Raw genomic sequence first — 576,716 nt, forward strand, 5'->3', positions numbered from 1 at the left:
ATATCTTAACAATCCTGAAAAGGAAAAAGAAGCTAGTCATTATTCTCCATACTGCGAGAGGAAATGGTATTGAGAAAGAGTTTAAGTTTATCAGGGTCTTCAAAGGATCTGGATCGACCATCATGCGTAATTTTGCAGAGGCACTGGTGTAGAATTCCGAATTGGATATTCAATTGTCTCATTTGAGGGCGGAGAGCAAGAATCTCTTTGCGGCGAGCATTAGTTGAATTTGAAACATCTTGCTAGATAAAAATGTTATGACCAGACCAGGTAAGGCGACGCTTAAGTCTCACTGCCCTCGAGACGTGCATCAGTTCAGTAAATTCCAGAAAGAGCATTATAATCCCATGTGGTTTATTTGACATCGAGTTTAAACGACCCAGACGATGTGCTCTTTGAATATTCATAGGAGATGGTGATGGTTGCAGCTCCAAAAGTTCAGGAAGAAACTTCTGTAGGAAAGCAACCAGATTAGATCCTTCAATATTCTCCAGTAATCCGTAAAAGCATAAGATGTTTCTACGAATACGATTTTCAAGGTCCTCAGCGTGGATTTTGAGCTTGTGGATTTCCAGCTCAAGTAATGGAATCTTTGAAGTAACATCCTGGATGTCGCTGACCCGTTGTTCAAGGTCAAGCACCTTTCCTTCCATGACAATCCTCGTTCTTCAATCTGTTTTCATTTTTCATTAGTAGTGGACATAAACGGTTGAAGACCACGAACTTCATCTAGTATAGAGTCCAAAAATGGATTCTGAGAAGAGAGGATAGGTGAAGGTGGGTCATTTTTATATCTTTTAGGTTTTGTGCCAGTGAAAGAAGATCTAACTGAATGGAGGTCGTTGGCCATAATTGAATATTGAGAAGAGTAAATGGTAAAATGAAAGCAATATTAAGTAATGCCGAAATTGCAAATGGAAGCACGGCTTGTGATGAACTGAGAGAAAGTGATTCATTAATTACCACAAAAAACAGCTCTTTTGGTCAACCAAACTGAAGTTATTCAGAAATACAAGTAAAAGTATTCTGAAACAGAAAACCGACCCACACTGTCACCTTAGAAAAAAGCCAAAAAGATGATGGAAAAGTGACCAAATGCTGAAACAGTTAATGGCCATAGCATGAATTAGGCAGAGGAAAAATGCATAGCAACAATGAAGCCCATACTGCCACATTGGTGAGGGAAGCAACCGTCTCAAAGGGCACAGAAAGCCAAAAGGATTCCATGCTAATAACAGTAATGCTGTGATGGCACAATTTTCACGAGGGAGAAAATCCAGCACTGAGACGCAAATGCGAGAAAACTGCAGCAGAGTTCACAGCAGGGCAGGAAAGACGGTAAAATCGGCAAAGATAAACATACGCGAGCGCCGCGGTAGAAAATGGCGGCCGCTCGCGTTATTCTGAGGAGAAGTCGCCGAGATGAATAACTCAGCCTAGGAATGAAGATGCATCCAGCAAAACAGTGCCGCAGACTCACCCCGACTTCATATAGCTGCAGACACCGCAGTAAGGGGGCCTTCTTGGGGCCCGATGACCTCATCCCTGTTCCCCTTGTTTTATAAAGGTGGGAGCACGCAGCCCCATCACCAGCCTTACCAGCTCCGGGAACCCCATCTCCCAGGGCCAAAACATTCATTTAGAGGGGCAGGCATACAACCCACTCTCTGAGCCACAATGGGCCCTGGGAACTCCATACCCTGGGCTTCCATTTTTTATTAGGGGGTGCATGAAGCCCCCTCCCCAAACCACATTGGGTCCCAGGGATCTCACCCCCCCGGGCCTTCTTTTTTTAAAATAGGGATGGGGTGCGCACTCATTTCACTGAGTCTATACTGGCCCCGGGGAACCCATTCCCAAAGGGCACCCACTAAGAAATACGTTGGAGCAGTGGGGGGTACACCAGAGGCACTGCGGCCTTGCTGGCTCCCTGCATCCTGGGTTCTGCGGGAGCCGGAATTGTTCCCACCCAGAAGGAGAAGCTGTGTCAGCTCCAGGCAGGACCAATCTGAACTTTCCCGTCGGTCGGAAGAGGCCCCATAATCAGCAAAGAGTTCCGCAACGCGACGGAGCTCACTCAGGACCCGCTATGTTCCGTCGGCGGTAAAGCCACGCCCCCCAGGTCCTTAGTCTCCTGTCATGAGTTTACTTTTAACAAATGCCCCCGATGTACTACCTAGGGATTTCTCCCCCTGTGGTCAAAATAATAAAACAAAAAAAAACACTGCCGGTGGTTAGCAGCATTTTTATAAAAAGGTAATGGTGGCCAGGGAATGCTGTGAAAATTAAGGGGGGAATGGGGCACTGAATGGCAGCCCCCTTCCCTGAGCCTCATTTGAGGCCCCCGGGACCCCATCACCAAGGGCCGAGCTTCATAAATAAGGGAGTGGGTGTACGCCCTCACTCTCTAGACTCAGGGGACCCATCCTCCGGGGCCTATTCCTTAAAAAAGGGGTGAGAGCAGACTTCTGTTTCCTTGCCCCCACTCTTGCAGGTGGGAAAGTTCAGATTGGTCCTGCCTGGAGCTGACACAGCTTCTCCTTCTGGGTGGGAACAATTCCGGCTCCCGCAGAACCCAGGATGCAGGGAGCCAGCAAGGCCGCAGTGCCTCTGGTGTACCCCCCACTGCTCCAACGTATTTCTTAGTGGGTGCCCTTTGGGAATGGGTTCCCCGGGGCCAGTATAGACTCAGTGAAATGAGTGCGCACCCCATCCCTATTTTAAAAAAAGAAGGCCCGGGGGGGTGAGATCCCTGGGACCCAATGTGGTTTGGGGAGGGGGCTTCATGCACCCCCTAATAAAAAATGGAAGCCCAGGGTATGGAGTTCCCAGGGCCCATTGTGGCTCAGAGAGTGGGTTGTATGCCTGCCCCTCTAAATGAATGTTTTGGCCCTGGGAGATGGGGTTCCCGGAGCTGGTAAGGCTGGTGATGGGGCTGCGTGCTCCCACCTTTATAAAACAAGGGGAACAGGGATGAGGTCATCGGGCCCCAAGAAGGTCGGTGAAGGGAGCTATACGCCCTTCTACCCATAATAAAATAATAACCCCTGCGGACAGGGTCCCCGTGCCAATAGAGGACTGGGGAGGGGTGCTGCATGTCCGTACCCTTAAAAAAAAGAAAGACCCTGGGGATGGGGTCCCCAGAGCCATAAAGGCTAAGAGAGGAGAGCCCTGCACCCTGTTCCCTTCATTGAAAAAATGGCCCAGGGGATGGGGTCCCTTGGGGCATAGTGACTCGGAGAGTGGGACTGCTTGCCCCTCTCCCATTCATTAAAAAAAGCCCCAAGGCATGGAGTCCCCAGGGCCTGCAAAGGGTAGGGGGCTGCACACCCCTCTCACCTTAATAAAAACAATACAGCCCCAGAGGATGTGGTCCCCTGGGCCTGCAACGGTTCAGGGAAGGGGCGTATATGCCTTACCTCATGGTAAGTGTACATACAGAGAAGTATAGATGTATAATTCTTAACTTTACATCCACTTACATTGACAATATGGTCGATATAAGAAACTCAACTTTTGGTTGAATACCATAGGCTGGTCCAATTGTAAAGCAAGAGGCAAGAAAAAGTCTGGATCAACCAGCACTCATTTTGACTGGGGTTGGCATAAGCCAAGAGCAACCTCTTCTGCTCTGCAGGACCACTGTATTCTGATGCATGTATACTGCTCCAGAGATGAACAGGTTGGGTATAGCCCACCAGTTATAAACAACCATTATCAACAAAACGCGTACTTGATTTTGACGGCTGCTTTAGTTGTCTTTTATATTGCCTCTAGTTAAGATCTCATCTACATTTTAATCCAGCTGCTTTATTGATTTATTAGTTAGAATGTTTTTCTGTGGCTTTGCAGTGAAATCGTTTTGCTTTGGTGCATATTTTCATGGTAAGAGGCTGTGATATGCTTATAGAAATGTATAGGTGTTTGTAGTGATCACAACTAGCTAAAAAGCAACGGAGTACTGATAATGCTACATATCTCAGACCAAAGGTATTTCTTCGGTGGTACATCAGTTGATGCAATAACTACTGGAATCACAGAGCTTGATGGATACACGTTATTGCAGTCACACCGCTCCTCGTGACTGTCTCATGGTGTTGTTGTCATGGGACACATCAAATGTGAAGCTTGGCATTTGGTGTGAGCTCAGGATAACTGCAGCAGGAGATGGTTGACAAACGTAGCAGACGAGGGAACCTCTGTGCACGCGACAGTTGGTGTTTTTTTCAGGACAAGTGTACCACGGCTTACTGCACCACATATAAAGAGTTACTGATTTAATTTACTTTGACTTACTGGTAGCAGTTGGGATCTTGCGCACCTTTCAGCTCACACACATGGTACCTCCACCTCGAGCATGTACAGCATCTTCTGAGCATGTGTGATGCTACATGCAGCATGCTGAATGTGACCCCATCTTAGATCATCACCATCTTACATGTCGATATCTACGGCTACGCTGCCTGCGCAGTTTGTGTTTGCGCGCTGCAATACATTAGCGGATACTGCTAAGGGAGATTGATGACTAGTGATCTGCACTCCTCAAACATATGCAGATCACACAACAGGGATTTGCATACCTTTGTTACGTATTGGAATCTCGTTCACAAAGCATAGGTTCTTTGTGCGGGAATTATTGTGAGGGTCCTTGGGAGAAGGTCTGTTTGGACTTTATTGGTCCCATCTGAGAATAGAAGATTTGCGATGGTGGTAGAGAGGACGTTCATTCAAGGTGAGTTATTGTAGAATTCTTACGGAACATCACAAATGAAATTGTAGTTAGAACTTTTTTATGAGAGAAGGTTGTCTAATTTTTTATGAGAGAAGGTTGTCCTGGTGTGTTGATAACTGATAATGGGACACAATTGACGTCTCGCACCATGCAAAGTTTTTTGAAGTGGAACAGTATAAAACATGTACACTCCTCTATTTACAATCCTCATGGAATCGGAATGGTGGAGCGCATAAATAGAGTACTACAGGGTATTATACAAGTGGCTGTGCAAGACAAACAAGATATTAAGAGGAGTGTGCTATGGCCGTTCGATACAGCTGTGAATGGTGTCACTGGAGAAACCCCAAAAGTATGAGAGGGAGAGAAGTGGAAATGAAGTTGACCCGTCAACGTTAAATGAAAGCAAAATGGATAAAAAATGTAAGAACAAATGTAAATGTGGAAAGGATAGATGTGGGAGACTTGGATAAAATCAAATTTGGAAAGGAGAATGGTGTGAATACGTTTTTTGACGCTGTGGAGGTGCATGGATGGCATGTGGTATTAGAAAGTGGACAAAAATGGAACAAAAGAAGGGTAGCATGGTACTATAAAAAAATAATTGGAGAACGATATGGTTAAATTGGGGCATAGATGCAAGATATTAAGTGCATGTCAATGGGAGAGAGGGTGATTGCTGGTGATCGAGGAGAAGCAGGAAGTGATATGTGTATGAGAAGACCTTTTAGCGGTCATAAGGGAAAAAGAGGTGAATCTGAACCTTGTGTTAGATCTTTGGGTAGGCATTACTGTTCACATTGTTTGTCTATCAAATTTGCTAATTATGTAATGAAATAGATTTTCTCCAATGTTGGTGAAAATGTATAGGAATGTAATGCTTGGACAATCCTGCTTGGTATAATCATTCACCTTTGTAATCTTTCATTGTTGGGATGTCACATATTTATTGTATTTGTTTTACTGCATTATTTTTGTGTTTCTAGGTCACTAGCGCTTTATGATTTCTTTATAAAGTAAGGAGATATGTTGTGACTTATACATATGTTATTGCTGTCACGCCACTCCTCATGACTGTATCATCGTGCTGTTGTCATGGGACATATCAAATGTGAAGCTCAGCATCATTCGGTGTGAGCTCAGGACGACCACAGCAGAATACGGTTGATGGACCTAGCGGGCGAGGGAACCTCTGTGCTATGTTGGAGTCTTGTGGTGGCCGCCACTGCCTAGCATAGCATATTCTAGACTCCTTCTATTACCACTACCTTTGGTATTTGCTGAAATCAGCGCGGTTTGCGTGCAACAATGGAGTCCTATCAGCATGTGGGATTTGAGATATTGTGCTCAAGGTTTGGCAAAATAAATCAGTAAATTGGTAGCCCCAGGTTTGTAGGTGCCAAATTGTGTCTTCTGCATGATCTGATCAGGAGGCCAGGGCACACCCTGGTATCGCCAAGTGACGGTGCAGCTGCACTCATGTGACTGAATATGACATGACTCTGTGGTCCTGCCCTGTTGAATTTGCAATCCTAGGCCCAGACTATCCTCAGCTGTGCCCTACCTACATATGTCCCAGGTCCATTGCAGCATCACTTGTGTGAGTGTCACCTGACCACCCCATCCTGTCGATTACATACTCTACTCTACGCTGCCCTTACTTTCTGGCTGACAGGGACTGTTGCGGGCCGTGAACAGTAGCCTGAGCTGCAGAGACTGTTGCCTTACCCACTGCAGCCAGCAACCCATGAAAGGCAACAACAGCCAACAAAATGAGCTCTAGCATGTTCCAAGGTAGTTTGGCATGTGGGGATGGTGACCGGCCCAGACCTCTGGTAAGGTGGTCAGTTACAATATCCCTGCCAATGCCTGAGCCAGGCAGCCCAGGACCAGTACCAGTAACAGGTGCCAAGCAGTACAGGGCACAGGGGCCTCCATCTCATCCTTCTTCGGCTGAAAGAAACAGCTCAAATATTGCAGTCTAGTCTAGCCAGGCAGAATAGTCACAGTCACGGTATGGGCTGCTGTGACATTGATCCACATTCGGTCCTTCACCTGTTTTGTTTGCATATTCCGCCCTAAGTGCGCTGGGGATGCCCAGACGTGGGTTCCAGGCACTCCACACCACTGGAGTCAAGCTAGCCGGGCTGATGAGAGGTGTTACCTCGAAACCGGTCCGGTCCTCGGATGCTTGATTCCGTTCTGGGAAGGACATGGCTTTTGTAGTTCGGACTGGACTGTTCCCATGGGGCACAGGGTCAGAGCTGATTTGCATATCGCCATTGTCTAACCCAGGGTGGTGTGGAGTGCAAAAAAACGATGGATTTGGGCCCAGATCTTCGGACTGGGGTGAGTGTGTGACATTGATCCACATTCGGTCCATCACCTGTTTTGTTTGCATATTCCGCCCTAAGTGCGCTGGGGATGCCCAGACGTGGGTCCCAGGCACTCCACACCACTGGAGTCAAGCTAGCCGGGCTGATGAGAGGTGTTACCTCGAAACCGGTCCGGTCCTCGGATGCTTGATTCCGTTCTGGGAAGGACATGGCTTTTGTAGTTCGGACTGGACTGTTCCCATGGGGCAAAGGGTCAGAGCTGATTTGCATATCGCCATTGTCTAACCCAGGGTGGTGTGGAGTGCAAAAAAAACGATGGATTTGGGCCCAGATCTTCGGACTGGGGTGAGTGTGTGACATTGATCCACATTCGGTCCATCACCTGTTTTGTTTGCATATTCCGCCCTAAGTGCGCTGGGGATGCCCAGACGTGGGTCCCAGGCACTCCACACCACTGGAGTCACGCTAGCCGGGCTGATGAGAGGTGTTACCTCGAAACCGGTCCGGTCCTCGGATGCTTGATTCCGTTCTGGGAAGGACATGGCTTTTGTAGTTCGGACTGGACTGTTCCCATGGGGCACAGGGTCAGAGCTGATTTGCATATCGCCATTGTCTAACCCAGGGTGGTGTGGAGTGCAAAAAAACGATGGATTTGGGCCCAGATCTTCGGACTGGGGTGAGTGTGTGACATTGATCCACATTCGGTCCATCACCTGTTTTGTTTGCATATTCCGCCCTAAGTGCGCTGGGGATGCCCAGACGTGGGTCCCAGGCACTCCACACCACTGGAGTCAAGCTAGCCGGGCTGATGAGAGGTGTTACCTCGAAACCGGTCCGGTCCTCGGATGCTTGATTCCGTTCTGGGAAGGACATGGCTTTTGTAGTTCGGACTGGACTGTTCCCATGGGGCACAGGGTCAGAGCTGATTTGCACATCGCCATTGTCTAACCCAGGGTGGTGTGGAGTGCAAAAAAACGATGGATTTGGGCCCAGATCTTCGGACTGGGGTGAGTGTGTGACATTGATCCACATTCGGTCCATCACCTGTTTTGTTTGCATATTCCGCCCTAAGTGCGCTGGGGATGCCCAGACGTGGGTCCCAGGCACTCCACACCACTGGAGTCAAGCTAGCCGGGCTGATGAGAGGTGTTACCTCGAAACCGGTCCGGTCCTCGGATGCTTGATTCCGTTCTGGGAAGGACATGGCTTTTGTAGTTCGGACTGGACTGTTCCCATGGGGCACAGGGTCAGAGCTGATTTGCATATCGCCATTGTCTAACCCAGGGTGGTGTGGAGTGCAAAAAAACGATGGATTTGGGCCCAGATCTTCGGACTGGGGTGAGTGTGTGACATTGATCCACATTCGGTCCATCACCTGTTTTGTTTGCATATTCCGCCCTAAGTGCGCTGGGGATGCCCAGACGTGGGTCCCAGGCACTCCACACCACTGGAGTCAAGCTAGCCGGGCTGATGAGAGGTGTTACCTCGAAACCGGTCCGGTCCTCGGATGCTTGATTCCGTTCTGGGAAGGACATGGCTTTTGTAGTTCGGACTGGACTGTTCCCATGGGGCAAAGGGTCAGAGCTGATTTGCATATCGCCATTGTCTAACCCAGGGTGGTGTGGAGTGCAAAAAAACGATGGATTTGGGCCCAGATCTTCGGACTGGGGTGAGTGTGTGACATTGATCCACATTCGGTCCATCACCTGTTTTGTTTGCATATTCCGCCCTAAGTGCGCTGGGGATGCCCAGACGTGGGTCCCAGGCACTCCACACCACTGGAGTCACGCTAGCCGGGCTGATGAGAGGTGTTACCTCGAAACCGGTCCGGTCCTCGGATGCTTGATTCCGTTCTGGGAAGGACATGGCTTTTGTAGTTCGGACTGGACTGTTCCCATGGGGCACAGGGTCAGAGCTGATTTGCATATCGCCATTGTCTAACCCAGGGTGGTGTGGAGTGCAAAAAAACGATGGATTTGGGCCCAGATCTTCGGACTGGGGTGAGTGTGTGACATTGATCCACATTCGGTCCATCACCTGTTTTGTTTGCATATTCCGCCCTAAGTGCGCTGGGGATGCCCAGACGTGGGTCCCAGGCACTCCACACCACTGGAGTCAAGCTAGCCGGGCTGATGAGAGGTGTTACCTCGAAACCGGCCCGGTCCTCGGATGCTTGATTCCGTTCTGGGAAGGACATGGCTTTTGTAGTTCGGACTGGACTGTTCCCATGGGGCACAGGGTCAGAGCTGATTTGCATATCGCCATTGTCTAACCCAGGGTGGTGTGGAGTGCAAAAAAACGATGGATTTGGGCCCAGATCTTCGGACTGGGGTGAGTGTGTGACATTGATCCACATTCGGTCCATCACCTGTTTTGTTTGCATATTCCGCCCTAAGTGCGCTGGGGATGCCCAGACGTGGGTCCCAGGCACTCCACACCACTGGAGTCAAGCTAGCCGGGCTGATGAGAGGTGTTACCTCGAAACCGGTCCGGTCCTCGGATGCTTGATTCCGTTCTGGGAAGGACATGGCTTTTGTAGTTCGGACTGGACTGTTCCCATGGGGCACAGGGTCAGAGCTGATTTGCATATCGCCATTGTCTAACCCAGGGTGGTGTGGAGTGCAAAAAAACGATGGATTTGGGCCCAGATCTTCGGACTGGGGTGAGTGTGTGACATTGATCCACATTCGGTCCATCACCTGTTTTGTTTGCATATTCCGCCCTAAGTGTGCTGGGGATGCCCAGACGTGGGTCCCAGGCACTCCACACCACTGGAGTCAAGCTAGCCGGGCTGATGAGAGGTGTTACCTCGAAACCGGTCCGGTCCTTGGATGCTTGATTCCGTTCTGGGAAGGACATGGTTTTTGTAGTTCGGACTGGACTGTTCCCATGGGGCACAGGGTCAGAGCTGATTTGCATATCGCCATTGTCTAACCCAGGGTGGTGTGGAGTGCAAAAAAACGATGGATTTGGGCCCAGATCTTCGGACTGGGGTGAGTGTGTGACATTGATCCACATTCGGTCCATCACCTGTTTTGTTTGCTTACCCACTGCAGCCAGCAACCCATGAAAGGCAACAACAGCCAACAAAATGAGCTCTAGCATGTTCCAAGGTAGTTTGGCATGTGGGGATGGTGACCGGCCCAGACCTCTGGTAAGGTGGTCAGTTACAATATCCCTGCCAATGCCTGAGCCAGGCAGCCCAGGACCAGTACCAGTAACAGGTGCCAAGCAGTACAGGGCACAGGGGCCTCCATCTCATCCTTCTTCGGCTGAAAGAAACAGCTCAAATATTGCAGTCTAGTCTAGCCAGGCAGAATAGTCACAGTCACGGTATGGGCTGCTATGAGCCTTTGTCTAAATTGGAAACACAGCTGTGGTTGCCAGCGTCATCAAGGGCCCGAGTCATAAAGGTAAACTAAGACCAAAAGTCTAAGATTAGACCTGAAGTCGAAGTTTAGGTCTAAAGTCTAACTTTACTAGTAGTAAAGTTAGACTTTTGATCTCAGTTAGACATTTGGTCTAAACTTAAACTATTGGTCTAAGTTTACCTTTGTGAATTGGTTCCCAAGACAGGTACACTGATGACAAATAATAGTGAAAATATGGGCTAAAATACATAGCTGATCCAAAGAAGCCAGGCCCAAACAATGAATTGATGATGAAAATGTAAATTCAGTTTACCAGCTCTTGTGTTTGCACCATATGGTTTGAACTAGAGGCACAGCGTTCATCACTCTAAGTTGAAAGGTAAAGCACATTCCACCTCCAAGGCAGTGGTAAATACATCGCCAGCAGTGGGCTGTACCAGTGGTGGAAGTAGCCTGCAGCCTCCTAACAAAAACGGGTACTTTGGGTCTGATGTACAAACGTGTTTTTTGTGTGTCTGAAATTCAGATGAATAACAAATCGCAAATTCCAAAATGGAAACTAATGAGTTTAGCTAGTTCTTTGGAATCCCTAAGGATTCACAGTAGTTATTTTCAGATTTCCAAGTTGTGATTTGTTGTTTGTTACAAATTGCAGATAGATCAGAGGCGGCTCCGCTATGGCAGAGGAGCGTTGCCCTACGGCTGAAATGCAGCAGTAAGAAGTAAAATAAAATGACAATAAAACATAATTTATTGTCATTTTACTTCCAGTCCGCTGAGATGAGGGCGCATCGGGGTAAGGCTCCAGCATCACACCGCAGGGGGGAGTGTGGTAGGCACTAAAAAGTGCGCATGTCGGTTTGATTGGCCGTCCAGGACCTCCCAAACCGACATACACACTTGGATATCTCTAGGCTGTTCCTTGAAGATATCCTAGTGCTCCGGGGCACAGGCTCCCCATACCCTGTTAGCGCACAAAACCAGCCAGTCTGCCCAATCCCAGCATTTCTCTGATGCTGGGAGAAGTGCTGGGATTGGGAGGGGTCTGGGAGCCTGTGCCCATGGGAATTGTAGTGGCAGGACGGGAGCAGAGGAGCAGCGCGGTGCAGGAGCAGAAGATTGCTGCAGCAAACAGGAAAGGTAAGTATATTTTTTTTATTATTATTTTTTTCCCGTTCCCCCACCTCGGATTGGCAGCAGCCACCCCTGAAATAGATAGTGGGCATTTGTAAATGGCAGAGCTGCAGCGACTGATGGCATCACACCCAGGAAATAGCCTTCCTGGAATGGAACATTCCATAAAAAAAGGTGTTATAGAAGTCACCAAGAAGAAATATGGCTTGTAATTCAAGAAAGAAAAATGCAGTTGATGTGACACAATATAATAGTAATGAAAACGATGGCGTGACCTCAGATCTTGTACAAAAGCTCAATCTGCAGTCAGTAGCGGCTGCAAGCTATTTGGAGTATTGGGGCGACAAACCACTGATGGAATATAATCTACACAATATACATAACAAAAAAAGAAGAAAAAAAAGCCACTTACCTGACAAAGCTCCACACTCCAGACCCGCTTTTCCTCTTTCCTGGAGCATGTGACCAGCCGACTTGCTTAACCAATTATGGCGCTGCGCTGCAAGTGAAGAAGCCGCTGCTGTCTGCAGTAAGCATATGTCTATTGGGGAACAGACTGATTGAAAGACTGCCATCCACCAAAGAGCAAATATTCATTTGGAGAGACAGGGAGGAATATAATTCCCTGGCGACTTAGGGTGTTGGAAAACTCAGTGTGGTTGGTTCAAAAACAGCAAAAGAGATGCGGATACTAGACAAAAATCTGGTGACACTGATGCAGTGCTACTCCAGAAAGGTTTTCTAAACCTTATCACCTTTTCCTTGAAGTTCCAAATCACACATTTTACTCATCAGTGGGCCCATAATACTGCCAGTCACTCATATACACTCTTTTCTCTCTACTTTATGGATCAGTGAAATTCAAAAAAGAGCTGCTGGATCATAGCGGAGTGTCTAAATTAAACTAAATATTTATAATATGTACACCTGCAGTTTAAATTGTTTACCATGGTTTTATCAAAGAGACAATTTATTCAGACACACCACCATTGATTGTCGATGGACCTGCTAGTAAAAATTAGGCTAAGGATGAACAAGAACAGCTTAATTCCTCATTTTTCTAATTTTTATTTAAAGAAAAATCTTATAGCATGACCCTCGTTTATTTACTCGTTTTTCGTTTAATGTAAATAGATTTAAGGGAAAGAAAGAAATTTAGCTTATACATTTATTCAGTTTTAAATTAAAATTGAGAAATAAACACGTTATTATTACGATTATAGGACATGAATATTAGCAAAAGACATAATAGTTCCCAAAGTTCACCTCCCTAGTCTCTCTAGCTATTAACCTCATCTAAAAACTCTGTATTCATTCAAGCAAAAGTTAAAGTTCAGAAATGTTCAAAGTTCTTACGCCTCAGGAAAATTCAGCATTGCGGCAGCATGTCAGGATACACAGGTGGAAATCGGAAAAGAGAGAGTACGGACATACTCTTTTATACCCTTTTTCTCTAGCTAATGTATCTAAATTCAGAAACATTTGGGGTCTTCAACAGTTCTGATTTATCAGTCCAAGGGGGGGATGAGCATAACCTCATCATCTTATTGTTTTATTTCCACATGATCATCTCAATGAAAATGTTCTTTGTTCACAACATATCCGCTTCATTCTAGTCCTTTAAATGCAACATTGGTCTGCGTTCTCACGCTTTCTCATCACGGACGTCCATTTTGTTGGCACTCAGCTGGACTTTCAGGGCACACTGTCCTTGAACCATTCTGCTCGGGCACATGCAGCTCATACTCGACTTGCAGCTTTTTCTATCATGCACATGCGTACTGCATCTCAATCTCGGAGTTATAGAAACGTCCATCTTGTTCTAGATCTCAAAGGCCAGAACGGGAACTATTATAGAGACAAACACAATTAAACCTTAATTGTTGAATTTTAACACTTCTGTTTACTTCCCCCCCCCTTTCTGAGGTATCCCTGATAGTTTGTTACCTAGCAATTAAAGCAATACATATGCGTGTTTTTCTCACCTGTCTTCATGTTTTTGCCACAAATAGACAAACAGAAAGCATATTCATGCCGCTTTTGGTTAGTTTAAAGCTTCTGCCTTAGTTTTGAACGAGACAACATCACTTAGTTAGTCGATTATAGTTTGTAACATAAGCAAATTAGTTTTCCCACATGTATTTGTGTGTGCATTCAATTCTACGTTGATTAATTTTCAAAACCACACGATTAATTCATGTTACTGTTATGAGCAAGTGACTTCACGAGGGGTATACAAAATGTTGTTTTTCCACCTCGCTCCATCAACACAAAGATACCATGCAGGCAGGTTTTAATGCCATTGGAGAAGGTCTAAGTACAACGACATCACAAATGGAGACATTAATGAAGACTATAACTGCTCCCTGGGGAGCTACACGTGAGGATACTATGATTCAACAACACAGGCAAAAGACATCTTGCAACCAGAAGGCATGGATTTGGTAGATCTGATGAAACGTTGGCAATAACTTCTGGAGTTTTGTGCTGTAGCACAGCAAATTTACAAACAGAGATTGGACAATTCAATTGGGATGTGTTAAAGGACCTGGTACAGGTTACCTCCAATAGTGGCTAAAGTTGAAAAAATATGCTTGGCGCAATGGCGCCAAACTCACCACATATGATGCAGCACTTCTCCCCGGTGTTCCATGAGCAGCAATGGAAGAATTTCCTTCCTGCTCAGTGGAATGCAAATCCAACCACTCCTGGAGCTGCTCTCATGAGGGGCCTATGCCAGCAATCCCCCAGCTGTGAATTGCTGGGTCTACAGTGCGCATGTCGGGCTGGCTGTAGGTAACCAGCTAGCCAGCCAAAAGCGGGATTTAGCCCCGCCCCCCTGCCTCACGCTCGCTCTGTACACAGCACGAGCTGGTGGCAAAATAAAATGGCATTATTTTTTATTTGTGTGTGTCTGCCTGCTGCACTCACAGCAGCATGAGATGCTCCTTCGCTCTCGTGGAGGAGCCGCCACTACCTCTGCTCTGGAAGATTTGTTAACTATTCACCTTGCAACCAGGGGGCAAGGGCATGATCCAGAGAGGGAGGCGGCCTCTAGCCTCAGCAGTGTTTCTGTGTATGAAACACCTACTGTATATCATGCTAGAAGACAAGTTTCAGAGGGGCAGGGAACTTTGTCTGCCACTTGTGCTGGAAGGGTAGGCAGAGGGGGGATAAAAACATTAGTCAAAAATAAACAAATTAAAAGTGATTATAAGATGTATATTTTATTTTTAGAATGTGTGTATTATGAATATCACTTTGCTAGAACCACTACTTTTCTGTTATTGCTAAAGTTCACCCCGTAATGAAACATAAACAGTATGTGTCAAAAAAATACAAATAAATAAAATGAATAGGTCCAAACAAAACCTAAAAATTAAAATATATTAAACTTACCCCAAAAATAGATCATTGGCGATTTCTGATCAGCTGTTCTTTTAGCAGGCCACAGGGACGTTCAAACAGAGACCTTGTTTGCCTGTTTGCAACACTTTCTGCCTTGGTGACTGTAGATGAAGGAGTGATGTCAAAACACATGGCCAACATGCATGAATGCTGTCACTTAAGCCATGTTATATAATTTTCATTTTGATGTCAGAACATATAATACGCGATATGGGTACATGTTTTTGGATTACCTAACCAGCACAAGTCTGCAAGTTCTCTACCTGCAAGCCAGTTGTAAAGTGCACCATGCCTGGACATATAAGAATCATAGGTTTTGCCGGATAGCATGCAACAAGGTCAGTAATGAGACACTCGGAGTCACATATCACCTGTATATTCCGTGGATAGTGTTCTTTCTGTTCCTATATGCAAATTCTGCATTTACAGTGGTGGCTGGCATCTACAGGGGGCGGGGGAGGGAGGATAGGGACAGATGCTGCAAAACAAAATATATATAAAAATAAACGGCCATGCTTGCACAAATTAAATTAGCATATATAAAAACACTTACCTCACTGCAGGACCTCCTCGCTCTGGACCTCATCAGACTTCAGAGCAGGCCCCAGCCACTCCCTTCACCAATTCTGGCCCTACTATCACCAGCATGAAAGCAGCGCCATGATTGGAGGCTCAGCGCCATGATTGGAGTCTCAGCGCTCCACAGTGCTCTGGAGGCCTGCACTTGCTCTAACCCCGCTGTCTTCAGACAGCTGGGTTAAAGGTATATAAGTGCACATGTCTGGATGGCCGTCGCAAAACAGCTGGCAGAAGGGACATGCACACTTTGAAAAGTGCACAATCAGCCACACTGCTGCTGTTCTCACTAAGCCCCGCCCCGTTCTGACTCTCGGTTCAGGATGGGAGGCTGAAAAATAAAATGAATTACCATTTAATTTTGCATCTGAGGGCTCGGGGCATTTAAGTGGGGTGACTCTCCTCAGCTCCAACAGAGGAGCCGCCCCTATAGATATTCTGATGTGTGGGTTCCATCAATGTAGCCGATTGCTTCTGGTAATAGTGCAATGTTATAAAATCCAACCTTAATGTCTTGCCACTCACCTGCTGTTTTATTGAAGGATTTGTTGGCATGCATCCTAAATAACATGGCTTTGAGAAACTCTGAAATACCCTTCGTGACACTCAACGTGTTTCAGCTCCTATGCTATAATAGCTGCACTGAACCAGCATGTGTTAGGAACACAAGACCTGCACATGAGTGTGGATAGCCTGGCTTCTATGAGTTACTTTCCTTAACAACAGTTCTAATTCATTGGAGTTAAAAATTAAGACTACGTGCTGTAAATCTCAACCTCTGTTTAGTCAAAGAGTGTAATTGTGACACTAAACATTTCCTGCTGTCTCCAGAATACTCATTCTTCTCCCTATTGCACCAGGACAGCCACATGTGAAAAAGAAAGCAGTATTTTGCCCCTCCCCACTTTTCTATAGTTTGCATCTGGATGCCACTTGCTTCCACCCGATGGTAATTTGAGATGCAAAATCCATTTTTTTTACTACTTCATAGTAAATATATCAGATGCAAATCGCAACCAGATTCGCAAATAGGAAGTCACATGTAGGTAAATCCGTTTTTGCGATTCGGAAAATGCGATTTTCGGCGAATCGCACTTTCAGAATCGCAAAATCGGATGTAGGTAAAAAAATCGCTATTTATTAGCGATTCTCAAAAAATTGCAGAATATTTTTGGGATTACTCAACTAGCGATTCCTTATTAGCGAATTCGCTAATAAGGAATTGCAAAAACAGGAAAGAGCAATTCAGGTGCAGAATGATGACATCACAACCAGGAAGTGTGAGTCTCCATGCTGCACCTGATTGCCTGCACCTGTCCCAGAGTCAGTTGCTGGCTGAGAGACAGAGAGGAGGGAGTGTGGAATTGGCTCTGACTTCAAACTGAGCAAAATGGAATCACAAGGTGCTGAAAAGCAAGGTGGTGAGAAGCAGGCAGATGAACAATGCAGAAAAAGGAAACAGAAATTTTCTGAGAGGGAGTTATAGGTATTAACAGAGGAGGTGGTGAGGCAACATGACCTCCTGTTTGGAAAAGCTTCACTTCGTGTGCCTGAAGACAGAAAAAGGAAAATATGGTCAGACATACAGGAAAAGGTAAATGCAATTGGCATTACCCATCGTACCACCGAGGACCTTAGGAAGCGGTGGTACGATATGAGACAAAGGTCCAAGGAGAGGGTGGCCACGAGATTGGCAGAAGTCAAAGCAACTGGAGGTGGGAGCTCCTCTACATCTGAACCGACGCCCCTGGAGGAGTTGGTGGAGACAACCCTCATGCCTGAGGCAGTGACGGGCGTATACTGACCTGGACAGCTCTGAAACCAGAGACACCACAGAAGGTAAGATGCATGCCAAAATCACCCAATGCATTCCCATCCTGCCCAGACCCCAAAATCCACATGCATGAATAGGAATCCGGTCCATGTTTTTAGGAATACCCAGTGAGGCATAATCGGAAATGTAGTCCTATGTAATATAAATAGGGGCAGATACACATACAAAGGGTACATAGGGAACAGTTCCAATAGCAATATGCAATGTACACAAAATAGACAAGCAGGCATGTAAATAGTATTGTCAAAAACGTTATTGAAAAACAGAATTACATTGACACACAACTCATGTGTGCTATTTTTTGGCAGATGGACCAACAACACAGGGCACTGTTGCAGCAGTGGGGGAGACAGCTTCAGCAGAGGACCAGGCAGGGCAGGAGAACCAGGGTGTCACACGTGGCACACCTTCTGCGCAAAGCAAACAGCGCAAAATAGTACCTGCATTGATACAAATGCCATCTGGGTCCACAGATGCAGAAGATGAAACACAGGCTGATGCATCACCAAGCACAGCTCACGGCAGATCCCAAACACCCACATCCAACACGACTGGCAGTGGAGCCAGACAGAGGGCACGGGCCAACACCTGCAGTGCCTCAACAGGTACTGATTCTGTTTTTGCTGGGCTGGAGGGCCAAATGTTACGTGTGCAGCGCCTGCAAAGCAAAGGCATATCGTCAAAACAGCGTCAGCTGGCGCAACACAACCGGCACATGTCAGAGGTGAGAGTTGGCATCACAGCAATAGCAACAGCAACAGAGGCAAATCTAAATGATACACAGATTGCTAGGCAGGCCCAGCGCAGGGACCAACGACGCTTAAACACACGGCTGGACCAATTTGCAAGGGCTGTGAGCCGCCAATCAACAGCCATATCCATGCTTGCTAGAAGAACTGTGAGCATGCAACATGAAATGGCACACTGCTGTCAGGACGTTGCCAAGAGTCTGGTGCAGGTAACCTGTGCACTTGATCAGCTGCGGGCTGCTGTTACTGGGGGAATTGTTACGCCAGGTAGCATAGACGCTGATGGACAATCCAGCAGAAGCACACCTACTCCACCAATACCAGCAGAAAGGCGTAGGAGTGGCCGTCAGGGCAGAGGTGTGGACAACAACACTGAAACTATTGAACAGGCTGATGGTGGTGCATCAGGGTGTTCACGCCGTAGGTGAAGGGGCAGAATGGACAATGGTATGTTGTGAAGTAACACATCCCATGAGGACTTACTTTATTGATATTTGAGCACTGTGAGGACATGAACACGTGCAAATTTCAGACTTACAGTCGCACTGTGTGACATTGCATATCCTGCATTTAAGTAAGTAAACTTTTTTTTTAACAACAACATTGGTCATTGTGGTTTTTTCTCTTACCTAGAAGTAGTTTTGTGTGATGTCATCACGTCTCATGCACCCAGCTCCTCCTGCACATCTGCTTTGGGGGGCTGGTTCCTCCTCATCGGATGTGTCGGAGTCAGTCAGATCCACTGGGGTGCCCTTCTTGATAGCAATATTGTGTAGCATAGCGCAGGCCACCACTATCTTGCAGCACGACTCCGGACTGTACTGTAGAGTGCCTCCACTCTTGTGGAGGCAGCGGAACCGGCTTTTGAGGATTCCAAAGGTTCTCTCGATGGTGGCTCTTGTGGCTCTGTGGGCAGTGTTGCATCTCCGCTCAGCAGCTGTGGTTGGATTTAGGTAGGGTGTGAGAATGTAGTCCCGCACAGCATGTGCACTGTCTCCTGCATGGAAGAAGAATGTTGATTTTTAGTGAGATGCTGCAAGTTGAAACATTTCATACTACTGTTTGTGTGTGCCATGAAATTACCTAGCAGGTATCCCTCTCCAAAATCGCCATTTGGAAGTCTGCGATGTAAAGCACAGTATCTAAAAATGAAGGAATCATGAGTCCTTCCTGGAAATTTTGATAAGATATTGGTGATGAGATTTTTGGCATTGCAGACTACCTGGATGTTAATTTAATGGTATGATTATCTGTTTCTAAAGACATACTCATTGTGTGATGGGGGACAGTGCGACATGTGTTCCATCTACACACCCAATCACGTGGGGAAATTGGGCAATTTGATAAAAATCCTGTTTGGTTTGGTCAAGTTCCTGCTGTGTGTCTGGAAATTTGATGTGGGTATGCATCCTCTGCATCATAGCATTGAGGAAAGTATAGAAGAAACACGAAAGTGCGCTCTGGGACACCCCTCCCACTGCAGCAATAACCCCCTGGAAACTCCCTGACGCTAGGAGGTGCAGTGAGCACAACACCTGTATGTGTGTGGGAATGTGTGGGGTGCTCAAGCATGGGTGTCAGCTCCTCTATCAGCTCAAGAATACTGTCTGGATGCAGCCTGTAGTGCACATGGATGTCCTCCTCAGTGCGTTGGAAGGGGGTGATGCGTGTCCTGTAAATCCTCTCCTGGCATCTCCTTCTCTCTTCAGCCTGTCGGATGAGCAGCCTCCTGGCTATAACATAAAGCCCAGCCATTGTGAGAAGCCACTGATGCATCATGGGCCACTTTAAATAGGTTGCACCTGGTTACCACCTGGTCAGAGTTGGTCGTTATTGATAAGTGCAAAATTGCGATTTTCGTAAATTCACTATTTGCGATTTTTTAATACATTGGAAATTGAGAATTCTCTTTTTGCGTGACGGTATTTGCGATTTTCGCAAATACTGATACGCAGCTTGCGAATTCGCATATTTGTTCGCAGAACCCATTACTCGCAAAATTGCTAATCGCATATTTTGCGATTAGCAATTTTGCATGGAACATTTCTTACCTACATAGCATCACACACTTTTGCGTTTGCAAACACCAGTAATTTTGCGAATTACGGCGTTTGCGAATCGCAAAAGCCTACCTACATATGCCCCTAAATCACTGAATCACTAAAGTGACTATTCACCATAATATTTTGTGACAACGTTTTTACTGGCAATAGTGTCCTTGTGTGGTCTCAAGTCAAATCGCTTTGAGACCTATGCGATTCACAAAATTAACTGCCACTTATTTTGTCTTATGATTTAAGCGTTGTCCTCAATCTAAGCTTGCACTTAGTGTGGCTGTAAAACACAGCACTAGCAGGTTTTTTCAAGTAGTAAGTGAAATATATGATTAGAAAAACATTCACATTTTAATTTTGAGAATTAGGATTTGGAAATGCCATGTTTTAGGCACTTTTGCGGCAGAATGCAAACAGCTCTGTGAAGCGTGCTGCTGCAATCCTGTATAACCACTAGAAGGAGCTCAAACCTTATGTTTGAGGCTTATACATTTTAAAACCTTCCGTTTTCAATTCAGAATTAGGTACTGACATCGGAAGGAATCCCATGGCTTGCATAACGTAATTTATCAAGATTTGCTTTCTAGGGGCCATATGTAGGTGGGCTAATACCAGTCGGTAACGGCCGAAAATCGGTAAATTTACCGTTACCGACTGGTATTTAGCCCTTTGCGATGTAGGAGGATGGATTTAAGGATTCGGTAATTTACCGATTCGTTATTTTAAGGAATCGGTAAAATACTGATTCCTTCATTTAAGGAATCGGTAAATTACCGAATCATTTTTAAAAAAAACTTTATTTTCAGTTTTTGCATAATAAAGGAGGTTGGACATTACGGAGCAATCTGTAGCAATAGCGACAACAAATTACGTGCAAAAAGGAGCGTCATATACAATGGACAAATATAATCGTACGAATAGAAAATACAATACATTTAAGTGTCAGGGGTATACAGCCAAAGTCGTGGATCAGAAGGGTTCAGCAATAAAAAGAGACAATAATCTCAGCAGTAATCATATGGCATCTATAGGACACTCTAAACAGCAGCAATAGGCAACAAAATTGAACAGTGGCCTGGCACCCAGTTAGGAGCTGATATATAACCAATACCCTCAGGTGCAATGCCGCTCAACACTGGTGTGTCGTGCTCAGACTGCTTCCTGTCTCTGTAGTCTCGATATGGTCCCCAAATAGCTTCAGGGCGGGAGGCACTGGGTATCAAGGTGGAATACTCTTCACAGTTAACATTACAATAAGCTAAACTACGGAGCCAAGCCTGCAGGGAAGGAGTTCTCTTGCTGCCCCATAATAGAGCAATTTCGCACTTGGCCAACAGAAAGTCCAGAGCCGCCAGCTTCCTGACCTTTGTGGGGAAGTTTGCTACATAGCCTAACAGCGCGATCTCCGGGGTGGGCAGTAGCTGCATGGACAGGATGTCTCCCAGCGTGGCGTGAACTAGTAACCAATACTGGTGTATTTTGGGGCAGGTCCAGGCAAGGTGGGCGAAGTCGGCAAATGGAGCCAATCATTTCGGGCAATGATGAGGCCTATTGGGATCAATTCTGTGGGAACGGGCAGGGGTGTGGTATATCCTACGAAGGAATTTAAAATGAAGCAACTTATGTCTACTGTTTAACGAGATCTCCTTGGTAGTCCTTCAACACCATTCCCATTGCAATGATGAGGCCTATTGGGATCAATTCTGTGGGAACGGGCAGGGGTGTGGTATATCCTACGAAGGAATTTAAAATGAAGCAACTTATGTCTACTGTTTAACAAGATCTCCTTGGTAGCCCTACAACACCATTCCCATTGGTCATCGGTGATAGGTCTACCCAAATCCTCCTCCCAAGCCGCACGCACCTTAACGCCAGATATAGGCCTGGACGTCACGCAGTGCTTGTAAAGTTTGGAGACTAAGTGCGCACCAGTGGAGCTCTGTATTAGTAGTGTCAGCGGTGGAGTAGGGTCAGGGGCGGGAGGGAAGGAAGGAAAAGTGGCACGTAGCATGGAATGCACTTGTTTCATTACAAAAGTATCCATGAAGGATCGATCTGCGAATCGGGCCTCCTCAGACACAGAGAAAGCATGGCCGTCAGGAAACAGATCGCCCACTGTACAGATGGGAAATTTTTCCCAAATTACCGAATCCTTAAATCCTAAATCAGTAAAATTCGGTATTTAGGAATCGGTGAATAGAAATTACCTACATCTGGCCCTAGATCTGTAGTTTCCACAAAAGCAAAGTCACTGGAAATGCAGTTTAGATCAGGCGTCTCCTGCCTTTTTTGTGGTGAGGTATTTTAGCCTAGAGCCGGCTTTAACACTGGTGGTGCCCTGTGCTACATATTGTGGGGGCTGCTCGATTAGGGTGTTGGAGCGCCGTCCCACTGCTTTCTCACCGTGTGAGAAGCAGAAAATAAAATGGTATTTAAATACAATTTTGTTTTCTGCTTCTCTTGCTTCGAGTGGAATGGTATGCCTGGTTGGGAGCGGGCGAGTCGGGGAGGAGTGGCTTGCACCATTCTGAGTGCCCTGACTGTTTGATCGGCCCTGGAGAAAGCAGTCATGCGCGCACTACATTTTCTCTATGTGGGCTGCACGCAGCCTACATAGAGAAAATGGCCTCCCTGCAGGGGCCCTGCTGGGCGCTGCCTGGGACTCCCCACCAATCACATTCCGGCCACTGCAGCATTGTGATTGGCTTACAGGAGGGGAGGGAGAACACCTGTTCCTGTTCAGGAGCAACAGAGGCGGCACAGGACCAGGCCCAGGAGCAGAGGCGGCGCGGACGCTGTCAGGTAAGTTTTCATTTTTATTTTAACGTCTCCTCGCATCCCCCCGTGTGAAACCCCACGTGACCCCCCCTTACCTGAGTATTGCGAGCCATGACTGTGTCTTTGTTCTGGTACTTCATTTATCGGTTTGCGGCTGACAACGCATGACGCATTCAGGGGTTATATTTTCAATCTGTAGCCAAACTGCCCATTATTGCTCTGATTTTCCTACTGTAAATAACTCGTATCTGGGGGACGTCATCAAAAGCCTCCTCAAAAATCGTATTAATCTTCAGGTTTGTAACATGTTTGGGATGTTTGAGGAATTTTGTGGTTGCACCGTGAAGCAATGCTTGTATGTCACGCATTAACTCTGAATAATCGACAATGTTCCGACTCTCCCAGGCTTCCAGTATATTAGAACAAGAAAAGAGCGAAATCCGGTGGATAAATGTAAGCTTCGGTGTATGAGAATTGAAAAAGAGAACAAAGTGAGGAAATGAAGGCGGAAAAATAAAACCCATCCCTCCGTGTGCTTCTGAAAAATATTGTAATGAAAAGAGAAAGAGGGTGGAACAGGTGTGATTTATAGTACTAGAGTTTCTGTGATGACATCCGATTTGGTGAGCCAAAAAAAAAAAAATGCAGTCATACATTATCCACTGACGTAGCACTCCTAAGGGAAAGTAGTGCTAAGAGAAAGAAGGCAGAAGGGTGTGTTCATTCGTTTAATTTCTGTGTTTCACTGCCTTCATATCTCTGTTTCGCTTTCTCTCTCCCTTTCTCGTCCTCTCTCACCCTTTATCTCTGTTTCTCTCACCGCCCCCTCTTGACTTACTTTCTTTCTCACTTCACTCCAAGTGAGGTTGAATCCCCTTTCAGTAAACTGTCATAGTTTTGAGTTTGGGTTGCAGATGGGTGAGTCGTTGAATGGACGGGGGAGGGTGATCCACCGGTCCCAGGAGCCGCTTTATAAATCTCCGCTGTATTACCTCTGCGTCTCCAGATAATGATACCTCAAAGCGTTGTGCTTCCGGTACCCACTCGGAACTGGGAGCAAGAGACACCTCCTGTGGGAAGAGATGCACAAGTAAACAGTTTATAGTGCAGCGCAAATCCTTCGGACAAAGAAGGACTCAGTTGTTGGCTTTCCTACTTTAAGCCACAGCCTGTGTAATTTATTTTTTTTGTAACTACATTTTACGAAGTGAATGCTTTCTTGCTGAACAAAAGCTTTCCATCTTTTATTCTTCACACTGGCGTAGGGCTCAAAGTCTCTTTTCCAGGAGGCATACTGCTCATATTTGTAAATATACTCCAAAAGTCTCAACTTTAAACACTATTTTTCCCCCCAATATGCAAACTTTTAAAAAAAAGCTAAGCTTCTAATGTTAACCTTTTCTTAGAAAGAATTTATTGAATGTAGCACCGCTGGTTTCAGAACTCGCTGTTGTAAAGCATTATTAGAGACTCCAAGTGACAGGTTCAACAGGACATCCATTCTTTCTGGTGAACAGTGCAGAAGCGCTTCCATTTGTTGTCGAGAGCGCATGTTATTCTTGGTGTTTCTCACAAGGATTAACAGGTGACGAGCTCTAGCGGAAAAGGGCAGTTATTAGGCTGTGTCCTGAGCTCACTGTGGTAGCTCACTTCACATCTTTGTGGTGAGCACCCTGGCTGTCAGTGTATGGGCACAGAGTGTATGTGAGGGCTCAGTTAGTGAACTTCACAAGCACACCCGCCATTGGTGCAGGTTCTTAGGTCATGTCATGACTTCACTGTGGCAGCTCACACCATGACAGTGTCTTTGTGGTGAGCCCCCTGGCTGATAGTGTGTACGCCTCTCTACCACTCTCTAGCTTCAAAAACATAGCAAATGAAATGTTTCTGACACTAGTCCCTGCTGGCACACAGCGTGTACATTGCTCAGAGGTGCGTGGTACTGGCAGGGTCTAGCTTCAGAAACATTTCTATCTACATGTTGTTATATGACATCCCTTTATTAATGTAATAACTGCACTTTCACAATTGCTTCATTAACCTTCATGCTTCTTAAATTTGCTTGAAAATGCACCATTTACCAACTCTTTTTTCAAAATTTCCTCAGGGTAAAACCCCCCTGAACCCTCCTTAAGATGTTTGGGCTCACTCGCTGTACTCGCTTGCCACGCTGCACTCCGATAGGAAGTTTACGCCCACCACTTTGAAATGTCACCAGCCACCACAGGACAATGTCTGTTGGTGCCCCCCCCCAATGACCACCTCTTCCACTGATTCCCTAATTAGCACCCTTAAACAGTGACCCTCAAGTCTCCAAAACCACTGTCTTTCAGATTCATTTAGTTTTATAGCACCTCTCATACCAGTGTAAGGTGTCAGAGCATTTTACATCACACACACATTGCACAGAGACAATCATATGTGTGTGAATCAGTGGATGGGAAATGCTACATCAGACAGGACTACAAAGTGTAGTGTAATAGTGACTTATCATCGGTACTGGTTGGCAATATAGTTTGAGTCCTTATTCTGGAAAAGCACACATTCAGAATTTGAAAGGTAGCCCCAATGTTAGGGGTTCTCTTTAAGAATAATAATTGTTTTCTACCCAAATAAACCCTTTTGGGAAGATTAGGATAATGAAGGACTGGGGTAAAAAACATAGCTCTAACATATACCTTGCAGTTTGCATGCAGCTCTTTGATGACAGTTAATACCTCAAAATTCTATATTACGATTTTGACTTATACAAGTAACAAAACATGCTCTCTGACAGAAGCAGTAACCCACTGACCTATTTACATTAGATGCACTTTGTGATATGCATGGTACACGTTCACACATTTTAACCCTCTGTGCTATCTCAAAATGAGTCAAAACTTCCACTAGACAAACCTCCGGTCTATTACCAGGAAGACGATTAATCACTGGAGTTATCTTTATATTTTAATGGATGCCTGAAAATTGCTGGAGGCCAGGAACACAGCAACAGGTTCTTTTAAAATGTTAATATACTTGCAAAAATGACACCCCCACCCCAAGTCAGTACCCGGTGCGGTGGCACCGATCACACTGCTCCAGAGCTGGCCCTGTTTTAGCCACTGATAATTAATTGAAGCCAAGATTAAAGAAACTTTATAAAAATGAAAAAAGCAGTGCTGACAACAATCCACTACAACTTTTCTCGGGAGTTACAATACGAATCAGCAATCAAAAGCAGAGGCTCCGATGACTCAAGTTAAGCAGGTTGACGCAACCAATGTGGAGTTATTAATAAAGCCGAACTCACCTTCTATCGAGACAGCGAGTTTAGAAAGGAATACAAATAGTAAACTTCACCTGAAAGAACTAGATAAGACTGAGATGGGAGTATGACACGGAAAGAAAAAACATGATAAGCCTGAAGCTGTAGAGCCGCTGGTTGTGCAGTGGTGGCTTCTCTGTTAAGGCGGAGGTGCGTCGCCTCACTGCTCTTAGAGCAGTGAAAAAGAGAAAAATAAAATGATAACATTATTATAAATTAATTTTTCAATACTGCAGAGCTGTGTTAGGGCGGGGCTTGTGGCTTAGGGAGTGGTTTGTGCACACTTAAGTGCGCCTGACTGCTTGGCCAGCCATTGTGGGCCGGCCAAATGATCATGCGCACTTTGCAAATCCCCCACCAGGCTGTAATACACAGCCTAGAGGGGAATGAGCACATGCATTGCAGCATTGTGATTGGCTCAGGGGAGCCTGAGTGCCCGGGTGCTTCCTGCAGCTTCTTACAGACTGGAGTCAGGAAGAGAAGAGAAGTCGAGACAGAGGAGAGGCAACATAGGAGTAACGTAGGCATAGACAACTATGCAAAACCACACATTCCAACAAATAGCCAACACTCTTCTACTAAGCAAAATATAGAAATCCAATATGACTGCATATCCAAGGGTTAGGCTGTACAGTCAGATATTGGCAGCAATTCATCAGCCCCGTACGGGAATTCCAACATCAGTGCTGTGAGGATAGACAGTTGCGCTCATACATTTGATGATAACAAACCAACCATCCAAAATGACTCTCACTTCAACAAAGCGGCCTCGTCCTTGCCGGCGCTGAGCATAATACAAGCTGGACCATTGAGAGAAATCCAAGAAGCGAGACACCACCTCCTCTCTATTCGAAGGCACAGAAGTATGCCCCGTCGCCCAACAGCAAAATGGCAAAGCAAAATTATATATACCTTGTAGTCAAGAAGGGGCCAGCAGCAATCATTCGAAGGAACTTGAAAGGAGGAACATTGTATTTTTTGTCTCATATTATCCAATCGAAGGCCAGCATGATATACTAACTAGGGGCGCTTTTCTTTGACTCTTTGTTGCAATACCGGAACTAGTCAAAATTAAATCTGACATTGAACATTGTCACATTCATTGAAAACTGAAACAAAGCTGGGCAAGTACAACCTGAAATAACCGAAATAAAATGTATTAATCCAGAAATTGCAAATCTGATAAACCCCAAAATAAAATCTTTCCAGATTGTGGAACAGACATCACTCAAGAAATGAAAAATAGATACCCCGAACCCTTAAGACGTCCCAAAGTTGAACAGAGCAGCCTTGACAACCGAAGTGAGATTGGAATATCATCAATTCTGAGGGGTGCATGAGGAGTAGATCATGGTATCAACAGGCTGGATAATATATTTATCAATGGAAAGAAGACGTGTGATTGATCCTTGGGCTGCAGAGTTCTACACCTCAAAAAATCATTCAGCCCACATTAGATGAATGGGGATCGCTGCCAGGAACATTAACCCCCTCAAATGAAAAGTGTTAAATAGGCAAGGAATCCTCAGACAATCTCTCAAAGCGGACAGTTTTATTATGGAATATAGCTGGCACAACCAACCTTAAAAAAATTGATTTAATAACTTTTTTAATGAATTTCATGGTAATCTGCTTACAAGAAACGTTGGTCAAAAGCGAGGTATCCATAACAGGTGAATCATGCATGGGAAGTACTGGACTTAGTCTCAAATTATATTGTAGGAACAGAAATATAATTTGCGAAAGTCAACAGCCCTGGAATTTTTTTTAATAATATATATGCTCCACCCAATTCACTGAGGAAAAAACTAACCCAAGATGTTCTATTAAAATATGTAATATTATAGATCCGCTCATTAAACCCGATCTAAATTATAGTAACCATTATAGTAACCTCAGGGGGACCTGAACGAGGTATTCACATAAGAACTAAAGCGCTTCTATAAGATCCCGGTACTTAACTCCACTTCAGTTGGCAGAAATAACAAAACGTTTTGGGCAACCTTGTTCGGGCAGAGAGTAATAAATCTAAACTGATGCTTTGCACCATACATTCCGGCTGGGGCAACACATATAATCAGTAATTCGGCAAAGCTGCCGGAGTACACAATGGTCTCCCAAACCTCTTGCCAGGTAGGTGCCCCCCCCTCCTGCTGCAACTGCACCAGCCTTTGTGCCTGACCCTTGTTCCTGCTGCCCATTCCTGGGCGTCATTTTTTTTCTTTCACTCCCCCCGTGCCCACAGCCCGCTTTCCAGCCGCCGCTGCTGCCCCTGCGGCCCTGCCCCCCGCCCATTGGCTAAACCCCTGCCTCCCGCCTCCCAGCTACTCCTCCCTCCCAGCTCCCCTTAAATGGAGGCAGCTCCGCGACTGCGCAGCGAACCCGATGCAGCTGGCACGCCTAAGGCAAGCCCGTCTGCGCCCGTCCACGCCTGGACCGCGCTCAGTGCCAGAACCCCTGGACCCACCGAACGCCACAACACCAGACTCCACTACGACGCCAGCACCCTCCACACACTCAAGGCCGGCCGAAACCACACCTGCTTCCAGGCCGCCCCGAAACGGACCCACAGACCCTTCTCCTGCCCTTCTCCTGCCGCACCTGCAGCTTCACCTGCGACAGAACCACCAAACCTCCAAGGACTGGACCCAACCACCTCCGCTGCATACTCCTCAACACCTGCTCCGCACGCAAACACGCCGTCGCGCTCTGGAATCTGCTCGACATCTCCGCCCCAGACGTGGCCTTCCTGACCGAGACCTGGTGGAACGACTCCTCGGCGCCCGACATCGCCATAGCCATCCCGGACGGCTACAAGATCACCCTCGCGCTAACGGAACCGGAGGAGGAATAGCCATCGTCCACAAATCCACCCTCAAGGTCACCACCCACGCAGATGACACACTCAACGCTGCCGAACACCTGCACTTCCGGATCCACACTGACCCCAACACCACCCTCAGAGGAACACTCATCTACAGACCCCCCAGACCCTGGGCTCAGTTCAGCGACTCCTTTGCCGACCTCGCCAGCACCCAAGCACTCGCCTCCACGGACTACATCCTCCTCGGGGACATGAACTTCCACCTCAAGAACAACAATGACGCCAACACCGCCACCCTGATCGACAACCTCGCCAACCTCGGCCTCAGACAACTCGTCACCACACCTGCCCACGCCGCCGGCCACACGCTGGACCCCGTCTTCTCCACAGGCACCCACATCGCCTTCATCCACACCACCGATCTCCACTGGACCGACCACCGCTGCATCCATTTCACCTTCAAGAAACCAACCACGCACCACCACACCCAACAGCTGCCTCGCCGCTGCTGGAGCAAAGTCACCAAAGACCGGCTGATCACCACCCTCACCCAGAACCCACCCACCGACCCCACCAACTAAGATGCTGCAGCCCACAACCTCAGACAGTGGATCGACGACTGCGCCAACACCTTCGCCCTGCTCAAGAAACCCTCCAACACCCACACCAGCAGGAGAGCCACCTGGTTCACCAACGAACTCCAGACCTCCAAGCGAGCATGCCGAAAACCGGAGAAAATATGGCTCCACGAACGCACACCGCACAACCACGCAGCCCACAAGGACGCCACCCGAAGACATCACCACCTCATCAGATCAGCCAAAAGATCCTCCTTCAAATACCGCCTGGATAACAATGCACACAACAGCAAAGAGCTCTTTAGCATCGTAAAGGAACTCTCCAACCCCAGCGCCAACACCAACGACATCCCGCCCTCTCAAGAACTGTGCGACTCATTAGCCACCTTCTTCCACCGCAAGATCGCTGACATCCACAACAGTTTTAACACCACGACTGCCCCGACTACGCCAGACTCCACCTCCCCTGTGAACAGCGCGATCCGCCTAACCTCCTGGTCCAACGTCAACGACGACGAGTCACGCAAGGTCATGAACTCCATCCACTCAGGATCTCCGTCAGACCCATGCCCACACCACGTATTCAACAAAGCAGACACAGCCATCGCACCCCAACTACGGAAGGTCATCAACATCTCCTTCGAAACAGCGACATTCTCGGATAGATGGAAACACGCCGAAATCAACGCCCTCCTCAAGAAGCCCAAGCCGGAACCCAAGGACCTCAAGAACTTCCCGCCCATCTCCCTGCTCCCATTCCCGGCAAAGGTCTTTGAGAATATCGTCAACAGACAGTTGGCCCGCCACCTGGAAGACAACAACATCTTTGACCCTTCCCAGTCCGTATTCAGATGAAACCACAGCACTGAGACAGCCCTCATCGCCGCCACAGACGACATCAGGCGCAAACTAGACAACGGCAAAACATCAGCCCTCATCCTCCTAGACCTGTCGGCCTCCTTCGACACGGTCTGCCATTGCACTCTAAAGACACGCCTCTTAGAAACCGGAATCCAAGAGAAGGCCCTTGACTGGACCACATCCTTCCTCTCCGGCAGAACCCAGAGCGTCCACCTTCCACCCATCCGATCCGAAGCCACCGCAATCATCTGCGGCATCCCCCAGGGCTCATCCCTCAGCCCGACACTGTCCAACATCTACATGGCCCCCCTCGCACAAGTGGCCCGCCATCACGACCTCAACATCATCTCTTAATCCTACGACACCTAGCTCATCCTCTCCCTCACCAAGGACCCACACACCGCCAAAAACAACCTCCACGAGGGAATGAAGGCCGTCGCCAACTGGATGAGGAGCAGCTGTCTGAAGCTGAACTCAGACAAGACGCATGTACTCATTATCAGACCCACCCTCTCAGCCTGGGATGAATCCTGGGGGCCAACCACACTGGGAGCAGCACCAACACCCACGACCATGCACGCAACCTAGGATTCATCTTCGACTCCTCCCTCTCCATGTCTAAACAGGTCAACGCCATCTCCTCCTCCCGCTACAACACCCTACGCATGCTCCGCAGGATCTACATGTGGATACCGACCGAAACAAGAAGAGGCAACCAATGCACACTATGGCAAAAACTGAAGGCATGAGGCATCCTAGGTAAAACTTTTACTACCATTAGATTGCTGTACACGGACACCTGGGTGAGAGTTAAATAAGAGGATGCTTCAACTATTTCCAAAAAGATTCCAACAAATGAGGCTGAAGCAGGACTGTGGGCTAGCCCCACTCCTTTTCAATCTATACGATGCAGATCTAATGCTGGCACTGACTAACCTGAATATTATCCCCTTAAATTAGGGACACAACCTTTGCCACTTCTTCAGTATACAAATGATACAGTGCTACTAGTGGCGGTTGGCATGACTCATGGGTGGGGGGGCGGGTGTAATTTGCCATGCAGGGTTATGCGCGGGGTGGGAATTTAATAAAAAATAATAATAAACTTACCTTCATAGGTCCCGTGTTGTCTCAGCTTCTGTCTGGGTCTTGTGGAACATGAAGCAAGCAGCCTCCTCCCCTTCCCTAAGCCAATCACAACACTGCAATGGCAACATTATGATTGTTGGGGACGGCGCCCAGACAGGAGAGTGCGCATGACTGGTTAGGTCGGCCTAGAGGGCCGACCAAACAGTCAGGGCCCACTGCACTGGGCTAGCCACTCCTTCCCTGCCCTCCTGCAGACCCGCCTACCCGCCCGCCCCAACTAAACCCTTCTACTTTCTCACAGTGTGGGAAGCAGAAACATAAAATGATAGTTTTACCATTTTATGTTTCTGCTTAGGGACACGGCCTTTGCCACTTCTTCAATATGCAGATGATACATCGCTACTAGTGGTGGCCGGCATGACTCACAGGTTGGGGGGTTACGCGGGGGATTTTAATTGAAAAAATAATATTAATAAACGTTCTGTCCCTCGTCCCGCGCCAACTCAGTCCCTAGCTACTGAATCAGACTGCATTTGTAATAAATATGACCTAAACACAAATTGTGAAGTTTGGAGTATCCAAATCTAAGTATACATGGAGGATAAATGGACAAAAGATATCCCTTACGGAAAGATACGTATACCTTGGTGTGCGGATAGATTCACAATTAATCTATCGAAGTCAGCTAAATTAAATTCGTATTCTAGCTATCAACCTTCAAAACCAGTCATGCAAAGTCAACTGCAGACTAATGAGTCCAACAGGGACAAGAGTGCTTGAAATAATCTAAGCAAAATTGGCTCCAGCATTATTATATGGATCTCCAATTTATTATTATTATTATTGTGGATTTATAAAGCGCATGGCAGCCCTAAGGGTTCCCATCGCTAAGAGACAGCTAGTTGGGCGGTATTGGGAGGTCCTAGAGATGTTGCTTAAACAACCATGTTTTGTTTTTTTTAAACAATTTTTTTTTTCAGTTTGCAAAACATACACGTTGACAATCAGTTCGACAATAATTCTGCAAAGTTCTAAATATGCAGTTGTACATAGTCGGAGTTGACACATATAGTACCACGTGGGGTGGCCCACCCTGTAGTCTACTGCGGTTAGTAGTTCAGATGTCACAGTCCCATTCCCCCTCTTCTCCATCATCTGAGCTGGCATCATCATCTTCTGGCAGCGGGTCGCACAGTTCCCCCCTATATACATTCCAATGAGTCCAAACCTTGTTCCACTTACGAAGGCAAGCCCTATTAACATATACCGCCCTTTCTGTAAACATCAATAAGTCCATGTTTCTACTCCATTTTGCTAGTGTGGGTAATTCTGTTGCACCTCATTTTTGTGCAATGTCTCTCTTTGCCACCATAAGGGCCAACGTTCCCCATATCAAGCCATATCTGGACAAGTCATTTGGATCCCAAATATTCAAGAAACTACCATGTTTTAATTGCTTTACGGAACTGTGGTTCTTTGTCCATCATTCGAAGCTCGCGTGGCAGGGAGTCCCAGAGTTTGGGGACTTGGTGGGAGAAAGATCTTCCTACCCACCTCTCACTTAAGACCCTGGTTGGTTTTAGGAATCCTTCTGAACCTGATCTCAAGTGTCTCTTAGGAGTGTAAAGGGATAAAAGACTCTTTGTTTTCCTTGGGCCTTTGTTGTGTAGGGCTCTGTGAGCCATGACTAGCACCTTAAATTTGACTCTGGCTTCCACTGAGAACCTGTGAAGACGATTTAAGTATGTTTTCACTGACTCTAGAGTGGGAACATTGCACAGTAGTCTTGCTGTCGCATTCTGGGCCATCTGTAGTTTGTGGGTCACATATTTCGGAGCCCCCAGGAATAGCGTATTTCCATAATCCAGCCGCGAGGTGACCAGAGAGTGGACTACTGTTTCCTGTGCTGGTAGGAATTTGTTCTAAGATCTTTCTGAGACTTCTTAGGAGTCCAAAGTAGGTCTCTGCAACTCTTTTGGCTTGGGTTGCCATAAACAAATCTTTGTCTTGCCAGACACCCTGATTTTGTATAGCTTCTTTAGGTACGGGGGGGCTACCTAGACAGTCCAGCCAGCTAATGAGATACCTGGGGATTTGTTTGTTCCCGAGGACCATTAGCTTAGTTTTGTCTCTGTTTAGCTTTAAGCAGCTTTTAGTCATCCACTCTTTAATTCTTTCCATACAAGGCGCTAGTCTTTCGGAGTCCCTACTGTTTTTTGGATATAGGGAGATCACCAGTGGGGGTCGTCCGCATAGGACGTCATAAAGATGTCAAATTCTTGGACAATCTCCGTCAGTGGCTCCATTTACACATTAAAAAGTGTTGGGCTCAGCGAGGAGCCCTGTGGAACCCCACAACTCATAGACATTGTCTTTGAGAAGGTTGTGTTCTCTAGGACTTGGAATGTTCATCCCTCCAGGAATGATGTTAGCCATTGGAGCGCAGTTCCCGGTATCCCGATGTCCAAGAGTCTCCTTCGTAGAATATGGTGGTCTACCATATCGAAGGCAGCACTCAAGTCCAAAAGGAGTAAGGCCGCTAAAGGATGGGGTCCTGGTTGGGATTAGTGAGCGCCTTAACTACCTCAAACAATTCCTTTGCAGAGTTATGAGCCAGACTGATTTTTTCTTCAAAGAACTTGGCCTGTGTACTTTTTTTATTGTTGTGGTAACCTCTTATGGCAGTTTTGTACTTAATTTTCATTTTAGGATTGTAGTTTTTCCTCCACTCCCTTTCGATTCTCATTCAGTCTTTCCTCAGCTCTAACAATTGGTGGTTGTACCATCTGGCCGCTCTGGGCCTGGGTTTTGATTTGGTGAGGACTTTGGGGGCAGCTTCATCCAGAGACTGGGTGATCCAATCTTCCCATCTGGAATAAGCTTCTTCTGCCTTTGCTGGTTTGTTATAATTAGATGGGGCTGTGCCTGTTAGGGTGTTCCCCCACGCCTCTACATTAAGCTTTCTCCATCGTCTTTTCAGAATTCCTATTTTGGCGAATTCCTTTCCCCACTCCCTTTCTATCTTTTCTAAGTTAAAAGGAATCATATGGTGGTTTGACCAGGGTACTGGTACAGGAGGGGCAGTCTTAATGTTGGAGTCATTGGAAATCACTACGTCTAGGATACGACCCTTCTCATGTGTAGCGGTCATTACCAGTTGGTCAAGTTGCAGGCCTTCTAAGTCTGATAGGAGTCTTTTGACACTGGGAAGATTTGTGTCATCCATATGTAAATTTATATCTCCTAGTATGGTGATGGATGGGGGTCCAAAATGCACAGTGAAACAGAGAAGATCTTTTTGGGCGTTTTAAGGACAGTTTTTGGACTGCCAAAAAGTACCCGGTATCTCGACTAATACTGGAGTTTGGCATGGTGAAAACTACCCATCCAAGCAGATACTCAATTCATCAAATATTTCTATTTATTGTGATGTGTACCACAAATAAGATTGAAAAGTGTGTTCTGGCTGGAGTAGCAACAACACTCTAAGATATACATAACTAATGGTATAAAAAATTAAATCAAGATACTGCATGATCTAGAACTAATGAAATATTGGGAAGAAGGGGTGAACTACAGTCTCTTTAAATCCCAAGTGATGATAGCGGGAAGGCAGCTCTCACATAAGAAAAATCTTGAGTTATTTGGAAAACTACTAAGAGTGAATCCTATGAATTTCCGCCATCTCAGCCGTATTCAATGCAAAATTTGAAACAAGATATACAAATGGAGTTTATTCAATATATGAATGGAGTTTATTCTATTAAGATTTCTATTACCTCTTCGCAAAACTTTAGAATATTAGAGAAAACTTGGAACCTGTGAATGCTGCAGCAGATGTGCTTACCGAATGGAGTCATTGCCACAAATACTCTGTTTATGTCTGCGCTACATGATTGTAAGGAAAAAGTAATTTAACAAACTTGGCGCAAGAACAGTGGTGCCAGCAATAAGGGTATGTCCGCAGGGGTCTGATATTTAACTAATAACCTGTCTCTTTAAAGTACTAGGATCAAGTGGTAACGGACCTAAAGAAATTAGGAATGATAAATCATGATCCTTTGTGGCCAAACTACTGAAAGGTGGGATCCATGATTTCACAACTAGTGTTCAGCTCATTGTTAACTATCTCCTGCACACCACACTACAGGGCAAACTTCATATACAAATACTGTTGTGGGCATCCACCTCCAGGACAAAGATATCAACAGCAGGATTATCGTTTAATTTTGCCCTAAGTGCACCTTCTCTTTTAATTATCAGTAATGTCATAGGAATTAAAGCGCTTCAGCCAGATTAAATCACATCACTAATCGTATGTTAGACACAGCACTATTGCCCTTCAACAATGTATTTTAAGAGCTGGAATGGCATATTTTATAGCATTGCTAATTGCATCAGCTACATCAGCACTATGGGTATCTAAAGGCTTGGCAAGATCTAGTTCACCACTGAGGGCCAACCAAATCTCAGGAGTACAGCCCAGGAGTTAGAAAGTCCCTTTGTTATTTGTATTGTGGAGAAGTGTGGCTCACTGGTTAGAGCGGCAGACCCAGATGCAGAGATCTGACCCGGGACCAGGGTTCAATTCCTGTCGCAACAGGGTCTTCGGCTCAATGTCTGTGGAACCGATAATTCTCGCCTCGGTGCCTACTCTAATCATGGGTCCCACTCTGCAACTCTGGGCAATAGCTTGCTTAATCTCCACACCGGCCCTAATCGCTAAGGATGCCTGGCTTCACCTTGGGGTGCCCAGGAGTGGCCGCCTCACAGGAACAGGCCAGGATGGGTTCCTCAGCGGTACAGCACGGGGACACACTGGCTAGTGTAACCAGGTGCTTTATAAGCTCAGTTACTTTACTTACTACTTTACTATTACTCATAGTCATTTACCCTTTCCTCTACTCTAGGGGATTGAGGATGCACTATTAAAATAGCATGAACTATTGTTTAGAAATAAATCGGACAGAAAACACACTGCATTATTGATTTATTCTAATACTTTCTTTAGCTGTTTCCAGTTGCTTTTATGGTTTGAAATATAATATATGAATTTTATTGAAATATGTTTCTTATGATCTTATTGTAACGGTTCTTATTAATCAAACAATAAATCATATTTAAGTGAAAAAAACTCAAGGCTGCAAGTTACTCTGAAGGTGTCTGCGAGCTACTGGTTGCTCGCGATCGACTGATTGGAAACACCTGTTTTATATTGATGTACAAGACTGGTCAGTAATAGATGAGCATGGAGGCCACATTGTTGCACAATGGCAAAACATTCAACCCCAGTCACAGATCTGGGTTTAATCCACTGGACTGTCCCATGAGGCACAGGGTTAAGGCTGATTTGCATATGGACATGTCTGAACTGGGGTGGCTTGGTGAGAAAAATAACGATGGATTAAACCCAGATCTGTGTACAATCCAAACTGAATTGGCCTTGATCTCACTGCTCACTGATTGTGGGGCTAAGTCGTGTTTTAACACCGCCACAGAAAGTTTTTGCTGCATCAGTTTTATGTAATTTCTTTAACTGAATCGGAAGCTACATTTGTGAATTGAAATTGGGCTTTCCTGATGATCCTTACCCGACGAACTTGCTCCTCAAGGCAGCTGAAGGGATTAATCCTATCCTGAATGAGTTTCTAAATACCTCTCCATGCACGACTGTACCCGCATGCTGAAAACAGGACATAAGGGTCCCTTGTCTGAGAAAACCTTAAGCATTCCAGGATGTTTTGCACAATTTCAAACCTATTTCCTTTCTTTTATCATTCTATAATATTTTGGTAAAATCGACTAATGTGCAGCTGTCCAACTATTTGGAACTGAATAAGCTGGGGCAGTCAACCTGCATTTCAGCCGAAGTTTAGTGCTGAGACTACTCTGCTTGAAGCCTCTGAATTTTTACATTTTCTTTGTACTAGGGACAGAAAGCAGCAGTGATTCTTTTAGATCTTTCTGTGGTGTTCAACACCATGTTACATGCGTTCCTTCTTCAAAGCCTTCATTCTCTTGGGGTTGGTGGCTTGGTCTTGGATTGGATCAAGAAAGATTGACCTCTTTCTTGAGAATAGAGGTCACTCTATCGGGATAGCCCCCTTTTTCTCTTGCTTGAAGCTCATTCTGGCGCAGTACCTCAGGGCTCCTCCTTGAGTCCAACTCTCGTTAAAGTCTATCTTGCTCCACTTGCTTCTCTAGTGGTGTCATGTGGATACACAATGGTGTTGTATGCGGATGACACCCTCCTCTTCATTGGGGAGGGTGTACCTTTGGTCTGTGGCTCTCTCAAGTCTTGCCTTTCTGCTGTCCTTGAGTGATTGTGTGCTAACCTTCTCATGTGCAATATTTCCAAGACAGAAGTCCTTCTACACGGGACAATCAAGATGAGTGGGGGTCTAATAGTTGGCCTGATAGGGCTCTGCCCCTGCCCTTTTCTTTGGCTGTGGCTAAGAATCTCGGGGTAAGATTTGACAATTGTCTTTCCTTTGAACCTCAGGTGTCCCCCATTGTTGGAGCTTGTTTTGAACTACTTTATTCATAAAAGGATTTTCTTTTGCTCTTACCTGTCTTCCAGGAAAATGGTAGTCCACATTCTCGTTACCTCCAAGCTTGACTGCGCTAATGTGTTGTATTTGGGTCTTCCTGATTAATTGACTCAGAGACTTCAGATTGTATAGAATGCGACTCCCCAATTGAGTTGCCATTTCCCCTTTCTTAAGATCATTTCACTTGCTGCCTATACAGAAAAGGATTTTGTACAAATCTCTTGTATTGACTCATAGGGCCTTCTTCTTGAGGGGCCCTCAATATTTCGATACCAGACTGCAACACTACTCTCCTACCAGGGCCCTGCATTCTGCTCAGGCCCATCTCGCTGTGGTTCCGAGGGTCCGGCTGGCCACAAGGGGTGGCTGCTCCTTTTCATGTCTTGCTTCAATGGCCTGGAATCAGCTCCCTTTTAACCTTCATTCATTGTCTTATGAGTCTCACTTTAAGATAAAATGTAAGACTTTGTTATTTGGTCAAGAATAATTAGTTCCATTTGTACTATTGATCTGCCAGCGCTGAGACACTCCCAAGAGCAGCTATGCGCTACATAATACTATCGCATTCATTTATGAATTCATTCATTCACATCGACAACTGTGAGGTGTCTGATACATAGCAATAAACAACATCTCGGAAGATAATGGCATGTATATTTTGTAATAATGGTGAGTTTTAAAAGATGTTTGATTAAATGGAATAATCAAGTACCTCCATGATAGATAAGGAGGAAAGAAGAGGAATGGGAGGAAGGCGGTGGGTGAGCTCAGAGGTTATTACCATGTGGTCGAGTTAAACCACGGAGATTAAGTGATGTATCGAGTGCTGAGGCTAAGTTGGTGGGGAGTGGAATTTATTCAGGAGGTTGATTTTGTATATAATTATCAACTGTTTTCCATATTTTCTGTGATTTCCTGGGAGTTTCTCCTTTGTGCTGTGTGTGGTTAGCAGATATCCATTCTATGAGAATGACTTTGGTCCTTAGCTAGAAGATTTTGTAGTGTAGTGCCTATTTTCCCAATAGGCTCTGCGCATTGGAATAACATAAACAGCAGTGTAGACGTAGGACTGAGGTCATGTAGGTCTCTACTGACTATGTTAAACTTAATTTAGGTTTGCGCCAGCTAGCTCAGAGGTCACTGGAAACTTTCTTGAATGAATAGGGAGGGATTAGCTTCCCTGGCTCAGACAAGAAGGGATTCAGTTTCCGACAACCGCATAAACAAGACAACTTTGCTCCCTCAGAATAAGAGTGTATCTCTAGAGTCGTGTGAAAACAATAGACAGCTATTTCACTCAGTCAGCAGTGCATACTTAGTTTCACCAGAACGCAGAGAAATAGAGAGACGGGCGTTTTCAATAAAAGGTGTTATTTATTGAGCAGTCTTCTTCCTCATGCAAGAGAAATGAATTGCCACAATTGCAATACTTAAAGTAAAGTAAACTGCGTACAGTAAAAGTAGTATTATGAAATAATACTGTAAAAGCATTGATATGGTTTCTTAGCCATATGATACTTTAAAATGGATAAAATATACACATAGATAAATACATTGACTAACGTACTCAACTGGTGCTTCTGACTAAGCCTACCCCGGTGTACCTGACCTAAGCCTAACACGTGTGAGGGGGTGAGTAAGTAGCAGTTTAAGTTAAGTTGGTTAAGATAGTTTTGCCAAGAATTTGCATCAAGAATTCTCTCAAGGGTTTAGTCAGCTCTGTACCTTGGTAATAGAATGTGGGAGGTCTGGTATCTCTTTCCTCAGGACTCGATATCCCAGCAACCCGCAAGGGAAGGCTGGAAACACCGGAGCTGGATTTTCTCGGCTGAAGAAAAAGACAGTGTCTCTCTCAGTGCCTCAAACGGGAGGGGCGGCTTCCGTGGGCTTCTCGCATCAGCTGGGTTCTCGGGCAAGTAGATGGCCGCTCTGCTCCAAACCACCGTGTGTTTGCTTAAGGCAACTGTTGGTATTTTATACCTGGAAGGTGCCGGGTTTGACGTAAGGTTGGACATAAGACGTCACTAAGAACTAACAGTTCTTTCTGGACTTCAGGAGTTCTTGTTCAAATCAAAACAAAAGCAGGGGGGATTTCCCGGGCTGCTGGAGGCTTGGTTTGTTTAAAGAACGCGTTGTGCTTTCTAGGAGTCGATGGGAGTAGCCGTGCTGTGCTTTGGACTGCATGGGCTATTACTGAATATGGATCTGATTCTTAATGCCTTTATCAGGCTATTATTGATTATAACCTCACAAGGACATAACTCGGGAATATCGAATTAGGGTCCTAGATACAAACACGACAATTTTTAACCACTGAAGTCAGCCAACACTTTTAATACTAATTACTTCAAATGTATTACTTTTTTTTATCACTTCTACTTTTTCACCAGAATGTCTCTTTTTTCCTTCAACCTTTTTACTCTTTTCCTTAATTTAAAATGCTTTACTTCTGGAGAGTAGCCACCTTCAATTTTAGGTCGAGCTAGACCGCGCAGCTGTCTCTTCGAAACCTGCTGTAATCGGTTTGTTAGCATCAAGCCCATTCTCTTTCTTGTAATTGCTTTTCATTTGTCTATGTCAGTGTCCTTCAAACATCCTTGCGTGCTAGTGGTCAATCCTGCCTCTTTGCCCCTCCTTTCTCTCGTCTGTTCCTCCCACAGAGCACTGTCTCATTCCGCTATGGTTCTTTAACAGTTCTCTGGGGGACTATTTTCTTCTTGGTTACCTGCTCTGTTACTGTTTGTCTGCGTTCTTCCTCCCACTTCCTTTTAATACCACAGTTGTTACTGCTGCCTCCCCCACCATGGCTCCCACTCAGTTGTTTGTTTTAATAATTGCAGACATACTTTATCAGTTCTGCGCTGGTTTCGCTTTCATTTATGTGTATTTTCTCTGCTCCCCTCATTCCCAATCAGTCAGCAGGCTCCATCCTGGCCTGCCTCACAGCAGAGCAGGGGAACCATGAGAGGGAGGGCTGTGCTGATAGTTTACAATGCCCTCACCTATGCTGAAGAGCTGGAGGCAGAGACTGGTGTCCCTGCCTTGTCCACGGCTGTAATTAACTCTAATCAGATCATCTTTCCTGAGCAGAATGCTTCGTTTTCACTCTCTCACAGACGGCCCTAGGAGACCCCTCTTTGATTGCTTGTGTTTTATGTTTGCTATAAGTGCTGGTGTAGCAGACTTGTTCGCTTCTCATTTTGTTTTGTGTTCATGCATGCAGGATTTACCTGCTGCTTTTTTGTGTTTCTTTTTAAAACATGAACCTCTGGTAATGGGCTTTCAACACTTTGTTTATTTTCCAATGTGTGCCGGTGTGGCAGACTTGTTCACTGCTCTTTTTAACCCAGGTGAGAATGTTTGCACAAGCCAACTCTTCCTGGGGCATAATCGCCTAGTGACCCAACACGCTTTTATATCCTTCTTGCGCTTTGTCTATGTACGCAATGTTTTGAAATAAACAATATAAACGCATCCGTTGTTTTTAGGCAAGTATTTCAAGGAAATAACAAAAACGTTTCCTTCTGTGTCTTTGTGTCCTTTATTAAACTGATCCACGATTTTGTTGAGTTAAAAAAAATGTTTTGGGGTGCCATCTTGGTGGTATTCTTCCCAGCCTCTGATTAAGGGCAATTGAATGTTTATGGTCAGTGACAGGACCCATTTGCAGGCCACGATAGCAATCTTTACCGCTGTGCTTCGCCATACACAACACAAGAAGAAATACTTCAGTCCTTTTTCACACCTCCTTTCTTCTCACAACCTTCTTGCTTGAACTACAAAAAATTGGCTGGCTTACTGGCAGCATGTCTGTCTTCACCGGCAACAAACAAAATACATTCAAAAAATGTACCTATACAGTCCCTTTCGTTAGTTCTGTAATTACAGATGTACCCTGCAAAGCTGAGTTATGCCTATATTTTCTTTTTGTTTGGCTGTCTTCCTCTTCCAAGTTAAATTAAAAAACAAAAAATAACGCTGCAGCACCGTTATATTTCACAGTAATTTTCACCATATTACTTACATCACCTCTAGCTCACTCTCTTCCTCTCATACCCCTCTCTTTTTCATTCACTAATGCCTTCTTTTCTCTCACAAATTCCTTTCATTTTCTTTCTTTCCTTTTCTTTTCTTCACTATCTCTTTCACCTTTACAGCCTTCCTTCATATCCATCTTAACATACTACCTTCTTTTACTCTCTTCCAACATCTCTTCCGACATTCCTCCCTTATCCTTCCTTCAAACACAACCTTCCTTCATTATAACTTCATATTGAATATTAACACACAACACACCACACAATTCATCAGCCCAAAATTCAAAACGACCCAGCATAATTACACTACACTGTAATTCCTCATTTTAAATCCTCTACACAATCCACTAGTTGCTTCCATAGTCTCATTGGTAATTCCTCATTCTAACTCCCCTAACCAGTGCTGCTAGCTGCTTCTCTGGTTCCATCAATAATTACTCATTCTAACTCCTCTACATACTGATGCACCTGCATCTTTGTTACCATTAGTAATTCCCCATTCTTAATCCTTTAAGAAAAACTGCAACTCTATTCACAGTGGTAATTCCTCATCCTTAGTCCTCTAGCCACTGCTACTAGCTACTTCTCTAGTGCCAATAGTAATTCATCATTCTTACTCCTCTGAACAATGCTGCAGCTGCTTTTCTAATCCCACTGGTATTCTTTAGGCGGTGCTGCTGTTATTCCTCATTCTAAGTCCTCTACACACTGCTACAGCTGCATCTTTATTCCGTCAATAATTCCTCATTCTAACTACTCTAAACAGTGTTACTAACTGCTTCTCTTGTCCCTTCGGTAATTCCTCATTCTAAATACTCTACACAATGATGCAGCGGCATCTCTAGTGTCAGTGGTAATTCCTAATTCTAAGTTCTCTATGCAATCCTGCAGCTATATCTCTATTCATACATCAATAATACTCCAAACAAAAACACATAGATAAAACATATTGTCATTTACAACCCCAATAGCTCTAACTTTAAAAAAAATGCGAGACCTACTGCATTGCAAATGCTTGTTTCTTTTTCTAACTGTTCCTCCTCTTGTTTTCTGTTTTCTCCTTTTACCTCTTCCCACCCCTTTACTTTGCAAAGCTGCAGGGAAACCCAGTCCTGAACCTATTCTGTTCCTTTCAGAGCGATGCTAAAGGGTAGGGCTAGGCCAGATTAAAAGGAACCAACAACAGAGCTTCCCTGAGTTCCACGTTTATGCTTTGTATCTCTTTATTCTTTTTATACCAAGAAGTATATTGTAAGCGACACTGTATGTATCACCCTCATAGAAATCCACAAATCTTGGTTTCAGTAATTAACAAACTAAAGCATAATTTACCACTCACTCCCTCGCTCCCTCCCAAAGCGCTCAGTTAGCTTCCATAAAATTGCACTAACAGCATTCTCAGTTCATCAATTCTCAGTTCATGAAATATTCTCAATCCCGGCTTTGAGGGCCAGTTCTGACAGTCGTAAGACACAGAGGTATTTGGGGCAGGTTAATTCACAGAAATCCTGTGAAAGGAGAGATAGGTAAGGGCCTCATAACTTTCCAAAGGATGCCCCTCGATTGGTAATAGAGAGAGTGATCTTTTCCATGCCGGGAATAAACCGGAGATGGTGGAGCCATCCCAAGGGTGTGGGTAAGTGTGCCGTCCCCCAGTGTGACAATATATTCTGGATCACTACGCCCAAGGCCGAACGCCCTCGTCTGGATTTCAGGGGGTAAGTGAGAGGGTTAGGTAGACCCAAGTATGTGTAAGAGAGAAATCTGGGAAGTTGCATGTCTAGGTGTTCGTCGATATCATCAAGCACTTGTGTCCAGTATCCCTGAATATGTGGGCAATCCCACCAGAGATGCACCAGAGTCCCCCCCACACCGCACACCATCCAACAGGTTGTGCTTTTGTTCGGCCGATCTTATGGGGTCAAGCACCAATATGTAGCCACTCTAGTAAGTGTTTCGGAAGAGCTGTGTTGCAGGCGGTATGACGGACCCTGTAATATATATCCCCCACTCCTTACTGGTCAGGTGTCTCCAAAGTTCTTATTCCCAATGGGTCTGATTAGGTTTCTGTATGTGTCTAGACAGTTGGATTAGGAAAGTGTAGAGATCAGAGATCAACCATTAGTCAGATGTCTTAGAAACCAGGCATTTTTCAGAAGGGGTAAGGTGTCTCTGCCTAGCCGTCTTAGTGTCGGGATGGAGAAGCCAATGACGAAGTTGCCAAATATGCAACCGCTCTGTCTCAGGAATGGCATAGTCTACATGCAACTGTGTGAAAGGAATCACCGCCTCCTCGTCCATCATGTGTCCCGCTGAGCGGCAGGGAGTCTGTCTCGACTTAGTGAATGCCCCGGGACTGTTACCTGGCAAAAATTCTGGGTTATCTAGCAGAGGCGCCAGAAGAGAGGGGAAGGAGGAAAGACCATATCTAGTGCCACACCAGTCTTAAGCCTCCATTGTCGCTTTCGTAATTGGAGAGAGGTAGAGGTTCTGGGGTCTATGCATTTTCATCAGGAAGGGTACCTTCCAAAGGGAGGTGCCTGCCACTGCGCTGTCTTGAAAAGCCAATGTCGTTCTGATTCGTCCGTGTTCCATTCAACTAGGTATCTTAGTTGGGGTGCCTGAAAGTACAGTTGGAGGTTTGGTATCCAGAGGCCCCCAGTGCCTGGGGGAAAATAGCTAACTTCTCTCCTTATTCGAGGTCGCTTCCCAGCCCAGACGAATTGGTGCAGTTCAGATTGTATTTTAGGAATCATCCTCTTCTGGTGTGTCACAGGGAGTGTTTGGAAGGAAGAGGTACAGGATTATGAGCAAAATGGTCAACTTAATAGCTGCGATTCTACCCAGCCAGGAGATTGTGTGTTGTCTGCAATGGGCTAATTCAGACTTGATGTGTCTGTGTAGGGACTGATAGTTAAGCAAAGAAGTTGCTAGTGCGGTGGGGGCCAGTCGGATCCCCAGGTAAGGGTCTACTGATTTTTCCCATTGGATAGGGTATTGCTCAGTGAGATGGGTTTCCAGCGCGGGAGGCATAGATAGGTTCAAGGCCTGAGATGTGGTAACATGGACTCGGGATCCAGAGGCAAGGCCGAATGTCTCCAGCTCGGTCATAAATGCCAGGAGTGCCAATGCCGGGCTATCCATGTCACCAGCAGTCCTCAGCATATAGGCTAATCTTGTGTTGTTCCCCCCGAAAGTGGTACCAATGATCTTAGAGTTCTCTCTGATCCTGGGAGCTAAAGGCTCCATATAAAGGGCGAACAGCAGGGGTGACAATGGACACCACTGCCGAGTTCTTCTACCAATGGCAAAGTGAGTGGCGCTGTGGGGGAGTGGTAACAATTTAGCAGACCAAATCTCCTGGCTATTCCAAAGTGGGCCAAAACTTTTACTAATAAAAAGGGCTAATGAACACTATCGAAAGGCCTTCTCAGCATCAATTGCTAGGAGCATATACTCCCTCGGGGAGTGCGAGGCCTCTTCTATGATATGTAATACGCGTTTGGTATTGTCACTGGTCTGGCGCTGAGGGATAAAGCCTGCATGGTCCGAGTCTATTATAGATGGCATACATGGACCCAGTTTGGATGCCAAGGTGTTGGTGAACAATTTGAGGTCCACATTCAGAAAGGAAATTGGTGCGGTACGAGCTTCAATGTTGCTTATCCTTGCCAGGCTTGGAGATAACCACTACCAGGGCAGTCAACATTGAGGGGGGAATAGCCCCTTGGGCTGAAAAGGAGGCTTTTTTGGCCTTATCACTACTTCCAATGCATGCATTCATATTTTCAATGTTATGCAGGGGAAAAATCAAGCATCACTGCAAGGGATGAATTGCTCTTATCTGCTTCCTTCAAAAACTGGTTTTTAACATCAAATTGTTACTGTAGTCTTTACTTGATAGCTCTACCTCTCTGTCTCTACTGAGGACACAGTCCATATGGTTCTAGCTGTGAATCAAACCCAGAGGGCATGGGGATAGGGCACCTAGAGGGCAGCATGAGCAGCGCCTGTACCATGTATCGCTGTCCTCTTCAGGTTCCTGTTCACCTCCTGTTATGTTGCATCTAGGAAACTCCTAAAGACGTGGCTCTTTAGTCAGGCATATGAGTACTGGTCTGTCGCATGCAATGCTTCAGTTACCTTAGCACCATGAAACCGATCGGTGAACGTGCGCTTTAGAAATATTTGTAATATGACATAACATGGCTGTCCTCTTACCCACAGGAGACATGCCTCCTACCTGCTCATGGTTAGGGGTGGGAGGTAAATTCTGCTACACTGGCACAGTTCGCTGAGTTTCGCCCACTCAGTTACGCTTGTAACGCAGAGTTCTGGCAAAACTCCGCCAACCACCGCATGGCAGAGTTTCTTCTTGCGTGCTGCTCACCAACGGAAAGTTGGCGAGCAACAATTAGCTTCTCTAGAGCGATTTTCAGGGGCTAGCATGGAACCCGGTGAGATTTTCTCAACTCGTGCGGTTGCGCCCGTTCGCGGTGAGAAAGCTGCCGCTCAAGTAGAAAATTGACTTGATCTGCAGCAAAGAAGCAGCGGCCTGTGGCGTGCCGCATGGTGCCCTTCAATGGCTGATTTTGCAGCGCGCAACAAGCTCCCTGAGCTAAAAATAAGCACGAAGTGCCGATTCGGCCTGCTCGCGGATTTCTGCCCACCCTCATGGTACATGAGAGCTGTAGTGCCAGCATCGCTCATACATGACGATTCAGAAGGAGCTCTGGCAAGTTTCTCGTGGTGGATGGAGTACCTTCTCCATCACCACGTCAAAGGAGTCATAACTGTGCACAAGATAATTCTGAACAAAAATGACCAAGACAGTGTGCAAAAAATGTGCCTGCAGATTTGACAAAAGATCTGTATTTATATTGTGGTATAAATGTGTTTATTTTTTCTCATTTCAGGTCTGTCTATTTAGCAAACGTTTTATTATTATTACATTGCTTATAACACTTCGGACGTTAACTATACACTACGTACATTGTTTTTATTTTATACTAGCTCTAGCTGGTCATATTTGGCGGCAACCTAAGGATGCACAATTTGTATTGCTTTATTCTGAAAGCTTCGTTGAAAAATTAAATAAAAAAGCTTAAAATATATAGATGAAAAGGAGTGCGTGTCTCGGACTATATTTAGTGCACCCGCCCTGCCTGATACCCTCGGAGTGGCTGCCAGCCACAGTCCTGCTATGAAGGCCAATTGAACGCTAGGTCTGAAAGTAACGTAATCTGATATCACATGCAAATGCTGTCCTCTTGTGGCTAAAGGTGGGACGTGCACTAGAGATCTCAGCATTTCATCAATTACTCACCGTATAAAACAGTCGTGTGGCATTTCTGGGGCTTGAACAAACACACGTGAGTGGGCTTTGGGACAGCTCGCTCTGCAGCCATTAGCATCCGTGACGTTAAGGGCGAGCACACATTTTGCGCAGGTTTACACTTTTTTTTTCTTTTGGTAACTGGCTTGGCAGAGGCGCAGTCCCTTGCTCGCGGGAGGAGTCTCTTCGGTGAAACGCAAGCTCCAAGTTCAATCATTTCAAATTCAATAATTTGTATAGCGCACTACTCACCCAGAGGGTCTCAAGGCGCTTGAGGGGATGAGCGGTGCATTATTTATCGAAAAGTCAGGTTTTTAGCTGTTTTCTGAAAGAGAGGTGGTTCTGTGTAGCACGGAGGTGAGAGGGGAGAGAATTTATTATTTATTTATTATTTATTTAGAAGTTTTCTATAGCGCTAACAAGACCCGAGGGTATCAGAGCGCTTTACAGTAGAGGGAATGAAAAAGAGAACAACATGACACAAACTCAATAAAAGCGATCAGCGAGCGACAATTTTGGAATGAGGAAACGTTCGGACAGCAGGACTTCTTGGTAACAGGATTCAATGTTACCGCATGGATTCCGGGGACGCTTGCTGATCCAAGTTACCCGCAACCAAGGGAGCGGATAATAATTCCAAGTCTTGGCCGCTAAGTAGGAGAAGGATCTTCCTCCCATGGTGGATCTATGGATGCGCGGAATTGCGGCGAGGGCTTGATTGGATGATCGTAGTTGGCGGGTGGGTATGTAGAAGGATAGTCGGTTGTTGAGGCATTCTGGACCTAGGTCGTAGAGGGCTTTGTGTGCGTGGGTGAGGAGACGGAATGTGATTCTCTTGTTTACGGGAAGCCAAGTATGGGTGCGGTTCCCAGGGCCGGGGGCCACCATGAGTCGTCCCAGGCAGAGGGGGATGATCCTAAAATGAGGACTTCCGTTTTGTCCGAATTTAGTTTTAAACAGCTGTTCTTCATCCACTCGGCTACTTCTTTCATTCCTTCGTGTAGGTTGGTTTTGGCGGTGTTAGGGTCTTTGGTGAGGGAGAGTATCAGCTGGGTGTCGTCTGCATAGGAGATTATGTTGAGGTTGTGTTGTCTCACGATGGATGCGAGGGGACTCATGTAAACGTTGAAAAGGGTGGGACTGAGCGATGATCCTTGAGGTGCGCCACATATGACTTCGGTGGCCTCTGATTTCAATGGGGGGAGGCGGACTCTGTGGGTTCTTCCTGCGAGGAACGAGATGATCCATTCCAGAGCTTTTCCTTGTATTCAGACGTTGCTGAGGCGTTGTATGAGGGTGCTATGACAGACTGTGTCGAAGGGTGCTGAAAGGTCAAGTAAGATAAGGGCAACTGTTTCTCCGTTGTCCAGTAGTGTTCGGATGTCTCCTGTAGCTGCGATGAGGGAGGTCTCGGTGCTGTGTTTGGCTTGGAAGCCGGATTGTGATGGGTCGAGTGATTTGTTGGATTCGAGGAAGGCGGCGAGCTGATTATTGACAGCTTTCTCAATGACTTTGGCCGGGAAAGGGAGGAGAGGGATGGGGCGGTAGTTCTTAAGTTCCGAGGGGTCAGCTGTGGGTTTCTTCAGTAGGGCGCTGAGTTCGGCGTGTTTCCAGCTTTCCGGGAAGGTTGCGGAGTTGAGGGAACAGTTGATGACATCGCGGAGATGGGGTGCGATGATGGAGTCTGCTTTGTTGAAGATGTGGTGGGGACAAGGGTCGGTTGGTGAGCCTGAGTGGATGGAGTTCATCAGGCGGATGGTGTCTTCTGTAGTGATTGGGTTCCAGGCGAGAAGGTTGTGAAGGTGCTGTTTTGGATCGGAAGTGGGTGGAGTGGTTTGTTGGTCGGTCTGGTTTATGAAGCTGTTATGTATGTCGGTGGAAGAAAGAGGATAAAGAGTCGCAGAGTTCTTGGGAGGGAGCGATGTCGTTGGAGCCGGCGGGGGGGTTGGTGAAATCTTTGACGATGTTGAATAGTTCCTTGCTGTTGTGGGCATTGTTGTCGAGTCGATCCTTGAGTGCGGATTTCTTGGTGGATCGGATCAATTGGTGGTGTTTGCGGGTGGCGTTTTTGAAGGTGGTCAGGTTGTCCGTGGTTGGTTTTTTTCTCCAGGTTTTCTCGAGGGTACGGCATAGTTTTTTGGATTTTTTAAGGTCATCGTTGAACCAGGGGGCCTTTTTGTTACTTTGTTTGTTCTGGTGGTTTTTCAAGGGTGCTAATTCATCAGCGCTGTGGGTGATCCATTGTGTGAGTATGGTGGCGGCTTGGTTTGGGTCTGATGATATGGTAGGAGGGTTCTGGTTAAGTGATGTGAAGAGTTGGTCGGTGGTGGTTTTGTTCCAGTTTCTTCGAGGAATAGGTTGTGGGGGGTTGTGGGTCGGGGTCTTTTTGTAGCTGAAGTGGACGCAGCTGTGGTCCGTCCAGTGGAGAGTTGTGGTGTGATCGAAGGAGATGTGTTTGCTGGAGGTGAAGATAGGGTCGAGCGTGTGTCCGGCTTGGTGAGTGGGGGTGTTAACAAGTTGTTTGAGTCCGAGATTGGCCAAGTTGTCCAGAAGGGTGGTTGTGTTGCTGTAGTTTTTCTTTTCCAGGTGGAAGTTGAGGTCTCCCAGTAGTATGTAGTTCTCGGATGAGAGGGCAAGCTCCTTGCTGCCTTGCTGTCTCTGAGCTGAATTTAAATTCTATTTTCTCAATGGAAAAGAAAACCATTGCTATTCGTGTTCCTGCCCCCCAAGCGAAATATCGCGTGCGTTACTGATATGCAATAATTGTGAAAAGGGTGTATCTAGTGCTGATTGCTAATCAACACGCTTTCAAACTCATCTTATTTGACAAACCTGATATATTTGCTTATTCAAAACAAGTGGCGAGTTCAGCTTTAGAGACACAGTTCACTTAACTATCGCCCTAAATGTACATGTGAGGAAGATTTCCGTTTTTTAATTGCTGGTGACAAGAAAATGCCAGAAGTAACTTGTAAAATGCAAAAAGTCAATTGATGCACAGAATGCAGAACAATGTCATACATTCACCCTAGTACAGAGATCTGGACCTAAATCCATCGTTTTTTTGCTCACCATGCCATTCCAGTTTGGACCCAACAATATGCAAATCAGTCTTGACCCTGCGCCCAATGGGAACAGTCCACCCCGAATTGTTAGGCCAGGTCCTCCCTGGACTGGAAACAGGCGTCCTAGGACCGGTTTCGGGCTTTCAGCCCTCATTAGCCAGGATAGCTTGACTCAAGTGGCATGGAGAGCACGGGACTGGGTCTAAACCGGGGTGGCCTGGTGAGCAAAAGAATGATGGATTTAACACAGATCTCTTGACTGGGGGTGAATGTATGATTTATTCAGTATTCCATCCATCATTTGTTTGCGTAGAAGTAACTTGTAAAGCACATTTCTTCCAATAAATACAATTACAATAAACTGTCATGTCAGCTAAATCTAAAATGTAACAGAAGAATCCAAGAACTGCTTTCCACCTGCCACGCATAATGCTAGGTAGACCCTGGTTTTCCATTTGCCAATGATCGTATTTTTTAATATATCTTTTGTTTGATATTTCCGCATTAACGATATAACAACGGTGACACAATTGTTATGCAAGGTAAGTTTCCATGTAGCATATTTCAGAAAAGTAATAAAACATTTCTCCTACAGGGCACTTAATGGTTGTGTCCCACCATATATCGCGTACAATTTATGTACATTAACCAAAGTTGGATTTCGATGAGTCCCAGGTGCAGGCAAGGCCACTCTAATTATACGAATGTGCAGACACAGCGATTTTTGCATACTTATAGATTTGCTGCATTTGCCACACAATCCATCATCTGCTGCATAATCTCCGGATTTAAAAAAAAAATTTGTGGGGGCGTGGCGTGGACGCCGGGAAGAATGGCGGCGTAACCCTGTTGCTCCTCCAAGCAGAAACAGCATATTAATGCTGGGAACTGCAATTCGAAAGTATTCCCCGACCTGAAAAGAGATTCAAGAATCGGAATATACACCCTAGCTGCGGAGCAAGTTTCAGCTGATTCCGACCTCGGAGGGGGAACAAAACGACCTTTTTCGTCTCGACCGCTGGTGAGTGTGGGAAGAGACGGAGCTCGGCGGCGGTTAGAGCAACGGCGCTCCCGGAGCGGCTGAGCACCACGAGCGCCGATCGCAACGGATCCCTTCACTGTACCAGCGATGGTTATAAGGTCCTGAGCCACAGCACAACAGCAGTATACAACCTTGGGCAGTGAGTAATAATGCTTATTGCTATGCGGCGTTTGAACTGTTGGAAGAAATAAACAGCGCGAAGAATTTTTCTTTAAAAATGGCGGCCTGACCATTCTCCCCTTCGTGTGTCCCGCATGCAACCAGCGTCCTTGCTCATGAGACCCAGGCTTGTTGACACAGGGCGGGTATGCACAGTCAGCAAAGACAGTCAAATGCTCCCTGAGTCTAGCGACCCTTAGACGAGTACTGTTACCGGCCACATCACGTCTCAGGCATTACGAGACCAGGCTGTAAGCTAATGCAACGGAGCATTAATTGCTGGCGTGGCACTTGTAACTCAAGCATCGCTCCTGGGTCATGCCGCGCTTTCAAAAACTACGAGAGCAAGCTAAGAGTCAACGTAATGGAGGCAGTATTTATTGAAGGTCAAATGTTTTACCTGAACACCGTTTAATGACCCGTAATGTGTTTCCAAGCATTGTATATGCAGGCAAGGCAGTGAAAATAGTGGAGACAATGCTGTGTGTTACTTGCGCTGGATCTGAACCAACTCCCGAGGGCTGCTCGTAGTTGCCTCTGCTAAACAAGACCCGCACGTGGAGTCGATTGACACGAGGTTCTCCAGATCCCACATTTGCCTGCTTACAAAATGGCGGCCACTGATGTAACACCCATGAAGTTGAACACGAGAACCGGCTAGTTGGTACATATTGTCACAGACCTGACCTAATGCGATAGAAGTCCCTTAGATACTGCGCAATATTAGATTTGGGTCTCCTGGCCTGACCTGTCTACCTGGAGCATAAAACGTGCACTGAAAAGTTTTGCATGAGCAAATACGACTCATAAGGGCGCTGTTCAACGCTGAAACATTAGGAAAAAACACTAGTGGAATCGTGTCCTGGTACCACACAAGAGCAACACAGGATTAAGCATCTCCCCATCACCTGTCTTCAAAATGGGAGATAAAGAAAACGGGAACACTTCTAAGCTGCTGAAAGCAGACCCGCCAGCTCCGGTTTCACCATTCAAAGGGAAGAAAGAATTTAGTGAAGCTATGGAGATCATTCTGAGCAGACTGGAGGAAGTTAAAGATCTGGCCAAATCCACTAAAGAAGAAGTAGTTGCGGTCAGACAGGATATCAGAGATATTAATTCTAGGCTGACAGAGACTGAGAGTAGAATAAGCAAGTTGGAAGACACTGAAAACAAAACATGCGGAGCTATTAAAAATCTCACCTTGAGTTCTGACCACCTCTCTAGGAAACTGGCGGATTTGGAGGATAGAAATAGGAGGGGGAACCTGAGAATTTTTGGTATTCCAGAAAATTCAGAAGAGTCCCAGGGCTCTTGCGTAGCCTTCCTCGAGCAATGGTTTACACAGGCCACGAACCTCACTTTCGCCCAACCACTGGAGTGCGACAGGGCGCACAGAGTTCCCGGAAGACTAAGAAAAGATCAGAAAGGCCCAAGAGCGATAATATGTAAACCACTGAGGTTCCAACATGTTGAACAAATTCTCACATTTGTCCGCAAACATAACCATCTTCTATGGAAAGGGCACAAAATATATATATCACAGGACTACAGTAAAGAGACTATGGACATCAGGAAAGCATTCCTTGCGCTGAGACCGCAACTGAAATCATTGGGTCACCAATATGGGTTCATTGGCCCTGCGAAATTTAAGGTGACAATACAAGGTGCAACCCATGTTTTCTCCGACCCACAAATACTCAGACGCCTAATATATAACCAGGAGGACGGCTGCATGGAAATTACCTCACCGGAGTTGGTGGGTGCGACTGCACCTGGCTACAAGTGATCACCTGCTAATGTAATCTTATAGTACATTCTAACATTGACTCTACACTGTCCTCATGTGATCTGGTCACCAGTTGACTGAGATCAGTTGCGTATATCCCACAGACAATTGACTGTGTTATGATCCTATAACTTTGGCCATTATCTGTTGATGCCTAAGCTACTGTGATCGCATTATGATTTTCCACTGCTAAACAGTATGCGCAGCACACTTTTCATTACGTAATGTTCCTAAATCTATAGGAATAACGCTAATCTTGTTGTGTTCAGGTATGGTTTGATTGCAAGTTATTACAGATACACCTGGCATATTAATGGTTTGTTTAAAATCGTCTGTTGAGTGATAGGGACGAAAACACCACAAGATTCAAATGATGGTTCATCGAGGAGGCTCCTTAAGGATCCCTATTTGTTTACATTCATGTTCAGAAATGTATTTGCAGTTCTTAAAATTTATTTCATCTGAGTAAGTTGCTTGGAGGCGGTCTCGTGGTCGTTCCCGAGTCGCCATGCTCTTTTTCGACAATTGGGGTGGGAGGGGAGGGTTGAGGGAGAGGGTTTGGGTTGGGGGCAGGGTCCAGGGACAGGGGATGGGATGGGAATGTTTTGTTTTGCTTTCTTTTACATTTTCTATATTTTCTACGATGCTTTCTACTGTGTTTCTGGATTCAACTATCGCTTCTGCCTACACTATTACCAGTGTTTACGCCTTACTGCAGTTGCTCTGCCCACAAAGAGTACACCTACCAATACAGTTCGGAATACCTCACGTAATTGGTGATGATGTGGTCTCATCAACAGAAATCATGATCATTGCCCTACTCCTACTCTGGGGCTCCTTAGTCACACACTATTTTCGACTGGTAGGTTCAATCTGTTCTTCTAGAAGATCTGTCTATGATACATGATGGCAGCCTCCATTGACGCACCTATAGGGACAACGAGAATAGGTAACCTTAAAATACTCTCATTAAATGTGAAGGGCTTGAATCAACCGATTAAACAACAGAAAATACTAGATTATCTACGCAGACAGAAGGGAGACATAGCTTTGCTGCAGGAAACGAAATTAGAGGCAAAACATTTCCATACACTACGGAATAAATTCTATACGGAATTTGTGGGATCTGAGTCCATAGCTAAGAAAAACGGTGTGGTAATACTGATAGCAAAAAAGGCCAACATAGACATAGTTTCGTCCTCAATGGACGCAAAAGGTAGATGGGTTACGGCGAAACTGATTAAAGACGACACAGAGTTTTACATCACAAACGTATATGCCCCTAACTCACACGAACCCTCCTTCTGGTCAGAACTAACAAAACAATTGGACACCATTCCGGACACGGCGATTCATATCCTTGCTGGCAATTTCAACCTCCTGTTAGATCCTACCCTGGACAGGGATTCTAAATGTAACTTCCGTCCCAACAAAGCCCATAAAGAATTTACCAGGCTCTGTACCAGATTTAACATGATAGATACATGGAGGCTACAAAACCCCGTTGGTAGAGATTATTCTTTTTACTCCCCACCGCATGATTCTTTCTCTCAAATCGATTATTTATTCTTCACCAAAAATGCTGTAGCTAGGATTGAGGACACAAGTATTGAACCAAGGGTTGTTTCGGACCACTCATGCATCTCACTTACTATAACAAATGTAAAACCAATACTCCTCAATGACGCCATCCTAAACGACGAGAAAAACAGAGACTCCATAGAAACCGCCATTAAAGAATATTTGGCAATCAATAAAAAGGGCGACACCACTGACTCCATTAGATGGGAGGCTCTAAAGAGTACCATAAGGCGCCTCATAGTAAAAATAACGTCTGCAGTAAATAAGAATCATAATGCTGCTCTACTAAAATTGGAAGAGGACATCTCAAAACTCCAAAATGAGTATCTGAAAGATAGATCTGCTGAAACGCTTACTAAGTAAACAAACCAGAAGTATGCCTATAATAAACTGATAAGTGAAAGAGCAGAAGTCTGGTTGGACAGAAGAAAACGGTTTAAAATCTGCGAATCAAACAAGGCAGGGAAGGGTTTAGCAGCATACCTTAAATTTAAAATACAAAAAAACATAATCAACTCCTTGATGGATGACAAAGGAGTACCCAATTCAGACCCCCTTAAAATTGCGGAATTGTTCAAAGAATTCTATGAGAAACTGTATGCCAAAAATAATAATGTGGAAAAGGAGAGGGTGGGAAGCTACCTCACTAAATGTGATCTACCAACACTTACTATGACGGAGCGTGAGACACTTAATAAGCCGATATCAGAGTTGGAGGTCTCAAGTGCGATCAAATCACTTAAATGTGGGAAGGCTCCCGGACCTGACGGGTTCACAGCAAAATTTTATAAATGTTTCTCCCAGTCACTCACGTCACCAATATTAAATATGTTTCATGAAATTGGCGAGACCGGAGAGGTAACAGGAACATTAGCTGAAGCGGTTATAGCCGTTATACCTAAAGAAGGGAAAGACCCTAAGCTTCCAAAGAATTATAGACCCATCTCGCTAATCAACCTAGACTGTAAGCTTCTGGCCTCAATATTGGCTCAACGAATACAGAAAGTCCTTCCAGCCCTAATCCACCCCTCACAAGCCGGCTTCCTAAAAAATAGGTTATCAAGTGACAACACTAGAATTCTAGCGCATGTCATTGAGAAGGCAAAATTTCTATCCACACCTACTACAGCGGTAACACTTGATGCAGAGAAAGCATTTGATAAAGTGGACTGGTCATACCTGGAGGCTGTCCTGTACAAATTTGAGTTAGGTCCTTTTTTCACCAAAATGGTAATGTCATTATATGCTTGTCCTACAGCGAGGGTAAGAGCGGGAGGGGCTTTTTCATCACCATTTAAATTACAACAAGGGACTAGACAGGGTTGCCCCTTGTCCTCTTCTTCATTCCTATTGGTGATTGAGCCCTTTTTATATCAAATCCGCAACAATGATAACATCCCAGGGATTCCTTTTAATGACTGCATTATAAAACTCACAGCTTATGCAGATGATGTCCTAGTACTCACTGAGCGAGCTGGAGAAGCAATACCTGCCCTGCTATCCACCATACAGGAATTCTCCGACGTGTCTGGCTACTCCTTGAATAAAGATAAGACTGAGGTCAAACTACTGAATAATATGGGTAGTAACGATATAATAGGCGATTCCGGGCTCACCTGGCAACCTAAGAGTTTCAAGTACTTGGGCTTGGACTTTGAAAAAGATCTAATCACGACTCTAAAAATTAACGAAGAACAACTCCTAAAGAAAATAAACAAACTCCTCGATGGATGGTCTCCAAAATACTTATCGTGGTGGGGGAGAGCGGAGACACTGAAAATGATGATCACTCCCTTAATTAATTACTTGGCGAGTATGCTCCCAATGACCTTTTCAGAAGACTTTTTACAAAAAATAAACAAATTATTCAGTACATTCTTATGGCAAGGGCAGAAACCCAGGGTGGCTATGAAAAAACTACAACTAGCTAAGATAAAAGGCGGCCTGGGCCTTCCCAATTTTAGGAACTACCAAACTGCCTTTTTGTGCAAACAAGGGGCATACTGGTTTAATGCAGGCTCAAGTTACATACCACTATGGATTGAAATAGAGAGTTCCATCATAGGCAATGCCCCTCTCCCAGCGATACTTACCATGGACCTGTCACACCTTACACACTCCAAGTATATTATGCTCCACACTAGGAGAGCACTTCTTAGATTAGACCAAACCCATAAAACTGGCCTACAGATAAAAAAGATGACTTCCTCATTCCTATGGCATAACCCAAATATCCGGATTAACGGAAAATCACCCTTCTGGAAACATTGGTCAACTAACGGCACCAACATGGTCTCAGACTTGCACGATGGCCAACTACCACTACCGTACTCTACGATCCAAGCTAAACATTGCCTTCAACCAATAGACTAAAATTGAAAACGGCCTTATCCACTCGCTCGTTTACACCCTCAGATCCTTGGTTGAAATCGATACTCCCACGCCTCCAATATACAGGTCACTTTGTTTCGAAAGTTTATTAAATGCTTTTACCAACGCTAGGCAAAGCCCAGAGACGGAACGAAGTTAAATGGGAAGAAGAACCTAATAACACGGGCATAGACCTTGATTGGGATAAGATTCATGCTTCGGCTCTTACACATAAGGTGTCCCCGATTCTCTCCCAAACCAAGTACATGTTGATCAACAGAGTTTTCTGGACCCCCCAAAAACTATTCAAACTGAACCTAAGAAACAGCCCCACATGCTGGAATTGTTCCCTAACTGAAGGTCATCTACCACACATGCTCTTCCACTGCCCCTTACTACAAAAATACTGGTCTAACGTCTTTGACTGCATTGAACACATATTTAAGATTAAACCAATGAGGGAGTTTATCTATGTACTACTGGGTGCCATTGACCCAACCCTTGCAAGAGATCATGACCGTCAACTACTTGACCTACTACTTACACTAGCGTGCAAAGTTGTCTTGTGCAAATGGAAAAGTGCCTCGGAGGTCTCACTTAAACTGTGGAAAGATTGGGTGTCATGCATCAGAGGGTCTGACAACACTGCTTTGCACTCTTCCCCATGGCTTGTATCCAACAAAAAATTGTGGAACGCACTTGACGCTTCTTCCTTCTCGTTTGACCCACTGTAAGAAGTTATCTATACCGTTTGTATGTCTGACAATCTCCCCCAATACTGGAAGTATGTGACAAGGGCACTATTGTAACTTTTTAAAAGTGAACCGAACTGGTAGTTATGGTTTTGGCAATTGATATAGTCATCTTGCAGTACCATATGTTACTCACTAAAAGTTTAAGTTCAGCGAAACACAATGTATGTTAATTGTTTTTCTTTTCTAGCCCACATAAGCTTGTTATAATGTCACTTATGATGATGTCTTAGCGGATATAGTCCTCACATTAGACTATGTTGCTCTGTTTTAAGACGACTTCTAGCGTGTACAACAATGTGCTTTCAATGCCAAACTCAAAAGACGTACTCCAATCATAGATATGACATCTGACCTTTACGCGCTATGTGGACTCGTATTTTGCATATGTATTTTGTATTATATTACATTATTTTACTTTACTTTATTACGAAATGATCCATGTATGTATGTATTATTGGTTGTACCTTATTTTCATTTCTCATTTTCTTGCTCAATAAAAATGATTTGAACACAAAAAAAATATTTTTTTTTGTTTCTAGCTCAAATTGTTCACAGGTTACTATAAATGCAGCAGCATATGTTACCGAGCAGTTGAAGGCCTTTTGCCTGGTCCCCTTTCTGTTGGTTATTGCTATACATGGGTATTAAACTGGTACTAATTAGGTAAACCCAATGCCCAGACAGTGTAAACAAGCATAAAAAGTACAAAATAATGAAGTAATAGTATTAAAAAATGTGCAGTATTACGCCACATAATTGACCTTTTCTTGCTGCATAAATGACTCAACCCTGCTGCATAATTTGGCCCTCTCTTGCTGCATAATTCCAATGGCGCTAGCTCTAGGGCAGTGCAACCAGTACAGCAGCATCTGGTGCTGTTTCTCAGGGTTGTTGTGTTTAGAAATAACACAGGTTTATAAAACACTTGCTTCAGAGTTCTTTGTGTGTCCAGCAGTATCCAGGCAATAATAAAAATGTCAAGCTAACTCTGGTGATTAATGTTCCTGCTGGAGAGAGATTGGAGGTTTGTTTAGTGGCAATATTGATTAATCATAAAGTAGTGCAGAGGGTGAATACGCCTGCTGCAAATGTGTACCATGCATCTCACCAAACTGTATTTTATGTGTATTGCTCAATGGGTTATTTGCTTTAATCAAAAAGATCCTTTTGTCACTTGCAGTTCATAAGCTACGACCCTAATACAGCACAGTGTGCTATGAACGGTGATCAAAGATCTGCATGCAAACTGCATGGTATAAGTTAGGATGTTATTCCCCCAACCTGCTGTCTAATGTTGCCTAAAAGGATTCAATTGGCTTAGTATGTTTTAAATCCTGAGTTTGTGCTTCTCCAGACTAAACACTCTTACAATATACTGTGTACTAGTATCAGTGACACGTGACTCCAACATCTTGTATTCAACAAACATTCGAGAACAAGCTCAATGCTTGGCTTTTATCAACCCAGTTGTCAGGGTCATCAGAAAAAGTCTTCTTTGCAGGGAACCCATTTGGTTTTTAGAAAAACCCTCACCCACCAACCTAGTTGGTGGCATGCTTCATCATAGGTTTCATACCTAGGGGGGCCAAGTCCCTCCTAGGTGTGCTTTGAGGCCTGATTACAGCAGAGCTGTTTTTTTGTGTTTTTTGGTGTGAGAATTGGATACCGTGAGAGTGAAAAATGTAAAACTACCTCCAGGGTACCAAATTCTTTATTATGTGGTCCCTGGAGAAGGGTCCCTGTGGTGGAGACCTGACATCCATGCATGTGCCCCATGACAGTGTTGAATCCTCTACTGACAGGTGCGACCATTAGTGTAGTGGCTGCATCATCTAGCATGGAGCATTAAATGGAGGATGTCTCACAAAATCCTCAAGCTTATTCAATAGGAGCTTTCAGATTGTAATTCTGATCCCTGAGACAATCCAAATTGCTCCTAATGTGCCATCGGACTGTCGCATTGTGCTGGCACGTTCAAATAATAAGGCAGGGTAAGTCAAGGAAGGTGCATAAAGACATTTCAATAGACTGTCAGAAAATACTTCACAAAGTGTGAGCAAATGATTTTTAGTACCCCCTACTTAATGAACCAACATTTTTCGTAACATAGATCCCGGTGGGAGGCGGTGCCTGTTGTCACAGTCTGTACATGGTAACCATGGTAAAGAAAAAGAGGAGGGAAAATGGTATCAGCACAGGTAGTACCTGTCATGCGGCTTCTCGAGCGAGCAGTAGTTTGCTTTAGTTACTCATTGCGTCAAGGTCAGCCACCCACTGAGTTACCTACTCATTTGTCTCTTCTGGGAAGCAGTGTCCTTGGTCCCAGGAGGTTTCGATAATGGCACATCTGTCCATGTCCTGGAGAAAATCTCTTAGGATGGTGGAAGAAAGCCAGTGTTTAGCTATGTTCTATTTAACTAACAGGAAGCCTAAACTAATCAGTATCCTAACACATGTCAGGAAACTTTCTTTCTCCATTGTTCTCAACAGCACCAACTTGGGGGTTAAAGTGACAGGAATCTGAAGCACTTTGACAGGGTGAGAGCTACTTTGGACCAATACTTCGGATTCATTGGACAGACCGTGTCACATGGACGAAGTCCCCTCTGCCCGTACCATATGTAAAACACTGTAGGGAAGGGATTGTCTGTGCCTTCTAGAGATGCATTCGTGTAAACTAGACTCTATGCACACAATTAATTTGGCCAGTTAGGTTGTCCCCTCCAAAACCATTTGTACCAGTGTAATTCTTGGCCAGGTTTGCCGTGTATATCTTGGCCGCCCTATACAAGAAAAGTAAAAGAAAATGAGCCCCACTCACTGGGAGACTATCCCCAGCATGTGAGGGACATTAGTTTTGTGTTTTTCTTCCTAAGACAGAGCCCATGTTCCTGTCTTTGATGAAGATGATGTTCTGCTTGACCTCCACCCTGCTCTGGTGCACTTTGCTGCATTTGTAAGCTCTGAAGTAGTCAGCAAACAAGTTGCACTACTGATTGTATGTACCCAACATCAATAACTCAAATCAAATTTCAGCGAAACTTATTTGGCTCCACAAGAACAACATCGAAGATTGCGTCCAAACCATGAACGTTAATTAGTAGATTAGTCAAAGTTAGAATCTTCAATAAATTGAAGATTCAGTTTCTCAAATAAGCATATATATCAATTTGGTTATTCAATCTCAAATTGCATATTATATATATTCAAATTCAAATCATTACCAAAGATGAGATACAGAACAGAGAATATATTGGTTCCATGAAGGAACTTCCCTAAGCTAAATAAAGCATTGAGAGTGGCAAGGGGAAATTCTAAGTGAAAGGTGTCAGCATCAGGTAAACCAAGTTAAGGTTCAGAGACAATAGGTATAGGCATTCAAGAGAGAAGCTCAAGAACTGAAGAAAGGGGAACCAGCAAAATTGGGGACATGTTTTCCCTCAGCTAAGTAAGGACAGGATCTGCTATGCTATCCAAAACCGGTACAAAAGGGGGTGGTGATGGACGGAAGACATACAATTATATAAAACAGAATTCTCCAGAAGCTTGGTTCGGGCACCTTCCTCCAGTTGGGCCAATCAGGATACACCATCTTCTGGGCGAAGGTAGACTCCTTAAGTTCCCACCACCAAACAAAGATACACACAGCTACACAATGCCTTGAAAGTACCTGCAGTCCGGTCTGTCTGGCATAGGAGGCTCTCACCGAGCCCCACACACAGCACTAATCACGGGAAAGCTCCGATTAACTTTCCTAATCTAACATTTTCCCAAACTAAAACAATGGACTATTCTTCAGAACGCTGCCTTCCTGCCTGCTGGACAGGACATTCTTCAGGAATTCACTTTTAAGAATGCTGTTGTATCTGCACCACTCCCAGAATGGGTTTATTCTCATGTCTTTCTGATGGAGAGAGGATGATACTCAGTCTTCAGACTGTGAATCTCTATGTATCCACAATCCACTGTAAATGATTATAACAAATCATTCCTCTTGGCTCCTGGGTGAGTTCAACCCCTGACCTTGAAGATGCATATCTGCATGTCCTTGTTCACTCTGCTTGTTTCCAGTATTTCCCACTTGCTGTGGTGAACCTCCACTCTCAGGTTAGTTCTGGCTCCATCAGTTAGGCTTCTCCATGTTGAGGGGCTCATTGTCCGCCTTTACCTGAATGACTGGATGAGTCACGCAGCTGGAGAAGGCGTCCAGAACAATCTAGCCTTTACATTCCTTCCTGATGCCTGTGCACCCCTTTCCCAGGTGACTGGATGATCCATATGGGTTCAGTGCCCCGCGTCCAGATTTCCACTGTTTGGGTGAACAAGGTGCTCCTTCATCATGGATTCCTTGTCACTTGTCGAAACCCCGCTGCAGCCCAACAGAGGATATCCAGTTGTGTTGTCCCTTACTGATCTTTCTGCTATATTCATAGCCAATGACTATGCTCGCCAACTCCAGTTTCGTCTACTAAGTCCAGGCTAATATGGTGAGTTCTTACATGCTCTTTGTCCAGCTGTGTCGGTTGCTGTCAACCACTTTTATATCAGAGGTAATGCTGAATCATTTTTGTATTTTATTCTACATATAAAATAAACATATGCAAATAATTTACATTAATATTAGACACAAAATTAATTTTACGAATTGTTTTCAAGTCTGATAATCTTTGCCCATGGTAAAACATTGGTAAAAGTAAAACAGTTCATTAAACTTGAAAAAACATAAGTAAAAATACTTTAAAGTTAAATATTCAAGTAAACTATTTTTATGGTTTTATTTTACATGTAAATTACAGCACTATTAACTTAATATTGAATTCATCAATTAATCCATTAATTTAAATGTTTTAAATTCAATCAACATTATTTTTTAACAATCTATAACAAACATTCCAGTCTATCCTGTAAGTATTATATTTTGTTATTATACATTACCAAATATTAAAGTAGATGTATTGAATTATTTAAAACTTAATTAATTACATTTTATCACAATGTTACTTTTTTTTAAGGTTACTAAAATATGTTTAAATAAAAGAAAATATTGTATGATTTGTTTAACATTAAAATATATTTATTTTTAATTATTTTATTTGAATTCAATAATATGGGGTTTTATTTTATACCCCTACCTCCATTATTTTGTTTGAAAGGGGGTTTCAGCACAGTGATTTTCCTTCTAACAGGCTACTTCAATCTTCATCACTCCACGGCTGCATCGGGGGAAGGTTTTCAGTCATATTCTGCAACAATTGGATCCCGCCAGCCTTCTCCTCAAGTCAAGTCAAGTCAAGTCAAGGAATTTATATAGCGCGCTACATATCCAGAGGGTCTCAAGGCGCTTGAAGAAGGGTGGGGAATTACTTGTCGAATATCCAGGTTTTAAGTTGCTTTCTGAATGCTAGGTGGTTCTGAGTGAGGCGAAGGTGAATGGGAAGTGAGTTCCAGGTTTTAGCCGCCAGGTAGGAGAAGGATCTTCCTCCCATGGTGGTTTTATTGATGCGAGGTACAGCAGCAAGGGCTTGATTGGAAGAGCTTAGCTGGCGGGGGGGGGGGTGTAGAAGGAAAGTCGTGTGTTGAGGCATTCGGGTCCAAGATCGTAAAGTGCTTTGTGTGCGTGGGTTAGGAGGCGAAAAGTTATCCTCTTATTGACGGGGAGCCAGTGGAGGTCTTTCAGGTGACCAGAAATGTGGTCTTTACGCGGGATGTCTAGTATGAGTCTGGCTGATGCGTTCTGGATGCGTTGGAGTTTTTTCTGAAGTTTTGCGGTGGTACCGGCGTATAGGGTGTTTCCGTAGTCCAGGCGGCTTGTAACCAGTGCGTGGGTGACCGTTTTTCTAGTTTCGGTGGGGATCCAGCGAAATGATTTTTTGAGCATGCGAAGAATGTTGAAGCAAGACGAAGAAACGGCGTTGACTTGTCTGGTCATCGAGAGTGAGGAGTCCAGGATGATGCCCAGGTTCCGTGCGTGGTCCGTCGGGATGGGGGCTTTTCCAAGGGCCTCTGGCCACCAAGAGTCGTCCCAGGCGGAGGTACCTAAGATAAGGACTTCTGTTTTGTCTGAATTCAGTTTCAGACGGCTGTGCTTCATCCACTCGGCTACTTCTTTCATTCCTTCATGTAGGTTGGTTTTGGCGGTGTTAGGGTCTTTGGTGAGTGAGAGGATCAGTTGAGTGTCATCAGCGTAGGAGATGATGTTGAGGTTGTGTTGGCGTGCGATGGCCGCGAGGGGGCTCATGTATACGTTGAAGAGGGTGGGGCTGAGTGAAGATCCTTGTGGCACGCCGCAAATGACTTCAGTGGCCTCTGACTTGAATGGTGGGAAGCGGACTCTCTGAGTTCTTCCGGTAAGGAACGAGGTGATCCATTCCAGTGCTTTTCCTTGGATTCCGATGTTTCTGAGGCGTTGTAACAGGGTGCTATGACAGACTGTGTCGAAGGCTGCGGAGAGGTCGAGGAGGATGAGGGCGACTGTGTCTCCATTGTCCAGAAGAGTTCGAATGTCGTCTGTTGCAGCGATGAGTGCGGTCTCAGTGCTGTGTTTGGCTCGGAAGCCGGACTGTGAGGAGTCGAGGGATTTGTTGGTTTCGAGGAAGGCGGCGAGCTGCTTGTTGACAGCTTTCTCGATGACTTTGGCCGGGAATGGAAGGAGCGAGATGGGGCGGTAGTTTTTGAGTTCGGTGGGGTCAGCTGTGGGTTTTTTCAGAAGGGCGCTGAGTTCGGCATGTTTCCAGCTTTCCGGGAAGGTGGCGGAGTTGAGGGAGCAGTTGATGACGTCTCGGAGGTGTGGTGCTATGATGGAGTCTGCTTTGTTGAAGATGTGGTGGGGACATGGGTCTGTGGGGGATCCTGAGTGGATTGAGTTCATCAGGCGGATGGTGTCCTCAGTGGAGATTGGGTTCCAGTCGTTAAGGATGTTCAAGGGGGGTGAAGGTACGGCAGGAGGTTGGGTGGGTTGGACTCCGGGTTGGTTGTCGAAGCTGTTGTGGATGTCTGCGATTTTGTCATGAAAGAATGAAGCTAGGGAGTCGCAAAGGGTTTGAGAGGGAGTGATGTCGTTGGAGTTGGCAGTGGGGTTGGTAAACTCTTTGACAATGTTGAATAATTCCTTGCTGTTGTGGGCATTGTTGTCTAGTCGGTCTTTGAATGCGGCTTTCTTGGCAGTCCGGATCAGTTGGTGGTGTATGCGGGTGGCGTTTTTGAAGGCGTCCCTGGTGCTGGTGTTTGGGTCTTTTTTCCAGGCCTTCTCAAGGGAGCGACAGAGTTTCTTGGATTTCTTAAGATCATCGTTGAACCAGGGGGCATTTTTGCTGCCTAGTTTGATTTGACGTTTTTTCAGAGGTGCTAGGTTGTCAGCGCTGTTGGTTAGCCATTGAGTGAAGTTAATGGCTGCTTGGTTGGGGTTTGAGGAGTGGGCAGGGGGGTTTTGAAGAAGTGATGAGGAGATCTGGTCGATGGTGATTTTGTTCCAGTTTCTTCGCAGAGTAGGTTGAGGATGGTTGTGGCTTGTGGTCTTTTTGTAGACAAAGTGAACGTAGCTGTGGTCCGTCCAATGGAGAACTGTGGTGTGACTGAAGGAGATATGTTTGCTGGAGGTGAAGATAGGGTCGAGTGTGTGACCTGCCTAGTGAGTGGGGGTATTAACAAGTTGTTTGAGTCCGAGGTTGGCGAGATTGTCCAGAAGGGTGGTGGCGTTGCTGTCGTTGCTCTTTTCCAGGTGGAAATTGAGGTCTCCCAATAGAATGTAGTCCTCGGAGGGGAGGGCGTGTGGGCTGATGAAGTCAGTGATGTCTTCGCTGAATTGTGCACGGGGTCCTGGTGGCCTGTAGAGGAGGGTGCCTCTGAGTGTGGTTTTGGGGTCGGTGTGGATCTGGAAGTGAAGGTGTTCGGCGCTAGCGAGGTTGACGTCTGTGCTGGTTGAGATGCGGATGGAATTCTTATGGACGATGGCGATGCCTCCTCCTGTTTGCTTGGTGCGGTCCTTACAGATGATCTTGTAGCCTTCCGGGATGGCAATGGTGATGTCTGGGGCTGAGGAGGCGTTCATCCATGTTTCTGTTAGGAAGGCGACGTCCGGAGAGATGGTGTCTAGTAGATTCCAAAGGTCGGTGGCGTGTCTGTGGACCGAGCGGGTGTTGAGCAGGATGCATTTTAGGTGGTTGGGGTCAGATCTCTGTTTGGTGTTAGTGGAAGAGGAGTTGGTCTTGGTGCCGTCATACTTGCAGGAGTTGCATGTGAAGGGTCCATGGGTGTGTCCAGGAGCGGCTTGGGGGAGGCGGCCGGGGTTTAGGGCTAAGAGGGTGGAGGCGTCGTATGTAATGCGGGTGGGGTGGGTGGAACGGGGGCCAGGGGGTCTGGCGCTGGGCACGGACGGGCGTAGACGGGCTTACCTTTGGCGCACCTTCGGCGCGCATGGGGCGCGACCACTGCGCATGACCGCTGCGCGCAAAAGCATCTGTCATATGTGGATGGAGGTGAGGGGAGGGGCAAGGGCGGGGCAGCTGGGAGGCGGGGTCGTGGTGGGGAACTGGGCTGGGCTGGGGGTTAAACAACAAACAACAAAATGGCTTCGAGCCAAGAGTCTACCCCAAACAGATGAGGGCACAACCCGAGCCAGGCTAGGGAAAGGGCAACGGCGCCAGCACAATCAAGGCAAAATCAACTCCACAGTCCAAAGGCACAAGGCGAAAACCACATAACACTCCGGCACACGTGGAAATGGCAGCAGTGCGAGCAGAGCGCCACCCCAGTTAACAGCCACGCACAAAGCAAAGCGTCAGTAGTGCTATCAGAGCGGGAGCCAAGTTGACTCTGCAGCAATGCGAGCAGCTGAGATGCGACCAGAGCGGGCACAAGAGCGCTACCTCAGTAAAACAATCACGTGTATAGCAAAGCGGCAGCAGTGCGAGCAGAGCGGACGCAAAACAAATATTTAGAGTGGGTCTTTTAACCTGAGCAATACTGCATCTCTTGTCTTAGCCTCTTCTTCTTACAACAGATTCTGTGTGTTTGATGTAGGAGTAATTTTAGGATCCCTTTTTCGTTTGGTCGATGGTCTGTCTTGGAGCTGGAAGGTATTATCAGTCATTCCCTGGTCCCTACAGACAGTTTGCTTCCCTCTGTCCACCAGTGTCTTGCTTCACCTACCTGAGTTGGAAATGCTCATAATCAAATGTGTGTACTGGACCCAGGTGTAGCCAGTGACGTGTTACCCTGTGGAGAAATGTGGGAGCATTCGCTGATGTTACTAAAGAGAAAGGCACAGGTGTGCAGAGTTCAGGCTGAATGGGGGTGACATAACTATGTATTATTGTATCACTGACATCACAAGACATACCTACAATGTCTCAAGGGTAGGGCAGGACACATGAAGTGGTAAGAGCAAACCAAACAGAGATGTAGTAATGATCATGACACACCACAGCACTCATAGTGAACTCCAAAACCTAATGTCCAAGGGTCGTTACCATTGTGAGGGTTGCTAAGAAGACCCTTTGAAGGTCAGAATGAATGGGCAGTAGCTATTCTTGATCACATTATTTTTCATCAACAAACCTCTCTGTCAGACTTTTCTCTTTCTAGCCTACTGGAGCAGTAACAATTTGCAGAGGGCAGTAGATTCTCTCAGCCAACTCAGCCCTATAATACTGACCCTGCTCTCATAAGGGTCCCTTTGTCTTTTTGATCAACCGTATTTAAAAAAAGCTAATTAACCATTTAATCTCCTTAAAATATTATCCAAATTTGTCCGCATTATTTGTTGAGTAATCTTCATTTTCTTAAAAGTCCGCTATTCCAAACGTATATTAGTAATGGTTTCGATATATTGCTCATGCATCCTGGATAGCACAGCCCAAGGATAAATTCCCCCGTTTTTGCATGGTTACCCCCATGTTTGCCTGATGCAACTTGACAATGTTCCCAGGGTCCCTGCCAATCAGGTTTCTGTTCCTGTGTTCTTTCCCAACACTGTACATTTGAACCCACAATTGGCACATCTCTGGCAACAGGTCAGCCCTAGTAAAACGTACCATGGATAACAAGGGCACTGTGACCAGGGAAGGTCTCAAAGAACTGCAGCACTTACTGTGTCACCCTTAGAGACCCTATACCTTAACATCCACACACTGCATGTTTTGGTGCAGAGAAGAGTGAAGAGTTGATCTGGCACTCACCCCTGTTTGCAATGCCTGCAACCCACTGACTGGGGCCTATGTAAGCCAGCACTCTCGTAGGGTGCACTAGCCCTCATGTAAGGGTACAGTGCATGAGCCCTGTACCCCTACAGTGTCTAAGTCCATTCTTAGACATTGTAAGTATAGTAAAGCCATAAAGAGTGTATGGTCTGGGAGATGGCTATTACGAACTTCACAGCACCATAAGTCTTTACTAAAACCTGGGAAGTTTAGTAGCAAACTTCTCAGCAAATTAAACCCACACTGATGCCAGTGTGGGATTTATTGCAAAATGCACTCAGAGATATCCCATGAAAAACGACCAGCCCTGGTGTGGTTCCTGAATGGCTGCCTGCCATTTGCCACCACCAGACAGGTTTCTGGACTCCTGGGTAGAGAGCCTCTGCTCTCTGGATCCACAAACAAAGCCCATTGTGGGCAGAGGTGTCATGCTTCCTACCCTAGGATGGGCTGGGTCCATGAAAGGGGAAGCATCAAAGGCCTGCCGCCTGTGTACGCTGCCCCTGCCTTTTGCTGTCCCCAGAAACTTGCTCCCACTGGTTCTGCCCCCCACTTTAGGTCGGAGAATCGACAAGAAAACCAAGCTAGGATGAGGGGTGGTCCCATCTTTGCCAACCCCACCCCTCAGGTGGGAGAGGTGAGGTACAGCACTCACCTCAGTCCCCTCCATCTTGAAGATGAGGGGACCCAGCAATTAGGGAAAGGCTCATGCCCCCATCCCACTGGAGGGTGGCATAATAAGGTGTATCGTAAATTGAGATAGGTGAGAGCAGGGGTACTGTCCTCGGGTTCAAGGTGTGCACACTCTTTATCATGGACCAATATCAGTCCTCTTGTTCCATTATCTTACTTCAATAAAGAATCCTTAGAAGCAATATCCTTTATACCATCTTTTTGTATAAAGGATATTGCTTCTAAGGATTCTTTATTGAAGTAAGATAATGGAACAAGAGGACTGATATTGGTCCATGATAAAGAGTGTGCACACCTTGAACCCGAGGACAGTACCCCTGCTCTCACCTATCTCAATTTACGTGACAGTGTTCCTAGACAAAACACTCACAAGGGAGTCGCACAAAATTAACCAATCAAAGGAAGAGTGTTGAAAATTAAAAACAATATAAAGAGTGCAACTGCTGGTCAATAAAAGAATAATAAGGTGTGTCCCCACCCCAAGGAAGGGACCCAAAGGTTATGACCTGCACACCTCTTTAACACCCCTAAATTTAGTATTTAGGGGCAACCCTGAACTTTGCCTCCTCAGATTCAAGAAAGAAAGAAGAAGTACCAAAGAGCTGTGCTGACTCAGGAAGAAGAGGACACCAACTGCTTTGGCCCCAGCCCTACTGGCCTGTCTAGTCTCTGACCTGACTACAGCGAAACCCTGGTGTGTCCAGCAGCCAGCAGCCCCCCAGAGCCCGGAGAACCTGACCTGCAACCATCTTTAAAATTATGTCTTCAGGGGCGGAGCCGGGCCAGCGGCCAAGATGGCCGCACCGAGTCCCTGCTCCGCCGACCTTCTCCCCTCACCGCCTGCTCCGCTTGTCTGCCCCGTGAGAGTGCGGAGCTTCCGTGCGTCGGAAGGGACGCCGAGGTGAGGCGTCCGACTCCGGCGAAATTCCTGGCTCCAGGGACGAAGATATGCTCCTCAGCGCAGGGCGGCCTGCCCGATGCCGGCGACCGGGACCTCGCGTTTCGCTGCACCCGACCGCCAAAGCAACAACAACGGACACACGGACCTGTGGGGCACCGGTCTCCCGTCTAGGAGCCTGAAACTACCCTCGACATCGCCGAAGCCCTCTACAGGTGCATTGCACTATCCTCCTGTGCTGCTTGCTTCTCCCCCCTCCTTACTCCCCCCCCCCAGCGATCTTTTGTTGGCTGCCGGACTCTGGGAACTGCTCCTTGTCTATCTGGAGTATGTTGCATGCCTGCATATTGAACTGCCATTTCATCTCCAGCTCATTGGCGCCGGCGAGGACACGATGCTAATGTGTCTTTTTTGGCTGGGGGGGCCCGCAAACAAAACTCAATGGTGGGGAGAAGGGTGCCCTGTGTTACTTTATTGCTGCTGCACAGGCGATTCGCCATCTTGACTGGGAGGGGACTGGAGACTCCTAAGCCTGCCTGTACTGCGCCGTGGCGCTGCTTGTTGGAACTGTGGCGACCTGATGGGTTCTACCTTGTGGCGGCAGCCGGGTGTACTAGATGCTGGGGAATGGCGACTGTATATCCTCAAGGGGCTGCGGACCTACTTTCTGGTGATGGAGGGACGTAGTCCTGATTACTGTTGAGCCGATGTTTCCTTGTGGCCGTCACCAGCTTCAATCGTCACTTTCTCTGTGGTAAATGTTACTGCTATCACGGCGGGGCTGCGGCTCGACATGGAGGTGGCTTACTGATGGCGACACTGCAGACTTGCACCCTTGGGAGACTTTCTGGTGTCTCACGGCGGATCGACTACAGGACAGCGGACCCCGTGGATTACGATCGGTGGTGGCTGATTGGTCATTTCATGTGACTTTGTAGAGGTTTTGGTTATTCCTGGACAGCCACGACTGCTCCATTTTGTGATTTCTAACCCGGTCCGGCATTTTGGGGCGGGTGGGACCTGTACCATTGATCCTGTTTGCCTGTGGGAGTCGAGTGCGCTCAGGGCGCCATTTCTGCTGCTGGGGGTGCACTATGCCCCCGTGGGACTTGGACTGCGTAGCGATCGATACATCCTGTTTAAGTGGGTGCTCCCAATATCGTGTATTTGCTCTCTGATTAATTTTAATGGTGGGTGAAAAAGGGGGGAGGTTGGGGTTCCCGCACTGGGAGTCTCCCTCATGTTTCCTTCCCTACCGTGGGCTGTTGGTTACTTACTTTCCTTTTCCTTTTATCTCTTTCTGTCTCTTATTCTCTTATCTATATTTCGGGTTCATAATGGGCGACAGGCACGCTGCTAGGGGGGTAGGCCGTAGCCACATGCAGGGGTGCAGGGTGGGGGGATGGGGGAGGGGTGTTGTTGTTTTCTTAATTTTTCTTTGTCTCTATGACCTTCTTATTCTTTTTGTTCCTGGCTACATCTATTTTCTCCTTTTCTTTTATTCGGGATCTTTGTGGTGGTAGTCCTTTGCACACTTGTCTTACTTCAATTAATAAGGGGGATTTAGATTGCTTTGCTACCGAGATCGGGAACTTGTTGGTGATCGGACCGCTTGTATTTTGACTATCCTGGTACTGAGTTGAATCTTTACGTCCCACTGACAGTAATCCTGGACAATGATCATCCTGCCTCTTGAGCTTCCCCTGATTTGCTTTGTTCTACATATACTGCCACAGCTCCTGCCCCTTCCACTTTATGTTAAAATTAAACCTTCTCTACTCCTGTTGTTTTCCGACAAAATTGCTCTCCTGGGTTGCAACCGAGCACTTGCGGAACGGAACCCTGCACTGCCATGGTCTAATTGCTTTGCTCTGTTTGAACCTGTTCCGATGGCTGATTATGATGTTCTGCTTTGTATCGATTGTAACTGATCTCACTTCTAATAAAGGTTTTCCAAAAATTAAAAAAAAAAAAAAAATTATGTCTTCAGTGAGCACCAGATTTTCTCAACAAAGACTCACCCACAAATCTGAATCCAGACAGCAACGCTAATTTGCATCACTCTGCAACTGACGCCCAAGGGCTGAGTTTGAGTGGCCCAACACCACGAGGATGTCTCCCCAGCGATCCTGACCTCGGATCTGGTGATCCCCGACCTTCCTCCAGCTTCAAGCCGACGCCTGCAGCCTCAACCTGAAGGGTCCTGGTAAGATGAACCCGACACCAAAAGACACCTATGCACCCGATGCCCCACAGCCTTGGGTGGCCCAACCGTCGGTGTCCAGGCATCCTCCAAGAACCCAACTTACTTCTCCAGCCAGTGGTTGCTGTTAGGAAGTCTCCCTGCCAGAGCCTGCAGCATCTTTGCCGAACTGGAGAGTTCAATTGGAATCCACAGGGCCCCTGATGCGTCCTTGACACTCTGCACCCGATTGACCCATGTACCGCTGGTGGTGCAGCTCCTGTGCTGATTGTTGGCCACTGCAGTGCTGAACCAATGCTGTGATGTTTTGTTCCTAAAAATGATCTGTCGAGTTGAACTTTTTGTATGGAAAGAAAATAACTGTGCTTTAATGTAAGAAATGTAAGTGACACCAACCAGTGTGTGATATCGAGGCCTATCACCTCTAGATCTAAAAGTGACTAAAAAGTAATCCAATAGTAATTGAAAGTAATCTCACTGTATTTCAACCTGTTTTAAAAGTAATACAAACCTGAAAAAGATTCCAATACAATCCACAATTGCAGTTCTGTGTACAGCTTTGCATTTGAACGTGTTCTTATTTACCTGTGCCAAGTCCTGTGTGGTTCTACAAAAAAAAATACAAGTATATCGTTTTATACTTACCTAATTGGTCTGGATTGAGTCTCTGAGTGTGTGCCATCAGTCTTGAGTGAGTGAATACATTAAATGCTTAACACACCCTGTGGATAAGTTTAACTGCTTGCCCACACTACCACAAAGAAGGCTGATGTTACTTGTATAATTGAACCTCTGCTATACCCCTGGGGACTCCCTGGACTCTGTGCACACTATACCTTACTTCGGTATAGTATATACAGAGCCAGCTTCCTATAATTACCCTTTCAGGCTGCATCTCCTTTTTGGTGCTAGAGTAATTAGGCTTTGGTGATGTGTGTAGGTCTAACTTTCTAACCAAAACGACTTGAGCCTTTTTCATGATCCTACAAATCTAAATGCCAGGAGATTACCCTTTTTGGTGTGTGCATTTTATGCCCGCTGCTATGAACCGCTTAATGCACAGTTTCCTTCTTCTAGTGATTCCACTCTGCAACAATAGGTATTGGGCACACTCATTCCTACTTATGGTTTCTTATACCCTCAAGCTTAGTCACTGCTAATGCCCATGCCTTATTTTGGGAGTACATTACTCTATTGCATTTTAGCGAACTTGAATTATTTACAAGTTCTGTCTTACAAGCCCGTTTCCTGGCCTTGCCTACCAGAGAGCTGTTAGCTGTCTGTTTGCTAAAGACCTCTTGTAACCTAACCGTAAGAATACAGTGTGTTCAGAGCCTGGCCATTACTTGCAGTGATTGGCTTTATTGTCAGTTTCATTTACTTGTTTATTATTTATTGGTTAGCTTTCCTTTTTTGTGTTTGCACCTCCCCTGAAGTATAGCCTCTTTACTATCCTTTCATTGGCTGTATCCTTTAACTGCTTACATTCAGGGAACACCTTTTTTCTTTTTTAATTAAAATCTCCATGCGAGTGCATTGGTTTACTTGCTCTCTCTTATGTGGTGCTTCTTCCCCATTCAAATAACGACCCCCACCCGTTGTTTCCCCTTCACCCACCTCCAACCCATCTCTAACCGGTTGCTCCCATACCCCTTGTAGTAGTGGTCGTTTTTGCTGTTCCGCATTGCTTAAAGTGCTTTTGTGCCCATCCGTTGCTCCCTCGCCCCTTATCCACTCCACGTTGCTCATTCATCCTTTTTTGTAGCATTATTTGGTGGGCCCAGTAGCTGCCAATTGTTGCCAGGTCATCTCACTCTACAAAATGCTTGACATTTTTTTATTGTCTGATCTTATATCATTAAATTAAAAAAAGAAAATGCTGCCCATGTTGTTCCTTAGACATTATCACACATGCAGCTCAGGGAGTACTGGTTGTGTCATTGTGTCTTTCCTTTTTATGTTTTCACTTAGATTTTTGCTGATGCTACACAGCATACAGAAAGTGCATTGGCAAAGCCAATAGGTCAACCAGGTGTGATCTGTTGGCTTTGCTACTGGTTGTTTTTAGTGACTGAATAGCATTCTATGTTATTTACAAATTCCATAACGGACTACTTACTCTCTCAGGTCTCCTTAAGGAAAACATTCCCCTACATGACTGTTAACATAAGGTGCAATATTTCGCACCATCTTCAACCCTCGGGGATCTACTACAAAAGAGAGCAGCTTTGTCATCAAGCTTCAGTGAAGTGAGACAGTGCGCCATTATTGGGGCCATCAAGTGTGGACAGTGACGGCTGCTGCCACTAAACCTTGGTGGGGCAGCACTGGTGGAGGGTGAGAACAGGGTGGGGATAATAAAAAAAAAGAACTTACCTGCCGTTCCAAGCTTCACTGCTCCAGCCGCTTTGGTGCACCTCTGTCTCCCTCACCACCCAATCTAGACGCTGCTCTCATGCATGAGAGTAACACCTGGATTGGTCCGAGCAGGCGGAAATGCCGCTCATTTAGGGACAAGGAGCCCGTGCCTTACCTGGCTGTGCAAGCCGGCTGGGTTGGAGAAATGTAAGTGTGCATGTTAGACAGCCAAACCGACATGCGCAACAGTTCACCTACCACTCCTCCTCCCTGGGCCTGGCTGCTGCTGACGCAGAGCATGGCGCGTCCCTCCCTAGATTCGGCGGATTTAGTTGAGTCGGAGTAAGTGAAAAATAAAATGATAATAAAGTTGTTTTATTATCATTTTATTTTTCATTTGCCGCCTTTCGGCAGTGGGATACGCGCCTCAACCATAACAGAGGAGCCACCCCTGAGTGTAGAGAAAAACACAGGCTCTTGAGCCCGTCATGCCTCTCTAACAGTCAGCAACAACCAGCACTCTAGTGTGTTGCTTTGACGAGGTCTACTGGATTTTTCAGATGTATAGTGGTCCCTTTCAATCCTGCAGAATATTTGCCTGTGTGTCACCTGCCCACCCAGATTTTCTGTACTATCTACATGAGGCCATGAGGCTCTGATGGTACACTTTCCAAAGATGCACCTTACCCATGTTGCGAGGGTGCCTTTCCTCAGTGCCAGAGTGAAGCAAAACCCACCTGAGAGTCTGGTACTGTGGTTCCCTGTATCCCTGACTCCTTCCATACACTCAGTTATCCAATCATTGCCAATCATTTTGTCGGTGACAGGGACTTGTTATGACAGTAGTGTCTACATGGTGCCTGGTAAGTTCCTTAATTCCTCAGATAATAGGTTTTACCTTTCACCTGACCCGATCATTGTCTTAAGAAGTGGCTCCTACACAGGTGCACACCGGCACGGATCGGGAGTGGTGGGGCGGACATGGGGGGAAGGGAGGGGAGAAGGGAGGATCGGGATGTAAATTGAAAATATGAAAAAACATACCTGCCCGCATCTCAGTCTCTCCTCTCCGAGGCCGGAACAGGAAGCAGCCAGACTCCCTCCCCTAAGCCAATCACAATGCTGCAATGCGGCATTGTGATTGGTTTGAGCGCTGTGGTTTGGCGCTCAGCCAGGTAATGGAGGCCTGGGGATGTTCTTCACTCAGGCTGTAATGCAGCCTGCGTGGGGAACATGTGAAGTGCGCATGACTGTTTTAGACGACCCCAGAGGGTCAGGCCAAACAGTCATTGCGCCCTTGGAGTGGGTAAACCACTCCTCCCCTGCTCTTAGAGCAGAGCAGACCCACCGGCTCTGCAAAGCTGCGCAGCAGAATCAAATGCAATGATAATAACCTCAAGTTATCATCATTGTATTTGTTCTTTCTTTCACTGCTTTGCAGCAGTGGGGCGACGCTCCTCCACCTTAGCGAAGAAGCTGCCACTGCTTCTACAGAAGAAGCATGATACCAGGAACCTGAGATCCCTCTCGTGCTAATCAGAAGAGACATCCCTGGTAGCCTTTAAGGCAAAAAATACCCTGGTAAATTCTCTAGAGCACGACATCCTCAAGAGAACTGTACATGACGAGTGCTGGTTCACCGTGCTCCCTGTCCTACCTCTAAGGTGTCATCACAATTGATCCAGAGTGATTGCCCTGGGGCCATTCTGAGTAGCCCAGTGTTTCTTGGCCTTGAGTTACAACTTCTGCACATACCCTCATTTTCAGTGAGAATAGGACACGAGTTATTTAATTTTTGCAGTTTTTTACATAGCGCAAGCTTGGCCCAGGAGCAGTACACAGCTTTACATGAGTATCAGATTAGTTTACACATTTTATTTTAGGCATGGGGTGATGAGTAAGAAATTAGCCCAGAATCACAAGGTGTTGAAACAGTGTCAGAATTTGAAACCCCAGTTCCAAAATCAGCAGCTTGACCGTTAGGCCAAATCTCCTCCCCTAGTATACTTGCTTATTGATGTGGAGTTACTACAAGTGTAAATATGGTGTAATCTAGAGAAGTAATGTTTTGTTGGTTACAGATTCTCTTTTATTGTACTTTAATTCCTTTCCCTTCCTTATGCTCCCTTTTTGGTATCCCCCTTCCTCCCCGTGCCCTGGTACTACCCTTAGAATGTTGATTATTGTCACAAGAGGCTTGTCAGTTGAGAACTAACTGTTGCTGATATAGTAAAGAAATAAACTTGATCTTCAAGCACCAGTCATTCCTGTCGTCAACTCTGGACTCCTGACTCTACACCTGCGCCAGTGAAGAAGTGTGTCACATCTGGGATTTGCCTCATCATTACAAAATATTCATGAAATTCATTTGAAAATACAAGATCTGGTAATTCTGGAACCGGAAACACTGGTACTGGGAGTGAAACTTCTCTGGCAGTGGGCATTTGTGGAGTCTGCCCCTGCCCAACTTTCTCCTGCAGAACAGGAGGAGTAGCTAAGAATCCTTTCCCCTGCCGCTCCCAACTTCAGTCCGTGGCAGAGCGGGTATGCCCCAGTCGACTCTCAATCCCACAAGAATCCCCCCCCACTGCAATTTACCACATGCTCCAAGGAGGTGGTATATTGGAGTGAAAAATGGCATGGTCATGGGCCCAGAATAGTGATATCTATGGAAAAGGACACTGTAGAGCCAGGTCTGCAGGTTATTCGCACACTTTTCATTGTGTGCCTGCAGCTAACCAGGGGCGGCTCCTCCACTTGGGCGGAGTAGCATCGCCTCACTGCTTTCTCACAGTGCAAGAAGCAGAAACATAAAAGGTTAATAACTTTTAGTTATTACCCTTTTATGTTTATTTGTGGGCGGGCGGGTGGGTGGGGCTGCTTTGGAAGCAGGGCAGGGGAAGAGTGGTGTGCCCACTCCTGAGCATGAAGAGACTGTTTGGTAGGCCCTCTGGGCCGGCCAAACCAGTCATGCGCACTCTGCCCTTCTCCATGCTGGTTGCAATGCAGCCTTTATGGAGGACATGGGCTCCCCATGAGCCCCTGACTGGGCGGTGTCCCGACCAATCACAATGCTGCTTCCAGGGCTGTGATTGGCTTAGGGGAGGGAACCTTAATATCGGAAATGACAATAACGAGATACAGAAATATCGTTTCAAAAATATGGATTACAAAAATATTGTTTTCCTATACGTATAACGGGAAGTACAAAAAAATCTGAAGAATATATTGTTTCACCCTAATATCGTTAAAAACATACAAATATCGTTTTTTAACATATACATATTTTAACACAGTAAATCTTCAATATTTCAATAGGTAACCTTAATATCATGGAAAATTTAAAAATGTAAATAACATTTAATTATATATTTAACCACTCCGTCACGAGCCACGGACGCGCTGTGCTAATGACAGAGTGGTCCCGTCACGGCGCCGCCGCCCCGCCTACGTGGCATCAATTCTGCACCTGCAGTTTAATTGAGCGGGCGGGGCCGTGACGGAACCACTCTGTCATTAGCACAGCGCGCCCGTGGCTTGTGACGGAGTGGTTCTGTCACGAGCATGGCGGCGCCTCATGGCCCCCTCTCCCTCCTAGCGCCGCGGCAGAATTACCGCCGCGGCCAAGGGGTAAATAAATACTTACATAAAAAAACACAAACCTATATAATGTGACACTTTTATTAAAAATATAAATTTTACATAATATCACATTTTGTGGTTACTTTTTAAAGTTACTATATATATATGTATATATATATATATATATATATATATATATATATATATATATATATATATATATATATATATATATCACTCTGTTGTTTTACCAATTTTCCTCCAACACACGGACCTTAGAGTAAATGTTAATTTCTTCTTTATTTTCGATGCCGCCATTACGCATTTCGGCTCCACTTGAGCCTTGATCATATCACATAGCGCTACGGTGCAATTTTATTTTTTTAAAGTGACAAGTGTTACGTGTAAAGTGCAAAGTTTACAATGGTAATTGACATAGAAGAAATTAGCCTCAAGCAGTATACATATACATATTGTCTTTTGCAATGCAACGATTATTATGCATGGAGATTCATATATTTTTTGTGTAAACATACACATCAATAAATAAAAACATAAATAAATTAAATGCATAAATAGTGTTGACTAAAACATGTTAAAAACCTTTGAATCGTTCTCAGTTTTTTAAAATGAAAAATCATTACATTGGTACCGATATTCTTACATCCTAATACACATATATGTCTGTAAAACACATCTCAATCATATGTATTGGTTTCCATTGCATAACGTGCCACTATGCCTCATTATTATTTTGCTTATTGTTGATGACTATGCGTCCAATTACCGAATAAAGTGCTAATTTGTGCAGAATAACGTGCTGACGTGTTCAGTGCTTAACTTTACTCTCGCAGTATGTACAATTATAGTTTACTTGTACCCGCTAAAAATATATATATATATATATTTAAAAAATTATAGCACATTTGTCCTTGTAATAGTTATTTTCTATCAATCTCATCTGCCAAAATCACGGTTTGAATACCAAGTGACCCCTTCTATTGCTAGTTTATTAATTTGTGACTCTTGTAGTGTGTTTATTTTATCTTCAGTACTTCATATTACTCCCTATCTTTTTTGAAGGTTTATGTAATTGATGTTTGAATGTTTAAAAGGCCACATATGAAATATTAAATATAAATATAAAACATCCAATATAAAATATAAATAAAATCTCATGTTACCAGCACGCAATCTTAAAGATAAAATCCTAAAGACAAGTGTAAAGATCCTCTGTCATGTTGAGCCCCCCTGGGTGTTTGGAGTCAATTTCTAGAATGTATCTTGTCTCTAGCCGATAAAATTTTGTTTCCCTGTTCCCTCCTCTTCTGCTGGGGGTACTGAATCAATTAAATAATATTGTAAATCCTGGCTCCTTGTCTTATGGTGCTCCTCGAAATATCTCGCCACCGGGTATGTGTTGTCCTGATTGGCTATGGCTCTTATGTGCTGAAGTACTCTTCTGAAGGAGATGGTTGGTTAGGGACAGACTTCACAACATATATATGTGAGAAACAATGTGGTTCCTGCTTGTGCGCACAGCAGCAGGTGCAGACGTGAGGCCGAACCAATGGCCTTGGATTATTAACAACAAATTCCGGACCTAAAAAATATGTTCGATCTCATGTACAACTTAGAAGGAAACAAACTAACGGTGAGTCAGGTGTTGGAGGAGCTGCCTTTAGATACTCAAAAACATGCCCCAAGTGGATTGAAAAACAAATGCAAATACTATCCATCACTTTCGCCTGGAAATAAATTTGACATTTTCTCAAAAGCAATCATGAAAGAACTAAAGCAATTAGAGAAAGTTCGAACTAAAAATAAATGTTTCCAAAATAGAAAAGGCGGCTCTGAAATTATTGATGGAAAACAGACATTTAATCATCAAACTGGTGGACAAAAGGGGAAATATAGTTGTGCAAAACAGAGCAGACTATTAAAGGAGGCATACAGACAACTCAGTGATGGAACTAAATATAAGAAGTTGGACCACAATCCGATCAATCAAATGATCTTTGATCTTAAGACAAAACTTAATGAATGGCATGCTATGAACCTGATAAATGCCGAAGAACTACGCTTTTTGTTTAAAAAGCAACCAACCATATCAAGCATATACTTCTTGCCTAAGATTCACAAGACTCTCTGTGATCCCTGTGGAAGACCCATTGTATCCTCCTGCGAATCCCTCTACGAAAATATCTCTACGTATGTGGACCACTATCTGGCACCCATAGTACATAATTTAAGCTCTTATATAAGAGATACAGGAGATTTCCTTCACGTTTTGGCACATACCACATGGAACTCAAACTATATATTGGCAACAATAGACTCTGTGTCGTTATACATAGCTATAGAACATAGGATCAGCCTTCATGCTTGCACACACTTTTTGAAGCAACAAAACATAACTGAGCTTCAATATTCTGCCATGCTATTAGCATTGATTGAAATGTGCATAAGTAACAACGTCTTTCTCTTCAACCAGGACTTATATCAACAACTATGTGGCACCGCCATGAGGATCTCATTTTCACCGAACTATGCCAATCTTACCATGGGATGGTGGGAAAAATAGATAGCATGGGGACCAGACAACCAAGAAGGACTGGGAAAGATCGTACTTTGGGTCTGATACATAGACGACCTATTTGTAATCTGGAACGGGAAGAGGAAAGAGTTCATGGATTACTCAATTAAAACAATACAGGCCTCTCTTCTACCTGCTCCATGAGTCAAACTTGACTAGACTTCCTGGATACTTCTATATACTTTGATCAAGGGGAAATACACTCAACTCTCTACAGGAAGAAAACCGCCACGAACAGTATCCTACATAGAACTAGTTTCCACCCAAAGCCCCTACTGAGAAGTATCCTGTGTGTGGAATTCATGAGAATGTGTTGCAACTGCTTGATATATACAGACACAATCAACAAAATATTGGAAAGTGCAGCAAGACTAAAAAGAAGAGGATACAAAATGAAGGATTTGAGAGAAAGTCTACATAAAATACAAAAGGTCACATGTAGAGAAACCTTGATCACACGAAGATACAAGGCATGAAGAATGCCTGAATCAGACAAACAAGAAACACCGAGATTGATCCGAACTTATAGCAAGGAAAACTCAACGATTGTAAGGACAATACAAAGGTTCTGGCATCTAGTAGCTCAAGACCCTGACATTGGCAGCACTCTGAGGATGATACCATTGGTGACATACAGAAAAACAAAATTGCTAAAAGATCAACTAGTCCAAAGTCAATTCCAAGACGAGCCCAAGAAGAACTGGCTAGAGGAACAGCAACTAGGGTTCAAAAAATGCAACAACTTCAAGGCATGTAAAATAGGAACAAACACGAAAGAGAAATTTTGGACACAGAAGGGAAAAAAATCAAGATCAACCAAAGGATCACATGCACAACACAATTTGTGGTATACATAATCCGGTGTGCATATGGCCTACAATACGGGGCAGCACTGTCTGCATGCTGAAAAAAGAGAAGCCTAGAACATATACGAGCAGTGAAGAACTAAAGATCCGAACTATGCAACTGCGAAGCACATAGCCCAATGCCAAAATAATGATTGGAGGAAGATGAAATTCTTTGGACTAGATACCATTCTACCAAGCGAAATAGGTGGCGATAGGAAGAAGAAGATAAGACAACTGGAATTACACTATATCATCAGGCTATGAACCAAGATCCTGAAATGCCTCAACAATGATGAGGAACTTAATGTACATTTAGGAAAAAATCCGAAGTATTAACCAACAGTAGAAATTGTCACTTATAGTGGAGGATACCCAATGAACAACATCACTGTCCTTAGGGTACTAGACCCAGAATTTGGTTCTATACCTTGTATCACACCCATGACACCAATATGTACGTATAAATGTACACATACATTTTTTAACAATTAAAAAAATATATACATATAAACAAATGATATAAGATTAAACAAATAAGCAAAAATATTAGATATATTTAAACAAGCCTAACAAAAGTATTGAAATCTGGGAATAATAGATATCCAAGTCCCACTCCAGTTTATGCAACAGTAAAGAAAGTGCAGCTATTAGAGGGGTTACATTTACTATTCCTCCTCCAAACAGGTCAACAGTAGGGAAAGTAATAAGGCCCCTATTATGATGTCGGTCAGAGTTGCCTCTGACCGACACCGTTTCTGTTTGAGAACCGACCGGTTCTGCACACGGTATTACGATGCTACCGCACATGGTGCAATAGCAAACTCCCATTTCTCTATGGGAGCTTGCGCAGAGGGTGGAAACCACCTGCAGCACAAGCTTCCATTGAGAAATGGGAGTTTGTGTAAGTCCCTGCACCGTGTGGCTGGCAGTACTTATGATGCCCCCCACAGGCAGTATTTATGATGCCCCCCCCCACTGCCACAACTGTAGTCCGTGGATGGATTGGGGCCCTGAAAGGGACCCTCAAAGTTGCTTTCCCACAGCCTTTCCATATCGGAAAGGCCGACATGGAAAGGTTGTTGGAAACCAAAATCATAATCTGGATGGCCGAAACGAAGTCCGGAAGGGATTGTGGATGGTTTCTGACTGGCCGACGGGCTCCTTGAGACCATTGGAAGTCAGATTGACCGGCTTGTTTACATTCTGACCGCCGACATTGAAATTTGGCGGTCGGACTGTAAACCTACCATGTCGGTTGGTAAGTCTCCGACGAGCGGTCACAAGCTAACTGACCGACATCGCAATGAGGCCCTAAATGTACTAAAAGTACGGAAAGTGTTGGACTTCGGAGGGGTAAGATTTACTATCCCCACTCCAGTCTGTGCAACAGTAGGGAAAGCGTTGGACTTCAGAGAGGTATGATTTACTATTACCACTCCAATCTGTGCTAAATAGTAGGGAAAGCGTTGCACTTCGGAGGGAATAAATGTACTATTCCCACTTTAGTCTGTGTAACAGTAGGGAAAGCGTTGGACTTTGGAGAAGTTACATTTACTATTTCCACCCCAGTCTATGCAACAGAGGGAAAGCTTTGGACTTCGGAAGGTAAGATTTTCGAATCCCACTCCAGTCTGTGCACCAGTAGGGAATTGTTGAACTTTGGAGGGATAAGATTTACTATTCCCACTCCAGTGTGTGCAACACTAGGGAAAACATTGGACTTCATACAGGTAAGATTTACTATTCCCACCCAAGTTTGTACAGCAGTAGGGAAAGCATTGGACTTTAAAATTACTATACCCATTCCAGTCTGTGCAATAGTTGGGAAAATACCTCCCTTCATATGCATTACATATTTGAATAACCCTGTTAATTTACAATTCTTAATATAAACCTTATTAATTAGCCCAAATAAGCTGGGGAGATTATGTGGATATATATATATATATATATATATATATATATATATATATATATATATATATATATATATATATATATATATATATATATATATATATATATATATATATATATATATATATGTATATATGTATATATATATATATATATATATATATATATATATATATACATATATATATATATATATATATATATATATATATATATATATATATATATATATATATATATATATATATATATATATATATATATACATATATATATATGTTCTCTCAAAATGCCCTGTAGCATTGGGAAGGCACACTCGGTATTTCAGCTTCCAGCTTAAAGATGCAACCTTCCTGCTTGCTATGTTCTCTCAAAATGCCCTGTAGCATTGGGAAGGCACACTCGGTATTTCAGCTTCCAGCTTAAAGATGCAACCTTCCTGCTTGCTCCGTTTTTGTATGTTGCTGCCAACGCGTTTCAAGGCTCACAGCCTCCTCATCATGGGCACAGAAATTACTCTCACTCACTGCGTTCCTGTTTGCACCGTGTTTTAATCACAAACCAGCCCCACCCTTTCATGACGTGTATTCCATACCTTCGTCACTGGCGCAAAAGTGCATTCTGGGGCAGGCAGTCATTTGTGACCTGATTGTTTTCTTGAAGGTGAGTCAGAGTTTTATTTCATAGTTTAAAGTTCATTATTAGCCTTCAGTAGGCACTGCGCTGACAGGATGATTTGTTTTGGCATATGGAAATACCGTGCCCTTTGTCTCCAATTAGTTCAGGACGTGGCCTCATTCCAGCTAGGGGAGCTTGATCCCTGGCTGACGATGGTGCTCTTCCCTGCGTAATATAGAACGGTTAAACAATTTCAATGATTTTTAAACAATATAATTATTATCGATTTTTAATTGACCTATTACTTAACTTTACTCACTATACCCTCACAAACCTAGCAGCCCGCACTTAAAATATAACTAAAATAAACATGTATAAAACAATTAACATAATTAATAATCTACTAGCGAATTAAGTATTACTAAATTAACTTCCCACCCTATACCGCTAAAAACCCAACAGCCTGCACCTAATATGCAACTTGCAAATATAGTTATTACACAATTTACATAATCATTAATTCATTCAATAATTAATGATACATTAATTTATTGGAATTAATTATTACTTAATTAACTTCCTACCCTTTACCCCTACAAACCCAGCACCTAATAAATAACTATAAGATATAATTTACATAGTTAAAAATATAGTAAATAATTAATAATAAATGAATAATCATTTGTTAATTATTAATTAACTTCCCTTCCTATACCCCTACAAACCCATCAGCCTGCACCTAATATATAACTTAAAATATATAACTATGACACAATTTATGTAATTCATATCAATTAAATAATTCATAATAAAATAATAACTTTCCAACCTATACCCCTACAAAGCTAGCAACCTGCTATGACACTATAAATTACTATTAGCAATTAAATTACTAATTATAAATCACTTAAAATTATAAACTATATTTTAAAATATTAATAAAAAGTACACAAACAATAACACATAAAATTAATATATGAAGTAAAATATATAAAGATAATCAAAAAAACTATATGTTTTACAACTATATTACTGAAAACGATAGGAACAAAAACAATGGGGGTCATCACGATTATGGACGGACTTTAGTCCGTCCGCCATCTTAGGGTATTTGAGACCGCCAGCCTACAAGGCAGCAGTCCTACAGTACAAATTACAATGCGACCGCCACAGAGGTGGTCGCATTGCCAATGTTTTGCTTTGTGGCCGGTGCTGCGGACTGCAGCACCCGCCACAATGCAAAAAAGGGACAATTTACATTTTCCTGCACTAGTTGGCAGGCACCATGGCACAGGGTTATGTAGGGGCACCATAGGTGCCCCCAGGACCTGTGTTTGGGGGCCAGGTAGTAAGGGGGGCCCAAAGTCCCTTTTCGCCCGCCTGTTCATGGCGGGTTATCCGCCATGAACAGGCAGGCGGATAGGGACATCGTAATTCCTACGGTGGTGCCTGCTAGGCATGCCACCATTTTAGGGATTGGAGGCCCTCCGCAACACCAGTGGGCTAATAGGGGCCACAGGATGCATGGTGGTTGGAGTTTCTGACCGCCACGGAACCGACTGCCATCCTAATGTGGTGGGCCGGGAATGGCCTTCTGATGTAAATGTAGTGTATTTTGTAAAGCGCACAGCTGCCCCAATGAGGCGTCCCGGCGCTGTATAATGCTGTGGAACCCTTCCTGGCTCTCCCTGAGAGATGCCCCTCCAAGGTGAAGCCAGGCATCCCAGTGTTATAGGGGCCGTTGTGGAGATTAAGCAAGCTATTGCCCAGAGTTGCAGCGTGGGACCCATGATTAGAGTAGGCACCGATGCGAGAATTATCGAGTCCGCAGACATTGAGCCCAAGACCCTGCCGCGTCAGGACTTCAACCCTGGTCCCGGGCCTGATCTCTGCTTCAGAGTGAGCCACACTTCTCCACATGACGGGGAGACCGCCACCGACAGCCTCTCTCTGGCGTTCTCTCTGCCATCCCAATGACCCCCAATATTCTTGACAAAGATATTACCTGAAAAAATGGATATTCTTAAGGACTATTTTTCTGCATCACAATATTTTTGTATCACAATATTTGTTTTCTGATATTTCTATAGCTTGATATTTAAATCTCAATATTTTGTCCAGACACCCTGAAAGGCACAGCAGACCTCTGTACACATACTTGCTTTCCAAAATGGAAATATTTTTTTTAAGCAGCCAATGTTCCCTAAAGGAACAAATACTACTTTCAAAGTAAAAATGTCCAATTAGGAAAGACAGTGGGGTTGAAACCTTCCCCTTTGCGAATCAGTTACCTTCTTTGAGGCAATCCATGATTGGTGACTGCAATTGATGCAAACCATTTCAAATCACAATTGGGGGGAGGGGCACTTTCACAAACACCCTACCCCTGTCTAACTACCATTCAAAATGGATCACAAAACCTGTTTTGAGAGTTCTAAAGGATTTTGTGACTTTTAAAATAGGTTCATACAAACCAAAAGGCCTTTTTAAGGGCATAAAATCAGTGATTTTGTGGATCACAGGGTTTCTGATAGAAATTTTACTTTGTAGATCTGGTCCCAGATAGACGAATGGATGGATGTGTGCAAAGGAGACAGGAGGAGGGATGAGGGTTGAGTGGAGGGATGGCTAGAGAGAAGGCTGGCGAGAGGATGGGTGCAGGGTTTTAGAGATGGATGGGTGGGGAGGAGAAGAGATTTTGTTTGGGTGGAGAAAGGATGAAAAGCGAGACGGTAAATGGATGGAAAGGAAAGATAGAGCAATAGATGGAATAGAAGAAGGAAATTAATATAGAGAGATGGGTAGGAAATTTGATAGTGAGAAGGAAGGAAGCATTATGGGTGAAAAACAAGAGAGTGAGGATGTAACAAGACAAAGAAGGATGAAGAGAAAAGTACATGGATAAAAAAGGAAGGATGCATGTATGGAAAAGACAGAGGGAAATATATTAACGGATAGGTGAGTAGTTGCATGGATCGAAAAAAGTACAGAGAGGAATGAAAAAGGAAGCAAATCAATATGTAAAAAAATCGCAAAGAAGGATGAAAAGAAGGAAGGACAAGAGACTGACAGAATGCTGGAGAGAAAGAAGGACAAGAGAATGACAGAAGGATGGAGAGAAGAGAGAAAGAAGGACAAGAGAATGACAGAAGGATGAAGAGAATAGAGAAGGAAGGACAAGAGACTGACAGAAGGGTGGAGAGGAGAAGGAAGGACAAGAGAATGACAGAAGGGTGAAGAGAATGAAGGAGAAGAGACTGACAGAAGGATGGAGAGAAGAGAGAAGGAAGGACAAGAGACTGACAGAAGGATGGAGAGGAGAGAGAAGGAAGGGAAAGAGACTGACAGAAGGATGGAGAGGAGAAGGAAGACAAGAGATGGACAGAAGGATGGAGAGGTGAAGGAAGAGACGGACAGAAGGGTGGAGAGAATGAAGGAGAAGAGACTGACAGAAGGATGGAGAGAAGAGAGAAGGAAGGACAAGAGACTGACAGAAGGATGGAGAGGAGAGAGAAGGAAGGGAAAGAGACTGACAGAAGGATGGAGAGGAGAAGGAAGACAAGAGATGGACAGAAGGATGGAGAGGTGAAGGAAGAGACGGACAGAAGGATGGAGAGCAGGAAGGACAAGAGACTGACAGAAGGATAGAGAGGAGAGAGAAGGAAGGGAAAGAGACTGACAGAAGGATGGAGAGAAAGAAGGACAAGAGAATGACAGAAGGATGGAGAGAAGAGAGAAAGAAGGACAAGAGAATGACAGAAGGATGAAGAGAATAGAGAAGGAAGGACAAGAGACTGACAGAAGGGTGGAGAGGAGAAGGAAGGACAAGAGAATGACAGAAGGGTGGAGAGAATGAAGGAGAAGAGACTGACAGAAGGATGGAGAGAAGAGAGAAGGAAGGACAAGAGACTGACAGAAGGATGGAGAGGAGAGAGAAGGAAGGGAAAGAGACTGACAGAAGGATGGAGAGGAGAAGGAAGACAAGAGATGGACAGAAGGATGGAGAGGTGAAGGAAGAGACGGACAGAAGGGTGGAGAGAATGAAGGAGAAGAGACTGACAGAAGGATGGAGAGAAGAGAGAAGGAAGGACAAGAGACTGACAGAAGGATGGAGAGGAGAGAGAAGGAAGGGAAAGAGACTGACAGAAGGATGGAGAGGAGAAGGAAGACAAGAGATGGACAGAAGGATGGAGAGGTGAAGGAAGAGACGGACAGAAGGATGGAGAGCAGGAAGGTCAATAGACTGACAGAAGTATGGACAGGAGAAGGAAGGACAAGAGACCGACAGAAAGATGGAGATGTGACGAACGGACAAGAGAGGGACAGATGGATAGAGAGCAGGAAGGACAAGAGACTGACAGAAGGATAGAGAGAAGAGAGAAGGAAGGGAAAGAGACTGACAGAAAGATGGGGAGCAGGAAGGACTGGAGACTGATAGAAGAATGGAGAGAAGAGAGAAGGAAGGACAAGAGAATGACAGAAGGATTGAGAGGAGAAGAAAGGACAATAGACTGACAGAAGGATGGAGAGCAGGAAGGACAAGAGACTGACATAAGGATAGAGAGAAGAGAGAAGGAAGGGAAAGATACTGACAGAAGGATGAAGAGAAGGAAGGACAAGAGTCTGACAGACGAATGGAGAGCAGGAAGGAAGAGAGACTGACAGAAGAATGGAGAGAAGAGAGAAGGAAGGAAAAGAGAATGACAAAAGGATGGAGAGCAGGAAGACCAAGAGACTGACAGAAGAATGGAGAGAAGAGAGAAGGAAAGACAAGAGACTGACAGATGAATGGAGAGGAGAAGGAAGGACAAGAGACTGACAGAAGGTTGGATGGAGAGCATGACGAACAAGAGACTGACAGAAGGATAGCGAGGAGAGAGAAGGAAGGAAAAGAGATTGACAGAAGGACAAGAGACTGACAGAAGAATGGAGAGCAGGAAAGAAGAGAGACTGACAGAAGAATAAAGAGAAGCGAGAAGGAAGGACAAGAGACTGACAGAAGAATGTAGAGGAGAAGGAAGGACAAGAGAATGACAGAAGGATGGAGAACAGGAAGAACAAGAGACTGACAGAAGGATGGAGAGCAGGAAGAACAAGAGACTGACAGAAGGATGGAGAGCAGGAAGAACAAGAGACTGACAGAAGGATAGAGAGGAGAGAGAAGGAAGGACAAGAGAATGACAGAAGGATGGAGAACAGGAAGAACAAGAGACTGACAGAAGGATGGAGAGCAGGAAGAACAAGAGACTGACAGAAGGATAGAGAGGAGAGAGAAGGAAGGACAAGAGAATGACAGAAGGATGGAGAACAGGAAGAACAAGAGACTGACAGAAGGATGGAGAGCAGGAAGAACAAGAGACTGACAGAAGGATGGAGAGCAGGAAGAACAAGAGACTGACAGAAGGATAGAGAAGAGAGAGAAGGAAGGACAAGAGAATGACAGAAGGATGGAGAACAGGAAGAACAAGAGACTGACAGAAGGATGGAGAGCAGGAAGAACAAGAGACTGACAGAAGGATAGAGAGGAGAGAGAAGGAAGGGAAAGAGACAGACAGAAGGATGTAGAGAAGGAAGGGAACGAAACTGACAGAATGATAGAGAGAAGGAAGGACAAGAGACTGACAGAAGGATGAAGAGAAGGAAGGGAAAGAGACTGACAGAAAGGTGAAGAGAAGGAATGACAAGAGACTGACAGAATGATGGATAGAAGGAAGGACAAGATACGGACAGAAGGACTAAGAGAAGAGAGAAGGAAGGAAAAGAGACTGACAGAAGGATGAAGAGAAGGAAGGAAGGGAAAGAGGCTGACAGAAGGATGACGAGAAGGAAGGAAAAGAGACTGACAGATGAACAGAGAGCAGGAAGATCAAGAGACTAACGGACGGATGGAGAGGAGAAGAAAGGACATTTAAGATTTTCAGAATTACCTCAGTTGAGAGATCTCCTGAATCACTGTCGCATTTGCAATGGGGTATTTTGTTTTTCTGGCGACTTCCTTGCTCTAAATGAGACAGACAATGCCATCAACAGAATTTTAAATTGTGCATGAATAAAACAAGGGTCTGTTCCTGCAGTGGCATAACAAAAGTTGAGGGGGCCCCCCTGCAAAATACATAGAGGGGGCCCCCCTACATATTGCTGCCAAGGTTCCAAGTTGCTTCTGTGTGACATTTTAATGGCTGGAGTGTGCGTATGCGTGACATTGCATTTCCTTGTGTGTGACACTTGAGTGACACTTTATTGCAAGTCAAAGGAGCTGAGCCTGTGTAATGATGTTAATTTCACAATGTCCTGAGCAACCCTGAAAGAGTGGAGTGAAGGTGAGTGTAGGTAGGCATGTGCTTGTTTCCTGCAAAAGGGACATAGCATGGTGAGTGTTGCATGCTTCCCAGGCTAACTTATACAAATATAAGAAAATACCCCAAATAGGAGGCTGGTTACACTGGGATTTTGCCAGGGTACAGATGTCTGTAGCAAGCCCTGGTGTCACCATGTGCTGAGTTCAGCCACACATAGCTGCAGTAAAGAAAACACAGCAAGGCTGAGAATTTACAAGCTAGGGGAGGCTACAACCAGGACATTAGGCTTTAAACTAGTGCTTCCTGTTTTGTATCCACCTACTAGCATCTCTCATTTACAAACAAACTGGTTCTGTTAATAATAAAGACTTATCTGGGCTCCCCATCACCTTCCTCCTCCAGCGAGTCTGTGTCCTCATGCTTAGTGTGTCTGCTGTTCAGACCTGGTGCTTTGGTGTTGGAGTCTGTGCTTTTGTTGCATGAACAAAGTAAATAAACTGTTGAATCTTGCCTCTACAAAGTTGATGGGGAAGGCAGAGCCAATGGGACAGAAAAAAAAGCAGAAGTAGTCCACGGGGGACTACAGATCCTACCTTGTGAGTCATTTCTACGCCTGACCCTTTTTCTATTGTTACTTGTCGCCTCAATGAACAATTTCAACAAAATGATGATCGAAATCTAGCAATAATTGGGTTACAGTGGTCCCATCACAGGCTTTTGTCCCAGTGCCACAGCACCTGCTGCACTTCCCCACCACCAAGCTCCCCCCATATCCCCAGTTCAGGAAGGACCTCAAGACCTGGCTCTTCCGATGAGCCCAGCACCCAACTTAGCAGCCACCACCTCAGCGCCTTGAGACCCTCATAGGTGAGTGGCTGGGCTTTCCCAACTCTGATTGATTATCGATATGCCTGGTACATCCTGCAGATCCCAGTGGTACTGGTCCGTGTCCTGGTTGTGTGCGATACAAGTTATATTTGGCAATGCCAAGAGAACCCTCACCCACTGATCTTGGAAACCTTAATTTCCTCCAGCCCAGATAACAATTACTGTCCCTTTCATGGGTGCTCATTTTGACTCACCCTCATATGCAATAAATAAATTGAAAGATTCAGCAAAACAACTAGGAGTTTCCCTCAAGACTAGATAGCCCAGAATTGTTTGTTGTGTGTTTGTTATATGGGTTATTACATTAATGTATTTTGTGGTGTCCCTCTCTGCCTAAGCCGCAGTTCTTTACAGATGTATCTTACACACGTCACAGTTACTGAGCAGTCCTGGTGTTATCGGCCTGATGAGGATGGGTGGTATAGACAGTCCTGATGACATCTGAGCCTGTGTCTTGTGCATTTGATCAACAATATCCACAGAAGGCACGCAAGGCCCTCCATCCCCACACTCCTCCCTACCCCACAAACACCCATTAAAGTTTACAGAAACATTTTGCAGACTCTTTTGGTTTTCCCAAAGTTCCAAGCGGCACATGCATCAAGCGATTTTGGATTCGCAAACGGTGCGAATCGCAAAATTCGGCCGTTTGCCATTCCAAAATCACTTTTTGGGATGCATTAAACATTTTTTTAGAAATCGCAATTTTTTGCGATTTCTAAAAATGCGATTGCATTTAAGGAATCGCATTTTTGCGATTCCTTAAATGCAATGCATGAATGTTTTAAAAAATGCGAATTCGCAAATAGGGGGAGCAAATTAACACGAGGGTGAACCTCGTGTTAATTTGCGAAATCTTTCAAAAATGCTCAAAAAAGCATTTTTGAAAGTGTCATGTTACACACACACATGTCCTTTGGACATATGTGTGTGAAACTTGCACTCAAAATAACATTTCAAGGGTGCGGGGGGGTCCTTCCCCCTCAGCACCTTTGAAATGCATTAACAAATTGCGATTCGCAAAATGAAAATCACAAAATGTTATTGCCTTCCCATTGATTCCTATGGGCCTTTTTGGCCCATAGGAATCAATGGGAAGGTTTTCCTTAATTGCGATTCGCAAAATGTGAATCGCAATTAAGGAAAATTAAGAAATCGCAAAAATATTTGCGAATTAATCATGCATTGCCGTTTGCGATTTCTATATTGCAATTCCTTAATTTTCCCAATTTAGGAATGGCTAACGGGTACAATGATGCATGTGCCCCCAAGTTCCCAAACTCGATTGGTTGTTCTGCTGGTGCTGTGTGACCTGCGTTCATCTGACAGCTTTTTCCAGATTTTTAAGGGTGATAGTCTTTTTTATGGGCAGATAAATTACCTTTAACTTTTCACTGAACACATTTTATGGGCCATCCCATGAATATTTTTCAGTTACGTTTTCAGGAACGTTTCACTTATTTAAAAAAAAAATGTGAATTATAAAAAGTTGTGCAATATTGTAGGGGATGGGGGTGAAAAGCTGTGAAATGTTTCTTTTGTAAATTTCACTTAATTCCTGAGAAAACTATAATTATTATGCTTAGTACCAATTGTATTTGCAGGTCAGTTTTCAAATAAAAATCAAATAGTTTGTCCAACAATTAAATCTAAACCAAAATTCATCCACATACAATTCCCCTTCATTTTCAGTTCCAAATACTATTTTCAAAGAAATGTTTCCAGTTTGTGGGTAAAAATGATGTAACTATATGCTAATGCAAACAAGAACCTTCTAGAAGAGCATGTTTGCCAATAATCTGCATCTATATAAGGCTTTGCTCATGTAATAAAAATGTGCTACCCCTGCTCTGATGTGCCTGATTAAAAACATCAGCGAATTCTGATATTCAATACTCTGCATGCAAGATAATTTCGTTTAGGCATTGGCTTACTTGAAATTTTGCAGTGTCTGTTCAGCTGCTGCTTTTCAGCATAGTCACTGTGTGCATGCCCGGGGGGGGGGGGGGGGACTATTGGGCTGCGCTTGCTAGTGCCTGCTGCAGTCTGGGTGTGCAGGTCAGGCTGCCAATGTGTACCCTCTGCTTAAGAGTTCATCCGACACTGGGCAAAGGGGTGAGCAGAGCTCTGGGTGCTGCTCTTGGGTGCAGCGCTTAACTTCTCACGCAAAACAAGCTGGCTCTCAACATGACCTTGAATCCGGTATACGTGGTCTCTCGGTGAACAACCCCTCACATCCTGTAAAGAGAGCGTGAGTCTATCACAGCAGTCCCAGGGTCCGGAATTAAGATGTAACAAATATAAATGTAGCAATCCGGGCCCGGGGCGATTTCCAAGGCAACTATAGTCACCTCGTCTCTGGGCCTGGCTTGTAACTGCCTGGGACACATTAAAATGAGTAAACAGGCAAGCACTGGCTGCGCACTTGTCGAATTGACTCCAAAGATCCTTGACAAATGCAGAGGGGCCTTATATGCGCAATTTTTTCTTTTTTTATTGTGGTGATTCTTGGCCATGCCTTCAAATAACCCATGATGCTTTGCTGGGCTGGGCCATGCTCCCTACCCAGTCAAAACCTCATAGGCCAGCCCGTGCACAGAGGGCCAGAGGGGGCCTCTTCGAGGTCGACAGCCCCCCCCCCCCCTCCCCCATCGCGGTGGCTGCGGAGTTATTATGCCCCTGTGTTCTTGATTTTATCAATACCAAAAATGGCCCCTACACACAGATTCATAGATGGACCAAACGGATGTTTTCCCTTCATAAATAGGGCGGTCTGCCACCACAAGGCACATTGGACTGACACAAAATGACTTCATTTAAATTACAAACATTTGAAAATGTCATTTTACTGGGGATAATAAGACAGAACAAGGTTCTGCGTTGTTTCCATCGCACCTGCAGTCTCCGCTGCCCCGCCCTCTGCTGCCCTCCCTGGTTCGGTTTCGTTTCTTCGGTCTGCTGGAAGAAGAAGATGAAGGGCGAGGACGACTGAAGGGAAACAACAGACAAACGGGAGCCAGTCGGAGGCACCAGCGTCCGGCAAACGGAGAGGAGCGAGAGAGTGACCGGTATCCGACCAGTAAACATCAGCTGTTGTCTAGAGTGACCGGCATGCACCTGGCAGACCTATTCCAGCTCCCGGAGCGACTCACAGGCACGCGGCAACCCAGGCTGTGCTCAGTGCACCAACTCTGGGAGTGACTGGCACGCACCCGGCAGCCCAGGCTGTACCCGGTGCACTAACTCTGGGAGTGACTGACACGCACCCGGCGTCACACAGTACACCACCTGTAGGAGTGACCTACTCGTCTGCGGTGCCTCGTGAGTTTAGACCAACTCTAGACAGTGACGGGCACGCTCCCTACGGCACTCAGTTCACCAACTCCAGGAGTGATTTGACAAACACTGATAATCAAAAAAAACGCACCAGTTCTACGAGTGACTGGTGGCACCGGAAAACCCAGGACATACTTTCCACACAAGCTAGCGGAGTGACCCACACTCTTACCCAGAGAGGCGCACTGGCTTGCCAGGCTGCATTCAGTTATTTACACTGATGGCCTCGGAAGCGACTTGTCACATGTACTGCTCCTGTTAACAGCCTTAAATAACGCAACTCAGAAGCGCTCACCAGCGCCCTGGGCGTACGAGGCGCTATACACGTGATTTCAGTCATTCATCCTCGCCATGTGGAAGAAGAGCACAGAGTCAGATTCGGCCAAGCAGCCCTCCATGTCCGACCTGCCCATCTCATCCTTCCTGACCCAGGTGTTGTGTGAGCACGGCGGGTGCCTGGCCGTGGCCGAGATCCGGAAGCACCTCAGCCTCTCACCGACGCACATCACAAGCATCCTCCGGGAGGAGGCCTCCAGCTTCCTGCTCCTGGAGCCGGCGGGGCTGGTGCTGGCGCTGTCCGCCGTCCGCACGTGCTCGAGGGAACGGTGCCCGGGCCAGGACTGCGCCCGTCTGCACCTCTGCCGCTTCTTCATCCTGGACCGGTGCACACGCAAGAGGTACGTGCGCGCGAGTTATAGCGACAAGGAACCGGGTGGGAGTCGAGGACCCAAGAAGCGGCGCAGAGATTCACTGCGGGGTTTGCCAAGTGTGACTGAATGTTACAAACAGATGGCAGGCTGAGAATGAGAGGCTTTTAATGCATAAGAAGTAGAGGCACGGAGTGAGAGACTCCAGGCAGTGTGCCCGGCATGGGCAGAGGCCAGATAGGGGACTGAGGTCAAGGGAAGAGTACATGGCGAGAACGATAAAGCAAAAGACACACAATTCGGGATGGACTGTTCCCATTGGGTGCAAGGTCAAGACTGATTTGCATATGGGTGGGTACAAACTGGAATGCCATGGTGAGCAAAAAACAGATGGCTTTAGGCCTAGATCTCTGTACTGGGGTGAATGTATGACATTGTTCTGCATTCTGTCCATCAATTGTCTTTTTGCATTTGTCACCCTGAGTGGGACGGGTATGACGTGGGTCCCGTGCTCTCCATGCCACTGGAGTCAAGCTATCCTGGGTGATGAGGGGTGAAACCCCAAAAGCTAGGATGCTTAATTCTAGTCCAGGGTGGACCTGGCCTGGCAGTTTTGGCTGGAATGTTCCCATTGGGCGCAGGGTCAAGACTGATTTGCATATGGCTGGGTCCAAACTGGAATGGCATGGTGAGCAAAAAAACAATGGCCCAAATATCTATACTGGGGTGAATGTATGTCATTGTTCTGCATTCTGTCTATGAATTGTTCTTTTTACACTCAGGACAGGTGCACACACCACACACAAGATGGCCGCTCTAAAAAAGCAGTGGGCTGCAGGGTGGAGGGGTGAGATGACCAAGGTTTAGGATTGTACTAGGGCAGTGGCGCAGCTACTGTGAAGTACTCAGGTGTGGATGCCTGTTTGTGCCAGAGAAGCTGTCTCAGCCCAGGCTGACACACACAGTGGGGGCGGGTTGAAGCCCTTTCAGCCTGGGTCAGTACTAATTTGCATTAGGTGGGTCTCTGTCTAGAGTGCCACGTTGGGTGAAAAACAATGGGTCGGAATGCTCCTGCAGTGATTGCCACTGATCTGACAATTTACAAGTATACAAGCATTCATCCCATCACCTTTTAGCTGTTTGCCTGGATACTTGAGGCTAGCAAATCTTTCCAAGCCTACTTCTGCCAATGTTTGAGAATTACAAAAAGTAGTACATTTGCACCCATCTAAGGGATACTTCTGTGGGTAGATTTGCTACTTTTTTTTATAAACTGGTCACAATATATATATTTAAGGTTCCAATCTAAAAGATGAACAAGTTAAAACCTCAGTAACATGAGAAAAACGAGAAACAACAACAGACGTAGTCTTGATTCCGGGCCCACACACCCAACTAGCAAATCAAGAATGAATGCATTTGAGGGGTGTTATGTTAAGTTAGTTACATTTAACCCCTTCACTGCGGCGGCTATTCCGCCGCAGTGCTAAGGGGACGGGGCGGAAATAAGGCGGGCGCATGCTGGTGACGGAACCGCTCCGTCACCAGCGTCGGTTGCGCTGTGCTTATGACGGAGCGGTTCCGTCATGGCCCCGCCCGCTCAATAGAACGCTCAGCGAGGTGCGGAATTCACGCCGCGCTGGAGCGTCGGGCGGGCCATGACGGAACCGCTCCGTCATCAGCACAGCGCCACCGCAGCTGATGACGGAGCGGTTCCGTCATCAGTAGGGGAGGGGTTAATATAACACACGAGTCACCTGTGGTTGTCGTGGCGCTGCTAACAGTAGCTGGCAAGCATTTACAAAAGAGATCTTATTGGAAAAGGGGGGCTTTCAACAGTTTCCTAAATTGTCAATAATTTGAAGAGGTACGAATATGCACTGAGAGTCTGTTCCAATAGGCAGCGGCAGGGTATGAAAAGATTCTCCCTCCACATCTAGTCAGGCGCAGGCGCGGGACAGACAACTAGGTTTGGCACTCTCTAAACACCCCAATTGAAGCTCCTCCCACCTGGGACTAGTAGTTCTCCCTGGGAATGTATGACTAGGTCACCTACAACACAACGGCCTGGAATCTCTGACAATTGATTACTTATTTTAAATGTATGTTCGCTGCACGCAATCTCCATCTGTGCCTCAAGGAGCCTTGATGGTGGAGTTGACAAATTGGTGCATGTAGGCAGGGCTCCAAGTTTCTAGCCTTCACCTTTTACAAATCATTTTATCAAGTGACTGACCACCCTGTGTAATAGGCCGTGTCGCAAACAGAGGAGGGCGCACAGGCAAATGAATATAGCGAGCCAAGGGTTGAGTTTGGCTCTCAGAATTTGACCAATGGTCAAGTCAAGCTGAGCCATGAAAACATTTGGCATGTATATCGTGCAGCAAACATAATATAAAAATATGATACAATCTCTTCAAAATAATGTATTTTTTTAATATGCAGAAGCATTCCACATTAGTACATCAGTTTATGTCACTGCATAGACAGAAATGTATTAACAGCGATCGTTTTTAGATACATTCCTGGCTTGCCCCCCAGTGAATGAATGTATGAATGAATTGTGTCTTATACCGCGCGACTTAGCCCAAAGGCATCAAGGCGCCTACAGATCGTACAGCTTGTGTGTAAAGGAGATCTAGATTACAGGTAAGCCTCAAGCCTCTAGCCTCCAGCCCAGATAACAATTACTGTCCATTTCATGGGTGCTCACTTTGACTCACCCTCATATGCAATAAATAAATTGAAAGATTCAGCAAAACAACTAGGAGTTTCCCTCAAGACTAGATAGCCCAGAATTGTTTGTTGTGTGTTTGTTATATGGGTTATTACATTAATGTATTTTGTGGTGTCCCTCTCTGCCTAAGCCGCAGTTCTTTACAGATGTATCTTACACACGTCACAGTTACTGAGCAGTCCTGGTGTTATCGGCCTGATGAGGATGGGTGGTATAGACAGTCCTGTTGACATCTGAGCCAGTGTCTTGTGCATTTGATCAACAATATCCACAGAAGGCACGCAAGGCCCTCCATCCCCACACTCCTCCCTACCCCACAAACACCCATTAAAGTTTACAGAAAAAATTTGCACTCTTTTTGTTTTCCCAAAGTTCCAAGGGGCACATGCATCAAGCGATTTTGGAGTCGCAAACGGTGCGAATCGCAAAATTCGGCCGTTTGCGATTCCAAAATCACTTTTTGGGATGCATTAAACATTTTTTTAGAAATCGCAAGTTTTTGCGATTTCTAAAAATGCGATTGGATTTTTAGGAATCACATTTTTGCGATTCCTTAAATGCAATGCATGAATGTTTTAAAAAATGCGAAGTCGCAAATAGGGGGAGCAAATTAACACGAGGTTGAACCTCGTGTTAATTTGCGAAATCTTTCAAAAATGCTCAAAAAAGCATTTTTGAAAGTGTCATTTTACACACACATATGTGTGTGAAACTTGCACTTAAAATGACATTTCAAGGGTGCAGGGAGGGGGGGTACTTTTGACCCCCCTCAGCACCCTTGAAATGCATTAACAAATTGCGATTCGCAAAATGAAAATCGCAAAATGTTAATGCCTTCCCATTGATTCCTATGGGCCTTTGGCCCATAGGAATCAATGGGAAGGTTTTCCTTAATTGCGGTTTGCAAAATGTGAATCGCAATTAAGGAAAATTAAGAAATCGCAAAAATATTTGCGAATTAATCATGCATTGCCGTTTGCGATTTCTAAATTGCGATTCCTTAATTTTCGCAATTTAGGAATCGCAAACGGGTGCAATGATGCATGTGCCCCCAAGTTCCCAAACTCGATTGGTTGTTCTGCTGGTGCTGTGTGACCTGCGTTCATCTGACAGCCTTTTCCAAATTTTTAAGGGTGATAGTCATTTTTATGGGCAGATAAATTACCTTTAACTTTTCACTGAACACATTTTATGGGCCATCCCATGAATATTTTTCAGTTACGTTTTCAGGAACGTTTCACTTATTTAAGAAAAATGTGAATCATAAAAAGTTGTGCAATATTGCAGGGGGCGGCTGTTTTGGATGGGGGTGAAAAGCTGTGAAATGTTTCTTTTGTAAATTTCACTTAATTCCTGAGAAAACTATAATTATTATGCTTAGTACCAATTGTATTTGCAGGTCGGTTTTCAAATAAAAATCAAATAGTTTGTCCAACAATTAAATCTAAACCAAAATTCATCCACATACAATTCCCCTTCATTTTCAGTTCCAAATACTATTTTCAAAGAAATGTTTCCAGTTTGTGGGTAAAAATGATGTAACTATATGCTAATGCAAACAAGAACCTTCTAGAAGAGCATGTTTGCCAATAATCTGCATCTATATAAGGCTTTGCTCATGTAATAAAAATGTGCTACCCCTGCTCTGATGTGCCTGATTAAAAACATCAGCGAATTCTGATATTCAATACACAGCATGCAAGATAATTTCGTTTAGGCATTGGCTTACTTGAAATTTTGCAGTGTCTGTTCAGCTGCTGCTTTTCAGCATAGTCACTGTGTGCATGCCCGGGGGGGGGGGGGGGGGGGCTATTGGGCTGAGCTTGCTAGTGCCTGCTGCAGTCTGGGTGTGCAGGTCAGGCTGCCAATGTGTACCCTCTGCTTAAGAGTTCATCCGACACTGGGCAAAGGGGTGAGCAGAGCTCTGGGTGCTGCTCTTGGGTGCAGCGCTTAACTTCTCACGCAAAACAAGCTGGCTCTCAACATGACCTTGAATCCGGTATACGTGGTCTCTCGGTGAACAACCCCTCACATCCTGTAAAGAGAGCGTGAGTCTATCACAGCAGTCCCAGGGTCCGGAATTAAGATGTAACAAATATAAATGTAGCAATCCGTGCCCGGGGCGATTTCCAAGGCAACTATAGTCACCTCGTCTCTGGGCCTGGCTTGTAACTGCCTGGGACACATTAAAATGAGTAAACAGGCAAGCACTGGCTGCGCACTTGTCGAATTGACTCCAAAGATCCTTGACAAATGCAGATGGGCCCTTATATGCGCAAAATATTGTTTTATTGTAGTGATTCGAGGCAATGCCTTCAAATAACCCATGATCCTTTGCAGGGCTGAGCCATGCTCCCGACCCAGTCAAAACCTCATAGGCCACCCCGTGCACAAAGGGCAAGAGGGGGCCCCTTCGAGGTCGCCCCCCCCCCCCCCCATCGCGGTGGCTGCGGAGTTATTATGCCCCTGTGTTCTTGATTTTATCAATAACAAAAATGGCCCCTACACACAGATTCATAGATGGACCAAACGGATGTCTTCCCTTCATCATTAGGGCGATCTGCCGCCACAAGGCACATGGGACTGACACAAAATAACTTCATTTAAATTACAAACGTTTGAAAATGTCATTTTACTGGGGATTATAGACAGAACAAGGTTCTGCGTTGTTTCCATCGCACCTGCAGTCTCCGCTGCCCCGCCCTCTGCTGCCCTCCCTGGTTCGGTTTCGTTTCTTCGGTCTGCTGTAAGAAGACGAGGAAGGGCCAAGTCGACTGAAGGGAAACAACAGACAAACGGGAGCCAGTCGGAGGCACGAGCGTCCGGCAAACAGAGAGGAGCGAGAGAGTGACCGGTATCCGACCAGTCTCCCGGGAACATCAGCTGTTGTCTAGAGTGACCGGCATGCACCTGGCAGACCTGTTCCAGCTCCAGGAGCGACTGACAGGCACGCGGCAACCCAGGCTGTGCTCAGTGCACCAACTCTGGGAGTGACTGGCACGCACCCGGCAGCCCAGGCTGTACCCGGTGCACTAACTCTGGGAGTGACTGACACGCACCCGGCGTCACACAGTACACCACCTGTAGGAGTGACCTACTCGTCTGCGGTGCCTCGTGAGTTTAGACCAACTCTAGACAGTGACACGCTCCCTACGGCACTCAGTTCACCAACTCCAGGAGTGATTTGACAAACCCTGATAATCAACAAAAAAACGCACCAGTTCTACGAGTGACTGGTGGCACCGGAAAACCCAGGAGATACTTTCCACACAAGCTAGCGGAGCCACCCACACTCTTACTCAGAGAGGCGCACTGGCTTGCCAGGCTGCATGCAGTTATTTACACTGATGGCCTCGGAAGCGACTTGACACATGTACTGCTCCTGTTAACAGCCTTAAATAACGCAACTCAGAAGCGCTCACCAGCGCCCTGGGCGTACGAGGCGCTATACACGTGATTTCAGTCATTCATCCTCGCCATGTGGAAGAAGAGCACAGAGTCAGATTCGGCCAAGCAGCCCTCCATGTCCGACCTGCCCATCTCATCCTTCCTGACCCAGGTGTTGTGTGAGCACGGCGGGTGCTTGGCCGTGCCCGAGATCCGGAAGCACCTCAGCCTCTCACCGACGCACATCGCAAGCATCCTCCGGGAGGAGGCCTCCCGCTTCCTGCTGCTGGAGCCGGCGGGGCTGGTGCTGGCGCTGTCCGCCATCCGCACGTGCTCGAGGGAACGGTGCCCGGGCCAGGACTGCGCCCGTCTGCACCTCTGCCGCTTCTTCATCCTGGACCGGTGCACGCGCAAGAGGTACGTGCGCGCGAGTTATAGCGACAAGGAACCGGGTGGGAGTCGAGGACCCTAGAAGCGGCGCAGAGATTCACTGCGGGGGTTGCCGAGTGTGACTGAATGTTACAAACAGATGGCAGGCTGTGAATGAGAGGCTTTTAATGCATAAGAAGTAGAGGCACGGAGTGAGAGACTCCAGGCAGTGTGCCCGGCATGGGCAGAGGCCAGATAGGGGACTGAGGTCAAGGGAAGAGGTCATGGCGAGAACGATAAAGCAAAAGACACACAATTCGGGATGGACTGTTCCCATTGGGTGCAAGGTCAAGACTGATTCGCATATGGGTGGGTACAAACTGGAATGGCATGGTGAGCAAAAAACAGATGGCTTTAGGCCTAGATCTCTGTACTGGGGTGAATGTATGACATTGTTCTGCATTCTGTCCATCAATTGTTCTTTTTGCATTTGTCACCCGAGTGGGACGGGTATGACGTGGGTTCCGTGCTCTCCATGCCACTGGAGTCAAGCTATCCTGGGTGATGAGGGCTGAAAGCCCTAAAACTAGGATGCTTGATTCTAGTCCAGGGAGGACCTGGCCTGGCAGTTTTGGCTGGAATGTTCCCATTGGGCGCAGGGTCAAGACTGATTTGCATATGGCTGGGTCCAAACTGGAATGGCATGGTGAGCAAAAAAACAATGGCCCACATATCTATACTGGGGTGAATGTATGTCATTGTTCTGCATTCTGTCTATCAATTGTTCTTTTTACACTCAGGACAGGTGCACACACCACACACAAGATGGCTGCGGTGTGATACTTACATATTCCTTCTAAAAAAGCAGTGGGCTGCAGGGTGGAGGGGTGAGATGACCAAGGTTTAGGATTGTACCAGGGCAGTGGCGCAGCTACTGTGAAGTACTCGGGTGTGGCTTTGTTTGTGCCAGAGAAGCTGTCTCAGCCCAGGCTGACACACACAGTGGGGGCGAGTTAAAGCCCTTTCAGCCTAGGGTCAGTACTAATTTGCATTAGGTGAGTCTCTGTCTAGAGTGCCACATTGGGCGAAAAACAATGGGTCGGAATGCTCCCGCAGTGATTGCCACTGGTCTGACAATTTACAAGCATACAAGCATTCATCCCATCACCTTTTAGCTGTTTGCCTGGATACTTGAGGCTAGCAAATCTTTCCAAGCCTACTTCTGCCAATGTTTGAGAATTACAAAAAGTAGTACATTTGCACCCATCTAAGGGATACATACTTCTGTGGGTAGATTTGCTACTTTTTTTATAAACTGGTCACAATATATATATTTAAGGTTCCAATCTAAAAGATGAACAAGTTAAAACCTCAGTGACATGAGAAAAACGAGAAACAACAACAGACGTAGTCTTGACTCCGGGCCCACACACCCAACTAGCAAATCAAGAATGCATTTGAGGGGTGTTATGTTATGTTAGTTACATTTAACCCCCTCACTGCGGCGGCTATTCCGCCGCAGTGCTAAGAGGGAGGGGCGGAAATGCGGCGGGCGCATGCTGGTGACGGAACCGCTCCGTCACCAGCGTCGGCTGCGCTGTGCTTATGACGGAGCGGTTCCGTCATGGCCCCGCCAGCTCAATAAAACACTCAGCGCAGGCGCGGATTTCACGCCGCGCAGGAGCGTCGGGCGGGCCATGACGGAACCGCTCCGTCATCAGCACAGCGCCACCGCAGCTGATGACGGAGCGTTTCCATCATCAGAAGGGGAGGGGTTAATATAACACTCGAGTCACCTGTGGTTGTCTTGGCGCTGCTAACAGTATCTGGCAAGCATTTACAAAAGAGATCTTATTGGAAAAGGGGGGCTTTCAACAGTTTCCTAAATTGTCAATAATTGGAGGAGGTACAAATATGCACTGAGAGTCTGTTCCAATAGGCAGGGGCCGGGTATGAAAAGATTCTCCCTCCACATCTAGTCAGGCGCATGCGCGGGACAGACAACTAGGCTTGTCACTCTCTAAACACCCCAATTGAAGCTCCTCCCACCTGGGACTAGTAGTTCTCCCTGGGAATGTATGACTAGGTCACCTACAACACAACAGCCAGGAATCTCTGACAAGTGATCACTTATTTTAAATGTATATTCGCTGCACGCAATCTCCATCTGTGCCTCAAGGAGCCTTGATGGTGGAGTTGACAAATTGGTGCATGTAGGCAGGGCTCCAAGTTTCTAGCCCTCACCTTTTACAAATCATTTTATCAAGTGACTGACCACCCTGTGTAATAGGTCCGTGTCGCAAACAGAGGAGGGCGCACAGGCAAATGAATATAGCGAGCCAAGGGCTGAGCTTGGCTCTCAGAATTTGACCAATGGTCAAGTCAAGCTGAGCCATGAAAACATTTGGCATGTATATCGTGCAGCAAACATAATATAAAAATATGATACAATCTCTTCAAAATAATGTATTTTTTTAATATGCGGAAGCATTCCACATTAGTACATCAGTTTATGTCACTGCATAGACAGAAATGTACTAAAAGTGATCGTTTTTAGATACATTCCTGGCTTGCCCCCCAGTCACGATGCCATTAATGAACGAAGGACCGGATGTACAAAGACTAGGAATAGCGATTTTCAATTAGCGATTCCATCCAAATCATTATTTGGAAATTGCTCTTCCCTATGTATTAAATTCCTTTCAGTTTCAATAGCGAATTCTAGTGGATCGCCATTAGACCTACCTCATGAATATAAAATGAGGTAGGCCGCAATTTGCGACCCATTAGGAATCCCTTGGGACCATTCCCCTTTGTGAATGGGTTACAACCAGTTTGAAACTGGTGTAAAGTATTTCAATTTTGCAACTTGAATTACGTAAAACAGAAATACAAACCATACCGATTTGGTATTTGGAAGAGATGCCCTAAACACGCCCTTTTCAAATACTGAATTCCTTAACCAAAATGCGATTCGGTAGCAAGTTACAGATTCGTATTTTGGGTTTTTTACATTGGAAAAAGCATTTACCTGGTTGCAAGCAACCCAGTCATGTAATTCCTAAACATGGCCTAAATTATTACAGATGGAGCAACATTATTACCTATTCAATCAAATATAAGAGGTGCTTAGTCAGAGGATATTCTGAACTTAAGTATTTAAAACTGTGCCCATATGCGATAATAAAGAAGGGAGGAACAGTGAAATAAAATATATGCCTAAGATCACACAGTTTGAACAAGCAGTTTATCTGGCTTCACATTTTGAACTTCAGCCATTCTGCCTGAGTCTGTCTGTCTCTCTTCAGTTTACATCAAAGGTCACTGTATTGTTTTTCATTCTTGGCTCATGACGAGCAAAACCGACAGAGATAGCAGGCCTGGCTCAGGGTGCCCAGATTTAACTACCAAGCCAAGAATGCATTTGGGTGATTTGGGGGCTGTCACACCCCAAACACCCCTCTGAAGTACGTCTCTGCATTGAAGAAGGTTGTTGGAGGCTCAGAGTATATGTATTAGAGAAAGGAAAATGTGGAAAGGAGCCAAATGCAGTAAGGCTAGGAGTGAGAATCCTGGGAAGCACAGATGTGGAGTTAAATGTCATAGAACGTGGGTGGGCTGTTAGAGAGGCAAGGCATGATATACCAGGTTAAGGGGGGACAGGGGCAGTTCGAGGACCTTTGTAGGCCCAGGCAGAACGAGGAAAGATGAGGCCAGCGTATTAAGCATTGCCACTGAGTAGTTATAGTTAAAACCACGTTTCTCAGGAAATTTATTTTTTGGTTTGCTAATAACTTTGGAGCTGTTCAACGAATCTTCATAAAACGTTCCAAAAAAGTCTTATCTACCCCAGCTCCTTCCCAGAAGGTTTCAGAGTGATCTGTCAAGTTGGGGCTGAGAAACAAATATGGCTCCCAAAATGCATTTTCACAATTTCTTTTTTTATAAGAAAATCAAACAGCATTATCACAAACACCGCTGAAGTGAATTACACCAAATTTGGCACACATCTAGATCTTGGTCAAGAAAGCATGCTTTTTCTAATTAAGTGTAATTCCATTTAGTAGTTTTGAGAAATTAAGGTATAAAATGTCTGTATATATCACTCCGCAAAGGATCTGCGGAGCTGACAGATCTAGAGATAAGATCGGATTGGCTGCCACCACACCAACGAAGATGTGATGACAGCCATTTTAGGACTCAGGGATTCAGTCGACTATCCTGAAAATAAGTAATAATAAACATATAGAGGGGCAGAGTAGGGATAGCATGTTCTCCTAGCCTGCTGGGGGGTCCCATAGGGACAACTCGGGCCAACAACAATGAATTTGTACAGTGAGGTCCTGTACAGAAATAATAATTGAAAAAAAGTTTTAAACACTGAAATTCACCAGTTATAGTTAACTCAAGTAATTATAACTCATGCCCTAAAGTAACCATGTCCCCGCCATGCACAGTTTTTTCACCAATAATTTAATTGCTAATGTTGCAGTGCACAGTTTTTTCACCAATAATTTAATTGCTAATGTTGCAGTGATATTATCAATGATGTCGTAGAAGATGTCATGAGTGATGTAATATGTTGGGTAATTAGCAGTGCATGGCAAGGGCGCAAGTTATAGTTACCTTAGGGCGCACGTTATAGTTCATTGATATAACTATTACTATAACTGGTGAATTTCTATGGTTTTTAGAGTTTTTTTTTATTTAGAGTAAAGTAATGGGGAAATCACCAAAAACAAAATATATGTAAATAGCCCTCCCAGGTCATTATGGAAGGAGCAGTCACTAATAAAGGAGCGATTGCGGCTGCTCATTTATTATTCATTTTCTGCTTTTAATTTTTCTTCTGGGTGTCCTGGTCCCACTAAAAACACCCACTATTTTTTTATAAGGGGCTGCAGGGGGAGCCCCATAGCCCCACAAGGCCCTGACAGTTCACTGTAAGCAGCCCTATGGGGCAGCGCAGGAGCTAACATTATTTTTTAATTTACGGGGTGCCTTGGTGCCCTCCCGTGGCACCCCACGCCATGATTCTTTTTGAAGGCTATGGGGGAGCCTTATGAGGCTGCGCAAAAGTTTGCATTTGTTTTTATTTTATAATTATAATTCTTGACAGCTGTTGGAGAGCCCCGGGGCCCCCATAGCCCCACCAGCATGTTTTTTTTGTTGTTTATGTGGGGTGCTCTAGTGCCCACCCGGGGCACCCCCAGCAAGTGCTTCATGGGGGCTGCAGGGGAGGCCCAGGCCCCCCACAGCCATTCCCCTGCCCTGCTTGCCCCCATCGCGGGGTGGTAGCAGTTCAATGCATTTCTTCTCCCACCGGGCAGGAGCAGCTTTGTGCTCCAGGGCAGGGACCCGAAACAACAATTGCAATGTGACTGCACATGGGAGCTTGTGCTGCAACATAAACTGGCAGTAGCACAAGCTCCCATAGAGAAATGGGAGATTCTGTTAATCCCTGCACCGTGTGGCAAGCACCTTAAGGTGCCTGCCACACGTGCTGGGATTAACAGCGGGCATTATAGGTGCCCCCACAGCCCCCAGCTGTAGGCTGTATAGAAAAGGGGGCCATGCTAGTTGGCCAAAAAGTCGCTTTCTGACAGGCTTTCCCTTTCGGAAAGCCCGGCATGGAAAGCCTGTTGAAAACCGACATCGTAATCCAGACGGCGGAAACACTGTCCTATTGCTGCACAAATTTGTGTGGTAGAGTCTGTTGTGATAAAGCCCAACTGGTCTGGTAGCATTACGTTTGGCAGTAAGGGACTCAAGCCTGTTAGCTAAAATCATTTCTAGAATGTTGATATGCAAGAGGGGACAGTACGAGTCACATCTCTCTGGCTGTTTGTCTGATTTCAAGAGTATTATTCTCAGGGCTTCCCGGAGTGCCGATGGAAGGGTCTGCTTAGCATAGGCCACCACACACATAGCTTGGAGGTGAGGTATGATCAGGTCTGAATATTCCGTATAGAATTCACTAGTTAGCCCGTCTGGACCTTGTGCTTTTCCATTAGGTAAGGAACGTATAGCTTCGCACACGTCCTCTGTCTCTATGGGTTGAAACAGGTATTCTCTTTGCCCCATCGAAATCCATGCAAGGGCAATATCATTGAGATATACAGCTATCTCTGTTGCCTCTGCCATCTTGCATGAGGCATAAAGAGACCCATAGAAGTCAGAAAACGCTCCAAATATCCCGACATGTCACAGTGGTCGTTTCACCAACACTCTGCGGTCCTCCATTTGGTTGTATCGAAGGTGGCGTGCACTGATGTCAGGAAGGTGCCATCTCGAGTGTCCGGGTTGCGCAACCTCCACATGTCTACCATACTAAACTCCTCCATACCCACCAGGAGCAACTTTGTCCATGGCCTGCCTTGGCCTGGTACTTGCAATGATGTGTCTCGTGCCGAATCGAGAATAATATTCAGATCCCCTCTACATATTTTTTTTGACTGGGTTAGGGAGCCCAGTCTGTTCCGTATATAAGTGTAAGTGGAAGGGTCATCTAGGTTGGGGCTGTTTGCTTTACCAATGTAATCAATCCTCTATGGGTCCCTGAGTAGCGTGCTACTCGCCGAAATAGCGCTTTGACGCCTTGTGAGGAGTAGTAAGCGCTAAATAAATGCAATTACAATACAATACAATAACGTGTCCTGTAGTACTAGATAGAAAATTGTTTTGGGTTACCTCGCTTGTGCAGTGTCACACTGAGCATGCAAATGTTGCATGCTTACGGTTATCTATAATTTTACATATCCCTTATCTACACACTTGGAGAAAACTCAAATATTGTTTTTTTCTGTTTACAGGTACATATGGGTCAAATATAAAAGAGGTTGACACAGGTAACCCTTTCTATGGCAAAATGATCTTATTTTTGCCATACTAGCATCCCGGGTTTCCGTCCTGAAGAACGCCATGCACTCACATGAACCATTTGGCAGAAATATGTTGAAGGTACAGTGGTGATGGGGTACCAATCCCTCTTGTCTCCACAGTTGGTTTTAATACTAAGTGTCATTTCTAGTAAATAAATAAAATAATAAAAGATGGGGGGAAGAAAGACATATACACTTACCTTCCCAGCTGCCGGCTCTCCTCCGTCCTCTTCGTCCATGACGCAGGAAGCACCCATACTTCCCTAGCCAATCACAACACTGCCCTCAACAGCATTGTGATTGGTCTGAGCGTCATTGTTCAATGCTCATATGGGGACTGGGACCCTGGGCATTTTTCCCAGTGAAAATTTTAAATATTTGATTACATGCCCATGTGGCTTGTTCTTTCCTGGTATGACCACCTGCAAAGTAAAGGTGTGCATCAATGAACACCAGAGCACGATACGTTGTAGAAGGAACAATACCAAACTTAGACGCCACTATCTTGACCTGAACCATAAAGATGTGGATATGACATGAGTGGTTCTAGATAAATTGAACAGTAACACTCTAGACCTTAAAAAAACTGCTCATATGGGAATAAAGATGGCTGTACCAGTTGAGAAGATGGGAGAAGGGGCTGGCGCTGCAGAGGTGCAAGTAGGGTAAGGCTGTGCTGACCGCAGAGCAGGGGAAGGAGTGGTGGGCACTCTGTAAAGTGCTCATGATGGTTTGACCAACCACACTACTAATACATGATCGATATATCTATACCACAGTTAAATCTAGTTTTTATATGGGTTTTCCTGAGTGAATATATGATCTGCCTCAAACTGATGTACATAGAGGCACAGGCCATACTTGGGGCGAAGGTACTCCCCATGGAAGTTCCCTGCACTTGATGGTATAACACCCCCTCAAACTCAAAGAAATTCTCTGTGAGTGCCAGGTCAGCACATTGAATGACAAAGTGTCTTGGGGTCATGAAAAGCCCCCTCTTTTTCTGCCAAGATTCTTTTTTTTTAATAAAGACCTTTATTATCTGTAAAGCCAATGTTGTCGCTTATGCACATACAAACACACATTGCACGGTATCTACACATCACTGAGCCAGGATAACCTGATGGTTTACACAGCCATTTCAGCCGGCATCCCGGAGGCCCGGCGGCGAGATGAAATTGCACTAGCACAGGAGTACGAATAGTGATACCATCTTGAAAGCAGTGTGGAGTGCGGCATGACAACCTGCAATCCTCTGACAATCGCTTGTGACCAAGGTCTTAGGAAGTGGAAACAGTAAAAAAAAACTACCAAAACCCCCACCCCAACTCCCCCAGCCCCCCATGAGTGTGCCTGTGGAGTTACCTATGTACCCTAGGTCGTGGAAAAGACTTGGTTTGCCTGATGTGTGCCCTACCCAATCCCCAACCCTGGCACGACAGTCCTCCCCGATGATTATCCAATCACACCCCTAAGGGTACCATGAGCTACCAGCCAACCCTGTCCCACCTCTCCGCCCCATCCCACCTCCCCCACAGGGGGAACCCCGTGATTGCCCAGCCCCTTACTCCGATACTTGATCCTGAAGTTCCACCACCTCGGAGGTTTCTGATCCGCCTTCCTCTCCCTTCTGCAAGTATTCCTGATCGAGGCCCCAAAAGTTTTTCGGTCTGCTCCTAGGGGGGAGCAAGTCACTATATAGTTCAGTTTGAGTACTGCAGTAAAGTAAATCCCCTGCCCATCTTTTCTTGGTGGGGAGAGGCCCTCTCATCCAACAACTCGCAACAACTCTCCTGGCTATCAGCAGCGCCATGTCGGCCAGACGACGCAGAGAAGGGGGGAGTAACTTAGAGTAACCTAGCAGTGCTAATTCTGGACTGCGAGGCAGTTCTTCTCCCAGCATCTGATCAAGCTCAGAGAAAACTTCCGCCCAAAAGGCCTGTATACCAGGGCAGTGCCATGCCATATGGAAAAAGTCGGCCACAGGCGTACGGCATCGTTCACACTCCGCCGTGGGCCGGAGGCCATATCGGTGCAGTCGTTCAGGGGTGTAATACACCCGCTGTAGGAACTTAAAATGCACCAATCTGTGCCTGCCTTTGAGGGAGATTTTACGTGTGCTGGAACAGCAGTATCGCCACATGTTGTCGTCAATGGGCGACTGTAAATCTTCCTGCCATGCCGTCCTGGCTTTAGAATGGAGCAGTTGTTGGTGTGCCACTCCCAGTTTGTTGACGTGTGAGACTAAATGAGCGGGCGTCTTATTTTTAATGACATAGGTCAGTTCAGGGACCTCCTCCGGCTCCTCCATGGCCGGACCCAATGCCTCCCGGAACGCCGAGCGCAGCCTGTGGTACTGAAATTTCTGGAGTAATGAGGGGCCCGCTGATGTGGGGGTGAGCTGATCCCAGGTTTTTAGGGTGCCCACGATAAACAGGTCCTCCATCTTCGTAATTCCGAGAGAACGAAGTGCCTCAATGACACCCTTCTCCCCTAGGGGGTCCAGCCAGAGTGCCCAGTCGATCGGCATCAGAGGGGAATACAATATAGTACAGCCGCGGGCGCGGGCCAGGGCATGCCAGGCATGGTTAGTCGCCTTAAGGGAATCCAGTCTACCGACAGAGCGATCCACCGGGAGGCAGATCGTGGCAGGCAGGGGGAGCGGGTCTGCAAACAGCTTCTCTAGGATCACATGCGGCGTACGTGCGTCGCCGTGCACCCATGCATGTAGGTGGGCTGCCTGCGCTATCCGGTAGTAGCGTTCCAGATCGGGAGCACCCAGACCCCCATCTCACAGGGGAGAAGCAGCGTCGCCCACTGTATCCTGGGCTGCCTGCCACCCCAGGCCAGTCGGATTAGGACTTGCGTGAGCCGCGTAAAAAAGGCTCTCGATAGGACCACCGGGATGTTTGTGAAAAGGAACAGAAACCGAGGCAGCACAATCATTTTCATGATAGCGATCCTGCCTAAGAGAGATAATGGGAGTTTACTCCATGTGTCTACGTCTTCGACTAGCTTATTGAAGGCCACACCTTAATTATCCCGGACCAGGACCTCCGGGTCAGTGTGCAGCCGGATACCTAAGTACCGGACCGAGTCCGTAGACCACTTCAGGGGGTACTCCATTTTGAAGGGGTGTGTCACTGGGGTGAGAGGGAAGGCGATAGATTTGTCCCAATTCACCCGGAGCCCTGAGAGCGAGTCAAAGCGGACCACCTCCCGGAGGACCGCGGACAAGTTCGACTCCGGGTTGCGAACGTACAACAAAGTGTCGTCAGCGTACGTAGATATACCGATTTTGTAGGTGGGAAAGCTTATCCCCTTCAGGCTGTGGTACTCCCTGATGGCGCAAGCCAGAGGTTCCGCCACCAGTGCATATAGGAGAGGTGAAAGGGGGCAGCCCTGCCTAGTGCCTCTGCTGATATGGATCGGTTCCGACACTCTGTCTCCTAACTTCAGTCTGGCCGACGGACGGTGGTACAATGCACCAATCATCTGCAGGAACGGTTCGCCCAGACCGAGTTTCCGGAGCACCCGAATCATAAATGGCCACTCCACGGAATCGAATGCTTTCTCCATGTCCAGGAAAATCGCTAGTGCCGTATTTTCCTGTCGGACATGTTGCATCGTCCCCAGTACAGTGTGTATATTGTACGTTAGGTTCCTGCAGGGGAAAAACCCGGACTGTTCAGGCGCAACTAACTCGGGGGTCAAGAGAGCCAGCCGATTGGCCAGCACCTTGGCGTATATCTTGGCGTCCACGTTTAATAAACTGAGAGGCCTGTATGAGCTGCAGAGGTCCGGAGGTTTCCCCCGGCTTCAAAATGGTGACCAGCAAGGCCTCTCGCATAGTGAGGGGCATCTCACCATCCTCGCAGATCGTATCGAAGAGGGAGATCAGGTGCGGGAGCAGGATATCTTTTTAGGCTTTGTAGAAACCCACCGTGAGCCTGTCAGAGCCCGGTGCACTGCCCGCTCTCATGCCGGAGAGGGCCTCCAGGATCTCGTCCTCCTGAATGGGGGACATCAAAAATTCCCTGTCCGAGCTCGGCAGGAAGGGCATGGCGATGTGGTCGAGGTAATCGTCCATTTCTTCCTCTGCACCCCGTGTCCTGGACTGATAAAGTTCGGCGTAGTAGCGCCTGAAAGCGAGGAGGATTTGCTCCTCATCAGTGACCACTTCACCCTCCGGGGAGCGCAGTTCGTCAATCACTAGAGGTCTCCGAGAGCCTCTAACCATTCGAGCCAGAAGGGCACCCGGTCTGTCCCCCTCCCCGTAGACCCGGGCGGTAGCGTATTTTCCCATGTAGAGAATCTCCCTGTCTGCCAGTGTCTGATACTCCGACAGCAAGGGTTTGAGTCCCGAGTGAGTGTCAGGCTCAGGGTCCTGCAACTGCCGGTCCTCTAGATCTGCCAGCTGAGCCTCCAGTGCTGCCAACTCTCGTCTAATGGTACGCAGTACACTGGAATGTTTAGACATAGCCATGCCTCGTATATAAACCTTGAATGACTCCCATATCGTGAAAAAGTTGTCGACTGTGCCCAAATTAGTAGCGAAGAACTTATCAATGTCGTCAGCTAATTCACCCCGAACTGCGTCTGCCAGCAGGGCAAAGGGGGGGAACCTCCAGGTGAAGGAGGGGATACCCTTCCTAGCGGTGGAAAGATGCAACAGAATAGTGGAGTGGTCCGAGAGGGTACGCGGGAGAACCTCACAGACACTAATACTGCCCAGTACAGGTGGTGTTGCCAACCAATAGTCTATTCTGGTATGGATATTGTGATATGCCGAATAGTGTGTGAAGCCACCTTTCGTGGGGTGTTTATCCCTCCATACATCAACCAGGTCTAGCTTGATCAATTCAGCTTTCATGTAGGCGGCAGAGGACACCGGCCTACGAGCAGGGCCGGAAGAGCGGTCCACGGCGGGGTCAAAGACAAAGTTAAAATCGCCTCCCCATAACATCCCGGGTTGTGCATGAGACCTACAGTGTGCGGAGAGGGCGGCATAGAAGTCAGGGTTATCGTAATTGGGGCCGTAAACATTGACGATCAGTAGGTCAATCCCTTTACCCACGCACCTAGCAAGGACAAACCGACCCTCTGTATCCACCACCTCCGGGATCAATCTTATTTGTGAGGATGGGTTGACCCAGGTTAGTACTCCCCGTGAATGTGTTGTGAAGCCTGCCGCCACTGTGTGTCCCACCAACCCACGAGACTTCAACATCCTACTATTGGCGGGCAAATGAGTTTCCTGCAGGAGGGCTAGGTCGACATGGTGTCGGCGTAGGTAGCTAAAGACCTTCCTCAGTTTGCGGTAATCGTTCAGGCCCCGCACATTCCAAGACATCATTTTCAGTGTGTGAGGGGCGTGTGTAGTGGCACTCAGTGCGGCATTAGACATAACAAGGACAGTTGAACCATCGTATCGTCAGGGATAGCGGTAGCGCCATTCCCAGAGTCGGGAGCAACCCCTAGCAGCACTGTATATCGAATAAATTGCAGTACATCACATTGCGTCACGTTTGCCAACGGGCACTTCAGACCAAGTACAACTCCACACAGCGTTTCACTCAATGCGACACAGAACTCCCCATAACCAATGGAACGAAAACCCCCCTCTGCAGCCCCCCCCCAGCTCCACCGCCCGCTCCCCTGCCCGCCCACAGCCGACCACCCCCAACCAGGTCAGACAGGCCCGATCCCACCCCCCATCAACCCGATATGAACAAAGTCTAGAACGTTCTGAAAACCGACTCCCAAGGTAGTCACACAGCCAAAAGCACCGGGGCAGAGTACGCCTGCTGGGAACAGTATCTCTTACTGTGCTATCGCACAAATCAAGTTCGTCTCGCAGGCCTGCCCCCGCTGGTAACCCAGTGTCTTTAGCCAATCACTCCAAAATGCCCCTCCATCCCACCGCCCCCCCAAAAGCATATCGCTGGCCAGCGCGGTCCCATGTATGGCAGTGCCCCCCTCCCCCCGATAGCATGCAGCAGCACAGGTACGGGTCATCAGCCAGCACCAGCCGAGAGTCCGCTGGTCTCGTACATTGTTCCAACCCAGTAGGACTGATAGTGCAGTGCAACCCAGACTTACCGCCCCCGGGGGGGTGGTTCAGCGACTCCGATTGAGGGACAGTTCCTTCCCCGTAGTGAAGAAAGCAATGTACACAACGGGGACCCACTTAGTCTTGCTCCTCCAGGTGGGATGCGGAGCCGGAGTCATCCTCGTTGTTCTTCTGGGCGTCCCTGCGTTCCCGGGTCCATTCCTTCAGGGACTACTGAAGGTCTCTGGGGTCTGTGAAGAAATGTGAATGCCCCCCTTTGTTGATACGGAGCTTGGCGGGGTACAGCATAGCGTAATCCAGGCCCAGAACACGCAACTGTTTCTTGTACGGTGCAAATTGTCTCCGTTCCTCCTGGACCTTAGCTGTGAAATCCGGGTAAAGGGAGATGTCCATGCCCTCGTGCTGCAGCTTGCCTTTGTCTCTCGCCAGGCGCAGGGCAGTGTCTCTATCTCGATAATTGAGAAGCTTTGCGATGATGGGGCGTGGGGGCGCGCCTGGCTTCGGTTGAGGGCCTAACGTGCGGTGCGCCCTTTCCACAATGAACATAGGGGAAAAGGTTTCCTCTCCGAGCAAAATCTTCAAAAGTTTCTCGACATAATGTTCCATTTTGCCGGTCTGGGTGGTCTCCGCCACCCCCGTGATGCGGATATTAGATCTGCGTGAGCGTGCCTCCAAATCCTCCGACTTGTCCTGAATTACTTGGAGGAGTCTGCCGAATTGTTTCCTGTCCTTGTCCCATTCGGTTTGCGCCTCATCCGCCTCCGTGAGTCACCGTTCCGCCATGTCCAGGCGCTCCGCATGTTTGTCGACCCGTTCCGCCATGCGGTCCATACGGTACGACAGTGCGTCTATTTTGGAACCAACAGACGCAATACTGTCCTGGATTCCCTTTTCCATGGCCGCAAGCATGTCTCGCAGCTCTGTGCCTTGTCGCTGTGGCCCCCTTCGGGGACGCTTCGGCCGCCGGCACATCCGACCCTTTCGGCCGACGCCGATCGAAGGAGAGTTTGGCCTGCGTGGCGTCGTTCTTTCCCATGGTCGTCTCGATCAGAGGACAGACGAGAGAGCTGTGAATGTCTCGCGCCCTCCAGAGGGCTGGGGCAGTGGTCGAAGCGCTCTGGGAGTCGAGCCGCTACCACCGGTTGCCGAGGCCGCCAGGCCTGGGTTGCCGACGTGATGCACCCAAGATGGCGCCCGTGAGGGAGTATCCCCAAGTTCTCACCGCACCAGCAAAGTCTCCACGCACCCTGGCCGATACTGCCACAAATGTCTCTGTCTTTAACTCACAGCTCAGAGGGGGAGAGGGCCGTATTTCCACCTGCACTCGCCGGACCTGCCGTGTGCTCGCTGGTACTCCGCCGTTGTGGAGCCACCATCAAGTAGCTCAAGATACAGCTCCTGCGCCGCCAAGGGACCGCTTCTCGTGAGTGAAAATGACCGAAAAGGAGGGTAGCAACCAGGGAGGGAAGGGCGCACCCGCGCCAGTCGAGAAAATGTCGGGTCTCGGCCCGGTGGTCCAATACTCCGGTCTCTGGGGTTCTCCGCGGCCGCACGTCGGGTGACGTCGCTCGGCCCGCCCTTCAGGATAGTCCGCGGCTTCAGGCCTAGTCCGCCGCCGCCAAGATGCCGAAGCTCTCTGTATTCTTTCCGCGCGGAGGTCACTGCCCACCAGGGCCATCGAGCCTCTCACCGGCGACCAGAGGTCTCAGTAGGTGTAGAAGGGCCAAATGTAGAGGTCTGGGCACTTCGAAGGATAAGTTATCAGGATATTTTCGGGGCTAAGGCAAGGAGCCGAAGGCTCACGCGTCTGCCATCGACGCTGGCTAGCTCCGCCCCCCGCCTTTCTGCCAAGATTCTTTCTACCACTTCAAGGGTTCGTCTCTGGGGGATGCTGGTATACAGTGCTTCTGTATCCATAGTTATTATCATGTCATCAGGAATAGTGTTCTCCATATCTTGAAGTATACATAGAACATCCTTAGTTCACATAAATATGAAGTCAATGTTTTCACAATCGGTCTCAATAACCAATTGCAAAATTGCGACAACGGTTCCAGGAGTGATCCTATCCCTTAGACTATTGGTCTGCCAGTGGCGGTATCTAGTTTTTATGCATTTTAGGAAGTGTATAAAACCTTGGGGTTCTGGGTTTTGTGGCAATTTGAAATTCAGCTTCAAGTTTTGTAATCCAATCCTGGAGTAATGCTACCTCCACCATAGACTTGATTTTATTAGTAAGTCTCAGGGTGGGGTCAGTTAGTAGAATTTCGTAGTTCTTCTACATACGATAGTAGGCGGAGGCATTTAGTGTTGTAAATAGCTCTGTTCATCACTATTACAGCTCCCTCTTGATCTGCGGGCTTTATTACCAGATCAGTGTTCTTGTTCAGAGTATCAAGGGCATGTTTTCTGTCTTTACTAAGATTCTGGAAAACCTTCTGGACAGGGCACTCAATTCCATCTACTTCTTTCAGGACTGCTTGTTCAAATGCCAGTACTTCACATGGTAAAGATTGTGTTGGAGGCATAAAGGTAGATTTTTTTCTTCAATCCTAGGTTTATATCTCCTTCTACAGAGCTATCTTAGTTTTGAAAGAAGCATTGTAACTTAATCCGTCTAAATCAATTGCGCTAGCTCTGTACGTAAGGTGAACAAATCACTTTTTGACGTTGAGACAAAATCCGATCCTTTGTGTAGTACCACCATTTTCATGTCTGTAAGGGTTGTGATACCCACAGTCACTATAGTGGTGGATCCCTGCTCGTAGATGGCACTGGTTTTATTTTTCTTCTGCAGTGAGTGGGGCTATGCTCCTCCGCCATTGCGGATGAGCTGCTGCTGCATACACCTCCATTTTTCCAGTATTTGAGGGTTCAGGGACCCTCATGCGTAAATTGTTTCATTTGGAAGCAGGCCTCCAAGTCTTCATTCTTTGCCTGAATTCATGAGAGCACTTTTTCCATGTTGAGGCATTTACTGTTCAAAGATTGTACAGTGTCTTCTGAGGTAAGAAGCCTTCGCTGACATTTGTTGGTCAATTTTAGCTGTGAGGTTGTCCATTCTTAAGTTGAGGCAATCAATTTTGCTGTCTGTTCACTGCAAGCTCTGCTCCACTGAAAGCAGGATGCTTTTGAGAGGCCCAGTCCCCTGGCTCTGATTCTCCATGTCCTATTCCACCTCTGTTTCAGTTGGACTTCGCATGCTTTTTCTGGATTCAAATGTGAGTTTAAGCCGAGATTTATTCATTTTTCCCATTGGAGCATCAGCCCTGATCGCTGTCTCGCTGTACTTGAAGTGTTCATACGGTCTCTTCTCTTATGGGGAGACAAGAAATGTCTTGCTGAGCACAGTCAGCCTGGGCCTGGGCAAGAGGGTTGGCTTCGTACGGTCCCGCCCTTTCCTGCTGACTGCACCTCATGCTTCATAAAATTATCACCTCCTCAGAGCTCCGCTACCATCTAGGGTGTTCATGCCAGCTCATTTTCTTTTCACATAGGGTCCACTCTTTTTGGGGACAAATGTGCAATTAATGCCCTTCTGTTTCATACCGGGGAGAACGCTGCCTCACAGTTAAGCCTGCCTGTCACCTGCCAAGCCCAGCCTGTCATGTACTGTTCCTGCGGGCTGTATCACTGAAGTATGGTCCAGGTACGAGGCAGGAGACCGCATGTTGAGTATGCAGCTCAGTACAACAATGCTGTTTGCTCCTACGGCCAGGCTGCAAGCCTAGGCGGCACTAGAGGTATGCATTGTGCTGATACAGGCACCTATATACCCTCTGTCACCCGGTTTATAAGCTGCACTGTGGGGAAAAATGGTGGGAGCCTCCTTTCACTCTAGCAACGTCTCCTTGTAGGGCGTGTATCTGGGGCCCCTAGCCTCCTCACCAGTCCAGGGAACCCATAGGCTGTGTTCACTTTCCGTCCAGCCTCCTAGTTCGGTCATAGTTGTGGTGCCCCATTCTTTTCAAAACTGCTATCACGTCCGAACTTGTTAGGCTCATCACCCGGGGCCTCGCACTTTGCTGCTCTATTCACCTACAATGCCCAGGTGGCTTGTGCCTTCTCCTGTGCTGCCTGTAGGCACATCAGTGTGCTGCTAGTTGACTTCTGGCCTCACAGTCCTCAGTCAGCTGGCCAACTCGAGTCCCTGTGCCCGTCGGTTCAGTGCCAATGTGTTTTTTGCTTGGCTCCCCCAGCATACCCTCTTTGGCGGTATGTTCCTCTGGCCAGGCATGCTAAATGGGGGGGTCGCCTAGGGTCACCGGCAAGTGTGTGTGTCTCTCTCGCCTGGGCCACACCAGGCTGCACCGCACATCCTACGCTCCTTTCTCTGTTTGGGGTGGCAACGAGGGCTTCAGCAGTTCCCTGGAGCCCAGCATCAGGCTCAGGAGCCCCCGGAGCTATCTGTTGTCTAGTTGGTTCCCCATCAGTGATGTACTTTTTTGCAGCTTAGAGCATTCTCACCTTCTGCCTGACTGGAGCCAATTTGTGTTCTCAGTGTCCGCCATTTTGTCTCTCGCGGCCTCTCATCTCGGCCCTCCATCTCAGAGGTGTACCTGCCTCAGAGTCGCTTGTTATAATTCACCAGCAAAACCATCCAATGCTCCTCAACAGCCTGTATCTCATCGATGATCTTTCCTGGGTAGCCAGATTGCAGGATTTTGAAGGGATAATTGGCTCACAGCCAGCAGATCTGCACTAGAGTGTGGCTATCTTGTTGCGGGCTCTCTAGCGCTCCCCACAGTGTGACATATGAAAAAAGTGGAATCTTCTTTTTTCCAAAACTACTGAATGAATTTGCACCAAAACACAAAAAGTACTCTTTCTTGCTATCTGCCAAATCTAGTGTAAAGCCATTCAGCGGTCTGGGCTGTAGCTGTGTGTAAAGTTCCAATGGAAGAATTAGTGGGGATAACGTATTTCGGAATCCCCCTTTTTCTTGGCCCCGCTTGACGAATCACCCCAAAACTTTCCATGTGCAAACTAGTCACAACATACTACTTTTATGATTCGTCAAATGGTGCTAAAGTTATTAACAACTCAAAAAAGGCATTTCCTAAGGAAACACAATCCTAACTATAACTACTGGTAAAATATAAATATATATGTGAACAAGGGCTCCTGAGCCCAAAACGCGTCATTGCTACTTTTCACCTGAGAAAAAGAAAATAAACTCACTTTACCTCATCCTGTGGTCTGTCTCCTGCGTCGCCGATCTACGCGATTGGAAGTGGCTTCGGAGTTCGTCCTGCTATATACATATATATATATATATATACATATATATCAAAACCAAGAGAGTCCCCAAAGGAAAGGCCACACGGGAAGGGTTTCAGCACACCATCACCGGCAGTTGCCAGCACCACAGCCAGCGCAGTGTTCATATTGCAGAATGCCAAACGTTTCAAGCCGTAGCCCTTGATCACCGGCCTGCAATTGACACAAAGAGGCATCCATTAAACAAGGAACTTTATTTGTTGATAACAGTCCCGCCCCTTTGGGCGTGAGCAGGCATGGCATCATGGTAAATGTAGTCCATCTGCTAAGGACCTAACGTTTCAAATATAACCCAGTGGCTTGGGTGCCTCATAATGTCAGAATGTTAGTCCAAGTGGGTGAGCGCTTGCGTGGTAACTGCAGTGTGGCACACCAATTGAATCCAGCGATGAGGCCCCTTCCGCTCCCGAAGTGTGCCCGTAGTCACGAGCACCAGGATCCGCCGTGATACAGCAGCGGGACCTTTCCGCGGCCAGACTAGCCGCTCAACATCAAAACCAAGAGAGTCCCCAAAGGAAAGGTCACACGGGAAGGGTTTCCGCACACCATCCCGGCAGTTGCCAGCACCACAGCCAGCGCAGCGTTCATATTGCAGAATGCCAAACGTTTCAAGCCGTAGCCCTTGATCACCGGCCTGCAATTGACACAAAGAGGCATCCATTAAACAAGGAACTTTATTTGTTAATAACAGTCCCGCCCCTATGGGCGTGAGCAGGCATGGCATCATGGTAAATGTAGTCCATCTGCTAAGGACCTAACGTTTCAAATATAACCCAGTGGCTTGGGTGCCTCATAGTGCAGAGAGGTTGGTGTGTGCAAGCTGCAAAATAGCACCGCCGAGTAAAGAGAACATTTTCCATACCCACTGGGGTTTTAAACTTTACTAAATTTGCACTCATGTAAGCAGCTCACTGGAGTTTAATTTACGGCACCACGACTACCATCGGGCTCTGCGAGAGCCAACGCCCACTGAGGCAGGTAGTAATGACATAAATGATGCCGATTGCAACATGCAGTGTTTGACACAGCCTCTGATGAAATGCTATGAGGGCATGAAACGCGTCAGGCTGAATTGTATTTTGGACTGTTATTCCTTCTCTGCGCTGCCAAACTTGCACATTAAATGAAGCAAAACCTCTCTGCGTGTGGCTCTTCTAAATGGGAGAACTCTTGTGTGCGGAATTTTGAGACGGCCTTTCCCGGTCGTGGAGGAGCCCTACCATGGAGGAATGGAAACCGAGCTCCTGTCAACCGACAGGCAGCATTAAGGTGCAGAGAGGTTGGTGTGTGCAAGCTGCAAAATAGCACCGCCGAGTAAAGAGAACATTTTCCATACCCACTGCCAAACTTGCACATTAAATGAAGCAAAACCTCTCTGCGTGTGGCTCTTCTAAATGGGAGAACACTTGTGTGCGGAATATATATGTATATATATATATATGTTATGTTATGTTATGTTAGTTTTGTCTTATATAGCGCACGGCTACTCGGCAAGAGTGTCCCGGCGCTTTTATTGACATCCTGAGCAGACATTCAACACAAAGATAAAGAAAACGAACTCAGCAGAATAGAAGAGGGAATCTAAAGGGCAAAAAGACAGGTTTTAAGGCCCTTCCTGAAGGCCAGCAAGTTCGAGGTACTGCGCAATGCCAGAGGCAGAGTGTTCCAAAGCTGTGGAGCCCGCAACCTAAAAGAACGGCCTCCGATGCGGGCCTTCTTCACACGAGGGACCGTGGCCAGGAACATCGATTCTGATCTCAGAGATCGTGCCGGCCGGTAAAAGCCAAGCCTCCTTTGAAGATATTTAGCCCCCGAGGCGTAAAGAGCCTTGTGTGCCAGAGTCAGGGCCTTAAAAAATTTCCGCTTCCGGATAGGCAGCCAATGGAGAGACTGCAAAAGGCCGGAGACTGGCTCGTCTGTGAAGGCCGAAAATGGCTCGTGCGGCCGTGTTCTAGACCACCTGCATCCGTTGTAAGAGATACTCCGGCAGGCCAAGGTATAGGACGGTGGAGTAGTCCAATCTTGAGCCAATTAAGGCCTGTACCGTAGTCCTCCTATGATCCTCAGATAGTAGAGGAAGAAACTTCCGAAGCATCCTGAGGAGGCCAAAACAGGTGCCAGTCAGGGCAAGGATCTGAGATCTTAAGGTCAGACCGTTGTCAATCTTAATCCCCAGGTTCTTAGCCACCTGTGACGATCGCACTGGAGGGGACATATCAGCGGGCCACCATTCCTTCCAATCTGGGTCGGATTGGCAGCCTAAGAAGAGTTCCTCAGATTTATCTGAGTTGCACCTGAGGCTGTTCAGCTGGAGCCATTTAAAGACAGCCCCAAGGCACTCACGGATACTCTCTCCATCAAAATCCTCTCCTTTCCCGCAGGTAAAGAGGAGCTGGGTATCGTCGGCATAGGATATGATCCGGGCCCCATAAGACTCAGCCAAAGCCGCCAGAGGGGTCATGAAGATGTTAGAGTCGGGCTCAGCACAGAGCCCTGCGGGACTCCGACTCCCAAAGGCGGCATCTCGGCAGAACTAGATGAGGCCCAGACCGTTTGTCGGCGGCCAGCCAGAAACAATCTAAACCAGCTAAGCACCGTCCCCCTCAGACCAATCTCATAAAGTCTGACGAGTAAACCCTTGTGGGGGACGGTGTCAAAGACCGCCGACAAATCAAGCATTACCAGTATGGCTCTGCCACCCGAATCCAGTGCCTCCTTGATGGCTTCAGACACCTCCAGAAGCGCCGTCTCGGTACTAAGGTTAGGGCGGAAGCCCGATTGAGTGGAATGAAGCAGATCGTAAGATTCTAAAAAGTTAGAAAGCACAATATGCACATGCTTCTCCGAGATTTTGGCCAGCGCAGGGAGGAGAGAAATAGGCATAATTGGCCAAAACCTCGGGATCTAGACCAGGCTTTTTAAGGAGGGGAATAACCATTGCCTGCTTCCAGGACTGTGGGACCACCCCATGGCTCAAAGAGAGATTCAGGAGGGGATTCGCCAACGGATTAACCACTGCCGCCATCCTCGCCAGAAATTTGGCCGGACACGGGTCAAGCGGCGAACCCGATTTAAGATTGGACATAAGGGGGAGGAGCCAAGCAGGCATTCGAAATGGCCGCATAGTCGCTCGGCTCCGCGAGCCCACTCGCCCCACACGTCTATCCTGTCGAATATCCTGACCCACGGAGGCATACTTTGATAAAGGGAAGACAACAAGCACCTAACGTTTGCTTCCGGAGCTCCTGCGTGCCGCCGATTCTGGGAATTCTCCCCGACTGCTCTGCGGCCCATGCGATGGTGGGACCGGGGCGTTGATTAGGTGGGGCCTACGGCCGCAGCTGCTGCACCAACGGCCGTTGATGGCGGCGGAGAGCCTGCCGGTGGGGGCCGATGATATGAAGGAACGCTGCCAGCGGTGAAGACCCGATCCGCTTGTCGCTTAACGAGAGGACTTCGGGTGGTACTACCGCCAAACGGGGTCAGGGATGAGGTGGTTTACAATCTATCTGCTTTATTATTGATAGACGGTGCAGTGGGTAACTTTGATCGATATTTCACTGTTTTTGTACTCGGGATGTGTTATTCTTCCTTATGGTATTGCTTCCTACTTGTGTTTCCGAAGTGTAGGGGTGAAGAGCGGCGAGATGAGGGCCCTCCGCCGTTTATTTTCTTTTCTTTCTCTTTTTCTCTATCTTTCTATATTTCGGGTCTATTAGGGCGACAGGCACGCGGCTGGGGGGTAGGTCATGACCTTCTGCGGGTGTGCAGGGTGGGGGGTTGCGGGATGTGTGTTAGATTAGTATTTCTTTTGTTTCCATGGCCCTTAGTCTTTTTCCTTTTTCTATAGTGTCGTCTTCACCCATGGTTCCTGTAACGTGTATTGTCTTAAGAGGTGGGGTTAGGATTTGCTATCCATTGGACTTGTGCCTACGTTTCTCTTGATTTGTGTGCCTTTCCCCACTACTTCGTCTGTATTTATGCTAATTGTTGATATCCTGATTGCGGGCTGTGTTGCAGGACCACATGTGATTGTACGGCACTTCTCAGTTCCTATAAATTTAAAAATGAACCTCTGTAATCCTGATTCCGGACCTTATCATCTGTTCACGAGTTGTCTCCTGGTCTACGTATCGCCCTGGCTTTTGAACTGTGCTGATTTTTCGCATTGACTGCTACATAGGTAGGTTGTAGGCCTGTACCTGTAATTGATTGCAAGATTAATAAAGGTTTTAAAAAAATATAAAAAAAGATTGGCCATAAATGTCAATGATGAAGGGACTAAAATAGGCGGAATGTCTGACAGGACTGACCCTCGAGGGACCGATGGAACTGGTCCGTCCTCAGAGCAAGGGGAGACTACAACCGGCCTCAATGGAAAGGAGTCCTGAATCAGCTTTATCTTAGAAGTAAAGAAGTTGGCGAGATCAGAAACCCACGCCTCAGTGGGGGCGGTCTGGGTCACATTCGACCCTGGGGCCGTAAATTCCCTAACGATCATGAAAATCTCCTTGCAGGAATTAGACGTAGCCTCAATCCTCCTAGCAAAATAACCTTTCTTCTCTAGTAGGATATCCCGATGATAGGCTTTAACCATAGTTCTATAAGCGAGCCTGGCGGCAGAGTCGTACTGAGCCCGCCAAGCCCTTTCAGCCACCTTTCACTGCCTGCGAGAGGCCAGCAGTGCTTCAGTGAACCAAGGGGCAGAGACCCGTTTAGATAGCGAACGAGGGGCCATCGTAGGGGCTAGATCATTCAGCCTGTCCACAAGCCACGCCTGCAGAGACTCCAGGTCCCTATCCAAATCCCCCGAGAGAGGGCAAGGATGATCGTGAGATGCCTGCGCCAGCATTTCTGGGGTCACCCGATGATACGCCCTTGACACTAATCCCTGCTGTCTGAGGGCAATACTCGAAAGCCTCTTTGTACCCAGTACATGAAAATTGACCAACCAATGGTCTGTCCAGAGAACCGGCAAAAGTGCCGTCACCTCTATGGGGGACGTGGAAAAGACCTGATCCAAAGTGTGGCTTTTATCATGCGTTGGTTCAGAGAGATAGGGGACCAGGCCCAGGGGGGCCGTAATATCGGACAATTTGATCGCATCTGGGTCCAGGGCCTCATCCATGTGGAAATTGAAGTCTCCCGCCAGGATACAATGATCAGCTCTCAGGACCAGCGCTGACATAACAGACTGAAGCTCATCAAAAAAAGAACCAGCCGGGCCAGGGCGCCTGTAAACTAACAGCCCTTTCACAGATTGATGTGGCGCCAATGATATGAAGAAAGCAAGGGATTCAGACCCTGTGATAGCCTCCGTTGGAATAATTGAGCAGGCGACAGATTTATTCACTACGAGTGCTACACCTCCACCCCTCCCTTCCAATCTATCTTGCCTATAAATATTGTATTCTGGGGGAAATGCTGTGGTGATATCGGGATTAGATGAGACTCCCAGCCAGGTCTCTGTCAGCATCAGACACAACAGCTTTTCCGTGGTCAGGAGATCAAAAAGCTCCTGAGCATGACTGCGCACTGATCTGGTGTTTAAAAGCAGGCAGAGATGCTTCACACTGTCCGACTCCCGATTAGATAACGTAGATGGGGTATTGCCTGGCGACCACATATATATGCACGAAAACTCCTCCACGCCACGTGTGTATATATATAGAGTCAAGTCAAGTCAAGTCACAAAATTTGTATAGCGCACTACATACCCAGAGGGTTTCAAGGCGCTTAGGAAGGGGAGGAGGAATATTTGTCAAATATCCACGTTTTAAGCTGCTTTCTGAACACTAGGTGGTTCTGGGTGAGGCGAAGGTAAGCGGGGAGTGAGTTCCATGTTTTAGCAGCCAGATATGAAAAGGATCTGCCTCCCATGGTGGACTTGTTGATGCGAGGTACAGTGGCGAAGGCTTGGCTGGAAGAACGTAGTTGGCGGGGGGGGTGTAGAAGGACAGTCGTGAGTTGAGGCAGTCTGGTCCGATGTCGTAGAGTGATTTGTGTGCGTGGGTAAGCAGTCGGAAAGTGATCCTCTTATTGACGGGTAGCCAGTGGAGGTCTTTAAGGTGACCAGAGATGTGTTCGTTGCGTGGGATGTCTAATATGAGCCTGGCTGAGGCGTTTTGGATTCGTTGGAGTTTCTTCTGGAGTTTAGCGGTGGTACCTGCGTAGAGGGTGTTTCCGTAGTCCAGTCGGCTCGTGACCAGAGCGTGGGTGACTGTTTTCCTTGTTTCGGAGGGGATCCAGCGAAATGTTTTTCTGAGCATGCGAAGAATGTTGAAGCAGGAAGAGGATACGGCGCTGACTTGTCTGTTCATTGAGAGTGAAGAATCCAGGATGACGCCCAGGTTCCGTGCGTGGTCTGTCGGGATGGGTGCTTTTCCGAGGGCTTCCGGCCACCAGGAGTCGTCCCAAGCAGAGGGGGATGTACCTAAGATGAGGACTTCTGTTTTGTCTGAGTTCAGTTTCAGACGGCTTTGTTTCATCCATTCTGCGACTTCTTTCATTCCTTCGTGTAGGTTAGTTTTGGCGGTGCTGGGGTCCTTGGTGAGAGAAAGGATCAGTTGAGTGTCATCCGCGTAAGAGATGATGTTGAGGTTGTGTTGGCGGGCGATGGCCGCGAGGGGGCTCATGTATACGTTGAAGAGGGTGGGACTGAGTGAGGATCCTTGAGGTACGCCGCAGATGACTTCAGAGGCCTCGGACTTGAGTGGAGGAAGGCGGACTCTCTGGGTTCTTCCGGTGAGGAACGAGGTGATCCATTCAAGTGCTTTTCCTTGGATTCCGATGTTATTGAGGCGTTGTAGAAGGGTGCTGTGGCAGACTGTGTCGAATGCTGCAGAGAGGTCGAGGAGGATGAGGGCGACTGTGTCTCCATTGTCCAGTAGAGTTCGAATGTCGTCTGTTGCTGCGATGAGGGCGGTCTCAGTGCTGTGTTTTGCTCGGAAGCCAGATTGTGAGGGGTCGAGGGATTTGTTGGCTTCGAGGAAGGCGGCGAGCTGGTTGTTGACGGCTTTCTCGATGACTTTGGCCGGGAATGGAAGAAGCGAGATGGGGCGGTAATTTTTGAGTTCGGTGGGGTCCGCTGTTGGTTTTTTCAGAAGGGCGGTGAGTTCAGCGTGTTTCCAGACTTCTGGGAAGGTAGCGGAGTTGAAGGAGCAGTTGATGACGTCTCGGAGGTGCGGTGCTATGACGGAGTCTGCTTTGTTGAAGATGTGGTGAGGGCATGGGTCTGTGGGGGATCCAGAGTGGATGGAATTCATCAGGCGGATGGTTTCCTCAGTGGAGATTGGGTTCCAGGCGTTAAGGGTGTTTACGGGGGGAAGATGGTCAGCAGATGGTAGGGTGGGTTGGTTTCCGGGTTGGTTGTCAAAGCTGTTGTGGATGTCTGCAATCTTGTTGTGGAAGAAAGAGGCTAGGGAGTCGCAGAGGGTTTGAGAGGGGGTGATGTCGTTGGAGTTGGCCGAGGGGTTGGAAAATTCCTTGACGATGTTGAAAAGTTCCTTGCTGTTGTGGGCGTTGTTGTCAAGTCGATCCTTGAATGCTGTTTTCTTGGCTTTTCGGATCAGTTGGTGGTGAGTGCGGGTGGCGCTTTTGAATGCGTCCTTGGTGCTGGTGGTTGGGTCTTTTTTCCAGGCCTTTTCAAGGGAGCGGCAGAGTTTCTTGGATTTCTTAAGATCATCGTTGAACCATGAGGCCTTCTTGTTGCCAGGTTTGCTTTGACGTTTTTTCAGTGGTGCTAAGGTGTCGGCGGTGATGGATAACCATAGGGTGAGGTTGGCGGCGGCTTCGTTGGCGTTAGAAGAGAGGGCTGGGGAGTTTCGAAGGAGCGATGCGGAGATTTGGTCCATGGTGATTTTGTTCCAGTTTCTTTGCAGGGTAGGTTGGGAGTGGTTGATGGGTTTCGGCTTGTTGTAGGTGAAGTGAACGCAGCTGTGGTCGGTCCATAGGAGATCCGTAGTGTGGCTGAAGGAGACATGATTGCTGGAGGTGAAGATGGGGTCGAGTGTGTGACCTGCGATGTGGGTGGGGGAAGTGACTAGTTGTTTAAGTCCGAGGTTGGCGAGGTTGTCCACGAGGGTGGCGGTGTTGTGGTCGTTTATCTTTTCAAGGTGAAAGTTGAGGTCTCCCAGAAGAATATAGTCTTTGGAGGGGAGCGCGTGTGGAGAGATGAAGTCCGTGATGTCTTCACTGAACTTTGCGCGGGGTCCTGGTGGTCTGTAGAGGAGAGTGCCTCTGAGTGTGGTTTTGGGGTCGATGTGGATCTGGAAGTGAAGGTGTTCGGAGTTGGCGAGGTTGGTGTCAGAGCTGGTTGAGATGCGGATAGATTTCTTATGGACGATAGCGATTCCTCCTCCTGTGTGGCTGGTACGGTCTTTGCGAGTGATCTTATAGTCTTCAGGGATGGCAATGGTGATGTCTGGTGCGGAGGAAGCATTCATCCATGTTTCCGTAAGGAAGGCGACGTCTGGAGAGAGGGTGTCTAGTAGGTTCCATAGGTCAATGGCGTGCCTGTGCACCGATCGGGTGTTGAGAAGGATGCATTGTAGGTGGTTGGGTTCGGGAGTCTGTGGTGTAGTCGTAGTGGAGATGTTGTCGGTGCCGCAGAATTTGCAGGAGTAGCAAGAGAAAGGTCCATGGGTGTGGCCAGGGGCGGCTTGGACGCAGTTGGGGGCGCGACCGGGGTTAAGGGCTAGGAGGGTGGCGGCATCGTAGGTAATGCGGGGGGGCTGGGCAGAGCGAGGGGCAGGGGGTCTGGCGCTAGGCGCGGTCCAGGCGCGGACGGGCGTAGACGGGCTTACCTTTGGCGCACTTTCAGCGTGGCCGTAGCGCGTGGACGCTGCGCGTTGGGACATCTGGCATTTGAAGGATAGTGGAGGGGGCGGAGCGTGGGAGGGGCTGCTGGGAGGCGGGGAGCGGGGAGGAGACACGAGTGATCAAACCCAAAATGGACGGGCGGAAACAGGGATAGCAATCAGAGCGTCAAAGTAAATAAAAACACTTAAAAGCAGCGTGATATGCAAGGAGATGCCTTGCGTTATGAAAACAATTGTAAAAAACGATACCAGGCGCTATGTTCCCTCGAGGCGCTCAGGGAGTGCAGGCTGCGACGGAGCGCGATCACCCAGGTAGGCAGAGGGTGTTAGGAGCAGCAGCTGGGGCAGGCAGTCGTCAGAGGCAGCAAGCGGAGCAGGAGGAGTGCAGCAATCAGCCTGGGGATCGTGGCTGGGAGCATAGGGGAGCGACCACAATGGAGCAGGTCCAGGTGGTCACAGAGGGGGTGTGGGCAGGGTCGGGTTGCTTTGCTTGTGGGTGGGAGGGGCTGCTGGGAGGCGGGGAGCGGGGAGGAGACACGAGTGATCAAACCCAAAATGGACGGGCGGAAACAGGGATAGCAATCAGAGCGTCAAAGTAAATAAAAACACTTAAAAGCAGCGCAATATGCAAGGAGATGCCTTGCGTTGCCAAGGGACTGCTGATATTGAAGTGGTCTCTGGAACGCTTGAAATTTTGTTTTTTTGTGGAACTGGCACTGATGACGGCCAATGTGGGCCAGAAACGCGTCTGCCATAGCGTTTCATAAACTTCAGGAAGCGACTGCATAATTGCCAAATAAATCCTTCATTTGAGCCCGGAGCATGTGTCTCGCTGATTTCTAAAGAGGTCAGCATTGGTTCTCCTTGTGTAGCCGGGTCTCTGCTGATACCGGCAAGGGGCACGCCCTCTCGTTCTGGAGCTCCGTGGATCAGCAAAAACTGTGGTGGAGTGTGAGAAGCACAACACGGCGCCCCCCCTAGCAGAGGTACTAACCAGCTGGTGTGTGTCTGCGCGAAGGGGAGAGAGGAGGCGGCATTGCGCTGCCTGATAAGGGCTCATTTGAAGGTAATGGCCGGAACATTATACCCAGGAACCCTGTGGTGGAATGCAGGAAGCGCCAAGCAATTGGGGGCACGAAAGTGAGTCTGTTGTCCCATACACTGGTATACGGGACCTCGTGGACTGCAGGTTCCATCAGGCAGTGCGCCTGGGAGGTGCAACGCTGTTACTACACTCACCTGGAGGAGGAGGAGCCAAGGGACTGCTGATATTGAAGTGGTCTCTGGAACGCTTGAAATTTTGTTTTCTTGTGGAACTGGCACTGATGACGGCCAATGTGGGCCAGAAACGCGTCTGCCATGGCGTTTCACAAACTTCAGGAAGCGACTGCATAATTGCCAAATAAATCCTTCATTTGAGCCCGGAGCATGTGTCTCGCTGATTTCTAAAGAGGTCAGCATTGGTTCTCCTTGTGTAGCCGGGTCTCTGCTGATACCGGCAAGGGGCACGCCCTCTCGTTCTGGAGCTCCGTGGATCAGCAAAAACTGTGGTGGAGTGTGAGAAGCACAACACGGCGCCCCCCCTAGCAGAGGTACTAACCAGCTGGTGTGTGTCTGCGAGAAGGGGAGAGAGGAGGCGGCATTGCGCTGCCTGATAAGGGCTCATTTGAAGGTAATGGCTGGAACATTATACCCAGGAACCCTGTGGTGGAATGCAGGAAGCGCCAAGCAATTGGGGGCACGAAAGTGAGTCTGTTGTCCCATACACTGGTATACGGGACCTCGTGGACTGCAGGTTCCATCAGGCAGTGCGCCTGGGAGGTGCAACGCTGTTACTACACTCACCTGGAGGAGGAGGAGCCAAGGGACTGCTGATATTGAAGTGGTCTCTGGAACGCTTGAAATTTTGTTTTCTTGTGGAACTGGCACTGATGACGGCCAATGTGGGCCAGAAACGCGTCTGCCATGGCGTTTCACAAACTTCAGGAAGCGACTGCATAATTGCCAAATAAATCCTTCATTTGAGCCCGGAGCATGTGTCTCGCTGATTTCTAAAGAGGTCAGCATTGGTTCTCCTTGTGTAGCCGGGTCTCTGCTGATACCGGCAAGGGGCACGCCCTCTCGTTCTGGAGCTCCGTGGATCAGCAAAAACTGTGGTGGAGTGTGAGAAGCACAACACGGCGCCCCCCCTAGCAGAGGTACTAACCAGCTGGTGTGTGTCTGCGCGAAGGGGAGAGAGGAGGCGGCATTGCGCTGCCTGATAAGGGCTCATTTGAAGGTAATGGCCGGAACATTATACCCAGGAACCCTGTGGTGGAATGCAGGAAGCGCCAAGCAATTGGGGGCACGAAAGTGAGTCTGTTGTCCCATACACTGGTATACGGGACCTCGTGGACTGCAGGTTCCATCAGGCAGTGCGCCTGGGAGGTGCAACGCTGTTACTACACTCACCTGGAGGAGGAGGAGCCAAGGGACTGCTGATATTGAAGTGGTCTCTGGAACGCTTGAAATTTTGTTTTCTTGTGGAACTGGCACTGATGACGGCCAATGTGGGCCAGAAACGCGTCTGCCATGGCGTTTCACAAACTTCAGGAAGCGACTGCATAATTGCCAAATAAATCCTTCATTTGAGCCCGGAGCATGTGTCTCACTGATTTCTAAAGAGGTCAGCATTGGTTCTCCTTGTGTAGCCGGGTCTCTGCTGATACCGGCAAGGGGCACGCCCTCTCGTTCTGGAGCTCCCTGGATCAGCAAAAACTGTGGTGGAGTGTGAGAAGCACAACACGGCGCCCCCCCTAGCAGAGGTACTAACCAGCTAGTGTGTGTCTGCGCGAAGGGGAGAGAGGAGGCGGCATTGCGCTGCCTGATAAGGGCTCATTTGAAGGTAATGGCCGGAACATTATACCCAGGAACCCTGTGGTGGAATGCAGGAAGCGCCAAGCAATTGGGGGCACGAAAGTGAGTCTGTTGTCCCATACACTGGTATACGGGACCTCGTGGACTGCAGGTTCCATCAGGCAGTGCGCCTGGGAGGTGCAACGCTGTTACTACACTCACCTGGAGGAGGAGGAGCCAAGGGACTGCTGATATTGAAGTGGTCTCTGGAACGCTTGAAATTTTGTTTTCTTGTGGAACTGGCACTGATGACGGCCAATGTGGGCCAGAAACGCGTCTGCCATGGCGTTTCACAAACTTCAGGAAGCGACTGCATAATTGCCAAATAAATCCTTCATTTGAGCCCGGAGCATGTGTCTCGCTGATTTCTAAAGAGGTCAGCATTGGTTCTCCATATATATATATATATATATATACACACACACATATGTATATCTATATATCTATGTGTATATATATATATATATATATATGTATATATATATTTTTTTTTCCCACTAACAACCCAAAGACTACAGGCACGTTATAGTTAGACTCAGATTTTACATGCACAAAACCGTAGAAATTCAGCTGTTATAGTTACAGTTTCAAGTAACTGCAGCTCTTGCCCTAAGGGCATTCTGCATGAGAAAGAGCTTGCAGAGTTGGGGTCCTTTTAAATGATGTTATTAGAGATAGCCTCATTCTGTCTAAATAAAAATATTTTTTTGTTTGCTGGTGATCCAAAAACATGGAACGGCTATGGGCAAATGCTTTGCCCCTAGTTACACAAACATGTTCATGGACTGGTGGAAGAAGCACTTGGCTTGAGCGGAACCAAATGAAAGATGGGTTTAGAAGGTTGCCCTATGGGAAAGATATATAGACGATCTGTTTATAGTATGGTGTCGTACTCAACAAGAAGCAGAGGGGTATAGGAGTAATCTAAATGCCAATGATCTCAACCTAAGGTTCACTAGTGAAAAAGTAAAACAGAGGTGTCATTTTTAGAGCTCACTGTTTTTGTCAATAACAATAAGTTATGTACTAAGCTATTTAGAAAACCCACAGTTGGGAACACCATCCCGCATGGACGCAGCCAGCATTCACAATGTCTTATAAACAGCATTCCCTATGGTAAACTTTGAAGAACAAAACAAAATTGCTCCCTCCTTCATATTATGACAAACTCGAGAAGGAAACTATAGAAAGATTTAGAGAGAGAGGGTACAAGCGGGCGATATTGAAGGATGAGAGTGAGAAATTAAGGCAAAAGGTCAAACAGGAACTTCTGGTGCAAGCAGGTCGAAAAGTGATAAAAGAAACAAAAAGCAGCGAGAAAGTGAGATTGGTACAAAATTTCTCCCCTGAGTCAAAAGAAATACGTGGAGCAATTGAGAGACTTTGGAGTATTCTCCAAACAGACCAGGTATGAGGAAGGAATCTGTCCAGTAAGCCAGATATAACATACAGAAAAAGATTCTCCCTGAAAGATATATTGGTCAACAGTAATTTTCAAGACAAGCCATCAAGAAATATAGAAGTAGCAGGCTTTTATCCTTGCACCAAATGCAAAGCCTGCAGATGTAGTATGAAGGTGAAGGAATTCAAGGTTCCAGGTAGAAAGGAGCAAAGACAAATTGCCAAGCTGTTGAATTGTAATTCAGATTTCGTAGTCTATTGTCTGATCTATCCCTGTGGAAAGAAACATATCGGAAGCACAGTTCACCGAGCCAAAAAGTGAGTTCTGGAGCATGTCAGAGCTTTAAACAACCAGGATAATTTATATCCGGTTGCAAGGCATTTTTTAGAAGTCCATCAGAGTAAAGGGGATAAACTGAAATATTTATAGATACATATATATTCACACAAAAAACAAATATTACAGGGACGTTATAGTTAGGTTTAGCTTTTAAATGTACAAAACCATATAAATTCAGCTGTTATAGTTAGAGTTTCAAGTAACTACAGCTCATGCCCTAAGGTAACTATATCTCGCGCCCTCGCAATGCACTGCTAAATACCTCAGATATTACATCACTTTTGACATCTGTGATATCATTGATAATATCACTGTAACATTTACAGTAAAATTTTTGAGGAGAAAACTGTGAATGGCGAGGGTGCTAGTTATAGTTACCTTGGAGCACGAGTTAGAGTTACTTCAAATAACTCTAACTATACCAGCTGAATTTCTATGGTTTTTGTGCATGCAAAATATGGACGTAACTATAACGTCCATGTAACCTTTGTTTTTTTGAATTTCTAAGGTTTTTAAAAATTCTATTTCCTAACTAAAGGAACCAACGGCATTGCAAGAACTGAGGCAGCTAAAAGCCACCCGTATTTCCTAACTGTAACATGCCTGTAACCTTTGTCAATTTCTAGGGTTTATTTAATTTTTATGTAAAATGCCCATAGCAATGTAGTGTGGTGGTGGTGGGGGGGGAGTTGAATGCAGGATCTGGCCTGGCATTGTGCTGCCCCAACTAAAGCTTGCTGCTCCTGATTTTTCCATTGAATGAATTGGTGGTGGTGGGGGGGGGGGGAGCTGGATGCAGGGTCTGGCCTGGCATTGTGCTGCCCGACTAAAGCTTGCTACTCCTTACTTTTCCATTGAATGAATTAGTGGTGGTGGTGGGGGAGTTGGATGCAGGGTCTGGCCTGGCATTTGTTGCTCCTGATTTTTCCATTGAATGAAGTAATGAAAATATATATATATATCTATATATTATATATATATATATATATCTATATATATATTACCTACTGGCGGTCGCCAGTAGGTATATATAGTTAGGATTTTTTTCCTATGGGATTTCTGAAAATTCTATGTCGAATAACTTTGGCGTTTGTGAACGGAACTGGCTGAAATTTTCAGGAAAATGGCACATTTTGTTTCTGAGCAGCCCCTGAAAATTTGGGGAGGTTTTGTCAAGGGGGGGCCGAGAAAAAAGGGGGGTCCCAAAACGCGTTTTTCCCATTCATTTTTCCATAGGGCGGTTGGAATCACTTTTAGCTTGAACGGCTGAATGGATTTATACGAAACTTGGCAAAATTGTAGATATGGTTTGCCCGACGTGCCTTTGCTATGTCTCAATATATGTGCTCCAGTGGATTTTGAGAAATTAACGTTTTAAAAACAGATATATCTGTAACAGCGCTCCGGTTAGCGCTCCGGTTCGCGTACCTGACGTGTAACAGAACTTTGCTAGGAGAAGCGGATTGGCTCCCCGGTGACTGTGAACATTCTAAACAGTCCGGAGCGTCCGCCATCTTGTGTCTCGGTAGGATCGAGACACAAAATGTGGCAAAAACAAAGGGGGAAATGAGCATAAGGGGGCGGAGTACATCCTCCCTGACCCCCTAGGTTTGATCAGGGGGCTTTAAAAGGGCCCCACGGGGGAAAAAAAATAATATTTTTATTTTCGTTTTTTTTGCGGGGGGAGCGCTCGGTACGCGCACCGGGAAGCGGTCCGGGAAGCGTAATATTGGGAAAATAGGATGAAAGAATGTTCAAATATTGTATGTTTATTGATTGTTCTTTTTGTTTTTTTAAATTTTTTTTTATTTAAGTACCAACATGTAGGTACCAATGCAGAGTCTAAAAATAAAAATACACCGTTTTCTTTGTAAATATCTTGCATGTTGTTTCAGAAGTTATTGTGGTATATGGAATTCATAGCGTAGTCTGTCAGGAAAGCAGAAACACCATGGAGGCAGGAGATGATAAAGAGATGTTAAATACACATTGGAGATAATATAGTGGAAGAAAGGAAGTAACTATGAGCAAACTTACTATGTAACACAAAAAAGTTGCACAGTATATTTAAAGTCTGATTTTACATTATAATCAATTTGCTACTAGTTTACAAAATACATATAAAAATGAATAATTTCTCAAACAATTTTTGAGTTATTAAATATAAATTTATTTTTCTGATTCGTTTTCAAAATTAAAAAGAACTTCTAATAATTCATTGACAGAAATTTTCTCATTTTTAATTAGGAAATCTACTGATTCTACACATTGCAGAAGTTCAAAGTCCCGTGATTCATCATAGAATTCAGAGTCAATTTCTGTATCTGTGTTGCTTTCTGCAACAATTTCGAAGTTATTTTTTTTCTCTCCTTCCATTTTTGTGCTGTGAAATGAATTAAAAAAAAATATATCAGTACAGATAGGGCATTGTTGGGTTTAAGTACAGACAGGCAGTTTGGTTTTTTAAACAGTGATTTTATCTTTGGGCAGTGTATGGGATCAGACTGGAAGTAGAAATATAAAAAAATGTATGTGATAAAGCCTAAGTTAATTGTTAATTATACAAGACAATCCTAACTCCATGCATAACTAAAACAGAGAAGTCTATCTTATTCTATAACTATTACAGAGGGATAGTATATAACTATCAGAAAATGTTTTCCTAATTAACTTAAAGTGCAGAACATACTTCAGTTTTTAAAATAACATCTTACCTTTCAAAAAGAAGTTTAAGTTCTCAGTTGAAATGCGCTTGATATGTACTTCAGGAAGTAGTAGTCAAAATGGCTGTGTTTCTCTCTCTTTCTTTATATATATTCAGGTACATAACCAATCAAATGTCATGAAATAATAGAAGATATTGAAAGTAGCATTTTGATTGGTTGCCAGGTTCAGGCTTCAAGTCTTTATTTCGATTTGATAAATCATAAAAGACACATTATAGTACATTTTTAAAAACAGTAAGTTAAAAAACTTTTTTACAAGGAAAAGAATACAAAACATTGGTAAACAAGGACTACATACAAATAAAGCAAACCAAATAAACCAAACGATGATAATCCTTAAAAGAGTTGATTGTAAGGAAGTTAAAAAAGAGTATTAAACATCTAAGGTGAGAAACCTGATTAAAAAGGTTAATAATTACATAGCGAACCGTGACAATCAATGGGACACCATTTCATACATAAAGTGCAAAAAGTGCAAACAGTACAATCGGATGTTTATGCAGTAAACTGAATATGTCACCTTATGAAGCAATATTGGGGGGCTCTAACAACTTTGACATGTGTTTTGACCTGATGATCCAAGCCCACCTCAGATATTTGGCTAGGCTCACCACAAAGACCTCAGAGGTGATAGTCTTAAGCGCCCAAATGGCATCTGCAGATTTTCTAAATGGTAGACGCTGAAACAGTGGTTTTAACCATTTGTTTCGCGGCGCCGAGTAGCTGGGGCAGGCAAAAAGAAAGTGGCCCTCTGATTCCTTCTGCTCCGGGCAGCCTTTACAGAGATCTGATACACCCGTGGACCATTTATTTACAAAAGTGTTCAAAGGCAAAGCACCTACCCTGAACTGGTGGTAGAGTTTCTTGTCCAGCGGTTTGTTAATAACATCCCAGTAGGGCTCACGGGACAGGTCTAGCTTGAAAGTAAGGAACCTGCCCGTGAGGCTGGTAAGGCTGGAAATCGAAACTCGATTTTGACGAAGAGACGCCCAATACAAAGCTTTAAACTCTTGTTTGGAGGGAAAGGCATTAGAGGAGGGAGCTGTCCAGAGTTGTTCTAATCCCATATCTACCAGGATGTTTTTTACAGCTTGGAGCCATAGGATTTTTCCAGAACCACCAATTGACCTGACTTCTGCTAGTTCTTTCGCGAATAGGGACAGGTCAGGGGAGGTCCATATTCGCCTGCACAGGGCCATCAATCTGAATCTGGCCATCTTATTAATCGGAAGGCACCCCAGATACAAGCAGAGGGGAATTGATGGAGACAACTGTGGTAGACCTACCAGGTTCCGTAGGAACTTGCATTGGGTTTTAAAGAGATTTAGGAGATCCATGTAGCCCCAAAGATCTGCGCCATATAAGATTGCAGTACTGATTTTGGCGTCATAGATCTTGAGAGCTGGGGTGACCCGCTTAGTGATGGATCTCTTTTGCTCTTTTATTAGACAGCCAGTTAACCGTGCTAGCTTGAGATGTTGTACGCCAATTTTATCTTTCCATCTCAAGCGGCTGTCAAGGGTAACCCCCAGGTAAGTCATGGTCTCGACTTGCTCAAGGTTGACTCCATTCAAGCTCACAGAGCTCCAAACAGGATGGTTTCTCGAGAAAACCATAAACTTTGTTTTGCCCACGTTCACCGCAAGATTGTTAATGGCACAGAACTCCTCAAAGCGGTCCAATGCCCGCTGCAGGCCGCTCCGTGTTCTGGAGAGGAGTAGGGTGTCATCGGCGAAGATGAGCAATGGGAATCTCGTCCCAGCCAGCATTGGGGCATCAGTGGGGGTATCCATAAAAAATTTCACCACTTGATCGATGAATAGGAGGAAGAGTGTTGGTGCCAGGACGCACCCTTGACGGACACCTCTAGTTACGGGAAATGTTTCCGTCACTTGTCCCTGGCCTCCCCACCTCACCCTCGCATAGTTATCCTCATGGAATTTGATTATGAGGTCAAGTAGTTCTAATGGACAACCCAAGTTTCTCATAACTCCCCACAGTTTGTCCCTTGGCACTAGGTCGAAGGTGGACTTCAGGTCAATGAATGCAGCAAAGATGGTACCGCCACCGAGCAAGACCACTTTCCAGTAGATCAGACAGAGTCTGAACACCTGGTCAATGGTACTTATACCTGATCTGAAGCCCGCCTGCATAGGAGATAATATGTCCTCAGATTCAATCCAGCCCTGAACCCGTCCCAAGACCATACGAGCGATGATTTTTTGTATGCAATCAATGAGACTGATTGGGCGGTAATTCCCTGAATTGGACCTGTCGCCTTTTTTAAATATTGGTATTATCTCGGCTCCCTTCCATGATTTTGGGATACTAGCTCCTTTAGCTAATGAGTTATCAATCATGGTTATGTAGGGGAGCCACAAGGCTGAGTTTGATTTAAACAGGTCCGCTGGGATGAGATCCATACCAGGAGCTTTCCCTCGCAAGGTCAAGGCCAGAGCCAGCTCGGCCTCTGATTCTGAAAAAATTAGTTTCTCCCCGTGGGTGTGTAACGGGAGTGCCTTTCCCAAGATTTGTAAGGGTTTGGGATTTTCAGCTCTGAATTGGAGGTACATGATTTGCCGGGGTACACGAGTCGGGATCCTTCCCCCACTTGACTAAATCCCAGAACTTTTTCGGATTGTTCGAAGTGGAGGCATCCAAAAGATCCGACCAGAACCTGTCCTCCCACTCCCGTTTAGATTCCCACTGGGTTTTTCTATAACGTAACCCAGCCGCTTTAACTGCGCCCATATCACGAGATTTGATAGTTTTAATAAGATCTGAATGGGCCTCCCTGCATTTTTTGTTATACCATTTCTGGTGGTGGGAGTTGGCTTTGGTGGGAGCACTCCGACAAGAGAGAGAGAGCAGGGACTTTAGATGGTCGAAACAGCTAATGTGGAGATTAATAACATTATTTGCCAATTCCGGACTTCCCCCCAACAGGTCAATTTTTAACATTTCATTGCACACATTTTTAGCCACTGTGTTAACATTGACCCATAAGGTTTCGTCCTCCACAACCCTGGACCATTTCAACCTCCTCCTATCATTAGTTAACAAAACATCCCCTGTTTGTGAAATGGTAGGCTCCACTAGTCTCTTTATATCTGGCAGTTTCAATAGGAGCGACAGGGGGTTATGGTCACTTTCTGGGCGCTGTATTACTACCATGTCCACTAGTAGGGACCAGTATTCCAATTTTAACAAAACATAATCAATGCGGCTCCGCCTTAGGCCATTGTCAAAGGTACAGTTGGCTCCTTTGTCCGATCTTGTGCGGCCATTGCAAGCCCGGAGTCCCCTGTTTAGGCAAAGAGCCATCCAGTTCACGGCTGCCTCGGTCGCTTTAACTGTTTTATCGACCATCAAATCAGGAATGTCCCAAACAGCGTCCTCGGCCGAACCCCAACTGTCCCCTACGTCATACAATGGCTCAATGGTGCAATTTAAGTCTCCTGCTAAGAGGGTAACATTCCCACTACCCATTTCAGCAAGCTTATGGTCTATGACATTCAACAACGGGGGACTACGGCCACCAGGCATACCTCTGGCATATATGTTGAAAATACACAGATCCCGTTGGCTGGCCTTACTCAGTTTAATTATGAGGAGATCCGGGTTCTGAACAGGTAGCTCTATTGGATAAAGTCCCAATGACTGCTTCACCCATATCAATAAGCCACCTGAGGCACGCCCTTTGCCCCCTCTAATCGCGGGTTTAAAGAAATTAACATAGTCCAGCTTGAAGACTGGTTCAGATGCCCAGGTTTCTTGGAGTAGGATAATGTCAAATTTGTCCACAAACTCCATCCAATCTTCAGAGAGCATACGGGCCTTAATCCCTGCGATATTCCAGGATAGTATTTTCAAGTTGTCTAGGACAGAAACCGCAGGGGAGGGTGGCAAAGTTGAGACTGCAGTAGGTACCTGGTTGCACCCTCTAACCCTCCTGTTCTCCATGAGCCTAAGATTATCCATAGAATCCCCACTCGTCATAGCCTCTGAATCATCTTTGGGTGCAGATAAAATAGTCTCCCTTGTGGCTAGACCTCCCCTAACTGCATCTAGATTATCGATTGGATGCGGGGTCTCCCTACTCCACCTTATCGGTTCATGACCAACTACTTCAGCAGGGGAAGACTCACAAGGTGTTATATGAAGTCAATCTATGGCCTCAATGTCGGAGAGGGGGCCAAAGTGGTTGAAGAGGAATGGGCGTTGGCGGTCAAGAGGAGTTATTTCCAAGGGGTATCTTGTAGCTGGGGGCTGACCAAAGTTGGGATATGGTTGAATGGGTCTTTGCCTATGAGGATAAAAATACGATAGGCCCAGTGTTTGGACGTCCCCCTGTCTAGCAAACCTAGCTTCTCTTCGAATGGTATCTACCACCCATGGGTCCTTAAACGAGATCAAGATGCAGTCTCCCTCCAGATCCTTAGTACCATGGCCCACCCAGTCCACTCTCCTTACAAATAAAATTTCAGTAGGTGAGGAGGGGGGTAGAGGTCGGTTTTTATTTAACCAGAAGATTACTTTATTACGGAGGTCCCCATACGACTCCTTACTGCCAGGTTTTAATGGAGCAACACCTGTTAAAACTATTGTGTGTCGTGTTGCTTCGACCGGTAGATCAGCGCGAGGGGTGGTAAACCTTCTGTGCCTCCCCACCCTTTGGTTGGTGTTACTGCGCTGGCCAGCTATATCTCCGTGTGGTGGGAGACGGGGGGGCAGGATTGGGTTTTACTTGTGGGGTGGCCTAGTACTTTGAAGCCTACTAGAATTGTGTTTATCAGTAACCTTCGTCTTAGATGCCTGTGTTAGGGTACTCGCGGATGACTTAGAGGATGTAGCTTTTGGCTCCCCCCCCCCTATGGTCATATTGGTGTCTAACCCTGGTGTTTTGTTATGGGCAGAATTGCCCATAGGGATATTACTTGTGCCTGAGATCTTCGGGGCTGTTAGTGTTTTGCTAACTCCTATATGACTAGTGCCGGTTAGTTTTTGTAACATGGCCTGGTTTGAGTTGACTACAGCCTCCATGCTGTCGAGGTCATTAACCTTGTCCGCTCCAAGACGGGTAGTAGTAGGGTTTTAAACATGGCCTCCATTTTTACTAACAGGATTTCATCACTGTTAAGGCACATAGGGCAGGGGTTCGAGGAGTCCAAGGTGGTGAGGGAGGGGCACAACACATTGGGAAATACAGAGGGAATTTGTGTGTCTAAGAGATGCTCAGGGCCCTGGCTCCCTTTGTCTGTAGTATCTTTTGTTTTTGGGATCTTACGTTCTCTCCCCCCCGAAAGTCTTGAGTCTTGTTTTCTCTTTCTAGAAGTAACGTCTGTGCTTGGGGGATCTGTGGTAGCAACAGTGTTAGAGACGTTAAGGGGTAAGTAACCAGATATCTGGCTAGGTTCAGGTCCCCCGCTAGTCTGTGAGTCATCCCCCTGGCTAGCTTGTGAGTCATCTATGCTGTACGCATCTTCCTCCAGTATACGAACATTTGGGCTCTCCCCCACGCTTTCTAGATGGACAATGGCATCCGTGGAAGAAGTTTGAACACAATTGAAAGCGGCATGTGCTACGGGGCTGGTGGTGTTAGCTAGTCCACCCAGCGAAGAGCGATTTCCGCTAATAAGGTCAAGCGAGAGTCTTTTTTCAACCATGGCAATTTCCTTCTCCAATATCCCCGTGGCCCGTGTGATGAAAGCGTCAAGTGGGCCTGATACGACTCCCTTGGTGGTTTGGATTTGGACTTTGCGTTCTTTACCTGACCTTAAGGGCATGGTGTGATGTAGGTGGAATACAAAACCACACAGTTACTTTTAGTCTGTCCCCGCAGTACCAAGAAGCAAGAGATTGTAAGGTAAGGTGGACCGCCTACCTTAAGTACTTCCAAACGGCCAGGGGGGGTGGGCCCGGGCCGGACTCTGCCGTACTCGAACGGCCTCAAACGGCCCGCTCTTTGCCCGGTCTTCGCCCCGGTCGCTCCCGCGCGCTCCCGCGCAGCGGATGCTCCGCCCTGTAAAGTAGGGCAGGGCAGGGGGCGTTACCGGCAGGGAGAGCGGCCATAGGTGTAGCACGCAGGAGCTCCTGGACAATGGAGACCCTGCTAGGCTGCTCGAAGCCCTGCCGGTGAACAAGGAAGTTTTAAGATATAGGGCTCCACTCCAGCGCCCCACAGGGTGTCCTCGGGCGCAGCGGGACCCGCGCAGTGGGTCCGGCAAGTCGTTGATGGATCCGGTGACAGGCAAAAAGTCGCGTGAGCCTCCAGCAGTGCTCATCAAATCCGATGAGGTTTCCCGCTTGGCAGAGGAAACGCTGCACTCTTAATCTGCAGTCAGGGGGCGTTGCCGGCAGGGAGAGCGGCCACAGGTGTAGCACGCAGGGACTCCTGGACAATGGAGTCCCTGCTAGGCTGCTCGCAGCCCTGCTGGTGAACAAGGAAGTTTTAAGATATAGGGCTCCCCTCCAGCGCCGCGGGTCCGGCAAGTCGTTGATGGATCCGGTGACAGGCAAAAAGTCGCGTGAGCCTCCAGCAGTGCTCAGAAAATCCGATGAGGTTTCAATTCTAACACTTCATAAGTGTTTTTGTTAGGTAATTTACCTCAGGATATTTAGTCAGGCTTACAGCATAATTTTCTCAATGGAATTCCATCAAATTTGGGTAAATGGTAGGGACTGCTATGTAGTAGGGCCTAATCTATATTTGATGAAGATGAAAGTGTCTGTAGTGGTTTTTCTGTAATTACTTTCCCATCTTTTTTTATCGAGCGCTTACCGGTGCGCTCCCCGGTACGCGGAACAATGTTCGGAATGGGTAGAAGGGGGCACGGTAGACACTTTGTGACCCTCTAGGTTTTCTGAGGGGGGATTAGGACGCTGATATATGCAAAAATAAAAAAATAAAATTTTTGAAAAATTCGCGGTGGGAGCGCCCGGTACGCGCACCGGTAAGCGAACCGGGGAGCGTACTTTGGTGAAAAAAAAAATTAGAAAAAGATAAACGTTTTGAATGATCAGAGGTAGGGTAGCTCTGAAAAGAGCTATTGGGTTCTGTGGCTATTTTAGGTACCTACAAGTAGGTTCCAATGCACACTTTTAAATAAAGGACGAATATTCTATTACCATCATCGGAGAAGTGCACACCATCTCTTCTGTAGATGTCTTGAATGTTGGAACGCAAGTTATTATTGTATATTGAACCCATTCCATAGACTCTCATGTAAGCAGAAACAGATTTATTCACATGTTTCCGTGCTTTCTCAAATTGTGGAAAAAATTGGTTGGACCACTTACATTTCTGTCTTTGACATATATTGGAATATACCAAGGCAGTTTGGGGAAAAAGTGTCATCAAATGAAGAAAGGTGTTCTTTAAAAGCATTTCAAGACCAACCCCAGTCATAGTGCCCAAATCATTTTCACCACAGTGCACTATTAAGAGGTCAGGGTTTGGCAGATGCATAACATTTTATTATTTAAAACATAAAAAATATATTTTTGAATTAAAATAAGAATACATTTTACAGCTTTTGATATTTGCTATTAAAAAACCATTGAAATTCACTGAAAAAACCATAGGTTATAGACCATATATAGTTAGGAATTAGCATTTACGAAACCTTAAAAATTCACTGAAAAAACATAGGTTATAGACCATATATAGTTAGGAATTAACATTTACAAAACCTTAAAAATTCACTGAAAAAACCATAGGTTATAGACCATATATAGTTAGGGATTAGCATTTACAAAACCTTATTTTATTCGCACAAAACCATTGAAATTCGCATATATAGTTAGCTCCACTAACTATATATCGCGCACCCTTAATCCACTGCTAATGATGTCAGATATTACATCATTCATGACATGGTCAGTGACATCACTGATGACATCTCAAATGACATCACTGATGACATCTCATTTGACATTACTGATCACATCACTGATGATATCATTCATGTGATAATACGTTGAACCTCTTCAGACTCTAATATAACCTTACATACACTCAGTGTAAACAGACACTCACAGACTGTCACTCATCCATGGAGTTACTCACACACCTAGTCAGTCATGCAAAGAATCAATCACACCTCCATTTCCTCAACTATACAGTTATACACACCTTACTTATTCAAACATATACTAACACATATTTACTCTTTTATACAATCCTTGATTGAAGTTCACAATGATCCATACAGCCACTCACACATTCATTGGCTCTTATGCACAGTTATTTATATATGTCAACTCTCACATGTATTGTGGTTTACATATGTACTTACTTTGACATGTAGCACTGAGATATCCATTCACTCACCAATACACTCATGCACACAGTCAACTGCCCATACAGCTGTTTCCACCTGCACTTTTGAACCCATACATCTAGTGAATCAACTGCTCACACATCTATGCACAGAGTCCTACACCTCCCAGCCACCCACACACATACTCAGTCTCCCATACAAATACTTGGGCAACCAATCAATAACCCATATAGTTACTCATATAGCTACTGATCAACACATGCAGCAGCTTACACAACAACAGACATACTGATGCACAAATTAAGACAGTTTAGTCACTAACCCATGCACTCAGTGAGACACATTTAATCACTCACTCATACAGTCAGTCATGTACCTACTAAATCCTTCATCCAGACACTTATACATCCACTCAGTCGTCAATATGTAAGACATATTTTAACTTTACAGAAACATACAGTCACTGGATGTTGTCATCAGTGATGTCATCAGTGATGTCACTGACCATGTCATGAATGATGTAATATGTGACATCATTAGCAGTGGATTGCGGGTGCGCGATATATAGTTAGTGGAACTAACTATATATGTGAATTTCAATGGTTTTGTGCGAGTAAAATAAGGTTTTGTAAATGCTAATCCCTAACTATATATGGTCTATAACCTATGGTTTTTTCAGTGAATTTTTAGGGTTTTGTAAATGTTAATTCCTAACTATATATGGTCTATAACCTATGGTTTTTTCAGTGAATTTTTAAGGTTTTGTAAATGCTAATTCCTAACTATATATGGTCTATAACCTAGGGTTTTTTCTGTGAATCTATCTATCTATCTATCTATCTATCTATCTATCTATCTATCTATCTATCTATCTATCTATCTATCTATCTATCTATCTATCTATCTATCTATCTATCTATCTATCTATCTATCTATTTACCACTCCGGTGCTTCGGTCCACCACTAGGAGAAACACGGACTCCAAATAACTTTCCTCACTGCTGGCAACAGTAAATTTTATTTTAACCAGATGCGCAATAAAACAGACAGGATGACGCTTTTCGGCTAACGGTGTAGCCATGCTCACAATGTCTGTATCAATCTGTTAGTTAGTGTTTAAGTGGCTTAATGGATGTGTGAGTGGGTACATGAGTTTCTGTATGGGTGAGTAATTGGTTTCCTGAGTACATCTATGCGAGTCTGCGTGTCTTTGTTGGTGAGTGAGGGGGTGTGTGATTGCATGTATGAATGAGTGAGTGGATGAGTTGGTGGCTTTATGGATTAGTGAGTGTGTGTACAAGGGGCTGTATGGCTGTGTCGGTGAGCCACTGCATGTGTCAGTGGTACATGGGTGAGTAACTGGGTATGTGCAGGGCAGTCTAGGTGAGTGATGGGTGATATGAGTGACTGTATGGGAGAGTGAGTACATGTGAGAGTGGCTGTATGGGTGAGTGTGTGATTGTTTCAGTGACTGTATAGGTGAGTGGGTATGTCTTAGTATCTATGAGTAAGTGAGTGTGTGTGTGTGTAACGGCATGGGTGAGTAAGTGGCTGTGTGATTGACTGTATGGGTGAGTGAGTAGGTATGTGAGTAACTCTCTGAGTGACTGACTCAAAGCGTATGTAGCTGTATGGGTATATAAGTGGATACATGTCAGTGGTTGTATTAGTGAGTGAGAGGGTGTATGAGTGGCTGTATGGGTGAGTGAGTGGATGTGAGTGTTCTATGAATCAGTGGGTGGCTATGTTAGTACTGGTATGGGTGTGTGAATGGGTTAGAGAATGGTAGTGTGGAAGCTGAAGTAGGTGTTTGAAAGCTTATATGGGAGTGTGATTGGGTGTGTCAGAGATTCTGTGGATGATGTCATCAGTGATGTCATCTGAGATGTCATCAGTGATGTCACTGACCATGTCATGAGTTATGTAATATGTGAGGTTATAAGCAGTGCATTGTGGGGGCGCGAGTTATAGTTAGCTCACTAACTATAACCGCTGAATTTGACTGGTTTTGAACAAGTGAAACCTGAGCCTAACTGTAACGCCCCGTAACCTTTTCATTTTTCAGTGAATATATAAGATTTTTAAATGCTAATTTTTAACTATAAAGTCCTTGTAACCTTTGTTTTTTCAGTGAATTTCTATGGTTTTTAAAGTAGTAGTCATGTTTCCAGAGTGGTGGACAAAAGGGGCAGGATCTCTGACAAGCTCCCAGGAATCCCACTGTGTAGGACTTACAATAGTTACCAGGAGGGCTTCTTGGCCCCCAAGGTCCCTCTGGAGTAAAGTGGACTTCATCCCACAACCAGTGGTGCTCCAGGAGTAGCATTTGTAGAGTGGAGGAGAAAGGGGGCGCGGCCTGTGAAGATCTCTTAGCAATTCCGCTATGTGTGACTTACTGAAGATAACAGTAGGGGTAGTTGGCCCCCAAGACCGTCTTCGGGACCAACTATCCCTCCTGTTACCTCCAGTAAGTCCCCTGAGGTCTGGTCTCTATACTAGTTGCCATGGTTCCACCCAGGGCACCCAGTCATTTTCATTGGGCTCTGCGGGGGAGCCTGAAGGCCCCTGCAGTCCCTGCGGCTTCCCACGTCCTGCGGGAGCCTGCATTGCTTTGGATAGAGGGAGCTGCTTACCATGCAGCTCCCTCTGTCCAAAAGTAATTATTCTCTGCTTTCAGTAAGCAAGAGCATTTTAGTGGAGCAGTGTTTGCTATGGCTTGGTGGGAGTGGTAATGCTCCCACAAAGCCATAGCATACACAAACATCCAGGGGTTGGGCACCTCTGGACATTGCCGGAACAGGCCCTGGGGATGGCAGTTCCCAGGGCCATTTACAGCTTCATGAGGGGTGCTGCATGGACCCCCTCTTTCACTATTTTGCGCTGGGGAGGTGGTGGTCCCCGGGGAGATGGTGGATCCCGGGGGCAAGGGTCTGCAACAGACCCCCTTAATTATTCTGTTTGTCTTGGGCATCCCTGTGGCAGCAAGGGAGCTGTGTGGCTCCTCCGTAAATATAATATTTCTACCTCTGGGAGGTGGCGGTCCCGGGGCTGCAATGGAGGCCATAAGGTCTCCCACCCATTTTTTTGAAAATAATGTATGTGTCCTGGGGGGGTGGCAGTTCCCAGGGAAGAGGGGAAGCTGCGTGGCTCCCCCACATATTAATATTGCCCAGGGGAGGTGGTGGTCCCCAGGGCTGCAGGGTGCTATGCAGGCCCCCTGCATTCCTATAGTTCATTGCCCTTGCTTGGACCCCCCCCCCACTTACTATTATATATGCCCCCGGGACTTGGCCCACCCGGTCACTTTTTTAAACAGAAGCACGATTTCACAAATGTGTTGCAACTTTGTAGTAAATAAAAAAAAAACTTTTTGTGCATGGCGAGGTCCAGACTATGTCTTTGAGGTCAGGGTATTCCTAACCTGACCCTTTCTTTTCTTTATGTTCAATTTTTTTGGGGGCCTGAGTGAAACTGAGTCCCAAGATGGCTGCCAGCGCTTCCTGGCTGAAGTGTCGGCCGCCAATCAGAGCTGTGCATTTTCCTGCACAAGCTTGTCTTTTTCGCGAAGGCTTCACGGCCAAAATCACTAACTTTTTCTTCTTAAATTTATCAAAAACTACTGAATCTGAGTACAACATCTACATTTCTGCCAAATTTGGTGTAACTCCGTTCAGCAGTTCGGGCTGAAGGTTCAACTATGTGTCCTATGGAAATTAAAATGGGAAAACACAGTTTTTTGTAGCCCTCTTTTTCTCGTCCTCCACTTAACGGATCACCCTGAAAGTTCCCATGCACAGCAAGACTTACTATGATACGTTTCTGGAAAATTCCGTGAAGAATCGTCAACTGGCCCAAATATATACTCGTGTCAAAAAACACTTTTCCTATGGAAACTAGGCCCTGACTATAACTACCTACTGGCAATCGCCAGTAGGTAATATGTGTATGTGTATAATATATATTACAGAGTGGCGATAGCCACTCTGTAGTTATAGTTAGGATTCGAATGAAGTTTGTCAGGATTACACATTATGGTGTGCAGATGATCCTTTTGGGTACTACAGGTAAGTAGGGTGTGAATTTTATTAATTATAAGGTATTTTAACTTAGTGATATCACATAGTTATGACAAATTATTATATGATTGGCTAATGACTGCCTTTACAAAAGTGAAAGGCAACCACGTTGTTTTTAGGTACACTTTGCCTGTGTTCTGTGTTTCTCCCTTAGCTGTAGGTAAGTATAACCTTTGATATTTTTCCATTACATATTACCATTTTATTAAAGTGGTAATATGTAGGGAAACATATTTATAAGTGTCTATATATTTAAAAAAAAGCATGGAGTACCACAGTACTGCCTCAGGAATACCGCAGTACAAAATATAAATAAAATAAATGTAAAAAATTAAAATTACCATTTAGTACCCTATATCAATTTTTAACATATTTAAATCTTCAGTACTATGTCTAACGGAGTTTCGCAGTAAGACCTACAAATGACAACGCTAATAAAATAAATATAAACAAATATGCCGTTTTCCCTAAACTGCTGTAAAAATATATAGAAAATGATAAATACCTTTCTCTACCTATTAACAATTTAATAAAGTGGTAATGGGTAGGCAACAAAAATGAACCTACTACTTACCTGGATCTAAGACCCTAACCCAGAAAGCAGTGAAACACAGAATGCAGATGATGAAATTTGCTGAAAACAACATGGCTGCGTTTTATGTTTGGTATACACAGCCATTAGCCAATCAATTTTTGCCTTATCATGTGCAAGTTCCATGGTATACCATTAACTCACTGTGGCATAATATATAACTAAGTATTAAAACAAATATAACCATAAAACTACTTACACTATTAACACATACCATCAAAAATTACCATTTACACCAAATAATATTTTTTTCTGCCACATTACATCTACATTCGTTAACCCACTTTCACGCAACGTCTGTTTCAATTACTGCACTCTGCTGTAAGACTCTCCACTCTTGGCCACTCCACTCCATGCTATTCCACTCTATTCCACTCAATTGTAGGCCAGTCCACTCTGCGCTATTCCGCTCTACACCACTGCACTTTATGCCACTCAACTGTACTCCACTTCACTATAAGCTACTCCACTATACAACAATCCACTCCACGCTATTACACTGTTCATTACTTCATTCTATGGCACAGCAATCTACACCCCTCTACTCTATATGAACGCTCTGTATGCAGGGCTTCAAAAACAGTTATTGCTAAAACTTCAGCGCCTCCAGAACGTTGCAGCCAAGCTGGTACTGGACATTCCCAGGTTGGAGCCGGTGGCTCTCAGAATGAGAAGTCTCCACTTGCTTCCCGTTGAGAAAAGAATTCAATTCAAGTCAGTTTGCCTGGCATATAAGGCCTTGCATGGGTCAGGCCCTCACTTTCTGAAAACTAACCTATCACAGTAGGATCCACCTAGGACTCTCAGGTCCAGCAGTGCTAAGCTTCTCAAGACTCCCAGATTTAAACAACTAAGATGAGGGGGGAGTAGCTTCATACTTCACACAGCTAAAACCTGGAACAAGCTACCAGTAGAAATAAAAAACAGCCCATCACTGTTATCTTTTCGAAAGAACCTAAAGACCTGGCTTTTCTCAGCATAGTCCTGGCTCTTGTGTTCGCACGACTCTTTCCCACCTCCGGCAGGCATAGTCATTTTTAGCGCCAAGACGCCCTTGGGAATTTGTGCGCTCTACAAATCTGATAATCAAATCAAATGTATGCCACCCAACTGTACGGTACTACACTGTATTCTATTCCACTGTACAACACTTCATTCTACGTCACTCTACTCTACATGATTCCACAATATGCCTCTCTACTGTATGTCACTACACTGTATGCCAATAACACTCACCATTATTCCACTGTACACTACTCCACTGTACACTACTCCACTGTATGCTACTCCACCCTATACCATTCCAATATATGCCACTACACTCTACGCTATTCAATTGTGCACCACTCTATGGTACCCCGCTCCACTCTACAACATTCCACTCTGCTGTATTAAACTCTGCAACACTCCACTCTAATTCACTACACTGAACGCCACTCCACTCTACAACACTCCAGGCTATGCTATTCCACTTTACCTCACTACACCGTACCTCACACCACTCTACACCACTATACTCAGTGCTACTCAATTGTACATCACTCCATTTTCCATTATTACACTCTATGCCTCTCCACACCACTCTCCCCACTCCAGTGTACAGTATTCCACTGTATGCCCCTCCAGCATACGCCACTCCACTCCACGTCATTCCAATATACACCACTACACTGTACCTCACTCCATTCTACGCCATTCCACTCTACAACACTCCACGTTACTGTACACTATTCCTCTGTATGCCACTCTACTCTAACGCACTCCAGTGTACACCTCTGCACTGTAAACAACTCCACTATACGCTTCTCCACAGTATGCTGCTCAACTGTACAACACTCCAGTTTACTTTACTCCACTGTACACTACTATGCTATATGCCAATACTCTTTTCAATATTCCACTGTACGCAACTCCAGAGTAAAACACATTAATCTGTGATATTCTACTGTACGCCACTCCACTGCACCTCACTCCAATCTATGCCACTCTACTCTATGCTATTCTACTGTATACCACTCCACTTGATGCTATTACACTCTATTCCACTCCACTCTTCCATACTCCAGTGTACGCTATTCCACATTATGCCACTCCATTGTAGGCCACTCTACTCTATGCCACTCCAGTCTATGCTATTCCACTGTACTTCACTCCCCCTCTACCCCAGTCAATTCTATTCCACTACAATGCATGCCACTCTAATCTACGCTATTCCGGTGTATGCCAACCCACTCTAACACACTCCTCTAGCCACCACTATTCGCCTATACCACTATACACTATTGCACTGTACGCAACTCCATCGTACGGCACTCCACACCATGCTATTCCACTCTATGCCACTCTACTGCACACCACTCTAATATGAGATATTCTAATGTACACCACTCCACTATATGCCACTGCACTCCATGCCACTCTAATTACTTCCACTCTATGTCACTCCACACCACTCCACTCTATGCAGTTCCAGCCTATGCCACTGCACTCTAAACTAGTCCCCTTTTCCATCCTCCACTTTATGCTTTTCCACTGTCCTCAACTCTACTCTCTCCACTGTACACTATGCCACTCCACTGTCCAACACTCAACCATACACTATTTCACCCTATGCCACTCCACTCTACAACACTCCACTACGCTACGCTATTGTAGAGTGTGCCACTACACTCTACATCACTTCACTGTTCACCACTTCACTCTTCGCCACTCCACTGTACACTATTCTACTTTACGCCACTCCACTCAACACTCCACTGTATGATATTTCACTCTACCCCACTCCACCATATGCCAGTCCACTGCACCATACAAACATTAGACGTTCTTCAGTTATAGTTATACATTGCAATTATAATTTATGCACCACCTCTAAATGTAAATAACTTTATTTATTCGTTCACTACAAAGAAAAAAGTACCCAAAAATGTACATTTCTAAACTTATACCTTTAATTTATAATGTATGCTACAGCTTTAAATTATTATAACTCGCCCCCTCCATCCACAAAGTATCTAACTTGGTAAATACACCATATATGACATCAATGATAACATCACTACAACATTTGAAATTACATCATTGCTGCGAAAACTACGCATAGTGGGGTGCGAGTTATAGTTACTTTAGGGCATAGGTTAATAGTTGTAACTGAGATTTTCACCTAACGTTAACATTACTTTAATCTTTGTTTTTTTCAGTGAAAAAAAATATATATATATACATTTATGTATATATATATATATATATATATATATATATATATATATATATATATATATATATATATATATATATATATATATATATATATATATATATATATATATATATATATATATATATATATATATATATATATATATATACACACATCCCTAAATTTTACCTACTGGTGATAGCTAGTTATAGTTAGGACCAACTCCAACTCGACAAAGAGTTTTTTGTTTTCCTTAATACTTTTGCGCTGTTTGACAAATCTTCACAAAATGTTCAAAACTAGTGTACTAGTTACTTCAACTATACATTGTAAAAACGTACGGTAATTAAATATTACTTAACGTAAAAAAATTCTATGGTTTTGTTCTGGTAAAATGTCAACCTAACTATAACGTCTCTGTAACCTTATGTTTTTTTCATTGAATACACGTATAAATATATCTATAAATATATGTATATTTATATATGTGTGTATATATATATATATATATATATATATATATATATATATATATATATATATATATATATATATATATATATATATATATATATATAAATATATATGTATATATATATATATTTTTTTTTTTTATATATATTGCCCAGTGAAAGGCCGAAGCCGAAACATGTAGGCATCCTGCGTTTGGTGCTGCGCCACATGAATTATCAATGCAAATAAAATGCTCGACTAAAGAAAGCGGACTCACCGGTGTTTCTTGGCTGTTCCGCCGAGTGAGTACCTCTCTGAAGTGCTCTAATGAGAGTGAAACACATGTCAGGGGTTACTTTTCTTCATTTCAGGCTGGCTTGGGTGGTATTTTACCAATCCAAAGCTGTAATACTGTGCCTGGTAAACTTGAAGCAAAACATGTTCTAAGCAGATTTTTCTGGAGGCAGAGTTTGAGGTTCTGTTACCACTTTGTCTGGCCCATTTGTGGATAGCCGGTACTCTACTCTGGCTGTGTGCCTTTTAGCAAAGGAAATGCTTGTGGTCATAAGTGCTGGCACTGTCTGGACTGAAGCTGCTTATAAGTGTAGGACCTGATTTCTGCGGCAGCGTGCTGACAGTGAAATATATTATTCCCAGTTGGCCACAAACTCTCACTTGTTTTCAGAGAGACAGCAGCCATCTTGGATTATCTGGTATAACTTTGAATCTGTTCATGGGGTCCTTTGACAGGCAATCAAGCTGCAATATTGATGCAGCTAGAACCTCACTACATGAATTCCACCTTTTCTTTACCGAGAACTTTTGCTTATTAAAGGATTGTTAGTATGGGCCATTGGATCACAGTGATGTAACATGAAGTTGTGTTGTTGATGAAGACATACTTTGAACTATTCTCTTGAATGGTTATCTGAATTGTTAATACTGAAGCTATATTTTACTATGGTATGACAGAGAATTATTACTAGGTGATGTTGTTGATTAAAAACAATCTTTGAACTGTTCTCTTGAATATTTATCTGAGCTAATAAGGCTAGGGTTGTATTCTACCTGTGAAGAAAAAAGGAGGATTGGTAATGTGGATCATTGCATACGTGTTTAAAAATGTCACATATATCACATTAGAGTTTTAGTAAATATATACCATTGCTTAAAGTAGGGAACAACAGGATATTAACAGGTATCTTTCAAGTTTTATAAAAAAGTCAGGTAGAAACTATGACTCATCTTCCATAGGAGAGTGTGTAGTGACAACACTTGCACTTAGTTGCACAGAATTCAGGTATATCAACTCACAATTGCAGTTGTGTTTAGTTCTCTGAACAACAAGACTCTTAAGATATCTCTTTGACTTACATGGATTTAAATCCCATAGATCTCATTGACCAGAAACGTGATGAAACAGAAGGGGCAGAGTCCTGTCTCTCTGTTTTTTTCTCTTGTCTTTTCCCCTTTTCCTACTTCTACTGTGGCCCTCATATTTCCATGTAAGTGGTCAAAGTCAAAGGTAGCTTTATTCGATTTTACAATAAAATCATAAAAGCACCTGAAAATGAATACATCCAATAAAAGACTTACTTTAAGCATTTAAAAAAGTATATGCAGATAAACATAATTCATAATGGGATTCCTCTTAAAAAACGAGTTTTAAGAACATCAATTCTACACACCATATTCCCAAAGGACACTGCAATGATGTAAAACACAGAGTCATTAACTTTCATGAAGGGTTACAATTATGTAAGTGGTCATTGGTGGAGGTGGTGAGACACAAACAAGCATTGCTTCAATTGGAGCCTGAACAAAAGGTTAAATTAACCTGAAAAGCTTCTGGCATTGGAAGCACTCCAGTCGATGCACTGCTTTAGTTGTAAATAGCGCACCATCAAACAAAGCAGTTGCAGTTCTTGCCTTGTGCAGCGCCATCTCATATACATGAAGATTAAAAGAAGATATTCAAGTACAAACACAGTTGTTCATGAATCCAAAACTTCATATTGTACACTTAAAACATCAAACAGTTATAGTTAGTTTAACAGTGATACTAAGGGGTCTCACACGACGTGCCTGTAAGTTTGACGATGGAATACTTCGATGGGAGAGTGTTGTGCGCTTCCTGGTGGTGTTGCAGGGGGATGGGTGAGGGCTGGTGTATGCCTCAGTGTGCAGTCACTAACCCAGGGGTCTCCTACCTTTTCTGTATTGAGAGCTACTTGTGATCAGTGAAAATCATTGTGAGCTACTGAAGGCCAAGCCACTCATGCAATGTCACCAGACACCTCCACACCCAGTTTAATTGATTATGCCTAATGTCAATAGAGCCAAAGATATGGTTTGAAAAAAATACTTTTCACTCTGACAAGGCTGCCATGTGTGTCAGTGAGAGCGTGGACTTTGGGAATGTATGAACATGTGTGCATGTGAATGGTTAATATGTGAATGGGTGAATGATTCCGTCATATCTACTTGAGGCACAGAACATACCTTCCACCATATGGGGCACTGTTACACGTATAAAACAAATCTACAACCATTTTTGTAATAGGAGAAATTTAAAGTGTAGAAAAATGTACTGCAAAAACTGTTATGACACTGTGTCTACCAGCCACTGGGAGCAATATGCCTGCTGTGTCAAAATGCCCTGTAGACAGGGTGCCGTATTTACAACCGAAAAATACAAATAGGAGGAATTTGAAGTGAAGAAACAGTCTTTATAAAAAATTAGGGTGTGTTGGACTTGTCCCTTTTTGAAGGGTCATCCCCAAACTTTTTGCCTTTCTCCTAGCCTTTTTACTGACATGGTGTTGGTGGTTTCAGGCCTCTGGGCACTTTAACACTGCTGTCCAGTGTAAAGTGTGTGCACTCTCTGTGTTAAATATGGTAAGATTGGTCTACACCTGTTTGGCCTATTTAATTTACCTGTCAGTCCCTTGTAAAGTGTTATCTCTTATACCCAGGGCTGGTAAATTAAATGCTACTAGTGGGCTTGCAGCGCTGATTGTGCCACCTACCGTAGTATTCTTTCAAACCTGTCTCAGGCCTCTGCCATTGCAGGGTCTGTGCAGGCAGTGTGACTGCCACTGTGACGTGGCACCTAAAGTGTGTGCCATGTCAGTGAACCCCCTTTTACTACATGTCAGTCACCCCTAAGGTAGGCCCTGGCTAGCCCTATGGGCAGGGTGCATTGTAGGTAAAAGATAGGACATGTACCTCAAGTGTGTGACATGTCCTGATAGTGACAAACAACCATTTTGGGTTCTCACTATTGTGGGGCTGCCCTCCTATAGGAATGCATTGGGCATTTCCTGACAAGTGCTTCAGTGGTAATCCCTTATATGCAAGGTGCAGCGTGGTCAAACTTAGTGCATCTACCAAGTTTGGCATGTTTGGAATAGTGATAATAAATGCTACGCATTTATAACTATTTTCGAAATGCCACTTTTAGAAGTTCGCATTTCTGTGTGCTATGTGTCTGCCTGCCTGATGTGAATTGCATGTCTGGCTTTTGAGTGACAGGGGCTGGGAGGTGTGGGTGGCTCCAGGAGGGGCAGGGTGAGTCAGCGCTAGGCTGAATGGGACATCTGCATATGGAGTGGTGGGAGGAGAAGTCCATGGTCCCTGAATAGGATGATGCCTGCCCTGGTGAATACTGGCTCCGCCCCCATGTGGTGTGTCTCATGACGAGCCCCCACCTAAAAATAGGGAAGAGGAACCTGGTAAACAGAGTGCTCCAATTCCCCCCTTAACCAGTTTCTGCTGGTTTCTCAAGCCCTGTGCTGGCGCAGACAAAGGGAAAAGGTGTATAAATACTGGGGCTGTGACCCCATGAAAAGGTGTGCTGTTCCTGTGCTACTGGGGTGTGCTGCTGCTGGGGGCCCTGTAGGAACCACCATGGGGGCTTGCATTCATGCTGGAGGGTCCTGTTTGCTGCCCTCCCTGGACCCAGCCATGCCCCTGAACTTTTGCAGGATTTTAGCGCCTTGTGAGTCCTTTATTTTCTCTCCCAGGATGGGGGGAGTGCTGGGGCCCTGCAGCGCTGAGCTGTAACGTCTGGTGAGGGAATCCCGATGAAGGGATTCCCCTGCAGTGCCCTGGGATGGGGCGGGATCCCAGGCGGAAGCTCACCATGCATTTCTACTGCATTTTCAGCCTTTCAGTAAGGCAGGATCCCACCCCACCTTTATGGTTCTTGAAGCGGGTGACCATGCATTATGACCCCGCTGTTTTGGTGCCTTTTTGGATGGCGGTTACCCACCCAGAATTGCGCCGCATGTCTAAGGGAGCCGCTGAAAGAAATCATCGCCTCGACCCGGGACAGGCGACCCGGAAGCCAGGCGCCTGCTGCCTGACGGTGGGCGGGGCCAATCCACGGACGCAGAGGCCGGCCGAAAGCCAAGGAGAGTGTCCCCAAGTGAGGAGGACCCTCGGCGCTGGGAGAGGAGCGGCACCAGAGAGCCCGGAGAGTGAAGGCTTCGTTGTTGTTGGTGCCTTGTTTGCCGAGTGGACCCGCAGGAGAGCAGCTGCCACGTTGGGACAGATCTTCTGTAGAAGTCCCAGAGTGGGGCTTGGGGGCATTTCTCTGCATAATCAGTTGGTTGGCGCCAGTCGAGGCGCAGTGCCTAGTACCTGAGCGGGCCGCTCGAACGATGGGGCCATTTTTCCTTGAGCTCCAGTGGGGGTCTACAGGGCACAGTGGTGCCCGTGCCTAATTGATGTTTCTCAGTTGCGCCGCCGTAGCGGGCAACGTTTTGCAGCATGTTGTGAGAGAGTCCCAGAGAGGGGTTCAGGAGGCACAGTGGTGCCAGGGCTGATTTCTTTTACCCAGCTACGTCTTGCCCATTTGTTTTATAGGTTCCCAGTGGGGACCCACCCAGAGGGCACAGTGAGTGCCCATGCCTACCATTCATCACAGCTGCACAGCAATTAATGGCAGCTGCAACATTTAGGGCTGCACAATTGCGTACTTTCGGATTCTGCTGCATCAGCAGCCAGTCCTGACATTTTGGGACAGAGGCCATTTTGAGCCTCAGCAAAAGGCCAGTTGGCCAGAGGGTCAGTTTTATGTTGGTAGGGCGCAAGGCCCAAATGTGATGGCATAATGTGCTTTATGCTGGTGAGACATTGTGCGTAATGTGTTTATGCAAAGGTTTGGGCCTAATGTGATGTATTGCCTAATGTCATGCTAGCATATTTTAGGATGGTGTCTAATACTAATCTGATATTTCTTAGGTCATTATGGTACCAGTAGTTACTGGATGTGTTTTGCATTTACTTACCTCATCCTATGGCTCTGACGGTGGCCCGATTGGCCTGGTCCTGTATATAATCCCCTGTGAATATTGCCAGTGCCAGTTGGCACAGTGTAAACGTGTGAATATGTTTCTAATGTGCTTATGACAATACAAAGGCTATTTTTTTATATAACCTTGTGTGGAGTTCCTTTTTTTTAGTAGTGTGCCTCGTGTGTTACTGCTGTGTGTGTTTGTTGCGCCAACGATTTACACATTGCCTCTGAGATAAGCCTGACTGCTCATGCCAAGCTATCAAGGGGGTGAGCAGGGGTTATCTACAGCTTGTAACTCCCTTGCCCTGACTAGAGTGGTTGTTTTTGCCTGGCTTTGGCGCAAGCCTTAGCCAACCAGAAACTCATTTCTAACAGGATGTAATTGGTCTAATTGAAAGTGGAGAAAAACATTGACTCAATGTTTCATCGAAATATGATTATGTTTTTCAGTTACAAATATGAGGTGTCTGCTGGCCACTGGGAGCAAGAAACCTGCTGTTTGTAAACTGAACACCTTGAAATAAGATAACATTAAAATGAAAGGTTAACATAATCATTACAATAACTCTTCATTTTAATTTTCTCCCATTTTAAAAGCATTCAAAAGAATCATTTTGTTCTTGTGCTCCAATATTAAATTGACAAGGACTTCTATTTAAAATGTAAATACCTCAGTGCTTCAGTTCTTCACCTATGTGCTCTGGGTCGCAATTCTTACTCCGGCACTGCTGATTATGAGACCCTGTTATCTGCAGCCTAAACATAATGTTATAAACTAAACACAGGCTTGCCTTAACTTTAAAAGGAAAATGTGATAGTGTGTTGATTGAAAATGAACTCAAGGCTGCGAACTACTCTGAAGCTGTCTGTGAGCTACTGGTAGCTCCTGATCAACTGTTTGGGAATACCTGCACTAATCCTTCCTCCCCACGGATCTACCTTATGCAGATTCACCCCTTGTAAAGTCTGGCCCATTGTTTTCACACAGAAATTGCAGATGTGTTAAAATCTTCAATGGAACATCAGGCAACTCACAGCCTAGCCGAGTGGTGTTCCCCTGACATACTGCCATACCAGAGTCAAGGTGGCGTTGTTTACCTTAAGAAACAGTGCTAGTTGGGAAAGGAATACATATTTAAAATAAATACATTCTTGTGTTGGAAGAAGGATATTTTATTCAGTAATAAAAAGTAGAAATAACATTTTGTGCCTATAAATACTGGAGCGCCATTCTCAGGGTTCACAGCTATTCATGATACGCGCCCAACCCACACAGGACTCTAATGCGCCTGGCATGCTTGTGGTGCTGGGCTGGGTGGCTTGGTATAGTGGTACTTTGTAACGGTTTCCTTCTTGTTTCCTTTTAGTAACACTTGCCCTTTTTCACATGACATCCACTCTGATGCCAACAAGGCTGTGCTGAAGGCCCACAAGATCAGCCACCTTAACAAAAAGGACCTGCAAGTTCTGCTACTGCTGAACGACCCCGCCTTCCTGCCTGAGGTAAGATGTGCCAGAGAAAGCTTTGCTGGTTACTCTATGCTGCACACTAGTCGGTACATTCATGGAACTGCATGCAACTTGATTCTAAGTTAATTTGGCTTAGGGAATTCACAATTGCTCATCCCATGCCAATGAATTGAATGTGCAGAATTATTTGAGTCACCCTTCAACCTTACAGGTCATGTTACTCTTGAATACATTTATTTAGGGATTTGTAATTAGAGGACGTTCTGCTATTAATGAGGTGGACTCAGCGAAACCTTACCATGTGTATTTTATTCACTGACCGGTGATTCTCAATTGGGAAGGGATGTACGTCAGTACAACACGATCAAAATGATCGCGGTACTTTACGACGCAGCCATTAGAACGCAAGCCGTTAGCACGACTTGCGTTGGAGGGCGCTGAATTGTGGATTAGTTCAATTTTCTTTTCCAAATCCAGCCCACGTAACAGTAGGGAAGGTGTTGGAATGGAAAATCAAACTTCCTTTACCAAGAGCGCCCTCCAGCGCAAGTCGTAGTAATGACTTGCGTTGTAATGCAGTGTTGTAAAGGACGCGCGGTGTAAACACCGCGTCGTAAAGGTTGTTTACCATTGGGAAGTGGTCATCTTGCGTGACTGTCATCTTGGTGAGGTTATGAACATGCCAATTCTGTCAGCAGCAGTGACCTGAGTTGCTGCAGACCAATGGCTGTGATATCATTAGAGAATGCGGAGGGAGTTGTAATTGTTTTGAATGTGTAGTTACTGCTGAAAACTGGGGAATTAATGAGTAATGGACTCAGGAATCAGGTCCCTGATAATGCCTTCCTCATATGAATGCCCATAGGTAGTTAATGTTAAAAAGGCTGCCAAGGTACTTCACACACTTCCCATGAGAAGGACCCCAGGGTTCCGGTATATGTGTTTCTCCCTTACCTTGACTGAGTCGTAATCGGGCGTGGGCGCTGTGGGCTACCGCACAGCTTCCCATGGCTGCTGCCTCCCGTCGCTTCAGCGGTTCTGCTGTAGGACGCGCTGGTGTCCTTAGCAGTTGCCATCTTGGTTTTGCCTCGCACACCACGACTCAGCTGACCCACACTAAGGTTTCTGCGACGATTCATCTGTGCATATTGGCATGTCGTGAATGCTGCATGCAGGGAGGTTTTCTTAGGATAACTGCATTGTACACATTAAGCTATTTGTTTTATGTTTTTTGATCTGAATACAAGTTCTGAGAGTCATCGAACATTTATATATTCATTGCTGGTCATTTTTACTGTCTTTCATTATTTATTTATTTCCAGTCCAGGGTGGCTGAACCTCGCCCTGGATTGCATCACATCCTGTTTTGCTCAATAAAAGGTGGGGTCTATTTTGAGACCAGTTGCATTGCAAATGTGCTGGTTTGATTGTTTGCTCACTGGATTTGGGAATTCTCCACCTTTCTCCAGTTCCTACTTCATGACTCCTTGCTTTGCACCCTGCTGCTTGGCCTGACAGGTGCAAGCCTTCTCGTGTCTCCAGTATTGTCATTTTTGATGGGTATTATTTTCTGAAACAACACTAGACTTCCAGTTGCATTCTGGTTTGATTCTGGAGATAGTAGCCCATTCCTACAGACCAATAAAATACTACATCCGGGGCCACAAAGACTTGCCCTTGGCACCTGGACTCATGAGCCAAACCGCTAGAGTTAATCATTATGCAAGCCTTGCAAAGTGGTATCAGTGTCAGCACCATTTTTCTGTGAACATCAAAATGACCCTTGCATCTTTCCCATTTCCTCCTTAATTGCCTCAAAGACACCTTTAGGATTCAAAGTCCACTTCAATTTCTCTCCCTTTCTTCAAGCTCCTTAAAAGATGATTAGTCCAGGCAGATATTACAAAGTAGTTGAAGCATAAGATTACGGCAAACTCATCCTGACAGTGTAACCTTGCAGTTGGTGACAAGGTGGTGACTGTGGTGGTGTACTTGGGATCTCCTTAAACTTTCGTAAGTAACCAGATATGGAAACGGTGTTTGGTGGAGGAAATATTGATATCTGGAAACGGTGTTTGGTGGAGGAAATATTGAGTTATGTCAGTCGGACATTAAACCAATGGTTCTAGAAAGGACAAAGGACAGGCTGGCATGTCCATCATGCTAAATATTTGTAACCCAAAATTGTCAAACTCTACAGAAATGTTGGCAATTGCCTATATGTCAATCCATATGCTCTGGATCAAATCCCTAATGTCCACACAAGTTCTACTATTTTACCTTCATCCTTGGGCACCAAAACCTCTGGCTCAAGCCCCTTGGAGGCCTCCATTTGTTCTGTCACCTCAACTTATTCCACCTATGCAACTCTTCTCTAAGGAGATCTGACATCAAATTCATAACTGCCAGTCTCATTCCTATTTTCAACACTATCTTCTGTTTAAATCCAGTTAGTTATCCCAATTTCTTTTCAAACTACCTTGGAAGATGTATAGACGGTACCTTCTGCCTCACCCTATCACAATATCAACATTCATTGTTGGACTTTAATATGATATCTACGTCCCTTTGATGCCTCTCACCTAGGAGGTTGTCTCCCCTTTTGGCTATATGTGCCTTAACAATGGTCTCTCTTTCTCTGAATCTATTCAACATGCAGGTCAAATGGATTCTTGACCACCAGCACTGATGTTCCTCTTACAAAACTGAATAATACAGTGCCACATCGGTCATGATACGTTCATCTTAACCACATGCACTAACAACTTCTTCTGTCTCTGGGACTATTAAAACAAACCTCATCCCTTCTTGCACATCCTGTGTTGCTCCTACCCACCCTCACACACTTTTCCATAGGGACCACACTTACTGTACTTCCTCCATATGTGATTCTTAGCAAAACAATTTATACTGTTCGAATGAGTGCCACTCCCAGATCCGCAGCATCTAATATTTGAAACGTGCACTTTTATCATGTTCCACCATTATTTGTTACTAATGTGATTTTTACAACCATGATCGTTCACTGCTGCTATTTTTTGCCACACTTCTGTTCTCAATCCTAATTTATTGCGCCCACCAGATGTGTGCTCCTCCCCGTCAACAATTGTATTGGCTTCTTTCAAATTTGTGTTCTTTCCTAAAAGTTTTCTTCGATCGTGGGATATTTAGTGCATCAAAGATTTCACCGACTATCCCAATTCACACGTTCTTTCTATATTGCTCAAACATGTTCTACAATAATATCATACCTGCTCTATCAGTCTTTCCTTGTTGTTTTGCATAAAGTGTATGTCTTCACAGTGCTTTAGAGTATTGTGTTAGCTATTTTGAGCAACCTGATCCAAATGCAACTGCTCATTTGCACAAATAGGTCCACACAGAACTCCAGTGCTGAGCTGGCCTAATCTAAATGGCTACTGATGAACATCTATGACTCAATGCATCATATTGCATCACCATATTCTCTTGGTACTCAGGAAGCCTCACTATTCTGTCTCACGTATGGTGCATAACTGCTGCAAAGACATGACTGAGCCAAGGTACCATTGAGCTCATGTGCAATTTGGAGCTGTTCCATACCATCTGCATTATCTTTACTGTAGGTATTGAAAATGTAAAGATACCTACCCAAGACCTTGCATGACACCACTGTAGTGCTTGGGTCTTCCAGCCCATTGTGCACTGTGTACACATTCCTGCCAGGCTGTATAACGTTCAAGGTTGGTGGTGCACATATACATGTCCTCTGCACAGGCTGATTGTGTTGGGTTGTAACTATCTGCTCCGTTTTGCTCTCTTCTCACTGGAAGTAGAAGTCCACAGCACTGATAGGAGGAAGTGGTTTATTGGGCATAAAGAGACTGGCCACCAAGGGCTTGGGAGCTGAACAGTTTCCTTCAATGTATTGCTGTACATTCTGTTTCTCTGCCTGTCCCCATTCCATGTGATATTTGCACAGTCTATGCCCACTTACAGCCTAGTCTTAACCACAATATTCGTTAAGTGCGGATCTTCACCTATAGCCTCCTTGTGTTTCTGTAGATCAGCAGACCCTCTCACAATAATCCAGCCTTCTCTGAAGCCTTCCTCTAATCCAATGCAACTATATCTCTTCAAGACTTCTATTCTAAGCTACTCAAGGTTCCACCATTGCTCCACTTCTATTTAAAGCCTCCTCCTGTACATCATAAAATTCTTAAGCCTCACCTCCTACAACTTCACATTTGACTCCCAAATCATTCTCAATCTGAAAAATTGCTTTCACCATGAATCCTGTTATCTTTGCTACTCCCTCCGAGCAGTGGACGAATGGGTGATGCTCAACCACTTGAAGCTCAACTCTACTGAAACTGAATTCTGCACATGGTCCCTGAATCAGCCTATTGACTTCTGGTCCTCCCGGAACTAGAACCTCTACTTACTGCTGCCTACTGTAGGAACCTGGGAGTGAATATGGATTCCTATCTCTGTGCGGCTTAGTTAGAATACCAAACCTCTTTCTTTATTATGAGACCCAGCATCACATTTTTAGACATCTTGATATCGCCAAAGGATCGAATCAACAGTCTCTATGGTTCTCACTTGTCAAGATTATGAAAACATACCACATCTAAGTGCACCGGTCTTTGTACTCTACTGAGTCAAGCACATCCAGAACAGGGCCAAGAAACAGCTTCTACACCACACCATTTGTTACAATATCATACCTGCAACTGTTTCACTGACTACGACTGGCAAGACATATCGCCAGGGCACTCTGCCCTCCTGTTTCAGGAAGATTGCTTCTTGCAACTCCTCACTTCCCATCCAAGGAAATACCCTTTATTTTAGTCTACACTAGCCCTGCTTCTGGTCATGCCCTGGATGAGAAAGCCTCCCTTGCAGGGACCTTGTTTGCAATGCAGCCAACCAAACTCTGGAATGCCATCAAAAATAAGAAACCAGCACAACCACCTTGTATCAGAAGACACCTCGCTCTGCCTGCCATTCAGACAAGATTAACCTCTCAATATTGTCGTGTAGTTCCTATATTACCCATACAGGACCTGCGCTTTCGGATAACATAAACTGTGGGTTTGGTGGCAGACTGGTTCCGAGCACCCCCACCGAGAATGTTAGCCTGTTTGTATTAGTCAGCTTACAGTGCCACTACTATCTCCTCCTATTGGGAAGAGAAAAGTTTCTGCCAACCTCAGAACATGACAACCCTTCTCCCTCAAGATCGTGGAAACAATGTACTACTTTTCGCTCAGTCACTCGTGCTCACTTATTCGATCTCAGAGAGTTACACAGAAGAAGCAGTCGGGCATGTTATAATAAGTATTTATTGCAAAATAGGCGTGCTGCAATAACCGTTAGACAGTAGCAGATATATATGACTAGCAGTACGATTAATATAAAAGGATAGTACAGCTCTACCATTTTGCAATAATCATAAATGCATATGTGAAGATAAAATGCATGATAAAAGAAAGCGCATACTCCTACGATGCCCGTCTAGATGTACCTAAGTGTACTTAGCATGTGAGTAGGTGGGAAGCCAAGAATCCCTCTAGGTTTTAGTTGAACTCCATTATCTGAAGTGTGAGAATGTAGGACCCTGTCCTGGTCACGAGTGGGACACCCGCAAGGGATGTTTAGACCACTGTCAGCTGGAGCGTCTGCATGCAGGAGCCTCAGCGACTCTGGTCATTGTGTCGGCCTGAAGTCTCGGTCCCCTCTGCTTAATTCTAGCAAGATGTGCTGTATTTATGCATCTATCTAGGGCTCTTTTGTCTCTTGTCTCATGTATTAGCCATTGTTGGATTTGAGGATGACGTATGGGATGAACCTTACCCGTAGATATGGAGGGGTAGGTGGTGTAGCCCCTGCCTGGTGTCCAAGAACCCTTATGAATATTCATTCATACTGTGTGAGTCTATTGATGATATTATAGGACTCTATTGTTCAGGAGAAACCCTCCTTTTGCACCCAGGACTGGAACTAGGTAAAGGTTCAATCCTAAAGACTCGTTACTGTGTAGTATGAGGTGGACAGTGTAGGTGATGGTGTATGATATTACCCAGGCCTATATTAAATGTAAATGTCCAGTATTTGTAAAGCACAAACAATTACCCGTGGGTGTCAAGGCGCTGCGGGTCGTCGGGAGGATTAAGCAAGCTATTGCCCAGAGTCACACGGTGCTGGGCTGTTCTGCCGCCGGTGCCAGGGATCGAACCGTGAGCCCCTAGGTTGTGGAGTCAGTCGCCCTGGCCACTGCGCCACACCTCTTCTCTTAGGGCGCCTATATGAAACATGACAATATAGGCATGTCCTATCAGACAACGAGGAACAATCTAACGGTGTAGCACACAGGGGGGTGTTATAGATTGGCTAGTATGGCTCTACCTTCCCCACAGCTTTCTGTATCAATAACCAGTGTAAATACAATACCAACTGACTATAGGAGCAACTGGATCATCCCTACAGCCTTTATGCACAACACTCAACATTTCTCACATAGGCCACACTATAACCAGACACCCACACCACCATATACACCAGGCAGGACAATACTATCGGAGGGAGGACACATGAGATAAAAACTACTATACAAATGTTATTTTACAATACAAAAACACATACTAATTTTAATTCGTGACTGTAGTTAAAACTTCTTTATTTGAGTTGGTCGTTATTTGGTGCCGTATTACTGCACCTGGTAAATTACAAGCATGACGTATACCAGTTCTAGAATTACAACCTTCCGAGTTCCATACCTTGGAACAGTGGATAGCGCTGTAATATCACATGTGCTGTCCCAATCCTGACTATAACATTTAAAATGTCCAGATCTTACCTTGCTTAAATTCCACCATGTTTTACTGGACAGCGTTTGTGTGAGAAAAAAGGGTGCTATTGCCACACTAGTTGTAATCCTGATTTGTGTGAAAATCCCGTTTTCACAAAATTAGGATAAACACAGACCTCAGATTCAGCCACTCGTTTTTGTAAATCCAATTGTTTAAATTAAGAGAAAAGACAAAAACGTCAGTGCAATGTTGATATGAAGGTTAAATGCATCTTTACGCATTAACGGAAAGGGCAGGCTTAACAATATGCAAAACAATATGCAAGACAAGCATCACCTCGTCAGCTTGGAGATAACACTGCAACACCGTAGCAACAAATCAAAAGTAGAAAACATCATGGTCATGGCACCAGTACCTTAATATGACACACTCCAAGAGCAGGAAATAAGACACAACATAGCTGCCAAGGTTTCAGATTGCTTATATGTGACATTTTCTTAATTTCAGTGTAATTATGAGTGACATTCGACGACTATGAGTGACACTCTACTGCCACAAGCAAAATCAAGCAATGAAGGCGAGGGAAACTTAAACATATAGATATCAGAAATACACCCATTTGAGCAACAAGAAACTCTATGAAGATCTTAAAACTGCTGCAAAGTTCCAGAAATGGAAGAGCACCTCAGTGCCTGCTGTGCCGGACCTTGAGATACCAGTGGGGCAAGCATTTTGCCGGAAAATAACGTCAGCAAGGTGCTGCCATAAAGATCCATATGAGGGCATTCTCTTTGCTGGTGCCATGGGTCCTGGTAAATGTTTATATTGATCAAGCGCTTCACTGATACAAAGAGGGCATGTGATTCGTTCACTCTGAGCCGAACGGGGTGTGTCTGGTTCATTGAGCAACTTAAAAATCCACAGTACAGTATATTCCAAAATATTTGTGGACAGTTAGCGACGAGTCGGCTGCCCTGCACTGCAGCAGCTGCAAAAATTAACTAACTTTATAACGAATGGCCTCTGTGCACACAACGGCATGCACACACAGCTGAGCATAGCTGAGCAGCACAATGACACCGTCTGACACTGTATGTGACAGTACGGTACTCACTAGAGGTGGCTGTACAGTCAAGTCTGTCAGTGCGGCGGCAGAGAATGGTGGGTGGAGAGAGCGGCAGTGATTGATTTGATTTGATTGATTAGCTTTATTCGATTTCAGTAAAAAAAAATCATAAAAGCAACAGCAGTACATAAATATACACCAATGCATTAATACATTAATACATTTCATTTCATAAAAAATTTGCGTCTGTTAAGAATAGATTAAATCAATAGGATAAATCAGCTAAGCAACAGGAAGAGTGAACAAATTAATTAAAAACAGGGGAGAGGTAGCCACTCAGTGCAAGTCCGCTTCTCGCCGTCCGGAAATTTACTCTATATTACTTGGCATTGCGACGGGGCATATAATGTTCTGGGGTAGAATTCACTTAGACTCCAAACAGATATAGGTCCATCACCTAATTGTGGCTGCCAAGATTGGAGGTATGGGACAACATATTTATTACTAAATTTTACAAGTATCAAATCGCCCAAGGCGTTTTTTGTGAGAGGTCCTAACCAGCCCACCCTTCTAACGCTTAATATATTCCCATCTATATTGGGGGGCAAGGGTCTATTTTTAGTGAGCCCGAACACTACCTTGTTCCTTAGGTCCTGCTTTCTCTCAAGTTTCCCCTTGGGGAGTTCAGGTATTCCTGAGAGGACACACACGATAGGGGCTGCCTCTGGTGGCAAATGTAGGTGGTTAGTTTTGTGTGGTATAGTATCTTGGCTAGCCGCTATTCTTTTTTGAGATGACATCTCTTTATTCTGCCCAGCCCTAGGGTAAGAACTCTGTGATGTTGTGGCGGCTTTCGAGATATTTGAGATTTTCATGTGTGGAGCAGCTGATTGGTTACGGGTGATCTTGCTTTGTATAGTGGAATTAGACGTTTCTATGGGGGCTGAATGCTGTAATTGTACGGATCCTCCCATTGTTTTTGTAACTATCGATTTAGCTTTTATTGCTTCCTCAACACCCGTGAGCCTGTCCCCTAAGCGGCAGTGCCAGGGGAACTACTAAGGCTTTACACCCCCTCCTGCGCAGCTAGATGATCATGACCGGACTGCTGGTGAGTAACTGGAGAATCAATACATTTGAAGGCTGCAGCTCCCGGAGCCGACTCCCAGGGCTCCGCTGAAGTCACTACTGTTGTGAGCCACCCGGCCACTGCAATACACTGTTATACACATGCAGTTCCCTGGGCTGGGCTCGGACCAGGGAGTATAAATAAACGGCGACTTCAGCGCACATGGCTGATGGCACGGACTGAGCAACGGAGTGCCTGTGCGTCCTTATAGCGCTCCAGTATAGTCAGGCCTCTGCGTTGTATGCCCCATTCTGCAGCCCCTTTGGCCCCTGAGTAAGCTTTGTCCTCACCCGTACTCACCCCCACGACAACTACAATGTGCAGACACACTGTCATGGAATGCTCCTCAGTTATAGGGTGACCAACCGTCCGTAAATTTCACGGACTGCCCGTAATTTGGGCCTCTTGTCCGTTGTCCGTGAAGGATTCTTTCACAGACGCCTTTTATCCGTAATTTCAGCCGCCCCGTGCAAGCAGTCTGAGAGTCCTGTGCATGTCACAGCAGGGGTCCAGCTCACGCTCCTACTGTGATCAGTAGCCTGCTGCTGGCTGCTATCAGGTCCATTATCATTCTGTATGTTGGCCTAATTATCACATACAGAGTGATAATGGGCCAGTGACAGCATTTGCTGGGCCTCCTCTTTCACTCACTGCTCTTCTCATGGATCGATCGTGTGTGCAGCAGCATTGCTCAGTGAGTGTTACCAGCTGCCACTGCAATGCCACTTTCATCTTTAAGGTTAAGGGGTTCCATTAAAGGCTTCAGTTAATCAGGGGCCAGTGAAGCTTTATATACTCCTGTTTATGCTGTGCCCCCTACTCGCTCAGCATTGTTAGGGTGTCGTGGAACTACTACTCAGTGGACAACTGGAAGAGCAGAGGTATGAATAACAAGCATTTGCAATGCAATAGGTCTCGCATTTACGCGAGTTTAAGCTATTGGCATTGTAAATGACACTACCTTATATTTATGTTTTAAAACGAAAACAAAAAGAAAAGGCATTGTTATTTACAATGTGAATAGTTCAAATAGGTGTAAATGTGAAACCTATTGCATTGCACATGCTTTTTGTCTGTGGTATGCCCTGTTTGGATCAGTTATAAAAGGCACTGGGATTCCTTTGTACTTGGGAGAAGGCAACTTTGTGAAGAGCTCTGTCTTGATAATGATGACTTGGGACACGTTATATTTTGATTATAATGACTTCTGGGAGATTTCCTCAGATGTAAGGTTGGCACTCTGCCAGAAGAGGAGACATCTTAAACCAGTGTGTGTGCTACTTGGAATACTTCCTTTACCAACAGCAGGGAGCAATATCCAACTCTTCTCATGAATCTACTGGAAAACATACTGGTAACCTGCAACATGTTTGCTTTTTGTGTGGGTAGGTTTACTTTAGCATTATCTCTGTGATTTTTGTCACTTTCCATTCCTTTCCCATTTTATTAAAATGAATGTATTCCTTTAATTCTTTTTATTTTTAACAGCATTGTTGTTTGGTTGCTTTGTTATAAACACGACACATCACAAGAGGGGGGTGGGTTACTGCTTATGCCACACTACCAATAAACACTGGCAAAGCCAATAGGTACGGCTTGTTTATGTTTATGTGTTGAATGTTTTTCAATAACATGGTTGTATAACTGCATGAACAGAAAAAACACATCCAAGCTCCCCATATGTACTAGACAATACCAAGATGCACATATACACTCAGAAACGCACAGAAAAATGTATTTAGATATGCATTCAGTTAAATAACACATATAAGTGCCCAAACAGTCATATTTATATGACAGCTGGATGAATGTGTGGATTGATGGCTGTGTAAAGAAGGGTGAGTAGGCAGTTCAAAGCTGTGGGTGCCTACAGTGTTGTGGGGAGATTGAAGCAGTTGTATTGTTGGACTGATACATGCAGACTTGGTGTGGGTGGACAGGTGAATGCATGGATGTTGGTGGTGGATATGACCTGGAGAGACGGCGAATGGTGGGCTCATGGCCGGGATAGGTGGATGCATGCCTATGTGTAGGCACAGGAGGCTGATGGGCCAGAAATAGCATCAGGTGGAAAGGGAGCATATGAGCATTGTAAAGGTGTCAAACGATAGCACAGGAGACTTCTAGCAAACAAACAATGTGCTGGAACCGAGGGAACACAGGCAGCACAAGGGGTTGACTGTCTAGGAACTAGGTGGAGATAAGGGAGAGCACAAAAACAGTAGGGCCTGGCAGGAGGGAAGATAGAGGCTGGGGCTCGAGAGGAGCCAGGGCAGAGAGAGATGGGCAGCCATGTCAGACAAGCTAACAGCTATGTGGTTATACTAAATAAGCGGTTCCCTACGTCAAATCTCCTTATTGATGTAATACCTACACTTTCACAATTGCTTAATTAACCTTTTTTTCTTTTCTCAAATTATCTTAGAAAGGCACCATTTGCCCATTATTTTTGAAAATGTTACTCAGATAAGAACCCCCCCTGCCCCAGCCTCCCTTCCACCCCTCCTTTCCCCCTCCTCCCCCCCCCCCCCACCCCATCACCACCACAGCTCCTAATGACGTTAGCCCAGGGCATGGCAAACTGTTTTTGTTTATGGGCTCCTGTCACCTCACCTGGGGCCAAGCTGTGGAAGGTGATGGTTTCATTTTGGCTAATGTTACCCCGGTGCATCCAATATGCAAACGCAGGTATTTAAGTTTCACTCCGGCACACAACAGATGCAGTGCAAGGTTCTCTCAATCTAATATAAACATATTTTGATTTGTTCTTGTGTTGGTTGTCTGTTTAACTTATGTAATATTGCGCGAACTCCTCTGATGTGTCGGTAAAATGTAGACTTTGTCCCAAAATTTTTGTCCTGAATTCTGACCTTCTTTCCTGAATTTTGACCCTTTGTCCTGAATTTTTAGACTCACTGTCCTGAATTTGCACCCATGCCAGTTGGTCACCCTACACAGTTAGTGTCAGAGCTGCCATGCCGCGACACAGGGCTGTGCAGGACTCGGAGCCAGCTGCCTGTGTAGCCACACAATGGCTCTGCCCCAGCCCTGCCTGCCCCGACATGACTCTCACAGTGAGATCATCAGACACTGCGCTGCTGCAGTGTGACTGCGGCACTGCGGTCACTGTAACTACCCGCTTTAGTTCACTCAGGCTCAGCCCGTGCAGGTAGTCAAGGGTCTAAAAATGCGTGATAATGCATTTTAATGTAGTGACGCGGCGGTCTAACGCTTGATGCGTGGTACCTGGCAGTAGTGACACAGCACTATCTTGCATGCAGTTCAGTGCTGCACTAAAGTAAATAATAAAAAGTTAGGGTTTAGTCAATTGTAGTCAGAAACATAGCCTAGTACAAAGCCTATCTTGGAGGATTCATATCATACAAAAACTATAAAGATATGGCACAACTCCAAAGTAATTCCATTCCGGGCTGAAACAGGTTGTCTGAACACTGGATTTTCCATCATGCAATCCCTGCTGTTTTATGACGGGGAGAAATAAGAGACCTCGCATTCCCTGGAAGATGAGAAGGACTGTCACTCTTTAAGGTATTGGAGCAGCATAATTTTGGCCCCTCCCCTAAACGTCACAGAAGTGCACAATCCAAGGTGGAAGGAGAAGCTGGAGCTGTCCAAACCCCTCCAGCAATGTGAAGCTGTGTTGCTGCTAGTCATCTACATGGGAGTCGATTTTCAGTGCATGGAAATGCAGGCTACAGATCTCCTGCCAGAAAAGAAACAAACTTTGACAAAGAAAATAGGTCTGGATTTAATGTGGCAAGGCCAGCAAACACAGGCATGTAACAGGCATGTAAAAAGCATGTTTTCATCCTATAGCACATTAAGGGTCTGGTTACGAGTTTGGCAGTCCGGGAACCACTGTACCTGAGCTAGGCGGACCGTCCGCCGTATAGCAAGATTGTCAGATTTCTTTTGCAAAGACCGCCAGCGAACCACCAACACCGCCAGCCTTCTGCAGAATGCTGCAACTGCAAACTAGGGTGAGGTGGTGAGAAAAAAAACCTATGGATTAAACACAGATCTTTCCGTCTGGGGTGAATATTTGCCTTGTTCAGCATTCCGTCCATCATTTGTTCTTTTGCTTTTGTCGCCTTAAGTGGGAAGGATTTGCCCAGATGTGAGTCCCTTGCTCACTGTGCCAGTAGATTCAAGGTAGCCTGGCGGATGAGGGCTGATACCGCAAAGCCAGTCCCAGGATGCTTGTTTCCCTTCTAGGGGGATCTGGCCTGGAACTTTGGGCTGGACTGATCCCATAAGGAGCAGGGTCAAGATTGATTTGCATATGACTGGGTCCAAACTGGGGTGGCATGGTGAGCAAAAAAAACAATGGATTAAACCCAGATCTTTAGGACTGGGGTTGAATGCATTGTTCAGCATTCCGTCCATCATTAGTTCTTTTTGCTTTTGTCTCCCTAAGTGGAAAGGGCATGCCCAGACATGGGTCCTGTGTTCACTGTGCTACTGGATTCAAGTAAGCCTGGCTGATGAGGGTTGATACCCCAAAACTGAACCCAGGATGCTTGTTTCTAATCCAGGGAGAACCTGGACAGGCAGTTCCGGCTGGACTGTTCCCATAAGTAGCAGGGTCAAGACTGATTTGCTTATGGCTGGGTCCAACCTGGGATGGCGTGGTAAGCAAAATCACAATGATTTAAACCCAGATCTTTGCGACTGTGGGTGAATGTTTGCATTGTTTAGCATTCCGTCCATCATTTGATCATTTTGCTGCGGTTGGGGAAAAGCAGCTGTCATAGGGCGGTAATAATTATTTCACAGTGGTCAACTCTGCGGTTTTCTGGAGACTGCGGAGTTCGGGCAGTCAGACCACCGATCTCATAATCAGGCCCTAAGTCCAGATGTATTGACTTTGTCAATGCTTGATCGCTGTATTTGTCGTGTTGTATTAGTACCGGTGGTGGCACTATTGATTTTAGTGAAGGTGTGTGGTATTGGTGGTGATGTGATATTGGTGTTGATAATGGTACAGTTGTGGTGGTATTAATGGCCTTGATGGTATTGTTAGTGCGGGTGGTGTGATATTGGTTTTAGTGGTATTGGTGTTATTCGTGGTTCTATAGGTTTGGGGTTGGTAGAATCTGAGGTGGCTGTATTGCGAGCGGTATGTTTTGGGTTATTGGTGATATTCGTGGTCGTATTGTTGAAGGGAAAAAGAGGAATGCATTTGCAAAGAGAGAACGTGCTTCCAGGAAATAACAGCCTGATTACAGCTATGGCAGTCCATGGGATCACCGGAGTGGAGGTCTGTGGACTGCCAGACTGGCAATCCACCTGCCGTATTATGATTTTGGCGGCTGGACCGCCAGCGGACTGCTACTACTGCCGTGGGATGTGCTATCTTGCAGTGTTGGCACAGCAGTCAGAGGAAGTAATATGCTGGCGGTGCTGCTGCACCACTAACAAGCATATTACGAGTTTCCTCACCGCCCCCTTTTCATGGCGGTGAGCCCACAATGAAAAGGGTGCAGGTGAGGAAACTGACACTCCTGTGCCAGGGGATGCAGGTAAGGGGGGCACAACATTCTGCATTTAATATCATGGAGGAACAGACTGTGGTGGTCTAATAGTGATGCATGCCTAAGGCACACCCATGTGTCTTAGGTACGCACTACCATAACACCGCCGCAGCATTGACCACCTGCCAGGATTAGCCTCCTAATCCGGCGGTCTGACTATGGGTTTAGTGGTCTTACTGTGGGACGCTGGCGTGTCGGCCCGCAGTAAGACCGCCAATTTTTTATTCCTGCCTTAAGTGTGAAGGTGCTTGTCCTTCACTCCTGTAAGTATAAGTACTCTTACTGGCCTCCAGAGTTTTGAACGAATATGGGATGGTACCATGAAGTCAGCCCTTTGATATTGAGGAGGCATTCAGGTTCCCTAGGTGCCTAGAAAATGGTAAACTAGATGATGCTTCTAGTTAAAACTGCTTTTTAAACCTTACAATGGTAATAGTTTCCATTGTATTACAGAGTTGTCAGGTTAATCTGAAGGAACATTACTGACACCTTCTGTAGTACTGTAAATCAAATTGCCTTTAATACATGAAAGGTAAGAAACCTGAATACAAAATATGGACACCTACAATGGTGGTATAAAACCCTGTCATGAATGTTATTAATACAGCCTTGTTTGGATATCACTAGCCACTTTAGGTAGAAAACTACAAATGTACTCTGCTGCAATAGGTTATTAAAATGAAATTGGGGCATTGGACAACATTTTGAATAAAAAATATTGTGATACAAAAATATAGTGTCGAGAATATCAGGATGTCAAAAATATCGTCAACAGGAATATTGAAGGCAAGAATATTGTTTCAAGTGTTGTTTAACGTATATAAAATTGTGTTATTTTGTATGTATTTTTTTAAAGTGTGTTTGATTTTTTTATATGTTTAATTTTTTGTGTGCTTAATAAGATTCTTTTTTATGGCATTTTGAAATTTTGGTAACAGGATGTTTAGTTTTTAGGGGGTGAGGGGGAGAGATTTTTAAAAAGTGAATACTTTAATTTAAATGTAATGGTTATTATTTTAATTGAATGCAAATTAATATTGTAAACTTTCTAAATACATTTTGTCACAATATTAATTTTTCTAAATAATATTTAATTCGTATTTTGAATGTATTGATTATTTATATTAAATAAAAACAATATTTTTTTGTAAATATTAGAATAAACCGAGTTGGATTCCTTTCCGACCAAGCCCATCGGGCAGTTCCGATGCAGTTAGGAAGGCTCTGACCGAGGGTCGGAGCCATTCCTAATTGCATTGGAATCGGGCCCGAAGTGTGTTTGAGAGACAGGACAACTTTACTTTCCTGAGAACTTGCATTGGTGTAAAATGTATTTGGAAAAAACCTAATCTATCAATGAGTATAACAAAATAAAATTGGTTTCTTCCACTTAGTTTGGGAGTGTTGGAACATGGAGATCCAGTAAAATATGGAGGTCATCTCCCTCGGCATGCCACCAATTAAGCACTATGTTTCCAGCTTTAGGCTTGTCACTTACAAATCATCAATATCATGCTGTTAGGTCTAATTAGTTTAACTGAAGCCAACAAACCCTTCAACATTAAATGCATTAAAGTGCTTGGTGTGTGGCTCCCCTGACTAGTTTTGATGGCTCCCGAGGGAGCCATGGCACACAGTTTGGGAACCACTGTTTTAGAATTTTATGATGTCACTATCTGAGGGTAAATCTGTGTTTTACTTGTTAAAGGCAGGTTTTTTCATTCTCTCCCACTAAAGGAGTGCAAGGAATACCCGAGTGAGAGGAAGGACACCTTCTGCACCAAGGGAGCAAGTTGCAAAGGACTCCATGTATGTGGATTCTTTGTCCGGGGCAAGTGTCGGAGTTCCAAGTGCAGTAGATCTCACAACCTGCTGGACCCCAGCAACATGCGTGCGCTGCAGATGCATGGGCTGAGCAGAGAGATTTCCCAAAACATACAGCTGATACGCAAGCACCAATGCAGCGAGGCTCAAAAAGAGACTGCGAAAAGCAACAAAAAAGGTAAAGAAGCAAGAAAAGTAGAGATCTACTGGTTACAAGGTGTTCTGGAAATTATCATATCTTTCTTTGTAATGCCTAACCCCCAAAATACGAATATACTCTGTAATATCAACTGATTATATCTTTCATCTGGGAACCCTTCGAGCAGTTAGCATAGAGCTGCATGGCTGAGTCATTAAAAGTCTATTCGAGTCTACTTCTCGTCATTAAACTTCTCATAATAGCCTACAGAGACCTCCCTTCAAAGGCCACGTAATGTCCTAATACTCTTCAATCCATTTCCGCAGCACTAGGTTCCTTCTCTCCTCTCATACCTGGCTCATCACTCTCCAGGTCCACCTCTTCTTAGTATTCATGTCTTCTCAGCCATCCTGCACGTTAACTTGGCGCCCACCAACACCTATATCCCAGGCCAGCCAATAACACTGTCCACAAGTTTAAGACTCTCCTATCTCAGAACATACATGTTTTGGGGGTATCTCTTTAACAAGAATAGTGAAACAGTGAATTGGTTGTTGGAGCATTTTGCCGCTACAGTAATCCCATACATACCCTAAGAGAGAGGTGTTTTTGCAGCTAGCTGGTGCTAAACGTAGTACATCATTTTAAGACAGATGGCATGTTATCAATGTACTTACTAAATGACTTGCAAAAATGAATTGCTCAAAGAATGAATCAAAACTATTCGATTGGGACTTTCCTATCTCTTGTGTAGAACTTGTGCAATTCCATGGTGCTTTACAGCTGTTTCAGCGCGCTATATGAAGGAGGCAATGCTATGTTTAAGAGTCATAGGTCCCAGCTGGACTGGGGGCTGTTCCAAAGATTTGGATTTTTTTAACGATCTTGGGAACTTTAATGACTTGGGTTCAAGCCTTGTTGCTAGAAGTTGAAAATGTCAGGCTTCCTAGCCACATCTCAGTAGCTGCAAGTTATGGCAAAACAGTAGTTTATGGAAGATGCAGAGTGTTTTTTTTATACTAGCGGTGTTTCCTTGATTGTGAGCCAGTGTAGGGCCCAAAAAGCAGGGTGATGTGTTGTATTCTTATGCATAGAATAATTTGCATTATGGGTTCTCTGTAAATCAATTGGATCGACACAACACAGCAGTTAGTGTGAATGTTATGTGTAGAGCACATCCTATGTGTGAATCCATTTCCAATACCTCAAGAGAAATATTAATTTTTTGGCCTAGCAGCAGCAGGAGGAGGACTATTAGTAGGATTCCAAATCCATTGACACAACCACCAATGTAATTCTTGTGCTGAATTACACTGATGGTCTAGGGCAGGGGTCTCCAAACCGGTCCTGGAGGGCCGGATCCATGCAAGATTTTTTGGATACCCCCATTGAGATACATGTAGTATTTTTAAAAATCTGGCATGGATCCGGCCCTCCAGGACCGGTTTGGAGACCCCTGGTCTAGGGATTAGCTCAACAAGTAAGCATCCCTCCATTCATGGTTTGAAACACATTAAAGAAGAAACTCTGGGCAACAACCAACATTCACAAGCAACAAGGACTGAAAAAACCCCAACACATTTCTACTCTCTATATTCAGTTCAGTCAGGTGTCATCTGCATATCTGTAGACATTGCAGTCAAAAGCCAGAATAAGCTTGGCTACAAGATGTTCCTGTGGGAACCGCACAATATTTAATAGCAAAGGGTGAATCAAATGAGGCCATAGTACTTTCATAAGGGAGATCTTTTGGAGAGAAAGAGAGCCATGACCAACCTATGCCACTGACAGCGATAACACTAAGGGGGTCATTATTATGGTGATCAGACATTGTATTGGGGTTGGGACCACCTGACAAGTGGTCGGCGGTCCCATCCTTCAGATTATGATGCAACTGCCGTGACGGCGGTCGCAAACATTCCTTTTTCGATTGTGGCTTCTGTTGTGGCCCAGAAAAGGGCCACAGCACAAGCAGCATTTAAAAAAGGGATTTTTTAAACATCCATGCACCGTGTGCCAGACACCATGTGGTGGCTGGTGCACGGTGAATCGATGTTTGGGAGGACACCACATGTCCCCCTCAGAGGCCCACGGGGGATGAGAGTCCTGCTAGGGCCCCCAAAGTGCCTCCATAGGATTTAATAATTCCAGAGCTATGCCTAAATGAATATGTACTCCATTCCAACAACAAAATAAGGATTGGTGCAATATTTTGGTAGATGTCTAATGAATTTAAAACATACAATATATCATTGTATTCTTTGTCTAGAACAATTGATTACTTGTCTAGAAGGATTGATTAAATTAAATGTCTAAACACCTTTTTTATATAGAGGTCATATTTACCTCCACTATATATGCTGTTGTTTCTGAATTACATTAATATGTGAATATGGTATAAAATAAAAATTTATGAAATCATATATTTTTGTTTCTAACAGTGTATGTACAGAATATTGTGTATGCTTCTCAGGTCCGAAATATTATTTTCAACGTTCTTAAATTGTTTGATCTCAGATGCCTCCATAGGCACCACCACCATTGTATGGATTAGGCTATGACCGCCACCCTGACAGGCTCCATGAGCCTGTCTGAGGCAGCGGTCCGTCCCCCTGCCCAAATTGCTTTGACCGCCGTTATTGTAATCCAGCGGTTGGACCGATGCGGTATACACCTGTTACAACGCAACTTTTACAACTACCTACTGTTACAACGCAACTTTTACAACTCATACCATTACAACGCATTGCGCTGGGGGGCGCTCTAGGATAGGGAATAAGTATAATTTACTATCCAACACCTTCCCTAGTGTCCACGGGGACTGGAGTTGGAATAGTAAATTATACTTACCACTATCCAGCACCTCAAAGCGCTATGCGTTGTAATGGTATGCGTTGTAATGGTCGCGTTGTAAAGGTAGGTAGTTGTAATGGTATGCGTTGTAACATGGTACATCCGACCGATGCACTAGATGTCGGGCGGTCTGCCACTGACAGCCTGCTGGTGGCGGTCCACCCAACATCGTAATCGGGCCATAAGTCTATCCAATGGGATGTGTTCAGATAAAGTGTCAAAGGCTGCAGAAAGACCTAGGAGAATAAGAGTTCATGAGTCTTCTCTGACCAGAATACTGTTGATGTCATTGATGACGGAGAACAACACTATTGTCAGTGCAAGGAGCAGGCCAGACACAGGATTGGTGATCAATGTGCAGGTAGTGCTCTTCATTATAAGGCAGAAAGTTGTTCTTTGATAAAGATCTCAGGCATGTAAGCCATCAAGAGGAGGAGAGAAATTGGACAATAGTTTGATATCATCAAAGGTCAGCAGCAGGTTTCATTCAAACACGGACAACAAGGACACTTTTTCATGAAACAGGAACAATTCCAGAGGAATTCCAAACCTTGATGAGAACCAATGCAAGGGCAGGGGTAATGACTTGTGCAATGTTATCTGGGCAGGGATCGAGTGCGGGCCAAAAGACATAGATTTGAGTTCAGTGAACATGTCAGATTGGTTTACCATAGTGAAGGAAGTAAGAAAGGCAGTGAAACGACTGGCAGAGGGTTGCTTTCTACATCACACCAATGCAATGGAGGAAGGGGACTTATAATTGTGTCCTGAAATATTTAAGCGATTTGAGAACAAGAACAAAGAGTTTGGGAAAGGGTGATCGAGGTAGAGCCAGTAGTAGAATGAGCTAAACTCTTAAAAATCCTTAAAATCTTTGTAAAGATTTGTTGCTGACACTTTGCAATCAAGATTGAATCTGACTTTAATTTTTTTCGAGCTTTTTGTATTTGTTAGTTCAGACGTATAGACTGCTTTATCAGCAGGGTTATAAAAGTGCGACCTTTAACACTCCATCTTCCTGCAGTTTTTTTTGTTTTGGAAAGTTCTGCTGACAACCAAGGAATAGGAGAGAGGCAGTAGGATTTACTGGCTTTAATGGATACAGTGACATCAAGAGCCTTTAATACCCAAAGATGGAAATTGATTAGCCAGTGGTGGCATCTTGGCGTGGCAGCTGCTTAGTATCCTTGAGAATTAATTCCAGATGTTGGAAGTAAAGCTTGTTCGAAGATTGATAGGAAGAGCCTGCCCGGTCCAGCTATGTTCAGCTTATTCACTGAAGAGGGCAAGTAAATCGAAAATTGAACAGCTTTGTGATCTGACCAGATGACTTTCACAATAGAGGTGATCTATACTGATGAGTTAACATCAGATCTCACTTGCCCGTCTGATTGGGTGTAGTTATTAACAAGCTGGGTAGAATTTAATATCAGGCAGGAATGAATTAAGTCAAATGCTACTGAGCCATTTCCTCATTGACATGAAGATTGAAACCTCCTAACAGAATAAAAGTGTCTGGGCCCGATTCACAGAATGAACTTAAGACTCAATCCTAAACTTACTACTATTTTGGTATTCACAGAATGCACTTACTACTTTTGGCATTCACAGAATGAATTTACTACTTTTGGTATTCACAGAAGTTAGGATTTTGTCTTAAGTCTGTCTTAAGTTTGTCTTAAGACAAACTTAAGACAAAATCCTAACTTCTGTGAATACCAAAAGTAGTAAGTTCATTCTGTGAATACCAAAATAGTAGTAAGTTTAGGATTGAGTCTTAAGTTCATTCTGTGAATCGGGCCCTCACTTTCTAGGGCAAAGGCAGAAATATTATCCAAAAACGAGTAGTACTTATACAGGACACAAAGGTCTATGGATGAGTAGCATAACTGAACAGTTGGGTTTCATCTAAATGTTAATAGAAAGTGATTAGTATTCCTGGATTTGATCCAGCATAAATGATGATATGGTGAGAGAAGGACCGAGAACACCTTCAACGCTTCTATCGGGGCAGGAAGGTCAACCTACCATCAGGTGCCTGCCTCGTGGTGCCGAGATTAACAAAAATATCCCTTTCTTTATGGGAGCTTGTGCTACAGCTTGTTTACGGCAGAAGCACAAGCACCCATAGAGAAATGGGAGTATGTGGGAACCGCCATAGAGATATCAGGAGCTGAGTCAGCTCTGAGCCAAGTGCCAGTGAAAGGCGCTAAGTCCAGCTTGAGGTCCAAGATACTTTTGCAGACCTCTAGGCTATGGTTCACAAGAGACTGCAAAAAAATCGGGATACGTCTAAGGTGCTGTGCAAGGATAAGGGCACTTGAAAGACCAGTAGGACAAGCCAAAGTAAAGGCAACGATGGGCAAGCAAGTTTGGGCCCTAATTTCTTGATAGGGCAGAAGCCAGAAGTTACTTTGGAATTAAGTTCTGTAATATGGGGATTTGTGTACTCCTCAATTCCAGAGAATTTAGGAATGGGAGGTGCACTAATGAAAATTAAGAAAACCAAACCAGGCGTATGAGTGGCTAAATATTCAGGGAGGCAAGTACTAAGGTGGGGTTGATCATAAACTAAGCAAGTATCTCTGCTTACCATGAAGGAAAAACTGGCTGCGTCTCTGGCCTTGTGCATGATTGTTGCATGGATGGTCACAGACTAGGTTGCCTTTGACGCATCTTCGATGTGCCAGCTTAACATCCATGCTCTGATGGTCATTATGTAGCTCCTCTGACAGAGAACTGTTGAGGCAGGCCTGAGAACCGAGGTGGTGGAGAGAGTGCAGTGGAGTATGAAAAAAGATTCAGCATGCCTGAGCACAGTCAAGCAATACAGAGCCAGTGTCCTGCAGCAACTTTAAAAGTAATACATTAAAATAATAGCAAGTAAAATAAAGTTTAAAATGAAATATAGAACATCAAAAGCGGCGTAACAAGTTAACAAAATAAATAGATTAAAATAATGGGGGATCAAACAACCCCAAATACACTAGGAGCACAAGAAATGTCCCAAACAAAACAAATTAGGAGTAGTGATTCCTACCCATCAGCACTGTATATTAGAAATGGTAAATTACAGGTACATAAATATAGAATACATTTTAGGGAACTGTTTACCATGGTCTAATATAGCCATTAAGCGGCTGGGAGCATTATAAACCATGAGGCCAAACATTGAATCATTCTAAAATGCCATCAGAACCCAGATATGACAATATACGACCACAGTACGTTACTTGTTATTTATTTTTACATGTTTATTTAATGAGTATGTAGCCTGAAAAACAGTTTTTTTCACAGTGCAGATAACAATGGGCACTGGTTGGAATGAGAATGGTTAGATTTACCTTTCATGAATAAATTGTTGCTAGAACAGTGGACAACGGTGACGGGCAGTGGTTTGATGTGATTCTGTGGCTGCAGTGTTTACCTTATCGAGCCTGATTATGATGTAGGTCCACAGGTCAGAGGCTTTCGGACTTACATCGTTGATTTCAAATCTGATATCCTTATTAGAATGAAGGCTGTCAGACTTGAAACTGGCCGGTTGGACTGACTAACGTCTGACAGCTCAAGGAGCCTGTCGGCCAGTAAAAGGCCGCTCATAGCCCCCTATGTACGGCGGTTTCGCCGTGGGGATTATGATGTCGGTTTCCAACAAGCTTTTCATGCTAGGCTTTCCTACATGAAAAAGCCGGTCAGAGAGGGACTTTGGGTGCCGTTAGCAGGACCTCCTTGCAACAGCGGCCTCTGGTGACGGGCACCATCAGGTGCCTGCCTCGTGGTGCAGGTATTAACAAAAATAGCCATTCCTTTATAGGAGCTTGTACTAAGGCTGGTTTACGGCAGCAGCACAAGTTCCCATAGAGAAATGGGAGTATGTGACCGTACCATGTGCGGTCGCATTCTAATAGCGGTGTTTGGACCGCCAATCAGGGGTCAGTCGGTCCCAAGATTGCAGCAATGTCGGTCAGACTTGAGTCCGCCTGACATCGCAATCAGGCCCATGATCATGAAGCTAGCATATTTACTACATAATTTGCATGACTTGCAGATTTAACAAAAAAAATTCTATCTCAAATGGATGAAAATTTCACTTGCATAGACGTGCCGTCCCTATAATTTTTTTGTTTTGTTGTTGCTGCATAATATAGATGACTAGATATCCTTGCCACATAATCCTAGTGACCCTGACAGTGGTTAGGAGGCAGTCATTATGATGCTGGAACCCAAACTTCTTAGTTTACAATGACATATTTCCAATATTTATCTGTTCTCTGTCAAGTCGCCACTATGTAGTTATAGTTAGGTCAGCTGTTCCGTTTTGAATGATAACGTTAAGTGTGTCAGTAACAGAATGTGCAAAACGATCATTTTGCTTAACAAAAATTGGGAGTGGGCGCGCTTTGTGAAAACAATTATTCAACACAAAGTTGACAGTGACACACAAGTAAGTAAAGGTGGTCCATAACTACATTCTTAAAAGATACATTTTTGTGGAACAGGTTTGACTGGCCAAGACCAAAACGTCAACGCATCATGACTGAACAGGTGCCATAGTTCAGTAAGGACAGTTATAAGTCCAGAATCTGACCCTCCATGACACCGAAAACACCCTTGTATTGGATCCAGTAGCAACAACAAGTGGTTTTTCCACAGGTGTGGCTATAAATAGTGCTATGATCACATTCTTACTATGCAACTCAACTGCTGTGAAAGGTCACCCTTTTACCTAAGATGAGACACATCATAGACCTCCTTCCTACTTTAATGCTCACCGCACATAAAAGGTCTTCTTAGAAGCTAAGATGATGCGCCTGAGAGATCACGTTCCACTCTGACTGCTCATTGTACGTAAAAGGGTGCTCTTTACTTTAAGATGAGCAGCATGGTAGGAATGTTATCATAGCACTACTTACTCCCACTCCTGAGGAGGAGCAGAAAAGTGATATTGTTGTCACTATGATCTGGAAGGTGTGTGGTATTTTCTCTTTATAGTCATTTTCTTCCACTCCCCCTTTGTTATTGGGTCAAGTGGATCATTAATCTTTTCTTTAAGATGATTAATGACTGTCCTCTCCAGTTAGTAGGAGGTGAAGCGATGATTTGCAGCATGGTGAGAATTACTCACTTCAAAGAGGTCCAAGGATGTTTTCTTTTAGGAAGAGGAGAGATAACTACCACTAATTTTATCGTGTTAGAAAGCAATACCTCTTTTCTTCAGGGGTTGAAATTACAACTTTCTATTAACGATTAGTAATATTTGCACATTTTCAAAATATTGCTAATAAAGTGTTATCAAACAATTACTGTGAGCATTCAACTGTAGTGTTAAGGTTGGTTGATTGTAAAACGCCTTAATAATTCGAAAGAGTTCCTTCTGATGGTTGGATTAAGACCATTTTTATTTAGACCGTAAAACTATAATGTCTCAGTAGCATATCTGTTCCTCACGAGTCTACAAAGCTACTGCTAGAACTTCATGATTGCTCTATTGACTCATTCCTAACATTTAATTAAACCAAGGGGGCCCTATTGCTATGCCTTTTACTTATTTTTAGAAATGTAAGAGTCAAGGTCTATAATAAATCAACATTAAATGTATTCAATAGTGTTTGCCACTGATCAGGTAAGGCCTCTCTTTGACTACTTCAAACAATGGAATCAGTTCAAGGGGGTTGATCTTTATATTTTTTAATAACTTTTTCATTCTTTTTTTCCAGATGTATGGCTGTTTGAAATAAAAGTTACATATTAGATGAATGAGTTCTCATTTATAGACTTCCCTTGGTCATCTGTAAAGATGAGTACACACCTGTGTATATAACATGTTTTTTTCTGATTCTAGATAATTTTAGCATGACACATTACTATTTCTCAACCGATTTATATTAATCATATCCTAAATTTGTAATTTCTTAACTGTTTCACAGGGTGTACTTTGTTTCCAGCATTCCTACTTCTTTCGCAGGGTTTGAGCTTAAGCTCAGCTACGGTTCTAAGCAATGAACCAAGAGCATGTAGGGAGTCATGGTTTTATTTTTTTTGCAAACAGATAGCTGTTGCTTGGTGTTGTGTTAGCTCAAGTAAAGCACATTAACTATTTCGGCACTCATTACGATGGCCCCTAATATTTGCGCTATGTGCAGTAATTCTGATTACTGCACAGATTGTAATTATGGGCCTCATTTACCAGCCCATTGCGCATGCCGTTACTACACTTTTTTAGATGCACCGGTGGCGCAGTGTGCCTGCCCACATTTACAAGGCCACATAAATATGGGCCCCTTTCATGCTTTACTCTGCGTGAAAGGGGCATTCCATAGGTGTTGCGGTGGGTGTTTTAACGCAATATCCAGAAACCTAACACATTGCCAGATTTGCAAAACATTGGAAACCTGGGAATGCGTTGGAATCCTGCACCTCCCCAGGCGAGACATAGGAGTGGCGCAACTGAGTGAAATACTTTTTTTTCTCCTCGTTTGTTGATCTCTCTTTAGAAGGAGTAAATCACCCTTAATGATTGTTTATTTGCAGGAAGGTGTCCCTAACCGCATGTAAACAATCATCCCTGCTACTCAGGCACCCTCCACCATGGCACAAAGTTGCCTGCGAAGATATGGCACTTTCCTGCTCTTTCATTTTGATGCACGCCAGCCCAGCAGGAAGACTGACTGGGCTGCCATGTGTCGAAATATAGTAAATGAGGATCTCAGTGTTTTATGGCCAATATCAGCTGGTCAAACCTGTTGGTATTTATCTGGGCAAAAATGCCCTCTGCTTACTGGAGCATACAGTTTTTGGTGCAGGAAGCATTAAGCACCAAAATCCACGTTATGCCCCAGAAACCTGTAACTGGGTGGTATTTATCTCACCAGACAAATTCCCGATCGGTATAGTCGGATTTTATCAGGTGCAATAAGTATCACAGTAATGACCGAGCCACTCATACAGAGGGTTTTTCTGTCTTTTTCAGGATTTCGGATAAAGCTACATCACACATTGAAATATACTGCCATTGTGAGAACTGGACTTGTGTAACATGGGAACAAACTCAGATTAGGCAATCTAGAACTATTCTGGTGTTGTAGAAACATCAGGTATTTTGTAGTTTTATTACAGTGAATGTCAGAAAAAGTACCTGGTAGGCTTGTGAGGCTGGACACCTATGGCTTTTGCCATGCTCTCTATCCAGCTTGCTCAAGGGAACCCTACAGAGGTAAAAGAAAGTTTTCTTATACGCACCTAAGTCTTAAACATTTTTGAAGAGGGGGTGGTGCATCGTGATGTACCAATACAAGCTGCAAAATAGTAGATAAATAAAGAATTCAATTCACAAAATGTCAAAGTAGCTGCAGTAATAAAATGTACGTAACTAGTTGCTTAGCAGTTAAATGTGAAGGAAAGAAGAGTTTGTACCACAAACATGCCTTTAACCGTGTTGTCAAATAGATAGCAGGATTGACCAAGAGTAGTGTTTAAGACTGTACCCCTGCTTCAGGGGCTGTGTAATGTGTATGCTACCCCTGCAGCAAATATTCTGATGGAGAATATACCTTTGTGGTTAGTTTTCACAGGTTGGGGGATTAGGTTTTGCAGTCTTTGGATGGGTTTTAACTACCAAAAAGCACACACAGATCTTGCTGTCCAGATGTTTTAGGCCTGAGGCTTACGTCAGGGCAACAAGGAGAAAGGCATGCCTGGCCTTTCAGCATTACTTATATGCAGTATTTGCATCATCTTTGGTTTCACTGCTCACTGGTCACCTGGAAGTCTTCAAGGAAGTAGAGCTTCCCACATTCAAGAACCTATACCCCAATGATCCACAGGGTAATTTGGGATTGATTGGTAACTAACTGGTTCTCTGCTAAACTGATGTCGGGGAGGGTGCCTTTTTGTGCAGTTACTTTTAGTGGGAAAACCGTATGAGGAATATGTTTTAGTTTCTGAATTTTTAGGTGTTTCTAAACTGTGGCAGCAACGTATAGCCGCACCACAACCCTTTGGGAGGGAGGGGTGGGGGTGGGGGGGGGGGGGATGTGAGCAGACCAAGACAAAAGTTGAGTGTGAAAAAAGGCCGCTTTATTTGAAACAGGTGCACATTAACAAATTAAAAAACCTCGGCTATGCCTTATGTTATGTTATGTTAATTTTGTGCTTCTATAGCGCACGGCCAATCCACGGAGCATCCCGGCGCTTTACAAAACTAGTCCTCACTAAATATAAAAATCCTCAAACCCAGATCAGCAAATCCCACCCCTAATACGTCATCAAAAACCCGCCCCCACCCGTACATTACATAATTACAAATTCAAACAATGCCAGCCCCTGCATAAACATTTCAACTTGCCCAATTTCCCAACCATAACACAAATACCCAAATTGCCCCCAACCAATCCAGGTCCCCCAACCTCTGGAACCTACCCAAGAAATCATCCTGCCCCAAAAACCCCTTGACAATGCCACAACTTAAACACCTGCCAACCGAAATCTTACTAAACCTGACAAACAACACCAAATTTTCCGCACAGCACCTGTTCAAAGCGACAAATGTAACAATACAAAAACACCCCATGTCCACCTGTCACAAAAAAGCTAATAAGAAAAATAAAATAAAAAAAGGGGGGGGGGGGAATTTTTAAAGAAGGAACCTCCCGGCCACCAGGTCACCAAGCCTAAAATGGTGGCCGGGAGGAGGAGCCCAAGGCTTTTATGCCTGGGCTACATTTGGGCGGAAAAAGGAGCCCAAAAGGAAAGAACAGCCCAATTGGGCTGCTCAACCCACCCAAAACCCTCCCAAACCGCCCGGGGGGGGGGGGGACCTCCCTGCGGTCGGCTGCCCCCCCCAAGCCCCCCTTGGGAGGGAGGGGTGGGGGGTGAGCAGACCAAGACAAAAGTTGAGTGTGAAAAAGGCCGCTTTATTTGAAACAGGTGCACATTAACAAATTAAAAAACCTCAGCTAAGCCTTACAAAACTAGTCCTCACTAAATATAAAAATCCTCAAACCCAGATCAGCAAATCCCACCCCTAATACGTCATCAAAAACCCGCCCCCACCCGTACATTACATAATTACAAATTCAAACAATGCCAGCCCCTGCATAAACATTTCAACTTGCCCAATTTCCCAACCATAACACAAATGCCCAAATTGCCCCCAACTAATCCAGGTCCCCCAACCTCTGGAACCTACCCAAGAAATCATCCTGCCCCAAAAACCCCTTGACAATGCCACAACTTAAACACCTGCCAACCGAAATCTTACTAATCCTGACAAACAACACCAAATTTTCCGCCACCCAGAAAGCGGGGGGGGGGAAGAATATTACACCCCCCTTTCTGCCCCCCAACAAAGAAAAGAAGGAAGAAAGGGCAAAAGCCTAAGACACAAAACTCTAAACCTTCAAAAAACGGGAAAGCGCTTCTCGCAACTCAAGGAGATATAGGTCCATGCCAATCCTGGAAAGATGTACACCGTCACCACGAAAAAACTCCACTGTGTCATACTTGATATCCCCATGAGTCACCCGACCAAAACCCAAACCTCTACAAAATCTAGAAACCTCAACATTGATCTTCTTACGGGCCCTATCAATTGCTTTAGGCTTGATTGCACCTCTCCAAGACCTCCGAGGAACCAATTCAGTCCAGAAAATATGGCATCCCGACCACTGCTGTTTCAACAAAGAAAGATCTTTTTTCATTGCACGTAACAAAACAATACCTTTTACATTGCACAAGTCATTCTCCCCTAAGTGAATAACTAAAACATCCGGGCATTGGCCCCCGACCAACCAAGAATTGAGAGCAGGAATTAAATCTTTCCACAGCATACCACCCCTACCTTTCCAAATTACAGTGAAAAAACGCTCATTAAAACCCAACATGGAACCAAAATATCTATCACGAGCTTGAACAGCTGCTCTCTTCACGAAGGAGTGTCCTACTATCCAAATGGTCATAACCGCCGAACGGGGGCCAGCCACAGAACCTGAAACAGAAAAGGCAGTATCAAATTACGAAAAAGAGGATGACGCTAGCGCATCTGAATCACTTCGCACATAGCGCTTATAACATTGCGAAGACCAACGCCCCAAATGCTTGATGTCCTGGGAGGACCATCCCCTGTTATTAGCTTCAGTGGCCGCTCCAATCCTGAAGGAATGGGTCCCATATTTTGAAGAATCTAAACCAATGTCTCGTAAGGCTTTACGGAGCACCATGCGCAATTGATAATCAGTGACTCTGGATCCATCAGCATGCTGAAAAACAGGTGCATCCATACGTCCCCCAGAAACAGAAAACCAACATCTGGCCCAATGCAAAGGACATGTAAGGAGAGGAGAAAATGCATCAAGCCATATACCTGTACCTTTTGCTCTCTGATCCGTTTTTGAACGAGGCAACCACAGGTGAACACCTCTCTCTGACAGATGAACATCCCCCCAAACCACCCGCCCCAGGAACCTAGAACCTAACAACTCCGAAACTCTAAATGCACCAAAAAACATCCACACCATAAGGGTGGAGAAAAGGCATGACTCTAAATTATCCCTACAAATCCTGGGCAGAACTTCCACCACTCCAGCTAAATTTTGCCAAGAAAGGGGGCGCCGGGGTAAGTGTTCCCCTCCCCTCTCCCGAGACCAACCTTCCAACATTCTTGTACCTACCTCACCAACCGAGGGAGAGTAACCCCATAAAAGCTTGCCCATAAAAGAAATGCCAGCTAATTTACCCGCAATGGTCACTTTGGAGAGCTGTCTGTCCATTAAATCCAGAATAAACTGCACAATATCTTCAACTCGTCTCCAGCCAGGATCACGCCTGCAAGCCCCTGAATTCAAAAATTCTCTCCAGGCTAACTCATATGCAGACCGTGTAGATCGAGACAAAGATCCTACCACCAGCAGTATGACCCTGTGTCGCCTACCTCCCACAGATGCTCCGGCATGGGTGTTGGAGTCCTGTCCGCTTCCGAGGCCAGCCCATGGAATCTCTCCCACTGTGAACGAGACAAAGCATCCGCAATGTCATTGTCCACACCAGGAATGTGCAAAGCCCTGAAACTGATATCATACCTGAGACAGCCCAGTACAAAAACACGGAGCAATTTCAAAATCTGCGGATCCCTAGCTGATTGCTTATTGATGACCTGTACTACAGCCAGATTGTCTATCCGAAAAATAACTTTCTTATGTGCCAAAGCCGGTCCCCACAATGTCAAGGCCACCACCACTGGGAAGAGTTCAAGAAAAGCAATGCTCCTACCACCATTCTTCCACCTACCAGGCCACAGTTCTGCACACCACTTCCCCTGCCAGTATAGACCAAAACCGTCACTGCCTGCCGCATCCGAGAAGATCTGAACATCCCAAACCCAATCGTCCTCCCTGAATAAAGGAACACCATTGAAGGCATGTAAAAAGGCCTCCCACATGCGCAGATCTTCCTTGACGCCAGCTGACAAGCGCACATGATGATGGGGCAGATGAAAACCAGACAAGGACCTGCCCAGGCGCCTGCAGAAAGTTCTCCCAGCTCTGACCACCCTACAAGCAAAGTTCAGATGGCCTAACAGCACTTGTATTTCCTTGACAGTAACCTTTGTCTTTGCCAACATTGATTGCAATAACTCCAGCATTTTGACCTTCTTATCTATTGGTAACCGAGCTTCCATTGCCTGAGAATCAATTTCAATACCCCAAAATGACATGGTCGAACAAGGATCCATTGTCTTTTCAGGTGCCAACGGTACTCCTAAAAGACCCATAAGTGTCTGAAAGGTATCTAAATCTGCCTGGCATTCAGAAGAGCCCTGTGATCCAACAAAAAAGAAATCATCTAAATAGTGTGTTACTAACTGACGACCAGACTTGTATGTAAAAAAACATTGAAGGAAAGTACTGAATGTTTCAAAAAGAGAGCACGATATGGAGCAACCCATTGGCAGTGCCTTGTCCATGTACCATTTACCATTAAAATGGATACCCGGAAGATTCCAATCTTCAGGGTGGACTGGAAGCAATCTAAATGCAGATTTTATATCGCATTTTGCCATTTCAGCCGAAACTCCAGCGGTCACCACCAATGACATGGCTACATCAACCGAAGAGTAAGACACAGAAGCGGCTTCCTCATCTATGAAGTCATTAACTGAAAATCCTTCTGGCCATGACAAGTGTTGAATTAATCTGTACTGACCTGCCTCCTTCTTTGGAACCACACCAATGGGGGAAATGATCAAATTCTCCATAGGCCAATCATCAAAAGGACCGGCCATCCTACCCTCCCTTACTTCCTTATCCAATTTGTCTTGTACTATAGCCTTGTGCTCATCAGCCGATTTTAAATTCTTGGACCAACGCCACAGCCGCGGCCCTGAGTAACCTAGACGAAAACCTTCCTGAAAGCCAGTCATCAAAAGTCGTTGTGCTCTAATATCGTCATAATCCTGGAGACCCTGCATCAATTGAAAAAGGTTAACCGGAGTATGAACCTTTGGGCCCAACCCCTGCATTGGTTTTACCTCCCCTCGTAACCTGGGACTGTTGTGGTGTGCTTGATGTGCCAGCGTTCTGTTGTGACCACTGCGGACCCCCCGCAGGTCGAGGTCCCCAGCATCTAGCCAAGGTGTGTCTTCTACCACATTGTGAGCACTCATGACGATATTTACAGAACTCCCTGGTGCACAAACCTTTGTTGAAATCCCAACAGGTACCAACCCCAGACTGAGTGGCTGACGCATGGCCCCCCCCTCCCCTGGTGGGCTTACCTTGAAAGGGCCGGTAGACTAAAGGTAGTCCACTGGCAGTAAAAATTGTCTCACCACCCGCAGATGCCCCCATGGTGTGTTGCCATAAGTCTGTGTCCAGTTCCCCCCACTTTGCCTCAGGGTCCCAAGCCACCCGAGCTCTAAACTCTTCATCGTATTGAGCCCAAGCGAAACCGCCACTAGTTAGCTGTGCCTTCCTAATAACGTCCATATATTTAAATATAGCAACACAGCGCTCCGGAAATTTCTCGCAATATATGCTAGCGTATATCAAAAACGCCGCTGTCCAATTTTCAATGGTAAGGGGAACTTTGGGGCGCTTAGCCAACTCGTACTCCTCCTCCTTGGAACCCTCCTTGGAGCGTACCTCCCTGTGCAATAATTTTAAAATCTCAACATACTCACCCTTTCAGATTCTCTCTTTTGTTGAGAGCATCAAATGAGCATCTAAAGGTTTCGTGACACCCATATAGGGCAATTTCTTAATCTTTAATTCCTTGCTATGTAAATAACCTATTACCAATTCAATGGCATCCGTATTCATGCCACTCTCAACCTTGATGTCTGCATCCCTTGTGCCTACCCCATGGTCTTTAACATAACATCCTTTGTATAACTTCCCTGTATCACCTGCAACGAGCGCCTCTCCCCCCGTCCCCACAGACACCATTTTTGGTCTGGCCCGTGGTTCAGAACTCTCACCTGGTTGCAAGAGCGGGGTTGCTGAGGCCTCGATCTCCATGCCATTTGCTCAACGTTGTCAACCATCCGAGGAACCCTTCCTGCGGGGCCGCGCTCTCGATCCGGTGCAGACACCACCACCTTCTTAGGTGCCTGAAAAACACTAGAAGAAGCATGAAAATGCCCCCCCCCTCTCTCAGTGTCTCGGAACTCCCCTTCCTCAGGGGTATCGTCGTCATAATCTAAAATCAAAGGTTCCTCCAACCTAGGAGAGCTGGAAACCGGCAATCTATCTTGAACCTTTACAGAACCAGCACCACCTACATGGGCCTTACCAACCCTTTTCCGACCACTAGACGGTGGAGCCGACTGTACCCGCCGGTACTCCCCAAACTGCTGAGCACTCAATTGTAGAAGTTGCGATGAAGAATCCGGCTGAGAATGTTGAGAATACTTTGGGGCCAGCGAGGTCGCGCCAGACCTCCATTTGCTGACCGCGCCGGGGTCCCTCGGCGGTACAGGTCGTGCCGCGCTAGACTCCGCCCTCCCTTCACCTCGGCGCCAAGGGGCCACACTTCGCCCTACCGAGTCAGCTCCTCTTGACCGACCTTGCACCTGCAAATAAAAAGGCTGGACTGATGTGCCGGGACCCCTATTAAGAGGAATCGCAATATTCTCACTCCTACCTACCAACTTCTCACCAGAGCACAAACCACTACCCTGTAATTCCAACTGTGAACCTGAAATGTCCTTCTGAAACGACACACTACGACGAGGGGGGAGGGTTCAACAAACTCCTCCCCACTGCTCCAATCTAACATAGCCTGTACCATAGTGGACGCCGGACCCGCAGACTGACCAACCCCAACCTCCACTCTTTAAGAATTCACCTCCTGTGTACTCCCGTGTAGACTACCAGCCTGTAAAACCGGAAAAACCAAATGACCATGTTGACCACCTCGAGGACCAAAACTAGCAGACTCCCTATGAGATACAGCCTCACGAATCCCTTCTGACCAAGAAGGAAAAACATCTAACCCTTCCCAAGATCTAGCATGCACACCCTGATTGGAATCACCACCCTCGGAAGGTGAAATAAAAAAGTCTCTACCAGTAGCACACTGTACTGCCTCACTGGAGAAGTGTGGCTCACTGGTTAGAGCAGGCAGACCCTGAAGCAGAGGTCAGACCCGGGACCAGGGTTCAATTCCCGACGCGGCAGGGTCTTGAGCTCAAATGTCCATGGACTCGATAATTCTCGCTTCGGTGCCTGACCTAATCATGGGTTCACACTCTGCAACTCTGGGCATTAAGCTTGCTTAATTTCCACAACGGCCCCCCGCGGCGGGATGCCTGGCTTTCACCTTGAGGAGGCCCTGTAGGGGCTATCTCACAGGGAAAAGCCAGGACGGGTTCCCAAGGCAAGCGCGGAGATACCCCTTCGGGGGTCGATTCAGGCGCTATATAAGAAACATAATAATAATAATAATAATAATAACTAGGAAACGCAGAATGAGAAGGAGGAGGTAAAAAACCAGCACCCTGAACATGAGCATCGAAAGAAATGCCCCCCAACCCCCCTACCTGAGCCCACTCCCCTTCCCCCACAGAACCACTGTGCACAGACACCACATCGCCACCATGTGAGCTAAGGGGGGAGAATAAAAGAGGGCTACCTGCAAAAAGAACCTCCCGAGCCTCCACTTGCCCCCCCCCCTTTCCGCTTACAAAAGAACTGGCCCTTTCAGAAAATACAGGGGGAGCCGGTGAAAGCAAACCAGCCCCCTCCCTCTCCTTCAAGATAGGTTCATTCGCTACCAAAACTGGACGATCCTGCACCAAATTGACAGCCCCCAAATGGGAATGAGCCTGCAACTGCGCCACTCACTCCGACATCAGCCCCTCCCCCACACGCGACTCGGCCGACACCTGCGCAGAAGCCGAAGCGGACCGCTTCTTACCGCCGCGCCCTCCACCACGCTTACCCCGCAGCGCGGGGGCCGAAACAGCACGCGCCGCAGGCAATGGCACATTACAAGCCGCCGAAGGTTCTGTCACAAGCTCCGATACAGCCCCAGACTCCCGTACCACCACCTCAGGCACATTCACACCACTCGAACCTTCCACCAAATCAAGCCGCCGAGTCTTCACCCCCGGGGCCTTTTTCCGAACTCGCGAGCGGCCCCTTTCACTCACCAATTCCGTGCGTGTACGTTTTGGAGTCACACACGCTGCGACAACCGCCGCCACTCCTGCAGAGGCCTGGCGCTGGGGACGTGACGGGCCCGCGACATCCCCGATGACTAAGTCCAAACGGCCAGCTTCGCTAAGAAGCCTTATTGCCTCAAGGACTCTATAGTCTTCACCCGACATTATTATGCCACACACAAAGCGACTAGGAAATTTTTTAAAGAAGGAACCTCCCGGCCACCAGGTCACCAAGCCTAAAATGGTGGCCGGGAGGAGGAGCCCAAGGCTTTTATGCCTGGGCTACATTTGGGCGGAAAAAGGAGCCCAAAAGGAAAGAACAGCCCAATTGGGCTGCTCAACCCACCCAAAACACTCCCAAACCGCCCGGGGGGGGACCTCCCTGCGGTCGACTGCCCCCCCCAAGCCCCCCGTTTTCAACCCGGCACTGTTAAACCTCGCCTGATGTGAACAAAAGGCAGGCGAGTGATAGTGCAGGATACTAAGACCTACCAAAAAGAGACAAGAGAGAGGAGAAAATAAAGAAGCTAATTGCCTACAGCGTGTAGAGACGAAAACCAAAACTAAAAGGAACCAAGACAGATGGCCAAGATGGCGACTGCAGCTACAAAGAACGCATAAGGAACGAAACCGAAACAAAAGGAAGCAAACAGCAGACTACTAAAATGGCGGCCGCAGCCATGATGACCGCTCTGCAAGTCTAAGAAGCTGGTACAGGGAGAGCAGCGATCCGGTGAGAAGTGAGGAGCGCGCCGGCAGTGGGGATCGCAGCATACTGATGGTGGCTGGGAGATAAGCGGAGGTGACCAAAACACGGGAGCGTCCCTAGAGCTCCAGCTCCTGATACTGCCTATCTGAGGAAGACGCAGATTTAATCCTCATTGTCAGAGCAGGCTGATGGTGTGGATATGGGCTTTCCCTGGCAAACCGGAAGAGAAATGTGACAGAAAAGAGCCGAAAGTTACCACCGCTCCAAGAACGCACAGTAAAGTCCAAAACAGGAATTGCTCTAAGGAGGGACTTTCACAAGGGTAAGTGAGCAGGAAGGTGAGCGCCAGCAGTAGAACCCAAGGCACATTGCTGGGCGTGACCTGACTGTTTGAGCGCTGAGGAAAATCTGTGTGCCTGGACAGGAGTCTCAACGGGAACAGTAAGGGTTAAACCACAGACATACCCTCCTGATAGCGAGCACACACCGAGTATAGCAAGCACTACAGTGGAGAGGCGATACACAGACGATACACAGAACCTCTTAACAAGCGCTCACCTGCAAAAAGAAACCGAAACAGACACCAAACAGTGAAGACAACTGCACAGTGCCTCCGGCTTATTGCAAACATTCCAAATAGCAGGGCAGCACTAGCAGCGACGAGCATAGCGAGTGGCAGGATCATCACTCGCTGAATCACACAGATACCCTGAGACTCACAGCAATAGAGGAGGGTATGTGTGACAGAGCTACTGGTTCTCAAACACTCCAGGTGAAGGGCCCCGCAGGAAGTAATAGAGGAGGGTCTAGAGCCATAAGAAGCCAATAGACAGCTAAAAGGAGAGAGAAAACGGTCGACCTAGATAGCGGCGAGAGAGAGAGAGAGAGAGAGAGAGAGAGCAACGTCGCCAGATATAGAGACACAGGACACAGGAAAATGGGGACATAAAAGAGGATATAAAAGAGGAAAACAGGACCACTCCAAGATCCAAGGAAGACAAACAAGACAACAATCAAATATGGCAGACAGAGAGTCAAGACTACAGCAACAACAACTAAAGAAGAGCAAAGGGGAGCCGGCGACATCTGACTCACTGATCAAACAAAAGCCAGACATCAACAGCCCCATAGAAATGATCCTAAAAAAAGATAGCCAAAGTACACGACCTGGCGAAAACCACAAAGCTTACCAAAGACACAATCCAATTAGAGATTGCAGCAGTCAGAGCAGACCTGAACTCAGTTAATATCAGACTCGCAGCAGTTGAACAAAGGATCAGTGATGTAGAGGACTCTACTCATAGGTCGAGCACAGAGGTGAAAATATCACAGAGTCACTCCAGAAGCAGACAGCGGAGATGGAATATGGAAAACACAGAGGGAACATACGCATACCAGGGATCCCAGAAGGTGCACAGGATGCAGCAGGGTCCTGCTCAGCCTTCCTCGAAGATCTGATCCCCAAGCTCACCAACCTAAAATGTGCTCGTCAATTTGAACTCGATAGGGCCCACAGAATTCCTGCTTTCAAATCGCCAATATCCCAAACAGCACGGCCTATCATATGTAAGCCCTTGAGATCGCAGCATATGGAGGACATTTTTAACTATGCCCGCAAAAACCACCAAATCAACTGGAAAGGTTACAAGATCATCCTTACACAGGATTACTCTAAACCCACTGTCGACACCATGAAGGGTTTTCTTGCCCTACGTCACAGGCTAAGGAGTAAAAAATATCCAATTCTCATTTGTGGCGCCCACAAAATTCTAGATAATAGATAAAGGCAAAAACAACTTTTCACCGATCCCAGAGACCTGGCGAACTTCCTGGGCGGTCCAGCAGCTCTAGACATGGTGTAGCAGGGTTTCCGTTCTCCCACAGAACTGTGCACAGAGATCTAGAACCTGGGTGAGTTAGGGTGACCCAAAACTCACCTTTGTTTCAGAAATCCCCTTACCAAGCTAGCTACAGTGTCTCATCGGTAGTAATAACTTCCCAATGACTTAGACAATCCAGAACATGAACTTAGGGTATCTCAGGTATCGTGGAACACATGAACACTCTTTCGTTATATAATCATTACAAACCGAAACTGGGAGGCAAAGAACACAAGTGCAAGTTTGAAATGTTTATTTTTCAATGCAAAGTTCTCAAACGCAGTATCTTGTATAATATCAACATACATATTATAAAAATCAGAGTTAACAGCATAGTCACTAGTCCATAGTAAGCGAATGGTGATAGCATATTATAATGCAAAATCTATAGAAATCTGTATCACCTATATTTCGCGCACCCTATTTAGAATATTATATTATATCTAAGAAGGTCTCATTAGGGTTCTAGCAGGGCGGGCCCATACCTCTAATTCTCAGTAGGAGGAGATCACATCAACAGCTACCAGCTCTCTGCATGCGAAGCATCAAGTGTGTTGATTCATTCCCTGTAACTCTATCTTAAACCCGAGTAGAGTCCAATGTTGGCAGTGACATTATTTGTGTTATGTCTAATGTGGTGCGAGGATCAGGCCTTCAGCAACCTTGTGTTAGGTTATTCTTAGAGGGTGCAGTTCACAGTGTGCAGACATTTGTACCAAGTGTACCAAGCACGACTGATATCAGGGCAATAACATATTATTCTCAAATAAATCACATCTTTCGTCTAGGTTGAAAGCTACAATAACAATTAGGTGTCGTGCGCAAACTGCAGCCTGAAGGAAAATATGGTGTTTAAACATTTAATAAACTCATGCTAACTTAACACAATATATAGAAACGCAGTAACCATATGACACCCCCCCAATGATCCAAGGACGGTCAAAAAAAAAAAACAATTAAGCCAATACTACAAGAAAGGCAAAACATGAAAGCAGACTTCAACAATATTGAGCCAAGCTAAATGTATGTAAATGTATATTAAAACCAATAATACAAAATATGTATGAATGCCTATAGAGGCCACACAAAAAATAAAAAAAACTTGAACTTGAGGCCATTTATATGATCATAGGCCCAGAACATATCAAAGTCCAATGTTCGTAATAAACAAGGCACCATTCAGAATTACTAAAAAGTCACGTGCCATAATAGTGAAAGTCTCCAAAGCCACTCATGGGTGGATAGAATATGCAAAATAGGCAGCCACAGCCTCCAACATAAAATCACTGTCATCATCCGAAAACAGTTCAGCCATCCAATTAAGTAATGGGAAAGAACATACGTGCTCCTCCAGCACTGAATCCTCTAGCAGCATCAGAGGACAACTCAGTGGGTTCTCGAGAACGCTATGTGCCAGAAAGTCATGCGCCGCTGCGAATATGTCCCACTGACCCATTAGTCCATGCATCGCTGCCACTGCCATAACCCTTTCGCCAGAACAAACCAACTCGTGAGCAACTACGGGGCTCATCAGCTGATCAAAATCGACGTCAGGAGAAGTCGGTAAGCAGAGACACAAATCAATGGCCCAGTCGAAATCACAGCTCAGGCAATGAAACACAGGCTGGACACATGTGAAAAAGGAAAATCGGAACGATAATCCAAAAGCCGCACTTAAAGTCGCAAGCGGCAAGGAGCCATAGTAATCAAGCATCCGGTTGCGAAACAGCATCAGTAGGTGCTGAGCGTTTTCTTGCGCAGGATGGGCATCCATGTTTAATAAAGCAAAATATCACCAGTACGCCTGCAGCCAAAGCCAGCAAAACAGGAAATCCGCCAAACAAGCTTGCGAATATAGAATGAAAGAATGCAGGGATAATACCAAATACTTTTTCAAACGTAGTCACGAGACCACTGCTAACTAATTTAAAAAAATGTGCCAGGCCTTTTGTGGAGGAGGCATTGAAGATCTGATGAACCAGCTCGCAGAAATGAAACGGCAAGTCAGTATTTAAAAGTGCCTGCACCTCTGTGCATGTGTTAGCTATGTGAAGGACATAAGTTTCGCGGGCAGAGCTCAGTGCCACCTGTTTTTGAAACAATAGTGCTCTTATTCGGCTCAACCCATTGAAGTCCGCTCTCAAGGTTGGAATTCTTGGCCAAATGGAAACATCTGAATTCCCATGCGTGGGTGGGTATAACACGTTTTTGCAACACACCACACGTTCTGATACAGTAACCACATATGCGATACCGACCATTAACCCACAACAAAGTTCGTTGTTCAAAAGTAAATAACTACCGTTAGACAACAAAGTGAATGTGGGAACTATTGCAGGAACCGGCATGCCCTTTAAAACACAGGCTAAATTTGGTCTGTCCTGATTACAAGAACCATGTAATTGTATGTGTCTGCATATCAGTGAACGGTCAGGCGACTGTGTGCATTCTTCACCATTCAGATTCACTTCATTTCCCTCTTTCAGACATCTGTATGTATATGGTAAAGACCATGTCTCATGCAGGAAAGCACTTCCTAGTGGTTCATATCGCCCTATAGCAATATATCTCATACAATTTGTAAATTTATACAGAGCAAATGGCAAAGTTATAATACCATGGATAAGCCATGTAGCAGCAGCCGCCTCAGCCACAGAGAAAGGCAAAGATTCTAACTTCTCAATGTGTAACATAGAAAATGTCGCATCTCGCATGGAAAGCATGCGCTGCTTGTCAGTCAAATTAAACGGGGCAAACAATGATGAAACGTTCATATAACTCCAAGGCACTCGACCAGACTTGAGAGTCTGTAGTGTCCAGGCAAACTGCATAACAGAACGCAATTGATTTTGACCATGATATAAAACGGACACTTCATCATGTACAATGTCAACAACAGAAGAAACAATATTGTTTAACGTGTAAATTCGGGAAGAAAGCGTGTTAATACTGTTATCGACCACTGCAAGTACCTTTTCCAAATTTGCTTGGTCAATTGCCCTCAGGCGCTTAGCAGCCTCAATTTGAGACACTTTCCAAATTTCATTGTAAACAGCATAAATCTACCATTTAGACCTACCCTTAACTGGGCCTTTTATAAAATCATTTAAATCCACATTTTCAGTCAACTGAGACAGATGTAGTTTAACTGCAGCTAACGTTGAATGTTGTAACCAATTCTGACACAGTTTCCCTACAGAGTAAGTGGTGACAGTATAATCAGTTTCAAAACGGGGATCTGGTCGCACTTGTGTGAACCCTTCAGCCAACCCTAGAAATCGACGTTGGCAAGAATCAGAACTCTTTTGCCATAATAGCCAACCTTTAGGATCCAAGCTGGACACATTAAAGGACGAATTGCATATAAGAGATTGTATCTCCTGAATAGTCAATTCGGAAAAATTACCCCAACCTGAATATTCTTCTAATTCGGGGATAGTTGGTGTATTTAATCTTTTAGAAGTAGCCAATCCAAAGCATGTTGTTTGGGAAATGGTCGAATTTAGAAACAACATGTGATTCGAGATGAGACATGCGCGGTGCAAAGCCTCAGTGCCTTGTACCTGCCAATCTTTGGTACCCCAAACCGATTTAAGGTCAATTATTCCCTTCCAGAACTCGTAGCCTTCTACAGCCAACTTGTCTAGAAAGGACTTCGAATACAGCAACTTTGTATCGGTAAGTCTAACTTTGGACATGGATTTTCCTGTCATTCTGAAGTAGAACGACTCTGGATTTGATTGATTGAAATCTGTAAAATAACTGTATTTTTTCAGAAATGTATTGGAGCTTCCTATGAAAGGAGCTGGGCAGTGCTCCCACTGCGTGTAATTCACAGCAACCCTCCTGGAGTTCGTCTTATGGAGAAAATGATTACCATAATGTTGGAAGCAAAACAAATCACCATAATTAATAGAATCTAAATATAAGTCTTCAGCATCAAAAGCCGCATAGTATTTTAAATCAGAAAATAATGCTTCTAAGGCCTGAATATCCCAATCATCAGAACGTACATTTTGTTTAATCACATCTCCCATGTTTACTCTAAGCACATTCGGAACATTAATCACCTCAGTAGGCCCATGTATCTGAAATCTAACCGCATCCCACACAATCCCATCAAGGACAGGCCAAGCTGTAATGTTGACTGTATTTAGGTTTCGTTTCAGTTTGTGCGCTGAATGTGAAGAGGAAAGAGGGGCCAATGTTCCATTAAGGTACCGAATTCCTGTTCTTTCTTTAACGTAGTGACCATCGATCAGGCGGAAAAAATAAAACACAAAACCAATTGACATAAAAAGGTAAAATGAAAATAAGATCAACCAAATGTATGTCCAAGGGGGAATTAAAAAATGTTTTTTAAACAACGTGGCATATTTTGCAATAGTTGAGGGTTTCTTTGAAAGTTCCGAAACAGAGTCAAAAGAGAATCTGGACTGGTCGGCCAAACGAGTCTGTAAATCAGGCATCGATAAATCAGCAGGATAGGTGTAGTTTAGCTCATCAATGTTAGTAACAGGAATAGTATTTAATAAAGGACTGGATATGGCAGGCATCTCGAGGGACACCTCCTGTTCTGCACCAGATGTAATAGCCAGCACAGAGTGCCTCACCATGGAAGGACAGGATACAGCCGGTGTCATGCTATGAAGAATCGGCCACCCTGTGTGTCTTGGCATTGTCAATAGAAATAAATCTGTTTTCCTTACGACCTGGAAATGGTGGTAAAATGACTGTTCTTGTGCCCTTCACTCCAAGAACTCGAACCGGTGTCCGATATGAGGGACCAAACTCTTTCTTGTTATCGATCTTCTCTCGAACCAGTTCTCCAACTTGGGGTAGCCAGCCAACTACCGGGATCTGCAGCGCATCATCCGATGTGGAGGGCAAATGTTCCTTTGCAAGACTTTCTCTGGTCTTTTGTAGATTCTGTAAAACATTGCAATGTTCATCTACGTCAAAGGCCGTGGCCTGGGACTCGCAGTCTAGCCCATCGAGGTCAGGGACATACATCTTGATACCAAAGAGCATTTCGTACGAGGTCCGCCCACCCAGAGACCTTCTAGGGAGATTATTAAGCGCACGCTGCACGCCCATGAGGTGGGCTAACCAGTTTCTGCCAGTGCCTATAACTCGAGCTGTCAAAGATTGCTTTAAGTCGTGGTTCATTCGTTCAACTACACTATTGCCCTCGGGCCTGTAGGGACTCGAAAACTTGACTTGGACCCCCATCGAAACCATAGCATCCTTATACGCCTTAGAGGCGAAAGCCGGACCCTGATCCGAATGGAAGGTACCACTTGCAAAAATTCCCACAAAGACTCGCAAATCCTTAATGACAGTACGTGAATCAGCGCTCCGATGTGGCCATACCCACACAAAGCGTGTGCATGAATCAACTGCTACTAAGATGTACTTGTATGCAGTATCAGAGGAAAATGGACCGCAGTGATCCAAATAAACGCATCCAAGCGGTTTATTCGAGATGTACAACTGTGTCTGAGGCGGACGCGCAGCAGTTGAAGGTTTAATCTGCTGGCAAATGTCACATTGAAGGACATAATCGCGCGTCTGTTTGTACAGTCCCCGCCACCAGAACCTTTGTTGCAGCTGATTTACAGTGGCTGAGATGCCAGCATGCGCAGACGCTACACCTTCATGAGCCGCTGTAATCAAAGTAGCCCTGCGATCCGAGTTGGGAACTAGACGTTCGCCAACATCAGGAATTTTTACATAAGGAACCTTATCGGGACTTAAGTGGTATGGGTATTTAGAAGGGAACTCCGCAGGATATTTACTTCCCTTCTCGGTTGCAGCAACAGCTGCCAAGATGTCATCATCTATTTTGCTTTTGGACCTCGTGACTGCTGCAACTAAGTATTTTGATACCGCTGACTTCGCTGCTTCGTCAGCAAGCGAGTTACCAACAGCGTGGACCCCCACGCGCTGATGGCCGAGAGTATGAATCACAAACACGAGTGGCAACTTTTCTTTAAGTTCCGCCACTCGGACCCAGATCATCTTATGTTTTATTGTGCTACCTTTGGAATCACGAAATTCATTCTGAATCCAAAAGAACAAGTTCTCATTGTAAGACTGGACACAGTAGTAAGAATCACTTACGATCAAAGTCGTCACACTAGGATCGGCGTACTCCAATGCAAGCATCAGAGCACGAAGCTCTGCTAATTGTGTGGTGCAGTCCCCGAGCGTCTGCGTGTGCACGACACTGGACTTGAACTCATCGTTCACCATGGCACCGACCACAATGGCGCAAGCGGAAACGTAGGCATGTTTAGAGCCATGCGGAACCTGCGCCGAACCATCAGTGTAAATAATACAATGGAAATCCTCCAACGGCCGCATAGCTAAAGGAGCAGGATGAACAAATTTATACTGTAAATACTCCTGCGACCGTAACGTGGCGTCAAAAATAAACGTGACATCCTGGGACGTCAAGGATGCAGCCCACTGAATCCACCGAGGGTGCAAAGCTTTGGAATTAGGTACACTGGCTTTCGTGACTGCCTCCAAGGCAGGACACGGGGTAACAACCAACATGCGTTTTCCTTGTGACAAGGCACGTTCTTTAAGAATTGCCATCTGCACAGCCGTTAAAACTTTCTCCACAGTGGAAAAACGCAGTTCAGCCGAAGTGTACAAGTGTGACTTGTAAGCAATAGGTACTGTATCTCCTTCATTAAAGGTCAGGTACGTGAAACCCACCGCCCCAGGGATAATTCTTATCACCAGGTTGGTCTGGTTATCACGAGTCTGTAAGTATTCAGAAGCGAGCAAATCAGCCTGCAAAGACTGCAGAATGGCTGAATGCTCAGGCAGCCAGCATGATTTGGAAAAAGATGGTTGTATCAAAGCATACAAAGGCTTGATACGCTGGGCATATTCCGGAATGTAAGTCCTTCCGAAATTCAAGAAACCCAGTAGAGATTGTAATTTTTTCAGCGTTGTCGGAGAGCGCAACTGTGCGCACTTCTCCAGGAAATGGGGTGCTAAACCCTTCCCCTCGTTGTTAAGCTCGTAGCCTAGAAACAACACTGTGTACTCTGCAATGTGCGACTTTGCAAAGTTAAACTTGTAACCTATGTCAGCAAAGTTACAAATTATGCTACTTACTCGACACAGATGCTCCCAAAGATCGTCGTCTGTGAGATAAATATCATCCACATACGAACAAGCAACTGGGTCGATGCCCTCCAAAAGAGAGACAATGCGGGCGGAGAATACTCCAGGACTGTTCTTATAGCCCATTGGAAGACGCCGAAACATTTTTTGCACACCGCCGCATGTAAAACTGGTCCATTGGGAACTTAGGCCTAGATGTAGGAAAAGCGATTTTTCCGATCCGAAAATACCGAATTTTACAGAATCGGTATTTTCAGATCGGAAAATGAGATTTAGGAAAAAAATCGGTATTTTTTACCGAATCGGTACGATTCGGTAATTACCGATTCTGTAATTACAGAATCAGTATTTGCCATTGATTCCTACGGGCCTTGAAGCCCATAGGAATCAATGGCAAATACCGATTCTGTAATTACAGAATCGGTAAAATTACCGATTTTGCAAGGGTGACAGGGTGTCACTTTGACACCCTGTTGCACCCCTGTTTCTGGCTTGTGTGCCATGTGACACACAGACATGCCCTTAGGGCATGTCTGTGTGCCACATGGCACAGGTGTACATGCACTGATGTGCATGTACACTGGAATTCGTTATTTACCATGGAATAGTATTCCATGGTAAATAACGATTCGGTAAGGGCCTGTGGCACTGATTACAGTGCCACCTACATCTAGATTTACAGAATCGGTAAATTTACCGATTCGGTATTTTACCGACTCTGTATATTTACCGAATCGGTAAATATACTGATTCTGTAAATAAAATGCCCCCTACATCTCAAAAGCCAAATACCGGTCGGAAACGGCCGAAATCGGCCGTTTCCGACCGGTATTAAGGCTCCTACATCTGGCCCTTAGACCGTCTAATCTAGGGGCATAAAAACCATTGGAAATGTCAAGCGTGGTTTTGAACCGTTTACGCTCAAGACTATTCACTAACGCAGAGCCATGAGTATTCTGTACTGCGCAGTTACGGCAATGCGAGTTCAAATGCCTATAATCTAAAACCAAACGATATGAGCCGTCCGGCTTGTTTACAGTAAAAAGGGGTTTATTCATCGGTGACACACACGTTTCAATCACACCTTGATATTCCAATTGTTCAAGGATAGCTGCGACTGAAGCTTTGGCTTCACGCCATATGGGATATTGAGGTTGAGGCTGCGGCTGAGACTGTAACGGAATCTCATGGCTTGGAGACAATTTATCCCAGCCACACTGATTGCGGTACACAGCCGGCGCAAGCGCCAGAGCCCACTCTTCTGCAAAATGCAGCGCTTCCACTCTCGATACAGTGTGCGCGAAACTGGGTAGGATTACCTCCTCCCCTCGCGGAGCTGCGAGAACAAAAGGTGGGGGCCAGTCAGCCTCCGAAAGCAAAATGTCATACGTGGACGAGAGATTTTCCCAAAATACCCCTTTTACAGTTCGCTGCATGTCACCTTCAATTAACAGGACAATTTCAAAAAGACGTTCAGGGGGAGCAACATGCGTATCAGCAGTTTCAATTACAACATAAGTGTCAGTCGCTGTCACCTTCAACAGTGGACGGAGGGCCTCTCTCACTATGGTAATCTCTGCTGCGCTGTCCAGCAAGGTCAGAGCCCACGTCAGATTCCGAAGCCGCGTTCTCACTATCTGGGGCATATCGATGCGCTGTCAGGGCGGCGACTTTCTTCGTGGCAAACTGTGGTCTCTTGGGCGTAGTGCCTTCCTGCTGATCTCCACTGTTTCGCGGGCGGGGCTGACCACGTCCTTGCTGGCCACCCCGTCCCCTGCCGCCCCCTCCACTACCGGTTGACGGAGCCGATGAGTCCTGAAAGGAATGAGGAGAGCGTTGGTCAGAAGCCTGAAACCTTTCAGGTGACTTAATCATCGCGCGATCGCGCAAATCATAAACCCGATCTGACTGCGCAGGCAACGGAGACGCAGGAGCAGAAACCTGCATTTGTTGTTGTTGTTGCTTACCCTGAGCCTGCTTTTTTGGCCAATTCTGTTTCTTGGACTTTTGTTGACCACTAGTTTCCGAAGACTGACCCTGGGGCTGCTTTTTCTCTTTATCAGTAAAAGCTTTAAGTCCCTTCGCATTGCGGCCAACCATTTTATAAGCCGCCACAATTATCCTTGCCAACTGCCGGGGTTTCTCGGCCTCGGGAATTAAAGCTAAAGCGTTAGCTACCTGAAAAATCACTGCATCCCCCTTGACATTCGCGAGGATCAGATCACAAACTACATCAAAGGTTCCACACAGGCGCATACCCAACTCAACAGCAGACTCCCGTCCGTGTTCATCTTGAACACGTTTAAGGACCGCACCCAGATTGGTCACGGACGGGGTGCCATAGCACCTCGAATAGACCGCTGCAAAAGCCTTACCCCAGGTCTCACAGTCAACAAGTTCAGGAGCCAAATCTTTCGGTAAACTAAGCGTAAGAATCCGGTGCTTATCACCGGGATTCGTATTAGGAAACACAGCTTCTAGCTGGCCGAATTTCTCAGCAAGCCAGAACGGAAAATCATCCTTGTCCTGCGGCTTTTTGCCCATCATGGAATTCACCATGACAGGATTGATTTTCAAACCAGCCTGTTCTGCACAAAGCTGTGCGCCCCTAGGGGCTACATCTTGAACATTACGGCTAGTGTAATGCACAAGCGCCCTAATCACTGTCACTGCGACTTCATGAAGTTGCCGCAGCTCAGCTATGCCACAAGTGGCTCGATTAGGGTGAGGAGTGAATCCAGCCAAAGCGGGCCAAGGAGTGCCCGGAATGGACAAAGGACCCAACCTTGGAGCGGTTAAAGCGTGTGGTAGGGCGCCACCAAACCAAACTCCATGCTGCCAAGCGTCAATAGGAACCTCCAGTGCTTTGTACGGAGCATACGCAGCCGGTACAGCCGTAGCAGTGTAGGAATGGAAAATGCCAGAATTAGCGTTCACCGGTGGAAATGTCGCCCACGAATAAAATAGTTCGTTCGGGTAAGCATGTTCCGCACTCACCACTAGAACAACAGCCAAGCCCTCAACAGGGACTTCATAAGCCCGCAAATGGTCACGCACCGCAATGCGACTATGCTGCGGGATGTCCACGGCTTGTGCCATGTCAGCACAGGAAAGTTAAAAAACAAAGATTCCTTTGTAGCACGACTGGGTAGTAATTCAAAGAAACCGTTTACAGATAGATTCAAGCTTGAAAAAGACCTATTTCAAAAATAGGTAGGTTTTTCCAACACCTCCGTTTTCCGGAAACGGGAATGAAGGCGTTAAGGTTTGAATGATATACTACTCGAGTGTCATGATATAAGGCCAACAACGTTGGGCGCCATGTAGCAGGGTTTCCGTTCTCCCACAGAACTGTGCACAGAGATCTAGAACCTGGGTGAGTTAGGGTGACCCAAAACTCACCTTTGTTTCAGAAATCCCCTTACCAAGCTAGCTACAGTGTCTCATCGGTAGTAATAACTTCCCAATGACTTAGACAATCCAGAACATGAACTTAGGGTACCTCAGGTATCGTGGAACACATGAACACTCTTTCGTTATATAATCATTACAAACCGAAACTGGGAGGCAAAGAACACACGTGCAAGTTTGAAATGTTTATTTTTCAATGCAAAGTTCTCAAACGCAGTATCTTGTATAATATCAACATACATATTATAAAAATCAGAGTTAACAGCATAGTCACTAGTCCATAGTAAGCGAATGGTGATAGCATATTATAATGCAAAATCTATAGAAATCTGTATCACCTATATTTCGCGCACCCTATTTAGAATATTATATTATATCTAAGAAGGTCTCATTAGGGTTCTAGCAGGGCGGGCCCATACCTCTAATTCTCAGTAGGAGGCGATCACATCAACAGCTACCAGCTCTCTGCATGCGAAGCATCAAGTGTGTTGATTCATTCCCTGTAACTCTATCTTAAACCCGAGTAGAGCCCAATGTTGGCAGCGACATTATTTGTGTTATGTCTAATGTGGTGCGAGGATCAGGCCTTCAGCAACCTTGTGTTAGGTTATTCTTAGAGGGTGCAGTTCACAGTGTGCAGACATTTGTACCAAGTGTACCAAGCACGACTGATATCAGGGCAATAACATATTATTCTCAAATAAATCACATCCTTCGTCTAGGTTGAAAGCTACAATAAAAATTAGGTGTCATGCGCAAACTGCAGCCTGAAGGAAAATATGGTGTTTAAACATTTAATAAACTCATGCTAACTTAACACAATATATAGAAACGCAGTAACCATATGACAATGGAAACCTCACAACCCGGCTCCGCCAAGAGAGGACCTTCACCGGAGCCGAACACGGGGTGACCAGTATCCATAAGAGACCGACTACAACAAAGAAACTGCGACCATATCTACCTCATAGATACCAAGACCTACCTCAAAACGACATTACCTCAAAACGACGCAACACCTACCTCGCTTCAGCTGACACTAACAAGCATCAACAATTTTGGTAACTGCCCTCAACTAGTTCGCAAAGATGAAGACCAGCCAACTTCAAAGAGCATTTGGAAGCACAGCAACGTATCCTTTTGAAAAATTAGACTGTACCATAATGCCATAGAGGTACATGTGCACCGTAAGGAATAATGCATGCAAGGGAGTATGGACTCCCCGACAACATTTCTAAGTGAGGTAGAACGGCGATCCTGCAGTCGCACCTCTGACACACAAGAAATTCCGGGGGGGGGGGGAGGAGGGGGCTGGAGGGGGGATGGGGTGGGGGGGGTGAAATCCACACTAGGATCTCTCAGTTTTCTGTCCTCTGTATTTTCCATTCTTTTATGTATTTCACACCTTTGTTTTTCACTACATACGGTATCTGACAAATCCTGCAAGTCAATGCATGTGGAGAGACAGCCAGCCAAACACAATTGGGGGGAACCATTTCTGGATAGAGAAATATATGTGGGGCTAGATATACCTGAGTGTTGGGCATACAGAATCGCCACACCACACTATAGCTGATGGCTCTTAACAACACACTCACCCTGATAACTGACCTCAACATAGTATTACTAAATGTCAAAGGTCTGAATCACCCTGTTAAACGCCAGAAGATATTAGACTACCTAGCTAAAACCAAAGGCGATATAGTACTCCTACTGGAGGATGCCAAACTAGTCAGAGGCAATTGGATTGCGCAGATGGCTTGCTCACCCGCCGATGAAAAGAAGCGATATAACCAAACGTTCAAACATAACAATAGACACACACTCCTATGACAATGAGGGCAGACTTCTAATAACACACGTGAGGAGGGGGGAGGAACGGTTCCATGTAGCAAACATATACGGCCCCAATGCAGATGACCCATCCTTTTGGGTGGAGGTGTCATGCACACTAGAAAACTTTCCCCAAAACGAACTGATGATCGTGGCGGGGGATTTTAACGTCCCACTAGATCACATAACAGACAGGCAATCCTCCTGCCAATACCACCCCACCAACTCGCACGCTTCACTCCAAAACATTTGCTCCAAGTTCAACCTCAAAGATGCATGGCGGCTACAACACCCAGATACTAGGGACTACACTTTCTACTCCAACCCACACAATTCCTACACCAGGATAGACTACATACTTATCTCGGGAACACACACACACCTAATTGAACACTCCAAAATAGCACCAAGACTAGTTTCGGACCACTCATGTATCAGCCTAAAACTAAGCAGGTACCACAACGAAGCCATCCCCAGGAGGTGGCGATTTAACAGTGAAGTTCTATCAGACCCGAAAACAAAAAAAAGATTGAGGATGCCATAACAGACTACCTAAATCACAATGATACCTCCGAGACTAGCGTCAGCACCCTATTGGATGCCCTAAAAGCAACTATCTGAGGCACAATTATTGCAATTAAGTAAAAACTAAACAAGAATACAAACCTGAGATTAACTCAACTTGAGCAGGAGAAAAAAAGGTTAGAATTAGACCATGCAAACGCCACAAAGGACAACAAGCTCCTAGCAAAACTAACACACAATAAATATGAATATAACAAAATCCAGAGCGATAGAGCAGAGTAGTGGTTCAACAAGTGCAAAGCCCTTGACCTATGCGAAGCCAACCGAGTGGGAAAGCTTCTTGCTCCTACCTAAAACACAAATGCAACCAGTTTGCGGTGTCATCCATCACAGGCTCAAACAATAAAACCCACACAAGACACAAGGATATCCTCAAGACATTCCAAGAGTTCTACTCAGAACTCTATAGGAATGACCAGAACCTCAACCAAGAGGACTGCACAAAATACCTTGACAGAATCGGGCTCCCGAAGCTTAGCACTGAAGACACAATCTGGCTAGGTCAGGAAAATAACTGCACGGAAATTGAAATGGCAGTCAAATCACTGAAAAAAATAAGGCCCCTAGGCCTGAGGGGTACACAGCCGATTTCTATAAGACCTTCCTAAACCAGCTTAAACCAACCATGAAAAAGGTCTATAACAAGGCTGCAACTAAAGGGTGAGTGACTCAATCCATGACAGAGGCTAATATAATAGTCATCCCAAAGGAAGGTAAAGACCAGCTATTACCAAAAAATTACAGACCAATATCCTTCATCAATGTGGACTGTAAAATCTACGCCAAGATCTTGGCGGTCAGACTAAATACGGTCCTCCCCAAATTAAAAAGTAACCGTATGTCTAGCGACAAAACCCGGCTTCTCTGCCATATATTGGAACAGGTGTCTGCTAAACCAGAACCGGCGGTAGCAATAGCATTAGATGCCGAGAAGGCCTTTGATAAAGTCTCCTGGGCCTTCCTAGATCATTGTATGCAGACCTTCAACCTGGGGGAGGCATATATACGGATGGCTATGGCCCTATATAGGGCCCCATCAGCCCATATCATAGTAAACGGCACACTCTCTGACCCCTTTACACTGCAACAAGGAACTAGACAGGGTTGCCCACTGTCACCAGTGCTTTTCTTACTGGCCCTTGAACCCCTCGTCCAAGACATGAAGCTAAACACTAGCATAAAAGGGGTCAATATCAATGGAGCCAAAGTAAAACTAGCTGCCTACGCAGATGATATACTGATCGTAACAGAACAACCGAAGTCCTCAATAGGGGCTCTGATGACCACGATAGCAGAGTACTCCAGACTATCAGGGTATAAACTAAACAAGGATAAATCTGAATGTAAACCGTGAAAGATTCACTGCACAAGAGACATTCTAGGGGACTCAGGGCTGACCTGGCAGATAGGCATATTAAATACCTAGGCATATATTTCGGTAGCGACCTAATAAACACTCTACACTACAATGAGAAGACGCTACTCGAAGAAATTAAGAAACTTTTGGACTCCTGGTGCCCAAAATTCATAACTTGGTGGGGAGGAATTGAAACTATCAAAATGATGATCACCCCTATGATCAAATACCTGATAAGCATGCTCCCACTCCTACTCACAGACGATTTCCATCGGAAAGTCGATATCATGCTCACTAAATTCCCCTGGCGCAGGAAGAAGGCAAGAATAAGCATTAGGAAACTGAGATTAGAAAAAACCCAAGGAGGGGTAAACCTAGCAGACTTTAGGGTGTTCCAATTGGCCTTTATTTATTTATTTATTTTATTTTAGTTTCTTATATAGCGCAGGAATTCGACCCCCGAAGGGGTATCTCCGCGCTTACGTTCTTGCCATAAGCTGAACTAAACAAGGATACACAGGCAGAAATACTGGAAAGACTACCAGGTCAGAAACAAATGAGTCTTTAGGCATTTCCTAAATACATTCAAACTAGAATTTAGTCTAAGGGTGAGGGGCAAGGAGTTCCAGAGAATAGGGCCTTTATAAGATAGAGCTCGGCCTCCCTGTCTCTCCTTTTTGATCCTAGGTACTTGGAGCAGAGCTTGACTCTTAGAGAGCAAAGAGCGACTTGGCTCATAGGGTCCGAATATTTCGGATAGGTATCTGAGACCAACTCCAATCAGGCATTTAAGAATAATGCAAAAATCTGAAATTTCCCCCTCTGGCGAATGGGTAGCCAGTGTAACTTGTTTAGCAAAGGGCGGGATGAGGATCTGGCTGGGACATTTAGAATCAGCCTGGCAGCTGTATTCGGAGCTACTTGTAGCCTGCCTAACTGTTCTTCATTGGCGGAAATGAGTAGCCCATTGCAATAATCAAGCCTGCTAATTACTAAGCATGGGCGAATTTTGCGAATCTCGCGTTCGCGAATTTTGCGGATTTGCGAACTCGCAATCCGCAAAATCCGCGAATTCCCGCGAATTTGTGGATTTTTTTTTTTTTGTGTTCGCGCGTGTTTCTGCCAGTTCGCGAGGGTTTTTACAATTTCGCAATTTGCGAACTTACCTGTCGGGTCGCAAGTTTTGCGAACTTGTTGTTTCTACGTGTCCAGCCTGTTTGGGACACTCTTCTTCATCACTGCCACTCTCTGTCACCACTGCCACTCTCTGACTACTCATGCCACCCTCTGGCCCACCCATGCCACCCTCTGTTTCATCACCACACCCTCTGGTTGTCCAGTGTACATTATTTTCGGCAAAGCAAAGCACACCTTCCCTGCCTCAAGTGACCTGAATTAATTTGGGGCTGATTAATGTGTCACAGAATATTTTTTTAGCTGGCACCTGCTTCCTTAGTGCTTCCTGATTAGTGATCTTTTGCACTTGCTAAGTGCTTTCATTGTTGCAAAATTAGTTACAACACCTGCCCTGCCCCAACTGACAATAATGAATTAGGGGCTGATTAATGGATTTTAACTTCCAGCCTGGCTCCTGCTTGTCTCCCTTAGCTGTAATTCAGGACCTTTGTGGCATATGTGTAACTATTCTGAGGTTCAGAGCAGGGTCACATAATAGTTGCAACTGGCAACTGAACTCTGGAGGGGCCCCTCAGGAAGCACTACAGGAAATGGCTACTAATGATGAGCCTGAACTTTTGAACCTGGTAAGTAGTTTCAGTTTTGCTAAGATCGTATTTCTGCAATTTAGCACTTACTCGCGGGGTGCGAAGTTGTACTGGCAAGCCGCGAACTCACGCGAACAGTGCGAGCAAACCATAAAATCCGCTGCTCGCGGATTTGCGGATTTTGTGGGAGATTCGCGGATCTCGCGGATTGCGAATTTACCGAAAATCCGCAAAATCCGCGAGCGAAACGGATTTTCCGCCCATGCTTACTAATTACCAATGTCTGTACTAAAGTTTTTCTGTGGCTATCTGCTAAATAGGGAAATACCCTCCTCAATAGTCCAATGACCCTCAGACAGGATCCTGTTACCTGGGTAGCATGATCTTTAAGTACCAAAGACCGATCGAGCTTGACCCCAAGATTTTTCACTGTCTCCTTTGGACATGGGGCAGGGCCTAAGTTAGGAGGCCACCACTCAGGTGACCAGAGGAGCGGGGCATCTCCGAAGAGCATGACCTCCGTCTTGCCCACATTGCACTGTAGGCAATTGGAGGTCATCCAGCTGGATATGGCTCTCATTCCTGCAGCAAAAGAGCTTTTAACTGCTGGTGTCATGGTCTGGAAAGGGAACAAAAGCTGGGTGTCGTCAGCGTAGGATAGTGGTGTGAACCCGTACTCTCTCACAATTTCGGCCAAGGGGGCCACACACACTTTAAACAATGTGGGGCTTAAGCATGAGCCCTGTGGAACCCCCTTGGTGAGCTCCCTAGAGATGGAAAAGTGGGAGACTAATCGAACACTTTGTGAGCGGCCAGTGATGAAACTCTCTAGCCATGATAAGGCCACTCCGTCGATCCCTACCCTCTTCAGACGACTGATAAGAATGTCATGTGACACCGTGTCGAAGGCAGCGGACAAATCTAACAGCACCAGAATCATGGAGCCTCCTCTATCCTGTGCCATCCGGATAGTATCGGTCACGGAGAGGAGAGCTGACTCTGTGCTGTGATTTGGTCTGAACCCAGATTGAGAAGGGTCCAGACAGTCCGCTGCCTCGATGAATTTAGACACGTGTGTATTGACATGCCTCTCAGTCATCTTACTCAGATGGGGCAGGAGGGAAATCGGACGGAGGTTGTTAAGGTCTGACCATGGTAGCGCCGTATTTTTACAAATAGGGTTCACAACTGCCCTTTTCCAGGCACTGGGAATCTGCCCTTCCTTAAGGGAAAGGTTGATCAGGGTTTGAAAGCTCGGGGCTAGTAAGCTACCCAGAGGGGCTATCATCTTTCCAGGCAGGAGGTCTGTGGGTGATCCTGATTTAATTTGGCTATATAAGGCAGTGACTTCGGACAGGCTAACCTCTGGAATCGAGGTAAACTGGCAGCTTTCATTCATTGGTAGTCGGGGACAGGAAGAATTAACATTGTTCTTGATATGGTGATTTTATCATAAATTAGTTCAATCTTATTCTCAAAGAATGTGGAAATATCATCGCATAGAGTTTGAGTAAAATCATCAGGGCTTTCACACACTGTGGGCTTAACAAATGATTGGAGAATTTTATAAAGTTCTCTTGCTGAATTCCCTGCTTCTGATATTTGTAATGCAAGACTATTTTTCCTAGCTTGTTTTATATGTTTGTAATAATTTGATTGGGCCTCCAGATATAGCTTTTTACTGGCAGGTGTATGTGTTTTTCTCCATGGCTTCTCCAGTCTTCTACATTGCTGCTTCTCTACCTTCAGATCTTTAGTATACCAAGCTTCCTGCTTAGAATTGGGATACTGTTTATGCAGTTTCAGTGGTGCAAGTAGGTCCACTGCCTCTAGGAGTGCTTTGTTAAACTTAGTCAGACCTAATTCGATATCATCATCTTCAGAGAGGAAAGGTTCATTCCAGGCTTTCTGAAGTTCTTCTACAGTAATTTTGTGCCATTGTCTTCTCCATACTGCAGGGAGTGGCTTTTGATGTGGTGGATGAAAACCTAGTAAGGTGAATCCTATCACATAATGATCCGACCAACTAACAGGAATTGGGGGACAACATGTTATTTTAGGACAATTAGTTAAACAGCAAAAGCAGTTTCTAGCAAAACAGGGAATATACTGGGTTGCCCCGGCAACCGACTATACACCAGTATGGCTTCAGGTAGAGAAATGCAAAACAAAGGAAGAGTGTCATATGCAACGGTGTCTGTGTTGAGGCAAAGACTGTGAGAAGGAATATAGAAAGATACCCTCTTGTAGACACAATGGAAACCTTCATGGGTTTTATGGGAAGCCCTCACTCACCGACCTGGTCGGTGACATGCTTCATCATCGAGCCCACCAGGAGAAGCCGAGTGCCTCCCTGGTTTGCTACAATGCCAGGTTACTGCGGAGCTGGATTTGGTGACAGTGATGTGAAAAGTGATGTTAAAAATGTCTAATACTGTACCATCAAAAATGATTTATTTACTGGTCAGTTTAGACATGGTTAAAAAAGGTATGTGTGGAAGAACTACCACTGATTATGATGGGAGTTTCCACTTAAACTGGGGTCAACATGTTTCTGCCCGTTATAAGTGTAAGAATTACGTGGGCATTCGTCAGGACCGTGTAGCGTGTACCTTGGCGGTAAGGGCGCGCTAACGCCCACCCTGACCAAAGGACGTGAAAGTTAAAAATTGTGCTATGTGTAAAAAAGTGCAAAACAAAACACAAACCACAAGTTGTGGGATTTACCTCCACTCAGAGGAACCTGTATAGTCTGGAAAAGAAAGAAAGACAAACATACATGTAGGACCAAACATATAATTAAGGTTTGGTCGTTTGTGGTTGTCTTGACAGTCTCTGCGTTAGAAACGCCATGGATTGGTCTAGAGATAGACCAAGTACTATAAATCTATTTTAGTGCCAGAAGCGCTGTATGGTTGCCCAGGGGGCATTACAGGCATGTGGGCATGCACTATGGCGAAAGAAATGCAGGCCGTAGGACAGAGTGACTATATTACAGCACTCGTGAATAGCGATCAATTGACCAATAATAATGGCCTGATGTGCTAACTCCTAAAGGTATTGGGTGACACGCAGGAGTTGGGTAAAAAGATCTCACTTGTGTAGTAAAAGATCCACGCCCCATGGGTCTCGGGAGGGGGTGGAAGCGAAAATGGCACACCCTGAAAGTAAATTAAAAGAAAGAAAAGGCTCGTAAAATATCGGCTGACAGTAGTAGGTAGAGAAAGCCATCCTGAACAATCTGCGCCCACTGGCCCTCCTAACAGCAAATATGTAAATGTAAATTGATACTTGTATAGCGCACTACTCACCCGCAAGGGTCTCAAGGCGCTTGTACGAATACCGCTGTGGAACCGCTGTGGAACAAATACATATCCCCACTCATCCAAACATATCTTTAAAAACACAAAAATCGCACTTCTAAAAGTAGACAAGAAGATGGAGGTTAGCATCAAAGGGTCTAAGACAGAATCACTATGGGCGAATAGCAACTTTAGGTACAAAGGGAAAAGCCTTACCTTCGATACCTGGATAGAGAAAGGTATCTGCTACCAGCACTAACTCCAAAATGGGGAATACTCCATCACCTTCTCTGACCTCAAATCAAGACACCACCTAAAAGACATCGAACTCTATAGGTTCCTGAAAATAAGAGCAGTCTTATCAAAGAAGAAATTAATTATCCCCCAACCCTCAATCTTCCGATATGTATCAAACATTAACAAACTAGGACACCAAGTCTCGCAGCTCTACAAGCTACTACGTCCCAAAACCAACAAACTTAATGAAAAAATAATAGCCTACTGGGATACTGGGACAAACAGCCTAACACCCCACTCAATTAACAGGAATGGGCAACTCTGTGGTCTTCGGCCTCGCGTAATAATATTCCCCAGTTCTAGCACAAACTAAATTTGGGCTGCTTCACAAGGCATTCTGGACCCTAGCTCGACTATACTCATTAGGCCTCATGGAGGACTCACTCTGCTAGAACTGTAACAAAGAGAAGGGGGACCTAGCACACCTTATCTTCAAATGCCCAACACTCAAGGTATTCTGGGGGAACATCTTTGATTTAATTAATAATCTGTTTGAGTGCAAACTAACAATGGAATTCCCCACCCTCACTTCGGCATTTATATGCACGAATTTGAGGACTGAGCAAGATAAAGAACTAATGGACCTTTTACTGACAACAGCTGTGAAAATGGCACTAACCAACTGGAAAGACACAAGCAAATCTAGCTACAAAGGATGGATCAACTGGGTCACACATCTCAGAGGAGCGGACAATATTGCGCTACAATACTCACCCAGGAAAGCTTCCTCGAGGGGGATGTGGGAAGCGCTGGACACTTAGCTAAACTCTTATGCTCCTCCATAAACAGTTGGTTTGCACAAACATCGTACTGGCCCTCGGCCCAAAAGTGTGGTTCCCCAACATAGCCGGGTGGGCTCGCATGCGGACTCAAGCATCCTGAGAGAGTTCCAGATGTAATGCAGTATGTACAGCTGATCCCAATGTTATGTTGAGCGACTGTACCTCTCTACATGCCTGTCCTATTCCTCTTTTGTTTCACTACTAATTTTTCTGTCTTTTCCTTCTTACCTCTCTTTCGCTCTCAAAATACAAGCAGGAGGGGCTAGCTATATATTCACCATTGTACAAACGACTAATACCATTTTTGGCTAACCGTGCAACAGTGGTTGTGATTGTATTCTTATATATAAATAAGAAAAAAAAGTGCTACACTAATACTAATTAGAACATTGAATTGTTGGGCGCTCCATTGAAAACAATGGAGTGCTCCGGGCTTATAATGGCTGGTATAAGCCTGGAGCTCCAACATTCCAATGTTTCTTTGTTCACAGCTCTGGCTGTGAACAAAGGCTTCAGGGAGCCTGAGGGGATTCCAATCCCCTCACGCTTCCAAAAGGCTTTGTTTTTTTGTTAGAACATTCTGCCCTCTGGTGACAGAATGTTCTAATAGCCTTATAGCCCTTCGTAGATGGGCTATACCGCTATTAAAGTCCCTCTCCCTTGTTAAAGGCCATCGCCTTCGAATCGGGGCCTTTAACGCTGGAGAGGGCTTTTAATAGCCGGTATAGCCCTCTACGGCGGGCTATAAGGCTATAATACAAGTGACAAATGCCTGGGCTGCAGTTTAGCAGAGTCATTCCTAGCAGGGGTTCCAAGGAAGTGGAAATCATGGGAGTACAGTAATAAGACTGCATAGGGCATACATGGAATGGCAGAGGAGGGGTTGTGGGACTGTAGAGTTAGCGGAACAGGTTGTTTTAAAAGCATGATGAATTTATTGTATTTATTTGTGTATGTATAGTTTTATATGGCCCATACAAGGGTAATCAGAGCACTTCAATCAATCAATCAGTATTTTATAAAGCGTGGCTACTCACCCATAAGGTGGATCTGTGCTTCAGTCAAAGAGCCAGGTCTTGAGATCCTTCCTGAATTACGGCAGTTATGTAGATTGCCTAATGTGCAGAGTTCCAGGTCTTCACAGTGAGGTAGGAGAAAGATCTTCCTCCAGCCCTGGTCTTGCAGTTCCGGTGGATGGTGGCCAGGGCCAGTTGGGCAAAGCGGAGTTGTCTGCTGGTAGTGTAGAAGGAGAGGTGGTGGTTGAGGTGTGCAGGTGCGGCATTGTGGAGGGCTTTGTAGGCGTGCGTGAGGAGCTTGAATGTAATTCTTTTGTTGAAAGGTGGCCAGTAAAGGTCTCTCAGGCGTCAGTGATGTGGACGTTGCTTGTGATGTTCAGGATGAGTCTGGCGGAGACGTTCTGGATGCTCTGCAGTTTCTTTAGGAGATTCTGGGTGGTGCTGGTGTAGTCTGCTGCCGATGAGAGCATGGGTGACGGTTTTCCTAGGCTCAGTGGGGATCCACTTGAAGATCTTACAAAGTAGGCAGAATGTGTGAAAGCAGGAGAATGAAGCAGTGTTGATCTGGCGCTTCATTGAGAGGGAGGAGTCCAGGTTGATGGTGAGTTTTTGTGCGTGGTCAGTGGGTTTTGTGCTGCGGGCCACCAGACACTTCACATATACACAATGAACACAGTAGCAAATAAGACAATAAGACGTTACAAGAAAGTGATCATCATTCACAAACATACGCAATACAGGGGCAGTTATATAGTGCATGTCTAGTGCAAAAATTGACAAAAAGAATGAAAATATTTCCCTAGGAGGGAGAAGCATGAGACACATCAGTAGTCAGATCTCTACTTCGAGAAAGGGATAGTGAGTAAAAGAAAGAAAGACCACATTTTGGGAATCAAGACACTGGGCAAATGTGAAGGTCAAGACGAAAGCATTGTAGTTTGCTCTAAAAAGAAGGCAAGGAGATCGTGGTCCGAATGGGGGTCATGATGGCATTCCATATTCTGGGGGATGAATAAAACATGTTCTACACATTCATCTACTCTATCGGAATTGGACAGCCATAGGCCTATGGTAGTTTTATTTCAATAATTCTATTTTCTTCTTTCTCTTTCATTATTTTTTACTCTTGCTCTCACTACAGGTTCACAGCCAGAAGCTTCTCCAGTGGTTTCACCTCAAGGTGACGAAAATGATCCAAACCAGATCTGCCTCCATCATATCTGGAAATTCTGTAGAAACCAATGTGAGTGCTCAGGGTCAACATTCTTCTTGCAGGGGGTGATGCTCAGAAGAGAAAGAGACGGTGTCGGCTGGTGACATTTGAAAGGTCTGTAAGACTGACCGTCATAAAGGGGCTCGGGGGGGATTCTCCCCCGAGCATGGTTGTCAATTCACCAAAATTACAGGAGTAGCGGAAGTGACATCACATAGCCACTGACTCCCAGATGATTTAGCAGGAAGTGACTTCACAAGACCTTTGACCCATCCCATGACATCACAGGAAATGACATCACGTGACATTTTACTTGTAGCAAACATAGGAAGAGAGGCATCTGACCTTTGGCTAATACATCACACAAAGAGTTGGGAAAATCTCATGCAGGTATAAATTAACTTCTCTACAAACAAACATACGTTATTAAAATCTAATCAAACAGGGCCCGATTCACAGAATGAATTTAAGACTCAATCCTAATCTTACTACTATTTTGGTATTCACTGAATGCACTTACTACTTTTGGCATTCACAGAGTGAACTTACTACTTTTGGTATTCACAGAAGTTAGGATTTTGTCTTAACTCTGTCTTAAGTCTGTCTTAAATTTGTCTTAAGACAAACTTAAGAAAAAATCCTTACTTCTGTGAATATCAAAAGTAGTAAGTGCATTCTGTGAATACCAAAATGGTAGTAAGTTTAGTATTGAGTCTTAAGTTCATTCTGTGAATCGGGCCCAAAGACATTAGCTGAATCAGAGAGAATCTTGAGATGCAGGGTTCAGAAAAATTTGCAAATAGTATACAAGAATGGAAAGTATGATAGCCGAGTTTATATCACCTAATATCACATAAGTCGTCTCAGTCCTTCACTTTCTTTCATTTTGCCCCCTTTTATTTATCTCGCCGTTGACCAATCTCAAAAAGCTATACATTCTGAGCTATACTCACCAAAGTTTACTCTACACCCTCTCTTATGCGTTCACATGCAGCTGATCTCTCCTCACCTGTCAGATGTTCAACATTTCCTGGATCTCCTGTTCCATTTTTTGAATAATTCCTGCCTCAGTATTACACTATCCCCTTTGTGCAGCCTTTATGCCACCATCCTAACCCACAATAGTGCTATCACCGTACCCCTTCATGTTGATGGTAATTCTGTATACCTGACTGAATAAATTAACAATGACTTACGGTACCAAACATTCAGTCCAATCTCCTATGAACAGAGTACTTCTCTTTTTGCAGTTTCCCAGACTGTCTGGCTGGGCCTCTCTCAGTGCTTCAAAATCGCCTGGCGCATAATATCTCTGCCCTCCACTTCACCGTTTTATAGAGGAAGAGAAGCAGTCTTTGCGTCTGCTGTCTTTAACAAGCATTTGCAATGCAATAGGACTCGCATTAGGAAAGTTTGAGCTATTGGTATTGTAAATAACACATTTTTAATTTATGTGTTGGTTTTGAAAATAATGAAATTAATAGCTTTGTCATTTACAATGCCAATAGTTATAATTTTCGCAAATGTGACGCCTATAGCATTTGTAATGCAATATGTGTTGTATTTACGTGACTTAAATGTATTGATATTACAAATAACAATGGCTTTTACTTTTTAAAATAATTATTAATTAATAAAAGTTATTGTAATTTTTAATGGCAATAGCTTAATTTTTTGTAAATAATTTTTGTGAAGATTATGTTCAGTGTATTTTATTGTGACGAAAATCCAAGAACAGAAGTGAAATATTAACATCTTTTTGTGACATTTGTAATAAAGCTTGAAACATTGAGAGAACATATTTGAACCACTTGTTGAATGGTTGCACAGATTGATGCTGTGGTGGAGCTGAGTGATGTTGTGGTGGCGACGAGTGATGCTGTGGCGTTCAGTGATGCTGTGGTAGCGCATAGTGATGTTGTGGTGCCCCTGAGTGATGCTGTTGTGGTGCTGAGTGATGTTGTGATAGATAGAGTGAGTGTGATAGATAGAGTGAGTGCAATAGATATAGGGAGTGAGAGCAATAGATAGATAGATAGTCAGGGCGATAGATAGATAGAGAGATAGAGTCAGGGCGAGAGATAGATAGAGAGATAGAGTCAGGGCGATAGATAGATAGAGAGATAGAGTGAGGGCGAGAGATAGATAGAGAGATAGAGTCAGGGCGATAGATAGATAGAGAGATAGAGTGAGGGCGATAGAGAGATAGTCAGGGCGATAGATAGATAGAGAGAGTCAGGGCGACAGATAGAGAGATAGACAGACAGACAGATAGACCGAGTGCGGGCGATAGACCGAGTGCGGGCGATAGACAGACAGATGGTTGTGTGTGTGGTGTGTGTTTATGGTTGTGGTTGTGTGTGTGGATGTGTATGTGGTGTGTGTTTATCGTTGTGGTTGTGTGTTTGTGGATGTGGTTGTGTGTGTGGTTGTGCGTTGTTGTGTTTGTGTGTGGGGTTGTGTGTGTTGTGTGTGTTGTGTTTGAGGTTGTATGTGGTTGTGTGTTGTGTTTGGGTTTGTGTGTGGGGTTGTGTGTTGTGTTTGGGGTTGTGTGTGTGGTTGCGTGTGGTTGTGTGTGTGGTTGTGTGTGTGGTTGTGTGTTGGGGGTTGTGTGTGGGGGGTTGTGTGTGTGGTTGTATGTGTGGTTGTGGTTGTGTGTGGTTGTGGTTGGGTGTGGGGGGTTGTGTGTGTGGAGGGTTGTTTGTGTGGAGGGTTTTGTGTGTGGGGTTGTGTGTGTGGGGTTGTGTGTGTGGTATGTGTGTGTGTGGGGGTGTGTCTGTGTGGGGGTGTGTCTGTGTGGGTGTGTGTGGGGGGGTGGGAATGTCTGTGTGGGGTTGTCTATGTGGGGTATGTATGTGTGGAATGTGTGTGTGTGCGGGGTTGTGTGTGTGGAGGTTTTTGTGGGGGGTTGTGTGTGTGGGGGGAGTGTCTGTGTGTGGGGTTGTGTGGGGGGGTTGTGTGTGTGTGTGGGGTTGTGTGGGGGGTTGTGTGTGTGGGGGGTTGTGTGTGTGGTATGTGTGTGGGGTTGTGTGTGTGGTATGTGTGTGTGTGATATGTGTGTGTGCGGGGTTGTGTGTGTGGTATGTGTGTGTGGGTGTGTGTGTGTGTGGGGTGTGTGTGTGGGTGTGGGGGGGTGGGATTGTGTGTGTGTGGGGTTGTGTGTGTGCGGGGTTGTGTGTGTGGAGGTTTGTGTGGGGGGGTTGTGTGTGTCTGTGGGGTGTGTCTGTGTGTGTGGTTGTGTCTGTGTGGGGTTGTGTTTGTGTGGAGTTTGTGTGTGGAGTTTGTGTGTGGGGATGTTTGTGTGGGGGTGTGTGTGTGTGTGGGAGGGGTTTTGTGTTTGGGGGGTTGTGTGTGGGGGGTTGTGTGTGTGGGGGATTGTGTGGGTGTGTGGGGGGGGATTTGTGTGTGGGGGGTGGTGTGTGTGTGTGGGTGATTGTGTTTGTGGGGGGTGTGTGTGTGGGGGGGGTTGTTTGTGTGGGGGGAGTGTGTGGGGGAGGTGTTTGTGTGTGGGGGGAGTGAGCTTGGCTAGCACAGGGCACAAGATGCAAACAGTCAGAACCTGTTCTAACACATTTCCTAGAGCGACAAGACTGGTGACGGTACAGTCGTCGTCACGCACGCGTGTAAAGAAGTAACCCCCATCCTGCCTCTGTGCGAGCCAAGTATTTTTATGGAATGACTCCCTCTTAATATGCCATCAGTTATTCAGTAAAAAACAAATGTTTATATGCATGTGTTTATGGTATTTGCATAGCGCGAACCTCGCCAAAAGGCAGCATAGCAATTAGCAGAATAGCTTGTGAAACTATTGCGGTATCAGCATAAGACTTTTGAAGGAATTACAAAGAAACGGGAGGGGTAGGGATCCCCGCGGCAGTCTGCTCTGGTGATTGGCTGGGCCTTGCCACAGTGCAATCCAACCCGGCGGTAAGCACCTGCAGAGAGCAATTTTGCGTGCAGCCCACCAGCGAGAAAGAAAAAAAAAGGTCTCCAGCATTGGCGCTATTGGAGGAGGAATTCTATCAGCATTACCGCGCGAGAGCAGCAAAGGCATCCATCGCACCTGTAAAGATAACTTTTTTTGAGAGAAAAATACTAAATAGTATTTTGGATTCCAGATTTATTCACACTCAACTTGTATGTTGCCATGAGCAGAAATATTTCTTTCGTGGTTCGGAACTGTGTTAGTTAGCCACACGAGCAGGAAAGATCCGGAAATGCGCGTAGGCTGACAGAAACAGATACTAGCACGAAGCAATGGGCACGGAGTGCATTATAGACGTACAGGCCCGATGTGGAAGTAAATAGGATGTCCTTCATTATGCTACCTGCAATAACAATATCGCCGGAGCCCTCGTGGGACCAGATCACAGGGCTCAAAGTGATCATTTAAAGGGAGCGTTTCCCAAAACCATGGAAAAGATAAACAGCGTGTTCGCTCAATTTTAGAGTAACCACTAGGTGGCGTGCCCCCCCCTTGGTAATGAAGAAAGCAACGAATTGCGGTCTGGATTTCGTGCAGTCTGTGAGGTGACTTTGTGGTGTAAGAGGCTATTGTATTAGTGCTCAAACTGTACCTCTGGGTTTTTTAAATACACCAAGTTCCTTCCGTCTAAGACTTCAGCAGTGCCCAGACTCCGGAATTCGAAGAGGCTGCTGGTGAAATCTTGCAGCAGACAGCAGAACGCCAACCGGAAGTTCGGCAGCGTGAAGCCGGTCGTGGGGCGGGACATCCGCCTTCTACGTGAAGCCCGCTTCCACGGAGTGCCAGAGAGCAGCATTGGTGACGCGGGCGGGGCTCCCATGCCTGAGGGAGAGCCCCGCGGTGGCTGCCGAAGTCAGGAGTGGCGGCGATGCGGTGAGTGGGGTTTAGTTGTAAGGGGGGTGCGGGGGGGTGTGTGCAGAGGGGGGTAGGGGGTTGCGGCGGGTGTATGCGTGCGTGTCTGTGTGTGTGTGTGTCTGTATGTGTGTGTGTGTGTGCGCATGGGTGTGGGGGCGGCAGCGTGTGTATGGGTGCGCGCGACTGTGTGTGTGTGTGTGCAGGGGGTGGGGGCTGGCTGTGTGTGTGTGTGCTGCGCCGTGTTTGCATGCAGTGCGTCTGCACAAGCGCATCTGAGAGGCGCGCTCCCGCAGTGAAAACTGGAAATGGAAAAGCGCGCGGCACACTCGTGTCTTCATTCCCAGATACGGGCAACAATAGGTCTCGAGCAGACGCTGCTCGACCTAACTAGGAGAATTCATATAGGACAAAACTAAACTAACTTCTGCAGGAAGGTCGATTTTAACTTTCTATTTTACCCTCCTTCCTGTACTGCACATTGACTAATTTTCTCCGTGTTACAACTCTCGTGACAATCTTTATCGTGACTCCCTTTGGTCCCTTGGCAAGAGCACGCATCCATTCACTGATAATGCATATTTGAAAGTCTCTGAGGAAATGCAAAGTGAATTTTGTATGACAACATAATCACAGACATATTTTATGACAGGCTGGGACCAGGGGTCATACGCGAAATGTCAGGGGTCGCAAATGCTTGCTGAGGGGGGTCGCAGTTGCGACCCCAGGCAACCCCCAATTGACTCCATCTCCCTGAGAAATTTGTCAAAAAAAGAGTGTGCAAATGGTGCATTTCTTTTAACAATTTTTATTAAAGAACTAAACAGTAGCAGTAAAGACAGGACATAGGCAGTTCATCTGTATATGCATACATTCAGGTACAAGTAAAGCGTGCATTATCATACTGGAGTATCGAGCAGTATGACGGTCAGTATAGAGGGTACACTGTTGTCAACAGGTCTGGGAGTCACCACTTCTGCACATTTTGTCGGTACGGGAAAATGTGTAGTCACATCCGTGTTCGCCCCCTCCCGTAGTGCATTTCTCTCCCGTCTAAGTTCCACCATGGGAGAGATACAGATATCCCCCTATATTTATTCCAACGCCCCCACTTTTGATCCCATTTTCGAGGGCAGCCTCTACCTTTATATACAATTTTCTCCACAACCATAGCATGGTCCATGTCGTTAGCCCAATCCTGCAACCTTGGTAAAGTATCCACCCCCTACTTCTCGGCAATATTTCTCTTCGCAATGCTCCATCCCATGGTGGCCCATGATTGTTCGGTTTGGGTGATGACTGTTACCTCCCAGATATTGAGGAGGCATAATCGGGGAGATGGATGTATGGGTTTATCACAAGATCTAATCATTTGTCTGGTCACGTCTACCCAGCATCGCTCTATATGGGGGCCTTCCCATATAATATGTATGAATGTGCCTAATTGATTACAAGGTCTCCTGCCCAACATAAATAGCAATTTAGCATCGAAATATACACGGTATAGAATCTTAAGCTGGGCCAGCCGGAGTCGCATCGGGATGGTTACCTCTCGTGGGAGGTTAGCGCTTCGATCCAGTCCTCATCAGTGATAGCACCCATGTCCGCCTCCCAATTAGCACGCAGTTTCAGCATTTGATCTGGCTGGTTGTTGATAAGCTTCTTGTATGTTAAGGAGACAGCCTTGCTGTCCATTGGGTCCAGGAACAACCTGTCTTCCAGAGGAGAAGAGTCTGGGAGGGAGGTGTCAGTAGGAAGGGCGGAGTCTATGGCATGGCTAATCTGAAGATACCGGAAGTGCTCTGATGGTGCAAGCTGGTATTTGAGCTGGGGTTCTGCAAAGGATGCCTTCTTGCCCTTAACCCACATATCCCCCACCGTGGAAATGCCAATTGTGCCCCACTTATCGAATCCTGCACAGGCACTGGGGCGTCCCAGGATGTCGAGCACCCACAGGGGGAGTAGCCTTTGTCAGGCGCCCGCGCCATCCCATCCGCCTCTGAACTCCATGCCACACTTCTACTGTACGGGCCGTAGGGCCGGTCAACCCCAGTTTCTTGGGGTTTGAAAATAGCGCTCTATTACAGCCGCCCTTCCCCATTAATCACAGGTCAGTTCGAGAGCTGGGGTCGAAATGGGATCCAAACACCCATTTGTTAATGGCAATTAACTGAGATGCCTGGTAGTACAGGCGCATGTTCTGCAACCCGATGCCTCCATCGTACCATCCCATAGTAAGCTTATGTATGGCTATCCGAGGTGGCCCATTATCCCATAATAAATTTCTAACTGCTGAGTCGATCTGCGTAAAATATGAATCAGGGACCGGGAAAGGGGTGTTTTGCAGGGCATAGAGAAAGCGTGGTGGGGTAAGCATCTTGAATAAAGACGCCCTGCCCAGAAGGGTGAGGGGCAGCCTTCCAGTGGGTGACATCAGATCTAAATCTGTGCAACATACCCAACAGATTCCGTTCATAGAACGTTGCCTCGTCAGTTGTTATAAAGATGCTGAGGTATCGAAAACCCTGGATCGCTACAGGCATGGTATAACTGCAAGGGCTCTGCGGCGGATCACCCCAAAGGGAATATGTAAGAAAGTGGCTCTATATAACTGGACCAAAGTAAGGTACAGTGTGTGTAGAGTCCCCAGTCTCCAGCGGTATGGCAGAGGTTAAAGTTAGATATAACCTTACTCTCTAGTGGTAGCTTGGCCGAGCAGTAAGGCAGTATCAGAGGACAGTGTAAAGCATTTGTTGTACACACTCAGCAAATGGTCTCATACACTCAAGAACTGAACTCTAGGCCAATTGTTTTATATCAAAAGATATAGTGGTTTTATTTTAGAACCAACAAGTATCAAAATATACTTTTCTCAATATGAGTGACTTTAGGTAATTACTTTGCAAGAAGGCAATAGACTTAGTAAGTACAATAGCTACAGTGGTTGCAATAGGCAACACAATTTCAAACACAATTTAACATTGAGCTCAATGGTTTTTGCTAGATAAATGCAATTGATTACTTTATGGATTACTTTTCAGACCCCAGGACTGGATCTTAGATTCAGTCCCGGGACATGTACTGTCAACAGTTAAGTAACAGCGTTTTGGTTACAGTAGTGATTTTTAAAGAATATAAATGTATTTTTTTTTTAATATAAATGTATTTTCAAAGTTGAAACTTTCCAGTGAAAACCAAGCAATGTTATCCTACGGGAGGAAATTCAAGTCACAGGTAAAGTAGGTTCTCGTTACTTTTGTAATCCAGTACTGGACTCCTAAGTTCAGCACTGGTATCTCTACCTAAGACACGTAAGTAATTACGTTTTAGTAGTTGGTACGATTTTTAAGGAATATTTGTAGTTTGCAAAAATCGACACTTAGAAGAAATTTCACAGAAAAACAGTCAATGGTTTCCTATGGAAGAAAATTCAGGTTACTGGTAAGTACAGTTATAATTACGTTTGCGGTTCAGTACTGGGCTAAAAGGTGCAGTACTGGCTTCTCTCCTGATCACAGGTGAGTAATTCGGAATTCGTTATTCGGCCGATTTTATGTATTAAATATTTTTATTGAGCATAGGCAAAAAATGCACCTCAGCGACATCTGTAAGGGCCGCCACCACTCTAGGGAGGCCAAGGTCAGCGACCCCGCGGATACCCCACATAGGGCCAGCGGGTACGTCATCTTATTAACACAGCAAGCCGCCTACAACCCAATGGGCCGGCCGCGTCTTAAGAGGTGCTACAACGGTGCAAGCTAGTCAGTGCTAGTGCATTGGAAGAAAACACGAGAAACAAAGAACTGTAAACAACCCCACCACCCACCCCACCCCAGCCCTCCCTTCTCCTTGTCCATGTCCGGAATCCAGCTATATGTCGTGAACCACCCTCAACAGTCAGTGGACGCTACGCGCGTGGGGCCTGTGCGCTTACGGGTGTGTGTTTTGGGGTCCGGGAGAGGTGTTTCCGCCAAGCGTAGCAGACGCAGGTAGCGTGGGCAGCTCACCTCCCGAAACTCCCCGGTAAGCAAGGCGAGGAATGGCCGCCAGAGTTCCGCAAAGTCCGCCCCCCTCCCTGATGCTGCCAGCGATAGTTTCTCCATTCCCAGGATCGCCCATAGTCGGTGGAGCCACCCCAGTTGTTGCGGAGCTTGGGTCGCCCTCCAGTGTGCCACAATGTTTTGGACCGCAGCCCCAAGCGCAAGCGCGATCAGGCGCCCGCGCCAGGATTTCAGAGGATACATGAGTGCGTTTGGGAGGCCTAGCAGAATGTACGCTGGGAAGCGCGGCAGTTGTGTGTCCAGATGTGCATCTATAAGATCCAGGATAGGGTCCCAATAGGGGCGCAGCGCCTTACAGCTCCACAGCAGGTGCTCCAGTGTCCCTAGTTCCCCACATCCCCTCCAGCATCTGTCACTGATTCGGGCATCCCAGTGGTGTAGTCTCTCAGGGGTGTGGTACCAGTATGTCGCGACCTTAGTCAATGTCTCGGTAAGGCCAGTGTGGTGCGCCGAGTGTCTGGCTCTATGGTACACCCCCTCCCATTCCTTCCTAGTGAGCTGCCTCCCCAGATCCCTCTCCCACCGGACCTGGCCCGCATTGTATGTGTGTGCCTGTGTGAGGAGCAGCTGCTGATAGAGGTCCGATATCAACTTCTTATCCGAGGTGCGTGTCAGCAGCCATCGTTCGTAGGGCGTGAGGTGCCGTTGGGCTCCGGGCTGGATCGAGGGATGGAGCACCCAGTGGCGCACCTGTAGGTATTGCAGGCGTTCCGATTCGGCCACGCCGTAATCCGCCTTGACCTGCTGGAACGGCAGGATGCCCTTGATATCGAACATGTGTCCTGCCGCGCGACAGGGTGTCGTCCGCCACGTCGTGAACGTGCCGGTGTCCAAGCCCGGCGTGAAGTCTGGATTCTCAAAGATGGGAGTCATGGGTGAGGGGAAGGTGGTCAGCCCCTTGGTCACGGCTACTCTATCCCACACTCGCAGGGCGGTGCTGGTGATTTCAGAGGCGTACAAGTTAGGGGGACGGTGTCGACGCGGAATGAAGGGCACGCCTTGGAGGGTACGGCCGGCCACTGCCTGGTCCAGGAAGAGCCAGTGCTTACCGGACTCCAGTTGGAACCATTCCACAAAGGTGCGCAGCTGTGCCGCCTGGAAGTACAAAGTAAGGTCTGGCACGCCGACCCCTCCGTTCGCGGGGGGTAGGGTGGCGAGAGTATGCTTGAACCTGGGTCGCCAGCCGTTCCAGATGAACCAGGACAATTCCGATTGAGTTTGTTGGAGCCAACCCGCCGGGGGGTTCAGGGGGAGCGTCTGGAACAGGTACAGAATCTGCGGCAGCAGCGTCATTTTGACTGCGGCAATTCTTCCTAGCCATGACAGCGTAAGCGGTTTCCAAAGCCGGAGCTGCTCCCGGAGCTTGCGGGTGAGGGCCTCGTAATTGGCCCGCGCAGTGCCTCGGACAGTAGGAGCCAGGCGAACGCCCAGGTACGGGACGGTTGCGTCCGACCATTGGATTCGGAATTCCGACTTAATCTCGGCCACCACATCCGGGCTCAATGAGATGTTCAAAGCCTCAGATTTGGCTTCGTTGATTTTGAAGCCCGAGGCCAGGGCGAAGGTGTGGAGCTCCACAAAGAGAGCACGGAGGGATCGCATCGGGTCAGTGAGGGACAGCAAGACGTCGTCGGCGTACAGGCTGATCTTATGCGTGTCGGCCCCAAATTTAATACCTGAAATGAGGGCATGTTGCCGCACCCTCTGGGCCATCGGCTCCATGTACAATGCGAATAGGAGCGGCGACAGCGGGCAGCCTTGGCGCGTGCCTCTGCCAATGTCGAACCTCGGGGAGGTATGACCGTTCACTCTGACCGCGGCGTTGGGCCGGCGGTAGCAGTTGAAGATGCGGTGGCGGAGTTTCTCTCCAAAGCCGAAGTGACGGAGGGCCTGGTCGAGGTATGGCCAGTGTACTCTGTCGAAGGCCTTCTCCGCATCAATGGTGAGCAGCATGCAGCCGGGTTTAGTGCGCGAACCGGCCTCAATGAGGTGCAGCACCCGCTTGGTGTTGTCGCTGGTCTGCCGTTGGGGGATAAAGCCCGCTTGGTCGGGGTCTATCAGTTGTTGCATATATGGGGCGATGCGGCTCGCTAGTATGCCAGTGTAGAGCTTCAGGTCTACGTTCAGTAGCGATATGGGTCTGTAGGAGCCGCAAACTGCCGGATCACGGCCTGGTTTGGGAATAACTGAGATAGACGCCTCCAGCAGATCCGGATGTATGGCGCCGGGCGTGTCAAACGTGTTAAACAGGTCGCGCAAGAGGGGGGCAGGCTGCTGGCAAAAGGTCTTGTAAAATGCCGCAGTATAGCCGTCGGGTCCCGGGGATTTCCCGACCTTGAGGCGTGCAATGGCCGAGATGACCTCTTCCAGGCCTATGGGCCGCTCCAAAAAGTCCGCTTGGGCTTGGGTAAGGGTGGGGAGCTCCGCGCCCCGCAAATAGGCTGGGCCGGCGTCAGGGTCGAGGTGATCCGCGTCGTAGAGCGCCGCATAGAAATTGCCAAAGGCCATCGCAATCGCTGCGTTCTCTGTGACCAGGTCGTCATTGGGCAACTGGAGAGAGCGCACTTGTTGCCTCTGGGTTTGCGCCCGAAGCCTACTCGCCAGCAGTCTCCCGCAGCGGTCGCCACCGGTATAGTAGACGTGTTTGAGGCGCATAGCGGCGTATTCCGCTACATCTTGGTCCAAGGCCGCTAACATTTTCCGCTCGGCGCACAGTTGACGCCATGCTCTGGCTGCCCCTGTGCGTTGGTGCATCTGTTCCAATTCCGCCACGCGTTGGGAGAGCTCGGCACGCTTCAGCTCCCTCTCCTTGTTGTTGGCCGTGGCGATGGAAATGATTTCCCCGCGCAGGACCGCTTTGAGGGCTGCCCACTGGGTAGCTTTGGTGGTGTCCTCATTGGCGTTGTGCTCCAGAAAACGGTTAATCGCTGTCGTGAGTCGGGCCTGGGTGTCAGGCAGCTGTAAGAGACCGTCCCGCAGCCTCCAGTGCCGTTGTGGAGCTGGCATGGCTCCCACCCGAAGCGTCGCCACCACCGGGGAGTGGTCCGAGAGCGCGGCTGGCAGTATCTCCACGCTCTCCACTTGTAGCGCCAGCTGCGAAGAGCCCAGAAAATAGTCTAGCCTCGCATACGTCTTATGCGCAGCCGAGTAATACGTATAGGCAGTAGTTTGGGGGTGCGCGTGCCGCCAAAGGTCGATGAGGCCCAGGTCTGCCAGGTGCGCGTGACCCGCCGCCGTGAGCGCCCCTACTTGACCGGATCTCTGACCCGAGCGATCCGCCGTGTTATGAAAGACTATGTTGAGGTCCCCCCCCAGCAGCAAGTGAGTGTGTGTGGTGGCTGTAATGGTCTCTAGGGCTGTATGCAGGAACTTTTCCTGACCCTCGTTCGGGCCATAAACAGAGCCCACAAGCAAGGTGTGGCCCGCGATTTGGAAGCTATAGAGTAGGAGCCGCCCTCTAACTTCGGCCTCTTTCTGGAGGACTTTCCCCTCAAAGGACTTAGCCACTAGGATCGCCACCCCTGCAGACTTCTTCGGGGAAGAGGAAAAGAACTGCCACGGGAACGCGCGGGATTTGAGTCTATGCTGGTCGCTGCGCACAAGGTGTGTTTCCTGGAGAAGGCAGATATCCGCCTTGGAGCGCTCGAGATAGGATAATATCGCCCTGCGTTTGTTCGGACTGTTGAGACCTCGCACATTAAGCGTAAGCACTATGAGGTGTCGTGGCATATCTGGGATCGTACGAGTAAAGCCAAGCCTGCCCGGCGGCCGTGACTGTGGGCCCGCGGGTCGCGAAAGACACTGCGCTAGGGGCCGCGTCAGAGCACCTCATGGCGACCGAACCCTCTGGACAAGGAGAACCCCCCCGCCCCTCCCCCCTCTCTCCCCAAGACCCCCCCAACCCCAACTGCCCCCCCAAGTCCCCGCTCAACCGGAGCAACTGGAGCAACCTCCCCACCTGGGTCCCCCCCTCCCCCGGCACAGACGCTTCCCATCCAACTCCCCGTGCCCGCCCCCCTACCCAACCCTTCTCCCCAACTGGCAAAGAAATGTGGTCCAACATTGTCCCAGGTCCAGGCTCATGGCCGCTGGACCCGTGGTAAGGTAAGTCCGTAGAATGGGGGCAGTGGTGGCGTCGCAAGCAGGTCGGCCCGCTCGAAGCACTCCGCCACAGACGAAGAGACGGAGTCACCATCAGGGAAGACCAAGGAGCGCTCTGCACGCGCCCCCGCCGCCGGACTAGATTAGCCCGAACCAACCATGGCTTGTGGAACCAGCGCGTCGCTCTCCCAGCGGTCAGCCATTGTTTGCCGGTGCCAGGCCCTGCGCCACCGTCTCCACCGCAGCCCTCTGCCCCTCTTCTATCTCAGTTGCCGCGGGGCGTCTCGGCCTGCGTCTACGTCGTTGCTGCTGCCAGCGGCCTGGGCCAGCCTCGTTAGTAGTCTTTTCTCCCGGCGAGCCATCGTCGACCACCGGCTCCTCCAGGCCCAGCACGCGGCAGGCGTCTCTGAGGGTGCGTGGCTGATGGAGGACATTGCCGAGCCGAAACACCAGGCGGAAGGGGTGCCCCCAGCTGTAGGAAATGTTGCGCTGTCTCAGTTCCGCCGTCACGGGCCGAAAGGTGCGCCGTTTCTCTAGGGTAAGTGCAGCCAGGTCCTGGTAAAGTGCCGGTGAATGGTCGCCAAAGGTGATCCTCTCCATGCGGCGTGCCTTGCTCAGGATCTCCTCTTTCGTCCTGAAGTCCTGCACGCACACCAGGATGTCCGGTGGGTGCGTTGCGTCGGCCCTCGGCGGGCCCGTCCGATGGGCCCTGTCAAGTCGCAGGGGGGCGTCCGCCTGTCGGCCCAAGACGTGGTTGAAGAGACCCTGTGTGAACTGAAAGAGGTCCTCCGTGTCCGGGGCCATTTTCACTCCTCGGATCCTGATATTATGCCGCCGGGAGCGGTTCTCCAGATCCTCGGCATGCGTCTGGAGATCCACCTGCTGGTCATGGATGCGGGCCAGCTCCTGCCTCAGGGCCTCTATTTCGGCGTCCCGTGTGTCGCTCTTCGTTTCCAGGTCTGCCACTCTCTCCCCTATGGCATCGGTGTCGCGGCGGACCTCTTTGATCTCGTCCTGGAGCTCCTTCTTTAGGGCGTGGATGTCCTCCCTCAGCCCAGTGAACAGGGACTCCAGAAAGGACCGCGTGACTGGAGCCTCGGGATCCGCTCCCCCAGGGGGTGACGAGGCCACCGTCTGTTTGTCCGCGTCTCCCCGGGGATTCGACCCCGCGGGGCCATTCCGCTTCCCCACGGTAGGGGGGGTGAAGAGGTCCTTGATGGTGCGGTCCTTCCTGGGCCTCCCGCCGGACATACCGTCCCAGAGTCCCCAGCCGCACCCGCCGGTATCTCCTTCCGCTGGCCGCAGATCGATCCTCAGGCCTTGTGGGCACCGCTCCGGCCCCGGGACAACCAGTGCAATGTGGGTGGCACCTCCGCGATCCCCCTAGCCTTCCGCCACTCCGGGTGAGCAGTGTTGTGTCGCCGCTCCACGAATCCGCAGCAGGGCTCAGGGGGGGCCGCGTGATGGGCGCAGGGGCGCCGGTTCCAGAGGACGAGGCGGGGAGCGCCGGCCGGGCCGGGCGGGAAGCCGCCCAAGATGGCGCTCGCGGCACACCGCGGTGCACTGTCCAGGGGGTGAAAGCTCAGAACGGTCGCAGGGGCCTCTTCGCAGCAAGGGGGGCCCGCTCGCCTCCGTGGGGGTCGTGGTCGGGGGGGCTCGGCTACTCGTGTGGGTGCCTCCAGCGTCTGCTCAAGTCGAGGGCCCTCGTGCTGTCCCACCACGTGCGTGGCCCCTGAGGATCCCTCCGTGCCCCCCGCGCCGACCGGCCACCACCTCTCCTGTCGAATGCCTAGGCGCGTGGGTGCAGCCAGAGATCGGGGCAATGCTGCAGGCGGGGACCTGCGACCGCGGGGGTCTCGCCGATAGGCCCTGCGCTGGCCGATCGTGATCTCGACCGTCCCGGACTATCGCCGTGTCGTGCTGCCAGTGGACGGGCCCGCGGGGGTGCCAGCCGGCCTCCGCTGTCTCTCGGTGGCCCCACGTGAAAGGGGGTCTGCTGGGCCGGGGGGGTGGGGGCCCCCCTCCACCACCGCTCCTCACCTCCTTGTTTTGGGGTCCCTCACTCGACCCAGGCCGGGTCCGCCGTCGGCCACCACCAGCTAGGCACACCCACAAGCTGCAGGTCCGTGTGGCGAGCCCGCAGAAGCCCCCGACAGGTGATTACGGGGGCCTCGCGCTGAGGAAAATTAAATTTTGGCCATGTTGTGTTCCCTAGCGCGTACCCCACCGACTCCATGTACCAGCTTAAAGTGCATGTAACTTCCCTCCTGTGCCAGTTATGAAGACGCAAATACATTTGCGTCCACCGTCAACTTGTCCTCTGTCAGACGCACCATGAATGGATTATATAGTCCGTTCCTAAATATGCTATGCCAACGTCTTTTTGTAGTACACTTTTCACTTTTTCCTGCTCTAGCCAGAGTAGGCCCTGAATTCCTGCCATCTGAACCTCTTTTGTGGCTCCTGGCTCTGCCCAGGCTACCTCTGTACTCATGAACTATGTCCTATATTCAGCGCGGCCCCTCGCGCTCAGCTCAAGCCTGCTTTCTGCCAAGACTGACTATAACCTTCGAGTTATCTGTTCCGCTCCCCGAGAATACATTCCTGCCTACTAGATCCTGTAAACATCCTCTCCAGCTGCAGAGCCAAAAGGCCGATCTGTCTTAATACAAGTAATTCATAGCCTCCGTTGCCATGCTTCCATGGAAGGCCCCGTGCCCCCACGCTTCACATGTAGACACTCAGGCGCTTATACACGCATCCACAGTTAGCATAGAATAGCTTCTACCCTAGAGACCTTTCCGCCCAGATAGTATAGTTCCTAAACATCAGATATCAGATATGATAGAAGTACAAGTTGATCTGACATGCCAGACTTCTGTCTCTTCCCGTCAGTGTAAATGTCAAGACCCCTGCACCCCGTCAGTCACACGTCATACAGCTGCGCGCGCATCCAAGCTTCCGATTTCTGCTGACATTGCAACATTCTGTTAGCACCACCCCTTGGTGCCACCCACTTGCGTCACCTGTCAGTGACGTTTCTAGCACACACTTCTAGTTCACGCCTAGTTTACGCCTCTTGATGATGTATTGGTACCACGTGTATACTGTTATCTTGTCTTCTCTCAGCTGTTACGCCTCTCACATTGAAACTTATGATGTAAATCAAGTATATAAGCTATGTAATGTCAATAAACGAGAGCGCGCTCATCTATCCCTTCTGACACCCCTGTGGTGGTCAGAACATGATATCCTGATTCCTTTATGAGGAATAAAACCCTTAGAAACTCTAACACCACGGACTCTGTTTTCTTTCCTTCTGATTGAGTTATTATTGATTAAGTACTTACCTGCATAGAAATTAAGAGAGTAAATTAATTATTTACGTCATTTTGGCGCCCGAATAGGAACCCCTCCCCCACCTCACGCGCCGGAAGGTGCGTTGCAATCCGTGTCCCCTGCCATCAGTTAGACGGACAACACGTGTACTGGCAGGATTTCCTGCATCCCCCTCTGACACACGGAGGTGACGAAGACTGCGATCAGTGCCCAGACGAGGCGGTGAGGAGTGCGGAGGATCCCGACCAGAGCCCAGCCGAAAGAAGCAAGGTCCGAGGTGTGAAGAGGCCCACCAGTTTTCCGAAGTTTTCCGAAGTTTTCCGAAGTTTTCCGAAGTTCCGAGTCGAGTCCAGTCGAGTTTTCCGAGGCCTTCTGTTTCCGTGCTTCCCGGTGAGTACCATTGCTGGGTCGTATCTAGACGGGTTTGGGTACGCAAGTCCGGTCTGCACTGTTTTTAGGCAGTGTATCTGTACTGTTTAGCAGTATATCTAGGATTCCGAATTTCTGCACTGTTACAGCAGTGTATCCGTACCGTTGAGCGGTACATTCAGTGTAGGGGGTAGGTAGCTATGTCTTCAATGTTTTCATGTAATTAATGTCGTGGTATGACTGTGACTGTTTAAACGTGTATTATTGTGTTTTTTTCCCATACAATATAGCTGTTAAAAAGTATTAAGGAATAAAGATCTAGCGTTCAGTAAATAAGTAAGCAGGATGCCGTTTCTCAGTAAGTTAAAACAGATCGGAACTAGGAAAGGGTTACTAGAGGAAGAAATTCCTATCCCCCCTAGGGACACTCCAGGCAATTTTATGTATCAAAAGCACGGCATAGATGCCATATTATATCTAGATTTATGGGCCGATTACACCAAACACCTAGACGAGAGACACAGATGGCCTGTTACCGGAACGTGGGATGCCGAGTGCATCATGAGGGTAGAAGAAGCATTATGGAAAAAGAAAGCTAGGCAATCTCAGAAGGACGCCATAGAATTTTGGCGTAAGGAATCACGTAAGCGTGCGGACAAAGCACTCCGTAGAGAAGACAGACTTAAAGAATCAGATAAAGAGCGAGAAAACGAATTAGTTACTGAAGGGATCCGAGTAAAAACAGAACAAATAGACCGTGCCCGAAATAATCTTGTAAACGGTATGTATCTCGTAGCAGATGGCCCATCCGAAACTGAATCAGAGATACCAACAAACTTACCGACACCGTTAGTTCCAACTAAAGTAATGCATAAAACTACTAAAGACATATTCCTGAATTCATATCTAGAGGATGTAGTACCAGCTTATACCAACATGCCTGTTCGTGCCCTGCCTACTGACAGGGATGGGGGGGGCACTGCGCCCCCAGATCCAGCTCCACCGGTACCGCAACAGACCTCTCCCGCTCCGCCAGCTCCGCCACCCCCCGTACTTAAGACAGACCTACCGAAACCAGTACTACCTGATCTTACTAAAAGACAGATACAAGTCCAGATACAGACTCCACGGAGAGATAATGGCCAAGCATCCGCCTCAGGAGGTGCGACAGCGGGTCTACAGACCCCGCCACCGACACACAGATTGCATTTAAAGGACACACAGAATCCTTTCCAGTCTCCCTATTCAGCCCGGCTTGACGCATTCAAAGATAGGATGTCATTCTGCAGATATGATCCAGTACCCGGAACAGACGATCTGATGGTATTAGCATCACTGCGCTTAAGATCTGCCACCGATAACTTGCTATGCTATGTAGGAATGCAGGAAGCTCTCGACAGACTATACAAATTCATACAGACGGGGAAAGACCCCGACAGTGTCAAAGCTGCCATGTATAAACAGAAAGTTGACGTTCAGAAACAGATATTACGATTCTTCATTAATTGTGTGATAAGAGAACGAGACAGGCCCGGGACAGATCAAAGTGAGTTAGACGCATTAAACAAGTGGGGCCAAAATATAGCAGACGCGAAACATGACAAGGGGACTAGCATAGCCACTATGTCCCAGAAAATTAGAAAGGCAGTATTAACTGCACATTAGGAAGAAACTGATAAAACTTCCTCCGGGGAGGAAGATGAAGATGAAACATCAGAAAAGTCTACAGATATCATAGCGTATGTAGGTAGGGGAAACTACCTTAGGAAAGGTGTCCGTCCGGAGAGCAAGAGAGTTCTTTTCTCCGCTTTAACCAATCCGAATTCTTCGGAACATCAGTTCCAGGAAACTGATAAAAGGCTTCGAGATCGAGTAGGGTATCATATACTCAATTCTATGGATGAACAGGAACTAGCCCGGTCGGCCGTGTTGTGGGCCGAAAACGCAGACATATATAATGATGACACGTTAGTGCAGACATTCTTGAACCTTTCCCCGGAAGAGCAGAAAATAGCAGGTGTATACATGATTCAGCACCTCCTTATCAAGTTCAGAAACCATCATTCTGATCCAGGTCCCTTACACGAAACATTAGAAGCACTACTCATGGATAGATGGAGAGGTTTTAGTACCAAATTAATACAAATAATTCTAGAACAACGACGTAAGTATAACACTTTCCTGAGCTCTGAATATGTTCCCGCCCCGCCTCCAGAAAGAAAAATGTACCACATGCAATGCGGTGGCGGCATTGAAAGCCAGAATCCCTTACGAGAAGTACATCCAGTTATGGGTGCCGATAATAACCTGAAACGTGTGTATGTTCACACACCACTGACTAAGCTAGAACTATTAGAAATGAAGAAATTAGTTCCGTGCCATGATAAAGACCCTGCAGGTTTTCACAGAGAGCTTAAAGACATGTTATTGATGGGAGATTACACGTATGATGATATTATGAAAATGTTAAAAGTACTGTTGCCCACGGGCATTTACGAGAAATTAAAGGAGAAGGATTGGGAAGTGGGAGAGTCAAAGATAGCATGGGCAGAGATAGAAGACGAAGAAAAGAAACGAGTCCCAGGGTTAGGCCTTGGGGATCTGACTAAAGCATTACCAGGTTTAATAGTACAGGTTCTGCCAAGATTATTGACAACTAGAAAGGAAGATTGGGACGCAATCTCGTCCTGCAAACAGAAACAAGATGAAGATACTAGTGACTTTTATTCGAGATTCGAGAAATGTTTCATTATCAATAGTGGCCTAAAAACAAGTAGTGAGTCATATCCACACCTTTTTGTAACGAAATTAGTAGAGAACGCCCTACCACTGGTTAAAAATAGAGTGTACAAGGTTGAAAGTACTTGGCAGGCAAATACGCCATCACAGATGTTACAAATGTTACAATATCACCAGAATAGAATTAGGGAAGAACAAGAGCAGGAACAGAAACGTATGAAAGACACGAAAATGAAAATGTTAGTAGCTCAGACAATTCCAGCCGAGGGTCATAGAAAAGGTGGGGCTCAGACAAATCATTCTGCCGCTCCCGTTAAAGGGACATGTAATTATTGTAAGCAGCCAGGTCACTACGTACATGAATGTCCAGTCCTGAAACATAACATCGAGACAGGTAAAACTAAAGAAAGACCGCGTCCGCCTAGACATGAACAGGGTCATCAACAGACCTCACAGAACGAACAGCCAATGCAGAATACACAGCCTATGCATGATCAGTCCCATACAGTACAGACCGTAGCAGTACCACAGCCACAGCATGCTCAGACACAGCCCGCTGCTGCAACTAGAGAAGTCTCACAACAAATGTACCAGTATGCCCAGTCGGCATATCCAGATTATCAGCGTTATACATGAAACAGCCTAGGGAGGGAAAGTGATTTGCCTCTTATTGAAATCCCTGTAGATCAAGAAGGTCCTTATGTACATAGTCACGTATTAGGAAAAGACAGAAAGTTTTTAATTGACACAGGGGCAAGTCGCACTACTATAAGTCATAATGAGGTTCCAGGGGCACCCCTCTCAGGCTCACAGAATGTTTCCCTTGGTTTTCAGGACAGCCTATAGTAAATGAGGTATCAGAACCAGTACCACTAACTGTGGGTCCATTATCTCGAGTTACAGATTTGTTACTTACGAAATCATGTCCCGAAAATCTGTTAGGAATTAAAACACTAAAGGCTTTAGGAGCTATAATTTGCTGTTCTCCGGAGGGAGTCAGACTCTTTCTACGAGATTTCAAGGGTCATTATGTTCTACGTGACTTTGATGTCAGATTGAAAAATGTACCAGATCACTTATGGGCAAAAGGCCCAGCTGATGTAGGTTGTATGCATATCACACCATACCGTGTTACACTCAAGACAGGTGTTGTTCTACCCAGAATCAGACAATACAAGTTACCACCCGATGCTGTAGTGGCTTTACTGAAAATAATTGAAGAGCTTATTGCCCAGGGAGTGGTCGTAGAGACCGACTCCAATATCTGTAATTCCCCCATCATTCCAATTCTTAAACGTACAGACCGCAATGCACCGCCAGTATACCGGCTGGTGATTGATCTTCGAGAACTGAACAAATGCATTGTACCACAGTATCCTGTGGTCCCCGATATCTCCACCCTGTTAACTGCTATTGATTCAGAAGCAACGTTCTTTACTGTAATCGATCTCAAGAACGCCTTCTTCAGTGTACCCATTGACCCGGAGAGCCAATATCTCTTCGGATTCAGTTTAAATGGACGAAGTTTCAAATTTTCCCGCGCACCTCAAGGATTTACAGAAAGCCCCAGCATCTATAGTCAAGCACTGAAAAGACAACTAGATTGTATTCAAATGCCAGTTAATACAGCTTTACTACAGTACGTCGATGATCTGCTGATCACCGCACGAAGTGAGCCCGAATGTGAACAAGCATCTCTGATAGTTTTGCATTTTCTGGCCGACAAGGGACACAAGGTGTCTCCTTCGAAGCTACAATTCTGTGTTCAGCAAGTTGTGTACTTGGGTCACTTGCTGTCCAAAGTGGGGAGACAGCTCACTCCCGATCGCATTCAGTTAATAGTAAACATGCCCCGACCCCAGTCACAAAAAGAAGTGCGGGCCTTCATAGGCCTCACCTCGTACTGCAGACAATGGATTCCTCAATATGCATTTCTAGCTAAACCACTCATCCAGTTAACGACACAGGAGGCAGCGACTTCGACTGTCCTTCCTTGGACCCAGGAACACACACAAGCCTTTGAGGAATTAAAGAAAGCTTTATGCCAAGCACCAGTTTTAGCGACACCATGTTACAGCAAACCGTTTACACTTTTTGTTACAGAACGTGATGGTACAGCATTGTCTGTCCTCACTCAAGATCAAGCAGGTTCACATAAGCCTTGCGCTTATTTTTCAAGTACATTGGATTCAGTAGCACAGGCACTCCCTGCATGCTTAAAGTCAGTAGCAGCAACAGCGTTAGCAATCAGACAAAGCGATTCAATTGTTTTAGGTCATCAATTAACAGTACAAGTTCCACATTCTGTAGAGGTTCTGTTAAACAGAACCCAGACTCAACACTTGACTATAGCACGATTGACAGGTTACGAATTGACATTATTCCAGCCACACATAGAAATCAGACGCTGCAGTATCTTGAACCCAGCAACATTGTTACCTACAGTTATGACAGATCCAGCTCCACATGATTGTATAGAGATTATTAATGCAGTAACAAAGCCCAGACGAGATTTAACAGATGTTCCACTGACAAATCCAGACCTGACACTTTATGTGGATGGTTCATGCATGAGAACAAGTACAGGAGAATTAGTGGCCGCATATGCCGTGACCACTGAAACTGAAGTTAAAGAAACACATCGTATTGATACACTGTCTGCTCAAGCAGCAGAGCTCATCGCTCTGACCCGAGCCTGTATTCTAGCGAAGAACAGAAATGTTAACATATACACAGATTCCCGTTATGCGTTTGGAGTCGTACACGACTTTGGTATGCTCTGGCAGGAACGTGGTTTCCTGACCTCTCATGGTACCAAGATACAGCACGGTCCTCTCATTCAAGCACTGTTAGAAGCAATACATCTGCCTTCAGCCATATCAGTCATGAAGTGTAAAGCCCATACTAAAGCCACAGATTCTGTCTCCCAGGGTAACGACCTGGCAGATCAGACAGCAAAACATACAGCACTGACTCACACTCAGACAGCTGACACGACCAAGACAACAGATCCGACAAACTGCATGACAGTCCGAGATCCCACCCTAGATGTTATTGACATTCAGACACACGCTACTGCAGACGAAATAAAGAAATGGATCGAACTAGGAGGGATCCAGACAGATCAGGGTTGGATGACGAAGGGAAAATCTACATGGTTTCTCCCTGACTCTATGGTTCAAGTCATGATAAATACAGCACATAGTCCTGCCCATTTAGGAGAGAAAGCAATGCTAGACAGTTTGCAAAATATCTGGAATAATAAACACTTACGAGCAGCCGCAAAACAGAAAGTGCGTACTTGCATGATCTGTTGTCAGTTCAATCCAGGTAAAAGCGTCCCTGTAGAGCAAGGTGGATTTCATCCTCCCGATCACCCTTTTGAAGTCCTCCAGATGGATTATATCCAGATGGACCGTTGTCGAGGATTTAAATATGTTCTCGTAGTTGTCTGTGCTCTGTCCCGCTGGACCGAAGCATATCCAGTCCCAGATTACACTGCTCCGACCACTGCCAAACAGTTGGTTCGTGAATTTTTCCCACGGTACGGCTTGCCTCGTGTCGTGTACTCAGATAACGGTCAGCCATTCTCGTCTGCCCTAATGAAAGAAGTTTCCTTGTTATTGGGATACCAGTGGAAGTTCCATTGTGTCCGACATCCAGAAGCAGCAGGCCTTGTAGAAAGGCATAATCAGACATTAAAGATTCGCCTTGCCAAAATATGTCAGGACAAAGGGGTCGACTGGATAGTCGCCCTGCCGGTGGCACTATTCTATATGAGAATGGTCGCCCATTCGAGATCAGGGCTATCTCCGTACGAAGTGGTCTTTGGAAGACCACCGAATATGTGGGGGACGCCCATTCCTAAAAAGATAACCGATGTTGATTCTAATATGTTGACAGATTACCTTGCCTCCTTGATGTCTGCACTCCAATCATGTCGTTCACAGGTTGCCGCTGCCTTCCCCGACAACACCGATGTGAAGGAGCATGATGTCCGCCCCGGTGACGTTGTTTTAGTCCGAAACTTCGACAGGAAAAGTCCGTTGGAGCCCCGCTGGAAGTCTCCGAAGACCGTTCTTCTAACAACAAAGACCGCAGTCAAATTGGAAGGAAGAAAGGGGTGGGTCCACCTAAGCCATATCAAAACATTCCCAGGACTGAAACCGGAACAAGACACACCCACCCCCACCAAAGACTCTGATAAAAAAGAACAAAGAACTCCTCAAGAACAATATCGTATGAAGTTACGATCTAGCAAGTCAGACAGTTTAATTGTTTAAGTCCTCCCCTAGGTGAATCGGTTAAATAGTTTCTGACATGTATCCCCTAGATCGAGTTAGAGAGAGAGAGGAAAAGAAAAGAACATATTGCAAATCACTTCGTAGTCACTGCATAGTGACACTAATAATTATGTTTTTTCTCAGTATATTAATAATCATTGCTAGTATCTTGTTACCTATATACTATCCTATCTTCAAGCGTGAACAATCTGCTTACAATGTCTCTGCTGAACACACTTTTAGTGAGCTACCTCCTCATGAGCTTTCCTACAGACTTGCGCTGCGCAACAATACATTCATTAGTATGTTACATCACTCTCATCAAACTAACAATGCTACAAATTGCTGGATATGTGGCCGACTCCCTCCCTACCAGAATTACAAGGGAGCACTGCCTCTCTTTCCGTATCCGTTCACTCACAATGGCTCCTGCGGGGCATGGTTTAAGATAATTAATTCTTTAGATCCAGACATTGCTGTTTTCGATGGGGGTTGGGTTTGGGGAAACTTGAACTTGGTCCTACTAGACGTCTGTTACCCGGATAAGGAGGGACTCCCCATTAGAATAGGAACTGATCTAGAAAATGAAGTATATGGATTAGGTAATTACACAATTAGCCTTATGATTCTTACCGTCGAATCCGAAGCTGCACCAGTTCTACCTATTATGTCAGTACTGCCAGTCACTGGTGAATTATGTATCAAGAAGAAAGGTTCAGTACCCTTAGGTCATAGTAAATGTACTACTGTGGTCGAATTCAGTGATGATGGAAAGTCATCCTTCAAAGCTATCAGTCATTCTTACTTTGTGTGTGGTCATACCGCATACATTCGTCTACCTCCAGATTGGGATGGTACCTGTTACATTGCATTCCTTTTGCCACCCGTTTTTCTAGCTCCTTCTGATTACCACAGAAATAGCAATCTAATAAAGAATAGACCCAGAAGAGATGCCCCCCTTGTCGACTACACAGAAACAGCATGGGAACAGTACACTGATTTTAATAAAGGGTTCTTTTTCTTCTTAGGTCCTGTCCAGAATAGTAAATTAATACGCAGATTAACTAGAACACTTGAAGCTGTAGTAAATGAAACTACCTCCGCCTTAGGAAACTTAACAGAGGAGCAGTCCGCTATGCGGGTTGTTGTCCTTCAGAATCGTCTTGTAATTGACGTCATCTTGGCAGATAGAGGTGGAGCCTGTAAGGTCATCGGGTCAAGCTGCTGTGTTTTCATTCCACAGAATGCACCATCTGTATATCAAGCTATCACCCGTCTTCATAAAATTGCAAATCAGATACATCAGAATCCAGGCACCTGGACTTGGTCCGGTTGGTTCTGGACAACGTTAACAGCTTGGGGATGGAAAATACTATCCTTCCTAGGCATTGGCCTAGTCCTAGTATTCAGTTGCTGTCTGTGCCTACAGTGTGGGCCAGCGATCTGTGGACTGTGTGCCACTTCTTGCATTGAACATTCCAGTTTTCACTCAAAACGTAACCGAAAGAAAGAAGAACAAATGATGTTACAAGAACAGACTGATCGATTCATGAGGATCGATATTTCATGAAGGGTCCGTAGGGAACAAGGAGGGAATGAGGAAAATTAAATTTTGGCCATGTTGTGTTCCCTAGCGCGTACCCCACCGACTCCATGTACCAGCTTAAAGTGCATGTAACTTCCCTCCTGTGCCAGTTATGAAGACGCAAATACATTTGCGTCCACCGTCAACTTGTCCTCTGTCAGACGCACCATGAATGGATTATATAGTCCGTTCCTAAATATGCTATGCCAACGTCTTTTTGTAGTACACTTTTCACTTTTTCCTGCTCTAGCCAGAGTAGGCCCTGAATTCCTGCCATCTGAACCTCTTTTGTGGCTCCTGGCTCTGCCCAGGCTACCTCTGTACTCATGAACTATGTCCTATATTCAGCGCGGCCCCTCGCGCTCAGCTCAAGCCTGCTTTCTGCCAAGACTGACTATAACCTTCGAGTTATCTGTTCCGCTCCCCGAGAATACATTCCTGCCTACTTGATCCTGTAAACATCCTCTCCAGCTGCAGAGCCAAAAGGCCGATCTGTCTTAATACAAGTAATTCATAGCCTCCGTTGCCATGCTTCCATGGAAGGCCCCGTGCCCCCACGCTTCACATGTAGACACTCAGGCGCTTATACACGCATCCACAGTTAGCATAGAATAGCTTCTACCCTAGAGACCTTTCCGCCCAGATAGTATAGTTCCTAAACATCAGATATCAGATATGATAGAAGTACAAGTTGATCTGACATGCCAGACTTCTGTCTCTTCCCGTCAGTGTAAATGTCAAGACCCCTGCACCCCGTCAGTCACACGTCATACAGCTGCGCGCGCATCCAAGCTTCCGATTTCTGCTGACATTGCAACATTCTGTTAGCACCACCCCTTGGTGCCACCCACTTGCGTCACCTGTCAGTGACGTTTCTAGCACACACTTCTAGTTCACGCCTAGTTTACGCCTCTTGATGATGTATTGGTACCACGTGTATACTGTTATCTTGTCTTCTCTCAGCTGTTACGCCTCTCACATTGAAACTTATGATGTAAATCAAGTATATAAGCTATGTAATGTCAATAAACGAGAGCGCGCTCATCTATCCCTTCTGACACCCCTGTGGTGGTCAGAACATGATATCCTGATTCCTTTATGAGGAATAAAACCCTTAGAAACTCTAACACCACGGACTCTGTTTTCTTTCCTTCTGATTGAGTTATTATTGATTAAGTACTTACCTGCATAGAAATTAAGAGAGTAAATTAATTATTTACGTCAGCGCTCAGCCGCGCGGGCCGGGCTCGCCGTTTCAGCAGCCGCCGGGCACAGGCGCCTTCGACTCGGCGTGCAGGCTCCGCCCCCCGCGGCCTCGCTGTCGTGCCGCACTCCCTCCAAGCCGTCAGTGCCACCAGGTCGCCGGGCCGGGCCCAGCCGGGGTTCCGCGCCGGGAACCGGCCGCACAGTCGTCCTGCACTCTCCCGCAGCAATGCTGGCCTCAGGCCCGCCGGGGAAGTGCTCGGTTCAGGGCGTTTCGCTAGGAAGCATGCTGTAGTTAACGGCCGGCGGCGGGAACTCCGACAAAGCACGTCTGCTCACGCCGCCATCTTGGCCACGCCCCCCATTCGGCCGATTTTAGATGAATATTTTAAAGTTTCAAAACTCCACACTTAGAAGAAATTTCAAGTGAAACCAGTCAATGTTAACCTATGGAAGGAAAATGAGTTATTGGCTTTTAGGTAAGTACTCAACTGGTGGAGTTAAGGTTCTGGGCATAGACTCAGGGGTCTCCCAGGGTCGGAAAGGTACAGTAGTTACAACCTCAGTGGCACAGGGGCATCCTCACTCAGGCACAGGCCAGGCTTGGCGGGTGCAGAGAGTGCTGGAAATCACGGTTCCTGACTGGCACCAGGTGTATTGCTGTTTGAGCAGAACCACTGGTCGTGGGAGTCCCAGTCTTTTGGAAGGTTCAAGGCAGGCAGGTCCTCCGGGGTTTTCGAGGTTGCTGTCCGCAGGAGACGCTGGAGTTTCGCAGTAGCAGGTTCAAGGATCAACAGGCCTGTAGGGTTCTGGGGCCAAGTCAGTGGGCGTCGTCCTTTCGTTAGCAGCTGCACAGCAGGTCTTTTTGTTTCTTGTTCTTCTTGTTGTTGCAATCGGGATCTGAGGAAGGAAGGTTCAGGGTGCCCCTAAATACTAAATTTAGGGGCGTTACAGGTAGGGCAAGGATAGGGACCAATGGGTCCCTGTCCTGGGGTGCTTACAACCCCTAGCCTCCCCTCTCCTGTGGGAGGGGGGCAGGAGCCTAGCTGTGATTGGGCAGGTCTCCCCATCCTCAAGATGGCTGGAGCCCGGAGTTGTGTTTCACCTCGCCTCTCCCACCTGATGGGTCGAGTTGGCATAGGCTGGCACACCCCCTTTCATCACTTAGGGTTTCCCGCCGTTCTTCCCGCCAGAGTGGGGGTCAGAACCAGTGGGGGCCAGTTGCTGAGTAGAGCAAGTGGTCTGGAGAAGCTCTCAAAGGCGGAATGCCTTTGAAGCTTCCCCTGCCCGTCCTGGGGGAGGAGGCTTGGCGCCTCGTCCCAGGATGTGCATTGTTGCAGGCCCAGGAGAGCGGGGGCTCTCCACCCAGGGGTCCAGCAACATGTCTGCTGTGTGGCATCCTAGGCAGCCTCTCAGACAAGACGTGGTTTGTAGGTTAGGTTTCAGGGGGCATCTCTAATATGCCCTCTGTAGTGCATTTTACATTAAATCCCACACTGGCATCAGTGTTGGTTTAATGTGCTAAGAAGTTTGATATCAAACTTGTCAGTCTTCAGTGTAGCCATTATGGTGCTGTGGAGTTCGTAATGACAACCTCCCAGCACCATATACTCTTAATGGCATCACTGCACTTACAGTGCCCTTGGTACTGTAGGGGCACAGAGCTCATGCACCTGTGCCCTCACCACTGGCATAGGGCACCCAACTAGAGGGCAGTGGGTTTGTGGGCATGGCACACAGGGATGTGTGCCATGTCGACTCTTTGTTTAGTTCTGTACCAGGACACTCAGCCTGCAAAGGCAGTGTGTGTGTGTCAGGGTACAGGGCCCCTAAGGGTGGCTCAATAAGTGCTTCTCTGGTCACAATGCCCTGGGTACCTAGTGTACCATTTACCAGGGGCTGACATGTGGCCAGAGATGCCAATTGGGTTCAGGCTTTAGTACAGTTTTTAGGGAAGGAACACAGGCCCTGGGTACCTGATTGGCAGGGACCCAGGGCACACCAAGGAAAACTGCATCAGGTATCAGGCAAAAAGTGGGGGGGTTACTGCAACAGAAACCCAATTCACTACAGAATACATCTGGGATTTGGACCAATTTATCTGGTAACCGGAGTGAGCCCCGAAAATATAAAAGATGTGGAGAACGCGGTGAAGAGAGCACGCCAGCGAAGTGAGATAAAGTAAAATGTTGTCCGCGTATAGCAATATATGGTCTTTGTGTTCGTCCGTCCACTTAAAACCTTGGATACCGGGGTCCCCCCTGATCCAGACCGCTAAAGGCTCGAGGGCCAGAGCAAAGAGGAGCGGTGACAGTGGGCAGCTCTGTCTTGTGCCCCGAAATAGGGGAAAGGAGCCCCAGTGATGGTTGTTCACTGAGACATGGGCTATGAGAAGGTTGTATTATAATCTGATCCACCCAATCAACTTGGGCCGAGGCCAATGCGAGCCAGAACAGCCAATAGATAGTCCCATGCCACAGTGTTGAATGCCATTCTTGCGTCAAGTGCTAGTAAGATTGCTTCCGCCTCATCGTCGCCACCCGACCCAGTGCGCCATGGACGCATCGTAAGATATGCGCCGTGTTGAGATCTGGCATAAACTCCGACTGGTCCGGGTGAATTAAGTCAGCGAGATACGGAAGTAGTCGGTTAGCCAATAGTTTGGCCAAGATTTTGGCCTCCACCGTTATCAGTGAGATAGGCCGGTAGGATGTGCACTCGTCCTCTGGTTTGCAGGGTTTGTGGATAACCACAATGGTGGCCTCGCGGATGTCGGCTGGGAGGAGACCAGTCTCATAGCATTCATTGTACATATTCAGTAAGTGAGGAGCGAGCTTCGTCGCCATGGGTTTCATGAATTCGATCGTATGTACATTGGGGCACATCTCCTTACCAGCTCGGATGTCTTGAATTACTTTCTGAATCTCCCCAACTGAAAGATAAACCTCTAAGGCCTCCCTATTTTGTTGGGAGACAGTTGATACCTCGATAGTGGCAAGGAGCTCTGCCGCGCATGGTGCCTGTGAGTCCCGTGGCATTTTGTAAGTTTGTTCATAGTAGTTGCCGAACGCCTCTGCAATAGCCTGAGGGTCAGTGATCAGGACGTCATCTGGCCCCTTGATTGCGCGCAAATGTTGCATTTTTAAGCAAATTTGAGAAAGCAAAAAGGTTAATAAGGCAGTTGTGAAAGTGTAGTTATGTCATCAATATAGAGATTTGATATGATAATGATGTTGGTTGGTGAACTCACTTTCCTTACAGAAACCTGGATTACAAGGCCCCGGCCAAGCATAAATTTGGCAGTTTTAGAAGGCTACAACATTTTGCAATGTGGCCACAAAGAGCAGCCTGTAGAGTGGAGAAGCATCCTTTACAACGCAACCGTTACAATGCATGCCGTTGCAACGAAAAAGGTGTGCAGCAGTGGGTAGAAGGTGTTGGATTTAACTCCAACACCTTCCCTACTGCAATCTCATTGCAATATCGATGCAGGGAGCAGGGAGCCGCGAGGCAATGTTTTGGCGTTCAGCGTCTTCCTTGTCTTCTTCGTTTTCCTCGCTCAGCGGCGGTTGGCGTGAAAACACGGACCGAGTTCCCTACTGTTGCACACACTGGAGTTGAAATAGAAAATTTTTCTATCCCAACTTCCAGCGCTTCTATGACAGAAAGTCGGGGTAAAGTTTGACGTTGCAACGGCGTGCCATGTAATGGCAAGCGTTGTAACGTTGCAAATCTGTAGAGTGCGATTCAACATACACTACGCACAGTGATGGTTGTGAATTCACTGCAGCAATAACTGGGAGTTGGGGTCAAAGGATTGTCAATCTGGTGCAGTTGCAGGTGTGGCTGCCCATTAATTGCACTGGCTGTCTGGGGCTCCACAGTGGTGACAAGAATGGGCACAAATCTCTAAAACGAGTTTCCCACACTTTCACATGCGTATACAGGACCAGAATCACCGGACCTAGCACACCCTGCCCTCCTCAAGAAAACCAGCAATGGAAGAGCCACACCCATTCATAGATACCCAATAATAGCGACTTCAAATAGACATGTGTCCCACCACCAGGAAACAAACAACGACTCCCCACTTGCCATCCCCTTTTCCACCTCAGGCTGCTGCCCAATGGCACAAGCACATGTTTCTCAGTATGCTGCTCCGAACATCAAGAATAGTGTGGGAAGTAGATCTCTTGTAAATCGTCTAAACATACACAAGCCAAGTTATCACTTTTAAAAGTTTTGAAATAGTTCAGTCCATAGGAAACTATGCATGCATCACTTTTATCACAAAGTACCCAGGATGCGTCAAAATCAAAGACAAAAACAGATGCAGGAAGGTGAGGGTCCAGAAAGGCAAAGCAATACGTCGGTTCCTTGCTCCCATGGGAGGTGATGTGTCATTTCCTTACTGCCAGAGGAGGTCATGTGACAGGTCCTTATTGCAGTGCAGTGGAGGCGATGCGTGGGTTCATTACTGTTAGAGGAGGTGGTGCATCGGTTACTACTGTGAGGGGATGTGCTGGGCTGGTTTCCAGACACACGGCCTTGGTTCCTTATTGCTGGTCAACGTAGATGAAGAACTTGGTGCACAGGTGAAATGCGTCGAAAATGTGGACGTGCTATGTCAAAACAGTGAAGGAAAAACAGGCATTGTGTCAATTTTTCAGAAACAAGCAGGTGATGCGTTGATTTCTTCAGCTGCACAGCAGGACCTGCATTGGCGTCGGAGCCGGTTTCTCGGACGTCAGAGACACAATGCCCAGGAATCTGGCTGCGTCAATCTTTCAGCCGCACGGCAAACACTGTGTCGATTCTTCAGACGCACCGCGTGATGGGTTAATTTTTCAGCCACATGGCGGTGCTTTGTTTGGGAAAACAGGCGCTAGAGGTGTATGCATGGATTTTCAGTCCTTTGCAGCAAAACCAGCTCCACAGGCCCAGATCTGGAAATGGCACCACTTAGCACGTCAGAATTCCCAGCAGAGGAGTTCAGGGGCTGCAGATGAAGTCTTTGATGGCCCTGGAACTTCTTAACAGAACGAAAGCTCACACAAGCCCTTGGAGAACTTTAAAAAGCAGGATACAGTAAGCAAAAACCAGTCCTTTACTGCCCAAGACAGTAGCAGCAAGCAGTAGGCCAGCACAACACAGCAACAAGCAGAGCGGCATTACCCCTCCTACATCTTCTCTAGTTCTTCTTCTAGGCTGAACCTACTCTTAGTCCAGAAGTGTTCTGAAGTTGTGTTGTTATAGCTCGAGTACTTATACTAGTTTCTACTTCAAATAAAAGTCTTTGTATTGCACAAGACCCAGCCTTTCCCTGGCCTGGCTCCACACACACTATAAGGGGGTGGTGACAGCTATGTGTGTGGACAGGCACAGCCCTATTTAGGTGTCAGTAACAACTCCTCCCACCACTCTGGCTCGGGAAGACTCATAAGCCTGGTGATGGGCCATCAGGATATGCAGAGCACACATCAGCTCGCTTTGTGTGACTGCCTAGAGTGAATGCACAAACAGCCCCTCTGTCACCCTTCAGACGTGGATTCCACAGGCAGGCAGAGGCACAGAATGGTACAGCAAGAAAATACCCACTTTCTAAAACTGGCACTTTCAAACACACTATCCAAAAACCAACTTCCTTAAAATATGTATTTTTAAATGGTGAGTTCAGGGACCCCAAACTCCAAATCTTGATCTCTTTCCAATAGTTACACTTGTGAGAGGTTACAAGGCAGCTCCAATGATAGTGGCAGGTCTGAGACATAGTTGCAGGGCTACTCATGTGGGTGGCACAATCAGTGCTGCAGGTCCATTAGTAGCATCTGAATTACGGGCCAAGGGAACACACAGTGCCCTTTACTATGGACTTACCAGTAAATCAAATATGCCAATCATTGATAACCAATCATAATCACAATTTACACAGGGAGCACTTGCCCTTTAGCACTGATCAGTGGTGGTAAAGTGCCCATGGTACTAAAACCAGAAAAAACTATACGCAGCACACAGTCAAAACGGATGGTCAGATGCAGAAAAGACAGAAGAAAAACTATCCAAAAATACTAGGTCTAGAATATAAAAATAACTAAGACTGCACAACTCTCTCTTGATGAATAATGATGATGACTTTGTTGCCATGCTATGATGTTGTTGGGCCTCCATACCAGTGGAGACTTTGTTGCTAGACCTATGGTTGTTAGCGAGATGCGTGGTTGTGCTGTGGCTCAAGAGTATTTACTAGTTTCAACAACATGAACTCAAAACAACAACAACATTTCCTCAATTATATCCGTTTCATTGTTAGCCTTTTGCAAATTTGACTGTCCACTTAGCCAGCAGACATTGTGGACATGAAGTGAAAGAGGAATTGTTATGTTGTCTTCTTATTTTATGACTTTGGAGTCAATGCTGACTGCATATCTAAATATTTCCTCTTCACCCACCATAGTGTTTGTTGCGCAAAAGACTGCACACTAGAACTCTTCTTTCTCCATGTTCCTAACTACTGACTTATTTTCTTCATTCAGATAAATGTGCCCAGGTGCACTACTATTTGCCGTATCGCTGGCAGATATTGGAGGGTACAGGAGAATGGAAAGATCTTCCAGGGCTGGAGGAGATTGAGAAAGCCTATTGTGACCCAAACAACACCAGGTACCAATCTGAATTATCCACTGAGCATATTGTGTGATGGAAGCAGATCTAATGGTCAGTGAGGTTGTATTCTTGGCAATATGTGTGGGTGCTGAGGAATGCTCAGTTCCTGGGTTGGATATTTTCAGAGGGGGTGTTTCATCTAGACACTTGGTTAAACTGCAGGGTTGATGGAGGTTAGAGGCCTGGATGGAGAGGTAGGGTGATTGGTTGTCTGATGCATAAGCTGGGGGAATAGGATGCTCCATCTAGGTACATGGTACACAGGCAGGGTGAATCGTTGGCAGATATGAGACCCTAGCTAGGGTGCTTCATCTAGATTCTTGACTGCACAGGCAGGGTGAATAGTTAACAAATGCCATGAGTTTGTGCCAATGAATGATGCTTGATCTGTTTTCAAGAGATTGTTCATATTTATTTTTCAAATAAAAAGACAAGAGTCCTTTCTCAGCTGTTGAATGAGTAGCAACATGAAAATATATTCTCTCGGGGAACATCGTTCAAAACGAAACTTTTACCCTGCACTACCATTACAACGCAGGAATTACAATGAAAGTCGTTACAACGACTTTCGCTGGAAGGGCGCTGTTGGATAGGGAATAGTTTAATTTTCTATCCAACACCTTCCCTACTATCCACGGGGACTGGAGTTGGAATAGAAAATTAAACTATTCCACTGTCCAGCGCCCCCCAATGCAAGCCGTTGTAACGACTTGCGTTGTAATACCTGCGTTGTAAAGGCATGCGTGGTAAAAGCATGCGTTGAAACGTCATACAACGTATTCTCTCAGTCACGGTAGCTCATCCTATTAGCTTTTTCTAGAACTGATTGATCCTTTCACATATGCAAACCATCTCTTAAGGAACATACATCACAAAGGGGCATCCCTTTCTTGCATTCTAGTTATTCCACACTCGCCTTTGAATTTTGAAACTGGAAGAACTATTGCTAAACACCTGGTTCCTATTGTCTGTCTCTGGGTGCATTTCTGTGGCTCTGAACAGATCAAGATCTGTTGTACCTCTATTACTGGCTTGAAATGTGTTACTGCTGGCTGCACTGTCCTACTGCCCATATTCTTAGGAGACATAAAGGCAACTGCAGGAACACAAAGTAAGCATGGCTCTGAGACCCTTGTTTATATAGTTTACATCCCTTGCCTCTTCCTCAGTCCATCAGCAGCAAATAGAAGGTTGCTGAGGGGAGCCAGAGTGGGGGGATGTCCGTTCAGTTGCCCCTTGCAGTTTGGTGATTCAATATCAAAAATCATTGTAAATCCAAGCCTTCCAAACAACAGAATTTTAACTAAATCGCAGCACCTCTTATGCTTGGATATGGATCACAAAGGTCACAGTGGGTTAAATAAACGTGGCCTTCAGGGGTATTTTAGTCAGATCTCAATGACCATGCCACTTGAAACAGCCATCCGTCCTTATTCTCATACCCTTGCGATTAGTGCTGTTGCCAGGTGCCCTGGTCTCCAGAAGGCATGTTCTAGCCCAGTGAACATGGCCTTAAATAGAGCATTAAAGGTAGAGGTCATGGCCTACGTAACGCTCAGAGGATTGCTTGGGTGGCTCTCTGAACAATGTAGAGCATCAGACTTCCGAGAGACAGTGAAGCACTTGGATGCATCCCATGGATAAAGATATTAAAGCTATATTGCTGCAGAGTTTTGGTTCCTTTGTAACTAAAAAAACTGTGGCATATCAAGGCTGTAGTTTTCTCTGCTTACTTAAGTGTTGGAAGATATGTCAGGGTCTACGCATCATCTAGAGGGCGCTTCATGTGACTTGATTCACTTGAGGGATCTAGAAAGCTTTTTGGTTTCCTATTTTGTTTGATGCCATTGGTGGGGTATTAAGTTCCTAGGATCTGTTGGTCATATGTTGGAAATTCCTCCACAGGTTAATATCTGTGTTTTGAGAAAGTAAATGGTTGCTCAACATCCATGCCTCATGGACATGCGGACAGTGGTCAAAGCTTGTTAATTCCAAGGGTGTGATGTATCAAAGGGTTTTGTCCATTCTGTGTCTATGGGAAAGGCGTTGATAGATAGGGGCCTATGTCCCCTTTCACCTTTCTGTGTGTCATCAGTGTAATTGTAGCTGGTTACATGGAAGAAACCGATCTGGATCCATCGGGGTGTAGGACAGAATTAGTGACTTAACATTAACCCGCACAACCCCCGCGTGGCGGGAGAGAGCTCCAGGAAGTCCTCTCCAGCATTGTGCACTGCTGGCAGGCACCAGGCCTGAGAGCTCCTATCGGGGTCCAGGGGAGTTCCATGTACTTTGCAGGAGGGGTCCCCCTTAAGTTTTGTTACACCACTGAGCAGTTGAGGTACTCCCAATTTAAGACACTTCCCCATGTACTCAGTTCCTCTAACCTCAAAAATAGTGTCTGTCAGTGGACAGTGTCAAAAGCAGCAAGTGAAGTCCAGATATTGAAAAAGGTTTCACAAGCCAGAAGCCTACAGGTGTTATGAAGAAGCCCAACCTCTACAACTGGACCTGCGAAAGAGGTGGTAATAAAGGTACCCAACATTCAATGCTCAGAAGATACACTCTTATCTTAGGGATGTCTGTGTTAACCTGGATGTCTGTGTTAACCTGCAGATAATCAGTTACCTCACCCCAGAGGTGGCTGTAACCTGACACAAAGATCTAGTTACCTCTCTGTATTTTGCAGTCTCTTGCCTGATGGGTGGTTTTATTCTATTCCTTCTGCAATAGTTTGGGACATCAGAACATCGATTTTCAGAGCATGACATCTTCACTGAAGCCAGTTCGGCGGCTCTCCACAGCATCTTCCGTGACGAAACGATCGGATTACAACCTGACCACTCAGTGGATCTGGTACTGGAAGAATGAACACGAGCAATGGATCGAATATGGCAAGCACGTGAGTTTACCTGCTGTAAATATGGGGATCTCTCTCTCGTCCCCAGTGGTGCTGAGGAGAGGTGCTGGCCAGTGGTGCTGCTTCACCAAAGGGATGTGGAATGTGAATAAATATGGTATAACTAAGCAAGTAGTGACAATTGTGGTAAAAAAGGGTGCTCGCCACCCTTTTACAGCACATCATATCCAAAACATGAATTCATTGTGGTATTTATATGCCTTTTATGAGTGCATGTTCCCTGAGTAAATGTCCTCTCAAACCCACAAAATGAGTATAAACAATCAGTGTAAGTAAACTTAAAGTCTTACTGAGCTAAAAACCAGATCTAAATTACTTGATGCTGGTACTGTTACATCTGAAAACTTTTCATTAGAAATTTGTTTATCTCGAATGAACCCGGGGTGCACAAGAGAGATTCACTCAGAGCGGCTCTTCATTTTTTTTTTTAACGTATTTTTTTGGTTTTGGACATACATCAATCATTTATATCATCGTTTCACATCTACAACACGGCCCATACTAGCATTATCTCTACTTTCCGTTTCATCCTACCCTCTCTTCATTATTAATGCTGTTCCATATGGTGAAGAAAGACAGTGCCCAGCCTTGCTGCTGTACCAATATGCAAGTTCAGCCCCTATTTCATCCCCCCTCCCTACTCAACACTCCCCTCCCTCTGCACCGGTGTGTGTAACTGCTCCCTGCGGCATCTATCTTACATTGCTTTACGGCCACATTGAATTTGAATTTGAATTTAAGGGTATTTGTTGAGCGCTCGTTTACCAGGCGGTTTCATGGCGCTGTTGAGGAGGAATCCTAAGTAGGATGGCAAAGCGGTTTAGATATTAAAAGCCTGTGAAAACAGAATAGTTTTCAGAGTGCTACGAAACTCCAGATAGGATGGTATCGATCTCATTGGGAGAGGTAAAGAGTTCCAAAATTGCAGAGCAAGGACAGAGAACTTAGAGCCTCCCATTCTGCTCTTCTTGAACCTGGGCACCACCGAGAGGGACAAAGAGGAGGAACACAGTTGTCTGCTGGGGATGTAGGGTTCGAGTTTGGACTTAATAAAAGAAGGAGCTGTTCCCGCGAGGGCCTGAAACGTGATACATCCCACCTTAAAAAGGGCCCTTTCTTTGATAGGAAGCCAATGAAGGGATCTTAGAAGGGGAGAAATGTGATGTGATTTAGGTAGGCCGTAGACCAAGCGGGCAGCTTGGTTCTGCACCAATTGGAGTCGCCGGAAGGCGTAGGCGGGGGCTCCATTGTACAGAACGTTGCCGTATTCTAAACGGGAAAGGACCATAGCCATAAGGATCAGTTTAAGAGCTGAAAAGGAAAAAAACTTGAAATTTTTCGAATAGTGCGCAAAATAAAGAAGCAAGAGGAGACCACCGTGCTAATCTGGGAGTGTAGGGTGAGATGTTGATTAAGCGTAATCCCCAGTGTCTTAACAGAGGGGGAAGGAGAGGGGGGAGGACCAAAAGAGGGGGGCCAAAAAATAGAAGACCAAGGGTTGAGTTTACCACCAGTGAGGAGAAGCTCGGTCTTATCAGGGTTGAGCTTAAGATGGTTAAAGCTCATCCAATCCCTGATAAAGACCATCACCGACTGGAAATTGTGTATAGAGTCAGGAGAATCGGAGAGGTTAAAAATGAGCTGGAGGTCATTGGCGTAATTAAACACCGTGACCTCCATCCTCTGCAGGGCAGAAATAAGTGGAAAGATATACAAATTAAAAAGAAGAGGGGAGAGAGAATATCCCTGGGGGACGCCACATTGTACCTTGCGAGCGGGGGGAGGAAAAGTCCGCCAAATGGATTGCCTGTGAGCGGTCGCTCAAAAATGAGCTGAGCCAGGCCAGGGCCGAACCTCCAATGCCTGCCGCCTCGACACGGGAGAGAAGGATGGTGTGGTCCACCGTGTCGAAGGCGGGCGACAAGTCAAGGAGAACCAGTGCTTGAGGGAGATTAGCACCTAGGCCCTCTCTAAGTGTATCCATGACGGAGACCACCACTTTTTCGGTGGAATGGAGAGGGCGGAACCCTGCTTGGCACGGTGCAAGGTAGCCACTATCCTCGATAAAGGAACTGAGGATTTTAGTGGTGTGGCGTTCAAGAACTTTGGCCAAGTAAGGGAGAAGGGAAATAGGCCGATAGTTTGCTAACGCTGTTGAGTCTGCACCTGGTTTCTTTAAGATAGGGATGATAGTGGCTGATTTGTGACAAGGAGGGACAATTCCTGACTTGAGGTTCTCATTGAGAAAAATAAGAGAGGGGAAAGGGCAGGTCAGGAAGATATCACGCAAGATGTAAGCCGGGCAAATGTCGGAAGGGGATCCAGACTTGACGCAGGGGAGCAAAGAGAGAAAAATGTCTTTAGACAAAGGAGTTATGTGATCCAGGTGATTGGTGTTGAGTGGTGGGTCAGGGTTTAAAAAGGCAGGAGAAGGAAGGGGAATTTTGGCCTTAATGTCTGCAATTTTATCATTAAAAAAATTATTCAGCGAGTCACACAGGGGCTGGGAAGGTACAGGCTTAGAAGTGGTCCTGTCCGAAGAGGCTAATTCAAAGACTGTGGCGAAGATTTCTCTAGGTTGGTTCTCTGCCCGGAGGATCTTGTTGGAGAAATAACTGGTTTTAGCGTCTAGGATGGCTTTCTTGTACTCAGCCTGGATGGAGGAGTACAGTGATTTAGAGGCAGTGCAATAAGTACGTCGCCAAGCGCGCTCTGCTCGGCGGGCAGCCAGTTTTTTCTCCTTGAGCTCCGGGCTGAACCATTTGTTAACGTCGTGGGCGCGTCTAACCCTAATGCGCCTTAGGGGGGCCACCTGATCACAGGCATTGGACAGCCATTTGTTTAAGGTCTCTGCTTGAAGCAGTGTGGAAAGTTCCTCTATAACTGGACTAGAGGCTAAAAGAGAGGAGCAGAGAGAGGAAATATCGACTTTGCCCCAGTTACGAGCCCAGGTGTTCTTGGGCAAGGGGGGTTTTGTGGTTAAACTTAAATCCAAGAAAAAGGAAATCAAATGATTGTCGGACCACAAACAGGGGGTGACAGGAGGAGCAGGGATAGGGATATTGAGAGACCAAACTTGGTCTAAAATATGACCCTGAACGTGGGTTGGAGTATGAATATGTGGTATGAAGTTCAGACTGTGAAGTGATTCCGTGAAGTCTCTGGAAGGGGCATCTTCAGCCGGATCAGATGGCCAGAAATTAAAGTCTCCCAATACCAGGACCGCCGAGTTATTCACAGCCAACGTAGCTAACAGGTCCAGAAGAGCCGGAAGGAAATGAGGCATATTTTGGGGAGGACGATACATCAAAACACAAGTGATTGGCGCCTGAAAGGAGTTAGAACGTGCAACCAAGTAGTCAACTGCTGGGATTAGTGGGTAGGATAATACTTGAAAGTGTAAACCGGAACGGATAATCAGAGCCACTCCCCCCCTGCTTTGCCAGGAGGCCGATCTGCCCATAAAGTGTAGTACGAAGTGCACAGGGATGCGAGTAAGTTGGGCAGGGAGTCCTGGCAGAACCCGGTTTCCGTGAGGAACAATAGGTCCGGTTTTTGAGTGTCCAAGAAAATGAACAAGTCGAGATGGTATTTTACCGCCGACCGTGTATTTAACAGGAAGGCAGAAATGGTTGTTGTATCAGTTGCTAGAGGGATGGAAGAACTGGGGCAGGTGGAAGGTCGGGATAGTGAAGGCAAATTAGGTGTGACATTCTTTTGTGTATCTATTGTACCTGGGGAACCCCATCCACCTCCGCTTCCTCAATTTCAGTACCCCCTCGCTCGATCTCCGATAGTGCCTGTACCAACGCCTCCCATGCTTTTGCCGAATCCAGCGCCTTTTCATTGTTCAGTCATCTCGCCTGCCTATACATGATCTCACTCTCGCTACTTGCCCCTTTTAAGAACTCGGTTCTCCATTTCCCCCCCTTAGGACCCTCTCTTGCCTTCCAACGCCTCATTATTTCCCTTTTTGCTAGGATTAGCCCCACGTCCACAAATTTGCTTGTTATTTTTGTTTTAGAAGTGTGTGGAAATCAGTGCAATATGCAAGTTGCAATATCAAAAGTCAGCTGTCGCTCTGTTATTGTGTTCAACGTAGCACCTACTTCTTCCCAATATTCCCTCAATTTAGTACGTGACCACAACATATGCTCCAATTCTACGCACATCGGGGGCACGCCCCTCCTTCTACACTAAAATATTTCCTTATTTTCCCAGGGGTCAGATACGCTCTGTGAAGTATATAACAAGCATTTGCAATGCAATAGGTCTCGCATTATGAAAGTTTGAGATATTGGTCTTGTAAATGACAATTTTTTTATTTATGTGTTGGTTTTGAAAATAGCTAAATTAATAGCTTTGTCATTTACAATGCCAATAGTTATAACTTTCGCAAATGTGACACCTATAGCATTTGTAATGCAACATGTTTTGTATTTACGTGACTTAGATGTATTGATATTACAAATAACAATGGCTTTTAATTTTTTTAAATAATTAATACTTAAATAAAAGTGATTCTAATTTATAATGGCAATAGCTTAAACTTTTGTAAATAACTTTTGTGAAGATTATGTTCAGTGTATTTTATTGTGATGAAAACCCAAGAACAGAAGTGAAATATTAACATCTTTTTGTGACATTTGTAATAAAGTTTGAAACATTGAGAGAACATATTTGAACCAGTTGTTGTTGAATGGTTGCATAGATTGATGCTGTGATGGCGCGTAGTGATGCTGGGGGGTTGCATAGATTGATGCTGTGATGGCGCGTAGTGATGCTGGGGTTGTGCTGAGTGATGCTGGGGTTGCGCTGAGTGATGCTGTGGTTGCGCTAAGTGATGCTAGGGTTGCGCTGAGTGATGCTGGGGTTGCGCTAAGTGATGCTAGGGTTGCGCTGAGTGATGCTGGGGTTGTGCTGAGTGATGCTGGGCTTGCGCTGAGTGATGCAGGGGTTGCGCTGAGTGATGCAGGGGTTGCGCTGAGTGATGCAGGGGTTGCGCTGAGTGATGCAGGGGTTGCATTGAGTGATGCAGGGGTTGCGCTGAGTGATGCAGGGGTTGCGCTGAGTGATGCAGGGGTTGCGCTGAGTGAAGTAGAGGTTGCGCTGAGTGATGCTGGGGTTGCGATGAGTGATGCTGGGGTTGCACTGAGTGATGCAACCGCTGAGTGATGCTGGGGTTGCGCTGAGTGATGCAGGGGTTGCGCTGAGTGACGCAGGGGTTGTGCTGAGTGATGCAGGGGTTGCGCTGAGTGATGCAGGGGTTGTGCTGAGTGATGCAGGGGTTGCGCTGAGTGATGCTGGGGTTGCGCTGAGTGATGCAGGGATTGCGCTGAGTGATGCAGGGGTTGCGCTGAGTGATGCAGGGGTTGCGCTGAGTGATGCAGGGGTTGCGCTGAGTGATGCAGGGGTTGCGCTGAGTGATGCAGGGGTTGCGCTGAGTGATGCTGGGGTTCCGCTGAGTGATGCAGGGGTTGCGCTGAGTGATGCTGGGGTTGCGCTGAGTGATGCAGGGGTTGGGCTGAGTGATGCAGGGGTTGCGCTAAGTGATGCAGGGGTTGCGCTGAGTGATGCAGGGGTTGCGCTGAGTGATGCAGGGGTTGCGCTAAGTGATGCAGGGGTTGCGCTGAGTGATGCTGGGGTTGGGCTGAGTGATGCAGGGGTTGTGCTGAGTGATGCTGGGGTTGCGCTGAGTGATGCTGGGGTTGCGCTGAGTGATGCAACTGCTGAGTGATGCAGGGGTTGCACCGAGTGATGCTGGGGTTGCGCTGAGTGATGCAGGGGTTGCGCTGAGTTATGCAGGGGTTGCGCTGAGTGATTCAGGGGTTGCGCTGAGTGATGCTGGGGTTGCGCTGAGTGATGCTGGGGTTGCGCTGAGTGATGCAACCGCTGAGTGATGCTGTGGTTGCGCTGAGTGATGTTGGGGTTGGGCTGAGTGATGCAGGGGTTGTGCTGAGTGATGCAGGGGTTGCGCTGAGTGACGCAGGGGTTGGGCTGAGTGACGCAGGGTTTGCGCTGAGTGATGCAGGGGTTGTGCTGAGTGATGCTGGGGTTGCGCTGAGTGATGCAGGGGTTGCGCTGAGTGATGCAGGGGTTGCGCTGAGTGATGCAGGGGTTGCGCTGAGTGATGCAGGGGTTGCGCTGAGTAATGCTGGGGTTGCACTGAGTGATGCAGGGGTTGCGCTGAATGATGCTGTGGTTGCGCTGAGTGATGCAGCGGTTGCGCTGAGTGATGCTGGGGTTGCGCTGAATGATGCTGGGGTTGCGCTGAGTGATGCAGCGGTTGCGCTGAGTGATGCTGGGGTTGCGCTGAGTGATGGTTGCGCTGAGTGATGCAGGGTTTGCGCTGAGTGATGCAGGGGTTGTGCTGAGTGATGCAGGGGTTGCGCTGAGTGATGCTGGGGTTGCGCTGAGTGATGCTGGTGTTGCAAGGAGAAAAAAACGAGTCTAACAGAGCGCAGAAGGGCACAAAAAGCGAGTCTAACAGAGGGCAGAAAAACAAGGGAAAAACGAGTCCAACAGAGGGCAGAAGGGCACAAAAAACTAGTCTAACAGAGGGCAGAAGGTCAGAAAAACAAGGTACAAACGAGTCTAACAGGGGGCAGAAGGGCACAAAAAACGAGTCTAATCCACTGGGCAAGAATGTAGATATTGCCTTATTGCATCCCTGTATTCCTGGCAGTTTAAGCATTTGTGTAGTGTCCGCAATCATGGCATTTCTGTGCAGATTGAACTGAGCAGCTCAGAACATAGTGGGTGTTTCATTTTCAGGGATTTTAACCCCTCCCCTGCTGATGACGGAACCGCTCCATCATCAGCTGCGGTGGCGCTGTGCTGATGACGGAGCAGTTCCGTCATGGCCCGCCCAATGCTCCTGCGCGGCGCGAATTCCGCGCCTGCACTGAGCGTTCGATTGAGCGGGCGGGGCCATGACGGAACCGCTCCGTCATAAGCACAGCACAACCGACGCTGGTGACGGAGCGGTTCCGTCACCAGCATGCGCCCGCCGCGTTTCCGCCCCGCCCCCTTAGCACTGCGGCGGAATAGCCGCCGCAGTGAAGGGGTTAATTATCACAAAGTGTATATTTAAATAATTATCACGAAGCGTATATTTTTTAAAAAGCCACTAGGTGGAGCTGCAAGCATAGAAAGACAAACAAAGTTAATTTTAAAACACCCGTGCACGCAGGGTCTGATGAAATAGGAAAGAAACCAAGTTGTGAACAAGAACATCGCTGAAAGAAGCTTTTAGGGGTGGGGGAGCGGATCCCTTTAAAGCACGGCCTCGCGTCCGTGAAAGAAGTGTGAAACAGCAGGGATGTTAATTAGGGGGAGGAGAAGTGAGGCCGAGCGCGCTGGGGAAGCAACAGATGGCTTTGATGTGGACGCGCTTTCCGCTCCACTAGTTCACAGGAACTGTTCAAAATCCACGATGGTTTCAGGCCTTGGATTGCCTACTATAATTCTCGACAACAAGCATTGCTAAAAGCAATGCTTTTAAGTCGAGACCTAAAAATGCACCAACTGAAACCTCGCATTTCTCGTGCTCTTCCAAGCTCTCCGCAGTATCTGTGCCCAGGCCGCTTCCGGTATGGGTTTTTCTATGCCCGCTTCCCACTTTTCTTTTAGGTTGTCCAAGGGTGCCAGTCTCTCGTTTAACATCCTAGCGTACAAGCAAGTGACCGCCTTAAAGGTCCCAGCTGCCATCATTGTATACTGACACGCCATTGTCGTTTTAGGTTCAGCAAGCCCTTCTCTCCAATGCGCTTGCAGCGCCCCTGTTAGTGCCGCATGTAGCAGGAACCCTCCTCTAGGCAGGCCATATCTCTCTTGTAACGCCTGATAGGATAGCATTTTCCTGTTCTCATAGAGGTCTCCTATTACTTGGATCCCTTCTTGCTCCCAGCCCTGCAGTGGTGTCCAATCACCCCCATGTGGTAACGCCGTGGCCATCCCCTGCGGGATTTCAGGCGCATAAGGATGTAGTACTCCTGCCCTACGCTGAGAGCAGTTCCAACATAGCCTCAGTGTCTTCTCCTCCAGGGATAGATCCCTAATAACCAATTTTTTGTTGCATTACCATAAAAGACAGGACATGGCAAAGGATCCCTCTACCTCTTAAATGCTCCGGACCCCTGAATTCCTTGGCCACTACTTGCGTTAGTACCTGTAGCTGAGCCGTCAGATAATACAATTCAAAATCCGGTACCGCTAATCCGCCCTCAACCTTAGGCCTAATCAGCGTTGCCTGTGCCACTCTTCTCCTACCCGACCCCCACAGGAATCCCACTATCAGTGATTTCAACAATTTAAAGACAGAGCCTGGAATCCATATCGGCAGTGTTCTAAAAAAGTATAACAGCCTCGGCAGCGCTATCATCTTTAACAGTGCTATGCGGCCTGACACCGACAGTGGGAGCGTAGCCCAAAGGCCATGCTACCCTTCAGTGCCCTCATGCCTCTCCCAACATTGCCCTCCAGCATATCAGTAGCACTGTGATATACATGTACCCCCAAATATGCCAGGCAAGGTGGTTCCCACCGAACCTCAATAGGTCCAATGAAGGGAGACTCTCCCGATCTCATCGGAAACAAACATGTTTTCGACCAATTCACCCTCAGTCCCGATATATCTCCAAATCCCGGAGCAAGCTCACCGCTCCTTCCAGCGCGTTCGAGGCATGTGGGCTGCTGAATTCATATCTGTGCATAGATCGCCGCCTAGTGTTGGGTCCGGATGATTGCACATTGTTGTCCTGGAAGAGTCTTCGAAGTATCACGAGATAGGTGGCTCCTCCCCTGGACTACAGTGCGCATGGGCATCGACTCCATCCCCAGATTGTTTTTTTCCGCCATTGGGTTCAGAGGTCTTTAGTTCCCTCTTGTCGGAATCAATTAAAAAACTTTCTTGGAGACCAAAAGGTCTTTAGTTTACGTCGGTATTGTTCTGCGTTCGGCTTAACAACTTCTATTTCGGCTCCGAGCCGAGTTCTGTACTTCCGCGTGCTTTCGGCGCGGAAGGCCTTGTCGACGCTCCGGACTCATCGACTATCCATCATGGATGGCAGTCCATTCAAGAGATGTCCGGTCTGCAACTCTAAGTACCCACACATCGATGTCCACCCGGTGTGCAACAAGTGCCTGTCGCCGGACCACGATGAGGCCAAGTGCTTGGCCTGTTCCAAATTCGTGTCCAAGAAGACACTCAAGCTCCGTCGAGCTGCGCGCCTGGAGGCCCAGCGAACTGCTCCGGCGCCTCCGGACATTTTTGATGTAGAAGAGGTCGAGGAGGAAAATATCATGGACGTCTCTGAATCGAACCCAGCGTCGGACGTCGAGAAAGACTATGACGAGGGGGCCGAGGTTTTCGAAAGCGAGGAAGTCGTCGAGGAGGTAGGAGACGACGACGAAGTACTCGGGCCGTAGAGGGTAGCTCGGACGAGGACCACCCCCAAACTGATACTGAGGCCGTTAATCTCTATAAGGCCCAGGTCGAGGGATCGCCTTCGGGCCTTACCCAAGACCTCGATACTAGATCCCCGGCCCCGCCTTCGGGCCCGGCCACGGACATTATTACAGAATCACTCCTGGTGAAAACGAAACCGAAAGTGAAAGTGGCAGTCTCGACGCCAGGCGCTGCACACGGGCACGTATCGAAACCGAAAGTGCACATCGCATTGGTCGGACCGAAGACTTCTGAGGCCTCGGCGCCAAAGAAACAAAAGCTGGCCGTCGAGCCTAAGGGTCAAGTCAAGGTTGCCGAGCCTTCGGCCTCCGCGCCAAAGACTAAAGTACGGGCGTCCGACGCTGGCGCATCGGCGCCGAAGACGGTCGACGCCGGAAAAACTCGGGTCGAACAAGCGAAGTCCGTCGACAACTCCAAGAAGTCTCTCGACGACCCAAAGAAGCGCTCCAAGGACCCAAAAGGCCCTCTACCACACGACAAGGCCAAGGGTGCTGCGCCACATGTGTCGGCTCCGAAGGTATCCTCGCATGCGTCGACTCCGAAGGTGTCCTCCAAGGACTCGACTCCAAAGCCCCCCTCGAAGGACTCTATGGAACCAACGCGTCCATCGGCCGCTTTCACAAAGAAGGTCACGGAGTCCCTGCAGCGCCTTAGAGATGGCACCGCAGCGGTCGAGCCGAAGGAGCCTCCGCCTTCCAAGCCTCAAGAGAAACCGGCTAAGGCTTCCACGCCTATCCTATTCACCTTGCCGCCAAAGACGGCGCCAAAGGCTTTCGCTCCTAGGCCTGGGGCCGGCGTGCCTGAGAAGATCTCTTCGACGCCGAAGCCGGTGTTGGTGGTCCACGGCCCACGGCCTCGACAACCCATTGAAGAGGAGCGTCAAGAACATTTCATTGACACCGAAACATGCCGGCTTTCCCTTCTAAAAAGGAAAATCACCACGGACCCTCCGTTGGAGTCTTACAAAATCCCCCTAAAGAGGAAAATGGACTCTACTGGTGCTCCTGCCTTGATGGAGCCCCTTTCACCTCCACACCATGAACAATCACCAACATGCTCTGAAGTGGAAGCTGGTGAAGACGATGAGGGAGATGAGTTCAGCTATCCGGTCTACACAGACCCTGAAGATACAACAGAGCCCTGGTCAGCTGGTGGTGAGCCAGGGGACCCTCATTCGGGACAAGACCCACAACTCTTTTCTGCTAAAACTTCCCCTACTGAGGACTCTGCCGCTTTCAATGCCCTCATTGAACGGGCTGCTGCCAATCATGGTGTCCAGCTGCATGCTGACCCTGTAGAAGTGGATTTCCTCTTTGACACCTTTGCTGTGTCTGAAAAGACTGTAAAGACACTGCCTATGCTTAAAGGCGTTTTGAAGCATGCTGTTGAGGTCTTCAAAGAACCTACCAGGGCTAGAGTCATCAACCCTAGGATTGACAAAAAATACAAAGCAGCTCCTACTGATCCAACTTACCTTAAGGGACAGTTGCCTCTGGACTCTTTGGTCGTCTCAAATGCCCGGAAGAGGGCAAATTCACAGACTACGGGTGATGCTCCTCCCCCAGACAAAGAATCCAAGATCTTTGAGGCTTCAGGGAAGAGGGTGGCAGCTCAGGCAGCCAACATATGGCGCATCTCCAACACACAGGCGCTTCTGGCACGCTATGACAGGGCTCACTACGATACCCTAGAGACCCTTTTACAACACCTGCCTGATCAATACAAAGAAGGGGCAGAAATGCTGGTCCAAGAAGGGAAGCTAATCTCCAACGCTTCCATTAAGTGCACTCTGGACGCGGCTGATAGCGCTGCGCGGGCCATTAACACCAGCGTTATGCTTCGGAGACATGCCTGGCTAAGAATCTCTGGTTTCAAGTCTGACATCCAGACTACCATCTTAAACCAAACGGTCAACCCAGATCACCTGTTTGGCCCGGAGGTTGACACTACACTAGAAAAAATGAAAAAGGACACTGACACTGCCAAATCCATGGGTGCCTTGCAGTCCCAGCAGTTTCGGGGTGGGTCCTTTCGTCGCTCCAATGCAAGAGGAACGACACAGGGTCAGCTTTCACAGTCCACGCAATTCTACAAAGGCAACACCCAGACCTCTTATACCAACAAGAGTCGCGGTGGATATCGCGGCAACAGCGCCAAGGGCAGAGGACGTGGCAACAACAGCTCCAGGTCCTCTACCACCAACAAACAGTGACACATTGTCACTGCCCCCCGACCACTTAACACCAGTCGGGGGGAGACTCCAGCAGTTCCTGCCCGTGTGGAGTTCCATCACCACGGACAGGTGGGTCTTAAAACTTATCCAATTCGGTTATTGTCTGGAGTTAACATCCACTCCACCCAACATTCCCCCAAGGCACCGTCCTATGTCGGACGAGCACTTGCACTTATTGCAGCAGGAAGTCGACGTCATGCTGCAAAAAGGGGCAATAGAGCTCGTGCCTATGCAGGAGAGAGGCACAGGAGTTTACTCCCTGTACTTCCTTATCCCAAAAAAGGACGGGTCCCTCAGGCCCATCCTGGATCTCAGGCCCCTCAACTTCTACATCCTATCGGAGCACTTCCATATGATCACTCTGCAGCAAGTGCTCCCGCTGCTCCAGCAGGGCGATTTTCTTGCAACTCTAGACTTAAAGGATGCGTACTTTCACATTCCACTACATCCTTCACACAGAAAATACCTCAGGTTCACCTTACAAAACCAGCACTACCAATTCCGGGTTTTGCCTTTCGGGGTCACCACGGCACCCAGGGTGTTCACAAAGTGCCTGGCGACGGTGGCGGCACATCTAAGGAGACAAAACATCCATGTCTACCCCTATCTGGACGACTGGCTCATCCAAGCGAAGTCAGTCCAGCAGTGTGCCGCCCATGTGTCCCACACCATCCACCTCCTGCACGATCTGGGATTCTCACTGAATTACCCGAAATCCCATCTCCAGCCCGCCCACATACGGCAGTATCTGGGTGCGACCATAGACACTCTGGCGGCCACAGCACAGCCAAATTCAGTGAGAGTCAGCAGCATTCAATCGCTGATCCAAAAATTCAGATCTCAACACTCGCTTCCAGCAAGAGTGTTCATGCAGTTGATAGGCATGATGGCCTCCTGCATATCCATTGTCCCGCACGCGAGACTACATATGCGCCCGCTTCAGGAGTGCTTAGCACGTCAGTGGACTCAGGCTCACGGGCAGTTAAAAGACCTAGTGTTGGTGAGCGGTCGGGCATACAACTCTCTGCATTGGTGGAACCCACGAAACCTTTGCAAGGGCCGACCGTTCCAGGAGCCAGTGCCACAGATCATCCTGACGACGGACGCTTTTCTCCAGGGATGGGGAGCGCATGTACTCCAGTACACTGTGCAGGGACTATGGACGCATCAACAAGCTAAGATGCACATCAATGTTCTGGAACTGATGGCAATCTTCATGGCACTAAAAGCCTTCAAAGTACATCTGTGCAACAAGGTCGTGTTGATCCGGACGGACAACATGACGGCGATGTACTACATTCAAAAGCAGGGAGGAACGCACTCTCCGCAGCTGTCTCATCTGGCTCAGAGCATGTGGAAGTGGGCCATTCAGAAGAACATCTTCCTCATGGGGAGCACCTCCCGGGCAAGGACAATCAGATGGCGCACCTGCTCAGCAGGCACAGCCACCAAATGCACGAGTGGGAGATACATCCATCAGTTCTCCAACCGTACTTCCAAAGGTGGGGTCATCCAGAGATTGACCTCTTCGCCACAAGGGAGAACGCAAAATGCCAAAGCTTCGCCGCCAGGTTCCCACACCCACAATCGCAGGGCAATGCGATATGGATGAACTGGTCAGGCAAATTTGCGTACGCTTTTCCCCCAGCACCTCTGATACCGCTGGTGGCACGCAAGCTCAGGCAGCACTCGATGACTCTCATCCTGGTTGCTCCAACGTGGGCTCGCCAACCATGGTACACCACGTTTCTAGAACTGTCCGTGGTACCGCATCAGAGGCTACATCTCACACCCAGCCTTCTGACGCAGAGCCATGGCGACATTCAGCACCCAGATCCGCAACAGCTCAACCTGGCGATCTGGCTCCTGAAGTCCTAGAATTTGGCTACCTTCACTTACCTTCCGACTGTATGGACATCATTCGTGAGGCAAGAAAGCCCACCACCAGAGCATGCTATGCGGCAAAATGGAAGCGATTTGTCATTTATTGTGCGTAGCACAACATTAACCCACTGGATGCTTCCATTCAGAACATCATCTGTTACCTTTTCCATCTATACAAGTGTAATCTGGCCTATGCTTCCATTCGCATTCATCTGTCTGCAATGGCCGCTTATCTCCAAAATAGGCAGCACCTCTCCCTCTTCAGGGTGCCTGCCATTAAGGCTTTTCTGGACGGGCTCAAACGAGTCATTCCACCGCGGACTCCACCAGCTCCTGAGTGGAACCTCAATGTGGTCCTTACCAGGCTGATGGGTCCTCCCTTTGAACCACTACATTCCTGCGAGATTCAGTTCTTGACGTGGAAAGTGGCTTTCCTCATAGCAATTACATCGCTAAGAAGGGTTAGTGAATTGCAAGCACTCACTATCCAAGAGCCATTTCTTCAAATTCATTCCAACAGGGTAGTGCTTCGCACTAACCCTAAGTTTCTACCCAAGGTTGTGTCTCAATTTCATATCAACCAAACGATCGAATTACCCGTTTTCTTTCAAAATCCTGAGTCAATGGCGGAGCGGATGCTCCATACCCTTGACGTCAAAAGGGCCCTAATGTATTACATCGACAGGACCAAAGATTTTAGGAAAACTAAACAACTCTTTGTCACCTTTGCACCACACCACAAAGGTAACCCTATTTCCAAGGCTGGTATTGCTAGGTGGATCGTTAAATGTATCCAGATCTGCTATCTGAAAGCAAGACGTATTCTCACCATTCCACCAAGAGCCCACTCCACCAGAAAGTTGGGGGCCTCTATGGCATTCCTTGGAAACATTCCTTTGGAAGACATATGTAGAGCAGCCACATGGTCTACCACACACACATTTACTAAGCATTACTGTGTTGATGTGCACTCCAAACAACAGGCAGCTGTAGGGCAGGCTGTTCTCAAGACACTTTTCCAAACTGCTGCAGCTGGCACGGGCGGCCGCCGCTAATGGAGGGACTGCTATGTATTCTATGCACAGATATGAATTCAGCAGCCCACACGCCTCGAACCGAATATGCTACTTACCAGTATGCATCTGTTCTTGGCATGTAGGGCTGCTGACATTCATATCGCCCGCCCTCCTCCTCCTCCCCCATCATTCACTAAGTTTCACTCCATCTTGGCCACAATAGCTAAAAACAATCTGGGGATGGAGTCGATGCCCATGCGCACTGTAGTCCAGGGGAGGAGCCACCTATCTCGTGATACTTCGAAGACTCTTCCAGGACAACAATGTGCAATCATCCGGACCCAACACTAGGCGGCGATCTATGCACAGATATGAATGTCAGCAGCCCTACATGCCAAGAACAGATGCATACTGGTAAGTAGCATATTCGTTCCCCCGTATCCTCCAAAAACATCAGCAGGTCGTCTGCATATAGCAAAATGTATTGCCTTACTCCCCTGTAGCACAGGCCTCGGTAAACCTCACCCAGCCTGGCCTTCGCCACCAGCGGTTCTATAGCTAAAGCAAACAACAGGGGGGAAAGCAAACATCCCTGTCTAGTTCCCCGTGCCACCAGGTATTGGGATGATATCAATGTCCCAACCCGTACTCTCGCTCCTGCCGATGTGTATAGTACTCTTGTCCAAATCACAAACTCAGACCCTGTCCCAAACCGTTCCAGCGTTTTATACAAGTAGAGCCACTCTAAGCTATTGAATGCTTTCTCGATATCTATAAAATCCTAATCAATTTCCGAACGCTAAGGGAGGTATTCCTGGTTGGTATGAAATCAGCTTGATCCTCATGGATCAACGTAGTCATATGCTGCAATAGGCGAGTCTCCAATATCTTACTCAAGATCTTATAATCCGTAGTTAACATTGATAATAGGCGATAGGAGGCCGCGTTCGTCCCCGCTCGTCCAGTCTTCAGTAGTGGGATCACAAGTGCTTCTCCCATGGAGCTAGGGAGCCGCTCCAGTTCCTTCGCCTCTTTATAAACCTCCAATAACCTCGGAGCCAGCAAGTCCACATATTTCGCATAAAATTCAATCAGTAGCCCATCAGTTCCCAGCGTTTTATTCCGGGCCATATGCTTGATAGAAATCCTGATCTCTTCTAACTGTATGTCTTGGCCTAGACAGTTCGCTTGTTCCTACTCGAGTACTGGTAGTGTCACCTTGTCCAGGAAGGAGTCAATCTCAAGATCTCCCGCCCTCAGTGAGCTATCATACAGCCTCTCATAATATTGCCTGAATCGGCGTAATATCTCAATCTGGGTGAAAGCCACCTCCCCGTCGTCATCCTCCAATGCCAGTATAGGCGAGCCACTTTTCATCGGGTTGGCCAGCCAGGCCAACAACGTACCTGCCTTATCTCCCTCCGCATGTGTTTTTCGTAAGATAAGCCTTATAGTCGAAACAACGCAATCTCTCCATCTCCCCTGCCACCTCTTCTTTCGCTGCTATCACTTTTTCTTGAGCCTCAGGGTGCCCTGGCCTTGCTAATTCTGCCCTCTTCAGCCTACCCCCCGCCCGATCCACATCCTGGAGCAGTACCTTCCTTACCCCTACATATTTACCTATACACAGCCACCGTATCACCATTTTAAAGGCATCCCATTCCAGCGCCCTGGTGGAGGCCGTGCCCTCGTTCTCAGTGAAGTAGTGGATTATCCCTTCTCTCACCTCTTTCTGGAAAACCGGGTCTTCCAGCGTCTCCGGCCGTAGCCGCCAGGTGGGAATAGCCGACACCTCCGGCATCCAATGCATGGTGAGGAGCAATGGATTATGATCTGACAGTGTTCTGGCGAGGTATTCTGTATGCACCAATGAAGATGCTACCGAGCGTGAGCACAACACCGTGTCCAGTCGAACATGCAGATCACCGCCGAGAAGTACGAGTAGTCTCGGTCAAGAAGTTGGTGGTGCGTACGCCATACATCAATTAGCGCCCATCTGTCTTGCCAGTTCCGCCTACTTTTGGTTACCCTATGTACCGGGGAGTCCATCAGAGGGGGGTTCGATCTATCCAAGTCCGCATCCGCTATAGTGTTAAAATCCCCCCCAGCATCATCAAGCCCGTGAAATAATGTGCTAACGTGCTGGACAAGCACTCCAAAAAGTTTGGCTGGTCAATATTTGGTGCATAAATGCTACACAGAGCGATATCCCTGCCTCAGAGTTTACCCTCTATCGCTACAAATCTACCTTCCGGGTCTATCGTCTGCCTCGTCACCTGGAAAGAAACTTCGCTCTAATCCATATTAATGCTCCCCGTGCAAACGCTAAATATGTAGTGTTGAATACCTGGCCTCTCCACCTCCTCTGTAACGCTTCGCCTTCCGCCTTAGTGAGGTGAGTCTCCTGCAGCAGCGCAATGTGGATCCCTCTCCTAACTAAGTATGCATGGACCTTATGGCGACGTGTCATGGTATGGAGCCCCCGTACATTCCAGGTTATACAGCGCAGGTCAGCTACTGCCCCCATCATTAGTGCATACTGCCACTTTCCCCGCATCTGTCTCAGACAGCACACAGGTGCATCCCTGAACCCAACTCCCTTCCCAACATCCCAACCATCCCCTCCTCCCTCCAAGAACAGGACCTAGAACCAAACAGCTAGTCCCTGTCCAAACCATTGCAACAAATACCACACAGCTAAGCCCACCAGCGATCTCTGAGGGCATGCCTTATGGGCAATGAGGGGAGCTCAGCGCCCACGGCCTGCTGCTTGTCCTCTGCTCACATCGCGCCCTGAAAACCCTAATCAATTGGACGCCTCACGCCTCCCCCCCATACACCACCTGAAAACTCAATGGGCATTAGCGAAAGCTGCACCTGCCTCCATTCCTCCATATGTTCAAAGACTCCCCACGGTTCCTGCAACAGTTCGTACTCCGTATTTACTGCTTCTGTTCATTCATCCAACATCCCATCCGCCGTCGCTGGGGTAATCTTCGGTACCCGTACACTGTCCACCTCCGAGACCTCTGTATCCGAGCGTTCTTTATCTTTGTCCGAGTCTGTGCCACCGGAGACTGCACTTTCCGCCCTCCCGATAGTGCTGTTATCGCCACCAACGCTCCTTGTCGTTCCACCTCAGTCTGCGACACCGATGGCCGCCTCAATCCCCTCCCCCTGCGTCGAGGTCGCAGTGATCTGCGCTGTGGCAACCCCTCAGAGGTGCTTCGAGGTCCCTGGTCTTGTCCATCTTTCCCAGCTCTGTAGGATTCCAACCATGCGCAAGCTTCATCTGGGGTTTCATGAAAACACGTCTTGCCGTCGACAATTATTCGTAGTTTGGCCAGAAATACCAAGGAATACTGAAGCCCCTCTTCCCTCAGCTCTCTTTTAATGGCAAGGAATGATGCTCGTCGCCGCTGAATTTCAAAAGTAGAGTCCGGGAAAAGGTTGACCCTACTGTTCCCCACATGATAGGGTCCATCAGCACGCGCTCTCTGAAGCAGCAGATCCCTATCTCGGAGGTGCAGCAGGCGGGCCACCACCGGTCTTGGGGGTCTCTCCAGTTGTGGGGGTCTGGCAGGCACTCAGTGGGCCCGCTCAAGGGTATAGAAGGAAGACAGTCCCTCCGGGGCCACTTCAGCTCTCAACCAGTTCTCAAGGTACTGCACCATGTCTACCCCCTCCACTTTTTCTGGCAGACCAACTATGCTTATGTTATTCCGCCTATTTCTGCTTTCAGCATCCTCCGCCCGCTTTTCTAATGCCGTAATGCGATCCAAGGCGTCCACCATCGTGGCCTTCAGTGCGGTCTGTGCCGGTTCCATCACTTGGATCGTTCCCTCAACAGCCTTTACCCTGTCCACTAGTTTAGAGTGGTCTGCCCGCATGAGCCCCAGTCCTGTGGCCACCTGTGCTATGTCTTGCTGGAGAGCAGTGCTAGAGTCCGCAATCGCTGTTAAAATGTTATCAAATTGCTGCTGCAAGGTAAGTTCCTGTGTCATTTCAGGCGCAGTCTGCTCCACCTGGTTAGTGGCCTCACTGTCCGATTGCTGCTGAGCTCCCTCCTTCCTCCCCTTCAATTTCCCCATGGAAGCGGTCGTTGGTGATTATCTAATCACTATCCACCTCGGCAGATTCGGGACCCAGGCCCCCTGGTGATTTCCACATACAGCTCCAGCACCGTCCACTCATTCCTGCACCACCTCCCTTCAGCGTGAAGGTGCCAACTAGTATGGATCTCAAGCGTGGGCGGCCGCTGTCAAGTGTTCAAATCCCCAGCGCCAAGAAGCTCTCCTTCCCCGGATAACGATACAGACAGTTGCGGCCCGGCCCAGGTTCCGCCAGCGGTCCCCCCGCTCTCAAGTGTTGACTGTGGCTCCCTGTGGTTCACCGCCCTTCAGGCGTCAGCTTCTTGGCCTCCAGTCGGCTGCTTTCTCAAGCAGTCGTCTCTCCTGACCCCCGCAGGCGCCCCCGCCCTCCCGCGCCCCGGCTCGCAGAACGCGGCAGCCCCGGGACCCCGCGCCCACCTACCCAGCTCGCGGGTCCAGGACCCCCGCACCCCACTCACCAGTGCACTGTCAGGCTCCCGCCGCTCGGCCTCCACAGTAGTCCCGGTCCCGTCAACGCAGTCTTCTGCACAATACCGCCTTCCAACGAGGGTCACACCAGCACTGGGTCAGGGTAATCAACACCCTGCACCTGTTTCCCTGATCGGGTCTAGCGCTTCCAGCCGCTGTCAGTCTCGCTCTCGTCTCTGCAGCCGCTCCGCTCAATCAGTCAGCTATCTCCACCTCTCTAGCCATTAGTTCCATCACCACCGCCCAGCCACCATCTTAAGACCACTCTGTGTTGTCCAGTAGTCGTCAGGAAGGCCGCGGGGGGTCCCCGCAGTTCCCACTACTCCGCTCTCCGCATGACGTAGGCGGGCTCGCCCCACTCCACAATGTCTTGAAGTTCGTCACCTGGGCCTCAGAGTGGCTCCGGCCTCGTCTTGCCATCCACCTCCAGGCAGCCCCGGCAGCAAAAGGGCCACCGCAGCACCAGCCAGTATTTTCTCCGCTCTTCTCTGCTCCCCTCCTCGGGAGCACGCAGGGCACTCAGCTGTCCGCAGCGTCGGTCCTGTTCTTCTCACTGCCTTCCTCGCTTGGCTGCGATCGTTGGGGGATCTGCTCTTTTGTCTAACAACGGAGCTCAGCCACCATCTTGCCTTCGCCGTTCTGCCCCTAGCGCCGGCCACGAAATCACCGGCAAAGTCCCGATTTCTGCGCCGCTCAGTTCCCCCGATAGCGCCCAGCCGAGCACGCCATGTTCCCCTCTCAATTGGTGGGGTCAGGGGGTGCAGAGCTTCAGTAATGCAGGATAATTCAGGGTTTCAATGGCGGAGCTCGGCTCCTATGCAGTCACCACCATCGGCTGCCAAGCCACGCCCCCTCAGAGCGGATCTTCATAATCGGACTTTCTCTGTCCTCTGTTGTACACTGGCACTCACTCAGAGCCGGGCTACTTGAAAAATACCTGTCTTGGCTAAGCACTGTGTTCTAACTCCCCTTCAATGTAAATTGGATCTCAGGCCACCTAGAAAATAAATCGATAAGCACCAATATGAGCACTTGGCGACCATCAGAGTGGATAGGCCCAAGAATATCCAAAGCCACATCCTTCCAGGGACCACGAGGAAGCTCTCTGTTGACCATAGGTTGCACCCTTACTAATTTAGTTTTTTCACAAGTAGCACAAACAAGGCAATCCCTTATGACCCTTTCAACATGAAGATCCATGCCTGGCCACCATTAAGAAGCACAATGCCTCTCTTTGGTCTAAGACATTCCAGAGTGGGATTTGTGAGCCAATTCAATCATAACCTTGCGTAGTTTCAGGAGAGGAACCAATCTAGTACCCCGGACAAACAACCCATCACAAACTACTAACTCATCCTTTAAACCCCAACATTTGGCAGCCTCATCAGAAGCTTGCCTCTTTATGTGCCACCCTCTGTGAACAAGTGACAATATTTCAGTGAGTACAGGATTTAAAGACATTTCACTACGCCATAAATGCTCATCAATGATTTCCTCCCCAACCACACAAACATGAACATCACTTTCAATAATGTTTTCACCACCGACTTCATCATCTGCTGCCTCCCCAACAAGTCTTGAAAGAGTGTCAGCTATGTGATTGTCAACACCAGGAATATACCTTATACCAAAGTCATACTCCTGTAAAGCTATTACCCATTTGTTAATCCCACTGGAAACAAGGTCTATTCCTTTTTTTTGTGAAAATGTCACAAAGCTGCTTTTGGGCAGTTTTACTAGAAACTTGGTACCCCACAATTTTTTTTTAAGCTTCTTAATAGCCCAGAACTCTGCCAAAGCTCCCCGTTCTATAACAGAATAATGTGTCTCTGTATCCTTGCGATCTCTGGATATGAACATGATGATTTTCAAACCGCCTTCACTTTCCTGTGTTAAAACAGCCCCTAAACCTTTAAGGCTGGCATCAGTGGTAATGATTGAAGTCTTTGAGGGAAAAAAACTATTGAGTTTGGGAGCATCACTAAGTTTTCTTTTGTTAAACCCATGTTCGCAAGCTTCACTCCAATTGAATTCAACACCTTTCCTTAACAGTGTCCTCATATTACAATAGTGTTGTGCAAAATTGCCTACAAATATATTATAATATTCGACCATGCTGAAAACCTTCAAGAGTTCCTCTCTAGATGTGGGGGCACACATGCGATCAATGGTGTCAACCAGATTGGCATTAGGCTTAATCCCATCACCGGAAATAGTGTGCCCTAAGTACTGTATTGTCGAAGTGCCAAACCAACATTTCTCAGATTTAATGGTGAGATTACTTTGTTTAAGCCTACCCAAGACAATGTTGAGAAGCTCCTCATGCTCCTTGTGATCTTTACCAAAAACCAAAATATCATCTTGGTAAACGCAAACGCCCCTAAAGTTCTTAAGAATTTTTCCATTGCACGTTGAAAAATAGATGCTGCAGAGACAAGCACAAAAGGCATCCTAACAAAGCGAAAAATGCCAAAAGGAGATATAAAGGCAGTATAGTCCCTTGAAGTTTCCGCCAACTCAATTTGATGGCAAGCGAAGGCCAAGTCAATGGTGCTGAAAGCCTTGGTCCCATCTAATAAAACTAATAACTCCGCAATGTTGGGAAGTGGATAGCGATCGGATATAACACACCTGTTCAATTGCCTCAAATCTACACACAAACGAAGAGAGCCATTGGCCTTGCGAGCTGCAACAACAAGAGGCAACCAATCTATTCATTCAACCTCCTCAATAATGCCATCCAATTCCTTCCACATTTCTTCCCTCACAGCAAACAGTACATTCCTTACTTTGCTGATAGAAGGTTGTGAATCAGGACGCAAGCGTATTTCAAGTTTAACATCCTTGAGACACCCCAGTTTATCTCTGAACACCCAAGGACATTTCTGTTTCATGCATGATTTAACACTACGATCCCTGATTTCAAGACTGGAATTGGCAATTTCTGTTAATTTAATGGGGCAAGCATTACCCAGGTCCAGCATTACCCCCAAGTCGCCTTGATGAAACCAGCTGATTATGTTGTCACCTTTTTTGATACATACATTTTGCCTGAGGTATACCGCTGCTTGTAATCAATTAGACGAACAAAATACCCCAATAAAGGAATAGGCTCACCACCATGCGCAAGCGGACGAATATCTGGTTTAAAAAGGGAAGTCTTGTGTGCATGCTAAATCTGGTAAAACACATTTGAAATAATGGTGAATTTGGCGCCGGAGTCAAAAATAACTCTATTGGTTTCACCCTCAACATGAATTGCATCAATTGGACCAGATTTATTCACACCCGCATCAACCTGATCAACAATTTGCCCACACACGAAGTCCTCTTCAGGAAACCCTGCCTTTAAACATTAAACTTTCGAAGTTGTAATCTTAGTTTTGCAAACATTAGATAAATGACCTTTCTTTTTGCATTTGATACAAGTAGCATGCAAATCTGAACATTTTTTGTCATTAGCCTAATGGCCAATCATGTCACACCTAAAACATTTGGGAACAAAAGGTTTACTTTTGTTTTTCAACACAACTTCTGGTTTGCCCATATGTTTTTCCTCAACCTTAACATCTTGTTCGCCTCCTTTAACAACTTGAACAGCTGCTTGTTTATCACTTTTTATAATGTCAACACATTTCAAAGAATGTTCAACTCTCTTGGCTACTTGGATAACTTCATCTAAAGAAGGTTCATCCCGAAGGCAAGATGGCTGCCGAGACGCCGTAGGGGGAAGCCTCACTCTACCTCTCTCCTGATGGTGTTTCGATGAAGTGGAAAAGAATGCTCATTTAGTATTTTTTTATATTGCTCAGAGTCCCAGGTGGTACTATATCGTATGTATCCCGCTGTGTACTGAAGTTCCACTCGAGGAGATGTTTGTAAACCTGATACACTGGCCCACGATTGTTAAAGATTTGACTCAGGACAAAAGTTTGAGAAAAGGAAGAAATTTTTTCGAGTCCTTTACAGCTCTAATCTCAAGGACATTTCAGGCGGGCCGTCTTTATTACTCTGCTGCGATGGCGCCCAAGATCCATCGCATTAACAACAAAAGTAGGGATTTACCCCCCTCCGATGAAGAATGTTCTGAAGAGGGTCCTGGATCTTCAGCCACTAACCTGAGAGCAAAGTCGAGGAGTAAAGCTCAGCTGAGGCGGGAGGCTGCGAAAGAGGCAAAGGAGGCTAAAGCACGCAAGCTGAAAGAAAGGGAGCTGACAAAAACAAACAAAACGGAAGGCGCCCGATCCGGTAGGGGTCCTGGCAAGGGAGCCACAGACCCGAAGCTGCTGGAAGCGCTGGGGAAAGAACCTGCCTTACGGCAGACCACAATAGTGGAATCATTCCTACCTGCGCCTGGAGTGGCGGTGGCAGTCTCGTCGGATATAACAGCTGGGCAGCAGGCGTCTTTCATTCCCACGCTGGCAGTTTTGTGTGGGAGCAAGCTGGGCCATGTGCAGTTGCAGAGCTCCGTGGCGGCTGGTGTTATTCAAGATGTCAACGAGGACGCGGTGCGCACTGAGATTGCTGGCTGCCTGGCGACGCCTCCTACAGGAAGTGAGGTTACAGAAGCAGAGGATGTGGCTGTCATTTCAGTGGTTGCAGCAGGGGGCGGGCCTACGGTTTTAAAGGGCCGGGAGCCTGAAGCCGAGTCAATAACAATGAAGGTAGGAAATAACCATGCAGCAGCGCTGCCTCCACTCCTATATCGTAATAGAGACTCTGGCCCTGGGGCAGAGGGTAGCCTTGAGAGTGAGGGTATGATCGTAGCCCTCTGTGGAAACAATGAAGGAACACAAGATGTGCAGGATATGAGGAGAGAGACACAAGTTCAAGCACATGAGGTATCGGATCAATTTAAATTAAGTAGTCATATGTCAGTGGATACAAGTATGACTATTAGCAACATGAAACATGTGCAAAGTATCCCAGATCCATCTTTGGCATCTCCTGGTGAAGACATCTTTTTTACTGGGAATGATGAAGCAGACAATGAAGGAGATGAGGAGGAGCTAGATGGAAGTGAGACAAGCACTGCAGAATCTTCTAGTGCAGAGTCAGAATTGGGTGATTCAGATTCCATAGTAGGCTCAGGTTCAGAAACGGACATATCCGGACTCGGGAACGTATCGACCATCTCGGATAGTGATACTGACTCAGTGGCACATGAGACAGTACAAAGGGTGGTAAGACCAAAACTTAAAAAAAGTTTAAGAGAGGAGCACAGAAAGTCAAAAGATAACGACTCTGCATACACGGGGAAAACGGGCAATCCAACCCGCAGGAATGAATCTAAAGCACCTCGCAGAAGACAAGTGAAACCAGTTGCAAAAAAATTAATCTGGGATAACATCGCAGAGCATGGAATAGCTCACACTGGAGTATCTGTGAACACGGAAATAAGGGCTCAGGAATCTACCTCTCATGGAGCAGAGGGGGACCCTGGAAGGGGTGCCGCCAATTTTGAACTTTTGTTTGCAACCCTAAAACAAATCCAAACTGAGGCACGCGCTGAGAGTCACAGATCAAGTAGAAGGGCCAGGCGTGCAAATAGAAAGATACAATCCTCTCTGCAGAAGGTCAACAAAATGTACGAAGATATGGTCGGGAGAGTATCCGAGCTTGAGGTCAGAACAAGCAAACTGGAAGACAACTTCGTTAAGATGAAAGACGCTGGCGATGATAAAGACAAGACAACTGCTGATATGCTCTGGAAGCTAGAGGACTTTGAAAACAGACAAAGGCGGAATAATATCAGATTAATTGGAATTGAAGAGGGGAAAGAGACGGGGGATGTTAGAGCATTTGTCATTGATTTGTTGAAAGGCGCATTCCCTGAGTTGATCTCATGGGATTGGGAACATGAGATTCAAAGAGCGCACCGATTTCCGTTGACACGAAAGGATTTGCAGGGCAAGCCCCGGGCAATATTGATCTATGTTGGTAACTTTCTTCTGCGCGAAGAATTAATCAATAAGGCAAAACCACAGGCTAAACGCTCTTATAAGGGAATTGAGTTTTTCGCCCGCCCCGATTTTTGCCACGCCACCGTGGAAAGAAGGTGGCGGATGAGACAGCTTATTACCCCATTCCATAATATAGGCTACGAGGCTTATCTTTTATTTCCGGCACGTTTGAAAGTCGGCTTGGAGGGTAGCTTTAGAGTTTTCCATTCTGAAATTATGGCGCAAGAATATCTTTCTTACTTGAGAGAGAATAGAGGACGTCCAAAGCCTACACGTGGATCTCTGGAGGTCCAAGATACACAAGTTGGACCTGTCCAAAATATACCTCGTAAAAAGTAAAAAGTAACATACTCTGCTAAGCAATAAGTATAAAAAGGAAAATGAGGCATTAGGAGCAGCCTGATTGCTAAACTCCTTTTTTCCTCGTTTCTATTTTTAATTGAAGGGTGGCTGCATAGTGGTGTAGTGGTGTATGGTAGTGTAGTCAACTACTAACTCCTTTAGACATATTACTCTCTGCAATATATTTTTATATTCAAGAATTTGTTTTTTTTCTGCTGCCCAAATTGGTGACATGCTTTTTTTCTTTTTTTTTTTTTTTTTTTTTTTTAAAGAAAGAAAGGGAAGAAAGAAGGAAAAGAAAAAAAGGAAAGGAAAAGGGGAAAAAAAAAAGTGTAAAATTCTGAAATTACTGCTAAAAATTATGAATCATGGTGGGGGGGGAAAAGGAAAAGGGAAAAATAATAATAAAATGATTGGGTTTGTGTCTATGCCAGTGAGCATTCTGAACAATGTATATAGTTAAAGGAAAATCAGGGAGGGGAGGGTGAGACAACCCAGTGGCAAACATCAGCCAGACATAGGTCTTATGGACCTATTTGCCTGTAGGGGGGGAGGGACCATGAGGGTGGGGCGTCTGGGGTGGGGGAGGGAGAATTCAGGGGCAGGGCACAAGGATATTGTAATTTGTAGAGGTAATGATGGGCATGTGATGGAAAAAGTGTCTCAGTGGCAGGATGTCAAGGAAGGGATTATCAATTCTAAGTTTCATGTATTGAGTGTTTTAGGCAAATTGAAGATAAATTATGTTAAGATAATGTCAAGTGATCAGGCAGTCAAAAGTTTTGTGAAAATTAGTAATGACACTTAGGTTTGTAACATGGAATGTGTGCGGTTTAAACGATGTCCAAAAGAGACATAAGATAGGAGTACGATTACGCCAGATGAATGTGGACTTTATTTTTCGGCAAGAAACGCATATAATGAGTACCCAAGAGCTTTTTCTGAACCAGATGGGATATCAACTCATAGTTAGTTCCAAACAAGGTGCTAAAAATAGAGGAGTCTCTATTCTGTCAAGGAGTAAAAACTTGAGAATAAGAAAAAAATTAGAGGACAAGTGGGGAAGGTGGGCCATGGTAGAGATCGAGATAGATGGGGTTTGGACGACGATGGTGTCCATTTATGGATCTACACAGGACGACCCGGAGGTGTTACAGTTTATAGATTCTGAGTTAGCTGCTTGGTCCCCACAGATTATTATAGGAGGAGATCTTAATATTAACGGGGATGATGGGTTAGGAACTGGTCAAAATGGAAGCTATAAAGGCCGTAAGAAAAGAGTTCATAAGGCACTTGTTGACCTCCTGCGTAGTAATAATTTGAATGATGTTTGGGGTATTACTAGACCACAACAGAAAGGATATACTTATTGTTCTGCACCACACCAAGTTTGTGTTAGGCTTGATTACTTTTTAATTTCTAGTAATCTAATGTCAAGGGTCAATATTGATAGATTGCCAAGAATTCTAAGTGATCACAATCCATTAATTCTGGAACTAAAGGTAGAAGGAGGAAAAAGATCTAATCGGGTATGGACTTTTGAAAGAAGACTTCTTTTAGAAGAGGATTATGTATTACATATGTCGAAATGGATCACTGACTTTTTTTACTATAATAAAGGAACGGCATCGGAGGGAGTTATATGGGATGCTTTTAAGGCAGGCGTCCGTGGAGAAACATGCAGTTACAGTTTTCACAAACGCAAAATGGAAGGGATACTACAAAGGGAGCTAGAGAGAGCCGTCTCAGAAGCAGAAGAGCAAGTCGATAATTGCCTTATTAGAGGTGACCCAGTAGAACAATATCTGATAGATTTACTAAAAGTCAAAAGTGAGGCGGAAGGGGATCTGGCAAAAAAAGCGGCAGTACACTATACAAGCCGTAGGGAAAGATGTTACGAATATAATGAAAAAGTTGGGCATGTACTGGCCATGCGTACTAGGCAGATAGCGGCAGCAGGCACGGTCAGGCAAATTAGAGACGAAAATGGTAATATACAAACTGGTCCCGAAGAAATTAGGGAAGTATTCAGGAAATTTTACCAGACCCTCTATGATCATCAATATCCTTGTAGTAGTGAAGAGATTAGTGACTATTTGGAGAATATACCAAATGAGAGGGTAACAGATGAAGATGCAGATAGATTAGAAACCCAGTTAGAAATGGAAGAGGTTAACCGCATCGCTGCTGCGGCGATTTTTGCGCTGCGCGGCTTTTTTCACTTTTCCGCGTTACATGATGAGCTCAGCTCGTCATCAGCACACGCCACCCGTGGCTGATGACGACCTGAGCTTGTCATCAGCATCGAAGGGGTTAAGGAAGCCATGGGCAAACTCCCCTCAGGTAAGGCTGCCGGCCCCGATCAGATACCTCTAGAATTTTATAAAACTTTCTGGGGGGTACTTGCTCAAGAGTTAACTAGAGTGTTTCAATCTGCACAGCTTGGGCAGTCTACACCAAAGTCATGGGGGGGTGCAGACATCGTTCTGATTCTTAAAAAGGGCAAGCCGGAGGAGGAGCCTGGGTCTTATCGCCCCATTACATTAATGAATAACGATACTAAAATATATTCTAAAATATTGGCAATGAGATTTGCAGAAGTAATTAACTCACTAGTCTATCACACCCAACATGGCTTCATTCCTGGTAGAGGAACAACCCATCATACTAGGAAAGTAATAACATTATTGGATGCCGCCGAAGTCACAGGGGATCCGATGGCAGTCATTCTATTGGACGCTGAAAAGGCGTTTGATCGGGTCTCCTGGGACTATTTGTGGTACACCTTGGCTAGAGTTGGCTTTAGGGGTGGGTTTATAAAAGCACTGCAAACCCTATATAAAGAACCGGTCGCGGCCTTAAGAGTCAACGGGGGGACTACTGGCCAATTTTCTATTAAAAGGGGTACACGGCAGGGGTGCCCATGCTCCCCATTACTTTTTGCCATGTATATGGATCCACTGATCCGCAAATTAGAGCTCTGTCCAGAGATAACTCCATTGCCGACATTACTGGGACCATGTAAGATCTTGGCTTATGCTGATGATGTGGCGGTGATAACACCAAACCCCACAGAGGCAACTGTGCATATAGAAGAAGAGGCCCGCAGATTCGGACGCGTATCCGGGTATGCCCTAAATGTCTCCAAGACTCAGATAATTAAAAACTCGATGACTCCGTGTGATGATAATCGTGTGGTACAGGCAGGGACTTACCTTGGAATTAAAATAACAGCTGATTTAAACAATTTGGTGGAAAATAACATCGCCCCAATAATAAGCAAAATAAAGAAGGATTTGGATCGGTACGAAAATCTACACTTATCGCTAGTGGGCCGGGTCAATAATATTAAAATGATGATATTGCCAAAATTTTTGTATATATTTAGGGCTATCCCACTCTTATTTGAAAACAAGTGGTTTAAAATATGTGAACAAATGATCAACCGCTTCGTATGGGCTAAGGGAAAGACACGCAGAGCACTGAGGTATATGTCTCTACCACGGGAACGTGGTGGCTGGTCCCTACCAGACCTAAAAGTGTATTATTGGGCCGCCGCATTCCAAAATATGTTGGGATTGGTAGGGGGGGCTGATATAGATGACTGGGATAAAGCAGGATCACTTGCAATTTATGGTTTGGTTTTAGGTAAAAATGCGGAAAATATATTTTTAAGATTTACGGAGGAAAGTTATTATAAACGAACACGGTTCAAGATTCTAATGGCTGCTCATAATGTTTGGAAAGGAATATCAAAAAAGATTGGACTTGGGAAATATAATTTTTACACTAGACTCAAAAATAACCCCTCACTTCCGAGTATGGTTTTTTCGGGAGCTGTATTCCAAGACTGGGAGTCGCGGGGGATAAGAAAGATTGGAGATATTCTGGGCCCCCAAGGTATTTTACAATTTGTTGAGCTACAGGATCGATATACCCTAGATACAAAACATTTTTTTAAATATCTTCAAATAAGGAGTTGTCTAATAAACAGGAAAGGAGGACCCATGGGGTTCGATAGAAATATATTGTTGGATATTATAGAAACAGGCTCGGATTGTACTATAAAGAGGTTCTACTGTGAGATGACAGTGTTAAAGAAAGATGATATGGAGAAATGGATAAATAGGTGGTCTGTAGATTTGGATATAAGTTGGGATCTTTTTTCAGAATCATTAGAGTTGGGAAGAAAACTGTTGTGTTCATCTTCATTACAGGCTCAACATTATAAGACTTTATTCCATCTCTACTACACTCCTGGAAAAATTGCTCAATGGGGGGGTACTACGGGAACCACCTGCTTTAGATGTGGGAGTCTGGGGGCGGACCTAACACATATTTTTTCACTCTGCCCACATCTGAATAATATAAAACGGGATATTGAGCAGTTTCTACAGAATGTATTATCAACAACAATAGAACTAAGTCCAGCTGTCATGCTATTAGGAGTCAATCCTGAGACTTATGTGGGTAATGAAAAGTTTCTATTCGTAGCATTGGCCATCCTCAGACTTTTAGTCGCCTCGGCATGGCTGGACCCTAACCCTCCAACCTATCATCAATGGTTGGGGAAGTTATTATCTATCCAAAAGCTAGAATCAGCTATCTATGCGAGGAGGGGGAGAAACGGTAAGAAACTAGGCTTAGCAATATGGGAGCCGCTCGTCCACTGGAAACAAGGTCCCGATTAGTGATCACCAGGGGGGGGTTTGAAATTGAGAATTTAGTATATAGAAGTCTGTGTATATTTGGAGTATATGATTTGTTCTGAGAAAACCATATATGAATTGATATTATTTTATGACCATAACGCTCTGTATAATCCCCATACTTATTTATGATTTTGTATTGTAATGAATGTTATTGTGCCCTGTTCTCATCTCGGGGGGAAAAAATTAAAAAAAAAAAAAATAAATAAATAAAGAAGGTTCATCCCTCAGCCAAAGTTCTTCATGTACCTTTTCTATGTTACATCCTAACATGAATTGTTCACAAATCCTTTCTTCTGAGCATTCAGCAAACGTACAACTCGAAGCAAGTTTCCTGAGTTGGGAGATGTAGCTTTCAACACTCCTTCGTTTTGCCACCTTCTCCCAAAATCATACCTTTCTAATATGGTACTAACCTTGGGCAAATAGTTTTTATCAAGCTTTTACATACAAATGTCAAATTCATTTAAATCCCTACCTTCTGACTCACTAAGTTCAGGAAGGTGATCAAACACGTCCTGACCTTCAGATCCCAAGCAATGAAGGAGAAGAGAAGATCTTCGCTCCGCACTCAATCTTACACCACACACACGCATACCGCTCAAAAACCTTCTTCCATTTCTTCCATTGTATGGGAGGATCCCCAGGAGACATAAGAAAGAAAGGGGGAGCAGTAACATTCTGCATACTTCACGTTAAAGCAACAGAGGAAGAAGACAGAAATGCAACTGTTCCGTGCACTAAGAGCAATACTAGAAAATTATTAAGCTAGTTAGATGTACAGCATAAAATGTGTTGGTTGATACACACCGTGACTGCATGTGTGTTGCAAGAAACACATAAAGGAGTAATGAGAACTTGTAACAACTAAGTAAAATAAAGCCTGAGCATAAAATAAACTAGACAAATCATAAGCAAGGAGAATGTCTCTGTCGCTGCATAACTCTCTAAAATGTCAAAGATAATGAAAAGTCTGCATCACTGAAGAGACATGCACTTCCGAACTTTCAAGGACAACGAAGATGTGTGCGTGTCACAGTAGTGGCACGCTGACTCACATGTATGTGCACAGGACTTTCTACTACGATGATAATGTGAGCGTGTCACAGTAGTAGCACACTGACTTGAAGTGACACGCTGACTCCCGTATAAGTGTGCGTGTCACAGAATTAGCACTCCAAACCCGGTAACTACAAGAAGAACAAATGTGCATATCACTGAAGTGGCACACAAATCTATATCTATATCTATCTATTCTATACATCTATACTACTAGTATAAAGAGAGAACAGAAACCTTTTGGCAAGGTAAACTCGGGAACCACAGCACCAATCCACACACCCAATACATTGTTGGAATCCTCAGAGTGTGTAGATGGACATAGGCGACATAAAATAAAAATAAAACGTAAATTAAAAAATAAAAATTTAAAAACAAAGTAGTCCCCTAAAACTAGCGCCGGCCGCGACGTAGCGCTGACCGCGACCTAGACGTGCGTGATGACGACAGGCGGGGAGGAGCAGTGACGAGTGGCGAGGAGTGGCGGTGAAGGAGCGGTGACGAGCGGCAAGGAGTGGCGGTGAAGTCCAGAGCCCGGAGAGGAGCGGCGGCTCAGGTAAGGCAAAGGCGAGGCGGGAGGCGGTCTGGGCAATGTCGGGGCGGGCGGGGGCCCGGGAGTGGTGGTGAAGTCCGGAGCGCGGCTCAGATAAGGCAGAGGCGGGAGGCAGGCGTAAGGCAAGCGTGAGGCGGGAGGCGGTCTAGGCAATGTCGGGGCGGGCGGGTGCCCGGGCGGGAGTGCACAAAAGCCGAAAATGCTGCCCCCAGCACCCTTCTGCCCCGGGCAAATGCCGGGGGCGGGCTGCTAGTGAGAAAATAAAGAAGTACCTGACTTGAAGTGACACGCTGACTCCTGTATAAGTGTGCGTGTCACAGACTTAGCACTCCCAAACACGGTAACTGCAAAAAGTACAAGTGTGCGTGTCACTGAAGTGGTACACAAGTGAGAATACAGAGAAGTACTTGAAAGAAATCTTCCACTTTTTTGTCACGCAACGTGAAAAGCGTGGCAACCAGACGCTCCAACAAAACAAAGAAGTACTTCAAATATGGCTCCCACGTCGTCGTTACGCAACGTAAAAAGCGTCCCAACCACGCTCCAGTGAAGAATGAGTTTGCGTTCTAGACACCCAGGGACTCCCTCAACACGCGATGAACAAGCGAGGAGGATTCTCGTGCTCGCGAGGGCTAATGCAGAAAGTTCTTCAAATGTAAACTTGTAAAAATGGTATGTTGAAGTGTGGCACGTAGGGTTAGAAACAACCCAACAAAACGCAGGAAAAGTGCAAAAATACACCAGCCCATTATTGACAAGGCACGGTAGTGTAGTCATTGAAAGGCATAGTTGCACACCCTTTAAGGACGAGCCTGCGTCGACCCTTCCTCCAACAAACCACCTGAAGCAGTAGAGTTGAGTCTTGTTGGGTTTCTCTGCCAGCTGCCGACTACGCCAGTGTAAGATCCTTGAATGGAGGTAAAGGATCAAGCATGGCAGGTATTCTTGAGGTTGAAACTTATTCTTAGGCAAGAAGGAACCCATCCAGGAGCTCAACCCCGACAGGATCACAGTTTCAGAAATTCTAAACAGTACTTTCCAGTGCTAAAGAAACCAACAGCTGAGTAGAATGTCTAGTAACCATGGTATTGGAACAAAGAATGAGAAGGAGACAGGATGCCACAACACTGTGTTCTTGTTAATACTCCCCTTCAATGTTATTTCTTTAAAAGCGATGCACACACATTCAATTCTGTCCTAATGAGATCCTAAATTCACAGCTTTAAGAATAATATCTAGTTTTGTTGATCAAAGGTTCCGTTTACCAGCTATTTAAAGCAGGTGGTATTCTGCTCAGTAAAACTGAGTACACGTTGTAATCTACTATTCCATATAGATTAACTTGTAATTGCAGGCATTCCATGAGGTTGATCTGTCTAGTGAAGACAATTCCAGCCACCCAGAATTTCCTCATTGAATTCATCTATACTTCTATATATCTGATACACAACATATTAAGCTTTGGATCTGCTGTGATGTTATACAATCTGATGCTACAAAGCATACTGATTTGTTGATCTGTACTTGTGTTAATTCCAAAGAAAATAGGAAGGTTTTATCTTGGGATGCATATGCAACTTTTGACCTTTCTAAATCTGTATTCCCATATTAAGAGTGAACATGTCTTATTTCAACTCCAAATGAGATTTATTGTTTTTAAAATATTACTAAACTTTATAAGAAGAAGCAAGGTTTTTTTTTTACATCTTTCAGGTTAGAGAAGTGTTTGACATTATTTTCTCTGTTCATCTTCTTATGCGCCCCACCAGAGAATTATTAGTTTCAAATTACAGAAAAATGTTAGACCCAACTAAACTCGTATGTTAAATTATACAAGAATAACAGTAATTTCTGATATTATTTTGATTGTATGATTTAATTATGTATGACACTTGACTATCCAAGTTAATATGTTTAAAAAGAAAGGCTGTAAAATGCAGAATTAATTTTCCTACCTAGCTTCTATGCTATGAGGGTTGCTACAATAGTTTCCCAACCCTAATTCCAACATCACTGCTCATTCCTAGTGCTTTATTTGTGCCAGTGCTTGCAGTTGGTGGCAGTGACATTCCTTTATGAGGATCAGGACTTATTTTTCACGGACATACTTTTATACACAGCAAGCGAGAGAAAGAAGAAAAACGTTGAAAAAGAGTGAGAAAATGGAGGAGCAGTAATAAAAGAAACCCTTAAAGGGAGAAATAAAGCGACAGGAAGTGTAGGGAGGAGGAGAAAGAATGGATGAGGGGAAACAAGACTAGGCATTCTTGTTTTTAAATGACACCGGCATTCAACAGCACTGTGCCCCTGTTTTTTTTACAAATTCAGCACTGCTCGTCGCTCTGTTCATCTGGGGGAAACTGATGGCCTTCCTCTGTGTTGCTGATTCTCATTCGGTGGACAGTCAGTAAGTGATATCAAATACATGAAAAGCTGAAGTTCCACAGACATAGGTGTCCCTTGCAATAAGTTACTGTGGTCTCATGAATGTATGTGTTTTCATATTCAGTGTTCCTGAGCAGGTGCCCCCCGCAACTAGAGGAGGGGCGCCCTTAGGCATGCCACAGGCTGGATCCCTAGCTTGCATAGGAAGTGGAGACGTGGGCGGGGCAACCAGTGACATCATCAAGAGGCGCAACAGAACCTCAGGAGATACTTAAGCCAGCACACCAAAGATATCTTCCTCTTTATCCCTTTTACCACACCTGGTGTGGATCAGAAGCAGCCGTCGCTACACTGCGTAGCATCTTTAAAGAGTCAACAGCGTATCAGCTCATTAATATCTTGTTAGCTACTGATAGGTACTTGATTTAATTACCTTATAGCTACATATTTGCAATCAGCCTCGATCAGCTATGGGCTAAAGCTCTCTTGCTTGCAGCCTTGCACACTCCTTTTGGGCAAGGGCTCGGATCCACGCTAGGAGTCAACCGTACCGTAGATAAGTAGAATCCTCAATATTTTACTCCGCTGGTACTATCCGAGAAAAAATTAAGAGTAATGGGTACGGCCACAGCCTCCTAGTCGTAGGTTAAGTGTTAAAATTCTGGTGTTTCCAGATTTATCCATGTGCATTTGAAGGATGATAACTTATTGCCAGAAGTTAGGGAATAATTTATCATACCACCATTACGAATTGGTTCTGTATGGTAGGCGGGAGGGGGGACTGACCTGCCCGTGGTCCTAGACTCTGCCGCCTTACCCCTTGATGCCGGGTTTCTAACTTTGGGGATTACGCCAGTGTGCAGGTACCCCGGTGGGCTGATGCGCTATGTGGTGCCCTGGTTTCAAGTTTGTGGTTCTCCCTGGGGTTGGAGGAGACGGCGATGTGGTGAAGTTGTCCCAATGATTTTTCTACTAATTTCTTTAGGAATGGCGCATGGACCCCTGAGTGGGGGGGCTGTTGCATGGTTGGGCCTGCTGGCACACTGCGCACAGCGGCTCTCACAACAATGTTGCATGTTCTTGGAATATTGTGGAAATGTGTAATATTTTACATTAGCATAAACAACAGCCAATTTGGCTGTGGCATCCATTTCCTTTTCTTCGTAATTCTTTCGTCCTCTGCTGTTCGCCTTTTCACCCTGATTGTGTCATCAACTTTAGTTGATCTCTTTCAACATGTCTCAGCAATGTACGTGCTGGGGGGTTTGTAGCTGCCGGGGAACCTGGTCTTAGAGGCTATCTATTGATTGTTTACTGCTGCCATAAGCCTATTTGCTGACCAAGTGGTCATACATCTGTCCTTGTTTGCCGGTAGCTATTTCTGTGTTTAAACATGTCTTTCCATTTCTGTCCATGTGCTTACATTGCAACAAAACTGTATATAAGGACGATGGTTTGTGAGTTCAGTGTACCTCCTCCTACAATACTTGAGAGTGTTATGTAGATGTGGGCCCGCTCATGAGTGATTAATAAACTTGCTGTTTAACTTCAACTCCAGTGCCGATCTCTCTTTTGTTAATCTTTGGACCCGTGGACGAGAGGGTGACCCTGCACCAGTGTGCTCACTTTTGGGTACATTTCCACAGTTGTTGCCCAGCACGTGGGACCCCATCGGAGACGCGGCCGTCCGAAGGAGTGGTCTCGACGGAGGATCTAAATATTACTGAGGATGCTCACTGCATGAGGAGACCCTTGTCTTTGCAGGCCTATGTGACTTTTCCGGGTTTCATGATTTGACCCTCCAGGTGGTGGCCAGTATCGACCGGGGCTTTCTTTGGCGTATTCTGCAGTGACCATTAGGTCGACTAGAGATCGGCAGGTTGGGAGTTGGAGACTTCTGTTTGGTAAGGTCGCTGAAGCGGCACTCTTGATTTGCCTGGTTTGTTTTTTTTGGTTTGATTTTGGTATTCATTCTTTGCAAAGATGGAAGGCAGGCAATGTGGAGATTTTTCTCCTTTTGGAATATTTGTTTGGAGTAGTAATATTTTACATATACTTGTGACAACATGCCTGTTCTTAGCACATCCGTAAGTGGTGTTGCTGCTCTTGTGGTACCAAGAATGCTTTAAAACAAAGTCAGCTCGCTTCTCCAGAAGGGACGCCAAATAGAAAGATGAATATTAAATATGGTATTTGTTCCATAATGTACGGTTCATTGTGGAACAAATACACAAAGAAAGAGTCCGATTTACAATGGCCAGTGAATGGGTCATTGGATTTTAAGAAATTTCAGTATGTAGAACAGTGTGTATTTAAAAGAAAGAGTAGACAGGATGTGTTTGATTGTATACGTATGTGGAATAAAGAAGTGTGAGAAAGAGCAAAGAGAGCAGAAGCTGTAGCAGAGAAAGAGCAGCGGAAGACGATATATCAGAAAGGGGTAGAATTAAAAGACAAAGAAATGAAGGAAAGAATAGGAAAAGAAGATAGATAATGTTGATTAGCGATAAATGGTCAGTATCCTATTAGGCGCTCTATCTATCCACTACTTAATACGCCTCAGGATGATTGCATCCTATTAGAGCGACCCCTATCCCATATAAATTTCCTGCTCCAAGTTCCCCTGAGTATGAGGCTTCTGATGAGGAGCTCTCTTCCTCAGAGGATAAAGCTAAATACATGCAATTTGGGTGACAGGCTCGCTCTATGTTGACTAAAGCAGAAAAATATACATTAAAAAGCACTGCTAAAGATAAAGCTTGTCGAACTACTAACGCGAAAATCCTCATAAATATGGTTCAACCTTGGAAAAATATAGACCAGTTATATTTCGTCGAAAAGTTCTGTTGGGAGGCAATATATGGTTGGCGGCATATTTCTGACAAAACAGAACCAGCTGATCTAAACATTGATTAAAAGCGGTTGGTAGATGGGACTTACCTTTTTTCAGATGTACCTGATACGATTAGGTGAATAGTTAAATTACGAAATGATTGATTACGTTTACGAAAGGAACAAGAATTAGCTAGAAAGAGTAAAGTCGTAGAAACAGCTCAATCCCAGGCAGAGAAAACAGAGTCCGATTTACAATGGCCAGTGAATGGGTCATTGGATTTTAAGAAATTTCAGTATGTAGAACAGTGTGTATTTAAAAGAAAGAGTAGACAGGATGTGTTTGATTGTATACGTATGTGGAATAAAGAAGTGTGAGAAAGAGCAAAGAGAGCAGAAGCTGTAGCAGAGAAAGAGCAGCGGAAGACGATATATCAGAAAGGGGTAGAATTAAAAGACAAAGAAATGAAGGAAAGAATAGGAAAAGAAGATAGATAATGTTGATTAGCGATAAATGGGCAGTATCCTATTAGGCGCTCTATCTATCCACTACTTAATACGCCTCAGGATGATTGCATCCTATTAGAGCGACCCCTATCCCATATAAATTTCCTGCTCCAAGTTCCCCTGAGTATGAGGCTTCTGATGAGGAGCTCTCTTCCTCAGAGGATAAAGCTAAATACATGCAATTTGGGTGACAGGCTCGCTTTACGTTGACTAAAGCAGAAAAATATACATTAAAAAGCACTGCTAAAGATAAAGCTTGTCGAACTACTAACGCGAAAACCCTGAACCCTAAAAATACCCCTTTACCCCAAACATATAACATTTAAAATATAATTATATACTTACCAATACTTACGTTGTAATGGTATGCGTTGTAAAGGTACCTGCGTTGTAAAAACATTCGTTGTAAATACATGCGTTGTAAAAGTTTTTGCGTTGTAAAAGTTGCGTTGTAATGGTATGTCGTTGTAAAAGTTGCGTTGTAAGTGATGTTTCCCGATCAGAAGGACTTTGAATAGTATCCGTTTTTGGATGGGGAGCCAGTGCAACGCATTCAGAGCAGCTGATGCGGATGATCTCCTAGGCCATCTCAAGACAAGCCGGGCCGCCGCATTTTGAATCATTTGCAGTTTGTGCAGGGTAGATTTAGCCGCTCCTGCGTACAAACTGTTGCAGTAATCGATTCTCGATGTTATGAGAGCGATTGCAACTGTACGGCGGGCGGCCAGTGGGAGGTAAACAAAATTTTTTACTATGACCTTGCCAGACATTGATATGTTCTTCGGGCTTATGCTGCCCCCTGACATGTGGAGAACAATATGTAAAATAAATGACGCTACAGCATTTGGTGATACCTTGGTGGAATTAGAAAGAATAGATACGGACAGGGAACGTGCTCAGAAACCTCAACAGGAGAGATTAGCCCTCCCTAAAGCTATTGTGACTAAATTAAAAACTAAATTTAATTAAAAACCCTCATACCTCCAAAGCAAAGTTAGCATCCTGTAAACAGAAAAAGGATGAGTCAATTTCTGATTTCTTTTCAAGGTTTGAGGAGACAATCCATGATTTTAGCGGCCAGTCATTGGGTAAGCATTTGTTTGTCGACAAATTTGTTGCTAATATGTTACCGGAAATAGCTAGTCGCTTAAAGGCTAGCAAGAGTTCTTCGACCATGTCTTCCCCAGTTTCCCTTTTGACCATGGCCCAATATTGTCAGCGACAGGAACAGGAAGCCAAAGGCCGGGAGGATAAGATGGTTAAAGACTCAAAGACAAAAGTTATGATGGCCCAAGTATATGGTCCACCATTTAGGGGAAGTGGAAGAGGCGGACGTGCAATGTATACACCTGGAGCGCTCCCTCTTCCTCGAGCAAATTTGTCTCCTGAGCAGTGTGCCTATTGTAAAGTACCTGGGCATTGGCGTTCTGAGAGCCCTCTTTTGGCAGGTCAGCAGTATCAGCTGGGAAGGGGAAGTATGAGAGGACGCCCAGGGAATTCAGGAAACAAAGGAGGTGCAGGAGCTCGTCCCAGGTTTGAGGCAGTTGAACAAGGACCAAATTACTCGAATACTTTTGCTAGACGAAATCAATACCAAATGTTTGAATATTCTGCTGATGCACTTGCAGATTCCGATTACGCATAGGGATGCCTAGGATGGGGTAAGGGACCGGTTGAGGTGCCAGTAGATCAAATGGGTCCTTATGTTGATGCAAATGGCTTGGGATCTACTGTTTGGTTTCTGGTTGATACAGGGGCTGCCCGTAGTGCTCTGTCTAAAAGATTGGTTCCTAGGGCTCCCTTGTCCGGCACAATGATAACATTGATAGGATTTGATGGAACACCTACACCTAGCCCATTATCACAACCACTTGACTTCAGACTTGACAAATTCACTGCAGCATGTCCATTTTTGCTTTCCCCTAACACGCTGGACAACATTGTGGGTATCAATATGCTTAAATATTTTCGTGTTACAATACGTTGTTCTCCAGAAAGTGTGTGTGTTATTTTGAATGACATTTATCCAATGGATGAAAGATCCTGTCCTATCAACTACCTTGTATCTTGTGGGCTAGATCAGATACTGATGTGGCTCAGTCCAAGTAAGGGAAGGTGTTTTATTGCCTCGACTGCCTCAATACGAAATATCCAGAGAAGGTGAAGAAGCATTAGAAATGTAAATGTAAATGTATAGGCATTTATATAGCGCACTACTTACCCGAGGGTCCCAAGGCGCTTGGATTAGCAAACCTTATCCAGGATTTGATCAAAGTGGGGGTAGTGGAAGAAGTCCCCTATAATACTTGCAATAGCCCTATCCTTCCTATTTTGAAAAAAGACACTGACACTAAAATGTATAGATTCTTTATTGATTTGCGGGAGGTTAATACAATTGTAGTGCCCCAATATCCAGTAGTTTCTGATATCACAACCCTTCTCACTATGGTCCCTCCCACTGCCAGTACATTTTCGGTGATCAACTTGAAAAACACATTTTTCTCAATACCCATTCACCCTGAAAGCTGTTATCTGTTTAGATTCACGTTGAAAAATTGATCCTTCTGGTTCTGCAGAGCTCCACAGGGCTATATAGAGAGTCCTAGCATTTACAGTCAGGCTTTAAAAAGACAGCTTGATTCCTTTCCAATACCAAAAGGGTTCGCCCTTATCCAATACGTCAACGACATCTTGTTAGCTGCAGATACCATTGAGCAGTGTGAAGAAGAAACACTGTTATTATTATCAATTCTTGCCTCTCATAATCACAAAGTCTCGCAAAAGAAATTGCAATATTGTAGACAGCAGGTTACCTATTTAGGTCACCACCAGTCTAAGGAGGGCCGTGCACTCACACCAGATCGCATTCAGACCATTTTAGATACTCCTGTGCCCCGTACTCAAAAGGATGTCCATGCACTGATTGGCCTCACTTCTTTTTGTGGGCAGTGGATACCCAGTTTGTTGGCCCTTTTGACTAAAGACACTCCAATGCCCCTCCCATGGACTGCTGAATGTCAGAGTACCTTCCAAAAGTTACGCCAAGCTCTTTGCTCTGCACAAGTATTAGGAACTCCAGACTACACTAACAGCCTGATTCATGTACATGCCGTTTTGCGTGTCCCTAATAGCGAATAATAGCGACTCGCAATTGAGGAAACGCAAAACGGCATTCATGTACTTTTCGGGGAAAAAATAGCGACTCGCACGCGGGCGCTAAAGCCGTTAGCGACCCACAAAAAAAGCAGATTAATCGCAATTTCCGGCCACCAGCGATCGGGATTGCGAGGCGCATTCTCGCGGGATCCGGAAATACGGCAAGACGCATTCCGAGCACCGTGATGACATCACTGTGAGAAGTTGGCCCGATATGCAACGTTCGCTATTCTAGCGACCGCTATGTATCGTACCAACGACCCTTATGGTGTTTGGTTGTAAGTCAACCTATAGACCAGCTATCCTAGTAGCGTGGATACGAGCAGTCTAAGGCTAAAGACTCGAGAGGGCGCGTTAAGCCAGCTGTTTACCACACCTGTACCCCTTGAACACCCAGTGAAAGGACACCACACAAGTGTTATGAAAATAAACAGTATATTTATTAAGAATCACAACAGCCCTGTACTCTTTATGAGGACAGGGTACTAAGCACAAACCAAATTTCTTTAGCAAATACTTCAAGTGCACAATTAAAACAAGTGTCCGAGGACACGGAAAGATTAAGGTCTCGGGCGGACCCGATAAGGCAAGTCGGAAGCGAGGGACTCGGGACCCTAGAGTAAGGAGGCTATGCAGGCACCGAAATGCCGAGTTACCTAGCCACGAGGGCTGCGGCTGCACAAGTCTTACAGGCGTTGGGGTCTTCGCTGACGAGCCAGGAGCCGGAAGAAAAGGAGTTGCTGGCCGGCGACCAGTGCTGAATAGTTCGTAGAGATCCAAGCCTGGATCGGAGATTGAAGAAACCTGAAAGCAGAGGGGACCAAGTTCGTACTACTAGCCAGTAGTCAGAGTGTACCAGGAAGGCACCGGTTGGCCGTCACCTCGACCAGGTGAGTGGGCGACGCTAGGCTCGGCAGTCTCACGGACCAGGAGGCGTTGTCGGCGACCACGGCGGAGGTGCGAGCTGTCCCACGAAGGATGATGCTGTCGGCGTCGCTGGGCCCAGGATGGGGCAACAAGCCTTGGCAGGTCTCAGGGCCACGTGGTGGGCCTAAGATGGCGTCTTGAGTGGACCAGGAGGGTCCGGGGTGCTTCTCGCAAAGATGGAAGCAAGGGCCAGTCTGGAGCAACCAGACCAGCAGTGATGATTCTCGGATGTCGTCACAGAAGGGCACGAGCCAGCGGCTAGTGACCAGACAACGTGCTGAGCAGCGAGCAGAAGGGCCCCACGCAGATCGTGGAGATGCTGGGAGACTGCACTTCGGTGCTGGAGCGGCTCAGGGTCGGGGCTTCTCGGACCCCAGAGCACTCACCAGAGAGTTACCTCGATGGTCGTGCTGGTTTTAAGAGCGTGCAGGTTCTGATGATGGCCGGTCCCTCGAGGTCTCGTCGCACCCACAGATCACAGCTGAGCTGATGACGTGGGTAGAGGTCAGAGGTGCCAGGGAAGCCGGTTCTCGTCGAGCTGGGCCGTCGGATTCCTTGAGGAAGGACTTACAGCAAACCGCAGAGTTCTTAGATGGTGCCCGCTGATGCAGGGTGACTACTCCTTAGCCACAAGGGAGAAATCTTGAGAAGAGTCTTGAAGTCCTTTCGTAGAAAGTATTCTTGATTCAAAGATGATCTAATTTGGAAGGGTCCCCGCTCTGGCCTTTATTCTAAAGAAAGGGGTGGGTACATGACTAGGTCCTGCCCTAAGGGTGGGACCAGGAAGGGGGGTAGTTACACCCCTCTCCCCTGCCGGACTTTCCCCAGGCCAGGGCTGTCGCCCCTGGAACTGGTTCTAACCGGCAGATGCGTAGTGAGCACCGGGGTGCCACTCCGCAGTCACCTTCTCGCAAAAGCCCTACCTACCCAGAATACACAAACCCTGTCTGGGACGGTGCGAACACCGCCCTCGACAGGAAACCCTTTGTCCAAGTGCTCCTCGCTGGAAGGACTCCCAGCAGCAGGAGGTCAGACTCGTGTCTGTGGTGGCAGCCTCCATTTTGTGGAGCTGAGGCTTTCGTTAACTTTAACCGGGGTTCACAGTTACGTACATGTCGTGTCCCTCTAGAAGGGCGGGATGCTAACCTCGTCGCCAGGGTTGGTGAGAGGGCAGCACCCCGATTCGTATGACACCTTACTCGACATGTCTTGATAACGCGACACCGAAGTTACCGATGTGGTACGCGTTATCATGGAACAGCCATTGGGTCTTTTCACCGCAAGCTGCAACCGGCTCGGCTCGGGCCAGAACACAGTTCACACGAGCCCATGCACTCTGCCTTCAGGATTGTCAAGGCCTGCCATAGGAGTGACTGATAGGAACTCGGGTGTCCATTGTATGGTTAGATATAGGCTACTATATCCAAAGCAAAGGGTGATTACACGACTTCGCCCCAGCTGTCATGCAGCCAGTTGTGTCAAATTTAGGAGGCCAGCCAGGGGTGGCATAATACAGGCTGCAGCCCCTGGCGGCCCTGGGTACACCTATGCCCTGAGTTACAGGGTCTGATAAGGTGGCCCAGTACCAATTGGTAAATGCACCTAGGGTACATATCGTAATTTAGAAAGAGAACAGCCAGGCTGTGGGTCTGATTGGCAGGCCCACAGCCAGAGAAAGTCGTAAACCAGTGAAACAAAAGCAAAAAATCTGGGTGATCATAGGATTGCAGACCCTACTCTCCTACATGACCCCCCCCCAAACGTCGGAACAACTAGCTAACCTTGACCAGGTGAGTCTTCTTGTTCTAAGTGGAAATATCTGGAGAGCCCATCGGCATTGCCATGATCAGTACCAGGTCTATGTTCCACTGTGAAGTCCATCCCCTGTAGGGAAATGGACCACCTAAGCAGTTTGGGGTTTTCACCCTTCATCTGATTTAGCCACAAGAGGGGCTTATGGTCGGTCTGAATCTTGAAGTGAGTGCCAAACAAGTATGGCCTCAGCTTCTTCAGGGCCCAAACCACAGCAAAGGCCTCCCTCTCAATAGCTGACCAATTCTTCTCTCTAGGGGTCAGCCTTCTGCTTATAAAAGCAATGGGCTGGTCTTGACCATCAAAATTCAGTTGAGAAAGAACAGCTCCCACACCCAACTCAGAAGCATCTGTTTGGACAATGAATGGTTTGGAGTAGTCCGGACTCTTGAGGATAGGCGCCGTGCACATGGCCTGCTTTAGGTCATCGAATGCTTTTTGACAGCTCGCTGTCCACTGAACCTTTTTTGGCATTTTCTTACTTGTCAGTTCATTTAATGGTGTCACGATGGAACCATAGTTCCTGACAAACTTCCTGTAGTAACCAGTCAGGCCCAAGAAAGCTCGAACCTGAGTCTGGGTGGTTGGAGGAGCCCAGTCCCTGATTGACTGTATCTTGCTCTCCAGTGGCTGAACCTGACCCCCACCTACAAGGTGGCCCAGGTATACAACCTGTGTCTGCCCTATCTGGCACTTGGTGGCCTTGATAGTGAGACCTGCTGCTTGCAGTGCCTCTAACGTCTTCCGCAGGTGGACCAGGTGATCCTCCCAGGTGGAGCTAAAGACAGCAATATCGTCAAGATACGCCGCACAGAAGTCATCCAGCCCAGTAAGGACGTGATTCACCAACCGTTGGAAGGTGGCAGGTGCATTTTTCAGACCAAAGGGCATCACCACGAACTGATAATGCCCACCAGGGGTTGAAAATGCGGTTTTAGGCTTGGCGTCCTCAGCTAACCTGATTTGCCAATACCCAGCTGTCAGGTCAAACGTACTTAAGTAGTTGGCCGAAGCCAATCTATCGATAAGCTCGTCTGCCCTTGGTATTGGGTGGGCGTCAGTCTTAGCGACTGCATTGAGACCCCTGTAGTCTACGCAAAACCTCATCTCTCTCTTACCACCCTGGGTGTGAGGTTTCGGCACTAGAACTACGGGACTAGCCCAAGGGCTATCCGAAGGTTCAATGACTCCCAGCTCCAACATTTTCTGCACTTCACTTTTGATGCAGTCTCTAACGTGATCAGGCTGCCTGTAGATTTTACTCTTTACGGGCAAGCTGTCGCCAGTGTCGACCTCATGGGTGCACCAATCGGTCTGACTGGGTGTCAGAGAAAACATATGTCGGAACGACTGAAGAACCTGTTTACAGTCGCTCTGTTGATGTTCGGAGAGGCTGCCACAAAAGACAACACCATCTACCGAGCCATCGTCAGGATTCTGAGTGAGCAGGTCGGGGAGAGGGTCACTCTCCTCTTCCTGTCCTTCATCTAGGGCCATGAGCAAACTCATGTCCTTCCTGTCGACATATGCTTTTATCCTGTTGACATGAAGCACCCTGTGGGGGCTCCGGGGAGTTCCCAGGTCGACCAGGTAGGTGACCTCTCCCTTTTTCTCCAGGATGGTGTGGGGCCCGGACCATTTGTCCTTGAGTGCTGCTGGGGCCACTGGCTCCAACACCCACACCTTCTGTCCGGGCTGGTAAACAGTCAAGACAGCCTTTTGGTCATGCCAAGCTTTTTGGAGGTCTTGGCTGGCCTTAAGGTTTTCCGATGCCTTTTCCATGTACTCAGCCATCCGCGAGCGGAGGCCAAGCACATAGTCCACTATGTTGGCTGCAGGCTTTTTGAGAGGTCTCTCCCATCCTTCCTTCACCAAACACAGGGGTCCCCTTACAGGATGCCCGTACAGAAGTTCAAAAGGGCTGTAGCCAACCCCCTTCTGTGGGACTTCTCTGTAGGCGAACAAGAGGCAGGGGATCAGGACATCCCATCTACGCCGAAGCTTTTCCGGTAGTCCGTGAATCATCCCTTTTAGGGTCCTGTTGAATCTCTCAACAAGCCCATTGCATTGTGGATGATAGGGTGTAGTGAACATGTAGTTGACACCACATTCCTTCCACATAGCAGTTAAGTAGCTCGACATAAAGTTTGCACCTCTGTCGGAGACGACCTCCTTAGGGAAGCCCACTCTGGAGAATACTCCAACTAGGGCTCTTGCCACAACAGGTGCTGTAGTGGTCCTAAGGGGAATAGCTTCAGGATACCTGGTGGCATGATCCACTACCACCAGTATAAACTTGTGCCCTGATGCTGTAGGTGGTTCCATGGGACCGACGATGTCGATCCCCACCCGTTCAAAGGGCACCCCCACCACAGGCATTGGTATAAGGGGGGCCTTTGTCGTGCCACCTGACTTACCACTGGCTTGGCAAGTGACACAGGAGCGGCAAAACTCCTTGGTATCTTCGTTCATGTGAGGCCAGTGAAAGTGCGAGACAAGCCTGTCCCACGTTTTCGTCTGACCTAAGTGACCTGCTAAGGGAATCTCGTGGGCCAAGGTAAGTAGGAAACCACGCTGAGACAAGGGTACGACCAGCCTCCTGGTCATGCCAGGCTTGGGGTCTCTCGACTCAGTGTACAGGAGTCCATCTTCCCAGTATACCTTGTGGGTACCTGTGGCGTTCCCAGCAGCCTCAGCAGCAGCCTGCTGCCTGAGGGGTTCAAGAGAAGGGCAGTCTAATTGTTCCTTCCCCAGGTCCTCCCTTGAGGGTCCCCCTGAACCCAAGAATTCAACTTGATCAAGTTCGAACTCCCTAGGCTCAGTTTCCCTCAATTCTCGTAGGTCAGCCTCCTCTGAGACTTGATCCACGACCTGGGGCAAGGGGGAAGGCGCAGCCTTAACCCTACTGCTCTTTTTCTTGGGAGGTGTCTGGTCCGTTGTTCCAGGATCCAGCACCTGTTCAGTGGGGCATTTCCTGACCTGTGACCTAGTCACAGCGAACACATGTGCTGGCAAACCTAACATTTCCATGTGAGTCCGGTGCTCCACTTCTGACCATTGTGACGACTCCAAATCATTGCCCAACAAACAATCCACTGGGAGGTCTGGACTAACTACAACCTTCTTTTGGCCAGTTACCCCTCCCCAGGAGAAAGCTACAATTGCCATACTGTGATTGGTAGTGACATTGCTTGCATTGGTCACCAGGAATTCTGTACCTGGCATGATCTGTCCAGGGTCCACAAAGTTAGGCGTCACCATGGTGACGCTGGCACAAGTGTCCCTATAGGCCTGAGCCATCTTTCCATTTATGAAAGGCGTCTGTCGATATTTGCCCAAAGTATTGGGGCTTACGTCAGGGGATACGTCTGCGTCCCCTGTACTGACAAGGACAGCCTGAGTGAGTGTGCCAACTAAGTTGTCACGCCCCTCAGAACCCAGGGTTAACCCTACTAAACCCTTGGGAGGCGCACTACCACTGCTGACTGTACTAGGGGGCACAGGTGCCTTAGGGGCTGCAGTGGCAGGAGTCTGCCCTCCTCCTTTCTTGGTGCACTCACTAAACCAGTGAGATTTACTTTTACAGTACTGGCACCACCTTTTGGATTGGCCTTCTTTCTTCTTTTGGGGAGCCTGACCCCCACCCTCTTTGGGTTGTTGGGGACCTGACGAAGACTTCTGGTCATTTTGTTCCCCTTTAGAATCTTTACCCTTCTGGTCTGCTTTCTTCTGACCACCTTGATTCTGGCCCTGGTTCTGCTTAACTCTTGTACGAACCCATCTGTCTGCCTTCTTTCCCAATTCTTGGGGAGAGGTCAGATCCGAGTCGACAAGGTGCTGATGCAACAACTGGTTCTGACAATTGTTTAAAATTTGTTCTCTCATCATCAAATTATACAATCCTTGATAATCAGTAACCTTACTGCCCAGCAACCAGCCCTCAAAAGCCTTAGTGGCACAATCGACGAAATCAGACCAATCTTGAGACTGCGTTTTCTGGGTATCCCTGAACAGCACCCTGTACTGCTCAGTGGTTAGGCCGAACCCTTCAACGAGTGTATTCTTCAAGACTTGGTAATTGTTAGCGTCCTCCACCCTTGTGGTGAGGAGCTTGTCTCTTCCTTTTCCTTCAAAGGAGAGCCACAAGATAGCTGCCCACTGACTCTGGGGAACACCCTGCACAGTGCAGGCCCTCTCCAAAGCAGTAATCCATTTGTGGATGTCGTCCCCTTGTTTAAAGGGGGGCACTATCTTCCCAAGGTGTTTCGTATCGAAACTCTTTTCCCTATTACTAGGTACATTGCTGCCACCAGTGGGGACTACCCCACTTAACTGTTGCTCTCTAGCAAAGGCAAGCCTTTCTTTGGCCAGGGCAAGTTCTTCCCTTTCGATCCTCAGATTGGCTGTCCTTTCCTTAGCTTCGTACACTCTCCTCTGAGGGGATGTCATCCCTCTTTGAGAAGAGTTGTGAGAGCCATTGGTTCGAAGGGATCCGCCAGAGTCTCTTGACAGAGATCGGGCTCGTCCATTCCCAATGTTAAGCTGACCTGATAGTGGCCCCAGGGGTTCCCCAGTACTGCTATCATGTTTGCTTAAGTTGGACCTGCTTAGTCTGACGACTTCTACCTGTCCCTTATCTGCCTCATCCCCAGAGAGATCCTCATCCTCATCCTCCTCGCCATCTTTGTTCTCAGTTGCGAGGTGTATGAGGTCAGGATCGTCCCGGGTTCCCTCGAGGGGAGGCATATCTCCTTCTGGATTAGAAGAGCTACGAAGTTTCTCAGCTCTCCTGGCATCATAAGTCTCCAAGAGACCAATCAGAAAGGACGTTGTGGGGTTAGACCCCTGCTGAATCTTCCGGGAGTGACACAATCGTCTTAACTCCTTGAAGCTCAGCACAGTATATCCTGAGGGGATGACCTGTGGAGGGTCAACTGACACAAGGGGAGACTCAGAGTTTCCTCCCTGGCCCGACATACTGTTTCTAGTGTGGTGTAAGTGATGCACCTACCTACACTATGTGTTTTCCTACTGTTCCCTTGCTAAGAGTTGTAGCCAAGGTGTGCTAAGCCTTGAGGAGCTACAACAGCTGGTTCAGTAGAACTCAGAGTATTCTAAGCTTTTAGTTATATGTACTAACAGTACTTGTGCGATCTTTCAGCAAGATATTCTTAGGATACGTGTGGTAAAACAACAGCAAGCTCAAATCCCACCGCTGCCACCAATGTGAGAAGTTGGCCCGATATGCAACGTTCGCTATTCTAGCGACCGCTATGTATCGTACCAACGACCCTTATGGTGTTTGGTTGTAAGTCAACCTATAGACCAGCTATCCTAGTAGCGTGGATACGAGCAGTCTAAGGCTAAAGACTCGAGAGGGCGCGTTAAGCCAGCTGTTTACCACACCTGTACCCCTTGAACACCCAGTGAAAGGACACCACACAAGTGTTATGAAAATAAACAGTATATTTATTAAGAATCACAACAGCCCTGTACTCTTTATGAGGACAGGGTACTAAGCACAAACCAAATTTCTTTAGCAAATACTTCAAGTGCACAATTAAAACAAGTGTCCGAGGACACGGAAAGATTAAGGTCTCGGGCGGACCCGATAAGGCAAGTCGGAAGCGAGGGACTCGGGACCCTAGAGTAAGGAGGCTATGCAGGCACCGAAATGCCGAGTTACCTAGCCACGAGGGCTGCGGCTGCACAAGTCTTACAGGCGTCGGGGTCTTCGCTGACGAGCCAGGAGCCGGAAGAAAAGGAGTTGCTGGCCGGCGACCAGTGCTGAATAGTTCGTAGAGATCCAAGCCTGGATCGGAGATTGAAGAAACCTGAAAGCAGAGGGGACCAAGTTCGTACTACTAGCCAGTAGTCAGAGTGTACCAGGAAGGCACCGGTTGGCCGTCACCTCGACCAGGTGAGTGGGCGACGCTAGGCTCGGCAGTCTCACGGACCAGGAGGCGTTGTCGGCGACCACGGCGGAGGTGCGAGCTGTCCCACGAAGGATGATGCTGTCGGCGTCGCTGGGCCCAGGATGGGGCAACAAGCCTTGGCAGGTCTCAGGGCCACGTGGTGGGCCTAAGATGGCGTCTTGAGTGGACCAGGAGGGTCCGGGGTGCTTCTCGCAAAGATGGAAGCAAGGGCCAGTCTGGAGCAACCAGACCAGCAGTGATGATTCTCGGATGTCGTCACAGAAGGGCACGAGCCAGCGGCTAGTGACCAGACAACGTGCTGAGCAGCGAGCAGAAGGGCCCCACGCAGATCGTGGAGATGCTGGGAGACTGCACTTCGGTGCTGGAGCGGCTCAGGGTCGGGGCTTCTCGGACCCCAGAGCACTCACCAGAGAGTTACCTCGATGGTCGTGCTGGTTTTAAGAGCGTGCAGGTTCTGATGATGGCCGGTCCCTCGAGGTCTCGTCGCACCCACAGATCACAGCTGAGCTGATGACGTGGGTAGAGGTCAGAGGTGCCAGGGAAGCCGGTTCTCGTCGAGCTGGGCCGTCGGATTCCTTGAGGAAGGACTTACAGCAAACCGCAGAGTTCTTAGATGGTGCCCGCTGATGCAGGGTGACTACTCCTTAGCCACAAGGGAGAAATCTTGAGAAGAGTCTTGAAGTCCTTTCGTAGAAAGTATTCTTGATTCAAAGATGATCTAATTTGGAAGGGTCCCCGCTCCGGCCTTTATTCTAAAGAAAGGGGTGGGTACATGACTAGGTCCTGCCCTAAGGGTGGGACCAGGAAGGGGGGTAGTTACACCCCTCTCCCCTGCCGGACTTTCCCCAGGCCAGGGCTGTCGCCCCTGGAACTGGTTCTAACCGGCAGATGCGTAGTGAGCACCGGGGTGCCACTCCGCAGTCACCTTCTCGCAAAAGCCCTACCTACCCAGAATACACAAACCCTGTCTGGGACGGTGCGAACACCGCCCTCGACAGGAAACCCTTTGTCCAAGTGCTCCTCGCTGGAAGGACTCCCAGCAGCAGGAGGTCAGACTCGTGTCTGTGGTGGCAGCCTCCATTTTGTGGAGCTGAGGCTTTCGTTAACTTTAACCGGGGTTCACAGTTACGTACATGTCGTGTCCCTCTAGAAGGGCGGGATGCTAACCTCGTCGCCAGGGTTGGTGAGAGGGCAGCACCCCGATTCGTATGACACCTTACTCGACATGTCTTGATAACGCGACACCGAAGTTACCGATGTGGTACGCGTTATCATGGAACAGCCATTGGGTCTTTTCACCGCAAGCTGCAACCGGCTCGGCTCGGGCCAGAACACAGTTCACACGAGCCCATGCACTCTGCCTTCAGGATTGTCAAGGCCTGCCATAGGAGTGACTGATAGGAACTCGGGTGTCCATTGTATGGTTAGATATAGGCTACTATATCCAAAGCAAAGGGTGATTACACGACTTCGCCCCAGCTGTCATGCAGCCAGTTGTGTCAAATTTAGGAGGCCAGCCAGGGGTGGCATAATACAGGCTGCAGCCCCTGGCGGCCCTGGGTACACCTATGCCCTGAGTTACAGGGTCTGATAAGGTGGCCCAGTACCAATTGGTAAATGCACCTAGGGTACATATCGTAATTTAGAAAGAGAACAGCCAGGCTGTGGGTCTGATTGGCAGGCCCACAGCCAGAGAAAGTCGTAAACCAGTGAAACAAAAGCAAAAAATCTGGGTGATCATAGGATTGCAGACCCTACTCTCCTACAATCACAACCAGGAAGCAGCCAAATCCCACCCCCAAACACCACAGTGACGCTACCATACGAGTGAAGACGACGGAAAGCTGATGCTAAACCTCCGTAAGCGACTCTCGACCCGGGCGAAATAGCGACCGCCATGTCCGACGAACCTGAACCTCAGCCTGGCCCCAGCAACAGCGCTGGCCGCAAGCGCAAATTAAAGTTCTCCGAGCAGGAGCTGGAGAACCTAATAGAGGGGGTGGTGGCCAAACACGACCAGCTCTTTGGTGCCAACTCCAAGAGGGTCCCAGAACAGGAGAAGCGGAGGATCTGGGTGGGGATTGCCTCCAGCGTCAACTCTGTGGGCGTTGCGGACAGGTCGTTGGGGGAGCTGAAAAAGCGCTGGTACGACCTCCGAGGGCGTGCAAAGGAGAAGGTGGCGGCGCGCCTTGGTGAGGCATCAGGCACTGGAGGTGGTGGACCGACTGTCCCACCCAACACCCCACTGGAGGACCAGGTAGAGGACACCTTGGAGAGGGAGGCGTGTGTTGGCGTGACCACTCTGGACTCCTCCCGCCCCACACAAGACACCCAAGGTAAGTGGCATGCGACTGTGACCCTGTCCCCTATGACCGTCCCTGACCAAATAGGCTCACTCATTGGCCCTTAATCATGCCTATGTTGTGCATCAGGAAATGCCCTGAGGCATTGTGGGAGACGTAGTATGTCCACAATGTAGTAGTACCACAATGCGGCCAGAAAGGTTCCTAAGTGCGCACATCCACAGCCATCCAGGGAATGTCACCCAGCATGCATGTAACATCTGCACGTCTGACAGTCACATGCACCTAATGAGTATCCACTTACCCTCACAGGTGCGGATGATAGCAGTGACAGTGAGAGGCTGGTGATCAACGAGGAGGCCCAGGAGGAGGAATCCCTACCCGCTACCCAGCCACCAGCCCCTGCCGCAGCGCCAACAGCAGCAGCCAGGCCCCCCACCTTACCTGCTGCAAAATCTGCAGGCCCACCGGCTGCCAAGGCCAGGCCCCCCACCTTAGCTGCTGCAAAATCTGCAGGCCCACCGGCTGCCAAGGCCAGGCCCCCCACCAATGTGCCTCCAGTGCCTGCCGCACCTGCTACACCAGCTGCTACAACACCTGCAGCTCGTCCTACACGATCTGGGCCAGCCACATCCGCCACACAGCGGCGCAACAGCAGGAGGGGCAATGGGCATCTCTATGCCTGCATGAGCGTGGAGCGGCGAATGCTCCGTCTACACCACCGCCAGTCGCAGCAGCAAGGAGCCATCCACCTCCAGCTGCAGAAGATCGGCCGCAATGTGGCGGGAGTCGGCCAGCGGGTGGACCGCATTACGGCGGCCATGGAGCGCATGACGGCAGCAATGGAGGCCAATACTGCAGCGCTGGGGAAGCAGCGCAGTGTTGCACGCAGGCGCCACCACCAGCTGGTGAGCCAGCTGTCGACCTATAGTCGATCCAATTATGTGGCAGCAAATGCCACCACCCAGCTGTCGCGGCGCTCTATGACCCAGCAGCACCAACTGGTTCAGTGCTGCGAGGAGATTACCCGGGTGCTGGAGCACTTGACCACCGCCGTGATCCCACTGCTTGCACCTGTCCTACCGGCCATCGTAGGGGGAGATGATGCGAGTGAGGCTGCCTCCAGCGTGAGCAGCAACTCTGCCACGCAGGCCCCCCCACCTAGGCGCAGCACCAGGGCTACGCCTGCTCCAGCTGCCCAGGATGAGGAAGAGCCTCACAGGCGCCTGGGAAATGTGCGCCGGAAGCACCAATGACATTGTGTCAGGGACACAGGCGCAGGCTGATGCTAAGCCTGCCATGAACCTTTCAATGCAGTATGCTGGAATACTGGATTTTGTAAATAGTTGGTACCACGAGCCTTTTATATTGTGACTGAAACAAATACATTTATTTTGCTGCACACATTCGCCTTGTGTAATCATTACATTCTGCATGCTATTGTGATATGTGGGGTGGGGGAAGGGGGTGGGCTAGAAACTGTTCACTGTGATGTGGTTGCGACGTCTGTGGCCTTCAGCTGGGTTCTCCCCTTGTGCATGGTGCGCATGTGCTGGTGGCCGGTCGTCCCCCTTAGATTCACTGCCTGAGATGTCAACTGGTATCCGGCGCTTGGTAGCGATGTTATGAAGCATTGCACAGACAGCCACAATGCGGCAGCACGCTGCAGGACTGTAATACATGGCCCCACCTGTCTTGTGCAGTATACGGAACCTGCTCTTGAGCAGGCCAAATGTCCTTTCAATACAGTTCCTTGTCCGGATGTGCGCAACATTGTATCGCCGTTGCTGAGGTGTGGCAGGGTTGAGGTAAGGGGTCAGGAGGTATTCCCATAGGGCGTAGCCACTGTCACCTGAATGAGAGGAGCAGATGTTGATTGCCTGTGCAGCGCAGTTACTTCATAGCAATGTGACATTGTCGACAAAGTGTACTTACCAAGTAGGTGTCCTTCCCCAAACTCTCCCCTGATCAGTCGTGTGTGGAGTCCGCTGTGCCTGAAGATAAAGGAGTCATGGGTACTCCCTGGGTACTGGGCCACAATGTCAGTGATGATGGTCTTGGCATTGCAGACCATCTGTATGTTGAGGGAGTGGTAGCACTTCCTGTTGCGGTACATATACTCCCTGCCAGCTGGTGGGCAGATGGCGACGTGGGTACAGTCTATGCAGCCGAGGACATGGGGAAAATGGGCAACATTATAAAATTGTAGTTTAGTGAGGTCCAATTCCTGTTGGCTCGTGGGGAATGTGATGTGCCGGTGGAGCTGGCTGAGCATGGCGTCAACAAAAGTGTGGAGGCAGCGTGACATGGTGGGCTGGGATATCCCCCCAGCAGCGGCTGCTATGCCCTGGAAACTGCCGCAGGCCAGGAGGTGCAGGCTGCACAATACCTGCACATGTGTGGGCACAGAATTGTTTCGCCTTGTTGGGTGCTGCATGATGGGGTCGAGTTCTTGTATCAGCCAGGTGATCATTTCCCCATTCAGCCTGTATTTTGCATAAATCTGTTCTCTGGTTTGGCCCAGCAAGGTGACCCGCTGCCGGTAAATCCTTGCCTGCCTCATGCGTCTCCTCCGTGCTGCTCGCTGTAGCCTTCGCCGCCTCACCACCATGTACATCCCAGGCATTGTGGAACGCCTAATGCTGCTGCTGAATGTCCTTATGTGTGATTGGTCAGGCCTGGACCTGTTGGTGATTGGCTAACAGTTTTTCAAATTTGGCTTCATCATGGCTTTTATGGTTACCACCTGCTTTGAGTTGTCCTTAAATTGCGCCGCGCAAACGTGCGATTTTGCGCTTTTTCGCTAATGTATTTCTTTCATGAATGCCGATTGCGACAATATTGCGTTACGCTAATCATTTCGCAGATTCCGTGGTTGGTCGCTATTTCCGTGTCGCTAATGCTCGACTTCCCGGAGTCTGCGACTATTACTGCGTAATCGCTATTCCAATCGCTATTATTTTTTAGCTATTTCGTACGTGAATGCCGATTCCGTGTTTTGCACCCGCAATTGCGTTGTCGCAGCCATTGCGGGCGCTATTTCGCTCCATGAATCGGGCGGTATGACTTTCACACTCTATGTGCACAAGAGGGAAGGTTGTGGTCTCTTGGTGTTAACACAGATATACAGTGATAAACAGCATCCTTGTGCATATTTCTCAGCTGTCCGTGACCCCGTAGCTCGTGCACTGTCTGGATGTTCCCGAGCGGTGGCAGCAATGGCTGTATCTATACATCAGAGTGAAGGAATAGTTCTGTCACACAAACTGCTTGTGTTAGTATCCCATTCAGTTGATGCTTTACTAAATGAAACGAAAACACAGCATTTGACTCGTGCTCGCTTGATAGGATATGAATTGACACTTTTGGCCCCTCATATCGCATTGAAAAGATGTTTGACACTAAATCCTGCTACACTACTACTATTTCCAGCTACTCAGCCTCAGTCGCAAGAGCCACATGATTGTACATTTCTCAATGAAGAGGAAACAAAGGGTCGTGTTGACCTACAAGATAATCCTCTCTCTATTTTTGATGGGGAGTTATGGGTTGATGGGTCATGTTTTAAATTACTAGATGACACTACATCTTCTGCCTATACTATTACGACACTTCAGACAGTAGTTGAGACAGCTCGCATCCCTCGGAAGTCGGCTCAAGTGGCCACATTGATTGCACTGACGAGAGCATGTGAACTTAGTACAGACTTACTTGTCAATGTTTTCACCGACAGCTAGTACACATTTGGGGTGGCACTCAATTTTGGCCGTTTATGGAAAGAAAGGGGTTTTCCTCACCTCACATGGGACACACATAGTGCATGTAGAATTAGTCGCAATTATTAAGTGTAGTGCACACAAGAAAGTAACTGATAAAATAGGAGCAGGTAATGCCTTTGCGGATCACACAACCAGTGAGACCGCAATGCAGCGAATCACCACATCTATGTATGTGGTTAGGTCCCAAGCTGAACGTTTCAGAAAAGGGGGTGGTGATGAACAGAGTGTCTGAATTAAGCAGACCACTCTTACCCAGTCCAAAGATCAGGGCTTGATCCATCACCGTTATTTAGCTCACTGCACCATCCCAGCTCAGAACCTGGCTATATGCAAATCAGTCTGTCCCTGGCCCAGTGCATCATGGGAACAGGGCAGACTAAACTACCAAGCCAATTCTTCACCAGAAAGGAGACAAGCTTCCGGGGACCGGTTTGTGGCATTTCAGCCGTCGTCGGCCCGGCTTGCTTGAATCCTGATGGTGCAGTGAGCAAGGGACTCATGTCTGAGTATACCCTGCTACACCTATAGTGGCCAAAAACGATTCAGAAAAGGGGGTGGTGATGAACAGAGTGTCTGAATTAAGCAGACCACTCTTACCCAGTTTAAAGATCAGGGCTTGATCCATCACTGTTATTTAGCTCACTGCACCATCGCAGCTCAGAACCTGGCTATATGCAAATCAGTCTGTCCCTGGCCCAGTGCATCATGGGAACAGGGCAGACTAAACTACCAAGCCAATTCTTCACCAGAAAGGAGACAAGCTTCCGGGGACTGGTTTCTGGCATTTCAGCCATCGTCGGCCGGGCTTGCTTGAATCCTGATGGTGCAGTGAGCAAGGGACTCATGTCTGAGTATACCCTGCCACACCTATAGTGGCCAAAAACGATTCAGAAAAGGGGGTGGTGATGAACAGAGTGTCTGAATTAAGCAGACCACTCTTACCCAGTCCAAAGATCAGGGCTTGATCCATCACCGTTATTTAGCTCACTGCACCATCCCAGCTCAGAACCTAGCTATATGCAAATCAGTCGGTCCCTGGCCCAGTGCATCATGGGAACAGGGCAGACTAAACTACCAAGCCAATTCTTCACCAGAAAGGAGACAAGCTTCCGGGGACCGGTTTCTGGCATTTCAGCCGTCGTCGGCCCGGCTTGCTTGAATCCTGATGGTGCAGTGAGCAAGGGACTCATGTCTGAGTATACCCTGCCACACCTATAGTGGCCAAAAACGATTCAGAAAAGGGGGTGGTGATGAACAGTCCAAAGATCAGGGCTTGATTCATCACCGTTATTTTGTCCACCATAAGTGTGGAAGGGTATACTCAGATGTGAGTCCCTTGCTCATTGCACCATCAGGATTCAAGCAAGCCGGGCCGACGACGGCTGAAATGCCAGAAACTGGTCCCCGGAAGCTTGTTTCCTTCTCAGTATAAGAATTGGCTTAGTAGTTTGGTTTGCCCTGTTCCCATCATGCACTGGGACAGGAACAGACTAATTTGCATGTAGCCAGGTTCTGAGCTGGGATGGTGCAGTGAGCTAAAAAACGGTGATGGATCAAGCCTTGATCTTTGGACTGGGTAAGAGTGGTCTGCTTAATTCAGACACTCTGTTCATCACCACCCCCTTTTCTGAATCATTTTTTCCACCATAAGCGTGGAAGGGTATACTCAGATGTGAGTCCCTTGCTCATTGCACCATCAGGATTCAAGCAAGCCGGGCCGACGACGGCTGAAAGGCCAGAAACCGGTCCCCGGAAGCTTGTTTCCTTCCCAGTATAAGAATTGGCTTGGTAGTTTGGTTTGCCCTGTTCCCATCATGCACTGGGACAGGAACAGACTAATTTGCATGTAGCCAGGTTCTGAGCTGGGATGGTGCAGTGAGCTAAAAAACGGTGATGGATCAAGCCCTGATCTTTGGACTGGGTAAGAGTGGTCTGCTTAATTCAGACACTCTGTTCATCACCACCCCCTTTTCTGAATCATTTTGTCCACCATAAGCGTGGAAGGGTATACTCAGATGTGACTCCCTTGCTCATTGCACCATCAGGATTCAAGCAAGCCGGGCCGACGACGGCTGAAATGCCAGAAACCGGTCCCCGGAAGCTTGTTTCCTTCCCAGTATAGGAATTGGCTTGGTAGTTTGGTTTGCCCTGTTCCCATCATGCACTGGGACAGGAACAGACTAATTTGCATGTAGCCAGGTTCTGAGCTGGGATGGTGCAGTGAGCTAAAAAACGGTGATGGATCAAGCCCTGATCTTTGGACTGGGTAAGAGTGGTCTGCTTAATTCAGACACTCTGTTCATCACCACCCCTTTTTCTGAATCATTTTGTTCACCATAAGCGTGGAAGGGTATACTCAGATGTGAGTCCCTTGCTCATTGCACCATCAGGATTCAAGCAAGCCGGGCCGACGACGGCTGAAATGCCAGAAACCGGTCCCCGGAAGCTTGTTTCCTTCCCAGTATAAGAATTGGCTTGGTAGTTTGGTTGGCCCTGTTCCCATCATGCACTGGGACAGGAACAGACTAATTTGCATGTAGCCAGGTTCTGAGCTGGGATGGTGCAGTGAGCTTAAAAAACGGTGATGGATCAAGCCCTGATCTTTAGACTGGGTAAGAGTGGTCTGCTTAATTCAGACACTCTGTTCATCACCACCCCCTTTTCTGAACCAAGCTGAACATTGGCATGATGCCAGGCAGGAAGTGCTGGACATGCAACAATCTGCTTCTGCTGACAAACTAGACCAATGGTCTAAGGAGGGAATACTGGATGATGAGGGCTGCTGGAGGAATAAAGATATGACCAAATGGAGGTTACCCACAGCATACCTACTCCCCTTGATTCACATGGCACATGGGCCAGCACATGTTGGTGCATCCTCAATGGCAAAACAACTCATGCAAGTTTGGGATCATCCTGATATTGCTGGCACTGCTAAAAAGGTAGTCCAGTCTTGTCTGATCTGTCTCCAATATAATCCTGGAAAGGGAACGCAAACTCCAACAGGAGGGTTTGCGACACCGGCTCCACCTTTTGAGGTCCTGCAAATGGACTACATTCAGTTTAAGCGCTGTAATAATGTGAAATATGTCCTAGCAGTGGTTTGTGCCTTCAGTAAATGTGTTGCGGCATATACTACGAAGGATAATACAGCTCTCACGACAGCAAAAGTTCTCTTAAAGGAGTTCTTTCCCCACTTTGGTGTTTGTCGGGTCCTATGGAGCGACAATGGACCTAATCTCATAGGGCAAGTTGTAGGATATGTTATGAAAGGGTTGGGGATTAAGCAGAAATTTCATGCTGCTTTTCACCCACAGTCAGCAGGCTTGGTGGAGCGTTACAACTCCACCCTGGAATTGAAATTGGCTAAAATACAGGCTTCCACGTCTTTGACTTGGCCTGATGCACTGCCCCTAGCCTTGCTTTCTATCGGATCAATACCACATACATGATCTGGCCTTACGCCACATGAGATTGTCTTTGGGAGGTCCCCAAGCCTCGCCCTATACATGATGTTCCCCACATGTTGATGAGTGACTATTTGTCCCAGTTAACTGACAGCTTGTCTTCTATTTATCAGCAGGTGCGGGAAGCTCTTCTAGATAGGTCGCAGGGTGATGGTTATGATCTGCGGTCTGGAGATTATGTCCTCACAAAATCGTTTCAACTGACAAGTTGTCTGGCACCTCTCTGGCGTGGCCCAGAGCAGGTCCTTGCTACGAGAACTGCTGTCCGAGTGACCAACAGGAAGAACTGGGTCCACGGCAGACACTGCTGAAAGATTCTGCATAACTTTGTGGGCCCTGCTGTGCTGACAGATCACTGCGACATTCTGGTCACCGAGAGAGGACGAGCTGCATAACCTGAAGGGCCTGAGGAAATCTTCCCGGACCACATGTTCCCCGGCGCATCTAGATACCTACTTCGATCCAGGAAGAGAGACACTTCATCGCAAAAAGAGACTGTTTGAGTCACTGTCCTGGGTGGTTAAAGACTGACTACAAAGGGGGGTAGCCTTTTAGTGACTACTCGTCTCAACGTTAGTGAAGAAACCAAAGCCTGCCCAGGACCTTAGGGCATCATCTCTTTTGTTGTTTGTCAACGAGATGAACATGCCTGAGGAGAAGAAATCAAATGCTGCAAAGATCTGTAGCGGCTGCACAATTTTTATTACTGGATTGACTTTGACTGCTGTCATCATTGCTGTGGTAATGTAGGTTGTGGAGGAAGTAACTCTGGCTCGAAACTTATTGCCTGCTACTACTCCTGTCCCCACGGAACATTATTACTTCACTCTTCCCTATCATGAAAAGAAGCATCGAATGTCATATCTCAATAACACTTTCATACAAATGTTTCATCATACTTCATAAGGCTACGAATACTACCAACTGCTGGGTATGTGGAATGATGCCAGCCCATCAGAAGAAGAGAGGAACTCCTCTCATTCCCCTGCCATTTTCATACAATGGCTCTTGTAGAGCCTGGTTTGGACTTTTGTGGGCCTCTGAAATCAATCATGTTACTACAGCTGATGCAGAGGGGCTTAATGCACAATTGAATAAGGTGTGTTACCCCGATGACGATGGCTTCCCTCAGGCCAAATGAACTATATAGGAAATGGAAGAGTATCCCAAAGGAAATTCCTCCACAAGCTACATTTTCCCCAATTCTCGAACGGCCAAGGGTAACGGGCCTCCTGTTATCGCTGTTACTAGAGCCCAAGCAAATCTTTGTGTGAGCAGTTTTTGGCAGTATCCCGGTGGGAAAAAGTGACTGTAGTACAGTATTGAATATCACTGGAACGAACAATAACTGTTTTCTATCCTCAGATAACACTTATTTCATTTCTGGATGTAAAGTTTACTATTATCTACCAATTGGATGGTCTGGAATATGCTATGTGTCCTTTCTGCTTCCCCGTGTTCTTAGCACCTGCTTCCTATCATAAAGACCAAACATTGTTTAATGACATTTCCTTGAACCGATTCAAAAGAACTATAAATAATGATGAAGTGGATCAAACTGACACTGTATTACAACAATATGTTGACTTTAATTTGGGACTCTTTTTCTTTGTTGGTGCAGCTTTGGAATCAATCGATTTTATTGAGCAGCATACCAACACTTAACCCAGCTCGGCTGCCTACATCCACCGGCCGGCAGAGCATGATCCAGCAATAATAAACACAGCCTTTGGGTCTACACCCCGGGGGGCGACCCGGCGAGGACATATGAAATGCCAGGAGGAACAGCCATCACTTTCAGCTTTTACTGCATATACGAAAAAGAACAGAAACAGCAAAACAAAATAGAAGCCCCTCCCCACCACCCCACCCTCCCCACCCCCCACCACCTCGCCCCCCTCCCGCCTCCCTCCTCCTCATCAGCCTCACAACTCCCCTTATGCACACTAAGTCCCGCCCGCCTCCCAGCACATTCCAGACCCTCCGCACCTATTTGACTGCACCCCGAGGGACCACCGTAATAAGCTGCAGAATCTGCAGGTATTTGGGACACGTAACCTCGCGCATGTCACAAGATAGAAGATGGATAAATGGTTCCCACAGCTCTGCATAAACCTCTCCCTTGCCTTCCACACACAAAGAGAGTCTCTCCATGGCCAACAAATGCCACAGCCGCCTAATCCAGTCCCTCGGGTCAGGGGAATCAGTGGAGCGTCATTGCATAAGGATTACTAAGCGCGCCGCTAGCAGGGCCAGAGATATTTGTTTACCCCTCATAGAGCGCAAAGGGAACGCTTTTGGATGCGGGAGCCCTAGCAGCTTCATGCTCAGGCACCCTGGGAAATGTGATGTGAAAGGCATCATCGATATCATCAAGGACCGCCTTCCAGTAACGCTCTAGTTTCGGGCAGTGCCATAGCAGGTGCGTCAAGGAACCCGGGGCACCACAGCCCCGCCAGCATAGACCTGAGCATTTTGGATCCCAAGCCTAATCCGCACTGGAGTATGGTACCAGTATGACACTGCCTTGTAGGCCGATTTAGCGCCTGCCATGTTAGACGTGGTATGCTGCGCACAATAAAACACCTTTCCCCACTCCTTATGCGACAGCGGGTGGCCCAGCTCCGTCTCCCAACAAACCTGCGCTTTAGTACCCGGCGCCTTAGGGCGCGCAATGATCAAGGCGTATATGTCAGATATAAGTTTGCGGTCATCTTTTTTGCATACCACCCAGCGTTCTAGAGCCGTCATAGGGCGAGACATATCAGCAATATTAGGGAGCTGAGTGACCCAATGTGCTACCTGCGAATAGGGAAAGGCATTGGCTTCGGCGAGGGAAAAGTGGTCCCGGCGGAGCGAGGAGAACAAAATCATGCCATCCAGGTCAAAGAGGTGGCCCACCCTCTTGCAGCCCGCCTCCCTCCGTCGCTGGAAGACCGGGGATGAGCAGCCGGGTGGAAAGTCTGGGTTATCGACAATGGGCATCATGGGTGAGGGGAAAGTGGTCCAACCCTTACGCTGTGCCAATTGATCCCATGTCTTCATGGTCGGCGATGTCACTGGGGACGAATATAGGCCCCAGGCTCTATGTTTTTGAGGGAGCCATAACTCACACCAAATATTGCGGTACGCCACCGCTTGATCCATAAATAGCCAGTGCTTGCTGTATTGTGGCCTGTTCCATTCGAGAATAAAGCGCAGACAAGCCGACTGGTAATACGCCTGCAGTGAGGGAAAGCCCAGTCCGCCGTTGGCCCGAGGGGCCGTAATCAACGAGGAGGCAAGCCGTGGACGTTTGCGATTCCATAGAAATTTGGTAAGCAGCCCCTGGAGCTTCTGTATGGTACCCGGCGGGGGGCTCAGAGGCAACATTTGGAAAAGGTATCAAATGCGCAGAATCATCGTCATTTTGACGGCAGCCAGCCGGCCAAACCAGGCGAGCTGTAAGCGGGACCAGTCAGACAGCGATTCGGTTGTTTGCTCAACTAAGATCTTGTAGTTAAGAGAGACCGTCAGTGCTATAGTGGGGGCAAGGCGGATCCCCAGTTACAGGATGTCAGAGTGAACCCACTGGAAGGCAAAGTCCTCTTGAAGGTCTTGCACGTCAGAAGCTGGGATCGACACGTTGAGGACCTGGGATTTGGAAAAGTTGACCTTAAAACCGGCAATGCCACCGAAGTCGTGCAATTCCATCGACAGATGCCGCAAGGAGGTGTGAGGGCACACAAGCGAGAGGATCACGTCATCAGCGTAGAGGCTTATTTTATGTTTGTTGGCGCCAAACTGAATCCCCTCAATGCCTCGGTTCGACCGAACTCTCTGCGCGAAGGGCTCCATATAGCGTGCGAAGAGCAACAGCGATAGGGGACAATCCTGCCTAGTCCCGCGGGTGATGGGGAAAGGGGCAGATCTACAACTGTTTACCCGGACTGCCGCCTTCGGTGCCGCGTAGAGGCAGCGCACCCATTTTACGAAGTTATCCCCCAGTCCGAAAGCTTTCAAGACCGCGAACAAGTACGTCCAGTCGACGCGGTCGAAAGCCTTCTCCGCATCTATTGATAAGAAAAGGGCCTGTTTGCGAGAGCGGTGTACAGAGTCCATGAGGTGCTGAAGCCTCTTCGCATTCTCCCCCCCTTCTCTCGTCAGTATGAACCGAACCTGATCCGGTTCGATGATGCCGTCCATGAGTGGGCTGAGACGGGCAGCCAGAATGCTAGCGAAAAGCTCTGCGTCAATATTGAGGAGGGAGATTGAGCGATACAATCCACACTCCGTGGGGTCCTTCCCTGCCTTGGGGATGACTGTAATCACGGCCTCCGACATAGAAGGGGTCACCTCTCCCGTTTCCAGGAAGGAATTAAAAAGGCAAGTTAAAAAGGGCGCTAGCTCCATACAAATTTTTTTATAAAAAACGGCAGAGAAGCCGTCCTGTCCCGGGGATTTGGCCAGTTTCAATCGCGAGATTGCGGAGATGACCTCCTCAACACGTATTTCAGTGTCGAGCGCTGCTGCCGAGTTCTGTGTGAGGGGCGTTACTCCACATGAAGTCAGGTATGTCTTCACACGTTCCGGCCCCGAAGGTTCCTGGCAATACAGGGTGTGATAAAACCGCCGGAAAAAGTCTGCGATAAGGGAATCGGCAGTCTGCTCTACCGCACCTACATCCCTAATGGCCTGAACGGCGGCCTGCTGCGTTCGGGACCTCAGCCTATGTGCCAACATCCGGCCCCCTTTGTCCCCACTGAGATAGAACTTATGACGCAAGCACAAGAGGGCGTATTCTACACGGTCCAGGTCAAGATGTTTAAGCATAAGCCGTTTTGTTTCCAACTCTCTCCAGATGCGTTTAGCCCCGGTACGCTTATGTATTGCCTCTAGGCCTCCAACCTCCCTCTCTAATTCCTCGCGCTTCTCCTTACGTATCCGGGAGAGCGACGCAGACACCACAATAAAGTCCCCCCGGGCCACCAATTTAAGGGCCTCCCACACAGACCCCAGCGAAATACCGTCCCTGTCGTTATCCACGAAATATTGAATAATCGTGTCTCTCATGCAGGTAACTACCGATTCCGAATTGAGGAGGGAATCCCGAAGACGCCACCCCGATGGCGGCGGTCGCTGCTCATTACAGGCAATCTGTACAGAGATAAGGGCATGGTCGGACAGAGAGCGCGGGGAGATCTCAGCGGCAGACAAATGGGGCATGAGGGATGTCGTGGCGAGGAAATGATCCAAGCGTGCATAAGTTTTATGAGCTGCAGAATAATACGTGAAATCGCGTTCCAGGCGATGCTGAGTACGCCACACGTCTTGCAGCCGCCCCTCTTGCAACCACTGCTTCCCCCCCTGGGAGATGGCCCCCGCTTGATGCAAACGCGCAGCTGACCTATCTAACACCGGATCCATTACTACATTCAGATCTCCCCCGACCAACACACACGCATCTGGGGAAGCTAACACCTCCGCAAGCGCCGTTTTCAAAAAGGGTTCCTGGTGGACATTTGAAGCATACAGGGAGCCCACCGTGAAATGTGTGTTCCCCCATTGGATCCTAACCGCCAGAAAGCGCCCTTTGATATCAATTACGTGGGACAGACCTTACAGTGAGCTTTGGCGCTGATCAGGATAGCCACCCACTGCTTTTTTGCTGAGCATGAGGACCACAACTGCACTGGAAAATGCCTGTCTCTCATCCTCCTAGTATCCTTGGAGAGGAGGTGAGTCTCCTGCAACAGACACACATCCCTATCCGCACCCTCCAACAGCGATAATATGGCTGCGCGCTTAACCGGGCTGTTGAGGCCCCGAACATTCAAGCTAACAATTTTCAAATCTTTACCCATACTCGCTGCAAGGGGATACAAGCATGCGATGTGGCTTCTGGGACTGTACCAGAGTAGAACCTCTCAGAGACACCCAACCACCCTGACCTGCCCCTAAACCCTCCCAGGACTGATGCGGAGCCCCCAAAACAACCCCCCCCCCCAAAACTCCCAACAACCAAAGTGTTGGTGCAGCTTTGAATAGTAGAATAATAAGACGCTTGAACCGAGTGGTAGAGGCTGTGACTAATCAAACAGCAATCGCTCTTGGAAATGTTACAGAAGAACTCCAAATTACGAGAATTGTGACCTTGCAAAATAGAATGGTTTTAGATGTAATATTAGCTGATTGTGGTGGAGCATGTCACATTATTGGGTGTATCTGTTGCGTATTTATCCCAAGCCATGCCCCTTCTGTTTATGATGCCATTTCCAAACTGCATAAAATAGCCACTGAGATACATCAAGATCCAGGAACATGGACTTGGACTGGATGGTTCTGGAACTTATTTTCTGTATGGGGTCTGAAAGTATTGTCGGCTTTATTCATAATTATTGGAATTATCTTCTATTGTTGTTTATGCATACAATGTGGCTCTGTTCCCTCTGTATTTCCACTTATATCAATCAATCAATCAAAGACATTTATAGAGGGCGCTACATACCCGTAGGGTCTCAAGGCGCTGGGGGGGGGGGGTGCCGCTACTGCTCGAACAGCCAGGTCTTCAGCTTCTTCCTGAAGGAGAGGTGGTCTTGGGTCAGGCGCAGGTCGGTCGGGAGGGAGTTCCAGGTCTTGGCGGCCAGGTAGGAGAAGGACCTTCCTCCTGTAGTCGCTCTTCGGATGCGGGGGACGTCGGCGAGGGCGTGGTTGGCTGATCGGAGGTGGCGTTTGGGAGCGTAGAAGTTGACTCGGCTGTTGAGGTAGCTCGGGCCTTGGTCGTGTAGGGCTTTGTGTGCGTGGGTGAGGAGGCGGAAGGTGATTCTTTTGTTGACGGGGAGCCAGTGAAGGTCTCTCAGATGTCCGGAGATGTGGCTGGTTCGTGGGATGTCGAGGATGAGTCTGGCTGAGGCGTTCTGGATCCGCTGGAGTCTCTTCTGGAGCTTGGCGGTGGTACCGGCGTAGAGGGCGTTGCCGTAGTCCAGTCGGCTGGTGACGAGGGCCTGGGTGACGGTCTTCCTGGTCTCGGTGGGGATCCACCAGAAGATCTTCCGTAGCATGCGAAGGATGTTGAAGCATGCCGATGAGACGTTGTTGACTTGCCTGGTCATGGAGAGGGAGGAGTCCAGGATGAAGCCCAGGTTGCGCGCATGGTCTGTCGGTTTGGGTGCGGTGCCCAGGGCGGGAGGCCACCAGGAGTCGTCCCAGGCGGAGGGTGAGGAGCCCAGGATGAGGACCTCCGTCTTGTCCGAGTTCAGTTTCAGGCGGCTGGTCGTCATCCACTCGGCTACCTCTTTCATCCCTTCGTGCAGGTTGGCTCTGGAGGCGGCGGGGTCGTTGGTCAGGGAGAGGATCAGCTGGGTGTCGTCGGCGTAGGAGATTATGTTGAGGTTGTGCTGGCGTGCGATGGCCGCGAGGGGGCTCATGTAGACGTTGAAGAGGGTGGGGCTCAGAGAGGATCCTTGAGGGACGCCGCAGATGACTTCGGTGGCCTCTGACTTGTACGGTGATAGACGGACTCTCTGTGTTCTTCTGTCGAGGAAGGAGATGATCCATTCCAGCGCCTTGTCCTGGATTCCGACGTTGCTGAGGCGCTGTACTAGGGTGCAGTGGCAGACAGTGTCGAATGCCGCGGAGAGGTCTAGGAGGATGAGGGCCGCTGTTTCTCCGTTGTCCATCAGGGCTCGGATGTCATCGGTGGCGGCGATGAGGGCGGTCTCGGTGCTGTGATTGGCTCGGAAGCCGGACTGTGAGGGGTCGAGGGATCCATTCGTCTCGAGGAAGGCGGCCATCTGCTTGTTGACGGTCTTCTGGATGACTTTGGCTGGAAACGGGAGGAGCGAGATGGGGCGGTAGTTCTTGAGTTCGGTGGGGTCCGCTGTGGGTTTCTTGAGAAGAGCGCTGAGTTCGGCGTGCTTCCAGCTCTCAGGGAAGGTGGCGGTGTCGAAGGATGTGTTGATGATGTCTCGCAGGTGGGGTGCGATGACAGCGTCAGCCTTGTTGAAGATGTGGTGAGGGCAGGGGTCAGTCGGTGATCCGGAGTGGATGGAGTTCATCGTGCGGATGGTGTCTTCGGTGCTGATCGGGGTCCAGGCGTGGAGGGTGGTGGCGGGGGGTGGCTGTTCGGTCTTGGTGTTCGTTGGTTGGTTGTTGAAGCTGTTGTGTATGTCCGCGATCTTGTTGTGGAAGTATGAAGCGAGGGAGTTGCAGAGGTCTTGCGATGGGGTGATGTCGTTGTTTCCTGCGCTGGGGTTGGATAGCTCTTTCACGATGTTGAAGAGTTCTTTGCAGTTGTGTGCGTTGTTACCAGCCGGTCCTTGAAAGCAGTTTTCTTGGCGGCGCCGATCAGCTGGTGGTGCTTCCGGGTGGCCAGCTTGAAGGTGGTCCTGTTGTCTGGTGTAGGTTCCCTTCTCCAGACTTTCTCGAGGGCTCGGCAGTTCTTCTTGGAGCTCTTGAGTTCGTCGGTGAACCACGGGGCTTTCTTGCTGCCGGATCTGCTGGGCGGGGTTCTCAGCGGGGCGAGTTCGTCCGCGCAGTTGTAGATCCACTTCGTGAGGTTGTCGGCGGCCTGGCTGGGGTTCGCTGAGTTGGCGGGAGGGTACTTGTGTACCATCTAAACCGAATGTCCAAATTGCAAATGCCCATTTAGCAATGGAACGAGACATTTGGGAAATGATGTTAATAGATATTCACGATGTATATCATCCCCTTTAGAAGGGACAAGGAAATGTCTTAGCTTATGCTAAAAGGGTCGTCTGTGGAAACGTGTAATATTTTACATTAGCATAAGCAACAGCCATTTTGGCTGTGTCATCCATTTCTTTTCCTTCGGAATTAATTCGCCCTCTGCTGTTCGTCTTTTCACCCTGCTTGTGTCATCAACTTTAGTTGACCTCTTTCGACATGGCTGCAATGGACGTGCTGGGGGGTTTGTAGCTGCCGGTGCACCTGGTCTTAGAGGCTATCTATTGATCGTTTACTGCTGCCATAAGCATTCCTGCTCCCCCTCCCTATTTGCTGACCAAGTGGTCATCCATCTGCCCTTGTTTGACAATAGCTATTTCTGTGTTTAAACATGTCTTTCCATTTCTGTCCATATGCTTACATTGCAACAAAACTGTATATATGGATGGTGGTTTTGTGAGTTCAGTGTACCTCCCCCTACAATACATGAGAGTGTTGTGTGGACGTGGTACCGCTCATGAGTGATTAATAAACTTGTTGTTTTACTTCAGCTCCAGTGCCGATCTCTGTTTTGTTAGTCTTTGGACCTGTGGACAAGAGGGTGACCCTGCACCAGTGTGCTCACTGTTGGGTACATTTCCACAATGTGAAATATGAAATGTGACTTGTGTGTTTATCTTCCATTTTGCTTTTGATATCTATGAAATCAATACTTTCTAGATGAATACCTGTCCTTCGATGGACTTCTCTTACAAGCAATTTCAAATTTTGATTTAAATAAAGAAAAGGCTACGCCATGAAAACCACAAAACTGGTTCTAATCTCTGTTCTTGAGCATTGCAGTGAGCGAATGTGGGGCGAGTTGCACGTGTGCACGTTCTAAGGTTAAGTTGGTGTATGCGCTCTGTTCAACAAAGAAAAGAATATATGAAAATACTACAATGCATCAATTCTTCATATGTCGTATTCGTCTGCAGGGTGGAAAGAAGACAGCAACACTTACTTCACAGGACCTGGAAACTTCTTACAGCACTGATAAAAAAGCTGTTGTGAACTTTGAAGCGGGTTCTCAAAAGTACGAAATCGATTTTCAAGGTACTGTGATATTTTTATATTTTTATCCTCCTATCAGTTGGGGACGCTATGCTTGTTGTTGCTTGTTGGTGGGGCATGTGGAGACTCCAAGGCCCAGACTGCTTTGTCCCAAGGAGGTAGAGGGGCCAGGGTACTGCCACATTCTTGCAATTGCTTCTTGCAGTATATAGCGCAGCCAAGGGACATTCCGAGGTGTAGGATACGCCAGAGTGAAGCCTGGGACAAGGGCGGGCCCGTTCTTCTCCTGTCATTGGCAGGGAGAGCTGGGGCGGGGGCAGCTCCCTTTGACAGTGAGATATTAGTGGCCATTCCTGACTTATGCGGCTTGGTGTTGTCCTTGAGGTACATGGATTTCCTTCCTTGACGGTGTTCATGACCGTGCCCGTTTCCTTCTTTCTTTTGTTATCTTCATTCAGACTGAGCCTTTCCTTGGTGGCAGGCAGTCACCTGTAACTTTCTCTTGTGGCAGTCCTCTCTTTGATCTGTAGCGTGCACCGTATCCAGGAGGAATGGTGTTGGTGTTCCCCTACTCAAGGAATACAGGCTGTTCCATGGATATTTTTTCTCAGACTCTAATCATTGAACAGCTATAGGCTCTCCCTTTTGGGAAGAAAGTTGTTCTTATGTTAGAAGAGCCACTCTTCAGTTTGCTGTAATAGCCTTTTTTTTGTGGAAAACCTTTATTTGACATTTCAACCAAGTACAAACACGGGCCTACAACCCCCAGGGCCGGCCGCTAAGCAGTTGCAACACAATAAAACAATCAAAATCCAGACTCAGCATCCCGGAGAGCAGATTCGCAACGGCCACAATACGTACTGGTTGTAAAACATATCAAGTTGGTAACAGGATAAAAAGGTTCCATTTTATAATATAAGATAGAAGGATCAGGTGCCATACAATATCTCAAGTTGCGAAAAAAAGGGGGGGGGGGGCGAAATAGCAATATGTCCACAGTTAAATCATCTTCGTGTAAGTCAGCGGCGTTAATACATACTATTCAGGATAAGCGAGCGTACAAATATAGTTCGCGCCAGCTGAATGTCCGCCCAGTAGCACTGAAACATCGCGAGAATTGAGGCACATATGAAACAGCAGAGATGGCCATAAAAATGAACCCATTACACTGACCCGGAAAAGAAGAAAAGAAAAGGGCAAAGAAAGATAAGAAGAAAAAAGGCCGTAGAAATAAAACGAAAAACAAAACACCCATCCCCCAACCCCCCACCTTGCACCCCTGCAGATGACTACGGCCTACTCCCCCTAGCAGCGTGCCTGTCGCCCAAGAACTGAAACCCGAAATATAGAAAAACCCAGAGAAAGACAGAAAGAAATTAAACCCCACCCAAGGAGGGGAAATGGAGGAGGGCTATCTTCTACGTGCTCCCGGTCTCTCCCCCCCGCCCTAACAAAGGGGTCCCCCCGAAACTGTCACATCTGAATAGTCCAAACTGAGAAAACATCCCGGGGGGAACCACCAACCCTGTCCCGGACTCCGTTAAGCTAATGAAGCAGTCCCGTTACCGATAAAACCACAATGAACAACCCAAACAACAGTCTCAGCCTTGGCCCCGTCGATCGAATTCGCCGAGTCCCTCAGACGATTAAAGCCCCATCATCAAAATGTCAAAAGATACACAGAAGTGGTCGGAACATAGTTCAGTAGATGGAAAGAGGACAGTAGATCCCAAAGTAAGCAGCTGGTACCAACAATGTCCCTCCCCGTCTCCGAAGCCAGGCATTATCACATCCGCCATCTTGAGAGAGCGACTGGGGAGGGGGTTCGACACAATCCAAAACAGTTCACAGTACCAATTAAAAGGTTCCAGGATAGGAACAGCAGTTGAATGTTCCGACAGCTGCAAAACCGGGGATTCCAAAAAATTTGTTAAGTCACCGATCACAGCCCATTCGAGTAGATCCACTTCTGTAGGGGCAGGCACAGCTTCCAGCACCGGGTCTAAGTGCGCCACTGGGGCGTCGATCAAAAGGCAAGCTGGCTGCCGGGTCTCGGGCATCGAGTCAGGATCCGGTCTCAGTCCTTTAAGTCCATCTGCCACCGACAACAGGTCGTAGGTCTGAGCTGCCACAGTCGCCTGAAGCGCCTCTAGGGCCGCCAGCACCTCCCGCTATGACGGACCACTTTGGGCCTGCTCCGCCCGGTTCCATATTTCCTCAGGCATAATGATCCCCACGGAGAGGCGCCTTCTCCGGGGTAAGATCAGCCGGAGCAGGACTGAGCCGTGAGGGACCAACCGTCAGCATGCATTAGTGCGCGACGAGACTCCAACCCAAGGTGTGCCGGCGATGCAAGTGCCGGGCCTCCGGGTCAGGGACCCCCGCAACACAGCACCGTGCGTCACTCGTCTCCTCACCTCCAACACAACACCAGGCTGCAGATGGTAGCAAAGAAATCCAAAAATTTCGAAAGTTCCAGAGACCGGACCCTGCCGCCCTCAACAGTCCGCTGTTGTTCAACTCAGCCAGCACTCGAGACCCCGGCTTCCAGACTGGGTTAGGCCACAAATCAGTCCTCGATGTTACTCCGCTCCACAATGTCAGAAAAACCCCAGGATCACACCATCGGAGTGCGGATTAGTTCACACACACGGATCCGGGGCAGGAAATCAGGATAAGTGACAGGATCTTGGAGCGTAAGACGGAGGTCAGCGGAGCATGGAGACTATGCGGCCATCCTGCTTGCTGTCATAGCTCCTCCTCCTGCTGTAATAGCCTTGTATTTTTGTACTGTTTTTTAAAGATGGGAGGAAAGGAAAGCGGCCGCTCCCAGGAACATCTTAAGGATTTTGGGGGCCCTGGGATAAACGGATTTTGGGGAGCCCCTGTTCAGAACAACTTTGAATTTAAGATCCAATTTCAGTTTTTTCATGACCTCTTTGGCCAGGTCACTGACAGAACACAGGCGCACTCGTCCACATTTTGAATGTGCTTTGCATCTAATATTTAGGGATAGTGACTTGTGCTTTCCATATTTAACACAGCAGCAGCTCACTAATGTTATTGCAAATAATCTCTGTGACACTCTCCCATTTCTCATATGTGAGGTCCTGTTTTGATCTGAAATAAACATTTTTATGGATGTTGCATTAAACAGTAACAAAGCATTTCTCTTCAAAATGTCCCTAATAAACGCTCACACATAAGCCATATTAAAAATAAATTACAGAAAAACGGTATTTAAAACAATTTGTTTAAGAATTACCCAAGGTCATTAGGGTAAGACTCTCTGCAGACCTTAGCTAGCTCTATAAGGGGACCCCTCAAACGTCTGGGGCCCTGGGCCAAAGCCCACTTTGCCATATCTTAAAACGTATCTGGCCGCTCCTACCCGATAGGTCCCGATAGTGTGCCCCAAGGTTCACTGCCATTGAGGAGTTTCTCTCTTGGGCAGTGTGTGTGGCTTCTGAAGAGAGAGAGCTAGCTGAGCGAAGATTATCCTTCACTAAGAAGGGCTCCTCCTCCACCGTGCTTAGTGTACGCAGTCCTGCGGAGGTCCCCATTACCACACCAATTGATCCTTGCGCTGTACACTCACGGGGGTCGTTCAGGATGTGCCCCTGGAGGTTTTTTTCCGCGACTATAGGGGGGTGGCACTGGTGCCTAGGGGATGAGTACTGATTTAAGTCCCACCACCTGCCCTAGGTGTAAGCGCAGAAGGCAAGCGGCAACTCCAAAACAGAAATCTGCCTTAGTCACTGTGGGGGTACAGACAGAGCCATCTCTCTGCTGTTTCCAACCTGCAGGCCAGCCTGTTCAGCCGTTGGATGTTCACCCCCGGTCCTTAGCAGCACTGGGAACACCAAATTAGATTTAATCTCCTCAAGGTTAGAATCAATCAAAGCTAGTGTCCAGCAGCTAGGGGATCTGTTGAAACCCTTAGTCGCTTTACAAACGGATCAGAGGCCTCCCCCAGGAGTGGGGCCCAGCGTAATCGCAGTGTGCTTCCATGAACCCAGGGGAGTTGGTTCCCTTACCCCTGCTGCCACCTAGTCTGCTCCCCAGTGCCCCACATGCAAACCCGAGTTCTACTACTCCCCTTGGGGTCCATGTCCCACTTAGCAATTAGTTAAATTATTATCTTGCCCTGGGAAACGTCCCCCCACACCACAACTCTAAACCACAAACCTTTGGGGAAGTAAAAAACAAGGTGGTGCACTAGTTTAAGTTTAGCTCTAACCTGGTTATGGCAATTTATGATTTAATTATCATGGTTAGGAGGGTAATCTGGTTGGGCCCATTGTCAAGAGATGTGCAGGGACTGTGTGATGCTTAATTTTAACAAACCTATCAAAGCTGCACACTTACTTACCACATTAGGCTCACACAAATCACCCGAATTGACTGACAGAAGGCAAGATGGCCGCAAGGGTGGGAGCTCTGAAATCGAGCTACAGGCACTGAACTACCCTCGATGCCTCCCTCCCAGCCCCTGGACCCTCACTGGATTGCCGAATTTGAGGTGTAGCCTGACTCGTGAACGGAAGGCAGGGAATTCCGCCGCATCACACCCAAAGGTGATCGACGCTTCCCTGCTCTCTCTCGACCCCAGGACACCTTCTTACCGGAGCTGCTGGAGCGCCAGTCCGTACTACCAACTTCAGCTGCCATGGGACGCCCTCAACACATCGCCTGCTGAGGAAGTCGGCTGCCAACTAGATCCAAGATTGAAAATCGGTGCGCGAGTCTCGGACGCAGCTCTCCGCCTCGGCGTGCCTGCTTCTAACATGGCGGACCTCCAGGACACTCCGGCCCGGGGCCACCAGCCGCAACAACTCGCAGGGCTCTTTGTCAGACGCGCAGGTGAGTCGTGCCGGCGTTAAGCCCTGGCGACCTGACGCCTGCCTCCTACTCGCAAGCGGTCCCCACGCCAAAGCGGAGCACCAAATCCTCTTCCCTGCCTGGCCTACAAATGGCGGCCGTGCAGGGTCGACCCGACCATCAATTCCCGGGCTGTATCCTCACCAGAGGGCTTTGTGAAATAGCGAATGTGAGCCGCGCCTCTCACTGAGCCCCGGTGACTGCTCACACCAAAGCACTCGCCCGAGCCTCCCACACATCCGGACTCTGAGCACCGCCTGATCCTAAAATGGCAGCCCTCCTAGGACAACTAGCCCAGTAGTTACTGGTCACTCTCTCTCTGGGGACTAGGCGCGGCAGAATCGCGTCCCCACTTGCCAGAGAGTCCTCCTCCTGCCACCGATCTTTCTCCCAGCTGCCCCGATCTAAACCGGAGTAAAAACACCGAACCCTGCACCCCGCCTGTCCCGGGCCACTGCTAACAACTCCGCTCCGCAGCGGCTAACTGCCTCGCGCACCTGGTTACAAAATAGCCCTCTTCAATAGACACTATCCTCACTAATCCTCAACTCTGCCCATTTAGAATGCCTCCCACCTCGTCTCCCGCCCTAAACCCTCTCTCCTCACCCTACATAAAACAGCACGGCCATAACTCCTTCTCGCACACCCTCCCACCCATCCTCTCTCCGAAATCTAAAAAAACCCTTAAACACAAACTAATCAGACAATTCCCGGAATCCCTCTTTGCCGACCTATACCACTCCTCCGCCTTAGGCCAAATAAAAATGGACCTCATATACCACACAACCAGGCCAGCCTATTGGATATCGGCCCTAAGAGACAGATGCCAAATCACCAAAACAACAAAGATGACCCATAGCTGCAAACTCTCCTTTTTACGCCCCCTCCCCCCTGCCACTCTGTGGGATTACCTCGGTGACCTCAGGAACTCAGAGCAGCAAGAAGAAATTACAAACAACATATCAATAATGAAAAATCCAACTTTTTCTGCACCGTGCTGGACAAGGCCTAAAACAGACCAAGAGAACTCTTTGACATCATTAAAAAACAAACGTCCAAGCCAACAACATCCCTCGTCCAGCCTTCAAAAGCCTTATGCGCCAACTTCGCCAACTTCTTCAACGAAAAAATCACCTTGATCGAACTCTAACGGCACAGTCCTGATCCAAGCCAACAATGCCAACCTGGAAGCTTTTGACCTCCTCTTCCCCTCTCTACTAACTATCAAAACCCCCACACTTCCCCCCTCCCTCTGCTCATCCGCCACTTGGAAAGTCAATCCCCCTTAAGGAACTCTCACCAGAGTCCGCCTTCTGTTACCCCACCCACCGTAGCACATCCTCTGACCATCGGAAATCCCCACCCTCCAATGATGCCCCCCTCCCCCCCCCTTTACCTCTTCGTCTTGAGCAACCACCGGCGCGGAACACCCAACATCCTGTGCTGGGCATCCACAACCCACTCCGCAAGCCTCCCCCCCCACCGTCATCCTCCCCCTAACAAGAAAAATAGCCCATCTCTTCCCGATCCCTTGCATCCCTCGTCACTCCTCATAACCTAAACCGTCACATCAACTAACAAAATAAGCCTTCCAAACTCCGCCAGCGCTCCCCTCCCGCCGAAGAAATCACCCCCAGCTAAAACCCACCCCCGTCAAGAAGAGACGGATTGCCGCCTCGCCCGCATTGAATGCCTACTCTCCTCCTTATTACAGGGCATGAGTCTCATCCTAACCAACCTCTCGTCACTCCCCCTCAACACCACCTCCAACCCCACCTTCCCCCCCACACCCCTCTTTGGCCTCCGAACCCCCTGCCCCCTAAGCTGTCAGTCCACCTCCCCATCCCCAGGCCCAGATACCAAGGAGGGCTATGGAAGCCATGTCCCCGGAAGAAGCTATCGAGATGGCCTTCTCCTACTTCCCCCCTCCAACCCACGACCTGCACTCCGCAATCCAGGTAATCACTGGGACCAGAACTGAGCTCTCTGTCCAGAAATCCCTCAAACCCCTTCCTCCCTCATCACCATCTCCACGGAACAAATGAAAGAGACCCACCGCACTAACTGCATGCTCATAAATTGCAGGTCTGCCACGAAACACGCCACAGAGCTTGCCGAATCCATTCTCAGCCAAGACATTGATATTGCCTTCATCACTGAGACCTGGCTCAATGACTCCTCCCCCCCGATCCTGGATATGCTCGTTCCCCGGGTTTCTCTATCATCAAGAAAGATAGAATAGACCAAAAAGGCGGAGGCGTGGCAATCATCCACAACAATAACCTATCGGTGTCCGAATCCGATAACATCATATACAACTCATTCAAATGCCTAACCACCAACATCAAAACCACCAACAATAACCTACTGCACTGCCACCTCCTATTCCATCCCCCAGGCAACTCCATCACCTTCACAGAACACCTATCAGACCTAATCGCACATTGCTCTCTCCGAGATACCAACAGCGTCATTCTAGGCGACCTTAACCTCCACTGGAATGATAAGAACAGTGCTCTTGTACAAACCCTAAATGACCTACTCCTTACCAACAACCTCACCCAGCACTGTTCTCAAGAAACCCACAACAAAGGAGCTATCCTGATGCCATCATCGCCAATCATGACGCAATCACCATAGATCACATCCTGCCGGTCGAATGGTCAGACCATCACCTTATCCTATTCCACCTCCCTCATCAGACCCTGCCTCTACCCTCCATCACAGCCCCCCTCTCATGGTCGAGAAACGTATTGCAGATCAACACAGATGAGTTAGAAGAGAAAATATCCTCCCTCCTGCCCATCTCCCCGGAAGGCCTCTCTACTGAAGAACTCACAGCCCACTACAACGTTACCATGTCCTCCATTCTTGACGAACTAGCCCCCTTGAAAATGAAAAAACCCAGGAACATTCCCTCCAGATCCTGGTTCAACAAGGACATTCATGAGGAAAGACGGCAACTCAGAGCTTCTGAATGTCTCTGGAGAAAGGATCCCTCCTCCAGCCGTTTCGAGGAACTCAGAGCAGCAAGAAGAAATTACAAACAACATATCAATAATGAAAAATCCAACTTTTTCTGCACCGCGCTGGACAAGGCCTAAAACAGACCAAGAGAACTCTTTGACATCATTAAAAAACAAACGTCCAAGCCGACAACATCCCTCGTCCAGCCCTCAAAAGCCTTATGCGCCAACTTCGCCAACTTCTTCAACGAAAAAATCACCTTGATCGAACTTTCTCTGGACATTAACCTCCATCCCCCTGACAAAGACTGCTCTCCAACAAGCGAAATCATCACGAAAAGGCGACCGGCAACAACTTGGTCCTCCTTCAACACCATCTCAGAATCGGAGATCCTCAAATGTATCTCCTCCTCCAAGCCATCGTCTCACAACCTCGACCCCATTCCCTCTCAAATGGTGAAAGAGCTGAAACTCTCCCTGGCTCTTCTTTGGTGCGAAATCATAAACAGTTCCCTAAAAACTGGCACCATTCCAGATTGCCTTAAAGTTGGCCAAGTCATTCCTCTTCTGAATAAGCATTTACAATGCAATAGGTCTCGCAATTATATTGTTTTGAGCTATTGGCATTGTAAATGTTATTGTTTTTTTTTTCCTTTCGTGAAGCATTAATTAAATGGTGTAATGCAAAATGGCAATAGCTCACTTTGTTGTAATTGCGAAATCTATTGCATTGCATTTGTACTAGTGTGAGTTTTGCATGGTTAATGGTACGGTTCTGGAGTGGCGTGCTACTCACCAGAAAAGCTATTCAACATCCAACAGGGGTAACAAGTGCTATATGAATGCAAATCTTTCTTCCCTTTTTATCCCTCCGCTATTCTTCTCACTCCAAGTAACTGACTAATATCCACCACTGAAATTACTTCACATTTCACCATATTAATTCACCACTAATCCTTTGTAGGCTTCCTGAATAGCGTGCGTCAACAAGCGCTATATAAATACAAACCTTTGTCCTCCTCTTTCCTTCTGCTACCATTTCAAATCCAAATAACTGATTAACCTATCCACCACTTAAAATGCACTTGCATGTTTCACTATACTAATTCAACACTAATCCTTCAAGGGGTCCGTAGTAGCATGCTACTCGCCGAAAAAGGGCTTTGACGCCTCATCAGGGGTAGAAAGCGCTATATAAATGCAATTACAATACAATACAATATACCTATGGCAAGACTGGGTGGGACAGGTTGTATTGTACTTCTGGTTATTGAGTGAACCTATAGAGCAGTGACACCGCCTTGATGGTGCAATCACTACTACTCATAGAAAGGGGAGGGGGTTGAATCTTAACTTACATGTACTGGAGACCCACCACAACTCCCACTACAGCATGACAACCTCCAACAGTCCGTTTCTCCGTGTGCTGGATCTACGTTTTACATTGGGTCACACCTCTCACATGTCTATTTTCAAGGGTGCCGTTGCCGTAACCTCAGACGATGTTACTGGACTCTTTTTCATTTGTTGTGAGCCACAATGATGTGTTAGTGTGTATGAAAGTTGTGTTTCATCGAAACAAAACCTGGTGCACTTGAACTGTGTGACATCAACATAAGATTACATTTAAATGTGACACGTCTTGTGAACCGTTTTCACACACAGAGATGGGGTGTGTTCATTTTTAACCACCTTTAGTGCCTAAAACGGTCTCTTACGCTGGAGATTTGGTTGCACACAAGTGGGGATTCTATTGTGCTATTTTTCACTACAAAAGTGCAAGCAGTGCGTTTTAATCTGTCTGGCAGCCTCCTAGATGGAGAACTATTAAATGCCTGAATGTCTTTGTGTACAGCCATAAAGACTCCCGGGTTACCTGAAGCAGAATTGTAGAGCCATAAAGTTTGTACCTTGTACAACCTTGCGTGTCAGGATCTATAGACTAGCTCGCTGTAATAGTTACAAGACACATGCAGAGCAAAACTCCTATGTCTATAACTAAATATAGTCATGTGCCATTGTCAGATCAAGTCAAGTCATGGAATTTGTATAGCGCACTACATACCCAGAGGGTTTCAAGGCGCTTAGGAAGGGGAGGAGGGTTACTTGTCAAATATCCATGTTTTAAGTTGCTTTCTGAATGCTAGGTGGTTCTGGGTAAGGCGAAGGTACGCGGGGAGTGAGTTCCATGTTTTGGCAGCCAGGTATGAAAAGGATCTGCCTCCCATGGTGGTTTTGTTGATGCGAGGTACAGTGGCGAGGGCTTGGCTGGAAGAACGTAGTTGGCGGGAGGGGGTGTAGAAGGACAGTCGTGAGTTGAGGCAAAATGGTCCGATGTCGTAGAGTGATTTGTGTGCGTGGGTAAGCAGACGGAAAGTGATCCTCTTATTGACGGGTAGCCAGTGGAGGTCTTTAAGGTGACCGGAGATGTGTTCGTTGCGTGGGATGTCTAATATGAGCCTGGCTGAGGCGTTTTGGATTCGTTGGAGCTTCTTCTGGAGTTTTACGGTAGTACCTGCGTAGAGGGTGTTTCCGTAGTCCAGTCGGCTCGTGACCAGAGCGTGGGTGACTGTTTTCCTCGTTTCGGAGGGGATCCAGCGAAATGTTTTCCTGAGCATGCGAAGAATGTTGAAGCAAGAAGAGGATACGGCGCTGACTTGTCTGTTCATTGAGAGTGAAGAATCCAGGATGACGCCTAGGTTTCGTGCGTGGTCTGTCGGGATGGGTGCTTTTCCGAGGGCTTCTGGCCACCAGGAGTCGTCCCAAGCAGAGGGGGATGTACCTAAGATGAGGACTTCTGTTTTGTCCGAGTTCAGTTTCAGACGGCTTTGTTTCATCCATTCGGCAACTTCTTTCATTCCTTCGTGTAGGTTAGTTTTGGCGGTGCTGGGGTCATTGGTGAGGGAGAGGATCAGTTGAGTGTCGTCCGCGTAAGAGATGATGTTGAGGTTGTGTTGGCGTGCGATGGCCGCGAGGGGGCTCATGTATACGTTGAAGAGGGTGGGACTGAGTGAGGATCCTTGTGGTACGCCGCAGATGACTTCAGAGGCCTCGGACTTGAATGGAGGAAGGCGGACTCTCTGGGTTCTTCCGGTGAGGAACGAGGTGATCCATTCAAGTGCTTTTCCTTGGATTCCGATGTTATTGAGGCGTTGTAAAAGGGTGCTGTGGCAGACTGTGTCGAATGCTGCAGAGAGGTCAAGGAGGATGAGGGCGACTGTGTCTCCATTGTCCAGTAGAGTTCGAATGTCGTCTGTTGCTGCGATGAGGGCGGTCTCAGTGCTGTGTTTTGCTCGGAAGCCAGATTGTGAGGGGTCGAGGGATTTGTTGGCTTCGAGGAAGGCGGCGAGCTGGTTGTTGACAGCCTTTTCGATGACTTTGGCCGGGAATGGAAGAAGCGAGATGGGGCGGTAATTTTTGAGTTCGGTGGGGTCTGCTGTTGGTTTTTTCAGGAGGGCGGTGAGTTCAGCGTGTTTCCAGTCTTCCGGGAAGGTGGCGGAGTTGAGGGAGCAGTTGATGACGTCTCGGAGGTGTGGTGCTATGACGGAGTCTGCTTTGTTGAATATGTGGTGAGGACATGGTTATCCAGTATTTGGGTGTCTTTCATAGATTCACATGCCTGAATCATTCCCCGTCGCCGAGACGGGAGCCTCCGGTACATAAAAAAGTAATGTCCTAAGGACATACATAGAGAACATAGGCCGAAGGGCCTCCCCTTTGGGGCCTTTCCACGTCCTTATGTAAAAAGGACCGACTTCTCATCGTTAGCCAATCAGCTCCGACCTCCCTCTAGAACCTTCCCGGGAGGAGCCTCAGTCCCTCAGATTTTCTACCGCACGTTGTGCTAGGGAGTCTCCAACCTGAGCTCCTCAGGTTTTTTGCTTCAAAGTCTCCAAACTTCTCTGGAAGTCCCTTTGTTCAAAGGAGTAAATATCTTCGACTGCCGTCTTCCATGTCGGAATCCAGTAAAAAGGCTTCATCCATGGCGGACTCGCAAAAGAAAGCCCTTCTCAGGGCCTGTTCCTCCTGCGGCAAGAAGCGGATCCACGCGGAGGATAAGCACGATCTGTGCTTGTATTGCCTGTACCCTGACCACGTCTCTGACAAGTGTAGGGTGTGTAGAGCCTTCCCAAAAAAGACTGTGAAGGAAAGAGAGGCTCGCCTTCTCGAATGGCTCGACAGGCTTAAGGACCGAGACACTCTGGAATCTTCAGAGAGTAGTGTCTCCGCGTCCTCCAAAGTCTCCAAGAAGAGACCCAGGGTGCAGTCCCCTGGAGAGACAGACACTCCTCCTAAGAAGGCGCACAGGAAACCTTCGGAGGCACGTTCCACTACCTCTTCCGTGTCTGTTCGAGATGACCAAAGGTTCAAGAGACCCGCTCCGTCTACTAAGCGGACCACCTCGGTCTCGACCACTGTGTCGACTACTACGGCCTCATCGCCCTCCGCGACGGCCACAACGACCACTACCGCGTCCTCAGGCGCGCCTGTCTCCTCTACCATTCCTTTGAAGTCTTCGTCTAAAACGAAAACAGGACCGTCGACGGTGTCCCCACTGTCTGCGTCATCGTCACCTAAACAGTCAAAGTCAAGTTCGAAAGGTCCGCCTTCACCGAAGAATTCTCAAGCAGAAGGCTCTAACACGAGAAAGTCGACGGTGGAATTGTCACCGAAAACGACTGTCCCCACGACAGTGTCGAAATCGTTGACGCCGTCAACCCAAACCAAGGCCTCGTCGGCGGCTGGCGCGCCATCCAACGGCACGTCGTCGGAAGGGACTCCGGCGCCATCTTGGAAGGAGTCCAGGTTGGTCGAGGTCTCCATCCACTCGATTCCGCCTTCCTCGGTTCCCTCTACAACGAAGGGGGTGCCTGCCGCTCAGGGCAAATCCGGGGCACAGATCACCCCGGAATCAACGTCTTCCAGCAGGGTGGAGGCATTCCCCCCGCAGGTAATTCTACAAAGTGAGGATTCCGAGGAGGAAAACCAGCCCGATCCGGCCACCTCTTTCTCGGACCTTCACGAGGACCATGAGGAAGTCACGTATCAGGAACATTCCGTACACACAAGTGTCCGCACGGACAACACCCCGATGATCTGTTTGCCCGTGTCTCTGGTCAACGACTTGCGCTGCCTTGTGCAGGACTATAAGCAACGGTTCCCGGATGCCGACAGCGGAGCCCAGGTACCGGTCACCCAGGAGCCACCGTCTGCCTCGCGTCCTTCCGCTCTCCAGGGCCGGCCTAGGAACCAACCCCAGCCTCGTGCTCGACCCCAACCTCAGGTAGAGGAACACTCTGAGGACGAGGAAGAGGAGGCGGACTTGGAGGAAGGTGAGGTACAAGACGTCGACTCTGACCAGCACGACGATGAGGCCGATGCTGCGTCATCCCAGCATTCGTCACCCCCGGCTTCCCCGCAACCGCGCCACACAGAAGCGACAGACGTTGGGGGTTTCCACAAGCTAGTGGACAGGGCGGCTAAGAGGTTTCACATGGCGGTGGAATCCACGGAAACGGAATGCTTCCTCCATGACTTCAAGGAGCACAGCCAGAAATCGGCCAAGTCTATTCCAGTTATAGACTTTCTGTGGGAGCAAGGCAAGAAGTTGATGCTAACACCTGCCTCGGTGCCTGCGGTGGTTCCGCGCCTGGACAAGAAATATAAGGCCCCGCTTACGGCGCCAGCCTGCCTTAACGGCCACCCAAAACCGGATTCGGTGGTGACTCAAGCGGCCCAAAAACAATCCCGCAACCCATCCTCGCCACTGTCCGCCCCGCCGGACAAGGAAGGCAGAAAACTGGACACCATAGGCAAACGGTTCTCTACCACGTCCGCCATGACCATCAAGGTGGCGAATTCCATCGCCCTGCTAGGGCGCTACAACCGCCAACTATGGGAAGACATTGCCCCCTACCTGCAAGAACTGCCAGACACGGTCCAGAACGAGGTTAAAGCTCTCCTGGCGGAAGGACAAAACTCCGCTGCGGAGATCATCGACTGCGCCATCGACGCAGCCATGACTGGATTCCGTCAGTTGGCCGGGGCCGCCGTGCTCCGCCGCCAAGGCTGGCTCAAGGCTACGTCTTTCCGACAGGAAGTCCAATCGAAGGTGCTGGACATGCCGTTCGATGGTCAGTTTCTTTTTGGGGAAAAGATCGACGAAGCACTACAGGCCATTAAGAAGGATACCGACACCGCAAGGGCGCTGGGCTCCCTACAGTCCCGGAACCAGTCGTTTCGGGGGGGCCGCTCCAGGGGTCAATACTCCTACAGAGGTTCCTACCAAAACAGGTCATCCTACTCCTACAGCAACAGGAATCAGTCCCAGCACAAGCAGCAGAACCGACAGTCGTCCTATGGGAGGTCCTCCTTCAGAGGCAAATCCGCCAAGAAGGGCACTGGCGGCCGCCAGTGACCATTTACTCCAGCCAGTCCCACCACCGTCTCAATCCTTTCAAATTGGAGGAAAACTAACCCACTTCCTCCCCAATTGGCGAAAAATCACTACGGATCGGTGGGTACTACAGATAATACAATTTGGACATTCCCTCGAATTCACCAACACCCCTCCCAATACACCTCCCCTGAAGCGTGCTCACAAACACCTGCACCTCCTTCTCAAGGAAGTCACCGCCATGTTAGTAAAAGGGGCCATCGAAAGGGTCCCGGCGTCCCAGAAGGGGACGGGATTTTACTCCCACTTCTTCCTGGTAAAACAAAAGGGAGACAAGTGGAGACCAATCTTGGACCTCCGGGCGCTCAACGCCTTCCTTCGGAGTCAATCCTTCCGGATGGTAACGATCCAAGAGATCCTGGGAGCGCTGGAAAGGGGAGATTCCATGACCTCCCTGGACTTACAGGACGCCTACTACCACATCCCCATCCTCAAAAGGCACAGGAGGTTCCTGCGGTTCGAGGTAGCAGGCAGACATTATCAGTTCAAGGTCCTGCCATTCGGCCTCAAGTCCGCACCACGTATCTTCACGAAGTGCTTGGCACCGGTGGCAGCCTTCCTGCGGCAAAGAGGTCACCAGGTATACCCCTACCTGGACGACTGGCTGGTAAAGGCACCCTCTCCAAGGGGCGCGGCCGCTTCCTCCAACGCCTGCACCGCACTTTTTCAGCAGCTGGGTCTGACGATCAACCTCAAAAAATCCTGCACTACTCCATCAACGAGGATTACTTTCCTAGGGGCTACCTTGGACACGGAGTGCGCAAAGGCCTTCCCCTCGGAGGAGAGAACGGACAAGATACTGTCTCTGGCCACGGCGGTGGCCGCGAAGTCTCGCATCAAAGTCAGGACATTCACCTCCCTGCTCGGAATGTTGTCCTCCTGCATTCTCCTCATACCACACTGCAGGCTCCGCATGCGTCCCTTGCAAGAAGCTCTAGCGAGGCAATGGAAACAGAGTTCCGGCTCCTTCGAGGACATTATCAAGATCACACCGGCCATTTCAAAGGCCCTTCTGTGGTGGAGAAGGCGGAAGCACCTGACGGCAGGCTTGCCGTTCCTCCTTCCGCCGGCCCCTCTGGTTATCACAACGGATGCCTCCCTGGAAGGCTGGGGCGCTGTTCTATTAGACCTTCGAGTCAGCGGCAAATGGGAGGCCCAAGAGAAACTACTGCATATCAACCTCTTGGAGCTGAGGGCAGTGTCTCTGGCTCTGCAAGCGTTCTTGCCACGAATCAGGACTTCCCCAGTGCTCGTCAAAACAGACAACACCACGACGATGCACTACCTGAACAAACAAGGGGGAACGCGATCTCTTTCTCTCTCACGAGAATCGCAGAAAATCTGGAACTGGCTGGTGTTGCACGGAATATCACTCAAGGCGGAATACGTTCCCGGAAAGGACAATACCATCGCGGACGCCCTCAGCAGGCAGAGCTCTCTCTCCCACGAATGGGAGCTGAACGACGACACTTTGGCCCACATCTTCTCGCAATGGGGAGCCCCGAAGATCGATCTCTTTGCGACAGCGGGGAACGCCAAATGCCCAAGCTACGCAAGCTGGCATCCCCAACAGGGGTCGTTGGGAAATGCTTTTTCCATCGGCTGGTTCAGCGTGTTTGCGTACGCTTTTCCTCCGTTCCCGATGATACCAAGGGTCCTCCGGAAAATGAAGACAGAGCCGTGCACCTTAATCCTGATTGCTCCGTTTTGGCCGAGACAACACTGGTTCTCGGATCTGCTTCGCCTCTCCATCAGGCCCCCGATTCACCTGCGACAACACCCGAACCTCTTAACGATGTCCGGAGGCCAGGTACTCCACCCGAACCTCCGCTCGCTCAACTTATCGGCCTGGCTCCTGAGCACAGAGAGTTCGGAGACCTAGAGATCCCGCAGGACTGCAGGGACGTTCTGGCCAAGGCGAGGGCGGGCAGTACGAATAAGACCTACTCGCTCAAGTGGAAAAGGTTCTGCTTGTGGTGTTCAGACCAGGGTTTACAACCGCTACGGATTACCCCAGTACAGCTCCTGCCGTACCTCCTCCACCTGGCACAATCGGGACTGGCTCACGCCTCCATTAAGGTTCATTTGGCAGCGATTTCTAGATTCACCAGGACCTCATCAGGGCCTTCACTGTGGTCCAGTCGGCTGATAAAACAATTTCTAAAGGGACTCTACAGATCCTTTCCGAGGCCTCGGAAAGTCCCTCCAACCTGGCAGTTGAACTTGGTGCTCAACCAACTCATGAAGCATCCGTTCGAGCCCATCCACCGGGCCTCTCTCAAACATCTATCCTGGAAAACGGCACTCTTGCTCGCCCTGACGTCAGCCAGGAGAGTCAGCGAACTTCAAGCACTGTCCATTCAGGAGCCGTATCTCCAATTCAGACACGACAGGGTGGTGCTCAGGCCCAACCCAAAATTCATACCGAAAGTGCCTTCAGACTTTCACCTGAACGAACCAATTGTCCTCAAGTCCTTCTTTGCGAACCCTTCCACAGCAGCAGAAAGGGCGCTGCATTCATTGGACCTCAAACGATGTCTCAAATTCTACTTGGACAGAACCAAAGATCTCAGAAAGTCTTCTCAACTGTTTGTAGCCTACCTCAACCCACGGGTGGGTTTGCCCCTTACAAAACAGAGCATCTCCCGCTGGATTTCGTCAGCGATTGCGTTTTGCCATGATCAGGCCGGACGGCCTTTAACGGACCGGGTGGCTGCCCACTCCACCAGAGCGATGTCCGCATTGGCGGCGCTCTTCGCTGGGGTGACAGTCTTAGACATTTGCCGAGCGGCGACCTGGAAGTCCCCGCACACCTTTTCCAGGCATTACTGCTTGGACATCGAACTGCAGAAGGATGCTGCAGTGGGACAAGCGGTGCTACGCCATCTATTCCAATAAGGTGAGCCTTACTTCGTCCCGCCATCCAGGTATGCACATTCTTCATGGTTTTCTACTGTATGCATGACTGTATATTGCCATGGTTTCTCTCATATTGTCTGTAATTCCTGCAGAACTGCTGGATGTAAGAATGTGCTTTACCACTATGCATGTATAACTGCTGGCTACTCTGATTCAGGCATGTGAATCTATGAAAGACACCCAAATACTGGATAAGAAATGCGTTACTTACCTGTAACAGCAGTTATCCAGTATTGGTGTCTTTCATAGATTCACATGCAACCCTCCCGCCTCCCCGGTAAGGACTCACGTACCTCTATGTCTATATTGCGACACCCTAGCTGGGTGCGTACGAAAATCTGAGGGACTGAGGCTCCTCCCGGGAAGGTTCTAGAGGGAGGTCGGAGCTGATTGGCTAACGATGAGAAGTCGGTCCTTTTTACATAAGGACGTGGAAAGGCCCCAAAGGGGAGGCCCTTCGGCCTATGTTCTCTATGTATGTCCTTAGGACATTACTTTTTTATGTACCGGAGGCTCCCGTCTCGGCGACGGGGAATGATTCAGGCATGTGAATCTATGAAAGACACCAATACTGGATAACTGCTGTTACAGGTAAGTAACGCATTTCGTCTGTGGGGGATCTTGAGTGGATGGAATTCATCAGCCGGATGGTGTCCTCAGTGGAGATTGGGTTCCAGTTGTTAAGGGTGTTCACGGGGGGAAGATGAACAGCAAATGGTAGGGTGGGTTGGTTTCTGGGTTGGTTGTCAAAGCTGTTGTGGATGTCTGCAATCTTGTTGTGGAAAAATGAGGCTAGGGAGTCGCAGAGGGCTTGAGATGGGGTGATGTCGTTGGAGTTGGCCGAGGGATTGGAAAATTCCTTGACGATGTTGAAAAGTTCCTTGCTGTTGTGGGCGTTGTTGTCAAGTCGATCTTTGAATGCTGTTTTCTTGGCTTTTCGGATCAGTTGGTGGTGAGTGCGGGTGGCGCTTTTGAAGGCGTCCTTGGTGCTGGTGGTTGGGTCTTTTTTCCAAGCCTTTTCAAGGGAACGGCAGAGTTTCTTGGACTTCTTGAGATCATCGTTGAACCATGAGGCCTTCTTGCTGCCAGGTTTGCTTTGACGTTTTTTCAGTGGTGCTAAGGTGTCGGCGGTGTTGGATAACCATAGGGTGAGGTTGGCGGCGGCTTCGTTGGTGTCAGAAGATAGGGCTGGGGGGTTTCGAAGGAGCGATGCGGAGATTTGGTCCGTGGTGATTTTGTTCCAGTTTCTTTGCAGGGTAGGTTGGAGGAGTATGTTGGGTTTTGGTTTGTTGTAGGTGAAGTGAACGCAGCTGTGGTCAGTCCAGAGGAGGTCCGTGGTGTGGCTGAAGGAGACATGGTTGCTGGAGGTGAAGATTGGGTCGAGTGTGTGACCTGCGATGTGGGTGGGGGAAGTGACCAGTTGTTTAAGTCCGAGGTTGGCGAGGTTGTCCAAGAGGGTGGCGGTGTTGCGGTCGTTGCTCTTTTCAAGGTGAAAGTTGAGGTCTCCCAGAAGGATGTAGTCTTTGGAGGGGAGCGCGTGTGGAGTGATGAAGTCCGTGATGTCTTCACTGAATTTAGCTCGGGGTCCTGGTGGTCTGTAGAGGAGGGTGCCTCTGAGTGTGGTCTTGGGGTCGATGTGTATTTGGAAGTGGAGGTGTTCGGAGTTGGCGAGGTTGGCGTCAGAGCTGGTTGAGATGCGGATTGATTTCTTATGGACGATAGCAATCCCTCCTCCTGTGTGGCTGGTACGGTCTTTGCGACATAAACGTAATGCCCTCTGGTGCAAGGTATGCCACTACAATGGTATGATTTTGTTTGTAATAATTATTTGATACGCTTTCTGTTCATCAGTTGGTAAGATAGCTCAGTGGGTTAACACGCTGACTGCAAAGATCTGTGAGTTCACGGGCAGGTCACCAATATGAATCCTTCAGGGCTGTCGCTGCATTTTGTCTGACTGCTAAGTTTGAAAAGGTGAGGATTTGAGACAGTCACAGCAGCTTTCTTTTACAAGGTTAAGAATGACCAAACGGCAGTATCAAGCGCTGTACAAGATGCCAAATACGGCCATAGTAACTCATTAAAAAACACAAACCTTCATGACATTTGACCTCAGAGGCATTTATGAGTTAAGGCCCCAGGCTTAAAGCATTAACAGTGAGCCAAGCTTCATACGATGAAAACAAGCATTTGCAATGTGGACATCGGGAGGAGGGCGAGAACTGATGTCAACACATGACGACAACTGAAAAGACGGGAGGGAAAGCGAAAGCCAGAGCAGCACTTACTTTGATGGCCCGAGCCGCTCCCAAAGCAGGTCAGTCTCCTCCATCACGGGGCTCGGCAGCTGGGCGCGCCGGGATGGTTCACAGCGAACTGAGGCTTGGGGTCCCTTGCCCGGCGATGAAGTTCAGTGCCACGTGGGCTTAGGCTCCCCGGACCGAGTGAGGAGGCAAGGAGCGAGTGCTGCGTCTGAGGGGCTCTGTATACGAAGGCACAGGAGCAGGCTGTGCTGAGGAGGCAGCAGGCACGCTGAGCGCTGGCACGGGTGACACGCCTTAGCAGAGAGGCGAACCTCGCTCGCAAAAGTGAAGGCGTGGGGGAGCTCGCAAAAGTGCCGAGATCGCAAGAGAAGAGAAGCTGCGGGTGCACATCGGCTGTCTGAAAGACGCCATGAGCGCGCACATGGGCTGTCCGAGCGCCATGTGCACACGCAATGCACCTGTCCTGTCCTGCACCATCGCGTATTATGTTTTTTGGGGGAAGTTTTATATACCGCAACCTCGACCTGAAGGTAACGGTGAGCAACAGTTATATTACACAAGGAAATATTTATTTTCTTGTAAGCACGGGGAGATTATGTGATGTGTTACATCCTTGCAGGCGCTGCCCGGGTGAGGAGCGAAGAAGCCCCTCCCGCCCGGCGTCGACGACACTTCCGTTGCCAGGCAACGGCCCCACCGGCACCAATCCCAGCGCGGCTCCTCGTCTGACGTCAGAGGAGCTGCGCTCGGGATTTGTGAGGCTACCGAAGTTCCCGGGCTGCGGCGGTGTTTACGGGGAGGCAACTTTTAATTTCCATACAATGCCGCTGTGGGAGGCGGCGGTGATTTCAGACAGCGCACCTTCTAGCACAGTGCCTTCCCATGCGTAAGGGGAGAGGAGCCCGATGAGTGGGGTTGAGGGTGGGGGTGTACGCGCGTGTGTCTGTTTGAGTGTGTCTGATGCGTGCATGCGTGTGTCTGTTTGAGGGGGGGTGCGTGTGTGTATCCAGCGTGTGTCTGTTTAAGGGGGGGTGCGTGTGTGTGCATGCAGTGTGTGTATGTGCGCATGCGTGAGTGTGGCTTTGTTTGAGAATGGGAAAATGAGGCACGGCGACGTGCGCGCTCACGAGGTAGAATCTCCGGCAGGAGACTCTCGCTCGTGACAGTCTGCTGTCTACATTCCCCTGAAAGTGATTACATTAGTTGTCTCGCTAGACGCAAAAGCTTCGCTTTTGCCTACGTCTAGTGAGACCTAAAAAACCAGGCTTAGACGCAACCAAACTGAATAATTTCAGACCTATCTCCAATCTCTCTTTCCTTGCCAAAATCCTAGAAAAATGCATCCTCCATCAACTGAACAAACATATTGACAACATAAATTTGCTTGACCACCACCAATCAGGCTTCAGAAAAGGCTACAGCACTGAACTGCAATCCTCAACATCATGGACAACTTCTTCAATTCCCTCGACGCAGGCCACTGCTGTCTCCTCATCCTCCTAGACTTGTCAGCTGCGTTTGACACTGTAGACCACAGTCTTCTCATAAAAGCTCTCAAAGAGCGGGTAGGTGCAGACGAAGTGGTCCTCCAGTGGTTCTCCTCCTTCTTCCAAAACCGCTCCCAAAGAGTAAAAATCAAATTCTTTGCCTCCGAACTCGTCCCCGTAAACAGAGGCGTCCCCCAAGGCTCCATTATCTCCCCACAACTGTTCAACATATATATGGAACCCCTCACCTCCATTCTGAAAAAATCAAACATCCCCTTTCTTCTGTATGCAGATGATACACAAATCTACTTGGAAACCTCCTCCTTTAACAACATTCTAAGATTCAACAATACCCTCAAAGAAGTCCAAGAATGGCTATCAACGAACCACCTCAAACTCAATCAGGGAAAAACCGAGATCCTCCTCATCTCCAACAAGGAAGAAAACCCACAAATCGATGAATGGTTGAAAGCTATTGATGCCCTCAACGGAAATCTCACCCTGGCAACCTCGGTCAAATCACTGGGAATCACCCTTGACCACAAACTATCTATGTCCAATCACATCAAGAACTCCGCCAAGAGCGCCTTCCTCAATCTGAAGCTCCTCAACAAAATCAAACCCCACATTCCTCCTAGCGACCTCAAACAAGCCACCCAATCTCTGGTGCTGTCCAGACTGGATATGGGAACGCAGTTCTCTCCGGTACAGCTCGCTCTCACCTATCCCCGCTCAAAACTACCCTCAATGCAGCAGCCAGAATGATCACCGGAATCAAGAAATTTTACCAGAATTCTCCCGCACTCAGAGATCTAAAATGGCTCCTAGTCAAAATGCGGGCCAGCTTCAGAACTGCCTGCCTCACTCATAAAGCCCTGCACACAGGGAAACTGGAATACTTAGCCTCCAAACTCAAGAAAGCCGGGCAAGCAAGAAACCTCATGAGTTCCAACTCCTTCCTACTCATTCCCTAAAAACACGCAAACAAAAGACTGCTGCCCGCTCTTTTGCAGGAAACGCGCCGAAAATCTGGAACGCCATCCCAGCCAACATTAGAACCACCCCCTCCTTTCAAAAATTCAAAAGCCTTCTAAAAACCCTCTACCTCAACCGTGCCTTCCCGAACGCTCTCACCTCCACCAGGCGATCACCTGACAGCGCGCCCCCAACGGGCAGCTTTCAGTCATCGCACAACCTCTACTTACCTCATACCCTTTCTCCGAACTCTCAGTCCTTGGGTCGGCACCGCAATGAGAACATTTCCAGCATTAGACTTGCCTTCCCTAGGATTTTGAGACTACCTTTTGACTTCTCTTCCTCAATGCCACTCCTCGGCCCCCTCGACCTCAACGGCACACCTCTGACACACAGAACTGTAAAGCTTCTTTTTGAACTTTTTCTACCTCAACGGCACACCTCTGACTCTCAGCAGAACTGTAAAGCTTCTTTTTGAACTTTTTCTACCACAACGGCGCACCTCTGACACTCAGCAGAACTGTAAAGCTGCCTTTTGAACTTTTTCTGTATTTTCACCATGCCTTTGTCCTGTATTTTGTCTCCCCTTCATCATGTTGTAAAGCGCTCTGATACCCTTGAGTCTGGCTAGCGCTATAGAAAACTCTCTAAATAAAATAAATAAATAAATAAAAGACATTCTGATGCTCCCACTGGTATAAACTGAAGGTTCGAGGCATGTGGGCTGCTGAATTCATATCTGTGCATAGATCGCCGCCTAGTGTTGGGTCCGGATGATTGCACATTGTTGTCCTGGAAGAGTCTTCGAAGTATCACGAGATAGGTGGCTCCTCCCCTGGACTACAGTGCGCATGGGCATCGCCTCCATCCCCAGATTGTTTTTTTCCGCCATTGGGTTCGGATGTGTTTCGGTTCCCTCTGTCGGAACCGATAGTTGTTCAACTTTCTACTCGAGACCAAAAGGTCTTTAGGCTGAGCGTCGGTATAGTTGCGTTCGGGTTCTTGTCTGATTCTCAGCTCCGAACTCTTGCTGCCCTTCCGCGTGCTTTCGGCGCGGACGGGCCTACACTACACTTCTGCTATGGAGCAAACACCGTTTAAGAAGTGCCCGGTGTGTAACTCCAAATATTCACACCTCGACGTGCACCCCGTGTGCAATACATGCTTGTCACCGGACCATAACGAAGACAGCTGCATGGCGTGTTCGAAATTCCGGTGCAAGAAGACTCTGAAGATTCGTCGGGCCAATAGGCTCCAGGCTAAGTTATCGGCTACTGCGGCGCCCCCACCAGACGACATATTCCAGGAATCTGTTGAAGGCGAAGACGACGTACAAGGTTCGGAATCTAGTCCCGCGTCCGAAGGGGAGACCTACGACGCGGGTGATGAGGACTTTGACGAAGTCGCCGACGAGGTAGGGGACGACGATCGGGCTTTTGCCACTGTAGGGGATAGCTCGGAGGAGGAGCATCCCCAACCAGACTCAGGGGTCAATCCCCTTCATACGGCCCAGGTCGAGGGATCGCCTTCGGGCCTTACCCAAGATCTACTTATGAGTCCTACGGACATTTATGAGACGCCACTCCCGTTGAAGAAAACGAAAGTGAAGCCGTCTGGTCACGCACCCTCGGATGCGAAACCGAAAGTGAAAGTTACGCTGGTGCAGAAGGTTCTGGAGGCGTCAACTTCCAAAAAATTCAAGATGGCCGACTTGAAGAGCCACGCCAAGATGGCCGACCCGAAACCCTCGGGGTCGGCGCCGAAGGCGAAGTCGACCGACGTGGCTGCGTTGGCGCCGAAAGGGGTCGTGGACCCGAAGACGGCTCCGAAGAAGCGTCAGGGCGAAGAAGGTGCCCGCCGTCGATCCGGCTCTCGACGCAGAGAGATCGCTCGAGCCGGTCGAACCCTCTTCGGCCTTAACGAAGAAGGTAGCGGAATCCCTGCAGCGGATACGGAAGGACAGTATGGTTCCCGCTCAGGACACTGTAGCGCCTAAGCTCACGCCGAAGCCTGCGAAGGAGCAAACGCCTATCCGTTTTACCCTGCCACCCAAGTCGGCGCCGAAGGCCTTCGCGCCGAAACAGGGCGGACCCTCAAAGGAGGTATTGACACTGAAAGCTGCATTGGTGGTATCGAAGCTTCGGCTCCAGCCGCTTGCTGAGGAGGAACGTCGTGAGGTAATCATCGACGCCAACACCGGGAAACTGTCTCTCCTCAAGAGGAAAATCACTACGGAGCCGGTGTTGGAGCATTTTCGGATCCCTCTCAAAAATAAAAGGGACTCTGCGGACTCTTCGGCTCTGGTAGAACCTATGTCTCCACAAGCCCTGGGACACTCGCCAACGCATTCCGCCGCAGGCGATGCGGACGAGGAAGACGCCGAGTACACCTATCCGGCGTACTCGGATCCGGAGGAGGAGCACGAACCTTGGTCGGCCGGAGGCGACCCAGAGGACCCGCAGTCGGGCCAGGATGCGCAACTTTTTGCGGCCAAAACGTCACCGACGGAGGACTTGGCGGCCTTCAACGCTCTGATCGAGAGAGCTGCGGCTAACCACGACGTCGAGCTGCACTCGGACCCCGTGGATGTCGACTTCTTATTTGACACTTTCTCAGTAGCTGAAAAGTCAGTCAAAACGCTGCCGATGCTTAAAGGAGTGCTTAAACACGCAACGGAGGTCTTCAAGGAGCCCACCCGGGCGCGTGTAGTCAACCCTCGCATTGACAGGAAATATAAGGCAGCGCCCTCGGATCCAACATATATCAAGGGACACTTGCCATTGGACTCGTTGGTTGTTTCCAACGCTCGGAAGAGGGCGAACTCGCAGACCACTGGTGACGCTCCTCCCCCAGACAAAGAGTCCAAGATCTTTGAGGCCTCAGGCAAACGGATTGCTGCACAGGCAGCTAATATTTGGAGAATATCTAACACACAAGCCCTACTTGCACGCTATGATAGGGCTCATTATGACACCTTGGAATCAATACTGCAACACTTGCCTGACCAGTACAAGGAGGCAGGAGAAATGTTGATTCAGGAAGGAAAGCTCATTACGAATGCATCCATAAAATGTGCACTGGATGTGGCAGAAACAGCCTCCAGGGCGATCAATACCAGTGTGTTGCTTAGACGGCATGCCTGGCTTAGAATTTCAGGGTTCAAACCCGACATCCAGACTACAATACTGAATCAAACAGTTAATCCTGACCACCTGTTTGGCCCTGAGGTGGATGCGACACTGGAAAAAATGAAAAAAGATACGGAAACTGCCAAGTCTATGGGGGCCCTACAAAGTCAGCAGTTTCGGAGTGGTTCCTTTCGCCGCTCCACTTCCAGAGGCACCTCAAGCGGTCAGGCATCGCAGTCCACACAGTATTACAAAAGTAACACCCAAACCTCGTACAACAACAAGGGTAGAGGTGGTTACAGAGGCAATAACGTCAAGGGCAGGGGACGTGGAAACAACAGCTCCAGGTCCACCACCGCCAACGTCTTGTCACTGCCCCCCGACCATACAACACTGGTCGGGGGGAGACTCCAGCAGTTCCTGCCAGCATGGAAATCCATCACCACAGACAGGTGGGTCAAGTCTCTTATCCAGTACGGGTACTGTCTGGAACTTACTTCCATTCCACCAAACATACCCCCAAGGGGCCGTCCTATGTCCGGCGAGCACTTGACCTTGTTGCAGCAAGAAGTTCTAGTCATGCTGCAAAAAGGGGCGATAGAGCTCGTTCCATTGCAAGAGCGGGGAATAGGGGTTTACTCCCTGTATTTTCTGATCCCCAAAAAGGACGGATCCCTCAGGCCCATCCTGGACCTCAGGCCCCTGAACTGGTACATTCTCTCGGAGCACTTCCATATGCTCACGTTACAGCAAGTGCTTCCCCTGCTTCAGCAGGGGGACTTCCTGGCTACGCTGGATCTGAAAGATGCATATTTTCATATCCCCCTGCATCCTTCCCACAGGAAGTATCTCAGATTCACGATTCTAGACCAGCATTACCAGTTCAAGGTTCTGCCGTTCGGGGTCACCACGGCGCCAAGGGTATTTACAAAGTGCCTAGCGACTGTGGCGGCGCATCTCCGTCGCCAGAACGTCCACGTCTACCCCTACCTGGATGACTGGCTCATTCAGGCAAAGACAGAACGACAGTGCGTCGACCATGTGTCACGCACCATTCATCTCCTGCACGATCTGGGATTCTCTCTGAACTACCCAAAGTCCCATCTCCAGCCCGCCCACGTGCGACAGTATCTGGGCGCGACAATCAACACTCTGGCAGCCACTGCGCAGCCAAATTCAGTGAGAATCGCCAGTATCCAGGCGCTGATCCAGCGGTTCAGACCTCAGCACTCGCTTCCAGCGAAGGTGTTCATGCAGTTGATAGGCATGATGGCCTCCTGCATCTCCATTGTCCCGCACGCGAGACTACATATGCGTCCGCTTCAGGAGTGCCTTGCACGTCAGTGGACTCAGGCTCATGGGCAACTGACAGACCTAGTGTTGGTGAGCGGTCGGGCATACAACTCTCTGCATTGGTGGAATCCACAAAACCTTTGCAAAGGCCGACCATTCCAAGAGCCTGTGCCACAGATTATCCTGACAACGGACGCCTCTCTCCAGGGATGGGGAGCGCATGTACTCCAGTACACGGTGCAGGGACTCTGGACACTACAGCAAAGGAAGATGCACATCAATGTGTTGGAACTGATGGCAATCTTCATGGCCTTGAAGGCGTTCAAAGTACATCTGTGCAACAAAGTCGTGTTGATCCGGACGGACAACATGACGGCCATGTACTACATTCAGAAGCAGGGAGGCACACACTCTCCGCAGCTGTCTCATCTGGTTCAGAGCATGTGGAAGTGGGCCATTCAGAGGAACATCTTCCTCATGGCAGAGCATCTCCCGGGCAAGGACAATCAGATGGCGGATCTGCTCAGCAGGCACAGCCATCAAATGCACGAGTGGGAGATACATCCATCAGTACTCCAACCGTACTTCCAAAAGTGGGGTCATCCAGAGATAGACCTGTTCGCCACAAAGGAGAACGCAAAATGCCAAAGCTTCGCCGCCAGGTTCCCACACCCGCAATCACAGGGCAATGCGATGTGGATGAACTGGTCAGGCAGATTTGCGTACGCTTTTCCCCCAGCACCTCTGATACCGCTGGTGGCACGCAAGCTCAGGCAGCACTCGATGACGCTCATCCTGGTTGCTCCAACGTGGGCTCGCCAACCATGGTACACCACGTTTCTGGAACTCTCCGTGGTACCGCATCAAAGGCTTCATCTCACTCCCAGCCTTCTGACGCAGAGCCATGGCGACATTCAGCACCCAGATCCGCAACAGCTCAACCTGGCGATCTGGCTCCTGAAGTCCTAGAGTTTGGCTACCTCAATCTTCCTCCCGATTGCATGGACATCATTCGGGAGGCAAGGAAGCCCACTACGAGAGCTTGTTATGCGGCTAAATGGAAGAGGTTTGTCATCTACTGTGTTAACCACGATATTGACCCGCTAGATGCTTCCATTCAAAACATCATTTGTTACCTGTTCCACCTGTATCAATGCAATCTGGCGTACTCTTCCATCCGCATTCACCTGTCTGCTATGGCAGCATACCTCCAGAATAGGCAACACCTGTCACTCTTTAAGGTCCCTGCTATCAAGGCCTTTCTGGAAGGACTCAAAAGAGTCATTCCACCAAGGACCCCACCAGCTCCAGAATGGAACCTCAATGTGGTTCTTACAAGGCTGATGGGTCCTCCCTTCGAGCCACTGCACTCTTGTGAGCTTCAGTTTCTGACTTGGAAGGTTGCGTTCTTAGTAGCAATTACATCGCTACGGAGGGTTAGCGAGCTGCAGGCGCTCACCATCCAAGAACCTTTCTTCCAGGTGCATGCTAACAGGGTTGTGCTTCGTACTAACCCTAAATTCTTACCCAAGGTTGTATCTCAATTCCATATAAACCAGACAATTGAGTTGCCGGTGTTTTTCCAAAACCCAGAGACGCTGGCGGAGCGGATGCTCCACACCCTTGATGTTAAGAGAGCCTTGATGTACTATGTAGACAGGACAAAAGATTTTCGCAAAACCAAGCAGCTTTTTGTTGCTTTTGCCACACACCACAAGGGAAACGCTATCTCCAAAGCTGGGATCGCTAGGTGGATAGTGAAATGCATTCAGATCTGTTACGCTAAAGCTAAGCGCACTCTCACTATCCCACCAAGGGCCCACTCCACCAGGAAGTTGGGGGCCTCTATGGCTTTCCTAGGTAACATTCCCTTAGAAGATATCTGTAGAGCAGCCACATGGTCTACCACACATACTTTCACTAAACACTACTGTGTAGACGTGCATTCCAAACAGCAGGCAGCTGTTGGTCAGGCTGTTCTCAAAACACTTTTTCAGACTGCTGCAGCTGGCACGGGCGGCCGCCGCTAATGGAGGGACTGCTATGTATTCTATGCACAGATATGAATTCAGCAGCCCACATGCCTCGAACTGCAAATGCTACTTACCAGTATGCATCTGTTCTTGGCATGTAGGGCTGCTGACATTCATATCGCCCACCCTCCTCCCCGGCGCCTGTAGCAGCTGCAGTATTCATTCATATGTATATATGTATATGCTCATAGCATAGTCATCACTCACATACTTCACTCCATCTCTGCCAATGGCTAAAAACAATCTGGGGATGGAGGCGATGCCCATGCGCACTGTAGTCCAGGGGAGGAGCCACCTATCTTGTGATACTTCGAAGACTCTTCCAGGACAACAATGTGCAATCATCCGGACCCAACACTAGGCGGCGATCTATGCACAGATATGAATGTCAGCAGCCCTACATGCCAAGAACAGATGCATACTGGTAAGTAGCATTTGCAATTGCGTGTCAGCCCTTCTGGATCCTGGTGCGGGGTGGATTGGCCAGTTATGGCCGTGCTACCTCGATTCTGCCGGTGCCCACACCCCTGACCTTGAGTAACAGATTTGCATCCCAGAGTAACTCTGAGTCCTGTGATTGACTGACTCGCAGCCTCGGACACATCCCCGCTATAGGGTGTGTCTATAATTCTCTGCTTCAGTATTCCATCTGATAATTGGAAGGAACTAGGGGTCGCATGTATCAAGATATCGTTTTGCGATTTCCAAATAGCGATTTTTTGCGAATCGCTATTTAGAAATCGCCAAACGGTATGTATGTACAAAATCGCTATTTTTTAGCGATTCCTTATCATTCTTTATTTGCGATTTCGCAATTTGCGAAATCGCAAATAAAGAATGATTTCCAATGCATTCCTATGGGCCAGGAGGCCCATAGGAATGATGGTGCAATAATTCTCAAATTGCAAATTCGCAATTTGCTAATCGCAATTTGAGAATTATTACAAGGGTGCAGGGGTGTCTCAAAGACACCCTGCTGCACCCCTCAAATCTACATGTGTGTGCATGTGGCACACATACATGCCCTATGGGCATGTATGTGTGTCACATACCACCCTCACGAATGCCAAATAGGGCATTATTATGAGAAATCGCAAATTACCACCAACTACAAGTTGGTGGTAAATTGCGATTCCTTAACACAAGTTCGCACATCAAAAATGTATCATACATATCATTTAAGGAATCGCAAAATTTGCGATTCCTTAAATGCTATGGCAAAATAAGGAATCGCAAATTATTGCGATTCCTTAAATTGCGATTGCATGATACATTGGAAATAATGCAAACAGGCCGTTTGCGAATTGCAAAGGCCGAAATTCTGCGAATTTCGGCCTTTGCGATTTGAAAACGGCTTCATACATATGGCCCTAAGGGCCAGATGTAGCAAAATCAGAAATACTCTTAATTACCGAATTTTACCGATTCGGTAATTAAGAGTAGGTATTTCTAATGTAGGTACCTCTATTCGGTAAATTTTACCGAATCGGTAAAAAATCGGTATTTGCTATTGAATCCTATGGGCCTTGAAGCCCATAGGATTCAATATCAAATACCGATTCGGTATTTACCGAATCGGTAAATACAGAATTTTGCAAGGGTGCAGGGGGTGCCACTTTGACACCCTCTGGCACTCCTGTTTTAGGCTTGTGTGCCATGTGGCACACATACAATCCCTAAGATGTGCATGTACACCTGAATCGGTATTTTACCATGCAATTGTATTGCATGGTAAAATACCGATTTTCAAAGCCCTGTGTCAATGTTAAAATTGGCACCTACATACCGAACATGCATTTTCGGTAATTTTACCGACCGGTATATTTACCGATTTGGTAAAATATACAGAATCGGTAATTTTACCGATTCTGTAATTTTACCGAATCGGTAAAATTACCGATTCGGTAAAATTACCGAAAAAGCATGTTTTTTATCCCCCTACATCTCCATGGCCGTTACCGGCCGGTAAATGGCCGAAATCTCCCACATACATCTGGCACCTAAGGCTGTTATCTCAGAATATTACAGGTTTGTCTGCAAAGTTTAATGATAAGTGGGTGCAGTTTGTTGAGACATATCACATGATTTGTCTGCAGGAAACCTGGGTTGTTAGCAATCTTTTCTTCCTTGAAGGTTATAAAACCAATTTTTCCCCTGCAGTGGCGTCAGTATCAGGGAGGGCTAAAGGGGGCCTAGTTATCTTTATGACATTAGAGCTTTGTGGTTACTTTAAAGACCTTAAGTGGGACTCACACTTGTTTCAGTTCCTTAAGATGCACATCTCTAGTTCCACACTTACTGTCCAGATTAACTTCTATAATGCAAAATCAGGATCAAGTTGGACATTCAACCTTCCCAGTCTAAGCTCTACTATTTAATCTATTTAACTCTCTGGAGGGGCACATTGTGGGTCGGGAGAAGCTTGTTTTAGCGAGAGATTTTAATTGCCATCTGTGTATCAGTGCTTTAGTCTCAGATAATGTCATATCGAGATGTATGATTGGAGATGGGCTCCACATGGCACATACAACAGAAGGCAGGTGCCTAAACACTTGTTCTACACTTATAATTTGTTTTTTGAACCTAGAGAAGTTGTTAAATTCGACTAAGCCTCATACGTTTCCCACATTCATGCGTCCATTAAAGATTTAATTTTTGTCTCAGCCCCTTTGTTTCTGTTTATCTCAAATTTTAATATTATTCACAACCCTTTTAGTGAAAAAAACCCTTTGTCACTAGTCATTGATGGAGTAAGGGATTGGATTAGGCCATTGGTAGAGAGACAAGGAGGGTCTACCCTTTCGGATCAGGGCACGGGCAGATGACTGAGGTGGTCGCATGTCGATCCTAAGGAATTTAACCTATCACTCTTCACAGAGTGTTGGCAGGAGATATATCCTTGTTTTGATATGAGTGCCCCGGGTGGGGTGATTCTGTATGCATTTGTATGCATTGCCTAGAAGGTGTCAGCACTGATCAGATAACCCTAAACCCTAAATGGTTTGATGGTGAGTGCTCTAAAATCTTTGTCTTCTGAAGGCTGTTTTTGAGAAAGGGAGAATGTTGCCCGGTGCTGGAAAGCACATACTAAGGCCCTTACCGACGTAAGCACATTTTACGTAAGTCTGCAGAGGAGGACTTAGCTCAAGCTAGTGAAACAAGAGAAGTACCTTCTTTTGGTAGGTGATAAATAAGCCTTGTTTAGCTGAGTTCTCAGGGCCCGCTTTATGTCATCATATTTCAGGGCACGAGTGGATGGATCATTTTAAGGGTGTGTCCAGCTTTGGACTCCCTGGCAAAGCGGATGCTCAGGTTGGTCCAGAGCTGGTGTGAGCCAGCATTGTCTTTAACCTTGAGGAAGTTTCCCAGGGCATTTAGCCTTATCTTATACCAATGCTCCTAGTCCCTAAGGTATAACTCCCGATAAATTGCAGGATACCATTGTGGTCTGGGGGCTAGTTCTAACTCTGGATTTAATTACATGCTGCAGTGAGAGAGGGAGCCCTATTGTCATGGTCCTCTGCCATTATACTCCTGATCTTTAAGAAGGGCGACAAGGACAATTCACAGTGCTACTGCCTATCTCACTCATTGATGCAGTGGTGAAAGTCCTCAGGAGGATACTTCTAGATAGGTTATAGTTGTGGGTAGATGAGAATGATATGTTTACAGAGGTACAATCTGGCTTCAGGCTGGGCAAAGGCACCATCAATCAATGTCTACACTAACTACCTGTTTTTCCTCCACAACAATTCAAATCTCAAGGCAGGACCAGGAACACAAAACACACTCTACTGCTCATACTAAGAGGAAATACTACCCCACGTTCCCCACCACAATGCATACACTTAAACAGGACCGGGGCTTCACCTAATCTGTACAACATTGGGGTGTGACACACTTACCTCCTTAACAATTCACTTAAGCAGGACAAGGGTTTCACCTACCCTCTATTGCAGTGGGGTGTAACCACGTCACCACTACCACATTGGGCTAAACGCACTGCACCCCACATCCTTATCCCATTAGGAAGGATTGAGACAAACGCTGGGGTGTAACACACGTACCCCCTACAACTTCAGGATTAACACACTTGCCCCTACATCCTCAACCCCTGAAGGAGGATGGTCAACTCTACAACTCTGGGCTTAACACACTTTCCCCTTTATCCTTTACCCCTTAGAAGGATGGTCAAAACATGGTCTCACTACAGGACCAAGGATACTCAAAACACAGTCACAAACACGGTCTCACTTCAGCACTCTCCCCCTTCTTCATACACAACAGGATCGGGAAGGAAACTCAACACAACACCAAACACATGTCATCACTACAGGACCAAAGATTCTCACTTCTCCCTACCTACCGCATCCAAACTGGACCAGGGGTAACACAAAAACATAATAAATACTGCTACACGCTTTATAAAATCTCTTAACATAACATATTATAACATAACATAACTGCTCACCCAAAACCCCTACAAACCAAGCAGCCGGCAACTAAAATATCAGTGAAATAAATAAGTATTCCATAATTTGCATAATTAAAAACAGTAAAAAAATTAAGAAGCAATTATTAATTGGTAATTAATTATTACATAATTTACTTCACATCTATACCCCTACAAACCCAACAGTCCAGAGATAATATAAAACAAAAATAAATGAATGTACATAATTTACATAATAAAGATCAATCATGTAATTAAATAAAATGTATTTAATAATTCATTATTATTAACTAACCCAACCTATCCCCTAATAAACCCAACAACCTGCAAGCTATATTGAAAATAACCTTCATATAAACAATAGTAACATATGAAATTATTATATCAACACATTAAAATAAGTTAAAACTGTGGGGCTGTTTTTGATGTTGGTCGGTCAGACTGCCGACAGCTATTGGGGCAGTAAGGAGACCACTCAGAAGCATGCAGCAGTCTGACCTCCGCATTACGAAATGATTGCCGGGCTGGCGGTCAGAAAGTGCTCCATATCACGGCAGCTGGTGCTGCAGCCAAGGAAAAGGGCTGCAGCACGAGTTGCCATGGTATGGAGCAACTCCGGCATGTCCATGGACTGTGTGCCATGCACCATGTTGTGCATGGCACATGGAGATGACTAGGGGCACTGCATGTGCCTTCCAGGGACACTTTACAGTGTCCCACGACTGTCGGGGGCCCCATAACCGTTTCCGACCACCTTTAATGGCGGTCTTCCTGCCATGAAAAGACTGCCGGAAAGGGATATCGTAAACCCAACGGCAGTACCTGCCTCGGCACCACCACCATTCAGGTATACGAATCTGACCGCTGCCCCGTCGGGACCTCAGATCCATTCAAAAGTTTGGATACCAACAAAAGGACGGGCGCACAACCCTAATATCAGGGTCCAATAGTCCAAGAAGTATATTGCAATGGTGCTTCTAGAGAAATGACTGTTGTAATTAACTTTGGACATCTGGGGAGACACGAAGAAAAACAAAGAAATAAACAACATAAACTGAATATTTTGGAACTTTGATTATTGGAATTGACCCTGTGAGATTGAAAAGTTAGATCTCACTCTTCAAGAAAAGAGAGACACTTGCCAGATACTTGTTTGTGTTACATATAGAGATTGCTGAAGTGTGCTCAGAAGTTACTGTACATATTGTCGCTCCTGCACGGGACCTCAGATCCTGTTGGAGACGGCGATCTTTCTTCCGACCATTAAGGTCCAACTGCCAAAATTGTAACCCAGCGGTTGGACCGAAGGGCTATTAGCGGTCGATCCGACAGCCTATCGGTGTGGAATACGATCACCATCATAATCAGGCCCTACATTTTTTTGGCACAATATATTTGAGAACACAATAATAAAAACACTGATATCATTAAAAACGATATTACTTACTAAAAAGACCGAAATTCTTGTCAACAACATTTGTGCATCTTGATATATGTGTATCACAATATTTATTTTCTGATATGTCTGCCTCCTGATATTTTTAATCTGATATTTTGTCCAAATGCAATTAGATAATTTGCTCCACTTCGTTTGGGTGGACAAGGCATGTATGAAGCACTACTTTTTGAAAGGGGGAGAAGTGAAGCAGTGCTTAATTTGTAAGTAACCAAGTGTCAGTGCTCAAGTATTGCTCAGGAGGCCACTGCAGGTTCCACTCGCAACTGCAACTTTTGCCACTGACACATGCCAGAGTAAGCTCCCCTTACTAAACATCACACTCCTATATATTTTACAGTTTGAGCAATTTCAGGCAACCCAAACATTAAGTATAGGCTGGTCACCCCAGTATTATTTTTAAATGTGCATTTAATTGTTATCTGATGTGCTCCATACAGAACTAGACATTCAGAGCCACGATGTGGTGTGCTGTCGTAAGTATGTGCTGAGCACCAGAAAACACCAGCACAAATTAAGCACTGAAGAGAGAAGAACTGTGAACTATAGACTTCCATACCTCTTGCTGTGGAAGGTGGAAACCCCTAATGCGCTCCTCTGTCTTCCCTATTGTTTCACACCAACTAGCCATGATCTGCTTTGTGTCCAAGGTATGAAAGGAGCTAAGACAAAGGTCCTTTTGGTTGGACTAAGAAACGAAGAAACACCCTCAGCCAAAATGGACTATGCGATATGTTATGCTATGGCCAACTGGCTTACCACATTGAACATCGGCAGGATGTCTAGAATAATGTTGCTTGTACACCCCTCAGCATATTTGATTCTCTGCCAGCATACTATCTACAAAGTCAAAGACTAAAGCTAGCATTAACATCTTTCTGGAAACCTGTAAGTCTCACTTCAAGCAGGGAGGAGTGTAAGGATCCCTGCTCTTGAGTAGTCTCTGTGGGGAAATCCATCCCTCTTGTTTCAGTGTGCAAACGCTCTAGAAATGTTCCTGCTTCACTGTAATTTCAGTCCTCTTTCCTGTTTTGAGGTGCCCAGATTTTATCCTTTATGCCCTGAGAAATGTATTTTAGTTATTCCTAGTGCTTTGATGCGAAGCAGATGACACTTAAAATAAATAAAAAAAACTAGAAGAAGGATATGCTCTTGATAGCTCAGCAGCTCATCCGTATCTTCATTTTGTTTTCAAGACATGATCCAGAGGAATTTGAAGTTTGGGACAAAGAGAGAGGTTCTTCGGAGACCAATGTTTGTTTCCCAGGAGGATGTGAAGAGGCTTAAGGCCAGGTATGTATCATTGTATTACAGCGATCACTCTAAAAAAGAGTGAGTTGTACATCAGTCTGTAACCCCAGCTCCACGGTTATGATCAAGTGAACTTATTCAAAAGAGGACAGAAAATGAGTACATGCTAGGTACACTGGAGAAGGTAGAGGTGCAACCTCTCCATTTTTAGTGCCACAGTTGACTGTTCAAAATGTAATTTGCACTCAATAACTTCAGGACTGCGATCCGCCTGGCATCTAAAGTGATAGTGTGCAGCAACATGACATCTCTTTTTTATAGATCGTATGCATTTCATATCACAAAACACTAAGAGACGGGGGACAGGGAGCGTTAAAGAAAGAGGTAGGTCCAGTACCATTGCTCCCAAGAACTAGCATGTGCTTACTGGTTGGTAACTGTTCCTAGACAGAATGCCGGCATTCATCCAGCGGCTGGGCAGGTATAGGGCCAGATCGAAGGGGCAATTCTGAACCCCCCTCGAGACGCGGGGAATCGCAGATGAGGCACTCCATTCTTTTGAAGGGGTCATAATAGGGACACAATTGAGATGTTCCCATGAGCGCTATAACGCACTCAGAGCCTTAATAGAGGTATCATAGGAATATAGGGTGTTCTTTTCCCTGCTCCTATTTTTTATTCACTAATTCACACTGCACGGTCCTGACGAAGCGCACCAGTATCCATTAGGGACCTTCTTTTCAGCTCGAAACATGTTGACCAGGTTTCACATTTACAAACAAACACGGGTACTGAGAGCAGTAGAGTACTACATTGACCTCTACCATATTTATTAATAGAGGTGCCTCATCTTCCCTGGACAATTCTTTTACATTACCTCTCGGACCTATGAATAAAAATTGACTTCAGGGTACTGGTGGGTGTTACATTCTCCTGTTTCAATGTTTAATACTGTTCCTTTAATTATGGTGGAATGTTGGTGACTCCACTGTGTGTACATAGGAATGTATAAGTCAGTTGGAGCTGGGCTTTTCTGCCAGTGACATCTTAGGGTCTAATCTCGCAATAAACTACAAAACCACTCCAGTTTCCTGTTCTTCTTACTTGTAAAAGTGGCGACGAGGGAGAAAACAACCCATCTGACCCTTTGATGTCTTCACTCTTATTTTAAAAAAAATTGCCTTCAAGAAAAAAAAAAGAGAAACAAAGAAAACCAAAGAACTTTTTTTTTCTTCAACAAACAAACAAACTAGGATCTTCAAAATGATTCCTGGAAAAGCAGCGTCTCTTGCAGTGAGTTGTGTCTAACTTTCTTATTATTACCTTGTTATTTCGTATTTTTCTGAAAGCGCTTGTAAATACTGAAAAACGACGTTTATTATGACTATTAATTCAACTTCCTCTGAAAGCGCTTCTATTTGGTGAAAAACGACGTTAATTATAACCTTGCCTCGTTTTTGAAGATTGTGTTATAACTCAAAAAAATGTGCAACAAGGTTTTCAAAGCAATTTTGCTTTGCATCTTTTGAAAGCATCTGTTTGGCAGATGCTTGCGCACGCAGAGAACTCCGCCAGCTGATTCTTTATCGGCGTTCAGCGTCATCATTTGGAAATCACACGCCAGGCGGAACACCACAGACAACGTCAGGCGGATACAGCGTAGCGGCCATTTTGTATCCTCGGTTGCGTGGCAACCCGTTTTCGCCGATTTTCCCCGTTAGATCCCCGTTAACTCAGCGATTATCAGCAAAATAAAGACAAACAACGATTGTCTTGAACTAAAATGAATTACTCGTCGAGTTCTTCAAATAAACGATGTTTATGACATTAAACGATCATTCAATACGTTAACCCTAACTATTGCTGCAACAGTGACACGACACACTCACCTGCCATTCTTCTTCGTTTTCCACCGCAATCTACTCTGGGAAATTAATAGTAATGCACTCTGGGACATTTCAATAAAAAAAAAAAAACATACTTTATTAAATCTTCACAACAAACAGTTTTCAGCATTTTTCTCCTCAGAAAAACCAGTTTTTCAGTATTTCCTCCTTGAAATCGACGCAGACAACGGTGACTACTTTTTATGTGTTAATTTATTTTTTTGTTTCTCTTCATTCTTTCAAAATATTCACTTTAATTGTTTTATTATCATTTTTATGTTATTGTGTATACCAGATTATAATTAGTCATTGCTCAACATGGAAACTAATAATATCTTAGCTCCACCCAAATTCTTACAAGATCCTGGTGTACCTCCTATGAATTGGGAGGATTGGCGTGAATCTTTTGAAACTTATTTGGAGGCAATTGGAGGAGAGGTATTCCTTGCCTCACGAAAATTAGCATTACTCAAGCACAGTCTTGGTGTTGAAGGTAGGAAAGTACTGAAAACATTACCAATTGTATCTTCTCTTAATTCAAAGGTATGTGTAGGCGGAGATGAAGATCTCAGTGAAGAAGAAGTTGTATTTGATTGCTCAAAACTTGAATCGGTTTTATCTGATGAATATCTAGATGCACTTAATGCGTTAGAAGAAAATTTTGGTAAGAAAACCAGCATTGTTGTAGAAAGACATAAATTCTTTTCAAGAGCACAAATGGTTGGTGAGACAGTAGAACAATATGTTACTGCTTTAAGGAGATTAGCAGTTACTTGCAAATTTAAAGAATTACATGAAGAAATTATAAGAGATCAGTTCATCAATAGAACTAACAATGTTAAAATTCAGGAGAAATTACTTGACTTGAAAGATCTATCTCTTCATAAAACTATTTCTGTTGCCAGGAGAGTTGAAAATAATTCACGTTATGTTAAAGAGTTAAATAATACACATAGTGCAGATCGTAAGTTAACTGAAAACAAAGATTCTGGTGAAGTATGAACTGTATCCAGTAAACCAAAAACTTTTGATAGTAGGTATAATGTTAAGCGTGATAATAGAATTAAACCTCGCAATTTTTCTGGTATCAACAAAAGCACTGTATCATATAACAAAGCGTCTTCTAGTAAGACTGTGATTCCTAACAATAAGCAATTTTGTTTCAGATGTGGAAATGCCAAACATACCACTGAAAATTCTTGGTGTCCTGCGTCCAATGTCACTTGCTTCAAGTGTAACAAATCTGGTCATTTTTCAAAAATGTGCAGATCAGGGAATCCTAATGCTTGGAAAAGTTCTGTAAATTTTATTGATGAATCTGTTTTCTAATAGCGATAGCGACATTGAAGTTATGACTATTTGGAATGATGATGAAGTTAATCAAATCTCTGAAGAAATTCAACCACCTAAATGTGAGGTCACTATCAATAACCACAAGTTATTTCTTTGGGCTGATTCTTGCTCATTATATACCATTATTGATAAGACCATGTGGGAAACTTGTGGTAAACCCATTTTAGTTCATTCACAAAGATCTCCTGTGGGTTATTTATGCATTAAATTACCTGTGATTGGGTGTTTCACATCTGAAATCATTTTTAAGGATAGGAGCACTCTTGGAACTGTCTATGTTGTGGAAAAAGGGAGAGCATTATTAGGGTGGAAGGAACTATGGAATTTAGGGATGACTCTCCATCCAAATCATCCAGACCAAGTTTTACTATCTCCTAATTGGCATAAAAAAACTTCTGAAGAAGTTTTAGTTACTCAGGATGACAATGCTGTGTTAGAATGGCATAAAAAATTCCCTGATTTGTTTAATCCTAAATTAGGATGTTAGGTTGGTGTGGTTAGAAGAGCTGACAAACTTGTGGTACCGTCTTCATTACGCAATAGGTTACTGGATCTTATGCATGAAGGGCATTCAGGCATGTCAGGCATGAAAAGAAGATGTAGGTGTGATTTCTGGTGGCCAGGTATGGACAAGGATATTGATAGGTGTGTAAGGAATTGTGCCGCTTGCACATGCAGTGATAAATCTCATGTTTCTCAAGAAACTACGATCTCTGCTGTTTCATTTCCTGACGGACCATGGCAGAAATTAGCTATGGATATTTGTGGTCCGTTCAGCGTTGGTAGTATTACTGGGAAGTTTGCCATTGTGTTAATGGATTATTATAGCAAATGGCCAGAGGTTGCAATTGTCAAGGAAGTTAAAGCTTCCAGTATTGTTAACTTTTGTGAGGAGGTTTTTCATAGGGAAGGTTTTCCTGAGAGCATCACGACTGATAATGGCCCACAGTTCATTGCCTCAGAGTTCCAAAGTTACTTGCATTTATGTGGTATAAAACACATTACTACGGCTGTTTATTGCCCAAGGGAGAACGGCATGGTAGAAAGGTTTAACCGTGTTTTAAAAGATTGCATACAATTAGCTGTATCAGGTGGCAATGATTGCAAGGTTGCTGTCAAAAATTTGGTTTGGAGTTATAGGAATACTCCACATTCTGCTACCATGGTATCTCCATTCCATCTTTTAAAGGGGCGTTCTGCTGGTAATAAGGTGACTCCTGCATGGATGCTTAAGATTTCTGCTGGTCGTAATTATAAAGATAATCTCAACAGTAGGATGAGCTCTTACCAGAAGAAGTATGTAGACAGGCATAATGACAAAATTATGAAACGTGTAAGTAGTTTTCATGTTGGTGATTTAGTGAGATCTTCTCGCTTTGGGTTATCCAAGGATGGTTCTTCCAGATGGTCTCGTCCAAAAAAGGTGTTAAAAGTATTGGGTAATTGCGTACTGCTTGATGATGGACAAAAATGGAATCTATGCAATGTTGTTAGGTGCAATGATTTGGAATGTGATCTTTGGTTGGAAAAGGGGTCTGGTTCTAATTCTGCTTCAAATTCTGTTCTTTCTCCCCTTGTTCAATCCACGTCATCTGAACTTCCTAAGGAAGATATTTCCAGGCCTAGAAGATTGTCAGGACGAATTATTGTGAAACCAGTCAAGCTTAAGGATTACATGATGTAACTCTGTATATATGTGAAATGATCTTATATTTCATTGCAGTGTATATAGTTTTTTTTATTTGTTTTTTTTTATTTAAGAAGGAAGATGTGTTACATTCTCCTGTTTCAATGTTTAATACTGTTCCTTTAATTATGGTGGAATGTTGGTGACTCCACTGTGTGTACATAGGAATGTATAAGTCAGTTGGAGCTGGGCTTTTCTGCCAGTGACATCTTAGGGTCTAATCTCGCAATAAACTACAAAACTACTCCAGTTTCCTGTTCTTCTTACTTGTAAAAGTGGGGTAATTTGAATACACTTGCACTAATCCCTTTTAGGCCCACCCACCCACATGCACAACTGCGGCGTCTTCTAAAAGATCTCTGATAAAGAGCCCTCACGTGGTGCCCGTGGAGGACAGCAGCGCCACCCCCACGAGGAGCAACGCCCGATGATGAAGCATGGCACTCGTAACTGTGTGTGAGGGCACTAATTTCTAAAGGAGAAATTCCCCCATCTTCCTCAGGTTAGAATCACATATAGAGACCATTTCTCTTCTATGCAACTACGTAGGTTATAGCCTTCTGCATTTCATATCACCTTTTTTTTTCTGGCGTTTTATATAGCGCAAACTAGTCCCGGAGGTATTAGAGCACTTTACATGAGCACCAGTTACGTTACAGATGGACACATTGATTTTTTTTCATCGGCACAGGGAGATTCTGGGCCATATGTAGGTAAATGGCATTTACCGAATCGTAAATACCGAATTTTACCGATTCGGTATTTACAATTCGGTAAATGCCATATAGGTAATTATTCTGTAAATATTACCGAATCGGTAATATGCGGTAATTACCGAATCGGTATTTACTGATTCGGTAATTGCCATTGATTCCTATGGGCCTTGAGGCCCATAGGAATCAATGGCAATTACCGAATCGGTAAATACCGATTCGGTAATTTTACCGGTTTGTCAAGGGGGACAGGGTGTCACTTTGACACCCTGTAGCACCCCTGATTTTGGCTTGTGTGCAATGTGACACACATACATGCCCTTAGGGCATGTATGTGTGCCACATGGCACAGGTGTACATGCACAGATGTACACAGATATTCGTTATTTACCATGCCATTGTATTTCATGGTAAATAACGAATTTCTAAGGGCCTGTGGCACTGTTTCCAGTGCCACCTACATCCCAAAATTCCGATTCTGTACATTTACCGAATCGGTACTTTACCGATTCGGTAAAATTACCGATTCGGTAAATATACAGAATCGGTAATTTTCAGGCCCCCTACATCTGGAATTACGAATACCAGTCGGTAACGGCCGAAATCGGCCGTTACCGACCGGTATTTTCCCACCTACATATGGCCCTAAGTGATTTGCCCAGAATCACAGAATGTTGAACGTCCCTGCCGACACTCAAACCTAGTTCCCTAGCTCCGAGGCCGACCACCTGAGCCGTTAGGGCCACATTTTCTCTCTACCTGACTGGCCCCATGTCATGAGCCTGACCTCCAGCCACTCTTTTTCAGTCAGCAGTACTAAGCATACTAGGACCTGAGGCTTACATCTCCTATTAAAGATATAAGCCAATAGGTCTCAACATACTGAATGTAAAGGTTGTCAACTGGGACAGGATAGAAGTAACCCCTCCTGACCTGGATTCATCAAAGAGTTCTGCTACATTATTGTCATGGCTTTTGTTTACCATACACCTATTTCGAAATGTTGTTACCCATCAACATTCCTCCCTGTGGAGCCTACAATGACTACATATAGCAAGCTGAGAGGAGCGTTGAGTAGGGCAATGGGGCCAAATGATGGAATGCACACCCACAGTTGTACTAACTTTAGACCTGATTTACAAAGCACTTTGCACCCGTGCATTTAAATTTGTTAATGAGGGTAAAAACACTTTTGCCTTTCACAAACCATGGTTGTATTCTTGTAAAGATATTATGAAATTAGCTCACTATGGTGTAATATTGTCTGCTAGTCAATGATTTCTTAGGATTGTGTACATCATGGTTTATGTTCAGACAGTCCCCGGTAAGTGTGGTGGAGCGGGCCTGCACCCGGTACTGCGGAGGTGGGGCGGGGGGCAGGTCTGCGCCATCACATGAACGGGGGCAGGGGCGCGAGACCAGTGGTGCCGGGTCATATCTACAGGCCCCAGTTGGGAGAGGTGCAGGGTGCTGGGAAATAGCGGACCAGGCCCGGAACACACCCCAGAAGAGAGGGAAGGGCACAACCGGGATTTGCGGACACCGCTGGGGGCGAACGGAGGTCCGGAGAGGGGCAACTGACAAAACTTGGATACACAGGGGCCCGCAGTGACCTAGCGCAGAGAAATCACTTTCCTGGGGCTACACTGTATGCACCGCGATAGAGGACACGAACTGACCAACGATCTACCTGGGAGCACATTGAGACGAAAGCGGCGGCACGAGCAGACCGGGCAAGAGGAATGGACCTGGCTTTGTGGGCTGCGTAGGGGGCTCCAAACTTCCCCAAGACTAGCGGAGGGGCTCCTATACTGTCGTCAAAGGATGACTGCTGAGGGTTCCTTAATTTGTCACGCTTGAGGTGGTGCGGGCTGCTGCAAGACAGGTAGATATGGAAACTGGCTCCAGCCGGAACCTCAATACCCAACTTCTGAGGCCACGGGCGGATTCATAAGGGATCTCTGCGCAGGGAGGTATACTTATACTGGACAGAGCGACAACCACTATAGCAAGAAGAAACCTAAGAACAGGAATGAGGAAACTGTCGGGCAAGATGCCACTCAGGGGGCAGGAGGTGACCCAGAGGAAGCGTTGTCGGACATAGGGATGCGCCAACACCTGACTATGATACTAGAAGCAATAGCGGCCACGAAGGACACCCTCCAACAGGACATTGCACAGGTGGCGACGGGGCTGGGGCTCCTGCGTGCAGACCACTCGAAGCTGGCAGATAGGGTGAAGGAGAACGAATTGGCCATCCAGGAACTGAAACCAGCACAAGCCACAATGGAAGCCAAGTTGGGAGATGCTCTTGATCGCTTAGCAGTGTTAGAAAAGAGGGCTGAAGACTCAGAAAGTAGGAACCGGTGCAATAACATACACGTGGTGGGCCTGCCCGAAAAAACGGAGGGGACTGACATGATTGCCTATCTAGAGACCTGGCTCCAATCAGAGGTTGCTCCGGAGGGCCTGTCTTCCTTCTTCACACTAGAAAGGGCACACAGGGTGCCGGCTCGACAGCCGCTGCCCGGCCGCCCTCCTCGCCCGGTGGTGGCCAAGCTACTTTACTATAAAGATAGGGATGTACTAATTCAAAAAGCACGTACAGCGGGACCCTTTAAAGTAGGCAACGCCACAGTCACAATATTCCCGGACTACACCCAGGAAATACAAAGACGCAGGGCCTCCTATTTGGCGATTAAAAAAGAACTACAAGAGGAGGGGATCCAATACTCCCTGATCTTCCCGGCGAAACTGAGAGTGATGCTGGACGGCACGACAGAGTTCTTCTAGTCGCCTGAGGATGCATGGATGTGGCTTGAAACATATAGAGCGGGCACGGATCGCCGGGCACAGGAACATGCCGCACCGCCTAAGCCCTATCAGATGCGTAAATCCCAACCTCTCCGGAAACTAAATAAAAATCTACAGAAACAACAGCTGGCAAAAATAGCGCTGGACAGACAAGGAGCTCTGGCAGCAACGGCGGAAATAACAGGTTCGCACAAAACGGAGTCAGTAGTGGGGACGGACTCAGATGAAGATAGAAGGAGATCGGAGGCGGAGTTCTAGGAAACAGACAGCAATAGGGGGCCTGCGGTTACGCGAAGTACGGCGGAGGGAATGTTGGACGAATAGTATATCCAGGGAGCCTTCGGGGGCTGAATGGTCGTCATGAACAGCTAACTAATGTTGTTGCGCCTGGGCACACATACTTACAGAATGGTATTCTCTGGGATCCATGGCGGGAGGGCTTGGGCGAGCGCTGCTCCCTGTTGGGCCGAGTTACCCTTCCATTGCCCTTAAGGACACCTGTGGTGACTACCGCAGAATAGTGTTGTGTGTATTGTTGTAAAGTTTGCATGGGGACTGGTAGCTTTTTATTGGGTCCTGTTCTGGGGGGGTGGGCTGAGGGGGTTGTGTGGGGTGTTTGTGCATGGGGGTTTGATGGTGGTGTGGGCGATCACGTTCTATCCTGGTTGAAAGGGAAAAGCAGCTGCAATGGGGACGTTACCTGATTTGAAATGCATCACATGGAATGTGAGAGGCTTGCACACAATGACTAGGCGCCACAAGGTTCATGCTTATTTAATGAGGAGAGGAATCCACATAGCTATGTTACAGGAGACACATCTTACTAGAGCGGAGGGCCAAGCGCTGCAGCGTAGGTGGAGGGGTCAGGTATTCAGCACAGCGTATTCTGCGTTCGCTAGGGGAGTGCTCGTATGGGTGAGGGCGGGTGTCCCTTTTCAGGCCACGAGACAAGTGTTGGACCCGGAGGGCAGGTATGCTGCGGTAGAGGGTAGACTATATGGCAGAGACATTGTGTTATGTAGCATATATGCCCCTAATATCGACCAGACTCGTTTCTTGGCCGGCCTATCAGGTGTACTGGCGTCCTACCTGGCTGGCCCTGCTGTGGTGGGAGGAGATTTTAATACCATCACAGATGTAGAAATGGACAGATCGCATCCTCCTCTAGCTGCCTCCCCGGTTCGGAAACTGGCTAAAACGAGATCTGACTGGCAGGATTGGTGGGGGCTGATTGACGTATGGCGGGCGCAGCATCCTCGAGATAGAGACTATTCTTTCTTTCCTTCCATACACGAGCTTCATGTCAGAATTGACGCAATCCTCTGTTCCCATTCCATTGCTCAAGTGGCAGCACATACTGAGTACCTTTCCAGAACTATCTCTGATCACAATCCGTTGCTGATGTCGATCAACTGGAAACTAATGCGGTCCGCAATCCCGACGTGGCGATTGCGCCCTGAAACTTTAGAGGACCAGGTCTTTCGAACTGAGGTGGGAGAGGGTATTGACCGCTATTTTCAGGAGAACCAGGGTACGGCGTCCACGAGGGCGGTTGAGTGGGACGCCTTTAAGGTAGTCATTAGAGGGCTCTGTATTAGTAAATATTCCAGAACTAGGAAGACAGTGTTAGAAGATGCGGCGAAAGCGGAGGAGGCACTGAGGGGTGCTGAGCAGTGGAGGCCGGAACAGCCTTCCAATGCCAGGCGTAGCTGCTTGAGGCGAAGGAACTGCTTGCAGCTGCAGTCGAACGGTTGCGCTGCTTTGACCACAAGGGTTACATGGCGAAAGTTCATGCAGGGGGGGATAAAGTTGGCACAATGTTGGCCAAATTAGCTGACCCGGTGCCGAGGAGTGGCCCGATCATGCGGATAGAATCGAACTCTGGCCTACTGGTTCACTTGCAAGCGCTGGTGCTGTCGCGGTTCCTTACCTATTACGAATCCCTATATTGCAGTAAACTGGAGGCGACAGAGGCAGACATAGAGAAATATCTGGAGGGAATCCCACTACCACGGCTGGATGCAGATCAGTCTAAATTATTAGGGCAAGATATCACTTTCGCTGAGATACGCGATGCAGTTAAACACATGGCCCGGAACAAGATGCCAGGGACTGATGGGCTACCCATTGAATTTTATGCCCAGTATATTGATGCGCTCGCTCCCCGCTTATTAGAGGTATATCAGGAGGCGGGGAAGGAAGGTCAACTGCCAAGTTCCATGCGTGAGGCATTGATTATTCCCCTACTGAAACCTGGACGGGCGGACATGGATGTGGCCTCTTATCAACCATTATCCATGTTAACGGTGGACTACAAAATTTTGAGCCGGATATTGGCGACCCGACTCCTGCAGCACATGACCTCGCTGGTACATACAGACCAAGCAGGTTTTATACTGTCTAGGTGCACGGCTCTGAATATACGTCGCTTCCTACGTGTTATTGCAGAGGGCCATGATGACATGTGCTTGCCAGCGGTCCTCTCTGTGGACATTAAGAAGGCGTTCGACAGCCTGGAATGGGCTTTCCTACACAAAGTCCTGGGCCGATTCGGACTGGGCGACCAGTTTGTGCAGTGGACGAGAGTGTTGTACTCCTCGGCCACAGCCAGGGTACGACTGGGAGAGGTGATTTCTGACCAGTATCCAGTCATGAGGGGAACGAGGCAGGGCTGCTCGTTGTCACCGCTGCTATTCGCATTGGCGATAGAACCTTTTGCGGTCCAGGCACGATCGGGGCTGATTTACCGGGAGCTGCTGCTCCGGGATGTGCCACACTATATATCATTGTACGCAGATCATTTGCTTCTCTTCCTGAGGATGCAGAGGAAGGTCTGCGTGGAGCGACCTCTTTGCTGTCACGATTTGAAGCGGTCTAAGGGACTCAAAGTGAACTGGAACAAGACATGCATTTTTCCGACCCGACGGGGTCTGAATCCGCCAGCGTCACTTGGTGAGATCACCTGGGAACCGACTTGCCTCACCTATCTGGGGGTTCGGATCTATCATGACAACATAGATCTGTTGGAGGGGAATGTGGGGCGCTGTATCAGGGCCCTGAAGGGCTGCATGGAGTTGTGGTCGACACTCCCCCTATCGGTGATGGGCAGAATAGCTTTGCTTAAGATGGTAGCACTCCCCAGGCTGCTTTACTATTTCCGTACTTTGCCGATCTGGATCCCACCGCGAGTATTTACAGAACTGCGATCACTGACTGTCGGCTTCCTATGGGGCAGCGGCAGAAGGAGAGTAGCGCTGACGACTCTGATGAGACCCAGGCTCGATGGCGGATTGGCTGTACCCGACTATGAGCTCTACTATTTAGCGGCACAGCTGCAGGTCCTAACGCAAAGTATAGCGCAAGAATTCCGGGGCCCTGAGTATGGGCGTGGACAGGGGATACAGCGCCACGTCCTGGCCTACATAGTCCTAAAACAGAAGCATTATCTGAGGGATCTGACTGGGGAGGAGCGGACCCTGAGGCTTTGCTGGAATAGAACCCAGCGTAAGGCGGGGGCTCCCCACCCGTATGCACTGGAGATTCCGCTGGGATGCTGACGGCGCTTCCGCACGGGGGGGACTGGACTCCGCTAGCGAATTGGGAACAACTAGGTTTCCAAATGGTGGGGGGCTTATACTTGAATGGGGAACTGCTGCCCTTTCCGGCATTACGAGACATGTATGGACTCCCGGAGGGTGACTTCCTGATTCACGCAGCAGTCACCACCGCGATTCAAAAGCACTGGAGAGATGGGCGATCAAAACCTGTAACCACGTTGGCTTGCTAATATGTCGTGATGGCAGCGGGGACCGTTAAGGCAGTCACGTGCCTCCAGTCTCGGATGCTGCATGAAGGTTTACGCCCATTGGCGGGCCTCAAAGCAAAATGGGAAGCGGGCATGGGTCGTCCGATCCCGGATACTACGTGGGAACACATTCTTAAGAGGGCATGGAAGGGAAGCAGGAATGCTCGGCTCCAGCAGATTCAGTTTTTCATTCTACATCGGGCCTACTTGACCCCGGGTAAGATCCGGAAATACTTCCGGGTCCGAGACGCGGCGTGCCCCAGATGTCTGGAGGAGGATGTCGAACTGGAACATATGCTGTGGATGTGCCAACGCGTGGGGGGTTACTGGGCAGAAATAGAGGACCTTTTGAGTGCAGTCACAGATAGACTCCTAGAGTACGATATGGCCACTTGTTTGTTGCACTGGTTCCCGCACACGGCTAAAACTAAAGTAACCAGCACATTTATTGATTTGGGTCTCTTGTTGGCCAAACGAGAAATAACTTGGCATTGGAAGGCAAAGGAGGGGCCTTCAAGCAAGCGCTGGCGCAAGGAATTCTGTAAGTGGGCGAATTGTGAGAGTGTTGTGAGGCTCAGACAAGCTACACGTGCGGGTAATGAGAAGGCTTTGGAGGTGGCAAGAGCGTGGGAGGCCCTGTTCAGGCTCTGAGGGATTCTCTGATGGAAGGGGAAGAGGACTAAGCGATGCACGGCCATGTGATTGACAAACAAGGAACAATGCTGTGCAAGCTCTTTGGACAATTGATACCAAAGGGGGTATGAGACTCTGAACGTGCCCACGGCACCGAGTATGTAGGGGGGGAGGGTGTTGAGGGGTGAGTTGGGAATTAATATGGGGGCATATTTGACAGAAATGGAGAATGCGGTACGTGTTTCTTTTGATTGTATGATGACCGTATAAAATTCAATAAAATATGTTTAAATAAAAGAAAATCATGGTTTATGTTCATCCGAGAACGTTTGAGTTTGTCGGTATACAAAGGTTTTGTCTTGTTAGTTGCTTGTGTCTAGAGATGGAGTAAATCAGTTTTCAGGGTGGGAATGGGAAGTGAATGCCCTCAAAATTTACGTGGATATAGGTAAAGGGATTTCACCATGAGGAAACTTATTTCACCTGCAAAGTAAACAAATATGTGCAATACAAATCCATTTTTGCATTGACAATATTACATTACACAGGCAAAAAGGCTACACATGAATCTAAATAGGGGTTCTCACACCAATTGGTATTCCAATTGGTGTGAAACATCAGATTCAGATTCCAATGTACATGTGAAACATCAGATGCAGATATCCTAATTTATTTGACAATTGGGCCCTTTGTGTTTACCCTTCTTTCTGTATTAATGTATAGTAAATACATTATCACCAGTGCTGCCCTGTATATTTATAGAAAACTGCGCCTTTGCTACATGTTGTTTGTCATGGTGGGTTACGTCTAGAGTTTCTGGTATTCAGTTAAAACTAATTATAGCTGCTTAACACCACCAAAATATTTGCTCTTTAGTACAAACCAGAAAACACCAGATATTGCTGTGCTTGTACTGCTTTGGCGCCCTCTGGTGTCAGACTGTGTATCTGCTGCCTCTACCTGTAAGCTTTTTTTCCGTGATGGATAGTCACACTATTGTATTGTATTGCAATTGCATTTATATAGCGCTTACTACCCCTGACGAGGCGTCGAAGCATTTTTTCTGCGAGTAGCACGCTACTCCGGGACCCATAGAGGATTAGTGTTGAATTAGTATTGTGAAACATGCATGTACATTTTAAGCGGTGATAGTTTAGTCAGTTATTTGGATTTGGAATGATAGCAGAAGAATAGAGGAGGAAAAAAGGTTTGTATTTATATAGCGCTTGTTACCCCGGAAGGAGTGTTGAAGCACGCTTTTCAGGACGCCCATAAAGGATTAGTGGTGAATTAATATGGTGAAATATGAAAGTAATTTCAGTGGTGAATATTAGCCAGTTATTTGTAGTGAGAAGGATAGCAGAGGGATAAAAGGGGACGAAAGGTTTGCATTCATATAGCACTTGTTACCCCTGATGGATGGTGAAGCGCTTTTCTGGCGAGTAACACGCCACTCCGGAACCCATCAGGATTAGTGTTGAATTGGTATGGTGAAGCATGAAAGTAATTTTAGTGGTGGATATGGTAGTCAGTTATTTGGATTGATAAGGGTTGGGGAGGGGTAGAAAAGAGGGAAGAGTTTAGAAAGGTTTGTTTTAGGGGATCGGTACAGTAAAAGAGGTGTCAGATGATGCAAGGGGGGTAGAGTAGGAGAGAGTCTAGAAAGGGTTATTTTGGGGATCATAGTAGTGGTATGGGGTTTGGGATAAATGAGAGAGTGGATGTAGAGGATATATTGATAAATGTATAGGATGAGAGATAGGGTAGTGCATTTGAAAGAGTAGTAGAAAGAAGTTTGAGATGAGTCAGATGGTTGGGCTAGAGGATATATTGAGCGAAGTATAGGCAGAGAATTTTGGGAAGTGCATTGGAAATGCTAAATTAGAAGAAAGTGATAAATATATAGATCCATAAGTGCATTGAAAGTATAAAGATGCATAAAGGAGGTATGTTTATTGGGCAGCATTTCTGGCCCTGGTCCTGGTCAGTCTTGAACAGGCTCAAACAGGCAGGTGCCCTTGTCCTCTCTTAGCTGAGATGCCCGGGCTGAGTCGCCCTAATGTGGTATTCGTGTATGTATCGTGTGTGTGGCGCGTGTGTGTGTGTGTGGCGCGTGTATGGCATGCGAGTGTAGAGCGTGCATGGAGTGTGAGTGTGGAGTGCGTGGTAGGTCGTTGGTAGAATGCAGGTGAGGCAGTTGCTGGAGGGAGAGGCGGAGGAGGTCCTGTGCTTATGTTGCTGTACTACCTGTTACTGTTAAATAAAGAAGAAGATCGAACAAGCAACCCTGTCTGCGTGTCTCTGCTTACAATACATGGCGACGAGTGGGATTTTACAGCGACAGCAACATTGAGCACGATTTTTTTTTGCATTTTCAACTTTTTCACTTATTTCATTTAACTGTTGCTCAACTACCTTCAAAACGGCAACGATTCAAGCCAAGCTAAGCGGCGATCTCCTCGACGAATTGGTATGCTTTTTAAAATTTGTTTTTACCTTCAAATACACTATTTTATATAGTGCATCTTTCAAGTTGCCTTCCGAACCAGCATCGGCACGCGCAAGCTGTGAGGAACTCCAGAACGTCATCACTACGTTGTGTGTCACCACGTGATTCCGTCACCACGCTCACGTTTATCTTTACGCACAGCGGCCATTTCTGTTGTTCTTGTAGCATAGCAACGCGTTAACAGAGCAACGCGTCAAGTACAGGATGTGTTAAGGGAATAACGCGGCTTAAGAAGAATTCAACTAACTTTAATTACCGAATGCCGATTTCAACGCCGGTTGCTGTTTTAACTGCAAATTATTATTTTTAACATTAATTAACCTCGGCGAATTGTTGAGCAACAGAACCTTAAGAGGTTAAGTATTACTTTAAATTTTTGAACTTTGGTGAACTATTTGCGCAAGCATTGGCAATTGTTTGAGCAACATAATTAGAAAGAAGTCAGGTATTAACATATCATTTTGAACTCTGGTGAACTTTTTGCGCAAGTATTTACAAAGAAATTTTTTTTTTCAACATTTTTTTGTATGGTGTAACTTGTACCTTATTGAAATGTCTTCAATTCATCCACCACCATTTTTTTTAGCAGAATCTGGTGAACCTCCTATTGCATGGGACTTATGGTTAGATATGTTTGAAGCCTATGTAGAAGTTTTAGCTGAAGAAGAGTCTTCACAAGAAAGGAAAGTGTCATTACTTAAACATAGATTAGGTGCTGTAGGATTAAGAGAGTTTAAAAATCTTCCTAAAATTGAGAATGCTGGTGACATGGGGGTTTACCAATGTGCTGTCAAACAAATGCAAGAAAGATTTGGGAGGAAAATTAATGTAGTGATGGAAAGGTTTAAGTTTTATTCAAGGGCTCAAAAAAGTGACGAATCTATTGACCAATATGTATCAGCTCTAAGAGGTTTGGCTGTCACATGTGAATTTGAAAGCATGACGTATGACCAAGTGTTGCGTGATCAGATTCTTATGAAGACTAAATCGAAGAAAATTCAAGAAAAACTATGGTCATCTGGAAGCACTTCTTTAAAAAATGCCATTGAAGTAGCTAGGGGTGTAGAAATTTCTGATCAATGCATTCGTGAGGTCAGGAATGAAAAGAATGATTCTGATTCTAATTCCATTAACGTTGTAAATAAGGGTGACATGTCCAAATTCAAGAGTGATAATAAGATAACAAATTATTCATCTTATCCCAGTAAGAAAGGAAATGAAAAAAGTTTCGAAAAAAGTAATGACCCGAAAAAATTTGCATGTTTTAGATGTGGGTCCTCTACTCATTTAGCCAATTATAAATGGTGTCCGGCTCTTGATAAAATTTGTACCAACTGTAAAAAGAAAGGACATTTTACCAGAGTATGTCGGAATTTCAAAGCTAAAGTTAATTATTTACAAGATAACGAGCAGGATGACATTAATTGTATCCAAGATGGGAATCAAGATGATGTTTTTCATGTTGTGGGTGACATATGCAGTATTCACGACGAAATAGCTAAAGGGGCATGTAGAGTTAAAAAGTTACCATCTTGTTCTGTTAATATCGATGGGCTAGAAGTAAAGGTCATGGTAGATTCTTGTGCCTGGTATACTATTATGGGTATGGATTCATTTAAATCCTTATGGCCCAGCAGGCCATTATTAGGTCCTGACATACATCCCGGAAGTTACACTGGACACAGAATACCGTTAGAAGGATTTATAATAGCCAAAATAAGTTTTGGATGTAACTCTTGTCAGGGAAAAATTTATGTGGCCAATAAGGGTGCAACAATCTTGGGATGGCCACACATTTATGATTTAGGCATGAAAATTGACCCTAGACGGGAATTCCCAGTTTATTCTATTCAGGATGAGTGTACTGAAAAAGATGCTTACTCAAATCTTCCAGAAAAATTTCCTGATGTATTCTCAAGTGGAATTGGTAAAATGGTGGGATTCAAGCACAGAATAATTCTAAGGGAAGGCGCATGTCCTATTCGGCAAAAACTTAGAAATGTTCCGATCAGTTACAGAGAAAAATTGGGCGAGATACTTAAAAAACTGTGTAGTGATGGTATTATTGAACCGGTTGAAAGTTCTGATTGGGTTTCGCCAGTGGTTATTTCGCTTAAATCCAATGGCGATTTGCGCCTGTGTGTAGACCTAAGATGTTTAAACGAGGCTATTTGGGTTGACACATTCCCTCTTCCAAACCTGCAAGAATTGACATCATCTGTGGGTGGTTCTTCTTGGTTTTCCAAGATAGACCTAACTAGTGCATACCATCAAATTGTGTTAGAGGATGATTCTAAACACTGCACTGCCTTTATCACCACAGAAGGGATGTTTAGGTATAAGCGCATGCCTTTTGGGCTCGCTAGTGCATCTGCAGTATTCCAAAGGGAAATGTGCAGGGTCCTACAGGGGATCGAAAATGCTAAAGTGTTTCAGGATGACATTTTAATATTTGGGAAGAACAAAGAGTGTCATGATAAAGGCTTGTTTGCAGTTTTGGAAGCATTAAGGAAGAGTGGACTGACTATTAAGAATGAGAAATGTGTATTTGGGAAATCTGAGGTGGAATACTTAGGTCATGTCATATCTAAGGATGGTATTCGACCCAAAATTAGCCACGTTGATGCTATTTTAGCTGTCCCAGAACCTACAAGCAAAGAACAATTAATGTCATTTCTGGGACTGACAGAATTTTATTCACGATTTATCGAGAACTATGCTTCAAAAGTTGAATCGCTAAGATCGTTACTAAAGAGAGGTGTTACATTCTCATGGGGTGATCAACAGAGAGTGTGTTTTGAGAAAGTGAAGAAGGAAATAGTTTCCACGCCTTGTTTGAAACCCTTTTTACCAATGGCAGAATGTGTTCTATCTGTGGATGCGTCTGGGTTTGGCATCGGTGCTGTGTTTTCTCAACGGTCCAAGTCTGAAAAATGGGTAGTAGCGTATGCTTCACGTACCCTAACCAAAGCAGAACGGAACTACTCCGTTATAGAAAAGGAATTATTAGCTGCTTCATGGGCAGCTGAAAGATTTCGAATGTATATATGGGGAAGGAAGTTCAAAATTTGTACTGACCACAAACCATTAGTGAACATTTTGAGGCCTGAGGGCGGGAAGAACTTAACGCCAAGATTAGCTCGTTTGGCTTCAAGGCTGCAAATGTTTAGTTTTGATATTGAATACATTCCTGGCAAGGACAATGTTGTTGCTGATGGTCTGTCTAGATTACCCAATGCAGGTGTGTCTGATGCCAAGACCAACACTGATTGTGAAGTGGCGTTTACCACTAAGGATGTATTTCTTATTGACGCTGAGAATGCTGTTAGCAATATTTCTGAAGCGTCTTGGGTGAGTGAGATGGAGAAGGATGTGGTCCTGAAAGAAATTAAACGTTTCATAGTTGAAGGATGGCCTAGAGAGTCATATTTACGCGGTGAATCTATTGCCTTTTCCAAGATTAAGGATGAGTTATGCATTGTTAACGATATCATCTTAAGGGGTGACAGAATTGTGCCTCCAGTTGGGTTAAGGAAGGACATTGCTGAGAGAAGCCATATGGGACATGGTGGCATGTCTAGTTCAAAGAGAAGAGTTAAGGAGTGGTTTTGGTGGCCAGGTGTGGACTCTATGGTGGACAAACTTGTTAGGGATTGCAAAATTTGTAATAACAGTGATAAAGTAGCTAAGCCGTTGAGTGTACCATTGACCATGGTGGAGCTACCTGAATACCCGTGGCAGAAAGTAGCTATCGACTTTATGGGACCATTTTCAGCCTTGTCTTCTACAGACTGTTATGCCATTGTATTAGTGGATTATTATTCGAAATGGCCCGAGGTAAGAATGGTGAATGGTATGACTACGGATGTTGTCATTGAGTTTTTAGAGGACGTATTTTCGAGAGAGGGTCTACCTGAAATGTTGGTCTCGGATAATGGGCCCCAATTTGTTTCACAAAAAATGGAAGAGTTTTTATTGGTAATGGGCATTAAGCATATTAAGTCATCCCTGTACCACCCAGAGGGAAATAGCCAAGTTGAGCGCTTCAACAGGGTGGTCAAGGAAGTGATTGAATTAGCATTAAGTGCTGGGTTACCCTGGAGGAAAGCCTTGCAAGAAAGGTTGACTGCCTATCGTGTAACTCCCCACTCAGCTACCGGGAAGACACCTTTCGAAATTTTAAGAGGCAGGAAGCCATTTACGGGATTGGTTCCCTGGTGGTTAAGAAAGAGAAATAATAAGATGCAATGTAACACCAAGAATGTTGATGAAGAAGTCAGATCTGAAGTTAAAAAGTATCAAGACCGCAATCAGCAGTATCATGGGAACAGATGTAACTGGCCTCTAGTTAAGATAGGTCAGATGGTTAGGGTGAAGAACCCTAGGAAGGTGTTGAAAGGTGAAAGTGTGTGGTCCAAACCTTTAAAAGTGATTAAGGTTTTTGGTAGTGCTGTTGAGTTGGAAGATGGCAAAAGGTGGAATTTTCGTCAATTGAGTTTGTGTAATGAGAGGAGGGGTGTGGTTGGTGTACATTCCGATGGTGGGTCTTGTAGTGGTTATTTGTTAGGCGATGATTTTGGTTTGGTTAAGGATTTGAGGCTGACCGGTAATACAGGTACGTGTGAGCCTAGGGATGTTGTTGACGCTTGTGATGTTGGTCCTTCTAGTGCTAGGAATGTCATAGTTGCTGAGGGCGTTGTACCATTTCGCTCTGATGTTGACATTAGTGGTGAATGTCTCCGCCGTGGCGATAGAGTAAGGAAGATGCCAGCTAGGTTTTTGGATTTCAAGTTAGGGTGATCTTAAAGGTGGTTCCTTAGCTTTTTGAGGAGGAGGGTGTGTGGTATTCGTGTATGTATCGTGTGTGTGGCGCGTGTGTGTGTGTGTGGCGCGTGTATGGCATGCGAGTGTAGAGCGTGCATGGAGTGTGAGTGTGGAGTGCGTGGTAGGTCGTTGGTAGAATGCAGGTGAGGCAGTTGCTGGAGGGAGAGGCGGAGGAGGTCCTGTGCTTATGTTGCTGTACTACCTGTTACTGTTAAATAAAGAAGAAGATCGAACAAGCAACCCTGTCTGCGTGTCTCTGCTTACAATACCTAACCCTGGCCTTTTATAGCCCTAGTAATCAGGTGACCCCGTCAGCCATTAGCAACCCTAGCCTTAACACTATCCAATCACAACACTAGCCCTAAAAATCTAGAACCAATAGGGGACCAGGACCTTACAGCCAATCTTAGCCCTAGTCCAAGCACCCAATCAGTTCAAAAACCCTGAACTCTATGTCTAATAGAGGCTCTAGCCCTACCAGTAGTCCCAACCCAAGTCCAAGCAATCAATGTCACAGGAAGCCCTAGTCTCTGCTTCCAATAGAAAGCCTAACCATACTCTTAGTCCCACAACTAGTCCAGCAACCAATCACACCAGAAGCCCTAATTGCTACTTCCAATTAAAGGTCTAACCCTAGCCCTAGTCCCCTCCAGTCCCAACAACCAATAACATAGGAAACCCTAGTCCCTACTTCCAATAGAAATCCTAACCCTAGCCCTAGTCCCAATCCTACATTGATTGAATCACAGACCCATAAACCAATCAGAACACTCAAATACCCAACCAATGAGGACACTAACCCTAATCCAATAGATACATCAGAAACAACCACCAATCAGTGTATACATGTACCAACCACTAGCAGACCATATAAGGTCCCAGCGACCTCAGAGAAGGTTTGCTGGCCAGGGAGTTGGAAGCTGCTTTTCCTGTTCAGAATCTCCTAGGAGACAGACAGGCTCAATCCACACATTGGACTTCTGCAGGTAAAGGCCTCACTAACTTGAATAAAACTTTACTACTTCCCCTGGCCAAAAAACGAAGTGCACAGTCCCTAGTAAACACAGTTTAAACAGCTCACAGAAGCACCCTCTGATGTAGAATATCCCTGTTGCTATGGGGGGGGGGGGGGGGGGCTGGTTTCATTGGCTTGTGAACTCAAAATGGTGGCTGGGGGTGCACTATTTTAACATACAGTTATTAGCACAGAGCAAAGGAGAAATTTGGAGGGAAAACTGAATAATCACCAAGAATGACAGGGAAAAACTATAGAGTTTGGACTGCAAATCCCACAATTCAACACGTTAAATGGAAGCAATCATGGGCAGGAAAAACCACAAGTTTAAAACACAAAACAGGTGATAAAATATGCAATCACAGGCAGGTTAAAACTACAATTTTAAACTGTAACAACAACAGGCAAAGACAGTAATCACAGAAAGGGAAAATCGTTTTTTTAAACTTTTGTTTTGGGTAAGAGACAGCACTAGTCTGCCTCCTTACCACTTCCTGGACTCTGCCTACTGCAATCTGTGGCACAGGTAGGCTGCAACTCACAAGATGGAACTTAGTTCACCCGGATCAGTCGGGGTTTATGCCGAGGAGGAACATTGCTCTAAATTTACGTAGACTGCACGGGGTCCTGGGCAGGGTGCCGACCATACATGAGGACGCAATTATAGTCTCCCTAGATGCCACTAGGGCATTTGATACCCTGGAATGGCCTTATCTTTTTGCCGTTCTGGCAAAATTGGGGTTTGGGATGACTTTTAGCCGCTGGGTGCGATTATTATATAGCGCACCAATGGCTCAAATAGTCGTGAACAGCAAAAAATCAGGGTCTTTCACACTTAGCCGAGGGACCCGCCAGGGGTGCCCCCTCTCTCCTTTACATTTTGCTCTGGCCCTCGAGCCACTTGTGGCATGGATCCGTAAGGATGTAATGATCCGTGGCATGCGGTGGTCAGCAGACTGGGAAGACCGCATCTCTTTGTATGTGGATGATATCCTTTTATAGCTCACGTCCCCCAAGAGATCCCCCATTGCCGTATTAGACATCCTGGACATTTATGGCAGATATTCTGGGTTTCGTGTCAACTGGCAAACATCTCTCCTTTATGTCCTCTGGGGGTCCCTCCCCCCTCTACCCCAGAATGGCCCTATACCGATAGTGTCAGAGAGCTTCTAATACCTAGGTATATTCATATCTCTTAATCCCGCAGTTAGATACTTCTGTAACCTGGTCCCCCAACTGCAAAGACTCAAAAGTGATAGTGCACACTGGAGGTCACTCCCGCTATCACTATTGGGCAAAGCGGTCCTCTTTAAAATGATGTCCCTGCCCCATTTCTCATATGCACTGCAGAACTCTGCTGACCCCGACATTGAAGGGCTCCAGCGAAACCTTTTCTGGGGCGGGAGACCACGTATCACTTTACAAAAACTTACACTCAGCTGGTACAACGGTGGAATCGGATTACTACATATTAAAAAATATTACTGCCACATCTTATAGCAATAAATCACGGTACATATGGTTGCCCTGACAACCCGGGCTTCCTCGTGGATCGTTGGCTTCTTCCGAACGGTAGATATTCCCGTGCACTATATTCCAAACCAAACAGATACCCGCTGACGGGCCCCACCAATCGCACACTCCAAATCTGGCATTCCGCAACAAAATCGCTTGGCTGGAACAATAAGTTGACTCTTGCCACACCTCTGTGGGACTCACACCAGCTAGGAGACTTTTGAAACTCCAAAGGATTCGATAAATGGGATCTAATCTGCATCCCCCACATCAGGAACCTTTGAGACGTAGGGGGCATGAAGCCCTTCAGCACTCTCCAAAGCCAATATACTCTGGCAGACTCTGAACTTTTTCGCTACCTGTAAGTCCGACACGCTTTGCCAACGGTGTTACCCCGTGACTCCACTCCACCAGATAGCTACCCACTAGAGTACAGACTACTAGATGGACACTTGCCTGAAAAGGCTATCTCCCTAATCTAGCGAAAACCCATCAACAATATGGGCGACCCCCTACTGGCACTAAGGGGAAAGTGGACTGGAGAGGGCATCAAATTGGACGATAAGAGTTGGCAGGTTGCGGTCTCCTCCCCCAAAACTGTCGCGATCTTGGCGCGACTCTGACTGGTGCAACTAAAAATCCTGCACAGAATCTATGTAACAGGTCCCCAAATGGTGCACATGTTGACGGACGGATCTTGTAGAAGAGGATGCACACAAATGGGCACATCCATGCACATCATATGGCACTGTGAGCCGATCCAGGAGTATTGGGGTAAAATACACACAGTCATAACTGAATCGTTAGAGGTAGAAATCAAGCCAGAAGCACCTAGATGCCTCCTTAACATCTGCACACCTACTGACCTTAGCACTCACAGCACCCAATGGGTCACACTTGGCTGCATGATCGCCAAGAGAAACATAGCGCCGCTCTGGGGAGCCTCACACACACCCACGATTGCAGATTGGGAAAAAGACATTGATTGGTGTATGCTAAGAGAAAATACAGTTTATATTGCCTGTGGCTGCCCCCGCAAAGGGTCTAAGATATGGATCCCCTGGAATGAATACCGTGGCAATGTATGCACTCCTCCCCGTAATATCGACAGTGATGACTCCCCCTCCCCGTGATTTCCAACGAACTTCATCATTGTATTTGTATGCTAATTTTTTTTTATTCCACTGTAAACCCTTTTATGGACTATTGTGAATCTGTACCACTATGTCGAGGCTGTTTAATAAAAGGATTAAAAAAAATAAAAATAAAAAAAAGGCACTGTTCAGATGACAATGGCCTACTTCCACCCCAAAAGGAAGGCAGAGCTGTTGGTCGACACCAGCCTGGTGGGGCTAGGGGCAGTCTTACTGCAAGGGGACACCAAAGGGACCTACGCCCCATTATCGTTTGCCAGTCGCGCATTCTCTCTGAATGAGACAAGATATGCGCAAATAGAGCGTGAGGCTCTAGCCAAAAGATGGGTCTGCCAGCACTTTCATCTGTACTTATGTGGCCACCCTTTCAGACTAATAACGGACCATAAACCTCTCCTACCGTTGCTCAGTGGGTCCTCCAGACAGGCACCCGAGGATTAGAAGGTGGGCAGTGCAACTGCAGGCGAACTCATTCCAGCTGTTGTATCGACCGGGAGCGGATAACCCAGCTGATTTTCTGTCGAGCAGCCCACGCAAAGGGAAGAAAAACAGGTCCATGATGACAGCACAAACACAGAGGCTTTTATTTATTTATTTAAGTATAAAGTTTTATATAGCGCGAACATGATCACGAGGGATATCAGAAGGCTTCTCAATTAAGGATAATCAAGGTTAGGCAAGTCAAACACATAACAAAGGAAGCAGTTACAAAGGGTGAAACACATCATCACAGTAAGTACAATGGATGAGGGATTAAGTCCAATATCTTCAAGCAAAAGATCGGAGCCCAATTAAGGTAAGAACTTGCACATAGGGAATCGTTTTACTTCAATTTATGCATGATCGAAGACAATGCCTGCCCTCTGACCGTCGCCAAGGACGACTTGTGCAACGCCACGGAAGCTGACAACACCCTGACAAGGGTCAAGGAAGCACTAGAAAAAGGTCGGTGGCATTGATTCCTGGATGGTCTAGCCGCACTCATGGTGGAAGTGCAGATTTCCTGGAAACAAATATGGAGGGTAAGGGACGAACTCAGCATCAGCGGGTCTGGGCTGGTTCTTAGAGGACAGAGAGTTGTAATCCCCAAAGGCCTACACTGACGGATGGTCACCCTAGCCCACCAGGGTCACAAAGGTACGGCCAAGACAAAGGCCTGGCTCCATGCAAAGTTGTTGTTCCAGGGCATGGACAATTTGGTGGATGGAGAAGTAAGGAAATGCCATCCCTGCACCAGCACTGGTGTGGACCCTGCGCCGGTGATCACCGAAGAACCATGCGACACGCCTTGGACCAAGGTCAGCGTCGATGTTGTAAGCTTCCCCGACGGCGGGGCACCATGGTCGTCATGGACTACTTCTCCACATTTACAGTGGTTGAGTTGGTACCTTCCACAGCATTCACGCACATTCAACCGGCCCTAGAAAAGATTTTGCCAGTTTTGGTTTGCCAGAGGAAGTAAAATCTGACAACGGACCGCCCTTCCAGGGTCAGGACTTCCACTGCCGGATCACACCCCAGTGGCTTCAAGCTAATGGTGAGGTAGAGCACTTCATGAGGACCCCGAACCCGGCACTAAAATTGGAGTGGACCAACAACAGGATCCAGGGACATGACTCCAACAATTCCTGCTCGCCTACCGGCAGATACCTCATTCAACCACGGGGTGCACCCCAGCTACGCTCCTCTTGAAACGCTCCCCAAGGTATTTCATCCCCGGAGACCCAAACTGGCCACCACCAAGACTGGACACAGACAGAGCCCAGCAGAAATGTAAAGTCACCAATGAAAAGGCCAACACCAGCAGAGAGCCCAAGACTCCATCCGTGAGTGTAGAATCCTGAGTGGTCCTTAAAGATCGTCACCCAGGTTGGAAGTTTCACACACCGGAGGTGTGGACTGTCACCAGGGTAGCTGGCACGATGGTCACGGCTCTGCGAGGCCAACATACGGTGGTGCGAAAGGTATCCTGGTTCTAGGAAGTCATCGGTGTCCCAGACCCCAACAGAATAGCACTGGAGGGAGAAGAGGACCCCATGGATGTATCCAAGGGACCGACTGCAAGTCTGAGGGCGACTCCGGCGCCGTCATCTGGCCAGGATGGGGTGAGCGCACCAAGGGAAGGTCCTCAGGGCTCACCTGGGAGTGAGGACACCAAGAAGTCCCAGGCGAAATGTCATCTTGCAGCCAACTGTACCGGCTGAGACCCAACCCCGCACCCAGCCAGAAGTTAAGGGACTATGCATGCTGAGCCCTGGGGGTTGGCGAACTTGGCCACGATCATCTTGTCAAAAGCATACAGAGTTAACACTTCTGTTCTAATGTTCCTATCTTCTTCATTTTCACATTTTCAGTTAATCTAAAGGAAAGGAGGGATGTAGAGGGCCATAACGTGCTCGGTCCGAGGGCATAAACGGGCTCGAGGTCGCACAAGACCTTCGGCCGAATAGCAATCACTCACGTTTGGGGGCTTGGCTCAGCTCATGTGGCCTCAGCTCACTTTCCAATGTACATTGCCTGGTAGTAACCAGCAGTTTCACAGCTGAACTCTGGACAGTGTCTCAACCCAGGGGTAGCAGCACTTCCACAATGTTATCCTCCTTCATTGACAATGTTACAGAGTTTTGCTTTCTCAAAGCTCTAATGTCAGATTGTGGTAACAAAGGTCGCCGTGTGTATCGATGCCCCCAGAATCAATATCCTACCACAGAACACTGCATCAAACACTCCTGTTCATAGGTTTACTTCATGATGGTCTGAAAAGCATGCCTATATGAGCTACATGTAAATGTGTGTGTCTTGTAAAGCGCACTGCTACCCGGAGGCGTCCTGGCGCTATAGACCGCTGGGGAACCCGTCCTGGCTTTCCCTGTGAGATGTTCCCTCCTGGGTATCTCCAAGGTGAAACAAGGCATCCCCGGCGTTTGTGGGGGGCCGTTGTGGAGATAAGGCAAGCTAATGCCCAGAGTTGCCGAGTGTGATCCCTGGTTAGAGTAGGCACCGAGGCGAGAATAATCAAGTCCACTGACCCTGGTTCAAGACCCTGCCGCGTCGGGGATTGAACCCTGGTCCCGGGCCGTCCTCTGCTTCCGGGTCTGCCGCCTCTAACCAGTGAGCCACACCACTCCTTGCACACAGGAATATATGACGTTACAATGCAAACAATTACAACATGTTTTTACAACGCAGTTTTTACATCGCAACTACCATTACAATGCATTTTTTAAAACTATCATTACAAAACATTCCATTACAATGCATACCATTACAACGCATACCATTACAACTCATAATACTTTTAGTGCAACAGTGGGGAGCCGCAGCGCCTGGGCATTTTGGGAGACACTTTGCGAGGGTGGTAACGGACCATCGTATCTAGCTGGAAACAGATCCCAGGACCAGAAAGGCAAGTGGGGAGAACACCGTGACCTGGGCTTGTTGTAGTCGCGCCAGGAACACCGAGGCGGACTCCAAGACCCAGGATCCCTCGCCCGACACCACCTGGCCCGGGAGCAAGCCACGCCCATCCCCAGCTGACTAAAATAACCTCGCCGCTCCCGCTTCGCGGGAGCCGCAGCGCCTGGGCATTTTGGGAGATACTTTGCGAGGGTGGTAACGGACCATCGTATCTAACTGGAAACAGATCCCAGGACCGGAGAGGCAAGTGGGGAGAACACCGTGATCCTGGGCTTGTTGTAGTCGCGCCAGGAACACCGAGGCGGACTCCAAGACCCAGGATCCCTCGCCCGACACCACCTGGCCCGGGAGCAAGCCGCGCCCATTCTCCCCGCCCTATTTAACATCACTAATCTCCCTGCGACGCGGGAAGCGCGCGCGGGAAAAACCCTGGGACAATGGCGGGGCCATCTGCGGCCATCAGAGGCCATCAGAGGCCGGGGCGGGGCCATTCCCCTTGGTTCGGTACGAGGCGATGTGGACTAAGCATTGAAGGTACTGTTTCCCCTTACCTATCCCCCTTTTACTAATAGGTCCTTCATAGTGGTACTATTGAACTGTTCTTATTGGAAGATGGCTGATGACATGACCTGCAAGGGGGGTACCAGGAATGTTGCCACGCACTGTGGCTTGATCAGAGGAACGATGGACCACTATCTAAAGAGGGGAACGCTCCCCATTGTCCGAGAACTAGAGCGAATAGAGCGATCCCCCGCCCTGGATAGTTCGCCCACTACGTGCTCTTCTTTACAGACTGCTGACGTTGCTCCAGAGATATCTTTACTGGAGGAACTAAACAACATGTGTACATCCACATATGCTCATGTGAAACCAGACAATGTGAAAATTAATTCCCCCATCCGCCCCATATCAAATATTAGCCCTCGTTCCTGCAATCAACCTCAACTAACTCTCAGTATACAGGATGTGCCCCCTTCAATATGACCAAAAGTGAACTCGCTTTCGGCATTGACCCCTCAGCTCACTATCGCTAAAAGGAAGAGAGATGGGGTCAAACACTCAGGGAGATGGGCCAAGCAACAGAAACTAAATCCTTATCCTGTATCTCCCAACACTCCCAACATTGTTATATCGAATCCAACTACCCATGCTTCTTTAATGGCCTCAATCGAGAACATGATCAAGACTATTATATCCCCCTTGATGGATAAAATGGTTAGTTTAGGGGACAGGCTTACGGACGTTGAGGAAGCTATCAAGGCCAATCCACTACCTGTAAAATCTATGGCAACATCCACTCACTTACAGCGTTTAGTAGCCACAGAAATGCCCGAAACCTCCACACAAAGCAAGACCATTTCTAACCAGCTAGCAACTCCACATGTGAAAAGCTTGGATCCCCCTGTCACAACTGTACGGAGCTCACACCCTATAGTAGGGCTAAACAAACAATTGACTTCAAATAAGGGAACAGTGGTCAATCACGATAATATGTTACCCAAATCCAAGCACTTACATTTGCCTCCAGAGGCCGTCCCTATTGTGTGTGTCCTTTCGGGAGTACCTGAACTTATAAGGGGGAAACATGAAAGCCATACGGACCTAAGAAACAAGGTCACGTTTTGGTTAACCAAAAATAGACCTCTACCACCCAACATTGATGGAACCATACTTAGTGTCAGAAGGGTGGGCTGGCTAGGTCCTCTACGCAAGGACTTGGTGGGCGATCTGGTACTTGTTAAATTCAGGTCTAAATATGTGGTTCCTTTTCTCCAATCTTGGCAGCCTCAAATAGGAGATGGTCCTATATCTATCTGGAGCTTATGTGATTTTTATCCTAGATCATTATATGTCTAGTTGAAATGTAACAAATCATAGCATGGTCGGTTTTTTAAAGAGTGTTTTTAGAAAAAGGATAAGTTAATGTGTGCATTATACTACTGTATCCACAGCCAGTTTTTCTTAAATGTAATGCTATATTTGTGTACATTATGCAGTGATTTTCTGATGATGTTGCTTTTATGATTTTTTAATTCTACAAAAATCGAATAAAGCTTTTACCTACCTACCAGTAGGGTAAGTGTTGGATAGTGTTGGGGTAAAAATTACTTTTCCAACTCCAGTGAGTGCCACATTAGGGTAAGTGTTGGATAGTGTAGGGGTAAATCTCCATTACTTACCTTATAATGCGTTGTAATGGCATGCATTGTAATGGCATGCGTTGTAGTGACATGCGTTGTAATGCATGTGTTGTAATGGCATGCAATGTAAATGCAGTTGTGTTGTAAAAGCGGTGTGATGTAATGACTAAGTTGTAATGGATATTTCCCCTCACACAGAATGTTCAGGGGCCTTATGATCATCTTCAGTGCCCACGTGGAACCCCTTAAGGGGGTTTATGCACTGGTTTTCCAGAGATTGTGTTGCTTATAGGACATGTATTAACTCAGAAATCTACAAATTAGTGTACGAGCTGCAAGCAATAGAGCTCAGAAACATGCAGAGACATTCACTATTCTATGTGTCCTATTATTTGTTGGAGATAGTGCATTATCAGAAAAACAGGTTCATAGACCTGTTCTGAGCCTGACCACTAAAGCAGGATACGATAATGATTCTTCCCTAAGACCATCGCGTTCAAATTTCATTCCTGCTTTGTCTCTGTCTAATTGAATGCGGAAAGTTAAATTGTTTATGCTGAAAAAGGCTTTGCAGTTCGAAATCACACTTGTACAAACTCCTTTGACTGCATTTGGTGGAAACATATTGAGCTGGGCTTGTACTCTGCCCCAAGAAGGATGCTGCACAGAAATAAAGGTCAAATGTGTTGTGCAATTCTCACACCTGTCCATCAGGAACATTGGGCCCGATTCACAGAGCTAACTTAAGACAAAATGCTAAACTTACTACTTTTGGTATTCACAGAAGTTAGGATTTTGTCTTAAGTTTGTCTTAAGACAGACTTAAGTTAGGATTTTGTCTTAAGTCTGTCTTAAGACAAACTTAAGACAAAATCCTAACTTCTGTGAATACCAAAAGTAGTAAGTTTAGGATTTTGTCTTAAGTTAGTTCTGTGAATCGGGCCCACAGTCCCACTCTGCTTTAAAATAAACCAGGGCCTACCTTATTTGAAAAAATCATTGCTATAATGTCCTTGTACTGGTTTCATAAAGTTTCATATATTGTGCTGGCTTTAAAATTTACACAAAATCCTGTAAATACATTTCCTTTATGGTGTGTACTGCACAGGCAAATCACTGAAGGCATCTTTCAGGTTATAATATTTCTTCACTACTTCAGCTGCTTTCTCAGACAGCGGTACAAAAGGGGGTGGTGATGGACGGAGCATCTGAATCAATCAAACACTCACACCCATTCAAAAGATCTGGGTTTAATCCATCACTGTTCACTCTGCCACCCCAGTTCAGACATGGCTATATGCAAATCAGTCTGACCCTGTGCCTCATAGGAACAGTCCAGCCCGAACTGCCAAGCCATGTCTTCCCTGGACCGGAAACAAGCTTCCGAGGACCGGTTTCTGGCATTCCAGCCGTGTTCAGCCCGGCTTGCTTGAATCCAGTGGCAAAGTGAGCAAGGGACTCATGTCTGAGCATACCCTGCCACACATATGGCGGCCAAAAGCGGTACAAAAGGGGGTGGTGATGGACGGAGCATCTGAATCAATCAAACACTCACACCCAGTCAAAAGATCTGGGTTTAATCCATCACCGTTCTTTAGCCCACTCTGCCACCCCAGTTCAGACATGGCTATATGCAAATCAGTCTGACCCTGTGCCTCATGGGAACAGTCCAGCCCGAACTGCCAAGCCATGTCTTCCCAGGACCGGAAACAAGCTTCCGAGGACAGGTTTCTGGCATTCCAGCCGTCTTCAGCCCGGCTTGCTTGAATCCAGTGGCAAAGTGAGCAAGGGACTCATGTCTGAGCATACCCTGCCACACATATGGCGGCCAAAAGCGGTACAAAAGGGGGTGGTGATGGATGGAGCATCTGAATCAATCAAACACTCACACCCAGTCAAAAGATCTGGGTTTAATCCATCACAGTTCTTTAGCCCACTCTGCCACCTCAGTTCAGACATGGCTATATGCAAATCAGTCTGATCCTGAGCCTCATGGGAACAGTCCAGCCCGAACTGCCACGCCATGTCTTCCCTGGACCGGAAACAAGCTTCCGAGGACCGGTTTCTGGCATTCCAGCCGTCTTCAGCCCGGCTTGCTTGAATCCAGTGGCAAAGTGAGCAAGGGACTCATGTCTGAGCATACCCTGCCACACATATGGCGGCCAAAAGCGGTACAAAAGGGGGTGGTGATGGACGGAGCATTTGAATCAATCAAACACTCACACCCAGTCAAAAGATCTGGGTTTAATCCATCACCGTTCTTTAGCCCACTCTGCCACCCCAGTTCAGACATGGCTATATGCAAATCAGTCTGACCCTGTGCCTCATGGGAACAGTCCAGCCCGAACTGCCAAGCCATGTCTTCCCAGGACCGGAAACAAGCTTCCGAGGACCGGTTTCTGGCATTCCAGCCGTCTTCAGCCCGGCTTGCTTGAATCCAGTGGCAAAGTGAGCAAGGGACTCATGTCTGAGCATACCCTGCCACGCATATGGCGGCCAAAAGCGGTACAAAAGGGGGTGGTGATGGACGGAGCATCTGAATCAATCAAACACTCACACCCAGTCAAAAGATCTGGGTTTAATTCATCACCGTTCTTTAGCCCACTCTGCCACCCCAGTTCAGACATGGCTATATGCAAATCAGTCTGACCCTGTGCCTCATGGGAACAGTCCAGCCCGAACTGCCAAGCCATGTCTTCCCTGGACCGGAAACAAGCTACAGAGGACCGGTTTCTGGCATTCCAGCAGTCTTCAGCCCGGCTTGCTTGAATCCAGTGGCAAAGTGAGCAAGGGACTCATGTCTGAGCATACCCTGCCACACATATGGCGGCCAAAAGCGGTACAAAAGGGGGTGGTGATGGACGGAGCATCTGAATCAATCAAACACTCACACCCAGTCAAAAGATCTGGGTTTAATCCATCACCGTTCTTTAGCCCAATCTGCCACCCCAGTTCAGACATGGCTATATGCAAACCAGTCTGACCCTGTGCCTCAGGGGAACAGTCCAGCCCGAACCGCCAGACAGCTGAACACTTTGCGGTGACCAATATTCCTAAAGCAAACAATATTAATATTAATTCCTTAGCCGTCTTCTCCCTTGTGACCAGGCAGAGCAAGAATAGGTCCACATCAGACAGTAAAAATACATATATTTGCCCAGTTCTTTCTTGGTATCCTGAGGCAAAGAACAGGGCAGTGTGAAACTTGCTTGCATCAATCCCAAAATATATGTCTAAGTAGAAAATGGTAATTCAGCCATTTGTTGCAGCTTGTCAAAAGATCAGAATACCAAGAATGTGTGTTAAATGTCCACCATTAACCTTTTATCTATTGCAATCAAATTTTAATGAAGTGCAAGCATATCTCCATCCATGAACACATTTGACATGAGGCAGACTGGACTCCTGAAAAGAGGGTTTCGAGTACTGCGAAACCAGACAGACAGGGAGGTGAAATAATGAAAAGTTCATTGAAAGTGCAAATTCAAGGACAGGGTACAAAAAAGCCAGATAGTAGTAAGAGAGAAGAGAGAAATAAATGGCAATACAAATGAAGAGGGAAGAAAGAAAATGAACGCATATTTCTTTGTATGCACTTGAAAAACAAAATACTTGTGATTTTCTGCAGTAGCCAATAAAGAGAGAACACTGATATCCCCTGATTTTTACACTTTTTGAAAACATTGAAAATATATCAGAATTCCCAATAAATAGCAAGCATTTGCAATGCAATAGGTCTCGCATTAGGAAAGTTTGAGCTATTGGTATTGTAAATGACACATTTTTTATTTATGTTTTGGTTTTTAAAATAGCAAAATTAATAGCTTTGTCATTTACAATGCCAATAGTTATAACTTTTGCAAATGTGACACCTATAGCATTTGTAATGTAATATGTGTTGTATTTACGTGACTTACATGTATTGATATTACAAATAACAAAGGCTTTACATTTTTTTCAATAATTAATACTTAAATAAAAGTTATTGTAATTTATAATGGCAATAGCATAAAGTTGTGTTAATAACTTTTGTGAAGATTATGTTCAGTGTATTCTATTGTGACGAAAATCCAAGAACAGAAGTGAAATATGAACATCTTCTTGTTACCATTGTAATAAAGCTTGAAACCTTGAGAGAACATATTTGAACCAGGTGTTGTTGAATAGTTGCACAAATTGTATAAGCAGTGCAACTCAAAAACGATGTCACAATACAAAGGGGAAAATATTCTCTTTATTAATGACATAATATACAAAGTGCCAGAAGGAATGAGGGAAGGCCGTTTTTAGACTGCAGTGGACCGGGGGATTTCTTACCTACCGTATACTTTATTTGCATGTTTTGACGGGCAGAAGCATTTATTATATTTATGAGGAGCGTTTCGTATATCAAAGTGAAACTGGATGTAAAAATGTCATGTGTGCATTAATAGGAAGTTTAAGGAACTAACCTGTGAAATTGTGTTAATACTAGACTCCTTTAACACGACAACCGCTCGGCTGCCGGGTACAGTTCTATCTCCTTAGACATTTCAGACCGATAAAAGCCACACCGACTCCTCGATCGCTTTAATGCTATACATTCCGACTTTAAACAGTACATGCGTTGACTTACCACAGCCGTAAGCCGGGCGCCGCCTGTCTACCAGTCTCCTGTTGTTTTTTCCTTCCCTGCTTCGGATTGCTGTCCCGTCCTTCTTTCAGCAGCCCCCTCCATCGGTTTACAGCCCCAGTCAGTCAGCACTGCCCGTATGTCGCACTTCACACCGTACCGAAGCGCTACCCTCCCCTGCGCGCGCTGCCTCCACCTCAGAGCCGCCCCGCGTGCGTCGCCGCTCGCCACTCAGCACCACACTGGCGTATGTTGTCAATAACCATTTATTTGTTGCTGCAATAGAAGCAGCCATTACATCTGACCTGTCACGTCTGCCAGAATGGAAATGTACATATATTGCTTGATATGTTTCCTTTCTGTGTGGAATGCCGAGCGCATGCATGTCTTGAAGCTGTTATCACAGGTGTGACAGGTCACCCGTCAAAAGTGACCCTCGGATACGATTATGGAGACATATCTATCGAACTTTCTTTTCTTTTCTGTTTCAGCTTGAATACCCTTTAAAAAAGCTGGTGGAGGCACTTAGTATTTTTTTCAGGTGGAAATGAGAATTGATTCCAGAAATAGTTATACCATTCCAAAAGTGGTGGTCTTGTTCATCCTAATGTAACCACTATGACAAAATTCTTGATTTCGTATTTTTTTTTTAATGAAAAAGAAATTAGGACAATATTTTATCCCCAATGAGAAGTAAGTGGCAACCGTACATTTCATTCCTTACCGTGGGAAAGTTCCCCCGTGTGTGCTAAACCTTATAGCAAAAATAGTCATGCTTCCCAAAAGTGGCTTGGTAAAATCTCAAGTGAATTAACAGTATGGGGCTACATCAGTAAGTTATTTTCAGCTGTACACATATGTATGTTAACTACAAAAAAATACCATCGTTTGATGGGACCCTTTCCCAGCCTGGAAGTGGTTGTAAACTACTTGGCCAAAGGCCGAAGAAATTGCCCTTCCAGAATGTGAACGGGAAGTGTTGGGTGTGCAGGGGAGTATGCGTTTGCACATTGGGATCCGCCCTCCCCCTCCCCCAGTGCGTCATTCTCTACTGTGGCGAATGACGCACAGTGCCAGTAGGTGCCTGGTAGAGATGTCACATGACGTTCTGAGCTGTAGCATGGCAGCCCTTACAGACATACTATTGCAAATATATGTAAATAGCAGGAAATAGTACATCTGCGGGCATAGTAAAGGCGTTCTTTCACAGATGATGACTTACTAGAGTCTTTGTGAATTGGCCACTCACATTTTGAAATAAAACTACTTTTGGATGAAAAGTGTCTGTTTACGGTCAGTAAATAAGACAAGCGCAGGGTAGTCACAAGACTATATTTTATTGGCTTGGCCCGCATTTTTATGTTAAAAGCAGTATATAAAAAAATTCAATAACTTAATGAGCATTCGAAATCACCGCCGCAGCCCTGCTCCGTGTAAACCGGAAGTCAGGCACTTTTGGCCGAGACGGGGGCGGGGCCTGCAATCCAGCAGGAAGTTCCGCCCGCCGCCGCCGAGGAAGCAGTGAAGCCGGCCGACTCCGACCAGCGCTGCAGAGGAGACACGGAACACGCCGAAAGAGCCCGGTGAGTGGGAGGGGGGGGAGGGGGGGGGCCAGGGCTAATGTGAAGGCCTGTGTGTATGCGTGTGTGCGTGCGTGTGTGTGTGTGCATGTGTGTGCGCATGCGTGACTGTGTGTGATTGAGAGAATGCGAGGCAGGGGATAGTGTGCCTGCGTGTGCATGCGCGCGCCTGTGTGTGTGTGCGTGCATGCAGAGGGGTGGGGGCTGCCTGTGTCTGTGTGTGAGCGAGGGCTTGCGCCTGTGTGTGTGCGTGCGTGCATGCAGAGGGGTGGGGGCTGCCTGTGTCTGTGTGAGAGCCAGGGCTTGCACCGCGCATGCGCAGGTATCAGACGCGCGCTCCCGCGAGGAAAAACGCTCGTAACAGATTGGTGTCCTCATTCCCAACTCATTCCCCATACGGGCGACAAAAGGTCTGAAGCAGACACTCTCAATGCTCACGCATTGAGAGTAAGGTCTGCTCGACCTAAAAACGGGAAACAGGAAGGCCTAGTTATGTCCTTTAAAATGATGACTGAATGCGCCAGAAATCACGAGGCCTTAACTTGGAGCTGGAGGGGCCGGCGGCGGTGTGGACGGCTGGGGCTGCAGACTGGACTGGGCCTGCCCTGAGCCAGGAGCCTCGAGCCCTGTCATGAGGCGGACGCGGACTGCAGGCGCTGCTGGAGGCAGAGGCCGTCCGCGAGGACATCGGAGGCCTGTTGATAGTACCGCAGGATCGGCGGCGATCAGGTAAGGAGGTGCCGATTGGCATGGGGGTGGACAAAACACCGTATCAGTTGGGCAAAGCTGCATATTTGCCCTTCCCCCCCCACCCCGGGGAATTTGGTGAATTGAGGGAAATCTGCCCCCTCCTCTGCCCCCTTGATGCTGACTGCTGTAGGGGGTGTGTGGGTCCTGAGGGCTATGACCTGCTGAGAGAGCTGCGGGGGCACAGCAGAACGGGGACTCTGGCGCACACTTGTCCCTCCAGTGGCTCCTTGAAAGGCAGTGGGCCTGCTCCTGTGAAACTGTTGCTGAATCATTGTGTGGCCGTACCGGGGGGCATACTATAACCTGAGTGATTGAACACTTGCGGGGGGCACACTTTGGAGACTACTTGCTGAGCAGCTGCTGGTGCCCTAGCTGCCATCTTTGCACAACTAGGGGGAAACATGACGGCAAGCAGCCCAAAATATAATTTGAGTCCAGATGCATGGGCCGGGCTAGCGAAATACCAAGCGCGGAAGAGGATGCCATCCGGTCTATTATGCTAGACGTTAAGACAAGCCTCCATTCAATATGGCCAAGATTGATAACCTCATGGCCCGATTAGATAAGGTGCATCATAAGGTTGAGAGGCACAATAGAATAACGGAGTTGGAATCCAAAGTGTCAGAATCTGTAGACGCATTTGCCAGCGACTGCCAAAGGAGGTTAAAAATGGAACTTATCTGCTCCAAGAATGAAGATTTGGAATCGCATTCCAGATGGAACAATATCCGAATCACTGACATACTGGAGTCAACCACGATTTAAAAAATGGAGGAATACCTTGAGTCTTTGCTGTGCAAACTGTTTGGCCCAGTACTGTCAGCGATGTTTATTGTGGAGAGAGCACACCCCTCGCTGGGGCAGCTGTAGGAGAGTAGGGTCTGCTTCCTATGGTTACCCCCACTTTTTGCTGTGTTTCACTGGTTTTTCGACTTTAGTATGGCTGTGGCCCTGCTAATCAGGACCACAGCCTAGTTGTTCTCTCTCTAAATTGATACCATGTACTTTAGGTACATACCAGATTGGCTACTGGGTCACCCTTATGAGTCCCTGTATATGGTACCTTAGGTACCCAGGGCATAGGGACCCCAGAGGCCTACCAGGGGGAAGCATGTATTGTGCCCCCCTGGTTAGCCTTCCAAAATGACACCACAGGTCTGCACTTGCTTACTTAGATATAGTATACCTATATCTACCCTTACATATAGACACATATTAACCTATAAGTTACTCCTATGGTAGGCCCTGACAATCCTGATGGCAGAGTGCTTAGTTTTGTGTGAGCGGGTGCCCTAGCATGAGCTGAGCCCCTCTGCAGCTTTCGGAAATATCTCCTTATAGCTGTTCTATGATATAGCCATACCATATGCTCTTAGGTGCATTATGAACCTCACGGTTAAATGCTAACTTTAGTTTGGCTTTATCAAAACATATTGTGTAAGGTGTCTGGAATACTACCTCCCCGCCATTTCTGGCGGAAGGGGTAGCATTCCACCCATCTAGAGGGAAAATACATGTACACACTGGTATACCCGGTTAAAGTTAAACAGAGCCCCAGCATCACAAAATGGATGCTGCTGCCATAAACTCGAGTCTGACCTCCTGCTGCTGGACGAAACTCTGGCAGGAGAGGCCTTTACAATAGGTTTACTGTCCAGGGAGGTGCTAGCACCTCCCCAGACAGGCTTTAGTGTATTGGGGCAGGGTGTGTTGCATTCAGTAAATGCTTTTCAGACACTGCCTGGGGCACACAAGGTGCTCCATGCATTTCCCAGTTCAAACCGGTTGCTGGGGCACTCAGCCCCAGCTCAGGCTCAAAACTGGACAAAGGGGAAGGGGTGTAACCACCCCCTCGCCAGGTCCACCCATAGGTGGGACTTTAGAGTTAGACCAACCCCTAAACTTAGGATAAGTATAGGAACCCAGTCCCTAGGACTTTAGATTACCCTGGACGAAACTCTGAAGAAGAAATCTTGGACCTTCGACATTTCATTTCGACTGAAAGACTGAAGAATCTCCCTTGGGGTCAAGGAGTGACCCCCCTGTTCAAACAGGCACGAAAGAAGCATCTTTACCAGTCTGCATTTTCAAGGCTCCCGCCAGATCCCAAAGAATCTGCGACACAGGACACAGACTTCCAGACATCTCTGAAGCTGACACAAGTTCCCAGCAGAGCTGAGACCTGTAGCTGACAAGAGAGAAGTGGGACTGGAACTCCTGGGCATCCTACATTTTTGAGACTGCACCTACATCCCGAAGATTTCCGAAGTTGTGCATTGGGGTATTTGAAGCCCCTGCCTGAGCACATTTTGCACCGAAGTACAGAGGCCAGCACTCCACGAGTGACCCGTGAGTCCCATTTCTCCACCGCAGCTCGTGGCTCCTTCGCTGTTCCTAGTCCATTGGCTAGTGGGCCCCCATGAAGGACAATCCTTTGTTTCTTGAGCTTTCCTGGTTGCTCCAGACGTGCTCTGACTCTCCTCCAAAGGGTGAGTCCTTCAGACCTTGCTGGTCTGCACCGAAGCCAATCTTGTCATCTTACGTGGGTTGCTGTTGCCAAGGCTTGTTGGGTCCAATCGGGATTCTGACGCTGCAGCACTCAACACCCTTTGTGAGACAGCTCAAATCCAGCTCCTGGTCGTCGTTGACGCCTCCTGGCCCTCGTGGCTGAAGAGTCAAGCTTCACCTACTTCACTTGAAAGCACATCGGTTGGCATCTTCCTTTCACCATCCTGGACACTGGCTAGTGACCCAGACTCTGTCCCCTCTGCTTTCAGGTTCTTCACATCTCCGATCCACCCATGGATCCACCCGGACACTTTTCCTCTGGTAGCCTGCAGCATTTCTTCGCAGCTCTCCATTGGAATCAACGACGAAACCCGACACCAAAAGACACCTATGCACCCTGCTTCCGTGGGTGAGGTAACACGAGTACTCCTGTGCTCCCGTGGGTCTTGACTCTCGAAGTGTCTAAGTCTAAAAGGGTTCCATTGTTGTTTACCTCTAAGTGTCCTTAATCTTTAAAATTGTAACTTGTTTGTTCTCCATAGAAAGTCAATGGTGATCCGCGGCTGTGTTTAGACACTGCACGCATCCCCCGTGGGTCTCCTGTGTCCCTACCTTGGGTGGTTCCTGGTTGCCCCAGCAGTTATACAGGCCCTAGGCCTGACTTCTATCCCTCACATGGTTCTTATACCACTATTTTAGTATATGGTTTGTGAGGCCCCTAGGGCATAACGTATACTGTGCAACTTATCGTATGCTAATTAAGTTTCTTGTATTTAACTTTTACCTCTGACCTCATAAAGAGTCCAGAGGGGTTGTGTTTAGAATAAATACATATATATTTGATATATACTTTGTGTGGTGTACTTTCGTTTGATCATTCAAGAGATTATAAACTGGCAAAACAATTTGCTTAACTTGCCTTTAAGTCTTAGCTTGAAGGCTGCTCTCCACAGCTACCACTAGGATAGCTTTCTATAAGGTTGACTTTAAACCTACCATCAATAAGGATCGTTTGGACTGGTGTAAGGTGCCCACTAGAATAGTGGACATCATATGCCAGGCCAACTTTACACAGCAGCGGCCTCTGCTGGGGGCCCCGGTGAGGCCAATAATTGCCCGATTATTGAACTATCGCGACAGAGATGTGATCCTGCACAGTGCCAGGGAAATGGGAGAGGTCAGGCATCAGGGCAACACTATGTCCTTTTACCCGGACTTCACTCAGTCGGTCCAGGCCGCAAGAAGAGAATTCCTGCCTGCCAAAGATCTCCTTCAACAGCTGTAGATCCCCTATGCTCTCCTTTACGCAGCTAAACTCTGCATCAAAAGCAGAGACAAGCCTCAATTCTTCACGTATTCCAAGTCTGCACTCACATATACGAAACAGATCAGCAAGGACAGAAAGAGATCTGCTGGCACGTCAGAGCGACAGGAGGGAGGAGGATGCAGCGATAATGACTGACACCAAAACCTATGTTGTAGCACAGCACTGTGATAAACTGTGAATAGAGAAGCAGCAGTCAAACTACGCTACCCTGGTGATGGGCTCCCTGGGGGAAGTGACAGCCATGGAACATTACCGCTCTTGTCCTGTTCACATAAGTTACAATACACTCGGCCACCCTGGCGTTTAGTCGTGGGTTTCCGCCTGATGCGACCATACCCTCATGCCCTCATGGAATAATTCCCCTGCCATTGGCACTGTTTTAAGTTGGGGTCTTCTAATGGGGGTGGGTCAATATCTCAACCTGTTTGGGGTGGGTGGGGAGTAGGATGGGGGGGAAGGGAGGGTTTTCAGTTTGGTACTTCCTGATATTCTCAGCTTAAAATAGCGTGAGGAAGGAGGGACACATGTTGGGGTACATTTCATAATTCTTTGTTGCTTTTAATTCAAATTGTTGCCTGGATTTGTGCATGCCAGATGCTACACTCACCATTTTCAGGCGGACAATACACGCTGAATTTCCTGCCTTACCGCACAGCACATTACAGACTGGTAGGATGGCTCCTTACCAGTTAGCATGATGACTATGACGTGCTTAACCTGGAACAAAAGGGGTCTAACTGATCATCGGATATCCAGACTAGTACACGCATACCTGGCCCGACATGGGGTGAATGTGTGTTTCCTGCAGGATTCACACCTGGTCACCACAGATACTGCCCGCCTACGGCCAGATGGAGTGGAACGCAATACTCCTCAGTTTATTCAAGCTATGCTGGGGGGGTGTGCATACTACTAAAAATGGCATTTCCGTGGCGCACAATTCATTCGGTCATTGACAACATGGGAAGATATGCTATATTGGTGGGCACACTATGTGCGAAAAAGCTGACTCTAGCTGCCGCCTATGGCCCAACATGGATTACCCAAACTGACTCCGCAACGTCTGCCTTCTAACCTGATCACTCTGATTTGGGCGGATCGCCCCAACCCAGGATAGCATTTGATATTCTCACATTAACTCAGTCATGGGGTGGGCTGTGAGCACTAGACCTTCAGCTATACGCATACTGCACCCAGGTGAGCTGCATACACTTTTGGATACACATAACACCGTCCCACATGTGGTGGTAGAGTGTGATTGTGCGGCCCGTGGCCCTTGAGAACTGCTGTGTTCCAAACCTACATGGCACCCAAGGGGGAAATTAACACGCGTGGTGGAGAAACCGATCTTTCCCCTGCTACAGGACAGAGGGTCGGCGCACCGCTCAGTTACTCTGGGGATACGTATGTTTGCTGCTCTATACCCTTAAAACTCCTTCATTCCTCCATTCGCCTATACAGGGAAGTGGCCAATCACTTTCTCTGACACATTATTAAACTATCAGTTTAGAGCGACCTGCAAAGACCTACACAGCACATTCCCGACCAGCACCACACTCGAATATACATATACATCCACGACACCGCAAAGGCTCATAACACGCCTTTATTCTATGACCAAAGCCGCTTCCCGGCTGGACACTTCGCAAGCATGTAGGACCTAGGAGGAGGACATAGGACAGGATATAGCTGAGGAAGACTGGCTATACTGTTTCAGACAGACTGAATGCCTATCCCCTAACTACTGCCTCCGACTGACCTATTTTAAATACTTGCACAGACTATACCATACGCCTGTGCATCTCCACAAAATTGGATTGGAGAGACGCAGCTTGTGTACACTGCTCTGCTCGACCGGCTGCATTCACACACCGGGCATGGACATGCCTGTACGTGTCGCAATACTGGCAGGATGTAGGTGCAATAATTATGGGCCCGATTCACAGAATGAACTTAAGACTCAATACTAAACTTACTACTATTTTGGTATTCACAGAATGCACTTACTACTTTTGGCATTCACAGAATGAACTTACTACTTTTGGTATTCACAGAAGTTAGGATTTTGTCTTAAGTCTGTCTTAAGACAAACTTAAGACAAAATCCTAAGTTCTGTGAATTCCAAAAGTAGTAAGTTCATTCTGTGAATGCCAAAAGTAGTAAGTGCATTCTGTGAATACCAAAATAGTAGTAAGTTTAGGATTGAGTCTTAAGTTCATTCTGTGAATCGGGCCCATGACTGAGGCCCCTTTTTCCTAACACCTAAGCAATGCCTGCTTGGCTTTGTCGAGGACATACCGGACGCACACCGTAGACTGATTGCGATGCTGATGGTGCTGGCTAAGCGCAGAGTGGCGATACATTGGGGTCCAAAGACCATGCCCACGGAGCAAGCAAGGCTGAAGGATGTAGCGCAATGCCAGGCACAATTATCTGCCTACTGGAGCTAATGCCCCCTAGATGTCGCCCAGTAGATATATGGGAACCCCTGGTGACTTATTTGAGACAGTATGATGGCCCAGCGACACCTGCACACATCACTGGCCCACTAGTCCCTGAGTCTGTCATTGGCAGTTCACAATTTCAGGAGTAGGTAGCTGAATTCAGCTCTTGATAACTACATGCCAGTCGCACTGGGGACACCTGGAGATAGCCTAGCTTATTATAATATATGTCATACAGATGTAAAGGTACGACTGTACTGGTAATACCTGCCATGCTGGGGTTTGTTGTTCTTGATATGTGTGACGAAAGTGTGCTGGGATGCTGGGATGTCTGTAATGTTACCATGACTTTCTTTACCAGTATGCACAAATTAAATTCAATAAAGGTTTTAAAATAAATTAAAAAAAATAATAATAATTATGACTGAAAGAATCCTTTTAGCTCCTTTCTCAGAAGGAATATATGTAGACATATAGGGAGACACAGTGTCAGTCATGCTTTAAAAAGTATTCTTAAGGAGAAGCTGCTCTCCTGCAGTCCCCCACGCTTCCTTCATGATGTTTGTGGTGCCTGAGCCACCCTGAGGCCACCATGAGGCGAGAAATACATATAGATTGAAGAGCCCAAAAGGGCATTATGGGGTGTTCCTCTGTTTGGACGGCTCTCCCACTGTGCTGGAGAGAGACACTGCCTTGTTTTTGTCACAGAGCCTTGCTCTGAGCAGCTTTTCCTCTGGTTGTTTCTCATTGTTTGATGGTGCCCTGTCTCATCCGACTCTCAAACTTAGGGGGTAGCTGTGGGAGCCAACCTCTTGCTGCCCCGCTGGCTTCCACGCAGCCCGCGCCTCAGCTTCACTGTCCGTACCCGCTCTTGGATCTCTTTTGAGGCGGTAGCCGCAGCTTCACCCAGGCACAGGGAGCTGGTCAGGCCCACCACTACTGGGACGGGAGTGACAGTACTCCCCTGTCCTCCTGTGATTCGAGGACTGGGGGTGGGGTCCAAGTCCCCTTATCCATAATCAATAAAAACGGCCAGTAGAGAGTCCGAGGAGGGGAGCTCACGCACTGAGTAAATCATTAAATAAATCTTGCACCGACCCTCAGGCCCTGGCCCACCCGGTAGTAGAAATAGAGGCGGAGCCCCATGTGCTTTGCTCCCTAAAAGGTAGGTAAACTTTAAAATGCCAGAGCTCCGGCCCCTTGGGTGATTTTGATGATATTGGGCTCATTTGACTCCTGGTGGCCGGCTTGTCACCAGGGGCAGTTGCAGCAGATCCTTTCACCTCCAAAGCGGTGCAATCCTCAGAGGAGATGGTTCTCCTGGCTCCCTGTGCCAGCCTTCCTCCTGTTACATCACCCCTACACCACCCCCTACCTCAGGGAATTCCACTAGCTCCCTGTTTAGGAAAGATGTCAATTCAAGCTCCTGACACATGCATACAAGGCCCTACGTAACTGCAGACCCGCCTTCTTGAACCACCGCCTGACCTCCCATCGGCCCACCAGACACCCCCATGTCCCTTTCTCTGACCCTAACACCTCACATACAACGTAGCAGATGTGGAGGTCCCTCCTTTTCCTATCTAGCTTCGATGACATAGAATGAGCTACCCTTTCTCCGAAGGACCTCCCATCTCTTCCAGGGTTCTGAAAGTCCCTGAAGACCTGGCTTTTCATCTAATCGACTGGACCCTGCTAGCACATGGATACCCTCATGAGTGATGTGTAGCACTCTATAAATCTACTATTTGACTGATTGATTGGCTTCTGGGCGCAGATATTCCCCAACTGGTCCTCAGGGTGCATATGGGGGGCCAGCTTCACTGGACCTTGGGGAGACCCACTGGTCTGGGGGGGCAACTGGGCAGAGTCCTTAGTCCTATAGGGACATCGGGAGTTTCTTCCATCCAGTTATTCATGGCGTCCTCAGGATCGAGCAGCAAAGCAAAAAAAAATCACCAGGCAAGAGAGAATCTTTCCCTTATGCAAGAGTTTTTAAAGGAGAGAGGAAGTTTCCAGAAGCCACGCGCATCTGATCAATCTTGGGGTGCCATCTCACCTCTCCACCTTGTCTCAATCCTTCTGCACAGCATGCTGGGACAGTTCAAAATGGGGACATCCAGGAGTCATTAGTCACATCTCCTCTTGGAGCCTCAGTCAGCTGACATCACTACCAGGGACTTTCTCAGTAAATGTTCAAAGCGGTTCTTCTTCCTGTATTGGCTCGAGGTCCGGGCTACCTCATTTGTTCAGTGGGCCTGGGCAGGCATCGCTGGAACAGTGTGACAGCTGAGTGAGTGATGCAGATCCTTCCACGCACCCCTCTCTTCCTCAGGAGATGAGTGAAGCACTGTTAATTGCTCCGCTTGTGTGGGGAGGCCTGTGTTTCAGAGACAGTGAATTAACTGGGCACAGCAGGGTGTCAAAAGATCTGGGCTCTGATCCCGAGTTGTGTACCAAATAACACTATACCTAATCCAGTCACTATGGAAGCCTGAGTTTGAGAATACAACAACTTTCATCCTCAAGGCATTTGTCATGTAAATGGCCTGATGTAAGCCTTCAGATCAAGGGACCTCAAATATGTTTATGAGGCAGTGGATGTAGGGAAGGCAACACACAAGGGAGAATAGTGGGAGCGGATTTTTAATCAACTCTTTTTGTGTTTTCTTTTCTAGTGCAAAACCCAAGGCAATACCAGCCCACTGGGCCAAAATGGCACATACCATCAAAGGATACCAGGTATAAGTTTGTGGTTTTGCTCAAAAGAGGAGGGATATGGCTTTTTATAGTAATGTGCAAGGAGTAAACAAGTTGTGAAGCCAGTGAATTGACAGCAAAGGATAATTTGTTTAGAATGTCTTATTCCTTCTAATAAAAGCATGGTACAATAGGTGTCTGTTATTTTGCTGCCTGTTTCTTTTCCTTCAGCCAAACACCCAATAATGTTGAGCATCTGTTTTGATAATTAGGGGGCCTGTATCTGGAAAGATTAAGCCATCTGAAACACAGAATGAGAGGCAGCATTTCCTGCACTAGTAATGAGAACTAATCACAGCTTCAATTTTAAAAAAGTGGATAGAGGCAAGATGGGCTATAACAAATAATGTTGATTAATGTATTGTGAATGAACTCAAAGTGCACTCACTTCTACTGTACTCTGATCACATGCATAATTTGGAAATATTTTAAGATTGCAGTAAAGGTGTATTAATAATCCTTATAAATATAAATAAAACCCACAGAAACCAAATATATGATAAAGGTAAAAATATGTGACTCTTAAGTTGAAAGTCAAGATAACCTTATGCTTTCTGAGCAAAACATCTGGAGCAATCAACCAAAGCATCAGCTAGAAGGTTGATTCTGCAAGACAAAATGAAGAGATTTAGAAAAAGGAGTCCTTTAATAGACAAGCTGGTGTCACACATTTGACACAGCTGACAAGATTCATAATGTCACTGACAACTACATAAATTATTATTGAAGAAAAATACTGGTGCTAAGGTTTTTACATAGCACAATGCCACAGACGCACATACATATTTCAGTGATATGCAATGGAAAGTGCAGAAATATCCCAGTAATATCAGGACATTTACCATGAAGGTAATCCAAAGTTAAAAACATGGGTGTATTGTTCGACTCCAAATTGTCTTTTGAGAATCAGATTAGCAGTGTGGCCTTGGAAACGTTTTGGACCCTCAAAATCCTGATAGAGAACCTGGACCTGATTCCGACAGCATTAAAGAAAACCATAGTACACACCCTGGTAACCTCGCAGTTAGATTATTATAATGCTTGATATCTTGGAGTATCCAAAGGGAGTTTAAAAGAACTCCAAGGAGTGCAAAACATGGCAGGACGCTTGGTATTAAATCTTCCCAAAGGAGCGTTTGTATCTGCTGCCCTTGACACCCTCCACTAGTTCTCTCTGGAGAAAAGAATTACTTTCAAAGCCATGTGTTTTGCCACACAATCCTTTCTCACAATAGCCCTAAATATGTGTGCCCAATGATGCAACCTTATCTTCCTTCATTTAAACTGAGATCCATGAAAGCCAATCTACTGTCGGTACCCTGTGTATTTAGAGCTTTTCTTACTCCTACTTGGTAGTCAAGGTCTGGAACTCCTTACAGGTCAATCTGAGAGTGGAATATTCCAAAATTATGCTCTGGGCAGACTTAAAACGTGGCTGTTTAGTTCACCTTAGTTTGTTTGGGTGAACATCTGCTCCCCACAGCATTTCTGCTGCAGTCTTAGGTAGGTCAGGCCCCAGCACTTTGGAGGCACTGCATGGTGTAACCAGGCACTTTAGAAATCGCTTTAATATTATTATTATTATTATTATTTTATCTTCTACAGGAGCAGGGATTACTGCAAAAGATCCTGATTACAAATTGTGGAATATCGTAAGTGAACTGGTGTTTCAGCACCAAGCGTTTCAGGGTGCTGGAAGAACAGATCCAAAATTCCACCAGTAAAATCGTATTTGGAAAAGGATGATTTGCAGCCCAGCCCCAGTGCCTCCCTCTCGACGACTCTCTGTCAAGACACGGGAGAGACTTTAACGCCCCCCCCCCCCCCACCCGTCAAGCAACAACCTCCCCTTTCATTGCGGACTTTTACTTTTTCTTCTCCCACCCATCCCAACCCTTCCCCCCCTGTCCTGCACAAGCCTCCTCACACACATTTGCCAGTTGCTCTGAGCAGGTGGTAACAGGAGCATTAAATCACATGGAAATGTGAATTCTGTGCAGAATTCATCCTGGTAAATCCAGGTCCCTGCAGTTATTTTCCATTCCTTATGGATCAGGAGGAATTATGTGTGGAGATTCCGGCCAGTACTGAATACTCTAGCCACCCAGAACTTCCACACATAATTCCTCCTGACTTCTAATCAAGGCCCTAAGTGTAAAACCATGTATTTCTTTATCTTTCAGTTGGTGGATGTTCATAGGACCTCTTCTGAATTCAAAGAAATTGAAAGAGAATTTGAAAAGACCATGCGTGGATATTCAATACTGAAATTAAAGAGGGTTCAGAATCCATCACTCTGGGAAGTTTATCAAATGTAAGTGTTTTACGGCTTGATTGGCATTGTTTCCAGTAGAAAATTATTTTGAAAGAGTCTTTATTAAAGTCACAGGGGTTGGTCAACACGGTGGAAGGAGGTGGTGGGAAGCAACGTGGGGAAGATGAAAGCAACATAGAGGGGATGAGGAGGAGAGGCAACGGGCAAGAGAGAAGGAGGGAGTGGGTGGGGAAAGCCTCAGGAAGGGTAGGGGAGAAGGAAAAGTAATGGCAATAGAGCAATGTGTTTTGGGCACTGGAGATGCACATGGGCGAGAGAGAGCAACACAGAGCGCAAAAGGTAGAAGAGTAGCACACCAGGGAGAAAGGTGGAAAACCACGCATTCTTGTGGGGTGCTTTAAGAGAAACAGAAAAATGAAGTCCCTAAAAGTGAGCAGTGGAAGGACAAAAGTACATTGGAAATGCTCTAGGGCCAGGACAGAGACACAACAGACAAGAAAAGCCACTGAATAGGAAGCAAGCAAATGCATGAGAGGGCAGTTATCCAGTGGTATGCACGTTTTTGTGGAGTGCTCATACACTATTCCAATAGTGTCATGGTATTCTAATCAAACATGCCCTCCCAAAGACATTTGCCATCATCATCTCCTAAGAAAACGGACTAAAAGAAGCCAACAGTGCCTTACAGCAGACGTTTCAGAAGAAACAGCTGAATAGCCATATCTACTATAGTCAGTTCGCATATTCTGAGAAAACCGTTTGACATTGCCTACTATTACTTTGCACTGCCTACTCCCCCAGATGGTGACGCAAATGGAAAATGTATTTTTAAATGCAGTTCATGTTTGTTATTGGGACTACTTTAAACAAAAATGCTTCCTGTTAGAGAACGCAAATGCAGGAGTGAAGAACTGCTGTCCCTCTCTGGCCACCAACCTTATATTTGTAGCCAGGCTCTTCAGGCTATGGGGCACAATATGCCAGTAATTACCACCAGAAGTCAGAAAGTTCACCAGAAGCCATGAATATTTGTCATATACAGTTGGTCAAAACCACATTTCAGGTGGCCATAGAGGTCATGAATGTTCCCTAGAAGGCGGTAAAGGCGAGCAAAGTCAGTGACAGCCACCACCACCTAGGGCTGCCTCAATATGCTGGGGTACTCACATAATTACAAGTGTGGCTAACAGAAGCTCAGGATGGCCACCTTATGCCAAGGGTGTTTCTATTCTGATAGAGATTCCTGCCTTCCTCAAGGGATTTCTTCCAAAATACAAAGTCATTCATAATATGATATAGATACCCTCCAGATTACAGGGCTGCCAACCAAAAGCCATGCATGTCTGTGTTATGATCAGATAGTCACTGATGTCATGAATGTCAACCAGAAGCAAGTGAGCTTCACAATATGCAAGTATGGGCACTACTTAACAAGCTGCCTTGCTATGCAGAAGTTAGCAGATGACTGTTCACTGGCTGTGAGAATTGTTTGCCATATAACTGGGGTGGGCCCACCAGACACCCAGCATGGATGCCGGTAGATAGGAGTGACCACCAAAAGCCGGAACTAGCAACCCAATGCTATTGGGAGGCACCAGATGATATGGACCTATGCAACAGGAGACTAAAGGATGTCAGGTTAACACTACAGACCAAGAAAAGCCACAGAATGATAGGAAGGGCTATTAAATGAATGGGGCAGGCACACTATGTCGGCAATACACACACACACACACACAAAGACATACATACACAAGCAGACACAAGCATGGGCCCACACTACAATGAGCTACACTGGCGGAAACACATATGCACACACGCCGATATATCAACTCACTAGACATATACCCACTTAGTTCAGTTCCACATAGTCACTTACCTTTCTCCAAATCTTCTAACTTTTCCTGTTTCCTTCCCTTCAGCACACCAGTTAAGCTTTGTCATTGAGCATGAAGGATGGGAGCCACCAGAGTCCCACTCACCAAAGACGCTGAGTCTCCAATAAGTTTCCCTGTGCTCACTCACAAATTGAAACAAAGCACAAAGCTTCAAACGCATGGCCCACTCTACAGTCACAGTTTATTTGTGCCACACTTGTCACTTTTTTGGACTAAGCTGTGTTGCTGGATTGAATGCTTGAATTAATCTTAGCCCCTGGCGACTGCTCTTGGATGCATTACAGACCAGTCTTGGGTTGATTGTTTTTCCTTCCAGGGAGGATCTGATCTGGCAATGTGGGATGAACTGTTCCTTTTGAAGTACGGTCAGGTCTGATTTGCATATGGCTGGGTCCAAATGGAGGTGGCATGATGTGGTGTGCAAAATAACGATGGACTGTGATATGGCACAAGCAATCACCAGTGACCAAGATCAATAAAACAATTCAGTTGATCAAATGTTTTGTACTTTTGTGCGATGCCCTAAGTGGGATGGTTATGCCCAGATGTGGGTCCTGGGATCACTGTCCCACTGGAACCAAGCTATGCCTGACTGAAGAGCCCTAACTAAGGTGAAACTGGTGCTAGGTTGCTTGTGTTAAAGTTCAGGGAGGACCTGGCCTGGCAGTTCAGGCTGGACTGTTCCCATAAGGATCAGGGTCAAGACTGATTTGCATAGGGCTGGGTCCAATTTAAGGGTGGCATAGTATTCAAAATAACAATGGCTGGGATGTGGCCCTGTGTAATCACCAGCGGCTGAGATTAATTCAAGCATTCCATCCATCACTTTTTTGTACACTTGAGAAATATTTCATTCCAGGCAGAATTTCAGATAGCGGCAATGGCCCTATGGCAAAATTAGTTGAGTATAGAAGAACAGTGAGGAAGTATCCTCTGCTCTAAAAAAAAGCCACAGCATTCATTGTATCATTGATAATACTCTGTGGGTTCAAGGCGTAGGGGTCACATGGACTGAAGGTAGCTGTAACAGATCTTGGGGGTTATCTTGCAGAAGTGACTCAGGTCTAAGAGGTAATTTTTCAGAGGTGTATGATAGCCGTGATCAAGGGCATGAAGGGCACCTGGTGGCAGTAGAGTACTGAAAGGTGAAAATCTTGCAGTCGTGGCTTAGCAACAGGGGTTTGCCACTTTATCACACTGAAGTGATTTAAAGGTTGGAAGAATATGTGATCATAAAGGCTCCAGCACGGTAGGATATCTGAATTCATTAGTAGCATGCAGCTCAGAGAGGTGTGCTTATCAGAGAGGTGAAGCAGACGCAGGAGATAAGTATACGGAGGAGCATTGCTGTGAGAAGGTTTGCTCGCAACAGTGAAAGGATTAGGAGATTGAATGGAAAGTGGGCACCACACATTATCAGTGCATAATGTTGTTCTCTTTATATATAAAGAAACATCAAATGTGTGTTTCTAGGCAAATGAAGAAAATGAAGACGGTGAACAAGGAAAAGGATGTGATGGAGAAGAAATTATTCCATGGCACCGACGCCTGCCATGTGGATACAATCTGTCGTGAAAACTTTGACTGGAGAATATACAAAAGCTATTCAACGATTTATGGAAAAGGTGCGCATTTTGTAGGAAGAGTGTGGTATACACCTCGAAAAGGAGGTCTTTGAAATGCCTATTGAACCTGTCTGTTTGATGTGCAGTAGCTGTAAGAACAGAAAATGTGTGACTATTCTACTTTGATGAACTATAAATATTGCACTTTAGACCAATATTCTCTACTCCTCTCAGGGAATCCTCCTCGGATCTATATGAAATAATGAAATTCACGGGGAGGTGGCCCATGAACTGACTGGACATCTGTAGGGTACAAACATCACAAATGTACATCTGATCACACAAGAAAAATATTCTTTGTCTTGCCATTGGGCAAAGCTTAAAAAAGTTGGAATACAAGGAAATTCCACAAATAGTTCAAAGAGCAACATGTTGTAAGGTGGAATTGATGAGAATAAGAAGACACAATTTTAACATCAATACATGCACCTGGTACATTCCAAAAATCTACTACAGATCATGTTGAATTCTGCAAGCTTCAGAAGTCCCACCTCTTTGCTTCTGTCTATTACATATACTTCTCTTTACCTCCTAGTAGCTACAACTAGATACTGTACCAGCAACACCCTCTTTCACCCTCCCATACCCCTCACCACATACCACTTTTCTTACCCTTTATGATATGCCAAGCCTATCATTTCCTTTTCAAGATTCACCTTCTTACAGATCTATCTCAATTTAACAAACCCCGGCTCCTCAAGTCACCCCTCATTCTGTTCCATATCTTACCCTTCAGTCACTCAACCGCACATCCCCCTCTCTCTCCAGGAGAGCCACCTCTAAGCCAAATCGTTCTGCCCACCCTCCCACCGCTTCTCCCCTGACACTCACCCTTTCAATGGCCTCCAGTTCACAACCCATTATTTTCCCAATGTAGTGCCACCACCTTTCTCTCCACTCAACACCTCACCTTTCCATTCTGACCAGTACACTTGTACTCCTTCAGGTGAGCTACAGATCCTCTCCTCTACACTCCCGTACCATCTTACTGAACCTGCAGATCTGTACAACTTATTGGCTTGGCAACCCAACCTAACTCGGTAAAATCTCTTACACAATTGGAGAAATAATTAATTCATCCTCCAGCCTCCCTGGCTTCCCTTTCCCTCCCTGTTATGAATGCAACACCTTTAAACACCCTTTACACCTAGCCCTCACAGCAGCAGCTTGTGGATGGCCCCTCTCACACTGTCAGACACAACCAAGACATCATCTTTTCAAGATGTAAACAGTCATTGAGATTGAGAAAACCCCCTGATGTGAGTATCTCTGCGACACCCAGTCTTCAAAGTCCCACGTTCACTTGAGCCTCAATCCCTAACACTTGGCAGACTCTTGCGCACAACTTGCTACCAACAAAACAAGTAAACATTACATTAGGCTACCGTTGTGCCTTTCTTGTGCATAACTAACAGCCTACTTTAGCAGTGTTTAACTTGGCCCTTTCTGCAGGGTCATCCCCAGACATTTTGCCTTTCTTCCTCATGTGTTGTTGCTGAATTCGATTTTGTTGGACTTAGGACTCTTTGCACTTTAACCGCTAACCAGTGCTTGGGCTTTCTCCTTAAAACATGGTAGAATTGTCATTCCCCCAATTGGCATATTTAATTTACTTGTAAGTCCCTAGTAAAGTGACACAACATTTCTCAGGATCTGTAAATTAAATGCTATTAGTGGGTCTCCAGCAATAATTGTGCCACCCGCTTAAGTAGCACTGTAAGCATATCTCCGACCTGCCATTGCAGCCTATGTGTGTGCAGTTTAAACTACCATTTCGACGTGGCAAAGTAACCCCTTTACAGGCCCAAACCTTCCTTTTAATACATATAACTCATTCCTAGGGTAGGCCTTGGGCAGCCAAGAAGGCAGGTTGCAATGCACTTAAAAAGTAGGACATGTAATTTTAAGTTTATCATGTCCTAGTAATGATAAACTCTTAAATTCATTCACAATTGCAAGGCCTACCTCTCCCATAGGATAACATTGGAGTTACCGTATAACATTTTATAAGTGTCATTTCCAAATGGGAAAAGGTAACCAATTCATCGTTGGTGTCTCTGGAGTCATGCTTTAAAATCCTATCTTATGGTGAAGTTGGATTTTAAATTACAATTCTGGAAATGCCACTTTTAGAAAGTTGTACAAAAGGGGGTGGTGATGGACGGATCATCTGAACCAATCAAACACTCACACCCAGTCAACAGATCTGGGTTTAATCCATCACCGTTCTTTAGCCCACTCTGCCACCCCAGTTCAGACATGGCTATATGCAAATCAGTCTGACCCTGTATGCAAATCAGGCCACATCCTGATATATCACGTAATGTGCTAATTGATACTCACCTGAGTACTTGACAAAGTTGAGATCCCTGGCCAAGCAAGCACCCGCAGTATGTTATGGTATTTCCCAAAGGGAGTAAAGACTCCTGTGGGCTCTATATCAGAGTTACTGCTTGTGAGAAATTGGGTTGTTGGTTGACTGAGGTGTGAGCCCTGGTTGAGCAGCAACCCCAATCCTTGTCAGGGTGAGGCTTACGCCAGCCCTAAATTAACCTGTGCTCAGCCCTCTGGTAGCTTGGCACAGAGCAGTCAGGCTTAACTTAGAGACAATGTGAAAAGTATTTGTACTACACTTCAAACAGTAATAAAGTGAAAACACCACACAAAAAGAAACACACACCAAGAAAAAAATGCATTCTTTAATGAATAACAAAACAACAAAAATGCAATTAATAGAACTGGAGATATTCAATTTAAAATATTTAGGTCAAAATAGTGCCAAAAAGCACAAAGCACCAACCATGGATATTTAATCATGCCAGCCAGGGACAAAGTCACAAGTTCAGACTGACCACGATGGAGTGCAAGATGGCTACAGGGATCCAGGTAGGCCAGCTGAACAAAGTACCTTAAATCCTGGTTGGCGGAGCGTTGTTGGGATCCACGTCGAAGATGTGTTGTAATGCAAGTTGTTTGAGACATGTCCAATCTACGCAGCAATGGGGATGCCTCGATTCAGCTCGGAGTTGCGCTGAGCACCAGAGGAGATGCTGGAACCACAAAGGCTAGCACAGCACCTTAAGCCCACTTCCAAGAGTCCAGGACTGGGGTGGCACCACTTTGCAGGGTAGACTCACAGATGGCATGTTCTGTCTCTGAGGCATCAGATGAGGAGGCCAATCAAATAGTCCTTGGAGTCACTCTGGGTTCGAGAGATGCAGGTCCAGTTCTCCTCACCCAGGCAAGAGGGCAGTAGGTCGCAGAGTAGCAGTTCCTTCAGAGAAGCAGTCTAGCAGAGTGGCAGTCCTTTCAGCAGCACATTAGCCCTTCTTCCTGGCACGGTAACCACAGGTTCAGATGTGTACTGAAGAGTTGGTGTCTGAGGTCCAGTAGGGTCAGACTGATTTGCATATGGCCATGTCTGAACTGGGGTGGCAGAGTGGGCTAAAGAACGGTGATGGATTAAACCCAGATCTGTTGACTGGGTGTGAGTGTTTGATTGGTTCAGATGCTCCGTCCATCACCACCCCCTTTTGTACCACTTTGTTCGCCATAAGTTGGCAGGGTATGCTCAGACGTGAGTCCCTTTCTCACTTTGCCACTGGATTCAAGCAAGCCAGGCTGAAGACGGCTGAAATGCCAGAAACCGGTCCTCGGAAGCTTGTTTCCGGTCCAGGGAAGGCATGGCTTGGCAGTTCGGGCTGGACTGTTCCCATGAGGCACAGGGTCAGACTGATTTGCATATGGCCATGTCTGAACTGGGGTGGCAGATTGGGCTAAAGAACGGTGATGGATTAAACCCAGATCTGTTGACTGGGTGTGAGGGTTTTATTGGTTTAGATGCTCCGTCCATCACCACCCCCTTTTGTACCACTTTGTTCGCCATAAGTTGGCAGGGTATGCTCAGACGTGAGTCCCTTGCTCACTTTGCCACTGGATTCAAGCAAGCCAGGCTGAAGACGGCTGAAATGCCAGAAACCGGTCCTTGGAAGCTTGTTTCCAGTCCAGGGAAGGTATGGCTTGGCAGTTCGGGCTGGACTGTTCCCATGAGGCACAGGGCCAGACTGATTTGCAGACATGATCCTAATAAAAACACAAGACATTGCCTAATAAATCCCCTGTAGAAAATATAGATGAATGTTTCACTAGAGTATAGTCAATGATATAAATTGATACAATCTCCTTCACTCAACTGTCTTCAGGATAATGTTGTGTAAATATGAAGTTACATGTATTTATGGTTTAATTGTGGCATTTAGTCACAAAACAAAGGAGCTGTTAACTTGTCTATCAAAATGAGGAAAAGCAGCTCAAAACAAGAATACGGGAGCAGAACATGCTGAATATGCTCTAATATGAAAAGGATTGGAATGTTTTAAAGATTTATTGGGAAAGATGAGAAGATGGGAGACAGAAAAATGTTTGTTCCTATGTAGTTCCAGACACTGGGCCGGCACACCATAAAGTTTAGCAAATTGTGGGGGCGAAGATGACGGACATGTTGCATTGGGGCTCCCGCTTGGGGCCCGGGAATCCTGTACCATCGATGTTCCATGTAACCACTTTGGGTCACAACCTGCCTAACAACAGGCCGCCACTGCTATGACGATCCCAGCTGGACTTGTGGATGCTGGTGTGTGCATCTGGGCATGGCATGATCTCCCACGTGGTGAGGGGCCTGGAGACGCGCAATCCCATAGTCGGCCCTTACCTGCTGCCTAATTGGATTCTTGATGGGCAGTGGTGGCTGGTTCCAGGGCCTGGGCTGCCCGGTAGAGTCCCTGGTGGACACCCGGGGGGATTTGCCCCACACCTTCTGCTCTGTCGCAGGGCCTCCTCTGGGGCTTGTTATTCTGTGATTCCACTCCCCCCACCTATGGCGCAAGAACTGGCCTGATAGGGGGTGAGTGGATCAAGCCCTGGTGTGATCAAGATGAGGAGCGGTTTAGGGGAGGCCACCTGTGATAAGACTGGAAATTCCAGAGGTGGCCCTCCAGTGTATCCTGGCAGCACCAAGACATGGGGCCCGCACTCCAGTCTTGGCCCGTGAGGTCAATCAGGCGTGAACCAGCCAGGAGTTTGGGGTTGTGGGACGCGGCTTCTCCCGTTCTGATAGAGATGGCACAGGGGATGGGTGGGATGATCGATGGTGTTGTGTGGCGGGCATGAACGTGACCTCTGAGGGCCTGCTGGAGCAGTGGAAGATGGCTGGAGGTGCTTATGAGGTGGGGTGGCTGACCTGGGCCTTGTTTAGGCAAGACGTGACAAAGTGAGGAGGACCTAGTTTGCAATATGAAGTGAGTCGGCACCCCCAGAGCGGGACTTGCACAGCCTTAATTTTTGCCAGTTGGATAGGGGGTAATTCAAAGGCATGGAGGGTTTGGGTGATTGGTCTGGAGGCTCCCCCTGAACACGCTGTTGTTTGCCCTGGGCCCACCCCCACATTTGCAAGTTCTTAGCCACACCAAGAACTTTCTCCTGTCTGGTCCTTTCTGGTCCTTGGGCGATGGATGGCTGAAGCAGCAGCACTGAAAGAGTGATTAGATAGACAAACAAGAAATCTGTTTGATGTGCTAGCCTTAGATGCAGGTACATTTTCCCCCTCATACCGTTAGCCACTCCTGAGAGATTAACAGGAGGTCCACAGAAAATTCAGGTGCTCCTAACTGAGGTTATGTTGCATTACTCTTGTAAACTAGCCTTGCTCCCAAATAACCATCCTAGAGTTGCATTTGTATTTCCTTTTAGCAGGGGACGCGGTCAATTGGGCAGTGCCATTGGTCAAGAACAAGGATCCTGTTTTGTCAGATTGGAATGCGTTTCATTTTGAGTTTGAAAGAGTGTTCCTGAAGCTCAAGTAGAGGCTATGGAAGTTGGAGCTATTACATCCCGTCTTTCTAAGGAAGAAAGAGAGGCCAGGCGAGTAAATGGACAATGTATGTATTGTGGGAAGAAAGGGCACTTCATACGAGAATGCCCTTCCTGACTAAAAAACACTTACACTTTTGTAAACACGAAAGTGGCGATTTCAGTTCTGGAATCTAAAACAGCCAGGAAGTACACCCTCTTCTTTAACAAACATGGAAAACAAAGAATGGAAAGTGCCCTCTTTGTCTGTAGAAGCAGCTAGGGAAACAGAACCACATATAGTGCTTCACGTAATGTTGCAAGATACTGAAGAACCCCATCGAGTTACTGTTGTGCTGGATTCAGGTGCCACTGGTAACTTTATCGATCAGGTATTGGCACGAAAGCTGAGACCTGTAGAAACAAAGCAAATTCATTCCCACAATGAATCATTTGAAAGTTACTGCCAATACATTCTACATACCTTATGTAATAAAAAAGGTAAGAACAACATTTGGAACAGGGGATTCATGGAAAGGAATGTTCCAGCCAGTAGCTTGTTTTACTCAATGATAAGATATTCCGCCAAAAAGGAAAGTTCCTGTAAATACTGAGTCATTATAAATGTATTTTCCAATGTCACAGAACCAGGTCTTCACACTCACAATTGAACGCTAATCCAATGGAGTGGTGCATGAGATGCCAAAATAATATTGATAAGAAAATATAGGAAACAAAGTACGAAATAGGTTTCACAACACTTCCTACCTGGAAGCTGTTTTATTCCTTTGCTGGAGATAGAAGTTTTGCGACCATCCCAGTCTGCCATTGAACACTTAGGGATACTACTGATACTATGCCTACAAACTTAGGCATACTATATGCAGATCAACATAAACTGTTGGACAGGCTAGGCTCAACGGAAACTGCGTTATCGGATATGGTCCTTCGACAGGCTCCCCATTCCACATCCATCTCTGAACTCAAAAAACAACTCAGTGTCCTGAATTAGAGGGCAGGGGATGCAGAGGGCAGAGCATGATGTAATAATGTATGGATCATGGGGGTGCTGATAGGCATGGAGGGCCTCAATCCAACTGTATTTATCAACCAATGGCTCCAGAAAACGATCGCCCCCCCAGGACCTTTCGCTTTTATTCACAGTGGAACGAGCACATAGGGGTACATCTTGGTGCCCTCCCAGGGAATGCCGATGTGTCGCGGTGTGGTATGAATGCTAAATTATAGGGATTGTAATCCTTCCAATCGGTCAAGCTGCCCGCCTGACCTATGCTAGAATGTTTTCTGCTTGATTGAAGGTTATGAACTATGAGTGCTCCTTATTTTTTGATACTCCGGTTGCTGCCTGGGACTGGTTGGAGCTCCAATATCCAACTGCATGCAGCCCGCCTCCGGCAGCATGTTCACAGCAGAGAGAGCAAGGTTTACCTCGGTCTAAGAAGCGAGTCCGTCAACTGGTCCTAATGATGATGACTTCACCACAGCTGGCCCTGGAGGGTAGACGGCAGTACTAGCGTCCATGACATAATTTGAACCTCACCAGCAGGAACCCTCTTCAAACTCCACAGTGGGTCTGACCTCTGACTAGGGCTCAAATACCAGTGTAGCACTATTCCCAACCGTGACACCTCGGACCGCAGACATTCTGATTTAATGTCGTTGGGGGTTGTACCACTATGAATCCCTTGATGCTATCCCATTAATGGATTACAGCATAGCCTTGTTGCAGTTGTCCCTTGCAAGAAATATCCTAGAAGAGTGCTCTGCCTTGCCTTTCCCCATTTCCCCCTCCCTTTTCTCCCGCTCTTGCTCTCATGTCTTACCTCCCCTGGCTGGATTTCTGACTCAGGTAGGCAGCATACTGCAATATCTTTACAAAGGCTTGTTCCATATTCCCTGTGTTACTCCCTGACAGCTACTGTTGTACGAGATTCCCGGTGCCCCAGTGTGGGACACTTGTCTTTGCTATTCCCCCTGATTGGGAACAAAAAAAATTCCTTCTAATTATGTCTAAATACTCTTCATGTCTTTGAATAGCGTGGCTCCGGTGATATGATTACTTACATGAGCTTTGTACCACTGTTGGTTATGGTTTATAGACACCACAAGCCGTATTGGAGGGGAGCACTGCCAATGTGCGGGGGGACTGGTTCATGTATGTTTGTCATGTTATGCCATGTTATTAATTGGACATAGAATGCTAGCCTAACTGCATAGGTGGCCCACCCAGATTATATATTATATTATTATATTTATTTTTATAGAGCGCAACAGCTACCCTAAGGTTTCCCGGCGCTAAGAAAGAGGCTGAAACAGGTAACAAGGGGAAAGGGACAGTTGAGCAGATGAAGTTTAGTTATTGGTTAAACAACCATGTCTTCAGGTTCTTACGGAATTGCAAATAGCATTCATTTGTGCGGAGTTGGATTGGAAGGGAGTTCCATAACAAGGGGGCCAGATAGGAAAAAGAGCGACCTCCTTGTCTAACTCGATTGATCCTGGGTACCTGGAACTTATGTTGAGTCGAGGAGCGTAGAGTTCTAGTAGGGACGTATTGTTTAACCAAGGAGCTCAAATATGCAGGGGCCTTACCGGCCTTAATTCTATGCATGAAACATAGAGCTTTAAATTTTGCTCGTTGTTTAATCCGGAGCCAATGGAGACTCCGGAGACCAGATGACGTAGAGGATCTTTTTGGTAACATGCATATCAGTCTCACAGCTTCATTTTGCACTGTTTGGAGTTTCTTGGTAACATCCTTGCATACTCCCAGGTATAAGATGTTGCCGTAGTCCAGCCTAGAAGTAATTAGAGCTTGGACTACAGTTTTTAGTGTATTCTGGGGGAGCATCCACCTGATTTTCCTTAGCCACTTGAGTATGGTAAAACACGTAGCTGCCACTCTGACCGTTTGCTGTTTCATAGATAGGTTTTCATCAAAAATGATGCCCAGGTTGCGAGCATTGGTAGAGGGGGTGGGTGTCGGCCCCATCTGAGAGGGCCAATGTTGTGGGCCCCACAAGGAGGTTTGTTTTCCAAATAAAAGTAATTCCGTCTTTCCTCCATTGAGTTTTAGCTTATTCTCAAACATCCAATTGGCAATGTTGGAGAGGCCCAAATGGAGGGAAGATGGGTTGGAATGTGCATTTGCCGAGAGTGAGTAAACAATCTGGGTGTCGTCAGCGTATGAGTAAATTGTCAACCCAGATTGTTCGGCTAAACGGGCAAGGGGACTGACGTATAAATTAAATAATAAAGGGCTGAGTATCGAGCCCTGGGGAACCCCATAAGGTTGATTATGGGGTTGAGAAGAGGATGTGGCCGAAAATACTTGAAAAGTTCTCTCAGAGAGAAAACTACTAAGCCAAGCCAGTGCTGGTCCTGTGATACCATAGGTTTGCAAGGTGTTAAGGAGGATGGTGTGGGAGACCGTGTCAAATGCGGCACTTAAGTCAAGTAATATAAGTGCCACGGTCTCCCCTTCATCCACTTGCCGACGTATGGTTTCAGAGACACCAAGTAAGGTGGATTCCGTTGAAAAACCTGTCCTAAAACCGGATTGGGATGTGTGAAGAAGGTGATTGGATTCTGTGAAGTGAGTGAGTTGGGAAACAATATGTTTCTCTAAGATTTTGGAGAAAAGGGGCAGCAGCGAGATTGGACGGAAATTAGAGGGGTCGTTTGGATCTGCGGTAGATTTCTTTGGAAGAGGTGAGACCATGGCATGTTTCCAAGCTTTAGGGACTTCAGCCTCTCTCAAAGAACTGTTCAGAAGCTCTAAAATGAGCGTGAGGGAAGGGGTGTCAAGTGAAGGAAGGATTTGGGGGGGGAAAGGGTCAAGGGGAGAGCCAGACTTAATAGTTTTTATAATTTCGTGTAATGAAAACAAGTTCAGGGGGACCCAGTTGGTTAGAAGCTGGGGGTGAGTGGCTGAGACGGGGTGATTAATAACTTTTCCTGATTTGGACAAGCTTTCCGGGGAGTTCGGGACTGATGGAGGACTATTTGGGTCTTTGAACTCCTCATAGATTTTGTCGATTTTATTTTGAAAGAATTCTGCCAGAGCATTGCACTGTGCAGAGTCTAGGGAGGGTGCTTTTGGTTGGCAGTATGAACCAGATAAATCCCGGATGATTTTAAAAAGTGCTTTGGGCCGATTTTGGGCATTTTCAATAGTTGTTTTAGCAAATTCGGCTCTAGCTAATGCACAATTTGCATGGTAGTTCAGCAGGGCTGCTTTATATAATAATTTTTGTGCGGGATCATAGTGTGCACGCCATCTGCGCTCAAGATTTTTACAGGTTGTTTTTTCCAGCCTAAGGGCATCAGTAAACCAGGGAGCAGGAGGATGGAGTGGAGTTTGGTTTATATTTTTCTGTGGAAGACATGTATTTATGGCAGAACTGAGCCAGTTTTGGATAGTTGTAGCATCTCCTATATTTGTTGTGTTGATTAAGGGCCTGGTGTCCCTAAGACAGGTATTGAGCTTCATAGCATCCAACTTTTTCCAGTTCCTTAACACTCTGGGACCAGATGAAGTTTTACGAAAGATGGTCAGCTGTGGTATTGCTATTGTAAATTCCACTAAATAGTGGTCAGACCAAGGAATAGGCTTCGGTGGTTTGCAAATGATGTTATCTTGATTGAAGAAGATTGGATCAAGGAGATTACCTGCCTTATGGGTTGGACCTTCATTATGAAGGGTGAGATTTAAGGCCGATAGATCTGCTAAAAAGTTGGTACTGGTGTGACTGGAGATGTCATTTAGATGGATGTTTAAGTCTCCAACTATCAAAAAGTTGGTTGCCTCTAGTAGATATGGTGCAATGAGCTCGGGAAACGAAACAGCCCACGTGCTGGCTGTGCCCGGGGCTCGATATATTAAAGCACCAGATAGAGTGAAATTCGAAGATAACTTAAGCTTAAAAGAACCAGCTTCACAATTGGGAATGTCAAGATCCATCCATTGACATACATAGGAGTTTTGAAAAATGATGGCGATATACTTACAAGAAACACACATAGTGACTTCTGAGGCCCAGAAACTCAGCAAACGATGAAAAGGTCAACTTTTTCACACACTACTCTGCTTACTCCAGGGGGATGCTGGTTAGTTCTGAGCTGGAGTCCCGTTTGTGGTGCATGAAAAAATTGACACGCTGGGTAGCTATGTTTTGCTCGGGTTCAAAGAAACCAGGGCTACCCTACTCACACGGAACCAGGGTATCTAATCTATAAGAAGGAACAGCAGTTCCTGCAGACCATCTGTATCATGTATAATAATAATTTTACTCAATGGTAATATTCATGGGAAAAGATAGGTCATAATTACACATAACAAGACGTTTTGAAATTACTGTTTATGTAAGAATTTAAATGCAGTGAAAACAGTTGGTGAAAAGAAGTAGAGGATGAAAATAGAAGCATGCCTTGACAGATGTTTAGGAGGTCAATGGAGAACCGCTGTAGTTGGCCTCCAAATGGTCATTCTACCTCAGGAGGCTGACAATGGTGGTCCTCCTTTGATCTCCTCGGCATCTGTCAGTGCACACTTCTATTGTAGGCAAGCCCATGCCCAGTTGAAGAAAAAGAGGTTATTCTTCCCTTCCAGATACTTACACCACATGTCCATGTGCCGTTAGAACTGTCAATCTCCCTTCACTAGGTGCCCGACTAGGCCTTATGTGAGTGCCCTCGCTCCTTAAGCACTGTGTAGAGCAACTCTTTTTGATTGGTGTGCACAACTTTTATGGTTGATCCTTCAGGTGTCCCTTATTGGTAGGTCCTGATAAGAGACCCACCTATTGATTGTTGAGTCAAAACGCGGTTGACACGCATTCACAATACGAACCATCTTCCAGCCTCCTTACTATTGCCTTAGAAGGGTTTCAGTAACTAATGCATATTTGCCTCATGGTAGTATATTTTTTAAACCTATTCTTATGCCACAAATTTGCCACTCTTAAAATACAGGTTCTATGTTCACTTGTGACACCAAGCACTTCATTTGACCAACTTTTTTCACTGATTCTCTTTTTGAACTATCTTTTCCCATGAATATTACCATTGAGTAAAGCTATTATTATATATGATACACTTTGTCTGCAGGAACCGCTGTTCCTTGTTAAATAATGTTTTGCTCAGAGGCACATTAGATTGTGAAGCCTTAGTGCTGGACTCTATATATGCACCAAACACTGAAGAAGATGTCTTCTTCACACAATTTTTTGACTGTGGTGGTGGAATCAGCTCCTTATCCGTGGGTACTGGGGGTTGACTTCAATGCAGTGTTGGACACAGCATTGGATCATTCACACCCACCCCCCTACCTGGTTCAACTGTGGAACTACAGGATAAGTTGCTGAGACAGTGGGTAGATAACTGGGAGCCTTTAGATCTTTGGCGTAGTCGCAAACAGAGTATGAAAGAATACTCTTTTTACTCACACCTACATGCCCTCCATTCCACTCCTCTGCACTCAAAGCCTGCAGCCTAGTGTTACAAACAGAACATATTTAGGGAAGACGATCTCCAACCAAAATCCCCTAGAATTAATACTTGCTTGAGGAAGAGTCCCAGCCCTGAAGCCCAACCTGGCACCTACAGCCACGGTTATAAGAAGACTTGGTGTTTAAAGAAACCCTGGCTGTAGCCATTTCTACATATGTTTGGGATAATGCTGGCACAGCCTCTTCACCGTTGGTGGAGAGGGAGATGCTTAAAGTAGTGATGCGAGGCACATCGAAAATACAGTATTGGGAGCTGGCCAGGTGATTCATAGGGAATTAACACAATTGGAGACCCATCTTGGCCCCCTAGAAATGGATGTGGCGGGGAACCATGACGCAGTCGCGGCCTTACAAGAAGCTAGGATCACACCCACGGAACTCCTGGAACATCTCTGAGTAATAGACTATAGAGTGTACACACAATAGATACACACAGTGATGGACAAGTCTGTCACAACTAATCCAACCTGATCTGTCTCCCACACCAATATTATCGATATGTGCACCTCTTCAGGATCAGGTTGTGATCCAGTTGGGGATCAATACGGCATTCTGCGAGTTCAACATGCCGTTATACGTGGCCCAGCCCACAAGACCCAGCAGCAATAGCAGAGTTCTTGAGTCAAGCGCAGTTACCCTGAGTGGCTCCGAATGATAGGGAAGCTCTTGTTGTTCCCATTACGTTGAGGGAGATACGAGGGGATATCAAGGAGCTGGCTCATAATAAAACACCAGGGGGCATATTATCAAGTCTTGTATCGCTGCTTTTTCACACATAGCTCTGAAAAAGCAGCAATTTTTTTATCATTTAATTAACGAGGACACGCTAACAAGCATTAGCTCCTCTTTCATTGCTACTTTGCATGGCAGCGATCGATATCGCTAATGACATGCAAAGTAGGCGTTCTTCAACTAATCCTCATTGAATCCCTCGCAAACAAAACATCGCCCTATTATCAATGCGGGGCCGGACCCACAAAGTGATAATAAAAGCTGCGCTAACCGCAATTGATTCATATGGACCAATGTGGTTTTTTCCCACAGTGCAACACCTCTCTAAATATTCAGCAGTTGTTTCGGGTGATGGATGCGACTCACATTATCCTTATGCCAGTTGCCTGTCCATAAATGTCCGCCAAGCCTTTGATACAATTGGTTGGGAATTTATATTAGCAGCACTGGCCTGCTTCACAATTCCCCCCGCATTCATCCACTGGGTGACTGGCCAACCGCCAGAACAAGGACCAGTCCTTATATCTTGAGTCCCAACAAGTATAACGTGATACAAGGCAGGATTGACCCCTTTCTCCTCTTCTTTTTATACTGGCAATTGAACTCGTAGCACAGTGGATCTGGCAGGAGGTTCAAGATCGGAGGATTCTACTCAATAATATAACGCATGCATTATCTTTATATGCTGATAAAATGATTCTCTACTTCAGAGATCTGCGAGAGGAACAGCAGGACCTGGCACAACTAGTAGCGAGGTTCGGAAAACTGTCCGGGCTCCAAATGAATGTAGATAAGTCCTGTGCATATTCTTTTGTGGGCACATATACGGGCGGTCCTTCAGGTTTGGGGAGGCGCATATACCCATGGCTCCATGCACATTTTGCCATTTGGGGATCCAGGTGTACCAAGAGCTACAAGATATCCTGAAAGGGAATCTTATTCAAACTATTGCGGCACTTCGCTCCCTGATGGGTTTCTGGGTCACACTACCTTTGTCAGTGGCCCTGGTGAAAATGCTTATGTTGCCAAGGATTTTATATTTTGTTGCGAGTTTGCTGATGGTAATTACGGCATGGGTGTTTCAACTGTTAAATACTATTCTGATCGAACTCACAAGGGGGACAGGCTATAGAGCGTTGGCTTGACAAAACTTTATTTACCAACCACCAAGGACGGTGTGGGAGCCCCCAATTTCAAGGCCTATTGCATAGCTGCCCAATTGCAGTGGCTTTCGTTCAAGCAGGCCGGCGAACATTTTCCAGAAATAGGGCATACCACTGCCCAGCGGAATAAGGGTCTGGTGCATAAGCTAATGGGTCCGAGTGTCCTAATGCCGCTCATATTCACTATTAGTGCTCAGCCCAGATGTATTGGAAGATAGCAGTGACATACTCCCCTGCACAAGCACCCTATGTGACAATGTCCCATCCCACAGTTTCCCCATGATTTTGGGCACATTAACAGCACAGAGGTTGAACCCGTGGGAACAGGTAGTGGTGACGACTGTGGGGGCAAGTGTACCCAGGTGGCGGCACATTTCACGGGACTGACATTACTGTTAGTGAATTGGTTGATTACACAGCACAGAAAAACCTCTTCAGACCTGAAGTTGGATTGATGGCGTGAGGAAGTGCTGCGCTGGGGTCAGGCTGAAAGCAAGGCCTTAAGCTGAGAAGAATATCGAGGTCTCCAGAAAAAAAACATTACGCTGGAACGTGATATGCTACTAGAAGGGTTCAGGGCAGAGGGTGATGATCAATAAAGGGCGAGAGACACCTGAACACTTGGCCCTTCTCCAAGTGGTTTTGGTGTTGGCATGGACCCCAGTCCGCTAATTCTTCTGATGTGCATACCTCCTCGTGCCTTGGTACTGTGAGCCCACCCCACCCTTCAAACTACCCCATAGATCAGCAACTTGACAGTCACAATTCACTATAGCTTCTGCGCAACACCCTCAGACCCCCAGTGCACAAACTTCCTTCTAACAGGCGTACACATCACAGGCCAAGTTATGGGTTATGAGCATGTGGGTGAGAATGTTTGTTTATGTTTTATATATGGCATACAATGTTGCCGTACTATAAGTTATGGATTCTATGTCTGCTTCACCATGAGATACCCTTATCCTCATTGGGTACATATGTAGACTGTCATACAATGTAATTTACTTCTTCTATAAAATTTGATAAAATGCAATAATGTTTGTGTTAACCCGTTAACCGCGGCGGTAATTCCGCCGCGGTGCGGGCGTTTCCGTGTGCGGGTGGGGCGCCGTCGGCCAATGGCCAACGGCAGCACTGGGCAGGTAGTGTTGCCGTCGGCCATTGGCCGACGGCAGCAATTAAGGGGTTAAAAAAAAAATGAAGGTTGACACATTATTTTGGACGTCTTCATCTTTCCTCTCCTATATGCCACCTCCCTGGACCTAGTTGATGGCCGACACAGCATGGAAACCTGGGGTGCATCAGTCCATGCCTGAACCGCGCTTAGCACCAGGAGCATGATCCTCCACCCTCCCGCCACTACCAGGCAGTGACCCTCTGTGTCCTCAACCCTGGACAATGCTCCAGACACTGCTGCTTCACTGCACCAAACAGCACCCATCAACCCGGACACATCAACTGCCTACCCAACTGGCGACCCGTAGAGCGGAACGCGCCTGGCGGCGCACCTACTGCCCCCTCCTTAAGGCTAGTTACTGCCTGTCCCTAAAAGAGTACAAACACGACATTCTAAAAGCTAAAACTGAGTACTTCTCTGGCAGAATCTTGGCAGCAGAAAACCAACCGAAGGAGATATTCAATACTATTCATGAATTGGCGGCCTCTGACAGGGTGGTCTCTAAAATCCCCCCGTCCCAGACACTTTGTAATTCCCTTAATTCTTTTTTCTTCGAGAAGATTTCCCTCATTAGGGCCAACATTCCTCCCCCACCCATGGTACCCTCTGCTGTTCCCTCACCCCCCCCTCCCCCCTCCTTTACTCAGTTCCCTCCCCTCACCCGAGACTCTCTGCTCCCTCTTCTAGCGCGGATCAAATCAGGCTCCCCTCGGGACATTGGTCCTGCTTTTGCTCTTAAAGAGCTTTTTTCTAACTGCTACTCCCCACCACTTACTTTCATCAATCACTCCCTTAACTCTGGCACTGTCCCCCTTGCCCATAAATCAGCAGTCATCATTCCCATTTTGAAAAAGCCTGGCTCCGATCCCTCTGCGCCCGCCAATTACCGCCCGATCTCTCTCCTCCCTTACCTCGCTAAGGTCTCAGAGGCTCATATCACCAGGTCCCTGAGCTCCTTTGTGGAATCCACAGGCTGCTTGGCCGCTCGCCAAGCGGGCTTTCGCCCGCTGCACTCTACCGAGAAGGTAGTTGTGTCGGTGATGGACCAGTTAAGAGAGGGCATTGACATTGGCCGGCCACAGGCTTTAGTCCTGTTAGACCTGTCCGCCGCGTTCGACACGGTGGACCATGACATCTTGTCGACCCGTGTCGAAGCGGCAGGCATTGGGGGCTCGGCCTATGCCTGGCTCCGCTCTTTTTTGACGGACAGGGAACAGGCTGTCCATCTTGCTAACTTCTCTGCTCCTCCTAGGAGGGTGACTTGCGGAGTTCCCCAAGGCTCTTCCCTGTCCCCCTTGCTTTTCAATTTGTACATTTCACCCCTCATTTTTTCTTTACAGCAGATGGAGGTCTCGGTGTTTAATTACGCCGACGACCTCCAACTTGTTTTCAACCTTTCCTCTTCTCCTTCCTCAGCTTCTAATTTCCAGAAGGTTATGCTTTTTATCCAAGGGTGGATGAACTGCAACCACCTCAAACTGAATCCGGACAAGACCGAACTGGTCCTGACGGGGGGTGGTTGCAGTCCCTGGTCCCCTTCCTTCTGGCCCCCTGCCCTTGGCCCTCCCCCTACTCCTGTTCCCAAGGTTAAAACCTTGGGTATTTTCATCAATCCCATGCTTACCCTTCACACGCAGATCAATGCAGTTGTATCTGCCTGTTTCCTTTCCCTGCGGATCATCCGAAAGGTTGCCCGCTTCTTCTCAACTGCTGCACTCAAGCTCATCCTCATGGCCATGGTGCTTTCGCGCCTTGACTATGGGAACGTCATCTACAATGGGGCGCCGGCTTATCTGCTCCGCCGGCTCCAACAAATTCAGAATCAGGCGGCTCGCCTGATCTACGGACTCCCCAGGTTCAACCATACGACCCCTCTGTTGCAGTCTCTCCATTGGCTCCCAGTGAGGGAGAGGGCCCTTTTTAAGCTTGGATGTATCACCTACCAGGCTAGAGCAGGGACCGCTCCCGTTTTCCTGTGTGAAGCCATCTCCCCTTACCTTCCTTCCCGAGAACTCCGTTCCACTCATTTGGCCCTTTTGTCAGTCCCTCGTTTTAGGAAACAGAAGTCCGGTGGGGCCAGATTCGCAGTGCTGGCTCCTTCCTTCTGGAACTCACTCCCTCTTTCTCTTAGGTCGTCATCTTCCTACCTGGAATTTCGCAGACATCTGAAAACCCTCCTGTTCTCCAGACCTGTAGCCGTATAACCCTTTCCTCTGCACCCACTGGTCTTCTGCCTTTAGCGCCATGAAACCGATTTCGGTATAAGAGCGCTCTATAAATATTTTAAAAAATTCAAATTCAAATTCAAAGCCCTCAAGAATTTCAACAATAGAATCACCTCCTGTGCCGAATCGCAGGCCTCCCTGAAACACAGCAATACAAAACAACAAGATCCAGAGCCCAGGCCAGATGGTACATGGAGGAACTCCGGCTGATGAAACCCCACTGCATTCAACTGGCACGCAAATGGAGAATGAGCCTGGACAATGTAGACAGTAGCACCTTCAAATACACCCTAAGAGGCTTGCACCAAATGATCTGGGGGACCAAATGCTTTGCTCTGACAGACTGCATCAGTGCCAGCACCAACAGTAGCAAATAAATCTTTGCCATGGTGAATATTTCACCTCATCATCGGCCGTCTCCACCTCGAGCATCCCCTCGGTAGACCTCTGCAATAGTCTCAATTCTTCAGCAACAAAATCTCCACACCATTCACAGCAACTCAGTTTCCAACAGAACCAAGCAGACCTCACCAAATGCCTCCTGATCTTATCCTGATCTTGGCACACATTGGACCAAATGTGGTCCCACAACCTCACACTGTCAGTACCCTTGATATCTCCCTGCATTTGGTCAGACCACCATTTGATCGATTTTACAGTCAGTCTCAATGGCAGGTTGAAGACCTTTACGGAGGTTGGAGGACAAAAAAGAAAGTGGAGAACGCTTGATAAACAAGATTTTATTCACACTTTAGCTGGCCCTTTACCCACCTTTAATCCCAACGTCGACGCCATGGAAACTAACATTGCAGATTGGTTAAGGTCAGCTAGTGACAGACACGCCCCCTTGATTAAAATCTTTTGTACTAGATACCATGATGCTCATAAATGGTTTACCACTGAATTAAAAATCCAAAAACTCAAGCTCCGACAACTAGAGATAATGGAGGAACTGTTATAACATGGGAGACAGACATCAGTTCCTACTGGCTCGTACGGAGAATAAAAAGGCTATATTGACTGCTAAAGTTGCTTACTTTTCAGCAAGAATACTCAATGCCGTAATAAACCAAGGAAATCTTCAAAATAGTCAAGGATATTGGCAGTGATGAGAGAATATTACCTAACTAGGCCCCCACTCAAGAGATGTGTAATTCCCTAAATAACTATTTCCTGGAAAAAATTGCTATCATTAGGTCCAGTATTCCCCTCACCACTAATATGGAATCCCAGGATGACATCTTCAGAAACTCAGCCACTATGAACCACTTCTCTGTTGTCTGCCCTAAAATCCTGTCCGACCTTTTGACACACGTTAAGTCGGGTTCCCCTAAAGTCTGCTGCCAACCCTTCACTCTTAAGGACATATTCTCAGTCCTACCACACAGTATCCTCCGCTTCTTGAACAAATCTCTTGTCAAGGGGGTGGTACCCAGTACCTTTAAAAATGCTACGATAGTCCCTCTCTTGAAAAAGCCCGGGCAGATCCTGTAACTACTGCCCCATTTCCCTTCTCCCATATTTGGCTAAGATCTTGGAGGCCCATGTGGCCAGATGCTTATCGAATTTTATCGAAAAAACTGAATACCTGGAGCCAAATCAAGCGGGCTTTTGGCCAGCCCACTCAACTGAGTCTGTATTCCTCGCAGTCCTGGATACTCTAAAAGGTAATTCGGATAGGGGGACTACCCAGGCCTTGGTGCTTTTAGATTTGTCGGCAGCGTTCAACATGGTCGACCATAACATTTTGTTGAACCGTGTCGAACAAGCAAGTATCCAAGGTCCGGCTTATAACTGGATCAAGTCGTTTCTCACAAGCAGAACGCAAGCAGTACGTCTTGGTACCCTTACTGCACCCAAAGTGACCACCTCTTGCGGGTCCCACAGGGCTCATCCCTGTCGCATTGCTATTTAATCTCCACTTGAGGCCCCTGCTCCACTCACAAAAAATTGTAAAGTAACCATCTTTAACTATGCAGATGACCTTCAGTTAATTTTCCCTCTAGACTCTCCTAACGCTGCTGCGGAATTTCAAACCACCATGCTCCACATTCAGCGTTGGATGGATAGCAGCCACTTGAAACTCAACCCAGGCAAGACAAAACTCGTGCTGCATGGGAAGAGCAAGGACTGTTGGGGACCGCATTTTTGGCCTAGTGAACTGGGCCCCCCCCCTGCGTCCCCTTCCGTAAAAAGTTTAGGGGTCGTAATCAACTCTGACCTCTCACTTAGAGGACAAGTGGGTGCTGTGATCTCCACCAGTTTATACCAACTACATAAAATCAGGAAGATCACTCATTTGCTGACCCATTCTGCCTTAATTCAAGTGGTGATAGCATTGGTCCTCTCACGCCTGGACTTCTCAAACTCTCTCTACATCAGTTATCCCCAGTATCTGCTCAAACGTTTGCAAATAGTTCAGAACCAGGCGGCAAGATTAATTTATAAGCAGCCAAAATGGCACTCTGCTAAGTCCTTGCTGATCAAGCTTTACTGTTTACCTGTAGAGCAACGTGCTGCATTCAAGACTGGCTGTCTAGCCTATAAAGCACTGCATTGCAACAGTCCAAGATTTATTAATATCATGATCAATAAGCACGTTCCCCGGCGCAATTTACGCTCATCTCATCTTCATCTTCTCTCTGTCCCGTCTTTTAAACTCAAACGCCGTGGAGGCTGCAGGTTTTCCTATCTGGCACCTTCTCTCTGGAACTCCCTTCCTTTAACAATGAGATGCTGCGATAACCTACTTGGTTGCAAAAAGGTGCTTAAAACATGGCTGTTTGGGCTAGCCTTTTAACTGGGGTCCTTACGCCACAACTTGAAGCATGATTAGCGCCATTAAACCTCTGGTGACTGTGCGCTCTACAAGTAACTGATAACATTAACATTAACTTGCAAAGAATCAATGCCAACCACTTGGCCCATCATCACCCCAGAAAAAACTGCCACCACCATGAGGTCCATTCACTCAGAGGCTCATGCCTCCACCACACCTACTCCAGAGGATTGGAGCCCATGCTCACACCCATTCTGAATGCCTCCATCTCTTCCCTGACCCGCCCAGTTCTTGGAAATAAGCGACTGTCCTCATTGCTCCAAGAGTTCTCTTTCAGATATTACAGACTTTTGTCAAACCTCAAGCTTGCGAAGCCCCTGATATGACTTCTCAACAACTGTGTGAAGACACTTCATGTTTCTTCACTAATAAGATCAACACAATTTATGAAAAAATTATCTTGACCAACCAAGCCTCATTGACCACTACAGAATCTCCCCTTGATCCTGTAGAATGCACACCTGCTACACATTCCCTGGATGTCTTTCCCCCGATATCCTTGAAAGGAACATCGGATCTTTTAAAACAAATTAAAAGCGGTAGTCCTGAGGATACTATACCTGCCAAACTAATGCCCACACTTAATGAACTTCTATGTCCAACGATCTGTGAACTGGTAAATATTTCACTCATCTCAGGTGCTGTCCCCAAAAATTGGAAAAGGGCGCTTGTCAGACCCATAAGGAAGAATACTGCCCTATTGTGGTCTGACCTGACGAATCTTAGGCCCATTTCCCTGTTACCTTTTGTGGGAAAAATTATAGAGAAACATGTTAACCACCACCTATCAGCACATGTGGAACTGGTAAAAGCCCTGGATGAATCCCAATCGGGTTTCCGCCCCAAGTACAGTACAGAATCCACTCTCTTGTCTGTTACTGATGATCTCCATGCCTACCAGGACAAGGGCCTTTCAGTCATCCTGGTGCTATTAGATCTATCAGCAGCGTTCGACACCGTGTCTCATACCATCCTGACGCAACGGTTGTCGAACGCTGGCATCCAGAACAAGGCTCTTGACTGGCTAAAGAGTTTTCTGACCGGCCGCACCCAGAGAGTCACCATGGGTGCATACCGCTCAGTGGAAACAGAGATATCTAAAGGGGTGCCACAGGGCTCATGCTTGAGCCCTACTCTCTTTAATATCTATGTGGCACCCCTGGCAGGAGTTTTGCGTAGATATGGCTTTATTCCCATATCTTACGCTGATGACACACAGCTCCTGTTCCCCTTCAAAACTCTCACCACTGAGGTCAGAAACTCCTTTTTGACAGGCATGAAAGAGGTGGCAAAATGGATGGCTACAAACTACCTCCAATGCAATGTCACCAAGACTGAGATCATGTTATTTGGAGACGCGAAAATACTCTGGACTCCCGAATGGTGGCCGTCGGAGCTTGGAGCAGTCCCTGAACCTAAACAGGTTGTGAAGAATCTGGGAGTCAGACTCGATCATGACCTGTCATTTAAACAGCACACCAATTACATATCAGGGATCTGCTTCCACACCATTGGACTTCTCCGTAAGGTCTTCCCGCTTTTACCCGACGCAGTAAGGAAAACGCTTGTTCAAGCGTTGATCCTCAGTCGGATTGACTACTGTAACGGTTTACTTTTATCAGCCAATGAGGGTGTGTTGGATAAGCTGCAGGTGATCCAGAACACGGCGGCTCGCCTAGTTCTGAATGCCCCTCCGAGAACTGCTTCTAAACCTCTCCTGAACCGCCTACACTGGCTTCCAATACGACAGAGGGTCAAATTTAAAATATGTTGTTTGATCCACAAATGTCTAAACTCAGAGGGACCTATCTATCTGGAACGGAAATTTATTCCTTATGCTCCAGTACGGTCTCTTAGATCTAGTAGTAATCTCCTTCTGGTGGTCCCCCACATAAAAAAAGTAAGACATGGAGGCAGAGCCTTGTCTGTTACTGGCCCTAAGTTGTGGAACAAGTTACCTTTGGCATTAAGGCAATGTAAAGAACATCTGACTTTCCGCAAACTTTTAAAAACAGCTCTTTTTAAAAATGAAGTCTAACTCATCCCCTCACTGTTAATATGCTGCTGATCCCTGGTCAAAAGCGCAGAGATACTCCTGTAGGAGTGATTCTAGCGCTATATAAACTTATAAATAAATTGCTGAAGATCCATTTGGCGGACTCTTGAACGCTTGCCTACTACAGACCGATACCTTCTACCATTCCCAGCCAAGGCTCTAGGGAAAATCATCAACAGACACAATACCAAATACCTCCACGACCACCACTCAATCTGGTTTATTCCCAACCACAGCATGGAAACTGTACTCATCATTATCACAGATGACATTCCCATGGCTCTGGAACGAGAAGACATGGCGGACCTCATCCTTCAGACCTCTTCACAGCATTTGACACAGTCTTCCACTCCATCTTCATCCAACACTTACATGACATCGGAATCCAAGAGCAAGCACTCCGATGGATCTGCTCCATTATGACTGGAAGGACCCAATCTGTCAGCCTGGCACCGACACATCGGACGCCCACAACCTTATCTGCGGAGATCCGCAATGATTCTCCATGAGCCCAGCCCAGTGCCATGCATACACAATCCCTCTAGCCAGAATCATCTTCCATCACAATATCAACGTCCCTCTTACGCCAATGACACACAACTCATTTTCTCCCTCACTAAGAAAATGCCCAGTGCTGTGATGAAGTTCAATGCCTGAATGACTGAAATTGCCCACTGGATGAAGATCAATTGCCTAAAGCTGAACACCAACAAGATCGAAATTGTGATCTTTGGGAAGAGCACATCACCAAGGTACTCAACCTGATGGCCAACGAGCTAGTACCAACACCCACCCCAACCACTAAAGAACCTCAAGATCATCATTGACAGCAAACTTGACATGACCGACCAAGTCAATGCTGTCACTGCCTCATGTTTCCATTCGCTAACCCAGAAAACTGTTGCACAATCCCTAGTCACAATCAAGTTTACAACTCTTTGTATGGATGTGAATGAGTTATAGTATGTTTCGCCTGGGGCACAAGTCATAACTAAGTTATAACTATAACTTTAGGATTTCTATGGTTAGTATATCTTAACACGGTTTTGCACAGAAAGAATAAGTAACGTTTTCCTAACTATAACTAAGCTTTAACCTTTAGTTTTTTTAATCGAATTTCAATGTTTTTAACATTTTAATAAAAATATGTTTCACATTTTTGGAGCAGGTCCTTGACCCAGTTCCTACTTTCTACCCGAGCACCAGGTCTTCGCTTGCTGTCCGCTGATCCCTGTCTGAGCACCTTTCGCCCTCTGCCTCGTTCTCCCACTTTTTGCTTCCTTTTCTGCTGCTCTTGCCTCTTGCTCACTGCCTCTGCCTCGTTTCTCATCTTCCCTTCCACTGTCCTTTGGTCTCGTTCTGCTGCTTTTTTTCTGCTTTTTACCCATTTCTTCTGTCTACCTGATTGTTTTTCACTGCTTTAACTCTACTTTATTTTTGCTTTTTGCCTCCTTCTACTGCTTTTTCCACTATTTTGCCCCATTTTTTGTCTACCTTCTGCTGCTGTTTGCCTGCTTCTCTCCCCTATTCTGTTGCCTTGCTGTGCTCTCGGTTCCTTCTCCCGCAAGCCCCACCCACCGCCACCCAGCACTCTCCCGGACCGACTTTTTTTTTTTATTAGGTTTGTTAACACAAAGTCATAAAAAGCATACAGGCATACACAAAGACACGGTCGGGGGGCCGCAAACAGTACTCCTCATACCCAATAAAAATACACAGCCTTAGTGCCAACAACCCAGCAGGGGGCAGGCGGCGTCTTCCACTCTTTACGCTGTACCCCTTACCAATAGGCAGAATCTCCCAAGTCAGCTCTATGTCCCTAAGTCGCATCTAAATCCCTCTCTGTCTCAGGGTGCACCTCTGCGATGCATTTCGGCCCCACCTTGACAGTCCTCCCCCGCAGGCTCAGACTCCTCCTCCCCTCTGTGTATCTGTGCAACAAATAGACCCCAGAAATTTTTGGGGCGGCTACGCCATGGCCGGACTGGGAACCACAACCGGCCCTTGCAAAGAGCTCGAAGCCCCCCCCCCTCCCCACTCGGGGGGGTTGGAGGTGCCGCCAAACTCTTTTCCGTGGCCGGTTTTCGACAGATTTTGGTTCAGCGACGATTTTGCAGCTATGCTGCAGAAACGGTCCTGTAACAAAAACGCCCCCCAGGGCCCAAAACCGGCCCCCCACCCGTGCAGCACACCTGGGGATTGCCTGGTGCCTGCTATAGCCAGTCCGGCATTGGGCTACGCGGCAGCAGCAGTTCATTATAGATTTCTGACTGCGTGCAGCCGGTACAGCACATCATGCAACAAACGCTTAATTGTAGGCGTCGGCCCCCTTATCCAGCACTGTGCCACCACCAGCTTCGCTATGAGCGTGCCCATGTCCACCAGTTGGCGCGATGCCCTAGGTAGCTTTTTGGAGTTTACCAGGAGTGCCACCGCGGGGTCCGGGTCCAGCGTCACCTCCACTATTCTACTCAGTTCCCTGAATATGTCTACCCAGTATGCGTGTATTCCCGGGCACAGCCACGCCAAGTGTAGGAAGTCTACTGTTGGAGCACGGCATCTCTCGCATGTCGCTTCCTCCTGTAGCCCGTACCTACATAGATGCTCCGGGGTGCAGTATACCCTATTAATGTACTTGAAATGTATGAGTCGGTACCTACCATGAAGCGAGATTCTTCTAGTGTTCGTGCAGCAGTATCGCCACATATCATCATCTATCGGAACTTGCAGATCTCTTTGCCATGCAAGCCTCGCTGCTGTGTATCTGTTCTCCCTATGGGACATTGCAATTTTATAGATATTGGTTACCATCTTACGCGGCGAGTCTTCCTTAATCACATAGGTGAGTTTTGGCATCTCCGGTGGCTCGTCTAGGTCCTCACCTAACTGTTCTGACAGGGCCCTGTGCACTCTGTGGAATTGGAATTGCTGTAATGTGGTACCCGCTCCGGCTGTCCCCTTTGCCTGTTCCCAGGTCCTTACCTTCCCATCTTGGAACATGTCCCCTGCCATCCGAATGTTCAGTTCGTGAAGTGCCTTTATCACTCCCTTGTCTCCACAGGGGGTCAACCAGAGGGCCCACTCCACCGGCATGGACGGGGAATATAGTAGTGCTCCCCCCTGTTGCTGCACAAGGCAATGCCATGCATGATTAGTGGTAGTTATGGAATCTAGTATCCCAGTTCTACGGTCAACCGGTTTGAATATCGTCACTGCTAAGGGGAGAGGGTCTGCAAATAATCTTTCCATTCTAACATGTGGGATATTCGAGTCTCCATGGATCCAGGTGTGCATATGTGCCCCCTGTGCGACTCATTAATACAGCTCAAAGTCTGGAGCCCCCAGACCTCCCATACTGTACGGTAGTGTGAGGACTTGCCATTTGACCCGTGCCTGTTTGCCCGCCCACGCAAGCTTAAGCATGGATTGTTTCAGTCTCTGAAAAAAGACTTGCGGAAGCACCATGGGGATATTTATGAACAAGAACAGCAGCCTAGGTAACACAACCATCTTCATGGTTGTGATCCGCCCCATCAATGATAGTGGGAATTGACACCAGACCTCTACCTCATCCTCCAATCTGCTACTGGCCACACCATAGTTCTCCCGGAGGACAATCTCCGAGTCCGTATGTAGTTGGATTCCCAAATATCTAACAGAATCCACAGACTACTGCAGGGGGAGCTCCATCTCAAATTCCTTTGTGGTTGGCGTGAGAGGGAAAGCTATGGCCAGTTAACTCTCAAGCCTGAGAGTGCTCCAAAGTGTACTACTTCTCTAAGTACCGCTGGCAAGTTATTCTCTGGGTCACGTACATATAGCAGCGTATCATCAACATAAGTGGACACTACAATTTTGTATGTAGGGTAGCCAATGCCCTCCTTCCCATGATATTCTCAGAGCGCACACGCTAGTGGCTCTGCCACTAGGGCATACAGCAAGGGCGACAGTGGGCAGCCCTGTCTAGTCCCTCTGGTTATGGCAAAGGGTTCCATAACTAAATTGCCCACTCTAACCCTTGCTCTGGGGCTGTTATACAAGGTGCCAATCATTTGCAAGAATACCAGCCCTAATCCCATCCTCGTCAGTACCTACCTCATGAATGGCCACTCCACGGAGTCAAGAGCCTTCTCCATGTCTAAGAGTACCGCTATTACCTTAGTGTCCTGCCTTACATGCTGCATTGTACCTAAAACCGTGCAGATGTAGGTTTCTACTCAGAATAAATCTCGCCTGTTCTGGGGCCACAAGCTGCGGAGCCAGGAGTGCTAGTTGATTAGCCAATATTTTTGCGTAGATCTTAGTGTCCACGTTCAAGAGCGAAAGGGGGCGGTACGAGCTACACTCCTCCAGAGGCTTACCCTGCTTGGGGATAGCCACCAAGATTGCCTCTCGCATCGTCTGTGGCATGCAGACCGTTGTGCACAGGTCGTCAAAGAGTGCTGCCAGATGTGGGAGCAGAAGTTCTACAAACGCCTTATAGAAACCCACCGTGAGGGCGTCAGCGCCCGGGGCGCTCCCAGATCTCATGCTTGCCAGGGCCTCCACTATCTCATCCTTCTCTATGGGAAGCATTAGAAATTCCCTATGCGTGTTTGTGAGTGAAGGGAGGTCTGTTGTGAATGTATCTAGGACCCTAATTAAATATTCCTGATTCATGCCCTTATGTGGTTATGATAAATCATGTCCTTATGAAGGCATAAGAATCTTACCCATATTTAGTCATAGCCCACGCAGCCCAAATACGGCAAGGCTACTTCCTTAGATTCCTAGAGAGCACAACGAGTTCTTTCGACACACCAAACCTTCAGCAACCTGGGAATTCCTCATGTCTTTGTTTTGATTTGTCATTGAACTCCTGCGAGCACTAAAGGAACAGTCAGTTCTTAGTGACATCTTTTATTGACGTCTTATGTCCAATCTTACGTCAAACACGGCACCTTCCAGGTATAAATATACCAACACTTGCCTTAAGCAACACACGGTGGTGTGGAGCAGAGCGGCTATCTACTTATCCGAAGCCCAGCTGATGCGAGAGCCGAAGGAAGCCGTCCCTCCCCTTTGACACACCGGGAAAGAAGCTGCCTTTCCTCACGCCAAGAAATCCAGCTCCGGTATTTCCAGTCACCCTTGCGGGTTACTGGGATATCGAGTCCTGAGAAACGAGATACGAGACCTCCTTCATTCTATAACCAAGGTACGGAGCTGATTTAAACCTTGACTTAACTTAAAACTGCAACTTACTTACTCCTTCCCACGTATTAGGCTTAGGTCAGGTACACCGGGGTAGGCGTATCTTAGAAGCACCAGTTGAGTTTGTTAGTCAATGTTTTTATGTATGTAAATATTTTATCCGTTTTAAAGTATCATATGGCTAAGAAACCATATCAATGCTTTTACAGTATTATTTCATAATACTCCTTTTACTGTACGCACTTTACTTCATGATAAGTATTGCAATTGTGGCAATTCATTTCTCTTGCATGAGAAAGAAGACTGCTCAATAAAATAACACCTTTTATTGAAAACGCCCGTCTCTCTATTTCTCTGCACTCTGGTGAAACTAAGCGTGCACGATTGACTGAGTGAAATAGCTGTCTATTGTTTTGACACGACTCTGGAGATATACACCTTATTCTGGGGGAGCAAAGTTGTCATGTTATATGGTTGTCTGAAGCTAATCCCTTCTTGTCTAGATCAGGGAAGTTAACTCCTCCCTATTCATTCGAGAACGTTTCTAGTGACCTCTGAGCTAGCTAGCAAAACTAATTAAGTCTAACATAGTCAGTAGAGACCTAGATGACCTCAGTCCAACGTCGACACTGCTGTTTATGTTATTCCAATGCGCAGAGCCTATTGGGAATATAGGAACTACACTACAGGTCGATGTGTTCCAAGTAGTCTAGAATCTCCTCATCTAGGTCCCCTGCTCTTGAGGTGTACAAGTCTGCGCAGTAATGTCGGCACCGTTTTGCTATGTCAGCTTCTTCCGTTAGGGTCTTTCCCTCCTCTGACTTCACCTCCATGATTTGTGTTCTCCTCCGTTTCTCACTTAGCACCCTTGCAAGTACCGATCCTGGTCTGTCACCCTCTCCATACGTGCGCGCTGATACGTATTTCCCCATGTGTTTAACTTCCCTGTCTGCCTCCTCATGGTATTCATCTAGCAATACCTTAATCTCCTCCTCTAGTTCCCTACCATTGGCCGTCACCTGACTCATTTCCAATTGCCCCAGTTTCTGTTCCAAGTCGCCTAATCTTTGTCTTATAGCTTTAAGGACTCCTGAGTGTTTAGTCATTGCTATGCCCCGAACATAAACCTTAAAAGCCTCCCATATTGTTTGAAAGCTGTCGACTGAGCCTACGTTTGTCTCAAAGTACGTTTCTATCGCCTCCACAAGCTCCCCCTTGAAAAGTTGATCCAGCAGCGAGTAGGGTGGAAAATGCCTTGTAAATGGTTGTATCGTTTTCTTAAGGATAGTTAGGTTTAGCAGTAACGGAGAATGGTCTGAGAGCGTACGTGACAGAACTCTGCATTCTCGGATGTGACCTAGCAGTGACGCAGAGGCTAACCAATAATCTATGCGAGTGTGTATGTTGTGGAAGGCCGAGTAGTGTGTGTATCCACCCTGTTCCGGATTGCGTATTCGCCACACGTCCTTGAGGTCCATACTGACCATCACAGTGTCTAGCATTTTAGCAGCCGCAGCTGGCCTCTGTATGGGGCCCGCCGATCTGTCCAGGTCCGGGTCCCTTACCAGATTAAAATCCCCACCCCATAAAACTGTGCTGTGTGGTATCTGCGAGTGGCCACTGCCATCATTGTGTAAAACTCTGGGCAATCATAGTTAGGACCGTATACGTTCACTAACACCAAATCCATACCCTGTCCCTTACATCGAGATATTACAAAACGCCCATCCGAGCCCGCCCTCAGCAGTTCTAGTGAGTACTCTGACCTGGGGTTCACCCATGTCAGCACGCCCCTGGCATGTGTAGTGAAGCCTGTCGAGGCAATATTGCCTGCGAGTCCCCTGCTACGCAGCATCGGCTCGCCTGCGGGAGGTGGGTCTCCTGGAGAATGGCCACGTTGATATTGTAGTGTAGTTCCTATTTTCCCAATAGGCTCTGCGCATTGGAATAACATAAACAGCGGTGTAGACGTAGGACTGAGGTCAACTAGGTCTCTACTGACTATGTTAAACTTAATTTAGGTTTGCGCCAGCTAGCTCAGAGGTCACTGGAAACTTTCTTGAATGAATAGGGAGGGACAACCTCCCCTGGCTCAGACAAGAAGGGATTCAGTTTCCGACAACCGCATAAACATGACAACTTTGCTCCCTCAGAATAAGAGTATATCTCTAGAGTCGTGTGAAAACAATAGACAGCTATTTCACTCAGTCAGCAGTGCATACTTAGTTTCACTAGAGTGCAGAGAAATAGAGAGACGGGTGTTTTCAATAAAAAGGTGTTATTTATTGAGCAGTCTTCTTTCTCATGCAAGAGAAATGAATTGCCACAATTGCAATACTTAAAGTGAAGTAAAGTGCGTACAGTAAAAGTAGTATTATGAAATAATACTGTAAAAGCATTGGTATGGTTTCTTAGCCATATGATACTTTAAAATGGATAAAATATATACATACATAAATACATTGACTAACGTACTCAACTGGTGCTTCTAACTAAGCCTACCTCGGTGTACCTGACCTAAGCCTAATACATGGGAAGGGATGAGTAAGTAGCAGTTTAAGTTAAGTTAGTTAAGATTATTTTGCCAAGAATCTGCATCAAGAATTCTCTTAAGGGTTTAGTCAGCTCCGTACCTTGGTAATAGAATCGGGGAGGGCTGGTATCTATTTCCTCAGGACTCGATATTCCAGCAACCCGCAAGGGTAGGCTGGAAACACCGGAGCTGGATTTTCTCGGCTGGAGAAAAAGACAGCGTCTCTCTCAGTGCGTCAAACAGGAGGGGCGGCTTCCGTGGGCACTCGCATCAGCTGGGCTCTCGGGCAAGTAGATGGCCGCTCTGCTCCAAACCACTGTGTCTTTGCTTAAGGCAACTGTTGGTATTTTATACCTGGAAGGTGCCGGGTTTGACGTAAGGTTGGACATAAGACGTCACTAAGAACTAACAGTTCTTTCTGGACTTTAGGAGTTCTTGTTCAAATCAAAACAAAAGCAGGGGGGTCTTCTCGGACTGCTGGAGGCTTGGTTTGTTTAAAAAACGCGTTGTGCTTTCTAGGAGTCGATGGAAGTAGCTGTGCTGTGCTTTGGAATGCATGGGCTATTACTGAATATGAATCTGATTCTTATGCCTGTATCAGGATATTATTGATTATAACCTCAAAAGGGCATAAATCGGGAATATAGAATTAGGGTCCTAGATATGAACACGACACCCACTCCACGGATTGATGTCCATCATTACTAAAAACTAAGCAATAGTAAACATTCAATGATGCATGTGTGTTTTCCGACCCACCCCAAAATACATATTTCGCATTTGAAATGGTATAAGGTAAATACACGAAAAATTTGTGTTTGTACTGTACGCTACTCAAGCAGTGTCATCATTCAGATAAATGCATATATATATCAGCTGAATGAATTGCGAAAATTACACATGAAATGGCTCTAAATACAGAAAAGAAGGTCGAGACCTTTTCATCACATGTTTATACAAATTGCTGTATATGTGCTAGAGGCTGAGGTAACATATTGTCTCTAGTATCCTAAAATAGAAGCTCTGTTCTCTAAGAATAGTTCTACTTTAAGCAGAGTATCATGTGCCGAAAAAAAAAGTAAATATTTTGAAAAATGGGCAAAATAATTTCGCTTTCAGGGGAAAAGGTTCCAAATATTTTCTGTAGTTTTGTTTATCAAAAACTGGAGGCCGAATTCAGAATTCAGGGAACGCTGTGTGCTCATTGTTTTTATTAAGAGTTATTCTCGTTGACTGGAGAGAACATTATTTCAGACAGACCTGCAAAAAATTGGTCTACCACATCAGGTGGAAGTTCGGCTAAGTTTGAAAATATTGCTACTGCGCAGTTCTCTGTGTGAGTGCTATCATCGATGGTTGGATCAGCAATGCTCACAGAAGGCTGTACCTGTTCGGTGCTGCTCTCCTCTCGTACCTCACCGCCACCTACTCGTAGTGGTGAAGTCTCAACGAATGCCGTCATCAGAATCGGTTCAGAAAAGGGGGTGGTGATGAACAAAGTGTCTGAATTAAGCAGACCACTCTTACCCAGTCCAAAGATCAGGGCTTGATCCATCACCGTTTTTTAGCTCACTGCACCATCCCAGCTCAGAACCTTGCTACATGCAAATTAGTCTGTCCCTGGCCCAGTGCATCATGGGAACAGGGCAGACCAGACTACCAAGCCAATTCTTATACTGGGAAGGAAACAAGCTTCCGGGGACCGGTTTCTGGCATTTCAACCGTCTTCGGCCCGGCATGCTTGAATCCTGATGGTGCAATGAGCAAGGGACTCACATCTGAGTATACCCTTCCACGCTTATGGTGGACAAAATGATTCAGAAAAGGGGGTGGTGATGAACAGAGTGTCTGAATGAAGCAGACCACTCTTACCCAGTCCAAAGATCAGGGCTTGATCCATCACCGTTTTTTAGCTCACTGCACCATCCCAGCTCAGAACCTGGCTACATGCAAATTAGTCTGTCCCTGGCCCAGTGCATCATGGGAACAGGGCAGACCAGACTACCAAGCCAATTCTTATACTGGGAAGGAAACAAGCTTCCGGGGACCGGTTTCTGGCATTTCAGCCGTCTTCGGCCCGGCTTGCTTGAATCCTGATGGTGCAATGAGCAAGGGACTCACATCTGAGTATACCCTTCCACGCTTATGGTGGACAAAATGATTCAGAAAAGGGGGTGGTGATGAACAGAGTGTCTGAATTAAGCAGACCACTCTTACCCAGTCCAAAGATCAGGGCTTGATCCATCACCGTTTTTTAGCTCACTGCACCATCCCAGCTCAGAACCTGGCTACATGCAGATTAGTCTGTCCCTGGCCCAGTGCATCATGGGAACAGGGCAGACCAGACTACCAAGCCAATTCTTATACTGGGAAGGAAACAAGCTTCCGGGGACCGGTTTCTGGCATTTCAGCCGTCTTCGGCCCGGCTTGCTTGAATCCTGATGGTGCAATGAGCAAGGGACTCACATCTGAGTATACCCTTCCACGCTTATGGTGGACAAAATGATTCAGAAAAGGGGGTGGTGATGAACAGAGTGTCTGAATTAAGCAGACCACTCTTACCCAGTCCAAAGATCAGGGCTTGATCCATCACCGTTTTTTAGCTCACTGCACCATCCCAGCTCAGAACCTGGCTACATGCAAATTAGTCTGTCCCTGGCCCAGTGCATCATGGGAACAGGGCAGGCCAGACTACCGAGCCAATTCTTATATTGGGAAGGAAACAAGCTTCCGGGGACCGGTTTCTGGCATTTCAGCCGTCTTCGGCCCGGCTTGCTTGAATCCTGATGGTGCAATGGGCAAGGGACTGACATCTGAGTATACCCTTCCACGCTTATGGTGGGCAAAATGATTCAGAAAAGGGGGTGGTGATGAACAGAGTGTCTGAATTAAGCAGACCACTCTTACCCAGTCCAAAGATCAGGGCTTGATCCATCACCGTTTTTTAGCTCACTGCACCATCCCAGCTCAGAACCTGGCTACATGCAAATTAGTCTGTCCCTGGCCCAGTGCATCATGGGAACAGGGCAGACCAGACTACCAAGCCAATTCTTATACTGGGAAGGAAACAAGCTTCCGGGGACCGGTTTCTGGCAATTCAGCCGTCTTCGGCCCGGCTTGCTTGAATCCTGATGGTGCAATGAGCAAGGGACTCACATCTGAGTATACCCTTCCACGCTTATGGTGGACAAAATGATTCAGAAAAGGGGGTGGTGATGAACAGAGTGTCTGAATTAAGCAGACCACTCTTACCCAGTCCAAAGATCAGGGCTTGATCCATCACCGTTTTTTAGCTCACTGCACCATCCCAGCTCAGAACCTGGCTACATGCAAATTAGTCTGCCCCTGGCCCAGTGCATCATGGGAACAGGGCAGACCAGACTACCAAGCCAATTCTTATACTGGGAAGGAAGCAAGCTTCCGGGGACCGGTTTCTGGCATTTCAGCCGTCTTCTGCCCGGCGTGCTTGCATCCTGATGGTGCAATGAGCAAGGGACTCACATCTGAGTATACCCTTCCACGCTTATGGTGGACAAACTGATTCAGAAGAGGGGGTGGTGATGAACAGAGTGTCTGAATTAAGCAGACCACTCTTACCCAGTCCGAAGATCAGGGCTTGATCCATCACCGTTTTTTAGCTCACTGCACCATCCCAGCTCAGAACCTGGCTACATGCAAATTAGTCTGTCCCTGGCCCAGTGCATCATGGGAACAGGGCAGACCAGACTACCAAGCCAATTCTTATACTGGGAAGGAAACAAGCTTCCGGGGACCGGTTTCTGGCATTTTAGCCGTCTTCGGCCCGGCTTGCTTGAATCCTGATGGTGCAATGAGCAAGGGACTCACATCTGAGTATACCCTTCCACGCTTATGGTGGACAAAATGATTCAGAAAAGGGGGTGGTGATGAACAGAGTGTCTGAATTAAGCAGACCACTCTTACCCAGTCCAAAGATCAGGGCTTGATCCATCACCGTTTTTTAGCTCACTGCACCATCCCAGCTCAGAACCTGGCTACATGCAAATTAGTCTGTCCCTGGCCCAGTGCATCATGGGAACAGGGCAGACCAGACTACCAAGCCAATTCTTATACTGGGAAGGAAACAAGCTTCCGGGGACCGGTTTCTGGCATTTCAGCCGTCTTCGGCCCGGCATGCTTGAATCCTGATGGTGCAATGAGCAAGGGACTCACATCTGAGTATACCCTTCCACGCTTATGGTGGACAAAATGATTCAGAAAAGGGGGTGGTGATGAACAGAGTGTCCGAATTAAGCAGACCACTCTTACCTAGTCCAAAGATCAGGGCTTGATCCATCACCGTTTTTTAGCTCACTGCACCATCCCAGCTCAGAACCTGGCTACATGCAAATTAGTCTGTCCCTGGCCCAGTGCATCATGGGAACAGGGCAGACCAGACTACCAACCCAATTCTTATACTGGGAAGGAAACAAGCTTCCGGGGACCGGTTTCTGGCATGTCAGCCGTCTTCGGCCCGGCTTGCTTGAATCCTAATGGTGCAATGAGCAAGGGACTCACATCTGAGTATACCCTTCCACGCTTATGGTGGACAAAATGATTCAGAAAAGGGGGTGGTGATGAACAGAGTGTCTGAATTAAGCAGACCACTCTTATCCAGTCCAAAGATCAGGGCTTGATCCATCACCGTTTTTTAGCTCACTGCACCATCCCAGCTCAGAACCTGGCTACATGCAAATGAGTCTGTCCCTGGCCCAGTGCATCATGGGAACAGGGCAGACCAGACTACCAAGCCAATTCTTATACTGGGAAGGAAACAAGCTTCCGGGGACCGGTTTCTGGCATTTCAGCCGTCTTCGGCCCGGCTTGCTTGAATCCTGATGGTGCAATGAGCAAGGGACTCACATCTGAGTATATCCTTCCACGCTTATGGTGGACAAAATGATTCAGAAAAGGGGGTGGTGATAAACAGAGTGTCTGAATTAAGCAGACCACTCTTACCCAGTCCAAAGATCAGGGCTTGATCCATCACCGTTTTTTAGCTCACTGCACCATCCCAGCTCAGAACCTGGCTACATGCAAATTAGTCTGTCCCTGGCCCAGTGCATCATGGGAACAGGGCAGACCAGACTACCAAGCCAATTCTTATACTGGGAAGGAAACAAGCTTCCGGGGACCGGTTTCTGGCATTTCAGATGTCTTCGTCCCGGCTTGCTTGAATCCTGATGGTGCAATGAGCAAGGGACTCACATCTGAGTATACCCTTCCACGCTTATGGTGGACAAAATGATTCAGAAAAGGGGGTGGTGATGAACAGAGTGTCTGAATTAAGCAGACCACTCTTACCCAGTCCAAAGATCAGGGCTTGATCCATCACCGTTTTTTAGCTCACTGCACCATCCCAGCTCAGAACCTGGCTACATGCAAATTAGTCTGTCCCTGGCCCAGTGCATCATGGGAACAGGGCAGACCAGACTACCAAGCCAATTCTTATACTGGGAAGGAAACAAGCTTCCGGGGACCGGTTTCTGGCATTTCAGCCGTCTTCGGCCCGGCATGCTTGAATCCTGATGGTGCAATGAGCAAGGGACTCACATCTGAGTATACCCTTCCACGCTTATGGTGGACAAAATGATTCAGAAAAGGGGGTGGTGATGAACAGAGTGTCCGAATTAAGCAGACCACTCTTACCTAGTCCAAAGATCAGGGCTTGATCCATCACCGTTTTTTAGCTCACTGCACCATCCCAGCTCAGAACCTGGCTACATGCAAATTAGTCTGTCCCTGGCCCAGTGCATCATGGGAACAGGGCAGACCAGACTACCAACCCAATTCTTATACTGGGAAGGAAACAAGCTTCCGGGGACCGGTTTCTGGCATGTCAGCCGTCTTCGGCCCGGCTTGCTTGAATCCTAATGGTGCAATGAGCAAGGGACTCACATCTGAGTATACCCTTCCACGCTTATGGTGGACAAAATGATTCAGAAAAGGGGGTGGTGATGAACAGAGTGTCTGAATTAAGCAGACCACTCTTATCCAGTCCAAAGATCAGGGCTTGATCCATCACCGTTTTTTAGCTCACTGCACCATCCCAGCTCAGAACCTGGCTACATGCAAATGAGTCTGTCCCTGGCCCAGTGCATCATGGGAACAGGGCAGACCAGACTACCAAGCCAATTCTTATACTGGGAAGGAAACAAGCTTCCGGGGACCGGTTTCTGGCATTTCAGCCGTCTTCGGCCCGGCTTGCTTGAATCCTGATGGTGCAATGAGCAAGGGACTCACATCTGAGTATATCCTTCCACGCTTATGGTGGACAAAATGATTCAGAAAAGGGGGTGGTGATAAACAGAGTGTCTGAATTAAGCAGACCACTCTTACCCAGTCCAAAGATCAGGGCTTGATCCATCACCGTTTTTTAGCTCACTGCACCATCCCAGCTCAGAACCTGGCTACATGCAAATTAGTCTGTCCCTGGCCCAGTGCATCATGGGAACAGGGCAGACCAGACTACCAAGCCAATTCTTATACTGGGAAGGAAACAAGCTTCCGGGGACCGGTTTCTGGCATTTCAGATGTCTTCGTCCCGGCTTGCTTGAATCCTGATGGTGCAATGAGCAAGGGACTCACATCTGAGTATACCCTTCCACGCTTATGGTGGACAAAATGATTCAGAAAAGGGGGTGGTGATGAACAGAGTGTCTGAATTAAGCAGACCACTCTTACCCAGTCCAAAGATCAGGGCTTGATCCATCACCCTTTTTTAGCTCACTGCACCATCCCAGCTCAGAACCTGGCTACATGCAAATTAGTCTGTCCCTGGCCCAGTGCATCATGGGAACAGGGCAGACCAGACTACCAAACCAATTCTTATACTGGGGAGGAAACAAGCTTCCGGGGACCGGTTTCTAGCATTTCAGCCGTCTTCGGCCCGGCTTGCTTGAATCCTGATGGTGCAATGAGCAAGGGACTCGCATCTGAGTATACCCTTCCACGCTTATGGTGGACAAAATGATTCAGAAAAGGGGGTGGTGATGAACAGAGTGTCTGAATTAAGCAGACCACTCTTACCCAGTCCAAAGATCAGGGCTTGATCCATCACCGTTTTTTAAATCACTGCACCATCCCAGCTCAGAACCTGGCTACATGCAAATTAGTCTGTCCCTGGCCCAGTGCATCATGGGAACAGGGCAGACCAGACTACCAAGCCAATTCTTATACTGGGAAGGAAACAAGCTTCCGGGGACCGGTTTCTGGAATTTCAGCCGTCTTCGGCCCGGCTTGCTTGAATCCTGATGGTGCAATGAGCAAGGGACTCACATCTGAGTATACCCTTCCACGCTTATGGTGGACAAAATGATTCAGAAAAGGGGGTGGTGATGAACAGAGTGTATGAATTAAGCAGACCACTCTTACCCAGTCCAAAGATCAGGGCTTGATCCATCACCGTTTTTTAGCTCACTGCACCATCCCAGCTCAGAACCTGGCTACATGCAAATTAGTCTGTCCCTGGCCCAGTGCATCATGGGAACAGGGCAGACCAGACTACCAAGCCGATTCTTATACTGGGAAGAAAACAAGCTTCCGGGGACCGGTTTCTGGCATTTCAGCCGTCTTCGGCCCGGCTTGCTTGAATCCTGATGTTGCAATGAGCAAGGGACTCACATCTGAGTATACCCTTCCACGCTTATGGTGGACAAAATGATTCAGAAAAGGGGGTGGTGATGAACAGAGTGTCTGAATTAAGCAGACCACTCTTACCCAGTCCAAAGATCAGGGCTTGATCCATCACCGTTTTTTAGCTCACTGCACCATTCCAGCTCAGAACCTGGCTACATGCAAATTAGTCTGTCCCTGGCCCAGTGCATCATGGGAACAGGGCAGACCAGACTACCAAGCCAATTCTTATACTTGGACGGAAACAAGCTTCCGGGGACCGGTTTCTGGCATGTCAGCCGTCTTCGGCCCGGCTTGCTTGAATCCTGATGGTGCAATGAGCAAGGGACTCGCATCTGAGTATACCCTTCCACGCTTATGGTGGACAAAATGATTCAGAAAAGGGGGAGGTGATGAACAGAGTGTCTGAATTAAGCAGACCACTCTTACCCAGTCCAAAGATCAGGGCTTGATCCATCACTGTTTTTTAGCTCACTGCACCATCCCAGCTCAGAACCTGGCTACATGCAAATTAGTCTGTCCCTGACCCAGTGCATCATGGGAACAGGGCAGACCAGACTACCAAGCCAATTCTTATACTGGGAAGGAAGCAAGCTTCCGGGGACCGGTTTCTGGCATTTCAGCCGTCTTCGGCCCGGCGTGCTTGAATCCTGATGGTGCAATGAGCAAGGGACTCACATCTGAGTATACCCTTCCACGCTTATGGTGGACAAACTGATTCAGAAGAGGGGGTGGTGATGAACAGAGTGTCTGAATTAAGCAGACCACTCCTACCCAGTCCGAAGATCAGGGCTTGATCCATCACCGTTTTTTAGCTCACTGCACCATCCCAGCTCAGAACCTGGCTACATGCAAATTAGTCTGTCCCTGGCCCAGTGCATCATGGGAACAGGGCAGACCAGACTACCAAGCCAATTCTTATACTGGGAAGGAAACAAGCTTCCGGGGACCGGTTTCTGGCATTTCAGCCGTCTTCGGCCCGGCTTGCTTGAATCCTGATGGTGCAATGAGCAAGGGACTCACATCTGAGTATACCCTTCCACGCTTATGGTGGACAAAATGATTCAGAAAAGGGGGTGGTGATGAACAGAGTGTCTGAATTAAGCAGACCACTCTTACCCAGTCCAAAGATCAGGGCTTGATCCATCACCGTTTTTTAGCTCACTGCACCATCCCAGCTCAGAACCTGGCTACATGCAAATTAGTCTGTCCCTGGCCCAGTGCATCATGGGAACAGGGCAGACTAGACTACCAAGCCAATTCTTATACTGGGAAGGAAACAAGCTTCCGGGGACCGGTTTCTGGCATTTCAGCCGTCTTCGGCCCGGCATGCTTGAATCCTGATGGTGCAATGAGCAAGGGACTCACATCTGAGTATACCCTTCCACGCTTATGGTGGACAAAATGATTCAGAAAAGGGGGTGGTGATGAACAGAGTGTCTGAATTAAACAGACCACTCTTACCTAGTCCAAAGATCAGGGCTTGATCCATCACCGTTTTTTAGCTCACTGCGCCATCCCAGCTCAGAACCTGGCTACATGCAAATTATTCTGTCCCTGGCCCAGTGCATCATGGGAACAGGGCAGACCAGACTACCAACCCAATTCTTATACTGGGAAGGAAACAAGCTTCCGGGGACCGGTTTCTGGCATGTCAGCCGTCTTCGGCCCGGCTTGCTTGAATCCTAATGGTGCAATGAGCAAGGGACTCACATCTGAGTATACCCTTCCACGCTTATGGTGGACAAAATGATTCAGAAAAGGGGGTGGTGATGAACAGAGTGTCTGAATTAAGCAGACCACTCTTATCCAGTCCAAAGATCAGGGCTTGATCCATCACCGTTTTTTAGCTCACTGCACCATCCCAGCTCAGAACCTGGCTACATGCAAATGAGTCTGTCCCTGGCCCAGTGCATCATGGGAACAGGGCAGACCAGACTACCAAGCCAATTCTTATCCTGGGAAGGAAACAAGCTTCCGGGGACCGGTTTCTGGCATTTCAGCCGTCTTCGGCCCGGCTTACTTGAATCCTGATGGTGCAATGAGCAAGGGACTCACATCTGAGTATATCCTTCCACGCTTATGGTGGACAAAATGATTCAGAAAAGGGGGTGGTGATAAACAGAGTGTCTGAATTAAGCAGACCACTCTTACCCAGTCCAAAGATCAGGGCTTGATCCATCACCGTTTTTTAGTTCACTGCACCATCCCAGCTCAGAACCTGGCTACATGCAAATTAGTCTGTCCCTGGCCCAGTGCATCATGGGAACAGGGCAGACCAGACTACCAAGCCAATTCTTATACTGGGAAGGAAACAAGCTTCCGGGGACCGGTCTCTGGCATTTCAGACGTCTTCGTCCCGGCTTGCTTGAATCCTGATGGTGCAATGAGCAAGGGACTCACATCTGAGTATACCCTTCCACGCTTATGGTGGACAAAATGATTCAGAAAAGGGGGTGGTGATGAACAGAGTGTCTGAATTAAGCAGACCACTCTTACCCAGTCCAAAGATCAGGGCTTGATCCATCACCCTTTTTTAGCTCACTGCACCATCCCAGCTCAGAACCTGGCTACATGCAAATTAGTCTGTCCCTGGCCCAGTGCATCATGGGAACAGGGCAGACCAGACTACCAAACCAATTCTTATACTGGGAAGGAAACAAGCTTCCGGGGACCGGTTTCTGGCATTTCAGCCGTCTTCGGCCCGGCTTGCTTGAATCCTGATGGTGCAATGAGCAAGGGACTCACATCTGAGTATACCCTTCCACGCTTATGGTGGACAAAATGATTCAGAAAAGGGGGTGGTGATGAACAGAGTGTCTGAATTAAGCAGACCACTCTTACCCAGTCCAAAGATCAGGGCTTGATCCATCACCGTTTTTCAGCTCACTGCACCATCCCAGCTCAGAACCTGGCTACATGCAAATTAGTCTGTCCCTGGCCCAGTGCATCATGGGAACAGGGCAGACTAGACTACCAAGCCAATTCTTATACTGGGAAGGAAACAAGCTTCCGGGGACCGGTTTCTGGCATTTCATCCGTCTTCGGCCCGGCTTGCTTGAATCCTGATGGTGCAATGAGCAAGGGACTCACATCTGAGTATACCCTTCCACGCTTATGGTGGACAAAATGATTCAGAAAAGGGGGTGGTGATGAACAGAGTGTCTGAATTAAGCAGACCACTCTTACCCAGTCCAAAGATCAGGGCTTGATCCATCACCGTTTTTTAGCTCACTGCACCATCCCAGCTCAGAACCTGGCTACATGCAAATTAGTCTGTCCCTGGCCCAGTGCATCATGGGAACAGGGCAGACCAGACTACCAAGCCAATTCTTATACTGGGAAGGAAACAAGCTTCCGGGGACCGGTTTCTGGCAATTCAGCCGTCTTCGGCCCGGCTTGCTTGAATCCTGATGGTGCAATGAGCAAGGGACTCACATCTGAGTATACCCTTCCACGCTTATGGTGGACAAAATGATTCAGAAAAGGGGGTGGTGATGAACAGAGTGTCTGAATTAAGCAGACCACTCTTGCCCAGTCCAAAGATCAGGGCTTGATCCATCACCGTTTTTTAGCTCACTGCACCATCCCAGCTCAGAACCTGGCTACATGCAAATTAGTCTGCCCCTGGCCCAGTGCATCATGGGAACAGGGCAGACCAGACTACCAAGCCAATTCTTATACTGGGAAGGAAACAAGCTTCCGGGGACCGGTTTCTAGCATTTCAGCCGTCTTCGGCCCGGCTTGCTTGAATCCTGATGGTGAAATGAGCAAGGGACTCACATCTGAGTATACCCTTCCACGCTTATGGTGGACAAAATGATTCTGAAAAGGGGGTGGTGATGAACAGAGTTTCTGAATTAAGCAGACCACTCTTACCCAGTCCAAAGATCAGGGCTTGATCCATCACCGTTTTTTAAATCACTGCACCATCCCAGCTCAGAACCTGGCTACATGCAAATTAGTCTGTCCCTGGCCCAGTGCATCATGGGAACAGGGCAGACCAGACTACCAAGCCAATTCTTATACTGGGAAGGAAACAAGCTTCCGGGGACCGGTTTCTGGAATTTCAGCCGTCTTCGGCCCGGCTTGCTTGAATCCTGATGGTGCAATGAGCAAGGGACTCACATCTGAGTATACCCTTCCACGCTTATGGTGGACAAAATGATTCAGAAAAGGGGGTGGTGATGAACAGAGTGTATGAATTAAGCAGACCACTCTTACCCAGTCCAAAGATCAGGGCTTGATCCATCACCGTTTTTTAGCTCACTGCACCATCCCAGCTCAGAACCTGGCTACATGCAAATTAGTCTGTCCCTGGCCCAGTGCATCATGGGAACAGGGCAGACCAGACTACCAAGCCAATTCTTATACTGGGAAGAAAACAAGCTTCCGGGGACCGGTTTCTGGCATTTCAGCCGTCTTCGGCCCGGCTTGCCTGAATCCTGATGGTGCAATGAGCAAGGGACTCACATCTGAGTATACCCTTCCACGCTTTTGGTGGACAAAATGATTCAGAAAAGGGGGTGGTGATGAACAGAGTGTCTGAATTAAGCAGACCACTCTTACCCAGTCCAAAGATCAGGGCTTGATCCATCACCGTTTTTTAGCTCACTGCACCATCCCAGCTCAGAACCTGGCTACATGCAAATTAGTCTGTCCCTGGCCCAGTGCATCATGGGAACAGGGCAGACCAGACTACCAAGCCAATTCTTATACTTGGACGGAAACAAGCTTCCGGGGACCGGTTTCTGGCATGTCAGCCGTCTTCGGCCCGGCTTGCTTGAATCCTGATGGTGCAATGAGCAAGGGACTCGCATCTGAGTATACCCTTCCACGCTTATGGTGGACAAAATGATTCAGAAAAGGGGGTGGTGATGAACAGAGTGTCTGAATTAAGCAGACCACTCTTACCCAGTCCAAAGATCAGGGCTTGATCCATCACCGTTTTTTAGCTCACTGCACCATCCCAGCTCAGAACCTGGCTACATGCAAATTAGTCTGTCCCTGACCCAGTGCATCATGGGAACAGGGCAGACCAGACTACCAAGCCAATTCTTATACTGGGAAGGAAACAAGCTTCCGGGGACCGGTTTCTGGCATTTCAGCCGTCTTCGGCCCGGCGTGCTTGAATCCTGATGGTGCAATGAGCAAGGGACTCACATCTGAGTATACCCTTCCACGCTTATGGTGGACAAACTGATTCAGAAGAGGGGGTGGTGATGAACAGAGTGTCTGAATTAAGCAGACCACTCTTACCCAGTCCGAAGATCAGGGCTTGATCCATCACCGTTTTTTAGCTCACTGCACCATCCCAGCTCAGAACCTGGCTACATGCAAATTAGTCTGTCCCTGGCCCAGTGCATCATGGGAACAGGGCAGACCAGACTACCAAGCCAATTCTTATACTGGGAAGGAAACAAGCTTCCGGGGACCGGTTTCTGGCATTTCAGCCGTCTTCGGCCCGGCTTGCTTGAATCCTGATGGTGCAATGAGCAAGGGACTCACATCTGAGTATACCCTTCCACGCTTATGGTGGACAAAATGATTCAGAAAAGGGGGTGGTGATGAACAGAGTGTCTGAATTAAGCAGACCACTCTTACCCAGTCCAAAGATCAGGGCTTGATCCATCACCGTTTTTTAGCTCACTGCACCATCCCAGCTCAGAACCTGGCTACATGCAAATTAGTCTGTCCCTGGCCCAGTGCATCATGGGAACAGGGCAGACCAGACTACCAAGCCAATTCTTATACTGGGAAGGAAACAAGCTTCCGGGGACCGGTTTCTGGCATTTCAGCCGTCTTCGGCCCGGCATGCTTGAATCCTGATGGTGCAATGAGCAAGGGACTCACATCTGAGTATACCCTTCCACGCTTATGGTGGACAAAATGATTCAGAAAAGGGGGTGGTGATGAACAGAGTGTCTGAATTAAGCAGACCACTCTTACCTAGTCCAAAGATCAGGGCTTGATCCATCACCGTTTTTTAGCTCACTGCACCATCCCAGCTCAGAACCTGTCTACATGCAAATTAGTCTGTCCCTGGCCCAGTGCATCATGGGAACAGGGCAGACCAGACTACCAACCCAATTCTTATACTGGGAAGGAAACAAGCTTCCGGGGACCGGTTTCTGGCATGTCAGCCGTCTTCGGCCCGGCTTGCTTGAATCCTAATGGTGCAATGAGCAAGGGACTCACATCTGAGTATACCCTTCCACGCTTATGGTGGACAAAATGATTCAGAAAAGGGGGTGGTGATGAACAGAGTGTCTGAATTAAGCAGACCACTCTTATCCAGTCCAAAGATCAGGGCTTGATCCATCACCGTTTTTTAGCTCACTGCACCATCCCAGCTCAGAACCTGGCTACATGCAAATGAGTCTGTCCCTGGCCCAGTGCATCATGGGAACAGGGCAGACCAGACTACCAAGCCAATTCTTATACTGGGAAGGAAACAAGCTTCCGGGGACCGGTTTCTGGCATTTCAGCCGTCTTCGGCCCGGCTTGCTTGAATCCTGATGGTGCAATGAGCAAGGGACTCACATCTGAGTATATCCTTCCACGCTTATGGTGGACAAAATGATTCAGAAAAGGGGGTGGTGATAAACAGAGTGTCTGAATTAAGCAGACCACTCTTACCCAGTCCAAAGATCAGGGCTTGATCCATCACCGTTTTTTAGCTCACTGCACCATCCCAGCTCAGAACCTGGCTACATGCAAATTAGTCTGTCCCTGGCCCAGTGCATCATGGGAACAGGGCAGACCAGACTACCAAGCCAATTCTTATACTGGGAAGGAAACAAGCTTCCGGGGACCGGTTTCTGGCATTTCAGACGTCTTCGTCCCGGCTTGCTTGAATCCTGATGGTGCAATGAGCAAGGGACTCACATCTGAGTATACCCTTCCACGCTTACGGTGGACAAAATGATTCAGAAAAGGGGGTGGTGATGAACAGAGTGTCTGAATTAAGCAGACCACTCTTACCCAGTCCAAAGATCAGGGCTTGATCCATCACCCTTTTTTAGCTCACTGCACCATCCCAGCTCAGAACCTGGCTACATGCAAATTAGTCTGTCCCTGGCCCAGTGCATCATGGGAACAGGGCAGACCAGACTACCAAACCAATTCTTATACTGGGAAGGAAACAAGCTTCCGGGGACCGGTTTCTGGCATTTCAGCCGTCTTCGGCCTGGCTTGCTTGAATCCTGATGGTGCAATGAGCAAGGGACTCACATCTGAGTATACCCTTCCACGCTTATGGTGGACAAAATCAAGATCAAGCCCTGATCTTTGGACTGGGTAAGAGTGGTCTGCTTAATTCAGACACTCTGTTCATCACCACCCCCTTTTCTGAATCGTTTTTGGCCACAATAGGTGTGGTAGGGTATACTCAGACATGAGTCCCTTTCTCACTGCACCATCAGGATTCAAGCAAGCTGGGCCGAAGACGGCTGAAATGCCAGAAACCGGTCCCCGGTAGCTTGTCTCCTTTCTGGTGAAGAATTGGCTTGGTAGTTTAGACTGCCCTGTTCCCATGATGCACTGGGCCAGGGACAGACTGATTTGCATATAGCCAGGTTCTGAGCTGGGATGGTGCAGTGAGATAAATAACAGTGATGGATCAAGCCCTGATCTTTGGACTGGGTAAGAGTGGTCTGCTTACTTCAGACACTCTGTTCATCACCACCCCCTTTTCTGAATCGTTTTTGGCCACTATAGGTGTGGCAGGGTATACTCAGACATGAGTCCCTTTCTCACTGCACGATCAGGATTCAAGCAAGCCGGGCCGAAGACGGCTGAAATGCCAGAAACCGGTCCCCGGTAGCTTGTCTCCTTTCTGGTGAAGAATTGGCTTGGTAGTTTAGTCTGCCCTGTTCCCATGATGCACTGGGCCAGGGACAGACTGATTTGCATATAGCCAGGTTCTGAGCTGGGATGGTGCATTGAGACAAATAACGGTGATGGATCAATCCCTGATCTTTGGACTGGGTAAGAGTGGTCTGCTTAATTCAGACACTCTGTTCATCACCACCCCCTTTTCTGAATCGTCATCAGAATCGGTAGCCGCTGGGGACAACACGATGCATGAGTTGTTACCGGACCTAGCAAAGTATCGATTTCCATTGGTACTGCTGATTGTAGTGTAAGACAGACGTCCATCACGCATTCTTCTCCGCATAGCAGACATCGAAGCACAGGCATGATGCAATCTTGCCAGATCGGTCTGAATGAAAGAAACCAGGTTGTACTTAGATCTCTTAGCCGGGCCAATCCGAGGACCTTAGTGATACGGTCTTGGTATCGTATTGCTAGGATCGTTTCTTCCATCGTTGCTAGAGTCTTGCCTGTGGATTGGCTTGCCATATCGGTGCAGAAGGAGCAAAAATAAAATTCCTGCCACGAGTCCCAAGATTAAGGGTAGGCCGCCAAAGACAGAATGGAAAAAATTCGGGAAGATGCCCAGAACTGTTTCAAAGGGTGCTAACAGTCCCGAAAAAATTGTCTTAAATACATGTGCTATGCCACTGGTATCAGACATGTTTAAGATTTGGCTCAACACTTCTACGAAATGTACGGGGCAATTTGTTGATAAAAGTGTATGTATCTCTGCTGCTGTCCTTACAACTTGCAGATCATATGTTTCTTTTGATGACGTTAAAGGCACAGTTGTTTGTAAAAGAATAGACTTCATTCTGCTTAAAGTATCAATTCGAATAGAAGAGATATTCAACCGAGGCCATAACGCAGCCCCCATATCTGGATTGCTGTGTGGATACAATACTTGCATACAGCAAATAGCCCTGGAAGTTACAGTTGTCAGATAGGCTTTTCCTGGCAGCATGCCACAACATCTGTGGTCACTTATTAAAATGTAACTACCGTTAGAAAGTGGTCTAAAAAATAGCTCTATCTGTTTTGCAGGCGTGCCATGCAGGTGACATGAAAGGTTGTTTAAAGACCCTTCGCAGGCTCCATGCAAATTAATACCTTGACACAGAAGTGTACCGCTTAGTGATTTTTTACAATTTTTACCACTAAGAAATACCTCCTTGTTTCCTTCACTATAACATTTGTGTGTATAAGGTAAATCCGAGGTTGATTTGATGTATTTTTTACCCAACCTTTCATACTGGCCTGCTGGTATATACTCTTGGCAGTATGGTAATCTCTCAAGTTTTTCAATGCTCAGAATCGTATAGTCTGCTCCTTTTTGTGCCAAACTGATTTGTGTATCAGTAAGGTTAAAGATACCGAATAATGCCGTTGTGTTGATTAAACGCCATGGTACGTAGCCAGAACGCAGATTTTGCAACGTCCAGCCAAGCTGTACAATAGAACGTAATTGAGACTGACCATGTTGTAACATTAGTAAGTCCTGCTCTATTATATCAAAAGCAGATGATACAATGCTGTCCAGTAAATATATTCTGGAAGACAGAGTCGTTAACCCATTGTCCACAACAGAAAGTAATTTTTCCAAATTTATACGATCAATTTCTTGTATCTTTTCTGCTGTCTCAATTTGCATTACTTTCCATGCTTCGTTGTATGCAGCGTATATACCGGCCGCTATGAACCATTTTTGACGCTGTTTGCGTGGTCCCATTATGAAATCACGCAAGTCAGCACCGTCTTTAAGTAAAGTCAAGTGTTGCTTAATTTCAGCCAGTGTGGATTTCTGTAGCCACTCAAGGCATAGTTTCCCTACACTGTATGTTGTAACTATCCCTGGATGTTGTCTCTGGGAGTATCTAGGGTCTGGTCTGGTCATTTTGAACCCCTGTGTTTTGTTCAGGAATCTATCTTGACAGTTATTCGTGTCTGTTGGCCAGATCAACCACCTTTTCCAATCAGTATGTGTTCTGTTTTGGTGTAAAATATTAGATACGTCTATCTCCACATCAGTAGTGCTGTCACTATCAGATATGGGTTTTGGAACAGACGGTGTATTCAAATCTTTCATCTTAGCTATGCCAAGACAAGTAGTTTGTTGAATTGTCTCATTCAAAAATATCATTTGTTATGGGATCATGCAGACCCTAAATAGTGCTTCGAGGCCTTGTACTTGCCAATCTTTGGAGCCCCAGATTGTTTTTGTTTCAATTGTGTTTTTCCAAAATTCGAAACCTAATGTAGACATTTTGTCATAAAATGTTTCTGAATAAATCAATTTAGTATTTGTCAACATTGTTTTCATTCCTGTTCTATTTAACATTTTAAAATAAAACGTTCCTGGATCACTGTTATTAAACCCTGAGAAGTATTGGAATTTCTCTAAAAATGTTTTCGAACTGCCTTTTGGTGGAGTTGGACAGTGTTCCCAATGGTTAAAAGATAAAACATTTCTAGGCTGAGCAGTTTTATGCAAATAGTGATCACCATAATGGTTGTAGCAGTATAGCTCTTCATAATTGGACGAACCCTGTAAGTAATCATGTTCTGTAACTTTGGCTGACATTACTAAATCTGACATCATATTATTAATGTTTTCAAAGTCCCAGTCATCAGAGAAGGTACTAGGTGTCACAAAGTCACTCAATGAAATCTTGAGCTGGTGAGGATACTTAAAGAGCTCGACCGGGCCAAAAATGTCATAATCAGTTCTGTCCCATGCTACCCCACTTGGTATTGGAATGGCTGTGATGTTCACTGATGACAGTTCTCTTTTCCCGATGTGAGAGGATGTATGTGGCTTAAGGACCAAGTTGATGTTCTGACCATTGTACTGTATTTCCCCTCAATGAATTTTCCCAAACATAGAACCATGATGAGCCAAAGCAGGAGGAAAAGTACACCTAACACAATCCAAAATTCAATCAATGGTGAAATTAGATATGTTTCTTTTAGTTGTTGAAAAAGTTCAATTACTTTGTTTTCAAAAGTTTTTGTTGGAGGCGTTTCTTCATGCTCGCTTGGATCTTCAGAGAAATTGTTGAAGTAGCCTGATGCAGTTCTGTCAATTGTTGGAATTGCTTCCGGATTTTCATTTGCTTTTGCATTTTTATTTGTTTCATTTGCATAGTCCGAGGCTACATCGTTGTAGACAGGTGTTTCTTGACGAACTGGTGAGATTTGTGTTTCAAGAGGCACAAGTTCTATGGCTTTGTTGCATAGTCCTTTTTTCTGTACGGTAGGTTTATCAAATGTGATTAGTCTCTCAGTTTGAACCTCTTGGATAGTTGCAAATTTTGGTATTCTGCTATTTCTTGGGAGTCCACTGGGCCTACTACTTATTATAGGCCACATGATTGTGGTTTTACCAGGTCGATGGATACAACTCGGTTCTCCTTTTTACCAGCAAGTGGCGGTAGTACAACTGATCTTGTTCCGTTGATAGCTAAGACAGGTACTGCTTTTCTGTAGGAAGGCCCAAATTCCTTCTTTACCGCGATCTTTTCTCTGACCAGATCCCCAATATTTGGAATCCAGACAGGTCTTGCTGGGACAGGTGGTTTTTCTTTAGTGGCTGTCGACCGTTGTTTCAACTTTATGTTACTCAGGTTTTTTCTTGTTTCATTTAAATCCTGTAAAACAGCCAAACGATCTTGGATTTCAAAGGTTTTTTCTTCTACCACTGAAGTGTGACTATCAAGGTCCTGAATATGCATTCTAGTTCCGAACAATAGTTCGTATGGAGTGAGACCTTTTAGAGAGTTTCTTGGCAGATTGTTAAGACTACGTTGGACACTTGTTAAATGTTTGACCCACCCATCAACCGAACCTAATACCCTCACCGTTATAGATTGCTTTATGTCCCGCTTTTTCTTTCCACAACCGCATTTCCCTCAGGATGGAAGGGAGAAGAGTACCGCAATGCGATGCCCAAACTGTTCATGGCCTCTTTGTAAGCTCTAGAGCTGAACGCAGGACCCCGATCAGAATGTAGCATGCCAATTGCATATGTGCCGATAAAGACTCGCAAATCTTTTATAACAGTTCTGGCGTCAGCCGAGTGCTGGGGTCTACATTCTTAAGTGAATTCAGTCTTAATTATTATGAGGACGCATTTCTCCGACTGGATTTCTGCGTTATTGATAACCGGATGCTATCTAATAGTGGTATCTGGGCTAAAGGCTGGACCGGTTCACACTGCGATCTCTGTTGCCGTCCTTGCAATTTTTTGCAAAATAGTAGATATCTACGCTCATTCCCGGCCACCAGTACTCCGCTTGTAGTTCCATCAGAGATTTCAGGATCTCTTGGTGCCTCAGACCCAACCCCATATGTGCTTCTTGTAGTAAGAAGATTCCCCGGTTCGTGTTTGGAATGACCCTATCCCCCACTCCAGGGATTCGAGCAAACGGAACGGAGTTTGCATCAATTATGTATGTATTACTGAGTGGATAGTTGAGAGGTAATGCTGCATAATCACCTTTTAATGAGGCTTTCACCGCCAGCATGGTTTCCCCATCTATGTGTTTTTCTGAACACTTTTCAGTGGCTACGGAAGCCGGTTGAACCGCTTCCGCTGTGGCTGTGTTAGCCAATGAATTTCCTGCAACGTGAACGCCATCACGTTGATGACTCAATGCGTGTATCATGTGAGTCCTTCGTAGTTCTTTCTGTAAAAGAACTACCTGTTCCCAAAGCCTTTTATGCTTTATTGTAGCACCTGTGTCATCTTTGTAACCGTTTTAGATCCATGTCTGCATGTCACTGTTATAAGATTTGACGCAGAAATACGAATCGCACACTATTAGTGTGGGGAATTCGCGATCAACATTTTAAAGCGCCATCTTTAAAGTTCTTATTTCAGCTCGCTGAGCTGAACATTTCCTGAGTGATTCAGTTTTGGCAATCATTGGTTTGAATTTACCAGAGCGCCAGCGACCTTTAACAATAGCCCACGCTGCATCATAGGATTTATTTTCTACATCATAGTTTTGTGCGAATCTGTCCATATAAATTACGCAGGTATATTTTTCTAGAGGCAGAATTTCAGCTGGCAGAGGATATTCGCGTTCGTATACTAGATCATCTAGTTTTTTCAGTTTTGGGTCAAAATAGTATTTCACGTCTTTTGTAGCAAAATAATTTTCCCATTCTATCCATTTTGGATCTAAGGCCACTTTAATCAGATTACGTGGACTTGTTAATGCCTCAAGGGCTGATTCTGCTGAAAGAACAGATATTCTCCTGCCTTGGGCTAGGGCTCTTTCTTTAGCTACAGAAGTTCTAACTGCTGTTAGAATTTTTTCTGTGGAGCTGAATTTCATTTCAGCTACAGTGTACAAATGTGATTTGCAAGCTATAGGTACCGTTTCTCCCTCATTAGAAGTCAGGTATGTGAATCCATATTTTCCCGGGATGACTCGGATTACAAGATTACGTATATTTTCGCGAGTTTGTAATTTTGTTTTAGTTAACATGTCTGTTTGCAATGATCTCAAAATCTCTGTGTGTTTCTGAGTCCAATTGGTTTGTTTGAAATCTGGTTTTATTAATTCATAGAGAGGTTTAACCCTCTCAGCATAATTTAGAATGTATGTTCTTCCGAAATTCAGGAAACCTAGTAGTGATTGTAAATTCTTCAGCGTTTTTGGTGCTTGGAGTACAGCACATTTCTCTAAGAAATTGTCTGTCAGGCTTTTGCCTTCACTTGATAATTCATATCCTAAAAATAGGACAGTTAGATGGGCAATTTGTGACTTTTTAAAGTTGAATTTGTAACCCTCTGAAGTGAGTCCAAGTATTATGGTGTTCACCCTCTTTAAGTGAGTCTCCAGGTCATCATCTGTGAGATAGATGTCATCGACATATGATAATGCTTCATCATCATATATTTGTAGTAACTCTGTTACCCTTGCTGAGAATAATCCTGGGCTATTCTTGAATCCCTGTGGGAGTCGGCAAAATTGTTTTTGCGATCCAAATATTGAGAAAGCGTTCAAATACCTGCTTACAGGTGCAATGTTTTGACAGAAGAATCCATTAGAGATGTCTAATGTCGTTTTATATTTTTTGCGCACAATGTTATTCATTAGTGCTGCACTATGTGAGTTTTGTACCGCAAATGTTATACAACAGGAGTTAAGGTGTCTGTAGTCTAAAACTAGACGATATGAATCCTCTGGCTTGGAGACGGGAAACAAAGGATTGTTCATTTGAGAGGTGCATTTTTCGATCACCCCCTTGGTATTCAAGTTGATCTAAGATCTCCCTGACTTGTTTTTTAGCTTCTTGCTTAACTGGATACTGCCTTTGTGCAGTGGTCTGATTTATTAACTGGATCTTGTGGTGAGGTGAGTCCTCATCCCATCCTACATGATTTTTGTATAAAGCAGGAGCTTGGGCTACTGCCCATTTTCTTGCTAATGTGTATTTTTTATGAATCGGGATGTGATTCGAGAAGGCAGGCATAATCATTTCTTCGCCATGAGGGCACTCCCTGACAAACTCTGGTGGCCAGTCTTTCTCAGCTAACAGAATGTCATAGCCTTTTGAGAGTTTTTCCCAAAAGAGACCTTTTATTTTTCTGGTTTTATCTCCCTCTATACGTAATGTTATTTCATATAGTTTATGGGGCACACTAACTTGTGTGTCTGCAGTTTCCACCTGAATGTACTAATTCGTGTCCACTGTCTCCAGAAGATTCATCAGGATCTTGCGAGCTATGCTCACTTCTGCTGCGCTGTCTAGCATTGTCTGTGCCCACTCTCCGTTTTTCAGCTGCATCCTCAGAATTCTCGGCATGTTTAATTTTAATACTTGCTGCCTTCTTTCTGGGAAATTGTAATTTTTTACTTTGATGAGCAGGTTCCTTGTCTTTGGACTTGACGTGCTCTTCTCTGTGTTCTGACCGTCCTCTTCTTTCCGATTTCTGTGAGGAAGTCTAAAAAGATCGAGAGGGACGTGTATCAATATCTTGATATCTATCAGGTTTTTTTATTTTATCCCTATCTCTAAGGTTGTATCTTTTTTTAGAGGGTTCCCTTTGGGGAGACTTGTCTTCTCGGCCTGGAGATCTCTCTCTACGCTGAGGAGACCTTCCTCTGGACTGGAAACGTTTTTCCCTGGGAATGGTTTGTTTATTACCTTTCCAACTCTTTTTGGGAGTTTTAAAATTATTTTTAATAAATGTTTTTTCAGGATTTTCAGTTAGTTGGGGTTTTACCGGTTTCCCACCCAAACTATCTCTTCCTAGCTCTTCATAAGATTTTTGTATGATTTCTGGCGGATCGCCATAGATGCTGCTTCACCTTTTATGTTGGCTAGTAATATAGCCGAGACCAGCTTGAAGTCTTTCAGTAATTTCATACCCAGAGTTAAAGCAGGTTCTGGACCGTATTCATTTTGAATCTGTCTTAGTACATCTGGTATGACCGCCATAGACGGGACACCATGTGTTTTTGTGTAGATGGAAGCAAAGACTGTGCCCCAAGTGTCACAGTCCTCCACATGTGGTGCGATCCCCATCGGGAGGCAGATAGTCAGAATTTTGTGTTTTTCAGTAGGAGTAGTATCTGGAAATACTGCCTCTATTTGAGTAATTTTTTGTACTAACCAGAATGGAATTTGTTCCCGTTTTATGGTTACCTTACCTAAACATGATTGTATGTTCTGTGGTGTGATTTTGTTTATGTTCCCCTGGTGGTGGGTCTGCTGTGGAATATTAATTGTCGGTTGGACTATTGAAGTCCGCATGACATATTGGACTAATTGTCTATGTATTTTAATTAAGAGTTTTAGCTGAGCTAAAAGTTCAGCAAACTGACATTTTATCAATGTTTGGATGTGGTGTGTAGCTGGCTAGAACCGGCCACGTTGCTCCTGGTCTACCTAGTGGACCGAGCCTGGTGATGTGATCTTTATGTTTTAGGGCCCCTTTAAACCAGAGCAGGTGCTCTTGGTATTTTAGTGGGATTTCAATCTCCTCGAAAGGAGTGTATTCATCCGGAGGTTCCTCTATTTTGTAATAGTGGAAGTCTTTTGTCGTAGCGTGTGCTGGTGGAAAATGTATCCATGAATAGAATACCTCTGTCTGCCGATATTCATGTGCCTCTACCACAAATATGACTGTACCACCTCGTGGTGTCAGTCCATTTTCTATAAGTTTTAGAGTTATAGTTCTTCTTACATTGACCGGAATGAGTATTGCATCCGGGTCGGTTTCATGGAGACTTACGTCTTCCTCTAAGAGTCGAGCTGCTATTCTTGCTCGCTCCCTTTCTTCGTCACTTTCTGCCATTTAACTGACTGAACGTTTTCTGTTGCAGATCGAGTTTCAAGGAAACAAAGATTAGGTGCACAATATTTTGGAACACTGTATCCTTCAACGTTGATTAAACCAAAAACTAATACATAGGATTCTCATCCTACTAAGTTCCGGCGGATATTAACCTTTCACCCACTCCAGACGTCTATTGGAGTTTTTACGGGGAAAGGGTTCTGTGTGAAAAAGCACAACTGAGTTAATCTAGTGTCTTGCGTTAGATTATCGCCTTACCAAATGTTGGGCGCCATGTAGTTTAGTTCCTATTTTCCCAATAGGCTCTGCGCATTGGAATAAGATAAACAGCAGTGTAGACGTAGGACTGAGGTCAACTAGGTCTCTACTGGCTATGTTAAACTTAATTTAGATTTGCGCCAGCTAGCTCAGAGGTCACTGGAAACTTTCTTGAATGAATAGGGAGGGACAACTTCCCCTGGCTCAGACAAGAAGGGATTCAGTTTCCGACAACCGCATAAACATGACAACTTTGCTCCCTCAGAATAAGAGTATATCTCTAGAGTCGTGTGAAAAGTGCATACTTAGTTTCACCAGAGTGCAGAGAAATAGAGAGACTGGCGTTTTACCCACTCCTTAACGCTCCCTCCAAACACTTTGCAAACACTTTGCATTGTTCTTTCAACCACCCCTTCAGTGCCTGCTGCAAGGCCTTCGGGTCCGTGAAGATGTGGGATTGTCCCTGCCGGTTCACTCATAACTTTGCAGGCTACACCATAGCATAGTTGATACCCAGGTCTCGCAGTTGCCTCTTCATGGGTGCAAAGTGTTTACGTGCTTCCTGCACCCTCGCTGGAAAGTCCGGAGAGATCGCAATATCCGAACCTTCAAACCTCAGCGACTTCTTCTCCCGTACGCAACGCCGCGTCCCTGTTCCTATAATTCAGCAGTTTTGCAATTATAGGACGCGGAGGGGCTCCCGGCCGAGGTCGGGGGCCAAGGGATCGATGAGCTCGTTCCACTATGAACATCGCAGAAAAACTCCCTCTCCAAGCAGCGTGACCAACAGTTTCTCTACAAACAGTTCCATATTCCCTGTGGGGGTCGTCTCCGGCAGTACAGTAATTCTCAGGTTGCAGCGCCGCGTGCGGGCCTCCAAGTCCTCAGTCTTATCCTGCAAAGTTTGCATGAGTTTCCCCAGTGTCTTATGATCCGAGTCCAGAGTGATTTGCGCCTCCTCCACCTCCGTGATCCATCTTTCCGACATGTCCAGTCTTTCTGCGTGCTTATCCCTTCTTTCCGCCATTCTATCCATTCTGTAGGTCAGGGCGTCCATTTTCCTGCCCAGTGACGCTATCCCGCTCTGTAGACTTTTCTCCATAGACAAGAGTAAACTGCGTAAGTCCGTGTCGTCGGGTTCGCTCTCTGTTGCCTGCATTCTCGCGGCATCTGTATCAGCTGCGTTGTGGGATTTCAAGCGTTTTTGTTCAAATAACAGTTTAGCCTGTGTCTTCTCTCCTCTTCCCATGTTGCCCCGGGATCCAAAGGGCCAGCACACGGGTCCCCAATCCCGGTCTCAATCGTGGGTTGCCCGCACTACTCAAAGGCAGGGGTGGGGAAGGGAGAAGGTTCCCCCAGCGACTTTATCAGAAGGATAACTTGTGCGTATTGGCCAGTTCTTATTGGCGCCGGGACCTGTCTGACCCTGATACTTTTCACCTCCTCTTCGCGGCACAGGTCACTCTTCCCTACGGGTAGCTGCAGCTATCTTCCGCCACCCACTACGGGGGTCGTCCTGCGTACGTGCAGCAGCTCTCCAGGACTCCTCCACGCTGCCGCGGGCCGTTGCCCAGGGTACGCCAGGGGGTGGTTCCCCGCTCTGTACCACAGATCTACCCTCGTCTGGTGCTCTCTCCTTCCCTGGCACACCGAGAGGGGCCCCCTGAATGGGGAGTGCGCAGTCCGCGCCTCGCTCTCCAGACCGAGGTGCTGCGCCTTGCAGGCCTGTCTCCTCCATGGCAAAGCTTCCCCCTTATATGAATAGGAGGTGGGCGGCTCCAGCACTTCACAAAATGTTATATTCGGGCTATAAGGCACTCTTATGCCACCTGTGTAGTGCCAATCTACCCGCAGCCTCGATAGTCCTGCCCCCGCTCCCCTAGCCTGGTCCTCTCCAGTCCCCCGCCCCACCCACAGCTCGTGCAGTCTCCGTCGGCTACACAGAGGGGGGGGGAGAACTCCCCTGCTCCCCGCACCAAACTACCTCACCCCGGGCCAGCCGATTCCATCCTCGCTCCTTTCTCGTGGCTCCTGGAGGCACTCCTCTGGCCCTAACGCACGTCTGCCAGCGGTGCGGGGATGCCTCTGGTCTTCCCATTCGCTACAGCTCTCTCCACTCGATGCTTCCCACTTCGTGGGGGCAAACACCACAGCTGTTCCTCTCTCTGGGGGACTCCTATCCAACCGCGGGCTCCCCCTCACTTTTCCCACTGACTCCGGAGGGGTCTACCGCCGCGACTCCTCCTTGCCTCCGGCACTCACGATATCTTTAGGGCTCCGGAGTCCACAGCCAGACTCTGCACTTGCCGCCGCTGCAAGTCCAGTGACTCAGCCCTGCCTCGCCGCCCACTCCAGTCCACGGCTCGGCGGCCCTGGAATCGTTCCTGTTTCTCTCCGCGCGTTCTCCGGGTTGCCACAGTCGAATTCTATTGGGGTTTCGCCCAACTGCTCCTCTTAGCCTCCAGTCACTTTATCCGGCGCATTGATAAATGATTTGGACCAGTTTATGGTATATCCAGACGCCCTCCCAAAACTCGTGCAGATATTTAGAAGAGTCAGTATGGAACGCCTAGGAGAGGTCACGTATAACAACATATCGTTTGCATACAGGGAGATACGATCCTCCCAGCTTTCCGTCCATTTGAGTTCCCGTATCATTGGCTCATGTTGATTTTTTTTTAAATTACATTTTATAAAAAAATGTATTAAGACTTTTTCACTTTTTCACATATTGCATTGCGTTAAATAATGAAGGATACATTTGATTTATAATTATTAGTGATTTTTTAAACAACGGCAATAGGTGTGGTTGTTGTGTGTTGAAACGCTAACCCCTTCATAAAGCCAGCAAGCCTTCTTTTTATATTTTTGGTGTTCTGACCCATCGACAAAGTCAGTATATCTGACTTACTTAAAATTACATTTCTTATATGAGGACAAGCTTGCCCATGGTGATTTTAGCCCCGGCCTCTGCGCCCAACCCCGCTGCCTATGGCTTGTGTGCAGGGGGATGTCCTGGCACTCAAACCCATTGTTGCGTATGTCTAGTGCGCAGCAGTAGGCTTGGGCACCAGCAGGATGTTTGGTGCAGGGCCACCCCACACTGCACAGGGCAAAAGGATGTGTGAGGTGTGGGGTTGGCTACCAGCAGGGGTTGGACAAAGGGCCTGGCCAAAGGACGTGCGCAGCATGGGGTTGGCTGTTCATGATGGGTTGGTCGCTGGGTTTGGTGGTATGGCTAGGCCATGAAGCCAACCACACCATGCACAGTGAGGGGTTGGCTCCTCCCAGTGGTTGGCTGCTCCCGAAGGGTTGGGCACAGGGTCTGGCCACAGGGCAAGGGGTTAGTGTTACATATGTCAATTAAATATTACTTTACATGTAAAACAAAATTAAAAATTCAATGAAAAAAACAAAGGTTAAAGGGCAGTTATAGTTAGGTGAAATAGTCATTCAAAACATACCATTTTAAATGCACAAAACCACAGAAATTTACCAGTTATAGTTATCTCAAGTAATTTTAACCCATGTCCTTAAGTAACTACAACTCATGCCCTCGGCATGCACTGCTAATTCCCCTTCATATTACTTCACTCATGACATTATCTATGACATCCTTGATAACATGACTGCAATATCTGAAATAATGTCATAGATGACAAGATAGATGCAATGACAGGGCTGTTACAAGGGGCGGGTACTTAGTACAAAACCCTATTCGTATATGTGCTGAGATCTACCTCCACATAGAAAAGACTGGAGAGGCGGAGGTCTCTGCCTGTAGATTTATGAATACCATTTTGTAGAACGAAAATAGTACTACTATAGTACAATTTTATGTGCTACAAACTGCATTTTGTGGGTAGGTACCAGCCTCTCTCAGGGCCCAAAGGGAACAGTTGAGCTCGAACCTCCAGGCCAGGTCCTCCCTGGGCTGAAAACAAGCATCTAAGGACCAGTTTCGGGGTAACACCCCTCATCAGCCAGTCTAGCTTAAATCCAGTGGCAAAGTGAGCAAGGCTCCCACGTCTGGGCATACCCATCCCACTCGGGGTAACAAATGCAAAAAGAACAAGTAACTAGCCAATCCGCTCACATTTGTCACAGGGAACAGTACATTCTTTCAAACTTGTTCTTTGGACAGATCCCTTGAAACAACTTAACTCATTCCAAAAATTAAAGGAATGCTATAGACTTCTCATTCAGTTTCTCCTTTTGAGTCCTTATGCTACAGTATTTGTGCATATTTCTGGGATCTATTTTAATCCATAACTTCTTTTAATAAGACCAATTCAGCACTTCATTGCCTTTCTATGCCCAATCTTCCTGACATACTCCTGTCATGGAACACAAGTTCCATCTTTAAGAATCTGCAAATTGAGATTGGATACCCACCATATCCACCCAGTCTGATCCACATGCAGATCATAATGGCATGCAAAATGTCTTTAATCATGTCGATCTCCGTCCCACCTACCTGCAGCACACATCTTGGGATTTCTGTTTCCCTTGATCATCAAAACCATATAATTTAAACTCCCTTCGAGTTTACCACATTCCTAGTTTCGTCAGTTTCCCTACATCCTTAGTTTCTTATTTTCTCAAGTTTTTTGTGATTGTCTAAGCTACACTACCCCAAAACTGACCATAACTTAATATTCCACCAACTAAAACTTGCCTGCAAATTCGCTTAGTTTTGTTACCTACAAAGGTCTCAGCCTCAGGGAAGCATCAGGTGCAAAACTGCAGTTCTCAGCACACATAAATAATCACTGCATAATCAATCAATGCAGGAATCTCTAGATGGGGAGAGGTAAAGAAAGATAGAGGGACTTAGATCAGCTCCTCCAATGGAGCATGGGGTGAACTAGAATTCTGTCTCTGCAAATTTAGTGCTGCATTAAGACCAGGCTCAGATGCTTTATAAGGCATCTACATGAACGTGCTCACTGTTGTATATTCTTCTGAAATAACAAAACGTGTTACTGTGCTCATTGTACCTCTATTTTTGGACACAAATTTAGGCAAGATTTGTGAAACTGCATATTGCCTTTGATAACGTCTCCTTGTTTTCCTTCCTAGGGAGTTATTTTTCCAGAGATGCCTCTTATTCTCACCAGTATTGCCAATCCAGTTCCAGCAGCAAGTCTATGTTTCTGGCACGGGTTCTAGTTGGGGACTTTGTAAAGGGACATGAACGCTACACGCGTCCACCTCCTATACCCACCAACCCGAGAATGGCTTACGACAGCTGTGTGGACAATGAGTGTAACCCATCTATTTTTGTTGTATTCGAGAAGCTTCAAGCCTATCCAGACTACATATTGGAATATAAAAAAGAATGCACGGCAGAGAAATTTACAGGCATTTTCGCAGACTAAATAACACTGCAATGCACAGGCATATTCACAGAACTGTGTACATGACAAGATACAGGCATATGTACGCAATGATGTAGAAGCATATCCACAGACCAATGTACACAGCAAAAAACAATCGTATCCACAGAATTATGGGCAGGCCGGGGGATAGGCATACCCACAGTCCAAAGCAAAGGCAAGGAACAGAGAAAAGAAGTCAACAAAAATGAATGGCGCTGCTGCATCAGCAAAGCAGGAATGGAATATTCATTTCTATTGACAGTTTCTGATTGTGGATTGTGATCCAAACGATTTTACAAATAAAGTAGTCCAGATTTTAAATGGACACCAAACACTAAGTCAATCATGTTTCCGTCTGCCATTCGCTTATATAGCTACTCGTAAATGATTACATAAATTAGCAGCATATAAGCTACCGGAAATTGAATGTAGGTGTATGCTTTAATTATTTTTCTTTGTCAAAAGTGTACAGTGAACTGTTGCACTCTTTGAATGATGTCAGCGGTGATATGATCAGTGATGTCATCAATGATATAATTTGAGATGTCATCAGTGATATCATCAATATTGTCATTGAACATGTCTTGAGTGATGCAATATGTGAGGTGGTAAGCAGTGCATGGAGACGGCGCAAGTTATAGTTCACAGAGTGAACTATAACCAGCTAATTTCAGTGGTTTTTAATATTAAATATGGGAGGGTTTGACACTTATTTGTCACCTACCTATAACACCCCTTCACCTTTTTTTTGTTGCAGTGACATTCTTTATTTCTTTTGTTAAAAGATGCAGACAAGTATTTAAAGCACACCTAACTATAAAGTCACTCTAACCTTTTTTTTTCAGTGAAATTGAAGGTTTGTTAGTTTTAAATAAAATGATATCAATCAGTAGGTACTATGCACCTAACTAGGGTAGCAATTTAGTTTGATTTACAATTTTAAAACAAATACAAGGGTTTTTTCTGTAAATTACAATATCAATAGTTCTACTTTTTGTGTGCATTTTTAGTAAACAAAATAACAATAACAATTATATCGTAAAAGAAAGATTTAATTGATATTGACTATTCACTATATTTTCCCAGTCTGATACACACACACAGATCAAATGACATGCAAAATGCCTTTCCAAACACAGTTTTAAAATATAAATCACTTTTGATCCCAATTTTTTTTAACATGTTGTTCTCCATCCCACCTACCAGCAGCACACATCTTGGGCTTGCTGTTTCCCATGATCGTCAAAACTATATTATCCAAATCACTTTCCAGTTCCCCACGATGTAGGGTCCATTAGTTTACCTAAATCTTTAACTTCATATTTAGTCAAGTTGTTTTTGGTTTTCTAAGCAACACAGCCACAAATCTGACCATTGACTTCTCATTCCAAATTCACTTCATTTTGTTACTTACAGAGGCCTTAGTCTCAGGGAAGTGTGCAGTGCAAAATTGCACTTCTCAGCACATATTAATGATCGCTGCATAATCAATCATTGCAATTTTTGCTGGGATGGAAGAGAGGGTATGGAGCACGGTGTGAACTAGGATTTTGTATCTGCAGTGTAGTGCTGCATTAAAACCAGCCTAAAAACATATTCCTGTGCTCATTTCACCTTTATGGTAGGACATAATTATAGGCAAGCTCCATTATGGATCAACAGATCTATGACAAGGCCAAATACCGGCCGAAGCAGTATACCCATGCATTTGAACTTCCAGTTCCAGGCACAACGGAGGATCCGCGGATCCAGAGTGAGGCAAGTGGTTCGCTATTAGTCACACTAAACTACAATATCATATCAAGTTGTTGTTTTATCTTTTTTTCCCTAAAATTTTACGGATCAGCGGACCCATTGCAGTGGCCTTACACTGTCTAATCTGTACGCTGACGACTTAATACTAATCAGCCGAACCCCTGTAGACCTTCAAAATCTTATAAACACGACGAGTAACTTTTCTGAAAGTAACGGGCTAAGCTTAAACCTAGAAAAATCAAAAGGGATGATATTAAATCAAAAATGCAACAATCAACAACTACAGTGGTCTCTACCGGACCAGAAGATGGAGGTCATCATAGAATATAAATACTTGGGTATAACCTTCGACATGAAAGGAACGTTTGTGCAACAAAAAACGGCGATCAGAAATAGAGGGATATCCCTGGACGTCGTATTAAAGAGTATAAAGCACAAAATAATGGGCCCAAACGTAATCCCTTTGCTAGAAGTAGTACAAGCAATCGATAACTTACGGTAGTGAATGCATGAGAGGGAGAGACGAGACCACCTCAGATATGGTGGTGTCCAAAGCAAAGCAAATACTATTCAACCTCCCACAGTACACTTCGCCAGCACAACTAAGACTTGAGTTCGGCCTCCACAAACAACAAATAGCACGCAAGGGTGCCTACTCCAAATGTTGGCATAAAATAAAGGGAGCTGAGATAGGCACCTTGAACTCACACCTTTGGAAAGAGCTGGAAAGGAATAAGGACTGCCCAGCAATGGTCTACCTCCAGCAAAACATATAAATAAAACGCATTGTCATTTATTTTGCCAATAGCTCAAATTCTTGCACATGCGAGACCTGTTGCATTGCAAATGTTTTTTTTTCAAGTACACAACTTTAGTGTCCTCAAAACATACTCCTGATTCCAAAAATGAGGGCGGAGCCAAAATCCCACTTCAAGTAATAGTCATACTGAGCATGTGGCTGATGAAGGAGCAAAACCAGGGGGGCAGCTGGAAAATGTGCACTCCTAAGTTCCTACATAAAAAGAGAAGTAGTTCCTTAAAAGTGAACAGTTGAAAGATACAAATCAAGGGCATTCATTAAAATAATGGCACAGAGGCTATGGGCCCGATTCACAGAATGAACTTAAGACTCGATCCTAAACTTACTACTATTTTGGTATTCACAGAATGCACTTACTACTTTTGGCGTTCACAGAATGAACTTACTACTTTTGGTATTCACAGAAGTTAGGATTTTGTCTTAAGTTTGTCTTAAGACTCAATCCTAAACTTACTACTATTTTGGTATTCACAGAATGCCCTTACTACTTTTGGTATTCACAGAAGTTTAGGATTGAGTCTTAAGTTCATTCTGTGAATGCCAAAAGTAGTAAGTGCATTCTGTGAATACCAACATAGTAGTAAGTTTAGGACTGAGTCTTAAGTTCATTCTGTGAATCGGGCCCAATGGTTTAGGGGAATGACAAACACGAGAAAGTAAAACAAGCTATCGGACAAAGAAAAAAAAAATGATAAAGCCAACCAACAAAAGGGAATGGGTAGGCTGTAAGCTCATAGGTAACTGGCACCCATACAGTTTTTACTGTCTGGTTAGTACGACCTCAAAAAAATAAAAGCAGTATCATTGAAGTGGTGAAAGCATCCCAATCTGCACCACGGGTGAATTATAACTGATCAATTTTAAAAATATCGAAAATGCAAGTACAAATTTTGACCCATCATATAATTTGCTTTACTAATGCCATTAGAACTTCTACTTTTATTGTGGATTTTAGAAACACAGACCAATGAAGAAGAAATCACCATTCTGAGAAGCAGCAATGTTGATAATTCATTTTCTAGTTGAAAAACCCGACAAATGCCTACTGTGCGCACACAAACACATTCTGAAATTAACTTGCACGACCACCATAATCACAAATTCCGAAATAATACAAGTAGAAAAAGCGTCATACCTGCTAATTCACTGACAGCATAGGGTTGTCTGTTGTTCTTCTGCAAGTTAGTGTGAACTAAGTCCATAATATCTGGATGAACAGGTGCTTTGAACAGATTAGGCACTGTGACATTTTTCTCCGATAACTCAGATATCAAGGGATGGGCGTAGGCCTCAAGGATAAAGAACTTCAGCATTAATCGAGCTCAATTTATTACAAATCCACAAAAACACTAAGTCTGAAGATAAAGGTGAGATGTTAGCAGGTCAGTCAAGTTGCTCAGACTCAAAATGATCGTCAGCCCGTAGCATCAGTTCAACAACAGCAGACAGCTGTCACTGACTACCAGGTAAGACGCAAATAACAACATCATATCAACCACCATCTCATGTCAGATGGACATTGTTATTCAGTTTAGAGGCACACGTTTTAAAACAAACAAAACTGGCTCCTTATTGTCATATTATTGGTTTCGAGGATGGAGTCATGTTTTGCCATTTGAAAACATGCAGATTACAGTGTAAAGGCAAGGAGTGAACAATTGTACCACAAACATTAAGACACTGGGGCTGCTGCTCTCATATAACACTAACAATTGCATAAACAAAGGAATTAATACCCATCAATGCTTGCACTTACCGCAATCGGTTTCCAAGAGCGGAGCATGAGGGGAGATGAGAAAGTCCTCTTCTGCTATATGTGATAGTTAGTGGTCTAGCTGCCGCTGAAAAGCTGCACCACATGTGGGTAAAATAAAAGGGAGCGCCCGCTCGAGGGCATCACTTCCGACCAAGAGCACTTGTGTGGTCTGAGTTACTGCGCGATACGCTCTGCCCACGCGTACGCCACAAGCCTGCCTAGGCCCCAAAGGCTCACACTACACTGGCGACGAGTGGGGGATCAAGACCCTCGCTCGCCACACGCCACACTCCATACCGCAGCCAAATGAACAAATATCGGCCGCGGCCACGAGCCGTGTGACATCTGGTGCGTGAGCGCCCAGGAGAACGGAGCGCATGCTGCCACGGAGCGCACCCTGCCCGCTGCATAGACGGCCGCGGGGGGAAAAGCAGCCTAGGGAAAAGTTCAGTGCGCCACCGCGCTAATCCTAAACACGGCCCAAGCCAACAGCCGCAATGAAGCCCCACCCCCGTAGAAGGCCTCAGCAGTGTGTGCAGCCCATTAGAGAGCTGCCAGGGGATGCACCTGCCCAAGAACTACACCCAAGACAAAGGGAACGCCACCCCAGTGCCAGAAACCAAATAAGGGCACATTTGAGCAACAGAGAAGCCGGCCTCTTCACACAAGTACATGGAAGCTAGGGTGCACCACCACCTCTACCAAACCCATAGTAGAAATAGAAGGCGAGGTGCCTATCACAGCATACCCACCACTGCCAGACCCCAGGCGTCATGGGGAACATGCAGCATCAGGAGTCCTACTCCCGTTCAGAGAACTGGAGGACCATGCGACGGCCTCTCCCAGGTGGAAGATCTGGATTGAACGCCTCAATAACTATTTCGTCGCAACCCGGGAGTCAGATTAAGCGGTAAAAAGATCCCTACTGCTACATTACGCGGGAGACTAAATATTCAAGCTGTTCAAACACCTGCCCAATACAGGAGTAGCCACTGATTACAACGCAGCAGTGACCGCGCTAGACACCCACTTTGACCCACAGCTGAACCCAGATTTCGAAAGGTTCAGCTACGCCAAGCCCGCCAGAGGGAGGGAGAGTCGATGGACACATTCTACGCCCGCCTTCGCAAACTCGCCAGCACATGCACCGAAGATGACCAAACGAAAGAGATCAGGGCACAGCTAATCCAGGGGTGCAGTGACAAGACTTTGAGAGGCCTCATCCTGCGCCAGCTAAAGATTGCGCTAGAAGACATGCTAATACTGGCGAGATCACACGACCTGTCTGCAGCCAGGGCGAACGAGATGGACCAAGCGCTAATCAAGCCCCAGGGGCGGTCTGACGCCATCAAGACGGAACAAGCTAATGCCCACTGAGCCAAGCAGAAAGGAGACTCGTACAGGAAATCAAAGCCAGACACCTCCAAGCCAAGATATGGGTCCAGAAAGCCATGAAAAACACACCGCGAAGGATTGCCCCGCACAGGGAAAGACCTGCACCAACTGTGGAATACCCAATCACTTTGCCACTGTATGCCGAAGAAGCACCAGGGGCCGGGACCTCCGCAATCAGAGGCCCCCAACACGGGCCATACGACAACTGTCCGTGACAGAACCCACACCACCTGAAGACACACAGAGAAAGAGCAGGAAACACCTACAGACGGTGGAGAACTCCTCGGAAGATGCCGATGAAGAGGTGTACCTAATATCATTTGCGAGGGAACTCGAGCAACACAGCAGACCACAGCCAACGTGTATGGTCCACGTCGCAGGAACGGAAATAAAAGCGGTCATCGACACGGGATCAACAGTGAAAGTCATGGGCCACCAACAATATCGCCGTCTGTGGCCTCGCCCTCCTGTGATGCCATCCAAAACCAGAATTTATGCATACGGGGCAGACACGCCCGTTCTGCTAAAAGGAAAGATCTCTGTACCCATCAAGGCAGATGATCTCGAAGTAACAGCGACAATTCATGTCATTGACAGGGAAGCAGATACCCCACTGAGCAGCCACACTGCATAAGACTTCGGACTCATTTCCTTCGCAAGGAGGATTCAGAATTACCAGGTAGAAGAGCTACTCAGCCAGTTCCCCGAACTCTTCCAGGGGTTCGGGCACATCAAGTATGACGCCATCAAACTACACATTGACAAGACAGTCGCCCCAGTTGCCTTGCGACATAGAAGAGTACCGTTCTACCTGCGGCCGCTGGTGGAAAAGAAGTTAGAGGCCCTAGGAAAACAAGGTGTCATTGAAAAAGTATCTGGGCCCACGACCTGGATGTCCCCAATGGTCATCGCCGAAAATCCGAAACAGCCATGAGCCATAAGCCTCTGCATTGACATGAGGCTGCCGAACAAGTCATTTAGAAGGGAACGCCATATAACACCGACGATGGATGACATCATCGCAGATGTCAATGGGTCCAAATGGTTTTCAAAAATCGACTTGAACGCAGGGTATCACCAACTTCCCCTATCAGAGGAAAGCCGTTACATCACCACCTTCAACACCCATCTAGGACTACGGAGGTACAAACAGTTGAATTTCTGAATATCCTCGGCACCCAAAGTGTTCCAGAACACGATAAGAGAACTGCTATCGGGCCTACCCGGAGTCCTAAACATGAGCAACGATATTCTGATCCACTCAGCGACAGCCGCGGATCACCACAAACATCTCTGCGACACAATGAAGCGCCTCAGCGAGTATGGAGCAACCCAGCACAAAGAAAAATGTCAGTTCTTCCAACCATCCCTTGAGTTCTTCGGTTATGTGTTCAACCAGGAAGGCATCCAAGTTGACCAGCGGAAGTCGCAGGCCATCAAGGATGCCCCTGCGCCGACAACACCAACGGAGGTACGGAGCTTTTTGGGCATGGCCACGTACTGCGGGAGGTTTATCCCCGGCCTGGCCGCCCAAGCTGAACCACTGCGGGCCCTCACAAGAGCAGATGCCACCTGGCAGTGGGGCCAAAGAGAGGAAGAGGCGTTCCAAGGCATAAAGGATGCCCTTCTGGGAGAAGCAACGCTTGCATACTTGGAACTGGCAAAACGAACAGAGGTACTGGTCGATGCAAGCCCAGTAGGACTCGAAGCAGTATTGGCTCAAGAATACGAACCCGGTCACTGGGCGGCCCTAGCGTTCACCAGCAATTCTCTAACACCCACCGAAACGAGGTACGTTCAAATCGAGCGGGAGGCCTTAGCCATCAAGTGGGCCTGCAGCCATTTCCATCTGTACCTCAAAGGACAGCTGTTCACCATGGTCACAGACCATCAGCCCCTCGCCCCCCTCTTCAAAGGGACTGCGCCTCACACACCTCCAAGCATTGACCGCTGGGCGGTTCAGCTTCAACCGTACGAAATGGAGGTAGTATACCGGCCAGGAGGCAAGAACCCGGCTGATTTCCTATCAAGACACCCAGTTCCGCCAGAGGCGCAAGAAGACACCGACAATGTCGAACACTACGCTCACCTTATATCCCTAGCGGCATGCCCCCAGAGTATGACCCTAGACGACGTCAAAGAGGCTGCCGCCACCGACGCAGTGTACACTAGGACCCTGCGAGCTGTCCAAGAGGGATCGTGGACAAACTACTTTCGCCAGGCCAATTCCTGGAGCCCAGAAGACCGTGACAACCTGACCAAGATGTGGCGGATACGGAATGAACTCAGCGCGACAAGTGACAAAATTCTGCTGAGAGGGTCCAGGTTGGTGATACCACAAGCCCTTAAACACAGGGCGGTCCAACCAGCCCAGGAAGGACATCAGGGAGTGACCAAAATGAAAGCACGGATGAGGGAAAGGGTCTGATTCCCTGAGCTGGAGAACATGGTCGAAGAATACGTCCGCCGCTGTCCACCGTGCCAACTGACAAGTGCCCCAGAGAGACCAATCCCAGTGATCACAGCGGAAGCCTGCTCTGTCCCATGATCCAAAGTGAGCGTGGATTTCGGGAGTTTTTCCGGAGAGAAGCACACACTAGTAATTGTGGACACATTCTCGAAGTACCCCATAGTGGAGCCTGTCGTGTCCACTGCCTTCAACCATGTGACAAGGATCAGCAACACTCACCACAACCGTATTTCACCATTTATTTAAAAACCAAAAATTAAAAAATTGATAGAATCCCATTGATTATAAAAAAAAAATTCAAAAGCAATTCAAATAGCGCCACTGTTGGCTGCCCGTGGTGCACAAAGGGGACCCTCCTAAGAGGGCGGCCGCCTTAGTGCCACATGCCGGTCCCCGGTAGCTTGTCTCCTTTCTGGTGAAGAATTGGCTTGGTAGTTTGGTCTGCCCTGTTCCCATGATGCACTGGGCCAGGGACAGACTAATTTGCATATAGCCAGGTTCTGAGCTGGGATGGGGCAGTGAGATAAATAATGGTGATGGATCTAGCCCTGATCTTTGGACTGGGTAAGAGTGGTCTGCTTAATTCAGACACTCTGTTCATCACCACCCCCTTTTCTGTATCGATTTTGGCCACTATAAGTGTGGCAGGGTATACTCAGACATGAGTCCCTTTCTCACTGCTCCATCAGGATTCAAGCAAGCCGGGCCGAAGAGGCTGAAATGCCAGAAACCGGTCCCCGGTAGCTTGTCTCCTTTCTGGTGAAGAATTGGCTTGGTAGTTTGGTCTGCCCTGTTCCCATGATGCACTGGGCCAGGGACAGACTAATTTGCATATAGCCAGGTTCTGAGCTGGGATGGGGCAGTGAGATAAATAATGGTGATGGATCTAGCCCTGATCTTTGGACTGGGTAAGAGTGGTCTGCTTAATTCAGACACTCTGTTCATCACCACCCCCTTTTCTGTATCGATTTTGGCCACTATAAGTGTGGCAGGGTATACTCAGACATGAGTCCCTTTCTCACTGCTCCATCAGGATTCAAGCAAGCCGGGCCGAAGAGGCTGAAATGCCAGAAACCGGTCCCCGGTAGCTTGTCTCCTTTCTGGTGAAGAATTGGCTTGGTAGTTTGGTCTGCCCTGTTCCCATGATGCACTGGGCCAGGGACAGACTAATTTGCATATAGCCAGGTTCCGAGCTGGGATGGGGCAGTGAGATAAATAATGGTGATGGATCTAGCCCTGATCTTTGGACTGGGTAAGAGTGGTCTGCTTAATTCAGACACTCTGTTCATCACCACCCCCTTTTCTGTATCGATTTTGGCCACTATAAGTGTGGCAGGGTATACTCAGACATGAGTCCCTTTCTCACTGCTCCATCAGGATTCAAGCAAGCCGGGCCGAAGAGGCTGAAATGCCAGAAACCGGTCCCCGGTAGCTTGTCTCCTTTCTGGTGAAGAATTGGCTTGGTAGTTTGGTCTGCCCTGTTCCCATGATGCACTGGGCCAGGGACAGACTAATTTGCATATAGCCAGGTTCTGAGCTGGGATGGGGCAGTGAGATAAATAATGGTGATGGATCTAGCCCTGATCTTTGGACTGGGTAAGAGTGGTCTGCTTAATTCAGACACTCTGTTCATCACCACCCCCTTTTCTGTATCGATTTTGGCCACTATAAGTGTGGCAGGGTATACTCAGACATGAGTCCCTTTCTCACTGCTCCATCAGGATTCAAGCAAGCCGGGCCGAAGAGGCTGAAATGCCAGAAACCGGTCCCCGGTAGCTTGTCTCCTTTCTGGTGAAGAATTGGCTTGGTAGTTTGGTCTGCCCTGTTCCCATGATGCACTGGGCCAGGGACAGACTAATTTGCATATAGCCAGGTTCTGAGCTGGGATGGGGCAGTGAGATAAATAATGGTGATGGATCTAGCCCTGATCTTTGGACTGGGTAAGAGTGGTCTGCTTAATTCAGACACTCTGTTCATCACCACCCCCTTTTCTGTATCGATTTTGGCCACTATAAGTGTGGCAGGGTATACTCAGACATGAGTCCCTTTCTCACTGCTCCATCAGGATTCAAGCAAGCCGGGCCGAAGAGGCTGAAATGCCAGAAACCGGTCCCCGGTAGCTTGTCTCCTTTCTGGTGAAGAATTGGCTTGGTAGTTTGGTCTGCCCTGCTCCCATGATGCACTGGGCCAGGGACAGACTAATTTGCATATAGCCAGGTTCTGAGCTGGGATGGGGCAGTGAGATAAATAATGGTGATGGATCTAGCCCTGATCTTTGGACTGGGTAAGAGTGGTCTGCTTAATTCAGACACTCTGTTCATCACCACCCCCTTTTCTGTATCGATTTTGGCCACTATAAGTGTGGCAGGGTATACTCAGACATGAGTCCCTTTCTCACTGCTCCATCAGGATTCAAGCAAGCCGGGCCGAAGAGGCTGAAATGCCAGAAACCGGTCCCCGGTAGCTTGTCTCCTTTCTGGTGAAGAATTGGCTTGGTAGTTTGGTCTGCCCTGTTCCCATGATGCACTGGGCCAGGGACAGACTAATTTGCATATAGCCAGGTTCTGAGCTGGGATGGGGCAGTGAGATAAATAATGGTGATGGATCTAGCCCTGATCTTTGGACTGGGTAAGAGTGGTCTGCTTAATTCAGACACTCTGTTCATCACCACCCCCTTTTCTGTATCGATTTTGGCCACTATAAGTGTGGCAGGGTATACTCAGACATGAGTCCCTTTCTCACTGCTCCATCAGGATTCAAGCAAGCCGGGCCGAAGAGGCTGAAATGCCAGAAACCGGTCCCCGGTAGCTTGTCTCCTTTCTGGTGAAGAATTGGCTTGGTAGTTTGGTCTGCCCTGTTCCCATGATGCACTGGGCCAGGGACAGACTAATTTGCATATAGCCAGGTTCTGAGCTGGGATGGGGCAGTGAGATAAATAATGGTGATGGATCTAGCCCTGATCTTTGGACTGGGTAAGAGTGGTCTGCTTAATTCAGACACTCTGTTCATCACCACCCCCTTTTCTGTATCGGTTAGTGCCACATGAGGGCACACGAGTCAGTCCAGTTGTTAGGGAGGGACCCACTAAGGGTCCGCGTGCCTCGTCACTTCCGGTAAGGGGAGGGCGTGGGATGCAGTATAGTGCTAATATCGGCAACACTCCCCATCCCTCCCACAGCAATAACTTAGAGAAATAATCAGACAATACACATTCATAGAGGAGAAAAGGTTTGCAGGTGTATTTGCATAACAAATATGCCAACATGGTGGGTTATCTTACGGGCGATCCCAGGGAAGGCAGCCCCTCACCGCCTGCCCACCTGAACAGCCAAAATTCACTGTGGCCCTAGCCAACCGATGTTTGTTAGATTTGGAGGAGGGGATAGCCCCTCCCACCGGTGGACCACCAGTCCACCCCCTTACTCACGCCCCCCCAGCTAAGGTGGCGAAGCGTGCAGGCAACCCCCGGTTGCTCAGGTCCACAACCGCCCGTAGGACTAACAGGGTGCCGTCGCTCCTCCAGGGTACAACGCGAGGACCTCCCTGGGGATATTTGGCTTTAGCACCCTTACTGTGCTGCTGCAGAGGGTACCCTTAAGTACCTTACCGCCTCTGGATCGCCCTGTAACTCCGCCTGCAACACACAATAATAAGTTAGGTAGACACACCCCCTTCCTGTATGCCGGGTAAGCGGTGGGGAGGGAAACGGCATACAGGCCGAATAAAAAAGAGGGCGACTAGTGGGAGGGAGAGGTACATGCACCTCTCCACCCCACCCCCTACTGCCCGGAAGTGACCTGGGCATGGGGGACCCTCGAGGGTCCCAAACACTGAGAGGTTGACCCGTTGTGTGCCATCCTGTGGCACTAAGGGGGGACGCCCACTTAGGAGGGTCCCCTGCGTGGGCCCGGGGCAGCCCTGCATAAGTGCTTCTCCCTGCCCATCTGGAGGCCTCTTTGTGGCTGCCCTTTACACCGAGTGTGGAGTTTCCGGGGCTGGCTAGTTTCTGCCGGGGACTGTTCACATGCCCAGGCCGAATCCTGTCGTGGCAAGTCCCACTTTATTTTATTTTTTATTTTATTTAATGTATTTTTATAAAGCGCACACTTTCCGGAAGGTGTCAGAGCACTTTACAATTGAACCAGTTACGTTACACAGGAAATGAACAAACAAAAATAGCATGTCATAGAATCAAAGCGAAGGAGGCATAAGGCACACAATCTCAAGCACAGCAAGCACAGACTGTACAAGCAAAAATATGAATATATATGACAAGTTTTACAATGACTAAAGAACTTCTTGGCGATAAATAGCAGGCCATAGAATCAAAACAACGTAGGCAAAAAGAACACAATATCAAACGCAGCAAGCACAGGATGTACAAATAAAAATATAAATATATATGACAAATTTACAATGACTAAAGAACTTTCTGGGGGGGTCTGAGAAGGAGGGAATTAGTTCTGAAAGTGTCTCTGGAATAAAAGAGATTTGAGGTCCGCTTTGAAGATCTGGATGGAGGTTATGGCACAGAGCGAAGGAGGAAGCGAGTTCCAGATTCTCACCGCATTACCTGAGAACGATTGTGCCATCAATTTTTCCCTTTTGAAGGAGGGGGGCTCAAGAAGGAACTTTTCTGCATTCTGAGAAGGTCTTGAGCCTCCAGACAATTTCAGTTTATTCGCCAGATAGCAAGGGGAGGAAGACTGCAAAACTTTGTGGGTGATGCACGCCATTTTTTAGACAGCTCTGGCCTCGATGGAAAGCCATCGGAGAGAAGACAGGATAGGAGTGATGTGGTCTCTTCCTTTGCACCCTGAAATGAAGCAAGCTGTTGAATGGAGGACGGATTTGAGGGGGGAGAGGTGAGATTTGAGAAGGCCAGTCAGAAGAGAATTACAATAATCCAGTCGGGAAAGAACTAGCGACTGGACCAAAGTTTTTAGGTCATTCTCCGGGAAGAACCCACGAATCCCCCATAAAAGGCGCAGCTGATAACGTGCGCTCCTGGCCATGGAATTGATGTGTGAAATTAGGTTGATTAGGTTGAGTCTTTTGTCAAGTATGACACCTAAGGATTTAGCGCAGTCCACAATGATGGGTTTACTGGTGAGTAGATTCAACTGATCCATCCAGGATTTAACAGGAGGCGGGGAGAGAGAGCTAGATAAGAGGAGGAATTCAGTTTTGGACGGATTGAGAATGAGTTGGTGCACTAACATCAAGTTGTGAATAGAGTTGAGAGTAGAGCTGAGTAGTGAGATATCATGAGGGGAAGACACCTTGAGGTAGATTTGGGTGTCATCCGCATAGAGATGGTAGAGGATTCCAGATTTGCTTACGAAGTTCCCTAATGGATCCAGATAGAGATTAAACAGAGTGGGAGCAAGGATAGAACCTTGAGGGATGCCTTAACCAACCACCAGTGGAGACGAGAGACTGTTCGCAATCTTAATCATTTGGGATCTGTCCGAGAGGAAAGAGGCAAACCATTTGAGTACTGTGCCTTCCACGCCCATTCTCTATTGAAGAATGTTAAGGAGGGTGTTGTGATTAAAGGTGTCAAAAGCTGCAGGGAGGTCGAGAAGAATCAGAAGGCACGATTCCCCTGAATCGAGAATATGCAGCGTATCACCGATCACTTGCAGCAGGGCTGTTTCAGTGCTGCAATTTTGAATAAAGCCCGACTGGAACATGTCGAGGAGATTATTGTCCATAATGTGTTGGGAAAGTTGTTTTGCAACACATTTTTCTGTGATCTTTGAAAGAAAAGGGAGATTGGTGATGGGGCGGAAGTTATTGAGGTCATTTGCATATGCAGAGGGTTTATTAGAAGGGGGGTAACCTGTCCTGTTATGCGGACAACTGGGAGGGATCCTTGACTGAGGAAGAGATTCACTAGCCTGGTCCAGTAGGAGAGAGTGTCAGTATAGAAATCAATGGCGATGCCACTGTGTATGGGGTTAGAAGAATGGTTGGAGGGTTTGGTTTCGCGGATGCATTTGAGGAGATAATCCTCCGAGATGGCGGCAAAGTTCTGCCAAGTGACTACGGATTTTCGCTCCTCAATGAGGGTGGCATTGGTGACCTGTTCCACCAGAGATTTTACCTTTTGATCGAAGAATATAGCGAACTCAGTTGCTTTCTTTGAAACATCCTTAGCCTTGATGGTTTGGGGAGAACAATTTGGGTTTTTGATGAGGTCGAAAAGTTTGTTGGGTCTGTTTTTAGCTGAATCAAGGAGGGATCTGAATTGTGATGTTTTTTCCTGGAAGATGTGCTTTTGGTATTTGGAGCTTGCTGAACATAAAAGAGAGAGGTTGGGGGTGGTTGAGATTGTCTCCAGTGCTTCTCCAAGATTCTAAAGTTTTTCCTTTCATCATAGAGAGCTTTGGTGAACCAAGGAGCTGATGGGGTGGGTCTTTTCCTTTTGCTTTGGAGTGGAGCAATATTGTCGATTTCTACTGCAAGGATTGAGAGGCAAAGGAGAGTGAGATCGTTGACATCCGTATTGGGGTCTAGACTAGGAAGTGAACGCATAGCAGAATCACATAGAGTCTCAAGATCAATGTTTTTTGTGTTGCGGAACCATGTAGAGGCTCTTTTAGGTTGGCCGAGATTTAAAATGTGAGAGAGGTGAAAACAGAAGGGAATGTGAAAACCGAAAGCTTACTCTCCTCCATGTCATGGACAATATGACGGGATATTAGTGATTGCTCCTCTTTCTGGGCCTTACAATTGTTAAGAGAGACATAGCGAGAGAATGGAAAGCAACAGCCCCCTCCCTGATGGTATTGAAGCAGAGCATGGACCACTGCATGGGAATGGAAATCACTGTATGTAAAACAAGGGGCTGCCCCCCCCAAACAAGATTTGGAAATGATGGGCTGATTATCAGGGTATATAATTAGAGTCAGGCCACACACTACACACTCGTTGCTGGATGAAGAAGTTAGAGAGTATAATGTAGATGGGGGGATTAGGACGGTCGAGGTTGAGGGGGAGCTGAACAAAACATCTCTATCTATATTTGAAGGAAGGGAGGCGGTGGGTGGGGAGGGATTGATGCGTTCTATATCTAGCGCCGGGAAGCCCGCATGTGGGTAGTAGCTGTGCGCTCTACAAATACTCAATAATAATAATGCATATGTCATATATGTGCTATATGTATCACTTGTGGCCATCATAGTACACATTGTTATAGGCCATGTTGCCCTTCTTGTTCCTTGTATCATGCAAAACTCAATAAAATACGTTCAACAAAAAAACAAGGGTCTGTTCTCGATTTGATCAATAACTAAAATGGCACCTACACACAGAATCAATCATAAATGACTGACTGCATTTTTTTTTACACAAATAGTGTTATCTGCACCACAAGGCACATGGGACTGATGCTCAAATAACTTTTTTCGAATTATGAACATTTTTAAAAGTCATTTTAATGGGGAGAATAAGATTCTGCTTTGATTCCATCACACCCGCTGTCCCCGCCCTCTGCTTCCGTCCCTGGTTGGGTTTCGTTTCTTCAGTCTGCTGTAAGAAGACGAGGAAGGGCGAGGAAAACTATGCGTCCAACTGAGAAAGACACAATAGAGATAATCAGAAGCCAGAGAGAGGTAGTCAGAGGCACGCGTGACCTTCAAACGGAGAGGGGAGGGAGAGGGAGTGTGTGAACGGTATCCGACCAGTCTCCCATGAGTGAGGTACTCACATCAGCTGTAGTGCGACCGGCTCGCGCCTGCCAAACCACAGGTAGTCCTAGCCCCGCCCTAGGATTGATTGTCACGCACCAGGAAGCCAAGATTCACTCTCTGCGGCAGCTCTAGGAGTGAGTGACACGCACCGGCACCCAGGCGGCACTTTACGTGCACCAACTCTGGGAGAGACAGATATCCACTGATAATCTATAAACTCACGGGACCAGTTCCGAGAGTGACTGGTGCACAGAAATCCGGGAGATCCACCCTACACAAGCTACAGGAGTGACCCACACTCTGAGTGCGGGACTCTGTAACCCAGGCACCGAGGAGCTCTGAAATGCCAGGCTGCGAGCACTGACGACCTCAGCCACGCCCTGTCACAAATACTGCTCGACTGACAGCCTTAAATACCGAAACCCAGAGGTGCTCCTCATCACCTGGTAGTCGCTTTGGGAGTACAAGGCGCTGTATAAGAGTTTCGTCTTCAGTGATTCATCCTCGCCATGTGGGAGAAGAGCACTGAGTCTGAGCAGCCCTTCATGTCCGACCCGGCCATCTCATCGTTCCTGACCCAGGTGTTGTGTGAGCGCGGCGGGGGGATGGCCGTGTCGGAGATACCGCAGCACCTGCCCCTGCCCCCGGCGCACATCGCAAGCATCCTCCGGGAGGAGGCCTCCCGCTTCCTGCTGCTGGAGCAGGCCGGCCTTGTGCTGGCGCTGTCCGCCATTCGTATCTGCTCGAGGGAACGGTGTCCGGGCCAGGACTGCGCCCGTCTGCACCTCTGTCGCTTCTTCGCCCTGGGCCGGTGCACGCGCAAGAGGTACGTGCGCGCGCTGGAGATGGAGTGAAAGTGACAAATTATGAAGGACGGGGTGGGAGTCTGGACGCTAGAAGAGGTGCAGAGATTCAAGGCGGGTGCTGACAAAGGCGACTGAATGTTGCAAACCGATGAAGGAGAGGCTTGTAATACATATGAGATAGAGGCATGAAGGGAGAGACATTGACTCCTGGCAATGACTTGGCCTGAGCAGAGGTCAGGTGAGACTGAAGCCAAGTGGAAGAGGGCAGGTGCACACACAAGATGGCGGCATAGGAACAGGGGCTTAGCTTAGCCAGTGAGATTCAGGGGTGTCATTCTTACATTTCTCTACTAATAAAGTATTAGGGTTGGAGGGGAGAGATGACTAAGGTTTAGAATAGGTTGTTTCCATGAGGACCAGGGGCAGTACTAATTTGCATTAGGTGGGCCTCTGACTAAAGTGCCACATTGGACAAAAAACAATGGGTCAGAATGCTACAGCAGTGATTGTCACTGGTTAGACAATTTACAAAGAAACATTCAAGAAGAGGGGAGGTTTTTAGGGTTCAGGGCGGGGGAGGGTGTTGGGGTAGTTTTAATGGCTCGGTTTGGTGGGAGTTTTTTAGGGATGGGGAGGTTTTAGGGCTCAAGGCTGGGGAGATATGGGTAGTTTTTGTAGTTGGGGGCAGGGTTTTAGGACTCAGGGCACTGGAAGGGGTTCGGGTAGTTTTAGGGACAGTGCGTGGTGGGAGGGAGGGGGGCAGGGTAGTGTATGTTAAGGGTCAGGGTATTAGGCCTCAGGGCAGGCTGAGGGAAAGGGGTAGTTTCAGGACTGATTTTGGGACTCATAGCAGGGGGGCTGGTAGGAGGCATGTAATTTAGGGCGGGGGTCGAGGGGCCGGAGTAGTGGTGCTGTTAGCCACCCATTCCCCCTTACCATTCATGCCTTTACAATGAAATTGCATGTTAAAGGCATGCGTGGTAAAGGAATGCATGGTTAAGACACATTTGTCGTTCGGGCTGTGTGGTCGAGGCATGCGTGGTTTAGCCATGTACCCTATTGTCAAGGATCCATCCCATCACTTTTTAGCTGTTTGCCAGTAGTATGCCTGGATACTTGAGACTGGCAAAGCCTTCCAAGCCTACTTCCGCCGATGTTTGTGGATTCCAAAAAGTAGTACATCTGTACCCATCCAAGGGGTACTTCTGAGAGTGCAGATTTACTACTTGTTTGGTAAACGGGTCATTATGTATATGGGAGATCCCAATGTAAAAGATGAACAGGTTAAAACCTCATAGTGAAATGAGAACAACAAGAAAAAACAACAGACATAGACTCAACCCAGCCCCCATATCCAACTACCAAACCAAGAATGCATTTGAGGAGTGTAACACCCAGTAGGTAATTTGTAAAAAACCTAAGTGCTGGAGCTCTCGTCAGGAGGCAGCTTGCACCAGCCCATTTCGCCTGTTAGTGCCTCTTAAAACAGAACCAACTACTAACCATGAAAGTGGGGCAAGGATGTGGCGTAGTGTCCAGAGACCCTGCCTTTGGGACTGGGGAACCAGGTTTGCATCTCAGCGTAGACTCAACATCCTGTGATTCTGGGCAAATCACTTAATCTCCTTGTGCCTACCATAAATGTCCTAACTGGAGCTCATGACTAGCGTCAGTGTTGATAATTAAGTGCTTGTGCTGAGCACCCGAAGTCACCGGCTGAAATTAAGCACTAGTCACCCCACAAACCATAATAGAAGCTAGATTCTTGATCACCCTTCCTGGGCCTAGTAGTTCTCTCTGGGAATTTATGACTAGGTCACGTGGAAGACAACGGCTTGGAATCTCTGTCCTGGAAACACTTATTTTAAATGTATTTTCCCTCCACACACTCTTCTTCATTTCTGATACAAGAATACTTGATGGTAGAGTTTTCAAATTGTTGCATGTCGGCAGGGCTCCATGTTTCTAGTCCTCACCTTTTATAAATCATTTAATCAATGACTGACCACCCCCATGTATTAAGCCACTAACAGAGGAAGGCGCACAGGCAAATTAATAGGGTGAGCCATCGGTCGAGCTTCGCTCTAAGAATCCAACCAGTGCACAAGTGAAGCTGAGCCATGAACACGTTTGGCATATATATCATGCAGCAAACATAATATAAAAATGTGATGCAATCTCTCCAAAATTTTAAATAATGTATTTTTTTAACATGTTGAAGTATTTCACCTTAGTAGATCAGGTTATATAACTGCATAGACAGAAATGTATTAAAAGTAATCATTTTAGAAACGTTCCTGGCTTGCACCTCAATGACAATTCCATCAGTGAACTAAGAGGCAAGTCAGTAGTCATGTAAATTCTAAACATGCCAAGAACTTAATTACAGATAGAGCAACCTTACAGTCTATTAAATTAAATGTAAGAGGTGCTTGTACAGAGCACATTCTGAACTCAAGTATTTAAAAGTGCACTCATGTGTGATAATGAAGAAGGTAGGCTCAGTGAAATAAGATATATGCCTAGGATCACACAGTTTGGACAGGCTGGGACGCCCTTATTGATTCCAGGTTATCTGGTTTCACAGGTGGAAATTCAGCAACCTGATGGGATATTTCTGCTTTTGTCTGTCTGTATCTCTCCAGTTTACATCAAAGGTCACTGTTTTTTTTTTCCGTACTCGGCTCATGATAAGAAAAACCAACATAGAGATAGCAGACCTGACTCAGTGTGTCCAGATCCAACTATCAAGCCAAGAAGACATAGAAGTACGTTGTTGGAGGCTCGGAGTACATGTACGAGAGAAAAGAAAATGTGCAAATTAGCCAAATGAAGCGCGGTTCACTGAAGGAATATCAATGTAAAAAATATAGATGAAAAAATATGAAATGCAAAAATATCGATTCCCTATACTTGAACAGTACAAAAATATTGAAAAATCAAATAACAATGTAAATCATATAGTTGTACAAAATATCCATATATATATATATATATATATATATATATATATATATATATATATATATATATATATATATATCCAACGTAAGTTTGCCTTGCAGCAAGAAAACCCACGCAGAGGAGTGCTTCAAAAGCTTTAATTTCTCGAACCAGCCAAAATTCATCTCATGGGCAAAAGTTCCTGTCCTAACGCGTTTCAAAGCCCGGAGGCTTCTTCGTCAGAGGAAGTCTGTATTCAAACTGATTGCTTCGCTTCGGCCCCATTAACTGCATGCTTCTATGATAACCACGTGACTTGCGCAGGTGAAGTCTTAACTGGGCATGCTGGGACTCGCAGTTTGCATTATAGCGAAAATAAAATTAAATCCATGTGGATGCAGTTCCAGATACAGTCTTTTTCTTTTAAAAGTCAAATCCAAGTGGACTGGGATGAAAGCGCCGGTTTGTTTTCATTTACCTCCCCAGAGGTTCGAGAAATTAAAGCTTTTGAAGCACTCCTCTGCGTGGGTTTTCTTGCTGCAAGGCAAACTTACGTTGGATTTTAACTCGGCAGCCTGGCCGAGAAGAAAACCCTGCCATGAACTTTGGAGCTAAAGGTCACTGAATTACGGACCCCTAAGCGCAGTGGGAGGTAAATGAAAACAAACCGGCGCTTTCATCCCAGTCCACTTGGATTTGACTTTTAAAAGAAAAAGACTGTATCTGGAACTGCATCCACATGGATTTAATTTTATTTTCGCTATAATGCAAACTGCGAGTCCCAGCATGCCCAGTTAAGACTTCACCTGCGCAAGTCACGTGGTTATCATAGAAGCATGCAGTTAATGGGGCCGAAGCGAAGCAATCAGTTTGAATACAGACTTCCTCTGACGAAGAAGCCTCCGGGCTTTGAAACGCGTTAGGACAGGAACTTTTGCCCATGAGATGAATTTTGGCTGGTTCGAGAAATTAAAGCTTTTGAAGCACTCCTCTGCGTGGGTTTTCTTGCTGCAAGGCAAACTTACGTTGGATATATATATATATATATATATATATATACATTGTTAAATAATAAAATTAATATAAAACCTTAAGTAGATGTAATATAAATGTTAACAAATGTTATAATACACTTAATTAAAAAAGGTAAACTCACATAGATAATAATTAATATATATATTTACTTTAAAACAATAAACTATTTTATTTATGTTATAATTTTTAAATTATATACACATTTACAAATAAACATATATATATATATGTACAATAACATAAAATCTAATAAAAAACATTCTATTATAAATTAGAGCATTAAACTGTTTAAAAATCTTCAAACTTAAATTTTCTACTCCCGTGAGTGCAACCGTAGGGAATGTGTTGTATAGCGGAGGGGTAACAATTTCTATTCCCACTCCATTGAGTGCAACAGAAGGAAAAGTGCTGGATAGCAGAGGGGTAAACATTACTATTCTCACTCCATTGAGTATAACGATAGGGAAAGTGTTGGATTGCAAAGGGGTTCAAATTACTATTCCCACTCCAATGAGTGCAACAGTAGGAAAGCTGTTGGATAGCAGAGGGGTAAAATTACTATTCCCACTCCAGTGAGTGCAACAGTTGGGAAAGTCTTGGATAGCGGAGGAGTAAAAATTACTATTTCCATTCTAGTGAATGCAACTGTAGGGAAAATGTCGGATAGCGAAGGGGTAAAAATTACTATTCCCACTCCAGCGAGTGCAACAGTAGGGAAAGTGGTGGATTGTGGAGGGATAGCCATTATTTTCCTCACTTCAAAATTAAAAACAAATAAAATATGAACAACAAAAATATTTAAAAAAACGAAATAAATAAAAAAATATATAAATATGTAAAAAATTAAAATACAGATATATTTAATATAAAACATGTTTTAAAAAACATAGTGTTAAATACATATGACAAATACCTACAAGTATTATAATAAATAAAATAAAAAATAAGTTTCAAAGAAATACATATTTTTAATTAGAAATTATTTTGAAACAAAAGCATTAATTATTACATAAATTTACTTTTTCAAATTTCTTACCCTATAACACCACGCAATCCACAACCCACATCTAAATTTTATTGAAAAAAGTACTTCCTTAGTTAACATAATTAATTACCAATTAAAGAAATATTATTAATTCAAAAACTAATTACATTCATAAAAAAGAATTAACTTCCCACACTTTACCCCTAATATCCCCACAACCCACAGCTAAAATAAACTGTAAAAAAATGATTTACACAATAAAAAAACCTATTTTCAATTAATTTAACAACTTATTATGAAGTAAGTACAATTAATGTACTCCCCACACTGTAGCCCTATACAAGTAAAAGCCAAACACAAAAATATAAACAAATACCCTAATAAAATATTAATTAATTAATTAATTAATATTAATGATCAACTAATTATTAATGAATTAAACATATAATACTTTCCAACCTTTACCCCTTTAAACTGCACAACCCGCACCTAACATTAATTGCACACTTTCCATAATAAATTTTCAATCAATTAATTAATATACATTAACAACTAATTCCTAATTAATCAAAAATTACTTCCCACCCTCTACTCCTATAAACCCCACAACCCGCACCTAAATAAAAATTACACATTGCCATAATTAATTACCAATTAGTGAATTAACATGAATTAACAACTAATTAATAATTAATTACAAATAAATTATTTCCCATCCTTAACCCCTATAAACCCCACATTCCGCACCTAAAAAAATTACACAATTACCCTAATTAATTACCAAATAATTAATGAATATTAATTCACAACCAATTATTAATTAATTACAAATAAATTAATTCCCACAATTAACACCATAAAAACGCAATCAAATAAATATGAATAAACAAAAAAAATCATTAATTTATTATAATTAAACTACTACTCAAACCATTCCCCTATTATCCCACAGCTCGCTACAGAAGTAAAAAACGCAAAATTTACTGAATATAAAATTGATCACTACTAAAAATGTAACACATATATTAAAAAACATAAACAGTACTTATACAAAAAACATACAGAACATACATTCAAAATATAAACTAAAATACATAACACTAAATAAAGAATCGATATTTTAAACTACTGTGTTTTTGCAGGCTATATTAATGACTTCTATATTTTTTTAAACAATATTTCTTACCTTAAATTCATTATTCTTGACCACAATATTCTTGCTGTCGATATATCTTTGACTATATTTCCAACTCAATATTTGTGTAAGTTGACATTTCCAACTCGATATTCTGTCTGAATACCATGAGGCACAGCTAGAAGTGAGCATCCTGGGAACCATGGAGGTGGTGTTAAATATCCTATAGTGTGTGTGGACTATTGGAGAGGAAAGGCTTGGACCAGTCCTAGTAAATTTGTAGCGCTGGGCAGAAAGAGGAAATTTGAAAACCAGTGTATTTATTAAGCATTGCTACTGAGCAGTTATAGTGGGGGCCAAGAAAAAGGGAGGTCCCAAAACGCATGTTCACTATTAATTTTATATAGGAAAATTGAACAGCATTATTATAAGAACTGGTGAATGGAATTACACCAAATTTGGCACAAAGCTTAATCTTGGTCAGGAAAGTGTGCTTTTTATGCTTTGATGTAAATCCATACAGTAGTGTTTGAGAAATTAAGGTTTAAAATGTATGTATCTATCACTCTGGAAAGCATCTGGAACTGACAGATCTCGAGATAAGTTTTTATTGGCTGCCACACCACCCATGAAGATGAGATGGCAGCCATTTATGATTCAGGGATTCAGTCCTCTGTCTGAAAATTAGCCATAGTAAACATATAGCTGGCAGGGTAGGGATAACTTGCTCCCCTAGGCCTGGTAAGAGGGACCCCCTAGGGCAAACCACTTTTTATTCAAGCTGGGATCCCGTCAGAATAAAAAAAAGGTTTTATAGAACAAAACCACTAAAATTCACTAGTTATAGTTATCTCAAGTAACTATAACTGATTTCCTAGAGCAACTATAACTCACACACCCACCAGGCACAGTTTCGTCATAAATAATTTCATTGTAAATGTTGCAGTGATATTATCATTGAAGTCATAGAAGATGTCATGAGTATTGTAATATGTGGGGTAATTAGCAGTGCATGGGAAGGGTGCAAGTTATAGTTACCTTAGGGCACAAGTTATAGTTACTTGAGATAACTATAACTATAATTGGTGAATTTCTATGGCTTTTAGAGTTTTAGAGTTAAAAAAGTAATATTGTTACTTAATATTTCACCTAACTATAACATTACTCTAACCTTTGTTTTTTTCAGTGAATTGCTAAGGTTTTTATTACATAAAGTACTCTTTTATTACCATAAGTAAAGTCAACCCCTGTCACGCATGGCCTTCTGCTGTGTGTGGCAGGGGGTCGGCGACAGGGTTTGGTTGTGCACGGTCAGCATTGGCAGCAGGACCTGGCCACAGACCAAGCCCTGCTGCCAACCTTCCCTACAGGCATCCAACACCCCTCTGCATCCAACACCCCTCTGCATCCAACACCCAACACTCTATATATAAAGCTGATCTATCATCTTTCTCCATAAAGTACCAATCATTTTAACCAAATGTATATTTCAATAATGCACATAACGAAATGCTTATTATTATTGATTGCTAAAAATATTTAATAAAGTTTTATTAAACCACATGTCTGTGACTTTCTTTTTCCATAGTTTTTATTATTGCATTTTGGTGGGGGAAAATGTCAAAGTAATTGGTAGATGGTAATGGAGATATATTGTTTTTTCTTTAAAAATGTGAAAGTAAATGGTAGACGGTAATGGAGATATGTTTTTTCTTTAATAAAAAAATAAACATGTCTCTTAGTCTACATTTTAACATTTTACACCCAAAAAATGCAATTATAAAAATAACTACATACAAGCTGTGCATTTTATGAAATAATGCTTCAGACCACATAAAATGCAACCATACACCCACTCCCTAAGTGGCACTACAGTCCCAGCTGTAGAGCAAACACTCCAGTCTGGGTAAATACTTTTAAAATAGATGGTAAGTTCTCCTGGTTTCAATGACTGAGAAGAGGTATACTTTTTTCTAGTGTTGCTGAGAGGCTGCAAAACTCCCTGCAGCCTCCCACAACATTAAACATTTTTTTGGGTGATGACCCTGTCCCACATAGGGACATCATCAAAAATAAAATATATGTAAATAGCCCTCCTAGGGCATTATGGGGTGCTGCTTGAGGAGGAGTAAATAATTTATGCTTATATATTATTCACTTTTTTCAAAAAGTATTTCCTTATTGCCATTTTTAAAACATAGTGTAGTAACTGACTCCACGCAGGTTGGTGATGTTGAGATAGATTTATTGTAAGTAGATGGGAGATTAGTAGTACATCAGTATATAGCCCCACCAGGAGTGTCCAGCTAGGCACTCAGCCCTACTCCAACTGTTCAATCGTCGCCAAATAAATGTAGTAACTGACTCCACGCAGGTTGGTGATGTTGAGATAGATTTATTGTAGATAGATGGGAGATTAGTAGTACATCAGTATATAGCCCCACCAGGAGTGTCCAGCTAGGCACTCAGCCCTACTCCAACTGACAGCTTCATAGAACAACACTCCAAATGACATCACACCAGAGTGTTCTACAGATGGAGTAGTGGGAAATATGCATACACTCAATATACAGGATATTACACATAGTAAGTACATGAATACAGAAAACGTAACTTCAAAATGTAGAGTAAGGTGTCCCAGTGGTGCATTGCCTCTCATCAATAACAGTACCCTGAAATGGGTAACCAACACATCTGTGTTGCCATGAGTGGTGTCACATGCCTTTTAAGTCAACAAAACATAGCATCATGACCAGCAAACAATCAAAATTAGTTTTGTATCATAAGAGGATAAACCCCATCACGCTCAACTCAGTGTCCCTCAGAATTACCATATCGCCCCTGTCTCGGGCTTCAAAATCATAGAGTAGAGTCCGTTGTCTACTTTTCACTGACTATCCCTTCACCCTCCAAGGGCTGAATTTCCCATGAATCATGTCTGTGTGTCATTAGTCTCAGGCGAGTTATTATCTGCATATTTCTCGTACCAGAGAATGCATCAGCATCGTCAGCAGTCAGGTCCCGAATCATGACCCCCAGGCGAGTAAGTCATCTGGCAGTCGGTTGTCTAGGGAACTCTTTTCATAAGGGCACTTTTTTAAAATAATGTATTTTTTTCTGGGTGGGCTTGTCTGACCTGTGGCACCCACTATATTTTTTATAGAGGTTGCAGGGCAGCTCCCTGCAGATCTAGAAAGACAGATAGCCCTCCAGTGACAGAGCCGGAGTCTGGGGATGGATTGGCCAGCGGGAGCATGAGCGGCTCCCGAGGTCCAGACTGTCTCCACCCCGGGTCTGGTCTCTGTGAAAACATAGACCACTCAGAGAATTTAGAGTCAAAACTTCCTATACCTAACCCTATTAGATCTGCGAACGCTGCATCAAACCAGAAGGTACTGGTGAGACAAAACGGGAACTTACCGAATAATGAGGCAACAAGGGTCTTATCCTGGAATATTGCAGGTTTGATCAGTAAACTGGATGATCCTGATTGGGGAACCTTCATTGAAAGTTTTGGAATCTGCATGTTCCAGAAGACCTGGGCAAGAAGTGAGGCTCACAAGTCTGGCTATGCAAGTTTCAGCATTCCCGCAATCTCAGGGGGAAAAGGAAGATTAACAACATGGGTGGGAGTCCATCTGGGCTGCTCAGCAACTCAAATTGACTCAGGGTCCAGTGACATCTTAAGTGTCCTGCTGAGGTTTGCCACAAAACCCCCTGTTGTTTTAATTAATGTATATTCACGACCAACTTCTAAGGGCAGTGAATCTAATACAGTGGAAGAGCTAACTAGTTTTCTAGGCTCTATTGACACTAACCAGATGATCATAGTTGGTGGGGACTTCAACTGTCAGTTCGAGCCATTAGAGGGGTTATCCCCTGACAGTTTACTTGATAAGGATCACTTCTTAGAAATCCCAGAATCAAGATGTCCTCAAAGAAAAAAATATACCCCCTTGGTGATCCAGATGAGTTGTCTCTCACTAAGGCATTCTCTTCGAGCTTGCAATGGGAGATCCTCATTTGAATCATCAAATAGTTATACATTTTACAGCAAAAATCGTGGGTTCATATCAGATTACATCTTTATTAATACTCATTTCTGGGATAGAATGTTGGACTTCAAAATAATCCCCCGCCATGATAGTGACTGTTAGGAAGGCGATCCTAGGGGGAGGCAGAAGTTGTCTGGCCGACCACCCCGAGACCCACCTCTTCTTCTGGAGTTGGCCGAGCGCGATCGAGAGGCCTCCTGGCGAGGTTCCTCTCCTAGAATCGTACAGCCGAGCAATCACACCACTACAAATGGACACCACACAAGGATAGATTCTTAGAGTTTTTATCAGCAATCAAGGCAGGTTCTTTCAGCAATATGTACAAACGGATCGAGGGATCCTTAATGTCTCGGTAACCGGGGGAATAGGGTAGCGGGCCAGTCTTAGTACCAGCCTGGCACAGGGGTACCCTACACTCAGCTCTCGGTCCTCGAGCTGGGGGGATTCCGCAAGGTCGAGCCGCGACGTCGTCAACAGGGCTCCTAGATAGTTCAGTGGGGTTGGGCAGCGGCAGCGGCAGCGCCAGCAGGCTCCGAAGGTGGTCCAGCGAGGTCGGGCCGTGGCAGCGCCAGCAGGGCTCCGAAGATGGATTAGCGAGGTCGGGCCGCGGCTGCGCCAGCAGGGCTCCGAAGATGGTTTAGCGAGGTCGGGCCACGGCAGCGCCAGCAGGGCTCCGAAGAGGGGTTCAGTGAGGTCGGGCCGCGGTAGCGCCAGCAGGGCTCCAAAGAGCGGTGCAGTGAGGTTGGGCAGCGGCAGCGCCAGCAGGGCTTCGAGGTTTCAGGGTTCAAAGTAACGAGTTCTTCTCAGGGTCAGCCGCGATTCCACCTGCAGGGCTCTCGACTCCAGGATACAACTCCTGACCCAGTCCAGAGCTGCCCCAGATATACGTCTGGAGTCCTTTGATGTCTGGACCCTCGCGCCTGGGGGGTCAGAGGGGCCGGGATGAGAGTGTCCAGACACCCCACAGGGGAGTGGAGCCAGCGCCCAGGGAGGCCGGAGGGCGATCGAAACCAGGCGTCCGAGGACGGCTGGAGGGCCATCAAAACTCTCCTCCTCCTTGATCCGTCAAGTGGCCGTTTTACCACCTGGTCGGATCTTGGTGCCTCGATGTCGGGGCTCCGCTAGGACCGCGGTCGCGGTTGGGCCGAGGCCACGGAGCCGGACGTGGAGGGTCCAAGATGGAGTCAGGGCCTGAGCTGGTGGCCCGGGATAGGGGTCGGACCAGCAGAGAGGGGCGAGTAGGTCGCCGTGTTCCGGAGGGGGAGAGCCGGGGGTCGCCAGGAGCGGCGGCTCTCGTGAAGGTTGGAGGGGGGTAGCTTCAGGCCGGAGGACAGGGGTTGATGTCGTCCAGGGCCTGCCATGTGGGAGGAGCGGGACCACGCCACGAGGCCGGGTCCAACAGTGACCATTCTGCATTAGTAGTAGAACTACAAGCTCTTAGCACGGGTGGTCTGCCCTCTATAGATAACCCCACCGATTCCAGGGTGGTGACCTCGAATTGCAGGTCCAGCTGTCCAGGTTACAAGAGAGCAAGGAAGCGTTGGTTGGCTCAGATATGCAGGAACCTGGGCAATAGGCGCTGCCTCGAAGTCTTTAGGATATTGAAAACTGACTCGAGCATCCCAATAGTGTATTCGGTCGCAGGCTTTTTGCTCTCAATGTGGTGCACTAGAAGGGTCTACCTGACTTCTAGAAATGAACTATTGACTACTCTGCCCTGTAGGCTCATTCTCAGCATAATTGCTTTTTATAGCCGTAATGTTTTTAATTAAATAATTTCTGTTTTTATTTGTCATCTTTTTTAGCTAATTTATATATTTATTGCACTGCGCACTTACAACAAATCTCCCGCAAAGTTTCGCCTACCCTTATAGCCAAAATCTCATTGTATTGTCTAACAGGAAATTATGCTCCCACCAAGTACCGGGTTTTATCTTTTCTTTTATATTCAAGATAGTCAGCATACGTATTTTATTTTGTCATGTAAATGTTCACTGTGTGTATCCTATTTCCTTGTTATGTAAATGTATATCTTGTGCTGCACTTTTTAGGTCATTCTGACCGAAATAAAGTCTTCGGGCACCACACAGCTTTATAGTTCTAGAGGCTGCGGGGTGAGTCGCAGGGTCCCGCGCCCTCAGGCTCTCTGCCCTCGCAGAGACCTGTATTTTAGTTTGGTGTCCCTGTGTTTCTAGTTGGGGGATTCAGGGGGAGCCCCAGGTACCCTGCAGCCCTGCCAACTCCCCTGCTTGCACCCATCGTGGGGTGGAAGCCAGTCAATGCATTTCTTCTCCTACTGGTTGGGAGCAGCTTTGTGCTCCTGTCCGGGGAAATAAATGGTGTCCTGAGGGGTTGGGGACCCCAGGACACCATCACTGAACTCGCTCTGGGGGATTGTATGGTTCAGGGAGGGGGCACGCTCTCCCCCTCTTTATTTAAAGTAGGACCCCAGGCTGTTGGGTCAACAGGGCCTTTCCTGGCTTGCAGAGCAGGGCTGTGTGCCGCACCCCTTGATTTAAATTATTGGCCCAGGAGATGGGGTTAGCCAGGGCCTCTTGTAGGCATTTGGAGGGGAACCACACACTCCCTACCCTTAAACTATATATCACGCCTCACCCCTGTGTCCTGCCTCACTTCATTACGGCTTTAATAGAAACGGGTGGGGCCCGTGCTTTTAAAAATAAATTTTTATCACAGATTTTTGGACCCTCTGCGAATTTGTGGTAAAATGAAAACATTTTGGGTCCGAGGACTAGGGGGTACAATGCCCCCTTAGGTCTTTTTTGTGTTTTTTGAGAACTCTGAACTGAGTCCCAAGTCCTTAGATGGCTGCCACCACTTCCTGGTTGAAGTGGTGCCAGCCAATCAGATCTCAGGATGAGTTCTGTCGGCTCTGCCGATCCTCCGCTGTGTGATATATGCAATTTTTTTGCCTATAAATGTTTCCAAAACTAATGAACAGATTTATGGTAGCATAAACGGGTCGAGGTAGAGGTTCAGGCATCCGAGTTCTCCAAGATAGAGCTAGAGGAATCCCTGGGATAATCACAGAATGCTGCCGCTGCATCCAGGCCTGACAGGCATCCACTTCAAATTTGTTCCAGAGGTGGGCCTGTCACCACCAAAGGAGGCCCACTCAGATTCCTCTGGGAGTGGCAACGACAATGACTGGGCCTCCCCTCACATCTCTTTTGTCTATCCCCAGGGGTGACTGTATGCGTGGGAGAGGTTCAAGCTTCCACCAAGTCCCAGGTATCAGAAGGGTTGGTCAAAAAATGAGCTTTGTTATCCAAGATGATCTTAAGCTTAACTGGGAAGAGCATGGAATACGTAATCTCTATCTCTTGCAGTTTAACTCTCAAGAAAGAAGCTTGCTGTCTTTGAACTACCAGAGTGTAGTCTGGCAAGATCAATATTCACAGATTTGACCTTCAGGAGCGGGTCCAAATGTCTTCCTTTTCTGAGGATGGCGTCCCGGTCCTTGAAGTGAAGGACTTTTGCCACTATTCGGCATGAAGACGCTCCCACTCGGGTCATCAGGCTGGTACACTATGGGCCCTCTCAATAGAGAAAAATGATGTGAGGTCCTGGGGTGGACAACAGATATTTTAACTAGTATTTCAACATGCTGGATCATTCACTGCCCTCCGGGACACTCACAGCTCTAATATTACTGCGCCTGACTCGCCCTTCAGCATACTTGGATCAAATATGTAATGAAATGCTGTTTTAATCTCTTTTGGAATCCGGATATTGCTATCCTGATTCCAATGTCATCAAGTTTCGTGACTCAGCCGCTCAGGTTGTTTGTGTTTTGTATGTAGTCCATTCAGTCTCTAAACACAAAGAGCAGTGCTATTTCTTTAAACATTTTATATTCTTTTTTTAAGGATACATATCATTACAAAGAGTACCTTCACCTTGCAAGGACGGTTCATGAGAAATATTAGAGTATTATACTTGGAAATGGTGTAGAGGTGTCAAGGGAGTCACTCAACAGACAGACACATGGTTTTCCTCCAGATGATGATTTGTGGCTTTGTTTATGACTGAGTTTGCTTTCATTCACCCTCCTGCAGGCATTCACCTGAGATGGCCTAGTAACCCAGATAAACACTGTTAGACCTTGCACAATTGGCGCGGGTCTCCCTTCCATTTTTACTGTTGCCTCATGTGTTTTTGCTGGTGTTAGATGCTTTGGGCACTGTGCCACTGCTGTCCAGTGCCACAGTGCGAGTGCTCCCTACTTTAAATTGATGTATTGATTAGTGGTTCCATGATTGGATGTTTGGTTTACTTGTCAGACCCTTGTGCAGTGCCCTGAGTGTGCCCAGGGCGTGTAAATCCAAATGGTGCTAGTGGTCTTGCAGCACTGGTTGTGCCACCCACAGAAGCGGCCTTGTAAAATGTGTCTAAGGTCTGCCATTGCAGAGCCTGCGTGCTATCTGGTACTGTCAAGCTGACTGGGCAAGTGAACCCACTTGCCAGTCCCTAAACATTCCCTTGACTTCATATTAGTCACCCCTATGGTAGGCCTATGGAGCAGGGTGCATTGTAAGTATAAGGTAGGACAAGCCCTGATGTGTGTGGCATGTCCTAATAGTGAATTACGTTTTTCACTACTGCAAGGCTACCTGTTCTCCATAGGCCAGAATGGGCTGCTAGATTATTACATGTTTATAATCCTAGCAGACTCAGAGAACATGGTAGAAATTCGAGTTTCGTATGCCTGGACTCAGAATAATAAAATACATCTTTTAATGAAGTTTATTTTAGTATTCTGTGTTTGCAAATACCACTTTTAGAAAGTAGGTATTTGCTTGCCTAACCATTTGAGCCTGGCTCTGCGAGGTTGTGTATCCCTTTGTCTGGTTTTGTGAGTGACAGGGCTGGGGGATTCCAAGAGACAAGCTTGAGCAGCCCGGTGGTGAATAGGGAGATCTGCATCTAGATGGGAGGGAGGAGTTGCATCTGGGACCTGCATAGGGCTGGGCCTTCCCTCGACAATGCTGGCTCCACCTTCTGTGGTGCGTCTGATGTCTCTGCCCTGCACACTGAGAGAAGAGAAGGAAGACTGTCAACAAAGTGCTCCAGGACTGCACTTGCCTTCCACAATGCTGGCTCCACCTCCTGTGGGGCGTCTGATGTGCCTGCCCTGCGCTGTGAAAGGAAAGGAGAAGTCTGGTAAACAGAGTGCTTCAGAACTGGCTTGAACTGGGCACAGGCCCCTCTCACCTCTGAGAACAAAGGATTTAGGGGTATAAGTATTGGGACCCTGATCCCATGAATTTAGTTCACTTCTGGACTTACAAGACGAAACTTCTGCTGAGGAGAAGGAACCTGTAGAAACTGAGGAGAGAATATTCCCAAGCTGTAGTGCTGCTTAGGGGCTAGGCCTGCAGTGGTTACCTGACTGCCAAAGAGAGGAGAAAGAACTTTGTGGACTTTTCTTTCAACTTGTGCAAAAGATCTCTAAGGGCCTGGAAGAGAGCTTGCCCCCTGACCGAAGTCCTAGGACCAGTGGACTTCACCAGCCTTTGTGAATTGGTGGTGGAAACGCTGTTTCAGTGGCTACAGAGGCAGGGAGCTGTGACCGACTCTCATGACCGGACAGGTGTCCTGTAGGCACCGCATCAAGCAACGTCTGCCTCGAACAACGCAAGCTGCACTCACCGAGTCCGTCCTGACGCTGTCACCGAGCCGTAGCCTGCATCACGACTGGTGGACACCGTGACGTGCAGCACCTCGCTAAACCGACTCGTACTGGTCTGACCGAAGAGGTCCCTGCTGCTAACTCCGAGTCCTGTGACCTCACCGGAGTTGGGCACCGCCTCGCACACCTTGCGACGCACCGCCTGACTCGCACCGCTGTCCGGACTGATCGACGCCAGCTCCCGAACTACGGCTCTGTCGCTGCACCGCAAGCTGCAAGAACCGCATCGAAGCACCGTCTCATCCTGCAACGCAAGCCTTGGATCCACCGACTCTGTCAACGGGCCGCTGCCTGCACTGCATCAAAGGACAACGCGTCCTGCAACTCTTCCTTTCTGCACCGTGACGAACACCAGAACTGACTGGCACATCCATGCCCGCCGCCTCAAGTAAAAATTTCTGTGACTGAGTCTTTTGACATTTGAGTGGGCCCGTACCCACGCGGTCAGCTGGATTTGCTAGACTCTGTGTTATTTTCAACAACGCTGTAGCCGACCCAGGCTACCGACTCACCCAGAACCTTGATTTAAGCCGTTTTACAAGAACTCTTAAAATCTAATAGTACTGTGGATTCTTTTTGTCGTTTATTGGTCTTGTGGTAACTCTATATAAAATATACTTATTTTTTATATAAAACCTGGTGTGAGGTCCTTTTGTAGTGTTGTCACTGGGTGACTGTATGTGGTCACAAATGCTTATCTTACAACGCCTCTGAAATAAAGCCTTACTGCTCGTGCCAAGCTACCAAGGGGGTGAGCAGGGGTTATTTTAGGATTGTAATCCCCTTATCCTGACTAGAGGAGAGGGTCCCTATTTGTCACAAGTACCTACCTGTGCCAACTAGTGACCCCCAATTGTAACAAACACCCTGTGGGCCCTATTTTCAGAACACTGTAGCATAGCTTCACAGCCTTCATTATAGGAGCTGGGAACATCTTGGGCACTTTTATATAAATAAATGGTTGATACCCGACTTTCAGGGGGAGGGTCTGTTTCTGATGGCTGTTGCACACTCTAGCATAAGTACTGCTTTGAGGCCATAGAACTAGCTCTAAGGAAAGGCTGTGAACCTTTCACTGAGTTTCTGTCTGTCTTTGGTGACTCGCCGGCGCATCTTTAACTTTATTGGGTTACAAATTGTTTGGATGGAACAGAGAGAGCTCTCATTCACAGCCCTTTCTCTTCTACAATTCAGAAAAGGGGGTGGTGATGAACAGAGTGTCTGAATTAAGCAGACCACTCTTACCCAGTCCAAAGATCAGGGCTTGATCCATCACCGTTATTTAGCTCACTGCACCATCCCAGCTCAGAACCTGGCTATATGCAAATCAGTCTGTCCCTGGCCCAGTGCATCATGGGAACAGGGCAGACTGAACTACCAAGCCAATTCTTCACCAGAAAGGAGACAAGCTTCCGGGGACCGGTTTCTGACATTTCAGCCGTCGTCTGCCCGGCTTGCTTGAATCCTGATGGTGCCGTGAGCAAGGGACTCATGTCTGAGTATACCCTGCCACACCTATAGTGGCCAAAAACGATTCAGAAAAGGGGGTGGTGATGAACAGAGTGTCTGAATTAAGCAGACCACTCTTACCCAGTCCAAAGATCAGGGCTTTATCCATCATCGTTATTTAGCTCACTGCACCATCCCAACTCAGAACCTGGCTATATGCAAATCAGTCTGTCCCTGGCCCAGTGCATCATGGGAACATGGCAGACTGAACTACCAAGCCAATTCTTCACCAGAAAGGAGACAAGCTTCCGGGGACCGGTTTCTGGTATTTCAGCCGTCGTCGGTCCGGCTTGCTTGAATCCTGATGGTGCAGTGAGCAAGGGACTCATGTCTGAGTATACCCTGCCACACCTATAGTGGCCAAAAACGATTCAGAAAAGGGGGTGGTGATGAACAGAGTGTCTGAATTAAGCAGACCACTCTTACCCAGTCCAAAGATCAGGGCTTGATCCATCACCGTTATTTAGCTCACTGCACCATCCCAGCTCAGAACCTGGCTATATGCAAATCAGTCTGTCCCTGGCCCAGTGCATCATGAGAACAGGGCAGACTGAACTACCAAGCCAATTCTTCACCAGAAAGGAGACAAGCTTCCGGGGACCGGTTTCTGGCGTTTCAGCCGTCGTCGGCCCGGCTTGCTTGAATCCTGATGGTGCAGTGAGCAAGGGACTCATGTCTGAGTATACCCTGCCACACCTATAGTGGCCAAAAACGATTCAGAAAAGGGGGTGGTGATGAACAGAGTGTCTGAATTAAGCAGACCACTCTTACCCAGTTCAAAGATCAGGGCTTGATCCATCACCGTTATTTAGCTCACTGCACCATCCCAGCTCAGAACCTGGCTATATGCAAATCAGTCTGTCCCTGGCCCAGTGCATCATGGTAACAGGGCAGACTGAACTACCAAGCCAATTCTTCACCAGAAAGGAGACAAGCTTCCGGGGACCGGTTTCTGGCATTTCAGCCATCGGCGGCCCGGCTTGCTTGAATCCTGATGGTGCAGTGAGCAAGGGACTCATGTCTGAGTATACCCTGCCACACCTATATTGGGCAAAAACGATTCAGAAAAGGGGGTGGTGATGAACAGAGTGTCTGAATTAAGCAGACCACTCTTACCCAGTCCAAAGATCAGGGCTTGATCCATCACCGTTATTTAGCTCACTGCACCATCCCAGCTCAGAACTTGGCTATATGCAAATCAGTCTGTCCCTGGCCCAGTGCATCATGGGAACAGGGCAGACTGAACTACCAAGCCAATTCTCATCCACAGTCGAGGCAATTTCCGAGATTTTATGTTTTATCCTTCTTATTATGTTCTTCTCTCTAGTCCCAATTCAAAATGCCCCATTTCTTTGCTATTGCTGTGGGAAACAGCTCTCAGTGTAGACTGGGCTGCGTCACACTGGCATTTGGTGGCCCACTTGTTTAATTGCTGATTTTTCATCTGTGAACGCCACCCTAAAATTTCCAATGAATACTGCTGGATTTTTAAACTTACCCTCTTAGCCTATTGCCCTCACGCCTTACTTTTTCAAGCAGTGTTTGCACGCTTCTTTTAGTAATTAGATTTGCATGTGCGTCCCTCACATAGGTGTAAAATCATTTTATACTTGACAAAAGACTTAAGCAAATCCTGTACATCCCTTCCTCCTACTCTCTACATTTTCATGGAAAATGGACTACAGAATGGGTGTTTATGTGTGACATTTCCTTGCTTTCTGGCCTATGTGCTTATGTGTGACATTTCCAGTTTATGGCCTGGGTGCTTATATGTGACATTTCCACGGTTTATGGCCTGGATGCCTATGTGTGACATTTGTGACAAAGTGACTCATTCAAGTGTATTGCATGATTTTATTCAATTTTTCAATTTAGAGTGTTTTCAGACCATTTGGTTTTATTTTGTCACATAAGATAGGTAAAAGTTGTGTCTTTGAACTCATGTCACACAATTAGACTCTGCTAAAAATGGCCTACCCCTATTTTGTCTTTTCCCCAAATTGGCGGATAGAGCACTGAAATGTTTCATGTGTCCCTTTTCAATGCATTAGTAATTTTAGCTAATTAATTCCAAAATTGTGTTTTAAATGCACTTTTGATTTAATCTTTTCCAACATTTTTACATGTCAGGGGAATCTCCTATCAAAACCTTACCTGGAAGAAGGCTCTCTTGCTAAAATTCAGACCGGGTATTACATCTGACTTTCAGCAGTGCCTATTGAGGATGTGAGCAGAGCCAATAGAGTAGGTAGGTGGAGCCAGTGGAGGAATGTAGGAGGAGCCAGGGGAAAGTATGTGGCCTCCAACACATATTTGGGCACCTAGACTTCATATTTTACAAATTAAGCCCGGAGGATATACCTTTAAAAGTTTACTCACATAAAAGCACTTGAACAATGAAGACAAATTTACTTTGTTTTTGCTTTGAAATATCTCAGAAGAAATAGCAAAGTTGTCAGTAAGATTTCTTGGGAGAAAAAACTCTAGACATAGTTCTTGATAAAACAGGGGACAAGGTTTCTATGGTACCAGCATGGATGTCTGTATGTCTCAGTCAGGCTGAGTAATTCTGCAAACCCTGTGGCCAGTTTTTATATACATTTTGATTACTAACATTTTGAGAATATCAGTCTGTTTCTTTTGAATAAGGAAAACTCATATTATTCATGATCACTCCATGTTTACTATTCTTTTTGCCCTAAGCTACTTATTTCTTTATGTATTCTTTAATATATTTTCTTGTGTGAAAGGCAGTTTTTGATGCTGGAAGCACCTGTTAAATAAATTCAAATTCAATTTCGCCTCACACACGTAGTCTCTCCCCTCTCTCAAATATTGCTCTCCCTAATAAACCCCATTGTTACATGCCCTTATGCAGCTGCTCCCTGCTCTCCCATACTCCGTAACCTCCCTTATACTCTGTCTTCCCTCTTTCTTGCCCCTCTTTTCTCAGCACCTTTTTTAACACTGACTTTCACTTTTCTCTCCGTATCTCACACAGACGTACACAAGCCATTGGCTATATAAAGGTCAAATCCAAATGATCATTTTCAGACTTACAGGGGTGAAAATAAAGCTATGTTTCAAATTAGGCAATATCATTTTAGGACTGCTGGACGCTGGGTTGGTGGTACTTCACGTCTAATGGAATTAGGGAGGGCTGTTTGTAGTACGTCTGTTCCTTTGGGGGTGATGTTTGATCGGTCAGTCTGGTAGACATTATGTTAGCTTTATCTGTTTCAGCTATATGTTTTGGGGATGTACCTGCGTTTGGTACTCCTGATTCAGTTCTTTTGTATCTCTAGTGGTCCATGCTTTCGCCTGGAGAAGTCTTCGTAGACCTCCCATGGGTCTGTCCTTTGGCCTCCCTGTAGGTTTCTACTGCACTTCCAATTCCTTTTGCAGGTTTTGGGTTATTTGGGTTGAGCTAGTGGCTTGGAACATTGCCTGGATCCAGTGGAGGAAATATTACTTATCCACTTTTCTTGATTATCTCATTCCTGGGACAAGGATGTGGAGAACAGAAGAGTGATGAAGATTACCTGAAAAAAATGGGCATTTCCAACTGTCTTTGTTTTTTTGAAGCAATATGGGGTTGGCACCCTCGGTTATAGCCAAATTGCCAACCATTTGTGCAGTTGATGTAAGCAGTATACTTTGAACAGATTTAATATCACTTTCATAGTAGTAAACATGGAGCAAGATATAATCTAAGCCGATTTTTCAGGTGGCAGAACTGGAGGTTCTGATGACCTCTTTGTCTGGCCAAAGCATACTCTACTTATGTTGGGTGCCTTTTAGCAAAAGAAAAGGCTTGTGGTCATAAGTTCTGTAGCTATCCGGACTGAAGCTGTACATGTGTCGAGGACATGCTTTCTGCAGCAGAGTGCTGGCAATGAACTATAATTCCCAGTTACCACCCCCAAGGAATTGGGTTGGTTGGAAGGTTCAACTGAACACTGAAGGGCATGATTATGGGTCTTGACGAACCCATGAGGCGTAAGTGGGACGTCCTCTTACCATGCCTGTTGTTAGGTGCCACAGAAATCTCTAGGGTTCAGTCCCCCAGTTTATCTGGGCACCCGGTCAGAGGACCTCTGAGTTTGGTCAAGGAAGGCTGGGAGCAATCTCCCAGAAAACCTCCCAGGATGTATATAGCTACATGCTGGCCTTCAGGAACCAGACTAGGCGTTTCAGGCAACTCGCTGAGGCGAATCTGGAAGCCAAACTGAAGAGGAGCCAATTGTGACTCCGTCAAGCTGCACAGCCGTGCCTTCAAATAAGTCCAATAAATCAAACTCATGTTATACTTCAATTAATCCATATTTACTCCATTTTTATCAATCTGTAATGTCCTTTGTTTCCTTCGATTTATTTTACTCATTTCATTTCTTCGTCAACGTTTTTCCACAACAACACAGGAGAAAAGTATTTCCACAGGTCACAATTTATTCAAGAACACCCAATGCATTTCAGGATTACCTTTCGTCTGGGGTTATACTCAGCCATAAATAAAATCCAACTTCAAAGTTACTGTACATAAGCATCAATCCAAGTGTAAGGCGTCATCTCTCAGTGCTGTCTACTACAATAATAAAACCTTGTTCCGCGTTCCACTGCTCATTTTTTAAACTCCAAAACTCGGTAACAATACCCACCTCAATTAAATACATCACATAGCTCCCTTTTTGATGTTGAAAACGTAACCGTTAATATAACTTACTTGTTAATAGATTGGCAATAGCATCCTTTGGGGAAACTTTAAAGTACATCATGACCCCCAGTTTCCTCCTCAGCCCTCCATTTTATCTCTGTTCCAGTGTAAACAATCGAAGAATTAAATCCCATACCCCGCTTACCGTGACAAGTGTTCGTTAGCTATTTAAAAGCATTATTATAATCCACTCTTTGCATTTTTTCAAAACTTTCCCGTACCGTCTCTGGAAGCCAGCCAGGAGGAGATGAAGCGGTGGTACGACCAGAATGCCACTTTGATAGAGCTTCAACCTGGTCAGAAAGTGTGGGTCATGGCCCCAGTGGAGCCCTGTGCGCTCCAAGATAAGTGGACCGGACCATTTGAGGTTGTGGAGCGCAAGAGTCCAGTTACCTACTTGGTGGACTTGCGGTCTCCCAGGAACGCCTTGAGGGTCCTGCATGTCAACCGCCTTAAGCCCCATTTAGAGAGGTCTAAAGTGGGCATGTTCTGGACGATAGATGCTGGAATGGAAGAGGAGACTGAGCCTCTTCCTGACCTCCTGGTGGCCACAGGGCAAGATGGGTCAATGAATGGTGTTAACCTCTCTTCCACCCTGACCCCTGGGCAACAGAATGACTGCCGCCAGTTGCTGGGACAATTTTCTGATCTGTTCTCCCTGGTTCCTAGTATCACAGATTGGAGCGTCCATGATGTGGATACAAGAGACCGCTTACCTGTGAAGCACAAGTCTTACAGAGTAACTGACAGGGTAAGGGCTTGCATCAAAGAGGATGTCTCAAAGATGCTTGCACTAGAGGTGATTGAGTCCTCGAGCAGTCCTTGGACCATCCCCGTAGTCTTGGTCCCAAAGGCTGCGCCGCCAGGTGCCACACCCGAACTCCGGTTCTGTGTAGACTACCGAGGGCTCAATTCGGTCACGAAGACCGAAACGCACCCCATCCCCAGAGCTGATGAGCTCATTGATCGGTTAGGGGCTGCACGGTACCTCAGCACGTTTGACTTAACGTCTGGGTACTGGCACATCGCCTTGACTGATGGGGCAAAGGAGAGGTCAGGATTCTCCACACCAGATGGGCATTTCCAGTTCCGTGTTATGCCCTTTGCGAAGAAGAATGCCCCTGCCACCTTTCAGAGGTTGTTCAATCAGGTGTTGGTTGGACTGGATGAGTTCAGTGCCGCCTACTTGGATGACATTGCAGTGTTCAGTGTCACTTGGGAAGAACATCTGCGCCACCTCTGGGAAGTGTTGTTCGCACTGCGGAAGACAGGCCTCACGATCAAGGCGAGTAAGTGCCAGACCGTGCAGGGTTCTGTGGTGTACTTGGGACACCAAGTTGGGAGCGGCCAGGTGACGCCCCTATAACCCAAGATTGAAACCATCCTGGCTTGGGAACCCCCCAAAACCCAGACAGAGGTGAGGGCCTTTTTAGGACTCACAGGGTACTACAGGAGGTTTGTCAAGGGGGATGGAAACATTGTTGCACCCTTGACAGAGCTGACATTCAGGATGCAGCCCAAGAAAATGATTTGGACTGACACCTGTCAGAAAGCTTTTGAGGCCCTGAAAGCTTCCATGTGCACGGCACCCGTGCTCCTGGCACCCAACTTCTCCAAGGAGTTCATCGTTCAAACAGACGCTTCAGAGCATGGTGTGGGGGCTGTTTTGTCACAGATGAATGAAGTGGGCCTAGATCAACCTGTAGCCTTCATCAGTAGGAAGTTACTTTCTCAGGAACAGAAGTGGAGTGCTATTGAGCGTGAGCCATTTGCTGTGGTCTGTGAACTGAAGAAGTTGAGACCATACCTGTTTGGGACTCACTTCCGGGTTCAGACAGACCACAGGCCCTTCAGATGTTTGATGCAGATGAGGGGTGAGAATCCAAAGCTGTTGAAGTGGTCCATTTCCCTGCAGGGTATGGACTTTACGGTGGAACACCGCCCTGGTACAGAACACTCCAACGCTGATGGTCTGTCCAGATTTTTCTGCCTTAGTGATGAGAACTCCCATGAGGTAGGGGAGTTCTCCTCACATTTCAGCTGGAGGGGACACTTGTTAGACCTGGCACCATTGGCGTGAATCTCCCTTCCATTTTTACTGTTGCCTCATGTGTTTTTACTGGTTTTAGATGCTTTGGGCACTGTGCCACTGCTGTCCAGTGCCACAGTGCGAGTGCTCCCTACTGTAAATTGATGTATTGATTAGTGGTTCCATGATTGGATGTTTGGTTTACTTTTCAGACCCTAGTATAGTGCACTGAGCGTGCCCAGTGCGTGTAAATCGAAATGCTGCTAGTGGGCTTGCAGCACTGGTTGGGCCACCCACAGAAGCGGCCTTGTAAAATGTGTCTAAGGTCTGCCATTGCAGAGCCTGCGTGCAGTCTGGTACTGTCATGATGACTGGGCAAGTGCACCCACTTGCCAGTCCCTAATCCTTCCCTTGACTTCAAATGAGTCACCCCTATGGTAAGCCCAAGGGCAGGGTGCATTGTAAGTATAAGGTAGAACAAGCCCGGATGTGTGTGGCATGTCCTAATAGTGAATTACAGCCATTTTCGTTTTTCACTATTGCAAGGCTACCTGTTCTCCATAGGCCAGAATGGGCTGCTAGATTATTACATGTTTATAATCCTAGCAGACTCAGAGAGAATATGTTAGAAATTCAAGCTCAAGACCTGGCTCTTCGAGCAGTAGCAAACCCACCTCCCCCCCCCAGCGCCTTGAGACCCTATGGGTGAGTAGCGCGCTTTACAAATTCCTTGATTGATTGATTGATTGAGTTTAGTATGCCTGTACTCAGAATAATAAAATACATCTTTTAGTGAAGTTTATTTTAGTATTCTGTGTTTGCAAATACCACTTTTAGAAAGTAGGTATTTGCTTGCCTAACCATTTGAGCCTGGCTCTGCGAGGTTGGGTATTCCTTCGTCTGGTTTTGTGAGTGACAGGGCTGGGGGATTCCAAGAGACAGGCTGGGGCAGTCCGGTGGTGAATAGGGAGATCTGCATCTAGATGTGAGGGAGGAGTTGCATCTGGGACCTGAATAGGTTTGGGCCTTCCCTCGACAATGCTGGCTCCACCTCCTGTGGTGCGTCTGATGTCTCTGCCCTAAACACTGAAAGAAGAGAAGGAAGACTGTCAACAAAGTGCTCCAGGACTGTACTTGCCTTCCATAATGCTGGCTCCACCTCCTATGGGGTGTCTGATGTGCCTGCCCTGCGCTGTGAAAGGAAAGGAGAAGTCTGGTAAACAGAGTGCTGGAGAACTGCAGTGTCCACCACATCCTTTGGGGGTGATGTTTGATCGGTCAGTATGGTAGACATCATGTTAGCTTTATCTGTTTCATGTATATGTTTTGGCGATGTACCTGCTTTTGGTACTCCTGATTCAGGTCTTTTGCATCTCTAGTGGTCCATGCTTTCGCCTGGAGAGGTCTAACTGGTCTTCCTATGGGTCTGTCCTTTGGCCTCCTTGTAGGTTTCTATTGCACTCCCACTTCCTTTTGCAGGTTTTGGGTAATTTGGGTTGAGCTAGTAGCTTGGAAAATTGCCTGGATCCAGTGGAGGAAATATTACTTATCCACTTTTCTTGATTGTCTCATGCCTGGGACAAGGATGAGGAGAACAGAAGAGTGATGAATATTACCTGAAAAAAATGGGGCATTTCCGTCTGTCTTTGTTTTTTTGTAGCAATATGGGGTTGGCACCCTCAGTTATTGGCAAGTTGCCAACCACCTGTGCAGTTGTTGTAAGCAGTATACTTTGAACAGATTTAATAACACTTTCATAGTAGTAAACATGGAGCAAGATATAATCTAAGCCGATTTTTCAGGAGGCAGAACTGGAGGGTCTGATGACCTCTTTGTCTGGCCAAAGCATACTCTACTCATGCTGGGTGCCTTTTAGCAAAAAAAAAAGGCTTGTTGTCATAAGTGCTGTAGCTATCCGGACTGAAGCTGTACATGTGTGGAGGACATGTTTTCTGCAGCAGATTGCTGGCAATGACTTTTTTTTCCCGAGAGACAGCAGCCATCTTGGATTATCGGGTATAATTTTGCTTGGAGTTCATGGTGTTCTTTGACAGGCAATTGTGCTATAATGTTGATGGAGCTGGGACCTTACTACATGAATTCCACATTTCCTTCGCAGAGACCTTTTGCTTGTATTGTTTGTACTGACCATTGGATCGCAGAGAAGTACCATGAAGTTGTGTTGTTGATGAAAGATTTTACAAAGGGACTACAGAGAAGTAGAGAATTAGATTGTGTCATTGATTAAAATGATATTTGAACTATTTGTAGTATTTTCTTTAGTATTTGGCTGAGCCAATAGGACTGGAGTTGTTTTCTACCACAGTACTCTAAAGAAACAGGGATGACTGTTGACGTGGATCATTGAATATGTGTTCACAAACGTCAAATATATCACATTCGAGTTTTAGTAAGCATATACCATTGCTTAAAGTAGAGAACAACAGGATATTAACAGGTATCTTTCAAGTTTTTCAACAACGGTAAAAACTATAACTCATCTTCCACAGGAGAGTGTGTAGTGTGAGGTAATTGAAATTTTTATGGTCAAGTATGTCCCCTAACGTGTACCCCAACGTTTCCATGTACGTGCTTAAAGTACATGTAATTTCCCTCCATGACCGAATATGAAGACGCAAATACATTTGCGTCCAAAGTTAACATGTCCTCTACCAGATCCACCTTGAATGGATCGATAATTCAGTTTCTAAACATGCCATGCCAACGTCTTTACATGGTATACTTGTACGTTTTTCTGGCTCTGCCGAGCTAGGCCCTGATTTCTGACTTCGAACCACTTCTGTCTCTGCCTCTGAAAGCTGCAGCATGGAGATGCATCCCTGACCTCTGCCTTACTTCCTGCCAAGCGAAGCGGTGCCTGGCTCAGCCCAGCCTGCCTGCCAAAACAGTATTTTGCCTTCAAGTTATCAGTTCAGCCTCCTCGAAAACACATTCCAGTCTAGTGATATAGGTAAACATATTCCCGGCTGCAGAGCAAAGGGCCAAGCCTTCCTGTCTCCTTCACGTAATTCATTGCTCCCGTTACCATGGTAGGCCCATGGCCCCGCGCATTACACTTAGACACGTATGCATTTAGTATAGTATAGCCTCTGCTCGAGAGACCTTTTACTTCAGATTAAATATCCTCCAAACACAAGATATCAGATATGTTATAGGAACAGGTCGATCTGACATGCCAGACTTCTGTCTCCTCTACTAGTGCTAAAGTCAAGCTCCCAGCTCTTCCTAGTCCCACGTCAATCACACGTCATACTAATTGCGCGCGCACCCATGTCAAAGGTTTCTGCTGACCCTGCAGAAATTCTCTATGCCTCCGCCCACCTATGACACTTTCTGTGACGTTTCCAGCACACACCTCCGTGTACGCCCTTGTACACGCCTTCTTGCTACACACATGTGTTCTTATCTTATTCTTTTCACTTGTCACGCCTACTGTATCCATCACCATTGTACAGTTTTACTATATATATTGTGTACTGTTAATAAAACGTTGACATCTTTGCCATCATTATATATCCCTTCCTGAACCCTTGTGATGATGGATCTGATCTCCACTGGCTCGAGCCATTCTTAATTAAAGCCCGTATGACTCAGATACCACGGACTCTGCCTCTCATTTGATTGAGCTATTCTTTTACTTGTCATTATTATACGGAAAAATTGCACGGTAATTTTATTTACCACATAATTTGGCGCCCGAATAGGAACCCCTCCCCCACCCCACGCGCCGGCGATGCGTCGCAGGCCTTGACCCCTCTACAGCCGTGACGGACTCCTATGCGCATCTGCAGGTTTTCCTGTATCTCCCTCAGGCCCACGGAGGAGACGGAGACTGCGGTCAGCATCCAGACGAGGCGGTGAGGAGTGCGGAGGATCCCGACCAGAGCCCAGCCGAGAGAGCAAGGTCCGAGGTGTTCAGAGGCCCACCTGTTTCCGAAGCATCGAGGCGCATGCGTAGTGCGTAGCAGTAAACAGACGTCGTAGCAGTCCAGTCCAGTCTAGTCCAGAGTCCGAGGCCTTCCGTTCTTGCTTCCCGGTGAGTACCGTTGCTGGGGACGCATCTAGACAGGTGCATTAATTTGTGTCCGGTCAAGACGGGTCTGGGTACACAGATCCGGTCTGTACTGTTTTAGCAGTGCATCTGTACTGTTTAGCAGTGCATCTAGTAATTCAGTGATTCAGTATTTTAAGCCTTCTAGCATTATTTCTCGAGATTTCCAGTATTGTGTTTTCTATGTACTAGACAGAATCTGTTCGAAACGTTTCAATGTATTTTAATGTCGTGGTGTGAATGATTGTTTGCTGTTCATTACTGTGTTTATTGTGTTCACGCCCGAATCACTCCGATCATGCCTCTGTTTTCAAAATTACGTCAGATAGGAACTAGGAAAGGGATACTCGAAGAAGCAGTTCCCGTCCCACCTAGGGACACTCCAGGATATTTTATGTACCATAAACATGGCTTAGATGCCATACTGTACTTAGACTTATGGGTGGACTATACTAAAGACTTGGAAGAGAAATATAGATGGCCTGTTATAGGGACATGGGATGCTGAGTGCATCATGAGAATAGAAGAAGCACTGTGGAAAAAGAAAGCCAGACAATCACAGAAAGATGCCATAGAATTGTGGCGTAAAGAATCGCATAGAAGGACAGAGAAAGAAATCAGAAAAGCAGAGAAAAGTAGAGAAGAATCTGAAAAAGCTAGAGAAAAGGAGTTATTAGAAGAAGGCGAACAAGTCAGATTAGAACAACTGGACCGTCAAAGAAATGCACTGATTACAGGCCTATATCCAGTTCTTGCCGAGGGCCTGCCCAAGGCGACCCCGGAAGTACCCCGTAACTTGCCGCCACCATTGGTTCCGACTAAAGTACGTCACAAACAGACTGCAGCAGACATATTCCTTTCTTCTTATTTAGATGGCGTAGCTCCAGCATATACTAATGTACCCGTACCACCCGTTAATAATGTACAGCAGCATGTTCCGGCTGATCAAGCCACGACCCCTCCACGCCAAGACTTGCTTCCCGCACCTGCTGTCACTTCCCCTTCTACTGCTGCTGCTACTGGTCCCCCTACTATTGGTCCTCTCAATCCTTTTGCGACAGACGCAACCCAGAGTCAGTCCTCCCCGTTACATGTACCTTTCCCTCCCGCCATGACGTCAGGTCATGCCCATGGTTCTGCCTCAGGAGGTGCCACAGGAGGTCACTTTCACACCCCGCCACAGTTACAACGAGTGACAATGAGAGAATTAGCAACACAGCGTACTCCGAAAGCAATGACATATGAAAAGCTTAAACAGTATCTTACGGATTGTAGATATGATCCAGTACCTGGCAAGAGAGGAGACATGATGTTAGCCTCGTTACGTCTACGACGTGTTACAGATTATTTGGTGTTGTTACCAGATATGACAGACTATCTAGACAAGATATATCATTTTATTAGAACTGGGGAGAAACCTGAATGTATTCGTGAAGCCATGGCATATCAGAAAGTAGAGACACAAGGTTTATTGTTACGATTCTTAATTAATTGTTTGATAAGAGAACAAGATCAGCCAGGTGTTGTTCAAGAAGAGATGGATGTCCTGATAAAATGGGGTCAAAATATTGCAGATTGTAAACATGACAAACAGACTTGTATAGATGCCATGTCCAGAAAGATCCGTAAAGAAATAGTAGCAATACATAACAGACGGAAGGCTGAAAAGGAAGCCGAGTCGGACAAGAATGACTCCTCGGAGGAGGAGGAAGAAGCAGAGACTCCAGTAGAGATAGAGGATAAAATAGCGTACGTAGGTAGAGTGAAACTCCCTAAACAGTATTCTTTTGATAGACCTTTTGACAGACCCATACGTCTAGAAAACAAGAAACGTTTCCTTTCCCCCATACCAGAACAATGTTCTCTTGAACATATATTCCAACAGACTGATATACTACTGAAAGAAAGAATAGGTTATCATGAACTTAATACCATGCGTGATCAGGAACTAGCCCGGTTAGCAGTCCAGTGGGCTGGGAACGACAGTATGTATAAAGACGATTCAGTAGCACAAACGTTTTTGAGCCTTTCCCCAGACGAACAGCGACTAGCCGGTATATACATGACCCAACATCTCATTACATTATATGAAAATCAGAACTCAGATCCAGGTCCATTGTATAATATGTTGCAAGACTTACTTCTGAAAAGGTGGAGAGGCCTAGGAACCGATTTGATTAATGTGATTCTTGAACAACGTCACAAATACAGAACATTCCTGACTCCACATTTTGTTTCTGTCCCACCACCAGTAATACAGGAATATCACCTAGACAGACAGAATCCCTTACGAGAAGTTCATCCCGTCCAAACGACTCCAGGGGGTGCGCTTCAATGCGTATTCGTATATACACCCTTAAGTAAAATGGAATTATTGGAAATGAAGAAAATAGTACCTTGTCACGATAAAGACCCTGCTGGGTTCCACCGTGAATTAAAAGACATGTTACTGATGGGAGACTACACATATCCCGATATTATGAAAATGTTAAAAGTACTGTTACCAGCTGGTATTTACGAGAAACTGAAAGAGAAAGAGTGGGAGGTGGGAGATAAGAAGATTAACTGGACTGAATTAGAGGACGAAGAAAAGGGACGTACCCCAGGTTTAGGTCTTGGGGACAAAACTAAAGCATTACCAGGATTACTAGTACAAGTTTTGCCTAGATTATTGACGGTTAAAAAAGAGGACTGGGATGCAATCTCAGCCTGTAAACAGAAACAAGACGAAGACACTAGTGATTTTTATTCCAGTTCGAGAAATGTTTTATTATTAATAGTGGCCTGAAAACAAGTAGCGAGTCATACCCACATCTTTTTGTGACCAAACTAGTCGAGAATTCCTTACCCCAGGTTAAGAACCGTGTACTGAAAGTTGAAAGTACATGGCAAGCAAATACGCCTTCCCAAATGTTACAAATGTTACAGTACCACCAGAACAGAATTAGAGAGGAACATGATCATGAACAGAGACGTATAAAGGACACGAAAATGAAAGTTTTAGTGGCTCAGTCAGTTCCAGCGGATGGTCAGAAGAGGGGTAACACGCAGAACTCACAGACTAGTCATTCTGCAGCTCCTGTTAAAGGGACCTGCAACTATTGTAAACAGCCAGGTCACTATATAAATGAATGTACTGTTCTGAAACACAATATAGCTACAGGTAAAACGAAAGAAAGACCGCGTCCACCTAGACAGGATCAGGTTCAGCAAAATATTCCGCAGAATGTGCAGCCTTCGCAGATTCCACAACAGACCGTAGTGGTACCCCAACCCCAACCCATTGCCGCAACACAACATGTCACACAACAGATGTACCAGTATGCACAGTCAGATTACCCCGATTATCAACAGTATACATGAAATAGCCTAGAGAGGGAGGTTGGCTTGCCCCTTATCGAGGGTCCTGTAGATCAAGAGGGTCCTTATGTACATAGTCAGGTCTTAGGTAAGGACAGAAAGTTTTTGATTGACACAGGGGCAAGCAGAACTACCATTAGTCATGACGAGGTTCCAGGGGCACCCCTCTCAGGCTCACAGAACGTTTCCCTTGGATTTTCAGGAAAGCCTATTGTTAATGAAGTATCGAAACCAGTTCCCCTTGCAGTTGGTCCATTGTCTCGTACTACAGATTTGTTACTTACGAAATCATGTCCAGAAAACTTGCTTGGTATCAAAACACTGAAAGCTCTAGGAGCTGTAATTTGTTGTTCTCCGGAAGGAGTGCGGTTATTCCTACGTGATTTTAAGGGACATTATGTGTTGAGAGATTTTGATCCCAGATTACAGAATGTACCAGAACATTTATGGGCACAAGGTCCAACTGATGTAGGTTGTATGCACATTACACCATACCGTGTTACTCTCAAACAAGGAGTTGTACTACCCCGAATCCGACAATACAAGTTACCACCTGATGCTGTAGTGGCTTTACTGAAAATCATTGACGAGCTTATTGCACAAGGAGTGGTTGTAGAAACCGACTCAAATGTTTGTAATTCCCCTATCATTCCGATTCTTAAACAAACTGATCCGAATGCACCACCAGTCTATCGATTGGTGATCGATCTTCGAGAATTAAACAAATGTATCATACCACAATATCCAGTGGTCCCAGACATTTCGTCATTATTGACAGCTATTGATTCAGAAGCAGCGTTCTTTACTGTAATCGATCTCAAGAACGCCTTCTTTAGTGTCCCCATTCATCCGGAAAGCCAGTACCTTTTCGGATTCTGTTTAAATGGCCGAAGCTTCAAATTTGCACGCGCTCCTCAAGGATTCACAGAAAGCCCTAGCATCTATAGCCAAGCACTGAAACGACAACTTGACAGTATTCACATGCCTACTGACACTGCCCTACTCCAATACGTCGACGATCTACTGATCACGGCCAGAACGGAACGAGATTGTGAACGTGCATCACTGACAGTCCTATATTTTCTGGCAGACAAGGGACACAAAGTGTCTCCTTCGAAGCTGCAATTCTGTGCCCAGCAAGTGGTATACCTTGGGCACTTGCTGTCCAAGTGGGGTAGGCAGCTAACACCTGATCGTATCCAGTTAATTGCACATCTTCCACAACCCAAGACACAAAAGGAAGTGCGAGCCTTTATTGGACTCACTTCTTACTGCAGACAATGGATTCCTCAATATGCATATCTAGCTAAGCCACTCATCCAGTTGACAACACAGGAGGCAGCCTCTTCGACTGTCCTCCCTTGGACTCAGGAACATACACAAACATTTGACGAATTAAAGAAAGCCTTATGTCAAGCACCTGTTTTAGCGACACCATGTTACAACAAACCTTTTACACTTTTTGTCACGGAACGCGATGGCACAGCGTTGTCGGTTCTCACTCAGGTTCAGGCAGACAAACACAGACCGTGTGCTTATTTTTCGAGTACATTGGATCCAGTAGCCCAGGCTTTGCCTGCATGTTTAAAATCAGTTGCAGCAACAGCTCTAGCAATAAGACAAAGTGATTCCATAGTATTAGGACATCAGTTGACAGTACAGGTTCCACACTCCGTGGAAGTTCTCCTAAACAGAACACAGACTCAGCACTTGACTATAGCACGACTGACAGGTTATGAATTGACATTGTTTCAACTACACATAGAGATCAGACGCTGCAATACGCTAAACCTGCTACACTTTTACCGTCAAACACAACAGACCCCACTCCACATGACTGTGTGGAAGTCATTAACACAATCACGAAACCCAGACAAGACCTGACAGACATTGCATTACCCGACCCAGACCTGACACTTTATGTGGATGGTTCATGTATGAGAACAAGCATAGGAGAGTTAGTGGCCGCATATGCAGTGACCACTGAAACTGAAGTCATAGAAACACATCGCATTGACACCCTGTCAGCTCAAGCAGCAGAGCTCATCGCTCTGACCCAAGCCTGTATACGGGCCAAGAACCTTAAAGTAAACATATACACAGATTCACGTTATGCATTTGGAGTCGTACACGACTTCGGTGTTCTCTGGCAAGAGAGAGGTTTCTTGACCTCTCACAGAGCCAAGATCCAGCATGGTCCCCTCATTCAAGCTCTGTTAGAAGCAATACATTTGCCTACAGCCATAGCCATCATGAAGTGCAAAGCACATACCAAAGTCACCGACACTATTTCCCAGGGTAACGACCTGGCAGATCGTACAGCCAAATACACTGCTCAGACAGATATTCCGACTGACATGACAAAGACTGGTCCGACTACACTGACACATTGCCTGACAGTTAAGGATCCCATTCTAGATGTACTCGATATACAGACACATGCCACACCAGACGAAATGAAGAAATGGATTGAACAAGGAGGGGTCCAAACAGATCAGGGATGGATGACGAAGGGAAAAGCCACATGGTTTCTCCCCGACTCTATGGTTCAAGTTATCATTAATACAGCACATAGTCCAGCACATTTAGGTGAGAAAGCCATGTTAGACAGTTTGCAGAACCTCTGGTTCAACAAGCATTTACGAGCAGCAGCGAAACAGAAAGTGCGTACCTGCATGATCTGTTGTCAGTTCAATCCAGGAAAAGGTATTCCCGTGGAACAAGGTGGATTTCATCCTCCTGACCATCCTTTTGAAGTCCTCCAGATGGAATATATCCAGATGGACAGATGCCGAGGATTCAAGTATGTCCTCGTAGTTGTATGTGCCCTATCCAGATGGACAGAAGCATATCCAGTCCCAGATTATACTGCCATAACCACTGTCAAGCAGTTGGTTCGTGAATTTGTCCCACGGTACGGTTTGCCCCGTGTCGTGTACTCTGATAATGGACAGCCATTCTCGTCCGAGCTTATGAAGCAGGTGTCACTCCTGTTAGGGTACCAATGGAAGTTCCACTGTGTTCGACATCCCGAGGCAGCTGGTCTCGTGGAGAGACACAATCAGACTTTGAAAACCCGTTTTACTAAAGTATGTGCAGAAAAAGGTGTAGATTGGATGGTAGCTTTGCCAGTTGCCCTCTTTTACATGCGAATGGTAGCTCATTCTAGGACAGGGCTATCCCCGTATGAGGTGGACTTCGGTAGGCCTCCTAATATGTGGGGGACGCCTATGCCCCGTAAAATTACAGATGTTGACAGTTCTATGCTGACAGATTACCTTGCTTCCTTGATGTCTGCACTACTATCATGTCGTTCACAGGTCGCGGCAGCCTTCCCAGACAACACCGAGGTGAAACCACATGAACTTGTTCCCGGTAACATCGTCGTGGTCCGCAATTTTGACAGATCAAGCCCTCTGGAGCCCCGCTGGAAGGACCCTAAAATCGTTTTGATGACCACAAGGACTGCAGTTAAAGTCGAGGGAAGGAAAGGGTGGCTGCATTCGAGCCACGTGAAGAAGATTTATGGACTTCCGCCAAAAACTGTTTCCCAGGACTGCCGCATTCCAGACACTGATACTAAACTCCCCCTGTTAGAGAAAACTCCGCACCAGGAGTACAAGTCAAAGTTGAGGTCTAGTAAGTCAGACAGTTTAATTGTTTAAGTCCCCCTCGGGTGAAGCGGTTAGACAGGTTCCTGACATGTATAAGATAGACCCCACTAGTGAGAGAGATAGACAGGAGATCAAGAAACGAAAATATTGTAAAAGTCTCCGAAGTCGTTGCATTTCAACATTACTTATTATGTTTTTTCTGAGTCTTACGATAATCTGCATAAGTTGGATATTACATATATTCTTTCCCGTTGCACATTCTTTTTCTAATAACACTGCAGAGCACACGTTTAGTGTTCTGCCCCCACATGAATTATCTTATCGACTTGCGCTGCGCAACAACACATTCATCCGTATGTTACACCATTCTCACCAGACCAGCAATGCTACTAATTGTTGGATATGTGGCCGACTCCCTCCCTATCAGAACTACAAGGGAGCTCTGCCCCTCTTTCCTTATCCGTTTACACATAATGGTTCCTGTGATGCATGGTTTAGTTTAATATCCTCTTTAGACACTGAATCCAGAGTTTCCCAGGGTAATTGGATATGGGGGAATCTGAATACAGTCATGAATAAAGCATGTTTCCCAGACGAGGAAGGTCTTCCACAAAGGACAGGGACCGATCTAGAAAATGAAGTGTATGGATTAGGTAATTTTACACTTGACCTCATGATTCTGAATGTTCAGTCCGAGACTAATCCAGACTTGCCATCAATATCAGTCTTACCAGTAAAGGGTGATTTGTGTGTCAGAAAGAAGGGATCAGTACATATGGGACACAGTGAATGTAATACTGTAGTAGAGTTTAATGACCAAGGCAAGTCTACTTTCAAAGCTTCCCGACATTCCTATTTCATTTGTGGTCAGACAGCTTATATACGTTTACCTCTAGACTGGGATGGTACTTGTTTTATTGCATTCCTATTGCCACCTGTATTTCTAGCCCCATCTGATTATCACAGGAATTCCCGCCTCATTCACGTTAGACCAAAGAGAGGTCTCCCAATTGTCGATCAGACTGAAACTACATTAGAACAATACATAGATTTCAATAAAGGATTTTTTCCATACATAGGTACAGTCTCAAATAGTAAACTAATACGCAAGTTAACTAGAATCCTCGAAGCAGTAGTGAATGAGACTACTTCTGCTTTAGGTAACTTAACAGAGGAACAGTCTGCTATGAGACTTGTTGTTCTTCAGAACCGCCTTGTCCTTGACGTCATCCTGGCTGATAGGGGCGGGGCTTGTAGAGTCATCGGATCCAGTTGTTGTGTGTTTATTCCTAATAACGCACCATCAGTATACAAGGCTATAACCAGGCTTCATGAAATAGCTCATCAGCTACACCAGAACCCAGGCACCTGGACTTGGTCCGGTTGGCTCTGGAGTGTAATATCAGCCTGGGGATGGAAGTTATTGTCATTCCTAGGAATCGCACTGCTCATAGTATTCAGTTGTTGTTTATGCCTACAATGTGGGCCAGCGATTTGCGGCTTGTGTGCCACAGCCTGCTTTCCACATCCAAGTTCACGTTCCAGTTCCCATATGAGGAAAGATGAGCAGATGATGTTATATGAACAGATAGATGGTCTCATGAAAATAGATATATCCTGAAGGGAACGTAGGGGACAAGGAGGGAATGAGGTAATTGAAATTTTTATGGTCAAGTATGTCCCCTAACGTGTACCCCAACGTTTCCATGTACGTGCTTAAAGTACATGTAATTTCCCTCCATGACCGAATATGAAGACGCAAATACATTTGCGTCCAACGTTAACATGTCCTCTACCAGATCCACCTTGAATGGATCGATAATTCAGTTTCTAAACATGCCATGCCAACGTCTTTACATGGTATACTTGTACGTTTTCCTGGCTCTGCCGAGCTAGGCCCTGATTTCTGACTTCGAACCACTTCTGTCTCTGCCTCTGAAAGCTGCAGCATGGAGATGCATCCCTGACCTCTGCCTTACTTCCTGCCAAGCGAAGCGGTGCCTGGCTCAGCCCGGCCTGCCTGCCAAAACAGTATTTTGCCTTCAAGTTATCAGTTCAGCCTCCTCGAAAACACATTCCAGTCTAGTGATATAGGTAAACATATTCCCGGCTGCAGAGCAAAGGGCCAAGCCTTCCTGTCTCCTTCACGTAATTCATTGCTCCCGTTACCATGGTAGGCCCATGGCCCCGCGCATTACACTTAGACACGTATGCATTTAGTATAGTATAGCCTCTGCTCGAGAGACCTTTTACTTCAGATTAAATATCCTCCAAACACAAGATATCAGATATGTTATAGGAACAGGTCGATCTGACATGCCAGACTTCTGTCTCCTCTACTAGTGCTAAAGTCAAGCTCCCAGCTCTTCCTAGTCCCACGTCAATCACACGTCATACTAATTGCGCGCGCACCCATGTCAAAGGTTTCTGCTGACCCTGCAGAAATTCTCTAGGCCTCCGCCCACCTATGACACTTTCTGTGACGTTTCCAGCACACACCTCCGTGTACGCCCTTGTACACGCCTTCTTGCTACGCACATGTGTTCTTATCTTATTCTTTTCACTTGTCACGCCTACTGTATCCATCACCATTGTACAGTTTTACTATATATATTGTGTACTGTTAATAAAACGTTGACATCTTTGCCATCATTATATATCCCTTCCTGAACCCTTGTGATGATGGATCTGATCTCCACTGGCTCGAGCCATTCTTAATTAAAGCCCGTATGACTCAGATACCACGGACTCTGCCTCTCATTTGATTGAGCTATTCTTTTACTTGTCATTAATTATACGGAAAAATTGCACGGTAATTTTATTTACCACAAGTGGCAGCATCTACAGTAATTATTCAAAGGTGCACATGTATATTTGACACACTTATGTTTGTATTTGAGGACTTCCCAATTCTGCATCGAGGGACATCGAGTTGGTTACACAGCGGTCAGGGATATACAACTGCAATTGTGTTTAGTTTTCTGAACAACAAGACTCTTAAGATATCTCTTTGCCTTACATGTATTTAAAATCCCCTGGATCTCATTGACCAGCCACGTGCTGAGGCAGAAGTGGCAGAGTCCTGTGTCTCTATTTTCTCTCTTGTCTTATCCCATTTTCCCACTTCTACTGCTGGCCCTCATGTATGTGGCCATTGGTGAGGGTGGTGAGACACGAAAAAGCATTACACCCAAGCAACACCCATTTGAGCAATAAGAAACCTTAAGAAGTCACTGAATTAAATAAAGTGCACTAACGGCAGGCAGCCGATAACTGAGCAGAGCAGAGTCAGACTGCGTGAATGCACAGTTCTTAGACTCAGTACACTACAGGCCGGGGGCGCAGGCAGCTCAGAATGATAGAAGCATTCATTTTATTTATTAATAAGAGCCATGGCAAGTTAGGTGAACTACTGGTGCTGCGGGCTCAGGCTGGCAGACACACTTACCTCAAGTTTCGAGGCAAGCTGTTGAATGCAATTGGCAGGCCCCATGACAGCAACGACTCGTGCAGTGGACCACTCCACAGTGGAAATGATTCTAACTCAGCTGAGCCCTGCATGCACTGTCTCAGCCACGGGAACCGTTAGGGTTGGGTCACGTCGCGGGATATCAGGGGCGTAGTAGCAGCACCCTATGTTATTGTTGAAATGCTTGTCTCGTTCGCATGTGTAGTGGGTTCTTCATCATGCTATGTTATTGTTCATGTTAAAGGAACAGGATCTATTGAACAAACACCAAGAAAAGCAAGTTGACAATACAATATGGGTTTATTACAATACTGTAGTGAGGATCAGTCACTACAGGAGAGATCAGTTCACCTCGGAGGAGATACAATTTGATGTCTCTAGTTTTAGCTCATCATCAGTTCTATTTATTCTTCCAAACCACAAAGGAAAAGGTCACAAGTTGACTATTGACGTAAGCAATGTTCACATAGGACATACAGGATAGCATCAGTAGGTGTAGCAATTTCTCGAAAACAGAAGCACATGTAGGTGGGCCTAGTCTTGCATGATGAGCGTGGAAACCCCCCTGTGGTTTTCGGTTCTTGAAATCTCAGCAGAAGCGTACACATTTGTGTCAGTATGTACTAAGGCAGGATGTGTACCTGGTATTTCTTCCTGTGTACGTGTTCAAGCTTAAAGGAATAAGAAACCACAGCGCTTCTGAGGAAGCAGGCTCTTATGTGTTTGGTACATTTTGGCCCGTCTCTCTAGTAGATGGAGCATGTGGAAACCTATTTTTGCAGTTTCTACTGGTTTTCCTGAGTCCAGAAGTAGGCAAGATCTATGCTTCATGCAGTAGCTCAAATTGCTCACTGCAAGCTATTTCCTGACATTTCAATAAACTGGGTGACCTGATTAGTTCAGCTAAACACATTGTCTTTTGTGGAATGGTATTGTTGAACTATTTCTCACAGAGGCCTGTGTTCCTAATGAGACATAAAACTGCTTCTGACTTCAAACCTTTGCATGTAAGTTACAGGCCTCAGCTCCGTATGCGTTTGTATATAATGTATCCTATTTTTCCCTACATCATTCCCCCCTCTAGTTGATTCTTCAACTACATCTTTTTCTAACCTTCTATCCTCAAAGGGAATCTCTCTCTCGCTCTCTCTCTCTCTCTCTCTCTCTCTCTCTCTCTATATATATATATATATATATATATATATATATATATATATATATATATATATAGATATATATGGATATATATCTTTGGTCTAAAGCATCCGTGGTGCATTTCCAAACCAAAAATGTCCCTCTTATGCTAGCTGTCATCCTTTTGCAACATGCTAGTATCACCTGAAATATAAGGCACGTCAACATGAACACATCAATTAGACGCAACAAGGCGTTGAACACCCTGATCTCCTGGACGGCACCCATTCAAAACAGCCCTCAAGAACCGCTCATCCAGTGCACCCCCTCTTGAACCATCTTCTTGTGTAGATCATGCAATGTCTGTATGGCCTCAGCCAATGTCCCATTGTCCTCTTGCACACACACCCCTCATGGCTGCTGTTAACAACTTTATGCTGGTTCTACTTCAAAAGCAAGTGCGCGAGCTCACAGAGGGCTTGCAAACCACATTTGGGCCTAGCCATGCCTTCTCCACTCCCCCCCAGGTCAACCCTCCGAAGGCAACCCCTAGTGACTGCTAACATGCTATTTATGACCACGTGTCATTGAACAGTCTGTATTCCTGTGGTACTGTTTCCCCAAACTGCAGTGCCATAGTATTCTGAAGCTCTTTTCTTCAGCTGACGGTGAAACAAAGTCTCTTAGACAGTGCGTGGGACGGTCATACAAATTGGAGAAGTACATTGCTGGTATCACCAGGGAGAGTGTGTGTGTACAGTCACAGATGCCATTGCATTTTGGGGTCAGGTGCACATGGAGCTGGGTCCCATACTGACAAAAATGATCCATCAGGCTTACAGTGCCCTCCTGCATGTTTTCGTCATCCACAGTGGTGTTGCAGTTGAGGTTACTTCAGACCATTACTGTCGTATTTCCTCTGAAACAAAGAGAAAACGGTTTCATTTTATTTCTGTTCTAGGGTGTGTTTAAAATCCTGTCCCTGTAGATCCCTGTATGTTTGCTTCCCATATTAGCTGAAATTGTCCTATTATGTTACCAAATCTTAAAGGGCCCCTTGTCCCTGCCATTCTACAATGATATAGCTCTATATGTGAACTTGGCTCCTGTATGTCATTTGTGGGCAAATACTGATCCTGTTACATTGAGTACTGGCCTACCTGTTCAATGAGGGGGTAGAGATTTAGCCAAATAATTACCACATTCGGATGGTGTTTAAGTTACCTCTAAAATACCCTGGTCTACAATCCCTTTTTTCCGCTTTGGCCAATTTCTCTTATGGCCTACTTTCTTCATTCTTGATATCTGATCTCTTTTCTCTAGTCTATCTGTAAAGGTCTGTAGTACTTTAGGGATGGTAGCAAATCTAGTTGTTTTAACTTGCACAGTAATGGAGCTAAGATGTATTGGTTGCAGCTGTGCTTTTATTGTACATGAAAAAGGTGCAAAAGACAGTGAATAAAGGCTTGGGAATACCTCTTTAGGGTGACGCAATTTATCTACGACAGAAACATTGAGGATGAGGGAGCACACATAATAACTAGTGTTAGATGTGGATGTACCTATGCTGTGCATGTGTTAGTATCTGGTACCACATCTCTTCAAACAAAGCAATGTGGAGAGGAAAATGGGCAGTATAATTTTCAACAGTTCTAAGCATACACATGAGAGCTGATGTAGGATAAAAGAAATAGAAGAAATAGAAATAGACAAGAGCTAAAAAGCATCAATATTAGCGCACTGAGAAGGACAAATAAAACGAAAGCACACAACTTAAAGTAAGTGTCTCTTGTTGAAGCGGTGGAAGGAGGCTTTTCTCCGGTTGCATATCCTGTTCTCCCCCTTCTTTTTCTTGTTTGGTGTCCAAAGGGATGGATGGCACAGCCAGGGCCAGGCGGATGTTGGAGTGAGAAATAAATCCATTGTTTGTGGCTGCAAATGTTTAACTGCAGTAACTGCTGTTAGAATCTCGCCACTGGTGAAACAATTCCTGATGCAAAATAGAGTTCCCAAATGCAATGGTTTCTGTTGGTCATGCACTAGAGGGGCGTCATCTGTAGGGACGTTGACACGCATGGCAGCTACAGTGTACCCTGTTTAGTAACAAACCATGACACTTGTGTTAGGTGAGTCAAATAAACAGACATTTCAATGTGTACTACTTAAAGTGCACTCTCTGTCTGTCACCTATTCATCATTCTCCTTGTCATTATCTGATGTGGTGTCAAAAGGTGGTCTGACCCTAGGGTGTTTCTCGAGGTGCAAAGTGCTAGTGGGAGACAGTACAACCATTTATTTTCCAATTTTACACACAGTTTACTTATTTTGTTTTTAAGATGTCACTGACGCACACCAGGATGTTGTTACCTTGGGGGTGGTAAGCTAACAAGAGTTTGTGTATCATTCCCAACAAAGTGGTGAGGTGGGAGAAGATATAATTGACAGAAATGTATGTGCCAATATCTGATCTGATAGCTTCAGGAATGCCCCACTGGAGCATCACCTCATGGAACAGAATATTAGCAGCAAACTTGGCATCACAATGGACATGAGTTCTTACTTCATCACTGGTGGGGCCCAGTTAAAAAATGTTTGTTGGTGATCCCCAATGATCACCTCTGCCACTGATCCACTTACTACCACTTCCAACAGTGCCCCTCAAATCTCCATAACACTCACTCTCATATGCATTTAATTAGTTATGTAGTGCCACTCGTACCAGGGTAGGGTGTTAAAACACTCCACACCACACCTACATTACATAGAGACAACCAGTCACACGTGTAAATCAATTTATAAGAAATGTTTTATAAGACAAAGAAGTACAAGGTGTAGGAGTTACATGTCATCCATACTGATAGGCAGTATAGTTTAAGAGTGCTTGACCTGAAGAAGCACAAACTCAGCGTTTAAACCCTAACACCATGGTTGGTAGTTCTCTTTATTAATAAGAATTTATGTCTACGTTTTCCAACATTAGAAAAATAAAAGACTGAACAAAAAATATATCACTCTAATCTATATGTACCCTGTAGTATCTCTACAGCTCTTTGATGACCGTCAATAGTTTACTGCTATATATTATGAGTTGAGACTATAAAACTGTAAGTAACAAAAGGATCTTCTAGAAAAAACAGTAACCCACTGATGTATTTACATCGCATGCACTTTGTGATTTGCTAGAGGCAAGAAATGCTAGCAAGTACTTTTAAAACAATAATATACTTGAACCCGGCACCCCCACCCGAATTCCAGAGCCCAGTGTGGTGGTACCGGTCGCACTGCCCTACAGTTTGCCCTGATCCCAGTGGAGGGCTCTCGATGTCGAAGTATTGTGGATACTATTGCTTTGAAGGTGGGGTTTCATGAACCCTGCTGGCACACAATACAGGTGTATACATATATTGTGGTCATGTCATGTAAGTTGCAAACAAACCAATCCTGGTGTATTTGGAGAGACATGTCTCTAGCAGTGAGCCAAGGGAAATGTAGCTGGTTTAGGGCTATAAGAAGCAATGCTTAGATATCTTTCTATATCTTTGTGGAGAAGTGTGGCTCACTGGTTAGAGCGGCAGACTATGAAGCAGAGATCAGGCCTGGGACCAGGGTTCAAGTCCCGACGCGGCAGCGACTTGGGCTCAATGTCCGTGGACTCGATAATTCTCGCCTCGGTGCCTACTCTAATCATGGGTCCCACGCTGCAACTCTGGGCAATTGCTTGCTTAATCTCCACAACGGCCCCAACAACACTGGGATGCCTGGCTTCACTTTGGGGGTTCCCAGGAGGAGCATCTCACAGGGAGAGCCAGGAAGGGTTATACAGCGCCGGGACGCCCCGTTGCGGGGGCAGCTGTGCGCTTTACAAGTATACTACATATACATCAGGGGTCTCCAAACCGGTCCTGGAGGGCCGGATCCATGCCAGATTTTTAAAATTACTACATGTATCTCAATGGGGATATCCAAAAAATCTGGCATGGATCCGGCCCTCCAGGAACGGTTTGGAGACCCCTGATTTACATCTTTAAAATCTGTTCCTGTCTGTATGCATCCAGTTGGCCTGAAGGTGACAATGTTTTACTAGCTAACAAAACTATGTATATGTGTTGCAAAGGGACCATTTTGCACTGTTGTGGTGATATAGGCTGATTCAAAGTATATTGTTATTGCTTCCCTTCCTCTTGTTTAAGCGCTGGCACGAACACTATTAGTTCAGCAGCCTGACTTAAGTAATGAGGTGACAGTGTTATTCGGTCTGGTATCAGTAAAATATCTGAAGAGCCATGCTTCATGGCTTTGACCATTACTGCATCTGTGTGTCTCATTCCTGTGGAAACCCAGCTACAAAATATACAACGATGCCTGGCATGGGGTCTTCTTGTGTTTGGCTACACTCATCTGGAGTATATGTGTCCAGTCATTGATATCATCGCCTGTATCTGAAAGGGAGTATGCAAAGAAGGCAGCTGTGTTGTCTTTATGACACTTATCTACCTTGATGTGAGTCAACTGAGGAGGACATTGGTTTTCTCTCAATGTCCCCTCTTCTGCTTTGTTATCATTAGGACCCTCTGGATTTGGCCATTTTCTGGGTCTCCCACTTGTCTCTCCTGGGCTTTTGCATGTACTACTTGTTTCTGTAAATGGCTTTTCTTTACACTGCCTTTGAGTCTGCCTCTGATCCTTTTGTGAATGGGAGAACTGGCAGGCTCCTGACTTTTCTTTGTACTGCACTTAGGTCTGCCCCTGGGTCTCTTTTGAGTGTGAGTACTGGCAGATTTCTGAGGTCCTGGGTATGTGTGGTGTTAGACCTGTCTGACTTTTCGCGTAGTCCCTTCAATTTATTATTTATTTTGTCCCCTTTTTGCCCCTCATGCCTTTATTTATTTTTGTGTCCACTAGCTTTTTCAAGGTGTTGGTGTAGGGGATAGATAGGTGCTTTTTCACCCTCATAGTTTTTCACCTCAGGCCTAGAGGCCTTTCCTGACAGGAATTCTCTTGGAGTCACAAAATGGTGGCTACCAACTGTCCCAACTGCCATGCCTGGAACCTGTCCCATAGGATAGAGTAGGGCATTCCAGAACCTTCTGGTCCCTTCTGGACCTCTGAGGGTCAGCCTATAAAAGGCGGAATGCTGGTCAGCCATTTTGTCTTACCAGAGAGCTGGAGGACAGGCTGTAGCAGAAGGTGGGGGGAGGTTAGTCAAACGGTTGACCTCCTAGACTAGGACGCTGCCTTATTGATCCACCACTCTACCCCCCCTTGGGTTACTTGTCTTGTCCCCGCTGTTTAGGATTACTGGAGACCCTGGGCGCCTGACCAACCCCAAGTCTGGAAGTATGGGGATGTGAAAAGGAGAAGGAGACTGCAGCACTGTGGAGTGCAGTCCTCTGCCCAGTGGAAAGACTTTAGAGAGACTATTGCTGAGAGTTGCTCAGACGGAGAGGGGTTAATCTTTGTGGTCCCCCCCTTGTTCAGCTCTTCAATTGAATTCTGCCCCCGGTTGCCGGAATTTCCCCCTGGTGACAAAACCCCACAGCGCCCCTCCTCCTACCTGTCGTGGCCGATTGCTGGCTGAGGAGAGTGGCGAGCGCTGAGGGAGCGGAGGCAGAGAGAAGACGAGCTGGTCTGCTCCTGAGTTGGCGCGTGGTGAGCAGCGCAGATTCAGAGCCGTGGCCGCCGGTCCTGAGGTGAGGAGCGGTCCTGGTGGTGTCCTCATTGATTTCGGAGGGGGCGGAGTGACAGGGAAGCGTCGGCGGAGGAGCGCGGGCTCCAGCGGGAAGACACTTTCCCCCCGCGCATGCCCCGTTAAGCCGCCCGGCTCTGGGAGGCGGAGCCAGCTAGCGAAGAGAAGCGGAAGCAGCGCTCGTTAGCGTCTGTCAGACCTGCTAGCGCCAGCCCTGGGGTTGGGTGGCCAGTAGCGGAGGAAACCAGCGGCGACTCCGGTTTACCTGTGAGACATTCCCCGGTCGTCTCCGCGCCTGCCTTGAGAACAGCTAGCTGGGCGGGTGGAAACCGCCTCAACAGTTGCCGATTGGGACCTCGGCCGAACCGCTTGACAGTGCAGAGCCTATGGCACAGTAAGGAGAGTGTGGGGAGAAGGGGGAGGTCTGAGTCCTGAGGATTAATCGCCCTGAGAGACGGAGGAGTGGGGTTCTGAAAGAGGACTCCCTGTGTAGAGGAGAGTTAATACTAGTGCATGACAAAGAGGTCTAGATTCACTAATCATTTTTCCCTCTACTGTGTCCTAGAAGGTGGGGGTGAAACTTGATGATACAAACCACATTGCTTACAGGTCTGAGAAAAGACAGCTACTAAACTAGAATCTGGGATTAGCGCCACTGCCAATGTTGTGCTGAGAGTACCTGCTGATTAAGTAGGAGTATAAGTTCCTCATAGAGGCTGCTGGCGCATATGTAAAAGTCTTGTATATCTGAAACCTCTCATTGGATGTGTACCTTTTTGGTGGTTAGAGGTGCTGAGGGGGAAAAGTATAGAGTCTCATAGAAGTCAAATCTAACCAATTTTGGTGTCTAATGTAATGTACTGTTGATGCTGATTAATGATATAAGTTAGCACTTCTAAAAGTATTATTATTAATTTCATGACAAACTGTATGTACTAAGCTGTGATTTCTAAAGACAAAAGAGCATAGAATATTTTTATAAACAAGCTCGTATTTTTCCAAACATTGGTGTAGTGTCATTTTTTTGGGTGATATTGCGTTGATTTACTGCTGGGTGGTTTGCAACCTTTACACTTGTGCCTCTAGTGATTGTGTCTTACCCTAGGCCAGGCTACCCTAGGTGACCTGACATACTTAGGTTCCAACAAGTTGGTGTCTAGCGGTGGGATCCTGACTGTGGTTGCAGCTACTCAGTAGTAATTGAATGTAATTCACTAGCCTACACCAGGAGTTTTCTCCTAGCGGCCCTCCTAATTTTTACTTTTGTTTTTCCAAATTTGTTCCTGGTGGTGGGGTGGAGGTGGCTTTAGGTTGCCCTTGCAACTCTAATTTCCTTGTGTGTATAACCTGGTATTGCCTATTTCAAAATGGAGTTTGCACTAGAAAAACTAGATACCTATTCTGTGGCTCAGCTGAAAGATTTCTGCCAACAAATGGGGGTATTTTTTAAGCATGGTGCCAGGAAGGGGGAACTCCAAACCAGTCTAAGGGCTTGGGTGGAGGCACACAAAGAAGGGAAGGAGGAGGATGAAGGGACAGACCGGGACACGGTTGTGGAGATAGAAGGCTTATTCCACTCAGAGGGGGAAAACCTACTCCCAGGACCAGTGTCCTACTCCCGGAGGGGCAGTAGTGTCTCCGGGGGAAGCCTGACTGAAGCCGAGCTCACTGACAGGAGGGAAATGAGACAATTAAAATGGGAGTTGGCTAAGCTGGAGCAGGAGAAGGAGGAGGCGGAGGATGGCTCACGAGTTCAGGCTGAAGGAGTTAGAACTCCAGAACCTGCGACGGGGGTCCTCTCCTGTAATGAATGGTGGCAGCGAATCTAAAGAGACAGCCAGGGAGTCCAGACCCTATTTACCAAAAGACCTCATTGCTAGCTTTAGTCAGGGAGATGACATAGCCAAGTGGTTGGCTGCCTATGAGGTCTCCTTAAGAGCCCATGGGGTGCAGGAGAAGCACTGGGGGGGTGGTTTGTATAAGTACATGCCTCCTGCTGGTCGGGACACCTTGCTGGCCCTGGAACCAGAGGAGCAAACCAACTACCCCACCATGAAGCTAGCATTGGTAAGGAAGTTTGGGCTTACCCCTGAGAAATATCGCCAGAAGTTCAGGGGGAGCCACAAGTTAAGCACCCAGAACTGGGTGGACTTCCTTGATTACGCAAGAAAGGCCGTAGAGGGCTGGGTCAAGGGCAGTGAGGGGAAAGATTATGAGGGGTTGTATGATCTATTTTTGAAGGAGCACCTCCTCGAGAAATGCTTTCCCGAGCTGCGCCAACACCTGGTGGACAGCAAGCTGACCAATCCCCGGAAGCTTGCAGAGGAGGCGGACATCTGGGCAAGTACCCGGGTGTCCTCAAAGGGGACTGGAGGGGATTCCCAAAAGGCCGGACAGGGCGCCCCCCAGAAGAAGGAGGGGGGAGATAAAAAGAGGGAGTTCTCTAAAGGTCCCCAAAACAATTTCCAAGGAAAGGGAACAGGTTTCACCCCTAAGGCAAACCCGCCCAGAAACCCTTATCCTGGCCAAAGCCAGCAGCCAAGGGTTCTCCACTGTTTTGAGTGTGGTGGTGTCGGACATTATAAGGGAGATGTCAGATGCCCAAAGAGACCACCCCCTCCCACCGGAGGAAAACCACCGGGAGTAGCTAGTGTAGCGCTCGGGGAGGAGTTGCCCTTAGATAAGGGGGGTGAGTGGGCGGGTATCACCTTAGTGTCCCTGGGAGAACGGGAGATGGTTCCTAAGATCCAGGTGCCCCCAAATACTGCTAAGTATGGGCAATGGGTCACCATCAATGGCCAGAGAGGGGAGGCTCTGAGAGATACAGGAGCCAGTATGACTATGGTGAGAAGTCAACTGGTGTCTCCAGAGCAGGTGGTTCCCCATGTACTCCACCCCGCCGTGATGGCTGACGGCAGAATGGGCCACTATCCAGTGGCTGAGGTTCCCTTTGAGTGGGAAGGGGTTGCAGGTTCACTTCGAGTTGCCGTAAGCCCTGCCGTGCCAGTTGATTGTCTGCTGGGGAATGATATGGAGCACAACGCTTGGAGACAGGTGGAATACCGGACGCACTCTGCGATGCTGGGTACACCTGACTGTGCGAGCACACGTTCTGCGACTGCCCGGAGAGGGAGTTCGCCTGGGTTGGAGCCTGGAACAATGGCCCAACCCGCTGCCAAAAAGGGACAGACCCTAAGTCAGGAAGAGCCTGCTTCGGCTTCCACACCCCATGTGACAGATCGGCCACCTGCGGTGGTGGACCAGGAGTCCGTGTAGGGGGAAGTAGACTCTCTGGAGGATTTACCCATCCCTGCTGAGTGGCATGTGGAGGGAGGTCCTACCAGAGAGGAATTCTGTAGGGGGCAGAGGGAGTGCCCTACCCTTGAGGGACTGAGGCGACAGGCCGAAGCCCAGGCAGCAGGTGATGTTACGGGACACTACCATATTTACTGGGAGGATGGACTCCTCTACAGTGAACCCAAGGTACCCTTACCTGGTTCATCAAGGGCCTTGGTAGTCCCGCAACAATACCGAGCCTTTCTGCTGGAATTGGCTCATGCTATACCCTTGGCAGGACACTTAGGTCAGGACAAGACCTTTGCTCGGCTTGTCCTCCACTTCTACTGGCCTCAGATGAAAGTGGCGTCCAACACTTACTGTCGGACATGTGTATCCTGCCAGGCCAGTGGGAAAACAGGGGTGAAGCTGAAGGCTCCCCTGGAACCACTTCCAGTCGTTAGCACCCCCTTTGAAAGGGTGGGCATCGACATTGTAGGGCCTTTAGATCCACCAACAACAGCTGGTCACAGGTTCATCCTGGTTCTGGTGGATCATGCCACACGGTACCCAGAGGCAATTCCTCTGAGGACAGTCACCGCACCTGTGGTGGCTAGAGCCCTAAAGGGGATCTTTACCCGAGTGGGATTCCCCAAAGAAGTTGTGTCTGACAGGGGGACCAACTTTATGCCAGCTTACATGCGGGCAATGTGGAAGGAGTGTGGAGTGACCTACCGGTTCACCACTCCTTATCACCCCCAGTCGAATGGACTGGTTGAGAGGTTCAACAAAACCTTGAAGGGCATGATCAAAAGTCTGCCCGAAAGCCTGCGGAGGAAATGGGACGTCCTCCTACCCTGTTTGCTATTCTCTTACAGGGAAGTGCCACAGGAGGGAGTTGGCTTCAGCCCCTTTGAACTTCTGTATGGGCACCCTGTACACGGTCCTCTCAGCCTGGTGAAGGATGGTTGGGAAAAGTCTCCCTGGAAACCCCCCCAGGATGTGGTGAGCTACATGCTGGCCTTCAGGAGCCAAATGGCGAAGTTGTGGAAGCAAGCTTCTGACAACTTGGAGGCCAGCCAGGCAGTCATGAAAGAGTGGTATGACCACAATGCTCACCAGGTGGAATTGGAGCCTGGCCAGAAAGTGTGGGTGATGGAACCTGGAGAGCTTAGTGCCCTCCAGGATCGCTGGACAGGCCCATTTGAAGTGTTGGAAAAGAAGGGTAAGGCCACATACCTGGTGGACCTTAAGACCCCTCGACAGCCCCTACGGGTGCTGCATGCCAACCGACTCAAACCCCACCATGAGAGGCCCGAGGTCATTTTAATGATGGTGACTGATGGGGAAGAGGAAGCGGAAAGCGAACCTCTCCCAGAATTGTTCTCGTCTCAGGAGAAGGATGGGTCAGTGGAGGGGGTGATTCTCTCTCCCACTCTAACTCCTGAACAGCGGGAGGACTGCCGCCAGATACTGGAGCAGTACTCTACGTTGTTCTCCCTTGTCCCGGGAAGGACTCACCTGTGTACCCATGATGTGGACACAGGGGACAGCCCACCAGTGAAGTCGAAGACCTACCGGCTGTCCGACAAGGTGAAGGCTAGCATCCATGGAGAGGTTGCCAAGATGCTAGAGCTGGGAGTTATAGAACCTTCCAACAGTCCTTGGTCCAGTCCGCTGGTGCTAGTGCCAAAAGCCGCTCCACCAGGCACCACACCAGAACTGAGGTTCTGTGTGGATTACCGGGGACTGAACTCAGTTACAAAGACTGATGCTCATCCGATCCCTAGGGCGGATGAATTAATTGACCGGCTAGGAGCTGCCCAATATCTAAGTACCTTTGACCTCACTTCAGGGTACTGGCAGATCTCCTTGACAGATGGAGCAAAGGAAAGGTCAGCCTTCTCCACGCCTGAGGGACACTTCCAATTTTGAGTGATGCCCTTTGGGCTCAAAAATGCCCCCGCCACATTTCAGCGGCTGGTGAATCAGGTCCTCTCTGGAATGGAGAGTTTCTCTGCTGCTTACCTGGATGACATTGCTGTCTTCAGTAGCAGTTGGGAGGACCATTTGCAACATTTGCAAGCAGTTCTCCAGGCCCTGAAACAAGCTGGATTGACAATCAAGGCCATCAAATGCCAGATTGGGCAGGGGTCGGTTGTGTACCTTGGACACTTGGTGGGTAGGGGGACAGTGCAGCCCCTGCAGGCAAAGATTGAGGCAATCATGGCCTGGGAACCCCCCAAGACACAGACTGAGGTCCGAGCTTTTCTGGGCCTCACAGGCTACTACCGTCGCTTTGTGAAGGGGTATGGCACTATTGTAGCGCCTCTCACAGAGCTCACCTCTAAGAAACAACCTCGACGGGTAGTTTGGATGAACGCTTGTCAGCAAGCTTTTGAGAAACTGAAGCAGGCAATGTGTGCAGCACCGGTCCTGAGGGCCCCAGACTTCTCCAAGGAGTTCATTGTCCAGACAGATGCATCAGAACATGGCATTGGGGCAGTGTTATTGCAACTGAATGAAGAGGGCCTGGATCAGCCTGTGGTATTCCTATCCAGGAGACTGCTTCCCCGGGAACAGAAGTGGAGTGCAATTGAGAGGGAAGCTTTTGCAGTGGTGTGGGCTCTGAAGAAGCTGCGACTATACCTGTTTGGCTCGCACTTCCTGGTTCAGACTGACCACCGGCCCCTTCGTTGGCTAATGCAGATGAAGGGGGAGAATCCCAAGCTGTTGAGGTGGTCCATCTCCCTATAGGGAATGGACTTCCGGGTGGAACATCGACCTGGAGTTGACCACGCCAATGCAGACGGTCTCTCTAGGTATTTCCGCCTTAGTGATGAGGACTCCCAAGGGGTTGGGTAGTTCTCCCCACTTTCAGCTGGGGGGGACGCGTGTTAGACCTGTCTGACTTTTTGCGTAGTCCCTCCAATTTATTATTTATTTTGTCCCCTTTTTGCACCTCATGCCTTTATTTATTTTTGTGTCCACTAGATTTTTCAAGGTGTTGGTCTAGGGGATAGGTGCTTTTTCACCCTCATAGTTTTTCACCTCAGGCCTAGAGGCCTTTTCCTGACAGGAATTCCCTTGGAGTCACAAAATGGTGGCTACCAACTGTCCCAACTGCCATACCTGGAACCTGTTCCATAGGATAGAGTAGGGCATTCCAGAACCTTCTGGTCCCTTCTGGACCTCTGAGAGTCAGCCTATAAAAGGCGGAATGCTGGTCAGCCATTTTGTCTTACCAGAGAGAGTCAGCTGGAGGACAGGCTGTAGCAGAAGGTGGGGGGAGGTTAGTCAAAGGGTTGACCTCCTAGACTAGGACGCTGCCTTATTGATCCACCACTCTACCCCCCTTGGGTTACTTGTCTTGTCCCCGCTGTTTAGGATTACTGGCGACCCTGGGCGCCTGACCAACCCCAAGTCTGGAAGTATTGTGATGCGAAAATGAGAAGGAGACTGCAGCACTGTGGAGTGCAGTCCTCTGCCCAGTGGAAAGACTTTAGAGAGACTATTGCTGAGAGTTGCTCAGATGGAGAGGGGTTAATCTTTGTGGTCCCCCCCTTGTTCAGCTCTTCAATTGAATTCTGCCCCCGGTTGCCGGAATTTCCCCCTGGTGACAAAACCCCACAGCGCCCCTCCTCCTACCTGTTGTGGCCGATTGCTGGCTGAGGAGAGTGGCGAGCGCTGAGGGAGCGGAGGCAGAGAGAAGACGAGCTGGTCTGCTCCTGAGTTGGCGCGTGGTGAGCAGCGCAGATTCGGAGCCGTGGCCGCCGGTCCTGAGGTGAGGAGCGGTCCTGGTGGTGTCCTCATTGATTTCGGAGGGGGCGGAGTGACAGGGAAGCGTCGGCGGAGGAGCGCGGGCTCCAGCGGGAAGACACTTTCCCCCGCGCATGCCCCGTTAAGCCGCCCGGCTCTGGGAGGCGGAGCCAGCTAGTGAAGAGAAGCGGAAGCGGCGCTCGTTAGCGTCCGTCAGACCTGCTAGCGCCAGCCCTGGGGTTGGGTGGCCAGTAGCGGAGGAAACCAGCGGCGACTCCGGTTTACCTGTGAGACATTCCCCGGTCCTCCCTGTGCCTGCCTTGAGAACAGCTAGCTGGGCGGGTGGAAACCGCCTCAACAGTTGCCGATTGGGACCTCAGCCGAACCGCTTGACAGTGCAGATCCTATGGCACAGTAAGGAGAGTGTGGGGAGAAGGGGGAGGACTGAGTCCTGAGGATTAATCGCCCTGAGAGATGGAGGAGTGGGGTTCTGAAAGAGGACTCCCTGTGTAGAGGAGAGTTAATACTAGTGCATGACAAAGAGGTCTAGATTCACTAATCGTTTTTCCCTCTACTGTGTCCTAGAAGGTGGGGGTGAAACTTGATGATACAAACCACATTGCTTGCAGGTCTGAGAAAAGACAGCTACTAAACTAGAATCTGGGATTAGCGCCACTGCCAATGTTGTGCTGAGAGTACCTGCTGATTAAGTAGGAGTATAAGTTCCTCATAGAGGCTGCTGGTGCATATGTAAAAGTCTTGTATATCTGAAACCTCTCATTGGATGTGTACCTTTTTGGTGGTTAGAGGTGCTGAGGGAGAAAAGTATAGAGTCTCATAGAAGTCAAATCTAACCAATTTTGGTGTCTAATGTAATGTACTGTTGATGCTGATTAATGATATAAGTTAGCTGTATGTACTAAGCTGTGATTTCTAAAGACAAAAGAGCATAGAATATTTTTATAAACAAGCTCGTATTTTTCCAAACATTGGTGTAGTGTCATTTTTTTGGGTGATATTGCGTTGATTTACTGCAGGGTGGTTTGCAACCTTTACACTTGTGCCTCTAGTGATTGTGTCTTACCCTAGGCCAGGCTACCCTATGTGACCTGACATACTTAGGTTCCAACATGTGGTATTTAGTAGCCTTGTGCCATTCTGTACAATTGTTTCCTATCTGGTCTCTGTTTTCAGGGTATACCTTAACCAGGCATTCTAGAGGGGACCCCATTGCACTTTGGAGGATCTTGTCTTTATGTTTGAATATAGAGGTTACACTGGACAATGCATCAATATCTATTCCATTAATAAATCGTCCACCTCTCTTTCCCCAATCTCTAAAACCACCCTGCCTCTGACAGATAGGTAGGCCTGTACCGTTAACACCTGAATTTATTCAAACTGTTGATATTCCTAAATTCCTAAATTCTTTCATATGATCATATCCTTCTATTTATTTCTCATTATCCTGGAGATCCACCCGTCTCCTACTCCTTGCATACTTTCCATTAATACAAGCTGTTCTTCTTTTTCAACGTACTTATTCTCATGCATTCTTTTAAATAATCCAGTTTCTTTTGGCTGATGAACCTTTAAGCAGAGACCAGTCTAACATCTTAGACTCTCTATACATTTAGGTAAGTGAGAAAACTATTTTATTTTACTTTTATATTTATATTAAAATGTGATTGCAATGTGCGATAAGAGAATAGTCTCAAAAATTGACTGTATACCCTCAAGATATTCATCTATGTCCCTGTAGGCTGTTCTAAAACGTTTCAAACTATTTCTTTGGGACACCTATCTAATCTTTTAAAGTATCTAATGTTATTACATCAATATATGTTATCCTTATACCTAAATGTAATGTGTCAATTCCTAGGCACTCAAGGATTTCTCCCATGAAGGGATTATTAGGTGGTACTAGCATTGGTAGTCTACTGGGGTCAGTGCCATTAAAAAAACCTACAACCTTACTGTTACAAAGATGGGCAAATAATTCAGGGACCTGTTGTGATTAACTATCTGTGTACCCTTGAGAAATCTGTCTAAATAAAATCCTTTTCTAGAATTCTACAATATTTCTCAAAAAGTAGGAAATCCTAACAACATAACATAAACAGCATAAAACTACAACATGACATTAATCTGTGACCACACTTCTATTCACATTTACATAGACATTTAAATATACTATAAAGCTGTTAATCTACTCCAAAAGATACTTACTAGGGCAAAAACTACTACTACTGGTCGCTTTTCCTGGACTCACAAAAGGACAACTATCACTTCCTGTAACTACAAACTGTCACTTACAGACTTAAGGTATGGGATGACTTGAGTGTTTTGGCTTTCAGAACATATGCCAACTATTCAGCCCCAAGTGCTACTCTACCCTGACCACTTTTGACTACCTATAGTCAGGTCCCCTAGTACCTTCCGACTTACCACCGAAAAGCTAGTCCTTATTATTGTGTCAATATACAACCATGCATGCATTTCCCCACATATGAATAATAACAAAATAATAACATAAAACATATTCTACTGTCAACATGCCACCTGCAAGTTAAAAGGGACGACATTCGCACTGTTTCGCCTTTTAAGAATGCCAACTCCCATGTCCTACCCGTCCCAGAAAAATGAGAACACTTTATAACAGGCGTCTTCTTAACTTCTTTTAGTTGTGCAAATCATTCCAAGAGGACAGGAGGTATTTCAGGATATGGCAGCAGGTGAGAAGAACTGAAAGTTCTGGCTCAGCTCACCAAAATGTTCAAGGAAAATAAATATATTGAACAAACACCAAGAAAGGCAAGTTGGCAATACAATATGTTTATATTTTTTTACAATTCTGTAGTGATGATCAGTCACTACAGGAGAGATCAGTTAAACTCAGAGGAGATACAACTTGATGTTTCTTAATTTAGCTTGAAGTCAGCTCTATTTATTCTTCCAAACCGCAAAGGAGAAGGTCACAAGTTGACCATTGACATACGCAATTTTCACACCAGACATACAGGATAGCATCAGTGGATGTAGCAATTTCTTCAAAACAGAAGCACATGTAGGTGGGCCTAGCCTCACATGATGAGCGTGGAAACCCCCCTGTGGGTTTCGGTTCTCAGAAGAATCTCAGCGGAGCAAAGATATCTATATTTAACTGCACAACGCGTGGTTATGTCCTGCTCAATGCTTATTGGCCAAGAGTATCTGACCTTTTGTATGTGGTTTCTTCCATTAAGCCATCTAGCCAGTTAGGTTTGAAGTTGTGGTTACTGCAGAAGCGAGTGACCAGCTATCAGACTTGTAGGTGTGGTCTCGGCAGAAGCGTACACATGTGCATCAGTATGTACTAAGGAAGGATGTGTACCTGGTAATTCTTCTTATGTACATGTTCAAGTTTAAAGGTGTAAGATACCGCTGTGCTTCAGAGGAAGCTGGCTCTTATGCGATTGGTGCATTTTGGCCCCTCTCTCTAGCAGATGGAAATTGTGGAAACCTATTTTTGCAGTTTCTACGCTTAAGCGCTACTGGTTTTCCTGAGTCAGGAAGAAGACCAGATCTATGCTTCATGCAGTAGCCCAACTAGCTGACCGCAATCTATTTCCTGACATTTAAACAAACTGTGCGACCTGAATAATTCAGCTAAACACATTGTCTTTTGTGGCATGGTATTTTTTAATTATTTCTCGCAGAGGCCCGTGTTCCTACTAAGGCCTAAAACCTCTTCTAACTTCAAACCTTTGCCTGGAAGTTACAGGCCTCAGCTCTTTGTGTGTTTGTATATAATGTATTCTATTTTTCCCTACATCATTTGTAATGTGACTCGCACGTGCTGCGGACGTTGAGGGAGGATTGTAACTTTAACGAATTAGTTGAACGTCTGAACCAGCAGAATGCGACGCAGCGCATCGTAAGCTATTTGAATTGTGGAATAAAGCTACCTTTTTGCAGTTTCTCTTCAAGTTCATTGCATTTGGCGACTGATTTCCTTCTTCGGCCATTGTTGAATCAACACGTTGGTGCTGTTCAGATTTTTGCCTGGGTTTTACGGGGTTCTGTTTTTCCGCTGGAGCTCACTTCATTGCAGAAACGACTCCAACACCCGCCGCCAATGGTCACTTGGTCACATGACTCAGGTCACATGCTTCATTAGCGTTGGGTGAGCTGCAATACCATTGCTGTATGCAGCCAAATCTTTCAGCCCTGCCAAGTACCATGCATCAGGTGTTAGACTAACAAATGTGCCTTTGAGTTGATCAGTCTAAACTAGTAGCTGAAAAACACATTCACACAGTTTCAACAACCAAGTGTCGTCATAATGGAGGCCAGAAGTGAATCAGTATGTAAATCATAAAGGTGGCATTGTTTACGTTAAAAAGCAGTGCTTGTTGGGAAAGGGATACATATTTGAAATAAATGTATTCTTTTATTGGAAGCAGGATATTTGATTCGGCAATGAGAAGGGGCTATGAATCTTGGAATCATCAATCTCAGAGTTCTCAGCTGGTTATGACACACGCCCAATCCACACAGCACTCTAATGTGTCTTGCATGCTTGTGGTGCTTTGTTGGGTGGTTAGAATAGTGATGCTTTTGTAACAGTTTCCTTCTGCTTGTTTCCTTTCAGTAACACATGCGTGTTTTCCCATGACATCGAGTCTGATGCCAACAAGGCTGTGCTGAAGGCCCACAAGATCAGCAACCTTAAAAAAAAGGACCTGCAAGTTCTGCTGCTGCTGAACGACCACGCCTTCCTGCCTGAGGTAAGATGTGCCAGAGAAAGCCAAGCTTGTTACTCTATGCTGCACACTGGTCGGTACATCCATGGAACTCTGTACCACCTGATTCTAAGTGAGTTTGGCTTAGGGAATTCACTATTGCAAATCACTTGCTAATTAATTCAATGTTCAGGAATTCTTAGGTTCACCCTTCGACATTACAGGCCATGTTACTCTTAAATACATTTATTCAGGGATTTGTAATTATAGGAAGTTCAATTATGAATCATGTGGACTTAGCGAAACTTTTCCATGTGCATTTTCTGCACAGACCAGTGCATTTCATTTGGGAAGTGTTTATCTTGCGAGACTGACAGCAGCAGTGACCTGAGTCATTGCAGACCAATGACTGTGATGTCAGTAGGAAATGCTAAGGGAGTTGTAATTGTTTTGAACGTGGAGTTACAGTTGAAATCTGGGGAACTAATGAGTATGGGACTGAGTCAAGTCAAGTCAAGTCAAAAGATTTATATAGCGCGCTACATACCCAGAGGGTCTCAAGGCGCTTGAAGAAGGGTGGGGAGTTACTTGTCAAATATCCATGTTTTGAGTTGCTTTCTGAATGCTAGGTGGTTCTGAGTAAGGCGAAGGTGAGTGGGGAGTGAGTTCCAAGTTTTAGCTGCTAGGTAGGAGAAGGATCTACCTCCCATGGTGGTTTTGTTGATGCGAGGTACAGTGGCAAGGGCTTGGTTGGAGGATCGTAGCTGGCGGGAGGGGGTGTAGAAGGATAGTCGTGTGTTGAGGCATTCGGGTCCTATTTCGTAGAGTGCTTTGTGTGCGTGGGTTAGGAGCCGGAAAGTAATCCTCTTATTGACGGGGAGCCAGTGGAGGTTTTTCAGGTGATCAGAGATGTGTTCTTTACGCGGGATGTCTAATATGAGCCTGGCTGAGGCGTTCTGGATGCGTTGTAGTTTTTTCTGGAGTTTTGCGGTGATGCCGGCGTAGAGGGTGTTTCCGTAGTCCAGTCGGCTCGTGACCAGAGCGTGGGTGACTGTTTTTCTAGTTTCGGTAGGGATCCAGCGAAATGTTTTTTTGAGCATGCGAAGAATGTTGAAGCAAGATGAAGAAACGGCGTTGACTTGTCCGTTCATCGAGAGTGAGGCATCCAGGATGACGCCCAGGTTCCGTGCGTGGTCCGTCGGGATGGGTGCTTTTCCAAGGGCCTCTGGCCACCAAGAGTCGTCCCAGGCGGAGGGGGAGGTACCTAAGATGAGGACTTCTGTTTTGTCTGAGTTCAGTTTCAGACGGCTGTGCTTCATCCATTCGGCTACTTCTTTCATTCCTTCGTGTAGGTTGGTTTTGGCCGTGTTAGGGTCTCTGGTGAGTGATAGGATCAGTTGAGTGTCGTCGGCGTAGGAGATGATGTTGAGGTTATGTTGGCGTGCGATGGCCGCGAGGGGGCTCATGTAAACGTTGAAGAGGGTGGGACTGAGTGAGGACCCTTGGGGTACGCCGCAGATGACTTCAGTGGCCTCTGATTTGAATGGTGGAAGGCGGACTCTCTGTGTTCTTCCGGAGAGGAATGAGGTGATCCATTCCAGTGCTTTTCCTTGGATTCCGATGTTTTTGAGGCGCTGTAGAAGGGTGCTATGGCAGACCGTGTTGAAGGCTGCGGAGAGGTCGAGGAGAATGAGGGCGACTGTGTCTCCATTGTCCAGTAGAGTTCGAATGTTGTCTGTTGCTGCGATGAGGGCGGTTTCGGTGCTAGGCTTGGCTCGGAAGCCGGATTGTGAAGAGTCGAGCTTTCTCGATGACTTTGGCCGGGAATGGAAGGAGTGAGATAGGGCGATAGTTTTTGAGTTCGGTGGGGTCAGCTGTAGGTTTCTTCAGGAGGGCGCTGAGTTCGGCATGTTTCCAGCTTTCCGGGAAGGTTGCGGAGTTGAGGGAGCAGTTGATGACATCTCGGAGGTGCGGTGCAATAATGGAGTCTGCTTTGTTAAAGATGTGGTGAGGGCAGGGGTCTGTGGGGGATCCTGAATGGATAGAGTTCATCAGACGGATGGTGTCCTCAGTGGAGATTGGCTTCCATTCATTGAGGATGTTCAGGGGGGGTGGGGGTCCTGCAGTGGATTGGGTGGGTTGGTCTCCGGGTTGGTTGTCGAAGCTGTTGTGGATGTCTGCAATTTTGTTGTTGGAAGAATGAGGCTAGGGAGTCGCAGAGGGCTTGAGAGGGGGTGATGTCGTTGGAGTTGGCTGAGGGGTTGGTAAATTCCTTGACGATGTTGAATAATTCCTTGCTGTTGTGGGCATTGTTATCTAGACGGTCCTTGAAGGCTGTTTTCTTGGCGTTTCGGATTAGTTGGTGGTGTATACGGGTGGCGTTTATGAAGGCGTCTTTGGTGCTGGTGGTTGGGTCTTTTTTCCAGGCCTTCTCGAGGGAGCGACAGAGTTTCTTGGATTTCTTAAGGTCATCGTTGAACCAGGAGGCCTTCTTGCTGCCTAGTTTTATTTGTCGTTTTTTCAGTGGTGCTAGGATGTCGGCGCTGTTGGATAACCATTGGGTGAGGTTGGTGGCTGCTTGGTCTGGGTTTGAGGAGTGGGCGGGGGGTTTTGAAGAAGCGATGAGGAGATCTGGTCGATGGTGATTTTGTTCCAGTTTCTTTGCAGAGTGGGATGGTGGTGGTTGTTGGATGTGGGCTTGTTGTAGGTGAAGTGAACTCAGCTGTGGTCAGTCCAAAGGAGAGCTGTGGTGTGGCTGAAGGAGACATGTTTGCTGGAGGTGAAGATAGGGTCAAGTGTGTGACCTGCGATGTGGGTGGAGGTAGAGACAAGTTGTTTAAGTCAGAGGTTTGCGAGGTTGTCCAAAAGGGTGGTGGTGTTGCGGTCGTTGTTCTTTTCAAGGTGAAAGTTGAGGTCTCCCAAAAGGATGTAGTCCTCGGAGGGGAGTGCGTGTGGAGTGATGAAGTCCGTGATGTCTTCACTAAATTGTGCGCGGGGTCCTGGTGGCCTGTAAAGGAGGGTGCCTCTGAGTGTGGTCTTGGGGTCGATGTGGATCTGGAAGTGAAGGTGTTCAGAGTTGGCGAGATTGACGTCTGAGCTGGTTGAGATGCGGATGGATTTCTTATGGACGATAGCGATGCCTCCTCCTGTGTGTCCGGTACGGTCCTTGCGAATGATCTTATAGCCTTCCGGAATGGCAATGGTGATGTCTGGGGCTGAAGAGGCATTCATCCATGTTTCTGTTAGGAAGGCGACGTCCGGAGAGATGGTGTCGAGTAGATTCCAGAGGTCGATGGCGTGTCTGTGGACCGAGCGAATGTTGAGCAGGATGCATTGTAGGTGGTTGGGATCGGATATCTGTTGTGTGTTCATAGATGAAGAGTTGTTATTGGTGCCGTCGAACTTGCAGGAGTAGCAGGAAAAGGGTCCATGGGTGTGTCCAGGAGCGGCTTGGACGCAGATGGGGGAGCAGCCAGGGTTAAGGGCTAGGAGGGTGGTGGCATCGTACGTAATGCGGGAGGGCTGGGCAATGCGAGGGCCAGGGGGTCTGGTGCTGGGCGCGGTCCAGGCGCGGACAGGCGTAGACGGGCTTACCTTTGGCGCACCTTCGGCGCGACTGGGGCGCGAACGCTGCGCGTGGACGCTGCGCGCAAATGCAGCGGTCATATATGGATGGTGAAGGGGGGAGGGGCGAGGGCGGCTCAGCTGGGAGGCGGGGCGGGCTCAAGGGAACGAAGCACAACAACAACAAAAACAAAATGGAGGGGAGGGCAGAGCAGGGCGCCGGGGGATATCGCAGAAATAATGTGCAGGTCAATATCAGAGCAAGCCAACAGAGCAGCGACCAAGCAATCTAAACGCTAGTATATTCCTGGCGCTATTAAAACAAAACTTTGTCACAATGCAGCTTCACGATACGATACCACGTCTCAGCACAGAGACAGGGGAGCGACCACTCAAGGCAGGAGCGAAGAATGGATCACAGCGCTGCGAGGTCAGGGGACGCTGTATATTGGTAGTGGGAGGGCGGCTCAGCTGGGAGGCGGGGCGGGCTCAAGGGAACGGAGCACAACAACAACAAAAACAAAATGGAGGGGAGGGCAGAGCAGGGCGCCGGGGGAAATCGCAGAAATAATGCGCAGGTCAATATCAGAGCAAGCCAGCAGAGCAGCGACCAAGCAATCTAAACGCTAGTATATTCCTGGCGCTATTAAAACAAATCTTTGTCACAATGCAGCTTCACGATACGATACCACGTCTCAGCACAGAGACAGGGGAGCGACCACTCAAGGCAGGAGCGAAGAATGGATCAGATCTCTGAAAAAGCCTTTCTCATATGAAGCCCTATTGGTAGTTAATGTAACAAGGCTACAGAGGTTCTTCACACACTTCTCATGAGAAGGACCCCAGGCTTCTAGTGTAAAGGGTTCTCCCTTACCTTGCCATGCATTGGTCAGGTGTAGGCTCTGTAGGTGCCTCCCAGATTTCTGCTGCTGCTTCCTCCTGCCGCTTCAGCAATTCTGCAGTAGAACTTAGTGTCGTCGTCAGCATTTTCTTTTTTCCCCTGCATGCTACGGCTCAACTGACCGGCACTAGGGTTTCTGGGGTAAAACTTTAATGCATGCAGGTATGTCGGTAATGCTGCATGCAGGGAGGCATTCTTAGTACCATGGCATTGTACACATCAATCTATTTTCTTTAATATGTTTTGATCTATAAACAAATCCTGAAATTAATAGAATATTTCTATGTTTACTGCTGGTGATTTTTGCTGTGTTTCATTATTTATTTATCCCCTATCCAAGATAGCTGAACTGCTCCCTGGATTGCATCACATCCTATTTTGATTTGTGGATTCTCTCTCCTTTCTCCAGTTCCTACTTCATTACTCCTTGCTTTTCGCTCTGCTGCTTAGTTTGATAGTTGGAAGGTTATTTGGTCTCCAGTTTTTTCCTTTCTACTGGATATTATTTTTCTGGGGCAACTCTAGACTTTCAGTCATATCCTAGTTTGTTTCTGGAGATCGTAACTCAATCCCACAGACTGAGAAGATACTTCATCCTTTGCCGATAAGACATGCTCTTGGCACCTGGACTTATGGCCAAAAGCTGCTAGAGTTATTCAGTATGCAAGACTTGAAAAGTGGCCACCAAAACTATTCCATCTAGGTATGATTGCCGATTAGTAGAGCTCGCACAAGTCATGGGAGTGGAACCCTTGTCAAGCATTCAAAAAGTAGGGATTAGGCAGGATAGTACGCTAAGCCTAAGCTTATCAGTTGTAAACTTTAAATCGGCAGAATAATGAATACCCTCATGACGTGGAACATTGCAGGATTAGGCTCTAAGGTGGGATCCCCTGAGTGGCACGCTTTTTTTGAGAGGTTTGATGTCTGCTTGTTCCATGAGACCTGGTCAGAAACCCCTTTTTTTGTGCCGGATATTTGAATTTTTATATCCCAGCTGCTAAGGGTCCACAAGCGAGACCATCAGCAGGCCTGACAATGTGGGTGAAGCAAGATAGGGGGCTGAGCACTCAAATTATCCCAACCAACAGGCAGTTAGACTGTCTAGGGGTACTAGAGGGATTGTAGTATTGTACAACTTGTACGTGCGGTGCTCAAGGGGGAAAAAGTCAGGTGTTTTAGCGGCACTTCACGATCTTCTGTAGAGTAATCAGTCATGCTTACCTTTGATTATTGTGGGGGATTTTAATACAACGTTTGAGCCACTTAAATGAGGAGGGTAACCATTCAGATGAGGGAGATCTAAGAAGGGGTGTCCCAAAGTTGGAGTTAGAGCCAATAAAAAAAAGTCTGATGTGGCGATCCATATAAATTCAATATGTATGGAAAATGGTTTACGGGCACTGAATGGCCGTACAAAGTCCGATAAACTGGGGGCTGTTACATTTAACGGTTACAGTGCCAGTAGGATAGATTATGTGCTGGTCAGCCTAGTACTGTGACACACAGTGAGGGATATGATAATACAAGACAGATTGGAAAGTGATCATCATCCTCTTTGTGTGGAAATAGACCTGTTTGGTTATAAGTCTTGTAATGGAACAGCAGATAGTTATATATCTAAGGATGTGGTACCATCAAATGATCAAAGAAGACTAAAATGGACCAAATTAAAAGAACTACCCGTAGTGCTGACTAGCATTGATAATTGATTTATGGTAATCAATAATAAGTGCAACAGTAGTGAAAACATTGGATAGCGTAGGGGTAAATATTACTATTCCCACTCCAGAGAGTGCAACAGTAGGGCAAACAGTGGAAGCGTAGGCGTAAAAATTACTATTCCCACTCAAGAGAGTGCAACAGTAGGGAAAGCGTTGGATACCGTAGGGGTAAAAACTACTATTCGCACTCCAGTGAGTGCAACAGTAGAGAAATCATTGGATAGCGTAGGGGTAAAAATGACTATTCTTACACCAGTGAGTGCAACAGTAGGGAAAGCGTTGGATAGCGTAGGGGCAAAAATTACTATTCCCACTCCAGAGAGTGCAACAGTAGGGACAGCGTTGGATAGCGTAGGCGTAAACATTACTATTCCCACTCCAGGGAGTGGAACAGTAGGGAAAGCGTTGGATACCTTAGGGGTAAGAATTACTATTCCCACTCCAGTGAGTGCAACAGTAGGGAAAACGTTGGATAGCGTAGGGGTAAAAATTACTATTCCCACTCCAGTGAGTGCAACAGTAGGGAAAGAAATGATTTATTATCAAAATAAGATGACATTAATTATCAATATCGATAAAAAAAATAATTAAAAATAATGACCAATTAATTACCAATTAAATGGTAATTAATAATGAGTGCAACAGTAGTGAAAACGTTGGTTAGCGTAGGGGTAAATATTACTATTCCCACTCCGAAGAGTGTAACAGTAGGGAAAACATTGGATAGCGTAGGCATAAAAATTACTATGCCCACTCCAGAGAGTGCAACAGTAGGGAAAGCGTTGGATACCGTAGGGGTAAAAATTACTATTGGTACTCCAGTGAGTGCAACAGTAGAGAAATCATTGGATAGCGTATGGCTAAACATTACTATTCTTACTCAAGTGAGTGCAACAGTAGGGAAAGCGTTGGATAGCGTAGGGGCAAAAATTACTATTCCCACTCCAGGGAGTGCAACAGTAAGGACAGCATTGGATAGCGTAGGGGTAAAAATTACTATTCCCACTCCAGGGAGTGCAACAGTAGGGAAAGCGTTGGATACCATAGGGGTAAAAATTACTATTCCAACTCCAGTGAATGCAACAGTAGGGAAAGCATTGGATAGCGGGGGGGGGGTAAAAATTACTATTCCCACTCCAGAGAGTGCAACAGTAGGGAAAGAGTTGGATACCGTAGGGGTAAAAATTACTATTCCCACTCCAAACAGTGCAACAGTAGGGAAAGCGTTGGATGAGGGGGGGGGAGGGGGTAAAAATTACTTTCCCCACTCTAGTGAGTGCAACAGTAGGGAAAGCGCTGGATAGCATAGGGGCAAACATTACTATTTCCACTCCAGAGAGTGCAACAGTAGGGAAAACGTTGGATAGCGTAGGGGTAAAAATTACTATTCCCACTCCAAACAGTGCAACAGTAGGGAAAGCGTTGGATAGCGGGGGGGGGGTAAAAATGACTATTTCCACTCCAGAGAGTGCAACAGTAGTGAAAGCGTTGGATAGCGTAGGGGTGAAAATTACTATTCCCACTCCAGGAAGTGCAACAGTAGGGAAAACGTTAGATAGCATAGTGGTCAAAATTACTATTCCCACTCCAGAGAGTGCAACAGTAGGGAAAGAAATTATTTAATATTAAAATAAGATTACATTAATTATCAATACCAATGAAACATTAATTAAAAATAATGACCAAGTAATAACAATTAATTACCAATTAAAAAACATTATTACCAATTAATAAATTAATTACCAATACATAATTAATTATCAATTAATTATCAATAAATATAAATAAATAAATAAAATAACTTTATTACAATTAAATTACTTCCCACCCAATTTCCCTATAAAATCACAACCCGCTCCTAATAATAAAAAATACAATTAACATAATTATCAACTAATACATAAAAAATAATTACCAATTTATAAAAATGAATTACCAATTAATAAACATTATTTACAATTAATAATTATTTATCAAATAATTAATTATCAATACATATAAATATAATGTAATATTTAATTTACCATAATTAAATTACTTCCCACCCTTTTCCCCTATAAACCCACAACCCCCTCCTAATAATAAAAAATACAATTAACAAAATGATCAATTAATCAATTAATACAAATTAGTTACCAATTTATAAAATGTAATTACCAATTAATAATTAATTATCAATCAATTAATTATCAATACATATAAATAAAAATGTATATTTAATTTAATATAATTAAATTACTTCCCACCCTATTCCCCTATAAACCCACAACCCATTATAGAATTAAATTATGCAAAAATGTAATTACATACCATTCATTACTTAAAAAAATTAAACATACATTAGAAAAATAATACATAACTTTAACACATATACTACCATACATAACACTAAAAAAATGTGATATTATGGGAATCTATATTATAAAATTCGATATTATGGGAATCTATATTATAAAATTCGATATTATGGAATTCGATACTTCCTACCTCAATTTCGATATTCTGTCTATCTATATTTTGATAATTCGATATTCTGTCCATTCTATATTTTTGATTCGATATACTGTCCTTTCGATATTTTGGAATCGATATTTAGGGTGTTCACCATGCTTAACATTTGTAATGCTCCCAAAACTGTGAAATGCTTCAGAATGTTTGGCATTGATTGTCTGTCAATCCATATGTTCTAGCTCAAATCCCTAATGTCCACACAAATTCTATTATTTTTACTTTATTCCTTGGGCACCAAAGCCCCTGGTGCAAGCCACTTGGAGGCCTCAATTTGTTCAATCACTCCCAACTTATTCAACTTATGCAACTCCTCTCCCAGTGAGTCTAACATCAAATTGATTAATTTATGTACTACCGGTCGCACTCCTATTTTTCAACACTATCGTCTGTTTAAATCCACCAAATTATCCCAAGTTCTTTTCGGAGCACCTGGGAAAAGTATAAACTGAACCTTAAGCCTCATTCAATCATAAAATCAACTGTATTCATTTGAAACTATTGTGGTACCTGGTTCCCTTTGATGCTTCCAACCGAGGGCTTGATGTCCCCTCTTGGCTTTATGTACCTTAACAATGGTCTCTTTTCCTCTGAATCTATTCAGCATGCATGTAAAATTGGTTCTTGTTTTTCCATAACCACCAGCACTGATATTCAGCTTACAAACTCACATGATACAATGTCACACTCCGGCATGATACGTTCACCTTGACCACATGCTCCAACAACTTCTTCAGTCTCTGTGACTTGTAACACAACCTTCTTCGCGTTCACTATTATTCTGTTCACCATTTTGTGCTAATAATAAGTTTTTACCACCAGGATCCTTCACTACTGCTACTTCAGCCTCACATATGTTCTCATTCCTCATTTATTGCACCCACCGGATGTGTGCTCCAACATTTTTACAATTGTAATGGCTTTCTTCAAAACTATGTTCATTGCTAGCGATTTTCTCAGATCTTGAGATGCTTAGTGCATCAACCATACCATCAAATATACAAACTCACATGTTCTTTCCATGTTCCTCAGTCATGCTCCATAATTCTCCACTCTATCAGTCTTTCCTTGTTATCATGCATACATTATTTGCCTTTCCAGTGCAACACTGATTTGAGAACCAAATTGTCCCTCTAGGATCCTTACAGAAATTCCATTCACATCACAAGACTCATTATCGCCATTTCCCAGTGTAGTTCCTCAATACTCTCATAGATATTTCTCCCCTTGAAGATTAGTTTATGTATATGTACACCCTGTTTTCTTGCAAGTTGGAATTTCTCTCACCCTCTGGCAATCTAGTTTGAATCAAATACATTTTTCTATTGTTTCCAGTGCAATAATGGTTCACTAGCTTCAGAAATGAACAGTGGTGGCTGTGACATACTGGCAGCAGTCATTAGTAAGTTAATATAATAAGTTAAAGAAAAATAAAATAGTTATCTTATATAACGAACTAACACAACAATATACAATAACAATGCAATAATATGCTTAACTTCCTAGAGTGATTTCAAGTATATGGCAGTGATTCATATTCATTGAGTGTCTCAGGATATTAATTAGCTGAATAGCACTCTTCAAAATCAGATTTCCAGAGTTTACAAAAGTTATCTTACTAACACTGCTTTCAGTCCTATGTGTCTTGTGCACTTTTGCTCTTCAAGCTAAATTTAGAATCAGAACTGCTCTGCCGTGAAATGTCATTGCAAACAGTTGGCTCATAAAATGAGTCACTTTGTACCAGGAAATTGTAATTCAAAGTAAAGTGTACTGATATCCTGGTGTGGGTTGAAGTCTTTCTTCCCATTCCGGATACACCTTAGCAGTACTTTACATTATTGAGCAAGCTACGTTAAGCCATCTGATTTAAATACAAAGACTCATCTGCACAAATATATCCGCGCAGAACTCCAGTGCGGTGTTGGCCTAATTCAAATAGCTGCTGTGTACAACTCCATGCAGCGTAATGCATCACACATTCTCTTGATATTCAGGAATATGGGCATTTTCTGTCTCACATTACGGTGATAGATGCAAAATGATGCAAAGACATCACTGATTCAAGTACAATTTTGTTCATCTCAACTTAGAGTTGTTCCACACAATTTGCAGGATCTTCTCAGTGTGCATTGAAAATGTCAAATTAACAACCTGAGACACCTCTGTGATACCTGAAGATTCCAGTTCATGGTGCACTGTCACTTTACCATTTTACTATATAAATTCATGGGTGGTGGTGCAATTATATTTGTCCTCTTCAGAGGCTGATTGTGTTGGGTTGTCACCATCTGTTGTGTTTTGCCCTCTCCTCACAGGAAGAAAAGAGGTTCACAGCACTGATAGGAGGCAGAGGTTTATTCGGCATAAAGAGACAGACTGCCAATGACCAGACAGCTGAACAGTTTTCTTCAACTGATTGCTGAACATTCTAGTTCTTTAACATCAAAAGAACAAACGGCTGACCAGGGTTAAGCACATCAAATTCATATGTACAGTCTATTTAGGGATGGTGCAATTGCTTCCAGCTCCCGCCGTCCGAGGATGAGATAATGGGAGAATGTTCACGAATAAGGAAGGTGCACTCAATACAAAGTCAATCAATCAGGCCAAGTTTGTCCAAAATTGCTTCTTTTATTAAGTTAATCATAAAAACTGGCACACAGCCAATGATTTTCTTTCCCAGTTGCCAGAGGGAACTTCGTCAGGGCTGTAACTATTATAAACAAACATCACATAAAAAAAGAAAAACACAACAACAATATTAACAACATCACAAACTTGACATTAGTTAAACATAAATACTTTGCACCAAAAAGATAAAAAAACAACTCATAATTCCAAGAGAAAAAGTCAGTCAAATAATAATATGCTCAAAGACCAGACAAATGGCTAAGATAGATGAACACATAGGTATAAACAGAGCAATACCATCATACAGTGAAATTATACATGACTAGAGGAAACAACACACAGTTATATCGAAAAAACCCAGACAGGAAGAATAAGTATGAAAGAGTTACCACAGTAGCAAGATAACATACTGGTAGGAGAGATTAGTTATTCTCACCTCAGAAATATCCGGCTTAGGAATCAGTATATAGTATGTTATAGGAAGATATACAGTTCCAAAACGCGATAAACATCCAATCAGAAATAGGCATATATTGTAAGATCTATAATAGAAAGGAAATGTAAACACAAATACCTTCTCATGCGTAGCAGCAAAGGGTGCTTAATCATAAGTACCACAATATCGGTAAAAAACAGCATGCTCTTATTAGAAATACAGAGAGGGGAACTCCTCAGAAGAACCCTCTAAGAGTTCTAAGGTACCACCATCGCCCCTCTAACCAAAGAGTGGAGGCTCAAAAAGCATCACAACTCTTTCATATATCCCAGACTTACCTCAAATCAAGAAAGCACTAGGTCCATAGTATCAAGTATAGATAAAAACACACAAGTCCATGGGTGGCTCCTTCTTCAGGGAACTTTATAATAAATGGTTCATGATGTGAGGCCTGTTAAGAAGCTAATCAATAAAAAAACATTGCAGACTGTGTATATCGATAATATAAAAGGAGACAGAGACATTAGTCTATATTCGATCAAGAAAGCCCTAAACCACCACCGCAGAGATATTTCACCCATTTAAAATGTGCGGTACAACAGCACTATGAATGGTAGAAGGCCACCGGATTACGCATGCCAAATTGGCAAAAAACAAATTGCAAGAAATGGGAAACCATTGCATACAAAAGTGCACACATAATATGCATTCAGTAATATCTCTAAGTATCAAAGACATGTGTCAAAGTAAAAAGAGCAGGTACCACAGAGCAAAACATGCAAGAGGCGCAAATTACGAGAAGCGAGAAACTATCGCATCAAACAGTGCACACTAAGGGGCCGATTATGATGGCGGACGGACCTGAGTCCGTCCGCCACCATAGAGAAGGAGGGACAGTCCGCAGGGGCAGCGGCGGTCCCTCCATGCAGATTAGGATGTGACCGCCAGGGTGGCGGTCACATCCTCTATTTTTAACATTGCGGCGGGTGCAGCTTCAAGCTGCACCCGCCGCAATGTTAAAAATGCATGTATTACATTTACATGCACATAGAGGCAGGCACCGCTTTGTGCCTGCCGCTTTGTGCCTGTAAATGTTGGGGGGTACCATAGGTACCCCCCATGTGCACCCCCCACCCCCCGACACCCTGGGGGCCCGCAACGGGCCCCCAAAAGCCAAAGTCCACATGCTTTTCCACGGCGGAAAAGCAGCCGCGGAAAAGCATGTCTCCTTGCAAATCCTAATTTGGCTGACGGTGTCTTGCAGACACCGTCACCAAATAGCCCTCCCCTCCCCGCGGATCAGTGGCGGACGGACCTGCAGTCCGCCGCTGGTCATCCACAATCCCACCGCCATCCTAATCCGGTGGTGGGTGTTCTATGTGGCTGCAGCGGTGAATCCGCATACTCCGGGACGGCGGTGGCTTCCGCCGGCCCGGAGTATGCCGATTCACCGCAATCATAATGAGGCCCATAGTGTGTATACAGTCACATCTCCAAGTGTGAAGGACATATGTGCATACAGTAATATCTCTAAATATCAAGGACATTTGTCACAGAAAAAGTAGCAGGTGCCGCAGAGCCAAACACGTGAGTGGCACACATTACGAGAAACGTGAATCCATCGCATCAAACAGTGCCGCGTTTTTAAAACTTCGTGGTAAACGATGTTTACCAACACAATCGCATCAAACAGTGCACACATGATGTGCATACAGTCACAACCAGAAAATCAGGAACCCACTATGAAGGGTTCAGAGACCTAGTTGGTGTGTATGGTTACTGCCAATTTTGTCAGTGTGTACCAAAATGAGAAAGAAACATTTCTTTCTAGAGTCCCCTCACTCACCGGGGTTTCCCCACGGTGACATGCTTCATCATTGGGGCCATCCCAGTTCTCTACGAAAAGGGGCGTGCTGCGACTAGCGGACTACGCAGGAGCACTATTTTTGTGAAACGGCTATGTGGGGTGTAAAGTGTTGTGGTGGTGGAGTGGGTGTGTGATTAAAAATACCGTGCTAGTGGGCCTCAACAATTTATTCTGCTCCTAGTTTGGTATGTTAAAATGGGGTAACACTGTATTCTAACCTTAAATTTGGGCTAGATCAGTGTTCTGTGGTCTACATGTTTCAAGCTCCCCAAGCTTTTCATCAGGACCATACAGGGTCCAGCCCTGTATTTTCCACTCCTATATTTAAATAAATAGGTTGTTTTTCAAAAATAGTTGTTGTACTATGCGCTGTTAATGGTTAAACATGCGTTTTTATACATACGATTTGTATCCTATTCGTATTTCTGTAAAAGAGAATGACATTTGGTTAGTGGCAAACATCCCCCCTAAAGAGCAAGGGGATCACACATGCAGCTCACTTTGTCTAGGGCGTGAGTGTGCCTTGTGCACCATATCGGTGCGTGCAGGCTTTCAAAACCAGTGCAAATATAAAAGAACTGTGAAAAAAGTGGTTTCTGTGAATTCACACATATAAATGACACAGGACTTAATGTGACTATAGACAAGACACACAACATATATACACAAAATATTGTCATGACAAAGGGCATATTTACATGTATGAGTGCTAAGTTACACTTCATGGTCTCAGGCGAGGGCAGGATCGCCTCGTGGAAACATTGCTGTGAAGTTTTGAGATGATAGTTACATTTCTTTCTCATCTACAATTGTGCGTTTTTATCATGAAGAGTAAAAACCCTCCAAAGAGTTGAAACACCAGTATTATTTCGCGATGTTCTACTTACTGCCTATCGGCAAACCCGCTCGGTACTACCTGTTCGATCCTCACCCGACCGCATATTGATGCTGGAAGGGTACGCCGGTGTATTTAGAATCACCGCGCTTCCGGGTTCAGAGCGTTTACGAAGACTAGACCGTTCCATATGCGGCGGCCATCTTGAATGTATGTCGATGGAGTGGGCGCGAGTGTGATGTAAAATCTTTTGTGGAATTCGTATTTGGCCAGGCTTTTGAAAACTGAGTTTTTTCCAGTAATACCCCAATGTTAAGCTTTCGTTTCATATAATTTAGAACACAGTTTCAGAAAAATTAAAGAATCATTATTTATTTCGGATAATTGATCAGAAAAGTAGTTGAACCCATCAGGTTAAGGTTATTTGAGGTTTGGGTTCTGTGATAGTAGTATATTACTTTCCTTTACAGCTATATGGGTTTGCTTACTGTTTTTGGATAAAGTTCAGAAGGTTTAATAGATTTTATGAATGGTCAGAGAGATTCAGGGAGAATAATAGACCTTCATGGTTTATTGTTGTTTTCTGTGGATCACGCTAGATTCTAAATGCGCCCCATGGGATTTCATCGTTGAGCCCAAGGTTGTCAGTGTGTAATCGGAACACCCATCTCTGTTCTCGTTCATGGAGAATTCTATCAAGGCTGTCCTTGTTTTTTACTGTTTCCAACACCACCCAAGTTAGGTCATTGGGTGTGTGGTTCTGCTCGATGAAGTGGGTAGTCATCCTGGTGGTGGCTCGTTTGCACCTGATGTTGCTCCTATGTTCCACTATGCGGGTACTGACCTTCCTCGTGGTCATACCTACATAGTGTAAGTTACATGTGCATGTTATTAGATACACCACTCCACTGGTGTTGCAATTAGAGAAACCTCTTAGTTCCCATTTTGTAGCGTTGTTGAAGGTTACAGTTTTTGTTGCAGATGTTAAGTGACAGACACTGCAATTGTTACAGGGAAAATGTCCACTTGGTAGTGGTTGGGTTCTTATTGTCTGGTTTGTAAGTATGGGGCGAGTGTGAACCAGGAAATCTTTCAAGTTTTTCCCCCGGCGGTGGCTGAACATAGGAGTAGGTATGGTCAATCCTCCACTGTTGACCATAGGCCAATGTTTTTTGATTATTTTGGCCACTGTGTCTGATACTTGGTTGAATGTGGTAATGCAGATTGGTCTGGTGTTTTCTGATTCTGTTTTTTCTTTTGGTTCTAAAAGGGCATCCCTGTTATTTTTTCCAGCCCGTTTTTTGGCTTCCTTAATCAGTTTGCTAGGATATTTCCTGTTTTTCAGCTAGTTACTCAGATCTTCTGCTTGGATCAAGTAATCATCTTTGGGGCTACAATTCCTTCGTAATCGTAGGAATTGCCCGAAAGGAAGATTCTGTCTGAGGTGGCGAGGATGAAAACTGTCATATGCTAAGAGACAGTTACGTGATGTCTCTTTGAAGTGGGTTGTTGTGACAAGTTTACCTGATTCAGCATGTATGTTCAAATCCAAGAACACTAAATTGGTCTTACTCATTGAGCATGTGAAATTCAGGAAGGGATCTTGTGTGTTAAGCCATGTCAAAAAGGTTTTAGCTTCTTCCTCTGTACCTTGCCAAATTAAGAAAATGTCGTCGATGTAACGTTTCCATTCCAAAATATGGTGTCTGTAGGGGTTTCTCTCATTCAGAATTTTGTTCTTCTCCAATTGATGAACATACAGGCCCGCTATACTCGGCGCAAAAGTGCTGTCCACGCTGGTCCTGTGTTGTTGTTTGTACAGTGTGGTTTCGAAACGGAAAAAATTCTCAGACAGTGCTAGTTGGCAACATTCCATCACCACATGTCGTGGGGTGTGGAATTCCCATTCACTCTCAAACAGTACTTCTTCCAGTATTTGTAATGTCTCTGTGTGTGGCAAACTAGTATATAAACTTTCCACATCCAGGCTGATGAGAATACTGGATGTGGGGTCAAAGGCTAGATCTTTGAGGAGGCAGAGTACATCCTTGGTGTCCCTAAGGTAAGTGTCAGTATTCTGGACCAAAGGTCTTAGGAAAGCGTCAGCGAATTGTGATAGGGGTTCCAAAATTGAACCTATCCCAGAGACTATCGGTCTCCCTGGTGGATTTTCTAGTCTCTTGTGAATTTTGGGGATAGTATAGAAGTATGGTATAGTAGGTTTCTTGTTTGTCAGAAACTCTATTTCTTTTTTACTTAACCAATCATTGGCCTGACATTCCTCAGTTAGGTAGGCAATTGAAATTCATAGTCGTTCTGTAGGGTCCTCATTGAGTATGACATAGTTTCTCGTGTCTCCTAAAAGGCAAAGGCATTCCCTTCTGTAATCAGTCGTGTCCTGTAGGACTATTGCCCCGCCTTTGTCGGCTGGCTTGATGGTGATGAGGTCATTTTTTGATAGTTCTTGTATTGCTGTTAGCTCTGCCTTGCTGGTATTGTGAAATACTTTTACTGTGCGTGGGTCCAATTCTTGCACCTCCTTCATAACTGCTTTCTCAAAAGCTAATATTTCAACTGGTAAGCTGTGGGCCGGTGGAACAAAATTTGACTTTTTTTGCAGTCCTGTGTCGCTCTTTGGTCGTTCTTCAGGTTTTTTGTCTTTAAAGAATACCTGTAGTTTGATTTTTCTGAGGAATTCTTTCAGTTCACAGCAAAGTTTGAATTTGTCTGTGATTGGGGTTGGTACGAAACCTAAACCCTTGTTCAATACTTGGATCTGTATATCTGTCAGGGTTATGGAAGACAAATTGACCACTAGATCGGGTTGTTGCTCGTGGTTGGCTCTGGTGGTCCTTTGCTCTGTGTGTGGCGTCCTGTTGTCGCTACTGGTTCTGCCCATTGTACTCCCTGGTTGGGTTTGTTCTTTTCTCGTTGAGCCTAGCGGCCTCTCCCTAAAAAAGGTTTTCCCTGGTTACCTTGATTGCCTTGGTTATTTCCCCAATTTTAGAAGTTGGGTTGATGGTACATGGGTGGGCCATAGAAGAAGGGTGGGGGTGGAGGACCGTAATTGTATGGATCTTGATACATTGGCCACATAGGTGCCGGGTTTCCTCTATAGTTCCTCATGTTTGCTCTTCCTCGTTTTGGTCTTCTGTTAGGGGTGGTGTTGTAATTATTTGTTCCCCCTAATGATGGCAGAGTACCTACAAGTCTTCTTCTATGGCCCACCCATGTACCATCAACCAAACTACCAAAATAATCAAAAAACATTGGCCTATGGTCAACAGTGGAGGATTGACCATACCTACTCCTATGTTCAGCCACCGCCGGGGGAAAAACTTGAAAGATTTCCTGGTTCACACTCGCCTCATACTTACAAACCAGACAATAAGAACCCAACCACTACCAAGTGGACATTTTCCCTGTAACAATTGCAGTGTCTGTCACTTAACATCTGCAACAAAAACTGTAACCTTCAACAACGCTACAAAATGGGAACTAAGAGGTTTCTCTAATTGCATCACCAGTGGAGTGGTGTATCTAATAACATGCACATGTAACTTACACTATGTAGGTATGACCACGAGGAAGGTCAGTACCCGCATAGTGGAACATAGGAGCAACATCAGGTGCAAACGAGCCACCACCAGGATGACTACCCACTTCATCGAGCAGTACCACACCCCCAATGACTTAACTTGGGTGGTGTTGGAAACAGTAAAAAACAAGGACAACCTTGATAGAATTCTCCATGAACGAGAACAGAGATGGGTGTTCCGATTACACACTGACACCCTTGGGCTCAACAATGAAATCCCATGGGGCGCATTTAGAATCTAGCGTGATCCACAGAAAACAACAATAAACCATGGAGGTCTATTATTCTCCCTGAATCTCTCTGACCATTCATAAAATCTATTAAACCTTCTGAACTATATCCAAAAACAGTAAGCAAACCCATATAGCTGTAAAGGAAAGTAATATACTACTATCACAGAACCCAAAACTCAAATAACCTTAACCTGATGGGTTCAACTACTTTTCCGATCCACTATCCAAAATAAATAATGATTCTTTAATTTTTCTGAAACTGTGTTCTAAATTATATGAAACGAAAGCTTAACATTGGGGTATTACCGGAAAAAACTCAGTTTTCAAAAGCCTGGCCAAATACGAATTCCACAAAAGATTTTACATCACACTCGCGCCCACTCCATCGACATACATTCAAGATGGCCGCCGCATATGGAACGGTCTAGTCTTCGTAAACGCTCTGAACCCGGAAGCGCGGTGATTTTAAATACAACGGCGTACCCTTCCAGCATCAATATGCGGTCGGGTGAGGATCGAACAGGTAGTACCGAGCGGGTTTGCCGATAGGAAGTAAGTAGAACATCGCGAAATAATACTGGTGTTTCAACTCTTTGGAGGGTTTTTACTCTTCATGATAAAAACGCACAATTGTAGATGAGAAAGAAATGTAACTATCATCTCAAAACTTCACAGCAATGTTTCCACGAGGCGATCCTGCCCTCGCCTGAGACCATGAAGTGTAACTTAGCACTCATACATGTAAATATGCCCTTTGCCATGACAATATTTTGTGTATATATGTTGTGTGTCTTGTCTATAGTCACATTAAGTCCTGTGTCATTTACATGTGTGAATTCACAAAAACCACTTTTTTCACAGTTCTTTTATATTTGCACTGGTTTTGAAAGCCTGCACGCACCGATATGGTGCACAAGGCACACTCACGCCCTAGACAAAGTGAGCTGCATGTGTGATCCCCTTGCTCTTTAGGGGGGATGTTTGCCACTAACCAAATGTCATTCTCTTTTACAGAAATACGAATAGGATACAAATCGTATGTATAAAAACGCATGTTTAACCATTAACAGCGCATAGTACAACAACTATTTTTGAAAAACAACCTATTTATTTAAATATAGGAGTGGAAAATACAGGGCTGGACCCTGTATGGTCCTGATGAAAAGCTTGGGGAGCTTGAAACATGTCGACCACAGAACACTGATCTAGCCCAAATTTAAGGTTAGAATACAGTGTTACCCCATTTTAACATACCAAACTAGGAGCAGAATAAATTGTTGAGGCCCACTAGCACGGTATTTTTAATCACACACCCACTCCACCACCACAACACTTTACACCACACATAGCCGTTTCACAAAAATAGTGCTCCTGCGTAGTCCGCTAGTCGCAGCACGCCCCTTTTCGTAGAGAACTGGGATGGCCCCAATGATGAAGCATGTCACCGTGGGGAAACCCCGGTGAGTGAGGGGACTCTAGAAAGAAATTTTTCTTTCTCATTTTGGTACACACTGACAAAATTGGCAGTAACCATACACACCAACTAGGTCTCTGAACCCTTCATAGTGGGTTCCTGATTTCCTGATACTGACTTGAGGCCGACCTAGTTTGGCTTAACCTCCTTCTCCCCCCTATTCCTTGTTTGCATACAGTCACAACTCCAAGTTTGAGGGGCATATGTCACATAAAGAGAAACCGGCACCACAGAGCCAAACACGTAAGCAGCACTGGTTATGATGCTTGTATAGCAGTCATATATACATTTCAAAATTAAGAGCATAGGCAGGCAAACAGTGAATGGAAGGCACACTATCAGAATATAAACATCTCGTAAACATAACATGACAAAAACAGCTTGTAGGGCATGTGTGATTAAAACGGAGTCGAAAGGCAAGTACGATTTCGTTGGCAGCACCGAGTCGTTTGCCTATGTTGCAAGGACTCCACAATACGTAGCATTTAAGCATGCAAATCTTACATTGACAATTGAAACACAAACGGCATCACAAGGTGATTGGCGCTTGGGAACAGGTAGACATGCAGAGCACTCATTAAACAAATGCAACTGAGCCCTTGAAAACAAATAATGCGGGCTGACCAACACGTCCCCCCAGGGGACCCTCATAAGAGGGCAGCCCCTTTAGTGCCACAAGATGGCACACTTGACAGCCTAGTGTCCGGTGACCCCTTCAGGGTCCCGTGCGTCACTTCTGTCCGAGGCGGGGGAAGGGGGGATGTACATATGCCTCCCCCGCCCACCTGGGGCCTCTTTGTCCCTCACCCTGATGCCGAGGGCAGCTGCTGCTTCGAGGTTGCGTTGCACCACAAGGTTAGTCCAATGTGGGCCTTGTTTAACCCCCCCTCCTCCCCGGCCCAGGTAGGGGCCCCCACCGTGCGGGCATCGCCCGTGATGGGCACTGTCTCAGCTCCAGCCCCGGCCTTGCCCCGTTCAGTCAACTTTGATGTGACTGTGGGTCTTCGGGGGTTAAGGAGCGGGACGGGGGTCAGGGCGGGAAGGGTGAGGTCCCACTGGCAGCAGCTGCCTCAGGCCTAGTTGCAAGGCTGAGGCCTTGCTCGTGGGAGAGGGCATTCTTTCACAGAGCCTTTAGGCCCATAAAGGTAGTGCTTTACAATTTCTGTAAATTGTTCGACCTCAGCACCTCCCCACGCGCCTAAGTCGTGGCTCTCTCTGGGGGGTTAGGCCTCTTTCTACAGCGCATTGAGGCCCTTAAGGGTAGCACTTTGCAATTGCTTAAGGGTAGCGCTTTTCAAATAAGGCCAATTTTACGGCCTCCCCATCTCCCTATTTCTTTATTTGCCAGGAACAAAGGTCTGGGTGATTGGCCACTCTAGTGTCTGCAGATTGGCACAGTGGGCTGAATGCAGGAAGTGGAGGAATGGCTTTTCCAACACCGAGATAACTTGGCTGGGGTACCCTGGCATGCGATGGAATGGGTTGTTGGGCACATTACAGCAGGCACTGGGTGGAGTCACCCGTCCCCCCAATGTGCTAGGTATACACCTGGGGGGGGAACGACCTGACGGCCCTGGGCAAAAGAACATTGCTTCAAAACATGAAGGCCACATTTTGCAAATGAATCAACCAGTTAGGGACATGTGAACTGTGGTGGTCAGAGATCAATCCAGGGTTCCTGTGGCAGGGAGCCAGATCAGGGCAAGCTATGGAGGCTGCGCGCAGGAGAGTCAATAGCGCGATGCAAAAATTCACCAGACAAATGGGGTTTGGCTTCATAAGACAAGGGTTGCTTCATGCTAAATCCACAGGGTGTTTCGAGGACAATGGGGTACATCTCTCCAGAGTAGGCATGGACTTGTTCCTCCTGGACCTAGGTAAGGCCCTGGAAGTAGCAGGATGTAAGTAGGGGTGCCGGCCTTGGTGGGGGGCCCTGGTTGCGACTGTAGCCACACTCAGAGTTACAGGGTGATCCAGAGGGGGAAAGGTACTCAGGGGTACCCTCTTCAGGAGTACAAAGGGTGCTGAGGGCTAGTATCCCCAGGAAGTCTGCGCGGTGGACCCTGGGGTGCGACATAGGGGAGGGGCGTGAGTAATAGGGTGGACCGATGGTTTACCGAAAGTGGGAGGGGCTATCCCCATACCACAACCGCTAAGCACCGATTGGCTAAGGCCACGATGCAAGTTGGCCTATCAGGTGGTAAGCCGCGAGGAGTGGCAAGTCTTTGGATCGCCTGTAAGATAACCCAATATGTTGGCATATTTGGTATGCTAATAAACCTGCAGCAATGTTTCCCACAAAAAGTTGTCTTGTCCGCTTATTTATGTGACATGTATGTTGCTGCAGGAGGGCTGTTGAGTGTGGCCGATATTGGCACTAATCATCTGGCAATGCGCACAATAGTGCGTTTCCCCATTCTAGCAAAGCCTACCTTTACGGAGCGAAAAGTTCAAGTCACCACATAGTAACCGGCATAGCTGTGGTGAGAGCGGAGGAGCCATTATTTGAAGCCAACACAACCCTGCGTCACCCAGCACCATCAGGTCACATGAACGTCGAGAGATAATAAACATAGAAAAAGGGCAACATGAAAGGCGAAAAAGAACTTTCGCCTTTCATGTTGCACTTCAAACTTATTTTAGATCTGTGTAAACTAGTCGTAAAAATTAATTAAAAAGCAGATTCAGGGGAGGAGCCAGGTCGCGGACCAAGATGGCTGCTCGGGTTCCCAGCTCCGCCGGCCGCGGTCCCCTGCCACCACTTCCAGCTCCCTAGCCAGCGCCTTTGTTGCGTTCCCGTACGGCGGAGATGAAGCGGCGCAGATCCATGCGCGCCCGAGTGCTCTGGCGGCTTCCTAGCCGAAGAAGTGCCGTCTCGAAGTTTGCGGCCTGCTCCCGCCTGAAGCCGGGGTCTAGGGTACCGAAACGCCCGGCCCCGAACACAACAACAGCGGCAGGGTGTGTGGCGGAAGTGCCGGTCTGGGAAGATGGAGACCTTAATTTACCTGATTTTGACGGCGATTCCCACACAGCTTCACAGCAATGCTGAGACTTGATTTGCTGCTCCTCTGCAGACTCCTGAAGTAACGTCCCCCCCCATCTGGTCACTCTTGGATGTGTGCCCCGTGCAAATTATATCGAGCCCGACGGCGGTGAGTGTCTCCCAATACCCTTGCTGGGACTAGTTGCCCGCTATTTGCTTAGCGACCTCGGGACACTCTCCGCCTAGTGGGGTATGCTCCGTGTGGGAGCGCCTTGCACGCAATTGCGCCTGATGGGATCTCGGTACCGATCCTTAACTGCTCTGCAGGGGCCGCATAAATGACGCAATTGGACAGCTAGAGCGGATCGGCCTGGTGCGATGGAGCCTCGCTGGTTGCGATGACTGCCGCTACTGGGGGAGAAATGGCGGACCGTCAAAGGGGGGATGTTGTGGCGGCCATTGCCTACTTACAACTCGCACAGCAAACCCAGCTAGAGACCGTGGGGAGAGACCTGTATGCTGTTGTGCGTTGGGGTCATCCAGGTGAAGCGACTTCTGCCCTGATATACGCAGTGCTGGATGTTGTGAGACATTTTGAATGTTGGCGCCGGCTCATGGGTGCCCCCGGGACTTGGTGGTCTCGGGGCTAGATGGCAATGTCCTATGGGCCCACGCTCGACAGAGGGATAGTGGTGCTGTGTGTTATACACCAATTATAGCGGAGGCCGCAGATCCGATGATGGTGTCATTTTTTGGAGCATTACCCTGTTCAAATGATTAACTGCTTGACAGCGGCGGGTAGCGGTGGCACTATGACAAGTCCCTTTCCCTTTGTTCTGGATTGATGTTGAGTAGTGAGCGCCATCTCTCACGCTCCCTGATGGCCCCTAGATAGTTGGATAACTACGTCCTTCGAGCGACATCGTTGTGTATTACCGTACCTCCGGATGACATCCTCTTCCCGATCTGGTACTTTGACCCACCTACACCTGTAACAGAGAGACTGGGTTGTAACCATAAATTGGACCGGACGGGCCTGGGTTGAGTATTGTAATGCTACTTTCATTGTGGGCCGATGCGGGACTTTTCACCCATGTCATGATGGCGCTGACGATAGACTGGCAAAGACTGAACCCACTCATAACACTTTACTGTATTGCATTTCGGCTTTCTGTATGGAGTGGGTATCTCCTGTGGTGGTGGGGGGGTGGGTGGGCGTGGGCTGTGGACCTGTCCTGGTGTCCTCTTCCGTTCTCTTTCTTTTCTTTTTTCTTTTTTCCTTCCTTTAGATTTTCTACTTTAGTCGAGCTATAGCTCTCTTCCGCTTTCTTCTAAATTTCGGGTTCATATAACAGGCGACAGGCACGCTGCTGAGGGGGAGGCCGTAGCCATAGGCAGGGGTGCAGGGTGGGGGGTTTGGGGAGGGGTATTACTGTTCTTCTTTTTTCTTTTTTCGTTTCTAGGGCCCCTTTTTAGGTCGAGCAGACCTTACTCTCAATGCGTGAGCATTGAGAGTGTCTGCTTCAGACCTTTTGTCGCCCGTTATTGGGAATGAGGACACCAATCTGTTACGAGCGTTTTTCCTCGCAGTTTTCACCGCGGGAGCGCGCGTCTGACCTGCGCATGCGCAGAGTACCCGCGCATGCGCAGAGTAACTCACAGCCCTTGCTCACACAGACGCAGGCAGGCAGCCCCCACCCCTCTGCATGCACGCACGCACACACAGGCGAGCGCATGCACACGCAGGCACACACATACAGGCACACAGACACTCGCTCACACACACACACCCCCCTCCCCCACAGTCACACACACACACATACATACAAAGCCCGCCCGCCCGCACTCGCGCGCGCACATGCTTCCCCCCCCCCGCACTCGCGCGCGCACATGCTTTTCCCCCGCCGCCCCCCCCCCCCACTCAGCAACCCACTCACCGGCTTCTTCGTGCGGCGGCTCTCCTCAGCTGCAGGGCCCGGCAGCAGGACTCTTCTTCCCTCCTTCGGCACCGGGGCGCAGGGTAGGCTCCTGCCTGCTCCGGTGCTCCAAACACGGCTCCGTCCAATCGCGGCTCTTCCGTGGGAGGCGGGGTAGGCTCCCGCCCTCCTACTTCCTGTTTCCTGTTGTCGCGCCGGCCTGCCTGACTTCCTGGTCGCAGGCCGGCAGAGTGACGGCGGTGATTTGCGGTATTTATTTATTTAGTTATTTATGCATTTTTATATAGCGCGGACTTTACCCGAAGGCGGTATTTATTTATTTATTTTTTTTGGACGCTGCGTGCTGTCCCGCACCACCTCCTGCTGCATTTCCTGCTAGTCGGCGCCCGTTGCCATTGACAATTCTTTTGCATGTCCTATGTGAAAGCTGCAGTATTTGTCTTTGGTCAGTATTTGACTTTACTGAACACTGTTTTTACGTCAAGAATCCACTTGATAACATTGCACACGTGTTTTGTATTTTAAATTTGCTTACTCTAGCTGCATTCCTCGCAAACAGCATGCACGCATTTAAAACTAGTTATCAAACTATATTTCTTGAGAAATAATATTTTGTAAAAGAACAAGCCCGGTTGATACATGTTTTTTTATTCCCCATCATCAGCGCATCAGACCCGCCCCATCCTGACAGTGCGGAATCAACTGTTGCGTGTCTTATCTTGCACTCTTTCTGCCTGCAGTAATTGTCAGTGAAACTATCAGATTTTTTTCCAGCGTTTCCTTCTTGACGCTACTGAGTCAGAATTGCATTTGGACTTGCGATTGCATTATGTGAAAGTTGTCCTGTAAGTCCCTGTTTAGCCTAGCAGTGTACGTTTGTTTCAAGATGAGTTTGCATGTTATAGAGACAAATGCTATAGGTGTCACGTTTGCGAAAGTTAAAACTATTGGCATTGTAAATGACAAAGCTATTAATTTCGCAATTTTCAAAACCAACACATAAATAAAATATTTGTCATTTACAATACCAATAGCTCAAACTTTCCTAATGCGAGACCTATTGCATTGCAAATGCTTGTTTCTTACTTGTTAATCTTGGCTTTCCCTTTACTCCTAATTTTTTCCCCTTCCTTTTTGGGTACCAAGCGATAGGTTGTGCACTGTACGTTCCTCTGGTTCGAATTACGAGGGTGGATGCTTCTTGAAACAGATTTAAGATGCAGCGGGCATGTACTGCATTGGCGTGCAAATTGTACTGTTTTATTGTCTATCCTGTTTATTACGCATTAGTGTCAACGCCCTGCCTTTATTAGTCCTGCCTGCGAAGATCCTGATTACTAACAGCCCTTGCAATGATGATTGTTCGACTGTACGGCGTCTGATCCTGTTTTTTTTCCTAAACCTTAAAAAGAAACCTCTTTAATCCTGGTACCTATATGGTACGGTCACTATCCTGAGCTGCAATCGGGCAATTGTGAGACAGACTGATGAGTACTTGTGGCGTTTACTGATTTACTGCCCGTGATTGTAACTGTTTTGTGTATCAATGAAGGTTTACCAAAAATAAAAAAAATAAAAAAAGCAGATTCAGATTTGTCATGTTAAAAAAGAAAATCTAAGATTTTACACAAAACCTCATTCAAGTACTATCTCCTGGAAATTGCAGAATCAGAGAAAATTGTGGTATTTTTTCTATACGATGGCACACTTTGTAATGTCACACTCCAAGAGCAGGAAATACACACAGTGCCGTCATGTTCTTCGGTGCTGCACTAAAAGTAAATAATGAAAATTTATGGTTAGACAAGTTATGGTTACTCTTAGTGGTAGACAGCCTATCTTGTAGGATTCATATAATTGTACGGCAGACAACACATTTGGCACAATTCCACATTCATTCTTTTCTGGGCTGAAAAGAGGTGTCCAAACACTAGACTTTCCATTACGCAATCTTTCCTTGATGGGGAGAAAAAAGACCTTGCATTCTGTTACTCTTTAAGCTGTGAAGGTTTGCCTCTGCTAGTTATCTACATGTGGGTTGATTTGTAGGGTATTCAGTCCATGAAAATGCAGGCTACAGATCTCCAGCCAGAAAATAAATATTAGCAAATTCAATAGATCTAGGTTTAATGTGGTAAAGCCAGCAAACACAGGCATGCAAAAATGATTTTTTCATCCAGTAGCATATTAAGGCCAGACGTATAGCTTGTCAAAGCCTTGTGGTGGTGGTGTTCCTGTATTTATTGTGTGGTATTAGTACCAGTGACAGACTAGTGCTATTGATAATGGTGAAGGTGTGTGGTAATGATAGTAATGTGATATTGGTGTTTATACTGGTACTGTGGTGGTGGTACCAATGGCAATGGTGATATTGTTAGTGGGGGTGGTGTGATATTGGTGTTAGTATTATTTAGGTGGTGTTAGTGGTGGTATTGGTATTTTTCGTGGTTCTATAGGTTGCGGGATTGTTGTGGCAGTGGTGATATTGGTGGCATTTGTGGTGGTTGTATTGTGAGTGGTAGGTGTTGTGGTATTGGTGATGGTGATATTCTTGGTGGTATTGTTGAACGGAGAAAGAGGAATGCATGTGCAAAGCGCAAATGTACTTCCAGGCAATGAGTGTTAAAGGGCTTGACCTTCAATCCTGTATACACAAATACACTTACTGGCAACCAGTGTTTTGGATGTATATGAATAGGGAAATAAAGTCAGCACTGTGATGGCGAGGAGGCATTTAGGTTCCCTTTGTGCCCCAAAAAAGTATACATAGGCAATTGTTAGAACCGGCTGTCTCTAGTTGGCAGAGGTATACACTTCTGACAAATAGGGACACTCCTTTTCTAGTCAGGGCAAGGGGATCACACCCTTCGATAACCCCTGCTCACCCCCTTGGTAGCTTGGCAGAGCAGAACAGGCTTATCTCAGAGGCTGTGTGTTAAGCAATTATGACCACATACAGTAATACAGTGAATACACTACAAATGGACACGACACTGTAGTATTATAAAAATAAGTATTTTTATATAAGACTTAGCACAAGACCAAATAACGGCAAAACTGTACACAATCGGAATAAATACGTTCGGGAAGGAAAAAGGATAGTTCAAAGGTAGTTTCTTCTTTAGCACAAGAGTCTTTAGTATCAAGCAATTCTTCTTCTTGGAAACACAGTTCTTTAGCAACAGGGTAACTCACACGGGAGCTACACAACGCTGGGGCAAAGATAATCCACAGGTTCGGCGTCGACCGCGAAGAGCGCTGCGTTGGGCCTGGAGTCACACGGACCCCCAACAACACAGTACCTTAGGAAAATGAAGCACACGATGATCAGCGGCGTCGAGCAATCCGGCGTCGCGTCTCCGGTGTCGATCAGGCCTCAGCAGGCGTTGTCGATGATGCAGTTGCACAGAGTGAGCAGCGCTCACAGCGTCGAAGGGCACACGGTTGATGCGATCAGCAGCGGGGCAGACACGAGGTCCTCTGGAGTTAGAGCCGTACTCCTACTCACTGGCGTTGCTGCTGGCGTCGGTTGGGCCCAGCGTCCGGTCGTCGTGATGCTGTTCTTTTCAGAGGTGCTGGATTCAAACTTCCAGCGGATAGCACTTTTTAGCAGGTGAAGTCTTTTGGCCCTGTGACTTCGGCAGGAGACTGGCACTCTTCCAGTCCTTGGAGATTTTCTTAGCAAGCGTGAGAGTACACACCCAGTTCCTCTCTCCTGGTTCCTTGGCAAAAATAAAGAAGCACTGCAGGATTCCCCCAACAACAGCACACCGGCAGAAGGGGTAAGCAGTCCTTTAGATCAGCAGGCTTCTTGTCCTTGGTTACAGGGTTCCTTGTCAGAAGTGATCTAAATTCTTGGTTTAGGGGTCCTCCTCTTATACCCCTTTTCGTCTTTGATCCCTTTGTCTATGCCGGGGATTTCCCAACACCCTGGGTCTGTGGTGGGTGGAGCTAGGCAGTGGCACCTGGCCTATTCATTGCACCGGGCCGGGTCCTCAGACGCCCCGCAGGAGGTGGAGCCAGCATTGACACCGGCAGGAGCAGAGCTATCGTCCTCCTGGCAGGAGGTGGGGCCAGGATCGTCCAGGGCAGGCACAGAGCCATCAGTCGCTTGGCAGGAGGTGGGGCCAGGATCGTCCAGGGCAGGCACAGAGCCATCAGTCGCTTGGCAGGAGGTGGAGCCAGCATTGTATCAGGCAAGGCAGGCTATCAACAACTACTCTCCCCCTACTCTCAACGTAATGTCCCACTCATCCCACACTGACTCATCCAGACCTCTTGGAGCCACCCAGCTCCTGTCACACACACGCAAGACCAGCAGAGACCAGATATGGTTAGATAAGAAAATAGACACTTTCTAAAAGTACTATTTTCGAACCCAGAGTCCAAAAACCATCCACACCAACGGATGCGTAATTAAACCCAGAGTTCAGGGATACCAAACTCGATATTGCACCATGCTCCCCGAGCCAGCTAGGATCATAGCGTTAACCATCCCGGCGGCCCATTCTATCCAACGGAGAGCAGGCTACCTTGCAATAGTGAAGCCCTAAGATGGCGGCACTTCACTATCAGGAAAGACCAACTTGGTTAGGCTTGTCCTACCTTACACTTACAATGCACCCTGCCCATGGGCCTACCATAGGGGTGACTAACATGAAGTTAAGGGAAGGTTGGAGGGGCTGGCAAGTAGGTATACCTGCGCAGCCGACGTGACAGTGCAAGACTGCACGTGGGTCTCGCAATGACCGACCCGTAGACATTCTTTTACAAGGCCGCTCCTGTGGGTGGCACAACACGTGCTGCAAGCCCACGAGCGGCATTTGCGTTTACAAGCCCCGGCACTCCTGGTGCACTAGACTAGGGACTGACAGTAAACCAAATAAGGCCAAACATGGATACCATAGATACATCAATTTAACAGAGGGAGCACTTGCGCTATGGCACTGATCAGCAGTGACACGGCGCCCAAAGCATATACCAGCAAAACATCGTAAAACAGTAGAGGCAAACAGAAAAATGGAGGAGAGACTCAAGCCAATGATGTCAGGTCTAACACGTGTCCCCTCCAGCTGAAATGTGGGGAGAACTACCCTTAACCTAGGGAGTCCTCATCACTAAGGCGGAAAAATCTGGACAGACCATCAGCATTGGCGTGATCTGTACCAGGGCGGTGTTCCACCGTAAAGTCCATCCCCTGTAGAGCAATGGACCACCTCAACAGTTTCGGATTCTCACCCCTCATTTGCATCAACCATCTGAGGGGCCTGTGGTCTGTCTGAACCCGGAAGTGAGTCCCGAACAGGTAGGGTCTTAACTTCTTCAGCGCCCAGACCACAGCAAATGCTTCTCTTTCTATCGCACTCCACCTCGTTTCCCTGGGAAGTAACCTCCTACTGATGAAGGCTACAGGCAAGTCTCGGCCCTCTTCATTCACCTGAGCTAGAACAGCCCCCACGCCATGCTCTGAAGCGTCCGTCTGAACAATGAATTCTCTTGAAAAGTCGGGTGCCTGGAGTATAGGTGCTGTGCACATTGCAGTTTTCAGGGTGTCAAAGGCCGTTTGACAGGCATCAGTCCAGATCACGTTTCGTGGCTGCTTCCTGGAAGTCAGCGAAGTCAAGGGGTGCACAATGTTACCGTAATCCTTGACAAACCTCCTGTAGTAACCCGTGAGTCCTAAGAAGGCTCTCACCTGTGTTTGGGTTTTGGGCGGTGCCCAAGCCAGGATGGTATCAATCTTGGGTTGCAGGGGGGCAACCTTGCCGCTCCCTACTTGGTGCCCCAAGTACACCACAGAACCCTGCCCAATCTGGCACTTACTGGCCTTGATTGTGAGGCCTGCTCTGCGCAGGGCCAACAACACTTCCTGGAGGTGGCGCAAGTGTTCCTCCCAGCTGGCGCTGAACACTGCGATGTCGTCCAGGTAGGCGGCACTGAAATCCTCCAGTCCAGCCAAGACCTGGTTGACCAACCTCTGGAAGGTGGCAGGGGCATTCTTCATCCCAAAGGGCATCACCCGGAACTGGTATAGCCCATCTGGTGTGGAGAACGCTGACCTCTCTTTTGCCCCATCAGTCAAGGCGATCTGCCAGTACCCAGACGTTAAGTCAAACGTACTAAGGTACCGGGCAGCCCCCAACCGATCGATGAGCTCATCAGCTCTGGGGATGGGGTGCGCGTCAGTCTTCGTGACCGAATTGAGTCCTCGGTAATCCACGCAGAACCGGAGTTCTGGTGAAGCACCAGGCGCTGCAGCCTTCGGGACCAAGACCACTGGGCTGGCCCAAGGACTGCTAGAGGACTCAATCACCCCTAACGCGAACATTTTGGAGACCTCCTCCTTAATGTACGATCTGACCTTGTCAGTCACCCTGTAAGCCTTGTGCTTCACAGGAGGGCTGTCTCCGGTGTCGACGTCATGGACACACCAATGCGTGACACCCGGAACCAAGGAAAACAGATCCGGGAATTGTCCCAACAGGTGGCGACAATCCTGTTTCTGCTCAAGGGTCAGTGTGTCAGAGAGGACCACACCATCCACTGACCCGTCTTGCTCTTTAGCATACAGGAGGTCAGGAAGAGGCTCACTCTCCTCCTCCGTTCCATCATCTGTGGCTAAGAGCATGCCCACTTCGGACCTTTCTAAGTGGGGCTTCAAACGGTTGACATGCAGGACCCGCAAGGGGTTCCTGGGAGATTTCAAGTCCACCAAGTAGGTGACATCGCTCTTCTTCTCCACAACCTTAAACGGTCCAGTCCACCTGTCCTTGAGCGCACAAGGTTCCACAGGGGACATGACCCACACTTCCTGACCAGGCTGAAGCTCTACCAGAGTGGCATTCCGGTCGTACC

General features: G+C 46.6%; 2 protein-coding genes and 1 non-coding gene across 3 annotated transcripts in view; 2 read left to right on the forward strand and 1 right to left on the reverse strand.

Moving 5' to 3' along the window:
- The first annotated feature begins 100,864 nt into the window (after positions 1 to 100,864).
- Positions 100,865 to 471,588, forward strand: LOC147734640 (protein mono-ADP-ribosyltransferase PARP12-like). The gene is made up of 12 exons (XM_086952939.1): positions 100,865 to 101,929; positions 159,568 to 159,703; positions 175,952 to 176,216; positions 219,872 to 219,973; positions 252,994 to 253,120; positions 255,857 to 256,025; positions 324,597 to 324,714; positions 360,181 to 360,277; positions 405,601 to 405,664; positions 407,866 to 407,996; positions 411,329 to 411,480; positions 470,958 to 471,588. Exons 1-12 carry the CDS (start codon positions 101,604 to 101,606, stop codon positions 471,254 to 471,256), a joined length of 1,986 nt encoding a protein of 661 aa, XP_086809065.1. The 5' UTR covers positions 100,865 to 101,603; the 3' UTR covers positions 471,257 to 471,588.
- A 3,636-nt stretch (positions 471,589 to 475,224) lies between these two features.
- LOC147734641 (small nucleolar RNA SNORD16) lies at positions 475,225 to 475,325 on the reverse strand. Its single transcript, XR_015307886.1, has one exon. It is a non-coding gene; the product is annotated as a small nucleolar RNA SNORD16 (small nucleolar RNA).
- Positions 475,326 to 487,096: 11,771 nt separating this feature from the next.
- LOC147734642 (protein mono-ADP-ribosyltransferase PARP12-like) overlaps positions 487,097 to 576,716 on the forward strand; it is a 335,778-nt gene continuing 246,158 nt past the window's right edge. Inside the window, exons 1-2 of the mRNA XM_086952938.1 lie at positions 487,097 to 487,975; positions 545,077 to 545,212. Coding sequence (XP_086809064.1) covers positions 487,659 to 487,975; positions 545,077 to 545,212 — 453 coding nt within the window. The 5' untranslated portion in view covers positions 487,097 to 487,658. The remainder of the gene's footprint in view (positions 487,976 to 545,076; positions 545,213 to 576,716) is intronic.

This window comes from Lissotriton vulgaris, chromosome 1_2 (assembly GCF_964263255.1).
Source record: "Lissotriton vulgaris chromosome 1_2, aLisVul1.2, whole genome shotgun sequence".
In the NCBI taxonomy this organism is placed as follows: domain Eukaryota; kingdom Metazoa; phylum Chordata; class Amphibia; order Caudata; family Salamandridae; genus Lissotriton; species Lissotriton vulgaris.

Coding starts and splice junctions, on each gene's coding strand:
- LOC147734640 (XM_086952939.1), top strand. CDS start 101,604: ATGTGGAAGAAGAGCACAGAGTCAGATTCGGCCAAGCAGCCCTCCATG. Junction 176,217..219,871: donor TGCGAAAAGCAACAAAAAAG/GTAAAGAAGCAA, acceptor CTCTCACTACAG/GTTCACAGCCAGAAGCTTCT. Junction 405,665..407,865: donor ATACCATCAAAGGATACCAG/GTATAAGTTTGT, acceptor TTTATCTTTCAG/TTGGTGGATGTTCATAGGAC.